Here is a 576,716-nt window from a genome sequence, read left to right as displayed (position 1 = left end):
GTTGTCAAGTTTGCAGGTATATCAGCACGAGACATTCTTACATAGAAGAGTCTGTTAAAGTCTCTAACTCAGCGAAGCATTATTGGTCCCGTCTGTTTGGATAAATATAGTAAGTTGATGTTTGTCCATTTATTGACACATTTTCTTAAGTGCTTATCCAGTTCAGGATCACAGTGGAGCTGCAGCTGGATATGTTCATTAAATAAACCTTACAAAAGTTAACAATAAACCTGCATCCATGTACGTTGTTGTCCACAGGATAAGAAAATCAAACTGGAACACTGTGGAACATGTTAATAAATGTTTGTGTGTTTATGCCTGTGTCTTTCACAGGAGGCGCTGGAAGGTTTCCCTAATAGTTCCTGGTGAATCAAAGCAGAACCATAAAGGTTGCTGGATTGCATGATGGCCTTACCCCTGAGCAGTCATCCTGTTAAAGGAGGAACCAGTTAGAAGCTGTTTTCAAAGTAGCTGAGCAGATTTCATCTCAAGTAAGCGATTAACTGTTTGTTCATCTGTTCTGCCACTTAAAGAGCATTTAAGGACGTCTTTCGAGTGTCCAGCTGAATTAATTCTACTGGCTCTCATGGTCATTTGTTATTATAGACATATTTTTCATGTTCATCCAGCTATTTAGTAAATTCTATCTATTTAGTAATATCCGTCAGCTATAAAATGTAATATAGATATAAAAAATATCTAAATATCTCCTGCACTTTATATTTTAATGATGTAAGTCTGTTATCGTGTTACATTAGCATTCCTCACATATCAATGAGATGCTGTACAGTACAATCCTACTGACGCAGCAGAGGGATAACGACGGCTATTCAACATCGTTACACGACACATTCAAGCTGCATGACGCAGACAAAGTGACTAAATCATCTTTTTTATGGTTTATTGTCTTCAAACCAGCAGACAAAGCCGATTGCAGAAGATTTCGGAGAAGAACTTCAGGCCGTGTACTGAAAAGGTATTTTTTTCTTGTTATCAAAAGACATTTGGAGTGGCAGCTTCTGCAACTGGTTGCACTAAAGTAAAGCTTACAGTCTAAGAAACCACAGTGTTGATATTCAGCACAAAGAGAAAAGCTCACTTGTTTGAATTTATTTACAATCATAGTTTTATAAATTCTGAATGTAAACATCTTTTACAGCTTTGATATTGTTTGACACTAGATATCAGGTTTAATTTAAAGGTTTCTGTGTCCCAATGAGCCATTTACACTGACCAGTGTTTCACTTTAACTGTAACACATTCATTATTTAGTTCCAACATTTCTAAGAGAAATAACTGAATGTAAAAAATGGCAGCCCTCAGGCCAGGTTTAATTGATAGAGATATATGCATGCATTGTGAAATTTATGTATCACATATAATTGTTATTCACCTAATCATGGCATACCCACCCCTTCCTCCCTAGTTAGGGGGATCACGCATTTCAAACCCTGGCTCCTATACTGTGGAACGGTTTACCCCCCCCACTACGCACCATCGACACGGTGGCTTCTTTCAAAAAACAGCTTAAAACTCATCTGTTTAGACAGGCATTTGGGAAATGTTAATGCGTAACATGTTGTTTTATTTTATATTTATATTGTACTATTGCTTGTTTGATATGCTTTTATACTTTCTTTATGTTGCTATATTGTTTGTTTGACATGTTTTCTTGTGAAGCACTTTGTAACAGCGTTTTGTCTTAAAAAGTGCTATATAAATAAATTTTACTTACTTACTTACTTAACTGCAACCCAAAATAACTAGTGGGGCTATTTACACACTCACAACCAGTGTGGGGTAAAAAGAGCCACCAAAAAGCTGTCAGCCACAGATGTGCTAGAAGAGTTAGAAACTCTACTTATGGAGAAACTTTCTAAGTCTAACAGGGGACAGGTACTCCTGCCCAAATAACATGATATAACCCCACATACAGCCCAGCCATAAAATGAACCAAGTCATTTAATTAAAGACAGCATGGGACCAAATGCATGTAACCAGCCTGCACCAACCTGGCATTTCTTCCTCCTGAATTAAATGAATGAATGGATGAAAGTTAAATGACTACAAACCTAAAGCCACTAGTTCCCACACTGGAGCTCCCTGACACTGTGTGTTAACCGTATTTAGCTTGTATCAACAGTTGTAACAGGCTAAGCCACTTGAGACACTGCATTGAATTTGTTCCTGTCTTAATGATTTCAGCTGACTGGTTTCAACTCAGATGTTCTGCTTTTTCCTTTCAGTAGATCAAATCAGCTCGTGCTGCTTCTGCTTCCAATTTAATGGCAAGAAGAAGACGAAGAATGCTTCAGCGAAGTGCCGTTCATGGTCTCAGTGAACAGTCATGGTCACACACTGCATGTGGTTTTAAAAGCAACATGTCTGTTCAGTACAACGATCGAGATGTGTAATATTAGTGCAGCTACGGTTTGTTCTTGAACATCAGTTCTGTTTTCTACTTTGATCACTTAGACCAAAAAAGTGTTGTTTTCAGATTCTTTCTTTTAAATCTATAAAGCACCTGCTCATTTTTTATTACAATTAGTTTCACATAAATGTTAGTTTTTCCTTTATGATCTTTTAATGCTTACACTACACTGTACACATTAGAGACATTTCTGTTACCTGTTTCTGTTGACTCAGAGTTGTGAAATGTTCTTTTATTTAATGCACAATATGAAGTTCATAATTTTCTTACAAATAAAACTCTAATGACAAACATGAACAGCTGTGCTTATCTCTGAGACATGAGTTTTTGAATGTGTTTAGACAGTGTGCATTTGTATGCTGAAACTATAATGGTGAACCTGAGGTGATGGTCAACAGAAGACAAATATATATCAATATAAAACAATATTGAAGTAATGTCTTTACCCCCTGCAGAGTGTGGACGCTGTGCACTCAATCACCTTATTCACTGTAGAAAAGGTGACTGACTGTCTCCATGGTTACATCGTATATTATTAGCTATGTAAACAGCTTCCATAGATACCGCCATAGCTCTCTGCAGCTGTAACACTTTCACACTTTGCAAATCATTTCACGATTTTGATAGTTATGAAGACAGAATATGTTTTTAAGGTCATGCTAGGCGGTTGCTATGGTGGTTGCTGTGGACTTGGCTGGACCGCGTCCGATTCCTGTTATTAGCTGTCCGCCATAGGAAGGCTGCGTTCCATTTACAAGTAGTGACAGTGCCGCAACTCAAACTCAAACCCCGCTTTGTTCTTTAATTATAGGCCTTTTATAGCCGTTCATGACACGCACACACACACATAAAGCACTTTGCCTCACCATGAGAATGGAACTTTACCTAAGCTAACCTTTAAAATATCTGATATAGGATAGAAAAAGGAAGCAACCAGAGATTTAATGATGAAGACTCTAAAACCCACTGTCTTGACAAAATAAAGCGTTTTTGTACAACTTCATATAAATAGCTGTAACTTTTGATAGAAGATTCAGATATACGTATTCATGACTTTATCTTATAGAACTCAATATCCCCGTGCTGGCCAAACAGGTTTTGCAGCCGTTTGAGCTAAGATTTTAAAATTATTCACATAATGAAAACCTATACTTTGTTTCAGGCGAGTTTCCCATTCAAATGCATGTAACAGTGAGAAACACACTGTCTTGGCGAAATAAAGCGTTTTTGAACAACTTCATATAAATCGCTGTAACTTTTGATAGAAGACTCAGACAAACATGTTTATGGCTTTATCTTATGGAACTCAATATCCCCGTGCTGGGCAAACAGGTTTTGCAGCCGTTTGAGCTAAGATTTTAAAATTATTCACATAATGAAAACCTATACTTTGTTTCAGGCGAGTTTCCCATTCAAATGCATGTAACAATGAGAAACGCATTGTCTTGGCGAAATAAAGCTTTTTTTGTACAACTTCATATAAATCGCTGTAACTTTTGATAGAAGACTCAGACAAACATGTTTATGGCTTTATCTTATAGAACTCAATATCCCCGTGCTGGGCAAATAGAACAGGTTTTACAGCCGTTTGAGCTAAGATTTTAAAATGATTCACATAATGAAAACCTATACTTTGTTTCGGTCGAGTTCCCCATTCAAATGCATGTAACAGTGAGAAACGCATTGTCTTGGCGAAATAAAGCGTTTTTGAACAACTTCATATAAATCGCTGTAACTTTTGATAGAAGACTCGGATACACATGTTTATGGCTTTATCTTATAGAACTCAAGGTCCCTGTGCTGGGAAAAAAGGATTTGCAGCTGTTTGAGCTAAGATTTTCAAGTTATACACATAATGAAAACCTATACTTTGTTTCGGTCGAGTTCCCCATTCAAATGCATGTAACAGTGAGAAACGCATTGTCTTGGCGAAATAAAGCGTTTTTGTACAACTTCATATAAATAGCTGTAACTTTTGATAGAAGACTCGTATACACATGTTTATGGCTTTATCTTATAGAACTCAATATCCCCGTGCTGGGCAAACAGGTTTTGCAGCTGTTTGAGCTAAGATTTCCAAGTTATACACATAATGAAAACCTATACTTTGTCTCGGGTGAGTTTCCCATTCAAATGCATGTAACAGTGAGAAACACACTGTCTTGGCGAAATAAAGCGTTTTCGTACAATTTCATATAAATCGCTGTAACTTTTGATAGAAGACTCAGACAAACATGTTTATGGCTTTATCTTATAGAACTCAATATCCCCGTGCTGGGAAAACAGAACAGTTTTTGCAGCCGTTTGAGCTAAGATTTGAAAATTATTCACATAATGAAAACCTATACTTTGTTTCAGGCGAGTTCCCCATTCAAATGCATGTAACAGTGAGAAACGCATTGTCTTGGCGAAATAAAGCATTTTTGTACAACTTCATATAAATCGCTGTAACTTTTGATAGAAGACTCAGACAAACATGTTTATGGCTTTATCTTATGGAACTCAATATCCCCGTGCTGGGCAAACAGGTTTTGCAGCCCTTTGAGCTAAGATTTGAAAATTATTCACATAATGAAAACCTATACTTTGTTTCAGGCGAGTTCCCCATTCAAATGCATGTAACAGTGAGAAACGCATTGTCTTGGCGAAATAAAGCATTTTTGTACAACTTCATATAAATCGCTGTAACTTTTGATAGAAGACTCAGACAAACATGTTTATGGCTTTATCTTATGGAACTCAATATCCCCGTGCTGGGCAAACAGGTTTTGCAGCCCTTTGAGCTAAGATTTTAAAATTATTCACATAATGAAAACCTATACTTTGTCTCGGGCGAGTTTCCCATTCAAATGCATGTAACAGTGAGAAACGCATTGTCTTGGCGAAATAAAGCGTTTTTGAACAACTTCATATAAATCGCTGTAACTTTTGATAGAAGACTCGGATACACATGTTTATGGCTTTATCTTATAGAACTCAAGGTCCCTGTGCTGGGAAAAAAGGATTTGCAGCTGTTTGAGCTAAGATTTTCAAGTTATACACATAATGAAAACCTATACTTTGTTTCGGTCGAGTTCCCCATTCAAATGCATGTAACAGTGAGAAACGCATTGTCTTGGCGAAATAAAGCGTTTTTGTACAACTTCATATAAATAGCTGTAACTTTTGATAGAAGACTCGTATACACATGTTTATGGCTTTATCTTATATAACTCAATATCCCCGTGCTGGGCAAACAGGTTTTGCAGCTGTTTGAGCTAAGATTTCCAAGTTATACACATAATGAAAACCTATACTTTGTCTCGGGTGAGTTTCCCATTCAAATGCATGTAACAGTGAGAAACACACTGTCTTGGCGAAATAAAGCGTTTTCGTACAATTTCATATAAATCGCTGTAACTTTTGATAGAAGACTCAGACAAACATGTTTATGGCTTTATCTTATAGAACTCAATATCCCCGTGCTGGGAAAACAGAACAGTTTTTGCAGCCGTTTGAGCTAAGATTTGAAAATTATTCACATAATGAAAACCTATACTTTGTTTCAGGCGAGTTCCCCATTCAAATGCATGTAACAGTGAGAAACGCATTGTCTTGGCGAAATAAAGCATTTTTGTACAACTTCATATAAATCGCTGTAACTTTTGATAGAAGACTCAGACAAACATGTTTATGGCTTTATCTTATGGAACTCAATATCCCCGTGCTGGGCAAACAGGTTTTGCAGCCCTTTGAGCTAAGATTTTAAAATTATTCACATAATGAAAACCTATACTTTGTCTCGGGCGAGTTTCCCATTCAAATGCATGTAACAGTGAGAAACGCATTGTCTTGGCGAAATAAAGCGTTTTTGAACAACTTCATATAAATCGCTGTAACTTTTGATAGAAGACTCGGATACACATGTTTATGGCTTTATCTTATAGAACTCAAGGTCCCTGTGCTGGGAAAAAAGGATTTGCAGCTGTTTGAGCTAAGATTTTCAAGTTATACACATAATGAAAACCTATACTTTGTTTCGGTCGAGTTCCCCATTCAAATGCATGTAACAGTGAGAAACGCATTGTCTTGGCGAAAGAAAGCGTTTTTGTACAACTTCATATAAATAGCTGTAACTTTTGATAGAAGACTCGTATACACATGTTTATGGCTTTATCTTATAGAACTCAATATCCCCGTGCTGGGCAAACAGGTTTTGCAGCTGTTTGAGCTAAGATTTCCAAGTTATACACATAATGAAAACCTATACTTTGTCTCGGGTGAGTTTCCCATTCAAATGCATGTAACAGTGAGAAACACACTGTCTTGGCGAAATAAAGCGTTTTCGTACAATTTCATATAAATCGCTGTAACTTTTGATAGAAGACTCAGACAAACATGTTTATGGCTTTATCTTATAGAACTCAATATCCCCGTGCTGGGAAAACAGAACAGTTTTTGCAGCCGTTTGAGCTAAGATTTGAAAATTATTCACATAATGAAAACCTATACTTTGTTTCAGGCGAGTTCCCCATTCAAATGCATGTAACAGTGAGAAACGCATTGTCTTGGCGAAATAAAGCATTTTTGTACAACTTCATATAAATCGCTGTAACTTTTGATAGAAGACTCAGACAAACATGTTTATGGCTTTATCTTATGGAACTCAATATCCCCGTGCTGGGCAAACAGGTTTTGCAGCCCTTTGAGCTAAGATTTTAAAATTATTCACATAATGAAAACCTATACTTTGTCTCGGGCGAGTTTCCCATTCAAATGCATGTAACAGTGAGAAACATTGTCTTGGCGAAATAAAGCGTTTTTGAACAACTTCATATAAATCGCTGTAACTTTTGATAGAAGACTCAGACAAACATGTTTATGGCTTTATCTTATATAACTCAATATCCCCGTGCTGGGCAAACAGGTTTTACAGCCGATTGAGCTAAGATTTGAAAATTATTCACATAATGAAAACCTATACTTTGTTTCGGTCGAGTTCCCCATTCAAATGCATGTAACAGTGAGAAACACACTGTCTTGGCGAAATAAAGCATTTTTGTACAACTTCATATAAATCGCTGTAACTTTTGATAGAAGACTCAGACAAACATGTTTATGGCTTTATCTTATAGAACTCAATATCCCCGTGCTGGGCAAACAGGTTTTGCAGCCGTTAGAGCTAAGATTTTAAAATTATTCACATAATGAAAACCTATACTTTGTCTCGGGCGAGTTTCCCATTCAAATGCATGTAACAGTGAGAAACGCATTGTCTTGGCGAAATAAAGCGTTTTTGAACAACTTCATATAAATCGCTGTAACTTTTGATAGAAGACTCAGACAAACATGTTTATGGCTTTATCTTATATAAGTCAATATCCCCGTGCTGGGCAAACAGGTTTTGCAGCCGATTGAGCTAAGATTTGAAAATTATTCACATAATGAAAACCTATACTTTGTTTCAGGCGAGTTTCCCATTCAAATGCATGTAACAGTGAGAAACGCATTGTCTTGGCGAAATAAAGCGTTTTCGTACAACTTCATATAAATCGCTGTAACTTTTGATAGAAGACTCAGACAAACATGTTTATGGCTTTATCTTATAGAACTCAATATCCCCGTGCTGGGCAAACAGAACAGGTTTTGCAGCCGTTTGAGCTAAGATTTTAAAATTATTCACATAATGAAAACCTATACTTTGTTTCGGTCGAGTTCCCCATTCAAATGCATGTAACAGTGAGAAACACACTGTCTTGGCGAAATAAAGCGTTTTCGTACAACTTCATATAAATCGCTGTAACTTTTGATAGAAGACTCAGACAAACATGTTTATGGCTTTATCTTATAGAACTCAATATCCCCGTGCTGGGCAAACAGAACAGGTTTTGCAGCTGTTTGAGCTAAGATTTTAAAATTATTCACATAATGAAAACCTATACTTTGTTTCAGGCGAGTTCCCCATTCAAATGCATGTAACAGTGAGAAACGCATTGTCTTGGCGAAATAAAGCATTTTTGTACAACTTCATATAAATCGCTGTAACTTTTGATAGAAGACTCAGACAAACATGTTTATGGCTTTATCTTATGGAACTCAATATCCCCGTGCTGGGCAAACAGGTTTTGCAGCCGTTTGAGCTAAGATTTGAAAATTATTCACATAATGAAAACCTATACTTTGTCTCGGGCGAGTTTCCCATTCAAATGCATGTAACAGTGAGAAACGCATTGTCTTGGCGAAATAAAGCGTTTTTGAACAACTTCATATAAATCGCTGTAACTTTTGATAGAAGACTCAGACAAACATGTTTATGGCTTTATCTTATATAAGTCAATATCCCCGTGCTGGGCAAACAGGTTTTGCAGCCGATTGAGCTAAGATTTGAAAATTATTCACATAATGAAAACCTATACTTTGTTTCAGGCGAGTTTCCCATTCAAATGCATGTAACAGTGAGAAACGCATTGTCTTGGCGAAATAAAGCGTTTTCGTACAACTTCATATAAATCGCTGTAACTTTTGATAGAAGACTCAGACAAACATGTTTATGGCTTTATCTTATAGAACTCAATATCCCCGTGCTGGGCAAACAGAACAGGTTTTGCAGCCGTTTGAGCTAAGATTTTAAAATTATTCACATAATGAAAACCTATACTTTGTTTCGGTCGAGTTCCCCATTCAAATGCATGTAACAGTGAGAAACACACTGTCTTGGCGAAATAAAGCGTTTTCGTACAACTTCATATAAATCGCTGTAACTTTTGATAGAAGACTCAGACAAACATGTTTATGGCTTTATCTTATAGAACTCAATATCCCCGTGCTGGGCAAACAGAACAGGTTTTGCAGCCGTTTGAGCTAAGATTTTAAAATTATTCACATAATGAAAACCTATACTTTGTTTCGGTCGAGTTCCCCATTCAAATGCATGTAACAGTGAGAAACACACTGTCTTGGCGAAATAAAGCGTTTTCGTACAACTTCATATAAATCGCTGTAACTTTTGATAGAAGACTCAGACAAACATGTTTATGGCTTTATCTTATGGAACTCAATATCCCCGTGCTGGGCAAACAGGTTTTGCAGCCGATTGAGCTAAGATTTGAAAATTATTCACATAATGAAAATCTATACTTTGTCTCGGGCGAGTTTCCCATTCAAATGCATGTAACAGTGAGAAACGCATTGTCTTGGCGAAATAAAGCGTTTTTGAACAACTTCATATAAATCGCTGTAACTTTTGATAGAAGACTCAGACAAACATGTTTATGGCTTTATCTTATATAAGTCAATATCCCCGTGCTGGGCAAACAGGTTTTGCAGCCGATTGAGCTAAGATTTTAAAATTATTCACATAATGAAAACCTATACTTTGTTTCGGTCGAGTTCCCCATTCAAATGCATGTAACAGTGAGAAACACACTGTCTTGGCGAAATAAAGCGTTTTCGTACAACTTCATATAAATCGCTGTAACTTTTGATAGAAGACTCAGACAAACATGTTTATGGCTTTATCTTATAGAACTCAATATCCCCGTGCTGGGCAAACAGAACAGGTTTTGCAGCTGTTTGAGCTAAGATTTTAAAATTATTCACATAATGAAAACCTATACTTTGTTTCAGGCGAGTTCCCCATTCAAATGCATGTAACAGTGAGAAACGCATTGTCTTGGCGAAATAAAGCATTTTTGTACAACTTCATATAAATCGCTGTAACTTTTGATAGAAGACTCAGACAAACATGTTTATGGCTTTATCTTATGGAACTCAATATCCCCGTGCTGGGAAAACAGAACAGTTTTTGCAGCCGTTTGAGCTAAGATTTGAAAATTATTCACATAATGAAAACCTATACTTTGTTTCAGGCGAGTTCCCCATTCAAATGCATGTAACAGTGAGAAACGCATTGTCTTGGCGAAATAAAGCATTTTTGTACAACTTCATATAAATCGCTGTAACTTTTGATAGAAGACTCAGACAAACATGTTTATGGCTTTATCTTATGGAACTCAATATCCCCGTGCTGGGCAAACAGGTTTTGCAGCCCTTTGAGCTAAGATTTGAAAATTATTCACATAATGAAAACCTATACTTTGTTTCGGTCGAGTTCCCCATTCAAATGCATGTAACAGTGAGAAACACACTGTCTTGGCGAAATAAAGCGTTTTCGTACAACTTCATATAAATCGCTGTAACTTTTGATAGAAGACTCAGACAAACATGTTTATGGCTTTATCTTATGGAACTCAATATCCCCGTGCTGGGCAAACAGGTTTTGCAGCCGATTGAGCTAAGATTTGAAAATTATTCACATAATGAAAATCTATACTTTGTCTCGGGCGAGTTTCCCATTCAAATGCATGTAACAGTGAGAAACGCATTGTCTTGGCGAAATAAAGCGTTTTTGAACAACTTCATATAAATCGCTGTAACTTTTGATAGAAGACTCAGACAAACATGTTTATGGCTTTATCTTATATAAGTCAATATCCCCGTGCTGGGCAAACAGGTTTTGCAGCCGATTGAGCTAAGATTTTAAAATTATTCACATAATGAAAACCTATACTTTGTTTCGGTCGAGTTCCCCATTCAAATGCATGTAACAGTGAGAAACACACTGTCTTGGCGAAATAAAGCGTTTTCGTACAACTTCATATAAATCGCTGTAACTTTTGATAGAAGACTCAGACAAACATGTTTATGGCTTTATCTTATAGAACTCAATATCCCCGTGCTGGGCAAACAGAACAGGTTTTGCAGCTGTTTGAGCTAAGATTTTAAAATTATTCACATAATGAAAACCTATACTTTGTTTCAGGCGAGTTCCCCATTCAAATGCATGTAACAGTGAGAAACGCATTGTCTTGGCGAAATAAAGCATTTTTGTACAACTTCATATAAATCGCTGTAACTTTTGATAGAAGACTCAGACAAACATGTTTATGGCTTTATCTTATGGAACTCAATATCCCCGTGCTGGGAAAACAGAACAGTTTTTGCAGCCGTTTGAGCTAAGATTTGAAAATTATTCACATAATGAAAACCTATACTTTGTTTCAGGCGAGTTCCCCATTCAAATGCATGTAACAGTGAGAAACGCATTGTCTTGGCGAAATAAAGCATTTTTGTACAACTTCATATAAATCGCTGTAACTTTTGATAGAAGACTCAGACAAACATGTTTATGGCTTTATCTTATGGAACTCAATATCCCCGTGCTGGGCAAACAGGTTTTGCAGCCCTTTGAGCTAAGATTTGAAAATTATTCACATAATGAAAACCTATACTTTGTTTCAGGCGAGTTCCCCATTCAAATGCATGTAACAGTGAGAAACGCATTGTCTTGGCGAAATAAAGCATTTTTGTACAACTTCATATAAATCGCTGTAACTTTTGATAGAAGACTCAGACAAACATGTTTATGGCTTTATCTTATGGAACTCAATATCCCCGTGCTGGGCAAACAGGTTTTGCAGCCCTTTGAGCTAAGATTTTAAAATTATTCACATAATGAAAACCTATACTTTGTCTCGGGCGAGTTTCCCATTCAAATGCATGTAACAGTGAGAAACGCATTGTCTTGGCGAAATAAAGCGTTTTTGAACAACTTCATATAAATCGCTGTAACTTTTGATAGAAGACTCGGATACACATGTTTATGGCTTTATCTTATAGAACTCAAGGTCCCTGTGCTGGGAAAAAAGGATTTGCAGCTGTTTGAGCTAAGATTTCCAAGTTATACACATAATGAAAACCTATACTTTGTCTCGGGTGAGTTTCCCATTCAAATGCATGTAACAGTGAGAAACACACTGTCTTGGCGAAATAAAGCGTTTTCGTACAATTTCATATAAATCGCTGTAACTTTTGATAGAAGACTCAGACAAACATGTTTATGGCTTTATCTTATAGAACTCAATATCCCCGTGCTGGGAAAACAGAACAGTTTTTGCAGCCGTTTGAGCTAAGATTTGAAAATTATTCACATAATGAAAACCTATACTTTGTTTCAGGCGAGTTCCCCATTCAAATGCATGTAACAGTGAGAAACGCATTGTCTTGGCGAAATAAAGCATTTTTGTACAACTTCATATAAATCGCTGTAACTTTTGATAGAAGACTCAGACAAACATGTTTATGGCTTTATCTTATGGAACTCAATATCCCCGTGCTGGGCAAACAGGTTTTGCAGCCCTTTGAGCTAAGATTTTAAAATTATTCACATAATGAAAACCTATACTTTGTCTCGGGCGAGTTTCCCATTCAAATGCATGTAACAGTGAGAAACATTGTCTTGGCGAAATAAAGCGTTTTTGAACAACTTCATATAAATCGCTGTAACTTTTGATAGAAGACTCAGACAAACATGTTTATGGCTTTATCTTATATAACTCAATATCCCCGTGCTGGGCAAACAGGTTTTACAGCCGATTGAGCTAAGATTTGAAAATTATTCACATAATGAAAACCTATACTTTGTTTCGGTCGAGTTCCCCATTCAAATGCATGTAACAGTGAGAAACACACTGTCTTGGCGAAATAAAGCATTTTTGTACAACTTCATATAAATCGCTGTAACTTTTGATAGAAGACTCAGACAAACATGTTTATGGCTTTATCTTATAGAACTCAATATCCCCGTGCTGGGCAAACAGGTTTTGCAGCCGTTTGAGCTAAGATTTTAAAATTATTCACATAATGAAAACCTATACTTTGTCTCGGGCGAGTTTCCCATTCAAATGCATGTAACAGTGAGAAACGCATTGTCTTGGCGAAATAAAGCGTTTTTGAACAACTTCATATAAATCGCTGTAACTTTTGATAGAAGACTCAGACAAACATGTTTATGGCTTTATCTTATATAACTCAATATCCCCGTGCTGGGCAAACAGGTTTTGCAGCCGATTGAGCTAAGATTTGAAAATTATTCACATAATGAAAATCTATACTTTGTCTCGGGCGAGTTTCCCATTCAAATGCATGTAACAGTGAGAAACGCATTGTCTTGGCGAAATAAAGCGTTTTTGAACAACTTCATATAAATCGCTGTAACTTTTGATAGAAGACTCAGACAAACATGTTTATGGCTTTATCTTATATAAGTCAATATCCCCGTGCTGGGCAAACAGGTTTTGCAGCCGATTGAGCTAAGATTTGAAAATTATTCACATAATGAAAACCTATACTTTGTTTCAGGCGAGTTTCCCATTCAAATGCATGTAACAGTGAGAAACGCATTGTCTTGGCGAAATAAAGCGTTTTCGTACAACTTCATATAAATCGCTGTAACTTTTGATAGAAGACTCAGACAAACATGTTTATGGCTTTATCTTATAGAACTCAATATCCCCGTGCTGGGCAAACAGAACAGGTTTTGCAGCCGTTTGAGCTAAGATTTTAAAATTATTCACATAATGAAAACCTATACTTTGTTTCGGTCGAGTTCCCCATTCAAATGCATGTAACAGTGAGAAACACACTGTCTTGGCGAAATAAAGCGTTTTCGTACAACTTCATATAAATCGCTGTAACTTTTGATAGAAGACTCAGACAAACATGTTTATGGCTTTATCTTATAGAACTCAATATCCCCGTGCTGGGCAAACAGAACAGGTTTTGCAGCTGTTTGAGCTAAGATTTTAAAATTATTCACATAATGAAAACCTATACTTTGTTTCAGGCGAGTTCCCCATTCAAATGCATGTAACAGTGAGAAACGCATTGTCTTGGCGAAATAAAGCATTTTTGTACAACTTCATATAAATCGCTGTAACTTTTGATAGAAGACTCAGACAAACATGTTTATGGCTTTATCTTATGGAACTCAATATCCCCGTGCTGGGCAAACAGGTTTTGCAGCCGTTTGAGCTAAGATTTGAAAATTATTCACATAATGAAAACCTATACTTTGTCTCGGGCGAGTTTCCCATTCAAATGCATGTAACAGTGAGAAACGCATTGTCTTGGCGAAATAAAGCGTTTTTGAACAACTTCATATAAATCGCTGTAACTTTTGATAGAAGACTCAGACAAACATGTTTATGGCTTTATCTTATATAAGTCAATATCCCCGTGCTGGGCAAACAGGTTTTGCAGCCGATTGAGCTAAGATTTGAAAATTATTCACATAATGAAAACCTATACTTTGTTTCAGGCGAGTTTCCCATTCAAATGCATGTAACAGTGAGAAACGCATTGTCTTGGCGAAATAAAGCGTTTTCGTACAACTTCATATAAATCGCTGTAACTTTTGATAGAAGACTCAGACAAACATGTTTATGGCTTTATCTTATAGAACTCAATATCCCCGTGCTGGGCAAACAGAACAGGTTTTGCAGCTGTTTGAGCTAAGATTTTAAAATTATTCACATAATGAAAACCTATACTTTGTTTCAGGCGAGTTCCCCATTCAAATGCATGTAACAGTGAGAAACGCATTGTCTTGGCGAAATAAAGCATTTTTGTACAACTTCATATAAATCGCTGTAACTTTTGATAGAAGACTCAGACAAACATGTTTATGGCTTTATCTTATGGAACTCAATATCCCCGTGCTGGGCAAACAGGTTTTGCAGCCGTTTGAGCTAAGATTTGAAAATTATTCACATAATGAAAACCTATACTTTGTCTCGGGCGAGTTTCCCATTCAAATGCATGTAACAGTGAGAAACGCATTGTCTTGGCGAAATAAAGCGTTTTTGAACAACTTCATATAAATCGCTGTAACTTTTGATAGAAGACTCAGACAAACATGTTTATGGCTTTATCTTATATAAGTCAATATCCCCGTGCTGGGCAAACAGGTTTTGCAGCCGATTGAGCTAAGATTTGAAAATTATTCACATAATGAAAACCTATACTTTGTTTCAGGCGAGTTTCCCATTCAAATGCATGTAACAGTGAGAAACGCATTGTCTTGGCGAAATAAAGCGTTTTCGTACAACTTCATATAAATCGCTGTAACTTTTGATAGAAGACTCAGACAAACATGTTTATGGCTTTATCTTATAGAACTCAATATCCCCGTGCTGGGCAAACAGAACAGGTTTTGCAGCCGTTTGAGCTAAGATTTTAAAATTATTCACATAATGAAAACCTATACTTTGTTTCAGGCGAGTTTCCCATTCAAATGCATGTAACAGTGAGAAACGCATTGTCTTGGCGAAATAAAGCGTTTTCGTACAACTTCATATAAATCGCTGTAACTTTTGATAGAAGACTCAGACAAACATGTTTATGGCTTTATCTTATAGAACTCAATATCCCCGTGCTGGGCAAACAGAACAGGTTTTGCAGCCGTTTGAGCTAAGATTTTAAAATTATTCACATAATGAAAACCTATACTTTGTCTCGGGCGAGTTTCCCATTCAAATGCATGTAACAGTGAGAAACGCATTGTCTTGGCGAAATAAAGCGTTTTTGAACAACTTCATATAAATCGCTGTAACTTTTGATAGAAGACTCAGACAAACATGTTTATGGCTTTATCTTATATAACTCAATATCCCCGTGCTGGGCAAACAGGTTTTGCAGCCGATTGAGCTAAGATTTGAAAATTATTCACATAATGAAAATCTATACTTTGTCTCGGGCGAGTTTCCCATTCAAATGCATGTAACAGTGAGAAACGCATTGTCTTGGCGAAATAAAGCGTTTTTGAACAACTTCATATAAATCGCTGTAACTTTTGATAGAAGACTCAGACAAACATGTTTATGGCTTTATCTTATATAAGTCAATATCCCCGTGCTGGGCAAACAGGTTTTGCAGCCGATTGAGCTAAGATTTGAAAATTATTCACATAATGAAAACCTATACTTTGTTTCAGGCGAGTTTCCCATTCAAATGCATGTAACAGTGAGAAACGCATTGTCTTGGCGAAATAAAGCGTTTTCGTACAACTTCATATAAATCGCTGTAACTTTTGATAGAAGACTCAGACAAACATGTTTATGGCTTTATCTTATAGAACTCAATATCCCCGTGCTGGGCAAACAGAACAGGTTTTGCAGCCGTTTGAGCTAAGATTTTAAAATTATTCACATAATGAAAACCTATACTTTGTTTCGGTCGAGTTCCCCATTCAAATGCATGTAACAGTGAGAAACACACTGTCTTGGCGAAATAAAGCGTTTTCGTACAACTTCATATAAATCGCTGTAACTTTTGATAGAAGACTCAGACAAACATGTTTATGGCTTTATCTTATAGAACTCAATATCCCCGTGCTGGGCAAACAGAACAGGTTTTGCAGCCGTTTGAGCTAAGATTTTAAAATTATTCACATAATGAAAACCTATACTTTGTTTCGGTCGAGTTCCCCATTCAAATGCATGTAACAGTGAGAAACACACTGTCTTGGCGAAATAAAGCGTTTTCGTACAACTTCATATAAATCGCTGTAACTTTTGATAGAAGACTCAGACAAACATGTTTATGGCTTTATCTTATGGAACTCAATATCCCCGTGCTGGGCAAACAGGTTTTGCAGCCGATTGAGCTAAGATTTGAAAATTATTCACATAATGAAAATCTATACTTTGTCTCGGGCGAGTTTCCCATTCAAATGCATGTAACAGTGAGAAATGCATTGTCTTGGCGAAATAAAGCGTTTTTGAACAACTTCATATAAATCGCTGTAACTTTTGATAGAAGACTCAGACAAACATGTTTATGGCTTTATCTTATATAAGTCAATATCCCCGTGCTGGGCAAACAGGTTTTGCAGCCGATTGAGCTAAGATTTTAAAATTATTCACATAATGAAAACCTATACTTTGTTTCGGTCGAGTTCCCCATTCAAATGCATGTAACAGTGAGAAACACACTGTCTTGGCGAAATAAAGCGTTTTCGTACAACTTCATATAAATCGCTGTAACTTTTGATAGAAGACTCAGACAAACATGTTTATGGCTTTATCTTATAGAACTCAATATCCCCGTGCTGGGCAAACAGAACAGGTTTTGCAGCTGTTTGAGCTAAGATTTTAAAATTATTCACATAATGAAAACCTATACTTTGTTTCAGGCGAGTTCCCCATTCAAATGCATGTAACAGTGAGAAACGCATTGTCTTGGCGAAATAAAGCATTTTTGTACAACTTCATATAAATCGCTGTAACTTTTGATAGAAGACTCAGACAAACATGTTTATGGCTTTATCTTATGGAACTCAATATCCCCGTGCTGGGCAAACAGGTTTTGCAGCCGTTTGAGCTAAGATTTGAAAATTATTCACATAATGAAAACCTATACTTTGTCTCGGGCGAGTTTCCCATTCAAATGCATGTAACAGTGAGAAACGCATTGTCTTGGCGAAATAAAGCGTTTTTGAACAACTTCATATAAATCGCTGTAACTTTTGATAGAAGACTCAGACAAACATGTTTATGGCTTTATCTTATAGAACTCAATATCCCCGTGCTGGGCAAACAGAACAGGTTTTGCAGCCGTTTGAGCTAAGATTTTAAAATTATTCACATAATGAAAACCTATAGTTTGTTTCAGGCGAGTTTCCCATTCAAATGCATGTAACAGTGAGAAACGCATTGTCTTGGCGAAATAAAGCGTTTTCGTACAACTTCATATAAATCGCTGTAACTTTTGATAGAAGACTCAGACAAACATGTTTATGGCTTTATCTTATAGAACTCAATATCCCCGTGCTGGGCAAACAGAACAGGTTTTGCAGCCGTTTGAGCTAAGATTTTAAAATTATTCACATAATGAAAACCTATACTTTGTTTCGGTCGAGTTCCCCATTCAAATGCATGTAACAGTGAGAAACACACTGTCTTGGCGAAATAAAGCGTTTTCGTACAACTTCATATAAATCGCTGTAACTTTTGATAGAAGACTCAGACAAACATGTTTATGGCTTTATCTTATAGAACTCAATATCCCCGTGCTGGGCAAACAGAACAGGTTTTGCAGCTGTTTGAGCTAAGATTTTAAAATTATTCACATAATGAAAACCTATACTTTGTTTCAGGCGAGTTCCCCATTCAAATGCATGTAACAGTGAGAAACGCATTGTCTTGGCGAAATAAAGCATTTTTGTACAACTTCATATAAATCGCTGTAACTTTTGATAGAAGACTCAGACAAACATGTTTATGGCTATATCTTATGGAACTCAATATCCCCGTGCTGGGCAAACAGGTTTTGCAGCCGTTTGAGCTAAGATTTGAAAATTATTCACATAATGAAAACCTATACTTTGTCTCGGGCGAGTTTCCCATTCAAATGCATGTAACAGTGAGAAACGCATTGTCTTGGCGAAATAAAGCGTTTTTGAACAACTTCATATAAATCGCTGTAACTTTTGATAGAAGACTCAGACAAACATGTTTATGGCTTTATCTTATATAACTCAATATCCCCGTGCTGGGCAAACAGGTTTTGCAGCCGATTGAGCTAAGATTTGAAAATTATTCACATAATGAAAATCTATACTTTGTCTCGGGCGAGTTTCCCATTCAAATGCATGTAACAGTGAGAAACGCATTGTCTTGGCGAAATAAAGCGTTTTTGAACAACTTCATATAAATCGCTGTAACTTTTGATAGAAGACTCAGACAAACATGTTTATGGCTTTATCTTATATAAGTCAATATCCCCGTGCTGGGCAAACAGGTTTTGCAGCCGATTGAGCTAAGATTTGAAAATTATTCACATAATGAAAACCTATACTTTGTTTCAGGCGAGTTTCCCATTCAAATGCATGTAACAGTGAGAAACGCATTGTCTTGGCGAAATAAAGCGTTTTCGTACAACTTCATATAAATCGCTGTAACTTTTGATAGAAGACTCAGACAAACATGTTTATGGCTTTATCTTATAGAACTCAATATCCCCGTGCTGGGCAAACAGAACAGGATTTGCAGCTGTTTGAGCTAAGATTTCCAAGTTATACACATAATGAAAACCTATACTTTGTCTCGGGTGAGTTTCCCATTCAAATGCATGTAACAGTGAGAAACACACTGTCTTGGCGAAATAAAGCGTTTTCGTACAACTTCATATAAATCGCTGTAACTTTTGATAGAAGACTCAGACAAACATGTTTATGGCTTTATCTTATAGAACTCAATATCCCCGTGCTGGGCAAACAGAACAGTTTTTGCAGCCGTTTGAGCTAAGATTTTAAAATTATTCACATAATGAAAACCTATACTTTGTTTCAGGCGAGTTCCCCATTCAAATGCATGTAACAGTGAGAAACGCATTGTCTTGGCGAAATAAAGCATTTTTGTACAACTTCATATAAATCGCTGTAACTTTTGATAGAAGACTCAGACAAACATGTTTATGGCTTTATCTTATGGAACTCAATATCCCCGTGCTGGGCAAACAGGTTTTGCAGCCCTTTGAGCTAAGATTTTAAAATTATTCACATAATGAAAACCTATACTTTGTTTCAGGCGAGTTCCCCATTCAAATGCATGTAACAGTGAGAAACGCATTGTCTTGGCGAAATAAAGCATTTTTGTACAACTTCATATAAATCGCTGTAACTTTTGATAGAAGACTCAGACAAACATGTTTATGGCTTTATCTTATGGAACTCAATATCCCCGTGCTGGGCAAACAGGTTTTGCAGCCCTTTGAGCTAAGATTTTAAAATTATTCACATAATGAAAACCTATACTTTGTTTCAGGCGAGTTCCCCATTCAAATGCATGTAACAGTGAGAAACGCATTGTCTTGGCGAAATAAAGCATTTTTGTACAACTTCATATAAATCGCTGTAACTTTTGATAGAAGACTCAGACAAACATGTTTATGGCTTTATCTTATGGAACTCAATATCCCCGTGCTGGGCAAACAGGTTTTGCAGCCCTTTGAGCTAAGATTTTAAAATTATTCACATAATGAAAACCTATACTTTGTTTCAGGCGAGTTTCCCATTCAAATGCATGTAACAGTGAGAAATGCATTGTCTTGGCGAAATAAAGCGTTTTTGAACAACTTCATATAAATCGCTGTAACTTTTGATAGAAGACTCAGACAAACATGTTTATGGCTTTATCTTATATAACTCAATATCCCCGTGCTGGGCAAACAGGTTTTGCAGCCGTTTGAGCTAAGATTTTAAAATTATTCACATAATGAAAACCTATATTTTGTCTCTGGCGAGTTTCCCATTCAAATGCATGTAACAGTGAGAAACACACTGTCTTGGCAAAATAAAGCGTTTTTCAACCACTTCATATAAATCGCTGTAACTTTTGATAGAAGACTCAGACAAACATGTTTATGGCTTTATCTTATATAACTCAATATCCCCGTGCTGGGCAAACAGGTTTTGCAGCCGATTGAGCTAAGATTTGAAAATTATTCACATAATGAAAACCTATACTTTGTCTCGGGTGAGTTTCCCATTCAAATGCATGTAACAGTGAGAAACGCATTGTCTTGGCGAAATAAAGCGTTTTTGAACAACTTCATATAAATCGCTGTAACTTTTGATAGAAGACTCAGACAAACATGTTTATGGCTTTATCTTATATAACTCAATATCCCCGTGCTGGGCAAACAGGTTTTGCAGCCGATTGAGCTAAGATTTGAAAATTATTCACATAATGAAAACCTATACTTTGTCTCGGGTGAGTTTCCCATTCAAATGCATGTAACAGTGAGAAACGCATTGTCTTGGCGAAATAAAGCGTTTTTGAACAACTTCATATAAATCGCTGTAACTTTTGATAGAAGACTCAGACAAACATGTTTATGGCTTTATCTTATAGAACTCAATATCCCAGTGCTGGGCAAACAGATTTTGCAGCCGTTTGAGCTAAGATTTTAAAATTATTCACATAATGAAAACCTATACTTTGTTTCAGGCGAGTTTCCCATTCAAATGCATGTAACAATGAAAAACGCATTGTCTTGGCGAAATAAAGCTTTTTTCAACCACTTCATATAAATCGCTGTAACTTTTGATAGAAGACTCAGACAAACATGTTTATGGCTTTATCTTATAGAACTCAATATCCCCGTGCTGGGCAAACAGAACAGGATTTGCAGCTGTTTGAGCTAAGATTTCCAAGTTATACACATAATGAAAACCTATACTTTGTCTCGGGTGAGTTTCCCATTCAAATGCATGTAACAGTGAGAAACACACTGTCTTGGCGAAATAAAGCGTTTTCGTACAACTTCATATAAATCGCTGTAACTTTTGATAGAAGACTCAGACAAACATGTTTATGGCTTTATCTTATAGAACTCAATATCCCCGTGCTGGGCAAACAGAACAGGTTTTGCAGCTGTTTGAGCTAAGATTTTAAAATTATTCACATAATGAAAACCTATACTTTGTTTCAGGCGAGTTCCCCATTCAAATGCATGTAACAGTGAGAAACGCATTGTCTTGGCGAAATAAAGCATTTTTGTACAACTTCATATAAATCGCTGTAACTTTTGATAGAAGACTCAGACAAACATGTTTATGGCTTTATCTTATGGAACTCAATATCCCCGTGCTGGGCAAACAGGTTTTGCAGCCGTTTGAGCTAAGATTTGAAAATTATTCACATAATGAAAACCTATACTTTGTCTCGGGCGAGTTTCCCATTCAAATGCATGTAACAGTGAGAAACGCATTGTCTTGGCGAAATAAAGCGTTTTTGAACAACTTCATATAAATCGCTGTAACTTTTGATAGAAGACTCAGACAAACACGTTTATGGCTTTATCTTATATAACTCAATATCCCCGTGCTGGGCAAACAGGTTTTGCAGCCGATTGAGCTAAGATTTGAAAATTATTCACATAATGAAAATCTATACTTTGTCTCGGGCGAGTTTCCCATTCAAATGCATGTAACAGTGAGAAACGCATTGTCTTGGCGAAATAAAGCGTTTTTGAACAACTTCATATAAATCGCTGTAACTTTTGATAGAAGACTCAGACAAACATGTTTATGGCTTTATCTTATATAAGTCAATATCCCCGTGCTGGGCAAACAGGTTTTGCAGCCGATTGAGCTAAGATTTTAAAATTATTCACATAATGAAAACCTATACTTTGTTTCAGGCGAGTTTCCCATTCAAATGCATGTAACAGTGAGAAACGCATTGTCTTGGCGAAATAAAGCGTTTTCGTACAACTTCATATAAATCGCTGTAACTTTTGATAGAAGACTCAGACAAACATGTTTATGGCTTTATCTTATATAACTCAATATCCCCGTGCTGGGCAAACAGAACAGTTTTTGCAGCCGTTTGAGCTAAGATTTTAAAATTATTCACATAATGAAAACCTATACTTTGTTTCAGGCGAGTTCCCCATTCAAATGCATGTAACAGTGAGAAACGCATTGTCTTGGCGAAATAAAGCATTTTTGTACAACTTCATATAAATCGCTGTAACTTTTGATAGAAGACTCAGACAAACATGTTTATGGCTTTATCTTATGGAACTCAATATCCCCGTGCTGGGCAAACAGGTTTTGCAGCCCTTTGAGCTAAGATTTTAAAATTATTCACATAATGAAAACCTATACTTTGTCTCGGGCGAGTTTCCCATTCAAATGCATGTAACAGTGAGAAACGCATTGTCTTGGCGAAATAAAGCGTTTTTGAACAACTTCATATAAATCGCTGTAACTTTTGATAGAAGACTCAGACAAACATGTTTATGGCTTTATCTTATATAACTCAATATCCCCGTGCTGGGCAAACAGGTTTTACAGCCGATTGAGCTAAGATTTGAAAATTATTCACATAATGAAAACCTATACTTTGTTTCAGGCGAGTTTCCCATTCAAATGCATGTAACAGTGAGAAACGCATTGTCTTGGCGAAATAAAGCGTTTTTGAACAACTTCATATAAATCGCTGTAACTTTTGATAGAAGACTCAGACAAACATGTTTATGGCTTTATCTTATATAACTCAATATCCCCGTGCTGGGCAAACAGGTTTTGCAGCCGATTGAGCTAAGATTTGAAAATTATTCACATAATGAAAATCTATACTTTGTCTCGGGCGAGTTTCCCATTCAAATGCATGTAACAGTGAGAAACGCATTGTCTTGGCGAAATAAAGCGTTTTTGAACAACTTCATATAAATCGCTGTAACTTTTGATAGAAGACTCAGACAAACATGTTTATGGCTTTATCTTATATAAGTCAATATCCCCGTGCTGGGCAAACAGGTTTTGCAGCCGATTGAGCTAAGATTTGAAAATTATTCACATAATGAAAACCTATACTTTGTTTCAGGCGAGTTTCCCATTCAAATGCATGTAACAGTGAGAAACGCATTGTCTTGGCGAAATAAAGCGTTTTCGTACAACTTCATATAAATCGCTGTAACTTTTGATAGAAGACTCAGACAAACATGTTTATGGCTTTATCTTATAGAACTCAATATCCCCGTGCTGGGCAAACAGAACAGGTTTTGCAGCCGTTTGAGCTAAGATTTTAAAATTATTCACATAATGAAAACCTATACTTTGTTTCGGTCGAGTTCCCCATTCAAATGCATGTAACAGTGAGAAACACACTGTCTTGGCAAAATAAAGCGTTTTCGTACAACTTCATATAAATCGCTGTAACTTTTGATAGAAGACTCAGACAAACATGTTTATGGCTTTATCTTATATAACTCAATATCCCCGTGCTGGGCAAACAGGTTTTGCAGCCGATTGAGCTAAGATTTGAAAATTATTCACATAATGAAAATCTATACTTTGTCTCGGGCGAGTTTCCCATTCAAATGCATGTAACAGTGAGAAACACACTGTCTTGGCAAAATAAAGCGTTTTTCAACCACTTCATATAAATCGCTGTAACTTTTGATAGAAGACTCAGACAAACATGTTTATGGCTTTATCTTATAGAACTCAATATCCCCGTGCTGGGCAAACAGAACAGGTTTTGCAGCCGTTTGAGCTAAGATTTTAAAATTATTCACATAATGAAAATCTATACTTTGTCTCGGGCGAGTTTCCCATTCAAATGCATGTAACAGTGAGAAACGCATTGTCTTGGCGAAATAAAGCGTTTTTGAACAACTTCATATAAATCGCTGTAACTTTTGATAGAAGACTCAGACAAACATGTTTATGGCTTTATCTTATAGAACTCAATATCCCCGTGCTGGGCAAACAGGTTTTGCAGCCGTTTGAGCTAAGATTTTAAAATTATTCACATAATGAAAACCTATACTTTGTCTCGGGTGAGTTTCCCATTCAAATGCATGTAACAGTGAGAAACACACTGTCTTGGCGAAATAAAGCTTTTTTCAACCACTTCATATAAATCGCTGTAACTTTTGATAGAAGACTCAGACAAACATCTTTATGGCTTTATCTTATATAACTCAATATCCCCGTGCTGGGCAAACAGGTTTTGCAGCCGTTTGAGCTAAGATTTTAAAATTATTCACATAATGAAAACCTATATTTTGTTTCGGGCGAGTTTCCCATTCAAATGCATGTAACAGTGAGAAACGCATTGTCTTGGCGAAATAAAGCGTTTTTGAACAACTTCATATAAATCGCTGTAACTTTTGATAGAAGACTCAGACAAACATGTTTATGGCTTTATCTTATATAACTCAATATCCCCGTGCTGGGCAAACAGGTTTTGCAGCCGTTTGAGCTAAGATTTTAAAATTATTCACATAATGAAAACCTATACTTTGTTTCAGGCGAGTTTCCCATTCAAATGCATGTAACAGTGAGAAACGCATTGTCTTGGCGAAATAAAGCGTTTTTGAACAACTTCATATAAATCGCTGTAACCTTTGATAGAAGACTCAGACAAACATGTTTATGGCTTTATCTTATGGAACTCAATATCCCCGTGCTGGGTAAACAGGTTTTGCAGCTGTTTGAGCTAAGATTTTAAAATTATTCACATAATGAAAACCTATACTTTGTTTCAGGCGAGTTTCCCATTCAAATGCATGTAACAGTGAGAAACGCATTGTCTTGGCGAAATAAAGCGTTTTTAAACAACTTCATATAAATCGCTGTAACCTTTGATAGAAGACTCAGACAAACATGTTTATGGCTTTATCTTATGGAACTCAATATCCCCGTGCTGGGTAAACAGGTTTTGCAGCCGTTTGAGCTAAGATTTGAAAATTATTCACATAATGAAAACCTATACTTTGTCTCGGGTGAGTTTCCCATTCAAATGCATGTAACAGTGAGAAACACACTGTCTTGGCGAAATAAAGCGTTTTTGAACAACTTCATATAAATCGCTGTAACTTTTGATAGAAGACTCAGACAAACATGTTTATGGCTTTATCTTATATAACTCAATATCCCCGTGCTGGGCAAACAGGTTTTGCAGCCGATTGAGCTAAGATTTGAAAATTATTCACATAATGAAAATCTATACTTTGTCTCGGGCGAGTTTCCCATTCAAATGCATGTAACAGTGAGAAACGCATTGTCTTGGCGAAATAAAGCGTTTTTGAACAACTTCATATAAATCGCTGTAACTTTTGATAGAAGACTCAGACAAACATGTTTATGGCTTTATCTTATATAAGTCAATATCCCCGTGCTGGGCAAACAGGTTTTGCAGCCGATTGAGCTAAGATTTTAAAATTATTCACATAATGAAAACCTATACTTTGTTTCAGGCGAGTTTCCCATTCAAATGCATGTAACAGTGAGAAACGCATTGTCTTGGCGAAATAAAGCGTTTTCGTACAACTTCATATAAATCGCTGTAACTTTTGATAGAAGACTCAGACAAACATGTTTATGGCTTTATCTTATAGAACTCAATATCCCCGTGCTGGGCAAACAGAACAGGATTTGCAGCTGTTTGAGCTAAGATTTCCAAGTTATACACATAATGAAAACCTATACTTTGTCTCGGGTGAGTTTCCCATTCAAATGCATGTAACAGTGAGAAACACACTGTCTTGGCGAAATAAAGCGTTTTCGTACAACTTCATATAAATCGCTGTAACTTTTGATAGAAGACTCAGACAAACATGTTTATGGCTTTATCTTATAGAACTCAATATCCCCGTGCTGGGCAAACAGAACAGTTTTTGCAGCCGTTTGAGCTAAGATTTTAAAATTATTCACATAATGAAAACCTATACTTTGTTTCAGGCGAGTTCCCCATTCAAATGCATGTAACAGTGAGAAACGCATTGTCTTGGCGAAATAAAGCATTTTTGTACAACTTCATATAAATCGCTGTAACTTTTGATAGAAGACTCAGACAAACATGTTTATGGCTTTATCTTATGGAACTCAATATCCCCGTGCTGGGCAAACAGGTTTTGCAGCCCTTTGAGCTAAGATTTTAAAATTATTCACATAATGAAAACCTATACTTTGTTTCAGGCGAGTTCCCCATTCAAATGCATGTAACAGTGAGAAACGCATTGTCTTGGCGAAATAAAGCATTTTTGTACAACTTCATATAAATCGCTGTAACTTTTGATAGAAGACTCAGACAAACATGTTTATGGCTTTATCTTATGGAACTCAATATCCCCGTGCTGGGCAAACAGGTTTTGCAGCCCTTTGAGCTAAGATTTTAAAATTATTCACATAATGAAAACCTATACTTTGTTTCAGGCGAGTTTCCCATTCAAATGCATGTAACAGTGAGAAACGCATTGTCTTGGCGAAATAAAGCGTTTTCGTACAACTTCATATAAATCGCTGTAACTTTTGATAGAAGACTCAGACAAACATGTTTATGGCTTTATCTTATATAACTCAATATCCCCGTGCTGGGCAAACAGGTTTTGCAGCCGATTGAGCTAAGATTTTAAAATTATTCACATAATGAAAACCTATACTTTGTCTCGGGTGAGTTTCCCATTCAAATGCATGTAACAGTGAGAAACACACTGTCTTGGCGAAATAAAGCTTTTTTCAACCACTTCATATAAATCGCTGTAACCTTTGATAGAAGACTCAGACAAACATGTTTATGGCTTTATCTTATGGAACTCAATATCCCCGTGCTGGGCAAACAGGTTTTGCAGCCGTTTGAGCTAAGATTTTAAAATTATTCACATAATGAAAACCTATACTTTGTTTCAGGCGAGTTTCCCATTCAAATGCATGTAACAGTGAGAAACGCATTGTCTTGGCGAAATAAAGCGTTTTTGAACAACTTCATATAAATCGCTGTAACTTTTGATAGAAGACTCAGACAAACATGTTTATGGCTTTATCTTATAGAACTCAATATCCCCGTGCTGGGCAAACAGAACAGGTTTTGCAGCCGTTTGAGCTAAGATTTGAAAATTATTCACATAATGAAAACCTATACTTTGTCTCGGGCGAGTTTCCCATTCAAATGCATGTAACAGTGAGAAACGCATTGTCTTGGCAAAATAAAGCGTTTTTGAACAACTTCATATAAATCGCTGTAACTTTTGATAGAAGACTCAGACAAACATGTTTATGGCTTTATCTTATATAACTCAATATCCCCGTGCTGGGCAAACAGGTTTTGCAGCCGTTTGAGCTAAGATTTTAAAATTATTCACATAATGAAAACCTATATTTTGTCTCGGGCGAGTTTCCCATTCAAATGCATGTAACAGTGAGAAACACACTGTCTTGGCAAAATAAAGCGTTTTTCAACCACTTCATATAAATCGCTGTAACCTTTGATAGAAGACTCAGACAAACATGTTTATGGCTTTATCTTATGGAACTCAATATCCCCGTGCTGGGCAAACAGGTTTTGCAGCCGTTTGAGCTAAGATTTTAAAATTATTCACATAATGAAAACCTATACTTTGTTTCAGGCGAGTTTCCCATTCAAATGCATGTAACAGTGAGAAACGCATTGTCTTGGCGAAATAAAGCGTTTTTGAACAACTTCATATAAATCGCTGTAACTTTTGATAGAAGACTCAGACAAACATGTTTATGGCTTTATCTTATAGAACTCAATATCCCCGTGCTGGGCAAACAGAACAGGTTTTGCAGCCGTTTGAGCTAAGATTTGAAAATTATTCACATAATGAAAACCTATACTTTGTCTCGGGCGAGTTTCCCATTCAAATGCATGTAACAGTGAGAAACGCATTGTCTTGGCAAAATAAAGCGTTTTTGAACAACTTCATATAAATCGCTGTAACTTTTGATAGAAGACTCAGACAAACATGTTTATGGCTTTATCTTATATAACTCAATATCCCCGTGCTGGGCAAACAGGTTTTGCAGCCGTTTGAGCTAAGATTTTAAAATTATTCACATAATGAAAACCTATATTTTGTCTCTGGCGAGTTTCCCATTCAAATGCATGTAACAGTGAGAAACACACTGTCTTGGCAAAATAAAGCGTTTTTCAACCACTTCATATAAATCGCTGTAACTTTTGATAGAAGACTCAGACAAACATGTTTATGGCTTTATCTTATATAACTCAATATCCCCGTGCTGGGCAAACAGGTTTTGCAGCCGATTGAGCTAAGATTTGAAAATTATTCACATAATGAAAACCTATACTTTGTCTCGGGTGAGTTTCCCATTCAAATGCATGTAACAGTGAGAAACGCATTGTCTTGGCGAAATAAAGCGTTTTTGAACAACTTCATATAAATCGCTGTAACTTTTGATAGAAGACTCAGACAAACATGTTTATGGCTTTATCTTATATAACTCAATATCCCCGTGCTGGGCAAACAGGTTTTGCAGCCGATTGAGCTAAGATTTGAAAATTATTCACATAATGAAAACCTATACTTTGTCTCGGGTGAGTTTCCCATTCAAATGCATGTAACAGTGAGAAACGCATTGTCTTGGCGAAATAAAGCGTTTTTGAACAACTTCATATAAATCGCTGTAACTTTTGATAGAAGACTCAGACAAACATGTTTATGGCTTTATCTTATAGAACTCAATATCCCCGTGCTGGGCAAACAGGTTTTGCAGCCGTTTGAGCTAAGATTTTAAAATTATTCACATAATGAAAACCTATACTTTGTCTCGGGTGAGTTTCCCATTCAAATGCATGTAACAGTGAGAAACACACTGTCTTGGCGAAATAAAGCTTTTTTCAACCACTTCATATAAATCGCTGTAACTTTTGATAGAAGACTCAGACAAACATGTTTATGGCTTTATCTTATATAACTCAATATCCCCGTGCTGGGCAAACAGGTTTTGCAGCCGTTTGAGCTAAGATTTTAAAATTATTCACATAATGAAAACCTATATTTTGTTTCGGGCGAGTTTCCCATTCAAATGCATGTAACAGTGAGAAACGCATTGTCTTGGCGAAATAAAGCGTTTTTGAACAACTTCATATAAATCGCTGTAACTTTTGATAGAAGACTCAGACAAACATGTTTATGGCTTTATCTTATATAACTCAATATCCCCGTGCTGGGCAAACAGGTTTTGCAGCCGTTTGAGCTAAGATTTTAAAATTATTCACATAATGAAAACCTATACTTTGTTTCAGGCGAGTTTCCCATTCAAATGCATGTAACAGTGAGAAACGCATTGTCTTGGCGAAATAAAGCGTTTTTGAACAACTTCATATAAATCGCTGTAACCTTTGATAGAAGACTCAGACAAACATGTTTATGGCTTTATCTTATGGAACTCAATATCCCCGTGCTGGGTAAACAGGTTTTGCAGCCGTTTGAGCTAAGATTTTAAAATTATTCACATAATGAAAACCTATACTTTGTTTCAGGCGAGTTTCCCATTCAAATGCATGTAACAGTGAGAAACGCATTGTCTTGGCGAAATAAAGCGTTTTTAAACAACTTCATATAAATCGCTGTAACCTTTGATAGAAGACTCAGACAAACATGTTTATGGCTTTATCTTATGGAACTCAATATCCCCGTGCTGGGTAAACAGGTTTTGCAGCCGTTTGAGCTAAGATTTGAAAATTATTCACATAATGAAAACCTATACTTTGTCTCGGGTGAGTTTCCCATTCAAATGCATGTAACAGTGAGAAACACACTGTCTTGGCGAAATAAAGCTTTTTTCAACCACTTCATATAAATCGCTGTAACTTTTGATAGAAGACTCAGACAAACATGTTTATGGCTTTATCTTATATAACTCAATATCCCCGTGCTGGGCAAACAGGTTTTGCAGCCGTTTGAGCTAAGATTTTAAAATTATTCACATAATGAAAACCTATATTTTGTTTCGGGCGAGTTTCCCATTCAAATGCATGTAACAGTGAGAAACGCATTGTCTTGGCGAAATAAAGCGTTTTTGAACAACTTCATATAAATCGCTGTAACTTTTGATAGAAGACTCAGACAAACATGTTTATGGCTTTATCTTATATAACTCAATATCCCCGTGCTGGGCAAACAGAACAGGTTTTGCAGCCGTTTGAGCTAAGATTTGAAAATTATTCACATAATGAAAACCTATACTTTGTCTCGGGCGAGTTTCCCATTCAAATGCATGTAACAGTGAGAAACGCATTGTCTTGGCGAAATAAAGCGTTTTTGAACAACTTCATATAAATCGCTGTAACTTTTGATAGAAGACTCAGACAAACATGTTTATGGCTTTATCTTATATAAGTCAATATCCCCGTGCTGGGCAAACAGGTTTTGCAGCCGTTTGAGCTAAGATTTTAAAATTATTCACATAATGAAAACCTATATTTTGTTTCGGGCGAGTTTCCCATTCAAATGCATGTAACAGTGAGAAACGCATTGTCTTGGCGAAATAAAGCGTTTTTGAACAACTTCATATAAATCGCTGTAACTTTTGATAGAAGACTCAGACAAACATGTTTATGGCTTTATCTTATATAACTCAATATCCCCGTGCTGGGCAAACAGGTTTTGCAGCCGTTTGAGCTAAGATTTTAAAATTATTCACATAATGAAAACCTATACTTTGTTTCAGGCGAGTTTCCCATTCAAATGCATGTAACAGTGAGAAACGCATTGTCTTGGCGAAATAAAGCGTTTTTGAACAACTTCATATAAATCGCTGTAACCTTTGATAGAAGACTCAGACAAACATGTTTATGGCTTTATCTTATGGAACTCAATATCCCCGTGCTGGGTAAACAGGTTTTGCAGCCGTTTGAGCTAAGATTTTAAAATTATTCACATAATGAAAACCTATACTTTGTTTCAGGCGAGTTTCCCATTCAAATGCATGTAACAGTGAGAAACACACTGTCTTGGCGAAATAAAGCTTTTTTCAACCACTTCATATAAATCGCTGTAACTTTTGATAGAAGACTCAGACAAACATGTTTATGGCTTTATCTTATATAACTCAATATCCCCGTGCTGGGCAAACAGGTTTTGCAGCCGTTTGAGCTAAGATTTTAAAATTATTCACATAATGAAAACCTATATTTTGTTTCAGGCGAGTTTGCCATTCAAATGCATGTAACAGTGAGAAACGCATTGTCTTGGCGAAATAAAGCGTTTTTGAACAACTTCATATAAATCGCTGTAACTTTTGATAGAAGACTCAGACAAACATGTTTATGGCTTTATCTTATATAACTCAATATCCCCGTGCTGGGCAAACAGGTTTTGCAGCCGTTTGAGCTAAGATTTTAAAATTATTCACATAATGAAAACCTATATTTTGTTTCGGGCGAGTTTCCCATTCAAATGCATGTAACAGTGAGAAACGCATTGTCTTGGCGAAATAAAGCGTTTTTGAACAACTTCATATAAATCGCTGTAACTTTTGATAGAAGACTCAGACAAACATGTTTATGGCTTTATCTTATATAACTCAATATCCCCGTGCTGGGCAAACAGGTTTTGCAGCCGTTTGAGCTAAGATTTTAAAATTATTCACATAATGAAAACCTATACTTTGTTTCAGGCGAGTTTCCCATTCAAATGCATGTAACAGTGAGAAACACACTGTCTTGGCGAAATAAAGCGTTTTTGAACAACTTCATATAAATCGCTGTAACTTTTGATAGAAGACTCAGACAAACATGTTTATGGCTTTATCTTATAGAACTCAATATCCCCGTGCTGGGCAAACAGGTTTTGCAGCCGATTGAGCTAAGATTTTAAAATTATTCACATAATGAAAACCTATACTTTGTCTCGGGCGAGTTTCCCATTCAAATGCATGTAACAGTGAGAAACGCATTGTCTTGGCGAAATAAAGCGTTTTTGAACAACTTCATATAAATCGCTGTAACTTTTGATAGAAGACTCAGACAAACATGTTTATGGCTTTATCTTATATAACTCAATATCCCCGTGCTGGGCAAACAGGTTTTGCAGCCGATTGAGCTAAGATTTTAAAATTATTCACATAATGAAAACCTATACTTTGTGTCGGGTGAGTTTCCCATTCAAATGCATGTAACAGTGAGAAACGCATTGTCTTGGCGAAATAAAGCGTTTTTGAACAACTTCATATAAATCGCTGTAACTTTTGATAGAAGACTCAGACAAACATGTTTATGGCTTTATCTTATATAACTCAATATCCCCGTGCTGGGCAAACAGGTTTGCCCAGCAAACCCGTGCTGGGCAAACAGGTTTTGCAGCCGTTTGAGCTAAGATTTTAAAATTATTCACATAATGAAAACCTATACTTTGTTTCAGGCGAGTTTCCCATTCAAATGCATGTAACAGTGAGAAACACACTGTCTTGGCGAAATAAAGCGTTTTTGAACAACTTCATATAAATCGCTGTAACTTTTGATAGAAGACTCAGACAAACATGTTTATGGCTTTATCTTATATAACTCAATATCCCCGTGCTGGGCAAACAGGTTTTTACAGCCGTTTGAGCTAAGATTTTAAAATTATTCATATAATGAAAACCTATACTTTGTCTCGGGCGAGTTTCCCATTCAAATGCATGTAACAGTGAGAAACGCATTGTCTTGGCGAAATAAAGCGTTTTTGAACAACTTCATATAAATCGCTGTAACTTTTGATAGAAGACTCAGACAAACATGTTTATGGCTTTATCTTATAGAACTCAATATCCCCGTGCTGGGCAAACAGGTTTTGCAGCCGATTGAGCTAAGATTTTAAAATTATTCACATAATGAAAACCTATACTTTGTCTCGGGCGAGTTTCCCATTCAAATGCATGTAACAGTGAGAAACACACTGTCTTGGCGAAATAAAGCGTTTTTGAACAACTTCATATAAATCGCTGTAACTTTTGATAGAAGACTCAGACAAACATGTTTATGGCTTTATCTTATAGAACTCAATATCCCCGTGCTGGGCAAACAGGTTTTGCAGCCGTTTGAGCTAAGATTTTAAAATTAGTCACATAATGAAAACCTATACTTTGTCTCGGGCGAGTTTCCCATTCAAATGCATGTAACAGTGAGAAACACACTGTCTTGGCGAAAGAAAGCATTTTCGTACAAGTTCATATAAATCGCTGTAACTTTTGATAGAAGACTCAGAAACACATGTTCATGGCTTTATCTTATAGAACTCAATATCCCCGTGCTGGGCAAACAGCTAAGATTTTAAAATGATTCACATAATAAAAACCTATACATTGTCTCGGGCGAGTTTCCCATTCAAATGCATGTAACAGTGAGAAACACACTGTCTTGGCGAAAGAAAGCATTTTCGTACAACTTCATATAAATCGCTGTAACTTTTGATAGAAGACTCAGAAACACATGTTCATGGCTTTATCTTATAGAACTCAATATCCCCGTGCTGGGCAAACAGGTTGCAGCCGTTTGAGCTAAGATTTTAAAATGATTCACATAATGAAAACCTATACTTTGTCTCAGGCGAGTTTCCCATTCAAATGCATGTAACAGTGAGAAACGCATTGTCTTGGCGAAATAAAGCGTTTTTGAACAACTTCATATAAATCGCTGTAACTTTTGATAGAGGTCTCAGACAAACATGTTTATGGCTTTATCTTATAGAACTCAATATCCCCGTGCTGGGCAAACAGGTTGCAGCCGTTTGAGCTAAGATTTGAAAATTATTCACATAATGAAAACCTATACTTTGTCTCGGGTGAGTTTCCCATTCAAATGCATGTAACAGTGAGAAACGCATTGTCTTGGCGAAATAAAGCGTTTTTGAACAACTTCATATAAATCGCTGTAACTTTTGATAGAAGACTCAGACAAACATGTTTATGGCTTTATCTTATATAAGTCAATATCCCCGTGCTGGGCAAACAGGTTTTGCAGCCGTTTGAGCTAAGATTTTAAAATTATTCACATAATGAAAACCTATACTTTGTCTCGGGTGAGTTTCCCATTCAAATGCATGTAACAGTGAGAAACGCATTGTCTTGGCGAAATAAAGCGTTTTTGAACAACTTCATATAAATCGCTGTAACTTTTGATAGAAGACTCAGACAAACATGTTTATGGCTTTATCTTATATAACTCAATATCCCCGTGCTGGGCAAACAGGTTTGCCCAGCAAACCCGTGCTGGGCAAACAGGTTTTGCAGCCGTTTGAGCTAAGATTTTAAAATTATTCACATAATGAAAACCTATACTTTGTTTCAGGCGAGTTTCCCATTCAAATGCATGTAACAGTGAGAAACACACTGTCTTGGCGAAATAAAGCGTTTTTGAACAACTTCATATAAATCGCTGTAACTTTTGATAGAAGACTCAGACAAACATGTTTATGGCTTTATCTTATATAACTCAATATCCCCGTGCTGGGCAAACAGGTTTTTACAGCCGTTTGAGCTAAGATTTTAAAATTATTCATATAATGAAAACCTATACTTTGTCTCGGGCGAGTTTCCCATTCAAATGCATGTAACAGTGAGAAACGCATTGTCTTGGCGAAATAAAGCGTTTTTGAACAACTTCATATAAATCGCTGTAACTTTTGATAGAAGACTCAGACAAACATGTTTATGGCTTTATCTTATATAACTCAATATCCCCGTGCTGGGCAAACAGGTTTTACAGCCGATTGAGCTAAGATTTGAAAATTATTCACATAATGAAAACCTATACTTTGTCTCGGGCGAGTTTCCCATTCAAATGCATGTAACAGTGAGAAACGCATTGTCTTGGCGAAAGAAAGCGTTTTTGAACAACTTCATATAAATCGCTGTAACTTTTGATAGAGGTCTCAGACAAACATGTTTATGGCTTTATCTTATAGAACTCAATATCCCCGTGCTTGGTAAACAGGTTTTGCAGCCGTTTGAGCTAAGATTTTAAAATTAGTCACATAATGAAAACCTATACTTTGTCTCGGGCGAGTTTCCCATTCAAATGCATGTAACAGTGAGAAACACACTGTCTTGGCGAAAGAAAGCATTTTCGTACAAGTTCATATAAATCGCTGTAACTTTTGATAGAAGACTCAGAAACACATGTTCATGGCTTTATCTTATAGAACTCAATATCCCCGTGCTGGGCAAACAGGTTGCAGCCGTTTGAGCTAAGATTTTAAAATGATTCACATAATGAAAACCTATACTTTGTCTCAGGCGAGTTTCCCATTCAAATGCATGTAACAGTGAGAAACGCATTGTCTTGGCGAAATAAAGCGTTTTTGAACAACTTCATATAAATCGCTGTAACTTTTGATAGAGGTCTCAGACAAACATGTTTATGGCTTTATCTTATAGAACTCAATATCCCCGTGCTGGGCAAACAGGTTGCAGCCGTTTGAGCTAAGATTTGAAAATTATTCACATAATGAAAACCTATACTTTGTCTCGGGTGAGTTTCCCATTCAAATGCATGTAACAGTGAGAAACGCATTGTCTTGGCGAAATAAAGCGTTTTTGAACAACTTCATATAAATCGCTGTAACTTTTGATAGAAGACTCAGACAAACATGTTTATGGCTTTATCTTATATAACTCAATATCCCCGTGCTGGGCAAACAGGTTTTTACAGCCGTTTGAGCTAAGATTTTAAAATTATTCATATAATGAAAACCTATACTTTGTCTCGGGCGAGTTTCCCATTCAAATGCATGTAACAGTGAGAAACGCATTGTCTTGGCGAAATAAAGCGTTTTTGAACAACTTCATATAAATCGCTGTAACTTTTGATAGAAGACTCAGACAAACATGTTTATGGCTTTATCTTATATAACTCAATATCCCCGTGCTGGGCAAACAGGTTTTACAGCCGATTGAGCTAAGATTTGAAAATTATTCACATAATGAAAACCTATACTTTGTCTCGGGCGAGTTTCCCATTCAAATGCATGTAACAGTGAGAAACGCATTGTCTTGGCGAAAGAAAGCGTTTTTGAACAACTTCATATAAATCGCTGTAACTTTTGATAGAGGTCTCAGACAAACATGTTTATGGCTTTATCTTATAGAACTCAATATCCCCGTGCTTGGCAAACAGGTTTTGCAGCCGTTTGAGCTAAGATTTTAAAATTAGTCACATAATGAAAACCTATACTTTGTCTCGGGCGAGTTTCCCATTCAAATGCATGTAACAGTGAGAAACACACTGTCTTGGCGAAAGAAAGCATTTTCGTACAAGTTCATATAAATCGCTGTAACTTTTGATAGAAGACTCAGAAACACATGTTCATGGCTTTATCTTATAGAACTCAATATCCCCGTGCTGGGCAAACAGGTTGCAGCCGTTTGAGCTAAGATTTTAAAATGATTCACATAATGAAAACCTATACTTTGTCTCAGGCGAGTTTCCCATTCAAATGCATGTAACAGTGAGAAACGCATTGTCTTGGCGAAATAAAGCGTTTTTGAACAACTTCATATAAATCGCTGTAACTTTTGATAGAGGTCTCAGACAAACATGTTTATGGCTTTATCTTATAGAACTCAATATCCCCGTGCTGGGCAAACAGGTTGCAGCCGTTTGAGCTAAGATTTGAAAATTATTCACATAATGAAAACCTATACTTTGTCTCGGGTGAGTTTCCCATTCAAATGCATGTAACAGTGAGAAACGCATTGTCTTGGCGAAATAAAGCGTTTTTGAACAACTTCATATAAATCGCTGTAACTTTTGATAGAAGACTCAGACAAACATGTTTATGGCTTTATCTTATATAAGTCAATATCCCCGTGCTGGGCAAACAGGTTTTGCAGCCGTTTGAGCTAAGATTTTAAAATTATTCACATAATGAAAACCTATACTTTGTCTCGGGTGAGTTTCCCATTCAAATGCATGTAACAGTGAGAAACACACTGTCTTGGCGAAATAAAGCTTTTTTCAACCACTTCATATAAATCGCTGTAACTTTTGATAGAAGACTCATTCAAATATGTTTATGGCTTTATCTTATATAACTCAATATCCCCGTGCTGGGCAAAAAGGTTTTGCAGCCGTTTGAGCTAAGATTTTAAAATTATTCACATAATGAAAACCTATATTTTGTCTCGGGCGAGTTTCCCATTCAAATGCATGTAACAGTGAGAAACACACTGTCTTGGCAAAATAAAGCGTTTTCCAACCACTTCATATAAATCGCTGTAACTTTTGATAGAAGACTCAGACAAACATGTTTATGGCTTTATCTTATATAACTCAATATCCCCGTGCTGGGCAAACAGGTTTTGCAGCCGATTGAGCTAAGATTTGAAAATTATTCACATAATGAAAACCTATACTTTGTCTCGGGTGAGTTTCCCATTCAAATGCATGTAACAGTGAGAAACACACTGTCTTGGCGAAATAAAGCGTTTTTGAACAACTTCATATAAATCGCTGTAACTTTTGATAGAAGACTCAGACAAACATGTTTATGGCTTTATCTTATATAACTCAATATCCCCGTGCTGGGCAAACAGGTTTTGCAGCCGTTTGAGCTAAGATTTTAAAATTATTCACATAATGAAAACCTATACTTTGTTTCAGGCGAGTTTCCCATTCAAATGCATCTAACAGTGGGAAACGCATTGTCTTGGCGAAATAAAGCGTTTTTGAACAACTTCATATAAATCGCTGTAACCTTTGATAGAAGACTCAGACAAACATGTTTATGGCTTTATCTTATGGAACTCAATATCCCCGTGCTGGGCAAACAGGTTTTGCAGCCGATTGAGCTAAGATTTGAAAATTATTCACATAATGAAAACCTATACTTTGTCTCGGGTGAGTTTCCCATTCAAATGCATGTAACAGTGAGAAACGCATTGTCTTGGCGAAATAAAGCGTTTTTGAACAACTTCATATAAATCGCTGTAACTTTTGATAGAAGACTCAGACAAACATGTTTATGGCTTTATCTTATATAACTCAATATCCCCGTGCTGGGCAAACAGGTTTTGCAGCCGATTGAGCTAAGATTTGAAAATTATTCACATAATGAAAACCTATACTTTGTCTCGGGTGAGTTTCCCATTCAAATGCATGTAACAGTGAGAAACACACTGTCTTGGCGAAATAAAGCGTTTTTGAACAACTTCATATAAATCGCTGTAACTTTTGATAGAAGACTCAGACAAACATGTTTATGGCTTTATCTTATATAACTCAATATCCCCGTGCTGGGCAAACAGGTTTTGCAGCCGTTTGAGCTAAGATTTTAAAATTATTCACATAATGAAAACCTATATTTTGTTTCGGGCGAGTTTCCCATTCAAATGCATGTAACAGTGAGAAACGCATTGTCTTGGCGAAATAAAGCGTTTTTGAACAACTTCATATAAATCGCTGTAACTTTTGATAGAAGACTCAGACAAACATGTTTATGGCTTTATCTTATATAACTCAATATCCCCGTGCTGGGCAAACAGGTTTTACAGCCGATTGAGCTAAGATTTTAAAATTATTCACATAATGAAAACCTATACTTTGTCTCGGGCGAGTTTCCCATTCAAATGCGTGTAACAGTGAGAAACGCATTGTCTTGGCGAAATAAAGCGTTTTTGAACAACTTCATATAAATCGCTGTAACTTTTGATAGAAGACTCAGAAACACATGTTTATGGCTTTATCTTATAGAACTCAATATCCCCGTGCTGGGCAAACAGGTTTTGCAGCCGTTTGAGCTAAGATTTTAAAATTATTCACATAATGAAAACCTATACTTTGTTTCAGGCGAGTTTCCCATTCAAATGCATGTAACAGTGAGAAACGCATTGTCTTGGCGAAATAAAGCGTTTTCGTACAACTTCATATAAATCGCTGTAACTTTTGATAGAAGACTCAGACAAACATGTTTATGGCTTTATCTTATAGAACTCAATATCCCCGTGCTGGGCAAATAGGTTTTACAGCCGATTGAGCTAAGATTTTAAAATTATTCACATAATGAAAACCTATACTTTGTCTCGGGCGAGTTTCCCATTCAAATGCATGTAACAGTGAGAAACGCATTGTCTTGGCGAAATAAAGCGTTTTTGAACAACTTCATATAAATCGCTGTAACTTTTGATAGAAGACTCAGACAAACATGTTTATGGCTTTATCTTATATAACTCAATATCCCCGTGCTGGGCAAACAGGTTTTGCAGCCGATTGAGCTAAGATTTTAAAATTATTCACATAATGAAAACCTATACTTTGTCTCGGGCGAGTTTCCCATTCAAATGCATGTAACAGTGAGAAACGCATTGTCTTGGCGAAATAAAGCGTTTTTGAACAACTTCATATAAATCGCTGTAACTTTTGATAGAAGACTCAGACAAACATGTTTATGGCTTTATCTTATATAACTCAATATCCCAGTGCTGGGCAAACAGGTTTTACAGCCGATTGAGCTAAGATTTTAAAATTATTCACATAATGAAAACCTATACTTTGTCTCGGGCGAGTTTCCCATTCAAATGCATGTAACAGTGAGAAACGCATTGTCTTGGCGAAATAAAGCGTTTTTGAACAACTTCATATAAATCGCTGTAACTTTTGATAGAAGACTCAGACAAACATGTTTATGGCTTTATCTTATATAACTCAATATCCCCGTGCTGGGCAAACAGGTTTTTACAGCTGATTGAGCTAAGATTTTAAAATTATTCACATAATGAAAACCTATACTTTGTTTCAGGCGAGTTTCCCATTCAAATGCATGTAACAGTGAGAAACACACTGTCTTGGCGAAATAAAGCGTTTTTGAACAACTTCATATAAATCGCTGTAACTTTTGATAGAAGACTCAGACAAACATGTTTATGGCTTTATCTTATATAACTCAATATCCCCGTGCTGGGCAAACAGGTTTTTACAGCCGTTTGAGCTAAGATTTGAAAATTATTCACATAATGAAAACCTATACTTTGTCTCGGGCGAGTTTCCCATTCAAATGCATCTAACAGTGAGAAACGCATTGTCTTGGCGAAATAAAGCGTTTTTGAACAACTTCATATAAATCGCTGTAACTTTTGATAGAAGACTCAGACAAACATGTTTATGGCTTTATCTTATATAACTCAATATCCCTGTGCTGGGAAAACAGGTTTTACAGCCGATTGAGCTAAGATTTGAAAATTATTCACATAATGAAAACCTATACTTTGTCTCGGGCGAGTTTCCCATTCAAATGCATGTAACAGTGAGAAACGCATTGTCTTGGCGAAATAAAGCGTTTTTGAACAACTTCATATAAATCGCTGTAACTTTTGATAGAAGACTCAGACAAACATGTTTATGGCTTTATCTTATATAACTCAATATCCCCGTGCTGGGCAAACAGGTTTTGCAGCCGATTGAGCTAAGATTTTAAAATTATTCACATAATGAAAACCTATACTTTGTTTCAGGCGAGTTTCCCATTCAAATGCATGTAACAGTGAGAAACACACTGTCTTGGCGAAATAAAGCGTTTTTGAACAACTTCATATAAATCGCTGTAACTTTTGATAGAAGACTCAGACAAACATGTTTATGGCTTTATCTTATAGAACTCAATATCCCCGTGCTGGGCAAACAGGTTTTGCAGCCGATTGAGCTAAGATTTTAAAATTATTCACATAATGAAAACCTATACTTTGTCTCGGGCGAGTTTCCCATTCAAATGCATGTAACAGTGAGAAACGCATTGTCTTGGCGAAATAAAGCGTTTTTGAACAACTTCATATAAATCGCTGTAACTTTTGATAGAAGACTCAGACAAACATGTTTATGGCTTTATCTTATAGAACTCAATATCCCCGTGCTGGGCAAACAGGTTTTGCAGCCGATTGAGCTAAGATTTTAAAATTATTCACATAATGAAAACCTATACTTTGTCTCGGGTGAGTTTCCCATTCAAATGCATGTAACAGTGAGAAACGCATTGTCTTGGCGAAATAAAGCGTTTTTGAACAACTTCATATAAATCGCTGTAACTTTTGATAGAAGACTCAGACAAACATGTTTATGGCTTTATCTTATATAACTCAATATCCCAGTGCTGGGCAAACAGGTTTTACAGCCGATTGAGCTAAGATTTTAAAATCATTCACATAATGAACACCTATACTTTGTCTCGGGCGAGTTTCCCATTCAAATGCATGTAACAGTGAGAAACGCATTGTCTTGGCGAAATAAAGCGTTTTTGAACAACTTCATATAAATCGCTGTAACTTTTGATAGAAGACTCAGACAAACATGTTTATGGCTTTATCTTATATAACTCAATATCCCCGTGCTGGGCAAACAGGTTTTTACAGCTGATTGAGCTAAGATTTTAAAATTATTCACATAATGAAAACCTATACTTTGTTTCAGGCGAGTTTCCCATTCAAATGCATGTAACAGTGAGAAACACACTGTCTTGGCGAAATAAAGCGTTTTTGAACAACTTCATATAAATCGCTGTAACTTTTGATAGAAGACTCAGACAAACATGTTTATGGCTTTATCTTATAGAACTCAATATCCCCGTGCTGGGCAAACAGGTTTTTACAGCCGTTTGAGCTAAGATTTTAAAATTATTCACATAATGAAAACCTATACTTTGTCTCGGGCGAGTTTCCCATTCAAATGCATGTAACAGTGAGAAACGCATTGTCTTGGCGAAATAAAGCGTTTTTGAACAACTTCATATAAATCGCTGTAACTTTTGATAGAAGACTCAGACAAACATGTTTATGGCTTTATCTTATATAACTCAATATCCCCGTGCTGGGCAAACAGGTTTTACAGCCGATTGAGCTAAGATTTGAAAATTATTCACATAATGAAAACCTATACTTTGTCTCGGGCGAGTTTCCCATTCAAATGCATGTAACAGTGAGAAACGCATTGTCTTGGCGAAATAAAGCGTTTTTGAACAACTTCATATAAATCGCTGTAACTTTTGATAGAAGACTCAGACAAACATGTTTATGGCTTTATCTTATATAACTCAATATCCCCGTGCTGGGCAAACATGTTTTACAGCCGTTTGAGCTAAGATTTTAAAATGATTCACATAATGAAAACCTATACTTTGTTTCAGGCGAGTTTCCCATTCAAATGCATGTAACAGTGAGAAACACACTGTCTTGGCGAAATAAAGCGTTTTTGAACAACTTCATATAAATCGCTGTAACTTTTGATAGAAGACTCAGACAAACATGTTTATGGCTTTATCTTATATAACTCAATATCCCCGTGCTGGGCAAACAGGTTTTTACAGCCGTTTGAGCTAAGATTTGAAAATTATTCACATAATGAAAACCTATACTTTGTCTCGGGCGAGTTTCCCATTCAAATGCATGTAACAGTGAGAAACGCATTGTCTTGGCGAAATAAAGCGTTTTTGAACAACTTCATATAAATCGCTGTAACTTTTGATAGAAGACTCAGACAAACATGTTTATGGCTTTATCTTATATAACTCAATATCCCAGTGCTGGGCAAACAGGTTTTACAGCCGATTGAGCTAAGATTTTAAAATCATTCACATAATGAACACCTATACTTTGTCTCGGGCGAGTTTCCCATTCAAATGCATGTAACAGTGAGAAACGCATTGTCTTGGCGAAATAAAGCGTTTTTGAACAACTTCATATAAATCGCTGTAACTTTTGATAGAAGACTCAGACAAACATGTTTATGGCTTTATCTTATATAACTCAATATCCCCGTGCTGGGCAAACAGGTTTTTACAGCTGATTGAGCTAAGATTTTAAAATTATTCACATAATGAAAACCTATACTTTGTTTCAGGCGAGTTTCCCATTCAAATGCATGTAACAGTGAGAAACACACTGTCTTGGCGAAATAAAGCGTTTTTGAACAACTTCATATAAATCGCTGTAACTTTTGATAGAAGACTCAGACAAACATGTTTATGGCTTTATCTTATAGAACTCAATATCCCCGTGCTGGGCAAACAGGTTTTTACAGCCGTTTGAGCTAAGATTTTAAAATTATTCACATAATGAAAACCTATACTTTGTCTCGGGCGAGTTTCCCATTCAAATGCATGTAACAGTGAGAAACGCATTGTCTTGGCGAAATAAAGCGTTTTTGAACAACTTCATATAAATCGCTGTAACTTTTGATAGAAGACTCAGACAAACATGTTTATGGCTTTATCTTATATAACTCAATATCCCCGTGCTGGGCAAACAGGTTTTACAGCCGATTGAGCTAAGATTTGAAAATTATTCACATAATGAAAACCTATACTTTGTCTCGGGCGAGTTTCCCATTCAAATGCATGTAACAGTGAGAAACGCATTGTCTTGGCGAAATAAAGCGTTTTTGAACAACTTCATATAAATCGCTGTAACTTTTGATAGAAGACTCAGACAAACATGTTTATGGCTTTATCTTATATAACTCAATATCCCCGTGCTGGGCAAACATGTTTTACAGCCGTTTGAGCTAAGATTTTAAAATGATTCACATAATGAAAACCTATACTTTGTTTCAGGCGAGTTTCCCATTCAAATGCATGTAACAGTGAGAAACACACTGTCTTGGCGAAATAAAGCGTTTTTGAACAACTTCATATAAATCGCTGTAACTTTTGATAGAAGACTCAGACAAACATGTTTATGGCTTTATCTTATATAACTCAATATCCCCGTGCTGGGCAAACAGGTTTTTACAGCCGTTTGAGCTAAGATTTGAAAATTATTCACATAATGAAAACCTATACTTTGTCTCGGGCGAGTTTCCCATTCAAATGCATGTAACAGTGAGAAACGCATTGTCTTGGCGAAATAAAGCGTTTTTGAACAACTTCATATAAATCGCTGTAACTTTTGATAGAAGACTCAGACAAACATGTTTATGGCTTTATCTTATATAACTCAATATCCCTGTGCTGGGAAAACAGGTTTTACAGCCGATTGAGCTAAGATTTGAAAATTATTCACATAATGAAAACCTATACTTTGTCTCGGGCGAGTTTCCCATTCAAATGCATGTAACAGTGAGAAACGCATTGTCTTGGCGAAATAAAGCGTTTTTGAACAACTTCATATAAATCGCTGTAACTTTTGATAGAAGACTCAGACAAACATGTTTATGGCTTTATCTTATATAACTCAATATCCCCGTGCTGGGCAAACAGGTTTTGCAGCCGATTGAGCTAAGATTTGAAAATTATTCACATAATGAAAACCTATACTTTGTTTCAGGCGAGTTTCCCATTCAAATGCATGTAACAGTGAGAAACACACTGTCTTGGCGAAATAAAGCGTTTTTGAACAACTTCATATAAATCGCTGTAACTTTTGATAGAAGACTCAGACAAACATGTTTATGGCTTTATCTTATAGAACTCAATATCCCCGTGCTGGGCAAACAGGTTTTGCAGCCGATTGAGCTAAGATTTTAAAATTATTCACATAATGAAAACCTATACTTTGTCTCGGGCGAGTTTCCCATTCAAATGCATGTAACAGTGAGAAACGCATTGTCTTGGCGAAATAAAGCGTTTTTGAACAACTTCATATAAATCGCTGTAACTTTTGATAGAAGACTCAGACAAACATGTTTATGGCTTTATCTTATAGAACTCAATATCCCCGTGCTGGGCAAACAGGTTTTGCAGCCGATTGAGCTAAGATTTTAAAATTATTCACATAATGAAAACCTATACTTTGTCTCGGGTGAGTTTCCCATTCAAATGCATGTAACAGTGAGAAACGCATTGTCTTGGCGAAATAAAGCGTTTTTGAACAACTTCATATAAATCGCTGTAACTTTTGATAGAAGACTCAGACAAACATGTTTATGGCTTTATCTTATATAACTCAATATCCCAGTGCTGGGCAAACAGGTTTTACAGCCGATTGAGCTAAGATTTTAAAATCATTCACATAATGAACACCTATACTTTGTCTCGGGCGAGTTTCCCATTCAAATGCATGTAACAGTGAGAAACGCATTGTCTTGGCGAAATAAAGCGTTTTTGAACAACTTCATATAAATCGCTGTAACTTTTGATAGAAGACTCAGACAAACATGTTTATGGCTTTATCTTATATAACTCAATATCCCCGTGCTGGGCAAACAGGTTTTTACAGCTGATTGAGCTAAGATTTTAAAATTATTCACATAATGAAAACCTATACTTTGTTTCAGGCGAGTTTCCCATTCAAATGCATGTAACAGTGAGAAACACACTGTCTTGGCGAAATAAAGCGTTTTTGAACAACTTCATATAAATCGCTGTAACTTTTGATAGAAGACTCAGACAAACATGTTTATGGCTTTATCTTATAGAACTCAATATCCCCGTGCTGGGCAAACAGGTTTTTACAGCCGTTTGAGCTAAGATTTTAAAATTATTCACATAATGAAAACCTATACTTTGTCTCGGGCGAGTTTCCCATTCAAATGCGTGTAACAGTGAGAAACGCATTGTCTTGGCGAAATAAAGCGTTTTTGAACAACTTCATATAAATCGCTGTAACTTTTGATAGAAGACTCAGACAAACATGTTTATGGCTTTATCTTATATAACTCAATATCCCAGTGCTGGGCAAACAGGTTTTACAGCCGATTGAGCTAAGATTTTAAAATCATTCACATAATGAACACCTATACTTTGTCTCGGGCGAGTTTCCCATTCAAATGCATGTAACAGTGAGAAACGCATTGTCTTGGCGAAATAAAGCGTTTTTGAACAACTTCATATAAATCGCTGTAACTTTTGATAGAAGACTCAGACAAACATGTTTATGGCTTTATCTTATATAACTCAATATCCCCGTGCTGGGCAAACAGGTTTTTACAGCTGATTGAGCTAAGATTTTAAAATTATTCACATAATGAAAACCTATACTTTGTTTCAGGCGAGTTTCCCATTCAAATGCATGTAACAGTGAGAAACACACTGTCTTGGCGAAATAAAGCGTTTTTGAACAACTTCATATAAATCGCTGTAACTTTTGATAGAAGACTCAGACAAACATGTTTATGGCTTTATCTTATATAACTCAATATCCCCGTGCTGGGCAAACAGGTTTTTACAGCCGTTTGAGCTAAGATTTTAAAATTATTCACATAATGAAAACCTATACTTTGTCTCGGGCGAGTTTCCCATTCAAATGCATGTAACAGTGAGAAACGCATTGTCTTGGCGAAATAAAGCGTTTTTGAACAACTTCATATAAATCGCTGTAACTTTTGATAGAAGACTCAGACAAACATGTTTATGGCTTTATCTTATATAACTCAATATCCCCGTGCTGGGCAAACAGGTTTTTACAGCCGATTGAGCTAAGATTTTAAAATTATTCACATAATGAAAACCTATACTTTGTCTCGGGCGAGTTTCCCATTCAAATGCATGTAACAGTGAGAAACGCATTGTCTTGGCGAAATAAAGCGTTTTTGAACAACTTCATATAAATCGCTGTAACTTTTGATAGAAGACTCAGACAAACATGTTTATGGCTTTATCTTATAGAACTCAATATCCCCGTGCTGGGCAAACAGGTTTTGCAGCCGATTGAGCTAAGATTTTAAAATTATTCACATAATGAAAACCTATACTTTGTCTCGGGCGAGTTTCCCATTCAAATGCATGTAACAGTGAGAAACACACTGTCTTGGCGAAATAAAGCGTTTTTGAACAACTTCATATAAATAGCTGTAACTTTTGATAGAAGACTCAGACAAACATGTTTATGGCTTTATCTTATAGAACTCAATATCCCCGTGCTGGGCAAACATGTTTTACAGCCGTTTGAGCTAAGATTTTAAAATGATTCACATAATGAAAACCTATACTTTGTTTCAGGCGAGTTTCCCATTCAAATGCATGTAACAGTGAGAAACACACTGTCTTGGCGAAATAAAGCGTTTTTGAACAACTTCATATAAATCGCTGTAACTTTTGATAGAAGACTCAGACAAACATGTTTATGGCTTTATCTTATAGAACTCAATATCCCCATGCTGGGCAAACAGGTTTTGCAGCCATTTGAGCTAAGATTTTAAAATTAGTCACATAATGAAAACCTATATTTTGTCTCGGGCGAGTTTCCCATTCAAATGCATGTAACAGTGAGAAACGCATTGTCTTGGCGAAATAAAGCGTTTTTGAACAACTTCATATAAATCGCTGTAACTTTTGATAGAAGACTCAGACAAACATGTTTATGGCTTTATCTTATATAACTCAATATCCCAGTGCTGGGCAAACAGGTTTTGCAGCCGATTGAGCTAAGATTTTAAAATTATTCACATAATGAAAACCTATACTTTGTCTCGGGTGAGTTTCCCATTCAAATGCATGTAACAGTGAGAAACGCATTGTCTTGGCGAAATAAAGCGTTTTTGAACAACTTCATATAAATCGCTGTAACTTTTGATAGAAGACTCAGACAAACATGTTTATGGCTTTATCTTATATAACTCAATATCCCAGTGCTGGGCAAACAGGTTTTACAGCCGATTGAGCTAAGATTTTAAAATCATTCACATAATGAACACCTATACTTTGTTTCAGGCGAGTTTCCCATTCAAATGCATGTAACAGTGAGAAACGCATTGTCTTGGCGAAATAAAGCGTTTTTGAACAACTTCATATAAATCGCTGTAACTTTTGATAGAAGACTCAGACAAACATGTTTATGGCTTTATCTTATATAACTCAATATCCCCGTGCTGGGCAAACAGGTTTTTACAGCTGATTGAGCTAAGATTTTAAAATTATTCACATAATGAAAACCTATACTTTGTTTCAGGCGAGTTTCCCATTCAAATGCATGTAACAGTGAGAAACACACTGTCTTGGCGAAATAAAGCGTTTTTGAACAACTTCATATAAATCGCTGTAACTTTTGATAGAAGACTCAGACAAACATGTTTATGGCTTTATCTTATATAACTCAATATCCCCGTGCTGGGCAAACAGGTTTTTACAGCCGTTTGAGCTAAGATTTTAAAATTATTCACATAATGAAAACCTATACTTTGTCTCGGGCGAGTTTCCCATTCAAATGCATGTAACAGTGAGAAACGCATTGTCTTGGCGAAATAAAGCGTTTTTGAACAACTTCATATAAATCGCTGTAACTTTTGATAGAAGACTCAGACAAACATGTTTATGGCTTTATCTTATATAACTCAATATCCCCGTGCTGGGCAAACAGGTTTTTACAGCCGATTGAGCTAAGATTTGAAAATTATTCACATAATGAAAACCTATACTTTGTCTCGGGCGAGTTTCCCATTCAAATGCATGTAACAGTGAGAAACGCATTGTCTTGGCGAAATAAAGCGTTTTTGAACAACTTCATATAAATCGCTGTAACTTTTGATAGAAGACTCAGACAAACATGTTTATGGCTTTATCTTATAGAACTCAATATCCCCGTGCTGGGCAAACAGGTTTTGCAGCCGATTGAGCTAAGATTTTAAAATTATTCACATAATGAAAACCTATACTTTGTCTCGGGCGAGTTTCCCATTCAAATGCATGTAACAGTGAGAAACACACTGTCTTGGCGAAATAAAGCGTTTTTGAACAACTTCATATAAATAGCTGTAACTTTTGATAGAAGACTCAGACAAACATGTTTATGGCTTTATCTTATAGAACTCAATATCCCCGTGCTGGGCAAACATGTTTTACAGCCGTTTGAGCTAAGATTTTAAAATGATTCACATAATGAAAACCTATACTTTGTTTCAGGCGAGTTTCCCATTCAAATGCATGTAACAGTGAGAAACACACTGTCTTGGCGAAATAAAGCGTTTTTGAACAACTTCATATAAATCGCTGTAACTTTTGATAGAAGACTCAGACAAACATGTTTATGGCTTTATCTTATAGAACTCAATATCCCCGTGCTGGGCAAACAGGTTTTGCAGCCATTTGAGCTAAGATTTTAAAATTAGTCACATAATGAAAACCTATACTTTGTCTCGGACGAGTTTCCCATTCAAATGCATGTAACAGTGAGAAACACACTGTCTTGGCGAAAGAAAGCATTTTCGTACAAGTTCATATAAATCGCTGTAACTTTTGATAGAAGACTCAGACAAACATGTTTATGGCTTTATCTTATAGAACTCAATATCCCCGTGCTGGGCAAACAGGTTTTGCAGCCGATTGAGCTAAGATTTTAAAATTATTCACATAATGAAAACCTATACTTTGTCTCGGGCGAGTTTCCCATTCAAATGCATGTAACAGTGAGAAACGCATTGTCTTGGCGAAATAAAGCGTTTTTGAACAACTTCATATAAATCGCTGTAACTTTTGATAGAAGACTCAGACAAACATGTTTATGGCTTTATCTTATATAACTCAATATCCCCGTGCTGGGCAAACAGGTTTTTACAGCTGATTGAGCTAAGATTTTAAAATTATTCACATAATGAAAACCTATACTTTGTTTCAGGCGAGTTTCCCATTCAAATGCATGTAACAGTGAGAAACACACTGTCTTGGCGAAATAAAGCGTTTTTGAACAACTTCATATAAATCGCTGTAACTTTTGATAGAAGACTCAGACAAACATGTTTATGGCTTTATCTTATATAACTCAATATCCCCGTGCTGGGCAAACAGGTTTTTACAGCCGTTTGAGCTAAGATTTTAAAATTATTCACATAATGAAAACCTATACTTTGTCTCGGGCGAGTTTCCCATTCAAATGCATGTAACAGTGAGAAACGCATTGTCTTGGCGAAATAAAGCGTTTTTGAACAACTTCATATAAATCGCTGTAACTTTTGATAGAAGACTCAGACAAACATGTTTATGGCTTTATCTTATATAACTCAATATCCCCGTGCTGGGCAAACAGGTTTTTACAGCCGATTGAGCTAAGATTTGAAAATTATTCACATAATGAAAACCTATACTTTGTCTCGGGCGAGTTTCCCATTCAAATGCATGTAACAGTGAGAAACGCATTGTCTTGGCGAAATAAAGCGTTTTTGAACAACTTCATATAAATCGCTGTAACTTTTGATAGAAGACTCAGACAAACATGTTTATGGCTTTATCTTATAGAACTCAATATCCCCGTGCTGGGCAAACAGGTTTTGCAGCCGATTGAGCTAAGATTTTAAAATTATTCACATAATGAAAACCTATACTTTGTCTCGGGCGAGTTTCCCATTCAAATGCATGTAACAGTGAGAAACACACTGTCTTGGCGAAATAAAGCGTTTTTGAACAACTTCATATAAATAGCTGTAACTTTTGATAGAAGACTCAGACAAACATGTTTATGGCTTTATCTTATAGAACTCAATATCCCCGTGCTGGGCAAACATGTTTTACAGCCGTTTGAGCTAAGATTTTAAAATGATTCACATAATGAAAACCTATACTTTGTTTCAGGCGAGTTTCCCATTCAAATGCATGTAACAGTGAGAAACACACTGTCTTGGCGAAATAAAGCGTTTTTGAACAACTTCATATAAATCGCTGTAACTTTTGATAGAAGACTCAGACAAACATGTTTATGGCTTTATCTTATAGAACTCAATATCCCCGTGCTGGGCAAACAGGTTTTGCAGCCATTTGAGCTAAGATTTTAAAATTAGTCACATAATGAAAACCTATACTTTGTCTCGGACGAGTTTCCCATTCAAATGCATGTAACAGTGAGAAACACACTGTCTTGGCGAAAGAAAGCATTTTCGTACAAGTTCATATAAATCGCTGTAACTTTTGATAGAAGACTCAGACAAACATGTTTATGGCTTTATCTTATAGAACTCAATATCCCCGTGCTGGGCAAACAGGTTTTGCAGCCGATTGAGCTAAGATTTTAAAATTATTCACATAATGAAAACCTATACTTTGTCTCGGGCGAGTTTCCCATTCAAATGCATGTAACAGTGAGAAACGCATTGTCTTGGCGAAATAAAGCGTTTTTGAACAACTTCATATAAATCGCTGTAACTTTTGATAGAAGACTCAGACAAACATGTTTATGGCTTTATCTTATATAACTCAATATCCCCGTGCTGGGCAAACAGGTTTTTACAGCTGATTGAGCTAAGATTTTAAAATTATTCACATAATGAAAACCTATACTTTGTTTCAGGCGAGTTTCCCATTCAAATGCATGTAACAGTGAGAAACACACTGTCTTGGCGAAATAAAGCGTTTTTGAACAACTTCATATAAATCGCTGTAACTTTTGATAGAAGACTCAGACAAACATGTTTATGGCTTTATCTTATATAACTCAATATCCCCGTGCTGGGCAAACAGGTTTTGCAGCCATTTGAGCTAAGATTTTAAAATTAGTCACATAATGAAAACCTATACTTTGTCTCGGACGAGTTTCCCATTCAAATGCATGTAACAGTGAGAAACACACTGTCTTGGCGAAAGAAAGCATTTTCGTACAAGTTCATATAAATCGCTGTAACTTTTGATAGAAGACTCAGACAAACATGTTTATGGCTTTATCTTATAGAACTCAATATCCCCGTGCTGGGCAAACAGGTTTTACAGCCGATTGAGCTAAGATTTTAAAATTATTCACATAATGAAAACCTATACTTTGTCTCGGGCGAGTTTCCCATTCAAATGCATGTAACAGTGAGAAACGCATTGTCTTGGCGAAATAAAGCGTTTTTAAACAACTTCATATAAATCGCTGTAACTTTTGATAGAAGACTCAGACAAACATGTTTATGGCTTTATCTTATAGAACTCAATATCCCCGTGCTGGGCAAACAGGTTTTACAGCCGATTGAGCTAAGATTTGAAAATTATTCACATAATGAAAACCTATACTTTGTCTCGGGCGAGTTTCCCATTCAAATGCATGTAACAGTGAGAAACGCATTGTCTTGGCGAAATAAAGCGTTTTTGAACAACTTCATATAAATCGCTGTAACTTTTGATAGAAGACTCAGACAAACATGTTTATGGCTTTATCTTATAGAACTCAATATCCCCGTGCTGGGCAAACAGGTTTTGCAGCCGATTGAGCTAAGATTTTAAAATTATTCACATAATGAAAACCTATACTTTGTCTCGGGCGAGTTTCCCATTCAAATGCATGTAACAGTGAGAAACGCATAGTCTTGGCGAAATAAAGCGTTTTTGAACAACTTCATATAAATCGTTGTAACTTTTGATAGAAGACTCAGACAAACATGTTTATGGCTTTATCTTATATAACTCAATATCCCCGTGCTGGGCAAACAGGTTTTTACAGCCGATTGAGCTAAGATTTTAAAATTATTCACATAATGAAAACCTATACTTTGTTTCAGACGAGTTTCCCATTCAAATGCATGTAACAGTGAGAAACACACTGTCTTGGCAAAATAAAGCGTTTTTGAACAACTTCATATAAATCGCTGTAACTTTTGATAGAAGACTCAGACAAACATGTTTATGGCTTTATCTTATATAACTCAATATCCCCGTGCTGGGCAAACAGGTTTTGCAGCCGATTGAGCTAAGATTTTAAAATTATTCACATAATGAAAACCTATACTTTGTCTCGGGCGAGTTTCCCATTCAAATGCATGTAACAGTGAGAAACGCATTGTCTTGGCGAAATAAAGCGTTTTTGAACAACTTCATATAAATCGCTGTAACTTTTGATAGAAGACTCAGACAAACATGTTTATGGCTTTATCTTATATAACTCAATATCCCCGTGCTGGGCAAACAGGTTTTTACAGCCGATTGAGCTAAGATTTTAAAATTATTCACATAATGAAAACCTATACTTTGTTTCAGACGAGTTTCCCATTCAAATGCATGTAACAGTGAGAAACACACTGTCTTGGCAAAATAAAGCGTTTTTGAACAACTTCATATAAATCGCTGTAGCTTTTGATAGAAGACTCAGACAAACATGTTTATGGCTTTATCTTATAGAACTCAATATCCCCGTGCTGGGCAAACAGGTTTTGCAGCCGATTGAGCTAAGATTTGAAAATTATTCACATAATGAAAACCTATACTTTGTCTCGGGTGAGTTTCCCATTCAAATGCATGTAACAGTGAGAAACGCATTGTCTTGGCGAAATAAAGCGTTTTTGAACAACTTCATATAAATCGCTGTAACTTTTGATAGAAGACTCAGACAAACATGTTTATGGCTTTATCTTATATAACTCAATATCCCAGTGCTGGGCAAACAGGTTTTACAGCCGATTGAGCTAAGATTTTAAAATCATTCACATAATGAACACCTATACTTTGTCTCGGGCGAGTTTCCCATTCAAATGCATGTAACAGTGAGAAACGCATTGTCTTGGCGAAATAAAGCGTTTTTGAACAACTTCATATAAATCGCTGTAACTTTTGATAGAAGACTCAGACAAACATGTTTATGGCTTTATCTTATATAACTCAATATCCCCGTGCTGGGCAAACAGGTTTTTACAGCTGATTGAGCTAAGATTTTAAAATTATTCACATAATGAAAACCTATACTTTGTTTCAGGCGAGTTTCCCATTCAAATGCATGTAACAGTGAGAAACACACTGTCTTGGCGAAATAAAGCGTTTTTGAACAACTTCATATAAATCGCTGTAACTTTTGATAGAAGACTCAGACAAACATGTTTATGGCTTTATCTTATATAACTCAATATCCCCGTGCTGGGCAAACAGGTTTTTACAGCCGTTTGAGCTAAGATTTTAAAATTATTCACATAATGAAAACCTATACTTTGTCTCGGGCGAGTTTCCCATTCAAATGCATGTAACAGTGAGAAACGCATTGTCTTGGCGAAATAAAGCGTTTTTGAACAACTTCATATAAATCGCTGTAACTTTTGATAGAAGACTCAGACAAACATGTTTATGGCTTTATCTTATATAACTCAATATCCCCGTGCTGGGCAAACAGGTTTTTACAGCCGATTGAGCTAAGATTTGAAAATTATTCACATAATGAAAACCTATACTTTGTCTCGGGCGAGTTTCCCATTCAAATGCATGTAACAGTGAGAAACGCATTGTCTTGGCGAAATAAAGCGTTTTTGAACAACTTCATATAAATCGCTGTAACTTTTGATAGAAGACTCAGACAAACATGTTTATGGCTTTATCTTATAGAACTCAATATCCCCGTGCTGGGCAAACAGGTTTTGCAGCCGATTGAGCTAAGATTTTAAAATTATTCACATAATGAAAACCTATACTTTGTCTCGGGCGAGTTTCCCATTCAAATGCATGTAACAGTGAGAAACACACTGTCTTGGCGAAATAAAGCGTTTTTGAACAACTTCATATAAATAGCTGTAACTTTTGATAGAAGACTCAGACAAACATGTTTATGGCTTTATCTTATAGAACTCAATATCCCCGTGCTGGGCAAACATGTTTTACAGCCGTTTGAGCTAAGATTTTAAAATGATTCACATAATGAAAACCTATACTTTGTTTCAGGCGAGTTTCCCATTCAAATGCATGTAACAGTGAGAAACACACTGTCTTGGCGAAATAAAGCGTTTTTGAACAACTTCATATAAATCGCTGTAACTTTTGATAGAAGACTCAGACAAACATGTTTATGGCTTTATCTTATAGAACTCAATATCCCCGTGCTGGGCAAACAGGTTTTGCAGCCGATTGAGCTAAGATTTTAAAATGATTCACATAATGAAAACCTATACTTTGTCTCAGGCGAGTTTCCCATTCAAATGCATGTAACAGTGAGAAAGGCATTGTCTTGGCGAAATAAAGCGTTTTTGAACAACTTCATATAAATCGCTGTAACTTTTGATAGAAGACTCAGACAAACATGTTTATGGCTTTATCTTATAGAACTCAATATCCCCGTGCTGGGCAAACAGGTTTTGCAGCCGATTGAGCTAAGATTTTAAAAGTATTCACATAATGAAAACCTATACTTTGTCTCGGACGAGTTTCCCATTCAAATGCATGTAACAGTGAGAAACGCATTGTCTTGGCGAAATAAAGCGTTTTTGAACAACTTCATATAAATCGCTGTAACTTTTGATAGAAGACTCAGACAAACATGTTTATGGCTTTATCTTATATAACTCAATATCCCCGTGCTGGGCAAACAGGTTTTTACAGCTGATTGAGCTAAGATTTTAAAATTATTCACATAATGAAAACCTATACTTTGTTTCAGGCGAGTTTCCCATTCAAATGCATGTAACAGTGAGAAACACACTGTCTTGGCGAAATAAAGCGTTTTTGAACAACTTCATATAAATCGCTGTAACTTTTGATAGAAGACTCAGACAAACATGTTTATGGCTTTATCTTATATAACTCAATATCCCCGTGCTGGGCAAACAGGTTTTGCAGCCGTTTGAGCTAAGATTTTAAAATTATTCACATAATGAAAACCTATACTTTGTCTCGGGCGAGTTTCCCATTCAAATGCATGTAACAGTGAGAAACGCATTGTCTTGGCGAAATAAAGCGTTTTTGAACAACTTCATATAAATCGCTGTAACTTTTGATAGAAGACTCAGACAAACATGTTTATGGGTTTATCTTATATAACTCAATATCCCTGTGCTGGGCAAACAGGTTTTACAGCCGATTGAGCTAAGATTTGAAAATTATTCACATAATGAAAACCTATACTTTGTCTCGGGCGAGTTTCCCATTCAAATGCATGTAACAGTGAGAAACGCATAGTCTTGGCGAAATAAAGCGTTTTTGAACAACTTCATATAAATCGTTGTAACTTTTGATAGAAGACTCAGACAAACATGTTTATGGCTTTATCTTATAGAACTCAATATCCCCGTGCTGGGCAAACATGTTTTACAGCCGTTTGAGCTAAGATTTTAAAATGATTCACATAATGAAAACCTATACTTTGTTTCAGGCGAGTTTCCCATTCAAATGCATGTAACAGTGAGAAACACACTGTCTTGGCGAAATAAAGCGTTTTTGAACAACTTCATATAAATCGCTGTAACTTTTGATAGAAGACTCAGACAAACATGTTTATGGCTTTATCTTATAGAACTCAATATCCCCGTGCTGGGCAAACATGTTTTACAGCCGTTTGAGCTAAGATTTTAAAATGATTCACATAATGAAAACCTATACTTTGTTTCAGGCGAGTTTCCCATTCAAATGCATGTAACAGTGAGAAACACACTGTCTTGGCGAAAGAAAGCATTTTCGTACAGGTTCATATAAATCGCTGTAACTTTTGATAGAAGACTCAGAAACACATGTTCATGGCTTTATCTTATAGAACTCAATATCCCCGTGCTGGGCAAACAGGTTTTGCAGCCGTTTGAGCTAAGATTTTAAAATGATTCACATAATGAAAACCTATACTTTGTCTCGGGCGAGTTTCCCATTCAAATGCATGTAACAGTGAGAAACGCATTGTCTTGGCGAAATAAAGCGTTTTTGAACAACTTCATATAAATCGCTGTAACTTTTGATAGAAGACTCAGACAAACATGTTTATGGCTTTATCTTATATAACTCAATATCCCCGTGCTGGGCAAACAGGTTTTGCAGCCGATTGAGCTAAGATTTTAAAATTATTCACATAATGAAAACCTATACTTTGTCTCGGGCGAGTTTCCCATTCAAATGCATGTAACAGTGAGAAACGCATTGTCTTGGCGAAATAAAGCGTTTTTGAACAACTTCATATAAATCGCTGTAACTTTTGATAGAAGACTCAGACAAACATGTTTATGGCTTTATCTTATATAACTCAATATCCCCGTGCTGGGCAAACAGGTTTTTACAGCTGATTGAGCTAAGATTTTAAAATTATTCACATAATGAAAACCTATACTTTGTTTCAGGCGAGTTTCCCATTCAAATGCATGTAACAGTGAGAAACACACTGTCTTGGCGAAATAAAGCGTTTTTGAACAACTTCATATAAATCGCTGTAACTTTTGATAGAAGACTCAGACAAACATGTTTATGGCTTTATCTTATATAACTCAATATCCCCGTGCTGGGCAAACAGGTTTTTACAGCCGTTTGAGCTAAGATTTTAAAATTATTCACATAATGAAAACCTATACTTTGTCTCGGGCGAGTTTCCCATTCAAATGCATGTAACAGTGAGAAACGCATTGTCTTGGCGAAATAAAGCGTTTTTGAACAACTTCATATAAATCGCTGTAACTTTTGATAGAAGACTCAGACAAACATGTTTATGGCTTTATCTTATATAACTCAATATCCCCGTGCTGGGCAAACAGGTTTTACAGCCGATTGAGCTAAGATTTGAAAATTATTCACATAATGAAAACCTATACTTTGTCTCGGGCGAGTTTCCCATTCAAATGCATGTAACAGTGAGAAACGCATTGTCTTGGCGAAATAAAGCGTTTTTGAACAACTTCATATAAATCGCTGTAACTTTTGATAGAAGACTCAGACAAACATGTTTATGGCTTTATCTTATATAACTCAATATCCCCGTGCTGGGCAAACATGTTTTACAGCCGTTTGAGCTAAGATTTTAAAATGATTCACATAATGAAAACCTATACTTTGTTTCAGGCGAGTTTCCCATTCAAATGCATGTAACAGTGAGAAACACACTGTCTTGGCGAAATAAAGCGTTTTTGAACAACTTCATATAAATCGCTGTAACTTTTGATAGAAGACTCAGACAAACATGTTTATGGCTTTATCTTATATAACTCAATATCCCCGTGCTGGGCAAACAGGTTTTGCAGCCATTTGAGCTAAGATTTTAAAATTAGTCACATAATGAAAACCTATACTTTGTCTCGGACGAGTTTCCCATTCAAATGCATGTAACAGTGAGAAACACACTGTCTTGGCGAAAGAAAGCATTTTCGTACAAGTTCATATAAATCGCTGTAACTTTTGATAGAAGACTCAGAAACACATGTTCATGGCTTTATCTTATAGAACTCAATATCCCCGTGCTGGGCAAACAGGTTTTACAGCCGATTGAGCTAAGATTTTAAAATTATTCACATAATGAAAACCTATACTTTGTCTCGGGCGAGTTTCCCATTCAAATGCATGTAACAGTGAGAAACGCATTGTCTTGGCGAAATAAAGCGTTTTTAAACAACTTCATATAAATCGCTGTAACTTTTGATAGAAGACTCAGACAAACATGTTTATGGCTTTATCTTATAGAACTCAATATCCCCGTGCTGGGCAAACAGGTTTTACAGCCGATTGAGCTAAGATTTGAAAATTATTCACATAATGAAAACCTATACTTTGTCTCGGGCGAGTTTCCCATTCAAATGCATGTAACAGTGAGAAACGCATTGTCTTGGCGAAATAAAGCGTTTTTGAACAACTTCATATAAATCGCTGTAACTTTTGATAGAAGACTCAGACAAACATGTTTATGGCTTTATCTTATAGAACTCAATATCCCCGTGCTGGGCAAACAGGTTTTGCAGCCGATTGAGCTAAGATTTTAAAATTATTCACATAATGAAAACCTATACTTTGTCTCGGGCGAGTTTCCCATTCAAATGCATGTAACAGTGAGAAACGCATTGTCTTGGCGAAATAAAGCGTTTTTGAACAACTTCATATAAATCGTTGTAACTTTTGATAGAAGACTCAGACAAACATGTTTATGGCTTTATCTTATATAACTCAATATCCCCGTGCTGGGCAAACAGGTTTTTACAGCCGATTGAGCTAAGATTTTAAAATTATTCACATAATGAAAACCTATACTTTGTTTCAGACGAGTTTCCCATTCAAATGCATGTAACAGTGAGAAACACACTGTCTTGGCAAAATAAAGCGTTTTTGAACAACTTCATATAAATCGCTGTAACTTTTGATAGAAGACTCAGACAAACATGTTTATGGCTTTATCTTATAGAACTCAATATCCCCGTGCTGGGCAAATAGGTTTTACAGCCGATTGAGCTAAGATTTTAAAATTATTCACATAATGAAAACCTATACTTTGTTTCAGGCGAGTTTCCCATTCAAATGCATGTAACAGTGAGAAACACACTGTCTTGGCGAAATAAAGCTTTTTTCAACCAATTGTAGGTTTAGGCCCCTCTCCCTTGTAACTGGGAATGTCCTCGTGAAGGTAAGCCAAACCGCGGGACATGGTCTCTGCTATGTGACACAACTCTGTCCAGGTCACTCTGTCCAGGTCACTTCTATCGCTGTAACTTTTGATAGAAGACTCAGACAAACATGTTTATGGCTTTATCTTATATAACTCAATATCCCAGTGCTGGGCAAACAGGTTTTTACAGCCGATTGAGCTAAGATTTTAAAATTATTCACATAATGAAAACCTATACTTTGTTTCAGACGAGTTTCCCATTCAAATGCATGTAACAGTGAGAAACACACTGTCTTGGCAAAATAAAGCGTTTTTGAACAACTTCATATAAATCGCTGTAACTTTTGATAGAAGACTCAGACAAACATGTTTATGGCTTTATCTTATAGAACTCAATATCCCCGTGCTGGGCAAATAGGTTTTACAGCCGATTGAGCTAAGATTTGAAAATTATTCACATAATGAAAACCTATACTTTGTCTCGGGCGAGTTTCCCATTCAAATGCATGTAACAGTGAGAAACGCATTGTCTTGGCGAAATAAAGCGTTTTTGAACAACTTCATATAAATCGCTGTAACTTTTGATAGAAGACTCAGACAAACATGTTTATGGCTTTATCTTATAGAACTCAATATCCCCGTGCTGGGCAAACAGGTTTTGCAGCCGATTGAGCTAAGATTTGAAAATTATTCACATAATGAAAACCTATACTTTGTCTCGGGCGAGTTTCCCATTCAAATGCATGTAACAGTGAGAAACGCATAGTCTTGGCGAAATAAAGCGTTTTTGAACAACTTCATATAAATCGTTGTAACTTTTGATAGAAGACTCAGACAAACATGTTTATGGCTTTATCTTATATAACTCAATATCCCCGTGCTGGGCAAACAGGTTTTTACAGCCGATTGAGCTAAGATTTTAAAATTATTCACATAATGAAAACCTATACTTTGTTTCAGACGAGTTTCCCATTCAAATGCATGTAACAGTGAGAAACACACTGTCTTGGCAAAATAAAGCGTTTTTGAACAACTTCATATAAATCGCTGTAACTTTTGATAGAAGACTCAGACAAACATGTTTATGGCTTTATCTTATAGAACTCAATATCCCCGTGCTGGGCAAATAGGTTTTACAGCCGATTGAGCTAAGATTTTAAAATTATTCACATAATGAAAACCTATACTTTGTTTCAGGCGAGTTTCCCATTCAAATGCATGTAACAGTGAGAAACACACTGTCTTGGCGAAATAAAGCTTTTTTCAACCAATTGTAGGTTTAGGCCCCTCTCCCTTGTAACTGGGAATGTCCTCGTGAAGGTAAGCCAAACCGCGGGACATGGTCTCTGCTATGTGACACAACTCTGTCCAGGTCACTCTGTCCAGGTCACTTCTATCGCTGTAACTTTTGATAGAAGACTCAGACAAACATGTTTATGGCTTTATCTTATATAACTCAATATCCCAGTGCTGGGCAAACAGGTTTTGCAGCCGATTGAGCTAAGATTTTAAAATTATTCACATAATGAAAACCTATACTTTGTCTCGGGCGAGTTTCCCATTCAAATGCATGTAACAGTGAGAAACGCATTGTCTTGGCGAAATAAAGCGTTTTTGAACAACTTCATATAAATCGCTGTAGCTTTTGATAGAAGACTCAGACAAACATGTTTATGGCTTTATCTTATATAACTCAATATCCCCGTGCTGGGCAAACAGGTTTTACAGCCGATTGAGCTAAGATTTGAAAATTATTCACATAATGAAAACCTATACTTTGTTTCAGGCGAGTTTCCCATTCAAATGCATGTAACAGTGAGAAACACACTGTCTTGGCGAAATAAAGCGTTTTTGAACAACTTCATATAAATCGCTGTAACTTTTGATAGAAGACTCAGACAAACATGTTTATGGCTTTATCTTATAGAACTCAATATCCCCGTGCTGGGCAAACATGTTTTACAGCCATTTGAGCTAAGATTTTAAAATTAGTCACATAATGAAAACCTATACTTTGTTTCAGGCGAGTTTCCCATTCAAATGCATGTAACAGTGAGAAAGACACTGTCTTGGCGAAATAAAGCGTTTTTGAACAACTTCATATAAATCGCTGTAACTTTTGATAGAAGACTCAGACAAACATGTTTATGGCTTTATCTTATATAACTCAATATCCCCGTGCTGGGCAAACATGTTTTGCAGCCGTTTGAGCTAAGATTTTAAAATGATTCACATAATGAAAACCTATACTTTGTCTCGGGCGAGTTTCCCATTCAAATGCATGTAACAGTGAGAAACGCATTGTCTTGGCGAAATAAAGCGTTTTTGAACAACTTCATATAAATCGCTGTAACTTTTGATAGAAGACTCAGACAAACATGTTTATGGCTTTATCTTATATAACTCAATATCCCCGTGCTGGGCAAACAGGTTTTGCAGCCGATTGAGCTAAGATTTTAAAATTATTCACATAATGAAAACCTATACTTTGTCTCGGGTGAGTTTCCCATTCAAATGCATGTAACAGTGAGAAACACACTGTCTTGGCGAAATAAAGCTTTTTTCAACCACTTCATATAAATCGCTGTAACTTTTGATAGAAGACTCAGACAAACATGTTTATGGCTTTATCTTATATAACTCAATATCCCCGTGCTGGGCAAATAGGTTTTACAGCCGATTGAGCTAAGATTTTAAAATTATTCACATAATGAAAACCTATACTTTGTTTCAGGCGAGTTTCCCATTCAAATGCATGTAACAGTGAGAAAAAAGCTTTATGTCTTGGCGAAATAAAGCTTTTTTCAACCACTTCATATAAATCGCTGTAGCTTTTGATAGAAGACTCAGACAAACATGTTTATGGCTTTATCTTATATAACTCAATATCCCCGTGCTGGGCAAACAGGTTTTACAGCCGATTGAGCTAAGATTTGAAAATTATTCACATAATGAAAACCTATACTTTGTTTCAGGCGAGTTTCCCATTCAAATGCATGTAACAGTGAGAAACACACTGTCTTGGCGAAATAAAGCGTTTTTGAACAACTTCATATAAATCGCTGTAACTTTTGATAGAAGACTCAGACAAACATGTTTATGGCTTTATCTTATAGAACTCAATATCCCCGTGCTGGGCAAACATGTTTTGCAGCCATTTGAGCTAAGATTTTAAAATTAGTCACATAATGAAAACCTATACTTTGTCTCGGACGAGTTTCCCATTCAAATGCATGTAACAGTGAGAAACACACTGTCTTGGCGAAAGAAAGCATTTTTGTACAAGTTCATATAAATCGCTGTAACTTTTGATAGAAGACTCAGAAACACATGTTCATGGCTTTATCTTATAGAACTCAATATCCCCGTGCTGGGCAAACAGGCTTTGCAGCCGTTTGAGCTAAGATTTTAAAATGATTCACATAATGAAAACCTATACTTTGTCTCGGGCGAGTTTCCCATTCAAATGCATGTAACAGTGAGAAACACACTGTCTTGGCAAAAGAAAGCGTTTTCGTACAACTTCATATAAATCGCTGTAACTTTTGATAGAGGTCTCAGACAAACATGTTTATGGCTTTATCTTATAGAACTCAATATCCCCGTGCTTGGCAAACAGGTTTTGCAGCCGTTTGAGCTAAGATTTTAAAATGATTCACATAATGAAAACCTATACTTTGTCTCAGGCGAGTTTCCCATTCAAATGCATGTAACAGTGAGAAAGGCATTGTCTTGGCGAAATAAAGCGTTTTTGAACAACTTCATATAAATCGCTGTAACTTTTGATAGAAGACTCAGACAAACATGTTTATGGCTTTATCTTATAGAACTCAATATCCCCGTGCTGGGCAAACAGGTTTTGCAGCCGATTGAGCTAAGATTTTAAAATGATTCACATAATGAAAACCTATACTTTGTCTCAGGCGAGTTTCCCATTCAAATGCATGTAACAGTGAGAAAGGCATTGTCTTGGCGAAATAAAGCGTTTTTGAACAACTTCATATAAATCGCTGTAACTTTTGATAGAAGACTCAGACAAACATGTTTATGGCTTTATCTTATAGAACTCAATATCCCCGTGCTGGGCAAACAGGTTTTGCAGCCGATTGAGCTAAGATTTTAAAAGTATTCACATAATGAAAACCTATACTTTGTCTCAGGCGAGTTTCCCATTCAAAAGCATGTAACAGTGAGAATCGCATTGTCTTGGCAAAAGAAAGCGTTTTTGAACAACTTCATATAAATCGCTGTAACTTTTGATAGAAGACTCAGACAAACATGTTTATGGCTTTATCTTATAGAACTCAATATCCCCATGCTGGTCAAACAGGTTTTGCAGCCGTTTGAGCTAAGATTTTAAAATGATTCACATAATGAAAACCTATACTTAACCTATACTGTCAGTGCGCCCCAGGGCAGCTGTGGCTACAATGTAGCTTGCCATCGCCAGTGTGTGAATGTGTGTGTGAATGGGTGAATGACTGAATGTAGTGTGAAGCGCTTTGGGGTCCTTAGGGACTAGAAAAGCGCTATACAAATGCAGGCCATTTACCATTTACCATTTACTTTGTCTCGGGCGAGTTTCCCATTCAAATGCATGTAACAGTGAGAAACGCATTGTCTTGGCGAAAGAAAGCGTTTTTGAACAACTTCATATGAATCGCTGTAACTTTTGATAGAGGTCTCAGACAAACATGTTTATGGCTTTATCTTATAGAACTCAATATCCCCGTGCTTGGCAAATAGGTTTTGCAGCCGTTTGAGCTAAGATTTTAAAATGATTCACATAATGAAAACCTATACTTAACCTATACTGTCAGTGCGCCCCAGGGCAGCTGTGGCTACAATGTAGCTTGCCATCGCCAGTGTGTGAATGTGTGTGTGAATGGGTGAATGACTGAATGTAGTGTGAAGTGCTTTGGGGTCCTTAGGGACTAGAAAAGCGCTATACAAATGCAGGCCATTTACCATTTACCATTTACTTTGTCTCGGGCGAGTTTCCCATTCAAATGCATGTAACAGTGAGAAACGCATTGTCTTGGCAAAAGAAAGCGTTTTCGTACAACTTCATATAAATCGCTGTAACTTTTGATAGAGGTCTCAGACAAACATGTTTATGGCTTTATCTTATAGAACTCAATATCCCCGTGCTTGGCAAACAGGTTTTGCAGCCGTTTGAGCTAAGATTTTAAAATGATTCACATAATGAAAACCTATACTTTATCTCAGGCGAGTTTCCCATTCAAATGCATGTAACAGTGAGAAACACACTGTCTTGGCAAAAGAAAGCGTTTTCGTACAACTTCATATAAATCGCTGTAACTTTTGATAGAAGACTCAGACACACATGTTTATGGCTTTATCTTATAGAACTCAATATCCCCGTGCTGGGTAAACAGAACAGGTTTTGCAGCCGTTTGAGCTAAGATTTTAAAATTATTCACATAATGAAAACCTATACTTTATCTCAGGCGAGTTTCCCATTCAAATGCATGTAACAGTGAGAAACGCATAGTCTTGGCGAAATAAAGCGTTTTTGAACAACTTCATATAAATCGTTGTAACTTTTGATAGAAGACTCAGACAAACATGTTTATGGCTTTATCTTATAGAACTCAATATCCCCGTGCTGGGCAAACATGTTTTACAGCCGTTTGAGCTAAGATTTTAAAATGATTCACATAATGAAAACCTATACTTTGTTTCAGGCGAGTTTCCCATTCAAATGCATGTAACAGTGAGAAACACACTGTCTTGGCGAAATAAAGCGTTTTTGAACAACTTCATATAAATCGCTGTAACTTTTGATAGAAGACTCAGACAAACATGTTTATGGCTTTATCTTATATAACTCAATATCCCCGTGCTGGGCAAACAGGTTTTGCAGCCATTTGAGCTAAGATTTTAAAATTAGTCACATAATGAAAACCTATACTTTGTCTCGGACGAGTTTCCCATTCAAATGCATGTAACAGTGAGAAACACACTGTCTTGGCGAAAGAAAGCATTTTTGTACAAGTTCATATAAATCGCTGTAACTTTTGATAGAAGACTCAGAAACACATGTTCATGGCTTTATCTTATAGAACTCAATATCCCCGTGCTGGGCAAACAGGTTTTGCAGCCGTTTGAGCTAAGATTTTAAAATTATTCACATAATGAAAACCTATACTTAACCTATACTGTCAGTGCGCCCCAGGGCAGCTGTGGCTACAATGTAGCTTGCCATCGCCAGTGTGTGAATGTGTGTGTGAATGGGTGAATGACTGAATGTAGTGTGAAGTGCTTTGGGGTCCTTAGGGACTAGAAAAGCGCTATACAAATGCAGGCCATTTACCATTTACCATTTACTTTGTCTCGGGCGAGTTTCCCATTCAAATGCATGTAACAGTGAGAAACGCATTGTCTTGGCGAAAGAAAGCGTTTTTGAACAACTTCATATAAATCGCTGTAACTTTTGATAGAGGTCTCAGACAAACATGTTTATGGCTTTATCTTATAGAACTCAATATCCCCGTGCTTGGCAAACAGGTTTTGCAGCCGTTTGAGCTAAGATTTTAAAATTATTCACATAATGAAAACCTATACTTTGTCTCAGGCGAGTTTCCCATTCAAATGCATGTAACAGTGAGAAACGCATTGTCTTGGCGAAATAAAGCGTTTTTGAACAACTTCATATAAATCGCTGTAACTTTTGATAGAAGACTCAGACAAACATGTTTATGGCTTTATCTTATAGAACTCAATATCCCCGTGCTGGGCAAACAGGTTTTGCAGCCGATTGAGCTAAGATTTTAAAATTATTCACATAATGAAAACCTATACTTTGTCTCGGGCGAGTTTCCCATTCAAAAGCATGTAACAGTGAGAAACGCATTGTCTTGGCGAAAGAAAGCGTTTTTGAACAACTTCATATAAATCGCTGTAACTTTTGATAGAGGTCTCAGACAAACATGTTTATGGCTTTATCTTATAGAACTCAATATCCCCGTGCTGGGCAAACAGGTTTTGCAGCCGATTGAGCTAAGATTTTAAAATTATTCACATAATGAAAACCTATACTTTGTCTCAGGCGAGTTTCTCATTCAAATGCATGTAACAGTGAGAAACGCATTGTCTTGGCAAAAGAAAGCGTTTTTGAACAACTTCATATAAATCGCTGTAACTTTTGATAGAAGACTCAGACAAACATGTTTATGGCTTTATCTTATAGAACTCAATATCGCCGTGCTGGGCAAACAGGTTTTGCAGCCGATTGAGCTAAGATTTGAAAATTATTCACATAATGAAAACCTATACTTTGTCTCGGGCGAGTTCCCCATTCAAATGCATGTAACAGTGAGAAACGCATTGTCTTGGCGAAAGAAAGCATTTTAGTACAAGTTCATATAAATCGCTGTAACTTTTGATAGAGGTCTCAGACAAACATGTTTATGGCTTTATCTTGTAGAACTCAATATCCCCGTGCTGGGCAAACAGGTTTTGCAGCCGTTTGAGCTAACATTTGAAAATTATTCACATAATGAAAACCTATACTTTGTCTCGGGCGAGTTTCCCATTCAAATGCATGTAACAGTGAGAAACGCATTGTCTTGGCGAAATAAAGCGTTTTTGAACAACTTCATATAAATCGCTGTAACTTTTGATAGAGGTCTCAGACAAACATGTTTATGGCTTTATCTTATAGAACTCAATATCCCCGTGCTGGGCAAACAGGTTGCAGCCGTTTGAGCTAAGATTTTAAAATTATTCACATAATGAAAACCTATACTTAACCTATACTGTCAGTGCGCCCCAGGGCAGCTGTGGCTACAATGTAGCTTGCCATCGCCAGTGTGTGAATGTGTGTGTGAATGGGTGAATGACTGAATGTAGTGTGAAGTGCTTTGGGGTCCTTAGGGACTAGAAAAGCGCTATACAAATGCAGGCCATTTACCATTTACCATTTACTTTGTCTCGGGCGAGTTTCCCATTCAAATGCATGTAACAGTGAGAAACGCATTGTCTTGGCGAAAGAAAGCGTTTTTGAACAACTTCATATAAATCGCTGTAACTTTTGATAGAAGACTCAGACAAACATGTTTATGGCTTTATCTTATATAACTCAATATCCCCGTGCTGGGCAAACAGGTTTTGCAGCCGATTGAGCTAAGATTTTAAAATTATTCACATAATGAAAACCTATACTTTGTCTCGGGCGAGTTCCCCATTCAAATGCATGTAACAGTGAGAAACGCATTGTCTTGGCGAAAGAAAGCATTTTCGTACAAGTTCATATAAATCGCTGTAACTTTTGATAGAGGTCTCAGACAAACATGTTTATGGCTTTATCTTATAGAACTCAATATCCCCGTGCTGGGCAAACAGGTTTTGCAGCCGTTTGAGCTAAGATTTGAAAATTATTCACATAATGAAAACCTATACTTTGTCTCGGGTGAGTTTCCCATTCAAATGCATGTAACAGTGAGAAACGCATTGTCTTGGCGAAAGAAAGCGTTTTTGAACAACTTCATATTGTAATGAAGTTACGCTGTAACTTTTGATAGAAGACTCAGACAAACATGTTTATGGCTTTATCTTATAGAACTCAATATCGCCGTGCTGGTCAAACAGGTTTTGCAGCCGTTTGAGCTAAGATTTTAAAATTATTCACATAATGAAAACCTATACTTAACCTATACTGTCAGTGCGCCCCAGGGCAGCTGTGGCTACAATGTAGCTTGCCATCGCCAGTGTGTGAATGTGTGTGTGAATGGGTGAATGACTGAATGTAGTGTGAAGTGCTTTGGGGTCCTTAGGGACTAGAAAAGCGCTATACAAATGCAGGCCATTTACCATTTACCATTTACTTTGTCTCGGGCGAGTTTCCCATTCAAATGCATGTAACAGTGAGAAACGCATTGTCTTGGCGAAAGAAAGCGTTTTTGAACAACTTCATATAAATCGCTGTAACTTTTGATAGAAGACTCAGACAAACATGTTTATGGCTTTATCTTATATAACTCAATATCCCCGTGCTGGGCAAACAGGTTTTGCAGCCGATTGAGCTAAGATTTTAAAATTATTCACATAATGAAAACCTATACTTTGTCTCGGGCGAGTTCCCCATTCAAATGCATGTAACAGTGAGAAACGCATTGTCTTGGCGAAAGAAAGCATTTTCGTACAAGTTCATATAAATCGCTGTAACTTTTGATAGAGGTCTCAGACAAACATGTTTATGGCTTTATCTTATAGAACTCAATATCCCCGTGCTGGGCAAACAGGTTTTGCAGCCGTTTGAGCTAAGATTTGAAAATTATTCACATAATGAAAACCTATACTTTGTCTCGGGTGAGTTTCCCATTCAAATGCATGTAACAGTGAGAAACGCATTGTCTTGGCGAAAGAAAGCGTTTTTGAACAACTTCATATTGTAATGAAGTTACGCTGTAACTTTTGATAGAAGATTCAGACAAACATGTTTATGGCTTTATCTTATAGAACTCAATATCGCCGTGCTGGTCAAACAGGTTTTGCAGCCGTTTGAGCTAAGATTTTAAAATTATTCACATAATGAAAACCTATACTTAACCTATACTGTCAGTGCGCCCCAGGGCAGCTGTGGCTACAATGTAGCTTGCCATCGCCAGTGTGTGAATGTGTGTGTGAATGGGTGAATGACTGAATGTAGTGTGAAGTGCTTTGGGGTCCTTAGGGACTAGAAAAGCGCTATACAAATGCAGGCCATTTACCATTTACCATTTACTTTGTCTCGGGCGAGTTTCCCATTCAAATGCATGTAACAGTGAGAAACGCATTGTCTTGGCGAAATAAAGCGTTTTTGAACAACTTCATATAAATCGCTGTAACTTTTGATAGAGGTCTCAGACAAACATGTTTATGGCTTTATCTTATAGAACTCAATATCCCCGTGCTTGGCAAACAGGTTTTGCAGCCGTTTGAGCTAAGATTTTAAAATGATTCACATAATGAAAACCTATACTTTGTCTCGGGCGAGTTTCCCATTCAAATGCATGTAACAGTGAGAAACACACTGTCTTGGCGAAAGAAAGCGTTTTCGTACAACTTCATATAAATCGCTGTAACTTTTGATAGAAGACTCAGACACACATGTTTATGGCTTTATCTTATAGAACTCAATATCCCCGTGCTGGGCAAACAGGTTTTGCAGCCGTTTGAGGTAAGATTTTAAAAGTATTCACATAATGAAAACCTATACTTTATCTCAGGCGAGTTTCCCATTCAAATGCATGTAACAGTGAGAAACGCATTGTCTTGGCGAAAGAAAGAGTTTTTGAACAACTACTGTCAGTGCGCCCCAGGGCAGCTGTGGCTACAATGTAGCTTGCCATCGCCAGTGTGTGAATGTGTGTGTGAATGGGTGAATGACTGAATGTAGTGTGAAGTGCTTTGGGGTCCTTAGGGACTAGAAAAGCGCTATACAAATGCAGGCCATTTACCATTTACCATTTACTTTGTCTCGGGCGAGTTTCCCATTCAAATGCATGTAACAGTGAGAAACGCATTGTCTTGGCGAAAGAAAGCGTTTTTGAACAACTTCATATAAATCGCTGTAACTTTTGATAGAGGTCTCAGACAAACATGTTTATGGCTTTATCTTATAGAACTCAATATCCCCGTGCTTGGCAAACAGGTTTTGCAGCCGTTTGAGCTAAGATTTTAAAATTATTCACATAATGAAAACCTATACTTAACCTATACTGTCAGTGCGCCCCAAGACAGCTGTGGCTACAGTGTAGCTTGCCATCGCCAGTGTGTGACTGTGTGTATGAATGGGTGAATGACTGAATGTAGTGTGAAGCGCTTTGGGGTCCTTAGGGACTAGAAAAGCGCTATACAAATGCAGGCCATTTACCATTTACCATTTACTTTGTCTCGGGCGAGTTTCCCATTCAAATGCATGTAACAGTGAGAAACGCATTGTCTTGGCGAAAGAAAGCGTTTTTGAACAACTTCATATAAATCGCTGTAACTTTTGATAGAGGTCTCAGACAAACATGTTTATGGCTTTATCTTATAGAACTCAATATCCGCGTGCTGGGCAAACAGGTTGCAGCCGTTTGAGCTAAGATTTTAAAATGATTCACATAATAAAAACCTATACATTGTCTCGGGCGAGTTTCCCATTCAAATGCATGTAACAGTGAGAAACACACTGTCTTGGCGAAAGAAAGCATTTTCGTACAACTTCATATAAATCGCTGTAACTTTTGATAGAAGACTCAGAAACACATGTTCATGGCTTTATCTTATAGAACTCAATATCCCCGTGCTGGGCAAACAGGTTTTGCAGCCGTTTGAGCTAAGATTTTAAAATTATTCACATAATGAAAACCTATACTTTGTTTCAGGCGAGTTTCCCATTCAAATGCATGTAACAGTGAGAAACGCATTGTCTTGGCGAAATAAAGCGTTTTTGAACAACTTCATATAAATCGCTGTAACTTTTGATAGAGGTCTCAGACAAACATGTTTATGGCTTTATCTTATAGAACTCAATATCCCCGTGCTGGGCAAACAGGTTGCAGCCGTTTGAGCTAAGATTTTAAAATTATTCACATAATGAAAACCTATACTTAACCTATACTGTCAGTGCGCCCCAGGGCAGCTGTGGCTACAATGTAGCTTGCCATCGCCAGTGTGTGAATGTGTGTGTGAATGGGTGAATGACTGAATGTAGTGTGAAGTGCTTTGGGGTCCTTAGGGACTAGAAAAGCGCTATACAAATGCAGGCCATTTACCATTTACCATTTACTTTGTCTCGGGCGAGTTTCCCATTCAAATGCATGTAACAGTGAGAAACGCATTGTCTTGGCGAAAGAAAGCGTTTTTGAACAACTTCATATAAATCGCTGTAACTTTTGATAGAGGTCTCAGACAAACATGTTTATGGCTTTATCTTATAGAACTCAATATCCCCGTGCTTGGCAAACAGGTTTTGCAGCCGTTTGAGCTAAGATTTTAAAATGATTCACATAATGAAAACCTATACTTTGTCTCAGGCGAGTTTCCCATTCAAATGCATGTAACAGTGAGAAACACACTGTCTTGGCGAAAGAAAGCGTTTTCGTACAACTTCATATAAATCGCTGTAACTTTTGATAGAAGACTCAGACACACATGTTTATGGCTTTATCTTATAGAACTCAATATCCCCGTGCTGGGCAAACAGGTTTTGCAGCCGTTTGAGGTAAGATTTTAAAAGTATTCACATAATGAAAACCTATACTTTATCTCAGGCGAGTTTCCCATTCAAATGCATGTAACAGTGAGAAACGCATTGTCTTGGCGAAAGAAAGCGTTTTTGAACAACTACTGTCAGTGCGCCCCAGGGCAGCTGTGGCTACAATGTAGCTTGCCATCGCCAGTGTGTGAATGTGTGTGTGAATGGGTGAATGACTGAATGTAGTGTGAAGTGCTTTGGGGTCCTTAGGGACTAGAAAAGCGCTATACAAATGCAGGCCATTTACCATTTACCATTTACTTTGTCTCGGGCGAGTTTCCCATTCAAATGCATGTAACAGTGAGAAACGCATTGTCTTGGCGAAAGAAAGCGTTTTTGAACAACTTCATATAAATCGCTGTAACTTTTGATAGAGGTCTCAGACAAACATGTTTATGGCTTTATCTTATAGAACTCAATATCCCCGTGCTTGGCAAACAGGTTTTGCAGCCGTTTGAGCTAAGATTTTAAAATTATTCACATAATGAAAACCTATACTTAACCTATACTGTCAGTGCGCCCCAAGACAGCTGTGGCTACAGTGTAGCTTGCCATCGCCAGTGTGTGACTGTGTGTATGAATGGGTGAATGACTGAATGTAGTGTGAAGCGCTTTGGGGTCCTTAGGGACTAGAAAAGCGCTATACAAATGCAGGCCATTTACCATTTACCATTTACTTTGTCTCGGGCGAGTTTCCCATTCAAATGCATGTAACAGTGAGAAACGCATTGTCTTGGCGAAAGAAAGCGTTTTTGAACAACTTCATATAAATCGCTGTAACTTTTGATAGAGGTCTCAGACAAACATGTTTATGGCTTTATCTTATAGAACTCAATATCCGCGTGCTGGGCAAACAGGTTGCAGCCGTTTGAGCTAAGATTTTAAAATGATTCACATAATGAAAACCTATACTTTGTCTCAGGCGAGTTTCCCATTCAAATGCATGTAACAGTGAGAAACGCATTGTCTTGGCGAAAGAAAGCGTTTTTGAACAACTTCATATAAATCGCTGTAACTTTTGATAGAAGACTCAGACAAACATGTTTATGGCTTTATCTTATAGAACTCAATATCCCCGTGCTGGGCAAACAGGTTTTGCAGCCGTTTGAGCTAAGATTTTAAAATTAGTCACATAATGAAAACCTATACTTTGTCTCGGGCGAGTTTCCCATTCAAATGCATGTAACAGTGAGAAACACACTGTCTTGGCGAAAGAAAGCATTTTCGTACAAGTTCATATAAATCGCTGTAACTTTTGATAGAAGACTCAGAAACACATGTTCATGGCTTTATCTTATAGAACTCAATATCCCCGTGCTGGGCAAACAGCTAAGATTTTAAAATGATTCACATAATAAAAACCTATACATTGTCTCGGGCGAGTTTCCCATTCAAATGCATGTAACAGTGAGAAACACACTGTCTTGGCGAAATAAAGCATTTTCGTACAACTTCATATAAATCGCTGTAACTTTTGATAGAAGACTCAGAAACACATGTTCATGGCTTTATCTTATAGAACTCAATATCCCCGTGCTGGGCAAACAGGTTGCAGCCGTTTGAGCTAAGATTTTAAAATGATTCACATAATGAAAACCTATACTTTGTCTCAGGCGAGTTTCCCATTCAAATGCATGTAACAGTGAGAAACGCATTGTCTTGGCGAAATAAAGCGTTTTTGAACAACTTCATATAAATCGCTGTAACTTTTGATAGAGGTCTCAGACAAACATGTTTATGGCTTTATCTTATAGAACTCAATATCCCCGTGCTGGGCAAACAGGTTGCAGCCGTTTGAGCTAAGATTTTAAAATGATTCACATAATGAAAACCTATACTTTGTCTCAGGCGAGTTTCCCATTCAAATGCATGTAACTTTCGCATTGTCTTGGCGAAAGAAAGCGTTTTTGAACAACTTCATATAAATCGCTGTAACTTTTGATAGAAGACTCAGACAAACATGTTTATGGCTTTATCTTATAGAACTCAATATCCCCGTGCTGGGCAAACAGGTTTTGCAGCCGATTGAGCTAAGATTTGAAAATTATTCACATAATGAAAACTTATACTTTGTCTCAGGCGAGTTTCCCATTCAAATGCATGTAACAGTGAGAAACGCATTGTCTTGGCGAAATAAAGCGTTTTTGAACAACTTCATATAAATCGCTGTAACTTTTGATAGAAGACTCAGACAAACATGTTTATGGCTTTATCTTATAGAACTCAATATCGCCGTGCTGGGCAAACAGGTTTTGCAGCCGTTTGAGCTAAGATTTTAAAATTATTCACATAATGAAAACCTATACTTAACCTATACTGTCAGTGCGCCCCAGGGCAGCTGTGGCTACAATGTATCTTGCCATCGCCAGTGTGTGAATGTGTGTGTGAATGGGTGAATGACTGAATGTAGTGTGAAGCGCTTTGGGGTCCTTAGGGACTAGAAAAGCGCTATACAAATGCAGGCCATTTACCATTTACCATTTACTTTGTCTCGGGCGAGTTTCCCATTCAAATGCATGTAACAGTGAGAAACGCATTGTCTTGGCGAAAGAAAGCGTTTTTGAACAACTTCATATAAATCGCTCTAAATTTTGATAGAGGTCTCAGACAAACATGTTTATGGCTTTATCTTATAGAACTCAATATCCCCGTGCTGGGCAAACAGGTTTTGCAGCCGTTTGAGCTAAGATTTTAAAATTAGTCACATAATGAAAACCTATACTTTGTCTCGGGCGAGTTTCCCATTCAAATGCATATAACAGTGAGAAACACACTGTCTTGGCGAAAGAAAGCATTTTCGTACAAGTTCATATAAATCGCTGTAACTTTTGATAGAAGACTCAGACAAACATGTTTATGGCTTTATCTTATAGAACTCAATATCCCCGTGCTGGGCAAACAGGTTTTGCAGCCGTTTGAGCTAAGATTTTAAAATTATTCACATAATGAAAACCTATACTTAACCTATACTGTCAGTGCGCCCCAGGGCAGCTGTGGCTACAATGTAGCTTGCCATCGCCAGTGTGTGACTGTGTGTATGAATGGGTGAATGACTGAATGTAGTGTGAAGCGCTTTGGGGTCCTTAGGGACTAGAAAAGCGCTATACAAATGCAGGCCATTTACCATTTACCATTTACTTTGTCTCGGGCGAGTTTCCCATTCAAAAGCATGTAACAGTGAGAAACGCATTGTCTTGGCGAAAGAAAGCGTTTTTGAACAACTTCATATAAATCGCTGTAACTTTTGATAGAAGACTCAGACAAACTTTATCTTATAGAACTCAATATCCCCGTGCTGGGCAAACAGGTTTTGCAGCCGATTGAGCTAAGATTTTAAAATTATTCACATAATGAAAACCTATACTTTGTTTCAGGCGAGTTTCCCATTCAAATGCATGTAACAGTGAGAAACGCATTGTCTTGGCGAAAGAAAGCGTTTTTGAACAACTTCATATAAATCGCTGTAACTTTTGATAGAAGACTCAGACGAACATGTTTATGGCTTTATCTTATAGAACACAATATCCCCGTGCTGGGCAGCTGTTTGAGCTAAGATTTTAAAATTATTCACATAATGAAAACCTATACTTTGTCTCGGGCGAGTTTCCCATTCAAATGCATGTAACAGTGAGAAACACACTGTCTTGGCGAAAGAAAGCATTTTCGTACAACTTCATATAAATCGCTGTAACTTTTGATAGAAGACTCAGACAAACATGTTTATGGCTTTATCTTATAGAACTCAATATCCCCGTGCTGGGCAAACAGGTTTTGCAGCCGATTGAGCTAAGATTTTAAAATTATTCACATAATGAAAACTTATACTTTGTCTCAGGCGAGTTTCCCATTCAAATGCATGTAACAGTGAGAAACGCATTGTCTTGGCTAAATAAAGCGTTTTTGAACAACTTCATATAAATCGCTGTAACTTTTGATAGAAGACTCAGACAAACATGTTTATGGCTTTATCTTATAGAACTCAATATCCCCGTGCTGGGCAGCTGTTTGAGCTAAGCTTTTAAAATTATTCACATAATGAAAACCTATACTTTGTCTCAGGCGAGTTTCCCATTCAAATGCATGTAACAGTGAGAAACACACTGTCTTGGCGAAAGAAAGCGTTTTCGTACAACTTCATATAAATCGCTGTAACTTTTGATAGAAGACTCAGACAAACATGTTTATGGCTTTATCTTATAGAACTCAATATCCCCGTGCTGGGCAAACAGGTTTTGCAGCCGATTGAGCTAAGATTTTAAAATTATTCACATAATGAAAACTTATACTTTGTCTCAGGCGAGTTTCCCATTCAAATGCATGTAACAGTGAGAAACGCATTGTCTTGGCGAAATAAAGCGTTTTTGAACAACTTCATATAAATCGCTGTAACTTTTGATAGAAGACTCAGACAAACATGTTTATGGCTTTATCTTATAGAACTCAATATCCCCGTGCTGGGCAAACAGGTTTTGCAGCCGATTGAGCTAAGATTTTAAAATGATTCACATAATGAAAACCTATACTTTGTCTCGGGCGAGTTTCCCATTCAAATGCATGTAACAGTGAGAAACGCATTGTCTTGGAACAGTGAATACGTACCATGAACCATGAATACGTATATATGAATCATTCACATTTCACCAGGACCTGTGGTCATGGCTGATGCAATCCAAATTATACCAGTACCAGTGCTCCCTGTGATGCCATCTTCACCACACCAGGGCCTGCTTTTCTGGCTGAGGCCATCCACATTGCACCAGTGCCACTGCTCATTGTGAGGCCATATTCAACACACAAGGGCGTGTGCTGCTGGCTGATACCATCCTCACTTCACGAGGGCCTGCGTTGCTGGCTCATGCCATCCACATTACAACAGGTCCAGTGCTCCCTGTGAAGCCATACTTACAACACCAGGGCCTGCGTTGCTGGCTGAGGCCATCCTCGTTTCACCAGGGCCTGCATTGCTGTCTGATGTGATCCACAATACACAAGGGCCTGTGCCACTGGCTAAGGCCATTCACATTACACCAGGGTATTGGTGGTGCTGACCAATACCATCCACATTTCACCAGGGCCAGTGGTGTTGGCTAAGGCCTTCCACATTTCACCAGAGCCAGTGTAACTGGCTGAGGGAAACTACATTTCACCAGGTTCTGTGTTGGTGGCTCCTACCATCCACAATACACAAGGGCTTGTGCTACTGGCTGATTCCATCCACATTACACCGGGGTCAGTGCTCCCTGTGAGGCAATCTTCATAACAAAAGTCAGAAACACCTCAGGTGTTTCTGATCTGAGGCCAACTTTACCAGACCAGGGCATGTGTTGCTGGCTGAGGCCAACTACATTTCACAAAGACGTATGTTCATGGCTGAGGCCATCTACATTTCACCAGGGACTGTGTTGTTAGCTGAGGCCAACTACATTTAAACAGGGCCTGTGTTGCTGGCTGATGAATCCACAATACACCATTCTCTCTATTAGTCGCTGATGCCATCCACATTTCACCATGGCCAGAGCTCCCTGTGAGGCCATCTTCACAACACCACGGCCTGTGCTGTTGGCTGAGGCCATCTTCACCAGACCAGGGTCTTTGCTGCTGGCTGATGCCATCCAAATTACACCAGGGCCAGTGTTTCCTGTGAGTCCATCTTCACCAGACCAGGGCCTGTGGTGCTGGCCAATACCATCCACATTACACCAGGGACAGTGCTTCCTGTGTGGCTATCTTAACCACACTAGGGCCAGTGGTGTTGGCTAAGGCCATCCACATTACACCAGGGTCTTTGGTACTGGCCATTACCATCCACATTTCACCAGGGCCAGTGTTGTTAGATGAGGCCATCCACATTACACCCGGTCCTGTGCTGCTGTCAGAGGCAATCCACATTACACCATGGCCTGTTCTTCCTGTGAGGCCATCTTCAACACCCCAGGGCCTGCGCTGCTGCCTGAGGCCATCTACATTTGACCAGAGCCTGCATTGCTGATGATGCCATCCACATTACACCAGGGCCTGTGTTGCTGGCTGTTGCCATCCACAAAACTCACGGGAGTGTGTTGCTGGCTGTTGCCATCCACAAAACTCACGGGAGTGTGTTGCTGGCTGTTGCCATCCACAATACACAAGGGCCTCTGCTGCTGGCTGATGCCATCCACATTACATCAGGGCCTGTGGTCCTGGCCAATACCATCCACATTTCACGAGGGCCTGTGGTACTTGCCGATACCATCCACATTTCACCAGGGCCAATGTTGTTGGCTAAGGCCATCCACATTACACCAGGGTCTGTGGTACTGGACATTACCATCCACATTTCTCCAGGGCCAGTGTTGTTAGATGAGGCCATCCACATTACAACAGGGCCTGTGCTACTGGCTGAGGCTAACCAAATTTCACCAGGGAGTATCTTGCCGGCTGAGGCCATTTACATTTCACCAGGGCCTGTGTTCAAGGCTGAGGCCAACTACATTTCACCAGGTCCTGTGTTGGTGGCTGATGCCATCCACAATACACCAGGGCCAGTGGTGTTCGCTGAGGACATGCACAATACACCAGGGCCTTTGGTGCTGGCCAGTACCATCCACATTACACCAGGGACAGTGCTTCCTGTGAGGCCATGTTAACCACACTCGGGCCTGTGCTGTTAGCTAAGGCACTCCACATTTCACCAGGGCCTGTGGTGCTTGCCGATACCATCCATATTTCACCAGGGACACTGGTGTTGGCTAAGGCCTTCCACATTACACCAGTGAATGTGCTGTTGGCCGATACCATCCACATTTCACCAGGGCCATTGGTGTCGGCTAAGGCCATCCACATTTCGCCAGGGCGTATGTTCCCGACTAAGGCCATCTACATTTAACCGGGGCCTGTGTTCGTTGGCTGAGGCCAACTACATTTCACCAGGTCCTGTGTTGGTGGCTGATGCCATCCACAATACACAAAGGCCTGTGCTACTGGCTGATTCCATCCACATTACACCAGGGTCAGTGCTCCGTGTGAGGCCATCTTCACCACACCAGGGCCTTTATTGCTGCTGTCTGAGGCCATCCACATTGCACCAGGGCTAATGCTCACTGTGAGGCCATCTTCACGACAGCAGGGCCTGTGCTGCTGTCTGAGGCCATATAAATTTGACCAGAGCCTGCGTTGCTGGCTGAGGCCATCTACATTACACCAGGGCCTTTGGTGCTGGCCAATACCATCCACATTTCACCAGGGCGTGTGTTGCTGTATGAGGCCATCTACATTTCACCAGGGCATGTGTTGCTGGCTGATGCCATCCACATTACATCAGGGCCTGTGGTGCTTGCCGATACCATCCACATTTCACCAGGGCCAATGTTGTTGGCTAAGGCCATCCACATTACACCAGGGTCTGTGGTACTGGATATTACCATCCACATGTCACCAGGGCCAGTGTTGTTAGATGAGGCCATCCACATTACAACAGGGCCTGTGCTACTGGCTGAGGCTATCCACATTACACCAGGGCCTGTGGTGCTGGCCAATACCATCCACATTACACCAGGGACAGTGCTTCCTGTGTGGCCATCTTAACCACACTAGGGCCAGTGGTGTTGGCTAAGGCCATCCACATTACACCAGGGTCTTTGGTACTGGCCATTACCATCCACATTTCACCAGGGCCAGTGTTGTTAGATGAGGCCATCCACATTACACCCGGTCCTGTGCTGCTGTCAGAGGCAATCCACATTACACCATGGCCTGTTCTTCCTGTGAGGCCATCTTCAACACCCCAGGGCCTGCGCTGCTGCCTGAGGCCATCTACATTTGACCAGAGCCTGCATTGCTGATGATGCCATCCACATTACACCAGGGCCTGTGTTGCTGGCTGTTGCCATCCACAAAACTCACGGGAGTGTGTTGCTGGCTGTTGCCATCCACAAAACTCACGGGAGTGTGTTGCTGGCTGTTGCCATCCACAATACACAAGGGCCTCTGCTGCTGGCTGATGCCATCCACATTACATCAGGGCCTGTGGTCCTGGCCAATACCATCCACATTTCACGAGGGCCTGTGGTACTTGCCGATACCATCCACATTTCACCAGGGCCAATGTTGTTGGCTAAGGCCATCCACATTACACCAGGGTCTGTGGTACTGGACATTACCATCCACATTTCTCCAGGGCCAGTGTTGTTAGATGAGGCCATCCACATTACAACAGGGCCTGTGCTACTGGCTGAGGCTAACTACATTTCACCAGGGAGTATCTTGCCGGCTGAGGCCAACTACATTTCACCAGGTCCTGTGTTGGTGGCTGATGCCATCCACAATACACCAGGGCCAGTGGTGTTCGCTGAGGACATGCACAATACACCAGGGCCTTTGGTGCTGGCCAGTACCATCCACATTTCACCAGAGCTTGTGGTACTGGCTGAGGCAAACTACATTTCACCAGGTTCTGTGTTGGTGGCTGGACCAGGACCAGGACATGTCCTTCAACGCACATATTAAACAAATATGTAAGACTGCTTTCTTCCATTTGCGCAACATCTCTAAAATTAGAAATATCCTGTCTCAGAGTGACGCTGAAAAACTAGTTCATGCATTTATTACTTCCAGGCTGGACTACTGTAATTCATTATTATCAGGATGTCCAAAAAACTCACTGAAAAGCCTTCAGCTAATCCAAAATGCTGCAGCAAGAGTCCTGACAGGGACTAGAAAGAGAGAGCATATTTCTCCTGTTTTGGCTTCCCTTCATTGGCTTCCTGTTAAATCCAGAATTGAATTCAAAATCCTGCTCCTCACATACAAGGTCTTAAATAATCAGGCCCCATCTTATCTTAATGACCTTGTAGTACCATATCACCCTATTAGAGCGCTCCGCTCTCGCTCTGCAGGCCTACTTGTTGTTCCTAGAGTATTTAAAAGTAGAATGGGAGGGAGAGCCTTCAGTTTTCAGGCCCCTCTTCTGTGGAACCAGCTTCCAGTTTGGATTCGGGAGACAGACACTATCTCTACTTTTAAGATTAGGCTTAAAACTTTCCTTTTTTCTAAAGCATATAGTTAGGGCTGGACCAGGTGACCCTGAATCCTCCCTTTGTTATGCTGCAATAGATGTAGGCTGCCGGGGGATTCCCATGATGCATTGAGTTTTTCCTTTCCAGTCACCTTTCTCACTCACTATGTATTAATAGACCTCTCTGCATTGAATCATATCTGTTATTAACCTCTGTCTCTCTTCCACAGCATGTCTTTATCCTGTCTTCCTTCTCTCACCCCAACCGGTCGCAGCAGATGGCCGCCCCTCCCTGAGCCTGGTTCTGCCGGAGGTTTCTTCCTGTTAAAAGGGAGTTTTTCCTTCCCACTGTCGCCAAAGTGCTTGCTCATAGGGGGTCATATGATTGTTGGGTTTTTCTCTGTATCTATGAAGCGCCTTGAGGCGACTTTTGTTGTGATTTGGCGCTATATAAATAAAATTGAATTGAATTGAATTGAATTGATACCATCCACAATACACAAAGACCTGTGCTACTGGCTGATGCCATCCACAATACACAAGAGCTTGTGCTACTGGCTGATTCCATCCACATTACACCGGGGTCAGTGCTCTATGTGAGGCCATCTTCACCACAAAAGTAACTGTGTTTCTGCCTGAGGCCAACTTTACCAGACCAGGGCCTGTATTGCTGGCTGAGGCCATCCATATTACAACAGGGCTAGTGAGGCCAACATCACAACAGCAGGGCCTGCGCTGCTGCCTGAGGCCATCTACATTTGACCAGAGCCTGCATTGCTGATGATGCCATCCACATTACACCAGGGCCTGTGTTGCTGGCTTAGCCCATCCTCAATACACAAGGCAGTGTGTTGCTGGCTGTTGCCATCCACAAAACTCACGGGAGTGTGTTGCTGGCTGTTGCCATCCACAATACACAAGGGCCTCTGCTGCTGGCTGATGCCATCCACATTACATCAGGGCCTGTGGTCCTGGCCAATACCATCCACATTTCACGAGGGCCTGTGGTACTTGCCGATACCATCCACATTTCACCAGGGCCAATGTTGTTGGCTAAGACCATCCACATTACACCCGGGTCTGTGGTACTGGACATTACCGTCCACATTTCTCCAGGGCCAGTGTTGTTAGATGAGGCCATCCACATTACAACAGGGCCTGTGCTACTGGCTGAGGCTAACCAAATTTCACCAGGGAGTATCTTGCCGGCTGAGGCCATTTTACCAGGGCCAGTGTTACTGGCTGAGGCAAACTACATTTCACCAGGTCCTGTGTTGGTGGCTGATGCCATCCACAATACACAAAGACCTGTGCTACTTGCTGATGCCATCCCCATTATACACCAGGGCCAGTGGTGTTCGCTGAGGACATGCACAATACACCAGGGCCTTTGGTGCTGGCCAGTACCATCCACATTACACCAGGGACCGTGCTTACTGTGAGGCCATGTTAACCACACTTGGGCCTGTGCTGTTAGCTAAGGCACTCCACATTTCACCAGGGCCTTTGGTGCTGGCCAATACCATCCACATCTCACCAGGGCCTGTGTTGCTGGTTGATGCAATCCAAATTTAACCAGGGCCTGTGCTACTGGCTGAGGCCATCTACATTTCACCAGGGCGTGTGTTGCTGGCTGAGGCTTTCCACATTACAGCAGGGCCTTTGGTGCTTTCCGATACCATCCACATTTCACAAGGGCCAGTGGTGTTGGCTAAGGCCTTCCACATTACACCAGGGTCTTTGGTGCTGGCCATTACCATCCACATTTCACCAAAGCCAGTGTTACTGGCTGAGGCAAACTACATTTCACCAGGTTCTGTGTTGGTGGCTCCTACCATCCACAATACACAAAGACCTGTGCTACTGGCTGATGCCATCCACAATACACAAGGGCTTGTGCTACTGGCTGATTCCATCCACATTACACTGGGGTCAGTGCTCCCTGTGAGGCAATCTTCATAACAAAAGTCAGAAACACCTCAGGTGTTTCTGATCTGAGGCCAACTTTACCAGACCAGGGCATGTATTGCTGGCTGAGGCCATCCACATTACAACAGGCCTAGTGCACCCTGTTAGGCCAACATCACGACAGCAGGGCCTCCGCTGCTGACTGAGGCCATCTACATTTGACCAGAGCCTGCATTGATGGCTGATGCCATCCACATTACACTAGGGCCTGTGTTGCTGGCTGAGGCCATTTACATTTCACCAGGGCCTGTGTTGCTGGCTGAGGCCAACTACATTTCACAAAGACGTATGTTCATGGCTGAGGCCATCTACATTTCACCAGGGACTGTGTTGTTAGCTAAGGCCAACTACATTTTAACAGGGCCTGTGTTGCTGGCTGATGAATCCACAATACACCATTGCCTCTATTAGTCGCTGATGCCATCCACATTTCACCATGGCCAGAGCTCCCTGTGAGGCCATCTTCACAACACCACGGCCTGTGCTGTTGGCTGAGGCCATCTTCACCAGACCAGGGTCTTTGCTGCTGGCTGATGCCATCCAAATTACACCAGGAAAAGTGATTCCTGTGAGTCCATCTTCACCAGACCAGGGCCTGTGGTGCTGGCCAATACCATCCACATTACACCAGGGACAGTGTTTCCTGTGTGGCCATCTTAACCACACTAGGGCCAGTGGTGTTGGCTAAGGCCATCCACATTACACCAGGGTCTTTGGTACTGGCCATTACCATCCACATTTCACCAGGGCCAGTGTTGTTAGATGAGGCCATCCACATTACACCCGGTCCTGTGCTGCTGTCAGAGGCAATCCACATTACACCATGGCCTGTTCTTCCCGTGAGGCCATCTTCAACACACCAGGGCCTGTGCTGCTGGCTCAGGCCATCTACATTACACCAGGGCCTTTGGTGCTGGCCAATACCATCCACATTTCACCAGGGCCTGTGTTGCTGGTTGATGCAATCCAAATTTAACCAGGGCCTGTGCTACTGGCTGAGGCCAGCTAAATTTCACCAGGGCGTGTGTTGCTGGCTGAGGCCATCTACATTTCACCAGGGCATGTGTTGCTGGCTGAGGCTTTCCACATTACAGCAGGGCCTATGGTGCTTTCCGATACCATCCACATTTCACCAGGGCCAGTGGTGTTGGCTAAGGCCATCCACATTACACCAGGGTTTGTGGTGCTGGCCATTACCATCCACATTTCACCAGAGCCAGTGTTACTGGCTGAGGCAAACTACATTTCACCAGGTTCTGTGTTGGTGGCTCATACCATCCACAATACACAAAGACCTGTGCTACTGGCTGATGCCACCCACAATACACAAGGGCTTGTGCTACTGGCTGATTCCATCCACATTACACCGGGGTCAGTGCTCCTTGTGAGGCCATCTTCACCACTAAAGTAACTGTGTTTCTGCCTGACGCCAACTTTACCAGACCAGGGCCTGTATTGCTGGCTGAGGCCATCCACATTACAACAGGGCTAGTGCTCCCTGTGAGGCCAACATCACGACAGCAGGGCCTGCGCTGCTGTCTGAGGCCATCTACATATGACCAGAGCCTGCATTGCTGGCTGATGCCATCCACATTACACCAGGGCCAGTGATTCCTGTGAGTCCATCTTCACCAGACCAGGGCCTGTGGTGCTGGCCAATACCATCCACATTACACCAGGGACAGTGCTTCCTGTGTGGCCATCTTCACCACACCAAAACTTTGCTTCTGCCTTAGGCATTATTTACCAGACCAGGGCCTGTGCTATTGGCTGATTCCATCCACATTACACCAGGGACAGTGCTCCCTGTGAGGCCATCTTCACCACACCAGGGCCTTTATTGCTGCTGTCTGAGGCCATCCACATTGCACCAGGGCTAATGCTCACTGTGAGGCCATCTTCACGACAGCAGGGCCTGTGCTGCTGTCTGAGGCCATCTAAATTTGACCAGAGCCTGCGTTGCTGGCTCAGGCCATCTACATTACACCAGGGCCTTTGGTGCTGGCCAATACCATCCACATTTCACCAGGGCCTGTGTTGCTGGTTGATGCAATCCAAATTTAACCAGGGCCTGTGCTACTGGCTGAGGCCAGCTAAATTTCACCAGGGCGTGTGTTGCTGGATGAGGCCATCTACAATTCACCAGGGCATGTGTTGCTGGCTGAGGCTTTCCACATTACAGCAGGGCCTTTGGTGCTTTCCGATACCATCCACATTTCACCAGAGCCAGTGTTCCTGGCTGAGGCAAACTACATTTCACCAGGTTCTGTGTTGGTGGCTCATACCATCCACAATACACAAAGACCTGTGCTACTGGCTGATGCCATCCACAATACACAAGGGCCTGTGCTACTGGCTGATTACATCCACATTACACCGGGGTCAGTGCTCCCTGTGAGGCCATCTTCACCACTAAAGTAACTGTGTTTCTGCCTGAGGCCAACTTTACCAGACCAGGGCCTGTATTGCTGGCTGAGGCCATCCACATTACAACAGGGCTAGTGCTCCCTGTGAGGCCAACATCACGACAGCAGGGCCTGCGCTGCTGTCTGAGGCCATCTACTTTTGACCAGAGCCTGCATTGCTGGCTGATGCCATCCACATTACACCAGAGCCTGTGTTGCTGGCTGATGTGATCCACAACACACATTGGCCTGTGCTACTGGCTGATGGCATCCCCATTACACGAGGGCCAGTGGTGTTGGCTGATGCCATCCAATTTGCAGCAGGGCCAGTGATTCCCGTGAGTCCATCTTCACCAGACCAGGCCCTGTGGTGCTGGCCAATACCATCCACATTTCACCAGGGCCAGTGTTGTTAGATGAGGCCATCCACATTTCAATAAGGCCTCTGCTACTGGCTGAGGCCAACTACATTTAACCAGGGCGTATGTTGCCGGCTGAGGACATCTACATTTCACCAGGGCCTTTGGTGCTTGCCTATACCATCCACATTTCACCAGGGCCTGTGTTGCTGGCTTAGCCCATCCACAATACACAAGGGAGTGTGTTGCTGGCTGTTGCCATCCACAAAACACACGGGAGTGTGTTGCTGGCTGTTGCCATCCACAATACACAAGGGCCGCTGCTACTGGCTGATGCCATCCACATTGCACCAGGGCCAGTGGTGTTGGATGAGGACATTCACACTACACCAGGGCCTGTGTTGCTGGCTGAGGCCATTCACATTTCACCAGGGCCTGTGTTGCTGGCTGAGGCCAACTACATTTCACAAAGGCGTATGTTCATGGCTGAGGCCATCTACATTTCACCTGGGCCTGTGTTGTTAGCTGAGGCCAACTACATTTAAACAGGGCCTGTGTTGCTGGCTGATGAATCCACAATTCACCAGGGCCTCTGCTAGTCACTGATGCCATCCACATTTCACCATGGCCAGAGCTCCCTGTGAGGCCATCTTCACAACACCAGGGCCTGTGCTGTTGGCTGAGGCCATCTTCACCAGACCAGGGTCTTTGCTGCTGGCTGATGCCATCCAAATTACACCAGGAAAAGTGATTCCTGTGAGTCCATCTTCACCAGACCAGGGCCTGTGCTGCTGGCTGATACCATCCACATTACACAAGGGCCTTTGCTACTCGTCATCCACATTACCCACGGGCATGTGTTGCTGGCTGAAACCATCTACATTAGAGCAGTGCCTGTGGTGTTGGCCAATACCATTAACATTTCACCAGGGCCAGTGTTGATTGCTGAGGCCATCCACATTACACAGGGGACAGTGGTGCTGGATATTACCATCCACATTTCACCAGGGCCAGTGTTGTTAGATGAGGTCATCCACATTACAACAGGAACTGTATTGCTGGCCATCCACATTGCACCAGGGCTAGTGCTCCCTGTGAGGCCAACATCACGACAGCAGGGCCTGCGCTGCTGTCTGAGGTCATCTACATTTCACCAGAGCCTGTGTTGCTGGCTGATGCGATCCACATTACACCAGAGCCTGTGCTACTGGTTGATGCCATCCACATTAAACCAGGGCCTGTGGTGCTGGCTGAAATCATCCACATTTCACCAGGGCCTGTGTTGCTGGCTGATGTGATCCACAATACACAATGGCCTGTGATACTGGCTGATGGCATCCCCATTACACGAGGACCATTGGTGTTGGCTGATTCCATCCAATTTGCAGCAGGGCCAGAGATTCCCGTGAGTCCATCTTCACCAGACCAGGGCCTGTGGTGCTGGCTAATACCATCCACATTTCACCAGGGCCAGTGTTGTTAGATGAGGCCATCCACATTTCAATAAAGCCTCTGCTACTGGCTGAGGCCAACTACATTTAACCAGGGCGTATGTTGCCGGCTGAGGACATCTACATTTCACCAGGGCCTGTGTTGCTGGCTTAACCCATCCACAATACACAAGGGAGTGTGTTGCTGGCTGTTGACATCCACAAAACACACGGAGTGTGTTGCTGGCTGTTGCCATCCACAATACACAAGGGCCTCTGCTACTGGCTCATGCCATCCACATTGCACCGGGGCCAGTGGTGTTGGATGACGACATTCACATTACACCAGGGCCTGTGTTGTGGCTGAGGCCATTCACATTGCACCAGGGCCTGTACTCCCTGTGAGGCCATCGTCAGCACACCAGGGACTGTGCTGCTGTCTGAGGCCATCTATATTTCACCAGGGCCTGTGCTACTGGCTGAGGCTAGCAACATTTCATCAGGGAGTATGTTGCCGGCTTAGGCCATCTACATTTCACCAGGGCCTGTGTTCATGGCTGAGGCCAACTACATTTAAACAGAGCTTGTGTTGGTGGCTGAGATATCCACAATACACAAGGGCCTGTGTTGCTGGCTGATGCCATCCAATTTGCAGCAGGGCCAGTGATTCCTGTGAGTCCATCTTCACCAGACCAGGGCCTGTGGTGCTGGCCAATACCATCCACATTACACCAGGGACAGTGCTTCCTGTGTGGCCATCTTAACCACACTAGGGCCAGTGGTGTGGGCTAAGGCCATCCACATTACACCAGGGTCTGTGGTACTGGCCATTACCATCCACATTTCACCAGGGCCAGTGTTGTTAGATGAGGCCATCCACATTACACCAAGTCCTGTGCTGCTGGCAGAGGCAATCCACATTTCACCATGGCCTGTTCTTCCTGTGAGGCCATCTTCAACACACCAGGGCCTGTGCTGCTGGCTGATGCCATCCACATTACATCAGGGCCTGTGGTGCTGGCCAATACCATCATCATTTCACGAGGGCCTGTGGTGCTTGCCGATACCATCCACATTTCACCAGGGCAAATGTTGTTGGCTAAGGCCATCGACATTACACCAGGGTCTGTGGTACTGGACATTACCATCCACATTTCACCAGGGCCAGTGTTGTTAGATGAGGCCATCCACATTACAACAGGACCTGCGTTCAAGGCTGAGGCCAACTACATTTCACCAGGTCCTGTGTTGGTGGCTGATGCCATCCACAATACACAAAGACTTGTGCTACTTGCTGATGCCATCCCCATTACACCAGGGCCAGTGGTGTTGGCTGAGGACATGCACAATACACCAGGGCCTTTGGTGCTGGCCAGTACCATCCACATTTCACCAGGGCCTGTGTTGCTGGCTGAGGCCATCTACATTTCACCAGGGCCTGTGTTGCTGGCTGTTGCCATCCACAAAATACACGGGAGTGTGTTGCTGGCTGTTGCCATCCACAATACACAAGGGCCGCTGCTACTGGCTGATGCCATCCACATTGCACCGGGGCTAGTGGTGATGGATGAGGACATTCACATTACACCAGGGCCTGTGTTTCTGGCTGAGGCCATTCACATTTCACCAGGGCCTGTTTTGCTGGCTGAGGCCAACTACATTTCACAAAGGCGTATGTTCATGGCTGAGGCCATCTACATTTCACCAGGGCCTGTGTTGTTAGCTGAGGCCAACTACATTTAAACAGGGCCTGTGTTGCTGGCTGATGAATCCACAATTCACCAGGGCCTCTGCTAGTCGCTGATGCCATCCACATTTCACCATGGCCAGAGCTCCCTGTGAGGCCATCTTCACAACACCAGGGCCTGTGCTGTTGGCTGAGGCCATCTTCACCAGACCAGGGTCTTTGCTGCTGGCTGATGCCATCCAAATTACACCAGGAAAAGTGATTCCTGTGAGTCCATCTTCACCAGACCAGGGCCTGTGCTGCTGGCTGATACCATCCACATTACACAAGGGCCTTTGCTACTCGTCATCCACATTACCCACGGGAATGTGTTCCTGGCCGAAACCATCTACATTACAGCAGTGCCTGTGGTGTTGGCCAATACCATTAACATTTCACCAGGGCCAGTGTTGATTGCCGAGGCCATCCACATTACACAGGGGACAGTGGTGCTGTCCATTACATCCACATTTCACCAGGGCCAGTGTTGTTAGATGAGGTCATCCACATTACAACAGGAACTGTATTGCTGGCTTAGGCCATCCACATTGCACCAGGGCTAGTGCTCAGTGTGAGGCCTGCTGTCTGCGCTGCTGTCTGAGGTCATCTACATTTCACCAGAGCCTGTGTTGCTGGCTGATGCGATCCACATTACACCAGAGCCTTTGCTACTAGTTGATGCCATCCACATTAAACCAGGGCCTGTGGTGCTGGCTGAAATCATCCACATTTCACCAGGGCCTGTGTTGCTGGCTGATGTGATCCACAATACACAATGGCCTGTGATACTGGCTGATGGCATCCCCATTACACGAGGGCCATTGGTGTTGGCTGATTCCATCCAATTTGCAGCAGGGCCAGAGATTCCCATGAGTCCATCTTCACCAGACCAGGGCCTGTGGTGCTGGCCAATACCGTCCACATTTCACCAGGGCCAGTGTTGTTAGATGAGGCCATCCACATTTCAATAAAGCCTCTGCTACTGGCTGAGGCCAACTACATTTAACCAGGGCGTATGTTGGCGGCTGAGGACATCTACATTTCACCAGGGCCTTTGGTGCTGGCCTATACCATCCACATTTCACCAGGGCCTGAGTTGCTGGCTTAGCCCATCCACAATACACAAGGGAGTGTGTTGCTGGCTGTTGACATCCACAAAACACACGGAGTGTGTTGCTGGCTGTTGCCATCCACAATACACAAGGGCCTCTGCTACTGGCTGATGCCATCCACATTGCACCGGGGCCAGTGGTGTTGGATGACGACATTCACATTACACCAGGGCCTGTGTTGTGGCTGAGGCCATTCACATTGCACCAGTGCCTGTACTCCCTGTGAGGCCATCTTCAGCACACCAGGGACTGTGCTGCTGTCTGAGGCCATCTATATTTCACCAGGGCTTGTGCTACTGGCTGAGGCTAACGACATTTCACCAGGGAGTATGTTGCCGGCTTAGGCCATCTACATTTCACCAGGGCCTGTTTTCATGGCTGAGGCCAACTACATTTAAACAGAGCTTGTGTTGGTGGCTGAGATATCCACAATACACAAGGGCCTGTGTTGCTGGCTGATGCCATCCAATTTGCAGCAGGGCCAGTGATTCCTGTGAGTCCATCTTCACCAGACCAGGGCCTGTGGTGCTGGCCAATACCATCCACATTACACCAGGGACAGTGCTTCCTGTGTGGCCATCTTAACCACACTAGGGCCAGTGGTGTTGGCTAAGGCCATCCACATTACACCAGGGTCTGTGGTACTGGCCATTACCATCCACATTTCACCAGGGCCAGTGTTGTTAGATGAGGCCATCCACATTACACCCGGTCCTTTGCTGCTGGCTGATGCCATCCACATTACATCAGGGCCTGTGGTGTTGGCCAATACCATCATCATTTCACGAGGGCCTGTGGTGCTTGCCGATACCATCCACATTTCACCAGGGCAAATGTTGTTGGCTAAGGCCATCGACATTACACCAGGGTCTGTGGTACTGGACATTACCATCCACATTTCACCAGGGCCAGTGTTGTTAGATGAGGCCATCCACAATACAACAGGCCCTGTGCTAATGGCTGAGGCTAACCAAATTTCACCAGGGAGTATGTTGACGGCTGAGGCCATTTACATTTCACCAGGGCCTGTGTTCAAGGCTGAGGCCAACTACATTTCACCAGGTCCTTTGTTGGTGGCTGATGCCATCCACAATACACAAAGGCCTGTGCTACTGGCTGATTCCATCAACATTACACCAGGGTCAGTGCTCCGTTTGAGGCCATCTTCACCACATCAAAACTTTGATTCTGCCTTGGTCATTATTTACCAGACCAGGGCCTGTGCTATTGGCTGATGCCATCCTCATTATACCAGGTCATGTGCTCCCTGTGAGGCCATCATCACCACACCAGGGCCTTTATTGCTGGCTTAGGCCATCCACATTGCACCAGGGCTAATGCTCACTGTGAGGCCATCTTCACGACAGCAGGGCCTGTGCTGCTGTCTGAGGCCATCTAAATTTGACCAGAGCCTGCGTTGCTGGCTGAGGCCATCTACATTTCACCAGGGCCTGTGTTGCTGGCTGAGGCCATTTAAATTTCACCAGGGCATGTGTTGCTGGCTGATGCCATCTACATTACACCAGGGCCTTTGGTGCTGGCCAATACCATCCACATTTCACCAGGGCCTGTGTTGCTGGTTGATGCAATCCAAATTTTACCAGGGCCTGTGCTACTGACTGAGGCCAGCTAAATTTCACCAGGGCGTGTGTTGCTGGCTTAGGCCATCTAGATTTCACCAGGGCGTGTCTTGCTGGTTGAGGCTTTCCACATTACAGCAAGGAATTTGGTGCTTTCAGATACCATCCACATTTCACCAGGGCCAGTGGTGTTGGCTAAGGCCATCCACATTACACCAGGGTCTGTGTTGCTGGCCATTACCATCCACTTTTCACCAGAGCCAGTGTTACTGGCTGAGGGAAACCACATTACACAAGGTTCTGTGTGGTGGCTCATACCATCCACAATACACAAAGACCTGTGCTACTGGCTGATGCCATCCACAATACACAAGGGCTTGTGCTACTGGCTGATTCCATCCACATTACACCGGGGTCAGTGCTCCCTGAGAGGCCATCTTCACCACAAAACTAACTGTGTTTCTGCCTGAGGCCAACTTTACCAGACCAGGGCCTGTATTGCTGGCTGAGGCCATCCACATAACATCAGGGCTAGTGCTCCCTGTGAGGCCAACATCACGACAGCAGGGCCTGCGCTGCTGTCTGAGGCCATTCACATTTGACGAGAGCCTGCATTGCTGGCTGATGCCATCCACATTACACCAAGGCCTGTGTCACTGGCTGAGGCCATCCACATTACAACAGGGCCTGTGCTACTGGCTGATGCCATACCTATTACACCAGGGCCAGTGGTGTTGGCTGAGGACATGCACAATACACCAGGGCCTTTGGTTCTGGCCAGTACCATCCACATTACACCAGGGACAGTGCTTCCTGTGAGGCCATGTTAACCACACTTGGGCCTGTGCTGTTGGCTAAGGCACTCCACATTTCACCAGGGCCTGTGGTGCTTGCCGATACCATCCATATTTCACCAGGGACACTGGTGTTGGCTAAGGCCTTCCACATTACACCAGGGAATGTGCTGTTGGCTGAGGCCATCCAGATTACACCAGGGCCTGTGCTGCTTGCCGATACCATCCACATTTCACCAGGGCCATTGGTGTCGGCTAAGGCCATCCACATTTCGCCAGGGCGTATGTTCCCGACTAAGGCCATCTACATTTAACCGGGGCCTGTGTTCATGGCAGAGGCCAACTACATTTCACCAGGTCCTGTGTTGGTGGCTGATGCCATCCACAACATACAAAGGACTGTGCTACTGGCTGATTCCATCCACATTACACCAGGGCCAGTGCTACTGGCTAAGGCCATTCACATTAAACCAGGGTGTGTGGTGCTGACCAATACGATCCATATTTCACCAGGGCCACTGTTGTTGGGTGAGGCCTAACACATAACACCAGGGACAGTGCTTTTGGCTGAGGCCATCATCACCACACCAGGGCGTGTGGTGCTGGATGAGGCCATCCACATTACACCAGGGCCTGTGGTGCTGGCCAATACCATCCACATTTCACTAGGGCCACTGTTGTTGGCTGAGGCCATACACTTTACACCAGCGATTGTGCTACTGGCTAATGCCATCCACATTACACCAGGGCCTGTGGTTTTGGCTGAGGACATTCACATTACACCTGGGCCTGTGGTGCGGAACGATATCATCCACATTTCACCAGATCAAGTGCTGTTGGCTATGGCCATTCACATTACACCAGGGTGTGTGGTGCTGACCAATACCATCCACATTTCACCACGGTTTGTGTTGCTGTCTGATGCGATCCACAATACACAAAGGCCTGTGCTACTGGCTGAAGACATTAACATTACGCCAGGGCCTGTGGTGCTAGCCAATACCATCCACATTTCACCAGGACCACTGTTGTTGGCTGAGGCCATACACTTTACATCACAGACAGTGCTTCCTGTGAGGCCATCTTCAACACAAAAGGGCCTGTACTGTTGGCTGAGGCCATCCACATTACTCCAGGGACTGTGGTGCTGGCCAATACCATCCACATTTCACCAGGGACACTGTTGTTGGCTTCTACCATCCACATAACACCAGGGACGGTGCTTCCTTTGAGGCCATCTTCACCCGACCAAGGCCTCTGCTGCTTGTTGATGCCATCCACATTACACCAGGGCCTGTGCTACTGGCTGATGCCATCCACAATACACAAGGGCCTGTGCTACTGGCTGATGCCATCCACATTACACTAGGGCCAGTGGTGTTGGCTGAGGACATTCACATTACACCTGGGCCTTTGGTGCTGAACGATATCATGCACATTTCACCAGATCAAGTGGTTTTGGCGATGGCCATTCACATTACACCAGGGTGTGTGGTGCTGACCAATACCATCCACATTTCACCACGGTTTGTGTTGCTGTCTGATGCGATCCACAAAGGCCTGTGCTACTGGCTGAAGACATTCACATTACACCAGGGCCTGTGGTGCTGGCCAACACCATCCACATTTCACCAGGGCCACTGTTGTTGGCTGAGGCCATACACTTTACACCAGGGACAGTGTTTCCTTTGAGGCCATCTTCAACCCAACAGGGCCTGTACTGTTGGCTGAGGCCATCCACATTACTCCAGGGACTTTGGTGCTGGCAAATACCATCCACATTTCACCAAGACAAAGGTTTTTGGCTTCTACCATCCACATTACACCAGGGCCTGTGCTACTGGCTGATGCCATCCACAATACACAAGGGCCTGTGCTACTGGCTGATGCCATCCACATCCCACCAGGGCCAGTGGTTTTGGCTGAGGACATTCACTTTACACCTGGGCCTGTGGTGCTGAACGATATCATCCACATTTCACCAGATCAAGTGGTGTTGGCTATGGCCATTCACATTACACCAGGGTGTGTGCTACTCGTTGATACCATCCACATTTCACCAGGGTTTGTGTTGCTGGCTGATGCCATCGACCTTTCACCTGGGCCAGTGTTGTTGGCTGTGGCCATCCTCATTACACCAGGGCCAGTGCTCCCTGTGAGGCCATATTCACCACACCAGGGCCTGTGCTGCTGGCTGATACCATCCACATTTTACCAGGGCCTGTGCCTTTGCTGATGCCATCCATATTACACCAGAACCAGTGGTGTTGGTTGAGGACATTCACATTACACCTGGGCATGTGGTGCTGAACCATTTCATTCACATTTCACCAGATCAAGTGGTGTTGGCTATGGCCATTCACATTACACCAGGGTGTGTGGTGTTGTCCAATACAATCCATATTTCACCAGGGACAGTGTTGTTAGATGAGGCCATCCACATTACAACAGGGCTTGTGCTACTGGCTGAGGACATTTACATTTCACCAGGGCTTGTGGTCATGGCTGAGGCCAACTACATTTCACCTGGGCCAGTGTTGGTAGATGAGGCCATCCACATTATACCACGGCATGTGCTCCCTGTGAGGCTATCGTCACCACACCAGGGCCTGTACTGATGGATGAGGACATCCACATTACAACAGGGACAGTGCTTCCTGTGAGAACATCTTCACCACACCTGGGCCTGTACTGTTGGATGAGGACATCCACATTACACCAGGGACAGTGCTTCCTTTGAGGCCATCTTCACCACACCAGGGCCTGTACTGTTGGATGAGGCCATCCATATTACACCTGGGCCTGTGGTGCTGACCAATATCATGCACATTTCACCAGGGCCAGTGCTGTTTGCTAAGGCTATTCACATTACACCAGGGTGTGCGGTGCTGACCAATACCATCCACATTTCACCACGGTTTGTGTTGCTGTCTGATGCGATCCAGAATACACAAAGGCCTGTGCTACTGGCTGAAGACATTCACATTACACCAGGGCCTGTGGTGCTGGCCAATACCATCCACATTTCACCAGGACCACTGTTATTGGCTGATGCCATACACTTTACATCACGGACAGTGCTTCCTGTGAGGCCATCTTCAACACAACAAGGCCTGTACTGTTGGCTGAGGCCATCCACATTACTCCACTGACTTTGGTGCTGGCCAATATCCATCCACATTTCACCAGGGCAAATGTTGTTGGCTTCTACCATCCACATAACACCAGGGACGGTGCTTCCTGTGAGGCCATCTTCACCCGACCAGGGCCTCTGCTGCTTGTTGATGCCATCCACATTACACCAGGGCCTCTGCTACTGGCTGATGCCATCCACAATACACAAGGGCCAATGATGCTGGCTGATGCCACCCCAATTACACCAGGGCCAGTGGTGTTGGCTGAGGATATTTACATTACGCCAGGGTGTGCGGTGCTGACCAATACCATCCACATTTCACCAGGACCACTGTTATTGGCTGATGCCATACACTTTACATCACGGACAGTGCTTCCTGTGAGGCCATCTTCAACACAACAAGGCCTGTACTGTTGGCTGAGGCCATCCACATTACTCCACTGACTTTGGTGCTGGCCAATATCCATCCACATTTCACCAGGGCAAATGTTGTTGGCTTCTACCATCCACATAACACCAGGGACGGTGCTTCCTGTGAGGCCATCTTCACCCGACCAGGGCCTCTGCTGCTTGTTGATGCCATCCACATTACACCAGGGCCTCTGCTACTGGCTGATGCCATCCACAATACACAAGGGCCAATGATGCTGGCTGATGCCACCCCAATTACACCAGGGCCAGTGGTGTTGGCTGAGGATATTTACATTACGCCAGGGTGTGCGGTGCTGACCAATACCATCCACATTTCACCAGGACCACTGTTATTGGCTGATGCCATACACTTTACATCACGGACAGTGCTTCCTGTGAGGCCATCTTCAACACAACAAGGCCTGTACTGTTGGCTGAGGCCATCCACATTACTCCACTGACTTTGGTGCTGGCCAATATCCATCCACATTTCACCAGGGCAAATGTTGTTGGCTTCTACCATCCACATAACACCAGGGACGGTGCTTCCTGTGAGGCCATCTTCACCCGACCAGGGCCTCTGCTGCTTGTTGATGCCATCCACATTACACCAGGGCCTCTGCTACTGGCTGATGCCATCCACAATACACAAGGGCCTGTGCTACTGGCTGATGCCACCCCAATTACACCAGGGCCAGTGGTGTTGGCTGAGGATATTTACATTACGCCAGGGTTTGCGGTGCTGACCAATACCATCCACATTTCACCACGGTTTGTGTTGCTGTCTGATGCGATCCACAAAGGCCTGTGCTACTGGCTGAAGACATTCACATTACACCAGGGCCTGTGGTGCTGGCCAACACCATCCACATTTCACCAGGGCCACTGTTGTTGGCTGAGGCCATACACTTTACACCAGGGACAGTGTTTCCTTTGAGGCCATCTTCAACCCAACAGGGCCTGTACTGTTGGCTGAGGCCATCCACATTACTCCAGGGACTTTGGTGCTGGCAAATACCATCCACATTTCACCAAGACAAAGGTTTTTGGCTTCTACCATCCACATTACACCAGGGCCTGTGCTACTGGCTGATGCCATCCACAATACACAAGGGCCTGTGCTACTGGCTGATGCCATCCACATCCCACCAGGGCCAGTGGTTTTGGCTGAGGACATTCACTTTACACCTGGGCCTGTGGTGCTGAACGATATCATCCACATTTCACCAGATCAAGTGGTGTTGGCTATGGCCATTCACATTACACCAGGGTGTGTGCTACTCGTTGATACCATCCACATTTCACCAGGGTTTGTGTTGCTGGCTGATGCCATCGACCTTTCACCTGGGCCAGTGTTGTTGGCTGTGGCCATCCTCATTACACCAGGGCCAGTGCTCCCTGTGAGGCCATATTCACCACACCAGGGCCTGTGCTGCTGGCTGATACCATCCACATTTTACCAGGGCCTGTGCCTTTGCTGATGCCATCCATATTACACCAGAACCAGTGGTGTTGGTTGAGGACATTCACATTACACCTGGGCATGTGGTGCTGAACCATTTCATTCACATTTCACCAGATCAAGTGGTGTTGGCTATGGCCATTCACATTACACCAGGGTGTGTGGTGTTGTCCAATACAATCCATATTTCACCAGGGACAGTGTTGTTAGATGAGGCCATCCACATTACAACAGGGCTTGTGCTACTGGCTGAGGACATTTACATTTCACCAGGGCTTGTGGTCATGGCTGAGGCCAACTACATTTCACCTGGGCCAGTGTTGGTAGATGAGGCCATCCACATTATACCACGGCATGTGCTCCCTGTGAGGCTATCGTCACCACACCAGGGCCTGTATTGCTGGCTTAGGCCATCCACATTGCACCAGGGCTAGTGCTCCCTAGGCCAACTTCACGACAGCAGGGCCTGCGCTGCTGTCTGAGGTCATCTACATTTCACCAGAGCCTGTGTTGCTGGCTGATGTGATCCACATTACACAAGGGCCTGTGCTACTCGTTGATGCCATCCACATTAAACCAGGGCCTGTGGTGCAGTCCGAAACCATCCACATTTCACCAGGGCTTGTGTTGCTGACTGATGTGATCCACAATACACAAGGGCCTGTGCTACTGGCTGATGCCATCCCAATTACACCAGGGCCAGTGGTGTTGGCTGAGGACATTCACATTACGCCAGGGCCTGTGGTGTTGGCCAATACCATCCACATTTAAAGAGGGCCAGTGTTGTTGGCTGAGGAAATACACATTACACCAGGGACAGTGCTGCTAGCCTTCCACATTACCCAAGGGCCTGTGTTGCTGGCTGATGCCATTCACAATACTCAAGGGCATGTGCTACTGGCTGATACCATCTACATTACAGAAGGGCCTGTGGTGCTGGCCAATACCATCCACATTTCACCAAGGCCAGTGTTTTTTGCTGAGGCCATCCACATTACACCAGGGACAGTGTTGTCGGCTTCTACCATCCACATTCTACCAGGGCCTTTGCTTCCTGTGAGGCCATCTTTACCCCACCAGGGCCTTTGATGCTCGTTGATGCCATCCACATTAGGGCCTGTGATGCTGGCAGATATCATGCACATTACACAAGGGCCAGTGGTGTAAGCTAAGGCCATCCACATTACACCAGGGTGTGTGGTGCTTACCAATACCATCCATATTTCACAAGGGCCAGTGTTATTAGATTATCTCATCCACATTACACCAGGTCCTGTGCTGCTGTCTGAGGCCATCCACATTTCACCGGGGCCATGGGGTTGGATGAGGACATTAACATTACACCAGGGACTGTGTTGCTGGCTGAGGCCATTCACATTGCAGTAGGTCCTGTGCTGCTGGCTGAGGCCACCTATATTTCACGAGGGCCTGTGTTTTGATGGCTGATGCCATCCACAATACACCAGGGCCAGTGCTCCCTGTGAGGCCATCTTCACTAGACCAGGGTTTGTGCTGCTTGCTGATGCCATCGAAAATACACCAGGGCCAGTGATTCCTGTGAGGCCATCGTCACCAGACCAGGGCCTGTGCTGCTAGCCATCCAAATTACCCAAGGGCCTGTGTTGCTGGCCGAAAACAACCACATTTCACCAGGGCCTTTGGTGTTGCTGGATGAGGCCATCCACATTACACAAGGGCCTGTGCTACTCGTTGATACCATCCACATTTTGTCATGGTCCTGGGTCAAGCGACCCAGTGTTTGAGTCACTATGGTGAGATTTTCCGCGGGACACGCCTGGCCTTTGGGGGCCCCCGGAGTTGCCAGGAGCTCCCAACACTCGCCTCCTCAGCCTCTGCGACGCCGCAGGAGGTTCCACTTTCCACGTTAACGGGGCCCACGGCCAAGAAGAAACGGCGTTCGCATCGCCACAGCATCGCCCGACGCTCGGAGGTGAGTGAACCAGTTCTGTCACCCCAAGTTCCTCTGAGCAGACGGCATGTGAAGTAACTACAGACTTAGCCGGTGATATGGCTAGCAATGAGCTATTCACCAAGCCACAGGCTAGAGACAGTCCTTCTCAGTCGATCACGACTGCTTCACTCAATCCTGCAGGGACCACAAAATCTACACATAGACTGAAAGAGACTTCCACTGATTCTCATGTTAATAGTGTGAGTAATGGGGGTGAAGGAGTTTCCTTTTGTGTCTTTTACCATGTCTGAGATTCCATCCAAGTCTGAGCTATCTGTTTCTGAGCCTGACCTCAAGAACTGTGTTTTCTCACCTCCAGGGCCCTCTGAAGCCACAGTAAGCAAGGATATTGCAGAGTTGGCGAATCATGAATTAAAGTGTGATATGACTAGTGATCCTGTTTTCCCTGCTACTCTTGTGTTTAATAATGAACTGAAAACGGTGAATGCCGATCATGAACTCACGCTAATCTGTCAAGATGAAAACATAAATGCGGATCATGGTAACCTGGACTGTGTAACATCACAACATGAATTCTGTCTTCCTGAAGGTCATACACAGGGTGATTTTGAACTGTTTTGCTCCAGCACCATTACCTCCACTCAGGAGTTTGAGGCTGAGATCAGGGTTAATGTGACACCGTTTTCTCCTGTCTCTGTGAACTCATCACTAGATAAGATTTTGGCCCCGACCAATGGTGTTACCTCCCACTCTCAGCCTGAAGTGTCACCTGCTTCAGTTAATGGTTCAAGTACCGTTTTACCCGTATCTGTCTCTCCACTCAATGTAGCTATCACTCTGAAGCCACAGATCACTACGGGTGCGGGTTCCAACACACACATTCATCCAACACATCACAGTCATGCTACCACGGTGCCATTGGTTAGGTCCATACCTGTGTATTCACTGTTTTTCCAGGAGTCAGCTCCTGATGATCTGAGCCTTGTTTTTGTGGATCGAGTGGCAATTCTTGTTTTCCGTAGGGTTGTACCAGCTCCTCTGAGCCGCACACTACCATCGATTAAATCCAACCAGCTTATGTTGACCTCTCCTGGGGTTACAGAGACAGGGCCATTAACCTTTGAGCCACTTTGGACTGATGCAGACTCTGGGTACCCTATGATTGCTGGCTCAGAACTGGTGGTCACTACCACTGTTCACTTCATGGTATTTTGTGCTAAGATATTAAGCCCTATAGACTGTTTTTCACCTGCTCTCTCTCTCTCTGGGATTGTGCCTCAGCAGCCTGTGTTTCCTCAGCTCCTAGTCCGGCCAGGGGCCTTCATGCCTGTTTGTCCTACGTCTGCTGTTGGACTCCCGGGTGTGCCTATCCGGCACCCTGCGGCGACACCACCACTTCATGCCACGTCAGCTGGGGGTTCAGGTGAACTGCACCAGCCTCATGTCTCGTCAGCTGGAGGGCCCGAGGAGCCCGTCCAGCCTCATGTCTCGTCAGCTGGAGGGCCCGAGGAGCCCGTCCAGCCTCATGTCTCCGCTGGAGGGTCCGAGGGGCCCGTTCAGCCTCCTGTCTCCGCTGGAGGGTCCGAGGGGCCCGTTCAGCCTCCTGTCTCCGCTGGAGGGTCCGAGGGGCCCGTTCAGTCACCAGCTGCTCCACCAGCATCCTCATCCACGTTTGCAGCAGCCGTGTCTCCGCCCATGCCGTCGCCTGGTCCGGCTTCTGCTTCAGCACCTGCTTCGCCTGGTCCAGCTTCTACTTCAGCTCCTGCTTCGTCTGGTCCGGCTTCGGCCTTGGCTTCTGCTTCGCCCTCGCCTGGTCCGGCTTCGGCCTCTGTTTCTGTGTCGGCCTCGCCTGGTCCCGCGGCTGTGTTGCCGCCGCCCAAGCCACGTTTTACCCCTCGGAATCGCCGTCCGCTTTCCGGGCCGTCAGCTGGACTTCGTTGCCATCGGGGTCGGCCGCCTGAACTGATGAACTGTGACCTGCTGTGCTCTCGACCTCCGGGTCGGCCCCCTGAACCTTTGACCTCTGATCTGCTGTGCTCTCGACCTCCGGGTCGGCCCCCTGAGCTCATGGATTTTGGACTGCTGGACCGTTGGCCTCCTGGTCGGCCCCCTGAACTGCTCCGTCGTCGCCTTCGCCGCCGCCGCTGCCTTCCGTGCGGCCGGCCCCCTGAACTGTTCCGTCGTCTCCGCATTCCACGCGGCCGGCCCCCTGAACTGCTCCGTCTCCGTCTCCTTCGCCGCCGCCGCTGCCTTCAAGGCGGCCGGCCACCGGGTCGCCATCGCCTGTGTCACTGCCGTTGCCTTCCGCACGGCTGGCCCCCTGAACTGTTTCCACGTCTCCACCATTGCCGTCCGCATGGTCGACCCCGCCGCCCACCCTGGGTCGTTTTCTGTTTGGTTTTGTTTTCCTGTGTTTGGGCTGTCTGGAGCCAGCCCTTACGGGGGGGGGGGGGGGGGGGGGGGGGGTACTGTCATGGTCATGGTCCTTTTTGTACTTCTGTTGTGCCTTAGCTTAGTGCACCTAGTTAATTTCTAGATTGCTGTTTAGTCTTGTTCCTTAGTTGTTTATGTCATCTTCCCCTGTACTAAGTCTCCCTGGTTCATGTGTCACGTCTGCGTGGTTATGTTTAGTTCATGTCATGTCTAATCTCCATGTTTCCTGTTTTACTTTGAAAGTCTGTATTCAATGTCAGTGTATTCAGTTTCACCTCTCCTGTCCTGTCGTGATGGTTCATGTGTGTCAGCTGTGCTCCCATGTGTGACCACTTCCCCAGATCATCCCTCATGTGTATTTAGTCTCTGTGTTTCATGTAGTCTGCGTCGCGTCGTCTGTGTTCCCACCCCCTGTGTTCCGTATCTCCAGCCATAGCTTTTCCATAGTTTATGTCCAGTTTAGGTTTCTGTTGAGTTATACTCTTATGCTGCCCTCACTCTGGTTTGTTCCTTTTCATCAGCCATATTAAAAGGCTCGCTTTTGTTTAATCCACTCCTGTATCTTTGCTTTTGTTCGCACCTGGGTCCACCACACACATTTCTGCACGGTCTGCCTCCGCAGATCATGACACATTTCTCAAGGGCTTGTGTTGCTGGCTGATGCGATCCACAGTACACAAGGGCCTGTGCTACTGGCTGAGGACATTAACATTACAACATGGCCTGTAGTGCTGGCCCTTGTGTACTGTGGATCGCATCAGCCAGCAAGCATACCATCCACGTTTCACCAGGGCCAGTGTTGTTGGCTGAGGCCATACACTTTACATCAGGGACAGTGCTTCCTGTGAGGCCATCTTCACCACACCAGGGCCTGTACTTTTGGCTGAGGCCATCCACATTACACCAGGGCCTTTGGTGCTGGCCAATACCATCCACATTTCACCAGGGCCAGTGTTGTTGGATGAGGCCATCCGCATTACACCAGGGCCAGTGATTCCTGTGAGGCAATCGTCACCAGACCAGGGCCTGTGCTGCTAGCCATCCAAATTTCCCAAGGGCCTGTGTTGCTGGCCGAAAACAAAGACATTTCACCAGGGCCTGTGGTGTTGCTGGATGAGGCCATCCACATTACACCAGGGCCTGTGCTACTCGTTGATACCATCCACATTTCTCCAGGGCTTGTGTTGCTGGCTGATGCGATCCACAGTACACAAGGGCCTGTGCTACTGGCTGAGGACATTCACATTACATCAGGGACAGTGCTTCCTGTGAGGCCATCTTAACCACACCAAGGCCTGTACTTTTGGCTGAGGCCATCCACATTACACCAGGGTCTTTGGTGCTGGCCAATACCATCCACATTTCACCAGGCCCTGTGGTGCTGTCCGAAACCATCCACATTTCACCAGGGCTTGTGTTGCTAGCTGATGACAACCACAACACAGAAGGGCCTGTGATACTGGCTAATGCCATCCACATTACACCAGGGCCAGTGGTGTTGGCTGAGGACATTCACATTACGCCAGGGCCTGTGGTGTTGGCCAATACCATCCACATTTAAAGAGGTCCAGTGTTGTTGGCTGAGGAGATACACATTACACCAGTCCCCTGTCCCAGTGCTGCTAGCCTTCCACATTACCCAAGGGCCTGTGTTGCTGGCTGATGCCATTCACAATACTCAAGGGCATGTGCTACTGGCTGATGCCATCTACATTACAGAAGGGCCTGTGGTGCTGGCCAATACCATCGACATTTCACAAAGGCCAGTGTTGTTTGCTGAGGCCATCCACATTACACCAGGGAGAGTGCTTCCTGTGAGGCCATCTTCACCACACGAGGGCCTGTGCTGCTGGCTGAAGCCATTCAAATTACACCGGGGCCTCTGGTGCTGGACAATACCATCCACATTTCACCAGGGCCACTGTTGCTGGCTTAGTCCATCCACCTTACACCAGAGACTGTGATGTCGGCTTCTACCATCCACATTACACCAAGGCCTGTGCTTCCTGTTAGGCCATCTTTACCCCACCAGGGCCTTTCATGCTCGTTGATGCCATCCACATTAGGGCCTGTAATGCTGGCCGATATCATGGAAATTACACCAGGGCCAGTGCTGTAAGCTAAGGCCATCCACATTACACCAGGGTGTGTGGTGCTTACCAATACCATCCATATTTCACAAGGGCCAGTGTTGTTAGATTATGCCATCCACATTACACCAGGTCCTGTGCTGCTGGCTGAGGCCATCCACATTGCAACGGGGCCATGGGGTTGGATGAGGACATTAACATTACACCAGGGACTGTGTTGCTGGCTGAGGCCATTCACATTGCAGTAGGGCCTGTGCTGCTGGCTGAGGCCACCTATATTTCACGAGGGCCTGTGTTGATGGCTGATGCCATCCACAATACACAATGTGATTTCTGTGAGGCCATCTTCACTAGACCAGGGTCTGTGCTGCTTGGTGATGCCATCGAAAATACACCAGGGCCAGTGATTCCCGTGAGGCCATCTTCACCAGACCTGGGCCTGTGGTGCTGACCGATATCATGCACATTTCACCAGGATGTGTGGTGCTGACCAATACCATCCATATTTCACCAGCGACAGAGTTGTTAGTTGAGGACATTCACATTACACCAGGGCCTGTGGTGCTGGCCGATACCATCCACATTACACCAGGGCCAATGGTGTTGGCTGAGGACATTAACATTAGACCAGGGCCTGTGTTGATGGCTGATGCCATCCACAATACACCAGGGTCAGTGATTTCTGTGAGGCCATCTTCACTAGACAAGGGTCTGTGCTGCTTGCTGATGACATCGAAAATACACCAGGGCCAGTGATTCCTTTGAGGCCATCTTCACCAGACCAGGGCCTGTGCTGCTAGACTGTACTGTTGGATGATTCCATCCACATTACACCAGGGCCTGTGCTACTCGATGATACCATCCACATTTCAGCAGGGCCACTGTTGTTGGCTGAGGCCATATACTTTACATCAGGGACAGTGCTTCCTGTCAGGCCATCATCAGCACACCAGGGCCTGTGGTGCTGGATGATGCCAACAACAACAACAACAACAACAATCTTTATTGAAGGGAATCATTGCCATGGTAACAACAAATGGTAGTTAAAAAAATGTAGCATTAACAAAGATGAGGAGATACATTTACTGAATACCAAATAAAGACATCTTCAATGCTAAAGATATCACAGGTGTAATGTAATGTTGCTATGGTTTAAATTTTATTTTCTATCATTCATAGACTATGATGTGTTTGGAGCCACATGGACATCTCACACTGATTTCAGGACCTGCAAAGAAAACAACATGGCCACCATGTTGGATTTTTGGAGTCACAAATCTGGGCTAACGTTAGCAAGCTGCATTCAGAGAAACTATGGATTTTGGGACTTGTGAGCCATACTTTTCGCTGGCAGCTTTATCTACATTTAAATTAAATCAATGTCTCTCCCAGAGCTCCAGTTCGGTGGCGTCTTATATGGCTCGATCACCTTACACTGGTACCAAGATCAAAGCTTTCAAAGTACGGACATCTACATGCGTTTTTGATCTGGATGGGTAAATATGGTTGTCATCAGAGAGGTGAAGAACAAGAAATTGTTGTTTGCTGAAATGAATGATCACGTGTAAATCTTATATTTTGTTGACTTGGAATTTTACAGTGAATCAGTCCTACAGTTTAAATGAGCCTCCATTGACAGACTAGGTTACTGTGGAAATGCAGGGATTGGCGTGATTTGACCTGTAAGGCAGGGTCAGGAGGGGTGTGTTCACATGTTGGTGCCATATTCTACGCCCTTCTGGCCGCTGTAAAGAAACATGAAAAGGCAGCAGCTATCCGGCATTTTGGCTAAACTCAAAGACGTTCATAAGATGGCTGGAGAGCAAAGGACTGCACTACTGTTTTGACTTTCATGTGTGCATGTCCCAGTAGCTCTGATGTCACGTGAAGACTCTTTTAAAGCAAAGAAACAGATGAATAAAATACTAGCATTTTACTCAGCAAAACTGAAGTGGATGGTTTGTGGATGGTTTGTAGCAGTTAGCAGGCCAGACTATTTGTCATAAAAAAAAAATACTCCAAAAGGCACCATGAACACAAACACAGTTGAGAGGTTCAGTTCAGCCACAGTGTATTAGTGGAAGCCAAAGAGTTCATCAAAGAGGACATGCACCCAAACTTTAAGCCTCAGCAAAACTGAAGCAGTTTAGTTCTGAGAAAGAGTTCAGTTATCATAGACAGAAACTATCCATGTTTAAAGTTGGACATTTTAACATGGGACACCCATGATTCCCAGCCTCAAGTGGCCACTATTGGAACTGCATCTTTCAGCACCTCAGTGCTGCTTTTCTTTTCCAGCCCCAGATGATGTAGCTTTGTGTACCTATCTACACCCTAATTACAAACATTGGTAAAAAAAAAAAAAAAGAAAAGGAAAAAAAAAGTTTTTTCTTAAGTTTCTAACTTTGGCTTGATTCATGGCTTCCTCTTCATTGGTCCATACATGATGTAAGTATGTATTCTAGTTGTCAACTAGAAAGTGCATTTTCTGAAGAAACTGCAGTGTGAATGCTTGAATCTGAATGTATGCATTGAAATGAATTAATTGCTGAATTTTAAGTTAAAAAGTTTTAATGAGATAAAAAGAAAAAGAATTTAATCTGAAAACAAAAGTGCTGAAGTGCTAAAAGCTGACGTTTACACAGAAGAAGAAGTTGGAAAAAAGCTGAAAATGTTTTAATTGTAAATTAGAAAAACCTTAGAAATGAGAAAAGAAAATTTAGAGTCAGAAAACCTCTGAATGAATATTAAAAGTTCATATTCTTTGAGTCACTGAATGACTAAAATGTGATCCCTCCACTTGGATCCACACAGTTTAAAAATTTTAAATGTCTGAGCTTTGAAAGACAAGGTGTTGGAAAGAGAACAACCATGGCAACGTTTTGAGGGTAAAATCATACCTGTAGAGCAAACACTGAGGACACAGCAGCAGTTGAAAGAGAAGTGTTTAAGATGAATCTTGGCAGAGTGAGAGACAGAGCTAGTTAAGCAGGCAGGTGTGAGCCTGGTTGCTATAGTGACTGCACCCAATGGCTCCATACACATGCACACAGACATGCGCCTCACTTCTGCTGCTTAAAATGAACAGAAAAGTCATGTGAGTGAAGTTGGCCCCCCCCCACCTTCTTCAAATCCAACAAAAGTGGTATCAAACGTTTGTGCTACGTTTGTGCTGGTTTGTGCTGCAAAAATTTTCATTTGTGCTACTATCATTTTAAAGATTCTAATCAAAATTTCTAGAGGTCATCAGAGGTCAACCAGCCCCCCCACATTACCCAAATCCTTTTTTTTTTTTTTTTTTTGAAGTGACATCAGAAACAGCAGCATGTGCCATCACGTGATGGCGGAGCTTCAGTTCATCCTTTGTCATCCTTTTTTTTTTTTTTTAAATAGGACAGGGGGAAAGAATGAAAGAAAGAGGGGGAGAGGAAGAAAGAAAACCAAAGGGGAGAAGAGACGGTGAGAAGGGGGGGAAGAGAGAAAAAAAAAAAAAAAAAAAACCTCCTGGGTCACCTGTATGGAGAGAAAGAAAAACAAAAAAAACAGGGGAGACAGCAAACAACAAAGAGCAACATAATAATAAAAATTTAAAAAAAGCACCATCACAATAAACTAGCTAGTCATAGATATCAATAGTTACTAAATAATAAACGATATTGTGCAGCACGCAAGATAGACAGCGCACAGTGTGCTTTGAGGCAGCAGCCAAGAAAGCTGTAGTCCGCATCTGTGAATACCCATGTGTACACCTGTGTGCATACCTGTGTGGATCAGCATGCTTGCATTCCAAAGGTTTCTCCATGTAATGATCTGCTAGAGAGTGTGGGGAGCCACAGCCCTGTCCTCTATGGTATCAAGCAGGTATGGAGGAGATCAAAACTCCAGACATCCAGAGGCACCCAGAACACAAGAGACCAAGGAAGACCCACAGAGGGGCAGCCGCGCCACTGTCCCAGTAAGAGCTAAGGAGAGTCCCAGATGAGAGCTCATTCAGCAGCCGCGGAGCAGAAGCCAGGGGGAGTTGCAGTGACGCGCCCGTGAGCTCCGCCGGCAGCCAGCTGTGCCTGAGTGACCGAGCCCCAGGCCGAGAGGCCGGGGGCACCCCACCTCCAAAGTGGCCGGAGCGAGCCCCAATAAGCGGCCGCCAAGGAGTGAGCCGGTGTGTACCCGGACACCCACCCCCAGATACAAAGAACCACCAACGCACCGATACCTGAGGGAGTCCGCCACCGGCAGGGGAAGTGGTGGTGGGTGGAGATAGGCCTCCAAACCTTGGAGGGCCCGAGATGTCCCCAGAGAGGTGGCGTCTGATACCCAACCTGACATATAGACACAGACATACAGGCACACACAGACACAAACATCCATTCCCACCCTCATGCTCTCATATGTACTTCACACTCAACCGACGTGGAGACAGACATAAAGGGACGCTGTATACACGATCACACTCCCCAAGCGTACTCTACTAACCGGGTCTAGGTACCCTTGCCCCTGGAGGGGGGAACTGCACCCAGACCCAGGTGGTGTTACCCTTTTCCCTGCGGTGGGGAGAGGCAGACCGCCCCGACTCCGCAGCAGCAGGGAGGCCCCAGACCGCAGTCGGATGGCCCACTCCTCCTAGCCCCCCCGCTCCAGTAGGCCGCAGAGAATGGGGGTGAGAGAAGACTCCAAACCTCCCTCCACCCGCTCATTGTAGTGTTGATGCATGTGTGTTCTAAGGTGCAATTAAAACCCAGGAGGGCATAGAGCTACCTGCCAGAGAGCAGCAGGTAAGCACATAGTCCCTCCTGCTAGCCCTCAATGTCTACATGTATTTAAAATTGAGAGGTGGGCAACGACGCCAGGGGTGAGGCGTACACCCTGATGGTAACTTGGACTCCGTGTATCGTGCCCACCCCCAAGATCCTATATGTATGTGTAATGAGGGTGTGAGTAATGTGAATGTCTAAGTTGTGGGATAAAATTGAGGCAGAGGCAGCCAGAAGGGGACAGAGGGGGGGGTAGCCTCCTCTGCATCCTGGTGACATACCCCTACTCCAAGGCCCTGCATGTGTGGGTGGTTGTGGTGGAGCAGGAGGAGGGAGGCAGCTGGAGATGGGGAGGGAAGGAAGGGAGGGGCAGGTGACCCCTCCCTGGGGCCAGCTCCCCCGCTGACCCCAGTAGGCACTCCCACACTCCTTGACCCGCCAGGGAAAGGGGGGCCCAGGCCCATCCAGACCGGGGCCCAGCGCAGCAGCGCCCCCCGGCCCCACAGAGCCCGGGACAGTCCACCCAACCCCACCACAGAGAAAACTGCACCCACCCCACCATCCACTCGTCTTCCAGACTACATGAGACAATAGACGCCCAGGCTGAGATCTTCCTCCAGGGAAGATCACATTACCCAAATCCAACAAAAGTGGTATCAAACGTTTGTGCTACGTTTGTGCTGCTAAAATTGTCGTTTGTGCCGCTTTCATTTTAAAGATATTAATGAAAATGTAAAGGTCAAAAGGTCAACCAGCCCCCCCACATTAATGGACTCGAACAAAATTGATGTCAAATGTTTGTGCTACGTTTGTGCTGGTTTGTGCTGCTAAAATTGTCGTTTGTGCCGCTTTCATTTTAAAGATATTGATAAAAATTTGTAGAGGTCATCAGAGGTCAACCAGCCCCCCCACAGTAATGGAATCAAACAAAACTGGTGTCAAACGTTTGTGCTACGTTTGTGCTGGTTTGTGCTGCTAAAATTGTCCTTTGTGACGCTTTCATTTTAAAGATATTACCAAAAGTTTCTAAAGCTCAACCAGCCACTTTCTTTACCGTAAAGAAATTGAGAGATATTAACCAGCATTGGATATTTTTTTCTTATGATCACACTCTTAAACCTAGTAATCAAACTGCAATAACTTATTTAAAAACTAGGTTAAATATAGCATTTAAAATAATTAATGCATTCGGTTAGAGAAAAAAACTTTATTTGCTGGTAACAAAATACAAAACTACGAGAACAATGTAGTATATATGTTTCCTGTTAGAAAAGGTAAATACATTGAACTGTCTGAGCCTCACAAGTCTAATACAATAACTGAAAAATAACAGCTATTTCCATCATCTAACTCACAAACTAGAAAAGGACTTTCTTTCATGAGATCTTGCCATCATTCCTTTGTGTAGAGCACAGTGTGCGGACATACGCTGGTGTTTTCAGATGCTATGGTTATATCCTTTCTTAGGTCATCATACATCTCCCAGATGTACGGGGTCCTGTTACAGAATGTCATATAATGCCCGAGTGTTTCTGGTGTTGGGCCCTCCTGAAATGTAATGACTGCTTTCAGTGTGAATTTCTCTCCTTGAAGTAGCAGAGTGGATGGGAATTCAGTAAGCAAAAACCTTTTTGGACTGTGAAAACTGTGCTCCAGAGTTTCTGTAGAGCATTTTCCAAGGTCTGTGTCAATCCATACAAGCTCTCTCAGGGTGAAACTGTGACAAACAGTCCCTGTGCAAAGTTGCTTTCCTGATGAATCTGTTTTAAATGCTGTTGGAGATGCATCAGGACTTTCGATTGGTCTTAGGCATGGCGATGCTGGAAGGTTGAGCCCTTGTTCAACAGCAGACTGAAGGTGAGCTATGCCAGAAGCTGAGAGGACTGACAGATCAATGGAAACAAAAGGTATTTGCCTTGTGTTTGGTGTGTAAAGTTTGCAGTACTGGGAGGAACACTGTCTTGTGAAGTGAACACTTGGATTTTCCGTCATTGTTTTTTGAATTACTGTGGACACATGGCACTGTGCATCAACACGATGAACACCAGTCTTCAACTGAACAGGGCAGAATATTGAGCTCAGCACCTCTGCCCTCAATGAATAGGCATGTTGAGTGACACCCTTTGAAGCAAGGGATTTCACAAGCTGGAATACTTTGTTCTCCTCTGAACTATTCAACATGTTTTGAGCAGTACGACTGTCACAGTAAGCGCAGCACAGACTTTGACAGAAGGCATCAAAGGCACAGGTGTTCATGACACAGTATTGTCCTTTGCCAAGTTTTACTGCACTGTAAAGCCCAACAGTCTACCTGACATATAAAGTTTGTGGATATAACAATTGAAATTCCTCAAAGTTGAAACAACTTAAAACTTTTGTTCTGTTAACGATTCAAACAGTTATAATTGTACATGGCTTAGAAGTTAAGAGTAAATACTGCTTTCTTAATTATGATTTTTGAGTAAAAGGACAGAAGAAAAAAAAATTCAGACTGCAATTAATTTCAGGTGGAGACAGTAAACACAGGTGGGTTGAAAGTAGGGGTGGGTTCTTATAATCGATTCATCGATTAAAATCGATTCTGGCTTGGATAACGTAAAATCGATTCATTAAAATCCTGAATCGATTTTTTAATATAAATTTATTTTGCCCAAAATGCCAGAATCTCAGGTGAAATCTCACAAAATTTCAAGAACCACCAAACAGTTAAGACAGTAAATGAGAGCAGGAACACGGATTCTGCACAAAGACTTAAACACACAGCGGGACCCGCGGATCAGAATCAGTTAGATGTCGCTTTTCTCACAGTCGGGGCTGAAAGCCGACAGCTCGCTGACTCTGATCTGTCGGCGGGTCCGCGCTTTGTGTGCACGCCCTTTATGTGCCGATTCTAAAGCTGTTAGTTTGATCTCTCTCCAAACAATATTGACCGAACCAGCAGCAAAAGAAGATCCAAACGCTTCACATAAACATCGTCATGAATTCACTCAGACTTTTACTGTTTTGCTTCCACTGCGATGCACAGCTCTCTCTCTGTACTTCAAGAACAGTTTCCCTTTCTTCATTATTCGCTTGCTTGTTATGCACAAGTCTACTGTTGTTTACAGGCTGTCGGCCGCTGTTTTTTCCCTTTTACATTCTTCCGAAAAGAAAACCTCATTTCTGCTGTTCAATACTGAACAAATTTAAACTTTTTAAAATTATTCAAAATGCAAAACGCTGTGTCTGTAATAAAACCGCTGTAACTTCAGAGGTGATGTTCATATGTTGATTAATGGTTTTCTTTCGTTTTTGATGTACTGCAGAATATTTTTATAAAATCCCAGGCCAGGAAAATCACCTTCATGTTTTTCTGTGTTTTATCCTCAGCTACTTTGACACAAAGGCCTCTGCTGTGATGCTCACACCTGTGATAAAGTCTTGCGTGTGTCAGCTTCCTTTTTATTGATACAAAAATATGTAAACGTACTGATCTGAATTATAATATTTCTGACTGTCAAAATTTCCCAGATTTAAATCGAATCGAATTAAATCGAATCGTGGATCGAATCGATTCGGGGCCTTGTGAATCGGAATTGAATCGATTCTAGAAATCAGTGACGATACCCAGCCCTAGTTGAAAGATCTATTGAAGAGTCCTTTCTTCATGGCCATTAAAACATTTTTAGGTTAAAAGACCCGTGTCATGAATCGCTGTGCGGCAGGCAGGAGTTGGACCCAATTCAATTCAATTTTATTTATATAGCGCCAAATCACAACATAAGTCGCCTCAAGGCGCTTCATAGATAGAGAAAAACCCAACAATCATATGACCCCCTATGAGCAAGCATTTTGGCAACAGTGGGAAGGGAAAACTCCCTTTTAACAGGAAGAAACCTCCGGCAGAACCAGGCTCAGGGAGGGGTAGCCATCTGCTGCGACCGGTTGGGGTGAGAGAAGGAAGACAGGATAAAAGACATGCTGTGGAAGAGAGACAGAGGTTAATAACAGATATAATTCAATGCAGAGAGGTGTGTTAATACATAGTGAGTGAGAAAGGTGACTGGAAAGGAAAAACTCAATGCATCATGGGAATCCTCCGGCAGCCTATGTCTATTGCAGCATAACTAAGGGAGGATTCAGGGTCACCTGGTCCAGCCCTAACTATATGCTTTAGCAAAAAGGAAAGTTTTAAGCCTAATCTTGAAAGTAGAGATAGTGTCTGTCCCCTGAATCCAAACTAGAAGCTGGTTCCACAGAAGAGGGGCCTGAAAACTGAAGGCTCTCCCTCCCATTCTACTTTTAAATACTCTAGGAACAACAAGTAGGCCTGCAGAGCGAGAGCGAAGTGCTCTAATGGGGTGATATGGTACTACAAGGTCATTAAGATAAGATGGGGCCTGATTATTTAAGACCTTGTATGTGAGGAGCAGGATTTTGAATTCAATTCTGGATTTAACAGGAAGCCAATAAAGGGAAGCCAAAACAGGAGAAATATGCTCTCTCTTTCTAGTCCCTGTCAGTACTCTTGCTGCAGCATTTTGGATTAGCTGAAGGCTTTTCAGTGAGTTTTTTGGACATCCTGATAATAATGAATTGCAGTAGTCCAGCCTGGAAGTAATAAATGCGTGAACTAGTTTTTCAGCGTCACTCTGAGACAGGATATTTCTAATTTTAGAGATGTTGCGCAAATGGAAGAACGCAGTCTTACATATTTGTTTAATATGTGCATTGAAGGACATGTCCTGGTCAAAAATGACTCCAAGGTTCCTCACAGCGTTACTGGAGGCCAAGGTAATGCCATCCAGAGTAAGAATCTGGTTAGATACCATATTTCTAGGCTTTTCAGGGCCGAGTACAATAACCTCAGTTTTATCTGAATTAAGAAGCAGAAAGTTAGCGGCCATCCAGGTCTTTATGTCTTTAAGACATTCCTGCAGTTTAACTAATTGGTGTGTGTTATCTGGCTTCATGGACAGATAGAGCTGGGTGTCATCTGCATGGCAGTGAAATTGTATGCTATGTCTTTTAATGATGCTGCCTAGGGGATGCATGTATAGTGTAAACAGAATTGGTCCTAGCACTGAACCTGTGGAACTCCATAATTAACCTCAGTGTGTGAAGAGGACTCTCCATTTACATGTACAAATTGGAATCTATTAGATAGATATGATACAAACCACTGCAGTGCAGTACCTGTAATACCTACAGCATGTTCTAATCGCTCTAATAGGATATTATGGTCGACAGTATCGAATGCTGCACTAAGGTCTAGCAGGACAAGCACAGAGATGAGTTCACTGTCAGAGGCCATAAGAAGATCATTTGTAACCTTCACTAAAGCTGTTTCTGTGCCGTGATGAGCTCTGAAACCTGACTGAAACTCTTCAAATAAACCATTCCTCTGCAGATGATCTGTTAGCTGTTTGACAACTACTCTTTCAAGGATTTTTGATATGAAAGGAAGGTTGGAGATTGGCCTATAATTAGTTTCATCAGTTGTTCAGTTCTTATAAAATGTTGTATAATTGTACCAAATCACTGAGGATACATCCAATGGGTAAATCACAACCAACAATTTTACTGTGATATTTGCTCGTGTTTAGAGAATCTCCATTATCTTTGTTACTGAGTTTCCATTTTTGTAGGGCCAAATTTGTATTAAAAATTAATATTTTCATATGATGTGAAAGGACTCAATCATTTCTAATTTTTAGAAGAAACCATTCATTAAGTCCCTTAAGGTGAAGATTTCATATATTGATAATGATAAAATTAACACAAATTAAAGGTTTCACTGATAAACACACAATTTTTCCTTGCTTTAAACCCCATGTTCTATATAGATTATAGCTCTGATCTGGAGAACACTATTTTAAAATACTGTGTAGGGTTTTTTTAAATGATTAAGAAACAGACTCTCTGTCACAAGAGACAGAAAGGTTGTATCTTAAAAGAAAAGTCTCCAAAATTTGGTAGAGTCTGATGTCATGCAGTTTCATAAACATATATTCTCCCCAAAGAATGACACCTGAAAACTTTGCGTTAAATGAACTTTTCTTTTCCCTTTTTAGGAGGCGCCTGATATCAACGTGAAACGCACTGCAGTACTTCGTGCCCTTCCTGTATGTCTATGTCTGTGTCAATTTTGGGCTCCTGAGAGGGGTTATCATCCACTTCCTGCTCCACAAAGGCTTTGTGTGGATACTGACGCTTCACTGTACCATCCTGTCTGGCAACCTCTGCTTCTTTTCGTATTTGTTTTGCAGAACAGATCCGCATGTTCCCTTCAATAAAACCAAGATGACGTGCAATGAATTTATCTATCCTTATTGGGAGATTTTCATGCTTGAACAGACCATGTTTAATGTTCTTGAACTCTGCTTCAACATTAGCTGAAGTTGCAGTGAGTTTTTCGCTCTGAAATAGGGGAACCATTTCTCCAGTCCAGAGTGGTAGGTATCCTCCCAATCTAATTAGGTGTGGGACGAGCTCAGGTAGATAGTGCATATTGTCTCGATAACCATGATCTTCAGCATGGCACCTGCTCCCCTCACAAATATCTGCCACCCACTGCCTTAAGTCGGTGTTTATTTCTGTGCATGGATCCAATCTAATGTCTTCTTCTTCCTTGTCATCAGAAACAGATATAGTCTCATCTGCAATTTTTCTTTTCAGATTTGATTTGGACACTTCTGACATAATGGGGTTTCCAAAACTGTCACAGCCTTCTGTCTCACTTAATGCCACAATAGCAATGCTGCGTATTAGGACCTTTGCTTCTTCCAAGGATTGGGACTTGACAAGTTGTGCCATTGATCGCACGTAGAAATCCCTCACCCGATGAGGCTTTTTTCTCAAACAGTCCCACTGGCAAATCATTTTGAATAAGTGTGTCACATCCACTCTAATGAAACATTCAATTCAATTCAATTGTATTTATATAGCGCCAAATCACAACATAAGTCGCCTCAAGGCGCTTCATAGATACAGAGAAAAACCCAACAATCATATGACCCCCTATGAGCAAGCACTTTGGCAACAGTGGGAAGGAAAAACTCCCTTTTAACAGGAAGAAACCTCCGGCAGAACCAGGCTCAGGGAGGGGCGGCCATCTGCTGCGACCGGTTGGGGTGAGAGAAGGAAGACAGGATAAAAGACATGCTGTGGAAGAGAGCCAGAGGTTAATAACAGATATAATTCAATGCAGAGAGGTGTGTTAATACATAGTGAGTGAGAAAGGTGACTGGAAAGGAAAAACTCAATGCATCATGGGAATCCTCCGGCAGCCTATGTCTATTGCAGCATAACTAAGGGAGGATTCAGGGTCACCTGGTCCAGCCCTAACTATATGCTTTAGCAAAAAGGAAAGTTTTAAGCCTAATCTTGAAAGTAGAGATAGTGTCTGTCCCCTGAATCCAAACTGGAAGCTGGTTCCACAGAAGAGGGGCCTGAAAACTGAAGGCTTTTATTCGATTCCATTACTGTGGGGAGGCTGGTTGACCTTTTGACCTTTTGAAATTTGTATGGATTTCTTTAAAATGATAGCGGCACAAACGTAAATTTTTGCAGCACAAACGTAGCACAAATGTTTGATATCAATTTTGTTCGATTCCATTAATGTGGGGGGGCTGGTTGACCTTTTGACCTTTTGAAATTTGTATGGATTTCTTTAAAATGATAGCGGCACAAACGTAAATTTTTGCAGCACAAACGTAGCACAAATGTTTGATATCAATTTTGTTCGATTCCATTACTGTGGGGAGGCTGGTTGACCTTTTGAAATTTGTATGGATTTCTTTAAAATGATAGCGGCACAAACGTAAATTTTTGCAGCACAAACGTAGCACAAATGTTTGATATCAATTTTGTTCGATTCCATTAATGTGGGGGGGCTGGTTGACCTTTTGACCTTTACATTTTCATTAAGATCTTTAAAACAGAGGCAGCACAAACGACAATTTTTGCAGCACAAACCAGCACAAACTTAGCACAGTTGATTGACACCAGTTTTGTTTGATTCCATTAATGTGGGGGGGCTGGTTGACCTCTGATGACCTCTAGAAATTTGTATGGATTTCTTTAAAATGATAGCGGCACAAACGTAAATTTTTGCAGCACAAACGTAGCACAAATGTTCGACATCAATTTTGTTCGATCCCATTAATGTGGGGGGGGGCTGGTTGACCTTTTGACCTTTACATTTTCATTAATATCTTTAAAACAGAGGCAGCACAAACAACAATTTTAGCAGCACAAACCAGCACAAACGCTTGACATCAATTTTGTTCGATCCCATTTAATGTTGGGGGGGGGGGGGGGGGGGTGGTTGACCTTTTGACCTTTACATTTTCATTAATATCTTTAAAACAGAGGCAGCACAAACCAGCACAAACGTAGCACAGTTGATTGACACCAGTTTTGTTTGATTCCATTAATGTGGGGAGGCTGGTTGACCTCTGATGACCTCTACAAATTTTCTTGAATATCTTTAAAACAGAGGCAGCACAAACGACAATTTTAGCAGCACAAACCAGCACAAACGTAGCACAGTTGATTGACACCAGTTTTGTTTGATTCCATTAATGTGGGGGGGCTGGTTGACCTTTTGACCTTTACATTTTCATTAATATCTTTAAAACAGAGGCAGCACAAACCAGCACAAACGTAGCACAGTTGCTTGACACCAGTTTTGTTTGATTCCATTAATGTGGGGGGGCTGGTTGACCTTTACATTTTCATTAATATCTTTAAAACAGAGGCAGCACAAACCAGCACAAACGTAGCACAGTTGATTGACACCAGTTTTGTTTGATTCCATTAATGTGGGGGGGCTGGTTGACCTTTTGACCTTTACATTTTCATTAATATCTTTAAAACAGAGGCAGCACAAACCAGCACAAACGTAGCACAGTTGATTGACACCAGTTTTGTTTGATTCCATTAATGTGGGGGGGCTGGTTGACCTCTGATGACCTCTACAAATTTTCTTGAATATCTTTAAAATGATAGCGGCACAAACGTAAATTTTTGCAGCACAAACCAGCACAAACGTAGCACAAATGTTTGACATCAATTTTGTTCGATTCCATTAATGTGGGGGGGCTGGTTGACCTTTTGACCTTTACATTTTCATTAATATCTTTAAAACAGAGGCAGCACAAACGACAATTTTAGCAGCACAAACCAGCACAAACATAGCACAGTTGATTGACACCAGTTTTGTTTGATTCCATTAATGTGGGGGGGCTGGTTGACCTTTTGACCTTTACATTTTCATTAATATCTTTAAAACAGAGGCAGCACAAACGACAATTTTAGCAGCACAAACCAGCACAAACGTAGCACAGTTGATTGACACCAGTTTTGTTTGATTCCATTAATGTGGGGGGGCTGGTTGACCTTTTGACCATTACATTTTCATTAATATCTTTAAAACAGAGGCAGCACAAATGATAATTTTAGCAGCACAAACGTTTGATACCACTTTTGTTGGATTTGAAGAAGGTGGTGGGGCCAACTTCACTCATATGCTTAATGGCTCAAAACACCTTATGCAATTATAAACTGATACGCACCTACTGGCATGCCCCTTTTAATTTCTTCATAAATGTTATTTAATGTTATTATTACGGCAGCACGGTGGTTAGCACTGTTGCCGCACAGCAAGAAGGTCCTGAGTTCAATTCCACCATCATGCCAGGGTCTTTCTGTGTGGAGTTTGCAGGTTCTCTCGCCATGTTTGCGTGGGCTCTCTCCGGGCTCTCTCCAAAGACATGTAGCTTGTGGTGATAGGTTAATTGGTTAATCTGAATTGCCCATAGGTGTGAATGTGAGTGCGAATGGTTGTCTGTCCCTGTGTGTTGGCCCTGTGACAGACTGGCAACCTGTCCAAGATGTACCCTGCCTCTTGCCCTATGACAGCTGGGATAGGTTCCAGCACCCCCTGCGACCCTTAAAAGGATAAGCAAATGGATGGATGGATGGAATTTTATTAATATCTTTAAAATAATAGCACCACAAACAAAATTTTTTGCAGCACAAACCTGTGACATCAACTTTTGTTTGATTTGGGTGATGTGGGGGGGCTGGTTGACCTTTTGACGTTTGCATTTTCATTAATATCTTTAAAACAGAGGCAGCACAAACGACAATTTTAGCAGCACAAACCAGCACAAACACAGCACAGTTGATTGACACCAGTTTTGTTTGATTCCATTAATGTGGGGGGGCTGGTTGACCTCTGATGACCTCTACAAATTTTCTTGAATATCTTTAAAATGATAGCAGCACAAACGACAATTTTTGCAGAACAAACCAGCACAAATGTTTGACATCAATTTTGTTCAATTCCATTAATGTGTGTGTGTGTGTGTGTGTGTGTGTGTGTGTGTGTGTGTGTGTGTGTGTGTGTGTGTGTGTGTTTGTTTTGGGGGGGGGGGGCTGGTTGACCTTTACATTTTCATTAATATCTTTAAAACAGAAGCTGCACAAACCAGCACAAACGTAGCACAGTTGATTGACACCCATTGTTTGATTTGATTAATGTGGGGGGGCTGGTTGACCTCTGATGACCTCTAGAAATTTTGATTAATATCTTTAAAATGATAGCAGCACAAACCAGCACAAACGTTTGATACCACTTTTGTTGGATTTGAAGAAGGTGGGGGGGCCAACTTCACTCACATATGTCATGTCTACAGAATTCTCATTTTTCATGCCTGTGGAGTTTATTATATGGACGTGGTGACAGTGTAAAGACAGCCTGCTCTTCTGATTTAACTTTTCAAGCATTCACACTAATTAGTGTTTAAACCTCCCATGGTTCTATATCTGGGGATGTGGCTTTGGTTTGCACTGATGAAAGCTTATAGTTGAAATGTGTTTGACGGTAAATGGTCAATAAAGAAGACAGCATTTTGTTTTGTTTTTACACAATGATTTTGTCATGTGCTGTGTGCAGGCAGGAACTGTGGACCCAATGTGCAGACACTTGGAGGTAAAAGTGTGAACTCAAAACAGCTTTAACGCTAAACACAAATATAACAAAAGCAAGAATACCAAAAGAAACTTACACAGGCAGCCAAACAGAACACACAGCATAGGATGAGGGAGATCGCAACAAAGACCAAAGAAAACTCAGGGCTTACATACCCAGAGAGAGCCATCAGGGAATGGGAGACAACAGAGAAACACAGCTGGGACAAATAAGGGTAGCGAGACAAGGGAAGCAAACCAGATACATTAACATGAGACATGGACTTTCAAAGTAAAACAGGAAACATAACACAGACAACGCGGACTTGACGAGGGGATACAGCAGACAGGGGGAGACAAAACAACTATGTAACACAGAGACAGAAACCAGAAGACAGAACTCTAAGAAACCAAAAGACTAGAAATGATAAATAATGGCAAAATCAAAGTTCAATAATAATGTAAAACTCAAAATTTTGGGTCAACGAACCCAGGCACCCTAACAGATTTATTTTTACAGTTAATTTTTTTCTATTTAATTATTTAGTTACAGTCCACCATACCTCTGATCCCCTGTCAATCCATCCACCCCCTTTTTAATGGTGTATCTGATTCAGGGTCATGAAGGGCTGGAGCAGCTGTCACAGACTGAGCAAGGTACACCCTGTACAGGTCACCAGTCTATGGCAGTGTCCCACTGTGTGTATTTTAAAAAGTACCGCATCTTAAAAACCACGGCTGCAGATAGATGGCCTTGGCAACTCTTCACTACATTATGAGGGGGATTTTATTATAGCAAATGACAAAAAAAATGGACCACTCATGATCTATTCAAAATACAATCTAGAGATGTTTTAGTCCCTTAAAGAGAGCTAATTATCTTTGTTTCCAGCTCCATACTTTAATTTGTGCACTACAGCAAATTTGTGTGATTCATTGCTGAAAATATGCTTATTTATCCTATACTGAGTCTTGGTGCAGTCCTTCAATTTATCTTCCATTTGAAATATGCCAGTTTAGCTGTCCTCTCTTTGAGCCAACCTTTGTCTCATTGGCTGCTCCTCAGAAGTTTTGAATAGCAGGTGGGTGGTACTTCTGTGCTTGGAGCAGGGATTACTTGTACATATACTGACCTCATTATTTGAAACTTGGCCCATGTTCGATATGAGCATTCACCATTTATATATACACAATATCTGTTGGTGTGTGTGTGTGTGTTAGAAAATATGGAAAAGGAATATTAAGTATTGGTCGAGGAGTTTGATTTCCAAACCAAATGCAAATCTTACTTTCATTCAGCAGTCCACCTTTTCTCAAAGCTCAGTTAAAGACACTTTTGACACTGTCATCTGGGTTGTAGCTTTGTTCCTGAAGATGTGCATGTCTTCAGGAATGAAAAGAAAGAAAGAAAGAAAGAAAGAAAGAAAGAAAGAAAGAAAGAAAGAAAGAAAGAAAGAAAGAAAGAAAGAAGTCCAGGAGATCTGAGTAGTTATTATGTCTGATGAAAAGAACAATCGAAAACAACCAAGGCACTTTGTCTTCAGGTATTTGTATTAGGATCAGCACAGATTTCACTCTCTGGCTTTATTTATAGCATAATAAGACATTTTACTTTTAAAAATCAAGGACACCAACAAGGCAGATAGGGCACATGCACTGGGGCCACAAATGTCCCAGGTTTAGTCCGTAATTCAATTAAATTCAATTTTATTTATATAGCGCCAAATCACAACAAAAGTCGCCTCAAGGGGCTTCATAGATACAGAGAAAAACCCAACAATCATATGACCCCCTATGAGCAAGCACTTTGGTGACAGTGGGAAGGAAAAACTCCCTTTTAACAGGAAGAAACCTCCAGCAGAATCAGGCTCAAGGAGGGGCGGGGCCATTTGCTGCGACCGGTTGGGGTGAGAGAAGGAAGACAGGATAAAAGACATGCTGTGGAAGAGAGCCAGAGGTTAATAACAGATATGATTCAATGCAGAGAGGTCTATTAACACAGCGGTCCCTAAGCGCCACGGACCGGTTCATGCCCGACAATATTTTTACGGACCTGCCTAGTACCGGTACCGTAAAAAAAGAAGATTTATTCATAACACACGTGAAAAGACCCAGGAAAACCGAGTTAACGATAAAAACGATAACAAAATAACGATAAAAAAACGATAAAAATCCTGAAAACCATACATTTCACACCTGAGCCTCAACTCTCAACTCTCGTGGCCCGGTACCAAACGACTCACGGACCGGTACCGAGGCCCGGGGGTTGGGGACCGCTGTATTAATACATAGTGAGTGAGAAAGGTGACTGGAAAGGAAAAACTCAATGCATCATGGGAATCCCCGGCAGCCTACGTCTATCGCAGCATAACTACGGGAGGATTCAGGATCAGTGCTCTAAGTGCTCTAATGGGGTGATATGGTACTACAAGGTCATTAAGATAAGATGGGGCCTGATTATTCAAGACCTTGTATGTGAGGAGCAGGATTTTGAATTCAATTCTGGGTTTGAAGGGAAGCCAAAACAGGAGAAATATGCTCTCTCTTTCTAGTCCCTGTCAGGACTCTTGCTGCAGCATTTTGGATTAGCTGAAGGCTTTTCAGCGAGTTTTTTGGACATCCTGATAATAATGAATTGCAGTAGTCCAGCCTGGAAGTAATAAAAACATGAACTAGTTTTTCAGCGTCACTCTGAGACAGGATATTTCTAACTTTAGAGATGTTACGCAAATGGAAGAACGCAGTCTTACATATTTGTTTAATACGTGCGTTGAAGGACATATCCTGGTCAAAAGTGACTCCAAGGTTCCTCACAGCGTTACTGGAGGCCAAGGTAATGCCATCCAGAGTAAGAATCTGGTTAGATACCATATTTCTAGGCTTTTCAGGGCCGAGTACAATAACCTCAGTTTTATCTGAATTAAGAAGCAGAGAGTTAGCGGCCATCCAGGTCTTTATGTCTTTAAGACATTCCTGCAGTTTAACTAATTGGTGTGTGTTATCTGGCTTCATGGACAGATAGAGCTGGGTGTCATCTGCATGGCAGTGAAATTGTATGCTATGTCTTTTAATGATGCTGCCTAGGGGATGCATGTATAGTGTAAACAGAATTGGTCCTAGCACTGAACCTGTGGAACTCCATAATTAACCTCAGTGTGTGAAGAGGACTCTCCATTTACATGTACAAATTGGAATCTATTAGATAGATATGATACAAACCACTGCAGTGCAGTACCTGTAATACCTACAGCATGTTCTAATCGCTCTAATAGGATATTATGGTCGACAGTATCGAATGCTGCACTAAGGTCTAGCAGGACAAGCACAGAGATGAGTCCACTGTCAGAGGCCATAAGAAGATCATTTGTAACCTTCACTAAAGCTGTTTCTGTGCTATGATGAGCTCTGAAACCTGACTGAAACTCTTCAAATAAGCCATTCCTCTGCAGATGATCTGTTAGCTGTTTGACAGCTACTCTTTCAAGGATGTTTGATATGAAAGGAACGTTGGAGATTGGCCTATAATTAGTGTCAGGGGTAGACATTTGTTCAAACACAAGTAAGAGAAATGAGACAACTGCAGACCGACTCAGAGTGTATAAGAGCGTGCGCACGGGTGTGAATGTCTCTGAGAAGACACACACACCGAGTGCAGGCTTGCTTCCTTTATTTATAGGGCAAAGCAGGTTACATAGTACTTCCTTTTTTAACAGAAGTTGAAGAGAGGTTAGACATTAAATCAGCTTATCTGATCTTTCACACACTGGGATAAGAATACAGAAGTATATCATGCTTTATCTGACATCACAGACACTGAAGTAAAGAATGCATCATTATATCATGCTTGTCAAACATCTCAGACACTGAGGTAAGGAATGCATCATGTTTTCCTTTAACAATAGACTTGGTTATGTGAAAATATATGAACACACAAAATATAAGGCATACTTGGTTAGAATATAAGGCACACTTGATTATATTGTATTATAGAGATTCGGTTATAATGTATAATGTAGAAAATCTCTAACATTTCCCTCCTGATGTTAATATATTTCACAGGTTTATATCAATGCATAGTCACTTGTTAAATCACATTTTCAACTTGCATGTCATTCAGTGAAGTATTTAAACAACAGCTCCTAATAAGAATAGAAATTCTCCACTCTTTCCTCTATGTTTAGCATATCATACTGGCGAAAGGGATCCTCAACATTTCTCTGGATCAAGACATAATTTCCTAAAGTATGGTTAAACATATTCATCACCATGCGTTTCAGACAAGGGATAATGCAAGCAGCAAAAATGCAAAATAGTAACATCATACTGCAGAGGGCCAACAGGCCTTTAATCAGCAAAGATTTCCAGGAGCCGTTCAGCAACCAGTCCCACCAGCCTTGCTCATCGGTTACGTAGTCCTGTTGCTGAGCGTCTCTTAGTTGTTTCAGAACATTCAAAGCATTTGTCATGTTTAATGAGTGTATGTTGTCAGGTTTGTAAGTGCAACATGTCTTGTTAAACAATATGCAGAGACCTCCTTTCTCTGCAAGAATAATGTCTAAAGCTACTCGGTGTTGCATGACAGTGATGCGGATTGCATCAATTTCTTCATTCTGTGATTTGTCAATGTGTGATCTGAAATGAAGATAGGTGCACAGCATCCTGACCAATTGGGTGGCAGCATAAAGTATGCACACTGTCCGCACAGCCATGCCATACTTTGTACCCAATAAGTACCATTTACCTGTCGATGTAGTTTGACTGTCCCGTATGGTACTGTTCCATAGGTTGTGTTGCAGTTGCTGGTCTGGCCCAGGGGGTGGCGTCCTTGCTCTGCTGCTTGGTAGAAGCACAGAGGATGCTGCTTCTCTGTAGGGGTCATAAAAACAGGGAAAGGGACAGAAGCATTTCTGTTTTTTACTGTCATATCTACCCAGAATTTGTCGTCACAGGTTCCATTCTTCAGGCCTTTTGTTTTTGCCCCTGGGAGTGAAGCTCCAAGTCTGATTGCATAATGTTGTCTTCCAATGCTGGCGAAACTGGCTGCACATTCACTTTGCCAGTGACTGCTCATCATGCGACCATATATGGTGGGGTAGACTGAAGTGCTAGGCATGTGTGAACAGACATAACAGTCTTTGTCTTCTATTGTGTTGTACAGGTATCGGTACCAGGCATTATTCATCCATGGGTGAAGGTGATCTTGGGTCATTTCGGTCAGATGGGAATTGTCATGGGTCCACCTCTTGAGACGGGGAATAGTTGGTGCTGTTCTGGGGGCTCTTCCAGGTATCAGCCAGAAGAGCATCATCACTAAGATGACGGCCATCAGATAGATCAGGCGACACATGAGCCGTTTCCGTTGAAGGTGACAAGCACTTAAGCACAACAGCTTTGGGGCTGGTGCTAGTGACTCTTCTTCTCCTGTATTCATCGGGCTGATTTCGTGTATTTCAGGCGTCCCTGGTGTTGTCATTGGTTCTTCTCTTTGGTGGGATGGGTCACTCTTTATTATGTGTTTGTTCTTCAGGGCGACCAGGCACACCCGGGCTCCAAGTGAGTAGACCACTGGCGAGAAGGTAAAAGGCGGGGTATACCCAATCGGCCCTTTCCTTCACCAGGGATCACTTGAGAGTCGGGGGAACCGGCGTCTTATTGTGGTGCAAACACTCTCTTCACGTGACTTTGATGGATCCACGAAGGTCTTTCAGCGATTTTGCAAGCTGTTGGTGTAGTAAGCAGCACCTGATGGGGACCCTCCCACCGTGGAGAACTCCAATTTTTTCGCTGGAGGACTTTAATCAGAATCCAATCACCGGGGTTCAACCTGCAAGAGACTGGAGATGGATCACACGGCAGCTGATTGTTCAAAATCACTTCTTTATTCTCAAACAGTTTTGTCATCCATTCTGCCATTGTTGTTTCGGCAATAGATTTATTAATTGGCTCACTAGTTATGGGGAGAGGGAATGGTCTACCATGTATGATTTCAAATGGTGTTAGACCACCTGCTCCCTGAGTTATTCTCATCCATAGCTTAACTAAGCTTAGACATTCAGGCCATGGTTTTTTAGTTTCCTCCATACATTTCCTCAATCTCTGTTTAATTGTGCCGTTAGTTCTCTCGACTAATCCTGCACTTTGTGAATGATAAGAACAGTGATGTTTTATGCTGAAACCTAAAGCTTCAGAAACTTTACTTATTACTTCATTTACAAAATGTGTACCATTATCTGATCTTATCAGAGACGGAATGCCATATGTTGGAATGAAATGGTTGCACAAACATTTTGCTACTGAGATTGCATCTGCTTTTTTCACTGGGTATATTTCTGGCCACTTGGAAAATACATCTATTATCACAAGTGCATACTTGGAGGATTGAGATTCATTTAGTTCTATAAAATCCATGTGGATTGTGTGAAATGGGTGTGGCGGTGTAGGGAAACGACCTCGCTTTGGTCGTAAATTTCCCTGAGCATTGTGTTTTTGGCAAATCATGCATGTTCTAATAAACTCTTTTGCTGAACTTTCAAAATTTTTTGTAATGTATTGTTTATTAAGTATATTAATCATCCCTCCTGATGACACATGAGTTTTTCTATGGGTCACTAATGCGGCAGTTTTATGCAAAGATTTTGGAAGTATTGGTTTGCCATTGCACATCATGAGATTGTCTTTTAATTCTGCTCCATCTTTCAACCAAGATTTTTGTTCACTCAGTGATGCTGTCTTTTGTGCATCTGCTAGTATTTCTAATGGTATTAAATCTATGGTTTCTGTTGTTAAAACATCAATGTGTTTTTCTGCAGCTGCTTTGGCTGCTTTGTCAGCAAAGTTATTTCCTCTTGTTATTTCTGTGTCATCCTTTTGATGAGCTGCACATTTGCATAGTGCTAATTCTTTTGGCAACGTTATCACTTCTAATAGCTTTTTTAGAAGGCTTGCATGTTGAACTGGGTTGCCTGTGGAAGTTGTCATTCCTCTGTTATGCCATATTTTTGTGAAATGGTGAACTGCTGAATAAACATATTGGCTGTCTGTGTGTATATTGACACTTTGACCTTCGTACAGTGTACATGCTCTAATGACCGCGGTTAGTTCTGCGCTTTGAGCAGAGTTTGAGGAACTGAGAGCTTTTGCCTCTACCACTGTATCAACAGTTGTGACCGCGTAACCCACACAATTTCTACCGTAAATGTCTTTTGACGCTGAGCCGTCTACAAAAACATTACTGAAACTGCTCTGGGGGGAACTATGTATATCAGTGCGAGGTTTTGTGTCTTCCTCTAATTTTTTAATGCAACAATGTTGTTCTCCATCCAGAGGGGTCGGCAAAAGTGTGCTTGGGTTCAGCTGGCCACACTTCTCTATTGTGATGTGTGATTGCGAAAGTAAAATCCCCACATAAGAAAGTTGTCTGGCGTGTGTGAGGAAAGAGAGATTTGCTTGGAGCAAAATAGAGGTCACAGCATGTGGGACTTTGATGATCAACTTATGTCCCAAAACAATGTCTGCACATTTTTTAACTGCCTCTGCTGCTGCTGCGCATGCCTGTACACAGGTAGGTAATCCAGCAGCTACAGAGTCAAGTTTGCATGAATAGAAAGCTAATGGGCGTTGTTTTTCTCCAAAAGCTTGAGTTAAGACTGCTTTCATGTACCCTCCTGCACCATCAACATGGAGAATAAAAGGTTTTTCATAGTCTGGTAATGCTAAGACGGTACATGTCTGCAATGCTATCTTTAAATCAATGAAAGCTTTTTCTGCTTCTGGGGTCCACTGTATTTTGTCTTTTAATGCTAGGTCTTTACCATAAATGAGGTTCTGTAGTGGCTGGGCCAGCAGTGCATACTCTGGAATCCAGCATCTACAGAAATTGCACAGACCTAAATAACTCATCATTTGTTGTTTGGTAATTGGCTTAGGAGCATTTTGTACAGCTACTTTTCTGCTGTCTAACAGCTGCCTGCCTTTTCCTGTCAGTTTGTGGCCAAGGTATGTCACTTCCTGGCTCCACAACTGCAATTTATGCTGTGAGACTTTATGGCCTTGCTCTGCGCAAAACTGTCAGTGTGTTTGCTTTGCACTCATCCTGTGTATGGCCTGTAATCAATATATCATCTACATACAGCAGGAATTGCCCTGGAGCAGGGAGGGAGCAAGATGACATTGATTTTCTCAAAGCCTCTGCATAAAGAGTAGGGCTATTTTGGAATCCTTGAGGCAACCTTGTATAAGTATACTTTTGATTGTCAAAGGTGAATCCGAATAGCTTCTGTGAGTCAGGGTGTAGAGGCACAGAGAAGAAAGCATTGGACAAGTCTATTACAGAGAACCACTGTTCCTTTGGTGTTACTTGATTTAAAATTGTGTGTGGGTTAGCAACCACTGGAGGTATTTGCTCTGTTACCTCGTTTATTGCTCTTAGGTCATGAACTAGACGATATTTTCCTGTGTTAGCCTTTTTTACTGGAAAAATTGGTGTATTACTCGTGGCTTCATTAGTTTTCACGAGAATACCTGCTTTTTGCATGTCTGCTATGACTGGTCCAATTCCTTCTCTCGCCTCTGCACTCAAGGGATATTGCGGTTTCACAGGCCTATATGTGGTTGTAGTTTTCACCACTACTGGATCTGCTCCTTTTATTAGGCCTACATCTGTGGGTCCTTGAGACCATAATGTTTGTGGTAGCTTTTCTAGTTCAGGGTATGTTTCAAATGTTAACACTTGTCATTCATCTTGTTCTGTTGTGGTTAAGTGTGTAGCCGGCGTGGTGGTTAATGGCCAGCATAAAGTATATCTCATGCAGTTTGTCCTGCGGCCTTTTTGCCAGCCATCACACTCTGTTTTGTCATATCTGTCCATTTCTACAGATCTCAGCACTGTACCCAACTCAGACCAAGGCGTTTGGTCGTTGCGTGCAACAGATACATGAGGGTTCAACATTTTGTTTATGCGTTGCACTGCATCTGTCTGTAACACTGAGCATACTGCATTGCCACTCTGTGTTACATACAGGTGTTGTAGGACTAATTTTTGTGGTCCCAATCTGTGTACTTGCTGATCATAAATTTTGTCTGGGCCTGGGACATGTTTATACCACAGGGTGTTGTGGTATTTTGCTTGGTCCTGCCTGTGTGAGTGTTCAGGTAAGTACATATTAGCCTTGGCCTCCAGAGGTTCAAGTTTTGGTAAATCTAAGGTCCAGTAATAATTTGGCTCACCTAAACCTTCACAAACAAAAATGTCTTCAGTTTGTCTCTGACTGTCAGAGAGTAGGAGTCTGGCTTGCATGCCACTTTCTTCAGGGATAACTCCTATTTTTAATTTTGTTAAAGCATCTCTTCCCAACAGATTCAGCGGACAAGATGGGTCATAAATGCACTGATTTTTGCAGCTACGGCCACTTTCTCTATGTGACATAAAGAGGGGAACGGTTAAATGCTGTTTTGTCACATGTCCTGAGGCTGATTTCACAATTAGAGTGTCTTTTGAAAAAGTTACGTTTGGGACCTCTACTGTTAGTACACTTTTACACGCTCCTGTGTCGCAAAGGAATTTTACTGGGGCGCCATTCACGTGTACTATAACTGTTGGCTTTGCTTCTGATCCTAGCAGTAGTTGTTCGATATTGTAAACTTCCCCTTCATCTGTTTCACTTCCTTCCTCTCGTGCTAGTCATTCATCACGTCGTCTGCGCCTGTCATCATCACTTTCCTGTTCTTGGCTTACACTTCTACAGTCTCGAGCAAAATGCCCGTTTTTACCACAGTTATAACATTTCATATCTCTTTTGTCTCTTCTTTGTCCTACTTTTTGCTTTCCCTTACGTGGCTTATAGCCTGTAGTGTGTTTTTGTTGTCCTGAGAAAGCTATAAAGCCTGTCTCTGGGTCAATCATGAAAACTCCTTCTGTTTTTTCTTTCTGTTTATATACTTTAACTGCATGCTCGGCATATTGCAGGGCGTCAGGCAAAGTGCCTGTGTTTTGTGTCACCCAATGTTTGTCTATTTTTTCTTTTCTTTTTTTTTTTTTTTTTTATGTAACACCTTCAACCTGTTCCGTTGCAGCCACTCCTAGAGCGACCGGAACTTGTCCCGTTACAGCTGCTTCCCAGAGCAACCGGAACTTTTAATAGCGATTTCTAGAATTTCGCTCTTGCCTGTTGTCTCCAAGTCCCTTCTGGACTGAGATCTGTCGGCGCTAACCAGGTTTACACACTATTTTAAAGGAAAATCTCAATATCAACGTATTTTAGCGCTTGATGGAGTGCAGTGTTTCATATTCACCTTACTGTGGCGCTGCGTTTTGAATCCGGCGCTCATCGGGTCCTGGAGCCGTGAAGGCCTGTATAAACGCTGACCGGAGATCGAATTCACGCTCCCGGTTTTTCTTGTTTACTGTGCACAGATTTTTCCCAGCGCAGGCGTCACGACGTCAGGATCCGATGAAGACCGTTCTGTGGAAAACTAGACGTTAAAAATAACAGTCAGTTCTCCGGCTACGAAGGACCAATTAAATGTCAGGGGTAGACATTTGTTCAAACACAAGTAAGAGAAATGAGACAACTGCAGACCGACTCAGAGTGTATAAGAGCGTGCGCACGGGTGTGAATGTCTCTGAGAAGACACACACACCGAGTGCAGGCTTGCTTCCTTTATTTATAGGGCAAAGCAGGTTACATAGTACTTCCTTTTTTAACAGAAGTTGAAGAGAGGTTAGACATTAAATCAGCTTATCTGATCTTTCACACACTGGGATAAGAATACAGAAGTATATCATGCTTTATCTGACATCACAGACACTGAAGTAAAGAATGCATCATTATATCATGCTTGTCAAACATCTCAGACAATGAGGTAAGGAATGCATCATGTTTTCCTTTAACAATAGACTTGGTTATGTGAAAATATATGAACACACAAAATATAAGGCATACTTGGTTAGAATATAAGGCACACTTGATTATATTGTATTATGGAGATTCGGTTATAATGTATAATGTAGAAAATCTCTAACAATTAGCTAAGACTGCTGGGTCTAGAGATGCTTTTTGAGTAAAGGTTTAACTACAGCCAGCTTGAAGGCCTGTGGTACATAGCCGATCATTAGAGATAGGTTGATCATATTTAAGATCAAAGAATGAATTAATGGCAGGACTTCTTTGAGCAGTTTTGTAGGAATGGGGTCTAAAAGACACGTTGATGGTTTGGAGGAAGTAATTATTAAAGTTAACTCAGAAAGAACAATTGGAGAAAAAGAGTCTAATATAACATCAATGGTACTAAGAGTAGCTGTAGATAATATTACATCTGTGGGATGATTATTGGTAATTTTTTCTCTAATGATAAAATTTTTATTTGTGAAGAAGTTCATGAAGTCATTACTAGTTAACGTTAAAGGGATGGTTGGCTCAAAAGAGCTCTGACTTTTTGTCAGCCTGGCTACAGTGCTGAAGAGAAACCGGGGGTTATACTTATTTTCTTCAATCAGTGACGAATAGTAAGATGTTCTGGCTTTGCGGAGGACTTTCTTATAAAGCAACACACTATTTCTCGAGGCTAAATGATGATCCTCTAAATTTGTGACACGCCATTTCCTCTCCAGCTTACGAGTCATCTGCTTTAGGCTATGTGTTTGAGAATTATACCACGGAGTCAGGTACTTCTGATTTGAGACCTTAGTTTTCACAGGAGCTACAGTATCCAGAGTTAAATGGCAAATGGCCTGTATTTATATAGTGCTTTACTAGTCCCTAAGGACCCCAAAGCGCTTTACATATCCAGTCATCCACCCATTCACGCACACATTCACACACTGGTGATGGCAGCTACATTGTAGCCACAGCCACCCTGGGGCACACTGACAGAGGCGAGGCTGCCGGACACTGGCGCCACCGGGCCCTCTGACCACCACCAGTAGGCAACGGGTGAAGTGTCTTGCCCAAGGACACGACGACCAAGACTGCCCAAGCCGGGGCTCGAACCGGCAACCTTCCGATTACAAGGCGAACTCCCAACTCTTGAGCCACAGTTGTATGTAGTGAGGAGGTGAAATTATTAACAAGATAATCGACCTCTGTTGGAGTAGTATTCAGATAGCTGCTCTGGGCCCTGTGCTTCGTACGTCGCTTACTACATCCAAGATCAAATGAAACATCCAAGACCAAACCATCGCGCTAACCGTGAGCGCGCTAATCCGGTTCCCCGAACACACCTGCTGTTGACGATTAGTACAGCTGGATGAAGTAATGTGCGATCACTGGGTGCCGTAAAAGGGGATACGCATCGATAGCAGAAACAGTGATCGGCAACCCTCTGATTGGTCGGCGAAAATGTCGAAGGAGTGCGCTCGGCTCGGTATTTTTCGGCAGCAGAGCAAGAACTCCTGAGTGAGGGATTTCAGGAGTTTCAGAGTTAAATCAGAACGCAAGGGAACACTGCAAAGGCTGCAAAAGCAAGGAGAGAGGGCTGGCAGAAAGTTGCTGACAAATTAAACTCGTAAGTAATTTAATAATAATAATAATAATATATTGGATTTATATAGCGCTTTTCAAGGCACCCAAAGTGCTTTACAATGCCACTATTCAGTCACTCTCACATTCACACACTGGTGGAGGCAGCTACGGTTGTAGCCACAGCTGCCCTGGGGCAGACTGACAGAAGCGAGGCTGCCATATCGCGCCATCGGCCCCTCTGGCCAACACCAGTAGGCGGTAGGGTAGATTTATTATATTACACTATATTATCCAATATTATATTACATTATATTATATTGTTATATTATATCCTCTTTCACATTAGAGCCACAACAGGACCCACTAGAACATGGGAACAAGTAAAAGTGAAATATAAGAATATTCTATAGAATGGTAATATCTATCACTTATATTGCTTTTCGTCTCTTGGAAAGAGACCCTGAAATAATCTGTTTGTTTGTTCATAACAGCAACCAAGAAAAGGGCAGAGCAAAAAAAGACAGGTGGTGGTCCTGCACCCCCTCGTCAACAAGTTGGTTAAGTAAATAATACCCTCACGGGGAAATCGATATCTCTCAATGAGCACACTGTCGCGCTGAGCTAAAGGATCCTGTCTATCCCGCAATATACGCTGAATTCTGAGGACTCTCCTTATCAATCTTGCACCTTCCGCAATGGGTGGCTCGCGTAAACGGACAGGACATGGCTGCGACAGGCTTCCCAAATCCACCTTGGCTTTTATAGCCGTGGTCTCTCATCTTGATTACACGAAGTAATTTACAATTACTACTCTGAAATATGAATTACATCTGTAATAATCACATACATGTAATAGAATGTTAATAGTACATTTCCCTTTTTTAGGAAATGACCTGTATGTATCTGTGTGACATCAATAAAAGGATCAGGTGCTGCATTATCTTTAGTTACATTGATGTTATTTATTTATGGTGAAACAGTGGTGGAATATCGCTGTTGCTTTCGTATAAATGAAGCGGACATACCTGCGTGGCTGCGATCTAATCCTGTTTACATAAAGTGAACCTGCTCCCGAGCAGGTTTACGCTTACGGCTCTGTTGCTATGACAGCAAGTCCCGGATGAGCTTCGGGGAACCGAACGATCCAGGATCACGCGAAATCGTCAACAATCTAATCCAGCTAACTTACTTAGTGAGGTACGAAGAACAGGCCCCAGCTCTATGTTGGTACAGGGCATTGAAGATGATAACAGTGGTTGGATTATATTCTTAAACTTAGTTACAGCACTTTCAGAAAGACATCTACTTTGATAAAGTCTACTTTCCACTGTTGTGTAATCAATTATTTTAAATGTAAATGTTATCAGGAAATGATCAGACAGGAGAGGGTTTTCAGGAAACACTGTTAAATGTTCAGTTTCTATGCCATATGTTAAAACAAGATCTAGAGTGTGATTATTAAAGTGGTGGGTGCGTTCTTTTCCTTTTTATGAAAAGCCAATTGAGTCTAATAACAGATTAAATGTCATGTTGAGGCTGTCATTTTTAGCATCTACATGGATGTTAAAATCACCCACAATAATTATTTTATCTGAGCTGAGCACTAAATCAGATAAAAAGTCTGAGAAATCAGACAGAAACTCTGTGTAAGGAGATGGGGGGGGGGGGGGGGGGGGTAGCAGGAGGAGAGAAGCTGCAGAGATGCGTGTGAGACTGCAACTCTGCTTCCTGGTCCCAACTCTGGATAGTCATATTTTGGGGGGTTTAATAAATCTGTCCATATTTCTAGAAATGAGAGCTGCTCCATCCAAAGTGGGATGGATGCCGTCTCTCCTAACAAGATCAGGTTTCCTCCAGAAGGTTTGCTAATTATCTATGAATTCCACATCGTTTCTGGGACACCACTCAGACAGCCAGCAATTTAAGGAGAACATGCGGCTAAACATGTCACTCCTGGTCTGATTGGGGAGGGGACCAGAGAAAACTACAGAATCTGACATTGTTTTGGCAAAATTGCACACCGATTCAATATTGCTTTTAGTGACCTCCGATTGGCGTAACCGGGTGTCATTACTGCCGACGTGAATTATGATTTTACTGAATTTACGTTTATCCTTAGCCAGCAGTTTTGCATTTCCTTCAATGTCGCCTGCTCTGGCCCCTGGAAGACAATTGACTATGGTTGCCGGTGTCTCTAGCTTCACATGTCTGAGAACAGAATCACCAATTACCAGAGTTTGACCCCCGGCGGGCGTGTCGCCGAGTGGGGAAAAACAGTTAGACACATGAACGGGTTGGTGGTGTACCTGGGGCTACTGTTTAGGACTATGCTTCCTCCTCACCGTCACCCAGCCACGCTCTTTCCCCAGCTGCTTGGGGTCTGCCGGGGAACAGCTAGCGGGGCCTACGCTATCTTCGGCTGCACCAGTTACAGGGGCCTGGCTAGCTACGGGTGAATGAAGGGTGCGAAGCCGAGTCTCCCTTCCAATGTGGATCACATCAGCCAGAAACAGGCTCTTGTGAAATGTAGATGACCTCAGACAGCAGCGCAGGCCCTGCTGTCGTGAAGTTGGCCTCAGAGGGAGCACTAGCCCTGGTGCAATGTCGATGGCCTAAGCCAGCAATACAGGCCCTGGTATGTTGACGATAGCCTCACAAGGAGCACATGCCGTGGTATAATGTGGATGGCCTCAGCCAGTAGCAAAGGCCCTGTTGTAATGTGGATGGCCTCATCTACCAACACTGGCCCAGGTGAAATGTGGATGGTAATGGCCAGCACCACAGACCTTGGTGTAATGTGGATGGCCTGAGCCAACAGCACAGTCCCTGGTGTGGTGAAGATGGCCTCACAGGAAGCACTGTCCCTGGTGTAATGTGGATGGCCTCAGCAAACAACACTGGCCCTGGTGAAATGTTGGTGGTATTGGCCAGCACCACAGGCCCTGGTTTAATGTAGATGGCATCAGCCAGCAGCACAGGCCCTTGAGTAATGTGAATGTCCTCAGCCGACACCACTGGCACTTGTGTAATATGGATGGTATCAGCCAGCACCAAAGGCCCTGGTGTGGTGATGATAGCCTCACAGGAAGCACTGTCCCTGGTGTAATTTGGATGGCCTCATCCAACAACACTGGCCCTGGTGAAATGTGGATGGTATTAGCCAGCACCACAGGCCCTGGTGTCGTGAAGTTGGCCTCAGAGGGAGCACTAGCCCTGGTGCAATGTGGATGGTCTAAGCCAGCAATACAGGCCCTGGTGTGGTGACGATGACCTTAGTCAACACCACTGGCCCTGGTGAAATGTGGATGGTAATGGCCAGCACCACAGACCTTGGTGTAATGTGGATGACCTTAGTCAACACCACTGGCCCTGGTGAAATGTGGATGATATCGGCAAGCACCAATGGCCCTGATGTAATGTGGATGGCCTGAGCCAACAACACTGGACCTGTTGAAATGTCGGTAGTATTGGCCAGCACCACAGGCCCTGGTTTAATGTAGATGGCATCATCCAGCAGCACAGGCCCTTGAGTATTTTGAAAGGCATCAGCCAGCAATACCACTGGCCCATGTGAAATGTGGATTGTTTCGGCCAGCAATACTGGCCCTTGTGTAATGTGGAAGGCTAGCAGCACTGGCCCTTGTGTAATGTGGATGGTATCAGCCAGCACCACAGGCCCTGGTGTGGTGATGATAGCCTCACAGGAAGCACTGTCCCTGGTGTAATTTGGATGGCCTCATCCAACAACACTGGCCCTGGTGTAATGTGGATGGTATTGGCCAGTACCACAGGCCCTGGTGTAATGTGAATGTCTTCAGCCAGTAGCACAGGCCCTTGTGTAATGTGGATGGCCCCATCCAGCAACACCACAGGCCCTGGTGAAATGTGGTTGTTTTCGGCCAGCACCACAGGCCCTTGGGTAATTTGGATGGCTAGCAGCAAAGGCCCTGGTCTGATGAAGATGGCCTCACAGAAATCACCAGCCCTGGTGTATTGTGGATGGCATCAGCCATCAACACAGGCCCTCGTGAAATATAGGTGGCCTCAGCCAGCAGCACAGGCCCTACTGCAATGTGAATGGCCTCAGCCAGCAACACAGTCCCTGGTGTAATGTTAATGTCCTCATCCAACGTCATGGCTCCGGTGCAATGTGGATGGCCTCAGCCAGCAGCACAGGACCTGGTGTATGTGGATGGCATCAGCCAGTAGCCCAGGCCCTTGAGTATTGTGAAAGGCATCAGCAAGCAACACCACTGGCCCTTGTGAAATGTGGATGGTTTCAGACAGCAACACAGGCCCTTGGGTAATGTGGAAGGCTAGCAGCACTGGCCCTTGTGTAATGTGGATGGTATCGGCCAGCAACACGGGCCCTGGTGTGGTGATGATGGCCTCACAGGAAGCACTGTCCCAGTTGTAATTTGGATGGCCTCATCCAACAGCACTGGCCCTGGTGAAATGTGGATGGTATTAGCCATCACCACAGGCCCTGGTGAAATGTGGATGGTATTGGCCAACACCAAAGGCCCAGGTGTAATGTGAATGTCCTCAGCCAGTAGCACAGGCCCTTGTGTATTGTGGATCGCATCAGCCAGCAACACAAGCCCTGGTGAAATGTGGATGGTATCAACAAGTAGCAAGGGCCCTGGTGTAATGTGGATGAGCTCATCCAGCACCACAGGCCCTGGTGTGTTGAGGATGGCCTCACATGAAGCACTGTCCTTGGTGTAATGGACCACCAAGGACAGTGAAATGTGGATGGTATCAACAAGTAGCAAGGGCCCTGGTGTAATGTGGATGACATCATCCAGCACCACAGACCCTGGTGTGTTGAGGATGGCCTCACAGGAAGCACTATCCTTGGTGTAATGTAATTGGCCTCAGCCAACAACAGTGGCCCTGGTGAAATGTGGATGGTATTGGCCAGCACCACAGGCCCTGGTGTAATGTGAATATCCTCAGCCAGTAGTAAAGGCCCTTGTGTTTCGTGGAACGCATCAGCCAGCAACACAATCCCTGGTGAAATGTGGATGGCCTCATCCAGCACCACAGGCCCTGGTTTGGTGATGATTGCCACACAGGAAGAACTGTAGCTGGTGTAATGTGGATGTTCTCATCCAACAGTACAGGCCCTGGTGTGGTTAAGATGTCCTCAGAGGAAGCACAGGCAGTGGTGTAATGTGGATGGCCTCAGACAGCAGCCAGGCCCTGGTGAAATGTAGATGGCCTCGGCCGGCAACATGCGTTCTGGTGAAAGGTAGTCTGCCTCAGCCAGTAGCACAGACTTGTGTGGTGAAGATGGCCTCACAGGAAGCACTGTCCCTTGTGTAATGTGCATGGCCTCAGCCAAGAACAGTGGCCCTGGTGAAATGTGGATGGTATTGGCCAGCACCACAGGCCCTGGTGTAATGTGAATGTCCTCAGCCTGAAGCACAGGCCCTTGTGTATTGTGGATTGCTCAGCCAGCAACACAAGCCCTGGTGAGATGTGGTTGGTATCAACGAGTAGCACAGGCCCTGGTGTAATGTGGATGGCCTCAGCCAGCACCACAGGCCCTGGTTTGGTAATGATGGCATCACAGGAAGCACTGGCATTGGTGTAATGTGGATGGCCTGAGCCAACAAAACTGGCCCTGGTGAAATCTGGATGGCATCAACGAGTAGCACAGGCCCTCGTGTAATGTTGATGGCCTCAGCCAACACCACTGGCCCTGGTGTAATGTGGATGGCATCAGCCAGTATCACAGGCCCTTCTGTGTTGTGGATTTCATCAGCCAGCAACACAAGCCCTGGTGAAATGTGGATGGTTTAGGACAGCACCAAAGGCCCTGGTGTAATGTGGATGGCCTCAGCCAAAAGTACAGGCCCTGGTGTGGTGAAGATGGCCTCAATGGAAGCACTGTCCGTGATGTAAAGTGTTCGGCCTCAGCCAACAACAGTGGCCCTGGTGAAATGTGGATGGTATTGGCCAGCACAACAGGCCATGTTGTAATGTGAATGTCCTCAGCCAACACCACAGGCCCTGGTGAAATGTGGTTGTTTTCGGCCAGCAACACAAGTTCTTGGGTAATTTGGATGGCTAGCAGCACAGGCCCTGGTCTGGTGAAGATTTCCTCACAGGAATCACTGGCCCTGGTGTATTTTCGATGGCATCAGCAAACAGCACAGACCCTGGTCTAGTGAAGATGGCCTCACAGAAATTACTGGCCCTGGTGTATTGTGGATGGCATCAGTCGTCAACACAGGCCCTCGTGAAATATAGGTGGCCTCAGCCAGCAGCACAGGCCCTACTGCAATGTGAATGGCCTCAGCCAGCAACACAGTCCCTGGTGAAATGTGGATGGTTTCGGACAGCACCAAAGGGCCTGGTGAAATGTGGATGGTATTGGCCAGCACCAAAGGCCCTGGTGTAATGTGGATGGCCTCAGCCAAAAGTACAGGCCCTGGTGTGGTGAAGATGGCCTCACAAGAAGCACTGTCCCTGATGTAAAGTGTATGGCCTCAGCCAACAACAGTGGCCCTGTTGTATTGTGAATGGCCTCATCCAACAACACTGGCCCAGGTGAAATGTGGATGGTATTGGCCAGCGCCACAGTCCCTGGTGTAATGTGAATGTCCTCAGCCATAACCACAGGCCCTGATGAAATGTAGTTGTCCTCAACCATGACCATAGGCCCTGGTGTGGTGAAGATGGCCTCACAGGAAGCACCGTCCCTGGTGTAATGTGTATTTCCTAATCCAACAAAATTGGCCGTCTTTAAATGTGGATGGTATTGGCCAACACCACAGGCCCTGGCGTAATGTGAATGGCCTCATCCAACACCACTGGCCCTGGTGTAATGGGGATGGCATCAGCCAGGAGCACAGGCTCTTGTGTATAGTGGATCGCATCAGCCAGCAACACAAGCCCTGGTAAAATGTGGATGGTTTCGGCCTGCACCACAGGCCCTGGTTTAATGTGGATGGCCTCAACGAGTAGCACAGGCCCTTGTGTAATGTGGATGTCATCAGCCAGCAACACAAGCCCTGGTGAAATGTGGATGGTTTCGGACAGCACCAAAGGGCCTGGTGAAATGTGGAGGGTATTGGCCAGCACTAAATGCCCTGGTGTAATGTGGATGGCCTCAGCCAAAAGTACAGGCCCTGGTGTGGTGAAGATGGCCTCACAAGAAGCACTGTCCCTGATGTAAAGTGTATGGCCTCAGCCAACAACAGTGGCACTGGTGTATTGTGATTGGCCTCATCCAACAACACTGGCCCTGGTGAAATGTGGATGGTATTGGCCAGCACCACAGTCCCTGGTGTAATGTGAATGTCCTCAGCCATGACCACAGGCCCTGATGAAATGTAGTTGGCCTCAGACATGACCACAGGCCCTGGTGAAATGTAAATGTCCTCAGCCAGTAGCACAGGCCCTGTTGTAATGTGGATGTCCTCATCTAACAACTCTGTCGCTGGTGAAATATGGATGGTATTGGTCAGCACCACACAACCAGGTGAAATGTGCATGATATCGGTCAGCACCACAGGCCCAGGTGTAATGTGAATGGCATCAACGAGCAGCAGAGGCCCTGGTGTGGTGAAGATGGCCTCACAGGAGGCACTGTCCCTTGTGTAATGTGTATGGCCTCAGCCAACAACAGTGGCCCTGGTGAAATGTGGATTATATTGGCCAGCACAACAGGCCCTGGTGGAATGTGAATATCCTCAGCCAGTAGTAAAGGCCCTTGTGTTTTGTGGAACGCATCAGCCAGCAACACAATCCCTGGTGAAATGTGGATGACCTCATCCAGCACCACAGGCCATGATTTGGTGATGATTGCCACCTAGGAAGACCTCTACCTGGTGTAATGTCGATGGCCTCATCCAACAGTACAGGCCCTGGTTTAATGTAGATGGCATCAGCCAGTAGCACAGGCTCTTGAGTATTGTGAAGGGCATCAGCCAGCAACACCACTGGCCCTTGTGAAATGTGGATGGTTTCGGCCAGCAACACAGGTACTTGGGTAATGTGGAAGGCTAGCAGCAATGGCCCTTGTGTAATGTGGATGGTAACAGGCAGCACCACAGGTGTGGTGATGATGGCCTCACAGGAAGCACTGTCCCTGGTGTAATTTGGATGGCCTCATCCAACAACACTAGCCCTGGTGAAATGTGGATGGTATTAGCCAGCACCACAGGCCCTGGTGTAATGTGAATGTCCTCAGCCAACACCACTGGCCTTGGTGAAATATGGATGGTATTGGTCAGCACCACACAACCAGGTGAAATGTGCATGATATCGGTCAGCACCACAGGCCCAGGTGTAATGTGAATGGCATCAACGAACAGGAGAGGCCCTGGTGTGGTGAAGATGGCCTCACAGGAGGCACTGTCCCTTGTGTAATGTGTATGGCCTCAGCCAACAACAGTGGCCGTGGTGAAATGTGGATGATATTGGCCAGCACAGCAGGCCCTGGTGGAATGTGAATATCCTCAGCCAGTAGTAAAGGCCCTTGTGTTTTGTGGAACGCATCAGCCAGCAACACAATCCCTGGTGAAATGTGGATGACCTCATCCAGCACCACAGGCCATGATTTGGTGATGATTGCCACCTAGGAAGACCTCTAAATGGTGTAATGTGGATGGCCTCATCCAACAGTACAGACCCTGGTTTAATGTAGATGGCATCAGCCAGTAGCACAGGCCCTTGAGTATTGTGAAGGGCATCTGCCAGCAACACCACTGGCCCTTGTGAAATGTGGATGGTTTCGGCCAGCAACACAGGTACTTGGGTAATGTGGAAGGCTAGCAGCAATGGCCCTTGTGTAATGTGGATGGTATCAGGCAGCACCACAGGTGTGGTGATGATGGCCTCACAGGAAGCACTGTCCCTGGTGTAATTTAGAAGGCCTCATCCAACAAAACTAGCCCTGGTGAAATGTGGATGGTATTAGCCAGCACCACAGGCCCTGGTGTAATGTGAATGTCCTCAGCCAACACCACTGGCCTTGGTGTAATGTGGATGATATTGGCCAGCACCACATGCCCTGGTGTAATGTGAATGGCCTCATCCAACAACACTGGCCCTTGTGAAATGTGGATGGTATTGGCCAGCACCACAGGCCCTGGTGTAATGTGATTGTCCTCAGCCAGAAGGACAGGCCCTTGTGTACTGTGGATCGCATCAGCCAGCAACACAAGCCCTGGTGAAATGTGGATGGTATCAACGAGTAGCACAGGCCCTGGTGTAATGTGGATGGCCTCATCCAGCAACACCACAGGCCCTGGTGAAATGTGGTTGTTTTCGGCCAGTAACACAGGCCCTTGGGTAATTTGGATGGCTAGCAGCACAGGCCCTGGTCTGGTGAAGATGGCCTCACAGGAATCACTGGCCCTGGTGTATTTTCGATGGCATCAGCAAGCAGCACAGACCCTGGTCTAGTGAAGATGGCCTCACAGAAATCACTGGCCCTGGTGTATTGTGGATGGCATCGGCCATCAACACAGACCCTCGTGAAATATAGGTGGCCTCAGCCAGCAGCACAGGCCCTGGTGTAATGTTAATGTCCTCATCCAACCCCATGGCCCCTGTGCAATGTGGATGGCCTCAGCCAGCAGCACAGGACCTTGTGTAATGTGGATGGCATAATCTAACAACACTGGCCCTTGTGAAATATGGATGGTATTGGTAAGCACCACACACCCTGGTGTAATGTGGATGGCCTTAACTTACACCACTGGCCCTGGTGTAATGTGCATGATATTGGCCAGCATCACAGGCCCTGCTGTAATGTAGATGGCATCAGCCAGTAGCACAGGCCCTTGAGTATTGTGAATGGCATCAGCCAGCAACACAGGCCCTTGGGTAATGTGTAAGGCTAGCAGCAATGGCCCTGGTGAAATGTGGATGGTATCAGCCAGCAACACAGGCCCTTGGGTAATGTGTAAGGCTAGCAGCAATGGCCCTTGTGTAATGTGGATGGCATCAGCAAGCAGCACAGACCCTGGTCTACTGAAGATGGCCTCACAGAAATCACTGGCCATGGTGTATTGTGGATGGCATCGGCCATCAACACAGGCCCTCGTGAAATATAGGTGGCCTCAGCCAGCAGCACAGGCCCTACTGCAATGTGGATGGCCTCACCCAGCAGCACAGGACCTTGTGTAATGTGGATGGCATAATCTAACAACACTGGCCCTTGTGAAATATGGATGGTATTGGTAAGCACCACACACCCTGGTGTAATGTGGATGGCCTTAACTTACACCACTGGCCCTGGTGTAATGTGCATGATATTGGCCAGCATCACAGGCCCTAATGTGGATGGCATTAACGAGCACCAAAGGCCCTGGTGGGGTAAAGATGGCCTCACAGGAATCACAGTCTCTGGTGTAATGTGGATGGCCTCAGCAAACAACACTGGCCTTGGTGTAATGTCGATGGTATTGGCCAGCACCACAGGCCCTGCTGTAATGTAGATGGCATCAGCCAGTAGCACAGGCCCTTGAGTGTTGTGAATGGCATCAGCCAGCAACACAGGCCCTTGGGTAATGTGTAAGGCTAGCAGCAATGGCCCTGGTGAAATGTGGATGGTATCAGCCAGCACCACAGGCCCTGGTGTGGTGATGATGGCCTCACAGGAAGCACTGTCCCTGGTGTAATTTGGATGGCCTCATCCAACAACACTGGCCCTGGTGTAATGTGGATGGTATTGGCTAGCAGCACAGGCCCTGGTGTAACGTGAATGGCCTCATCCAACAACACTGGCCCTGGTGAAATGTGGATGGTATTGGCCAGCACCACAGGCCCTGGTGTAATGTAATTGTCCTCAGCCAGAAGCACAGGCCCTTGTGTACTGTGGATCGCATCAGCCAGCAACACAAGCCCTGGTGAAATGTGGATGGTATCAACGAGTAGCACAGGCCCTGGTGTAATGTGGATGGCCTCATCCAGCAACACCACAGGCCCTGGTGAAATGTGGTTGTTTTCGGCCAGTAACACAGGCCCTTGGGTAATTTGGATGGCTAGCAGCACAGGCCCTGGTCTGGTGAAGATGGCCTCACAGGAATCACTGGCCCTGGTGTATTTTCGATGGCATCAGCAAGCAGCACAGACCCTGGTCTAGTGAAGATGGCCTCACAGAAATCACTGGCCCTGGTGTATTGTGGATGGCATCGGCCATCAACACAGGCCCTCGTGAAATATAGGTGGCCTCAGCCAGCAGCACAGGCCCTGGTGTAATGTTAATGTCCTCATCCAACCCCATGGCCCCTGTGCAATGTGGATGGCCTCAGCCAGCAGCACAGGACCTTGTGTAATGTGGATGGCATAATCTAACAACACTGGCCCTTGTGAAATATGGATGGTATTGGTAAGCACCACACACCCTGGTGTAATGTGGATGGCCTTAACTTACACCACTGGCCCTGGTGTAATGTGCATGATATTGGCCAGCATCACAGGCCCTGCTGTAATGTAGATGGCATCAGCCAGTAGCACAGGCCCTTGAGTATTGTGAATGGCATCAGCCAGCAACACAGGCCCTTGGGTAATGTGTAAGGCTAGCAGCAATGGCCCTTGTGTAATGTGGATGGCATCAGCAAGCAGCACAGACCCTGGTCTACTGAAGATGGCCTCACAGAAATCACTGGCCATGGTGTATTGTGGATGGCATCGGCCATCAACACAGGCCCTCGTGAAATATAGGTGGCCTCAGCCAGCATCACAGGCCCTACTGCAATGTGGATGGCCTCACCCAGCAGCACAGGACCTTGTGTAATGTGGATGGCATAATCTAACAACACTGGCCCTTGTGAAATATGGATGGTATTGGTAAGCACCACACACCCTGGTGTAATGTGGATGGCCTTAACTTACACCACTGGCCCTGGTGTAATGTGCATGATATTGGCCAGCATCACAGGCCCTAATGTGGATGGCATTAACGAGCATCAAAGGCCCTGGTGGGGTAAAGATGGCCTCACAGGAATCACAGTCTCTGGTGTAATGTGGATGGCCTCAGCAAACAACACTGGCCTTGGTGTAATGTCGATGGTATTGGCCAGCACCACAGGCCCTGCTGTAATGTAGATGGCATCAGCCAGTAGCACAGGCCCTTGAGTATTGTGAATGGCATCAGCCAGCAACACAGGCCCTTGGGTAATGTGTAAGGCTAGCAGCAATGGCCCTGGTGAAATGTGGATGGTATCAGCCAGCACCACAGGCCCTGGTGTGGTGATGATGGCCTCACAGGAAGCACTGTCCCTGGTGTAATTTGGATGGCCTCATCCAACAACACTGGCCCTGGTGTAATGTGGATGGTATTGGCTAGCAGCACAGGCCCTGGTGTAACGTGAATGGCCTCATCCAACAACACTGGCCCTGGTGAAATGTGGATGGTATTGGCCAGCACCACAGGCCCTGGTGTAATGTGATTGTCCTCAGCCAGAAGCACAGGCCCTTGTGTACTGTGGATCGCATCAGCCAGCAACACAAGCCCTGGTGAAATGTGGATGGTATCAACGAGTAGCACAGGCCCTGGTGTAATGTGGATGGCCTCATCCAGCAACACCACAGGCCCTGGTGAAATGTGGTTGTTTTCGGCCAGTAACACAGGCCCTTGGGTAATTTGGATGGCTAGCAGCACAGGCCCTGGTCTGGTGAAGATGGCCTCACAGGAATCACTGGCCCTGGTGTATTTTCGATGGCATCAGCAAGCAGCACAGACCCTGGTCTAGTGAAGATGGCCTCACAGAAATCACTGGCCCTGGTGTATTGTGGATGGCATCGGCCATCAACACAGGCCCTCGTGAAATATAGGTGGCCTCAGCCAGCAGCACAGGCCCTACTGCAATGTGAATGGCCTCAGCCAGCAACACAGTCCCTGGTGTAATGTTAATGTCCTCATCCAACCCCATGGTCCCTGTGCAATGTGGATGGCCTCAGCCAGCAGCACAGGACCTTGGGTAATGTGGATGTCCTCATCCAACCCCATGGTCCCTGTGCAATGTGGATGGCCTCAGCCAGCAGCACTGGCCCTTGTGAAATATGGATGGTATTGGTAAGCACCACACACCCTGGTGTAATGTGGATGGCCTTAACTTACACCACTGGCCCTGGTTTAATGTGCATGATATTGGCCAGCATCACAGGCCCTAATGTGGATGGCATTAACGAGCATCAAAGGCCCTGGTGGGGTAAGGATGGCCTCACAGGAATCACAGTCTCTGGTGTAATGTGGATGGCCTCAGCAAACAACACTGGCCTTGGTGTAATGTCGATGGTATTGGCCCAGCACCACAGGCCCTGCTGTAATGTAGATGGCATCAGCCAGTAGCACAGGCCCTTGAGTATTGTGAATGGCATCAGCCAGCAACACAGGCCCTTGGGTAATGTGTAAGGCTAGCAGCAATGGCCCTGGTGAAATGTGGATGGTATCAGCCAGGACCACAGGCCCTGGTGTAATGCGGATGGCCTCATCCAACAACACTGGCCCTGGTGAAATGTGGATGATATTGGCCAGAACCACAGGCCGTTGTGTAATGTGGATGGCCTCAGCCAACACCACTGGCCCTGGTGTAATGTGTATGGCATCAGCCAGTATCACAGGCCCTTCTGTGTTTTGGATGTCATCAGCCAGCAACACAAGCCCTGGTGAAATGTGGATGGTATTGACCAGCACGACATGCCCTGGTGTAATGAGGAGGGCCTCAGCCAAAAGTACAGGCCCTGGTGTGGTGAAGATGTCCTCACAAGAAGCACTGTCCCTGATGTAAAGTGTATGGCCTCAGCCAACAACAGTGGCCCTGTTGTATTGTGAATGGCCTCATCCAACAACACTGGCCCAGGTGAAATGTGGATGGTATTGGCCAGCACCACAGTCCCTGGTGTAATGTGAATGTCCTCAGCCATGACCACAGGCCCTGATGAGATGTAGTTGTCCTCAACCATGACCATAGGCCCTGGTGTGGTGAAGATGGCCTCACAGGAAGCACCGTCCCTGGTGTAATGTGTATTTCCTAAGCCAACAAAATTGGCCGTCTTTAAATGTGGATGGTATTGGCCAACACCACAGGCCCTGGCGTAATGTGAATGTCCTCATCCAACACCACTGGCCCTGGTGTAATGGGGATGGCATCAGCCAGGAGCGCAGGCTCTTGTGTATTGTGGATCGCATAAGCCAGCAACACAAGCCCTGGTGAAATGTGGATGGTTTCGGCCTGCACCACAGGCCCTGGTTTAATGTGGATGGCCTCAACGAGTAGCACAGGCCCTTGTGTAATGTGGATCACATCAGCCAGCAACACAGGCTCTGGTGAAATGTAGATGACCTCAAACAGCAGCACAGGCCGTGCTGTCGTGAAGTTGGCCTCAGAGGGAGGAATAGCCCAGGTGCAATGTGGATGGCCTAAGCCAGCAATACAGGCCCTGGTGTGGTGACGATAGCCTCACAGGGAGCACATGCCGTGGTATAATATGGATGGCCTCAGCCAGTAGCACAGGCCCTGTTGTAATGGGGATGGTATTGGCCAGCACCACAGGCTCTGCTTTGGTGATGATGGCCAGACAGGAAGCACTGTCCCTGATCTAATGCGGATGGCCTCATCCAACAACACTGGCCCTGGTGAAATATGGATGGTATTGGCCAGCACCACAGGCCGTTGTGTAATGTGGATGGCCTCAGCCAACACCACTGGCCCTGGTGTACTGTGTATGTTATCAGCCAGTATCACAGGCCCTTCTGTGTTGTGGATGTCATCAGCCAGCAACACAAGCCCTGGTGAAATGTGGATGGTTTCGGACAGCACCAAAGGGCCTGGTGAAATGTGGATGGTATTGGCCAGCACGAAATGCCCTGGTGTAATGTGGATGGCCTCAGCCAAAAGTACAGGCCCTGGTGTGGTGAAGATGGCCTCACAAGAAGCACTGTCCCTGATGTAAAGTGTATGGCCTCAGCCAACAACAGTGGCACTGGTGTATTGTGATTGGCCTCATCCAACAACACTGGCCCTGGTGAAATGTGGATGGTATTGGCCAGCACCACAGGCCCTGGTGTAATGTGAATGTTACATTACACCAGGGCCAGCACCATTGGCCCTGGTGTAATGTGGATGGTATTGGCCATCACCACAGGCCCTGGTGTAATGTGAATGTCCTCAGCCATGACCACAGGCCCTGATGAAATGTAGTTGGCCTCAGACATGACCACAGGCCCTGGTGTAATGTGAATGTCCTCAGCCAGCACCATTGGCCCTGGTGAAATGTGAATGTCCTCAGCCAGAAGCACAGGCCCTTGTGTATTGTGGATCGCATCATCCAGCAACACAAGCCCTGGTGAAATGTGGTTGGTATCAACGAGTAGCACAGGCCCTGGTGTAATGTGGATGGCCTCAGCCAGCACAACAGTGATGATGGCCTAACAGGAAGCACAGTCCCTGTTGTAATGTACATGTCCCCAGCCAACACCACTGGCCCTGGTGAAATGTGGATGGTATTGGCCAGCACCACAGGCCCTGGTGAAATGTAAATGTCCTCAGCCAGTAGCACAGGCCCTGGTGTAATGTGGATGGCCTCATCTAACAACACTGTCCCTGGTGAAATATGGATGGTATTTGTCAGCACCACACACCTTTGTGTAATGTGAATGGCCTTAGCCAACACCACTGACCCTGGTGAAATGTGCATGATATCTGTCAGCACCCCAGGCCCAGGTGTAATGTGGATGGCATCAACGAGCATCAAAGGCCCTGGTGGGGTGAAGATGGCCTCACAGGAAGCACTGTCCCTGGTGTAATGTGAATGGTAGAAGCCGGCATCAAAGACCGTGATGCAATGTGGATGGCCTCAGAGAACAACAGTGGCCCTGGTGAAATGTGGTTGATATTGGGCAGCACCACTGGCCCTGGTGTAATGTGAGTGTCCTAAGCCAGTAGCACTGGCCCTTGCGTATTGTGGATGTCATCAGCCAGCAATACAAGCCCTGGTGAAATGTGGATGGCATGAGCCAGCAACTCAGGCCCTGGTGAAATCAGGATGGTATCAGCCAGCAACGCAGGCCTTTGTATATTGTGGATGGGATCAGCCACCAACACAGGCCCTGGTGAAATGTAGATGTCCTCAGCCAGTAGCACAGGCCAGGTGTAATGTGGATGGCATTAATGAGCAGCAGAGGCCCTGGTGGGGTGAAGATGGCCTCACAGGAAGCACTGACCCTGGTGTAATGTGGATGGTAGAAGTCGGCGTCACAGGCCGTGATGTAATGTGCATGGCCTCAGCCAAAAGCACAGGCCCTGGTGTGGTGAAGATGGCCTCAAAGGAAGCACTGTCCCTGGTGTAATGTGAATGTCCTCAGCCAACACCACTGGCCCTGTTGTAATGTGGATGGCATCAGCCATGACCGAAGGCGCTGGTGAAATGTAGTTGGCCTCAGCCATGACCAGAGGCCCTGGTGAAATGTAAATGTCCTCAGCCAGTAGCACAGGCCCTGTTGTAATGTGGATGGCCTCATCTAACAACACTGTCCCTGGTGAAATATGGATGGTATTGGTCAGCACCACAAACCCTGGTGTAATGTGAATGGCCTTAGGCAACAACACTTGCACTGGTGAAATGTGGATGGTATTGGCCAGCAGCACAGGCCCTGGTGTGGTGTTTCGACAGAAGAAGTCAGCTTGCGGCTCTCCGGATGCAAAGGTAATTGGTGGTATGCTGAGCTGAGGTCAATCTGGCTGTAGTGAGTGGCAGCTGCCAAGTCAGAAAACAGATCCTCCATATGAGGAAGAGGATGGCAGTCAGCAATAATGCTCTTATTGGGTTCACGAAGGTCAACACACAGTCTCAACTCCTTTTTTCGCTTTCTGGCCACGACCAAAGGACTCACCCACTCAGCTGCATCGATCCTTTCAATTATGCCAGCTTTGAGTAAGCGAGAGAGTTCTGCTGACACCTCTGTACGTACACTTAATGGCAGGCGTCTCAGCTTTTGGCGTACAGGCCGCACATTGTTGTTTACCTGTACTTTATGGATGAACCCTTTAACACATCCAAGTTGAGCTGGTGGAATAGGATCAACATTGTACACAGCAGACTTCTGGTTAGACGAATCCGGATCATCTGCAGTTTCATCCTGAATGCGGTCCACTTTGCCTCCGACGATGCAGACGTTCAGTGCTCTAATGAGGTCGAGGCCTAATAGCGGGGAACCAGCTTTGACAATGTAGAAGGAAGCAGGAACTTTTTCATTCTGTGCATGCAGTGCAACTGATGCAGGCAGACAACCCATCACAGCCAACTCATCTTTAGCATAAGTAACTAGTTTGACTTTAGGTCGCACCAGTGAACAGTCTGCAAAATATTGTCTGTAGATAGTTTCTGGCAGAATAGACACAGAAGCTCCAGTGTCTACTATCAGCTCTACTGTCTTAGAGCCACCTTGTACAGTTTCAATGTCGACAGTGCAGGTAAGCTTATCTTGAATAGCTGCCATCATTTTAGCATCTTGCACGCACAGTACTGCCAATTCTGGAACCACTACTTCTCTCACTTCACTGACTGACGACTTACATACCTTGGCAAAATGTCCCTTTTTCCCGCAGTTATTGCATTTTGAAGAAGCAGCCGGGCAGTTTTTATCATTAGCTAAGTGCTTGTGAGAACCACACCTGAAGCACTTCCGCTGCTGCTGCTTTGAACCTCCCCGTTTGCGTTGGTCTGGAGTGCAGCCTTTAGCGGGGCGAGGTCCTCTCCTCTGGTGAGAGTGGGAATTTGCCGCGTCGACCGTCTGAACAGGCGCGGTCGGACACGAGCCGGGTGTGGAGAGTAGAGTAGCGTTTTTGACTGCTGCTTCTACCTGGCTCGCAATAGTTAGAGCCTTATCCAGTGTGAGTTCATCCTCCAGTAACAGTTTGTCTTTCACAACGCTGACATGAGCATTGGAGATCAACTGATCTCTTATCATTTCACTTTCCATTTGTCCAAAGTTACAAGATGAAGCTAATGCTCTCAGAGCCACCACATACTGAGAAACAGTCTCATCCGCTCGTTGAATACGCTGTCTGAATGTATGACGGCACGCCACGACATTCACTTTCGGCACAAAGTGCTTCTCCAGTGCGCTCATGGCGTCAGCATATGTATCACCTTGCTCCGGTAACGTGTAGAATAACCGCTGTCCCTCCGGGCCCAAGCAGTGTAGCAAAACAGCGCGTTTCCTAGCATCCGGCCATGCGTCTCCCGTGGCATTGATTACTAGCATGTAATTGTCGAATATTTTCCGCCATGTAGTAAATGGAATCGGCAGCTCGCCCACATGTGGAAGAAAAGATGGTGGACTCGGAACTGATGCACTCATCCTCGTCGCCAATTTGTGGTGTTTTGACAGAAGAACGGAGACGGCTTGGTTTGTAATGGAACGTATATATTCAGCAGTAGTTCGCCATTTTACATCTCACCATACACTTCACTTCTTCTCTCCTTCCATCATTCTTAGTCACAGAGCCCCCTACTGGTAACTGAGTATATGTTCATATTCAGTCCCCCTTGTAAGCAACCCTTCACCATCTTAGCAGTGTATGTAAACACAACATCTCTCCTCATTCTCACAGAATTCTACTACCTCAGTATTACTTACTTAGCATGGCAACATTACTATTTGCACAGAACATTATCAGTAGTAAACTTTGCAACCAGACAGCATTTTCAATACCTATTTCACTTATAACATTACTGGGTGTTTGAACTATACCCGTGATCTTAACATACAATCTTGTTATGGTGCCTAAATCGTCCTTTATAATGAATACTTGTACCGTTAAGGTTACTGTAGTAACTTAACAACCTTAAGTCACAAAACTCACAAATAAATCACAGTAAATCAATCCTCTATTATACTTGGACCTCAGAACTAGCAGTATGGAACTTAACATTAGCACCCAACAGTTTTTTTCACTTTTTTTTCTTTTCATTTTTTTTTTTTTTTAACTCATTTCATAACATAATCCTTGGTCCAAGCTGGTAACTGTCTCGGTCTGTTAGGAACAGAAGGTCTTTTAGGAGTTTCTCTTGTGTTATTTTCAACCTCGTCACCAGCCTGCAACGGCTCAGCATTCTCTGCGCGGCAGAGTGAGAGACGGGCTGCATTCCATCTCTTTCCATCACTCAAGATGAAGGTGCTCAGTCCAGTCTGTTGCTGCACTGACAGTGGATCAGTGAACTGTCTCTCTCCCTTCCCCACTCGGAAAGGTTTACGTATCCGCACCCTGTCACCGACCACAAGCTGGGGAGGTTTTGCCCCCCTCTTTGCATCAGTGTAGCGTTTACTCTTACGTTGCTGGTGAGAGACTCTGGCCCTGCATTGGTCATACTGTCCTGTGTCTTTGGGAAACGGCAGGACATTTAGCTTTGTTCTCATGGGTCTCCCTCTGAGAAGCTGGAACGGAGCTGCTCCAGTCGTTGCATGAGCTGTAGCACGGTAATTCTGTAGCATCTCTGTCACGGCAGGCTTCCACAGCTTCTGGGACACCTGTGCAGCCTGAACACAGTCCTTCAGCACTCTGTTGAATCTTTCAACACACCCGTTCGCTTGAGGGTGATACACACTTGTTCTGATGTGCTTGATGCCCCTTTCCGTCAGGAAATCAGCAAAGGCAGATGAAGTGAATTGTGGTCCATTATCTGTGGTAAGCTCACAAGGGTTTCCCTCCCGTGCAAAAACTGAAGACAAGAACCTAATCACAGTGTCTGTAGTAGCTGGTGAAGTAAAGGCTACTTCTGGCCATTTGCTGAAGTAATCGACCAGTGTGATGGCAAACCTGCAGTCCTGCGACCCGCGGTCAAAAGGTCCAACAATGTCAACGGTCACATGCTGAAAGGGACCATCTGGAAACTGAACCGGCTGTAAGGGAGTAGGAGCAGTTTTGGCCGTTTTGTCACACAATTGACAGACTGAGCACGATGACAGAATCGCATGGACTTGAGTATCCATGCATGGCCACCAGTAAAGCTCTCTGAGCCGCTGCTTTGTGCGAACTATGCCCTGGTGACCTTCGTGTGCGAGACATATCACCTTTTCCCGCAGGGACCTTGGGACCACCAGACGTGTCCCCCGGAAAACCAACGGTGATTCCACAGCAAGTTCATGTCGCACCAGGAAATACGGCTGTATCTCAGGTGGGAGAGACCTTTTCACCTTAGGCCAGCCTGAGCGGATAACCTGTTGCAGCAGAGAAAGGTCAGGGCAGTCCTCACATTCAGCTTTAAAATCCGTCAACGGTGTCGCTGTCAAGAGAGGAGAAACTTCAGCTATCTCCAAGAGAAGGTCTTTTTCAGCATCAATGTCAGTGCTGGAGTACATCAGGGGAACCCGTGAGAGGCAGTCTGCGATGACATTCTGAACACCAGGACGGTACTGCACATCATACTGAAAACACATCAGCCTTGCAGACCATCGTGCGATTCTCATGCCCGCTCTGTTCATACCTTTGGTGCTGAGAAGGGTAGTAAGAGCTTGGTGGTCAGTACGAAGCGTGAATCTGCGGCCCCATACATATGTACGCCACCTTTCCACCACCCAGACACAGGCTAACGCCTCCTTTTCTGTGGTGGAGTACTTTCTTTCAGCAGGAGACAGTGTTCGGGAGGCGAACGCCACAACCCGCTCCACTTGATCTGGGTGTAACTGTGTCAACACAGCGCCTAGCCCATAGTCTGATGCGTCTGTGGTGATAAAAGCAGATAAGTCAGGGTCATAGACGGCAAGTGCGGGACTTTCCAGAAGGAGTTTTTTCAGGTTACTGAAGCTCTCATGTGCTGCCTCGTTCCACTGGAGTTCAACTTTCATGTCTGTTTTCAGCAACTGTCGCAGTGGTTCCACCAGTGTAGCATAATCTGGAATAAATTTACTGAACCAGGATGACAAACCCAGGAACGAGCGCAATGCAGCCATATCCTTTGGAGCAGGAGCCTCGGCAATAGCAGTAAGGTGATGTTGGCTTGGACGTAGGCCTTCCTTTGAGATTACATGGCCCAGGAATGTGATGTGTGACTGGCAGAAGGAACTTTTCCCAACATTAATCTGCAGGCCGACATCTCTGAGACGTTGGAGAACAGCTTGCAGGCGTGTATCATGTACCTCCTTTGATGTTCCGTAGACGATGATGTCATCCAAGTAGTTGTGAACACCAGGCAGATCTTTCAGGACCGTTTGCATCATTTTCTGGAACGCCGAAGGTGCTGATGCTAGGCCAAATGGGACACGTGTGAACTGGAACAGTCCCTCATGAGTGATGAAAGCAGTCAGCTTGCGGCTCTCCGGATGCAAAGGTAATTGGTGGTATGCTGAGCTGAGGTCAATCTGGCTGTAGTGAGTGGCAGCTGCCAAGTCAGAAAACAGATCCTCCATATGAGGAAGAGGATGGCAGTCAGCAATAATGCTCTTATTGGGTTCACGAAGGTCAACACACAGTCTCAACTCCTTTTTTCGCTTTCTGGCCACGACCAAAGGACTCACCCACTCAGCTGCATCGATCCTTTCAATTATGCCAGCTTTGAGTAAGCGAGAGAGTTCTGCTGACACCTCTGTACGTACACTTAATGGCAGGCGTCTCAGCTTTTGGCGTACAGGCCGCACATTGTTGTTTACCTGTACTTTATGGATGAACCCTTTAACACATCCAAGTTGAGCTGGTGGAATAGGATCAACATTGTACACAGCAGACTTCTGGTTAGACGAATCCGGATCATCTGCAGTTTCATCCTGAATGCGGTCCACTTTGCCTCCGACGATGCAGACGTTCAGTGCTCTAATGAGGTCGAGGCCTAATAGCGGGGAACCAGCTTTGACAATGTAGAAGGAAGCAGGAACTTTTTCATTCTGTGCATGCAGTGCAACTGATGCAGGCAGACAACCCATCACAGCCAACTCATCTTTAGCATAAGTAACTAGTTTGACTTTAGGTCGCACCAGTGAACAGTCTGCAAAATATTGTCTGTAGATAGTTTCTGGCAGAATAGACACAGAAGCTCCAGTGTCTACTATCAGCTCTACTGTCTTAGAGCCACCTTGTACAGTTTCAATGTCGACAGTGCAGGTAAGCTTATCTTGAATAGCTGCCATCATTTTAGCATCTTGCACGCACAGTACTGCCAATTCTGGAACCACTACTTCTCTCACTTCACTGACTGACGACTTACATACCTTGGCAAAATGTCCCTTTTTCCCGCAGTTATTGCATTTTGAAGAAGCAGCCGGGCAGTTTTTATCATTAGCTAAGTGCTTGTGAGAACCACACCTGAAGCACTTCCGCTGCTGCTGCTTTGAACCTCCCCGTTTGCGTTGGTCTGGAGTGCAGCCTTTAGCGGGGCGAGGTCCTCTCCTCTGGTGAGAGTGGGAATTTGCCGCGTCGACCGTCTGAACAGGCGCGGTCGGACACGAGCCAGGTGTGGAGAGTAGAGTAGCGTTTTTGACTGCTGCTTCTACCTGGCTCGCAATAGTTAGAGCCTTATCCAGTGTGAGTTCATCCTCCAGTAACAGTTTGTCTTTCACAACGCTGACATGAGCATTGGAGATCAACTGATCTCTTATCATTTCACTTTCCATTTGTCCAAAGTTACAAGATGAAGCTAATGCTCTCAGAGCCACCACATACTGAGAAACAGTCTCATCCGCTCGTTGAATACGCTGTCTGAATGTATGACGGCACGCCACGACATTCACTTTCGGCACAAAGTGCTTCTCCAGTGCGCTCATGGCGTCAGCATATGTATCACCTTGCTCCGGTAACGTGTAGAATAACTGCTGTCCCTCCGGGCCCAAGCAGTGTAGCAAAACAGCGCGTTTCCTAGCATCCGGCCATGCGTCTCCCGTGGCATTGATTACTAGCATGTAATTGTCGAATATTTTCCGCCATGTAGTAAATGGAATCGGCGGCTCGCCCACATGTGGAAGAAAAGATGGTGGACTCGGAACTGATGCACTCATCCTCGTCGCCAATTTGTGGTGTTTCGACAGAAGAACGGAGACGGCTTGGTTTGTAATGGAACGTATATATTCAGCAGTAGTTCGCCATTTTACATCTCACCATACACTTCACTTCTTCTCTCCTTCCATCATTCTTAGTCACAGAGCCCCCTACTGGTAACTGAGTATATGTTCATATTCAGTCCCCCTTGTAAGCAACCCTTCACCATCTTAGCAGTGTATGTAAACACAACACCTGGTGTAATGTGAATGTCCTCAGCCAGTATCACAGGCCCTTGTGTTTTGTGGATGTCATGAGCCAGCAACACAATTCCTGGTGAAATGTGGATGGTTTCAGAAAGCACCACAGGGCCTGGTGAAATGTGGATGCCATCAACAAGTAGCACAGGCCCTGATGTAAAGTGGATGGCATGGGCCAGCAACGTAGTTCTGGTGAAATGTGGATAGCCTCAGCCAGCAACGCAGGCCCTGGTGAAATGAGGATGTATCACCCAGCAGCACAGGCCCTGGTGTAGTCAATATGGCCTCACAGGGAGCACTGTCCCTGGTGTAATGTGGATGGCCTAAGCCAACAACACTTTTCCTGGTGAAATGTGGATGGTATTGGCCAGCACGAAATGCCCTGGCGTAATGTGCATGTCCCCAGCCAACACCACTGGCCCTGGTGTAATGTGGATTGCATCAGCCAGTATCACAGGCCCTGGTGAAATGTGGATGGTTTCAGACAGCACCACCGGCCTTGGTGCATCAGCCAGTAGCACAGGCCTTTGTGTATTGTGGACGGGATCCTGACAGAAACACACGCCCTGGTGAAATGTTGGCGGCCTCAGCCATGAACACAGTCCCTGGTGAAATGTAGATGACCTCACCTGGCAACATACACCCTGATTAAAGGTAGTTGGTCTCAGCCAGTGGCACAGGCCCTGGTGTGGTGATGATGGCCTCACAGGAAGCACTGGCAGTGGTGTAATGTGGATCACCTCAGCCAACAACACTGGCCCTGGTGAAATGTGGATGGTATCGGCAAGCATCACAGGCCCTGGTGTATTATGGATGTCATCAGCAAGCAACACAGGCCCTGGTGTAATGTGGATGGCATCAGCCAGTGTCACAGGCCCTGGTGTAATGTGAATGGCCTCAGCCAGCACCACAGGCCCCGGTGTGGTGATGATGGCCTCACAGGAAGCACTGTCAGTGGTGTAATGTGGATTCCGTCAGCCAACAACACTGGCCCTTGTGTATTGTGGATGTCATCAGCCAGCAACAGAAGCCTTGGTGAAATGTGGATGGTTTCGGACAGCACCACCAGCCCTGGTGTAGTGTGGATGGCATCAGCCAGTAGCAGGGGCCTTTGTGTATTGTGGACGGGATCAGCCAGCAACACACGCCCTGGTGAAATGTTGGTGGCCTCAGCCATGAACACAGGCCCTGGTGAAATGTAGATGGCCTCAGCTGGCAACATACACCCTGGTGAAACGTAGTTGGCCTCAGCCAGTAGCACCGGCCCTGTTGTAATGTGAAGAGCCTCATCTAATAACACTGGCCCTGGTGAAATATGGATGGTATTGGTCAGCACCACACAACCTTGTGTAATGTGGATGGCATCTACGAGCAGCAAAAGCCCTGGTGTGGTGAAGATGGACTCCCAGGAAGCAATGGCCCTGGTTTAATGTGGATGGTATAATCCAGCATCACAGGCTCTGGTGTAATGTGGATGGTATGTGCCAGCATCACAGGCCCTCGTGCAATGTGGATGGCCTCAGCCAGCACCACAGGCTCTGGTGTGGTGATGATGGCCTCACAGGAAGCACTGGCCGTGATGTAATGTGGATGGTAGAAGCCGGGATCACAGGCCCTGGTGTAATGTGTATGGCCTCAGCCAACAACAGTGACCTTGGTGAAATGTGGATGGTATTGGCAAGCACCAAAGGCCCTGGTGTAATGTCAATGTTCTCAGCCAGTAGCACAGGCCCTTGTGTATTGTGGATCGCATCAGCCAGCAACACAAGCCCTGGTGAAATGTGGATGGTATCAACGAGTAGCACAGGCCCTGGTGAAATGTAGTTGGCCTCACAGGGAGCACCGGCCGTGGTGAAATGTGGATGGCATCAGCAACTAGCAGAGGCCCTTGTTCATTGTGGATAGCAACAGCCAGCAACACACTCCCTTGTGTATTGTGGATGGCCACAGCTAGCAACACAGGCCCTGGTGAAATGTAGATGGCCTCAGCCAGCAACATACGCCCTGGTAAAATTTAGCTGGCCTCAGCCAGTAGCACAGGCCCTGGTATAATGTGGATGGTATCAGCCGGCAAAGCAGGCTCTGGTGAAATGTAGATGTCCTCAGAAGGCATGACAAGCACTGGTGAATTGTAGTTGCCCTCAGCCAGTAGCACAGGCCCTGTTATAATGTGGATGGCCTCATCTAACAATACAATCATTCAATTCAATTCAATTCAATTTTATTTATATAGCGCCAAATCACAACAAAAGTCGCCTCAAGGCGCTTCATAGATACAGAGAAAAACCCAACAATCATATGACCCCCTATGAGCAAGCACTTTGGCGACAGTGGGAAGGAAAAACTCCCTTTTAACAGGAAGAAACCTCCGGCAGAACCAGGCTCAGGGAGGGGCGGCCATCTGCTGCGACCGGTTGGGGTGAGAGAAGGAAGACAGGATAAAGACATGCTGTGGAAGAGAGACAGAGGTTAATAACAGATATGATTCAATGCAGAGAGGTCTATTAATACATAGTGAGTGAGAAAGGTGACTGGAAAGGAAAAACTCAATGCATCATGGGAATCCCCCGGCAGCCTACATCTATTGCAGCATAACAAAGGGAGGATTCAGGGTCACCTGGTCCAGCCCTAACTATATGCTTTAGAAAAAAGGAAAGTTTTAAGCCTAATCTTAAAAGTAGAGATAGTGTCTGTCTCCCGAATCCAAACTGGAAGCTGGTTCCACAGAAGAGGGGCCTGAAAACTGAAGGCTCTCCCTCCCATTCTACTTTTAAATACTCTAGGAACAACAAGTAGGCCTGCAGAGCGAGAGCGGAGCGCTCTAATAGGGTGATATGGTACTACAAGGTCATTAAGATAAGATGGGGCCTGATTATTTAAGACCTTGTATGTGAGGAGCAGGATTTTGAATTCAATTCTGGATTTAACAGGAAGCCAATGAAGGGAAGCCAAAACAGGAGAAATATGCTCTCTCTTTCTAGTCCCTGTCAGGACTCTTGCTGCAGCATTTTGGATTAGCTGAAGGCTTTTCAGTGAGTTTTTTGGACATCCTGATAATAATGAATTACAGTAGTCCAGCCTGGAAGTAATAAATGCATGAACTAGTTTTTCATGTGCATGATATCGGCGCATGTAACAGTGAGAAACGCACTGTCTGTAGTGCTGATCTGATAGCACTACAGACTGATCTGTAGTCTTTATAAACAGTGATTAAGGGTTTCTTGGGGACTGGGATAATTGAATATCTTACACTGCGTTAAAAGGAAGTTTTCTCTTTTTGAGCACATCTTTGAATGGCATGAACAAGACAGCTGATGGCATCTATATTGTTTATCCAGCAGATCAAATATAACAACACATGGTTTAGATTTCATCTTTTTTATTTCAAGGAGCTTTGTTTCATACAAAATGTATAATGTAGAAACAACAACAGAATTCAAAGTCTGGTCAACAAACATAAATTCACGCAAACAAACATTTCACTGAATCCCAAGACCCAAAGAAAGGAATGTTCCTCGTCTTCTGCAAGGAGTGGAACTACCAGTAATGTTCAATACTGTTTTTTCCAATAGAAATTTGTCTTTTCAACAAACCCCACAGTTTATATCAAATATTAAAAAGTAACAACAAAAGGACACATGATATCTAAAAGTAAGTAAGTATATTACATGCACATACACTGTTAGAACATGCATACGTCTGTATTTTTTTCAAGAAGAAAACCCACATTTACACCGTCAGTGTTATTCAGGAATAAAGCTGTTGGACTGCTTCTAATGTGTGGAGGCTGACTGGTCCAGACTTGGTCAAAGGTATATTTTTCTTTAATGTAATACAGACACAATACAGGTATTTTGAGATGTTTTTTTCTTTTTGGCATTATATGTTGAAACTGTTAAAATAATGATTGTATCTGCAAAAGCATATGTCTTACACTAAAAGAATGACTTTGACAGTGTTTATTTACGAAAACCTGTTATGGTGACCTAACAGGACACACCTCATCCCTCTTGGAACTATGGGATCTACATTTGACACAGTTAAAGTGTAAAGGTAAATGTTATGCATGCAAATATTCATACAAAGTTGCTACAATTTTAAATATTCTTGTTTAGTCTTTGTGCCTTTATGCATTTTAAATCTTTTTTGTTTGTGTTTCACTTTTTTTCATAGCATTTTTTATAAAATATTTGGTCACAATCATGCTGAAGCCTAAATCTGAAGAGACCAGCGTGTAATGCTACAGGATGGATGGAGAAACCAGTTTTTCTTGTTGCATAGCCCTACTCAACTGTCTTTAGCTTGTGTCAGGCCCCTGTAGTGTGTGTTGCTGTGGTTAAACAAACCCCCTGGCTGTTCCCTCCTAACAGCTGAAGGGACAAAGTCTCTCTTCCTCTACTAGTCAGTCAGGTGCTTCAGAGTTTAACATCTTGTCCTTCATGTAAAAGCACATCAATAGGCATTTCATCAGAGACAATCCACCAAGTTGCATAAAACAGAGATTGCTTGTGTGTAAGTCAGCCTGCATATGAAATTCAGAGCAAAGTGCAGTGCAGTGTACCATCTGTGGTGACTGGCTGGGGATGTTACTGAACCTGTCCCTGAGCCCGGGTCTGCTGGAGCTTTCTTCCTATTAAATGAATTGGTTAAATGCAGAGGACAAAATATCTCACGCATGGGGTTTGGAAATAAACTATGTTTAACCTCGTAGGGCCTGGTGTCCACATATGTGGACATTACATTTTGGGTTGTCTAGACCACAAAACTAAATTTTGCTCCACAAGGGCCTGAACTCTTACAAGGATATTATACTGCCACTGTTCTGTCAAAATTTAAAACAAATGTCCTCATATGTGGATATCCAGCTCTGCGAGAGAGAAAAAAGTCAGGCAAAAAGATAATTCTTTGTTTTGCATCAGGTCCCAATCACCCCAAATAGCAAAGTTAAATTAAAAATGCATGCCATGAAAGAGTTTGGGTCTTAGGAGGTTAATTGCACACTAATATGTTACTATCAATGTGGAAGTATTGTTAGTTTGATACAGATTCTACTTGAATATTTCAAAATAAGTGTTCTTTTGAATCTGGCATTTTTGGGTTATGATAGTATTATTCAGTGGTCAGGTGGATCTGTTGCCTGGTTACAATCCTCTCACTGTGTTTTGTACAAGCCAACTAGTCAACAATCTGCAAGCTCTGGGTACAACCCTGAAATGAAATACAAGATTTATATGTGTAAGCAGCATACTTTCAAAGATTATGAATGATTTGGAAGTCACCAGACTTTTGCATATGCATCAATATAGCAACACTAGCCTTTTTAAGATTGTGATTAAAAGCAAGGCCATAGGAAGTAGAGGTACTGGGGATGCTGCAACAAAGGCTACGTTCACACTGCAGGTGAAAGAGCATCAAATGCGACTTTTTTGACCCTATGCGACCCATATCCGATCATGGTATGACAGTTTAAACAGCACAAATCCGATATTTTCAAATCCGACCTAGTCCACTTTCATATGTGGTACTGAATCCGATACATATCTGATGTTTTAGAAAGCGACTGCTGTTTGAATGGGCATGTCACATTAAATCCATCTTTTACGTCACTGACAAAAGACAGATGCCGGACAGTGCAAAACGAGACAAACGAGAAAGCATGGCGGTGAGAAACGAGAAAGCGATAACTTATCATTAAGCAATAACTTAATGATAAGTTATTGCTTATCATTAAGCAATAACTTCACATTTGCTGCAAAAGGGTACTTGACTATGTTGTATGCTGTGCAAATTTGACTTTTGGGCTAGACAAAAATATTGAGCAGTGTTGGTCAAGTTACTTGAAAAAAGTAATCCGTATCTAATTACTGATTACTTCCCCAAAAAAGTAATCCCGTTACTTTACTGATTACTTATTTTCAAAAGTAATTAATTACTTAGTTACTTAGTTACTTTTTAAAAACACAATTTACAACCTGAAGAGGTGATAAAGCGATAGATCTTTCAGCCCAATTCTACTTTTTCTACATAATCCATCATACAAAATGTAATCAAATGGAAAAGTCTCTTTTTTTTAACTTGTTTTATCAATTTTAATCTTAACTTTATGCATCAAGCAAAGATTTAATTATACGCAACATTCTCTGACTTGAATAAATTAGTTTAACATTTAAACCTATTTTCTACACATTCCAGCACATAAAATAAAGTATTTTTTGTGTTTACACTCACTCTTTCAAATAGATGCAAGTAAAACACAGCAGAAAATAAATAAAGTCAAAGACTCAGCGGTCCTGTTGCTCTATTTTCACCTGTAAAGCAGGACTGCGGTAGGCGGAGGTTTACCCTGGTGCAGGTGTGCCGCGGTCAGTGGAAGAATCCGCGAGTTTCTCTGTGAGTTTCCCATTACGTCGTAGCGCACTCGGTGCTTGCTTGGAAGTTTTTCGCTGTAAAAAGAAGTTTTCTTCCCACGCACGATGGACGCTAATGTTTTTGTCACTTTTTATGGAATCAAACTCAAAGTAAGGTCAGTACTTCCACGCTTTAAACGCTGCACGCTCATACTCTCTCCCACAATCGATATGTGATCCATTGTTGATCTGCACACAGCTGTTGTCACTAACGGCGCACTTGCTTACGTCACTGTCATGAGACATTCTCGCAAAAAATCACGGTTTTAGTAACGCAGCATTACTACGGGAAAGTAACGGTAATCTAATCACCGTTTTTGCAATAGTAATCCCTTACTTTACTCGTTACTTGAAAAAAGTAATCAGATTACAGTAACGCGCCCAACTCTGGTCTTAAGTGATGTCTTAGGAGGAGTCATAGTTGCAAAAATGGCATATGTTTTAATGGTTTCAAAATGAAACGTGAAAAATGAAAAAATGAAAAGTTAAACTGCCTGATATTTGCAGTTTAAGAGGTTTAATTATTGTTGCATCTATGTTAAAATATTGAGTGAAAGCCAGTATATTTTTCTTGGCTATGCAGAGCAGGTCAGCTAAGTTTTATTGTTTATCCTTGTCTGTTGTATGCAGAAGAAAGGGGTATTTGCAAAATTTAAATACTTTGTGAAGTTGAAATGTGACAAGACAAATATATATACATTTTATATCTAACAATGTAGACAACCACCCCCCTAAAAAACAAAAAGCAAAGGCAAAAACAAAACACACACACTTACTTCAGAGCTCCAAACATCAATGCCCTTTTACAAATGACACTATATCCTTGATATAATGTTTCCTTAAACCATCCATGTGGGATTTTCTTTTGAAAATTAGATTTTTCCTATAAATTACCTAAAGGTAATTTGCCTTGAAAAGCAAACAATTTAATTGTTTGACTGTGGAAATGCTGATCATTTTAGTGCAACTTTTGCACTTAACTAGAAAGCAAACAAGCTCGTGCAGAATGTTTGTCAGGCCAAAATGGTATACACTGTAATCATACACTGTTGAGTATTAATGTGGCGGAGGTCTGATCCTCCGCCACATTAATAGGCTGTGGCGGAGGCTGCAGGGAAGGTGTGGTGCAGTGAGCTCAACCAGGGAGGTTGGAGGCACAGGTGAAGGTTATTCATCTAATGAGGTCTTTCCTTCTTTATAGTGATGTCAGACACCAGAAGGAGAGAGGTGTGTGTGAGGTCAGGTGAAAAGCTGGGACGCTGGTGCCAAAGCTGAGTGCTTCTGTGTGTAGCATAAATAAAAATTATAAACAACTGTCAGAACACTGTGTGGGGTCAGAATTATTCACAATTAATTATTAATTAAATTGTTTTGGTGATCATATGAAAAGTCACACTGTTTACCAGCCAGTGTTAATTCTGACTCACCACAATGTCCATATAGCATTTGTGGGGCTTAGTATGAAAAACATTGGATACATTATTAAGGGTTAAAAGTGGTGTTTATCCTTCTGACCAGAAAAGATATATACTGATATCTTTCTCCATATTCAATCCAACAGTTGATGCTCAAGTGCTCAAGGCACAGACATGAAATTCGGTGAAAAGAAACAAAGAAAAAGTAATTCACTCTGCCTCTTTTATTTTCTTTACTCTGTGAAGATAGGGGCTGGTATAAGACCTTTTTTCTAATCCATCCATCCATCCATTCACTTTCGCTTATCCTTTTCAGGGTCGCGGGGGGCGCTGGAGCCTATCCCAGCTGTCATAGGGCGAGAGGCGGGGTACACCCTGGACAGGTCGCCAGTCTGTCGCAGGGCCAACACACAGGGACAGACAACCATTCGCACTCACATTCATTCATGATGGTGGAATTGAACTCAGGACCTTCTTGCTGTGCGGCAACAGTGCTAACCACCATGCCACCGTACTGCCCTTTTTTCTAATGATTATTCTAAAGAAATTGGATCACTGCTGTAAAACTGCATTATACAGTAGTTACTGGGCATGATGTTACAATATAATTTTTTTGATACATGTGAAAAGGTGAAAAAAATGACCCAGAAATGTCAAGTATCTCAACAACAACTGATACGCGCACACTCAGACACACACAGACATACAGTCACAGACATAGCTTGTGTCCATTTAAATGGACAAAAAATGGATTAAAAAAAAAAAGTAGCAATCCTTGCTACTTTGGGTAGTAAACAGCCACAACCAACTACACCCATCCACTGCAGCTGACCCAACTCACACTCTACCACCTGAATAAGATACTTGCACTGTGACTCTCACTGTGACATCGTTACCAAAAATATACAAAGAGGTTATATCAGGTAGTTAACCAGTTCTAACATTTTAGCATGCAAATTAAGTTTCTGACTTTAATTTAAATTGAATGATATATTTATCGTTTTCATAATTAAATCCCAGCATAGCGTTTCCACAATGCTGATCCTTAAGTTCCCACCCACATGACTACATGGTATCAAAAACAACCACATAGAAAAAAAAACAGAACTTAATTTTTCACTCCTGTCTTTTAAGTGTAGATATTGACTCTGCTTGCAGATAAGGCTTTCTATACAACACATTTTCCTGCAGAGCTAGATATATATAATGAATCCAACATCTATTTTCATGTGGCTGCATCAGAAAACAGTGACATTGCATCTTTTTCTATCTAAAAGGAGAGGCACTTAGTCTTAAAACATCGCAAAGAAGTCTGTAAGAAACATTAGACCTGAAACAATGGCAAACTGTAAGCAGTTCACATAAAACACTCCTTTGTTTTTCCTCATATTGTATAAAATGTGCACAATGGAGAAAGAACATCAAGGAAAGGAAAGGAAAATTTGAGGTAAAAAAAATCCCAACAACAATCAAACAAACAAACAAAACTATTTCCACTACCACGCGCTATCTCATTCCTAAATTCTGCAGCGGTATGAATTCCATCTTTTCCACTGAGGGAATGTTGAAAAGGATTAGGCATCATCATGGAATGGTAAAGTCCAAAGCTAAAGACAGCACAGCTATCTGTACAGTGTCATGTCTGAGGTTTTCAAATACCATTTCATTAAACTACTGACTTGATTTTTGTCCTGATCCTGTGACTTACAGTGTTGACACCACCATCTGACTCTGAAATGCAACAACTGACAGCAAGTAATGGTCATAGCCTCCTGAGAACCTCTTTCAGTTTAACTTATTTTTGTGTGATTCCCTGCCTCTTTGGAGCTAAATTGGAGTGGCCAGGATGTCCTCTCTTGAGAACTTTTTTTTTTTTGTGTCCCGTTTGGATCTATAGCCATCAGAATTGTTGTCTTGAGGCCAAGAAAGATGCCAAGAGGATTTATTTTAAGTGGATCATCATATTGGTCCATTTGATTGACCTTTATTATAATTATGAATTTATTTTATTTTCAGTTGCAAACGGGACAGACATGACTGTGGGATAGGACAGGGGGAAAGAATGAAAGAAAGAGGGGGAGAGAAAGAAAGAAAACCAAAGGGGAGAAAAAAAAAGAACAATACAAAATTTGTAATTTATTTTATCAACTTTCCTTCTGACGATGCTGTCTGTGTTGAGCGCTCAGTGAATCTGCATTTGACTACTCCGCCTAGGCTCGAGAGTGCAGCCTAGGCGGAGTAGTCGAACGCAGATTCACTGAGCACTCAACACAGACAGGATGGTCAGAAGGAAGAGCGCAGGGCAAGCTAGCGAGACAGAAGTGGACCTCCCCACCCTCATTCAGATCTGGCGTTTGGAATTATTTTGGTTTTCATGTGACGTATGACCCTGAAGGTAAGCGAGTCATGGACTAAAGTAAAACAGTATGTTGGGATGTGCCATGCAATGCTCAATTACATGGGTGGGAGCTAGTGTGTTAGCGCAGTTAGCTCGTTAACGTGTTGGCCGTCTAGCCCCTCTGTATAGGGTAGCTCGTTAACGGAGATTTGCCGTGTTGTGGCGCTAAGGTTATTTCAACGAGATTAACCTGAAAGCACTAGTGGGAACACAACGAATATGACTGCACATTTACACCGACATCATCCTAGTGCAAAGACAAAAACAACAAGCATGCATGCTACAAACTTTAGCCGAGTCATTTAGACAGCTGTTAGCACAGGATTCTCCTTATGGAGACCTGATATGTTTAATATGCTGCTGAGAATATAGCCCAGAAGAAGCGGATAGTATAGCTTTTATTTTGGAAAGAGACATTTCTCTGTAATAAACTCTCTTTTCCAAAGATGAGTGATTCCTCAATCAGATACAGGGCTCGCAATATCGCTAGCCCGACGTCCCGGGGCTATCTCTCCCCTGCCTGTCGGGCTATTGTAGGAAGGAAAAATATATGTCAATGCTTTTGCATTCTTTCAGAAATGTAGCTGGGTAATTATGTCATTGGGTGAGCCACTGTCAATATGTGACATATTGAAATCGTGTTTGAATTTGCGCTTGTTTTTTTGCTTTCACTTTGCAATCGCGCGAACTGTGTATAGAGAGCGACAGCACTGATCTGTGAGTGATGATAATTTGTGCACCAATTCCTCTGACATCGTCTTATTAATTGTTAGCTTACTATGCAAACATGACAAGTGAAATCTCCCGCAGCTTAAACATGTGAGAGGTTGATCGCGCAGAGAATCACTGAGCTTATGTGAGTGCGGCAGGATATATATTTCACTACGATGACCTGGATGATTGAGAACCTTCACAGACAGATATATATTTTAGTTCTGCTGAGCCAAATAAGACAGGTCAGGGTGAAGAAGTGACAGCCAAAGAAAAGCTTACCACAAAACGGAGAAGTTATGACAAATCAGACTATAAGGCAAAAAGAAAGTGCAGCTTTATGGTTTCATGGACAAAAGAATTTCTGTGGCTGCAATATGACGAGCTAAAAAAACAACACGCACAAGGGTTAGGGTTAAATTTAAAAACTGTACTTTTGTGTTAAAATATATATTTATAATTTTAATAAATGACAAATTAAAAAGGCATGAACATTTTTTTTTTGTATCGAAAAAATATCGAACCGTGACACCAAAGTATCGAACCGAACCGTGAATTTTGTGTATCGTTGCACCCCTAATATATATATATATACTTTCCATATAATATATATATATTGTATGGAAAGTTGCTTCAGGATCAGTATGGTGGTGTCAGTAGCAAATCAAAAACAGACACTGTAAGACATTTGATACTGACAAAAAGTCTGCCTTTCTGCTACAAGCGCTTTGATAAAGAGGATACTTTTCTATTCACATTCAAATATTACCCCCTTAAAGCATTCTCCTCAGATGTTCTCCATAACTTAAGATCTCCAAGTTAGGATTACAATAAAGCATTAAAACACATACAGTGATGCTGTAAACTAAAGCCTTCAAAGAAGATGATAAAACTCATCACAATTCCTCAAAAATGCATTAAAAAGGTTTGTTTAAAGCCATGCTAGCACCATTCATCCTTTACTGCCTCCTGGTAACACCTGGGTGGCCTGATGCCAGAGCCTGGGCTGGTGCTACCCCCAAAGCTGATGTGGTACCCATTGGGCATACCAATGTTCTGTTGTTGAGCAGGAGACAAGGCTCCCATCATGTGAGGCAGTGCGTTCCAAGAGGAGTGTCCAGCACAGGGGCTGGGAGACAGCGCCGCCATATCCTGGAAGACTTGCAGCTGGTCCCGGAGGCTGCCATAGAGGCTACCCAGAGCCTTGCCCTGGCCCAGGAAGGGCTCTGAGCTGATACGAGTGACGGGGCAGGGGAAGTGGTGAGAGCCGCTGTAACGGAGGCCATTGTGCTCTGAGAGGCCACGGCTTAGCCGGCTGGGACTCAGAGAGGTCTGGCTGGACACAAAATGCACAGGAGAGGAATTGGCAGTCTTGTAAGCCACCCCGGGTCGCGGGGTGTGGGGGATCTTGGGGAGCTGCCGACGTCCACGGCTTGACGTGCTAGTATTGGAGCTCAGTGCCACTGGGCTGCCTTTAACCCAACCACTGCCCTAGATGAAAATTGGACAAGCAATTTGAAATGATGAGGAAAAAGAAAATATGCCAGAGAAGAAAGGAAAATGGGAAGAATATGTATAAGTACAGAGCCACCCAAGGGAAGAAAAGAAAAGAAAGACACCAAAATACATGTACATGGTAAGATAACAGCAAACATAAGAGGGACAGAGAAGACAAAAATAAAGACGCACAAATGGATAGATAATCACAGAGGGACATGATGAAAAAGACAAAGTGGGAAGAAAAGCGAAAGGTCATGAGAGGCTATACTGAAAGCAGACAGAGAAGAAAGCACTAAAAACATGCAGAGCAATCACAACAGTCTGCATTTAATTTCTGCTTGTCTATATCACACATTTGCTGATGCTCTGTAATATATATGGTAATGTGACAAAAAGCAGTCTTTTATTCTGCTTTTATTCAAATATATCAAGTCAATTCAACTTGACTTAAGTAATACAAAGTTTACAGTGGAACACATATTCACTGCAAGAGTAAGTGTCTACAGGCATCTGTAAAGTATGGTCATGGTTTGGGGTTGCATTTTAGCTAATGGTGTTGGAGATCTTGTTAAAACTGATGGAATTATGAGAGCAGAAAAGCAGAGCCAGATTTTGATGCAATTTGCAACAAAATCTTAAAATCTTCTGAATGGCAAGAGCGTCATCTTTTAGCATGAAAATGGTCCCAGATATACTGCCAATGCAGTAAAAGCAAAGCAGGACTCCATGCCTCCACAGAGCCTGGACTTCAACAATACTGAAGTGAAGTTTGATCATCTTGGAAATAACTGAAAAAAAAAAAACAGGTCAAGAAAGCTGGAGAACTATTCCTGAAGAATACTTAAGAAATGAAAAGAATCAGGTTTTGTAGGGAACATTTAGACATTAGTACAAAATACTGAGTTCTAAGCTTGTTTTAACTGTACAAACACTATTTTGCCATATATACTGTATTTCCATCTTTGTATGTTTCAATAAATTACTACTCTTATTTAAAATTTTCTTGCAAAATATAAAGAAATGAAGGGTGGCTCAAGACTTTTACTATATATTGTATTTATATTAAATGCTGATATTGATAAGTTAATATTTTTCACCGGCACTAATTGACTTGTAACACCCAGCTGAAATGGAAAAGGTTCCCAGTTATCTAAAATACATGCACAGGTTAAGTGTATATGATGTAAAAACTGTCAGATAACACTATGTGGATAAATAGTGTTATGCTTTGCTATTCTTTAAAGTTTCCAGTTTGCATTGTTTTTTTTTTCTCGCTTTTCTTAATCTCACTTATCTGTTACCTCATTGATTCTCACTGTGTTCTGCACTCTTTCATTCATCCTTCTTACCAGTGGAAGTTGTGGTAAGAGACTTTTTCAATGTAAACCTTTATTTTTCAGATTAAGTCAACTAATTTATTTTCAAATTGCTCTAAATTCCACCATTTCATGTCCTACTCAATCAGATCAGCTTGTGCCTCTCTTGCTTTTAAGGGAGCAATACAGACGTACTAGACAGCACGTCTTTCATATCAGGCTCTTTTAATCACATTTTTACTTCACTTGAAACAATCTATAAATGTACCTTCACATATTTTAGCTAAAAAAAAAACTCTGCAGTTTACTTATTTTAGTTTCTTCCTGTAAGTCCATTACCTGCATGAGGCACACTAGGGGTTGGGTTCAATGTCTGTCACACAGCAGTCAAGGTTGGGGGCCCTGCTTGTCCAATCCCTGGCTATCAAGGCTGGATATTGGAACACAAAATGTCACCTTTCTGGTGGGGAAGGAGCCTGAACTAGTGCTAGAGGTTGAGAGATACTTAAATATATTTGGGGTCACCTCAACGCACTGCTCAGGTTCTGGAACCAGTCTCCTGGAGAGGGACTAGGCTCGATTCCAGTCTGAAGTTTCCCTTGATGAGTGACAGCAGGCTGAGGTGGGTATTATCATTTCCACTTGGCTAGCTACTGGTACATAGGGTTTTAACGGTGGATTACAGAGCTGTTTCCTTGTGCCATTGACTCAGGAACAGGTCTAGACTGTCGTTTGCACTTATGCAACTGTTCAGAGTATCCAGACTTCTTGGATTCACTAGGTGGGGTGCTCAATGGTGCTCTATCTGGTGAATGTCATCCTACTGGGAGACTGCAACACTCATGTGGCAAATGACAACAAGACCAGGAATGGCACTATGATCGAAAGAATGAGATCACGGGTACAAACAGCTTTCTCTGAAAGGTAGCTGGCCTCTCCCTTAGAAATAGAGTGAGGAGTTCAGCCATCTGAGAGAGGCCCAGACTAGAGCTGCTACTCTTCCACATCAAAATGACCCAGTTGAGGTGGTTTGGGCATCTGTCAAGAATGCCTCCTGGGCACCTTCTCTGTGAGTTTCTTCGGGCATGTTCCACTGGAGGCAGAACCAGGATATGCTTGAGAGATTCCATCTCTTAGCTGGCCTAAAAACATCTTGGTGTTCCCCAGAATAAGCTGGAGAAGGTGCCTGGGGAGAGGAATACCTGGGCATCTGTGCTTAGACTCCTGTCCCCACAACCCAGTCCCGGATAAGTGGAAGAAAATAGATGGATGGACAGACAGGCAGATGGACCCAGGATGATAGCACACTTTTCCTCCTGAGTTATCAAATTAGATTATTTAACATTAACACCAAGCTGGATAAGGCATGTTGTATAAATGCTGTATGGCTGTCTTCTGAAAGTTGATCCTACAGTCAAATATTCCTGTGGTAACATTGACTGTACTTGTGAGTATATGTTACGAGAAGCTGGACTGTGTAATACTCTAGAGTGTGACATATGTCCATGGCTAAAAGAAGTGAGTTGCCCAAGCCATACTTATCATTGAAGACAGGGGCCAAATCATAGGTATAAAACAATCCAAACCGTATAGTTGCATTTATAAATTCTTTCAAAAGAAAGTAAAAATGGGGATAAAAGAGCCTGATTTGAATAAAAATAGAAAAATATATTATCCTACGTGTTGGCCCCCCTAAAGCAACAAATACCTGAATCGTCATTATGGAAAGCCCAAGTCTATTTGAATGATGAGTAGGAGGAGAAATGGTGGAAAATGGGGGGATTTGCAAAAAAAGAAGACGCCTTAAGCTAAACTAACAAGAATGACATTAAAAAATGAAAGCTCAAAGATGACCTTAGTCAAAAAGAACATGCTTGCCCACCTGCTTGTTGCTGGTTTCCAGCCCTTCACTTGGAGAGCCAGCACAGCTGGCGGTGGAAGATTTCGAGTGGCACTGTCCCCGGCTGCAATAGCGGTCACAGGAGTAGTAGCGCTGTTTGTCTGCAGAGGAATGATGGTATTTCCTTTCATGGGAGCGTCCACGGTCGTGGGCTCGCTCTCTGGAGGCTGTTGTTTCCGATGCTGGCTCACCCACTGCAGCTGTGAAGGAAGAAAATATTGCTGGGTGTTTCTGACAAGTCCTAAGATTTTCTTACTCCCCAGTGTTTAATACAGTGTTTCAGTAGGGGTAAAGATTCTAACAGTCATGACAGAAACAGCATAGGTCATTTCTAATCTAATTAACGATTAAGCATTTAATAGGTTAGAATTAGTTTGGAATGGAAAGGCCTTAATCAGAGAGATGACTCTGACAGAGCTCCAGAGTTGCTCTGTTGAGTGAAAACAGTCTTCCAGAAGGACAACCATTTCTGCACCATTCTACCAAGAGGCAGATAGTTGCTGGATAGCGTAGTGGGCTACTGGAACAAGGAGGCATAAGTGGGCAGAGATGGGTAGTAACGCGTTACTTGTAACTGTAATCCATTACTTTTTCAAGTAACGAGTAAAGTAAGGGATTACTATTGCAAAAACGGTAATTAGATTACCGTTACTTTCCCGTAGGAACGCTGCGTTACTAAAACTGTGATTTTTTTGCGAGAATGTCTCATGACAGTGATGTAAGCGAGTGCGACGTTCGTGACAACAGCTGTGTGCAGATCAACAGTGGATCATATATCGAGTGCGGGAGAGAGTATGAGCGTGCAGCATTTAAAGCGTGGAAGTACTGACCTTATTTTGAGTTTGATTCCATAAAAAGTGACAAAAACATTAGTGTCCGCTGTGCGTGGGAAGAAAACTTCTTTTTAGAGCGAAAAAAAACCCTAAACTTCCAAGCAAACACAGAGTGCGCTACGACGTAATGGAAAATTCACAGAGAAACTCGTGGATTCTTCCACTGACTGCTGCGGCACACTGCACCAGGGTAAACCTGTTTTAAAAAAGGGACCTTTCCATTTGATTACATTTTGTATGATGGATTATGCAGAAAAAGTAGAATTGGGCTGAAAAATCTATCGCTTTATAACCTATTCAGGTTGTAAATCGTGTTTTTAAAAAGTAACTAAGTAACTAAGTAATTAATTACTTTTGAAAATAAGTAATCAGTAAAGTAATGGGATTACTTTTAATTCGTTACTGTAAGTGGGCAAGAAATAAAGAAATAAAAAACAGGTGCTGTTGCAATGCTACTACATAAGTAACCCCAGCAGTTTGAACAGGATGAGGGGCTTATGGAATCTTTGATATCCAGCATCCAGCATTGACGGCGAAACAACTGGTGTTCCAACATTCAGAAGAAGGACCTACTCTCATGGCTAGAGATTGCAACAGCAAGGGGGAGGCAGGACGACAGGTATCATCACCCCCACCCGAGATTGGGTACCAAGTGCACCGGAAAAAGGATCTTTGAGTGCATGAGGATCACAGTGAAGCTTGAAACCTGGATGTTTCCACAACACAACCTCAGAAATGTGCATTTCTTAACTGTACGTGCAATATCTGCATTATAATCAGACTCCTGTGCATGTAGAAGTATATATAGAAGAGAAGTGTAGTCGGATGGTAACGAAGAGAGGGAAGGTAGTCAGGAGATTGAACTACCAGAAGGCAACTTTGCAACGTGTTCTAGTAATAGAAGGGGCTACCATTTTTTGTTTTTGTTTTTTTCAATTATTCAGAAAAGGTATATGATAATATTGATAAAAGGTATATGATAATATATAACAGGACTAATGGGACAGTAGTACAGAGGTTTCAGAAGTTGCTTTAGAACTCTTCTGTTCTTTAAGATTCCAGTGTCCTTTTTTAGTATTTCTACTGCTATACAGCAAATACAGCAGAATAACTGCTAATTAATTCACCAAATTTCTTTTTCCAAATTGTAAATAAATATGGTTTAAAACAGTGCTTTATGATGCTAACATGATTTACTTGGCCAACCAAGTAAAAGTGGATACTTACATAAGTATCCACTTTAATCTAAGTATCTGGATTTAATTGTGCAAATTTAATTGTTTTAACCCTTAGCTTCTAACAGAGCAACCTTGGAAGCAATAACAGGAGTGATCTGCTACAGTCAGAGAAGTACTACTGCTCAGTGGAGGGCTCATGGTTAGGAAAGAAGGGAAGCTGAGCTCCTGAAAAGTCGCAGAATTCAGGACTTCAACAAAACTCGGACAAAGTGGTAACTAACCGTTTGATGGATGTTGCTCTTGTTTTGTCCTTTTTTTTGACTTTACTAATTTTCTGTGCTTGTTCTTTTGAAACTCCTCACACTTATATGTTTAGATTTTATGCTTTATTTATAGTGTGTTGGTTTTTATTGAGGGGTTATTGAGATCAAAATCCTCCTGATCTCCTCAGCAGTGTGTCCCCCTCCATGCCAGAGAGCTAGCAATTATTTCCCCCCACTGTACATTAAAATCAAGAAGCATTTTTTGTCAAATGTTTCGTTAAAATCAGAGGTTTTTATAGGTGACTTAAGTTAAGTCCCTAATATTCTTTCCAATAATGTGTTTTATTGTTTTCCCCTTGTATTTAACTATATTAAACTGACAGTACATGTTATATTTGAAGTAGTATGTAAGAAGCAGGTAAGATGCTAGAGCAGGGGTCCCCAATCCCAGTCCATGAGGGCCGCTGTCCCTACAAGTTTTAGATCTCACCCTGGGTCAACACATCTGAATCACATGATTAGTTCATTACCAGGCCTCTGGAGAACTTCAAGACATGTTGAGGAGGTCATTTAGCCATTTAAATCAGCTGTGATGGATCAAGCACACATCTAAAACCTGCAGGGACACCGGCCCTCGTGGACTGGGATTGGGGACCCCTGTGCTAGAGAGCTGCCCTTCTTGTCAAAAGGTGTCAGAATCTGAAACCTTTGATTCAGAATATGAATGAGTATCTTTTTACATTTGAACAGGTAAATATCTGTCAAGAAGAGATATTTCAGTGACTATGTTGCAATGCAATCTACTGTAAGACAGATGACAAGAGTCTGAACTACTTTGGTGAGCCTTTAGTCAGTGCAAACCAACTGCCACTAAGCAGCAAAAAACTTATGGCAAAGTGGAAACGCTAACCTGATGGTGGCATCGAAGAAAATCGGAGGATTTCTTGATTGTTTATTTATTCATTTATCTATCGTTTTCCCGAACTGCAAATTGCTTTGTTAACTAGTAAAAGTTGCATTTCCTGCAAAAATACTGGGTGAATGCCATGTAGTGGAAATCATGTGCCAAAAACAGCTGAAGAAGCGGAACTATCTGCTTTATTTCAAAGGGTACACTGAAGAGGAGCGAGAAAGAAAAAAAAAGCAGAAGGAGCGAGAGCAGGAAAGAAATGCGGCAACAACCACAAGTAGGATTCAAACCTGTGCTGCCCACTCTCAGGGCACCTGCTCATCTCAGTGAGGCAAAGACAGATTTCCTATCCTGAAACAAACGTAATTCATGGGAAAACGGTAAACGGTATGAAAAAAAATTATTTTACCGTGACCGTCAGGAGTGTCTGAAGATATTGGCACAAGGCTCATGTCTCTGGAGTCCCCGGTTTAGAAGATATGACGAGTTGAAAAGTTAAAAAGCTTAATATTTAAAAATGCATAAAAGTTATGAGCACCAAAAGATAGAGCTGCAGGGCTCTAGACTAACTTTTTCCATGGTTACACTGGTGCGCCTAACTTTTTTGTTAGATGCAGATAGTCATTCATATTCTGAATCAAAGGTTTCACAAAAGTTTAGGTGCACACAAATTTTTCAACAACATCGCTTAACACTGTAGTTTTACATGTGCACTTTAAAAAAAATAAAATAATACAGGCAATATCGATATAGGCAATATCGATGTTTAAATTATTAACTAACAGTCTTGTCAACACAAAGTTCTTTATTTGGAGCACCATTCTACAAGAAAGATAAGTTACTGAAAGTCCTTGTTCTTAAAGTGCTTTGGCAGTCTTTGGCAGTAGTAGACATTGTAGACAATGTTAAACTTAATCATCATCTCGGCCTCTGATGATCTGTTTGCTGCTGCCTGCCGCTGAAAGGGAGTGGGGAGAGGGGACACTTGTTTTGCAATTTGGCATCATTTTAAAAAAGTTTACATTTCTTCGCTATTAAACAGCAGAAATTTGGCTTTCTTGTTGGAGGTCATTTTTGGAGAAAAACAAAACAGCAGCCGACAGCACTGTACATGACTTGTGCTTAATAATCGAATGAATAATGCAGAAAACAGAGATTTGAGAAAGAAAACTGTTCTAGAAGTACACTGAGAGAGAAAAAGCACTGTGCAGCAAGTGTGATTTTATTGTGGCGGAAGCAAAACAGCAAAAGTAAGAGGGAATTCATGATGATGTTTATCAAATGTGAAGACAAGTTTTGATCTTCTTTTGCTGCTGCAGTCAATTTTGGTTGGAGAGTGACAAAACCTGCAGCATCATAATCTAGCGCAAAAAAAGACGTAAACACAAAGCATGGACCCGACGCATCAGAATCAGTAAGCTGTCAGCTTTCAGCATCAACGTGTCCATGTACATGTCGTCAGGTGATAAAGCTGACATTTCACTGATGTGTCGGGGCCGCATTCTGTGTTTACGTCTTTGAGTGGAATCCGTTTAGCTGTTCTCATTTACTGTTAGCTTGTTGGTGGTTGTTGAAATAGTTTTGTGAGGTTTAAACTGAGATTCTGGCCTTTCTGGTAAAATACATTTATATTTAAAAGTTGATTCAGGATTCAATGAATCGATATCACTTTATTCAAGCTGCTCACCTCTCTCTATCCGCCTGCACTTTCAAAAGTACACACTGACTATCTCTGATTGGTTTAAACCATGTTATGGGCATAATGTGTGTCTGCTGTTGACCACGCAGAGACTTCCAGAGTTGCGGAGACCTTTTTTTGTACTAAACAGCTGGTTGCACCAGTGCGACCTAGGATTTTTTTTAGTCACACCATTGAGAAATTAAGTCGCATAAGCGACCAAATTGGTCACACTCTAGAGCCCTGTAGCTGGCATTAGCAGAAATAGCAGAACAGTTTAAAATTTGAATGGTGAAAATAGCACAAAAACTGTGGGAGTAGTTAAGTGTCAAAGATTAAAGAAACAGGAACTCAGTAGGTTGAGTGAACCTATTGACCTTCACCAAAGTGATGCTCACCCAATGAGCTTACTTAGGTGATGTTAACAGAAAACATTGTGATTCCACTGACATGCAGATTAGACTATGAAAGTCTGGATATCTGGAATACGTGTCATTTTCTGCTTCTAAGTTTTATTTTTGACCCAAATGTCTGTCTCCTTTAACTTGCATGTTAAAGAAACAAGACTGCCTTATTTCATCTGTGCAATACTATCAAAATAAGGAACACATTTTAGTAATGCCGAAAAACTAGGATGTGAGGGAGGCTATATGTCTTCCTTTTAAGCTTCACTTTATTGGCTCTCTATTTTAAGTCGTTATCATTTATCGTAAATAAATCCTAATAAATCTCCCCAAATCCTTTTGCTCTCAGACTGCAGGTATACCTGTAGTTCACAGAGCATTCCAAAGTAGAATGGGAAGCAGAGTCTTCATCTTGGACACTAAGATTGCTGGGGATCACAATCCACTGTGCACTGCTCCTCCAGATCCTTTGTTTCACCGCTTTTTTATTCTCTTACTGCTCTAGAGGTTTTTTCTGGTTAAAAGGGACTTCTTCAACCCCATCGTCACCCAAGTCCTTGTTCTTAGTGAGTAGCTGGGGCTCTTGCTAATATTGCAGATCACGCGTCCTATAATATAAAGCCCCTTAAAGGAAACTATTGTTGTGAGTTGGCACCATATAAATGAATTGCAACTGAACTAAAAACAATCACATAAAATTATAGGATAGCATGATGGGACAGTCCAATACTAAGTGGGACTAGATGATACTGAAGTGGGACTAGATGATACTGAATGTCTTTGTACACTGTGATTTTGATAGTGCTTGTGAATAAATTCTGACTGACTTTACCAGCAGAACCGGGAGGTTGACCTGCCAAAGGTGCATCTAAAAACCTCTGTCTGTTCTCTCTGTCTCGGTCTCTACGGTGGTGGCAGCGACGGTGATGGTGGTGGGTTCTCTCCTGGCTTGGTTTTTCCAGGGTGTAGTCTCTTAAATTGACCTCTTGGGGCCGCTGTGGGGTCACAGTTGAGGCTGAGCGCTTCATAGGGCTGGCATCAGGGACAGACTGAAGGAGAAAGACGGATAGAGAAAGCCAGTCAGCAATACATTTTAGAGTTGTTTTTCCCCACAGCTTCATGTAACAACTGCATCTAATTATTTAATCCACACAGTAATTGCCCACTGCTTAATCTGATGAAGAAAATACATTACAGCACAAATGTAATCATTTGTGTTGTGTTTTAGAATAATTGACTGTTGTCCCACATGACACAACAAAGGGAGTGAAAACATTTTACATTTAGCTAAAGAATGCATCAGTATTAGGAGCACAGGGCCAATCTGCCCATACAAGTCTGTCTTAGTAAATAGTAAGTAAGTATCAAGATAAGATAAGACTTTATTGATCCCACGACGAGGAAATTAAAGGCAAAGGACCAGGTGTTTCACTCATACCAGTAGGAGCTAATTCATTCAGCTGATTAACCTATTTTAAGATAGAATTAGTTTCAGGTTTTATAACATTCTGTAGACTTTTCACATATATGGAACACCCAACTGGAATGATCTGTAACAGAAAATTTATAAAAAAAAAAAGTCAAAATTAATAGTGAAGGGTGAATAAGACTTTTTAAGAGACATCTTCTAGTTCCAGAAAAAAAACCCTCTGTATTTAGCAATAGCTAAAAAAACAAACAAACTGATTTTCAGAGGTCAGAAATAACAAAGTACACTAATGTGTAAAGTACAGATATCTAAAATTTCTACTTAAGTATTTATTTTTTTGACTACTTTTTTGCTTTTACTCCCTACATTTTTAAACAAATATCTTTACTTTCTACTCCTTACATTTTAAAACCAGGCTCATTAATTTTGTTTTAACACATTTGAAGGGTATTATCATTTTGTCACTGCAAGTCTTCAAACATCAAACTAATTTGAACCTAAACAGTAACAAATGAATTGCAGTCCTGTTCATTTATTAATTAACAGGGGATGTTGCATTAAAAGAGATGACATGTGCCAAAGTCAGAGGTGTCAGTGTTTTGTTTGTTTTTTTTTGTTTGTTTGTTTTTTTGCTTCAGGTAATTTCAAAGGCAACGTTTCTATCAGCTCAACAAATATCAGCAAACACAGAAACTCTTTGTGTGCAGTTTGTCTCACAATGTGTAGCTAGCTTTAGCTAACACTGTTTTTTAAATGAAGAGATGGAACTAGGTTTCCAAAAATAAAGCGAGCCTTTATTGTGGCTGATGGCATGACAAAAACACTAGAGAACACTAAGGAGAAACTAAGGAGACTGAGAACACTGTGTAAACTAAAAAGACTGACACTCTGTGGAAGAACTATGAAAAAACTATGAACACAGAGTAACTAGGCAGGCTATGAAACAGTGACACAATAACGGAAACTATGAAAAGATGAGGTGAGGATAACAGACAATCTGACACTGACTGAGCAGAAACACACGGATTAAGTACACATAAGGAATGATCAGGTGGGGAGGAGGCAACCCCCCCTCTGTCCCCTTCTGGCTGCCTCTGCCTCAATTTTATCCCACAACTTAGACATTCACATTACTCACACTCTCATTACACATGCATATAGGATCTTGGGGGTGGACACGCTACACGGAATCCAAATTACCATCAGGGTGTACACCTCACCCCTGGCGTCGTTGCCCACCTCTCAATTTTAAATACACGTAGACATTGAGGGCTAGCAGGAGGGGCTATGCGCTTACCTGCTGCTCTCTGACAGGTAGCTCCATGCCCTCCTGGGTTTTAAATGCACCTTAGAACACACATGCATCAACACTACAATAAGCGGGTGGAGGGAGGTTTGGAGTCTTCTCTCACCCCGTTCTCTGCGGCCTGCTGGAGCGGGGGGCTAGGAGGAGGAGTTGGCCCTCCGACTGGGGTCTGAAATGTAGGGCCTCCCTGCTGTGGAGTCGGGTCGGTCTGCTTCTCCCCACCGCAGGGAAAAGGGTAACACCGCCTGGGTCTGGGTGCAGTTCCCCCCTCCAGGGGCAATGTACCTAGACCCGGTTCGTAGAGTACGCTTTATGTCTGTCTCCACGTTGGTTGAGTGTGGAGTAAGTGCATATGAGAGCATGAGGGTGGGAATGGATGTTTGTATCTGTGTGTGCCTGTATGTCTGTGTCTATACGTCAGGTTGGGTATCAGACGTCACCTCTCTGGGGACATATCAGGCCCTCCAAGGTTTGGAGGCCTATCTCCCCCCACCACTTCCCCTGCCGGTGGCGGACTCCCTCAGACATCGGTGCGTTGGTGGTTCTTTGTGTCCGGGGATGGGCGCCCAGGTACACATCGGGCCACTTCGGAGGTGGGGTGCCCGCGGCCTCTCGGCCTGGGGCTTGGTCACTCAGGCACAGCTGGCTGCTGGCGGAGCTCACGGGCGCATCACTGCAACCCCCCTGGCTTCTGCTCCGCGGCTGCTGAGTGACCCCTCATCTGGGACTCTCCTCAGCTCTTTCTGGGACAGTGGGACGGCTGCCCCTCTGTTGGTCTTCCTTGGTCTCTTGTGTTCTGGGGGCCTCTGGATGTCTGGAGTTTTGATCTCCTCCATACCTGCTTCATGCCCTGGAGGACGGGGCAGTGGCTCCCCACACCCTCTAGCACATAGGTGTCAAACTCTGGCCCACGGGCCAAATTTGGCCCGCAGCCTAATTACATTTGGCCCGCGAAGCCATACCAAATTACTATTAGAGCTGGCCTACTGGTATTATACAGCTAATATATATATTGTTTAGTATTAAGCTTTGCTTGTTCCATATTCAGTTTTCCAGCAAAACTTATTTGAGTCCATAAGAAAAGATTCATTCTTATATCTGGAGGAAGTTTTTTTTTCAATAAATATTAATGTTAGCCCACGACTTTGTTCCAGTTTTGAATTTTGGCCCACTGTGTATTTGAGTTTGACACCCCTGCTCTAGCAGATCATTACATGAAGGAACCTTTTAAAAACAAGCGCGTCCATGTTCACGGGTGTACACACGGGAGCTCACACTCACAAACTACACCCTTTTTGGCTCCTACCTCAAAGCACACTGTGCGCTGTCGATCTTACGTGCTGCACAATAATGTTTAATATTTAGTATTTACTGTCATGTTCCCATATATCATTGTGATGTTGTTTATTCTATTACTCTCGTTTTCTTCTGCTTGTTTTCTTTTTTCTTTCTCAACAGGTGATCCAGGTGATCGATATATGTATTTATTTTTTTTTGCTTATTCTGTTGGTTTTTGTTTTTTTGCCCTTCTCCCCCGTCCCTCTTCTCAGCTGTTTTTCTTTCCCTCTTTCTTTCCCCCCTTCTTTCCCCCCTCGTCGTTACAAAAGCACAACTACTGTCCACACCCCAACCACACCTCACCTCACAGTAAATTATCATTTCCATTTTAAGCATTTCCAAATAATCATTTTCCATACTGGCAGTATAAATATACACAGTATACTGCCATCACTACAATATACATGTTTTACACACTCCTTTTGTTGTAAAACATGTATATTGTAGTGATGGCCGCGCGCACAGACGCAGCGGCCCGGAGCTCCTACACTTTTGCACTTTTTTTTTTTTTTTTTTTTTTTCAAAAGTCAAAGTCAACTTTATTTGTCGATTCTGCCACATGTACAGGACATACAGAGAATAGAAATTGCGTTACTCTCAATCCCTAGATAAATAGCAAATGAACATTTAAATATATTTAAATATAAAAGTGATTAAAAATGCAAGTAAAATAATTAAAAAGTAAAAATTTAAATAAATACAATTTTACATATAACAAGAAAGCTATACAATATACAATATAATGAGTAAGTGACATTGAGTGTAAACCAGGCAGAGTAGTGCAAATAGGCAAATAGTGCAAATGGAGATTTAGTAATGTACGGTAAGAGAAAGTGTAACAACAAAGTCTTATGAGGTAATGGCAGTCCAATGCTCCACAAAGTGACTGGTAACTGGTGCAGGCCAGTGAGTGAGTCAGAGAGTGTGTGTGTTTGTGTGTGTGTGACAGAGTTCAGTGAGACCGTGGAGGAGAGAGGGGAGAGGGGGCAGAATCGGGAGGGAGTTAAGCTTCCTGACAGCCTGATGGATGAAGCTGTCCTTCAGCCTGCTGGTCCTGGCCTGGAGACTCCGCAGTCTCCTCCCCAACGGCAGCAGCTTGAAGAAGCTTTGCATTGGGTGCGTGGGATCAGCCGCTATGCAAAGGGCTTTTTTAGTGAGACGGGTGCTGTAAATGTCCTGGAGGGAGGGGAGAGAGACACCAATGATCCTCTCTGCAGCTCTCACTATGCGTTGGAGGGTTCTATGACAGGACGCATTGCAGGCTCCAAACCACACAGTGATGCAGCTCGACAGGATGCTCTCGATGGTGCCTCTGTAGAAAGTGTGCATGATGGGGGCTGGTGCTCCTGCTCTTCTTAGTTTGCGGAGAAAGAAGAGACGCTGCTGTGATTTCTTGGCCAGTGCTGTGGTGTTGTACGTCCAGGAGAGATCCTCTGTGATGTGCACACCCAAGAACTTGGTGCTGCTCACTCTCTCCACAGACGCTCCGTCAATGGTCAGAGGAGCATGTTGGGTGTGCATTCTCCTGAAGTCCACAACAATCTCCTTCGTCTTCTCCACATTCAGAGAGAGATTGTTGTCAGCACACCATGTGGCCAGGCGTCTCACCTCACTTCTGTAGTCAGTCTCATCCCTGTTGCTAATGAGACCCACCACCGTTGTGTCGTCCGCAAACTTGATGAAGAGGTTGGAGCTGTATGATGGAGTGCAGTCATGGGTCAGCAGAGTGAAGAGGAGGGGGCTCAGCACACATCCCTGCGGGGCCCCTGTGTTTAAAATGATGGTGCTGGATGTATTACTGCCAACCCGTACTGCTTGAGGTCTTCCGGTGAGGAAATCCAACAGCCAGTTGCACAGTGAGGTGTTGAGCCCCAGCTGGACCAGTTTTTGAATGAGCTGTTGGGGGATTATAGTGTTGAATGCTGAACTGAAATCTATGGTACTGTGGTGCTGTGTATCATTTCACACAGTCTGGGGTTACTTCAATATAATAGAGATGATCTACTACAACTAAGCCGTGGAGATCTTCAATTAACATCCGAGTATCTCATCCCCCCGGAGATCGTCAAGCAACCCCCGGGGCTACCCGCAACAGCAAGCCGCAGGAGGAGACGCTGCGAGCGGAGGCAGAAGAGAGGCAGGCGGGGAGGCCTGTGGGCACGGCTAAAGGCTAGTCCGTTTAAACCACCACTCCCGACCATATTCCTCTCCAATGCCCGTTCAATCCGTTACAAACTGGATGAAATACGACTGCAGATCGCCACTCGACGGACTTTCAACAACTGTTCGTGCATGATTTTTACTGAAACCTGGCTGGACAGCGCCATTCCCGATGTGGCTATTGATCTAGCAGGCCGCACCGCCTATCGAGCCGACAGGTCAGCGGACTCGGGTAAGAAGACCGGCGGGGGGCTGTGCATCTATATTAACAACTTCTGGTGCACGAACGTCACGGTAACGGAAAGACTGTGCAGTACAGAGGTAGAACTGTTGGTGTTAAAGTGCCGTCCATTCTATCTCCCTCGGGAATTTTCTGCCGTTTACATCTGCGCTGTTTACATTCCACCAGATGCTAATGCTAAGCTAGCGTTAGCACAACTGAGCAGCAGCATCAATAACAGCCTGGTAGCACACCCGGACAGTGTCTTTATTGCGGCTGGGGATTTTAACCACGCGGACCTGAAATCTGTACTTCACAATTTCCACCGAAATGTGAAGTGTGCTACCAGAGGAGATAGAACTTTGGACCAGGTGTACACCAACATGGCGAACGCATACAGAGCCCAGGCCTATCCCCACCTGGGTCTGTCAGACCATCTCTCCCTTCTGCTACACCCAATATACACACAAAAGATCAAGAGCACTGGGATTACAACCAAAACCGTGAGAACATGGCCGCAGGATGCTATTCCGATGCTTCAGGACTGTTTCCACTGCACAGACTGGGAGGTATTCAAGGTGCAGGACACTGACAATCGTGTCGCATTGGACAGTTACACCTCCACTGTCTTGGACTACATCCGTTTCTGTGTGGACAATGTAACAACTTGGAAACGACTCCGTGTGTTCCCTAATAATCCACCCTGGATGACACACAGAGTTCAACAACTTATTCGAACGAGGAACAACGCTTTCAACTCCGGGGACCAGGAGGCATACAGTGCTGCCAGGGCTAACCTGAGAAGAGGCATCAAGACTGCCAAGCAGCAGCACAGGAGGCGTATCGAGGCCAGGTTTGAGAACATCACAAACCCAAAGCAGGTCTGGGAAGGCATCAGGGCTATCACGGACTACAAAAGGAGAACACCATCACCCTCAGCCGATAGTCCTACTCTGGCTGAGGACCTAAACCTCTTTTATGCCCGCTTTGATAGGGAGAACACCGACCCTGTCCTGTCCCCTCTCCCCTCAACCGACCCTGCTCCGGTCCTGAGCACTCATGAGCTGAGGCGTGTGTTCCGGAGCATTAACACCAGGAAGGCGGCCGGGCCGGATGGAGTGCTGGGCCGGGTGCTAAAAGACTGTGCTGCGGACCTGGCGGACGTCTTCACCTCTATATATAACACCTCGCTGTCCTGTTCACTGGTACCATCCTGTTTCAAACCAGCAACCATCGTTCCCATCCCAAAACAGTCAAATGTCACATGTCTGAACGATTTCAGACCTGTGGCACTCACCCCCATTCCCGCCAAATGCCTGGAGAGACTGGTCATTAAACACATCAGAGCTGCTTTTCCACCATCTCTGGACCCGCACCAGTTTGCATACAGGGAGAACCGGTCAACTGAGGATGCGATCGCCATAGTGCTGCACACATTATTGAAGCACTTGGAACACAGGAACACCTATGCACGGCTCCTCTTTGTAGACTACAGCTCGGCTTTTAATACCATCCGGCCATATAAACTCCGTCCCAAACTCCACCAACTGGGACTCAACTCCTCTCTGTGCAACTGGATTGTGGACTTCCTCACTAACCGCAGACAGAGTGTCAGAGTGGGTAAGAACACCTCTTCCACCCTTGTGGTCAACACCGGCGCCCCTCAGGGGTGTGTTCTGAGCCCTCTGCTATACACTCTCTTCACCCATGACTGTATTTCCTCCTGCGCGTCCAATCTCATTGTTAAGTTTGCCAATGACACCACAGTGCTCGGACTTATATCCAACAACGATGAGACAAACTACAGGACAGAGGTGCAACAACTAGAGTCATGGTGCCACGACAATAACTTGGTCTTAAACACCAAAAAGACCAAGGAGATCATTGTAGATTTCCGGAGGAAGGGTCATAACAACCATCTGCCTCTCTTCATTGGCAGTGAGGCGGTGGAGAGGGTGAGCAGTTTTAAATTCTTGGGGGTAACTGTGACCGAGGACCTGTCCTGGGGCAACCATATCACCTTAGTTGCACGGAAGGCCCAACAGCGCCTCTACTACCTGAGGAGACTACGGAGCGCACACATTCCCAGACCTCTGATGTTGAACTTCTATAACTGTGCCATCAGCAGCGTCCTGACGCATGGATTTCTAGTGTGGTTCCCCAGCTGCACCAAGGCCGACCAGCAAGCACTCCAGCGGGTGGTGAAAGAAGCTGGCAGAATTATTGGAACAATTCTGCCAGAGATTAGTAATATCTTCCCCACTCGCTGTCTGAGGAGGGTGCACAGTATCCTGCGGGACCAACATCACCCTGCGCGCCACCTTTTCCACCTGCTGCCCTCAGGGAGAAGGTACAGGTCTATACAGGCCAGAACGGCCAACAGCCTGTATCCACAGGCTGTGAGGCTCCTGAATTCTGCCCCCCTCCCCTCTCTGCCCCCCTCTCACGGACAATAACCATATCCAACTTCTTAATAGCACTGAACTGGTTTGCATTGGTGCATTAAATCTTTATTCTCCTCCCCCCCCCCCCCCCCTCTTTCTTAAATAGACAACCATCATATCTCACAGTACAATAATATTGAACGGGTTGCATTGTTGCATTTTGTCATGTTTCTCAGGTCTTTGTCTGAATGTCCTATGAACATTACCTGTCTTGTTCTCATGTTGTTGCTAAGGATTGTCTCATTGCACTGAAGTCACACTGGGTTAAATATTTACACTTGGGTTTTAAGGGGTATTTGTTTTTTTTTTTTTTACGGGTTGTACGGAAGCCCCAAACGCAATTTCATTGTTCTTCGACAATGACAATAAATAAATACTTGACTACTTGACTTGACTGATCAGGGAAAGCGGAATCACATGGGGAAAGCAGCTGATAACAATTAACATAATGACAGGACAGGGGACGTGAAGCTAAATACAATAAACACAAGGATCCTTCAAAATAAAACGGGAAACATAACGAGACCCAGACATGACTCGAACTAGACAAACAAAGAAAACTTGGACATGAAACATTACAGACAAACACACGAAGACTTAACACAGGGATGAGACAAATGGGGAGCTTGATAAATCATGAATTAAAACTGTAACCCAGGCATGGCAGAATGTAACTAGATAAACTGAAATGAAACTAGACTGAAAAGGAATAACAAATACATCAAGAAACTCAGAATACTGTATATGCAGTTTCATTCTACCCACTGCTCGTGACTGCACCGTGTATCGTGCAGGTAGATCACAGGTAGATCGTGGGGTGGATGAGGTTCGTCCTGAGTTCCTGAAAGCTCTGGATGTTGTAGGGCTGTCTTGGTTGACACACCTTTACAATGTTGTGTGTAGGGGTGGGTTTTGACTATCGATTCTAGCTTGGATAATGTGATATCGATTCATTAAAATCCTGAATTGATTTTTTCATATATAAATTTATTTTGCCTGAAACACCAGAATCTAAGGTTAAACCTAGCAAAATTTCAACAACCACCAAACAGCTAAAACAATAAATGAGAGCAGGTAAACAGATTCTGCACAAAGATGTAAACACAAAGCATGGACCCGCTGACGGATCAGAATCAGTGTGATGTTGCACGGACACGGTCGGGGCTGAAAGCCGACAGCTCACCGATTCTGATGCATTGGCGCTTTGTGTTTAGGTCCATTTTGGAGTGCCCAAAAGCACAAGGTGTGCAATACTCAGAGACATGGCCAAGTTAAGAAAGGCTGAAAGACGACCACCACTGAACAAGACACACAAGCTGAAACGTCAAGACTGGGCCAAGAAATATCTCAAGACTGATTTTTCTAAGGTTTTATGGACTGATGAAATGAGAGTGAGTCTTGATGGGCCAGATGGATGGGCCCGTGGCTGGATTGGTAAAGGGCAGAGAGCTCCAGTCCGACTCAGACGCCAGCAAGGTGGAGGTGGAGTACTGGTTTGGGCTGGTATCATCAAAGATGAGCTTGTGGGGCCTTTTCGGCTTGAGGATGGAGTCAAGCTCAACTCCCAGTCCTACTGCCAGTTTCTGGAAGACACCTTCTTCAAGCAGTGGTACAGGAAGAAGTCTGCATCCTTCAAGAAAAACATGATTTTCATGCAGGACAATGCTCCATCACACGCGTCCAAGTACTCCACAGCGTGGCTGGCAAGAAAGGGTATAAAAGAAGAAAAACTAATGACATGGCCACTGTTTTGGAGGAAGGAAGGTTCAGGGTTTCAGTAGTCATCATCATGGGCTCATCGGATTAGAATGAGAATAAGCAGTCGTCATTTGCAGGTTTTGTCGTTTTATTGTATAACAGGTAAAGGAAAGAAAGACACACATGGACTGCTGTCTCTAAAAAGGACATAAAGTATGATTTAAGTAACTCAAAATGATACATGAACTCAGGAGACTCAAAGAGAAACTCACCTCAGCTGCCGCCCCATGTGGGAGTGAAGAAAGAGTGAGGGGTAGGTGAGTGCAGTCCTTATATAACGAGTGACAGGTGAGTGCAATTAAGGCCAAGCACCACACCCAATCAAAGGTGAGGAAAAGAAACAAGGTGCATCTGGTGAAGTGAATGTGCTGAAAGGTGAGCCTTTTCAACAGCCGCCCCCATATTTCTACTGAGAAATATGTTCAAAGGATTAAAGATGCTCTTTTTCACAAAGCGGGGGCAGAGGAATCAGACATGCTACAGGTCTACTATAGGTTCAGGGGGTCAACCTAGAGGTCGACAATGCAGGCCAGACAGTTCAGGGGGCCGACCATGTAGCCAGCGGTGGCGGCAAAGCAGGTCCAAATGCCAACCACGTGGGATGCAGCAGCAGGCCCAGACCTGCAGACCATTGGGCAGTTTTGCAGGTGCTGGGGGCAATGTACGGGGCTTGGCAGAGGCAGGACCAGGTGGTGCAGGAGCAGGCAGCGCCCTGACCACTGGCGGAATGGCAGCCACAGGCGGTGGAACTGGTGATAGTGGCACTGCCGGTGATGACATAGGTACTGCTGCTGGTAGAGTATGAAGAGGCTGAATGAATTCAGAGCCATCAGCGGACACAAGGATGTGCTGGAGCGGTTCTCCTGAACCTGAACTGGAAGATGTGAATAAACCTTGGGCATGCGTGGAACTGCTCTGGGGTTGGAAGTCTGTGATTGGACCTTGGAGTGTCCATCCTAAGCGGGTTTTGACTGCTGCAGGAGATCCAAATGGTCCATGTCTAACTGGTGCAATAGGCGTAATAAGGTGGGTATGATCAGAGCCTATGAGCAGTAGTGGAGCTGCTTTGTTAGTAAAGGTTAATGGGATACCTTGAAGATGCTTGTATCTCCGTTGAAGAGAGGATACGGGGTAGGTGTGGTCTGAAAGTGCTAAGTGACTTGTAGCGAAGGCATTATTAATTGTGTAAGTTTTCTCTGGATGTGCGATGGGAGAAATCTGGAAACTTACACAAGAACCTTGAATGGTTTCAACTTCTTGATGGACAGTTCTGAGTGATAATTTTTCAGCTTTCCCAGTTAGGTGGAGATGCTTAGCTGCAGATGTCAGAAGCATGGTACGTTGGGAGCCATCGTCAAGTATTGCATATGTTTCCAGGGTTCTTTTGCCATTACGCAGGAGCACTTTCACAACCTTTAAAAGGACACTAGGGCGATCGCTAGGTCTATCAAAGTACAGTGTCCTCACTACAGGATTAGTTTCAGTTCTAGGTCTCTGATTCACCTCACATAGGATCTGTAGATGTCTTTCCATGCAGGTGGCACATGCTTTCCTCAGATCACACTTCGCAGCCTGATGAGTTCTAGCACAACGCCAACACCGTTTGTTTGTCTTTATCCAGTTTATTTTCTCATCCTTTGTCTTCTGAATAAACTCGGGACACTTACTAATGTGGTGTTCAGGTGAGCGGCAATATGCACATCTTGCCTTAGTCATTATGATGGGTTGTGCTGCCTGTACAGGATCGGATGCATTTGTCCCATGTAATATTGTTGTGAGTGGAGAGGTGTACTTATGGGCAGGTCGTGGCTGGTTAGAGGATGAAACAGGACTGTCCTTTCTTGGTTGACACTTGCATTCCATTTGCAACCAGGATGAGAACAAAGGTAAGTCATACATCATATCTCCTTGTTCCCTGTAAATGTGCCGTTTGAAGCGACTGGAATGCTCTGCGGGCAACTTTTCAAGTAGGCGATCGACATGGGAGCCACAATTTAGTTCTGTCCGTCCTTGATCACCCATAGTGCTAAGCAAACCAACTAAAGCTTGTACACGAAGAGCAAAATTATCAAGACTCTGACCATCACCTGCTCTGATAGGAGGCAGTTCCAGTATATTCTTTAGCTCTTTCAATGCCAGCTGTCTTGGTTGCCCATAACGCTCATCAAGAGCTTTGGTGGCTTGAGTGTATGGGTCAGGAGCATAGGAAAAGGAAATAGCTAACCGTTTAGCTTGGTCTACTTTCAGATGATCGAGAAGGACATGATATTTGAAATGCTCTGTCTCATGAGGGTCAAGCAGGTTAGTAAGGGCCATTCGTAACAGCCTATACTGGATTTCATCTTCTCTGGTAAGGTCTGGGAAAGAAGGACCCTCAAGCTTATACACATGTGTTCTAGTGCTAACAGGGTGACTAGAACTAGCAGTAATGGGTACTGAAGGGTTTTGTGCATGCAAACCATCAGATGTAGCTGGTTGCTGCTTTACAGGAGGGTGCTGCCTTGGTTCCGGAATGCAGACAAGAGGTTGAGCGGGGTCTTCATCTAGATGAACAGCAGGTTGAACACATGAAATCTGGTGGGGACCTTGCAGTGGTGTGGCCAGGAAATTAAAAGGAGTCTCATCTGGTGTAGAAAAAACTGGTCTAGGCAAACCACTTGAAGGAACTGCAGCATCTAATATTGTTGAATTAGGGAAAGGAGGGCTAGCAGCCAGAACTGCACCAGAGTGACGGCTAACCTGGGGGGGCTGAGAGGGTGACTGACATGTTGCTGGATCAATCACTGGGAACTGCTCATGTTGCTGATGTGTTTGGGGAATGGCTTGTAAACCGCAAACAGAGGATTTGCTTTCATCAGAGACAGTGTGAATTGAAGATCTGGAGGAACTGCGAGAATGGGGAGGAGATAACTGAATCATGAATTGCCTAATCTCCCTCATTGTCATCAGGAGTTCCCTCATGACCTCATCTTGGTTGGTGGGTAAAGGAGCAGGGGATGTCTCTGGTTGTCTTTCTGACTCTCCGACAGGATCTTGCAGCCCATGTGTGTATGTGTCACTATACTGGCATTCTGTTTGACTCTCTGTCTCACATGTAGCTCTTCTAGCTCCAGGATACTGAACATCATACTGCTGCAGGTAGGCAGGAGGTCGACTATCACGACTGGATCTTCTCAAACCTTCAGTCAATGGCTGCTTTGAATCCATGACGCTAATACCACTCCGGCTCGGAGGACCATGTTTTGGAGGAAGGAAGGTTCAGGGTTTCAGTAGTCATCATCATGGGCTCATCGGATTAGAATGAGAATAAGCAGCCGTCATTTGCAGGTTTTGTAGTTTTATTGTATAACAGGTAAAGGAAAGAAAGACACACATGGACTGCTCTCTCTAAAAAGGACATAAAGTATGATTTAAGTAACTCAAAATGATACATGAACTCAGGAGACTCAAAGAGAAACTCACCTCAGCTGCCGCCCCATGTGGGAGTGAGTGAGGGGTAGGTGAGTGCAGTCCTTATATAACGAGTGACAGGTGAGTGCAATTAAGGCCAAGCACCACACCCAATCAAAGGTGAGGAAAAGAAACAAGGTGCATCTGGTGAAGTGAATGTGCTGAAAGGTGAGCCTTTACAACACCCACCTTGTTCACCTGATCTGGACCCCATTGAGAACCTGTGGTCCATCATCAAATGTGAGATTTACGAGGAGGGAAAACAGTACACCTCTCTGAACAGTGTCTGGGAGGCTGTGGTTGCTGCTGCACGCAATGTCGATGGTGAACAGATCAAAACACTGACAGAATCCATGGATGGCAGGCTTTTGAGTGTCCTTGCAAAGAAAGGTGGCTATATTGGTCGCTGATTTGTTTTTGTTTTGTTTTTGAATGTCAGAAATGTATATTTGTGAATGTGGAGATGTTATATTGGTTTCACTGGTAAAAATAAATAATTGAAATGGGTATATATTTGTTTTTTGTTAAGTTGCCTAATAATTATGCACAGTAATAGTCACCTGCACACACAGATATCTCCCTAAAATAGCTAAAACTAAAAACAAACTAAAAACTACTTCCAAAAACATTCAGCTTTGATGTTAATGAGTTTTTTGGGTTCATTGAGAACATGGTTGTTGTTCAATAATAAAATTATTCCTCAAAAATACAACTTGCCTAATAATTCTGCACTCCCTGTATATCTAACTGATACCTCTTGACCTCATGCACTTACTCAGGCTCTTTCCCCACCAGAGAGGTGACATCCCATGTCCCAAAAGGTAGTCTCAGTACGGAGGAATCGGTCCACCATTTAACACATAATACATCCAACCCCTACAGAAACCCCCGAGAACATGGGTCACACAAACCCCTCCACCACGATAAGATAGCGATTCATGGAGGGGCTAACAATAGGGATTTCTTTTCTTTGTAATAGTTTTATTATTTGAAACTAAACATATCTCCTTCCAAGTTTGACCAGGAAAACTGAAGCATGTTTTCAGACAATTTCTGTATACTTAACCATAAGTATGTTTCATGGGATAATTGTGTTTTTCTACCCTAACCTATGCAAAGTAAAATAAACTGAGTAGTTTCAATCAGAACTACCTAATGAGTGAAACACATTTTGGCTAAGACTCTGCTGAGACAAATTTAAAGCAGTACTTAATATATATCAGGTTAATGTATCGTGTTTCACATGATAATTCCAATGACCTAATTCCACAGGACTTACACTGACCTACACGTGTGTCAGTGTAACTCTTGATGGTAACATCAGAGTTTCTGGATTTGTTCCTATAGCACTGATTTTAAGAGTCCATCAAGCCTGAGCCTATAAATTAACCATACTGTCAATAGCAGTAAAGAAGAATACTGTTTGGCAGAATGTACATACAGCTAGATGAATCCCTGGAGAGTGGCGTGAATGGCTCCGCTGTAATGCAAGGGAGAAACAGAAAGAAAAGAAAGGAGAGATGAATATTAGGAATATTGAGAAAGATAGAAATGATATACAGATGAGGACAAAATATTTATCCAGGTATGTTCACCAATTTCTCGATTGGGGAACATCTATAAATTATTATAGCTAATTACGTATATTATTCTAGTTGACAAATTTTTATTTCTTTGTGTGAGCCCCACCTAAGTGTGCAAAGGGATCACTGAGTTACATTAGATTGGAAGGCAGGTGGGGCAGGGGAGAATCAACTCATCACTACCCTCCACATGCCATAAGATATGACTTCCCACCACCATCCCAAATAACCCCCAAAACCTATAGGAAGCCCTAATTTCCTTTGCATAAATACAGTCATCATGAATCTTATGTTTGAATCGGCTAGGCTTTTGCTATACATTATAAAAAATTGTAAGAAGCAATACAGGTAAAGTTCAATCCCACCAGGTTAGATACCCAGGAGCAACAGCAGGGCCAACAACCACCCACTCAACCTCCCCCCCTGCAATCCCACCCAACAGATCCAGTTTCCCTTGCTGGTCCACTGTAGCCCAGCAGGGGAAATGTGTAGGCTCAGAGCCTCCAACAAGGGATCCACTAAAGAGGCAAAAAAACAGGGAATGGGGAATGAAAATTGGTGCAAAGGGCAACAATATGTCTACTAACAGATCTAATCACAAGGGCAAGGTGAAAGCAAGCAACTAGAGAGAGGCCGGGTGCTGTACATACAAACCACACTGAGGCTAGCTCATGTTAGGAATAAAATCACAGTCAACCTATCCATTATTTCCTCAACCGCAAAACAAAAATGGCTACGACCCCTACAGTACGGAGGCCCCTTGGTCACTTATAAAAGAAAGCTTGCACTCACTGGTCCTTATCATTTAATATTCAAATAATTAAAACTAAATGCACAAAACTCAAAAGCTAGGACATGTTCTCTGATGTCTTTCTTTTTACTAAAGATCACTAAGCATCACTGTTTATTACACACCTATTTAAAACAAACTTTAAAAAAAAGTGACGTTCAGCAGAATTCAGTAATATTTTTTTGTGTTTCTATCCAGCATTGCGTCTGCTCCCTTCAGTATATCCTGCATTCTGTGATTGTCACAGATATATCAAAGAACATGCCACCCACTGTTCCTTCTGTTGTTGTCTGTCAAGTCGGGCTGGCAAGGGAATACCCTGAAAATTAAAGCAGATCTGCACATACTTTTCCAACCAAGATCAAGTGATACTACTGAGAATCAGAGGTACAAGAGTAATCCTACATGTGCAGCAGGCACTTTCTAAAAGGCCATTAATCCTCCATTTCAAATTTTTTATTCTTCACAGTAATGCAATTACCATATTCCTCTTTCTGTAAATTTGGGATCCAAAGCTATTTGGAAGAGCTATCAAAGTTTCAGTTGGCAGCAGAAGAAAAACAATACCGTACAAACAGCAGGCAGTGAGCCAGGGTCTAATCAGATTACGTTAGACTTCACCTCTCCTGTGAGAAGAATCAACAGCAGCTCTTCCCACCCTGTGGGTGAACAGGGCACTTTGAATGCATGAATCGATTAAGATCACGCAGGAAATGAGATGCTTCTAATATTTCTTAGGCTCTTGTGAAAGACTCATTTAGAGATTTTCAGCTTTGAATGGATCAATAATGAAACCTTGTGGGCCTCCACAAGCTGCAACATGCACATTGGCCACACCACAGGAACAACTTGGATTGGCATGCTTAACTGGATGTAACCTGTTAGGATTAGGTTAAGTGAACAGCAGTTGGTTGCTGACTGGCCCTTGCATTCAAAGAGTGGGGTTTTGCCCAAAATGATCCTTGGTGGTCAGAGACATTATCTGATCATAATGATGACAGAATGTCGTCTACAATTTCATAAAGACCAGAAAAAATATAGCAGTAAAACACAACTCTGTTGCAAATAAGACAGATTAATATGGTAGAAAATTGTTAATCTTGGGATTTTAATTCACTCGCTGGCTGAGCATCAGACACAGCGAGGTCCAGCTGGTGCGTAAACCGGCGAAGCGCTGGCAATACGCCAGGGAAACACAGCCTGCAGCTGCAGCAGTAGCAGTGTTAACACACATAGCAGCCGAGCCGCACAGTGCCAAGCGACAGGGTATGTTTGAATGTTGAAGCCGTGTCCCTGCTGTGTTTCCTCACTGTAGCCGAGCTACTCGCTAGCCGGCAGCTGCACAGCATGGTCCGACCAGCGCATAAGCCTGTTTTTTTTTCGCGGCGACATGCCAGGGAAGGGGGACCAACCAAGGGGAAGCAAGGGCCAGCTAGGGGGAACCAAGCTAAGGGATACCAGGGGAAAACCGGGGCTACCAGGGGACCAAGAAGGGAGAAATACATCGTCCACGGAGGATGCCGAAGCACGCTCCAATAGACGCACACACACAGTAGTCTCAAGGTAAGCACATAATTCAATTCAACATATAAGACTTCAAGAATGCACAAGCATCTACTTAAAATCTATTTATTTAATCTATCATCTATGATATCATTATGTACAATTCTAATGTATTTTGTTCATCTCCTTTAAATAAACAGGCAGCCTTAAAGTATGAAATATTCATATAAAAAAACAAAAACACATAAATGTGTCTACTGTCTCAGTGGCTGATAGTGGTCCACAAGTCTCAGTGTGAGCTTGAAGCCATTTATAATGTTTAAGTAGTTTAATTTGTAGGTGCTGACGATAAACACATTTTGAATGAAAGCCGGGTAACTTTGGTAGCACAGAAACAAGTGACTATTCTTTGTGACCGTTTGGATCAGTCCCTCATATTACCATTATTTCACCCAAAGGCACCAAGTTAATACTTAAAAAAGCTGCAGCAATACACACAAATATAAACAGTACTTGGTGACAACTTTGCTTTTAGTTTACACAAACTAAAAGAAAAGTTTGCTTTTAGTTTGCGGTCGACAAATGCGCCGTCGATTTCCCCAAATTTGAAGTGTGGTCTGGTGTAGACTTCGTGGTCCCATATATCCCACAATTCATAGCGCAGCGGTGGGTGTGGTGGATTTTGCCGAAAAATACGGCAGACGGCTGGTGATGTGCGATACCACTGATTTCCTTTCCGATCCAATACCAAGTAAAATTCAGAGTGGTATCGGCGATACTGATCTGATATCTTTCATTGTATCTCAAATTATAGCTTCATCATGATTACAAGACGTCAGGTTACTTGTTCTTATCACTTAATAATAATAATAATGCAGAATTGTCATATAGAAATAAAAAAAACTGAAGTTGTGTGCCATTTGAGCATGTTGCCTGACTGCAGCACTAAAGGACTCCGCGAGAGATGTCTGTCTCGCATGCCAAAGGGCTGCCACAAATTTATAAAGCCCTATTTCGCACATGACTATTAAAAGTGGAATAGGAAGTAGTTCCTTCCAATGTAGACAATCCGAATAATATAGTTTCTTTCTACTCTGTTCCTGTTAAAGATAAACTACAAATTTACCCTAAATTACTAAAATATCGATATTTTAATATGAGAATCGATTCTAGAACATAAATGACTGGTATCGCAGCAATCGATATTTCAGTATCGATCCGCACATCACTACAGACGGCTGAAGTGGGGCAGCCGAAGACTAAACTTTCAACAGTACTGAATATGATGTCACTTATTTATGTGCAAATGTTTAATAATGAAGAACATTAAAACATTACTGTTGGCCACATGTCGGCAAAGTTATGTGGCATTAGTGATGTTAGTACTTTCAGCGTCAGCTTGATTTTAAAGCCTTTACTTTAAAATATATGCCGTTCAGTAGTTGACCTTAATCTTACAGAGAATGTGATAATTTTAATGGATAATTAAAGTCAGTGATATATTTAAAAAAAAACAACAAGTTGAAAATTAGTGAATGCTGCTCGGTTTGCAGTCCTGAATATCACAGCACAAGCAGGATTCACTATACTGTTAATGTTAGCTATGTTATACTGCTGCCTCTGAACCACACCAGCCACATGACACGTCAGCTGGAGGGCCCGAGGAGCCCGTCCAGCCACACGCCACATCAGCTGGAGGGCCCGAGGAGCCCGCCCAGCCACCATCGGCTTCTGCCTCTGCTACGCCCGGGATCGCCGGCCACTTTCCGGGCCGTCGGCTGGACATTGCCGTCAGGGGCGGCCTCCTGACCTGCACCACCACTGCCTCCCGCGTGGGCGGCCTCCTGATGGGCGATGGCGTGGCCTGTTGTGTTGCCAACCTAGCGGGTCGGCCCCCTGAACTGATAAACTGTGACCTGTGGTGCCCTCGACCTCCGGGTCGGCCCCCTGACCTCATGAACTGTGGGCTGTTGTGTTGCCGCCCTCCTGGCCGACCCGCTGAACTATGTTTGGTCTACTGTCAGGTGCTCCAGTGTTTTCTGTCAGCTGTTTTTGGTTTCCTGTTCTGTACGCACCTGGGTCCATTACACACACCACCGCACGGCCTGTCTCTGCAGACCGTGACACAGTGCTCGTTTGACTTTGGGACCTGAAGAGGACGGAGTTTTGGACCCGAATTGCTCCGTGAGGCTCCTGACTACGGCAGTCGTAATGCTCCGGCAATCCATCAAGCGGTGCGCCTTCAGAGCTTACCAAAGTTGTACTAAAACATTTTTGAAAGATTTCTGCACGTACCACATAAAATCGGTGCAAGGTCAGTAAGCACAACCAGAATTCACACATAAGGCGCAGTGTCGATTTTTGAGAAAATTAAAGGATTTTAAGTGTGCCTTATAGTGTGTAAAATATCTTATACAGAAGAAAGGAATACAGTATATCGCGATATATATAGTTACAGCACATGCTTCAAATTATACCGTGATATGGCTTTTAGGCCATATCGCCCAGCCCTACACTAAATCCTCGTTCTCTTGTGCTGTTTTGTAGAAGTGTATACATCTGAGATTGTTACCTGTCTCTCTGTCCTGCACTCTCTCTTTTTCTTTCTCTCTGATTGTGTAATAAAAGTATGAACATATGAACATGTATTTATAAGTTACATTTGTGTTTGAATCCTGCAGCTTATCACACATTTGATTTCCATGTGTGACAACTACAAGTGTCCAGAGTGAGGACAGACTGAGGGACCCACCCCTGATGATCCACCAGGACAAACTGGTGTGTGTGTGTGTGTGTGTGAGGAAGAGGAGGAGGAAGAGCCAGTAGCAGCTGACAGATGGAGAGGATAGACATACTGTTCCCTAGGGCTGCTCAATTAATCGAATTTTAATCACGATTACGATCTGGGCTTTCAACGATCATTAAAAATGACTGAGCCAATTATTAGCCCCTCCCTCATGCTTTACTCTCGCACTGCTCCGTGTGGCAAATCCAGCGCACCTCTCTGCATTTCGAACACGCGTCACAACAATTAAGAGCAGCGGTCCCCAAACCCCGGGCCTCCGTGAGTCGTTTGGTACCGGGCCGCGAGAGTTGAGGCTCAGGTGTGAAATGTATGGTTTTCAGGGTTTTTATCAGTTTTCAGCGTTATTTTGTTATCGTTTTGATTGTTAACTCGGTTTTCCTGGGTCTTTTCATGTGTGTTATGAATAAATGGTCTGTTTTTCAGTACCGGTACTAGTTTTATTTTGTTGCATTTATCCGCGACACCTTAAAGGCCGGTCCGTGAAAATATTGTCCGTGGCGCAAAAAAGGTTGGAGACCGCTGATTAAGAGGACCCGAGGGAAGCTCGGAAAGCTAAGCAGAAGTTATTTGGAGAGGAGAGTGACTGCCGTTGGTTGAAAAGAGAGATAAAAAAAAAAAAACTTCAGTGGTGTTGCACACTATTTTATATTATTTTTTTAAAGTCATTATTCAATACATTGTTATTGTTAACCCTTTAAAGCCGGTCAGAGCAGCACGCTCCGTTTTGTGTAACTATTTTTAAATCCCTGTAGAACCTGAACCGTGTAAGCTAGTGCAATATTTTTTTTGCATATGAAACCAGAGGAGTTGTACTTACATCTTATGCCATCAGCTTGTCCTAGGTCACGGTTTCCTTCCACATAAAGCTTTGCAAAAATTGCATAAAAAGCGCTTGCAGGAACAAAAACATAATATTCCAGAAACACGCTTTGCCTATCCGATCAGCTGTTTGTAACACTTCCCACAGTGAAACAGACGTCAGCGCGAACTATCGCATGTCCGCCATTTCCTGCCCGAAACCGGAAGTGGCGTCATTCTCGCGGAAAATGTAGTTTTTTACTTGTAGGCCTTAAAAGCCTATACTGGTGTTTTTATAAGTCATGTTTGACTTTTCTGAATAGTTTCTGGGATGCTTAGAACTCGAATTGCACTGCTGGAAATAGTTTATTTTGATGCACATGCTGTTTTTTTTGCAAATTTGCATCATAGGATTGTTTTTTTGTTTTTCCTGCAGTATATAAAAATTGGTGTATCTCAAAAATAAAACTATGAAGACACTCAAAATAAATTTCCTGTTGTTGTAAACTATTTTTTGCAACTTTTTTGCATTTAAAGTTTTGAGGGATAAACCTCTTAAATTTCTCCAAGTAGAAATATATATTTAAAAAAAACAAAAACGATTTTCAATTTTTTTGTAGTTTATTGCACGTTTTTGCAATTATTGTAGTCACTATGGACTTAATGCATACTTAATGCGTTTTGCTCATCCTACTGCAAAACAATATTCTTTTTTTCTCATGTGCATCGTACATTTTCGCGAATAGATTATTTTCTGATAGATAAAAAAAGTTTATTCCTGAGATTGTTTCTACTCAGTATCTACTGATAACGGTATCAGATCATGCCACAGTAGTATTAGATCTTCAGTTTACAATGAAGCCAAAGAGATTTAAATATTGGAAGCTAAATCCTCTCTTGGTGGCGAAGACCAACTTTTGTAAATATATTTCTGAGTCGATTACTTTTTTTTGTGAAACTAATAAAAATAATGAAACTTCCCCATCTATCCTATGGGTTATTCTAAAAGCCTATATTAGAGGTAAAATTATCTATTTTACGTCTTATTCTAATAAACTACGTAGATCCCAGCAGAAAGATTTGGAGAAGGCCATAAAAGAGATAGAATTGTCTATCTCTCTTACAAATACACCTGATCTTTATAAAGAAAGAATAAGACTTCAAACTTCAGAAGCTGCACAAGTTCTCCTCCGCTCTCGAGGGTTAGTATATGAACATGGTGATAAAGCTGGCTGTCTCCTGGTACAGCAACTGAAGACTAAAACAGCATCAAATCAAATTATACAGATAACCGATGATTCAGGCTTAATAACCTCAGATCCAGATAAAATTAATGACACTTTCAGATCTTTCTTTACTCAACTTTATACCTCAGAATCTTTCATAGATGAAAGCCAATTATATAGTTTATTTGAAAAATTGGATCTACCTAAATTGAAATTAATTTAAAATTAGACGCCCCTATTACAATTTTAGAAATTAAAGAATCAATACAATCAATGAATAGCGGTAAATCACCAGGTCCAGATGGCTACCTGGTTGAGTTTTATAAAGTTTTTTCAGATCAGCTAGCTCCACTTCTACTGCAAATGTTTAATTATTCGTTTGAGCAAAGAAACTCTGCCACCTACACTCATGCAAGCCACTATTTCTCTCATTTTTAAAAAAGGCAGAGACCCACTGAGCTGCACATCCTATCGGCCAATATCACTCCTCCCGGTAGACGTTAAAATTCTTGCAAAAATCCTAGCCCGGCGACTAGAATCGATTATGCCCTCAATTATCTCAGAGGACCAGACGAGATTCATAAAAGGAAGACAACCCAGCAACACGCTCAGACAGAAACTGGTTCACCCGAAAGACAAAACGCCAAAACACAAACTTAACAATGTGGTGTATGCTGTACAGTGCAGCGAGGAATGCCCAGACCTCTACATTGGAGAGACCAAACAGCCACTTCACAAGCGCATGGCACAACACAGAAGAGCCACCTCCACAGGACAAGACTCAGCAGTCCATCTGCATCTTAAGGATAAAGGACACTCTTTCGAGGATGCCAATGTTCACATTTTGGACAGAGAGGACAGATGGTTTGAAGGAGGAGTGAAAGAAGCCATCTATGTCCACTGTGAGCGACCATCTTTGAACAGAGGCGGGGGTTTACGACACCAACTCTCTGCCATCTATAATCCAGTTTTGAGATCCCTTCCCAGACGCCTTAAGGCCCACTCACATCCTGGGCCATCTGACCTCAGGAATTCGCATGATAAGGTGGGGCCAGGTTTCACAATAAGCTCACTCGAAACTCTGGCTGATTGGGACCCGCACCCAGTTTCACACCTTGGCTCAGGCGATTAGAGGATCAGCAGGGGGTCCTTTTGTCCGTCTGTGGGGGGATACTCCCACTAGGTTTAAATCTGGGACTCCCCACCATTTGACCTTAGAACTGAAGAAGCTTCTCGGATGAGAGGTGAAACGTCATCAAGTAACTTAAAGAAGTCCAGACGCTTTTCTTTGCAAGCTCCTTTGAATACGTAAATGATGTTTTTGCAAATTTTAACGAACTAGTTACTCACTTTAATTTCAATAAATCTGAATTTTTTTTGTGGTACTGCCAGTTGCAAAACTTTGCAAAGAAATGTTCAACTTTATTCCCACAAATCCCAGCTTCCAGTGGAATAGATTTGGTTCTCAGAGCCAAAACTTTGGTAAAGGGTCATATTTCTTACCTTTATTTATAAAGTAGCTTCTCCGCCTAGTGAATCTCTTTTATACAGGACCAAGATGAAATGGGAGTCAGAACTCCATATGAGTTTTTCTGAGTTGTTCTGGGAGTGAGCGGTAAGGGCCATTAATTCGTCTTGTAGTTTTGCCAGACTTTCATTAATACAATTTAAAGTTTTCCACAGATTACACTACAGTATCCAGATAAATTTGATAATAAATGTGACAGATGCTCACAGATACCTTGCAATCTTACTCATATGTTCTGGGCGTGCCCTAGGTTGTCTGAATTTTGGCATCAATTCTTCAAAATAACTTTGGATATATTGGGTATAAAATTGACTCCAACTCCACATATCGCTATATTTGGCAAACCACCAATTAACCTTCATACTACAGCTATTCAAAATAACCTTATTGCCTTTGCTTCTCTCATAGCTAGAAAAATAATTTTGTTGTTGTGGAAACCATCTCAGCCACCATTAATGAAAGTCTGGCTACAGGATATCTTAGGACTCTTAAAATTGGAGAAGAGAAAATTCTCCATCAGAGGCTCATTGGATAGACTTTTTACTCACTGGAAACCATTACTTAAATATTTAGAAAAGTTACCAGCACGAGAAATCTCTCTGTAGTCCACCATATGACAATATTGTACAAATTTTCTGCTATTCCCGGCAGTGGCTGTTCTACCTTATAAGAATACTCTATTTAAAGATATTCCAGCATTATTAATTAGTTTCGACCGAGGAGCAAGTAACCATTAATATTAATATTAATATTGTTACTGTTGTTGGTTAAGATTTATATCAATATTGATTAATGTTAAGACCTTGTTTTTTGAGGCTAGCAGATGTTAATGTTAATATTAAACTATAAGGATACGCACTATTATCTTATTGTTGATTTTTTTTTTTTTTTTTTTTTTTTTTTGGTATGGGTTTTGTATTTTTTGTATGAGTCAATTCATTTTCTCTGTAACATATTCATTTTTACATTATTGGGAGCGAGTGGGGGGTATTCAGGTACTCATCTCATCTATGGGTTTTTTTGTATGCTATAAAAAAGAAAAAGGAAAAGATTATTACTTCTATATGTACCTATGTGTTTTATGACAGTTTGGCATTGAAAAATAAAAGAATGGAAAAAAAAAGGTTAGAGCAGAAAAGTTCAATACAAGTTTCAGCCCTTAAAATTGAATAAAGGAAGTTAAATATGGAACGCCAGGACTGCCATAATGAATTAATTAAATACACCATTAAATAATTAAATGTGTCAATAATTAATTAAAATTGGAATTAATTAATTAAATAAATAGTTATGACACATGTAATTAATTAATTATTGACACATTTAATTAATTATTTAATGATATATTTATTTATTTCATTTTGGCAGTCCTGGCGCCTGGCTCTCATCATGAAATAATTTTATCTGTCAGCCTCACCCATCAAACTCAGGGGGCGGGGTTAACGCTGCCCATGCAGCTTCTCTAACATTTGATTGGTTGCCGTGCAAAGTAAGTCAAAACAGGTCGATCCTAGATAATCGATTGCTTGTGTAGACTTGGGGCAGCCAGGTATCCCAGAATGCAGATCAAATCACAGGCAGCAATGATGGTGGTGTAGTTTTAAAATACCCTGTTTTTCTGTCACCAGCTACACTTTTAACAGTGTTTTAGCCACGAATGTCGCGTCGTATGTCTGGTCAGGTTGTCAACATAGAACATGTTTGCAAAAGTGCTCAGATGTTTTCAGAGATTTCACTAGCTCTGCTAACAATTAGCATGCAGAGTGCACCGAGGGGGTTACGTTAACCGGTTTGTTTACATATTCCACTCTCCGTGTTCCACATGTTGCATTCGCAGATTCTCATTTTCACCAACGATCGTCTCTTTCCGCCTGGTCTTGTGTCTCTGTGCTTCTGTAACATAAAGAACGAGCTGACATTTTTCTCACGAAACCAGCGATCAGCTCAACAGACCCTCCGTTTACCTGCATGCATCCTCCTCCTCATCTGTCAGCTGTTTAACACCTGCTGCTAATTCAAGAAACACGCCTACGTTACCTGGTGATAGTCACAGTTTAACTGGGCAGCCGGTGCTCGATATAAAGCAATGTCAGCGCATTTTTCTGCACAAGATAAGTAAATATAGTGTTTTTCCCGAGCGCAGAGCTGCTGGAGCTTGTTTCCTTACAGAGCACTTTATAGGCGAACCAGCTTAATCAGCGGCTGATGTCCAATCACCGGCACACAGCTTTGAAACCTCAGCTGAGTTTTAGCTCTCAGTGGTTAAACGCTGGACTTCATTCACTCAGGTTCTGTCTGTCGGGTCACGTTTACTTCGCTGTTTTATTTACAACTGAGCAAATCGGTTTGGCTGAGGTTAAAGTTACGTTTCATAACTGCATAGTTTCACAGACGTTTAATGGTTCACTGGCACATGTTTTAGACTGAACTATCATCTAAATATCATCTGTTTTTTAATAGTTATTCAACTGTATTCTAAGCACCAGCTGTCTGTTAGAATGTGATTTTTTTTCTCTCTCTGTTGGCAGAGGTATAAAAATGCGCAGGAAAATCTGACGTGCATGGCAAACTTCACCGACGATATTTAGGGAGGAATAAACACACATCAAACATAAATGAACCATTTGCCTGTCTCCATAATTGAGAGCATTTTCTCTTCTTATGTCAACACACTCTCTCTCTCTCTCTCTTTTTTTTTTTTTTTTTGGCTTTTTCGGTCATGTTATGTTTACCTGTCAAAGGCTTGTTACAAACTATGAAACACATCGTGCAGACTTCTGGATGTTAGAAGAAAACTAATACTGCTCATGAAGGAGACTAAAGGCAGGAAGGTGTCCTTTAAAACTAAACATGTTAATAGGACCTCCCTATTTATATCATAGTTTATGATATAGCACGTGTATTTCAGTAATAGCCTGCTGATTTCAGTGTAGTGAACAGTCGCACAGCTCACGTAGGCGTTATCTGTGATACTCCTTAACTATAATTTATCCAAGTTAACTTCAGTTAACCATTCAGACAGTTCTTTTGCAATGAAAAACATAAACACCCATGCTGCCGGGAGGTTTCCTCAGTGCCAGCTGTTAAAATTATAGCTGCTTATGCAGTAACCATGGTAACCACGGACTCTGAACGCTGGATCGACGGAGGTCAGACAACAATTTTACATGTATGATCTTAAAACAGGACACAGCCACTATACGTGCTGGCCTCATATCAAATGTGAAGGCAGACTGAGTCTATGTTTGACGTTTGTTTATATCTAATCTTCCTCTCAAACATTTAAACAGCAGCGAGTCTGCAGCTGAGGGAATACAAACTCAAATTGTCGGAACAGGTTTGCTCGTTTCTTGGATTCATTTGGTGATTTATTAAATCTATAACTGTTATTCTAATCTGCTGCTGAGTCTCTTACACTTTTCTTTATGCTGTATATTTTCATGTCTCTGGAATAGTTGGCAGTTAGATAGTCAGCTGGGAAACTTTGTGTTAACTCATGGAGCTGAGGATATCGTGGATATGCTGACCTCGCTCCGTGGTGTACAGGGCCGTTTACCCTCATGATTAATATTCACTATAAAAATATTAGCCGAACATCATGAAGTCTGTATGTGTTTCATAGTGTCGAACAACCTTTGTACAGTTAAAGCCAGCTGTACTGTCTTTCCCTCTTCACACTGCACAGAAGAGGAACCGGCAGCAAGGTTCAACACTTTTCTTCCATCAAGACTCTGAAGACCATTACTCTTTGTCCACAGGTTTAATGATGTAGAAAGTGTGAAACTGAAACAAACATAACACAATTACAATTACAGTATATTCTTTAAATCTTACATATACACTGTACCTACAAGTCTACAATAATCTAAATCAACGTAGCGTAGCACTTTAGCTGCAAGAATAAGCATTAGCCGTGCTCTAAACATGTGGTTTCAACAACGTATCAAAGTTACACATTAAACTTCCCTCATGTCACAAAATACAACCACAGAACTACAGATAAGCATCAAATAAACAATATACATACAGACGATGCTCCAAAAGACGAAGGATTGAAGGCAGATGCATGTGGATTCATGGCAGTCTCCTTGGCCATGTGCAAACTTCACTAAACCTTACTACTTCCTGCTTCCTGTGATGTCACCAGGTATCAGAACTCTTAAAGGGACAGCTGCCCTAACACTATCGGCACACTCCCCACCTGGCATGTTAGAATGCCACAACTAACACACAATACAGAACGGTTATACATGGTTATATATGTATATAGATATAGAGTAACAGTTCAGTCTTTGTCTGGATGTAACAGAAGAATGAGCTCCGACACAGGTCTCAAAAATACTTTTGTCCCATCTTGCCTGGATACCTTCACCTCCGCTGTGCGGACCTTATTGTCCTGGCTAGGGAAGACTTGGGTGATTACTCCAAGAGGCCATTCATTTCTCTTGAGCTGCTGATCTCTGAGAAGTACAATGCTCCCAGGCTCCAGATTGGGGTGACTGTCCTGCCACTTTCTTCTTGGCTGCAGTGAAGAAAGATACTGTCGTCTCCATTTGCTCCAGAAAGTCTGGGCCAGATGCTGCACCTGACGCCATTGTTGTTTACACATATCTTTGACATTGGAGTCTTCAGGTGGAGCTGATGGAGTGCCCATCTTCTGAGTTAAGAGAGTGGCTGGGGTTAGTAGAACTGGGTCACTTGGATCAGTAGATACTGGTATGAGAGGCCTGGCATTGATAATTGCCACCACTTCTGCCATCAGCGTAGTAAGGACCTCATGCGTCAAGTTTGATGTCTCAAGATGCAGGAACATTGAATCGAGGATTCTTTTGGCTATTCCTATCATCCTCTCCCATGCGCCACCCATGTGAGACGCATGTGGAGGATTAAAGACCCATGCACAACCTTTTCCAGCTAGGTACTTCTCAACAGACGTGGAATCAATATTGGATGGAATCTTTAGTTCAGTTGATGCACCCACGAAGTTTGTGCCTCTGTCCGAACGTATTTGTTTCACAGGACCTCGAATAGCTAGAAACCTCCTGAGGGCATTGATGAAGCATGAGGTGTCCAGAGATTCTATGACCTCTATGTGGACTGCTCTAACGGCCATACAAGTGAATATAACTGCCCATCTCTTACTATGGGCGAGACCACCTCTTGTACGCCGTGCAACAACACTCCATGGGCCAAACACGTCCAGTCCAACGTAGGTAAATGGAGGTTCCATAGAGAGGCGATCTGATGGCAGGTCAGCCATCTTTTGTTGTTCAGGGAGGCCGCGAAGCTTTCGACATGTGACACAATGGTGGATGACAGTGCTCACCAATCGCTTCATACCTATTATCCAGTAGCCTGCTGCACGGATGGCACCCTCTGTGAAGTGGCGTCCCTGGTGCAGGGTTTGTTCATGGAAATGTCTGACCAGCAATGTTGCAATATGGTACTTACAAGGAATGATCTTAGGGTTCTTTTCTTCATGAGGAACCTCTCCATGTCTTATCCGACCACCAACTCTGAGGACGTTGTGTGCGTCAATGAAGGGATCCAGGGTCCTAAGAGGACTCCCCTGAGGGATCACCTTATTCTTTTTGAGACAGGCCAACTCTTCAGCATATGCCTCTTCCTGCACAGTTTGAATAATGACGTGCTCTGATAAACTGAGTTGATCAGGTGTACCTGCTTTCTGACAGAAATGCCACCCCTTGCATTGCATGGTCCCTTTGACCTTACGTGTGTGAAAGCTGTTCACAATGTGAAGGAGATTAGCAATGGCACGTTTCAAAGCTTGCCAGGAAGAAAATTTGGAGAAACGGTGGGACCCAAGTAGTGTGCGAGAAGCCTGTGTTTGCAAAGTAGAGATTTGCGGGCGGATCTCAGCGTCCATGTTTGCATCCACAAGCTCAAAGGATTCTGGTTCTAGAGAATCTTGCATAGGCTCAGTCAGAAAAGGAGGTCCAGTGAGCCAAGAGGTATCTGAGAGAAAGGCAGCCGGTACAGACCTTGTCGCACAGTCTGCTGGATTTTCCCCTGTAGACACGTACTTCCACTGCTTAGGATGAGAGGACCTTCTGATGCGGACAATACGATTGCTGACATACACATAAAAGCGTCTTGTCTCGTTATTTATGTATCCGAGCACTACTTTGCTATCAGTGTAGAAGGTGATAGCATCGATGCGCATGTCAAGCTCTGATGATATGAAATCTGCTAACTCCACGGCAAGTACAGCTGCACAAAGCTCAAGTCTGGGGATTGTGTGTTCAGGTCTGGGTGCCAGCTTCGCCTTACCCATAACAAAGCCAGTATGAGTATTCCCTGCTTCGTCCACCACCCTGAGATAGGCAACTGCTGCAATAGCCATTGTTGACGCATCAGAAAAGACAAACAGTTCTCTCGTCTTTGTTGTTGAAAGAAAGGCTTTGGTATAGGCTCTTGGGATCATCACGCCACTTAGGTCTTTTAGTGAATCCCGCCAAGACTTCCATTGTTCCTGCATCCCTTCAGGGAGCTGAGAATCCCAGTCACATCTTTGTTGTGTGAGCTCTCTTAGAATGTGCTTCCCTTGAATGGTCACGGGAGCCACAAATCCCAAGGGGTCATACACGCTATTTACCACTGATAGGATGCCTCGGCGTGTGAAAGGCTTCTCTTCTTTGTTGACTTTAAAAACAAACATGTCGCACTCCAAGTTCCAATTTAGTCCCAAGCTGCGCTGTACAGGTAGAATATCTGAGCTCAGATCCAAATCCTTCAAGTCATTTGCGCGATCTTCAGGTGGGAAAGCCTCCATGACCTCTTTGCTGTTAGAGGCGATTTTGTGGAGCCTCAGGTTGGACTTTGCCAGAACATCCTGAGTTTTCTTCAACAGACAGACAGCACTTTTTACACTTGAAAAAGATTTAAGTGCATCATCGACATAAAAGTCATGGCAAACAAACTGTTTCACCTCGGGGTCATGATGTGGTCCTCCATCCATCGTGGACTGCCTGAGGCAGTAAATGGCAACCGCTGGACTAGGACTATTACCGAACACATGTACTGTCATGCGGTACTCAATGACATCCTGTGTAGGACTGTTGTCTCTGAACCAGAAGAACCGTAGGAAGTTACGATCTTCTTCTCTCACAAGAAAGGAATGAAACATCTGCTTGATGTCTGCAGTTACTGCAATGGCATCCTTGCGAAACCTCATCAGAACTCCCAGAAGTAGGTTGTTGAGGTCAGGTCCTTTCAAGAGAACATCATTCAGAGACACTCCCTCATGCTGTGCACTTGAGTCAAAAACAACACGGATGTTGCCAGGCTTCTTTGGGTGGTACACTCCAAAAATGGGTAAATACCATCGTTCCTGGTTTGGAGTGAGAGGAGGAGCAACTTCAGCATGACCATTTTCGAATATTTTCCCCATGAATGAGAAGAAATGTTGGGACATCTCAGGTTTCCTTGCTAAGTTGCGTTTGAGGGAGCTGAAGCGGTTAAGAGCTTGCTGTCTGTTATCAGGGAGGTGTTGTCTTGGCTGCCTAAATGGCAAAGGAGCTACCCAGCTGTTACTGGCATCCTTCTTGAGCTCTCGTTTCATTATTGCCATAAAGGCAAGATCTTCAAACGATGGTGCTGGTTTATTATCCTCTCGAGTAAGCTGGAACACTGTGCAGCCTAGCCCACCATCTTCTACATCATAGGCACACTTTGAATGTTCGGGACCATATCTCTCTTTAACCTGGAGAACACTCGGACATGGTTCAAAAATAGTAGGACGAGACTGTTCAAGAGCATTGGTGAAGTACGTGTTCACACTGCGTGGCTTAAGAACACGTCCCAAACAGACATTGCCCACAATCACCCATCCCAACTCAAGTTTCTGAGCATAGGGGACATCAGGGGGGCCATTGATGTATTTGTGAACCTTATGAAGTCTAATGACGTCACGTCCAAGTAAGAGCATAATGGGAACATCAGGTTCAAACTCTGGAATAAGGTGAGCAACTGGTTTTAGATGATCATGGAGGAGAGCAGCACTTGGTGATGGAATCTCTGCTCTGTTGTCTGGTATCTCACTACACTCCAACAGGCCTGGTAGTAGCTGAACTGTTTTACAATCCATTGACTCTATACAGAAGCCTGAAGCTATCCTCCCCATGTTCTCAGTCACACCAGAGCATGTCTTCAGTGTGTAAGATGCAGTAGGGCATTGCAAGTCAAACTTCTCAAAGAAATCTGAGTGAGCCAAAGATCTATTACTCTGCTCATCTATAATAACATAGGCCTTTATGGCCTTTTCACGTTCTCCTTTAGGATAGACTCTGGCCAGGCAGATCTTGGAGCAGTTCTTAACAGTGCGGTCCTCTCCACAGATCTCGGTACACTGAGCAGTAACTTCTGAAGTTTGTGTGGGTTCTGGCTCCCCGCCATGCTCCAAAGGCATGCTTATGTTCTTTATCCACAGTGCCTGACCTGGGTGTAGGGCAGATGAGTGTCTATCACTGTTGCATTCAGTGCACTTAATGATACTTTGGCATTCCCTCGCGGTGTGCGTTGAGGAGTTGCAGCACTTAAAACAGATGCCATTCTCCCTGAGAAAGTTCATTCTTTCTTCGAAGTGTTTCTCTCGAAAGGCACGACACTTTTGTAATGTGTGAGGTTTCTTATGTATAGGACATCTCCTATCTGGATCCTCCACGTTCTTTTTGTTTCTGTTGTCTGAGCGAGCAGCAGGTGACACTTCTGTTTTGTTGACTAAAATCTCCCTTTGTCTACTGTTTTTCCAAGGAGGTTTTTCCATTTTAACCATCTCGGTTTGAGAAACAAAGTTGAAACTTGGATCATTCCTCATCTGTGCTTGCTGGTAGATGAAAGAAACGAACACTGAGAATGGGGGGAATGTTACACAATGTGATTGTTTGTAACTGGATCCATGAGAAAGCCATTTTTCTTGTATACCATATGGTAATTTTTGGGCTATTGCATTTACACCTCTGGGAGTATCAAGATACAAAAGACCAGGCAGATCTCCCTTGGCCTTGGCGGCATCTAGTTCCATCAGTAAATCACTGAGGTCCCGGAGCTTGGAGTAGTCTTTATTGCCAATTTTGGGGAAACTATCCAGTTTTTGGAACAAAGCTTTCTCAATAGCTTCAGATGAACCGTAAGAAGCATCTAGTCGGTTCCAGATCATGCTCAGCCCTTTAGCGGGTTGATTTATGTGGATGGACCTAATACGCTTTGCATGCTCAGCTGATTCACTTCCCAGCCATTTGACAAGATCCATTTCTTCATCACTTGTTAGATTCAAGTCTCTCACCGCATTCTGGAATGAACGTCGCCAGGCCCTGTAGTTTTCAGGTCTATCTTTAAATTGTAGTAGACCACTTGTAACGAGCTCACGTCGTGCTAGAAATCTGACAAAGTCTGTCACATGTGGATCAGTGGAGTAACTAGGCCGCTGAGATGGGTGATGGGGAAGAGCTTCCATGGCGCTGTTGGTCTTCCAGGGTGGCTGATGTGCAGTTACACTGCATGAAGGCCTTAGAAAATCTTCATAATCATTTTCTTTGAGTACTCCGTAGTAGTGGTGCTCTGTCTGTTGAGCTGAGTTGCGATTCACATCTGATTTGACAAAGGGATTAAGGCTATTTTGTTTACATGGAGGAGGCAGTGGAGTATCAAAGACAGTAATAGCAGCGTTGGGGGGACCATCACTCAGCGAATTGAGACGGGGCATGCACACCGTATTATGCAAAGGTTCCTCAGGAAGCGGCTGCTGTGTCTCATCCTGCAAGGGTAAATCCTCCTGTGATGCCATCTGGATGTCTCTTGATACTTCAGCTTGTTTCTCCACATACTCTTTTGTACGCTCAACAGAGTCGACTGATGTTGCAATGAGAGGAAGTTTACAACTGTGTTTTCCTTCACTAACGCCAACCGCTGCTTCTAAAGCTTCTGCCTTTGCTACAGCTGCAGCAGTTTCCTTTTCTGTGGTCAGCATTTCTATAGAAGCTTCCAGACGAGCCTTTTCCATTTTTAACTTCATTTCTTGCTCTGCAAACGCTAAACGTGCCTTTGCTGCTTCAGCATTAGCCCTAGCTCTTGCAGCTGCAGTGCTGGTAGCCGATCCATGAGAACGTGTGGTTGACATAGAAGCATAAGACCGTGTCTTCACTGACGATGGCTTTGAATCCATAATGTAGGCGAGTAGAGGCTATGTAGCGTGGTAGCAGTAGCTGTTGTCACATGCACTGTGTTACCTTGTCTGTAACTCAACGTCTTTTCACTGTACTGTCTTTCCCTCTTCACACTGCACAGAAGAGGAACCGGCAGCAAGGTTCAACACTTTTCTTCCATCAAGACTCTGAAGACCATTACTCTTTGTCCACAGGTTTAATGATGTAGAAAGTGTGAAACTGAAACAAACATAACACAATTACAATTACAGTATATTCTTTAAATCTTACATATACACTGTACAAGTCTACAATAATCTAAATCAACGTAGCGTAGCACTTTAGCTGCAAGAATAAGCATTAGCCGTGCTCTAAACATGTGGTTTCAACAACGTATCAAAGTTACACATTAAACTTCCCTCATGTCACAAAATACAACCACAGAACTACAGATAAGCATCAAATAAACAATATACATACAGACGATGCTCCAAAAGACGAAGGATTGAAGGCAGATGCATGTGGATTCATGGCAGTCTCCTTGGCCATGTGCAAACTTCACTAAACCTTACTACTTACTACTAAGGGGCAGGGTAAAGTGGTAAAGTGGTAAAGTGGTCGCCCCATGATCGGAAGGTCGGCGGTTCGAATCCACTTAACGGCTACCCTGAGGTACCCCTGAGCAAGGTACCGTCCCTACCGCTCCCCGGGCGCCTGCTTAGTGGGCTGCCCACTGCTTCACTGAGTGAATGGGTCAAATGCAGAGAAAAACAAGTAATTTCCCCATGGGGATCAATAAAGTATCTATTATTATTATTATTATTATTATTATTACTTCCTGCTTCCTGTGATGTCACCAGGTATCAGAACTCTTAAAGGGACAGCTGCCCTAACACTATCGGCACACCAGCAGTTACTACATGACAGAAACACCAACGTTATCTCTTTTATGCGTTTATACACAGGTCACGCTGATTACTGAACAAAAACCCAAAGATCAGATGTTAAACAGATTTATTTGCTCTCTCTCCTCCTTAAACATTTTTTAATGTTAGTTATTCAGAATTGGCGACTGAAACACGTAGGACACATAAGAACATCAGGAAATAAAACAACAATAAATATAACCTCAGTAAAAGAAGTCAGTGGGGGTTACTACAGCTGTGTACCGGGGCCTGCGCTTTGTCGGTGGGATTGCTTGCGAGGCGAGCGGGTCTATCCCACGCTTTGCCGTGAGACTGGGCAGACATCTCCGAAATCATCGAAGCACTTTTGCAAAGAGGCTGTATCTTGACAAACCGACCAGACACATGAAGATTAAACCACTACATTCTCGGCTAAAAAAATATTAAAACGGTATTTGGTGACACACAAACAGGGTTTTTCAAAGCTCAGTTCTGTTAGCTTCCACGTGCCAGTTGTTGTGTGCTAGAAACAATGGCTACCAGGCCAAAGCAATGGTTTTGACTCGATCAGCGTTAACCCCGCCCCCTGAGTTTGATGGGTGAGGCTGACAGATAAAATTATTTCATGATGAGAGCCAGGCGCCAGGACTGCCAAAATGAAATAAATAAATATATCATTAAATAATTAATTAAATGTGTCAATAATTAATTAAAATGTGAAATACATAAATAATTAATTAAATGTGTCAATAATTAATTAATTAAATGTGTCAATAATTAATTAAAATGTGAAATACATAAATAATTAATTAAATGTGTCAATAATTAATTAATTACATGTGTCATAACTATTTATTTAATTAATTAATTACATGTGTCATAACTATTTATTTAATTAATTAATTCCAATTTTAATTAATTATTGACACATTTAATTAATTATTTAATGGTGTATTAATTAATTCATTGTGGCAGTCCTGGCGTTCCATAGTTAAAGTGTTCTGACGCAGTATTGTAAAAACCAAGCTGGTTTCATAAAGCTAGAATTTACTCCAAAAAATAAAAAAAATAATAGCGCTGCCGTATTGCATCACACTCAGTGCATTTCAATCATTTCTTCAGCGAGTTTGATAGCTAGCAAAGTAATAATCATAATTTTTTTTTTTTTAAATAGCATGTGTAACGTACACGTGCTGGAAAATTATTTACCTGGGCCCTGCTATCATGCGACTGGAGACCGCAAACTCCGCCATTGTCGTTTTCCATCAAACACTCATTAAAACAGCAACTGCAGGTATGTTAGCGCACTCATCCCCGTCTGTTAGAGGGAGGGGTGGGGTAAGATATTGAAACAGACATAGGTGCGAGGCGGAGAAATTTTGAGATTTTGTCCCAGGCACCTCAACCCCATGTACATCTTGTCTCAGGTGTCCTCAATAAATCACATTATGGGGTGGGTTTCACCCTTAAGCCTGGCTATGGTCATGCAGCAAACATTTATTCACAGCTGGGCTCAGGTGATGACTCATATAATTAATAGTTTGTCAACAACCCTGAGGTTCACATCCAAATGAGACAAGCCCCAGAGGGGGGACTCTCCACCATTTGTCATTAGAACAAAGTCTCTTGGATAAGATGTAAAACATTTTCTCAAACCTGGAGAAGTCTAACTGCCGTCTTTCAAGCTCTCAATACTACCATGACCTGGATGACTGAGAAAATAGACAGATATAATGTGAAAGTAATGTAACAAATACTCTAATCTATTACTTAACCCGGAAAGTCACGTTCTGCATTAATTTTAAGAAAAATAACAGTAATGTTATTTCTGAGCGAAACTGAGCTCTGATTAAGACAGGATATCAACCAAAATTCCAGAAAAAACACATCACGTAAAAGTTATAAATTGATTTGCATGTCACTGAGTGAAAGGAGTATTGAATCCACTACAACCCAGCCAGAATTTTGGCCCCCATTGATGGGCTGTGTACCCGTGTGGCCTATAGATGGAAAAAAAAATCAATTAATTACAGATATGCCACACCTTGTCCATTAAACATATTTTTTAGACTCACGTATTCTTAATGCAGCCATTCACACCCATCGAATAATTTGACTGTACTAACATGCGGCATTTATTTTATTTTTGCTTTGAACCAAGATCGATTTTTCAAATTTTTTGGAAATTAGACAAATCTGAAATCCAAACAAACAAATCTGATCAATCAGATCACTGCATTTGCGAACATGTGCACTCTTAACTCAAACACTGAATCCACAATGAAATTGAAATAGTAAAATAATACTATTTTGTTTTTTTTGCAGTGACCCACCATGGCAACAACCTGTTGCCATTGCCTTTGTGGTCAATACCTAGATACTAAGAGGAAGAATCTATTTGTGTCTACACATTAGGACACCGATTTGCGTTGGTATAGGTTTATATTAACAACACCTATAGCTTTATATTGTTAAATAGTAATTATAAGAGACTGGTGAAATGCTAATGTAATGTACTGCATTACTTTAAAGAAAGGTTTTCTGTGTAATAAAATACTTGAGTAACAACCGCAACACTGATCACAAAAAAGAGAGGAAATACCTCTAACCAAATGAAAATCAGTGGAAGCATCAATAAGAGAATCGATAAGAAATGAAATCAATAAGTAAATTAAGTAAGTAAGTAAGTTTGGTGAAGATGAGCTGTTACCTGCAGCTCAGTATTGAGTCTAGGCATCGAAGCAGCTCGGCCCTGGTTTTCCAGACCGGAGCCAGTGAATGGAATTCTACTGCTCACACTGGTCTCCATCTTCTTCATCTCTACCGACTCCTGAGCATACAAATACAAACAAAACCCTGCCTCATCAGCATGCAATGATGACATTTGGAGGTGCATTAAGCAATTTGGACTCAATTTGAGAAGACTACTGGAACTCTCTGGACCCGCTGTGTCTCTATAACACCACAATTAGCTAATGGTCTCTTAGCAACAGAGTCCACTAATCACTGACATCAACAATTGATGTTACTAGCAGAACACAGACTCTACCCGCTACTACTCTGTAGCTTAATTATACCCACTGTGTCATTAACAACAATCAACAACAAACAACGATTGTTGTCTGAGGTTGCACACTGCTCCTTTAATTCAGTATTGAGATAACAGACACCATGACTCAATGGTTTAAAGATAGGCTAGACTTGTACTATTTGTAATATAATTCTAACCACTATGCTGTTCTCACTGAGAGTAAAGCAAAAGTGAATTATTTGTGAATGAAAACAATCATCTATACACGGATTACAAGATTATAAGTTAAAGTAAGAAGAGCAGAACCTAGTGAATAGGACATGAGCACATCTGTAGTATTAATAAAAATAGTCAAATAGTAAGGATACTATGTGAAGTCTTGCTTTGACATGAATTACCATATTTAATCAAATTGATGTAATCATTTTATAGCAAACATTATTCTATATGGCCATGCTTTTTCTACTGTTTATCTGGGTTTGGGTCTGAGCAGAGAAGCCCAGACTTCCCTTACCACGGCCACCTCATCTTGGGGGGATACTGAGTTGTGCCCAAGCTAGCTGAGAGACATAACTCGAGCAAGTCCTGTCCAGGAGACTGCCTAGGGCTTTCCTAAAATTACTCAACTAGTCAGTTGAGTTCCAGTCAGATGTCTGAACCACGTCAAATTGGTTCCTTTCAATGTGGAGAAAAAGTGGCTCTACTCCTGATCAAGCTCCTCAGCCTGTCTTTAAGAGGACAGCCAGCATCCAAAAGAAGCTTATTTCTGCCACTTGTGCCACAATGTTTGGAATATATTGTAAACACTGAAATATTTTCACAGCTCATGTTGAACATGCATCCGTATGTTTTACCTGATTGATGGCAGTGTCTGAAGTGTCCTCAGATGGGCCCCGGGACATCGTTCTCTTATTCTTAGCCCATGGCACTTCTTTGGGTTTATCAATCACCCAGGAAGATGATGGCTTGATGGTGTGATCTTGACTTGGCCTGTGTGTAATAATCACAGTTCAGTTTAACTTTTACAAGGTCAGCGGTTCCTGTTGTCATTGAAGTCTCAAGTATTCAAAACTAGCTGTAAAACTATTGTAGGATATCTGACACATTGATCAATTAGCATTATTTCTTGGTAATTAAACAGCTATATTATACAACAGCTATAACTCCACTATAATTTCCCATTGTCTTTCAGGCCTTTTAGTCAACTGGGTCATTTTATATTCTTTAAGTGGTAAAAGCAATCAGATTTTTAGAAGATTTTCCGAAGATGAGATCACAGATCTCACATCCAAAAACTTCCTTTACATCTAACTTTAAGATTTAATTTTTTTGCAAGAACCAGGTCTCAAATAAGAAAGTTGGTCTGCAATGCACCATTTGTACTTTGAAGAACTGACACACACTCACAGGTAAACCGGATTTACTTACTTCTAATAATATATCAATGTGATTTTGGTGATCTGAAAACCTATAATGCTTTTTCTTATTACACTAGGGGATGCTCATAACAAACGTGGCAGAAGTTTAAAAAGCTGAGGAATACACATAAGGTTACATCAAAATTTGTATGGTGGGTTAACAGCTCCGGCTTCACAATGGGTTACAGAGCTGAGTATGATGCTGTAGTATGATGCTAAACGAATGCTAAAACACAACAAACAGCCCTTTGCTCATCAGTAAAATGTCTTCTTGCATTTGTCAGTAGACTAAGACAGTACATTAGTTTATTTAGATAAGTAGCTATAGCTATTAGACAATAGCTACTTAAAATAAGTAGCTATTGTCAATGCAGCCATTAATTTTACTGGCAAATACCTCCTAGAGGCAAAGAAGGTACTGGAGTAAAAAGAATGTGCATATAAAAGTATTACATTTATTTCAGTTTTGATTTTCTCTCCACTATGACCTTTACACAATTTTATAGAAGACTGGCATAGCAGAATAAACTCTGCAGGGCCACTGCAACATAAATGCATGCAGTTATGAAAGAAGTAATCAGATCTTTTATCTAAGTTTAAGACCCAACCCATCAAAAATAGCCAGAAAATTCTAATTTTTTGGAACTGAGATGTTTAATAACCTTTATAACAAAACCTACATTTTTTGCTATATCTTGTTGTTTACTATATAATTTGATGATATAGTTATGATATATTTTTGTATCGCATTTGTGACACTGGGCATTTTTGGCAATGTTATGTTAACAACAATGTTAATTTCACACAAATTTTTTTTTTTTTCCCATTACATTATAGCATTGAAATTATGGCAAGTATTGATCATGTTGATTAGATAGAAGTCTCAGAAACTCATGTATCAAATATGAAACAAAGGGCATTATAGGGTTAAGCAGCACAACTCCATCTATCATTCATCCATCTATCTGTTTATTCAATACAGGATCACAACACACCACAAGCAGAATATAAAAAAGAATCTGTTATGCGTTTTTCCTGAAGTATTGAACTTACAGAGTGCCTCCATTGTTGAGGGAGTTGGAGCTAGGTCTGGTCTGTGGCTGAGACTTGGCATGGGATTTAGACTGGTACCTAAGCATGCTGGGAGGCTCCACACTGTTTAACATCTTAGGGAGGTCTTTCTCCTGTATGTGAGTCAGAGGCAGCAATGGCTTAAATAGAGCCCCGACCTTGCACTGTGGAGGAGAGATGGATGGCAACATGCTGAAGAAATCCAGAGGCAGCAGGCAGAATATTGCTGGACCCAGGTCTGACAACAGGCGCTCAGGGCTAGTTGGATGTGGAGACTTAGGCCAGAATATTCTTTGCTTGTAGTCATGCTTGTTTGCAATATATCTATGTGCATGTGGGAGTGTGGAAACATGCACGAGTAGAGTAGGCGTGCAAAGTTGCTGATAAACATCTGTCAGCAGCCAAATTCCACCAATTCATGTCTGACTGAAACTGACAAGTGTGTCATTAAGTATTTAACATCCACTAGGTTACTGGTGACCCCTCAAAAGTTAGGGTTAAGGTTACCATTTCCCCTACTTAGAACATGTCTGTCCCTTTTCTATAGAATTTCTGCCCACTTGGCACACTCAGAAGGTTCAGAAGGTTTTTATGGATAAATTAATGCCAAAATGTATGAGAATTTACTCGACCCTGGCCGCAGATAGGTTGATGTTAGCCTTGTAACTGTTAAAAGATTAATACAACAACAGCAAGTAACAACTCTCCTGGTACTTCTATATAAATTGGGAAAACAGATGATAGCTTTTGCAAATTACCAGTGAATTACTAGTGAACACAAAGTATCTTCTGTGCATGTGTGTTTACATGCAGCATACATTCAAAGTGTGTAAGTTTGCAAGCATGTATGTGCACCCATGCATCTAGATTTGAACTCCATCCATTGTGTGTGTACTTCCTTGCATGTCTGCATATGTAATGAGGGTGTTGTACCTGGGAGCCCAAAGCGCTCTGTTGCTGCTGCAGTCTCCTAGCTCGATTCTGCTTATAGTAGTCAAAGATCATCAAGGCTGCATAAACCTTCCCTACTGTGAGCTCATTGGCTGAGGAGGTGAGAAGAAATTATTTAAGAAATGACAAGACATAAAAAGAAGTAGTAACTGACTCATTTCTTCTTATTTCAATGCATCTCTGTGCACTGCATGTCTCCCTAATGGTTTAAAGAAAAGGGAATTCTTATGGTGAACAAGTTTGTTAATTTATAGTAAGTAACTAAAAAAAAGAAAAGCAGAACAATCACCTCTGAGTCAAAATGCCTTTTTGTAGTTGCAGTATCTGGTGATCACATCTTGGCAAAGGTGGCAACAAAATCAACTGTAAAGTTAAGTCTTGGATGGCCACATGCACACAGTAACTCACACTATAGGGTGGTTTAGGGATACTTTTTGGGTGAAAAAGCTGCTGTGCATCTACTTTTTATGGCAGTATATTTAAGGACCAGCTGTGGACCAGCTGAAGTCTGTCCTCCATCCCTTGGAAAGCCATCCTCTCTTCCCTTGAGGAGTCAGTAGTTCACAGCTGGTTATAAGCCTTTGTCACTCTCATAGCCCACCACTTCCTATGGATTCATTGACTTAACTGCTAATTGCCTACCTGCCCACTCTCCACTGAAAACCTGCCACTCACCACAGATCTCCACCTGCTAATTGGTACCTACTCCTAAGCCTTGTTTGCCCGTTGCCTTTTTTAATTAAACCTATACTTGATTGTAGTCACTGTCTGCACCTTGGGTCAGAAATTTTTAAAGTCATGATGACCAGTGTTGGTCAAATTGCTTGAAAAAAAATTACTAATTACTGATTACTTCACCAACAAATAAATGTTGTTAATTCACTAATTACTTATTTTCAAAAGTAATTAGTTACTTTATTACTTAGTTACTTTTTAAAAACACGACACACAACCTGAATACTTAACAATGTAATAGACCTTTCAGCCCAATTCTATTTTTTCTGCATGATCCATCATATAAAATTGCTAGTCAGAGTATTAATACTATAGTGTACTAAAGAGTATTATGAATATAATATGAATATAGTATTATGAAAGGACACCAGAGTCTGGGAATGGTACTATAATGTTCAATTAAAAGTCAATTAATTATTAATTATTAATTAATTTTCTCTTTAGCATCAACTCTAAGTGCCACAATTTAAAAAAAAGAAAAAGACTACTTTTTTATGTATGTCATCTATAGATGAATAGAAAATTACAATTCTGATAATTTGCTTACGTTTATGTGGCGTGACCAACAGGTCCATGGTCTTTTGGGAAAGGTTGGGCCACACTGTGGACAATTCCTTTTTTAACTCTGCATCACATAATCGCTGGGCTACCATTCCTACAAGTACAAAATCAAGAGAGATTAAAAGAGACTCAACCTCTTGTCATAATAGTGATAACCTTAACCATAACGTAATAATTCTAACTGACACACATCAAAAACTATTTATTTTTCCCCCCACAACTGTCCTTTTTGCTTTGCTCCAAAGATAAGGTTAGGATTAGGGTTAACATTGAAGATTACTTAGACCATTTTGGGTCTACACAGTGTTATCAGTGTATAATTATGTGCCTCTAACCTGACGCCAACTTGATCTCCAGTGCTGTGCGAATCAGTGCCATCAGAGTGGAGGTAAAGTGAACTGTGTTGTCATCAGCAATAGGCATATTCATTTTGACGAGGCGCTGAGGGTTAGACAAAGAGACATTAGGTCACTGATCATAACAAACTGTTTAATAAAAACATAAATTTCACCCAGAGAAATCAGTCTGTGTGCTGAAGTGATCCTATCCCCTCAAATGATTCAGGTTCTTTGCTAAATTTGGTTTATTATGTGCAAGTTTCTCTAGATTGATGAAATGCTCCAGAGATATATTTCAGCACACAAAAAGCCTTCTCTACAAGAATATACAGGAGACAAACTAGACATTGACATACACTGCTACTAGCTACAGTATGCACTATGTTGCAAGTCAAAGGGCACTGGTGCAAGACTGACATTGACCGAAAAAAAGGCGAGAGAAGGCATGTAACACATAACCATGAAGGTGCTTCAACAGTCGCAGGAGCTCGACTCTGTGGTTGCCATCGCAGCAATCATCAGTTTGGAGTTGAGAAGCTGAGTATGCTCTACATGTACAGTGGATACTAGCATCAAAGAGTTAATTCCACCAAGCTTGATCAGACTTAGCAGGAAGACTTGGTTCATACAGCATTAATGGAACCACTATTTGCATAAAGGATGCTATGGGATTGTTGCTGTAAGAGTTGAGCTCCCCTGAACACAAAAAGCATTCACCTACATGTGCTATCAGTGGCAGTGCAGAGAATAAGAAGACCAGAGTCAGAATGAAACGGGGATGGAGAACTGAGGGCCAAACATATACACACACTCAGGCCTTTTTACACATGGCCACACACTCACTTTAGCAAATGTACACACACAATCATAGGCTGCACAATCAGCTGGAAAGAAAAAATCCTTAACTCAAACCACTAACAATAACAGAAGTAATTGACCTATTAAAGATTTACCTGTAGCAACATATGTTTTGTCTTTTATGCAATGAAATAAATATTTTTTGCAGAAAAATAACCATTTGAAAATGGTATTTGTTCAGCAGAGCCGCTCCAATGCTTTTCAGCACATTAGGTCATGTTCAACCCTTCTTGCATTTAGCAGTTAATAGAGCTGTAATTTTTATGGCTAATTATAACATGAGGTTTTTTTTACATTTATTTTTAGGCATAACAAACTTTTTGAGGTATAAGTACAATCCAGGGAGTGTTAAAATTGTTTCACTATCTCCGCGTCCCCTTTTTATTGCAGAGCTGTCTCAAAGGCAAAGCTTACAAGCTAAAAAAAAGCATAAACCTAAATCTAAAGGCAGAGCATTTTCAAGTTTTGAAGAATCTTGAAAAAAAAAAGCATTCCAGTGTATCATTAAAGAAACGGTATATTAATGCGCAAAAGGTCCATCCATCCAGAAAAGTGGCAAACAGTTAAAAACTAGAAAAAGTTGCATTTCCTGCGAAAATGCTGTGTGAATGCCTTGTAGTGGAATCTGAAAACAGCAGAATAAGGAGAACTATCTGTTGAAAACTGTGTAGAAGCTGAACTGTTTGCTGAAAACTGGTTTATTTAAAAAGGGTACACTGAACAGTGTCACTAAAGCAGAGTGCATGCAAGCAGAGCAGAAGTGTGCTAACAGCCACAAGTAGGATTCAAACCTGCACCAACAGATCTCACAGCAGCTGTTCATCTCACTGAACCATAGCAGTTCTTGTGTCAACGAGAGATATGATGAGAGAAAAAATGTGCAGGGGGCTGAAGAAGCTGAATTGTTGTGAAAAGAGGTGAAGAAGCAGAACTGTATGCTAGAAAAAGGTGAAAAGGCTGAAATTCTTCTGAAAGAGCAGAAGAGGCTGAAATTTTTTCAGCTACTCATTGAGCCAAACTGGTTCTCACGTAACTAAAAAAGGTGAAAAAGCTGAAAATTCTGACAAAAAAAAAAAAAAAGCAGAAGAGGCTGAGATTTGTGCTGATAAGAGGTGAAAACGCTGAACCTTCTGCTGAAAAGAGGCAGAACAACCTGGTTCTGCTAAATTTTAGTCCACCAATCAGAGGTACTACTTCTGTCTGCTTCATCAGGCTGTGTACTTGTATGTATTTCTGCCATGGAGCATTAACAAGAATCTGAGGTCCATATTAGAAATGCTGCCAAAATCATAAAACGTAGCAGAATTGTAATAAATTAGCAATATAAATTGCAGGACTGTGATAGTGTATTAATTTGTAGTTAAAAAAAAAAAACCTGTGGAACAAGGTGGAATTGAACCCAAGACATTTGGGCTGCAGACCCGTGTCATAACCAATTGTGCCACCTGGAACAGGGGCGGGGGGGCTCAGAAAACAGAGTGATGAGGAGTCAGAATTAGATTGCGGTGAGAGGCGAAAAATGCCGTTTTTTGGTGTTACAAAATGTTGTGCAACTCAAAAAGTCGGTGGGATAGAAGCATAATTTTTGTACTGGGTGAATCAGCAGACTTTGGTGAACTTTCACTGTGACGGAGGTACATAGGTCTTTGTACCTCCATCGCGGAGATATGACCACACGGCTTCATTTCCAGAGTTTGAAAACTGAGAGGACAGATTTCCGCCCCTCAAACAAACGTAATTCATCGCTCAACGATAAGATAATTGTAAAAACTGTTTAGAACACTCAAAGTGTCTGAAGATATATTGGCACAAGCCTCATGTCTTAACTTTGCTTTGTTAAGGAGATATGACGATTCAAAAATGCCTCCAGTTAGAATTTCAGCTCTAAGTTTCACAACCTCCCCATAGACTTTGAATGGGAAGTTTTCAGACCTTGTGTCACTTCGAGGCAAATTGTGAAAAAAACGTAACTCGCACGATAATGATAGTGACACTGTCTTAAAGCCAACAAAAATACCTACGTTTTGATGTATAATTCGTGTGGGTTCAGCAAAAGTTGAGTAAGCAACAGGAGTTTGTTCGTACATGAAGAAGGGTTTCAGAGCTTAGAGTGCACGCACTCTAACTCTCAGTCCATATCAACGATAGCAACCCATGCAAATCCTCATAATTCATACAAAAGTTAAAAATTAATTCAAGGGAAATGGTAGAACTTATGGAAAAGCTGAATTAGACAGCAGTAGCAGAAGAACAGGAGAATGGTTTAAAGGTGGAATGGTGGTTCTAGGTGAAAGTATGTGGAAGTACTTAAGGTTCAAAAACATGCCACTTAGAGCGTTTTATGGGATGTGTGCCATTCACTTCAATGGGAGCTGGAAAGAGCAGAATTGATAGAAACTGTAAAAATTTGAATGGTGATAATGGCATAAAAACTGAGGGACTAGTTAAGCGGCAAAAAATGTAGGGAAGCAAATAGAAAAAGAAAAAGGAAGAATAAAGAGAAACAGGATCTCAATAGTGTGAATGCCGGTGAGGCATTCACACAACAAGGTAAGTGGTGAGAGATGTTAATTTCATTTTTTGTTTACATGGTTATGCATTTGCACGCTCTTATAATTGGAGCGAGAAGTAACTAACAAAGCTTCACTGAATTCAACTGTGCTGGCTACCTGACTCAGTATTCTGACAAATACAAACTGTAACCTTTTAGAGTTATTGTAGAGCATAAAAGATTCCAGACTCTTTAAAGTGCCTACAACCTTTGCCTAGTACTGTACAACCATTATGAATGTAATGTAACATTTGTAAATGGCACACTACATTTTGTCCATTTTTGCATATCTACCTGAGGTGAGTTTTAACTGGAATAAAATAGGAAAACAGAAAATAAAAAAAGAAAGTAGTGATTTCTAAATTGACTTTGACTTGTATTTCATTGCAGACAATATGAACACAAAATATTTTATGTTTTGGTTGGTCAGTTTAATTTCATTTGTAAATATACATCCTTACCTGTCACTCAGACCTGCAACACATTCCAAAAAAGGTTGGGACAGGAGCAATTTAGGGCTAGTAATCAGGTAAATTGGCTAAATAATGATGTGATTTGAAACAGGTGATATCAACGGGTGATTGTAATTATGATTTGGTACAAAAGCAGCATCCAAGAAAGGTCCTTTAGGAGTAAAGGTGGGGCGAGGATCGCCAATTTACTAACAAATACAGGAAAAAATTATTGAAATGTGTAAAAAAAAAAAAAATCTCAGAATTTTTTTATGGTCATTTTGCTCCAACATGAGTCCCACTCTGTTATGTGCCTTTTCTGTTATTAGTTTACTCAGACTGTCTTTGGTAATAATTGTGACATTTGTAACCCATATTTGAGTATGGCTTAACTAGAATATACCAGAATAAGAAAAGAATCATTAATCTAAGCAGCACACTTCATTTGTAATGAATAAACCATAGGTGCAGCAGTTAAGGAGTTAACTGTTCTGGTTTAGACACGTGTTACTCTAGGCCAATGAGCTGCTGAAACGTGGTACAGGCTCCGCCTGCCGCCCCTGCCTAGGAGGACACAGATTTTTCTCTTCTCTCTCTCGCTCGCGAACCTTCCACGAGCAAGCTAGTGAGGAAACGAGACACGGCGATTTACTGAGACGAGGTGTGAAAAAGAGTAATATAGACGGAGAGCTAGCACTCGCCGTTTATGAAAGATTGTTTTACTGTATGTATATTGCTAAGACGAGTCGTGCGCCATCTCGCGCTGCTCCGTCTTTCTAATTCTGAGATCGGTGAGCAAAGTGTTTTACTTGTTCATTATTTATCTGTGTTTCATGAATGCCTTGCAAGTAAAATGTTCCAGTGTTTAATGATAATTGTTTAGAAATGTTCTGTAGGAAACTTTGTTCAATTTACTGAAACCCAGTAGTTGAAGCGAATGTGTGAATTGTGATTTTATGAGGAACTTAATATGTCCCATGACACTGTCGTTGACAGGTCAGGGTTTTTTTTGTTTGGTTTTGTTTTTTTTTTTTGTTTCTTTGGTTTGTATCTTCCTGGTGCATTCCAACGGATCCTGAAATTGATGGCGAGCCAACCCCGTTGAAGGACCAAATGACTTTGTTCTGTCCTGCACATCAGAGTGTGGTAGGCCAGATGCAACAAAACAGAAACACACCACGCCATTTTGTACTCGTAGTCCCCCTTCTTCACACACATCCCTCTGGACTCACGGGCGGGTGGTTTTAAGGACTCGTTTTACGGACTCTGTACATTCCATGAATGTGAACAAAAGTGAGTGTGAGCTGTCGGAAATAACCCTCCAGCTGATTAACTGTTGCTATTTGTAAACGAAGTCTGTGAAAATGCAAATAAGTGTTAACATTTACATGCTGATGATTGAAATTGTGGTTCATTGTTGGATGTGAACTGTACTTCCAGAAAGGGTGCACCCAGGTAAGATTTCTTTCTCATCGAGTGATTACTGTGATTTTGCCAAAAGGTATTATTAAGAGAGTACTGGTACCGAAAGGGGATAATTTCATTTGTAAATGTTTTGTATGTTTGTCATAATGTCCTGTTGTTTCTAATTGAGAAGAAAAATACAATTCCGGTTATTTTTCAAAACTCGCGGTTGTCTGAGTCTCATTCAGTTCGCCTCTCCTGTACGTAGCCGAACCTACTGGTCCAAATCATTGAGCTCTTTGGTGCCAAATCCTTTTTTGATCTGGGAGTATTCGAAACACGCACATCAGTGTTACACATTGGTGAAGATGAAAATGTTTGAGTAATTGAGTAATCAATACAGAAATCCTGCTGGAAATTCCTGTTCAATGTCTTTAAACCTTATAAACAAGTTGACCACAGTGTAAAGATTTCCTCAAATGTAACTTAGTCACTGTATATGACTACATTGTTTGCATTTGCCCCTGTGTTAACATGCAAATTTCATTATTTAGATTGGCTATCCGGATAAAGATAATGTGATCAGCTAGAAATAGTGTAGAGGTTAAATCAAGGTTTAGCACCTCTAATATTCTAACACAAAAAGAAAGAAAGAAACATACACAGACACATGCACACAACAGATATTTCCACACAGTGAACAGACTGAGATGATATGACAGAAAAATGAGAGAAAAAAAAGTAGTAGCAGTACAGACAGAACCACAGAGTCAAAAGCACATATACAAAACATTTCTTCCACAGAAAAGCAGCAGAAGCTAGACATACCCACACACACACACACACACACACACACACCTGGACATACATAATTGCACACACATACGCACACGCACGCACGCATGCACGCAAAACTCACTGCTCCACAAAATAAAAACCAAACTAGGGTATACCACTGAAAGGAAATAGTGATGCAACGGAGCAATTTCCCTCCATATACATTATATATCTTAATCAAGCATTCTTTATTAAGGGCTATGTTCTTATAATTAGGGATGGGTATTAACCCAAAGCAGCAGATACTATTAGCAAAACCGTAAGACAGAAAAGATGAGTGACTTACACTCAAAATATCAGAGCACTAGCAAAACAAAGAAATGTGGGAATAGTGCAGAGCAAAGACATTGGCTTGAGTTCACGCCAATGGAAAAAAGATTGTTGAGAAGGGGGAAGAAAGTGGCGGAAGAGGAGGGTCTACCTTGTAGGCGACTCTTGGCGGACATTTCTTTCCCAAACCTAAGGGTGGGGACATGTGGAGCAGCATCTGATACATATCGAGGTACTTGATACGGCCACTTCACAGGGTAGGAAATCAAAACATAAATAGAATGCAAACAGAGATGGATGGGAAGTTAGAGAAGGGGAAAATAAATAAAAAGAAATCAACAAAACAGCAGAATAATGGAAAGGAAAAACAGAAATCTGTTGTTAATAGATTTCCTTGAGTGAGATGGAAGGTATATGCCATCCTCGGCCACTGTGTCAGGGCGCAGGGATGGATGCATCGCCATGGAGCTCAGGATTCCTGAGAGGAAACATGGAATGGTAAAGAGTGAGTCAGGGGAGGAGGGGAGAAAAATGGGACAATGTTCAGACCCACACAGGATGCTGATGAAAGGGAAGAGAGATGAGAGCAGTATAATGGGGATGTCTGCCACAGCATGCTTGCAGACATCTCACTGGTACTACAACCAGGGTGTACGGAGACAAAGGTTTCAATGCCAGCCTGAAATCTGCTGTGGTTGCTCATAGCCTAACTTTCACGAGGCAGACATGTACAAAAAAGATCACATTGTTCTTGCTGATTTTGATTTGCCATAACTGAATTGAATTTAAGACTTTTGAAGGCTCAGTTTGTAGAGTAAATTGCAGTCTGCAGTTAAAACATTACAGACAGAAGAAAGTCTTATGGCAGGCAGCATGTTGGGACAGTGCCGCGGCTTTGAAAACTTTGTTTCCACTCCAGGATCATCAAAGCCAGACAGTTTGAAGGGGCAAGTGCTAGTGTAAAGGCGATTTCATTGGTGCACAGCCATTCAGTTAAAATTCTCTTGGCATAGAGGTACACAAAGCACCCTAGTGATGGAAATGTCTGGTATTTGCAAACCTTGTATGCTACCCTATTAGGGCAGTTCTTCCCTAAGCCAAGGGGGGGTGAGATAATGCGTAACAAATTGTACATATCCTTATAGGAAATCCGTCCGCTGCGGAAAAGAACAAGCACATAAATAAACAACCGTTCAGGACAGCTTCCAAAATAAAACAAAACAAAACAAAACAATAAACAAAAAAACAAAATCCCAATAATTATCAGAGGGCTGACTGCAAACAACAAGGTACAGGAATGAGGCCTTGTTCAGTCACCGTAGTCACAAACAGGGGAGAGAGGAGTAAGGCTAGAGAGGTTTTTCCTTCACTTTACTGTGCATTCTGTTCTCTGGGGCCAGATGAAGGCTTGAACATACCACGCAGCTGGGTCGTACTCAGCCCAAACCCGGATAAACTCATCGAGGTGATGAGGCCCCAGGATGGACGAGTCTCTGGTCAGATACTCAAAGTTATCCATTATGACTGCCACAAACAGGTTCAGCATCTAGAAGACAGACATAAGGTAGTTAGACCTGTTGTTTTGAAATATAAAAAATAACAGACATGTATTTTTATGTTTTATGATATTCTAATAAAAGCTAACACTAAATTCTAGGATTTCACAGATGAAATGTTATCTAACTAGACAAGATACTGATGTAAACATGTTGAAATAGTTCTTCACAGTATTATCGATGTTAAGCAAACAAAAACACTTAATTGTAATTGCAAACATGTGCAAACATGCCCACAGTTCCCTTTAGAATATATCTATCTACATTTAAAAACTGCTTCAAAAAAAGCTTAATACCGTTGTTTCGACTGTTTTTAATTCAATAACTTTAATGCCACCTCTATGCATTCTGTGGATTCTGATTTATTCTTGTTTCCATTTTTTAAGAACCTTTTGTTATATTTTGATTATGACTTTTCACTTTCATTGTTTTTATGCTGTCTTAATGTTTTATTACAAATGGAACAGCAGTTTATAATGAAGTTTATAATGCCAAAAACACAGAGGACATACATCTTAACCTCCTAAGACCTGAACTCTTCCACAGCATGTATTTTTAATTTCTCTTTGATATTTGGGTTGATTAGGACCCAATTAATGTAAAAACAAAGAATTACCAGATTTATTTTTTTTTACCAGTTTTTTTTCTAAGAAAAATGAGAGCCACATATGAGGATATTCGTTTAAAATTTCAGTATAACAGTAGCAGTATAATGTTCTCGTAAGTAGATATCAGGCCCTTGTAGAGCAAAATTGAGTATATGTTGGTCTAAATAACCCTAAATGTGATGTCCACATATGAGGACGCCAGGTCCTAGGAGGGTCAATATTATATTTTAGCAATATAACTGTTGCTACTTTAAAAAAGATATGCTGTATTTTGTATTTTTAAGTGGCTTGAAAACACATTTTTAAGTATCATGTATTGATTACACATACTGGATCTGGCATGTATGTAAAAAATTAAACAGCTGGAATACTGGATGTGTATCTTCTCAGGGAGCAAAAATCCTGTACTAACAAAAACTCATTAACAAGTGTTGATTTATTCATTCATTAAAAATTTGAGGAAATGACCAGTAATGATCATTACTCTGTCCCAAATATATGTGTGATGACTAACTAGCACATGTGTATTTCTGACTAGGTGGCTTAAAGATGGGCAGCTGCGAGGTTTTACAGTAAGTTTTATATTTACTCTGTGTTGTGATCAGCAATTTAGACGTAAATATTATAAAAAAGCAGAAGTAAGAGTCAGTTAAACTCTTTGGCCAATAGTTAAACAATCAAATGTGTCAGCTGCAATGGCGACATTTAGGCTTCAGTACTGACCAGGAAAGAGCAGAGAAAAATGAAAGAGACAAAGTAGAAATAGGCAAAATCGCTGCCACACTCTTTTCCGTGGGTCCCTGATCGCTCATCACATGTACGGTGACTCAAGCATGATAACATGATCTCATGCCAAGCCTCTCCAGTTGCACTCCTGATCCATTATAGAGAGAGAAGAGGAAAGAGAGAAACAGAAATGGTTAGAATAAAGTCATTGACAACACTGTGCATCACCCCAATTCAGCTTCAACAAACTTAAAATTATTGTGAAGCACTTTGATGTATACTAATCTTTTACATGTGCTATTGAAAAACAAATTTTAACTTGACTTGACTTAAAATAACATGGTTGATTTTTGACTATTTTCGGTGAAGGAAGATCAGTCTGATGCTAATATGTCTTGCAGAAAAAAGAACAGTGTGTTTCTTATTAAAGCGCGATATATCGAGATATATATATATATATATATATATATATATATATACACACACACACACACACACACACACACACACACACACACAAACACACAGTGGCTTGCAAAAGTATTCGGCCCCCTTGAACTTTCCCACATTTTGTCACATTACAGCCACAAACATGAATCAATTTTATTGGAATTCCACGTGAAAGACCAATACAAAGTGGTGTACACGTGAGAAGTGGAACGAAAATCATACATGATTCCAAACATTTTTTACAAATAAATAACTGCAAAGTGGGGTGTGCGTAATTATTCAGCCCCCTTTGGTCTGAGTGTAGTCAGTTGCCCATAGACATTGCCTGATGAGTGCTAATGACTAAATAGAGTCTACCTATGTGTAATCTAATGTCAGTACAAATATAGCTGCTCTGTGACGGCCTCAGAAGTTGTCTAAGAGAAAATTGGGAGCAACAACACCATGAAGTCCAAAGAACACACCAGACAGGTCAGGTATAAAGTTATTGAGAAATTTAAAGCAGGCTTTGGCTACAAAATCATTTCCCAAGCCTTGAACATCTCACGGAGCACTGTTCAACCGATCATTCGGAAGCGGAAGGAGTATGGCATGGCACAACTGTAAACCTACCAAGATAAGGCCGTCCACCTAAACTCACAGGACGAGCAAGGAGAGCGCTGATCAAAAATGCAGCTAAGAGGCCCATGGTGTACGAGAGGAACTGACCTGAGAGATAGAGGTCGTGTCCAAATTCATGGGCTGCATCCTCCTGAGGACGCATTTGTAGACCGATTACGTCACAGCGACGCGACAAAGTAGGGCTGCTCAATTAATTGAATTTTAATCACGATTACGATCTGGGCTTTCAACGATCATTAAAAATGACTGAGCCGATTATTAGCCCCTCCCTCATGCTTTACTCTCGCACTGCTCCGTGTGGCAAATCCAGCGCACCTCTCTGCATTTCGAACACGCGTCACAACAATTAAGAGCAGGGGTCCCCAAACCCCGGGCCTTGGACCGGTACCGGTCCGTGAGTCGTTTGGTACTGGGCCGCGAGAGTTGAGGCTCAGGTGTGAAATGTATGGTTTTCAGGGTCAAAGGAGCTTGCAAAGAAAAGCGTCTGGACTTCTTTAAGTTGCTTGAAGACGTTTCACCTCTCATCCGAGAAGCTTCTTCAGTTCTAAGGTCAAATGGTGGAGAGTCCCAGATATAAACCTAGTGGGAGTGACCCCCCACAGAGGGACAAAAGGACCCCCTGATGATCCTCTAATCGCCTGAGCCAAGGTGTGAAATTGGGTGTGGGACCCAATCAGCCAGAGTTTCGGGTGTGTTTATAAATGCCCTGGGTGGTTTTCACACAGCTGAAAAAACATCAAACAGAAAACTGATTAAACAGAAGTGTGAGACGGTCGAGAATTTACGCCAGTGCCCTGTTATATTTTAGATAGCAAGGAGCAGACGGCCGAGTTCATTAAACTCCATCGAGACAGCATCAGAAGGCAAGACCGTCCAATTTCACAGTCGTTTACTTCCGGTCTACCCAACCTACTGAGGACCTGGCCTACGTAGACCGCAAAGGCGGGGTCCTCAGGAGGATGCAGCCCATGAATTTGGACACGACTAGAATCATGGTGAAGTTTGAAACCTGGATCCTCCGTAGCCGGTTACCAAGACTACGTGAGGTACCCTACGTGAAGTAACCTAGATCTACTAGATGTTGTGAATACAGCCTACCTCAACCTTACCTACCTCAAGTGCTTACCTACCTCAACTACCAAGGCTAACCAACTGATCTACACCACGGCAACAGTGATCAGTTAGATGCTTGGCTACAAGCTGAACAGCTACAAGAAGCAGTGCAGACCATGGAGAAGGAGACTAGAGACCAAGATCAAGATAGCATGGAGGGAGGTTAGCCAACTATCAGAGGTGCAGAAATGTGCAATGAAGGTGCCTAAGAAGTACAGCAAGCTGTCCATACCTGAGGCCTTGGAAACTGCCAAGAAACGACTCACAGCCTTGGCCAGCCGCTTGAAGATGTACACCAAATAGATTGAAGGCAGGAGAATAAACCAGCTTTTCTCCACAGAACCAGCCAGGGTGTACTCTCAGTGGCAAGGGAATAATATAAGAACAGCACCACCAAGGCTGGAAACCGAGCAATACTGGAAGGACATATGGGAGAAGGACGCCATCCATAACAGCAATACTCAGCGGATAGTGGATCAAAGAGCAGACCACAGAGACCTCCCTGAACAGGGTTCAGTAACCAGCACAGTGGCAGATATCCAAGAAAGGATCTCCAGTATGAAGAGTTGGACAGCACCAGGCCCTGGGATGGTTCATGCCTACTGGCTGAAGAAGCTGACTGCACTTCACGAGCATCTGGCAGTACAAATGAACCAGCTGCTAGTTGATGAGAGACATCCAGAATGGCTAAATGAAGGCCAGACAGTCCTGATCCCCAAGGACCCCCAGAAGGGAAAAGTCCTATAACAGTAAAGAGTCATAAAGTCTGCGGAGAGGATCATAGGAACAAAACTTCCTTCCATGGACTCTCTGTACACACAACGCTGCTGAAAAAGAGCAGAGAGAATTACCAGGGACCCACACCATCTAGTTCACCCTCTGCTCAGACACAAAAAGTGTATATACATCCTTAGACACAACAGAGCTGAGAGCATCATCACACACAGAACAAGGTTTTTCAACAGCTTTTTCCCCGCAACTGTCAGACTGATGGCAAAACACAAACACTGAATATTCAACATAACACTCAACATACAACAGTCAGACTGATGGCATAACATAAAAAAACACTGAACACTTAAAATAACACAGCACTACCTCACCTCATTTCAATATACAATGGGATAAATCACTGATTAATGTGCAATATACTCACTGAAACAGATCTGTGAAACAGATTTGTGAAAATGTGCAATATTATATGTTCAGTGCTAAGAAGTGTATTACCACCCTCTCTGTACAGTGTGTTTTGTATATAGTAAATACAATGATTGCTCCATTCTTTTCTTTATTTCTATTCTCTTTTTTAGTTGCTTTGTTTTTACTTTGTAAAGAATAATTTGACCTGGAGAGCTATGCACAAGAATTCCAATGTGTATGGACTGTTGGTCCTGTGTGCAAATGGCAAATAAAAATCTTGAATCTTGAATAACAGTACCACATGGAAGCTCCTGTCAGACATCATAGACTGCAAGACTAGACTGACCAACCTGTGCACCTGGATTGACTACAAGAAGGCCTATGATTCAATATCCCACACCTGGATCCTGGAATGCCTAGAACTGTACAAGATCAACAGGACCTGAAGAGCCTTCATCAGGGACTCATGGGGGTGTGGCAAAAAACAATAGAGGCCAACTTCAAGCTGATAGCACAAGTCGCCATCAAGTCCCGTATCTACCCCACTGCTGTTATGCATAGGCCTGAATCCCCTCAAGGAGATCATTAACGAGGCTGGCTACGAATACCGACTACGGAATGAAGCTTGATACAGAATGAAGCTTGTAGCTTAGGAGATTACTTTTATGTCCAGCAGGAAGTCACGTACGCAGAAACACACACACACAGTGCTTAAACTGTTACACTCGCACACTCACTCACGGGTACACGTAGGGCTGCCACAAACGATTATTTTGATAGTCGACTAGTCACCGATTATTTTTGCGATTAGTCGACTAATCAGATCATCATCCACTGGACATAAAACGTACAGCTTATTGCACCAGCAGCATCTGCTCTTATATAACTATCATTAGCTTACAGCTTTAAGTGTTTAAGGTATGTGCTAACTAAAAATAAAGACAAGATGATAGTTTGTTAAATTTTAATGAAGTTTGCAGATTGTTTTGGTGAAGTTTAATAAACTCCTTGCTATCTAAAATATAACAGGACACCGGAGTAAATTCTCGAGCATCTCATACTTCTGATAATCAGCTGTCTGCTTGACGTTTATTCAGCTGTGTAAAAACTTTAATCTCAGCCAAACCGATTTACTCAGGAACAAATAAAATATTGAAAAAAGCCAAACAATAACATTTTAAGTTATCTAAGTGACTCATATATCATGTTTAACCTGAGTAGCGAAAGACGGCGGTGGGTTTGAAGCCGGGAGTGCGGTGTTCTCACGGCGCTAGTGAGCCTAGCCCCCGGCTAGCTATCGAGCTAGTGGGTAACAGATGTCTCCGAAAACGTCGGAGCGCTTTTGAAAATATGTGGTGTCTTGATAAACTGAGCAGATATTTGAGGTTTACACAGCTACATTCTCGTCTGAAAATATGTTCTTCTTCGGGGTTTAACGGCAGCTGGCATCCTTGTACATGCAGTGCTGCCATCTTCTGTTTCAGTCCGTTATTACATTCTTAAATCCTGCTACTTATTCCTGCGTCTTTTGGGATCTTACAAAGCTTCAAACGACGTGTCGACTATTAAATCAGTCGTCGGCGATTTTGATAGTCGACGTAATCGTGACTAGTCGACTAATCGTGGCAGCCCTAGTACACGCACACACAGGCACTCACATGCTCGTGCATACACACAGACACAGAGTTTGCAGCACACCATGGGAGTTTTATGATGGGGTCACTTCTACAAAACTGTGTTTCACAGACAAAGCAGTGAAGATCTGCAGAGGGACACCGGCCTTGTACATCTCCCCTTCTAGAAGATGCATGCTTAAATGAAGATGAATAAAGATGAATAAGGGTTTTGTGAAATGACTACTGAGTTCCGCTGCCATCTCTGGATGCCCGAGGAATAAAAAGCACTGGGGTGAAACTGATTTCGCAACAGTTTTAGTGCTGTGAAACCTGGGGATTCGCTCGAGGCCCAGAGAGGATGAATTGGCAGAGCTGAGATCGTGAAACGAGGCAAACAGAGAGCTAGCTCACATGATTAAAAGGTAAGCACAACCCATTTATTTACGAACCGTGCATATTGTTTAAAGCCTAAATTATCTGTTCGCTAAGTTGAACGTATCGCAGTGTAAATTCACTCAGTAGAATAAAGAGGCGGCTAGGGTCCGTCCCAGCACGACTAAAGCAAGAGACTTTTGCTAAGAACTTCAGGTTGATGTTTAGCGCGTCGTAAGAAAATCTCAGTGCGTTAAAGCAGGAGACGTTTGTTACGGATTAGTAGAATCAGTGTTTCATCCACGGCGGTGTGTGATCCGTCTTAGTCATTAGAAAAAAAGTGGCGGTGTTGTGACCCGTCCCCGTGCGTTATAGCAGGAAACGTGTGTTACTATTAGTTAGAAAGCGGGGTTTAAGGCCTCGATGCCGGCTGAGGGACACGTGTGTTCCGGGCTTGGTTGCTCCCCCTATTCTCGGACACGGGGGTAGGACCTGTGAGGGCAGGAGATCCAGGGTGGTTACCTAGGCACCGGGGATGCCTTAAATAACTAAAGCTAGGTGTTGGATCCTAGTCGCGGTTGATAACCTGCATGAGAGTGGGGGCAAGTTGCTTCGTTAGTGAGAGTACAACTGCTTGGCTCAGCCCACTGATGGGCTGTAGACTGTGTAGACTGTGTAGTGTGTGTAATAGCGCAGTTAGAGTCTGTGTCTTGTCCGAAGTACGGGAGTCAATTAAAGTAACAAAAATAATTTGTGGTGTGTAGAAATCGTGGCAGGAGATCGTGTCACGAATTGTTGCAAACTGTGAATTCAATCCGGTTGTTCAGTGATGACGCGACGAATCCTACTTCCGGGTCTAAAGTAGTCTGCGTTTAATATGGCTTTTGTGTTGTTAACATGTTTAATGTTATGTATTTTCTTCTATTTGATCTCAAAAAGCTCCTAAAACAGTCAGTGATCCCTGTTGACCTCCCTCGGCTTTTATTACCGCTAATCATTTATTTAAGCTCAGTTTTTAAAACCTTAGGATGTAACTACAGCCCAGCCCATGCAGCAGTATATGAATGACTAACCTCGTATTGTGGATGGATTATCTCAGTTGTTCTCCTGGCTGAAGTTTGGTCCTTTTACAGCATCCTGCCATGCGATTACATTTGTTTCTGACCACCGAGAAAACTCACGTTAACTTTTATCGAGTGGAAAAAAAAGTTAGCTTGTTTATATTATGCTAACATAGCTATGTCGCTAGCGGTCACGTAGCACATCATTATATACCAGCTAGCCCAACTTCAGTAACCCTACAAACGTCACTGCTGTTTAGTTTTCTGTCTTCATTTATGCTGGAAGTGATAAGAAAGCTGTACGTTTTAATTTGTTTCCAAAACCCCGCAGTCAGGCCATGCTATATTGTATTTAGATAGAAGCTAGCGAGCTAACTCCCTGCTAACTTCTAACTCCGTTAAATGTCATAAATTCCGTTTTCATGGATGCCTGGATGTTAAACTCAATTGTTACACCTGGTAGAGCAGAACGCTGATCATTTTATTAAAGATGAAAGACTTTAGACGGTTTTTCAACTCTCAGTAATGCCACAGTGATCGTTTGATATATGGACCTGCAGCGGAGTTTAGACCCAGACACGGCTAGTGACATCAGACTGAACAACCGGATAGGGGAGTTGAATTTGGTTTTATTTTTTTCTGGGGAAGAGAAACCGCGTTATCAAGTCCGTGGCGCAGTTTGAATAATTTGTGAGGCAAATGTGGCGCGATCCGAAGTTTGTGAGCCTAATTGTCCTAGTTTTGTGAAGTGTGAGTGGACGGCATCTGCTCTGCGTGCTGATCAGGGCGTTGTCCTGAATCAGCAGAGGAACGCAAAAAGTTTGAATGGGACTGCGAGAAGCATGAGGTGTGTGTGAGCCAGCCTCGAGGGGCGGGTTCACAGGTGGAACAAAGGAGGAGTAAAAGGTGTGTGTGTGTGTGTGAGAGAGAGAGAGAGAGAAAGGTGGGGGCGAGTGACCAGCCTGTGAGTGTGTGTGTGAATTCCTTGATGACAAAAAGGGAGGAAAAGTACATTAGTTGATTTTCTGTGAAATAATAATAGTCAAGAAATCAAAGTGATCAAATAGGAGAAAATGAACTAAAATAAATAAATAAAACTAGGCAGCACGGTGGCAAGGTGGTTAGTAGGGGTGCAACGATACACAAAATTCACGGTTCGGTTCGGTTCGATACTTTGGTGTAGAGATGGACCGATCCGATATTATGTATCGGTATCGGTCCGATACTGACCTAAATTACTGGATCGGATATCGGAGAAAAATAAAAAATGTAATCCGATCCATTAAATATCACGAAAGCACCTCACAAAACTTGCAACACGCCGTAACTCACCTCAGAACGTTAGCACGTCGGAGCAGTATGCATCACGTGATAGAGCGGCTGTGGCATGCGGGACCTGTCGGTGGTCTGGATAGCATGTGGAGCTTCGCTAGCTACCCGGCATTTCATCTCCGACAAAGTTATCCCCGAGAGAAGTAAAGCAAGTGTGTAAGTCCATCTCTGAATGTTTGTAAAGCATTCCTGCGTTAAGCTTAACAAGCGATATATGGAGCGACTGCCTCTTCTTGCTGCTACTTCAATCATGAAACTGATCAATGATCAGCTGATCGGCTTTTCTGTCGCGAGTCCGTGTCTCTTGTTTGCTTTTGGCCCACTTTGCACCAGAAAGAGGAAACCAGCGGCTGAACAACAGCAGCACGTTTAAGCTTGATCAGCTGTTGTTAGAATTTATTTAATATTACTTTCTACTCGAGGATCTTTTTCTACGTAGCTGACGCTGGTAGCTGTGCAGGGGCGGATCTAGCAAAGTTTAGCCAGGGGGGCCGATAGGGCATTAACAGGGAAAAGGGGACACAAAGACATACTTTTCTTTCTTATTCTCATTTAAAATGTCTTGTTTTTAATAATTAATTATCTGACACCCAAAGTTTTAATTTGATGTAAAATGAATAGAAGTCAATTACTGTATATAGTAACTATTAAGTCTAATATACCCTAGTAAGCTATAGTACTTCCCTTTGGGAAGGTACCATCTGTGCAGTCTGCAATTTTGTTGAAGAAAGCTGTTGAATCTATTTAATATTTCTTGAAAAATAATTGATTTCTGTGCATTTTTTTTTCACACTGCATCAAATTAAGGTTGATTACGTCGATTAAGCATCATGAGGTGGCGCGTGAGGGGTGGTTCCCTATTTTTTATTTATTTATTTTTGTTGTTGCTGGGAGTTGGAACCCTATTAGTTAGGTTGCTTAATATTTATGCTAAGTACTCTTTAAAATACCAGAATAGGGAGGATGGTGTAGGTTTAAGTTTATTAGATTGATCAGTATTGCTGAACTATGAAATATTCTCTTTTGCATACAGGTATAACAGAATAGCTTTAGTGTAGTTGTTGTTTTAAACTTGAGTATGAACTTATACAAAATGCAGCAAGATATTTAAAAAACAGTTTTGTTGATTAAAAAACACTATATCGGATTCATATCGGTATCGGCAGATATCCAAATTTATGATATCGGTATCGGACATAAAAAAGTGGTATCGTGCCATCTCTACTTTGGTGTCACGGTTCGATATTTTTTCGATACAAAAAAATGTTCATGCCTTTTTAATTTGTCATTTATTAAAATTATAAATATATATTTTAACTCAAAAGTACAGTTTTTAAATTTAACCCTAACCCTTGTGCGCGTTTTTTATTTTGACAGCGAATGCGCACCTGCGGACCACTTATGTGCACCCCTGGTTATTTAGCTCGTCATATTGCAGCCACAGAAATTCTTTTGTCCATGAAACCATAAAGCTGCACTTTCTTTTTGCCTTATAGTCTCATTTGTCATAACTTCTCCGTTTTGTGGTAAGCTTTTCTTTGGCTGTCACTTCTTCACCCCGACCTGTCTTATTTGGCTCAGCAGAACTAAAATATATATACTGCTACTTTTACACACGGACTCACATAAGCTCAGCGATTCTCTGCGCGATCAACCTCTCACATGTTTAAGCTTGCTGCGGGAGATTTCACTTGTCATGTTTGCATAGTAAGCTAACAATTAATAAGACGATGTCAGAGGAATTGGTGCACAAATTATCATCACTCACAGATCAGTGCTGTCATTGCAAAGTGAAAGCAAAAAAACAAGCGCAAATTCAAACGCGATTTCAATATGTCACATATTAACAGTGGCTCACCGATGCCAATGACATAATTACCCAGCTACATTTCTGAAAGAATGCAAAAGCATTGACATATATTTTTCCTACAATAGCCCGACGGGCAGGGCAGAGAGATTTTTGTAGCCCGACTGGAAAGATCGCTAGCTCCGGGACGTCGGGCTAGCGATTTTGCAAGCCCTGTATCTGATTGAGGAATCACTCATCTTTGGAAAAGAGAGTTTATTACAGAGAAATGTCTCTTTCCAAAATAAAAGCTATACTATCCGCTTCTTCTGGGCTATATTCTCAGCAGCATAAGGAGAATCACGTGCTAACAGCTGTCTAAATGACTCTGCTAAAGTTAGTAGCATGCTTGTTGTTTTTGACTTTGCACTAGGATGATGTCGGCGTAAATGTGCAGTCATATTCGTTGTGTTCCCACTAGTGCTTTCAGGTTAATCTCGTTGAAATGACCTTAACGCCACAACACGGCAAATCTCCGTTAACGAGCTACCGCCGATCGCCCCGTGCATGGGGCTAGACGGCCAACACGTTAACGAGCTAACTGCGCTAACACACTAGTTAATTAAGCATTGCATGGCACATCCAACATACTGTTTTACTTTAGTCCATGACTCGCTTACCTTCAGGGTCATACGTCACATGAAAACCAAAATAATTCCAAACGCCAGATCTGAATGAGGGTGGGGGAGGTCCATCTTGCAAGGAGAGCTTAACTTCTGTCTCGCTAGCTTGCCCTGCGCTCTTCCTCCTGACTATGCTGTCTGTGTTGAGCGCTCAGTGGATCTGCGCTCGACAGTGCAGCCTAGGCGGAGTAGTCGAACGCAGATTCACTGAGCGCTCAACACAGACAGCATCGTCAGAAGGAAAGTTGATAAAATAAATTACAAATGTTGTATTGTTCGATACATATGCGTACCGAACCGAAAGCACTGTATCGAACGGTTCAATATCGATACGAATATCGTTGCACCCCTAATATATATATATTGAGCAGCTGGATAGCGTAGTGATCGCAAGTTCGATTCCTGCCTGGGGGCGTCCTAAGTCCTAAGGGTCCTAAGGCTAGACCCCCTATGCTAAGCAAGCCTACCGCAGACATGAGCAAGACAGATAAATATGAAGGCATGCCGGCTTGGACGTCGCCCGGATCAACAAGGTCCGCGTCAGGTGTTGAGGAACCAGGGCACCCTGGCTACTGGAACAAGAAGGCATCGGTGGGCAAGAGACGAAAACAGGGCGTTGTTGGAATGCTACTACGCAAGTAACCCCGGCGGAAGGGGCTACATGAATAGGATGAGGGACCTATGGATTCTTCGATACCCAACATCCACAATGACGGCGAAACAACTAGTAGCTCAGTGTTCCAACATTCGAAAGAAGGGACTGCTCTCACAGCTAGAGATTGACGAGGTACAACACAAATGCTACGGCAAGGAGGAGTCAGGACGCCAGGTCAGGGGGGCGATATCATCACCCCCACCCGAGATTGGGTACATAACCCCAAGTGCGATAGGAGAAGGATCGTTGAGTGCGAGAGGAACTGACCTGAAAAATAGGATCATGGCCAAGCTTGAAACCTGGATCCCCCGTAGCCGGTTACCAAGATTACGTGAAGTACCCTCAGAAGGTCTGCTAGATTATGTTAATGCAGCACTACGGGCAATACCTACAACCACGATTACCGACACTAACAAGCTGATCTACAATACGGCAGCAGTGATCAGTGAGATGCTTGGCTACAAGTTGAACAGCGACAAGGGGCAGTACCCTCCATGGAGAAGGAGGCTAGAGGGCAAGATCAAAGTAGCACGGAGGGAGGTTAGCCAACTAACGGAGTTGCAGAAAGGTGCGACAAATAAGGTGCCTAAGAAATACAGCAAGCTGTCCATACCTGAGGCCTTGGAAACTGCCAAGCAAAGACTCACAGCCTTGGCCAGCCACTTGAGGAGGTACACCAGAGAGATAGAAGGCAGGAGAATAAACCAGCTGTTCTCCACAGAACCAGCAAAGGTGTACTCTCAGTGGCAAGGGAACAATAAGAGAACAGCACCACCAAGGCTGGAGACGGAGCAATACTGGAAGAGCATATGGGAGAAGGATGCAACCCATAACGGCAATGCTCAGTGGCTAGAGGATCTGAGGGCAGACCACAGCGACCTCCCTGAACAGGGTTCAGTAACCATCAAGTAACCAAGAAAGGGTCTCCAGTATGAAGAGTTGGACAGCACCAGGGCCCGACATGGTTCACGCCTACTGGCTGAAGAAGCTGACTGCACTCCACGAGCGTCTGGCAGCACAAATGAACCAGCTGCTAGTTAACGAGAGACACCCGGAATGGCTAACTGAAGGCCGGACGGTCCTGATCCCCAAGGACCCCAAGAAGGGACCGGTCCCCTCCAACTACCGACCAATAACCTGCCTCAGTACTACATGGAAGCTCCTGTCAGGCATCATATTGTCACTTCCGGCGCCCCCCGTGTGCGGCAGCCTGTTACAGCAGCTCTGCTCATTCTGAGTTTCTTTCTTTCTTATCTTTTCTTCTCGTAATTTTTTATAACGAACGTATCAGTAATTAGACTCTGCAACCATAACAAATTTCCCACGTGTGGGACTAATAAAGGTTATCTTATATCGGCTAAGATGAACAGGCACATGGGTCAATACATGAGCGGGACACAGAAAGGAATTGGCAAGAATACCAGAGGTGCAAAACACCAGCTACTGGCAGACAGAACAATCAGCCGAGACTGCAAGACCAGACTGACCAACCTGTGCACTGCCTGGATTGATTACAAGAAGGCCTATGACTCAATGCCCCACAGCTGGATACTGGAATGCCTAGAATTGTACAAGATCAATGGGACCCTAAGAGCCTTCATCAGGAACTCAATGGGGATGTGGTGTACAACACTAGAGGCCAACTCCAAGCCCATAGCACAAGTCACCATCAAGTGCGGGATCTACCAAGGAGATGCTCTGTCCCCACTGCTGTTCTGCATAGGCCTGAACCCCCTCAGTGAGATCATTAACAAGACTGGCTACGGATACCGACTACGGAACGGAGCAGTTGTCAGCCACCTCCTGTACATGGATGACATCAAGCTGTATGCCAAGAGTGAACGAGACATCGATTCACTGATCCACATCATCCCGGGAACAACATCGGAGATCTCTGTCCAGAAGAGCGCAGTCCTGGGAACAGCTAAGATACTGCGCAGGACCCTCAAGCTCCCAGGCCTCTGGTAGAGGACCCGAGCTTGAGGGATAAACCGCCCGCAGGGGCGTGCTGGGTGTTTATTTATACTATATATATATATATATATATATATATATATATATATATATATATATATATATATGTGTGTGTGTGTGTGTGTGTGTGTGTATATATATATATATATATACACTATACTATACTATACTTTATTACTCTTATGGGCTACAGTTGGTTGCAAATGTGAAGTTTGATTTAACAGATTTGTCTTCCAGGATACAGGCTCCAGGTGGAGCTGGGAGTTAAATAATTCTTCAACTCTCTATCCTGTTTCTGCTGGTGTGCCTCAGGGTTCAGTATTAGGGCCTCTTTTATTCATTATTTACAGTGGGGCAAAAAAGTATTTAGTCAGCCACCGATTGTGCAAGTTCCCCCACCTAAAATGATGACAGAGGTCAGTAATTTGCACCAGAGGTACACTTCAACTGTGAGAGACAGAATGTGAAAATAAAAATCCATGAATTCACATGGTAGGATTTGTAAAGAATTTATTCGTAAATTAGGGTGGAAAATAAGTATTTGGTCACCTCAAACAAGGAAAATCTCTGGCTCTCTCAGACCTGTAACGTCTTCTGTAAGAAGCTTTTCTGTCCCCCACTCGTTACCTGTATGAATGGCACCTGTTTGAACTCATCATCTGTACAAAAGACACCTGTCCACAGCCTCAAACAGTCAGACTCCAAACTCCGCCATGGCCAAGACCAAAGAGCTTTCGAAGGACACCAGGAAAAGTATTGTAGACCTGCACCAGACTGGGAAGAATGAATCTACAATAGGCAAGCAGCTTGGTGTGAAAAAATCAACTGTGGGAGCAATCATCAGAAAATGGAAGACATACAAGACCACTGATAATCTCCCTCGATCTGGGGCTCCACGCAAGATCTCATCCCGTGGGGTCAAAATGATCATGAGAACGGTGAGCAAAGATCCCAGAACCACACGGGGGGACCTGGTGAATGACCTGCAGAGAGCTGGGACCAAAGTAACAAAGGTCACCATCAGTAACACACTACAACGGCAGGGAATCAAATCCCGCAGTGCCAGACGTGTTCCGCTGCTGAAGCCAGTGCATGTCCAGGCCCATCTGAAGTTTGCCAGAGAGCACATGGATGATACAGCAGAGGATTGGGAGAATGTCATGTGGTCAGATGAAACCAAAGTAGAACTTTTTGGTATAAACTCAACTCGTCGTGTTTGGAGGAAGAAGAATACTGAGTTGCATCCCAAGAACACCATACCTACTGTGAAGCATGGGGGTGGAAACATCATGCTATGGGGCTGTTTTTCTGCCAAGGGGACAGGACGACTGATCCGTGTTAAGGACAGAATGAATGGGGCCATGTATCGTGAGATTTTGAGCCAAAACCTCCTTCCATCAGTGAGAACTTTGAAGATGAAACGAGGCTGGGTCTTCCAACATGACAATGATCCAAAACACACCGCCCGGGCAACAAAGGAGTGGCTCCGTAAGAAGCATTTGAAAGTCCTGGAGTGGCCTAGCCAGTCTCCAGACCTCAACCCCATAGAAAATCTGTGGCGGGAGTTGAAAGTCCGTGTTGCTCGGCGACAGCCCCAAAACATCACTGCTCTCGAGAAGATCTGCATGGAGGAATGGGCCAAAATACCAGCTACTGTGTGTGCAAACCTGGTAAAGACCTATAGTAAACGTTTGACCTCTGTTATTGCCAACAAAGGTTATGTTACAAAGTATTGAGTTGTATTTTTGTTATTGACCAAATACTTATTTTCCACCCTGATTTACGAATAAATTCTTTACAAATCCTACCATGTGGATTCATGGATTTTTTTTTTTCACATTCTGTCTCTCACAGTTGAAGTGTACCTCTGGTGCAAATTACTGACCTCTGTCATCATTTTAGGTGGGGGAACTTGCACAATCGGTGGCTGACTAAATACTTTTTTGCCCCACTGTATGTTTTGGAGTTTGTACGTGTTTTGTCTCTAGGGGCCACCGCATATATTTATATATAAACATATATAAATGAAACCACTTTTTTTTACGTTAGTAATTCCTTTTGTGCATAATTTTATATTATTGTTAATAATAAATTAATTAAAGCAACAAAACAACCTGAAGAGCCGGTTCGGAGCCGAAAGAGCTAGCTCTTTTTAGTGAGCCGAACCGAAAGAGCCGGTTCTCTAAAAAGAGCCGGAAATCTCATCACTAGCTGGTACACCATCTATCTCATAGGTGTCAAACTCTGGCGGGCCAGAGTTTGACACATTTGGCCCGCGAAGCCATACCAAATTACTATCAGAGCTGGCCTACTGGTATTATACAGCTAATATATATATTGTTTAGTATTAAGCTTTGCTTGTTCCATATTCAATTTTTCAGCAAAACGTGTTTGAGTCCATAAGAAAAGATTCATTCTTATATCTGGAGGAATAAATATATTTCAATAAATATTAACGTTAGTCCGCGACTTTGTTCCAGTTTTGAATTTTGGCCCACTGTGTATTTGAGTTTGACACCCCTGATCTATCTTAACCAAATCCCACAGTTTTTCCATTAACATTGAAAATTATCTTACCCTTCCCTCCCCTCAAGTTAAGAGTTTCGGTGTCATACTTGATAATACTCTTTCATTCCAGTCTCACATTAATTACATAACCCGGTCTGCTTACTTCCATTTACGTAATATTAACCGACTCCATCCCTTCCTTACTCCCCATGCTGCACATCTGTTTAAGCTGGCTTATTCGCTTTAATGCTGATTTTATCTGTTGTCAAGCTCTGTTTTGTCATTTTAACTTATTTTATGTATTTTATGACTACTGTTCCTTTTATTAATTTTGTTTTTTGTAAGGTGACCTTGGGTTTCTGAAAGGCACCCTCAAATAAAATGCATTATTATTATTATTATTATTATTTGGTCCTTCTGAGCCGGAACCCAACACATCGCATCCAACGAGGAGAGGGAGATGATGCCGCCCCACTCTGCTAGCAGCCAGCGTCTGGAACGCCCGACGAAAGCCCTGGTGCTTAAATTTGTCGCCAGGCCAGACAGTTTGTGTCTGAACTCCCCTCGGGTTGGATGGCGATTGACGGGATCCAGAGACTTTTCTGATGAACGAAATCAACACAAACAGTGAGTAGAAAAGGCCTTATGCGTCACCGAGACTGCGCGTGCAGACGCGAGTCCGGGGGAGCGCTAGTTGCGCGGTTTCCCGTGAACCTAAAACAATAGAGAGCGGCTACGTGACCGTGCGGTTTCTCGCAGGTACGGGAGTGCGCCAGCCATGCGGGACGGTCGCAGGCTACTAAAGAAAAGAAACGGTTCCGTAGCTGCGCAGTTTCACGCGAGCATGGGAGTGTGTTGGACTGTGCGTTCAGGACGCAGGTCCATGAGAGCTGTGCGTGCAGATGCAAGCGATAGGCCTATTTTGTGTGTGTGCTTGTGCAGACCAGACGTGGTCTGTTTGAGTGTGGCTGATTGTTGTCTTGTAATGGAGAATAAACTGAGTAAGTCTGCCTTGAAAGGGGATGAAATACACTGCAAAGTATTTATTGGGCAGCACGTAGTGTGTAGATCGTTGAAGAATTAAGTGAAATTGTGCGCAAAGCAGAAGTGAATGTGAATGTGTCTGACGTCATGGTGTGTGTGAAAAGGTACCCAGCTGGGGCAGACATGATGCTGCAGGTCACCTGCCCCATGGACACAAAAGAAAAAAATTGTTGTGTGGATGAAATATGAATGATAACATGAAGAGTGTTTGGTGTTTCTCATCCTGAAACAACTGTAATCCCACTTTCTGTTTTGAAGAAAGGAGGGTTCACAAAAAAAAAAAAAACACAGAGAGAGAGAGAGATATGTGTGTTGTTTAAGCAGTGATGAGAATAATGAAAACGTGATGAGAGAGGTACATAAAACACACACAAACAGAAAATGCATTAACCATACTAACCCTACATGCATATACACATACAATGAAACTCATGAAGACCAGGCATCATCTTAAGCATGAGATTCTGTTTGTCATCTTGTCCAAGTCACTAGTAAGATGAAAGTGGTACATAGACTAGTGGACTGAATATTGTTAGTAGGACAGATGGTTGCATCATATAGGGAGAAAACAGAATGCTGATGAGGGGTTTTGCATGAATGAGCTGTGTGAGCTGATTGTTGAGTTTCTGGTGTGTGAAGAAGTTTTAACATGGCACACATTTGGTTACATGAGAAGAAACTTATTATGTGATGAGACAACAGGGTTATGCTGTATGTTGCGTGTGGCTGAATGGATAAATGTTTGAGTTTAAACTGGCTGATGATTTGTCTTTTGTTACTAAGTTGAGTCTGCCAATTAGGTTTGGTATGATTTCCTCCCTGAGATGAAGAACACATGTCATGATTTAACAAGGCCTTTCCTTCCTTTCCTTTCCTTTCTTTTATTCTTTTTATTTTGTTACTTTCACAGTGCACTGAAAGTTTTGTTTGATAATTTTTCTGTCATCTAAGCAGATCTGAACGTTTGAATAGGAAGAACTACACAACATGTTGTTGCGAACGGTTGCAAAGAGAGTTTCTCCAAAATTAAAATGGGCTCAGGAGAAAGTCGCTTATCTGGGACAATTAAGGAAACAAGTCCCTGTCCAAAAGGATTCAGCAAGGCAATCCGATCTAAAATTCTTCTTTTTCTTTTTGAAATGTCGTCGGTTTTGCTGAGGGTAGAAACGAAATGCGATGATAATTTCCTCTATCAGTAAAAGAAAGAATAACTGAGTGAATGAATGAGTGGGAAAAAAAAAGGAAACTGACTGGACTGGTGAAAGCTGACAAGACTTGACTGACTTGACCACTACTTAAGGTTAACCTCCACCTAGACAGGACAAAGGGTGGATGAATCTATGTGTGTTTCTTTTTACAGGAGCAGAAAGATGACGGCAACATCCTAGGTTGCATGAGCTTTGGGCCGTGCCGATTTAACCTTTAAATGCCACTTTCTGTGTCTGTGAATTTACCAGTGGTGTGTTATTCATGGGCTTGTGTTGCTCACAAAAGTCACTGTGAGAAAGTGTGTATACACCTGTGCAGCGCTAACATTTACATTTCTTTTCTACAGCAGAGGGTTAATCATGTGATTTGATCATGTGATTTACAGTATTGACACACAACTTGATGTTTTTCTACAACAGGATTACTGAGTTTTTGTGTGAAGAAAACTGTGGTTACAGGCTATATGTTGGTGATGAAATTACACTGTGTTGTTGGAGAAAATGTGAATGTTACAGGGGAAAAGTGAAAACAGTGTGATACTGTGTTTGACACCAGTGTTACTTCTTTTTACAGCGGAGTATTAACTTTATGACCTTTTACAGCACCTCTGGAATCTGGATGATTGACGCCTGACCACCAGGATGATCCGTGTATTTGGCTAATGTTTGTGTTTCCTTTAAGACTGCTTGTAAAGGATTCAGCACAGACGGACAAGTGACAATTGAACAGATGTGCAGTAGTTACAGAATAGTCACCACTATTGGGGCTCATGGTGAGTGACATAATTAAGGAAAGTCACTGATTACAATGTGGAATGACGATGAGATGTTTAATGATTTGGAGCAAATTATGGAAAAAAGTAGGGGTTTAATGAGGTTAGAATAAACCTGCAATGATCCTTGTCTCTGTGATGCTGAATACTTTATTACACTTATGAGTTGCAGTTGGTTGCAAATGTGAGTGGTTTTAACTTAAAGACTTTATCTTCTAGGATACAGGCTCCGGGTGGAGCTGGGAGTTAAACAAGCTAAACATGTAACTGCTGACTAATGTTTTTACACAGGGTTACAGGTTGGAGTATGGCTCCTCCAAGTGGGAAACCATGGAGATTGTTTTAGAGAGAATGTGCAACATTCTTGTGCATGTCTCATTGGGGAGTTGACACATGGCGAGAGCCGTGTGGCACAAGAGGAGTGTCATTTTTTAATTTGCAGGTGTCGTGAGGTAGCATGAGAAGAAGCGAGTAAGGAAGATCGTCCACAAGATGGAAGCTGAGGCCAGGAGAGAGGCTTCAGGGGGATCAGAGATCACCTTCAGCACAGCAGACATCGCGCAGAGACCTGTGCTATTAGGCTTCCAGGAGATTGTCATGCGGAGAGTTTTCACAGCAAAATCTTAAATAAAATGAAAGAGATTCGACGTTGATGTTGAGGAAGACAACTACGGTGTACGACGTGCTCTGCCTTAAATCGTCCGCAGCGTTGGAACATGAGGACCTGGAGGATGAAGGGAGCGTGCCAAGCTCCAAAAGTGACAGTGCAGAGGAAGTCCAACGATGGAATTGTGGTTCTGTGTAAAGCACAGATGCTAGGGGACTGGGAAATGGCTGACACCACTTTTCCCAAGGGTGGGAAAAGATTACCTAAAGTGTGTCATTTTGCCATGCAGATTTGATGCACTGCAGAGAAGCTTTATGCGAGGGAGAGATGTAAACAGACGAGACTTTTGTCTACATTTGCATCATGTCAACTTCCCTAAGCTGTTTGAAGTTTTGAGCCATGGATGGACATGACTCAAAAAGGGGGGAGAAGATCATAAACAACTTGATCCAATTTCCTTTTAAAAATCTTTTTCTGCGGTGACAACAGGTCAGGATAAGAGTTGTAAATGCAGATAATTCACCAGTTGACTCTAACCCCCACAGGATGCCTACAGTGAGAAGATTTGGGGTGGTTGATAGGAGTCATAAAGAAGGGTTTTGACCAGGCTACAGCTTTGAAGTTAGCTGAAAGTCACATGGACAAACAATAAAATCAACTGATGTGTTTGAATGCCTATGTCTGTATACGTTTGGATTGTAGTGACATTTGATTTTTGAGAATGTTGATTCTTTTTGTTTGACTGTTGACACTCATTTGTTTACTTGCAGGATGTAGGTTACTGTGTATGAGATCAATTAGAAGCAGGTTAACTGCTTACATGAAATTAACTGTGAACTTTTGCTGCAATAGGAGGTGAATGAGACGTGAGGACCTGTGTATGAATGAAATCTACACTGACACTGCCAAAAACAAGGGTGCATAAGTTGAAATTTAAGTATACAAGACAAAAAGGGGGGAATGTTAAGTCAAATTGTTGAATGTGTCATTGTGGTTCCTAAATTTGTAAAGTCTTAGTTCAAGCAGTAGGATCAAAGCCATTCCTTTGTCTCTGACCACCTCTCCAGCCACTCTGTGCTGGGTGAGGTTTTATTGCAGATACATCCTATCTGAAATATCTGATTCTTGTGTGGTAAGCTTCCTGCCCTTTTGTGGCTTCACTGTGTTCTTCATGGTGAACCAATACAGAAATGGAACCATATATTGGGTGTGGGGGAGATTACCATTTTATGACTAAGAATGTTGTTAGAAACAGTTGGAAGTGTCAGGTCAAGGAATGTTATTTTACTGCCACTGTGTTATTATTCACATGTACGGTCATTATTTCATCATTACTTCATCATTACTTCATTAGTCTGCATCACTTATCATCAGTTTATCATCAATATTATCATGTATCATTTATCATTTAGTAAATCTGCTAACAGTGTTTGCTGAGTGATCTTGTATTCCTTGTATTCCAGAGCACGCAGAATAAAACACATTCTAGATATAATACTCTATCATGCATAGCACCAGCATAGCTGTAGGTCCAGGCAGCCCAAGTCAGATAAGGACACCGAACTTTCGTTGGCCTGGACCTACACTCTCACAAAACTGCACACTCGTGTACACAATTGTTTATGCTGCCAAATACCGATGATTGGAAACATCTGGTTTCAAGCCTGGGAAAGTGTTGTTGTTCTGAGAAGAGGAGGTCCAGGAATTGTCTTGACGTCATAATGGCTATAAAGCTTTCTGTAACGAGCAGAGAGGCGAAGACCGTAGTGCTTCCCACACTGTGTAAACTGTGTGTGTTTAATAAATCACTTTTTAGACACCTCCGAGGACTCTGTCTGCACTTGTTTTTCCTTCCAAATCAAAAGAACCTTACAGAGCCTATCTTCACCACATATAGGTGTTTTAATAAAATAATTTGTGTTGACCCACTATGGACTTTCAGTCGTATGTCTCTTCCTCAAAATTCGAACCGCGACAGTTTTGGTGCCGAAACCGGTTTGAGGAGGGACTAATGGGGTTTGGCTGAGGTGTAGTGGTGTCAAACAGACGGACAGCCAGGAGGTCGACTGAGTGATGGGCCCCGAAATAGGAGGTAAGCACCGCCTGTTGATTGATGTCCAAAGGTGCTGAATTGGAAATTAAGGTAAATTAAATGTTCACTCAGTAGAGCTTCTGATCTGTGTCCGTGGTCACGTTGGGGTAATTAGTGATAAAAGTTTGGGGAATACAGTATTTGACTGATAAAATTTATTGCTGTTAATTCTGGGGTGAATTTTAAGTTAATAGGTTATGTGTTTAAGTGAATATGTTATGTGCTTAAATTGATGTGTTATATTTGTTGACTGTGACGTCAGTCAGGCAAGTTTTAGTTTAGGGTATTTGGTCAGATTGACCAGCAGAACGCGGTTCGGGCATCAAGTAATAACTGGAGGGCTGAGAGCCCACAGTGATGCTTTTAAAACATGTAAACAAACTGATTTAGAACCGGAGCGCGGCTCTGAGGAGTGCAGTTTTGTTCAGCGTTTGGCACCGACCAATAGCCGCGGACGTGTGGTTATTTTTTAGCCCGGAGTGGCCTTCCGCGGGGTTTCGAACTCCCGTTAACAGGCTAGGCAATCTACAAGTGATTACCTTTTATACTGCATTGTTTGGGTGGAGGGTGAGACCCGACCGCGACTACTCAACGTAGGGGACTGGTGAGCTTTAAGTATAGCTGAAAGCGTGTGGCGCTGGAGATGGAGCTCCCTGTCAGCTGCGGGAAGCGGTTATAAATTAAGTAGGGCCTAGAAATCTGACCGCTCTCGGCGACGGCGTTCCCGAAGCGGGTGTATTGACCAGCAAGGCGCGGCCTGGGCTTAGAGCTTTTAAATTAGTCAAAAACTTAGGAGTACCGGTACAGAGATTCTGTTGAAGTGATAAGGAACCGTTGAATAACTTGTCTTGGCATCTGGTGTCTTTTGTCATGTGATACAGGCCTGAGTATATAAATAAAGTGTGAATCGGCTGTGTAAAGCGCTTACATTCATTATAACTGCATGTGCTGTGAAAATGATTTAATACAGAAGCTGAGTGTGTGACGATTGAATAACAAGTGTGTTTGGTTGTATATTTTTAAAAAGGATGAGAAACTGCAGTCTGTGGCGCAGTTTGAGAAGTTGTGAAGTGCATGAGAGCCGCGGTCACGCGCTCTGTGTTCCTGAGAGAAAGAAAAGGTGGGGGCTGTGAGTGTGTGTGTGTGACAGGAAGTTGCATGCCCATAGAAGGACAGATGAGTTAAACTCTAGGCAGATGAAGCGAATGGAGGTTTTAAGAAAAGAAATGAAAAGGATATTAATCGTATGTTTTAGTGTGTCAATACAGGTTACAGATAAATAAAGGTGGACTTCTCTCAACCTGGGATTTTGAGTACGGCGCCAAAACCAGTAGAGTAGCATAATTGGGAGAAAACAGGCCAGATTTTGGCTTAAAATTTTACAGCTGGACCTCCCACTTGTCCCCATCCTGAGAAGAAGCTCAAAGGACAGTTAATCTCCTGATGAAGACCAACAGAACATCGTGGATTTGAGAAGAATTAATAGCAGGCAAAAGACAGTGCAACTGAACCGTTAACACTGAAACCAAACTGACGGGACCAGCAGCATGGAAGGAACTACGAGATGGAAACATGCACTGTGAATTACAGGCTAGGCAGTTGAACGGTGGGAAAGCACTGGACACTGATTGTCAGATTTGCCATGCTTGGAGTAATCTTGAAAGAGACGACTGAAAGGATCAACAGAAAAGAAGAAACCACGTGATGAAACATGGACGGCGAAAGTGCAGGCTGTTCTTACCCTCCTCGACTAAATCGGTTTCAGTTATGTACTGAAATATAAGAATGGACATTAGAGGCTTCTTTCAAAGAAAAAACTCAGGCTGGGACTTAATCCAAAAGGAAAATACTGAAGAGAAACAGAGAAGAAACGGACTGTGTTGGCTGGAGAATTCAAGACAACAAAAGGACACTGAGAGAAGAGGACAGGGACCAATGAGAGGTGAAGCCGGACGAGTTCGACTGTGAGAATACAGGGTATAATTGGATTGAAACGAAAGCCTGAACTCATGATGGTGTTTAGAGATCTCCACCAGAAAACTAAAGAGGTAAACAAAAAGAAGGTAAAATGAAGAGAGAAAATAACTGACAATTACGTGAATGAATGGAAAACACACATACACAAAGTGTTACATGTGAAATTATTTCTGGAAAGAATCAGAAGTGAGATAGTTTTGAATTAAGAAATCAGTGAAACGATGCATGAATTAAACCTGATTATAACATACAGAGGCAATGAAGAAAGCAGCTTACACTCACTGAACATTAACAAAATATATAGAAAAAGCATTGAAGACCTGCTTACACTTATACACATGACATAAGCTGGTATTTCTGACCAGAGAGAGGGAAACGGGTAGTTTAAGTACTCATGATAATAAAATGTCTCAGTTGTGTTTCTTCAGGTGCAAAGCAGACCTGGATCAATTCTCCACGTGCAGCGGTCGGAAGAAAGTTATAGGTCAACATGACTGGATACAGTGGGGCAAAAAAGTATTTAGTCAGCCACCGATTGTGCAAGTTCCCCCACTTAAAATGATGACAGAGGTCAGTAATTTGCACCAGAGGTACACTTCAACTGTGAGAGACAGAATGTGAAAATAAAAATCCATGAATTCACATGGCAGGATTTGTAAAGAATTTATTCGTAAATCAGGGTGGAAAATAAGTATTTGGTCACCTCAAACAAGGAAAATCTCTGGCTCTCACAGACCTGTAACGTCTTCTGTACGAAGCTTTTCTGTCCCCCACTCGTTACCTGTATGAATGGCACCTGTTTGAACTCATCATCTGTATAAAAGACACCTGTCCACAGCCTCAAACAGTCAGACTCCAAACTCCACCATGGCCAAGACCAAAGAGCTTTCGAAGGACACCAGGAAAAGTATTGTAGACCTGCACCAGACTGGGAAGAGTGAATCTACAATAGGCAAGCAGCTTGGTGTGAAAAAAATCAACTGTGGGAGCAATCATCAGAAGATCTCATCCCGTGGGGTCAAAATGATCATGAGAACGGTGAGCAAAGATCCCAGAACCACACGGGGGGACCTGGTGAATGACCTGCAGAGAGCTGGGACCAAAGTAACAAAGGTCACCATCAGTAACACACTACAACGGCAGGGAATCAAATCCCGCAGTGCCAGACGTGTTCCGCTGCTGAAGCCAGTGCATGTCCAGGCCCGTCTGAAGTTTGCCAGAGAGCACATGGATGATACAGCAGAGGATTGGGAGAATGTCATGTGGTCAGATGAAACCAAAGTAGAACTTTTTGGTATAAACTCAACTCGTCGTGTTTGGAGGAAGAAGAATACTGAGTTGCATCCCAAGAACACCATACCTACTGTGAAGCATGGGGGTGGAAACATCATGCTATGGGGCTGTTTTTCTGCCAAGGGGACAGGACGACTGATCCGTGTTAAGGACAGAATGAATGGGGCCATGTATCGTGAGATTTTGAGCCAAAACCTCCTTCCATCAGTGAGAACTTTGAAGATGAAACGAGGCTGGGTCTTCCAACATGACAATGATCCAAAACACACCGCCCGGGCAACAAAGGAGTGGCTCCGTAAGAAGCATTTGAAAGTCCTGGAGTGGCCTAGCCAGTCTCCAGACCTCAACCCCATAGAAAATCTGTGGCGGGAGTTGAAAGTCCGTGTTGCTCGGCGACAGCCCCAAAACATCACTGCTCTCGAGAAGATCTGCATGGAGGAATGGGCCAAAATACCAGCTACTGTGTGTGCAAACCTGGTAAAGACCTATAGTAAACGTTTGACCTCTGTTATTGCCAACAAAGGTTATGTTACAAAGTATTGAGTTGTATTTTTGTTATTGACCAAATACTTATTTTCCACCCTGATTTATGAATAAATTCTTTACAAATCCTACCATGTGGATTCATGGATTTTTTTTTTTCACATTCTGTCTCTCACAGTTGAAGTGTACCTCTGGTGCAAATTACTGACCTCTGTCATCATTTTAAGTGGGGGAACTTGCACAATCAGTGGCTGACTAAATACTTTTTTGCCCCACTGTATGTTAAGGCAAGTTTCTGGTTGAATTGTTCACAGCGCCATGTCTCCATAAACCTGACAAGTGGGCCCTAACTTCTGGCTGAGGACCAGGAATGCTGTTAATAAGGTGGGAACTTAAAATTTGGGTTAGCAAATTTGGGAAAGAAAACTGACGGCTTAAGTGGAAAAATGTGCAGGAGTCTGAAACACTGCAAAAGCAACATATGCAAATTCACATACAGAAGCAGAAAATGCATTAACCTTACAAGGACAAGCTCATAATGATTAATGCATAGACATTGATTAAACCTGGCTAAGAACACAAACATACGCAATGAAGAACAGCTTGCTGTTTGTATGAGTGATAGAATGGTGTGAATGTTTAATAAAATACATTTGGGTTTGAAGTTGAGGAATAACTCAAAGAAGCTATATGACAAAGGGAGTGAGTTATGAACAAAGAAAAGTGATTAAAGTAGTTTTAAGCATAGCAGACAGAAGAGGAGTGCAGATTTGGATAGGAAATTTATAGTTTAGTGATTATATGTTGTCGTAAGGGGGTTATGTCTTATGTTGAACCTAGGTATGTTAAAGTGCACAAAGGGGGTGATTGTTGTGTGCAAATTGTGTGGTTTTAACAAGACTTTCGGTGTATTGAGGAGGTGAAATTATGTGAGTTGACCTGGGAGTGTCAGGACTGCGGTGCCAATATTTGTGTGTTTAAGGTTGTTGAGGTTGTGGTGATGGGTTGATTCTGTCAGTGAGGTTCGGGTTGTTGTTGTTTTTGTTTTTAATAGAGGGAGTTTTAGGAAACATGGACATGTCTGAGAGGGGCCCATTATTTTTGTAACAGTGCACTTAGAGAAAACCTGTCAGGTGATTTTGTTTTGTGTTTTCATGAGCTAATAATCAGCTCTCTTTTTTCTCATTTTTGTTCTAAGCAGGCCTGCAACAGTGAATAACAGCGCTGACAAATTCTCGGGAAGAGCAAATATAAGGTGGGCTTTCCAGATTACAACTGGCTGAGGAGAAAGCTACCTGTGGGGATCTGATCAGGTCGTAAGTCCCTGTCTAAAAGGATTGTAGCGATTCAATCCAGTCCAAAACATAAGGAACTATTTTCCTATGGAAAATAAAAAATGAATGAGCTCATTTTGCTGAGGGCGGAAATCTAAATGCGGCGATGGTTTCCACTATCAGCAAAGAAAGAATGGATGAATGAATGAATGAATGGATGAAAGACTGGAAATAAAACAAACGGACTGACTGGTAAAAGCTGACAAGACTTGACCACGACTCAAGGTTAACCTCCACCTAGATAGGACAAAAGGGTGGATGAATTTATGTGTGTTTCTTTTTACAGGAGCAGAAAGATGACAGCGACATCTGAGGTTGCATGACGATTTAACTTTTAATGCTACTTTCTGTGTTTGTGAATCTACTAGGGTGGTTGTTCAGGGGTTTGTGTTGGGTTGCTCACAGAGATAACTGTGAGAAAGTGTGTACACACCTGCGCAGCGTTAACATTTGCATTTTCTTCTCTACAGCATGACAGTGCTTGATGTGCTTTGAATATGTGGTTTATAACTGGACAAGTGGTTAATGTTTTCTAATAATGTTTTCCTACTACAGGATTTCTGGGCTTATGTGTGAGGAAACTGTGTTTATAGGTTATGAGTGGGTGATGCTATTAAACTGTGGGGAGACACATCCGGTCTTGAAAACAGTGTGATTCTTTTTACAGGAAATGTTTTTACAGGACCTCTGGAATGTGGATGGCTGACGCCTAACCCGAGATGGTCAAATGTGGTTTGCTAATGTTTGTTTTGCTTTGGTTGAGAGTGCATGCGGAGGATTCAGTAGAAAACAGACAAGTGACATGAGAAAACAAATAAGAGATGCAGTTTCTATGGAACAGTTTAATATGGCGCTTATAGGGATAAAACAAGTGGAGTGACATTGCTTAAGGGAAGTCACTGATTAAATTCGGGATAAAATAAATTGCGGCAATAATAGTGATGTAATGATTTGGGAAATCCTGAACATGATACTTGTCTGTTGTGCTGAATACTTTATCACTTTCATGATCTATAGTTGGTTGTAAATAAGATGTTTGATTTAACAGATTTGTTTTCCAGGATACAGGTTCCAGGTGGAGCTGGGAGTTAAATGAGCTTAACATGTAACTGCTGACTGATGTTTTTACACAAGCTTACAGGTTGGCAGGAGATTGTTTTAGAGAGAATGTGTAACGTTCTTGTATAGGTCTCAGTGGGGAGACCCAGAGGAGGTGAGTATCATAAAGTGTAAAGGTCACTCCTCGGGGACTGGCATGGTGGCCAGAGGAAATCAGGAAGCCGATCGAGCTGCGAAAGAGGCAGCAGGCTATAAAGCACTACGGCAGATGGTACAAATAAGTGTGGAGGAAGAAGTAGGAGTCAACATGTTGGAGGAGGCCAGGAAGGCCCAAGAGGAGGCGGCCCCGGAAGAGAAGGGGGTCTGGAAGAGTCGAGGAGCATGGGAAGAAGGAGATCTCTGGCGAGGACCTGACGGACGACCGGTGTTGACTGCCAACCTAGCGGAACAGAAGATTGCAGAAGCAAATGGGCTTGGCCATGTGGGTGTGGCCCAGATGGAGAGACATCTGTGCCATTGGTGGCATCCCTTTTTGAGGGATATGATTAAGGAAAAAGCTAGGACGTGCCTGATCTGTGGGAGGCACGATCCAAAGCCAGTGATTAAACCAGAGGCAGGTAAGTTCCCCATTCCAGAAAGACCAGGGGAAGAGATTGTCATTGATTTCACTGACATGATCGACGTGGGACCGGGAGGAGTCCGGTATTTGCTGGTAAGTGTGGATGCTCTGACGGGGTGGCCCGAAGCGTGGCCAACAAAGAGGGAGGATGCAAAAAGTGTGATTAAGTATTTAATCAATCATTACATCCCCCGGCATGGTTTTCCCAAAAGAATTAGGTCAGACAATGGAACTCATTTTAAAAATAAAGATTTGGCAGAAGTAGAACAGAAGCTGGGGTTGCAGCACCGATTTGGGACGTTGTATCATCCTCAGTCCCAGGGGAAGGTGGAAAGAATGAATCTAAACCTGAAAAACAAAATAGCTAAAATTTCTGCTCAGACGGGGCTAAATTGGGTTGCAGCCCTGCCAATTGCATTGATGATAATAAGATGCTGTGTTAATCAATCCACAGGTTTCACACCATATGAGCTGTTGACAGGACGACAGTTTCCAGGTCCTTGGACAACAGTCCTGGCGGAAGAGAGTATAAAAAGTAACAGAAAGCATGCGGAATGTTGGAAAGAATTAAAAGCTCTTGTGTCTAGTTTCACACAACAGGTTGGAGTGGGGGTGAATGCGGTGGACAGGTCCGTCCCCGACGCCAAGGCTGTGTGGCTGAAGGTCATTAAGCGAAAGTGGAGAGATCCGAGGTGGACGGGGCCATTCGAGGTGACGGCTCGTACCACCAGCGCGGTTCGGTTGAAGGGAAAGGGTGAGTCCTGGTTCCATTGGTCTCAATGTGCAGTGGCGGATGAGAGCTTACTCGAAATAAGCTCCACCCAAAGTAACACGGGGGGGAACATAGAGGCAGAATAATCCTCTCCCCCTGTGCAGCGGTTCTCCCCAGCAGTCTACCTGGGGAGACGAAGAAAGAAGAGGAGCGTCACGCGCCAAGCATCAATTCATTCCAGGCTCCTGATAGGCTAGGGCTCTAGTCTAAAATAATTAAGAGATTAAAGGAATCGTAATAGTTTTGTACGTTAATCGCATACTTTTATACTCATAACCTTATACTCTTATCACGAAGTTTAAAGTAAAGGTAAAAAGAGCCTGGGAACAGTGATCATGAAACTGTGGGAAAATTGGAAAATAACGGGGGTGTTGGGGTTGATAAGTGTTATAACGTGTTTATTTGTTTTGGCCTCGCAAGCGAGCCCAAGAGGAGGAGTTGTCAGGTCAAGGAATGTTATTTTACTGTCACTGTGTTATTATTCACATGTACGGTCATTATTTCATCATTACTTCATTAGTCTGCATCACTTATCATCAGTTTATCATCAATATTATCATGTATCATTTATCATTTAGTAAATCTGCTAACGGTGTTTGCTGAGTGATCTTGTATTCCTTGTATTCCAGAGCACGCAGAATAAAACACATTCTAGATATAATACTCTATCATGCATAGCACCAGCATAGCTGTAGGTCCAGGCAGCCCAAGTCAGATAAGGACACCGAACTTTCGTTGGCCTGGACCTACACTCTCACAAAACTGCACACTCGTGTACACAATTGTTTATGCTGCCAAATACCGATGATTGGAAACATCTGGTTTCAAGCCTGGGAAAGTGTTGTTGTTCTGAGAAGAGGTCCAGGAATTGTCTTGACGTCATAATGGCTATAAAGCTTTCTGTAACGAGCAGAGAGGCGAAGACCGTAGTGCTTCCCACACTGTGTAAACTGTGTGTGTTTAATAAATCACTTTTTAGACACCTCCGAAGACTCTGTCTGCACTTGTTTTTCCTTCCAAATCAAAAGAACCTTACAGAGCCTATCTTCACCACATATAGGTGTTTTAATAAAATAATTTGTGTTGACCCACTATGGACTTTCAGTCGTATGTCTCTTCCTCAAAATTTGAACCGTGACAGAAGTCACGCACACAGAGAGACACATTCTCACACATTCACTCAAACACACACACACACACACACACACACACACTCTCACATGCATACACACACACACATACACACATTCTCACATACACATACACACGTTCTTGCACATGCATATAGATGTTTACACATACACACACATAGTGCCTTGTCTTAGAACCATTGGGGGGGTTTACGGTGGGAGGTGCTTTTGCTGTGGTGTGTATTGTTTGAACTGTTTTCCCAATAAAAGGCAGCAAGCGGAGGCCGGATTTGGGGTCATTTTGTGGTAGGATACGAAGTGCGTTCCTGAGATACTGACGAGGCCTCCCTTGCAAGTAAATTGATTGTCTTGTGTTCTTCATGATGAATAAGTCTCTAAACTAGCGGGGCTTGTGGAAACACAGACCCAACAATAACAAAGAGAGGGAAGGTAGTCAGAAGTAAGGGGGATCGAACTAGGCAACAATGCAGACATAAAGGACCACTACAAATACCTGGGGATCCCACAGGAAAATGGAAACCATGACGAGGCTGCTGGCAAAGCTGCAACCATCAAGTACTTGCAGAGGGTCAGGCAAGTCCTGATGAGTCAGCTGAACGGTAAGAACAAGATCTGGGGTATCAACACTTACGCCCTGCCCATGATTAACCCTGCTGGGACAATAAGCTGGGGAAAGGAGGACATAGAAGGCCACTGACATCAAGACAAGGAAGCTCCTGATCATTCATGGAGGGTTTCAGTCCAAGTCCAGCACCCTGAAGCTGTATGCTAAATGGAAGGAAGGAGGCCGGGAACTGGTGAGTGTTAGCACCACGGTCCAGGATGAGACAACAAATATCAGGAAGATGGCCCCAACAAACCACGTGCTCACGTCTACCATACCAGGCAAGACCCCAGGTGAAGGCTGTGTAAAGATGCCCCTGAGACAATCCTGCACATAACAGCAGGATGCAAGATGGAACGCCATAACCAAGTGCCCGGATGGTTGGACTTTAACAAGGTTCCAAGTAGAGCTTCAACATGCATAAGAAGAAATAGGAGTGAGACAAAACTTTTTTGTGAGCTTGCAATTTATTATGTGCAGTGCAGCGAGGAGCGCTTGGACCTCTACGTTGGAGCAACCAAATAGCCACTCCATAAATGGATGGCGTCAACATATAAGAGCCCCCTCGACACAACAAGACTCAGCTGTACATCTGGAGCTAAAGGATAAAGGACACTACCAATGTTCATACTTTGGACCCAGAGGACAGATGGTTTGAAAACAAGTAAAATAGGCCATCTATGTCCACTGTGAATGACAATCATTGAACAGCCATCTTCAGGCACTATCACATTGACAAACTGCCTGGTGAGATGACAGCAAACCCGATCAGCATTTACAACTGAGTGATAAAACTCTTTGCTTAATGTGCTCATGGACCAATGTATATATTTAAGTTATGTATACCTGAACAGTAGCATGAGAGCCTGAAGGAATGTGCGGAAGTTGTTGTGGTGATTTATAGCTGTATCCTCATTCAGCTCAATGTTGCCAAACACCTAGAGCAGAAACATGGATTCAGGCCACAATATTGTAATGGTAAATTACTGCATGAATATCACATTCTCTGACCGAGTAGCATCACACACCTGCATTCCAATGATGGCGTAGATAAAGAACAGCATGGCAATCAGTAGACAAACATAAGGCAGGGCCTAAAGGCAACAACAGGAAACAAAACGTATTTCATTTTAAATACCCACTCTGAGTTCTTCTAGGCAGTGTAGAAGTGTGTGCAGGAAATTGCTGTATGTGGCTTTGGAAGTGTACAGAAAATGTGAATATCAGGGCTAGTCAAGAATGTGTAAGCATTGTACTGTTTATGAGCACCTTAAAAGACTGAACAAAGGTCCACAGCAAAATGCGGATGGTGTATCCCTGCCTCAGCAGCTTTATGAGTCGAGCAGCTCTAAAGAGCCTCAGAAAGCTCAGGTTGAGCAGCCTGTCCTGTTAGACACAGATAAGATAGGGAGCACTTACCCACCAAATATCATTGCTCAATGTTAAACACACTTATGGAAGTCAGCTGGTTACAAACAATCACATGTGGCAAAAGCATACAAGGTCAATACATTCAATTTCGCTAAATGCTGTTCATCACAGTGCTTTAAGAATTATCACTAAAAGGGGGCACAAAGGTTTTCCAGATGGCTCCATTTACTCATAACCTTAGACAACAGTGCACAGACTGGTTGACAAAGGAGCAAAGGAAGCCTCCTAGTAAACACACCTATGGTACCAATTTTGAAATCTTATGTGACCTTGTTCTCAAGTTATTACATTCACAAGATTTTCAGAAAACTTTCTCTGATCTTGAGGTTAAGGTCACCGGGAGTGAATGGTAAATTGACTGGTTCTTATTTAGCGCTTTTCTACTCTGAGCACTCAAAGTACTTTATACAACTTGTACATTCACCCAAGCACTTTTTTCTAAGCTGGTTCTTATTGCTTACTATCTAACATTCACAGGCATTCATACTCCAATGGATGCATTGGAGAGCAACATGGGGTTAGTATCTTGACCAACGACATTTGGCATGCAGACTGGGATTGAACCGCAAATTTTCCAGTTTGTAGGTGACCTCCTCTACCACCGGAGCTACAGCCACCCAGAGTCAAACTTGTCCAAGGTATTTAGTAGATCCACCGATGTTATCAATTCAAAAATCCGAGGTAACGTCCTTTTTATTTATCACATTCACGACATTTTCACTGAGATTCAAACCTGTCTAAGATTTTTAGATACCTAAATGACATCAATTTGAAGCAGAAAATATTTTTTCTCATGGGATCAGTTTCTTGATCATTAATACGCAATTATCATGACCATCAACGACTAGGGATGGACCGATCCGATATTACGTATCGGTCCGATACTGACCTAAATTCCTGAATTGGATATCGGAGAGAAATAAAAAAATGTAATCACATCCATTAAATATCACAAAAGCACCTCACAAAATGAGAGACATGGCATAACTCAGCTCATAACCTTAGGGAGCAGTATGCGCCTCTTCTCTCTCCCTCCCTCTCCTGTTGCTACTTCAATCATGAAACTGATCAATGATCAGCTGATCAGTTTTTCTTTCGCGACTCCCGTCTCTCTTGTTTGTTTTTGGCCCACTTTGCACCAGAAAGAGGAAACCAGGGGCTGAACAACAGCAGCACGTTTAAGCTTGATAAGCTGTTGTTAGAATTGTTAGAATTTATTTAATATTACTTTCTACAACAGGATCCTTTTCTATGTAGCTAATGTAAGTCTAATATATACCCTAGTAAGCTATAGTACTTTTTCCTTTGGTAGGGTACCATCTGTGCAGTCTGCAATTCTGTTGAAGAAAGATGTTGAATCTATTAAATTATTGTATAAAAATAATTGATTTCTGTGTTTTTTGGTTTTGTTTTTGTTTTTTTTACATGTGCATTAAAGTTAATTTAATTGCGCCAATTAAGCAAGTATGGGGTGATTCCCCATACTTGCCAACCTTGAGAACTCAGAATTAGGGAGACATTCAATGGATGTGTGTGTGTGTGTGTGGATATATATACACATATTGCAAAAACTTGAATTTTACAGTGTTTATTTATTTAAAACTATTTATTTAAAGTATGTTACATGTTCTTAGCCTGGATACCATGGCTATCAAGTACTGATGTCCCCTAATATGTTTTTGTGAAGTCTAAAGACAATCCAAAAAATATTGTGGGTAAAATAAAGTTTACTGACTTAAGATGCAGTTTAAATCTTGCTAGAAGTTCATTAGACTGCTAGCAAGATGTAAACTGCAGGTTTATAGGGTTTCTTTTCCCTACATCACCAACATGAAAATGTTTTTATCATAGGACAGTTTTATTTACAGAAACCCACTCACCGTAGTCTAGTGATGTTTTTGGACCATGGGATGCCAACACCATTGACGACAATCAACAACAAATGTGTAGAATGACAGAAAGAGTTGGGAAAGAGAGGCAAGAGAACACAAACAGTCATATTGTACAGCATAAACTGATAACAATCAGCAAATAATCGTATGCAGATACATATACACACATGTGTACAGAGATATACTTATAGTATAGTATAATAAAGATATACTTATAGTAGACTGAAAAGTCTGGAATAAATAAAGAAACTACCCACAAAATATGCAAAAACACTGTAAAATATAACTCAGCCAAATATCACACATTGAAGGTTACTCTCTAATGTGGATTCAGAAAAACACCTGTCCTGTAATTATTGCATCGTATCAAAACATTACTACCTCAAATCCTTTCCTTTTCCCCAGCTATATAGCCTCTGTCACGACTCTGCCATGTGACTGACCACTGGCTAGTTAGCTTGCTTGCTAAGCCCCAGTTAATTTTCTAAACTGCAGTGTTTTTATGTATCCCATGAAATATTTAAGTGAGAGTGAGGTGGGTGGGAAAAAGTGCTCTTACATTGATTTCCGTCACCAGGATGTCAGTAATGCTTCCCAACACTGTCACAAAGTCAAACACGTTCCAAGCATCCTTTAGGTAGTTCTGAAGAAAAAAAGCAAAAAAACAAAAAATAAAATCAGGAGCTGTGCTTTACCTTTAAGAGTATTTAGAGTTGCTTTATAATGACTACCCACCAATGGCCCAAAAGCAATGATCTTGAGAATACATTCCAGAGAGAAGAGAGTGGTGAACACTATGTTGAGGTTCTTTAGCATTACTTCATAGAACTCTGGAGCTCCATAGAACTACAAGAGAAGGGCAAATGAGACGTTAAGGCACATTTTAAGGTGACGAATAACGATTAGCTTAGTGTGTCAGGCTAATGCATTCCTTCTATGTCCATTATATGGAGACTATACCCCATAGTGCTTAAAATATGAAAATCTTGATACAGATGGAAGGAAAGTGGACAATACATGTAGAAAGGCTAATTTATAACATATCCTGTTCTCAAAAACTGACATAACTATAACTCTGGACTCAAGAAATACGTGCTTAAAGGTTTTAAAACATGTGACATCACCGGGTTGGTTAGTTGCTAGTAATAGACTGACACTGTTTGTGTTAGCTAACTACTAACAAAAACAATAACTCAGGGTAAATAAAGGACACTAAAACTAAAAATCAGTTTAAGTGGATCACTTTTGTGCTGCCCTTTGCTGCAACCATGAATTTTAAGTTAAAACTAAGGATACACTATTCACTTTTCTCTGACTGTTAAGCATTCAGTGGCTCTCTGTTGTCTGGCTAGTTGCAGTGAAACAGAAATTCCGCCTACCACACATATTAACCAATTTTTCCTGCAGATATGCTGATGTATTTCCTGATTTTGCTTCAGTAAAAAAAAAACACAGTTATGTTTGTGATGTGATGTGAATGTATTAATCACTAGTGTAAACTGTTTGGATCTGCTTGGGAAAAGAAAGATTGTTTTATTCCATAAAATACCACTTATCGCATCACCTGATTGTGCTGCTTTGAACACCCTGCTAGATGAGGAAAATAAGAGTTTTTGACTCTAGCTTGTTGGCCCGGTAAACCACCTGTCACCTGAATCAAACGGGCTGTCTTCCACATTGTCCTTATTCAAAACGTTTTTTACAAACCTGAACCTTAAGGCTAACAGGTGGATTTTCCCATGTCAGTGTAGCTAGTCAGACAATGAAGAACTGGGTCTGATGCTAGTTAGCTAACAGAAACTAATTCAGTTAGCTAACTGATTCTACTAATCGCATCTTGGCGAAATCACGTTCTGTACAAGATGCCACTAAATTAAACATGTTCTAAAAACTTTGCGCACATATTTCTTAAAACATCTACAAAAACAGTGCTACATCTATGTTAGTTTTTAAGAGCAGGTCTCAATGGTATAAATTAGAAAAAATTTGAAATTCACACGTAGAAATGAAAGATTCAAGGTGGGGGTAGGGTTTCATCAGGGATTACCTCCGGGCCCCTTTGTGTTTGACTATTATGGGACTATTATCCCTCCAAAACCCCATCCCCTTGGGACTGTGGCTACGTCCACAGTCGCAAGGAACAAGAAACACAGGAACAAGGAACACAGTCCCACAGGAAAACCACCGAGTTTTTTAAATGGACTAACAATGAGGAGGAGTTGTTGCTGCGAGTAACACAAAAGTACAAAGTTGCAAAAGCGAGTGAGAATTAAAGAATTTTAAGAAAAGCTATCTGGAGCATGTACAGACTGATATCAATCTTTAATAGGGCTGTCAAAATTGAGAGCAAACAAAACAACTGCTGTATAATGCCCTCCGCTTTCTCTGTTTAATTGGACACATGACTGCATCATATGACTGACATGCGTCATCGTTTTATAAAGTCTGCGTCCACACTGCGACACGAAAGCAACGTTTTCAAATGTATGCATTTTATAGAGCACTTTCCATGAGTGAAAACGTTGTCTCAGTGTGGACGGGAGGCCAAAACGGAGAGAAAACTATGCGTTTTCAAACAAAAACGCATTAGTGTGGAAGTAGCCTGTGTCACCTCCCAGACCACCAAAACAAAGCACAAATTAGCAAAAAAAGTTTTAAACAAAAATTAAAAGACAGAATAGAATGTACAACTGCAGCAAAGAGTAAAACACTAGATTGTTAAACATTCTCTTCTGTACAGAAACAGTACTGTACAGTCCAGAAAAAGCATTAGTCAAGGTTACAATCTTCTTATGGCCTCAGACAGTGGACAGTGGTCTGTGTTATTTAACAGTCCTATTTTTTGTAAATGGAGAGTCCTCTTCACACACTAAGGTTAATTATGGTGTTCAACAGGGTTCAGTGCTAGGATCAGTTCTTTTTACCTTAAGCTGGGCATACACTGTGCGATTTTTTCAATCGCGTTATTCAGCTCCTGCTCAAACTGTATGATTGACTCTCAGGGGTTAGAAGTTCATAGAGAACAATGCAGGGTCTCACACTATACGGCCCGAGTGCTCACACTTGCGTGTGTCTAACACGAAAGTTATAACACAAAATCTGTCTCTCGCTCTCCCTTTCACTCACACATAGACACATCCACCACCACCATCAATGTTGCTAAATTGCTAATGTTACGATTCGGTGTTGTCAGTGTTTTGTTTTAGGCGTAATGTGTTTCCTGCTTTACTTTGAAAGTCTGTCTTATCTTAGTGTGTTCAGTTTACATTTTCCCTGTCTCGTCAGTTCTAATTTGCCCCAGCTGTGTTTCCCTCCTGTGGTCCATTCCCTGATTGCTCCTTCTATGTATTTAAACCCTGTGTTTCAGTGTGTCATGGTCGCGATCTCCCCCGTGTTGTAAATAGTTTGGTGTTTTGATGTAAATAAATAGTCTGTTGTAAATAGCTGTGAATGGGTTTGTTAATATTTTCGTTTGAGACACCTTCGTTTTGGGATTTTGGTGGAGAGCCTTCGTGGTTTTATTTTCCTTATCTTTGTTTTTCTACGTTGCACCCCGGTTGCCTAGGCCGGGGTGTAACATATGGGGGCTCGTCCGGGATCGCTGGAGGGTCCGAGGTCCGCTTCAGTGCTCGTCTGTCTTCGCTGGAGGATCCGAGGGACCGCTCCAGCCTTCATCCGCCTTTGCTGGAGGATCCGAGGGACCGCTCCAGCCTTCTGCAGCTGGTGGACTGCGTGTCCGTGTGTGCAGCTGGTGAGCTGCTCGTCTGTCTTCGCTGGAGGATCCGAGGGACCGCTCCAGCCTTCATCCGCCTTCGCTGGAGGATCCGAGGGACCGCTCCAGCCTTCTGCAGCTGGTGGGCTGCGTGTCCGTGTGTGCAGCTGGTGGGCTGCGTGTCCGTGTGTGCAGCTGGTGGGCTGCTCATCCGCCTTCGCTGGAGCGTCCGAGGGACCGCTCCAGCCTTCATCCGCCTCTGCTGGAGGGTCCGGGGGACCGCACCAGCCTTCGTCGTCTGCTGGAGGGTCCGTGGGACCGCTCCAGCCTCCATCAGCTTCGTCTGCCTTCATCCGCCTTCGCTGGGGGGAGGGTCCGTGGGACCGCCCCAGCCTTTGTCGTCGCTGGAGGGTCCGTGGGACCGCTCCAGCCTTCATCCGCCTTCGCTGGAGGGTCCGAGGGACCGCTCCAGCCTTCGTCGTCTGCTGGAGGGTCAGTGGGACCGCTCCAGCCTTCATCATCTTCGTCTGCCTTCGCTTCAGCTGTCCGTCTTCGCTGGAGGTTCCGAGGGACCGCTCCAGCCTTCATCCGCCTTCGCTGGAGGGTCCGAGGGACCGCTCCAGCCTTCGTCGTCTGCTGGAGGGTCAGTGGGACCGCTCCAGCCTCCATCAGCTTCGTCTGCCTTCATCCGCCTTCGCTGGGGGGAGGGTCCGTGGGACCGCCCCAGCCTTTGTCGTCGCTGGAGGGTTCGTGGGACCGCTCCAGCCTTCATCCGCCTTCGCTGGAGGGTCCGAGGCACCGCTTCAGTCTTCGTTTGTCTTCGCTGGAGGGTCCGAGGCACCGCTCCAGCCTTCGTCGTCTGCTGGAGGGTCAGTGGGACCGCTCCAGCCTTCATCAGCCTTCGTCCGTCTTCGCTGGAGGGTCCGTTGGAGGGACCGCTTCAGCCTTCGTCCGCCTTCGCTGGAGGGTCCGAGGCACCGCTCCGGCCTTCGTCTGCCTTTGCTGGAGGGTCCGAGGCACCGCTTCAGTCTTCGTTTGTCTTCGCTGGAGGGTCCGAGGCACCGCTCCAGCCTTCGTCTGCCTTCGCTGGAGGGTCCGTGGGACCGCTCCGGACTTCATCCGTCTTCGCTGGAGGGTCCGTGGGACCGCTCCAGCCTCCACCAGCCTTCATCCGGTTTTGATCAAACATTTCACTTGGGGTTACATGTTTGATTTTTGGGTAGGGGGAACTGTTACGATTCGGTGTTGTCAGTGTTTTGTTTTAGGCGTGACTGTAATGTGTTTCCTGCTTTACTTTGAAAGTCTGTCTTATCTTAGTGTGTTCAGTTTACATTTTCCCTGTCTCGTCAGTTCTAATTTGCCCCAGCTGTGTTTCCCTCCTGTGGTCCATTCCCTGATTGCTCCTTCTATGTATTTAAACCCTGTGTTTCAGTGTGTCATGGTCGCGATCTCCCCCGTGTTGTAAATAGTTTGGTGTTTTGATGTAAATAAATAGTCTGTTGTGAATAGCTGTGAATGGGTTTGTTAATATTTTCGTTTGAGACACCTTCGTTTTGGGATTTTGGTGGAGAGCTTTAGTTTGTTTCTCGTGTGTTTTTTTTTTTCTTTTTATTTTCATACGTTGCACGCCGGTTGCCTAGGCCGGGGTGTAACACTAATGAAAACTAGAAAATCCATTTTCTGAAGAAACTGCAGTGTGATTGCTGATAGCTGAATGTTTTGAGCTGAAATGAAATAAATGCTGAATTTAAGTAAAAAAATGTTTAATGAGATGAAAAATACAGAATTATTCACCTGAAAACAAAAGTGCAGAACTGCTAAAGGCTGATGTTAACACAGAAGAAGTTTGAAAGCAGTTTTGAGTCACAAAGCATCTGAATGAATATTAAAAGTTCATATTCTTTTAATCACCAAATCACTGAAATGTGGGAGAACTCACTACAGAAAGATCAATGCTGTAAGTTTTAATGATCCAGTCAGAAAGGATGATTCTTAAAGTCATCAACTGACTCCAAATGCCCAGGTTTGAACCCCCTATCTGCTAAAAACAAATCCACCAATCAAACAGAAGCCTGAATTTCATGGGCCAATCAGAATGCTTGATCCAGTTGTCCAGGACTAACTACTGATATACAACTACTCTGTGGCAAAACCCTGTCAAATCTGCCTCGGTGCACCTGTTGAACAATTGCTTCTAAATCCAAGACCCTAACTCCCATCAAAATCATTTTCAAAAGGTGAATATCCCGAGGACCTGTTCTACACAACTAATAGTTATGTCTATAACTTCTGTTCCCTGAAGGAGAGGAACAAGGTACAACACATAAGTATGGGATATCACGCCCTTGAGTGTCCTGGCTGAAGAAATCTTTATTCACACCTTTAAGGCAGATGACGCGCACGGCCCCACCTGCACATATAGCCGCTGTCATCACAGTCATCCCTCAGTTCAATAGCCGCTCTTCACTGAGCCAAACTGCTCAGTGGGGCCACCTTGTGTTGTACCTCGTTCCTCTCCTTCAGGGAACAGAAATTATAGACATAACTATTCGTCCCTTTCAGTCGATTCACTCGGTACAACACATAAGTATGGGACATATATACACGCCCCACAGAGCAGCCACCGAACCGGAATCAGACCAAGACATCCTTAGTGAGCGGTAGACCCAGCAGAAAGAACAGTATGAGCCACCGAAGGGGCTGTAACGTCCAACCGATAAAACCGCACAAAAGTGTGCAGTGATGCCCAACTAGCTGCCGCACAAATATCAGCTACAGGCACCTCTTTAAAAAGAGCCCATGAGGTTGTCATCCAGAAGTGGAATGAGCTCTCACCCCCTGGGGCAAAGCAAGACCTCTGGTGCCATATGCCAGTGAGATAGCTTCTATAATCCAGTGGGACAGCCTCTGTTTAGACAGACCTCTACCTCTATTTGGATTAGCGAAGCAGACAAACAGCTGGCCACATAAACGCACATTCTGAGTGCGCTCAATGTAGGTGCGTAGCACACGCACTGGACAAAGAGAATGCATCCTCTTCTGCTTCTCAGATGCAAAAGGAGGGGAGCAAAAGCTCAGCAACTCAAACTAAGAGCTATAAGATGCAGGCATGATCTTGGGAAAATAGGTAGCATTTGAACGCAATACGACCTTGTGGCCATCAGGAGAGAACTGTGTGCAGGAGGGATGCACAGACAGCGCATGAAGGTCACCCACTCGCCTTGCCGAAGCCAAAGCGAGAAGTAATGCAGTCTTATATGAAAGAAATTTAATATCCACAGACTCAATGGGTTCAAACAAAGGGCCTCCAGCACCAAAGATAAGTCCCAAGCAGGGACAGAGGGGCTTGAGCACCCGCCCCTTTCCTGATGGGTGCCCAAAGTGCCCTTTTGTTGAGGCAACTTTTTAAAAAAAAATATATATATTTTTTTTTTTATGTGTGTGTGCGTGCGTGCGGAGTCCTGTCTGTGCCCCTCAACAATAATATTTAACTATTAATCACAGTTTTGCTAAATAAAAGGATCTGGCTTGCATCAGTCACATGATCACATTTAACCAATGATCGCCCTTGACGGCAGAACGCGCTGGTTACGAGCCGGGAACGAGCTCACAAAGAGCACGTGCATTTTTAGCGGTCCGGAGCTGTAGGAGAAACACAAGTTAACTCAGAGACACAGACTGATGCGACAAAACCAGTAAGTAGGTGTACAGCGTAAACTGTAGTGTATAGCACCCAGGAGTATTAGCTTATTACGTACACGTTGGTAAGCTGTCTTGTGGCAACTGACGAACTGAAACAAACGAGCATGCTGTGTGTGCAACAGCGCGACAAACATTACCTGTCCTTTTATTAACTGCACAAGTAGTGCTGGTCATAGCTGCTGGCTAACTGGGTAAGGCTGTCATGGGTCTGTAGCTCTGTCCACCGTTTTAGGGAACATATTTAGTTTTAAAGTATTTAGAAACATATTTAGTTTTAAAGTAATTTTCCGGGCTTTTCCTGCCATTCTGGAGGGATTATATTTCACTAAAAAACGATCTAATATGCATGTCCACATAATAATTATTATAATTATAATATATTAAAAAACACAAGCTGTATTTTAAAGAACATACATTAAGAAGCAGATTATATTAGATTTCTATTTTAAATAAGACAAAATTTGGAATTTACAGCAGTAAAATTATTGTATCTCTACAGTTTAAAAATGTAATAAGCTTTCTCCCTGCACAGAGTGGATAGTGAAACAAATGGAATCATCATAAATACATTATTTCATATTTATTACTTCCCCCTCCTCATTGCTTTATTATTTTAGCTCTAGTAATAAATAATAATGTAAGGATTCTGGATCAGCACCATGATGCCCATAGTATATACAGTATTCTGAAGAAGGTCTAAAATGTCACTGTGTGTGCGTGCATGTGTGTGTTTTATTTAGATGGATTTTTAAAAAAAATATTACTCATGATATAACATTGTCCAGACATGCCTGGTAAGGACATGAGGAGGAAACAGCAGGAGCTGTGTGAGGCTACTAAAGGCAGTGCTATAACATTTTTCTGTCATAATTATATTATAGATTAAGTGCAAGAGTTGTTAGGTGTGGATAATTAGATTATAGTTTATTGCAATAGCAAGTTGTGCCTTGTTCTCACATAGCAAGTGGAGAGTGATATATGAAATGATGGAAGGAAGAAGAGAAGCAAAGAGTGATTCACAGGCAGAGCCTAAATTATTTCTCACAGTTTTTTGTCGCCTTATGGTTCCAAGCGCTGTCACCAATCTTTGCATTTTGTTATTATCTCATGACACTTGTTTAATCAGCTACCATCTCTCCTATGGACTTTTTAATGTCTACAGTCTCAGATCAACACAGCCCTGCCCTTCCCATATTAGATTCTTGATGAATGTGTGTTGTTGTTATTCAGCCTGGTTTAATGTGCCCCTTTTTAACTTTGAGCACCCGCCCCTTTAAACCTCTCTGCACGGCCCTGGCCTGGTTGCTATAGTGACTGAATGGTTTTTCTAAATTGAAGTAGTAGGAGTACAAAAAACGTACAGAAGATGGAATAGTAATAGTAAAGATTTGAATAACAATACACTAAATATTGATGAGGCAGCTGTGATTGAGCAGCAATGTCCATCCAACTATTTTCACAGTTGTTGTGGTCGTGATAATTTTGTAAGGCCACATCGAAAAGGCTCAGATGATGAGAAAGTTCTACAAGTTGTGCTTTCATCGCTTGTGTCCAGATTACACACTGCACTGCAGTGCTGCTCTGTCTTTTCACTTTCATTTCTGTGTTTGCATGTGCACAGTGTGGGAGGCTGTGGTGACACCCTCACGACGGCCGACAGGATTTCGAACAGGTTTGATTTTCTTGCGACCAAACAATTGATGATCGGGAGCTGGTTGTGAGGTGTTAATAGTTTCTCGTTACTAGAGCTGGGCGATATAAGATTTTTTCATATCACGATATGTTTTTTTCATTTCAGGCGATAACGATATCTATCACGATATAAGCCAAATAACTATATTTGTAAGATTTAAATGTGCCGTTGCTCACAAGTAAAATGTGAAATAATCAGTAGCTTGTTTTTATTTAAATATTTATTTCCCATAATAAGTTCAACAGGGTAGATGTACTTAAGGAACATGAGACTTTTTCAGATAAATAAAGGCAAATAATGCAAACTACACAAAAGGCAGCCGCTAAAGCGTTTAAGTTTCAAAATAGAACAAACGAAACAGACTACTAAATTGTCAATTCCACTTAGAAATAAAATATTAATTCTAAAAATAAATCTTAGTTTGTTTTACAGAAGAACAGACAAAACTGACTAACTTTTGTCAATATCAAATAAACTGAGAACTAAAAGGAAATTCTCAATCTCTCCTTGTTGTATAGCTTAGCTTTTCAAACAGTTTTAACAGTTACTTTAGTCTGACAATAGCCGAATGACGAATTAGCGCTTCCAGTCAGAGACTGAGGCTACGTCCACACGTACACGGGTATTTTTGAAAACGGAGATTTTCCGTTTTTCGTTTTAAAAAATAATCCCGTCCACACATAAAGGCAGAAATGAAGGAAAACGCTGCTATGAACATGCCAAAGCAGCAGGTGGAGCTAGATTCCTAACCGTGCAGAAATGTTGGCCAATCAGAAGTCTAGAAGCCTCGGTGGGAAAAAGTAAACAAAGCTGGGGCATAGAAGCAGAACCGAGTCGTATGTGTGGAGGGACAGTAACTGTGTGTATATGTAAGCATTTAAACACTGCAGAGAGTAGAATTAACAGCATCAGAATTGTAGAAATTCATTTCACCGAAACAATAACGTGGCGCACAGTGTGACGTCAAAAAATGCGCACACCTTTGACGCTGCGTTTTCTCCGTTTTTCTAGTCCACACGTAAATCCAAAAACAGACTTTTCAAAAATATCCACCCTGGCCGGAGTTTTTAAAAATCTTCGTTTTCAGTGACCAAAAACACCGTTTACGTGTGGACGAAAGGTGCAAACACATAGAAAAATCTGCGTTTTCAAAAATACCCGGGTACGTGTGGACGTAGCACATGCACCAGTTTATTGTATTTCCAGACTTGCTTTCGGCACAATTTACAGTGCACGCTACTCTGTTTTTTGTCAGACTTGAAATAGCCGAAATACCTTCACACTACGGAACTTCTATGGCTCTTCCGTTCGACAATCACTTCTCATTGGAACCATCATCTGTTTTCTCTTCGGTAACCTTCGGTCACGCTCGGTTGATTTTTCTAGTCGGCACACTCATTTCCTCCATTACCCGGGCGGTACGGTGGCTGGCTGCTTCCCAAACAAATACACATGTTGGCTGTACGTAACAAGTCACGTGACGTGACGCTGCGGCTGTGATTGGTTCGGCTCTGCACTACTTAATTTGGATTGGCTGTTCTTTTTGGCTGTTCTTTTTTTTTGTTGTTTTTTTTTTAAGAGGACAAGAGCGGCGAGGTCTATCACAATAGTTTAATTTTTCTATCGAGAAAAAGTTATATCGCGATACATATCGTTATCGTTCTATCACCCAGCTCTACTCGTTACCCCATGTATACTACACGATAAATGCACGACACATGATGAAGGCGAAACTTGGGCCGATCACCACCAGAGGCAGAGCCAGACATTTGAAACACCCGGGGCTTAGCCCTAAAGGGTAGCATGCATGTGGGGGGGTTTTTTGTTTGTTTTTTGTTTTTTTTTTGTGGGGGGGGGGGGGGGGGGGTGCTTTTAATTAAGCAGCAAGGCAGAACTAAATCAGGGCTGTATCAAGACACGAGGACTAAACCCCAATTCAACCAGACCCAGAACTGATCCGGAATTTAAACAGGACTACAACAGTTCAAAATCAGGACTGCTTAGGACTTAACCAAGACAGAACCAGAATCAAAACTAGATTATAGTAGCACTGAAAATCATCATAGACCTGCACTACACTTATTTTTTTATTTCTACCAAAGTACAGATTCAGAAAAGTTTATATAATTATTTAGCCTTGTTGTGCAAACAAGCCTGCATAACTTAATAAATATATAACTTGAAAAATAACAAACCTAAAAAGAAACACTAGGTACAAGATACATGAGTACCTATGATACGGTGATACTTTTGGTAAACAACCATTTGACTAACGTGTGTCTCACCTGCTCTTGTTCCATCTCTGTTCTGTCCTCATTCTCCTCTCTATCCCTCTCTGTTCCTCTCTCTCCCTCTTTGTGCTGACAATCATCAAATATACAGTTGAAACCATAAAGTGTATGTAAATATCTGGTTTAAACTGTGAATATACTGCTGTGTATTGAAATACCTCTTGTTTTGCATAGAAATATACTGAATAACATACAAAGCATAATATATAAAATACTACCAGAGTTTTTTCTTTGAAAGAAGCCCCTTATGTCCATTCTTGTATATCAGTACATTACTGAAATCGATTTATTTAGCCGTGGACTGTAACAACTGAAAATATGAAATAAACACACATGTAAGCTAAGACTCTCTAAAGAAACAGCATTGTTGTTGTTCGGCTTTTCATTTCGCCATTTGTTGATTCACTTGAAGAGCGAGTAATGTAATATGGGTCAGTGATCAGTTTGATATCAATCTTTTGTGATACACCGTCATATTTACATTATTTGTACAGTACAAATGATTTGCTTTGGTACCTGGTCAAACTTCAGTTCTCCTCTCTGTCTGCCTGGCTCCGTTTCTCCAACAGCTCACTGGCAGGCAGCAGCTGCCCCGCCCCGCTTAGTGCCTGAGCTCGGATCATACCAATATTAGGGGGGATTTACGCACAGTTGTAAATTCCCACAGGGTGCACTATGTGCTTCGAATATTGTGTGTAGTTTTTTGTTTTATACAGTTGTCAGCCAGGCATCTAACTATGAAAAAATTACACTCCAAAAGACCCCGGACTTTTGAAAAAACAACCCGGGCTTAAGCCCAGTAAGCCACCCCCCCCCCCCCCCCCGCTCCGCCACTGATCACCACAACTGAAAAATCGGCTCAAAATTGGCCAAAAATCGCACAGTGTATGCCCAGCATTATACACACTTCCTTTATGCAGTATCATTAGAAGGCATAGCATACATTTTCACTGCTATGCAGATGATACTCAACTTTATCTATCAATGAAGTCAGATTACACACACTAATTAGTTCAACTACAGCAATTTGTGCAATTGTAACACTGATGAAGCACCAATGAGTTAATACACACAAGGTATTAGGCTCAATATTGGGCTATTATTAATTAACTTGATCAGAAGCCTTAGGAACGGCTTCTGGAGCCTATGGTCAATAATGAGTAAATATATACAACACAATACGCTTGTGCAGGTACCATGCATGTACGTTTTACACCTTTTTCTGCTGATAAAGACTTGTTCACTACTGCAGGAAAGTAACCAAATAACAAAAAGTTTCCTGTTTTTTTTTTTTTAAAACAATTGTATTACTATTGGCTATATAAATTTGTTTTGGTTGTTTGTTTTTTTAATACAATGGGTCCACAGAAAAGGGCCATCTTCTGTGATTTCATAGAACTTTGTTAAATACAACTTCCGCCTGTAATTTTACACATTTATTCATTACAATTCAAGTTCAAACAGTTGTGCTGACATTTCTTTCATTCACTACAGCAGCATTTTTATATCATGTGGGCAGACTGTGATGTACTGTTGGAACCACACTCATTTTTCTATTAACTGGGATTAAATGTAGATAAACAGCTTTACACTAACAGAAATGGGAGTTTCACCAGTCTGACCAACTCGTGATCAGTGTTGTGGTAAGACTAATTATTTCCTTTGTTCTGCGATTTACAAGACATGGGAGAATAATTCAATTTTAAAAAATTAATTGTGATTGCCTAGAGTCAAAATTAGCTTTCCACCAGTGACAACTTAAGAGGGTCATCTAAGAAGGTGCAGCAACTAGTTGGCTAACTTAATTTACTTTTTGACTAACAATTGCCTACGCTTTTTTATTTGTTGTTTGTTATTTTTGTTTATTTAGTAAAAAGAGAAGAATTTTATAAAAGACATGACCTAAGTGAATCAGCGAGATTAAAGTTAGCAGCTGGAGGATTTTATTACTTTTGGCCAGAGCATCCAACTGTCCCTGCTAATGATTGCTACCAGTAACTTCATATATAACACTAAAGACATAAAAGTCTATAAACACATGTTCATGAATTCATGATTCATGAACACGTGACCTAAAGCTAAACCACCTGTATGTGTATTTTATTATTCATATGCTTTCTTACCTTCATCATGAGTACCACGGTGTTGAGAGCAATCATGATCATGATGGAGTACTCAAACGGAGCTGATACCACAAACTTCCACATCCTGTACTGGAAGGACTGTGTGTTCTCAGGCATGTAACGTGTTAGTGGTTTGGCGTTTATGGCAAAGTCAATACATGCCCTCTGCAACAAAATAAAAATACATATCTGCTTTACTGTTTTTATCATTTGAATGGAACTTCAGTACTCTGTTTTGTATGGATAAAAGCCTGACTTTGCTAGAAATAATTAAATATTTTATTTAGGCACAAACACCACATTTTTTTCATTTTGTAACTTTGGGTAACAGTTTATTTAGGTCCCAGATGCTAAAACTGGATCATTGTTAAGTAAAATTAACCAAGAACAGGTATATATTACAAATAATGTATTACAAAAATATGCATATTTAGTCACAGAAGCCAGATAAGGAGAAAATACTGAACCAACAAATACATAGTGGTCAGTGGCCATACCCTTAATAATGTTTACCAAATGTTACCAAGACAATTTGACCAATCAACGCATGGACCTCTTAAGATTTTGAAAGTGTCTTATGGCTCTTAGCAGCAGATTATATTTAAGACCTTGGTCATTCCATCTGAAATCATCAAAATTTTAGAACATTTCTGTTAAACCATTTCCAATTTGCCTTAAAAATGTCTCAGCTTAGTTATTAGCTTTACAAAATCAAATATAGGACAGCACAGTGGTCTTCATGGGCTCCATTTTCCTCTTACAGTCCAAAGACAGGCAGTTAGTGGAGTTAGGTTAACTGGGGATAAATTGCCCATGTGAGTGAAAATGGTTGTCTGTTTCTCTATCTACGTCCACACTAGCCCATATAGATTTGAAAACAGCGTTTTTGTCTGAAAACGCTCCGCACCCACACTAGCGTTGTCAGTTGTTTTCACAGAGTTGCGCTTCCACATTGAAAATGCTTACGTTCCAGTACTGCGCATGCGACCTGCCTCATTTCTGTCTGCCGTTTATTTACTTTCTGGCTCTTTGAAACGTCCCGGCAAAATGTTGAGGAAAACCACAGAGTTTTTAAAATGGATTAACAATGAGGTGAAGTTGTTGCTGCGAGTAACACAAAAGTACAAAGTTGCAAAAGCAAGTGAAAATTAAAGAATTTGAAGAAAAGCTATCTGGAGCATGTACAGACTGATATTAATCTTTAAGAGGGCTGTCAAAATTGAGAGCAAACAAAACAACTGCTGTATAATGCCCTCAGTTGTCTTTGTTTAATTGGTCACATAGCTGCATCATATGACTGACATGCGTCACTGTTTAGAAAGTCTCCATTTTCGCTGTCCACACTGTGACGCGAAAGCACCGTTTTCAAATGTATGCGTTTTCGAGAGCGTTTTGAAAATGCTGTGTTTTCCATGAGCGAAAACACTGTCTAAGTGTGGATGGAAGGTCAAAACAGAGAGAAAACCATGCGTTTTCAAACGAAAATCCTAACTTTTGTGCGGCTGTCTTCACCACTTAAAGACATGTTCCCACTAGGGATGGGTACTGGTGTCACCGGTTCTGACATAAACGGTAGCAACCAGACCGAAAAGCAGCGCACATTTTGGTGCTTTTTTTTCTTGAGCTGTGATACACTTCTAGCCAATCATTTTACGTTTCCGAGGATAGTAGGCGGGCCCAGGTACGTTCTTTTAGAGCAGAGCTACAGATTAAAAATGCCCAAGGCGAAGCTGTCAAAAGTCTGGCTGTACTTCACAGCAAAATATGCAAACTCAGCAGCCTGCAATAAGTGCTTTAAGCTGATACTGTGATACTGTCAAAGGAGGTAACACCTCAAATCTGATGAAACACCTGGCAATGCATAGCGTTTTTTTTAAAAGCCGAGAAATGCGCCGTATTTGATAGCTTGCTGCGAGACCTCACACCGTGCACATCTACTGCGGGTGGGTTGCCTGTTATCGGAGCCGAAGTTAGCAACATCCCCCAAAAACCCGAAGAGGAGAGTCCTGGCCCCTAGCCCTGCCAGTGTAGCAGAAATGATGACGGATGATGATGGCAGCAGCAGCCGTTCTTCTCTGTGTGAGTAGCTTAATGTTGTTCGTGTGTAATTTACGTTGAGTAGGCTAACCACGTTATTAAATTAATGCATGTAAGGTGAGCTAGCAAACGATACTCCCTTCACCCTGGACAAAAAGGCTAAAATGACCAAAGAATAAGAGAAAAACAGCTAAACATGAGAGGTTTTTGGACAAAGTTTGTGTTTTTTCCATTGTTTAAGCGCTGCTTCCAGTCAAGAGTGATGCCATATATGCCCCATAGCTGCAGAAAAGGCTAACATTGTTATATTTTTACAAAAAAACAGCTGAACATGAGAGGTTTTTGGACCAATGTTGTGTTCTCCATTCTTTAAGCACCGGTTCGAGCACTGTTTAAGCACCGGCACCTTATTTAAATATGAAATATTTTTAAAAATATTTCATATTTAAATAAGGTTAGTAGCCAGAAGTTTATTATTTAGGTCAGTCAACCAACACAAGCCAAATTTATACATATATTAATCATTCTAGATATAACACAGAAAGTTATTTTTTCAATATAGCTATGTTGTTCATTTACAAGTCCATCCTTCTGTGCCTGTCTCCTGTTTCCTGTTTTACTTTGATAGTCTTATGTCCTATGTTAGTGTATTAAGTTTTGCTTCCTCCCCATCTTGTTACATTGGATCTTTCCCAGCTGTATTCCTCCTGTGTTTCTACTTTTCTCGTTACTCCCTTGTGTATTTAGCCCTGTGTTTTTCTCTGCCTGTGTTTTTCTCTGTCCGTTGTCGCGTTGGTATCGTCATTTAACTGTGTGTCTCTCCTGTGGTCTTTCCTGAGTGGTCCTAGGTAACTCCCCGCCCCAGTTTCTTGTTTTTCTAGCTCCCTAGTTTTAGTTTCCTGTTTAGGTTATGTTTTGTGTTTTCTTTGCATGGATGTTCACAGCAAATAAAGCTGCCTCTTTGAGTTATCCCTGTGTGTGTTGAAACCTGCATTTGGGTCCACATTCTGCCTGCCACAGCACAATGCATGACAATGGCATGATCAGGAGTGAGATAAGATGCTGTCCCTAACTCCTAAACAGAATCCCTAACGCCCTGATCTCGTGACCCAACTTTAACCCTAATTCCACAACTGGCAAGAGGGGATCAGTATGCTGATTGTATTTGTAATACATCTTTGTATATTTTAACCTTAATCTGAATTATCAGACTCCTCCGTGGCAGTAGGTGTGAAAATGGTAGGTGGATAGAGTAGGTTTTAAAAATGAAAAATATGCATATATTTAAGAACATTGTTTTCTCACTTATAACAGATGTACCATCTGTAAACTCCAAAATGTTGTTCTCTGCGGGTTAGACTATCTACTGATATTTTTTACTTTTTTAGTATAGTAGTGAGATTTGTTTTCCGGTTAGGCTGGGGATACATTTTCCTGAAAAAAACAAAACAAAAACAATACAAAAAAACCACGCATGGGGGTCCCCCAGTCTTTTTTTTTTAAATTTATATGCTCCACTGCTTATTGACTGGTACACACGAGCAAGACCGTATAACCCCCATATTCCCATCCCTAACTATCTGTCACATTGGGCACTCTGTCCTATGCCTTGTTATTTGATTATGTTTGACACACAGCACTTTGGTCACCAGCTGTTGTTTTTAAATATGTTATAGAAATAAACTTGACACATTTTTTAAATTTATTTTTAAATGATATTAGATAACATCCAGAAGTTATCATTAGTTCTCCTTCACAACGTGTAGTTTTATTATTTATGTGTTATCACACATGGGGATTTTACGGGATTGCTTGATTTTTTTTTTATATTTTAAATGTTCAGACAGTTTTTGATGCCTCTATCACAAATACTGATTCATTTTGATGGAAATAAAGATCAGTGAAAATTTCAACCTTTTTAATAGTTTTTGAGATGATCATGTTCTAACATTGTCTTTTGTTTAAAAAACAGCAACAACAACAAAAAAAAGCATGAAAGTGGGTGGAAGCCTTTTTTTTTTAAAAAAAATGCATAAAAAATTGAGGCTAAAATGATCAATACATACCCAAACTTTGGTTAGTTTGGTTTTTGTGCTGATTTCAGATGGCAAGACCCAAGTCTTCAAAACAAAAAAATCACTTAAATAACAAAAATATCTTCTGAATTATAGCATTACCACTCAGAGAAACTTGGTATTACATGCGGTGTTCCCCAAGGGTCAGTGTTGGGACCAAAACTTTTCAATGTATACATAAATGATATTTTTGATGTTTCTCAAGTACTTAAACTCATACTGTTCGCAGATGACACCAACATATTTTTCAGTAGCGATGATTACACTGATCTTGTAATGACCGTAAACAGGGAGCTAAAATTAATTTAAAAAATGGATGGATATAAATAAATTATCATTAAATATAAATAAAGCTAAAGCAATGATTTCGGTAATTTAAAATATAATATTGAATTACCAATTATCATTGAAGGTGTACCCATTGATAATGTGAGTGAAAACAAATTTATGGGAGTCATAATTGATAACAAAATTTCATGGAAACCACACGTCAGAGACATAAAACCCAAAATTTCCAGAAGCCTCGCAGTTTTGAACAAAGTGAAACCATACCTTGATAAAGATGCACTTCGTACTCTGTACTGTACCCTGGTTCTTCCATATCTTACATATTGTGTGGAAGTGTGGGGAAACACATATAAAAATACAACTAATCCATTAGTCACAGTACAGAAACGAGCACTGCGTATTATTCACAAGGCTGGTTATCTAGATCATACTCACAAACTCTTTCTTCAGGCAAAGTTACTTAAATTCCAGGATCTGGTTAATTACAATACATCTATAATCTTATACAAAGCCTTTAATAAACTTCTACCTACAAATTTACAAATTATATTTGAAATTCGAGAAAGGGTTTATAATGTGAGAGGCTTCAGGGAATTCAAACTACCCAGAAATTGAACAACCCGTAAAGGTTTTTGTGTGTCTCTATGTGGTGTGAATATCTGGAACAGTCTGAGTTTACTACTGAAACAATGCAAAAATATTCATAGATTTAAATTCCTCTACAAACAGTTGGTCTGGTCACAGTATACTCAATGATGGTTTTAGTGTGCTCTGTAATGTCTGTTCTCTTACCATTGCTGGTATGATTCCAAAAAAAAAAAAAGTGTGTGTATGTATGTACATATATGTACATGTGTGTGTAGATTTAATAAATGTATGTATGTATATTTGTCACTATGTAATTATTATTGCCTGTTACCTGTGGTAACGCAATTTATAATTATTATATATTCTGTATTTAGTTATGATGGTTCTGATTGTTGTTTGCGAGCTGCCGTTGAGATGCTTGCATGTGCCCGGGGCTGTTGATGGTTTGTTTGGTTGTAACGATGGGCGTAGCTGTGGGAAGCTTATTGTTTTTTGTTGATGAGTGAGTATAGGGGTGGGATTTAATAAGTTTTCTTCGTCCCACTCCTTTTCAGGTAATTTTTGTTTTTTGTTTTGTGCACTTTATGTTCAATATATGTATTTTGTTGTGCCTGAAATGAACAAATAAATGAATGAATGAACATATTGTAATACTAAATACTTCTGAGCTCTTTACCTCATTTTTTTCTAGGCTGCACTCAGACAAGGCCTTGTCTCCTTGTTCCTGGAAGGTGATGATGATTAGAGCAACAAAGATGTTGACAAAGAAGAAGGGGAAAACGACAAAGTAGACCACGTAGAAGATTGACATTTCTATCCGATAGCCTGGACTGGGACCCTGGTCTTCAAAGGTGGCATCCACGGAGTGCTTCAGAACACTGCAGCAAGGAAGGTACAGGAACATATCCATGCAATCACTTTAAGCTAAGCATTATAAACTATATAACTCAGGCTAGGAAACGTTGCTGTGTGTGTTTCCCAAGAGAACAAAGTGAAACAATTCTTTAGTTAAAGCAAAGTAAAATTAGCTATTAGCTAGAGCAGACTGCAGGATAGTGGGGATTGTTGTGTGTCTTCCCCCTCTCCTCACTTTCACTATCCAATAAAGGCAAATTGCAAAAAACTAAAAAACAAACAAAAAGAAAACAAAAGGTTACGAGAAATAAGCTGTATATACAGTGGGTAAAACAAATACTGAACACGTCACCAGTCTTCTGTATATATATTTCTAAAGTTGCTGTTGACATGAGATGTTGACATGAATTACTACCAGAAGTTGGTAACAACCCATCCAGTTCACACATGCAAAGAAATCAGGCACTGATATCCCTAAATTAAGTTACCGTAATTGTCGGGCTATAAGCCGCTACTTTTTGCACAAGTTGTACGCATTGGCTTCAAATCCTTAAGGTTCTTTTTCTTTTCCATAGATGAGATTGGATTCAGGTTAGGTAATTGACTGCAGGATTCTATCAGTTTTATTTTCTTTCTCTGAAACCAGTTGAGAGTTTCTTTGAGTGTGTGTTTGGGATCATTGCCTTCCTGAAACATCCACCCTCATTTCATCCCCGTCATCCTGTTAGATGGCAGCAGATTTTTTTTATTAACAATGTCTTGATACACTGATACATTTTTCCATTGATCCTTCCTTCAATTAAAATAAGTGGTGCCAGTGCATTATGATGAAAAACAGGCCTCACACCATGATGTTCCTTCTTCTAAACTTCACTCTTGGGGTTGTATGTTTGAGGTGATAAGCTTTCCCTTTTAACCTCAAAATATGGTGTGTATTATGGCATCAAAAGAGTTCAATTTTGTTCTTATCTGACCAGAATATATGCTCCCAGTTTTTCACAGGCTTTTCTAAATGTTGCTCAACTAAGTTTAATTGTGTTTCAACATGCGTTTTCTTTAGCAATGTAGTGATGCTTGGTGAGCATGCATACAGGCCTTGGCAGTTGAGGGCATTTTTTTTCTTTTAAAACAATTATACTTGCTGATTTCAGGTCATTCTTTAGCTCTCCACTAGTGGTCCATGGTTCTTGGACAACTTTTCTGATATTTTTTTTTCACTCCTCTTTTTGAAATCTTGCAGGGAACACCTGGTTGTGGCCAGTGTTGGGGAGTAACGGAATTAATGTACTGCCGTTACGTATTTAAAATACAAAATATGAGTAACTGTATTCCATTAGTTACCGTTTAAAAAGGTGGTACTTAGAATACAGTTACTGAAATAAAGTGATTACACGGCGGTATTTTTCTGTTTCATATGTTCGGCTATGCCCTCTCTATTTTTGGTTTCCACACCCCAAACAAAACACGCATTAAGAGGCCTGTGTCTCAATCTCGCAGCCCATGTCACCTCTACTTGCGGCCCACATAATGATGTGAAGAAATATTTTTAAAAATTATTCACAAAAATGATTTAATATGAAGGCAATAGGCAGAGTGTTACAGGCACAGCCATAAAGAATGTAGCTTCATGGACAGTGTAGTCCCTTCTGCAGGGAGAATGGACTGCCGTACCCGTTATGTGTCTGTGAGCGAGGGAGGGAGCTGTCACCGAGCAGAAACGGGAGCTGGAAGCATGCAAATATAATAATAACCACTGCAGCCAAAAAGAGTGCCTGACGAGCCCAGTTATAAGTAAGCTATTAAGACTCGGCTGTACACTTTTTTCGTGTTTTCCTCCGAAAAAAATAAGTTCCATTGGAGCAGCCTTTCAACGCCTCTCTCTGTCTCTCGCTAGCAAAGTTGACCGAGACATAAAGTAAAGCTAGTTTTCGGCTATGAGACCGACGCGGAACCCGACATATTAGCCAGAGGTCCCTTTACTACGGTTCGGAGCCGCGGACCTGTTTTATATACGCGTGCAGAGGTAGAAAGAGTACTAAAATATTTTACTCAAGTAAAAGTACCATTACTTTGCTGAAATTTTACTCAAGTACAAGTAAAATTACCTGTCTAAAAATGTACTCAAGTAAAAGTAAAAAGTAGCTCATTTAAAATGTACTCAGAGTAAAAGTTACATAGTTACTTTTCTGTCAGCAGGAGGACAGCCGCTTCTGAGTAGTGCAAAAAAAGACAGTGGGATATAAATCTCAAAGTAGTTCTTTTTTTAGTGAAAAGAAAAACTTTACAAATTAAAGTGCCGTGGCAGTTAAACTGCAAGTCTATACATGAAAATGGATAATGGTCACCAAACCAATCAACCAAACTGTCAGGTATCACAGTGTTTTCAATACAAAACCATATCATTCTTTCACATGAGAATGTGTTCTAAACTGTCAAATAAGAGAACAAGTACTGAACTGAACGGCAGCTGCTTTAAAAATGTTTTTTTAATTTTTTAAACTTGGCACCTGCCCTACTGTACCTCTAGATTAAAGTTCCTTTGTATCCATCCTAGAGTGTTACTCTCTGAACTTCCTGTTAATTTTGAGGAGCAGTTGATTTTCAAAGTTAGTAGAGTTCATCCTTGCTCACTTTGCAGTGAACAGTAGTCCAGCACAGCTAAAGAGATGCTCGAAGGCAGCTGAGGCAGGCAGGCCAGTGTTAAGTTTGAGAGAAAGTTTTTTGACGTCCCTAATAAGACATCAATGCATTACATAGCTACCGCTGGTAAAATATACCAATATACCTCGTGTTTTTTTTATTGGACAGTAACAGGCTAGTTAACGGGAGGTTGCAAGTGCTAATTTACAAGTAACAGAAGTCAGCTGTCTTTGACTAATCTAAGGTAAGTGAGCACTCTGTTATTCTTTTGCCTGCAGTGTGAACATATGTGGGTTAAGTAAGAAAGTAGCCGCTTCTGTCTTTAATTTAACTATTTTTTAAAATAAATAATTATTATTAACAAACAGGAAAAACGTAGGTAAACACATTTTCTTTTGGCAATTTACCAACCCAGTAAAAAAAATGTAAGTTGCGTGGACAACAACGTGCCCGATTACAGCAAGTTGCTGTACCAACCAACGTTATCTGTGTTCTTCACAGATGTCTTAACTTAATGTGATTAATTTGAACACAGCCTTTTTGCTACCATAATGGTACGAGTTGTATTTAACTTACCTCTACATGCTTGCGCAGGTTTGATGTGGAATTTTTAAAAGCTGCTAACTCGGTCTCTCTGGGCAAACACAGCTTACACTGCATAATAAAGCTGTTGCCTTTCTTGCACTTGAAGCCGAAATGGTCCCTTAAATACGGCCAGGGGTTCACATCCGTTTCTTCGAGTTCAGGGTCAGAAGAATTCGACGGGGCTTCTTTTTTCACTAGATCCGTGACACCGACGTCAGACTCCATCTTTAATGTGACCTTAGTGCCAAGTTGTTCTACTACCCATCATTCCCTGCAGTATTTCCGAAGCGCAATGTTTTTTTGCTTTGTTTTTTTAATTTACTCAGTAACGGGTGTGATTGAAAACGTAGCGAACTACAATACTTTAAAAAAAATACGCTTAAGTAAAAGTAAAATTACAGCCTTGAAAAATGACTTTAAAAAGTACAAATACACAAAAAAACTACTCAATTACAGTAACGCAAGTAAATGTAATTCGCTACTTTCCACCTCTGATTGTTACTGACATCTTTTGAGAATTTCATGTCAATAGCACATTTCGAAATATATATAATATAAAATTAGTGGCATGTTCAATACTTATTTTACCCACTGTAATGGACTTTGAGAAGAAGTCCTGGCCAAGTGTTATATATCGTTTTACAGAAAATTACTCACAGAACTATCTATGAAATAAAAAGCACTGGAGTTCTTTAAATTTGTTGAAGACATTTCATCTCTCATCTGTGAAACTTCTGAAACTTTCATTTCCACCATTCATTAAAAAAGGGTAGAGAGTTCCAGGTATTTAAACACTAGTGAGAGTTATCCCTTAAAGAGGGTTGTTGACCCACTATTGATCAGACGGCTCATCACATGAGCCAAGGTGTGAAAAAGGGTGTGGGTCATTATTAGCAGAGATTTCAGGTAAACCATTGTGAGACGTTGCCTCACCCTATCATGTGACCTATTGAGATCACCTGATAGAAGATGTGAGTGGGCATTAAGGCACCTGGGAAGGGTTCTCAAAACTGGCAGACAGTTGGTGTTGAAAGACTGTGATGTAACAGTGTTATAACACTGGGAAATGTATAAAAAAATTATTTCTAGGAAAATATTTACAAAAGTTAATCCTGGTTTGTAAAGTCTTATTGACTTGCTATATTATTTTAGCATATTACTTATGTAAGCATTCCCCTTAAGTGTCAGGTCACTAATTATTGGTCCATCTGTGCTCACGCTAATCAACTCTTCACTGGCGTCTGGTATAGTTCTGGTTTATTTTAAAAGTGCTGCTATTCTCCCACTTAAAAAAAACAAAACCTCAGCTAGACCCATCTCTTTGGAGCAGCTACAGACCTATCTCTAAATTACCCTTAATTGCTAAGCTTCTAGAAAAGGTTGTGGCTAAGCAACTTATACCAACTCTGGACAAACATAGCATTTGCGATAAGTTTCAATCCGGCTTTCGCAGAGCTCACTCCACAGAAACAGCCCTTCTTAGGGTCTCAAGTGACATTTTGATGAATAATGATGCAGGAAAATGCTCGGTCCCACTTATGTTGGACCTCACATCGGCTTTTGACACTGTTGACCACCACATCCTCCTCGAAAGGCTTAAATATTGGGTTGGTGTATCGGATACTGCCTTGGAGTGGTTCTCCTCATATCTACATAACCGATCTTTTTCTGTGGTGGTCTCTGATTTTAGGTTATCCTCTGCCTCCCTTACTTATGGTGTCCCTCAGGGTTCGGTTTTGGGGCCTTTATTGTTCTTAATATATCTTCTCCCGCTCCAGCATATAATGGGCTCTTTTGAGGACATTTCTTATCACTGTTATGCTGATGATATTCAGTTGTACATCTCTTTTAAGCCCCAGGATTTATCTAACCTTCAGCTTTTAAATCACTGCTTAGATTCCATCAAACGTTGGATGGCTGTAAATTTCCTCCAACTCAACGAGGGGAAAACTAATATGTGCTCTGGACAGATTTGTATCCCAGATAATGAAAGCCCTTGGTCCTCTTTCTGTGTACCGTATTTTCACGACCATAAGGCGCACTTAAAAGTCTTAGATTTTCTTCAAAAAGTGCGGCGCGCCCTATAGCGCGGTGCGCCCTATGTGTTGTAAGGAGGACGTAGTAGAGAACACCATGAGAACGTTAAAGGGTGAAGTGTGGGCGTTGATCGTATATACCGGGACAATCGCACATACCTGTATAAAAGAACAGGTATGTGCATTATGCAGGACATCGTTGTTTTAACAACCCTGAAAATGGCAAAGAGACACGCTTACGAAGCACAGTTTAAACTGAAGGCCATCAGCTACGCGGAGGAACATGGAAATCGAGCAGCGGCGAGAGAATTTAAGATTAACGAATTGATGGTTCGCAAATGGAGGAAGCTGGAAAACAAGCTCCGGCAGGTCAAGAAAACGCAGCTGAGTTTCCGCGGACATAAGGCGAGGTGGCCCGAGTTGGAGGAAAGACTCGAGCGGTGGATCATCGAGCAAAGAGCGAGCGGGAGAAGCGTTTCGACGGTCACCATTCAGCTAAAAGCAGTTTCACTAGCTGAAGAGATGAACATTGAACATTTCCAAGGAGGTCCGTCTTGGTGCTTTCGTTTTATGAAACGGTGCCATTTTTCCATCCGGACCAGGACTACGGTAGCGCAGCAACTTCCAGCGGATTATAAGGAAAAGCTGGCCATCTTCCGCTCCTACTGCAGCAAACACATCGGCGACAAAAACATCCAACCCAGCCACATCACAAACATGGACGAGGTCCCGCTCACTTTTGACATCCCGGTGAGTCACACTGTGGAGAAGAAGGGGACCAGCACGGTAGCGATATGCACAACGGGGTATGAAAAGTCTTCTTTTACTGTTGTGCTTGGCTGCCATGCTAATGGACAGAAACTGCCGCCTATGGTGATTTTTAAGCGAAAGACTTTGCCTAAAGAGAAGTTTCCAGCAGAAATCATCATTAAGGCAAATGAAAAGGGGTGGATGGATGAGGAAATGATGAAAGACTGGCTGAGGGAGGTGTATGAAAGGAGACCAGGTGGTTTTTTCCACGCAGTTTCACTAAGAGTGGAAGGCAGCGCCGGGCGAGTTACGCCACAATTTGCCAATGGATTGTAGATGCTTGGGCTAACATGTCTGCTGGCACTGTTGTTCGAGCTTTCGCAAAAGCCGGCATCGTTTCCGAGGAGCCGCACGGCACAGAAAGTGACTCTGACAGTGAAGACAGTGAACCTGGCATGTTTGATGGAGATTTAGCGCAGCTGTTCAATTCAGACACAGAGGATGAGGACTTCGATGGGTTTGATTGATGATAAAAATGTGAGTACCAAACTTTGTTTTGCTCCTGCTTTATTTTTAAATACGCACACTTGTATGCTTGTGTGTTGTTGATGATGACTATTATTGGTAATAAAAATGTGAGTACCAAACTCAGTTTTGCTCCTGCTTTATTTTTAAATATGCACACTTGTATGCTTGTGTGTTGTTGATGATGACGATTACCGGCAATAGAAATGTGAGTAAGGTACCGAATTCAGGTTTGCTCCCGCTTTATTTTTAAATACGCATACGGTACTTGTATGCGCCCTATGGTCCAGTGCGCCTTATGTGTGTGTTAAATACAGTAAGGGCACACATAACTGAGACTGCGCCTTTTAGCACAGTGCGCCTTATGGTCGTGAAAATACGGTATGTTAAATCCTCTATCAGGAATTTAGGTGTCACTTTTGACTCGACTCTCACATTGGATGGGCATGTGAAATCTCTGGTTTGGTCTTGTTTTTATCATTTAAGAAATGTGTTAAGCCCTATTTTATCTCACTCGAAACTGGAGATAGCTATACATGCATTTATTTCCTCACTATAGAGATTGAAAATGTGACGTCATTTCCGGGGTAAAACCGCAAAGGATTGTAGGTACGAGTGGCAAGCGGTACTAGCGCATGCAGGCTTTCACATGAAAACAGTCACACAGCAATAAAAAGAAACACAAAGAATGGCAAGAAGCTGTTGTATTATTAACTGCAATAGCCAGTCGCAAGACAGCCACGGGAAGCTGACGGGTAAAGAGATTTTTTATCAGATTACGTCATGAAAGAGAAACTGTTCAAGCCATGTTTCCAATGTAACAAAGAGCAGACAGATGGCCTGGATTGCAGCTATTCGAAGACCAAATATAACATTCCAGAACACTCCAGCTCACATTTAAGTCTGCTCCAAGCATTTCCACAGAGTCTTCTGTTGTAGTTATTACGTAATTTATCATAACATAATTGTTGATGTAGGTTACAATTAAGCCTTATATTGATTTGAATTGAATTGGTTTCGCTATGCTGCTTTGTTCACTGTGGCTTTGCCTGCTAATATTTGTAGTGTTTTGTAGGAAAACCAGCCTAAATGCTGGAATGCGATCCAGACTGGGAACCCTCTATCAACCTGGGTCATACTAAGTTTAAAGCTGCTACCACAGCGAGATTTGATTGGTTAAGAGAGAGAGAGCGATATCAAAACAGCCACAAAAAGTCCCGTATATACAGTATGTGTCCAAGGGTTGTATTGAAGCAATCAAGTGATGAATAACTGTTTTCCAGTATGTTATTTTGCAATGTTTTTTGGTGTTTTTTGCATTATTGATTTGCTAATAAAGCATAATGGAATACAATTTTGCCTCTTTCTTGTAAGATTCTATAATAGAATGAAACAATATCGCCAGTTATAAATAAAGACAATAAATTGAATGAATTACGAAACACTTATTTTATTTCTATTAGATCTGAAAATGTTGTGTAATACTACAACCTAAAAAGACAAATAGATTGCGTTGGCCTGTACATGAGATAAAGGAAAGAAAATTAACAACAGCTGTGAAATGGAATAGTCCAAATCACCAAAGTAAACTGGACCTGGGCTTGTTGCAGGGATCTGAAGTTGCTAAACATTTTGTGAGTGTATGCATTCACACTTAGGACCATCTAATAATGAATATGTGCGTGATAAAAGTTGGGCAGCACGCTAACGTCCTTACTCCACTCTGTATGCACGTATGGGTTTAACCCTTTCACTCCTTTGATTTTTCCTCGTACTTTTTTTTTTTGCATTTTCGTCAAGTCTGTCTTTGTACGGACCTGCCGTGTTCTCCGTCATTTTGTACATAACTGTTTTTGGGGCAAATAAAATGCAAGTAGGGATTAAAACCGCAGAATTAATGATTACTGGTGCTGGAAATGCTAGCGCTTGATGCAGTGTTTTGATTTTGCTGCCACTCGTACTCACAATGCAATGCGCGAAAGTCACGTGGTCTGTCAATCTCTATTGTAACTCTTTGTTTATGTGTCTAAGCAAAGGTTTTCTGGATCGTCTGCAGGTTGTGCAAAACACTGCAGCTAGGCTGTTGACAAAACCTCCAAGTATTCACATGTGACACCATTGCTATTTCAGCTACACTGGCTTCCTGTTGACTTTAGAGTACATTTTAAGATCCTAGTCTTGACATTTAGAGCCTTAGACTGGCACCACCCTACATCGCCGATCTGCTACAGCCCTATGTCCCTAGCAGGTCCCTGAGGTCATCTGATCAGGGCTTACTTGCTATAAAACAGACTAAGATGAGAACAAAGGGTGACAGAGCTTTTGCCACTGTGGCCCCGAGACTGTGGAACTCTCCTTCATACATTAAGAACCATGGACTCGGTAGTTGTTTTTAAAAAACAACTCAAAACTCACCTTTTTAAAACTGTTTTTGGTTAAATTTCTGCCTGTTTTATATTGTCTGGTTTACCCTTTGATTATTTGTTATCTTAAGTGCAGCACTTTGTGATTCTGTCTAGAAAGGTGCTATACAAATAAGATATATTTTTTATTTATTTATTATTTAAACGTCAGATATTTTAAATTTAGCTGTTTTTTGTTTGGTTCATCTCATTTTGAGTTAGGCACCATTTTGCAGCTTCTTATATTCTCTATATTATTTTACAAGTAGCTTGAAACAAAAGAGGAAGCCCATTCATGGTATGCATAAACTATTTTATTTACAAGAGGTGAAAACAGGTCAGTATATCAGTGGTGACATATAATTTGATGAGTAGCAGGAGTAGGAGGAGGGAACTGATCAATAATTTCTACTCTGGCTTTTACCAGTCGTATCTGCCCCTGTCCAACCATCTCACTCAAGTCACTGTGGCCTAAGCACACTCACATTTTGGCAAGGTTCACTATAAGTTCACTTCTACACCACAGTTTTTTTTACAGGACAGGATGGTCCTCTTACAATACACAACACAGGGGTCGGTGCATTGGTGGTTCTTGGTGTCCGGGGCTGGGCGCTCAGGTATGTACCAGCTCACTCCCGGTGGCTACTTGGCGGGGCCTGGCGCCTGTTGCTCGGTCAGGCCTCTTCCGTGGCGCGGGGGGCCCTCGGGCCTCCGGCCTCTGGGCCTGCGGCTCGGTCCACTCTGGCAGGCCGGTGCAGGCCCCTCTAGCTTCTGCTCGGTGGCTACTGGGTGACCCCTCGTCTGGGGATCCTCAGCCCTTCCCATGAGGGTGGCACGGATGCCCCTCCAGTGGTCCTCCTTGAGCTCTCGCACTCTGGGGCCTCTGGATGTCTGGGGCCTGGATCTCCTCCGTGCCTGCTTCATGCCCTGGGGGATGGGGCTATGGCTCCCTACACCCTCTTGTGGACCATTACATGGGGAAACCATTTGAATACAAGCGCGCTGATCCACACTGGTGTGCACATGGATGCTCACTGTTCGTAGACTTAAATCACACCTTTCTTGGCTGCTACTTCAAAGCACATTGTGCGCTGTCTGTCCTGCGTACTGCACAACAATATTCAATATTTAGTATTTACTGCTGTTTACACTTAGCTAGATTAATGCAATGGTGTTGTGTTTAGTATGTTGCTTTGTTTTGTTTTTTTTGCTTGTTTTCTATTCTTTTTCTCTCAACAGGTGATCCAGGAGATTTTTATTTTTATTTTTTTCCCCTTTCTCACTGTCCCTCTCCCCTTCTGTTTTTCTTTTCCTTCCTCTTTCTTTCTCCCTTTCCTATCCCTCACTCATGTCTGTCCCGTCTGTAACAATTGAAAATAAAATAAAATAAATAATAAAAACAAAGGTCGATCAAATGGACCAATACGGCAATGCCCTGATCATCCATTTGGCAAAATAAATCCATTGGGTATCCTTGTTGGTCTTCAGACAACAATTCTGACGGCTAAAGAACCAAATGGGACAGGCAAAAAACAAAAAAACAAAAACAAATAACCACCTCCCACCGTAAAGGTGCGAGGTGCTTGTGTTGCATTGGTTACCCCCCTTGGTTACAAAAGACAAGGCACTATGTGTGTGTGTGTGTGTGCACGTGTGTGTGTGTGTCATGGGGGTGCGTTTGTGTGACCTCCTGCTCACAACTGTTTTTAACAACATCCTTGGTCATAAAGAGGGTAATCTCCCCCACACCGAATATATGGCTCAATTCCTGTATTGGTTCACCATGCACAACACAAGTCTGTGACCTGCCACAGAGAAGGCTCTGTCGCCACAAGAATGAAGTAGTCCGTGGAATTGACAACATGAGTTTTGAACTGGACCTCATGGTTTTCTCTAGAGCAAAAATAATTAGGAGCTCAGACAGGTAAGAAGGGGCTTGGCTGGTAAGTGCCTTAAAAACAAAAAAGTAAGAGTTTAAATTGGATCCTGTAAGGAACAGTGACCCAGTGTAAAGAGGCTGGGGTTATATGCTCCTTCCATTTAGTGCCAGTTAGTTCTGAAATTTCAAGTTATTTTCTCGAAATTTTGAGATAAGTAACACGGAATTTTGAGTTAGTGCTGCCAATCGGTAATCTACGTGGTAATCTACGTGAATGATGTCATTTCCTTGTTACCCGGAAGCTGAAGCCCTCAGCTACAAATGACATGGCTAAGCTACCAGTATTACAGTAGCTTAGCTACTGTAATACTAATGCACAAATTGCTGAGTATTTTCAGTGTGGCTTCAGAAATGCTGAAATCCTTGTGTTATTAGCCGAATCACATGGCATTACTATCGGCAAACATACTCTCGAAAGCACCAATTTGTTGCGATCCGGTTTTGAGTGGGCATTCCTCTGTGCCATATCCTTCCAGGTAACAACAAAATGACATCGTTCATGTAGATTGCTAATTGGCAGAGCTAACTCGAATTTTTTAACTACTTTTCTCAAAAATTTGAATTACGGCCCTGGTCATAATGTCTCTTGGTGGCTGTTTCTTGTTCTGTCTGTGTCTTTAAGTCCCTGCAGGTCCCTGATTGGATAAGCTGACGGCTGCTGATTGGTCCCCTGATCATGGTTGCTTTAAAAATCCCTCACCAGCAGTTGTTCGGGGCAGCAACTGACAGCAGCATAGACCTGACCCTGGCCTCCAAACTTTGTGATATTTGTGACTCTCGTGACTTACTGAGCTTTGTACATAGTATGTACAATAGTTTTCACTTGTAAATAGCACATTGTAAATAGCACTGAAACAGAAGGGGTGAGCTGCCTTATTATTTTCCTTGTACTATTTTCTCCTGTTTATTTCAGTTAGGGAGTTAGGTGTAGCGTTTGTCTTTTGTTTGGTTTTTGTTTCACATAGGGTTTTAGATAGCACCTCCTCACCTGACTTAGCTTGTTTTGTTTGTTATTTTGGCCTTTGTTCACCCCGGAGCTTCATTTTCAGTGTAGAAAAATAAAGCACCGTTCACTAAGAAATTGTGTTTTCTGTGTATGGTTTTGGGGCCCAGGGCGGGTTCACTTCCTTTTTTAACTCTTATGTTACGTTCCTGTACCCCTAGACTGGGACGTAACAATGTGTCTGTGAAGGTTCTCAGTCATCCAGGTCATCGTAGTCAAAGGAGCTTGCAAAGAAAAGCGTCTGGACTTCTTTAAGTTGCTTGAAGACGTTTCACCTCTCATCCGAGAAGCTTCTTCAGTTCTAAGGTCAAATGGTGAAGAGTCCCAGATATAAACCTAGTGGGAGTATCCCCCCCACAGAGGGACAAAAGGACCCCCTGGGACGTAACAATGAAATCCTTGTGTTATTAGCCGAATCCCATGGCATTACTATCGGCAAACATACTCTAGAAAGTGCCAATTTGTTGCAATCCGGTTTTGAGTAGGCATTCCTCTGTGCCATATCCTTCCAGGTAACAACAAAATGTCGTTCATGTAGATTGCTAATTGGCAGAGCCAACTCAAATTTTTTAATTACTTTTCTCAAAATTTTGAGTTAATAAGTCGAAATTTCGAGTAAATAACTCAAAATTTCAAGTTATGGATACTTTTTTTGTGTGGTGGAAAAGAGCTTCCATAATCTTTACCTTACAATATAAACCTTGAAGGGTTTGTTAGTGTCATTTGGTCCTGTATAAATAAAATTGAACTTTATGATGCTATGATCTTTTCTGATTAATGTATTGGGTTTTCTGCTTGTTGGCTTGAACATCATACCAGAGCCTTCTGAATATTTGGATGAACTTCTGTCTTGGTAAGTTTTTATTTTCAGTTTTATTTGCATTTTTAAATAGTTAGTTTTCTCATTGGAATCATGTAAGGCTACATTTATGAACAAGGAACTACATTCCTGGACAAGCCCTGTTTTTCATTGAATACATTTTAATAATCAGACTAGCTGTACTTACGTTGGCCAGCCCTCCCCGGTCGAGACAGTGAAGAGGGTCAAAAAAGCCCACAGCACATTGTCATAATGGAACTCATACTTTTTCCACTCTCTGGGCATGGCGGCCACCTCGTCTTTGTCATAATCTAGGAATTGTCCTCTGTAAGAAATAAAGCAAGTGGAGACAGGCACACAATAAGTAGCATTTGAAAGTTTAGTTACTTAAGCTCTGAAATATGAAGTGAGGCTGTGGGGATTTTTTTTAGACCAACTTGCAGTCTTTCTCCAGGCCTTTGGACTCATCAGTGCAATAAAAGAATTTCCCCTTGAAGAGCTGAACTGCGATGACGGCAAAGATAAACATGAAGAGGATGTAAACAATGAGGATGTTCAGCACATTCTTCAGAGAGTTAACCACACAGTCAAACACCGCCTGAGGACACAAACAGATTTTAAATTTTAAATGAAGAAGATTACACAAAATTTGTAAATACGATTTAATGCTGGTCGTTTTGTTACTATGCTGCTTTCTTAACTAGAGCTATCTACAAAATGACTACTAATTAACTGCTACAGTGCTCAGCATAAATGAGTACACCCCACTACGTTTGTCAGAAAACCTTTAGTTTCCTTTCTATGAGATACTACTACAAAATATTCCCACAAATGTGGGCCATTGATTGCAAACAAGATTTGTTTATTTGTGCACACAAAAAAGTGATTTTCCTAACAAATTCATTCAAGCCCATGTCGCAAAAATGAGTACACCCCAATTAGGAGAAAAGCCACGCTTAAGACTTCAAAATTCGAATTAACAGGCATTCAAGCACAGGTGAGTCTAATGATTCATTTAAGAGATGTCCAGCAGACAGGTGACTATAAAAGGACATTAATTAACAAAGAAAAGCCCTTCCTGGCAGGAATTGGACCCAAACGCAAACTCACTGGAGACAGGACTGAACTCAAAATGGCAGCTTGTATTGCTGAACACAAAAACTCTACAAAATCTAAACTGAGAAGACTCTATCAAAACACACAGGGAGCTACAAGTAGAAACACACAGTCATGAGGGACAACTCGACACTGACTCAGAGAAACACAGGGTTTAAATACACTGGGAAGTAACGAGGGGAATGAGACACAGAAGGAGGGCACAGTTGGGAGAAATCAGGACTGACGAGACAAGCAAAGCAGGATGCATTCACATAAGACACGGACCATCAAAGTAAAACAGGAAGTATCACACAGAGACGCGAACTTGACACAGTGGAGACAGCAACTAAGAAACACATAGACATAAACCATAAGGCAGAGGTCTAAGAAGACCAACCATGAGAACATAATGCAGAGTGACAGAAAACAAGAAAACTCAAACATGCAAAGACACACAATTACACAGAACAGAGGGGACACAGAGAGACATGAAGGGCAAGGGATCAAAACTAGAAGCCATAGAATAAATCACACACAAGTACAATAATACAAAAATCACAAAGAACTAAAAACGCTGGGTCAGGAGACCCAGGACCGTGACACTTCCCATTTCATGCTGTCAGCAATGGCTCCACATGGAAGAGAAATGTCACAAAATCTGAGAAAGGAAATAATTTCTTTACACAAAAAAGGTGAGGGCTACAATAAGATCAGAAAAGCTTTACATATCAGTCAAAGCACTGTAGCAAAAGTGATCCAAAAATTTAAAAAAGATGGAATTGCAACCATTGTACAGAGACGTCCAGGCTCTCCACGTAAGTTAACATCTTGACAGGAGCGTCTTCTGATGCGCACACTTCAGAGGAATGGCATGCATGGGTATCGTCCATGAAGAAAGCCTCTCCTAAAGTCCATGCACAAAAAAGCACGCCTAGAATTTGCTATGGCCCATGCTGAAAAAGATGAAGACTACTAGGACTCTATAATCTGGAGTGATGAGACAAAGATCACTGTTTTTGGAACTAATGGTTTCAAAACTGTATGGCGTGGTAAAGGTGAGGATTTCAAAAAGAAATGCATGGTGCCTATAGTGAAACATGGTGGTGGCAGTAGTGATGGGATTTCCGGCTCTTTTTAGAGAACCGGCTCTTTCGGTTCGGCTCACTAAAAAGAGCTAGCTCTTTCGGCTCCGAACCGGCTCTTCAGGTTGTTTTGTTGCTTTAATTAATTAATTATTAACAATAATATAAAATTATGCACAAAAGGAATTACTAATGTAAAATAAAAAAGTGGTTTTATTTATATATTTTTATATATAAATATATGCGGTGGCCCCTAGAGATGAAACATGTACAAACTCCAAAACACATTTCTAGCATGAACTGAACTTCCAAAACAGAGCTACCTAGATCACTTAAATTACACAATTGAAAGCATGTGTGTATTGTTTGTGTATTTATACACAAGCACTCATATATATTCAAATAATTTAAAAAAATGTTCATTTACCTGTTATTACCACACACCAAATCCGGTCGTTGGTACTTCCTGGCTTGTGTAGCCACTAGGTAACAAAAGCTCAACATTGCACCTAGCATCCTGGAGCACTTCTGTTGTCTTTTGTATGTGCTTTAGAGTTCATACCTGTTTTGAAGTTTGTACATGCTTTGCCTGTAGGGGCCACCGTAAATATACTTTTATTTATTCACTCCACAGAAAATGTAATAAATAAATCATATAATACAAAAATCAACTATTCACATTTCAACTTTTAACAATTTAAATTTTCAGCTTTTTCCTTTTACAAATTTAAAGTGAAACAACACAAAACACTGCAAACCACAACACAATTAAATATAAATTAAAATATGAAAACAAAAAGAACATGCATATTCTCTGTCATATGGACCTGCATGAATAAACTTTCTGAATCCTTTATCATCTGCAACTGAAAATAGTTGTGGATGATTACTATACCTTTCTAATGTGACGTTGTTGTCCCTGGCTCTTTCTCTTTCTCTCCCTCCCGGTCTGTTCCTGTGCTACTGAGTGTAACTACTGCCCCTCCCCCCTCATCCCAGCGTAAAGCACAAGGCTCGCATGCGGAGTGAAGCGGAAAAAAGAGAAAGAAAAAAACCCCCACAGTTCACGATAAGGAGCCGGCTCGCGTTGTTCACATCAAAGATCCGGCTCGTTCACATCAAAGATCCGGCTCTAAGAGCCATTTCGTTCGTGACCGACAGGTGGCAGTGTCCTTATGTGGGGCTGCATGAGTGCTACTGGTGTTGGGGAGCTGCATTTCATTGATGGTATCATGAACTTAATGTTGTGTACTGCTTTATAATGAAGGAGAAGATGCTGCCATCACTGCGTGCACTTGGTTGTTGTGCACTTTTCCAACACGACAATGATCCAAAACACACATCTAAAGCTACTGTTGCATTTCTGAAGAAGAACAGGGTGAAGGTGATAGACTGGTCAAGTATGTCTCCTAATCTGAACCCAATCGAACACCTGTGGGGTATTCTGAAGCAACAAGTTGAGCATCACTCTCCGTTCAGCATCCAGGCTCTAAAAGAGGTTATTCTCGAAGAATGGAAAAAGATAGATGTTGCAATATGTTGCCAACTTGTTCTTACCATGCCTAGAAGACTTGTGCTGTCCCTGAAAATCACAGTGGCAATACAAAATACCAGATGTAGTAGTTTTTGTTGCAGGGTGTATTCATTTTTGCTTCAACCAATTTGAGTAAAACTGAAGATTTTGTGATCTAAGTTATATTATTAACCTTATTTTCATGTTATGGAGTGTTGACTAAAACTCAGCTTTGTGAAAATTTGGGAAAGTGTTTTTTTGTTCATTGAGCTACTGATTAAATTTGTACTTTTTAAAGGGGGTGTACTCAAGTCCTAGAATTGAACCTCAAATTCAAATTTTATTTGTCACGTACACAGTCATACACAGTACGATATGCAGTGAAATGCTTAGACAACTGCTCGTGACCTAAAGAAAAAAAAAAAGAAAAGGCTATGAATAAGATAGGAAATAAATATGAAAAATTAAAAAGGGTAAATTTAACTAGGAAGGAATAAAATAAAATATAAAAAATTAAGGTTAAAAATGAAATAACGGTACAACACAAATTAGAATGAAGGGTAAATTTAACTGGGAAAAAATAAGATAAAATATATAAATTAAAGTTGAAAATAAAATAACTGTACAACAAAATACACAATACACAGTATAGAACTATATAAGAATGTATGAAGAAATATAAATATATATATACAATAACAGCAGCTGTACAAGTATTAACTGGAAATGAAGAATATAGTGACCAGTGTTGTGCAATCCACATTATTTAGTGTCTTGTGCAGTGCAAATATGCTTAAAGTGATTTAAGTGATGAAGTGAAACCTTGAGTTTTGGCAGGCGCTTGATGGTCTTCAGAGGCCTGAGAACTCGAAGAACCCTCAATGACTTGATAGTGCTGATGTCCTTGCCTTTGGTTCCCCTATGAACAGCAAATATGTTTAGACCACACAAAAATGTATCCACAAACAATATGCAGTTAATGTAATCTTTGTCAATATTACTAACAAAAGCCATATCTGAAATTAGACCGTATGTTGTAACAGGGTTTGATTGTGGTAGGATGTGAATGAGGTGTGTTTAGATCAGCTGGGTGACAGAGAGATGCAACAATAGCCTTTCTGGATATGAAGAAAACATTGAAATATTTTTATGAAAGTTTATTAAGCTCGATGCATGATGGTCAAGAAGTACAGATCAGCGTAGACCATAAACTATGTGGCGGTGTTGTACTGGGTGGGCATCTGTGATAACAGGGTGAATGCTCATACATTAGACTCAGAGTTGTCTGCAAATCAGAGTGCCTGAAGGGGATTGTGGAGCAGGAGGAGATGAAACTTAACAACCAGGGAAATCTGGCAACTAGCCCCCTGCATATTACCCTCAAACTTATTATGATTATACAGTTTTTAAAAAACTTTAAACTCCATAATTTAATAATCAATATTAACCCTTTAATATATAAAAAAAGAAACTGAACAGTTTTGATTCTTATATACTGAGACATGGGCTTATACATGAAGGTATGACTTCTAACAGACCACTGGATAATTTTTTTTTCACTGCAAGAGTCAGAGAACATTCAGTGCTTGATGACAAGATGAATATCAGTGCCATGCTTGTAAATGCAGTGCTGCAGTCAGGACACATTCCAAGAAAGTTGGTGAGCGTCTAATCGAAGAAACAAAGAGCCACTGTCCTGGCAAAGTAACATGACATATCTTAAAAGCTTCAACCACACTGGAAGTCACGTGGTCACCAGAGACCATAAAAAGTGAATGCCATTTGACAACTTTAAGTGACTACAGGCAAAATGACTGCTGAATACTAGCTACTTCAATGTCATTTATATAGCACTAAATCATAACAGCTCTTTATATTTTAAGGTAAAGACCCCTACAAAAATAGAGAGAATACTCAAACAATCAGACAACCCACTATGACCAAGCACTTGGAAAGCAAAATCTCCCTATTAACTGGAAGAAACCTCCAGCAGAACTAGGCTCAGGGAAGGTCAGCCAAGAGAGACAGGACAAAAAGTGTATGCAAAATTTGATGCAAAGTGTGAAAACACACAGAGTAAAAACAGGTGAAAAAGATGCAGCCAGTACATCATCATCATAAGCTTAATCTTAAAGATAGAGAGATCGTCTGTCTCCCAAATCAAAACTGGGGACTAGCTCTAGTGGGGCGATCGTGGCTCAAGAGTTAGGTGTTCGTCTTGAAATCGGAAGGTTGTCGGTTCGAGCCCGGCTCCGGCAGTCTCGGTTGTTGTGTCCTTGGGCAAGACACTTCACCTGTTGCCTACTGGTGGTGGGGTGGCTGTAGCTCAGGTGGTAGAGCAGGTCATCTACTGATCGGAAGGTTGGTGGTTCGATTAGTCTGCATGCCAAATATCCTTGGGCAAGATACTAACCCCAAATTGCTCTCCGATGCATCCATCGGAGTATGAATGTGTGTGAATGTTAGCTATTAGAAAAATGTGCTTGTGAATGGGTGAATGCACACGTTGTGTAAAGCGCTTTGAGTGCTCAGATGAGTAGAAAAGCGTTATATAAGAACCAGTCCATTTACCAGAGGGTGGCGCCAGTGTCCAGAGCGCCCCAGGGCGGCTGTGGCTACACTGTAACTTGCCATCACCAGTGTATGAAAGGGTGGATGATTGTGTATAGTGTAAAGCGCTTTGGGGTCCTTAGGACCAAGTAAAGCGCTATACAAATACAGACCATTTACCATTTACTCTAAAGAAGAGGGGCCTGAAAGCTGAAGACTGCCTACTATTCTATTTTTAAACACCTTAGAAACCACAATTAAAATCAAAATTTCATGATATGGTACTATGACGTCTTAAAGATGAGATGGGGCCTTGAGGCAAATGTTGTTGTGATTTAGAACTATATAAATAAAACTGATATGAAATTGAATTGAATTTTTCAAGACGTTGCATATGACAAGAAGAATTTTAAATTTATTCAAATCACTTTTATTGTCACATCACATGTGCTCGTACACTGGTACAGCACATGCGAGTATAATTCTTGTGTGCAAGCTTCACAAGCAACAGAGGTGTGCAAAACACAATAGCATAAGAACAAAGCAAAATATAAGAATAGGAATCTGAGAATTATAAGAATAAATATATGTACAAATATAAGAATGTATGCGCATTACTGAATAAGTATGTCAAATATGTATATATACATATTTATATATATATACATATTTATTTATATATATATATATATATATATATATATATATATATATATATATATATATATTTATATACATATACATATACATATATACATATACATATATATATACACACATATACATATATACATATACATATATACACATATACATATACACACATATATATATACATATATACACATATATATATATACACATATACACATATATATATATACACATATACATATATACACATATACACATATACATATATATATATATATATATATATATACATATATATATGAATACCCCCATGAATACCAGAGGCGCAAAACACCAGCTACTGGTAGACAGAACAGTCAGCCGAGACTGCAAGACCAGACTGACCAACCTGTGCACTGCCTGGATTGATTACAAGAAGGCCTATGACTCAATGCCCCACAGCTGGATACTGGAATGCCTAGAATTGTACAAGATCAACAGGACCCTAAGAGCCTTCATCAGGAACTCAATGGGGATGTGGCGTACAACACTAGAGGCCAACTCCAAGCCCATAGCACAAGTCACCATCAAGTGCGGGATCTACCAAGGAGATGCTCTGTCCCCACTGCTGTTCTGCATAGGCCTGAACCCCCTCAGTGAGATCATTAACAAGACTGGCTACGGATACCGACTACGGAACGGAGCAGTTGTCAGCCACCTCCTGTACATGGATGACATCAAGCTGTATGCCAAGAGTGAACGAGACATCGATTCACTGATCCACACTACCAGGCTATACAGCAATGACATTGGAATGTCGTTCGGACTGGAGAAGTGTAGTCGGATGGTAACAAAGAGAGGGAAGGTAGTCAGAACTGAGGGGATTGAACTACCAGAAGGCAACATTGCAGACATAGAGGACAGTTACAAGTACCTGGGGATCCCGCAGGCAAATGGGAACCATGAAGAGGCCGCTAGAAAGGCTGCAACCACCAAGTACCTGCAGAGGGTCAGGCAAGTCCTGAGGAGTCAGCTGAATGGTAAGAACAAGATCCGGGCCATCAACACGTACGCCCTGCCCGTGATCAGGTACCCTGCTGGGGTAATAGGCTGGCCAAAGGAGGAGATAGAAGCCACTGACGTAAAGACAAGAAAGCTCCTTACCATGCATGGAGGGTTTCACCCCAAGTCCAGCACCCTGAGGCTGTACGCTAAGCGGAAGGAAGGGGGCCGGGGACTGGTGAGTGTCAGCACCACAGTCCAGGATGAGACAAGGAACATCCAAGAATACATTGGGAAGATGGCCCCAACTGACCGAGTGCTCAGTGAATACCTCAGGCAGCAGAAACCCAAGAAAGAGGAGGGAGACGAGGAACCATCATGGAAGGACAGGCCCCTGCACGGTATGTACCACCGGCAGATAGAGGAGGTGGCTGATATCCAGAAATCCTACCAGTGGCTGGACAAAGCTGGACTGAAAGACAGCACAGATCCATAGAGGCTGGCGTCTATCACACCAGGCAAGACCCCAGGTGCAGGCTGTGTAAAGATGCCCCAGAGACAATCCAGCACATAACAGCAGGGTGCAAGATGCTAGCAGGCAAGGCATACATGGAACGCCATAACCAAGTGGCCGGCATAGTGTACAGGAACATCTGTGCTGAGTATAACCTGGAAGTCCCGAGGTCAAAATGGGAGATGCCCCCAAGGGTGGTGGAGAATGACCGAGCTAAGATCCTGTGGGACTTCCAGATACAGACGGACAAAATGGTCGTGGCTAACCAACCGGACATAGTGGTGGTAGACAAACAGAAGAAGACGGCCGTAGTGATCGATGTAGCGGTTCCGAATGACAGCAATATCAGGAAGAAGGAACACGAGAAGCTGGAGAAATACCAAGGGCTCAGAGAAGAGCTCGAGAGGATGTGGAGGGTGAAGGTAACGGTGGTCCCCGTGGTAATCGGAGCACTAGGTGCGGTGACTCCCAAGCTAGGCGAGTGGCTCCAGCAGATCCCGGGAATAACATCGGAGATCTCTGTCCAGAAGAGCGCAGTCCTGGGAACAGCTAAGATACTGCGCAGGACCCTCAAGCTCCCAGGCCTCTGGTAGAGGACCCGAGCTTGAAGGATAAACCGCCTGCAGGGGCGTGCTGGGTGTTTTTTTATATACACTCAACAAAAATATAAACGCAACACTTTTGTTACTGCTCCCATTCCCCATGGGATGGACTTAGAGACCTAAAATTCATTCCAGATACACAATATAACCATCCCTCCCAAACAGTGGTCACAAATCAGTCCAAATGTGTGGTAGTGGGCACATCTGCTATATTGAGATAATCCATCCCACCTCACAGGTGTGCCACATCAGGATGCTGATCTGACATCATGAGTAGTGCACAGGTGTACCTCAGACTGCCCACAACAAAAGGCCACCCTGGAATGTGCAGTTTTGTCTCACAGCAAAATGCCACAGATGCCACAAGCAATGAGGGAGCGTGCAATTGGCATGCTGACAGCAGGAATGTCAACCAGATCTGTCGCCCGTGCATTGAATGTTCATTTCTCAACCATAAGCCGTCTCCACAGGCGTTTCAGAGAATATGGCAGCACATCCAACCGGCCTCACAACCGCAGACCTCGTGTAACCACACCAGCCCAGGACCTCCACATCCAGCAGGTTCACCTCCAAGATCGTCTGAGACCAGCCACCCAGACAGCTGCTGGAACAATTGGTTTGCACAACCAAACAATTTCTGCACAAACTGTCAGAAACCGTCTCAGGGACGCTCAACTGCATGCCCGTCGTCCTCATCGGGGTCTTGACCTGACTCCAGCTCGTCGCCGTAACAGACTTGTGTGGGCAAATGCTCACATTCGATGGCGTCTGGCACGTTGGAGAGGTGTGCGCTTCACGGATGAATCATGGTTCACATTGTTCAGGGCAGATGGCAACTGAGAATGTCCCAGTTCTTGCATGCCCAGCATACTCACCGGACATGTCACCCATTGAACATGTTCGGGATGTGCTTGACCGGCGTATACGACAGCGTGTACCAGTTCCCACGAATATCCAACAACCTCGCACAGCCATTGAAGTGGAGTGGACCAACATTCCACAGGCCACAATTGACAATCTGATAGACTCCATGCGACGATGTGTTGCACTGCATGAGGCAAATGGTGGTCACACCAGATACTGACCGGTTCTGGGTCCCCAGACCCCCAATAGAACAAAAAACTGTAAACTTCCAGGGTGGCCTTTTGTTGTGGGCAGTCTGAGGTACACCTGTGCACTACTCATGGTGTCAGATCAGCATCCTGATGTGGCACACCTGTGAGGTGGGATGGATTATCTCAATATAGCAGATGTGCCCACTACCACACATTTGGACTGATTTGTGACCACTGTTTGGGAGGGATGGTTATATTGTGTATCTGGAATGAATTTTAGGTCTCTAAGTCCATCCCATGGGGAATGGGAGCAAAAACAAAAGTGTTGCGTTTATATTTTTGTTCAGTGTATATATATATATATATATATATATATATATATATATATATATGTGTGTGTGTGTGTGTGTGTGTGTGTGTGTGTGTGTGCATGTGTGTGTGTATAAATATATAAAATTACGTAAAATAAACTACTCAGAGGTTTAACAGAGAGCCAATGAAGAGCAGCTAATATGGAATAAATATACTCTCTCTTTCTAGTACCTGTCAGTACTTCTGTTGTAGGATTTTGGATTAAGTGGATTAACTTTCAGGATGATTTTCGAACAACCTGATTGTAAATTAGAATAGTCCATCCTAAAAGTAATAAATGCATAAACTAGTTTTTCAGTATCATTCTGAGACAGGGTGTTCCTAATTTTAGAACTATTGAACAAATGCAAGAAAGCAGCCCAGCACATTTGTTTAATTTGTTCACTGAAAGACCAATGTCAAAATGACTTCAAGATTCCTCAAAGTGTTACTGGCCAAGACAGAGTAAGCACCTGGTTAGATACCATGTTTCTAAGATTTTTAGGGCTGAGTACAGTACCCCCTGTTTTATCTGAATTTAGAAGCAGGAAATTATAAGTCATCCAGGTTTTTTTTTGTCTTTAAGAGCTTCCTGCAGTAATTGGTGTGTTATCTAGCTTCATGTATAGATAAAGATAAATTCAGTCCACTGTCAGAAGAAGACCATAAGAAATTATACCTACATCATACTCCAATCGCTGTAATAAAATATTATGTTCAACAGTATCAAATGCTCTACTAAGCTCTAGTAGGATAAGTACAGAGGGAAGCCCACTATACACTCCTCAAATCAGAGCCAGACATTTGAAACACCCGGGGCTTAGCCCTAAAGGGTAGTATGCATGTGGGATTTTTTTTTTTTTTTTTTTTTTTAGGGGGGGGGGGGGGGGGGGGGTGCTTTTAATTAAGCAGCAAGGCAGAACATAATCAGGGCTGTATCAAGACACAAGGACTAAACCCCAATTCAACCAGACCCAGAACTGATCCGGAATTAAAACAGGACTGCAACAGTTCAAAATCAGGACTGCTTAGGACTTAACCAAGACAGAACCAGAATCAAAACTAGATGATAGTAGCACTAAAAATCATCATAGACCTGCACTACACTTATTTTTTTTATTTCTACCAAAGTACAGATTCAGAAAAGTTCATATAATTATTTAGCCTTGTTGTGCAAACAAGCCTGCATAACTTAATAAATATATAACTTGAAAAATAACAAACCTAAAAAGAAACACTAGGTACGGGATAAAAGAGTACCTATGATACGGTGATTCTTTTGTAAACAACCATTTGACTAACGTGTGTCTCACCTGCTCTTGTTCCATCTCTGTTCTGTCCTCATTCTCCTCTCTATCCCTCTCTGTTCCTCTCTCTCCCTCTTTGTGCTGACAATCATCAAATATACAGTTGAAACCAGATATTTACGTACTCTTCAGATGAAAACACAAACACTTTTTTAATTGTAACATCAAATCAGACTAAATGTTTATTTTTTTTAGATTAATAAATATAAAAAACATATTTGTTAACTTTAAGAGTAAAGAGAGAAACTATCTGCATTTCTTAATTGCAAATGGCACCAAATTGTATTCAAAATTGAGCCACACTTATGGAGCTCCACAATTCGTTTCCTGGTGTTTTGGTTGACATTTCTTGATTTTCCCATTTCAAAGAAACAGGCTCTGTGTTTTGCCTTATATGCATCCACAGGTGTGCCGCCAATTTACTCACATGGACTCTACTAACCTCTCAGAAGCTTCTTCAGCTCAGAATGGAATCGTCTGGAGTTTTCTTATTAATTAACAATAAACTTAGTTTACATGTACTCCTAAATTTGATGAAAGTGATAAAAAAATAGAAAGCTCTGTCTCTCTTTATTCTGACATTTAACTAATTCAAAAGATATTTCAATATTTATTTATCCAAAACAAAACAAGTTTACTCTAAATTGATGTTGTACAGTAAAAAAATGTTCTTCTGTTTTTTCTTTTCTCATTGAAAGAAGCCCCTTACGTCCATTCTTGTGTATCAGTACATTACTGAAACCGATTTATTTAGCCGTGGAGGGTAACAACTGAAAATATGAAATAGACACACATGTAAGCTAAGACTCTCTAAAGAAACAGCATTGTTGTTGTTCGGCTTTTCATTTCGCTATTTGTTAATTCAATTGAAGAGCAAGTAATGTAATATGGGTCAAGTGATCAGTTTGATATCAATCTTTCATGATACACCGTCATATTTACATTATTTGTACAGTACGAATGATTTGCTTTGGTACCTGGTCGAACTTCACTTCTCCTCTGTCTGTCTGGCTCTGTTTCTCCAACAGCGCACTCGCAGGCTGCAGCTGCCCCGCCCCGCTTAGTGCCTGAGCTCGGATCATACCAATATTAGGGGGGATTTACGCACAGTTGTAAATTCCCACAGTGTGCACTATGTGCTTCGAATATTGTGTGTAGTTTTTTGTTTTATACAGTTGTCAGCCAGGCATCTAACTATGAAAAAATTACACTCCAAAAGACCCCGGGCTTCTGAAAAAACAACCTGGGCTTAAGCCAACCCCCCCCGCTCCGCCACTGCTGCACTGCACAGCATGCACTATGGCACACCTGTGAGGTTTAATTCCATCATCTACCTTCTTCCACTCGGATATATTTTTCGTAAATATAATATTCAGTTCCACTGCTACGCCGATGACACCCAGCTCTATCTCTCTACCAAACCTGACTCTACTCTTCCTCCACCCTCCCTTATCCTCTGTCTAGCTGAACTCAATTCTTGGTTCTCCTCCAACTTTCTTAAACTCAACAGCAATAAATCGGAACTTCTTCTGGTTGGCACCAAACGACTGCTATCCAGAATTAACAATTTCTCTCTCACCATCAATAACTCACTGGTCCCTATCTCTCCTTCTGTGAAAAGCTTGGGTGTCATTCTCGATAGCACATTATCCTTTAACTCGCATATCAATAATATTACACGTGCAGCATATTTCCAACTCCGTAACATTAATCGCCTCCGCCCCTTCCTCACACCTTACGCCACTGCCATTCTCATCCATAATCTTGTTATCTCTAGAATTGACTACTGCAACTCATTATTATTTGGCCTCACACAAAAATCTATCAACAAGCTCCAACGTGTCCAGAACTCTGCTGCCCGTATTATTACTAGGACTTCTTCTACCCACCACATCTCCCCAATCCTGAAGCAACTTCACTGGCTCCCGGTCAAATTTCGCATCCATTTTAAAATAATTCTGTATACGTTCAAGGCTATTCACTCTCTCTCTCCACCGTACCTCTCTGACTTATTACAGATGAAGCTCCCATCCCGCTGCCTCAGATCTTCATCTTCTCTTTCTCTCTCTGTTCCCTCTGCTCGTCTGATCACAATGGGAGGGAGGGCCTTTAGTTGCTCTGCCCCTCGACTTTGGAATTCCCTACCCCCGGACCTCAGAAATATTAGCTCATTCTCTCTTTTTAAGTCCACCCTTAAAACTCATTTGTTTAAAATTGCCTATTCTTAAATTTCTGTATGTTTTAACTTTTATCTTCTATTCTTATCATTGTGTATATTTCCAGTTTTTATCTGTTGTACAGTGTCCTTGGGTGCTTTGAAAGGCGCTATTTAAATAAAATGTATTATTATTATTATTATTATTATTATTATTATTATGTTGTTTAGTTTGTGTTTGGGAGTTGTGTCCTTGGGATGAACCAGTTTTTGTAGTGGCTGGGTTTGACATGCACTGGGATGTCGTGCTTGGAGAAGATTCTCCCTGAGTTTCTCTGATAAACCTGCGACATAAAGGATGACAATGTTGATGTCTGACCATTGTTACTGTGCATCGTTATTGATCTGATGATAGCCCAGTTGGGATAACCGCATTTTTTAAGAGCTTTCTTTACATATGTGTGTTCCTTTTCTTTCCTTTCTGGCTTTGAGTAATCAAGATTCTGCAACACCATCAGAAAACATTTCCTCTATGTTTGTGTTCCAGAGTGTGGTGGGAGTCAAAGGTACTGGTCTGCATGCACGGGCTTACGATAAACTAAAATAAAATAAATAGACTTATTAAAAGAGCCAACAGTGTACACAACATTGTGTTAATGTCTGCCAGGCATGCATTAACCCAAGTCAGCTGACCAATGTGAAGCACATTAAAGCAGTCAATTAACCACAGCACATCAGCTGATCACACTGTTTAAAACTGCTACTACCCAGCTCATTAATTAACTGATTTTCTTCTACATATCTCATTGTCAAATCTCAAACTGGGCATTTGAGCTGCTGTAACCTGCATACAGTTGCTGTTACAGAATTCCCAGTACCCCCTACAATTGCTACACTTGTGTAACTCACTGAATATCATCAGTCATGTTTTGTCACTTATCCCCACTCTGTGCTTATTTCTGCTCTCTACCACCTGCTTTCCCATATACATATATATGAGCATGTAGGAGTTAGCTCGTGCTAACTCATGTTAGCAGTTACTGTATTAGCAGTGGAGCTGGCAAAGAATCAACTAAGGGATAACTGCATCTATGCAAGCATTCAACTTGAGGTGACACTAAGGCAAAACACATGTGTAGCATTCTTTCATTTCATGGAGATATGTCACGGTCATTTAGCAAAATACTCATCTGATGCTGAAAAAACAGTCTATGCGTTTATCAGCTTTGGGCTGACAGGGACTAGTACTGACAGGGACTAGAAAGAGAAAGAGTATTTCTCCCATACTGGCTTCTTCATTGGCTCCCTGTTAAATCCAGCAACTGAATTTAAAATCCTGCTCTTCACATACAAAGTCTTAAATAATCAGGTCTTATAAGTGACCTTCTAGTGCCATATCACCTCATTAGAGAACTTCGCTGTCAGACTGTGGGCTTATTTGTGTTTTCCCATGATGCATTGAATGTCACCCTTTTCACTTATACTATGTGTTTATACAATTCTCTGTTCTCAATTTAATTATTAGTTATTATTAATCTCTGGCTCTGTACCACAGCGTGTCTTTGTCCTGTTTTCCTCCCCTCACCCCCAATTGGTCATGGCAGATGGCTGTCCCTCCCTAAGCCTGGCCTTGCCGGAGGTTTCTTCATGTTAAAAGGGAGGTTTTCCTTTCTACTGTTGCCAAAGCACTTGCTCATACCGGGTCATATGATTGTTGGGATTTTCTCTATGTTCTTTTTATCATTGTAGGGTCTTTGCCTTACAATATAAAGTGCCTTTAGGCAATTGTAGTTGTGATTTCATGCTATGTAAATAAAATTTAATTGAAATTTTCATACTGTTTCTATTCCTTCTCTGCGCAGAAGTCCATTTTGAATTAGCTTCTTTGAATCCGCTACTGACAGTTTTATCCAAATGAAATTCAAATGTGAGAACATTATCAATTCATTTACAACTAAACCATTCACAGGTTTTCTATTTTGTTCCCAGGTTGAAATGGGGAAAAAAAATCAACACGTGAGCCTTAAACTATGTTTTCTATATTCATGATTTTTTTTTAAATAAAATTACGTTATCCCTACAACTGCATACACACTGGAAGTGATTCACAGTGACGTGGCAACCAGGAAAGTAAAGGAAAATCTACAACTTCAAGTGACTATGGATGAAATAACTGCTGGCAATGCGAAGTGTGTGGGACCCAAGATAAATGTTTCTCAACTTCCAGGTGAGTCAACCAGTAAGAGTGAAAAATAAATGTTTGACATATGACCAGGTAGTAATATCTTCCACAGGATAACTAAGCACCTGGAGCCTGGAATGTATGCAAACAACAAGCCATCAGCTTCAAAGCAATGTGCGATAAACAAATTATTTCCAATCTATAGGCACCTTAGTTGGGTTATTTGGGACTTAATTGATGTTATGGGATTGAAATACAAGAAAATACAACAATGAAAAATGTCTGTACAGCTAATTGAAATGTAGTTAAGGGTTTTGGTAAGTACAGGCAGGTTTTAGTTGATGGCACTCAGACACATTACTGTTATGTTTAAAAAGACATTTGTTTCACTGAAGCATGAGTTTAATAATTTATACATGAAGCTGATCTAAGCATAAAAAGAATGGTGGTTAAAAGGGTGTATTAGGATGAGGTATAAGGTAAAATGGGGTGGAGTAGGATGCAAGTGGATTGGGGTTGCATGGGGGGTTCCCCACCTGGTCACACCTTGTTGCAATCTACTTGGGGGAGAACAGTGGTAAAACAGGGTACAAAACATTTATGGATGCTTCACATACATAAACAAAATAAGGCATATGTTTGCATCAACTGACAACAGCATAGTTTCAGAAAGAAAGAAAGAAAAAAAAATGTAACAATAGATTTTTTTGTTTGGTAGCAGTTGATAAACTATTTCATTGACAGCACATAGTGAAAACAAGAGTGAAATCGTAGGTATGATTGCGTTCTAAGTGCTATTTCTAGAGGTAGCCTTTCACTGAAGTAATACACAAATAGTAACTGTCGTATTAAAACAGGCAGCTGCTATGTCCTTGTCTGTAATATACACACAACAACTACTGAGTCTCAACCAAAATATCAAATGAAGAGATCAAATAAGAAAAACAATGGCCTTTTAGGAAATTGTCTATATAATAATAACGGCATTTAGAATAAAACTAATTAAAGAAATGTTACATGAGTCCTAAAAACTGGGTTATCACTTGCATCTGAATCCAACATTACAAACCAGTATTGCAGTTTGCTTCATCATGTTTAATGATGCAGTCTGAGTAGTTCAAGAAGGTCAAGTCACAGATTCAAAGATTTGGCCTTGGATTCAGGTTTGTTGTCCATGCGACAAGCACTTGATCAAATGAATGGTAGGCAGTTCAAGATTCATGCATGATGAGAGAATGACAGCTGACAGTCAAACAAGGCTTGGTATAAGATAGCGACAATACGGCAAAGACTGAGCAAAAACCATCCGCAAATTACTTGTTTTGATTTGACTAAACCTGCTGCAGAAACAAAAGGAACTCAATTCATAAAGACAATTTAGAATCACATCTACAGAGATATCAAGTATTTGATATTCTGTAAATGGATCAAACATGAAATAAAATGCAAGAAAAAAAAGAAAATATGACCATAAAATAAGAAAACTGGAATTAAAATTCATCCTGCTTGTCTTAAAACGGTGGCTTTCTGCATTAACAGCATTTGATCAAATGGAGAGCTTTTTACTTGTTGGTAATTATCTAATTAAACTAATTAAATTAACACACATTAGCTCCTTTATGTTGATAAAATAGACTCAATTTGACTTTAAAGTATTTCAAGCATAAAATTATGCAGTGTGTTTTTCTTTAAATCATTCAAAAGGCTTGTAAACAAACGTGATACAATATTTCTTTTAAAGCTGTCGTAGTGATCTGCAAAATTGGAAACAATATTGCTCTTGTATTGCAGTGTAGAGCTATAGGTAACTAGGTATAGGTAAGTCTCATGTGTGAGAAACTAGTCAGATTAGGTTATACGTGATTTTATTTGTATGCTGAGCTTACTTTATAATTACTGAATCCTTTCACATTACATAATAAAGAGCTTTTGAATTTGGACTGGCTGATATTCATCTAAAAAACCTACATTTAGCATTTTTTGTTGATATCAGCTGGTATTATCTCAGTTCTCTTTCTCCACAAATCCAGTAAATATATCTAATATAGTATAAACTTAGTAGTAGCATCCACATCTACGCAGTACATGAGCCAGTTATAAAAGTAAAAAATAGTAAAAATTAATTAAAAAACAGATTTTCAATTATCTTTCAGTTTATGAGCTATCGAAAGTAATTAAATTCACTGTGATAGAAGGTAAAGCTTATATGTCCTCTCCATCTTGGTTGTCTATTACCTATTCTGGGAGAGGTCTCTTCTCTTCTCAAGTTTGTGTAAGTTTTTTCTTATCTGTCCTCCTATCCCGTCTATTTCACTGTTTCTATTATTTTTACTTCATATTTAAAAAAAAAAAACACCCCCCCCCCAGAAAAGAATAGAATAAGTAGCTGTTTCCACAGCTAGTTTCATAAAGTTTAATTTATTTTCTACTGAAGCCAGTGATGCTCATTAGTCACTGAAAACATTAAACATTAATTTAACTAGTATTACTTTCTGAGCACAGGTCTGGAACAAATCATCCACAATGATGATGATTTAGACAGATGTCTGTCAAGGAACATAATGTACACTGTTGTGCAAAAGTCTTGAACCACACCTCACTTCTTTATGTTTTGCTTCCATGGATCCAGATTTTCTTGTAATGTTTTTAAAATGGTCTTCAGCAATAGTTTTCCAGATTTTCTGAAGGTCTTTTTTTAAGTTTTTTGTTTTCTTGGAAAGTTAGCTGCATTTTCTCCAATTTTCAGAAAAAAAACACCAACAATGACACAGTTAGGCAAAAATAAATATTATATTATCTAAATATTATTATATATTTTCACCAACAGGGTGATTCCCAAAGAGCATTGGCAACAACCTGGACACAGGACCTGAGAGATACAGCTGGCCATTCAGTTCATCCATTTACAGTTCACCAAATACTCCTAAGGAAGGAAATGCTAAATTACACAAGAACTAGACTGAATGTCCTATGGAATGATGAATTCACATGTCTATAGCCAACTGTAAAACATGTTGGAGGCTCTGTTGTGAGTTGAGTCTGCATTTCAGCCAGAGTTTTCATTATGATAATGATCCAAACCACACTGCCAGCGCAGTAAAAGTATACCTGACAGAAAAACACTAAATGGATTATCAGCTACAGCTTAGCCTTGATCTGAACATTATTTAAGCAACATGGGATCATCTGAACAGAGAATGGAACAAAAGGCAGTCAAAATCCAAAGAGGAGGGTTTTTTTTAAAATGTCCTTTAGGAAGCCTGTAGAACTATTCCTGAAAACTACAGAGAAATTAAAAGAAAGCTTGCCTAAGATGGTTAAGTGCCTCTTGACAATAAATAAAGATGTTAATACAAAAATATTGGCTTTTTGTACAAACATCATTTTTGCCTTATACACCGTATTTATATATTTATAAGTATACTGATAAGTGGGATGCAAAAGTTTGTTAATAGTCATTACTTGCCGGTATAAATCTTTGGTTGTTACAATAAAAAATGTCAGTTAAATATATCATATAGGAGACACACACAGTGTTATTTGAGAAGTAAAATGAAGTTTATTGGATTTACAGAAAGTGTGCAATAATTGTTTAAACAAAATCAGGCAGGTGCATAAATTTGGGCACCACAAAAAAAATAAAATAAAATAAAATCAATATTTAGTAGATCTGCCTTTTGCAGAAATTACAGCCTTTAAACGCTTCCTGTAGGTTCCAATGAGAGTCTGGATTGTGGTTGAAGGTGTTTTGGACCATTCCTCTTTACAAAACATCTCTAGTTCATTCAGGTTTGATGGCTTCTGAGCATGGACAGCTCTCTTTAACTCACACCACAGATTTTCAAAAATATTCAGGTCTGGGGACTGAGATGGCCATTCCAGAACGTTGTACTTGTTCCTCTGCATGAATGCCTTAGTGGATTTTGAGCAGTGTTTCAGGTTGTTGTCTTATTGAAAGATCCAGCCCCGGCACAGCTTCAGCTTTGTCACCGATTTCTGGACATTGATCTCCAGAATCTGCTGATACTGAGTGGAATCCATGTGTCCCTCAACTTTGACAAGATTCCCAGTCCCTGCACTGGCCACACCACCATATTTTACTGTAGGTAGCAGGTGGTTTTTATTTTGGAATGCTGTGTTCTTTTTCCTCCATGCATAACGCCCCTTGTTATGCCCAAATAACTCAATTTTAGTTTCATCAGTCCACAGCACCTTATGCCAGAATGAAGCTGGTTTAGCATACCTCAAGCGGCTCTGTTTGTGCTGTGGGTGGAGAAAAGGCTTCCTCTGCACCACTCTCGCATACAGCAACTCCTTGTGTAAAGTGCGCCGAATGGTTGAACAATGCACGGTGACCCCATCTCCTGCAAGATGATGTTGTAGGCCTTTGGTGCTGATCTGTGGGTTAACTCTGACTGTTCTCACCATTCGTCGCTTCTGTCTATCTGAGATTTTTCTTGGTCTGCCACTTCGAGCCTTAACTTGAACTGAGCCTTTGGTCTTCCATTTTCTCAATATGTTCCTAACTGTGGAAACAGACAGCTTAAAGCTCTGAGAAAGCTTTCTGTATCCTTCCCCTAAACCAGACCTTCCCAAAGTGTGGCGCCCGCCCCCTAGGGGGCGCGCAGAGCCATGGCAGGGGGAGGGCGCGGGATGACAAGGGGGGGAAAAAAACAAAACGCTTGGACACTGCGAGCACGGGGCGCCTACAGAAACGCAAAGCAGGAGATGAAGCATAGCTGAATATGTTTCCAAACCAACTTCATTCTAAGCCAAAGACTAGAAAATATGGTGAAGCATATCTTCCCTTTGGTTTCACCTGCACAAGTGCCGAGGTAGGTCTCCCCTGCAGAATTGGTTTTCCCTTCGTCGGGAGCAGCGCTGGGCTGTTTAAATCACGGTCAAACAGTATCTCACATTCTTGATTTTTAGTTCACAAACACTTCTTGTATTGACTAACTACTCCTGACATTTTGGAGATATACATACTATACTATACTTTATACAGTAAAGTTACAGTGGGATACAAATAATATCAGGCAGATCCTGCCACGATTTGTTCCCTCGGTTCAAATCACGGACAAACAGTATCCCACAGCTGTTTATGTTTTTAAACCTATTTTGCACAGAGAGGCATCTTTTGAAAAATGCATTGATAGCAATGTTGAATATTATTACACAGGAGAAAAAAAAACAACTACACATAAAATAATCACACCGTGACGCCTCTGCCTTTGTAAATGGAGGGACAGTAACTGCGTGTGTATGTAAGCGTGTAAAACCTGCAGACAGTAAGATTAACAGTATTTTGTCTCTATCTGCCATTCTGCAATTCATCTTCAATCTCCGTTTTCGGTGATTCCCAACGTCGTTTACGTGTGGACGAAACAGCTGCGTTTTCAAAAATACTCGTGTAGGTGCGGATGTAGCGTAAAAGAGTTAGTAGTTTATTTTCTTACTACCTGCAATTTATCGCAGATTACTTGTATTTGCTTAATTGTTTACTAAATGTTTGAGGTGTGAAAGAAACCGCAATGGAGCAAAATATGGGTGTGTGTGGTTGGAGGATGTGTGCGTGTGTGTGCGTGTACTCTTCAGAGACCATTAAAAGAGGAGGGAAACTTACAATTGACCCCCTTAAATACTCTTTCTCATTATTGGATTCACCTGTGTATGTAGGTCAGGGGTCACTGAGCTTACCAAGCCAATTTGAGTTCCAATAAATAGTTCTAAAGGTTTTGGAATCAATAAAATGACAACAGTGCCCAAATTTATGCACCTGCCTGATTTTGTTTAAACAATTATCGCACACTTTCTGTAAATCTAATAAACTTTATCTCACTCCTCAAATATCACTGTGTGTCTCCTATATGATATATTTAACTGACATTTTTTATTGTAACAACCAACGATTTATACAGGGAAATAATGACTATTAACAAGGTTGCCCAAACCTTTGCATCCCACTGTGTACTTATATACTGTATTTCAATGTATATGTCCACATGATTTAATATAAGACATTGCACCAATTTTTATCTACGTTTAAAATATGAAGAAATAAGGCAGGCTCAAGACCTTTGCAAAGTACTGCCTATCATTTCGGTGTAGATGGAAATCATGTGACACTACAGTCACAGGAATGTCATTTAACACCTCTATTTACGAGCACGCATACAGTCACATGGTACTAGCATGCACACTCTAATCCGCATGCTACGAGCTCAATATTCTCTGACGACTACTCGTGCCCACTGGCACCAGTTTTCTTGTAATGTTAACAAGTCTCTGCTGAACAATTAATATGAAATTAATGTGATCATTCCAGTCTAACCAAAGCTGTGGCAAAACACAGTGCTGATAAAAACACCTCTCAAAGGCTCAGGGAAGATACGAGATATGAGCACTATCGTGCCATGTCCCCAAATAGCACAAATGGCTATAGAGCAAGGACCTGATGCCAAGCAACACGATACACTGCTGGAACCAGGTTCTCAATCTGCATGACGCATGAATAGCTGGTGGACCAGATGCGTGTGTCCCAAACAAAACATTACACACTGCCAAAAAGATACATTCTCACAAGCAATTTCACTACATATACTGCTTACTGCTTAAACAAAAACAAACAAACAAAAGAAAATAAAACAAAACAGATAAGGGTGGTAATTTGTCATTCTGACATTGCTGATTGTTTCCTTCAACAATCACTATTTTACAATCTTTTTAATATAACTGTGTTCTGTGTAAAATGGATTTGCCCTAGCTTCTGGCATGATTCAAAACAAGTGGGCAATTTTAACAGAAAAATATTTTTGTTAGCAGTTAATTTAATCTTACTCACAAAAGGATGCTGAAAAATGTATTGGCTTAAATTTCTATACAGTTTGAAAATTGTGTTTGTCCGGTTTCCCTCATAGAATTGTGGCCAAATACATTTCCATATAGTAAACAGGGTAGATATTTGTTGGTGTATTAAAAAAGACAAATTTAGATTATTTGACTTTAATTTTAACTTTAATTTCTTTATACTTTGTGACCTAGATGTCAAGAAGTAAGACCGAGTATGTGAGGAAATTACTTGTTTTTGCAGTGTAAGCCATGTATGTTTTCTTTCTCACATACATACACACTGATAATGACACAAACAGGCAAGATGAGAGAGGTAGAGGAGGCATTACCCCATGAAGCTCCTTCAAAACGATAACAGGACAGAAACAGGGAGAGGATTATGTAAATTAGCACATTGTACAATATCATAACACACACACACACACACACACACACTCTCATACACACCTCTCACACATACATAAAGAGGTCATCTGCTTTTGTAAGGTTAGTGTATGTGTATAGTGTTTGTGGTCAAGGCAAACGTTTTGGCACAGGAACAAATTTTGTGTTTCATACATTTTGCCATTTGTTTCAATGATATAGTGAAAAATAATCGCAATCATTTCATAAGCTTCAAAGAGTTCCTTGGCAAAAAACAAACAAACAATCAAATTCATGCAAAGAGACAGTACTTATAGTTATGACACCTCTTCTTTATAATTTCTCCAGTTTGCTGTGGCATGCTCAATATCAGCTTCTGGACCAAAACCTGAATAAAGGTGACTCAATCCTGCCTTATCAGTGCTCAGAGTTGATCAGTTTGTGAGCTTTTCGATTGTCCAGCCACTTCCAGTGAATAAGAAACAATTTGCTGAAATTATGTGAATCTGTACTTAGTGATAACTAAGTGGCTGAGAGAGCATCAAACTAACATTTTGGATCCATACCTAAGAGAATCTTTAAAAAAACAGGTAAACAAGCAAAACATGAAATGTAAATGATTGTTCTTCACTTAGAAACATGTAAAAATAATTAAATGAAAACTGAACCAGTACAGTATATAAAACACAGTTTTTGCCACTATCAAAACTTGACTGTAGCTATGACTGTATATTTGGCTAACCAAAGGTACGCACTATCATTTAAATTATATGTCATCTCTCAGTGTAGTGTGGTATTTGATGTATATTGCACATAACACACCAGATTCAGGATTAACAATATCTGTAAATGTCTCATTTTATCACAGAAAGACAGAAGCTGTGGAACTTACGAAAAAGCAAATGCCACCAGTGCCCCACTGACCACTATGAAGTCCAGGATGTTCCACAGGTCTCTGAAGTAGGATCCAGGATGAAGCAATAGCCCCAGGTCTACCATCTAAACCAAGAACAGGTAATTTATGTTCTTTTGCTTATTTTGTTTAACTTAAAATTACCTATTAAAATCAACTGTTATAAGGACTTTCTTCTGTTTATACTTTTGCTGATAATGAGTATCCACTATTACAATGGTAATAGTGTATGACAAAAAATAAAAAAATAACAAAAAAATGTTAGAGACAGCAGTGTAATCACTCTCGCTGGCAGAAGAGTAAGACAAAAGTCATGAACTGCAGATTTAAATGAATATTGAAATGCGATTAAATATGGTGTTAAATTCCTCACTGACAGAACACTGTCAGATTTAAATACTGTGGATTATACATATAAGAACCATAACACAGCAGATATACTGAGTGAACTGCACTGGTCACAGTGAGGTACATTCCTGCCTCAGTATCGTATTATAGTATTACTTATTTGGTTTCTGCAAGTAAAAACTGAAATGACTCACCAGTTTGCTTCTGATAAAATATAATGAAAACACATACTAAATACAGTGAACAATAGTGAATTTCAAATGGTATTAGTGTTTACCTTGATCACCATTTCAAAAGTGAAAACACCAGTAAAGGCATAGTCCAGATATTTGAGCACCTGTAAAAAGACTCGATTATTACTGACAAAGACAACAAAGTAGAAAAGAAACTGTAGATACTATTCTGAAATAGTTCTACTTGCGTAATAATCCAGTATATAATAATCTATCATAGATGTATGGCCCCATTTTTAGGCGCCACACACAGACAAAAAATATATATAAATGTATATAAAAAACCTGACTCAGGCAGAAGAAAAGATAAGAAAATATACTTCTCTCAGTTCTGTATGAGTACAGTGGGTATTGTATGTAGTTTTATTACTGTGTACTCTGTGTCTCACATTGTTGCGGGGTGCATTAGTCCAGACAGGGTCCTCTGCTGCCAGAGCAATACTGCTCATCGCAATGACAACCAGGATGGACATCTCAAAATAACGCAGAGTCACAATATAGTGACACAACCGCCTCACCCTGAGGAAAAAGAGGCCAAGAAAAAAGAAGTAAGTACTTGCTGTTGCTTCACTGTTCTTGTCCCTTCCCACACTCCAGCAGTGTTAAAATGCTATATACAACTGGTGCCTGTCAGCACTCATCTGTACCATGAGATTGGCTTTTAGTAAGACATGCAATATGTTCTTTTTTACAGATATGAAATAAAATACCACCCAAGAGCTACACTGGCTAACATTCACAGGATGTTGTGATGGCTCAGTGTGGTAGCACCTTATAACCATATGGAGGGAGGAAGCAGAGCTCAGAACTCACGGATTGGTCTGTCCAAAGATGAACATTGAACTGTAAGGCAGGATGGGTTTAGGCCCACTTGGGCCTAGATCCTCCAGGGTCTTCTCATTTATGGGCACTGTTTCACAATCAATACTGTTCACTGCAAAGAAAGATCATCAGACCGTGATAATGCTCATTAGTGGCACTGAATATCATCATCATCAAGATCACTATTTCTGTCATATAATGTGTTTCTCAGAGCAGCATTGAAAAATGAATACAATGTCTTTCAGCACCAACACGAGCGAGGGAATTATCTTCCACGGCACTGAAGGAACCCTGAAAATGCTGGCTAACGACAAATGTAAATTCTGCAAAAATATATAATTCATGTTGGCAAGAATGTCAATTGCAGGCAAGTAAAATTAACATTGAATCAGTGTGCAACTTTGCTACAACAATGCCGGACTCTAGAGCAGGGCGATATTACCAAAAATATTTATCACGATATACATTTGAAAATTTGCGATAACAATATAATTAACGATATAAGTGACGATATAACTGACACTAGGCAAAATACTTTACAACTCCACAACTTTATGCGTGCAAAAAAAAAAAAAATCAATTAAAAAAGCAGCTGTTTTTTATGTGCATTAAAGTTATATAAAAATTTAACAGTGCAAATGCAAAATCCTTGCTGACAGTTTAACCAAAAGGCATTTCCAGTGGAAATTGGCCGACATATCCTCAGCATAACCATATATATATTTAAAAAGAGGTTATACACACACAATACGGTAATATTATGTTGAAGCACAGTGCGTATCACTCCGTTCGTAGCTTAGCAAAGTCGTATTAAAACATTTTCCAGCACCGTGTACCACAAATAATCGTTTCGAATTCAGTAAACACAACCAGAATTCATACATAAGGCACATGGGATTATAAGGGGCACTGTCGATTTTCGGAAAACTCAAAGGATTGATTTTAAGTGTGCCATATTTTCCAAAAAACATGGTAATAACGACGGCCCGCTAGCATGCGCTACCAAAAATAGTGCTTTGTTGTGTATCTGACGGACGAAAGCTAAAACAGTGCGACACCACTGAAGTTGCAACATAGAACCAATTCTGTTTCATCCGTTTCATTCACCGATCCGCTTTCGCCCTTCTCATTCTCTGTTGCCGGCACGCTTTTTCTGCCATTTGCGTATGAAAACAAAGGCACTGCGCATGCGGGTTTTACCCATATTCTATCACGATATTTCATTTTCTTATTGTTGCCCGACATTATGACATTGTTGCCCGGTATTACCGTGAACGGTATGGCCCAGCCCTACCGGACTCTGCAGTTTTTTCTGGTCCCCACCCAAACTGGACCATGTGTGAGATATTTGGCATGTTCTCCCAAAATTGCTGACTGTCTAAAACCAATTTGAGCTTTATTGATGACTGGAAAAGTTTCTCTGGAAAAACTGGTCTTAGGAACGATTACATCCATTTCACTTTGGATGTAGCAGCCTGCCCTCCCCCCCAAAAAAACAACAACAACAAAACAAAAAAACAAAAAATAACAAATATCACATAACAAAAAAAAAAAAAGACTGTACAGAGTTGGGACCCGGAAGCAGAGTTGCAGAGTTACACACACCTCTCTGCAGCTTCTCTCCTCTTGTTACCACATTTAACAAACCATGTTATCAACTCCATCCCCATAGACACTATCTGCTCACAGGCCACCAAAAACAAACCAAACATCAGCAAAAAATAAATGATTTAAACATTTAAAAAAAAATCACAAAAAAGTAACAATATACTATTCAAAACTGCAATGAAAAAAAAACTGTTGTGGATTAACATCAGATATCTCTCTTCTAAGTCCATGTTAGTAAATTAATTAATAATTCATCAACATATTGATTTACTCTGCTTTACATAAACTGGGTTACAGCAGGATGATTATGTTAGTTTAAATGAATTAACATGCCTGACTAATACTAACTGATAGCACAGGCTGGGGTGAGGGAGTGACAGCAATCTCCACTACTCCACCTTAACCATACATCAGAGTTTTAATTAATTTTTAAAGCCTGACACTTAGCCTCGTGCATCCTGACTGGAAAACTCGAAAATCTGTTTTTAGTTGTTGTCTATCTATTGTCCGCCTGGTCCACACTCAGAGTTCATATCTGATTCTATCTGATTTCTATCTGTCTTTCTCCAGCTGATCTTCAGTAATTGCTTCCTACAACTCAAAGATGTCATGCCATTGCGACATATATCTTAATTTTAAATATGATCAACCTATATCTATTAATGGGCTACGTACCAAAGGCCTTTAAGCTGGGAGTAACTCAACCATTACTTAAAAGGCCATCACTTTATCCAGCTAGGGGCCAATTTCCAACCTTCCTTTTAATCTCAAAAAATCTTTAAGTAGTTGTAAAACGGATAACTGATCATCTTTAGAGAAATTGTTTATTTGAAGAGTTTCACTCAGGTTTCAGAATTCATCACAGTACAAAAAAGCATTAGTAGGGGTTATAAATGATCTTCTCATGGCCTCTGGCAGTGGCACGTCTCTGTGCTTGTCCCACTGCTCAGTGCAGAATTCGATACTGTTGACCACAATATTTTGTTACAGAAATTAGAGCATACCATAGAAATTAAAGGCTGCGGTGGTGTCAGTCACATGTAACAGGCTCAGAATTTTTCATTTAAATATATAGTCCTCTTCAAGCATTAAGTTTATTTCTGGAGTTACTCAGGGTTCCATGCCAGGACCAATATGGTTTACATTATGCATGCTTCCCTTAGGGAGTATCATTAGAAAGCATATACACACACTGCTGCTGTGCAATTTTATCTTTCTGTCTTAGGTGCACCAGCGCAAAAATTAGGTGCACCTAAATTTTTCAACCACATCACTTAACAACGCAACTTTAGATGTTCATTTTTTTTAAAAATTGCTGTCCTTACTGACAATATTAATTTGTAAATGATTAACTAACAGTCTTGTCAACACAACGTTCTTTATTTGGAGCACATTTCTACAAGGAAGATAAATTACCGTATTTTTTGGACCATAAGACACACCGGATTATGAACTTTAGTCAACTCATTCTTCTTGCTTCCTCCACTTCTATACCATTGATTCATGAATGTTGAATTCTCTCGCAGCTGCTTTATTCTCATGTTCTACTTAGTGACTGATAAGAGTTTGAAATCCGCTTTGTAAGCATGTCTCTTAACAGGTGCCATTTTTGGGGTGCACAATAAACAGAATATAGTAATATTATGTTGAAGCACAGTACGTATTAATCTGCGACGCTCCTGACTACAGTAGCCGTAATGCTCCAACAACGTAGGATTTTTTTTTGTCGAACCATTGAGAAATTAGGTTGTATTTCCGACCAAATTGGTCGCATTCTAGAGCCCTGTATAGCGTCAAATCAATCATAGAGCACTCCACTCTTGGCCTGCTGCCTTATATGTGGTTTTTAGGTTATTTAAAGATAGAATGGAAGGCAAAGCCTTCAGTTTTTAGGCCCCTCTTCTCTGGAACCAGCTCCTAGTTTGGCTTCGGGTGACAGAAACTCTTTCTACTTTGATGATTAGGCTTAAAACTTTACTTTTTGAAAAAGCTTGTAGTTATTAGATTACCCTAAACCCTCCCTTAGTTATACAGGGAGTGCAGAATTATTAGGCAAATGAGTATTTTGTCCACATCATCCTCTTCATGCATGTTGTCTTACTCCAAGGTGTATAGGCTCGAAAGCCTACTACCAATAAAGCATATTAGGTGATGTGCATCTCTGTAATGAGAAGGGGTGTGGTCTAATGACATCAGCACCCTATATCAGGTGTGCATAATTATTAGGCAACGTCCTTCCCTTTGGCAAAATGGGTCAAAAGAAGGACTTGACAGGCTCAGAAAAGTCAAAAATAGTGAGATATCTTGCAGAGGGATGCAGCAGTCTCAAAATTGCAAAGTTTCTGAAGCGTGATCATCGAACAATCAAGCGTTTCATTCAAAATAGTCAACAGGTTCGCAAGAAGCGTGTGGAAAAACCAAGGCGCAAAATAACTGCCCATGAACTGAGAAAAGTCAAGCGTGCAGCTGCCAAGATGCCACTTGCCACCAGTTTGGCCATATTTCAGAGCTGCAACATCACTGGAGTGCCCAAAAGCACAAGGTGTGCAATACTCAGAGACATGGCCAAGTTAAGAAAGGCTGAAAGACGACCACCACTGAACAAGACACACAAGCTGAAACGTCAAGACTGGGCCAAGAAATATCTCAAGACTGATTTTTCTAAGGTTTTATGGACTGATGAAATGAGAGTGAGTCTTGATGGGCCAGATGGATGGGCCCGTGGCTGGATTGGTAAAGGGCAGAGAGCTCCAGTCCGACTCAGACGCCAGCAAGGTGGAGGTGGAGTACTGGTTTGGGCTGGTATCATCAAAGATGAGCTTGTGGGGCCTTTTCGGCTTGAGGATGGAGTCAAGCTCAACTCCCAGTTCTACTGCCAGTTTCTGGAAGACACCTTCTTCAAGCAGTGGTACAGGAAGAAGTCTGCATCCTTCAAGAAAAACATGATTTTCATGCAGGACAATGCTCCATCACACGCGTCCAAGTACTCCACAGCGTGGCTGGCAAGAAAGGGTATAAAAGAAGAAAAACTAATGACATGGCCTCCTTGTTCACCTGATCTGAACCCCATTGAGAACCTGTGGTCCATCATCAAATGTGAGATTTACAAGGAGGGAAAATAGTACACCTCTCTGAACAGTGTCTGGGAGGCTGTGGTTGCTGCTGCACGCAATGTTGATGGTGAACAGATCAAAACACTGACAGAATCCATGGATGGCAGGCTTTTGAGTGTCCTTACAAAGAAAGGTGGCTATATTGGTCGCTGATTTGTTTTTGTTTTGTTTTTGAATGTCAGAAATGTATATACACACATATATATATATATATATACATATATATATATATATACATACACATATATATATATATACATACACATATATATATATATACATACACATATATATATATATATATATATATATATATATATATATATATATATATATATATATATATATATATACACATATATATATATATGTCGGTGGGCAAGAGACGAAAACAGGGCGTTGTTGGAATGCTACTATGCAAGTAACCCCGGCGGAAGGGGCTACATGAATAGGATGAGGGACCTATGGATTCTTCGATACCCAACATCCACAATGACGGCGAAACAACTAGTAGCTCAGTGTTCCAACATTCGAAAGAAGGGACTGCTCTCACAGCTAGAGATTGACGAGGTACAACACAAATGCTACGGCAAGGAGGAGTCAGGACGCCAGGTCAGGGGGGAGATATCATCACCCCCACCCGAGATTGGGTACATAGCCCCAAGTGCGATAGGAGAAGGATCGTTGAGTGCGAGAGGAACTGACCTGAAAAATAGGATCATGGCCAAGCTTGAAACCTGGATCCCGCGTAGCCGGTTACCAAGATTACGTGAAGTTCCCTCAGAAGGTCTGCTAGATGATGTTAATGCAGCACTACGGGCAATACCTACAACCACGATTACCGACACTAACAAGCTGATCTACAATACGGCAACAGTGATCAGTGAGATGCTTGGCTACAAGTTGAACAGCGACAAGGGGCAGTACCCTCCATGGAGAAGGAGGCTAGAGGGCAAGATCAAAGTAGCACGGAGGGAGGTTAGCCAACTAACGGAGTTGCAGAAAGGTGCGACAAATAAGGTGCCTAAGAAATACAGCAAGCTGTCCATACCTGAGGCCTTGGAAACTGCCAAGCAAAGACTCACAGCCTTGGCCAGCCGCTTGAGGAGGTACACCAGAGAGATAGAAGGCAGGAGAATAAACCAGCTGTTCTCCACAGAACCAGCAAAGGTGTACTCTCAGTGGCAAGGGAACAATAAGAGAACAGCACCACCAAGGCTGGAGACGGAGCAATACTGGAAGAGCATATGGGAGAAGGATGCAACCCATAACGGCAATGCTCAGTGGCTAGAGGATCTGAGGGCTGACCACAGCGACCTCCCTGAACAGGGTCCAGTAACCATCACAGTGGCAGATATCCAAGAAAGGGTCTCCAGTATGAAGAGTTGGACAGCACCAGGGCCCGACATGGTTCACGCCTACTGGCTGAAGAAGCTGACTGCACTCCACGAGCGTCTGGCAGCACAAATGAACCAGCTGCTAGTTAACGAAAGACACCCGGAATGGCTAACTGAAGGCCGGACGGTCCTGATCCCCAAGGACCCCAAGAAGGGACCGGTCCCCTCCAACTACCGACCAATAACCTGCCTCAGTACTACATGGAAGCTCCTGTCAGGCATCATATCGGCTAAGATGAACAGGCACATGGGTCAATACATGAGCGGGACACAGAAAGGAATTGGCAAGAATACCAGAGGTGCAAAACACCAGCTACTGGTAGACAGAACAATCAGCCGAGACTGCAAGACCAGACTGACCAACCTGTGCACTGCCTGGATTGATTACAAGAAGGCCTATGACTCAATGCCCCACAGCTGGATACTGGAATGCCTAGAATTGTACAAGATCAATGGGACCCTAAGAGCCTTCATCTGGAACTCAATGGGGATGTGGCGTACAACACTAGAGGCCAACTCCAAGCCCATAGCACAAGTCACCATCAAGTGCGGGAGCTACCAAGGAGATGCTCTGTCCCCACTGTTGTTCTGCATAGGCCTGAACCCCCTCAGTGAGATCATTAACAAGACTGGCTACGGATACCGACTACGGAACGGAGCAGTTGTCAGCCACCTCCTGTACATGGATGACATCAAGCTGTATGCCAAGAGTGAACGAGACATCGATTCACTGATCCACACTACCAGGCTATACAGCAATGACATTGGAATGTCGTTCGGACTGGAGAAGTGTAGTCGGATGGTAACAAAGAGAGGGAAGGTAGTCAGAACTGAGGGGATTGAACTACCAGAAGGCAACATTGCAGACATAGAGGACAGTTACAAGTACTTGGGGATCCCGCAGGCGAATGGGAACCATGAAGAGGCCGCTAGAAAGGCTGCAACCACCAAGTACCTGCAGAGGGTCAGGCAAGTCCTGAGGAGTCAGCTGAATGGTAAGAACAAGATCCGGGCCATCAACACATACGCCCTGCCCGTGATCAGGTACCCTGCTGGGGTAATAAGCTGGCCAAAGGAGGAGATAGAAGCCACTGACATAAAGACAAGAAAGCTCCTGACCATGCATGGAGGGTTTCACCCCAAGTCCAGCACCCTGAGGCTGTACGCTAAGCGGAAGGAAGGGGGCCGGGGACTGGTGAGTGTCAGCACCACAGTCCAGGATGAGACAAGGAACATCCAAGAATACATTGGGAAGATGGCCCCAACTGACCAAGTGCTCAGTGAATACCTCAGGCAGCAGAAACCCAAGAAAGAGGAGGGAGACGAGGAACCATCATGGAAGGACAGGCCCCTGCACGGTATGTACCACCGGCAGATAGAGGAGGTGGCTGATATCCAGAAATCCTACCAGTGGCTGGACAAAGCTGGACTGAAAGACAGCACAGAGGCACTAATCATGGCAGCACAAGAACAAGCTCTGAGTACAAGATCCATAGAGGCTGGGGTCTATCACACCAGGCAAGACCCCAGGTGCAGGCTGTGTAAAGATGCCCCAGAGACTATCCAGCACATAACAGCAGGGTGCAAGATGCTAGCAGGCAAGGCATACATGGAACGCCATAACCAAGTGGCCGGCATAGTGTACAGGAACATCTGTGCCGAGTATAACCTAGAAGTCCCAAGGTCAAAATGGGAGATGCCCCCAAGGGTGGTGGAGAATGACCGAGCTAAGATCCTGTGGGACTTCCAGATACAGACGGACAAAATGGTGGTGGCTAACCAACCGGACATAGTGGTGGTAGACAAACAGAAGAAGACGGCCGTAGTGATCGATGTAGCGGTTCCGAATGACAGCAATATCAGGAAGAAGGAACACGAGAAGCTGGAGAAATACCAAGGGCTCAGAGAAGAGCTCGAGAGGATGTGGAGGGTGAAGGTAACGGTGGTCCCCGTGGTAATCGGAGCACTAGGTGCGGTGACTCCCAAGCTAGGCGAGTGGCTCCAGCAGATCCCGGGAAAAACATCGGAGATCTCTGTCCAGAAGAGCGCAGTCCTGGGAACAGCTAAGATACTGCGCAGGACCCTCAAGCTCCCAGGCCTCTGGTAGAGGACCCGAGCTTGAAGGATAAACCGCCCGCAGGGGCGTGCTGGGTGTTTTATACATATATATATATATATATATATATATATATATACATACGTATGTCTACGTTTTGAGGTTTAAGAAGGTTTTTACCACAGACCTAGCTCAGCGGAGGGACAGCAGCAATCTCACATGGCTGAAGATCGCTACTGCCCTTGATCCCAGGTTTAAAGACCTTAAATGCCTTTCCAAAGATGAAAGAAGAGAGGTGTGGGCATCAGTACATGACCTTCTGATGTCAGAGACGGATGCACACCAACCATCTGCTCAGACAACAGAGGAACTCTCACCAAAGAAGAGCAAGATGTCCATCTGCTTGCTGGGTTCTCCTAATTCAGATACAGAGGAAGAGGATGATGCTATAGACTGCTGTCTGAATCTGTACAAAGCAGAGCCCAAAATTGACATAGGAGAGTGTCCACTACAGTGGTGGTTAAAGAGAGAAGGAGCACATGCCAGGCTGGCACCTATTGCACGCAAGTACCTGTCAACCCCTGCAACTACAGTGCCTTGTGAGAGATTATTCTCACTCTCAGGTCACATCATTCAAAAGAAGCGTGCTTCTTTGTCATCAGACAATGTAAACAGAATAGTCTGCCTCAGTAACTGGCTGAGTGCAAAGAAGGACTAAGCCAGATCGCTCCTTTGAAGTGAAAAATGTTCAACATTCTGGGTTTTCAGCCGTGTCTTTTTGTGTTTTAAATACTGAGTTTTGTGGACCCTTTATTGTTATAATATTCACTTTAACCTGTAGGCCTGGGTTCGGTCACTGTTGATGGCCTTAAAGGTTTTTTGTAAGTTTTCACTGTGTTAAAGATTGATGAAAACTATTAAAATTCTCTTTGAATTTCAGCATACATTCTTTGTGTTTATTCAGCATTTACTTAATTGTGTTGCATAAATGTCTGTTACAATCTTAAAATATAAAGAATAAAAAAATGTAATTGGAGCCTGGCTATTAATCAAGTAATTGTGATTAATCGCAATTAATGACAGAAAATTGTGAGATTAGTTAGTTAATTTTTTTAAATCTATTGACAGCACTAAAAAATACATCACCTGGATCACCTGTTGAGAAAGAAAAGAGAAAACAAGCAAAAAAAGAGAGCAATATAATAAACAACATCATCGCGATGATCTATGTGAATATAACAGTAAATACTAAATATTGAATATTATTGCAGCACATAGGATTGACAGCGCACAGTGTGCTTTGAGGTAGAGGCCAAAAAGGGTGTAGTTTGTGTCTGTGAGCACCCGTGTGTACACCTGTGAGCATGAGCGCGCTTGTATTTAAAAGGTTCCTTCATGTAATGATCTGCTAGAGGGTGTGGGGGGCCATAGCCCCATCCTCCAGGGCATGAAGCAGGTATGGAGGAGATCCAGGCTCCAGACATCCAGAGGCCCTCAGAGCACAAGAGACCGAGGAAGATCAATGTAGGGGCAACCATGCCACTCTCCTGGAAAGAGCTGAGGAGAGCCCCAGATGAGGAGTCACTCAGCAGCCACGGAGCAGAAGCCAGGGGGGGTTGCAGTGACGGGCTCGTGAGCTCCGCCGGCAGCCAGCTGTGCCAGCGTGGCCGAACCCCAGGCCTAGAGGCTGAGGGTACCCCACCCCCGAAGGGGCCTGAGCGAGCCCCAGGCTCCAGGCCCCAACAAGCAGCCACCAGGAGTGAGCCGGTGCGTGCCTGGACGTCCATCCCCGGACACAAAGAACCACCAATGCGTCTGTCACTGGCAGGGGGAGTGGTGGGGGAAGATAGGCCTCTATACCTTGGAGGGCTTGAGATGTCCCTGAGCTTCTGTATGTTATTGTAGGATCTATCCCCCTACAATATAAAACTCCTTGAGGTAACACTTGTTGTGATTTGGCTCTATATAAATAAAAGCAAACTGAATTTAAAGTTGAGTTTCTTTTTCTCGTGTATGATACCAAGTGTACTGCGTATCACACTATTTTAGAGTTCTTCACTAAAACAAAAAGAAATCAGCTAAATACCCACGTTAATTTATTTGTTCACATTTCAGATTTCTTTTCATTTCATTTTCTGGCTTATTTCTTGTCTCTTTAACACTCAAAATCAGTGACAAGAGTTAAGAAAGAATATGTAGCTAATATCCTTCAACTGTGAAAACTAAACCATTTCATTGTGGGCTCCTCCTGTGCAACAAAACTACTTCCAAGAGAGCTTCAAGCCATAAAGAGCCAGAGCTAATATTAATTTCAAAGACACAACCCCTGGAAGAGCTACATCTGACAGGGACTTTTGTTTAGTTTCCTGGGGATGTTGTGGTATTTTTAAAATCAGATTTAAAAGCCCACAAAGAACCATACAAAATTAGCATTGGTAACAACTGAACTAAACTTAATCATATACAGTGGCTTGCAAAAGTATTCGGCCCCCTTGAACTTTTCCACATTTTGTCACATTACAGCCACAAACATGAATCAATTTTATTGGAATTCCACGTGAAAGACCAATACAAAGCTGTGTACACATGAGAAGTGGAACGAAAATCATACATGATTCCAAACATTTTTTACAAGTAAATAACTGAAAAGTGAGGTGTTTGTAATTATTCAGCCCCCTTTGGTCTGAGTGCAGTCAGTTGCCCATAGACAGCTGCTCTGTGACAGCCTCAGAGGTTGTCTAAGAGAATATTGGGAGCAACAACACCATGAAGTCCAAAGAACACACCAGACAGGTCAGGGATAAAATTATTGAGAAATTGAAAGCAGGCTTAGGCTACAAAAAGATTTCCTAAGCCTTGAACATCCCATGGAGCACTTTTCAAGCGATCATTCAGAAATGGAAGGAGTATGGCACAACTGTAAGCCTACCAAGACAAGGCCGTCCACCTAAACTCACAGGACGAACAAGGAGAGCACTGATCAAAAATGCAGCTAAGAGGCCCATGGTGACTCTGGACGAGCTGCAGAGATCTACAGCTCAGATGGGGGAATCTGTCCATAGGACAACTATTAGTCATGCACTGCACAAAGTTGGCCTTTATGGAAGAGGGGCAAGAAGAAAGCCGTTGTTAACAGAAAACCATAAGAAGTCCTGTTTGCAGTTTGCCACAAGCCATGTGGGGGACACAGCAAACATGTGGAAGAAGATGCTCTGGTCAGATGAGACCAAAATGGAACGTTTTGGCCACAATGCAAAACGTTATGTGTGGTGGAAAACTAACATTGCACATCACTCTGAACACACCATCCCCACTGTCAAATATGGTGGTGGCAGCATCATGCTCTGGGGGTGCGTCTCTTCAGCAGGGACAGGGAAGCTGGTCAGAGTTGATGGGAAGATGGATGGAGCCAAATACAGGGCAATCTTGGAAGAAAACCTCTTGGAGTCTGCAACAGACTTGAGACTGGGGCGGAGGTGTCCGGTGCCATGATGGCACCGGTTCTGACATAAACGGTAGTAACCAGACCGAAAAGCAGCGCACATTTCGGTGCTTTATTTCGGTGCTTTTTTTCCCTGAGCTGTGATACACTTTAGATTCTAGCCAATCATTTTACGTTTCCGAGGATAGTAGGCGGGGCCAGGTACGTACGTTCTGTTAGAGCAGAGCTACAGATTAAAAATGTCCAAGGCGAAGCGGTCAAAAGTCTGGCTGTACTTCATAGCAAAATATGCAAACTCAGCAGCCTGCAACAAGTGCTTTAAGCTGATACTGTGATACTGTCAAAGGAGGTAACACCTCAAATCCGATGAAACACCTGGCAACGCATAGCGTTTTTTTTAAAAGCCCAGAAATGCGCCGTATTTGATAGCTTGCTGCGAGACCTCGCACCGAGCGCATCTACTGCGGGCGGGTTGCCTGTTATGCAACATCCCCCAAAAACACGAAGAGAAGAGTCCTGGCCCCTAGCCCTGCCAGTGTAGCAGAAATGATGACGGATGATGGTGGCAGCAGCCGTTCTTCTCTGCGTGAGTAGCTAATTTACGTTGAGTAGGCTAACCACGTTATTACATTAATGCATGTAAGGTGAACTAGCAAACATCATCATAGCTACATGCGGCTGTCTTCTTGTTTGATGGCAGATACTCCCTTCACCCTGGCTAAAAAGGCTAAAATGACCAAAGAAAAAGTGGAAAACAGTTAAACATGAGAGGTTTAGGACAAAGTTTGTGTTTTTTCCATTGTTTAAGCACTGCTTCCAGCCAAGAGTGATACCATATATGCCCCATAGCTGCAGAAAAGGCTAACATTGTTATATTTTTACAAAAAACAGCTGAACATGAGAGGTTTTTGGACCAATTTTGTGTTCTCCATTCTTTAAGCACCGGTTTGAGCACCGTTTGAGCACCGGCACCGTTTCAAAAGTACCGATTTGGCACCGGTATCGGATAAAACCTAAACGATACCCATCCCTAGCTGTAATTGCAGCAAAAGGTGGTTCCACAAAGTAAAGACTCAGGGGGCTGAATAATTACGCACACCTCACTTTTCAGTTATTTATTTGTAAAAAATGTTTGGAATCATGTATGATTTTCGTTCCACTTCTCACGTGTACACCACTTTGTATTGGTCTTTCACGTGGAATTCCAATAAAACTGATTCATGTTTGTGGCTGTAATGTGACAAAATATAGAAAAGTTTAAGGGGGCCGAATAGTTTTGCAAGCCACTGTATATGTTAATAGGTTAGGTACTGACTTTGTATTAGGGTGGTCTCTCCAGGTGGGGAGGTGATAGTCACAGGAGGAATCTGGATGGAGGTTTGCCTAGTTCGTCTGACATTCCTCTGGTTATCTGAGTCTTCTATATGGTCAGGAGGCCAGCTAGTGCCCCCAGAGCCTTGCTGGGGGGTGATAGCCAAGGACTCACCCTCTGAATCGCCAAACCTGTGCCAAAAGAAGAGATATAATCTTAGTTCCTCTACTGTGTACTGTGTAATGTTGTGACTTCTGCAGGAATTGTTCCTTGTTCTGGTTGAGACTCAAGGAAACTCTGGTTCACACATTATGCCTATAACTAGGCATAATGTGTCCATGTAATTCACCTTTATTACTGAGAAAAGGGGGTGTCTGCCTTTTTATTATTTTTTCCCACAATAGAATAGAACACCTCTTTATTGAATTATTTTAAATTATGTGTGCTCCATGCCAACTGTGCCAATAAAATATAAATAGTAAGACAGCAGGAATTAATAATAAACAGGAGAAATATATAAAATTAAAGGGAATATATACAAACTAGTAGAATATATTTCAAACAAGAGAGACGTACATTGGAAAACAAAGTGCTTGGAAGTAGTGCAAAGAACTTGGTCTAACTAGAGTCTGTGTGTGGGTGGCTCGAGTGATGAGGGTTACTCAAACCATGGCTCATATTGGTGAGGTGAGTTGTCAGGGGCAGAGTGAGATGAGTGGTCAGGGGCAGAGTGTGAGCTGATAGTGTTTGTTATCAGGCCGAATTGCCCAGGGAAGAAGCAGGTTGTGAGTCTGGAGGTGTGGGACCTGTGCCGACCAGAGGGCAGTGGGTTAAACAAATGGTCCTGTTTTTTTTTTTTTTTTGATACAAGAAGATCCGGTGATGGCCTCCAGGGGTAGCAGAGGGTAGCCAATTTTTGGAGCAGAGTTAATTACCCTCATTTTCATTGTAGATATGAAATATTATAAATTTATCGTTGAACACTTATAGGTAACCTCCTTGGGCTCAAATTCCAAGCTCCAGCCTTTTTATAGTGTCACTGTGTAGTTGAAATCAAATAGTGAACAGAACAACAGTATTACCATATGTAACCATAGTTTTTACCTCTGACTATGGGTCTTCTCTCTGTCATTAGATTCTGTGGAGTGTCCCCTGGATCCGTGAATGCGATGCCTTCTTCTCTCTCCACTGGCACCACTGCCTCCTCTGGAATTCCTATCTCCATTCCTGTTAGACAAATGTCCATCTTTGTGGCGAGATCTTCGCTCTCCCCTCCCTCCACTACTCACTGTCCCGTTGCCACCTCGGGACTGCCGGTGTGAATGATGATGGTGGTGATCTCTCTCGCCTACGTTCCCCCAACCTCCACTGTCATCCACTGAACACTGATGGCGGTGCTTCCTGCCTCCCTCCCGGCTGTGGGACCTCTCACTCTTCCCCCGTTTGTCCCGGCTGCTGTCATGGTTTTTGGAGCGGCTGTGATGGATGTGATGTCTCCCATTATCATTAGTTTCCTGTTTTCGTTCTCTGTCTCGGTGGTAGTGCTGATGGCGGGGCTGGTGAGGCACAGGGGGAGGTGGGTCCGAGGCAGTGTCAGCCTCCTCTGACAAGCAAGTCTTCTTGTGGTGGTGCTGGCTGCTGCCACTGTGGGGCTCAACAACCAACGGCCGGTCAAGGTGAGTCTTCATGTCTGGCCGCATGTGTAGGGCTGACGCTATGTGCAGTCGCTCTTCTGAAGTTAGCTCACTGTACAGCGCCTCACAGCTTGCGTGGTTCTGTTTTCTCAGTTGGCTGGCCCTTTGTTCCCACACCGACATCGTCTTCACTGACCTCTGCTGCTCCTTACTAGAGAATGGAAAAAGAAGACAAATTATAACCACTGTAACATTAATTTTACAACCTAAAATAGTGTATATATTCTGAATCATCAACATCAACTTTTAAACCAATGCAATAGTCACAATAATCTGTAAGTTCAGCAAATGACAAAACCAATTCCAATGGACAGGTAGAGTATCCATTGTGACAAATTCAGTATGTATGCATTTTATAATTCATAGCACATAAAATTAGCTGTATACGCTATTCAGTGTTGGGAAGGTTACTTTTAAAATGTATTACACTACAGATTACAGAATACATGCACCAAAATGTATTTTATAACGTATTCCGTTACATTACTCAATGAGAGTAAAGTATTCTGAATACTTTGGATTGCTTAATATATTGTCATGCTTTTTTACAACTACATGAATGTACTATTGCTGTGTGATTTTTTTTACTATTACTGAAGGTTACTTGCCATACCAATACTAACTAGATTTTTAAATGTTAATATAAAACTATTCTGCGCGTATATAAAACAGGTCCGCGGTTCTGAACCGTAGTAAAGGGACCTCTGGCTAATACGTCAGGTTCATGTCGGGCTCGTAGCCGAAAACTAGCTTTACTTTGTTGTCTGGGTCAACTTTGCTAGCGAGAGATAGAGAGAGGCGCTGAAAAGCTGGAACTTATTGTTTTGGAAGAAAATACGAACACAGTGTACAGTTGAGTCTTAATTGCTTACTTAAAACTGGGCTTGTCAGGCACTCTTTTTTGGCTGCAGCAGTTTTTATTATATTTACATGCTTCCATCTCCCGTTTCTGTTCGGTGACAACTTGTACTTTCGACTCTCCTTTTTCTCCCTCCCTCGCTCACAGACACATAACGGGTATGACAGTCCATTCTCCCTGCAGCACGGACTACACTGCCCATGACGCTACACATTCTTTAGGGCTATGCCTCAAACACTCTGCCTATCGCCTTCGTATTGAATAATTTTTTGAATAATAATTTTTACAAATATTTCTTCACGTCATTTATGCGGGCCACAAGTAGAGGTGACATGATTGAGACACACAGTCTCTTAATGAGTGTTTTGCTTGGGTCCAAAAATAGAGAGGCCTAAAATATGAAACAGGAAAAAAAACGCCCTGTAATCTATTTATTTCAACAAAGTAACTGTCGTGGGTTTAGGAGTAAATCTTTGGATGAAAGGAAAGCTTATCTTAAAGAGAACAATATTTGCTTTAAGTGCTGCGCTTCATTCACTCATCCAGCGAAAGACTGCCACAAAAATGTTCAGTGCAGAGAGTGCAAGAGTGAGAACCACCTTACTGCGCTACACCCAGGGCCTGCCCCCTGGATATCAGAGACTCCTGTAACCACAAGAGAGCAAGGCGGGGAGCAAGGAGAAGAAGCACCTCAAGCTGTCACAGCAAAATGCACAGACATTTGTGGGACTACCGTCAGAGCAAAGTCGTGCTCCAAAATCTGTCTTGTCAGAGTTTATCCAGCTGGCCAGAGGGAGAAAGCTGTTAAGGCGTACATTGTTCTCGACGAGCAGAGCAATAAGTCCTTGGCAAGAACAGAGGTTTTTGAGCTCTTTGGAGTTACAGAGGGCACGGCAGCATACACCTTGAAGACCTGCTCAGGAGTTATTGAAACAACAGGGCGCTGAGCCAACAATTTCATCATGGAGTCATTAGATGGTAAGACTACTCCCCACCTTAATCGAATGTGACAGGCTCCCTGATGATAAGTCTGAAATCCCCACACCTGAGATCGTCAGACATTATCCACATTTCAAGCGGGTTGTGGATAAAATCCCGGCTATAGATCCATCAGCAAGCATCCTGATCTTGCTCGGTCGAGATGTACCACAGGCACACAAGAGTGATACAATGGACCCCACGATGCCCCCTACGCCCAGCATCTCGACTTGGAATAGGTGATTGTGGGAGAGGTTTGTCTCGGAAAAGCCCACAAACAAGAGTTTGTAAACGTCTATCGGTGCAACGTGCTGAGTAACGGTCGTACATCTCTGTTCGACCCTTGCACTAACAGTCTACTTATCAAAGAGAAGCTTGACACTCCAGAGCAGCATCGTCAGTTTCCAGGAGCTAACGCATCCGAAATCCTATTTGATGGGAAAGACAGCCTTGGTAAAGGGGTCTTCCAGCAAACGCCACACGACAACAAGCCTGCTATGTCTGTGGAAGACAAAGTCTTTCTGGAAATAATGGACAACGAGGTCTTCATGGACGACTCGAATAGTTGGGTGGCACCACTACCCTTCAGGTAACCAAGGCGCAAACTCCCTAACAACCGAGCCCAAGCAGTCAAGAGTCTTTTGACATTACGGCACATGCTGGAGAAGAAGCCAGACATGAAAGAAGATCTTTGAGGCAGGTCATGCTGAACCAGTACCACCACCCACTGGTGAACAAGAGTGCTGGTATTTGCCAATCTTCGGAGTTTATCATCCGTGCAACCCAGGTCAAGTACGGGCAGTGCTCGACTCCAGCACTAAGCATGATGGTGTCTCACTGAATGACATCCTGCTGAGTGGCCCTGACTTGAATAATTCACTTTTAGGAGTCCTCATCCGCTTCCGCAAGGAACCTGTAGCAGTGGCAGCAGACATAGAACAGATGTTCTATTGCTTCAAAGTCTGCCATGATCACAGAGACTTCTTACATTTCCTCTGGTTCGAGGACAATGACCCCACCAAGCGCATCACGGAGTATAGGATGACCGTGCACGTATTCGGCAACAGCCCCTCTCCCGCTGTTGGCATATACAGCTTGAGAAGAGCAGCTCTGCAAGGACAGGAAGACCACAGTGCAGAGGCAAAACAGTTTGTTCTAAATAACTTCTACGTGGACAGTGGTCTTGCTTCCTTCCCCACCAATGACAACGCCATCCGAGACCTGAAGGAAACCAAGGAGATGTTGGCTGATTCCAACATACGGCTATATAAGATAGCCTCCAACCACGACGTAGTAGTGGAGGCGTTTCCACCTGAGGAACGTGCTAAAGAGCTGAAAGACCTAGAGCTAGGTGTGGATCCGTTGCCTATGCAGAGAAGCTTAGGTCTCAACTGGCACCTTCAAACCGACAGCTTTATCTTTCTTGTCTCCCAGGAGGAGAAGCCGTTTACCCGTAGAGGTATTTCTTCCACAGTTAACAACATATTCGACCCGTTGGGGTTTGCAGCTCCTATTATAGTCCAGGGCAAGGCTATAGTCAGAGAGCTATGCACTGAGCATTGCGATTGGGACACCCCAATACCTGCTGAAAAAGTGGCACAGTGGATGTCTTGGAGAGACTCACTGAAGGCACTCGAGCAAGAGGAAGTCTGGGAAAACAAAAAATGTCCAACTTACCTACTGATTGGTTGACCCAATCTCCTCCTTTCACCCAAGTTGGTTTGAGAAAAAATGATAGGGATGACTTGCCGCATTTTGGATAGTATGTTGCTCAAGATGCATTCCCCTAGTCTTTCACACAAAGTGCTCACCACGCTGATGGCAGAGGTCGCAGCTATCATGAATGCCCGGCCAATAGTCCCCGTGTCTTCCAATCCAGACATCCCAACCATACTCACCCCTGCTATGCTTTTAACACAAAAGGTGGACTCTGTGTCTGCTCCTTTGGAAGACATTGACCTCAAGGATCTCTACCAAAGTCAGTGGAAGCAAGTTCAAAGCCTTGTGGATTCCTTCTGGAAAAGATGGCGTCAAGAGTACCTGATGACACTCCAGCCGAGAAGGAAATGGCAAGCAGAACAAGCCAGCCTGCAAGTTGGAGATGTTGTGCTCCTAAAGGAAAAAGAGGTTAAACGAAATCAATGGCCCACAGGACTTGCGGTAAATACCTTTCCGGGTCAAGACAGCAGGGTCTGGAAAGTGGAGGGTAGAGTTGTTCAAGGAAGCACCCCCAGGGTGTATTCGAGACCCACCACTGAAGTTGTGTTGTTACTAAGAGGGACATAGTGGTATAGTACTCTATACCAGGCAGGGAGTGTGCTGCCCCTTTAAGGCAGGCATGATAATTTGGGTGTGTGTTTTTTGTACCAGCCGACTTGCCAGGGAAAAACAGTCCTTTAGCCAAACTGTTGTCTGTTCCACTGTTCGTTTGCTTTTTCTTGCTGAGCCTGAGAGAGCACATGCCTGTAAGTAGTTGCTATCTATTTTGTAAGCTTTCCAGCGTTAGTTTTGTGTAGCAGTTTAGAGTTTTGTGTGAGAAACTTTCTTTTGTGAGGAAAAACGGCCGTGATGCTAACACGCTAGCCCGTCTATGGGATTTCCTGTGTAATGTTAGCATTAAGCTAATAGCTAAATGCGTGGGCCTAATAAACAGTGAAGTCTAGATATGCTCGTGTTTATGTGTTATATACATTGTAATTCATGGCTTGATGTTTGATGTTGTAAAGAAAATGCAATTACAGCAGAAATGTAATATTTTATTTTTGTTTCCGTACCAGTTTTACAGTGCTTCTACAGTAAACATCTAAAACCTATCCGCTGACTCCTGGATGTTTATTGTGGACCTGTTAGCTATCTGCCAAGCTTCTGCCATGCTAGAAACCAGCTTCACACCCTAGTGAGGGCAGAATAGTAACTATATTCTGAATATCACCATTTAAAACAGTAACTGTAACGGCATACAGTTACTCATATTTTGTATTTTAAATACGTAATGCCGGTACATGTATTCCGTTACTCCCCAACACTGACTCTAGTTTACATCATGGCAGACAGAGTACCTACATGCAAAATAATTTACTGTATGACGAAGGTGCAATGGAGCTTTCAACAACAAGCTAAATTTATCACAGTATACTGTGGAGACAGCTCATTCATGAATATGCCTCAACTGGCCAAGCATGGCTACATTACCATGCTTTGACATCCTATGATTTTTTTGTCAATTTGTGTTTAATACGCGGCTTTGAAATGGCTGGAAGCATACACTGTTCAAAGTGTATGACCTACACTGAACCATTTAGATTATAATAATGGGAAATTATATATTTCAGTGTCATTAATGTCAGGAAGCCAATCTGATCACAACACAGTTAAGGACAAACTTTATCCCAGGTTTTTAAAATGCCATCATCCTGCAAGTGTATTCCTTGTGCTCAACACATTGCACTACACTCATGTTAAGAGGTGGATGGAAAACATGGAACTGGACTTGTTGGATGAACAGAAAGCCTGCAACATAGTATGTATGATGAGAATGCAGGGCAGCTGTTTTACTTAAGCATTCTTGCTTTCAGAATGTCAATGATGACACTATGATCATGTATGCATGTAACTGGCACTGTCATCCACCTTGTTCACAGACAACTGGGTTTTTACCTCAGGTAGTGATGGACTGGGGTGCAGACATAACTCCTACAAACACATAAAGGGAGCAACATTGAAATACACAGAGGGAGAGAAGGAATTTCAAATGGACAGAAAAGGCAAAAGCACAGAGAAGGCAAATTAGCTTTAGGGAAACTCATAGGAGGAGGAACATGTAGATCAAAGACACTAAATTGCACAAGGAGAATGTTTTCCTGAAAGTGAGCAAGCGAACAAGTGAGCAATTTAGGTGTTCAGAGAGTGATATGATTGCATTAGCAATAAATTTAATAACACTCTATATTAACAGTTACACACTATATAGAACCACTTTATAGAATTATATTTGTTCGCAGATGTTTGCAGCTATCAGCAAATAGTTATCAGCTATTTTGAAACAAAAAAAAAAAACCACTTTTTATCCATAACAATACTATACAATACAATTTTATTTATATAGCACATTTAAAAACCCGAAGGCACACCAAAGTGCTTCACAGTAATATGTAGAGTCAACATAAGTCAATAAAAGGGTACAAATTGGGCACTAGCACAGACAGGATAGAGGCACTAACAGACCAGGAGAGTTAGATAAATACAAAATCTGCTAAGAAGACAAAAACAGCAGTAAAATTAATAAAAAATAATAAATTTAATAAAAGATTTAAAAGTTTAAAATTTAAAGGATTTAAAAGGGTATTAACTGGTCAGGAAAGCAAAGTCAAATAAATATGCTTTTAATCTTGATTTAAAGGATTGGATAGAGTCCAAGGCTCGAATAGAAGCAGGGAGGCTATTCCAAAGGTTGGGTGCAGCTGAAGCAAAGGCACGATCGCCTCTGGTCTTCAGTCTGAACTTAGGTTGGGCCAGGAGTAATTGACCTGATGATCTTAATGCACGACAAGGAGTGTACAAATTGAGGAGGTCAGTGAGATAGCTGGGCGCAATGTTATTCAGGATTTTAAAAGCGAGTAGCAAGATTTTAAACTCAATGCAATATTTGATTGGTAACCAGTGTAGATCAACAAGAGCCAGAGTAATAGGGTCAAATTTTCTAGTTCCAGTAAGAAGGCGAGCCGCAGCATTCTGAACAAGTTGCAGCCATCGAAGAGAGAAGGCTTGGAGACCACAGTAGAATTACAATAATCTCACCCAGAGGTCACAAAAGCGTGGATAAGTTTTTCCAGGTCCCTGTGTGGTATATAATGCTTAGCTTTAGAAATCTGGCGCAGTTGAAAAAAAAACAGATTTAACTCCAGATGATACTTGCTTATCGAGCTTAAAGGAGCTATCCAAATAGACACCCAGGTTACGCATAGAATCAGAGAGAGAGAGAGTTAGCTAGGGGCCCCAGCAGGGCAACAAGCTGGTCTCGAGGCATATGGTGGTCGAACACCATAACTTCAGTTTTTCTCTCATTTAAAATGAGAGAATTTTCTGACAGCCAATCTTTAACCTCTCTCAGGCAATTGTACAGGAGTTCAGTGATGCTGATAAATCATCAGCCAGTTGACAATAGATTTGAATGTCATCAGCGTAAAAGTGATAAGAAATATTGTATTTTTCACATATGGAGCCCAACGGTAGCATATACAAAGAGAATAATAAAGGGCCCAATACAGACCCCCTGGGGCACACCACAGCAGAGAGGGACAACAGAGGAAGAGTATCCTCCCATCACAACAGAGAAGGATCTATCTGTGAGGTAAGAATTAAACCAGTTAAGGGCAGAACACTTGATGCCTACAACATGCTCTAGCCTCCTCAAGAGTATATTATGATCAACCATCCCATATGGAAAAGATATATATAAATCTTATAACGTTTTTATCTGTCTTGTATGAAACTTGTATGAAAAGAATACAAGAGTGAAAACATATATAAGATCCCTTGAAAAATTATACAATGAAACTTGTATGTTTTGTATACTTACTAAAAAAATATATGAAAGTAATGAGAAAGTGGCCACTTTCATGAGTAAATCATGTAAGCCTTATATGATTTATATATGATTTACTCATGAAAGTGGCCACTTTCATGAGTAAATCATATATGTTTTTACTATTTCTTTTCCATATGGGATGCCAAAGGCTGAAGACAGATCCAATGAAACTTAAACGGCAAGGTGACCAGAGTCAGCAAATACAAGAAGATCATTATAGACTCTTAGCAGTGCCGTTTCAGTGCTATGGTGTGGCTTAAAGCCAGACTGGTATTTGTCAGTGATATTATTTGCAACTAAGTAAGCCTGTATTTGGAGAAAGAAGGCTTTCTCTAAAATTTTTTGATAAAAACGGAAGCTTCGAGATCGGCCTATAATTGTCAGGGTCTTTCTGATCGAAATTACTTTTTTTAAGAATGGGGTGCACTGCCGCATGTTTAAAGGCACTCGGGACACAGCCCACAAACAATGATAAATTCATTAAGAATAAGATGCAAGGCCCAATTTCCTCAAAACCTTCCTTGATAATTCGGGATGGAAGGATATCGTGCACAGAATTTGAGTTTCTCAGTTGTTCAATTATTCCCTTAAGAGTGAGGAGTGATAACAGCTCAAAGTGAGAAAAGGTGGACATGCATCCTAAAGCACAAGAGAGTGAGAGTGTGAAGCCTTCAGTAATAAAACTTTTCCACTAAAATGATTAAGAAATTGCTCACAGAGAGCCTGAGGTTACGTCCACACGTACCTGGGTATTTTTGAAAACGCAGATTTTTCTATGCGTTTGCACCTTTCGTCCACACGTAAACAGCGTTTTTGGTCACTGAAAACTGAGATTTTTAAAAACTCCGTCCAGAGTGGATATTTTTGAAAACTCCATTTTTGCATTTACGTGTGGACGAGAAAAACGGAGAAAACGCAGCGTCAAAGGTGTGCGCATTTTTTGACGTAACACTGTGCGCCACGTTATTGTTTCGGTGAAATAAATTTCTACAATACTGTTACTTGTACTCTCTGCAGTGTTTAAATGCTTACATATACACACACAGTTACTGTCCCTCCACACATACGACTCGGTTCTGCTTCTATGTCCAGCTTTGTTTACTTTTTCCCACCGAGGCTTCTAGACTTCTGATTGACCAACATTTCTGCACGGTTAGGAATATATCGCCACCTGTTGCTTTGGTATGTTCCTAGCAGCATTTTCCTTCATTTCTGCCTTTCCGTGTGGACGGGATTATTTTTTAAAACGAAAATGGAAAATCTCCGTTTTCAAAAATACCCGTGTACGTGTGGACGTAGCCTGAGCGTTCTTGTCCATTTGCTGTTATGTAACTCCATAACAGCAAATGCTATTTATGGTCTCCTCACAAGAATGATAAGAGAAATAAACTAAGCCAATATGGCATGTCTGTTAGTACAGAGACACACATGTTAATATGATCTCTGGTCTCCCACTCAGAGACACAGGTCTCCAAGTGTCCAGCATTCAGACGGCTACCTGAGGACACTCATGTGAGAGAAAATCTGCTCACACAGATATGTAGAGTCAAATACTGTCAAGGCCTCTGCAATGTTCTGAAGACAGTTAAACTTCAGGTAGTGATGTCCAGCAGGTGAAAATGCAAGCTCCATGAACACGCACAGCTGTGGATTCCAGCTGCTTCAATGTTGCATTAACTGGCGTTAACTCAGCCAGTTAATGCGAGACAAATCTAGCTGCTCATTAAAGATTTCTGGTTTGATCAGAAAATAAAACATTGGTCCATACACCTGAAAGTCCCAAAAATGCATTGTGTCTTGAGTCTACGGATGTATCCGTGTATTTCCATGGTGCTGATGCTGCGCTGAGCGGACAGCTCCTGAAGCTTTTGAAGTATCGGAATGTGGAAAGCTAACAACGCCCCTCTTACCAGTAGGCTAAGTTATTTTTAGCCAATTACAAGTTGAATCTGGTACTTGGGGTTGTTAGTTAAGATACCGTCATTAAGAAGAGGCACAACTAATGTGTCTATGCGAGCTGATTTGCGATGTGCACCGCTGGCGCGGCCATTTATTTTTTGATGCACCTTCTCAGATTAATTCACTGCGTGTCGTGCCCAGGGCTGAACTGGGACAAAAAAAACAGCCCGGGCATTTTGACTACAGACCGGCCCACCAGGTATTAAAGCCATAAAGCCTTTGAGTGAAAACAAACGCGATTGTGACAGTGATGTACAGTCTTGTTGGTATATGTATGATTTCTATACATTTTACACCAGCTAAAAACTTTGGTTGTAAGATTCAGATAATTATTTAATAACAGCCAGACATTTTAAATGAAAATAAGAAAGTATTTCTTTGTGCCCCCCTTTCCCTGTTAATGCCCCACCTGGCCCCCTGGCAAAACTTTGCTAGACCCGCCCCTGCACAGTTACCAGCTGTCAGCTATTTAGAAAATGACATTGGTGTTTTTTGTCTCTCAGAAACAGTTCATAACTTCCCTTCAACTCATTCATGTCACCTAAAAGGTAAACCTGTTTCTCCATCACCTGTTCAGCTCTGATGATTCAGTAAGGACATCTCCTGGTTTCATCTTCTTGTTTCCCTCTCACCAGATAACCAAACCGATATCATGACCAGCTGTGGCTCCAGCAAACCTCAGCTGATACTAGAAATGAATATTAAATAAATTCTAACAACAGCTGATCAAGCTTAAACGTGCTGCTGTTATTTAGTGCGACATCCGGCGGTTTTCTCTTTTCGGCGCAAAGTGGGCGATAAACAAACAAGAGAGAAAAGCCGATCAGCTGATCATTGATCAGTTTCATGATTGACTAGCAACGGGGGGGGGGGGGGGAGAATGAGAGAAGAAGAGGCAGCTGTGCAGCAAAGACAAAGAATAACTCCACCTTTGTGTCTTTTTTCATTCTAGCTGAAGTCCGGGACAAACTGCGTCCCCTCTCAGCTCAACACGAAACGCGTAATAATTTCTCTGAATGCGGGACGATTCAGTCTTTTTACGGGACGGTTGGCAGCTCTACTAACTAACCTTATGAATTAAATAAAGTTCAACATCAGTAACATCATAGCACCCACCCAGCTGTATAGAAACTCCGTCATGCTAGCTAGTACGCAGTACGAGTTATTGCAACTGACTGTAAAAAGTCAGCACAATGAAAATAAACTTCACCTAAACTTGGTTTATATCTGACCCAGACAGACTGCAGGTCATAACTTCTTACCTGAAGTTCAGTTCACCTGACGCTCGGACCGGCGGCCACCTCGGGTCTCTCCTCGTCCTGCCTCCGATCTCCCTCATCCACGTGCTGGCTTGTACTAAAACAACATCTGCCTTTAGTTTTTTAAGCTGGTTAAATATCTTTAACGTCTTCTCTCTTTAACGTCTTCTCAATAACTGTAACAGTTAGTTTCTCATTCATTTTTCATTTGTTCCTTGGTAACTAATCATAAATCGTTTACCTAATTGTAAAGTGTAACTGTAAAGAAACCTAACTTGTTTCACTCTTATAAGCAGGGAGGCGCCCGCTCACTGGGCAGACATCGGCCAACATTTTCCTTGTTTACTGCCACTTGCCAATAAGGAAATGATATCCATTGATGTTAGTGGCCATTGAGAAAAACAAAACAAACAAAAAAGGGTATAGATATCAATTATTGGCCAAACTGTTATTTTCAACAAGAATGTGTCAGTAAGTCAATATTGGCTAAGCAGAGCAACACTGGCATACTATATGTTATCCACTATGCAACAAATATGAAAACAATGCAGAAAAGATGCTTAAGATAATTTAGAAGATAAAACAGCAGCTCTGATTCATGCTTCTATTCTCAAAACAGTTTAATGTAATTGCAGCAGAGTGCAAATCACAGCTGAGCAAACTGTGTGGAATAACAGAATATCTGTTTAGTCAGAACTAATTATTGACTACTGATAAAAATCACTATCAGCCACAAGTATCTGCTTTCAATTTCTGCCATAATGGCCATGGTTTCATAGTCTGGGAATGGGTAATGAACACACTTGTGTCTTTCAGCTGTTCAGACTTACAGTATCTTCATTCTAAGTTCTGTCTAAGTTAATATAAGGCCAGGATAACAGGTCCTCTTGATTGCTGACAAAACGTTGATAGTAGAGGTACAAAAAGTACAAAAATGCACTCAAAGACAGAAAGTAAAAAGTAGCAGTTTGAAGGACAATACCAGCTGTTCTTTTGCAAAGTTAACTTATACAGCATGATCAATCATGGAGACACAAACTTTTTTTGGCTTTGCCTCCACAACTAAACAGAAAAAAATAATACTATATTCAATGGTTAAAGGAGGTGGGGAACCCTAAGATCAGTCCATGAACACCACAGCCACTGGGCACCAGTCCATCCAAGTACTTTACTATAAATTCACCACAGCAGGGCAACCTAACCTGTTTACCTACACTAAACTGCGGGGGATTTTCATGCAACTTTTGAATGACAAAGTTAGTATACTAACTTTAATAGTGCGCATGCGCCAACCAGCGTGCAGCCTGTTACAGTCGCTCCTGCTTTTCTCTTAGTTTAGCTCTTTTTTCTTACGTATTCTTTTTTTTTCTGACTTGTATTTTCATCCGTTTTCTATCTCTTACTCAATCATGTGGATTGAGAGAGTTTTTGTTCTTCTGGTGGCCGTGGAACTGTTACTTTTATCAAGGAACGGAACCGCGGCACATCTCCTACACTCACGGACTGTTTACTCCAGAGATCAGCTGATCGCCCTGATGCCGGCCGGCTCGCTGGCCAGGCCCGCAGAAGTACCAGCTGAAATTTGGAGGAAAACACATCGGGGATGCAGAGGTCAAGGACAGAAAAGAAGAAAAAAGGTGACGGTGAGACAGCGGAGGCTCGAAGCGAGGAGGAGGTATAAACCATGTCTGCCGTCTATCGTGATGGGAAATGTGCGATCGTTGGCAATTAAAATCGACGAGCTCTCAGCACTGGTACGGAGTCAGAGGGAATACCGAGAGTGTAGCCTGATGTGTTTCACCGAATCATGGCTGCACCAGGACATTCCCGACGAGAATGCTTCCGTGGAAGGCTTCCACACTGTTCGGGTGGACAGGGACAGCATCGCTAGCGGTAAGCGGAAAGGAGGTGGGCTTGCTGTTTTAGTTAACAACCGGTGGTGTAACCCTGCCAACATAACAATCAAGGAAAGGATTTGTTGCCCGGACACTGAACTGTGTGCTGTTGGACTCAGGCCGTATTATTTACCCAGGGAATTCTCTCACGTCATCTTGGTGGCTGTTTATGTTCCTCGCTCTGCTAACCCCACAGCTGCATGTGACACTATCCACTCTGCAATAGCTCGGTTACAGACTCAGCACCCGAATGCCTTTATTGTGATCTCGGGTGACTTCAACCATGTATCACTGGACAATACACTACCAACATTCAAACAATATGTGGACTGTCCCACCAGGGGAGAGGAAATTTTAGACTTACTGTATGCTAACGTCAAGGATGCATACAGCTCCTCCTCCCTCCCCCCACTTGGTAGGTCAGATCATAACCTGATTCACCTCACCCCCCGCTATGTGCCAATTGTGAGGAGGGAACCTGTGACCACCAGGACTGTTAGGAGGTGGTCAGAGGAGGCAATAGCGGAACTACAGGGCTGTTTCGAGGTGACCGACTGGGAAACACTCTGTGAGCCTCACGCCGAGGACATCAATGGGCTTACTTAGTGTATCACAGACTACATAACTTTCTGCACCGACTCCATTGTTCCAGCTCAGACTGTTCATTGTTACCCAAATAACAAGCCGTGGGTGACTAAGGACATCAAAGCCCTCCTCAACAACAAGAAGAGGGCTTTCAGAGGGGGCAACAAAGAGGAGGTGAGGAAGATCCAGGTGTTACTAAAGGACAAGATCAGAGAGGCTAAGGACAATTACAGGAGGAAGCTGGAGTGGAAACTCCAGCAGAACAGCATGAGAGAGGTGTGGAGGGGCATGAAGACCATCACTGGATTCAGGCCAACCAACAGCAGGGGAGCTGAGGGAGGTGAGAATAGAGCCAACGAGTTGAATCTGTTTTTCAATAGATTTGACACCACAGTGTCTGCTCCCACCCCCACAACCTCACCTGTAGTCAGCCTGGAATCCAGAGCCACACCACTGTGCCAGCCTCTCTCTTCACATGGCGCTGTTGCCTCCTGTGAGATTCCTGACACCCCTCCCCCACCCATCACCTTCACTCAATACCAGGTTGAGATGCAAATGAGGAGACTTCACTCAGGCAAGTCTGCTGGACCAGACGGAGTGAGTCCCCTTGTCCTCAAGACCTGTGCCCCTCAGCTGTGTGGAGTCTTTCATAAACTGTTTATGCTGAGTCTGAGTCTGCAGAGGGTCCCAGTGATGTGGAAGACATCATGCCTCGTCCCTGTACCAAAGACGCCACGTCCCAGTGGCCCCCAGGATTACAGGCCCGTGGCACTGACCTCTCACATCATGAAGACCCTGGAAAGGCTCATCCTGGACCAGCTGCGACCCATAGTAAGACCACATCTGGATCCCCTTCAGTTTGCTTATCAGCCTCGTCTCGGAACTGAGGACGCCATCATCTACCTGCTCAATCGTGTCTACACCCATCTGGACCAGCCGGCGAGCACTGTGAGAGTCATGTTTTTTGACTTTTCCAGTGCTTTCAACACCATCAGGCCGACCCTCCTGGGTGATAAGTTAGCAGCGATGCAGGTGGATGCTTCTCTGGTGTCCTGGATTGTTGATTACCTGACAGGAAGACCACAATATGTACGTCTCCCACAGTGTGTGTCTGACAAGGTGATCAGCAACACAGGGGCACCACAGGGGACTGTCCTCTCCCCCTTCCTCTTCACCCTCTACACCACAGACTTCAGCCACTGCACAGAGACCTGCCATCTTCAGAAGTTTTCTGATGACTCTGCGGTGGTTGGATGCATCAGCAGGGATGATGAGACAGAGTACCGGGCTGTGGTCGACTCCTTTGTCACGTGGTGTGAGCAGAATCATCTGCAGCTCAACGTGGCAAAGACCAAGGAACTGATCGTGGACTTCAGGAAGACCAGGAAACACTTGACCTCTGTTTCAATCCAGGGGGTCAGTGTTGACATTGTGGAGGACTATAAATACCTTGGAGTACACATTGACAATAAACTGGACTGGGCTAAAAACACCACAGCACTTTACAGGAAGGGCCAGAGTCGTCTCTATTTTTTGAGGCGACTGAGGTCCTTCAACATATGCCGGAAAATGCTGAGGATTTTCTATGAGTCTGTTGTGGCCAGTGCGATCCTCTATGCTGTTGCATGCTGGGGGAGCAGGCTGAGGGTCGCAGATGCCAACAGACTCAATAAACTAATCCGTAAGGCCAGCAATGTTGTGGGGATGGAGCTGGACTCCCTCAAGGTGGTGTCGGAGAGGCGGATGCTGTCCAAGATAAAGACAATGTTGGATAACACCTCCTACCCACTCCATGACATGCTGGTCAGTCACAGGAGCATGTTCAGTGAGAGACTGAGATGACCGAAAAGCACCACTGAATGACACAGGAAATCTTTCCTGCCTGTGGCCATCTCCCTGTACAACGCATCCACTTAACACACTGTTTGCTGCTATAACTACACATGTTTCTTTTTCAGCTATTTATTTATGAGTGACTTATGTATGTATGTATGTATATATATGTATATATTGTACTATTCTTAGTTAGTGTATTGTCTGTCTTGTCTTAATGTTGGTTTATAATGGAGCACTGTAACAAAAAATAATTTCCCCCAGGGATCAATAAAGTATTCTGATTCTGATTCTTAAGTTTGTTTTGCAGAACATTTCAATACGAAAAAATAAAAAAAGGTAACAACCTTCACATCATATATAGATCAAATATCTGATTTAACAAGTAAGGACATTACATGTGCTTTAAATTTCCACTTCACTGAATAGCACTGAGCAGTCCTTAATTTTAAATATGACCTACTGTCCTGACCTTCCTCTCCTGCCCTGTCGTTCTTACAACTTTCTCCATCTTTGAGTGGCAATATCTTGCACCCTCCCTGGGAAATACAGCAGCTGTATCTTCAGCAAGTATCTTCAAAATGTTTTAATTTAAATTACCCACCACCTAAAAATGTTATTCCCTTTGTACTCTCTACCTAAATGCCGAAGAAATGCAACCACAACTTATGAAGATCTGCATGAAAAACAGTTGAAAAGTGATTTTTTGTTGTTGTTGTTTTTATGTGTTTTTGTATGTCTAATATGTTTGCTTATATTGGTGAACGGGCTGTAGTCGACTGGATTTATGAAGGGGTTACATATAAAATAAAGAAACTATTTGCTTTGCAAGCATCATAATGACTCTGACTCATTGTGGATTATTGTGCCTGCATTAAAACCAATCCAATCCAGAAAACAAATGTGTGAAGCCTGTACTAACACTGCATTATTTTGGTCACTCTTCTCCTTTATCCACTATGATCAGTTTTGAATTTCTAATTTGCACTGCTCTTGGTAGAATGCTGGTCATTACTGAAATAAACTTGTTACAACTTTGTTTAAAAGTCTGAACTTTGCGTACCCATCATCAGTGTACCTGACATGGGTAACTTGCACATCTGTAGAGGTACTATTAATAACATATTCAGGTGCTGGAGTAACACAAGCAACCATCTATACTAGAGATGGCACGATACCACTTTTTTATGTCCGATACCGATATCATAAATTTGGATATCTGCCGATACCGATATGAATCCGATATAGTGTTTTTTAATCAACAAAACTGTTTTTTAAATATCTTGCTGCATTTTGTATAAGTTCATACTCAAGTTTAAAACAACAACTACACTAAAGCTATCCTGTTATACCTGTATGCAAAAAAAAAAATTTCATAGTTCAGCAATACTGATCAATCTAATAAACTTAAACCTACACCATCCTCCCTATTCTGGTATTTTAAAGAGTACTTAGCATAAATATTAAGCAACCTAACTAATAGGGTTCCAACTCCCAGCAACAACAAAAATAAATAAATAAAAAATAGGGAACCACCCCTCACGCTCCACCTCATGATGCTTAATCGACGTAATCAACCTTAATTTGATGGAGTGTGAAAAAAAATGCACAGAAATCAATTCTTTTTCAAGAAATATTAAATAGATTCAACATCTTTCTTCAACAAAATTGCAGACTGCACAGATGGTACCTTCCCAAAGGAAAAAGTACTATAGCTTACTAGGGTATATATATTAGACTTAATAGTTACTATATGCAGTAATGGACTTCTATACATTTTACATCAGATTAAAACTTTGGGTGTAAGATTCAGATAAATATTAAATAATTAAAAGCGAGACATTTTAAATGAGAATAAGAAAGAAAAGTATGTCTTTGTGTCCCCTTTTCCCTGTTAATGCCCTATCGGCCCCCCTGGCTAAACTTTGCTAGATGCGCCCCTGCACAGTTACCAGCGTCAGCTACGTAGAAAAAGATCCTGGAGTAGAAAGTAATATTAAATACATTCTAACAACAGCTGATCAAGCTTAAACGTGCTGCTGTTGTTCAGCCGCTGGTTTCCTCTTTCTGGTGCAAAGTGGGCCAAAAGCAAACAAGAGACACAGACTCGCGACAGAAAAGCCGATCAGCTGATCATTAAGCAGTTTCATGATTGAAGTAGCAGCCGGAGAGCGAGAGGCAGTCGCTCGTTAAGCTTAATGCAGGAATGCTTTACAAACATTCAGAGATGGACTTACACACTTGCTTTACTTCTCTCGGGGATAACTTTGTCGGAGATGAAATGCCGGGTTGCTAGCGAAGCTCCAAATGCTATCCAGACCACCGACAGGTCCCGCATGCCACAGCCGCTCTATCACGTGATGCATACTGCTCCGACGTGCTAACGTTCTGAGGTGAGTTACGGCGTGTTGCAAGTTTTGTGAGGTGCTTTCGTGATATTTAATGGATCGGATTACATTTTTTATTTTTCTCCGATATCCGATCCAGTAATTTAGGTCAGTATCGGACCGATACCGATACGTAATATCGGATCGCTCCATCTCTAATCTATACAATGTCTTTTTGTGAAGAACTCCCTTCATTTAGCAAGACAAAACACAAATAATTTTGTATTACAATAATTCAGGTGCTTAAATATCTCGACTGCAATCACCCACTTAAATCTTGCAGAATTATATTCATAACAAAAACAACAAAAAACCACTACATTATAATTTGATATTTTAAGTTGTGATTAAAAGCTATCATTGTTCATAAGTGTCAGTTATTATCTTTCTACTATTTAAATTCAATAACTAAATATCAGGTTTAAATTATTTCTAAACCACTGTACCTTTACATTTTACACTATGCCCCAACATACACTGAACAATAAAATAGCCAGCTTGGAAAATGAGTCAAACCTGCAGTTATACATCCACATACATGGTTTAAGCAGGAAATCTAAACTGTACAGAAGAGGTAGGGCAGACACTGAAAAGAAATCAGCAAAAGGTGATGATAACAAAGAGTTAAGAGCTGACAGTCACTCACGACACTTGTCGATTACAAGTAAAATCAGTAAAAAATACACACGTAATTTTACTGACACATACAACTCTGTCACAAGGTATGAGTGATAAGAGCCCCCATGTCATTTTAGGCACAAAGGCAGAATGACAAAAAGGTTTACCTGATAAGAGTACAGTGTTTAACGTCAACAGGAGAGGGATGTGGGGACGTTAATGACAGAACTTCAAAGTTGTAAAAATAACTCACAGTGAGCTAATGCTGCAGATGGACGAGCTGCTAGAGTGCACGCTACTTCAACTGCATGTTAGAAAACTGCACATGCACAAAAAAAAAAAAGGGGAACGTGGGGAAAACATATAGCATGAAGTCAGAGAAACAGCCAGACAACATTCAATTATTATCTGTCTACTCTGTCTATTAGTATCCTATCAAATGAGAATGAAATGAGGACTGGGCTGGTTTCAGTCATTATGCAAATGTACTGTTTATAAGATTAGGGAAACCTGCAGTCAGCTGAGACTGAAGAAATCACTTCGATGAGTGACGAAATGTTTCTCCCACTGAAAACGCTACGTCCACATGAACAGAATCAACTTTTGGAGACAACCTTGAGATTCAAATTCTCAAGCCAGAGGTCCACTGACACTAACAGAGTCTAACCCTTAGAGGAGGTTTGGCAAAATTATACTTTATTCAGATGGGTGGTTTTCTTGATCATCTTGACATTTCCTAACTACATATAGGATAATGTGCAAACAAGGGGAATCAATTAGGTTTTAATTAAGGTTCTACAATCCCTTATCCTGGTTGTTATTTACATGACAGTTTAAGAAACTGGTGCAATTGTTGGTTATTTAATATATGTTATGTTAATATATCTAATTAAAGAACATTCTGACTGTGACTGCCATGGTGCCTCCATCCTGCTTGGCTGTCTACTCCAGGTTTTGTTCTTTGTCTGTTTTTCTCTTAGTATTTAATGTTTCTCCTTCTTGTTTCTCTGTGCTTGTTTTTTATGTTTATATTTGTTGGCGAGATTCATCACATCTTGCTGAGGCTAAGGCTCTGTTTTTATTGGACCTGCCAATCATCTCTGACAGAACAATACAACCACAAAAATGGACTGAGCTGACTCTTGTGAGCTGTGCTTTCACTTCAAAGGAAGTGGACTGGCATGAGCAAATGCTCCGCCACATTATTGGCGAACCATGATCGCTGAAGAAATCGCAGAGGTAAAAGGTAGTAAAAAGGTATGGTTAATCCACCATTTTCAGCCTCTATCCCCTCACCTCCTCAGATCAGAGAACTGACTGTCTCTCCACTCCCGAGGTGTTCAAGGGTGAGTTTAGCAAATGTGCTGGATTTCTTACACATAGAGTTTGCTAGTATTCAAACAAAAAAGGGCATATGAGTCAGATTGTTCCAAGATTGCTTTTTTTGTGGAGATATTTTAAGACCAGGTGCTAAAATGGGCACAGGCTGTGCTAAAAGCAAGCCCCATTCTTTCTTTTGAAGATTTCATTCCTAAATTTCGGAATGTTTTTGAGTCTAACCCTGATGTTGGCTGCTCATCAAGTAAATTTGCAATGTGTAAAAATTGATGACCATGTCCGCAAACACAGGTGAAAATTTAACTTTCCCAGAATGCTCCTGGCTCTTATTCTCCCCCGCACTAACAATGTCCCAATAATGTCCCTGTGTAAAGTATTTTAAGTCATGGCCCTGGATGGAAAAGGACCTCCCTGATATCACACAAGACTCAGACTGTCTCACTCACTCTCTCTGGCAACCACACTGAAGATGTGAGCTTCTATGTGTTTGAAGCCCTTCTTACTCCTCTGGTCCTTGGTCATCCCTGGTTACGTAATCATAATGATTACGTAACCAGGGATGACCAAGGATTCAAGGTTACTTTATTTATACCTGTAAGTAAATTTGCTTGGTGGAGTATGCCCATGATGTCATGACATGCCATAGAAGGTGAGCTTGTCGTATGGCATAATCTATGCAGTTGGCACTGCCACTGGAAGGCTACCTATGCTATCCTGCTAAGGACCATGGAGCAAAATAAACGTCTTACCAATCGCAATAGAATCCCAGTGCCGGTCTACTGTCCTGTACTACGTGGGACTGGAAGAAGGGCAACTTTCATATTCTACACAGTGAGTCTTCCTTGGCTTGCACATCAAGGTTTTGTTTTTTGTCTAGCTCTCCCTTGTGTTTCCCCTCTCTCCTCTTTTTACGGGTTCCCAACTCTGGCCAGGCACACCTGCTCTAATCACCCACATGTTTATCAAGAATCCACTACTTAAGGTAGTGGATGAGGATAACTCTTTGTTTGGTAATTGGGCTAATCGGTTAGCTGAAACCCTGGCTCCTGCTACTCTGTTTTTGCTCGGATTTTGACTGTCTGTTTCCTGTGCACAGGCCCCTGGATTTCCTTCCCTGGTGTGGTGCGCTTAATCCTCAGTTGAAAGGGAGTGTGAACTGTAAATTTTGGATGTGTTGATTCGCTTTGTTCCTGGACTATTTCCCTTTTCTTGTCTTACTGAACTGTGATCTCCCGAGCGCTGTGCTAAAGTCTACCATCCTATTAGCCTTGACAATGGTCAATCCACACTATCCATCCATCCATCCATTCGCTTCCGCTTATCCTTTTCAGGGTCGCGGGGGGCGCTGGAGCCTATCCCAGCTGTCATGGGGCGAAAGGCAGGGTACACCCTGGACAGGTCGCCAGTCTGTCGCAGGGCTAACACATAGGGACAGACAACCATTCGCACTCTCATTCACTCGCACATTCACACCTAGTGGCAATTTGGATTATCCAATTAACCTATCCCCACAAGCTGCATGTCTTTGGACAGTGGGAGGAAGCCGGAGTACCCGGAGAGAACCCACGCAAACACGGGGAGAACATGCAAACTCCACACAGAAAGACCCCGGCCTGATGGTGGAATTGAACTCAGGACCTTCTTGCTGTGCGGCAACAGTGCTAACCACCGTGCCACCGTGCTGCCCGTGCAATCCACACTAATACTTTCTAAAACGATGTCTCAAAGAAAAATATTTTCGGATTAAAAGTTTTAGATATAAAACATCCACGTACATATATTTCAGATGACCATTCCTCAAGTGGGTAAATCTCCACAAGATGTAAGCGCTAGCATAGATAACAAAGATATTGAGAAAGTCTCATTTGAATTAACAAACAGTAGTCAAGGATGTTTTGTGTTCCAGATAATGACCATGTAATGAACTGTTTACATATAAATATGAATAAACAATTAACACATTCTGAACCATATGCATGATTTGATTTGTTGGATCAAGCAAAGTTTAAAGTTTAAATTTTTCTGCCACACTGGATTTGACGTTTTTGTTTTGACAAACATTAACTTTTTTTTAGTCACAAATGTATTTCCCAGTATTTATCAGTAGGCAGGGATGATTGTCTCATCAAGCCTCACAAAATGATGTTTTCTGAACATGTGTCACAGCCAATCAAAGTGATTTTGCAACAGCTGAACACTAGGGAATGCTAGTATCCAACCTGCACAGATCTAATAGCTTTGGAAATACTATTCTGATATTTGTTAAGATGGTGTTTGTTATATCACAGAAGAGTTGAGCATTGGCTTTGGTCTGCAATCTCAGAGAACCATTCTAGCTGAGTTGTTTTGTGCTAAGCTGTTACATATTTCTGCTTTTTTTCTATATTTGTAATGATATTTTGTGGACAAAGATTTAATATGAACATCAAAAATGCAAAAATGTATTCTGTGTGTTGAATATTGACACAGGATGGAAGGATTTAGACTGCATACTTGTAAAGTGGTCCTTAATGTAGCTAAAGGAAAACCACCCACAATTCTTGGGAGTCACTACGATGCAGTTTATCAAGTCGGGACAAACATTAAAGGAAGTAGACTTACGCTGTGATGGAAATGTTAGCAGCTGACATGGGGCTGACTTCCTTTACCTCCTTGGCCTTCTGGAGGGCAAGTTTCTTATTAATAGCCTCCTCTTGCTCCTCTTCATCCTATAGGTATAGAAAAAAACATACATGGACACATATTTTAACTTGTGTTTATTTCAGGACTATAATAAATATCAGAATCAGAAACTTTATTGTCATTGTCATGAGAACAACGAAATTAAGAATGGTCCCCGATCATTGCATCATCCCTAGCAATATCAAAATATAAATAAAACAATAAAATTCAATAAATAAAATAGATAGAATACTTAAAATACTAATAAGATATAACAGTAAAACATTCACATACATTCCCACACACATGCTTCAGACCGTGCATAGATTAACACAAGAGTGGCGTGATGGACATTTTTTTGTAGTATTCAGATGTGTTATTGCAGTTGGATAACAGCTGTGTTTGAGTCTATTAGTCCTTGCTCTGATTGCCCTGTACCGTCTGCCTGAGGGCAACAGTTCGAACAGGGAGTGGCCAGGATGTGAGGTGTCTTTTATGATGTTTTGGGCCTTTTTAAAACAGTGGGCGTTGTGTAGAACTTCCAGTGTGGGGAGAGGGCAGCCAGTGATCTTTTGGGCGGTGTTAATGATCCCTTGGAGTGCTTTCCTCTGAGCCCCTGTGCAGCTAGTGTACCAGATGCATATGCAGTAAGTTAGAACACTCTCAATGGTGGCTCTGTAGAAGGACACCAGCAGTCTCTGCGTGATGTTATTCCTCCTGAGAATTCTCAGGAAGTACAGTCTCTGTTGGGCCTTTTTCAGCAGCTCGGAGGTGTTGTCACTCAATACACTGAGAAGTCCTTTATAATATATTTATTTTACTGTGACCATTGTTGATAGAAGGTCCACTATTAAAGAACAAGGCAAATTTAAGTCTAGCAGGAGCATTCAGAATATGGATATATTATAAGGGTAAAATCACTGAAGATTACGAGGTTCTTTTTTCTTTTGCCAAAACCTGGGCTTGCCATCTTAGGGCATTTTGACATCAATAGCATCTTTAGTCTGTTCCAAATCACTTTTCCTCACCTTTTACATGTAATCTGGTTTTCTTTCACACAGACAAAAATCGAACACATGGCACAAAGAGATAAAAGGACAAGTTTGATCTAAACGGACTAAACACCAACAGTGTGAAAACACCCTTAATTAAACCTCTGAGGTCTAAGCCACCTATTGATGACACCAGCCTTCACCCTAATTCTAACTCTAACCCCCAACAATAAGAATATATCATTTTTTGTCATATTAAATAGTGAAGTTCTGGCAATCAGGGACAAATAGATAATTCAAACTGAAACCTTTCCCTTTTAATTATTAAAAAAATCTATCTTGCCTTTCTTCTAAATATAGCATAGGTTTAGACCTTAGTTAAAATCAGAATTGTGTTTGTTTGTTTGTTTTACATCAAAAGCTTTAGGAATGATGATAAAAACAGAATAATTTTATAATATAGAATAATAAAGAATTTTTTTTCATTTTTGTGACAAAAAAATTAATATTTCATAAAAAAAATCTTTATTTCATGAGCAAATATCACAAGCTATACCACAAAACAAAACTAAAAGTAAATATTGCAACCCAAATAGAACTAAATTCTAAATTTCTACTCAATTACTACTCAAGTTAGCTAAATATATGCATGTGTTTCATTTTCAAGACCTGCTTTAAATGGCTACCATTTTGACAAGCGCAGCCCCGGAAGATTCTGAAAACTCTGGTTAAAATTTAAAAGCAAGATATGCATATATTTAACAAAATTATTTTCTCAGTTATAACTAGAAAACTATAACATTAACTATTTCACATTATGTATGAAAAAATGAAAGTGGGTCAACCGACCTTTGTTTAAATACATATGTTGAAAAGTATTTGATATATGAAGCTAAGTTTTCAGAAGTATCATTAGTATATTATATATCTAACAGGATAACTTAGAATCATAACATTATAGTGAATATGGTTTAACAGAAAATGATAACTGTGAAGATTATCAAAAAATGATCATTTGAAATGAAAATAAAAAATATGCACATTAACTAAATTAATTAATTAGAGTACCATCCAGAAACGGCCAAATTTGGTTCTACTCTGATTACACTATCTAGCAATATTTCTTATTCTTTTGTTTTTGTGATACACTTTTCCCTCAGAAAAGGCTTGAAAATGCCTAGAACTTCATAAAAAATATTTTATGAACTATCCATCCATCCATCCATTTTCATCCGCTTTGTCCGGGGCCGGGTCGCGGGGGCAGCAGCCTAAGCAAAGAGGCCTAGACCTCCCTCTCCCCAGCCACCTCCTCCAGCTTATCCGGGGGAATACCAAGGCGTTCCCAGGCCAGCCGAGAGATATAATCTCTCCAGCGTGTCCTGGGTCTGCCCCGGGGCCTCCTCCCGGTGGGACATGCCTGGAACACCTCACCCAGGAGGCGCCCAGGGGGCATCCTTGTCAGATGCCCGAACCACCTCAGCTGGCTCCTTTCGATGTGGAGCAGCAGCTGCTCTACTCTGAGCCCCTCCCGGATGGCCGAACTTCTCACCCTATCTCTAAGGGAGAGGCCAGCCACCCTTCGGAGGAAGCTCATTTCTGCCGCTTGTATCCGCGATCTCGTTCTTTCGGTCACTACCCACAGCTCGTGGCCATAGGTGAGGGTAGGGACGTAGATCGACCGGTAAATTGAGAGCTTCGCTTTTACACTCAGCTCCCTCTTCACCACGACGGACCAGTGCAGCGTCCGCATTACTGCAGCTGCAGCCCCAATCCGTCTGTCGATCTCCGGCTCCCTTCTCCCATCACTCGCGAACAAGACCCCGACATACTTGAACTCCTCCACTTGGGGCAGGAACTCATCCCCGACCCGGAGTGGGCACTCCACCCTTTTCCGGCTGAGAACCATGGCCTCAGATTTGGAGGTGCTGATCCTCATTCCCGCTGCTTCACACTCGGCTGCGAACCGCTCCAGTGCGAGCTGGAGGCCCTCACCCGATGAAGCCAACAGAACCACATCATCTGCAAAAATCAGAGATGAGATTCTGAGGCCACCAAAGCGAAAGCCCTCCGCCACTTGGCTGCGCCTAGAAATCCTGTCCATAAAAATTATGAACAGAACCGGAGACAAAGGGCAGCCCTGGCGGAGCCCATCACCCACCGGGAACGAGTCCGACTTATTGCCGGCAATGCGAACCAAGCTCTTGCAACGGTTGTATAGGGATCGAATGGCCCGTAGCAATGGGCCAGACACCCCATATTCCCGCAACACCCCCCACAGGACACCCCGAAGGACACGGTCGAATGCCTTCTCCAAGTCCACAAAACACATGTAGACTGGTTGGGCAAACTCCCATGCACCCTCAAGTATCCTGGAGAGGATAAAGAGCTGGTCCAGTGTTCCGCGACCAGGACGAAAACCGCATTGTTCCTCCTGTATCCGAGGTTCGACTAACGGACGAACTCTCCTTTCCAGCACCCTGGCATAGACTTTCCCAGGGAGGCTGAGGAGTGTGATCCCCCTGTAGTTGGAACACACCCTCCGGTCCCCTTTCTTGAAGATGGGGACCACCACCCCGGTCTGCCAGTCCACAGGTACTGCCCCTGATCTCCACGCAACATTGCAGAGGCGTGTCAACCAGGACAGCCCTACAACGTCCAGAGCCTTCAGGAACTCGGGGCGGACCTCATCAACACCAGGGGCTCTGCCACCAAGGAGTTGTTTAACTGCCTCAGTGACCTCGCCCCCGGAAATTGGCGGGTCATTCCCCTCATCCCCAGACTCTGCTTCCTCCTCGGAAGACGTGTCAGTGGGATTAAGGAGGTCCTCGAAGTATTCCTTCCACCGCCTGACAATTTTCTCAGTCGACATCAGCAGCGCTCCGCCAGCACTATACAAAGTGCAGGTAGAGCACCGCTTTCCCCTCCTGAGACGTCTGACGGTTTGCCAGAATCTCTTCGAGGCAGCCCGAAAGTCTTTTTCCATGGCCTCTCCGAACTCCTCCCACACCCGAGTTTTTGCTTCAGCCACTGCCCGAGCCGCATTCCGCTTGGCCTGTCGATACCTGTCGGCTGCCTCCGGAGTCCCACAGGCTAACCAAGCCCGATAGGACTCCTTCTTCAGCCTGGTGGCTCCCTTCACCTCTGGTGGTCACCATTTGGTTCGGGGATTACCACCACGGCAGGCACCAACCACCTTGTGGCCGCAGCTCAATGCAGCAGCTTCGGCAATGGAGACGCTGAACATGGTCCATTCGGACTCAATGTCCCCAGTCTCCCTCGGAATGCTGTTGAAGCTCTGCCGGAGGTGTGCGTTGAAGATCTCGCGGACTGGGGCCTCTGCTAGACATTCCCAGCACACCCTCACTACGCGTTTAGGTGCACCAGGTCTGTCCAGCGTCTTCCCCCGCCACCTGATCCAACTCACCACCAGGTGGTGATCAGTTGACAGCTCAGCCCCTCTCTTTACCCGAGTGTCCAGAACATATGGTCGCAGGTCTGCTGATACGATTACAAAATCGATCATCGACCTACGGCCTAGAGCATCCTGGTGCCACGTGCACTTATGGACACTCTTATGTTCGAACAGGGTGTTCGTTATGGCCAAACTGTGATTAGCACAGAAGTCCAATAACAGAGCACCGCTCAGGTTCAGATCAGGGAGGCTGTTCCTCCCAATCACGCCCCTCCAGGTCTCGCTGTCGTTACCCACGTGAGCATTGAAGTCTCCCAGCAGGACAACAGAGTCTCCAGGTGGAGCACCCTCCAGCACCCCCCCCCCCCCCCCGGGACTCTAAGAAGGCTGGGTACTCTGAACTGCCACTCGGTGCATAAGCGCAGATGACAGTCAGGACCCGTTCCCCGACCCTAAGGCGCAGGGAACAAACCCTCTCGTCCACCGGGAAAAACCCCAACGTACCGGCAGCAAGCCGAGGGGATATTAGGATACCCACCCCAGTCCGCCGCCTCTCACCAGGGGCAACTCCAGACTGAGACAGAGTCCAGCCCCTCTCCAGGAGACTGGTTCCAGAGCCCAAGCCATGCGTAGAGGTGAGCCCGACTATATCTAGCCGGTACCTCTCAACCTCACGCACTAACTCAGACTCCTTCCCCACCAGAGAGGTGACATTCCATGTCCCAATTGCCAGTCTTGGCAGCCGGGGGTCAGTCCGCCAGGGCCTCCGCTCCTGACCGCCACCCGGCACACAATGCACCCGACCCCTATGGCGCCTCGTGCGGGTGGTGGGCCTGCGGGACGATGGGCCCATGTCTCCTCTTCGGGCTCTGGCCCGGCCACCAGACGCTCGCCCTCGGGCACCCTCCCCGGGCCTGGCTCCAGGGCGGGGCCCCGGTAACCCTATCCCGGGCAGGGTAAACTGTTCCCTCGATGTCCTTTTCATAAGGGTCTTATGAATCGCTCTTTGTCTGGTCCCTCACCCAGGGCCAATTTGCCATGGGAGACCCTACCAGGGGGCAAAAGCCCCCAGACAACATAGCCCCTGTTATTATGTTCATAATAATGAACATACTTCATTATTATGAACTAATAATGGCATAACACAAAAATTGGCTTTTGTATTACACCAGGTGTTATAGCATTAGCAGGGGACTTTTTCTGAGAAATCCAAGATAGTCAGCGTTATAAGCATTTGGCCAGTTGACATGGAATGTCCCTGAGGGCTAAGTAAAGAAGATTGCAAGAGTTCTTCTACACCTTCCAGTTATCTAAAGAACTCGATCCTTAATCTAAGGATGTCCATCAACCTACTCATCCAAGATTATGACATCATAATGATTACATCATAATCTTGTCAGTGCTGTGTCTTAACCCTCTGTCATCACACCATGGCCCTTTATTTAGAGAAAACAGGCATAAAAATAGATCAAAAATCTGACTACCTTTAGTTAAAGTTAAGACTGAGGATGATTCAGAGGATTAAGAAAAAATGAAGTAAAGGCCATGGAAGATTTTACTAAGGGTGAAAAATTAAATGAAATATATAACAATATATCGTACCTTAGTGAGCTCCTGGGCATTTGCAAGATTATCAACAGCAATGGCCAAGAACACATTGAGGAGGGTGTCTGGTTATTTATGTTCTCAGGAAAACACCAAAGGATTGATAAACACAGAATCAGTATTTACAGGTCCAGCTAATCTTCAAATCAATAATAAAAACTTTGGCAGGGCTATAAAGCTGCCTGGTGTCAACAAAGAGAATCTATCTTGATATATGAGGCAGGATACAATTTCCAAAGAGAGTAAGTACGATGAAATAAATGGAAGAGAACATTCCCCCATGCACACCCCCCTGGGATTCAATCCCATGGTACATGACTGCGTTCCAGTCCTCTCCAGTTAGGATCTGCAGGGGAGACAGAGACTGCTTTAGGGGTCCAGTTCAGTGGTAGTATGAAAAAATATAACATGACTTAATTGATCTTTACCTGGAAGACGGTGAGAATGGCTGCTGGGAATGTGTCAAAATTGGTTGTCGGTGTTTCGTCTTCAAAATTAAACCTGCAGGGAGATGAATAGTCTCTGACTGTGATTAGTCTACAAAGCCTCAGCACTATACCTCTCACTCATCCTCCACCTCCTGCTGTATTGAGCAACTTATTGTCCTCTCAATTACACTCCTGTAAATTATTCCAAATATATATGTTTATCATTAAATTTGAGTCATCTGAGGCTGTGGGACCTCGTGGTTGATCACTGACTATTTTTCCTTCTCAAATTTAAGAGGCTTGTAGTGGTGTCTGTCAACTGGGACTTAATTACTTCAAACCCATTGTAGGCAAAAGATAATCATGCAGGGTTCTTGGCTAGCATTGCGTTAGCATGCTGTTTGTTCAGAGGCTTGCAAAGAGCCAAAGTTCTGTTAGCAGTATAACGTGTTTTGTTTTTTTTAATTAATCATTGTTTCCACTTTGCTGTCAGTTATCCTTTTGTGCAACCAAAATATATGTAATATTCACATCTCCATTTCTCAATCCTTGTATCTCTATATTGCTTCACCATTGTCCTCCACCTGCACACCAACCTAAATCAGTTGATTGTAGTGGTAGCGGTATGAAAAGGGGGGTGGAACAAGACGCTTGGACACTGATAGCACGTCGCGCTCACAGAAACGCAAAGCAGGAGATGAAGCATAGCTGAATATGTTTCCAAACCAACTTCATTCTGAGCCAAAGACTAGAAAATATGCCTCTGCCTTTCTAATATTGATGGGTCGGTCGCGAACGAAATGGCTCTTAGAGCCGGATCTTTGAAGTGAACGATGTGAACCGGCTCCTTATTGGGAGCCGTGGATTTTTTTGTTTGCTTGTTTTTTTCTTTCTCCTGCCCTCTCTTTCACTTTTTTTTGCTTCACACTGCAAGTCACCCTTGTGTTTGCGCTGAGCAGAGACGGCAAACAGAGCCTTGCGTTTGCGCCCCTCCCCCCTCTGCACAGCACTGAGCTGAGGGGGCTGGGCGGTAGTTACACTCGCAACAGCAGTAGCACACAACAAGAGCAGGAGGGAGAGGGAAAGAAAGAGAGCCGGGAGCAACAAGAGACAACACCGTCACATTGGAAAAGTACAGTAAAGAAAATGAGTGACACAAAGAAAAGAAGCAAAGTCTGGAACCAGACGTCAATCTTATTGACAAAAAAAAGGCAGAGTGTCTACAAGAAAAGGATATCATATAGAGCCAGCTCCACAAACAACATGCACAGGCACCTAAGAACTGTCCACCCATCAGTGCAATGGGAAGATAAAACGCAGTCAGTTGAGTGTGATATTAATATTTCTAAATGCCAACCTTTCCCTTAATTAAAGATCTGGGCGTTCTTTTTTTCCCCATATTTTAATTTATATTTTATTGTTTTGTGGTTTGCAGTGTTTTGTGTTGTTTCACTTTGAATTTGTTTAAAAGGAAAAAGCTGAAAATTTAAGTAGTTAAAAGTTGAAATGTATGAAATGTAAATAGCTGGTTTCTGTATTTTATAATTTATTTATTACATTTTATGTGGCGTGAATAAATAAAAGTATATTTACAGAGACAAAACACGTACAAACTCCAAAACACAACGGAAATGCTCCAGGATGCTAGGGGCCGTGTTGAGATTTTGTTACCTAGTGGCTACACAAGCCAGGAAGTACCAACAATCGGATTGAGTGTGTGGTAGTAACAGGTAAATGAAGTTTTTTTTAAATAATTTGAATATATATATATATATATATATATATATATGAGTGTTTGTGTATTAATACAAAAACAATAGACGTATGAATTCGATTGTGTAATTTAAGTGATCTAGGTAGCTCTGTTTTGGAAGTTTAGTTAACGCTAGAAATGTGTTTTGGAGTTTGTACGTGCTTTGGAATTTCTAAGTGCTTTGAAGTTTGTACGTGTTTCGTCTCTAGGGACCCCCATAAATATTTATATATAAGCATACATAAAGAAAACCACGTTTTTTTACATTACTAATTCCTTTTGTGCATAATTTTATATTGTTGTTGATAATTAATTAATTAAAGCAACAAAACAACCTGAAGAGGCGGTTGGGAGCCAAAAGAGCTGGCTCTTTTTAGTGAGCCGAGCCGAAAGAGCCGGTTCTCTAAAAAGAGCTGGAAATCCCATCACTACTTTCTAAATGGAGGGACAGTAACTGCGTGTGTATATGTAAGCATGTAAAACCTGAAGACAGTAAGATTAACAGTAACAGTATTTTGTCTCTATCTCCCATTCTGCAATTCATCTCATGTAAACGTGGCGCACAGCGTGACGTGAAAAAAGGCACATACCTTTGACGTTGCGTGATGAACTCTGTATTCCTCACCCACACGTAAACGGAAAAAAATGAGTTTTAAAAAATCTCAGTTTTTGGTGATAGGAAACGCCGTTTACGTGTGGACGAAACAGCTGCGTTTTCAAAAATATCCGTGTTGGTGTGGAAGTAGCCTAAAAGAGTTAGTAGTTTATTTTATTACTACCTGTCATTTGTTGCAGATTACTTGTATTTGTTGAATTGTTTACTAAATGTTTGAGGTGTGAAAGAAACCGCAATGGAGCAAAATATGGGTGTGTGTGTGGTTGGAGGATGTGTTTGTGCATGTGTGCATGTACGTGCAACAAGGGGGGGGTCGCGAACATTATTCTTGTAAAACAACCCCCTTTGTTTTACAGGAAAAATGTTCGCAAACTTTTTTTGCTAGGCCCCCCTGCCTAGCAAAAAAAGTTTGGGAACCACTGGTCTAATTACTGGATTTAGTACAGTAATGTGCTCCATCATTGCCTTACCGAAATGCTGCTCCAGCTAATTTTTCCTGCTTAGTAAATCCTGCCAAGAGTCTTGTCATTAGCTGCATCACAATAAATAAATAATAAATCAGCAGAAAAAATCTACTCACTGGCCACCAAAGAGCTGCATACCCAGCAGAGCAAAGACCACGATGAAGAGGAAGAGCAGAAACAGCAGGCTAATAATGGACTTCATGGAGTTGAGTAGGGATACCACAAGGTTCCTTAATGAGTTCCAGTACCTACACAAAGACACACCAGTATGAATCCATTGTGTAATCCGGTTTTACAGAACACAGACAAACATTTCCATTTACTCACTTGGTGACTTTGAAGATCCGGAGCAGCCTCAGTGCTCGCAGGACACTGATTCCAAATGAAGCCCCAGGCTTCATGGCTGCCCAGACCACCTCAAAAATACTGCCAATGATCACCTGTGAACACAGTTTGATAAATCAAAACCGTCTGAATTTCTTTCTTCAATAATTTGCTACATTTCTTTTCTATAGAACTAGTTCTGAATCATGCTAGTTTCCCTATAAATGTTCTCAAAATGCACAACAAATTGACGAAACAGTCAACTGAAGTGGGCAACTCACCCCGAAGTCAAAACAGTTGAAAGAGGAGTGAAAGTAGTTCTGGGGCCCAAGACCATACATTTTCATGGACATCTCCACCAGGAACAGGCCCAAAAATACAAACTCCGCAAGGTCTGTCCAGAAGAAATAGATATAGCTGATTCTATAGCAGCTATGCCAACAGTGAATAAGACACAGAAAGAGACTATTTGTGTATTACAAAACGCTGTTTGAGTCATGTGTGTTTACACGTGTTGCTGCAGCACAGAACTACAGGAATTAGAGTACTAGTAAAAAAAAAAAAAAAAAAAAAGCAGATACAGGCAACGGCAATTTTGTATGCAAGAAAGATGATCTCACCAGGATCATAATAAAGCTGGTACTATAATTCTAATGGAATGCTTCAAGTGAATGGAAGGATGATGAGCAACATGATCTTTAAAGCCTCAAACCTCCACCAGCATCCAAATATGGCACCAACAATCTTAGTTGCAGCTATTTTTGGACATTAACATTATAAGTCAACTACACAAATGTAAGAAAAAAGTCAAAATATAGTTGTACATTTGAAAATTTAATAAATATTTCTTCATTTTTTTATGCACTTCATTTGGAGTGCTTAATGTTAGGGTGAATTAAATTATTTTCATCCCTTTTCCTTTTACATAAAACAAGATGACATAGCCTAAAACATAATGTAACAGAATGGCACATTTTGAGAAGAAACAGCAGAGTGACCTAGTGTTGTTAGTTATGCAGCAATCTTGAAATTTGCTCATGCTTTTTGCCCTCTATACAGGGAGTGCAGAATTATTAGGCAAGTTGTATTTTTGAGGAATAATTTTATTACTGAACAACAACCATGTTCTCAATGAACCCAAAAAACTCAATATCAAAGCTGAATGTTTTTGGAAGTAGTTTTTAGTTTGTTTTTAGTTTTAGCTATTTTAGGGGGATATCAGTGTGTGCAGGTGACTATTACTGTGCATAATTATTAGGCAACTTAACAAAAAACAAATATATACCCATTTCAATTATTTATTTTTACCAGTGAAACCAATATAACATCTCCACATTCACAAATATACATTTCTGACATTCAAAAACAAAACAAAAACAAATCAGCGACCAATATAGCCACCTTTCTTTGCAAGGACACTCAAAAGCCTGCCATCCATGGATTCTGTCAGTGTTTTGATCTGTTCACCATCAACATTGCGTGCAGCAGCAACCACAGCCTCCCAGACACTGTTCAGAGAGGTGTACTGTTTTCCCTCCTTGTAAATCTCACATTTGATGATGGACCACAGGTTCTCAATGGGGTCCAGATCAGGTGAACAAGGTGGCCATGTCATTAGTTTTTCTTCTTTTATACCCTTTCTTGCCAGCCACGCTGTGGAGTACTTGGACGCGTGTGATGGAGCATTGTCCTGCATGAAAATCATGTTTTTCTTGAAGGATGCAGACTTCTTCCTGTACCACTGCTTGAAGAAGGTGTCTTCCAGAAACTGGCAGTAGAACTGGGAGTTGAGCTTGACTCCATCCTCAAGCCGAAAAGGCCCCACAAGCTCATCTTTGATGATACCAGCCCAAACCAGTACTCCACCTCCACCTTGCTGGCGTCTGAGTCGGACTGGAGCTCTCTGCCCTTTACCAATCCAGCCACGGGCCCATCCATCTGGCCCATCAAGACTCACTCTCATTTCATCAGTCCATAAAACCTTAGAAAAATCAGTCTTGAGATATTTCTTGGCCCAGTCTTGACGTTTCAGCTTGTGTGTCTTGTTCAGTGGTGGTCGTCTTTCAGCCTTTCTTACCTTGGCCATGTCTCTGAGTATTGCACACCTTGTGCTTTTGGGCACTCCAGTGATGTTGCAGCTCTGAAATATGGCCAAACTGGTGGCAAGTGGCATCTTGGCAGCTGCACGCTTGAGCACGCTTGACTTTTCTCAGTTCATGGGCAGTTATTTTGCGCCTTGGTTTTTCCACACGCTTCTTGCGACCCTGTTGACTATTTTGAATGAAACGCTTGATTGTTCGATGATCATGCTTCAGAAGCTTTGCAATTTTGAGACTGCTGTATCCCTCTGCAAGATATCTCACTATTTTTGACTTTTCTGAGCCTGTCAAGTCCTTCTTTTGACCCATTTTGCCAAAGGAAAGGACGTTGCCTAATAATTATGCACACCTGATATAGGGTGTTGATGTCATTAGACCGTACCCCTTCTCATTGCAGAGATGCACATCACCTAATATGCTTAATTGGTAGTAGGCTTTCGAGCCTATACACCTCGGAGTAAGACAACATGCATGAAGAGGATGATGTGGACAAAATACTAATTTGCCTAATAATTCTGCACTCCCTGTACACTTTAATACTCTGATTCCACAGAACAGGGGCCTGAAAACTGAAGACTCTGCCTCTACTTCTCCCTTTAAATATCCTAGGAACTACAAGTAAGCCCGCACACTGAGAGCAAAGTGCTCAGTTGAGGTGATACTGTACTATAAGGTCTTTAAGACCTGCTGGCGCCTGATTATACAGTACCTTCTATGTGAGGAGAAGAATTTTAAATTGTATTCTGGATTTAACAGAGAACCAATGAAGAGAAGCCAATAGAGGAGAAATATGCTCTCTCTTTCTAGTCCCTGTCAGCACTCTTGTTACTGAAGGCTTCGCAGGGAGTTTTTAGGACATCCTGGTAGTAACAAATCACAGTAGTCCGCTCTAGAAGTAAGAAATTCATGAACTGGGTTTTCAGCATCACTCTGAGACAGGATGTTTCTAATTTTAGAAATATTGAAGAAGAAAGCAGTCCTACATAATTGTTTATTACAGTATGTACATTGAAGGACATATCTTGGTCAAAAAACTACTCCAGGATTCTAGAGGCCAAGGCAAAGCCACCCAGAGTAGGGAATCTGGTTAGATACCATATTTCTTCACTTAATTCCCTGGACTCCCATTATTCTTACTAAATGTCCAATTAGTGCAAAATCAAGTTAAAACAAATCCTTTTTATGCTATCAAAGACATACTGGTTCTTGTCAATCATGATCATTAATGGCAATTTAATAGATGTTTACTGTGTCAAGTTAAAAGACATTGTTCAACCTTTAGCACCACTTATTACAGACTTGTGAGTGTGTGCACATATTGAGCCTATATGTATATGTTTCATATTCTGTGGATTTTAAAAAAAATTAAACCAAATTCCAGCTTGTGCACCCAATTCTTGCTTTTTAAAGTCATTAAATGTGTATGTTGTACAACAATTCCATCCAGGCGAAAGAACTAAGAGTTAAAAGAAATCACTGAAGGCTCAAAATTACCATGACATTCATTCCCATAACGAATGAATGTAAACATCTGACCACAACTGTAATATTGATTTGTTATAACATTACTGGTAAGACGGAACCAACAGGTGTAAGCTATCTACTTTAGGTGGTAAAGAGTGGCATGAGTATTTATGTTTTCATTTTGAATGGCACACTTGCAGTTACTTTCATGTAAATACTGCTTCAACTGTTGATAATGGTCCTCTTCGTGGTTTAACTGGCTAAAAAGCGCTCCATCTCAACAATGAGTAGAGAATCACTTGAAATCCATTTTGACAACTATCATGTTTCAAGCTGTATCATGGCCAAAATAAAATAATAAAGCCATCCATGCACTGATATGAGAATTTTTTATATCAAGTAATGGCTAAAATACATTTAATATTAAGCAACTAGTAACTATAGTTAAAATTGATTTTGAAAACGTACAGGTCCATGAAAACATACAGGATTACAAGAAAATTATTTAAAATGTATAGAACTGTTGAATACTTACATAGTGCATAGGTAAGCCACTCAGGCTGGTCATAGTGTACTATAGCTACACACAGTGTATTTAGGCCAACCAGACATAACACTGTCCAGTAGAAGCTCTGGGATTTAACCAGACGCCGGATGGTGAAGCGAATCCTCTTCTCTTTCCTCCTGAAGTAAGATGAACTCTCATTCTTGCTCTTCACACTTGCCCGAGCATATGGCGACCCTGGGGGGGCAGTTGGAGCAAAAGATACAAAATTGCAATAAAGTTACCAAGTCTAAAAATGAGGTGCTCCTTCCAAATCAAGATATGTTTGATTATAATCAGCTAGAGCCATGGATCTTAAAGTAGATTAAGACTGATCATTCTTACTGACAGATTACAGAATTGGCTTAGTATTCCTGGCACTTCTCATTATATTTATCCTCATCTTTACTTTATTTGGCCCAGACAGCTAAGGAGGTCTGCTTTTACACTTAGCCCAAGGTTAACAACATCAAATCAGCTGTTAGGAAGCATTGTATTATTTTTGACCAGTGTTTGTTTTGAATAGCACCTCTCAAAGATCATCCAGTCTTATTTCTTTAATTTAAGAAACATCCCAAAAATCAAACTGAAACCCAATAATATGTAACTTTTAGTACGCACTAGTGGTGGGTTTAAAAAATCGATTTCCCAATTCAAATTGATTTTAGTTTGAGCAATGTGATATCGATTGATTAAATCCTAAATTGATTTTTAAACACAAATGTATTTTGGCAGAAACACCAGAATCTCAGGTTAAAGCTTACAAAACTAATTCTAGTTTTTACCCTCAAACAACTAAAACAGCAAATGAGAGCAGGTAAACGGATTCTACAAAAAGACGCAAACACAAAGAGCATATCCCAGTTTACCGGGCATGCCGTCAAGTGCTGAACGCCATCTCACAGTACATCTCACAGATTCTGGAGTGGAGCTGCAGGTTTTGTCCCTCTCCAACCAAATTTAACTGAACAAGTAGCAAAAGAAGATCAAAACTACGCTTTACATTTGATAAACATTGTCATGAATTCCCTCTTACTTTTGCTTTTACATCCCCCACCGCTCTCACTCTCAGTGTACTCAGAGGCCAATTTACCATCAAAAAATTGTATTTTCTGCATTATTCACTTACTTATTGTGCTTCCAGGCTTATTACACACCAATTTACTGTTGTGCACAGTGCTTGTTTGTTCAAAAATGACCTCCAACGAGAAAGCATGATTCATGCTGTTCAATACCAAAGAAATTTAAATTTTTACAAATTATGCCAAATTGCAAAGCGCTTAGCTTTGTCTCTAATAAAACCTCTGTAACTTTCAGCAGCATCAGGTAATGTTCATATATTGATTCATGGTTTTCTTCTGTTTTTTTTTTTTTTTTTAATTCTTTCTTGTTCCTATTTAGCCTCTACTATATTAAACTTTCAGTAACTTAAATTAAGCCCAAATGTCAAGTGGGACTGGACAAAAAAGGAAAGGAGAAAAATGGTTCCATTAGAATTTCATTACTGGCACAGGAAGACTAGTGGGATAATCATTTCCTGTTCTATTTTAAACCCGACCTGTCATGATCCTGGGCCATGTTGGCCCAGCATTCTTAGTTTTCATGTATTTTTGTATTTTGTTCTTTATTTAGGCCATGGCTCCTGTGTTGCTCTGTTAAGTTGTTCCTTATTTGATTTCCCCTTGTGACTTTTATGTGCATGTCTCCCTCAGTTCAGTGTCGCGACTGTCTCCTCCCCGAACATGTGTGCCTTTTTGTGTTCCCTCGGTCCTCAGTTAGCATTCCCAGTTTAGTTCTGTTTCTTTGTGAAGCCTGCAATAAAGCAGTGATTTTGAGTTCAGCTTTTTGTCTCCGTGAGTTTTGCGTTTGGGTGCTCATCTGCCTCCACACAGCCAGTTTATGACACGACCTCTGACTCATACTGTATCACCTAAGTGACTACATTATCCAGTTTTATGTTTGTCTCTACTTAGCTGTTATTGACACTGTATACTGTACAACAAGCCTTATCAAATTTATTTTAAAACTTTGCAATATTTCTTTTAAATTTAAGCCAAACTCAAGATGGAACTATAACTCAAAAGTTAAAATCTGTGTTTTTCAAGAAAATATGTTGACCTCAAATCAAAATGAAGAATAAGGTAAAGTTAAAGTATTTTGTGGCGATTATGCATTTAGTCATTTAAAAATGTTGTTGCTAAAACCGCCAGTATTCTTCATTATTCTAAAGCCATTTTTCATTAACATGCTACTTTTATGAAAAGCCCAATAGCCTGCCAGGCCTAAATTGACTCCTATTTGGTCTGATTTAGGAGTTTTTGATATAAATTATTGTCAATTAATTAAAAAAATTAAGGGTAATGTTTCAAATCATGTATATATCAGGATAGAGTTTGGTGCTCTCCTACTTTAGTGTATAGTCTTCTGAATTTGACTGTCATGGGCCTGTCTGGGGGCCCATGTGTTTTAGGTTTACCCTGGGCTGGCGATCCTTGCGGGTCACCCTGCCCAATGGTCTAGTTAAGCATATTCTGTTGTCGTGTGTAGTATTTTGTTGTTCTATCTCCTTTTTTCCATCTCCCTGTAATGTGCATAAAAGTTGATGCTCACGCCCCCGGAAATATTGGGCGCCGGGTGATCCTTTGACCCAGAAGTGTTCTCGTGCTGGAGGCAGCCACACCTGCTGCTCGTCAGCCGCCGCCAGCTGCTGCTGATTACCGGCATCAGGAGCGTCTTATTTAACAGTGTGGCTGAGGTCCAGTTGACACTCGATCCTTCAGTTTACCTCGTCAGTACAGCCATGGACTTGCTTTTGAAAAACCTTGCTTTGAAGACGGATTGCCTAGCTGACTTATTGTGTTTATCTTTACTAGGAAACAGGAGCAGAGTCACAGATTGGATATGAGTTTGGATATATGCCATTCCAATGTTCACGGACGCGAGCACTGTGTGGGGATTTTGAAGATCACCACCTTGGGGTGTATATACAAGTCCAGTTCCAGGACTTGTATATGTTTTCCCTATTGTTTTTCACTGTAGATACAGTAAATTCACTGTTTTCTCTCTGAAGAGACCTGTGTTTGGGTCCGCTTCTTAACACCTTTATGTATGTTTTCCGCCCCGGACCAAACACAGTCTTTAAGCAGTCAAAGTGCATAATCTACATGTGCAAATTAAGCTAAAACAGCAGCACCAGATACTGCAGTGACTTGAGTTAAAGCATTTAAGACCTGTAATAGATTTAAGACCCGATTTAAGACCCGGGCAGCACGGTTAGCCCTGTTGCCTCACAGCAAGAAGGTCCTGAGTTCAATTCCACCATCAGGCCGGGGTCTTTCTGTGTGGAGTTTGCATGTTCTCCCCATGTTTGCGTTATCCCCGGGTACTCCGGCTTCCTCCCACAGTCCAAAGACATGCACTTTGTGGGAATAGGTTAATTGAAAAATCTAAATTGCCCATAGGTGCGAATGGTTGTCTGTCCCTGTGTATCCCTGTGACTGGCGACCTGTCCAGGGTGTACCCCACCTCTCGCCCTATGACAGCTGGGATAGACTCCAGACCCTGCAACCCTAAAAACGGATAAGCGGAAGTGAATGGATGGATGGATGGATGGAGATTTAAGAGCCTTTAAAGACACAGAAAGCCCTGATAAACAGTATAATCTTTTTCATCCTCTACTTATGATTTTCTTATTTCACTTTCTGTTTTTCTGCAATCAGCTTAACAGAATTAAAATAACACCATCTACCGAATGATGTTTGTCAATAGCAAATCTTAACTCCTTTTCAAGTATCCATTACATAGTATTGATTTAAGACAGTAAGCAAGCTTGACTGATGCTTGATTTTGCAGGTCTTGACAATGATTTTCAGTACTGATTGGGTTTATAGATAAAACTATCAGCAACAATATTAAAATTAATTTTGGGTTGATACCCTTTTTATTACCAAAGCATCTCTGACTTATTAAGGAAAGGGTCTATTGTTATCTCCTTTAGTGTCTGATATATTAATCTTGTGGGTTCAGTGGGTCTCGAAATTAGGCTTGTTGTGGTGCATCCCTGAGATCATCTGGGAAGTGTGGAGGCCAACTAAGTAAGGCACTGACTCTTTTTTGTTCCCTCAGAACATTCCTATGCAGTTTGTGCTGTGTGATGGGGAGTATTGTCCTGCTGCTGGAAGGCACTGCTGCCTACAGCAAAAGGGTTTCCTGAACATGACAGCAAAACTGTCTGAAACGATTACAGACTGTTCAGTTCAATTCGATTCTATTTTATTCACAAAGCTGTAGTGTCATTTCAAAACAACAGCTGTGTGAATTAACTTTATATTGAAAGATAAAGAGATAAATATGAAGGTATCATATTTGTAAACTTAAATTGATTTTTGCTATTCTTTGATTTGGCTTTTGATAGTATAAGAAAAGTATCAGTCTCTATGGGAATGAGATATTGGAGGAGTGGGGAGGAGCAAAACTTCAGAGATGCATGTAAAATGTAAACTCAAACTTTGGACAGTCACATTTTGGGGTGTTTGATAAATTCGTCTAGAATTCTAGAAGTGAGAGCTGCTCCATGTAAAGTGTGATGGACACAATTTCTCCCAAAAAAGTCCAGTGTTTCCAAGGATATTTCCCAATTATCTATGAAGCCCACTTCATTTTTGGACACCAGCCAGAGAGCAAGCAGTTTAAGGACACCATGTGGCTAAACATGTCCCTGCTGGTACAATTATGGAGGGGACCAAGTCCTACAAAGTCCAACATTTCAAAGCAACAGCCATATAAAGACCCAAGGTCTTCCAGCACGATATTGCAGTTTAACAAATAATCCAAATTAATCACATAACCTGTCAGTGGTTTTAATGTTACAATTAACAGATGTAAATGTTTGCAGTGGGGACAATTGATATGCTGTGTGTTTAACATACAGAACCATCACAAATCTAAGGCACTGTCCTCACCAACAGATGAGATGTCAGTAAAGTGGTCCTCCCCTTCCTCTGCATTGATGAGATCATTCTTACTCTTCCTGGTCCGTTTTAGCACTGCAAATACATCAAGGAAACACAAAAATAAAAAAGGAATATGAACTAAGTCAGAAAGCAGCTCATATACTTTAATATTATATTATTAATAATATATTAATAGTCTTCTGGTTTTGTTTTGTTTTGGGGGGTTTCCTCACTCTGCCACATGCCACGCAATATTCAGTTTTTCAGCTATTGTGCCTTGACAGAACTCAATAATCCAAAGGAGGAAATCAAAGTTGATTCTGTTTGTCTGGAGACGGCATTTTCAATGGGAAAAGTGTTTCATCCAGCACAAGCCATAATAATATTAAATGCAAAAGGGTTTGCACAAAAAATAATTTCTATATAGTCCTTATATATAGTCCTGTAATGGGCCTACTTCCTCCCTATCCAGTATATTGCACTGATCACTAAACAAATGGCAACTTGCCTGTAGGTGTAAATAGGCACCATAAGTGTTGCTCTTCTGTGCTGTGCCATCTGCTTAGCCAATTTTTTTTTTTTTTTGTTTCTCCATGGTATAATTCACACCAATTCTCTTGGCAGTTGTGTATACCAGTGGAGCTAATCCTTGGGGTGGACCAATTTTGGCATAGAGGGTTGAAAGCCCAAAGAATACTCTATTTTGAAAAAAATGTGTCTGACCTGCTCCAATACTCCTCACAAATAAAAACTTACCAATAGTGTTTACTTTAGGAGCAATGGTCCTTCTGTCCTAGATTGCCTGGATCATTCTTTATGCATGTTCCCGACTTTGACAAATGCCCAGCTGGGATAACCACATTTAGTTATGAATGATGTTTATCAATAGCAAATCTTAACTCTTTTTCTGATGCTTGACTTTTCAGGCATTGACAATGATTTTCAGTACTGATTGGATTTATATATAAAACTATCAGCAACAATATTAAAATTTACAATTTTTGAAAGTCTGAAAAAGATTAGGTTCAAGGACTGGACTGAGTGAAAGAAGCCAATGTCCAAAGAAAAAAAGTATAAAGGAGCTTTAGCAAGGAGAACTATTCCTCTAGACCACAAGAGCGTCTTTTGAAGCAGTATATAAAGAACTGAGGTGTGGCTCAAGACTTTTTCACAGTACTATAACTGAACTAATGAATATGGAGAAAATAGAGAACTACAGAGCCATTAGTTCATTTACAGTACTTTTACTGTTAAGTTAGCCAGGTGAAATTGGGAAGCTGATGGTGGATCCATGTTTCTCTCTGTCTGTCCCTTGCATGTGAAATAAAACTTAGTTCCAAGAGCAGACATATTTGGTTGGTGTTGAGGGTGTTCCTGTTGTGAAGCGCACCCTTCACAATCCTGTAATGTCTTAGAGACTATGTGCACTGCATCAGCAACTGGAAGGCAAAGTGAAAAGAGACATAACATCCTAAGAGGCAATTGTTTCATATGCCTCCATAATGGTGTCTCCCACATTCTCCATTCCTGTGTTCAGGAATGTGGTGTTTTGGAGCCCTCTGGGTTGAGGACCAAATCCAGAACCTTGGAGAATTTTGGGGTGACAGAACTGACAGTATACCTTTAACAGTTCTTAAACAGTTATGCCTTTTTAAGTATCTTAGGAAAACCATACAGACTAGGTGTAGTTTCCCCTGTGTTATAGGGTCTGGTGAATAGCATTGTCTTTTTCTGCTTCAGACTGTCTATATGACAATAAACATTATCTAGATCTTAGGAGAACAAAACAACCTCTGGGTAAGTGGATGGCTTAACACAGAAGATGTACGTCACCAGACCAGGAATCTACCATGTATCTGCACCTTCAGGCAGGCTGCCATATTTCCAATTGCAAGGGTGTCCATACCCAGGACAGAGAGGAACACTGGTTTGACCATGAGTGATTTACCGTATTATTCGGACCATAAGGCACACCAGATTATAAGGCACGGGTCTGTTTTCATACATAAAGTGCACTGGATTATAAGGCGCATTAAGCGAAACAAAACAGTCAGATAGGTCAAACTTTACTGAACTCATTCTTCTTTCTTCCTCCTCTTCCGTACCATTGATTCATTAATATTGACTTCTCTGGCAGCTGCTCCATTCCTGTGTTGTTGCAGTATATTAATGACTAACCACGTATTGTGGATGGATTACCTCAGTTGTTCTCCTGATTCCTGACTGAAGTTTGGGCCGTTTATAGCATCCTGCCATGCCATTGCATTTGTTCCTAACCATCAGGAACCCTCAACTTTTATTGAGTGGAAAAAAGTTTGAATTCCTCCAGCTTCACTGTGTTTATATTATACTAACATAAACACAGTGAATGCTAAGCTGTGTTGTCTGTGAAGGTTCTCAGTCATCCAGGTCATTGTAGTCTAAGGAGCTTAGAAAGAAAAGTGTCTGGACTTCTTTAAGTTGCTTGAAGATGTTTCACCTCTCATCCGAGAAGAACTGAAGAAGCCTCTCGGATGAGAGGTGAAATGTCTTCATTGAGAAAATTAAAGGATTTTAAGTGTGCCTTATAGTGTGGAAGATATGGTAAGTGAAAAGGAAAACAACCATAACTAAACCAAGGAGGCAGCCTTACCATACATATAAAACTTAAGAGGAAAAAAAACAGAGGCCTCCAGTTTGGTTTATGCAATATTTATCATAAAAGACATAAGAATTTAGGTTGTACAAATATTTTCCATTCTGCTGACATAACACCCAAATTTGCTCTACTGCTGTTGGCGTTCTGTAAAATAACACAGTTCAAGTTTGCTATTGAGAATTTCTTAAAAAGGAAGAGTAAAAAACAGGACGGTATTCAAATGACAGAAAAGTGAGTCACAGCTGCATGAAGGGCACTCATATTACAATGCTAACTTCAGTGAGCCTCCTTCTCTCTCCTGCATTTTGATCTCATTGGCCTTCCACCTTTATAACCATAATAAAGGTTAATTGTAATCCTGGGTGAGTTGCAGATGAGAGCTAGTCTGGTCTATGAGCACACATGTAAACATACACAGGCACATGTATGCACAGCCACATAGCCACACACAAAGCTATAATAAACGTAAATAGTTTTTTTTTTAAACCTAAAAAATATGGGACCTGTAAGTCTTATAATGTGCATCCAAAGATTTTTAGATTTCAGCTCACTTTTTATATTTAACTTCTTAATGATGGTTGCATGTTGTTCTAAATGTAAATGTTTTCAATGTTGAAAACTGATTCTGAAGATACCAATCCTCACCAGAGTTGTTGTGTTTTCGTTTGTACCATGCTCCATCCAAAGATTTCTCTTCTGCGTTCTTGTCTTCCTCAGCCAGCATCACTTCTTCTGCAACACAAATTATGATAAACAATTATGTCATAATAGTGCTAACATCAAGTAAAGCAAAGCTGTTATTGAAATCCAACGGTAAAAATCAGTATATAACTATATATATAAATATATATATAAATAATATATATATAAATAACTAAATTTACACCTGCAGTGTAAAGATATGATTGTGTTTCTGACCCGCTTTGCAGATCCACTCCAGGTACCCAGTTAACTCTCTCTCTATTTGCTGTTGTCGGCGAAGCTTCAAGAATTCTTGCCTCTTCTCCACACGCTCTCTCTCCTTCGCAAATTCCCTGAAAAAAACACAAATACACACACATGCACACACACACACACAAAGAAAAGTTATTAAAACTGACAAGTCAACATAGACCCTGGAGCATTCAGCTGTTGATGGGTACACAGACGGCGGTCTTCCAGCAGGTAAGGCAAAGTCCCTGTCTAACCCTCACACTAAACTGAAAAATGGTCTTATACTGAGACAACCAAATACTATCTGTCACAACGGTAAAACACACTGTTCTTTCTTTTACTAATTGAAATGAGATTATCTCAAGTCACAGTCTGATGATGTTTGACTTGGCCAGTTTTAGAAAATATTTGCAATTTAAAACCAGTGACTTCATCTTCTCCTCATGGGCCAAGACAGAAAAAAGATAAGCTAAAAATAACATGCACATTGGACATACTCGTGCTTTCAGATAGAATGGGTTCCATTAAATACCCTGCACTGTGAACAATATATTTGTTTGTATTTGTGATAGTATAGCTGATGATAGTAGCATACCACAATGATGGGGTTTTAAAAAACCCACTTTAAATTTTACACGGAACTGAAGTTTCCAGCCAGTCCTTAAATACTGAAATACTGCTGGTGACTGATGATAGCAAGAAATTATTGCCAAATTCTTTGACCACAAGCAGCTGGAAAACCTCTTACACAGTAAATGTTAGTTTTCTGTTGTCCTGTTTCAAGATAAAAGATTTATTTGCAACAATGGCAGTGGATTATTTGAGTTTGTTGGACTAAGGTCTTATTGGATTCTAGGGAGACTGGAGGTCAAGTAAATACCTTTGTGGTGTTCCTGAAGCACCTGAGTAGTTTTTGAGGTATGGCATTTTGTTCTTTCTTGCAGACTCCTGCTGTGAGGAGTACCAGTGGGGAGTGGGTACATTTGGTTTGCAGCAATGTTTTTAGTGGGTGCTAAAGGTCAAACTAATGACAAGAAACAGGGTACAGGGCTCTGGGCCACTGTGCTACCTGTCAAGTAGGGTGGCTGTCAATTCATTATTTGTACAGTCAGCATACTCACATTAAAAGAAAAGAGAAGCATATGAAGGAGAAAGAAGGAAAAGGAGAGAATTCTTAATGTCATGGAAAAAAGCAAAAAGACACTGATGATAGCATGACTCGAAACTGTTTCACTCACATCTGGAACTAAAAACTGCTGTCTGTGAACTGTAAAATGCATTTATGACAGTGTGTAAATCTAAGTAGCTCTAGAGCAAGTGGATTTTATTTATCTTAACAAAATAACTGATAAGAAAACATCAATAAAGATTATCATCACTGGTAGACCTACACCTTCTCATCGAGACACACAGGAGGCAGCAAAGAGGTAACGTAGGGAAATTTTCAATCAAAAGTGTTCAGGCAGGCATCCAATCTTTATGTAGTGTGCATGTCCTCTCTAGCCCATAGCATCCCCAACCACAAGGTGCACTAGAGAGGTTGCATAAAACTGCCTTGACTCTGAGAGAGACTGGGATGAAGGTCTGCCTTTCCTGGTGTGTGCTGATTGCAAGGCGAAGCAGGAATATCACGATTTTAGTGTGTAGTATTTAGTGTTTGCACATAATGTGCGAAGGCCCCTCAAAGTGTTGAAAGAGCAATTATTGGCTGTCAACGCACCTCCTCAGACTAACGTCCTTAATTTCGTCAGAGTTCAGAGAACTGTTGCACCATGTCTGTTTTTTTAATTCACTCTACAGTTTAGTGTTTTCTTTTCTTTCCTGGAAGAGTGGAGTTGTAGTAGGTAGGTAGTTGTAATTAGCTGTTTGTAAAATTGTAAAATAAATGTATTTAACACACAGTTGTTCTTTGGAGACTCAGCTTATGTATGTGTAACCCAGTGTTAAAAACGGGATTAAAAGCATAAATATTGATATACTTTTGATTAAAATACTCATTTCACAATGGGAATAAATATTGATAAAAAGCAATTAAATATAATAAATACTGATACAAAGCATGTAAACAAAACATAAGTTTAATTAATATGTGGATAAATGGTGTGGAGGCAGGACTTTTAGAGCGTTCTTGTCAGACACCCTTGGCTCCTACGAATCTAGAATCTGTCTGATCTGGCCCATATTTCCCTTCTGTTCTGGTATTGTTGTTAAAGGTAACTATACTGCCTATACTACATACAAAGAAGGCAAGAAGTAGTGCTAACAGGCCTTACATGCCCACTACCAGTATTTCACCACCAGTGCTACATATGGCTTGTGCTGTTGCCCTCATGTCCCCTCCCCTTAAGCCCTTGCAGATATGGGTCCAAAAAGCTTAAATGTGAAGAAAAGTGCTCCCATCCACCACTGCTTTGTTTTCCACAGTGGCAGAACAACTAAATTAAATCCAAGCTGAAACTAAATCTGCCTGCATAAAAACAAACTGCTAGCTGACTTTGTCACTATCTTTAAATTTGTCCTGTAAGCTTTGCGCCAGACTGACAGCAGCCAAACGCCTTTCTTTCCCTTATATACTTGCCACATGCAGTGGTGCATCTAAAAGGTCACTCACGGTGTATTCCACTAAATGTATTTTTAAAAGTAAAAGTTAAACATCTTGTTTTTCAGATATATAATTAATGTTAATTATGTAAGTCTACTAGTAAATGATGATATAGATTTAAACTGCCTAGTTATACACTGACCAAGATGTGTGATGTAAGTCTGTAAAGGTTCTCATTCATCCAGGTCATTGTAGTCTAAGGAGCTTGGAAAGAAAAGCATCTGGACTTCTTTAGGTTGCTTGAACTTAAAGAAGTCCAGACGCTTTTCTTTCTAAGCTCCTTAGACAATGTGTGATGTAAGAAACTTTTAATCACCTATTTACCACATTAATATGAAAATTTTAATCATAGGCAGTGGAACTCGTGTTATGTCCTTTTGAATATAACAGGCAAATTGAATAAGTGCAGGTTTAACCAACAATTTCAAATTGGTAAAGTAGTCTAACTATAGTTAGACTTCAATTCAATTCAATTTTATTTATACAGCGCCAAATCACAACAAGAGTTACCTCAATGCACTTTATATTGTAAGGTAGACCATACAATAATACACACAGAAAAAATCCCATATGCTCATATGATCCCCTATGAGCAATCACTTTGGTGACAGTGGGGAGGAGAAATTCCCTTTTAACAGGAAGAAAACTCCAGCAAAACCATACTCGGGGAGGTGCAGGGCCATCTGCCATGACTGGTTGGAGAGAGAGAAGGAATACGGATACAAAACATGCTGTGGAAGACAGCCAGAGATTAATAACCAAGTGTGATTCAATGCAGATAGGTCTATTAAGTGAGAAAGGTGACTGAAGAAGAAATACTCAATGCATCATTGCGGTCTTGTCGAGTACTGACAGGGACTAGAAAGAGAGTGTATTTCTCCTATATTGGCTTCCCTTCATTGGTTCCCTGTTAAATCCAGAATTTAATTCAAAATCATGCTCCTCACATACAAGAGAAAACCGCAGAGTCCAAAATTGCTTTGGCAAATATTAATTCAATATTAATTTTAGTGACCTCCAATTGTAAACGGGTGTCATAACTGCCAATGTGATTAATTTTATTGAATTTACATTTAGCCTTAGCCAGCAGTTTCCCTCAATGTCGCCTGCTCTGGCCCCTGGAAGACAACTGACTATGGTTACTGGTGTCTCTTGCTTCTCATGTCTCAGAACAGAATCACTAATTACCAGAGTTTGATCCTCGGCGGCTGTGTTGCCGAGTGGGGGAAAGCAGTTAGACACATGAACAGCTTTGTCGTGGACCAGGGGCTTCTGTTTAAGACTATACTTCGTCCTTACCATCACCCAACCACCCTTTTCTCTGGCTGCATGGCACAGTCTGCCAGGGGACAGCTAGTGGGCCTATGTTACCTTCTGCTGTAACTATAAATTAGGCAGTGAATACACAGAGAGTGTGCTTGGAAGCATGTGGAGATTACACTACAAAATAAAACGTTATTAATAAGTTTTGTATTAAATTGCTACGCAGATTAAGCTACACAAAAACACCACTGTGTGTTTATACAATTCTCTGCATTTAATTATTAGTTATTATTAATCTCTGGCTGAGTTCCACAGCATGTCTTTGTCATGTCTTCATAGACTCATCCCCAACTTGTTGCAGCAGATGGCTGCCCCTTCCTGAGCCTGGTTCTGCTGGAGGTTTCTTCCTGCTAAAGAGACTTTTTCCTCATAGTGCTCTACTAATGATTGTTGGGGTTTTCTCTTTATTATTGTAGACACTTTCATTATAAAGCGCACTGAGGTGAGGCAACTGTTGTTGTGTGCTATATAAATAACATTTAATTGAAGAATTTTATTCAATTAAGTTCTCTTGCTACATTAATTTAAATTAATTAATTTTTATTTTAATTAAAATAATAGTAACTTTTAAACTGTTCTCATTTATATTGTTATATACTTAACATCGTTTTTTAAGTCACCAAATGCCACTGGTATGCAAATATAAGGTACATATTCAAGGATAAGTCTTTAACAGCAAGTGTAAAAAAAACTTTACCAACATTCTTGACATTTTTAAGTTTAGTCAAAGAATGCTGCAATTGTTCATTTAGTTTTTTGTCTTTGAATATTGTATATTAATCAACAATCACAACTTAAAATTTATTGTTATATTTTGATGGAATAGTATAAATATTTCAAAATAAATTATTTTCTACATACTAGTTTTTCTTCACTGTTTTTGAGCAATCCTCTGACTTTCAGGTAGGACAGAATGAGACTCATAAGTGCCTACCAATGATGCCAAATGACAATATAACAATTAAGTGCATCAGCATGAGGAAAAATGTCATGATTTATGATGTAGTTTTAATCAAATCATGTAAACATAAAATAATTCAAATTCTTGGATGACAAAAATGGGAATGTCTGTCCTGCAGATGGCCAAAACTGCTTTTAAATTAAAACACATTTATATGTTACATGTTGCAAAAAAACATATTATTGTGAATCATGTATTACCAGGTATGCTTTTAATAGGCATTATAAGGCACTTGTTATTACAGGATTTACACATATAAACATGTTTGATTCAACCAAATTAAGCAACCAATGCCAGATATATGTCATCTATCTTTGTTACATTCACTAGGCTAACTGCTGGCATGCTGGCTATTATTATATGTAACAACATATTTAGCAATTACATTACTGATGACCAGAGATGGGCAGTAACGCGTTACTGTAATCCGATTACTTTTTTCAAGTAACAAGTAAAGTAGGGGATTACTATTGCAAAAACGGTAATTAGATTACCATTACTTTCCTATAGGAATGCTGCGTTACTGCGTTACTAAAACCGTGGGCCTTTCTCAATATGCGTACTTATGCATACTTGCGTTCTCGTGTACTCGTGATACGGCATCAGTCGGAGACCAAGTACTGTTGAAATTCGAAGTACGCATCAAGTCGAGAACGCGAAAAAGTCCCGGATGTGTTCTCGCTCCGCCCGTTTTATCGAGCATGCATCGGTGTTGACTTGTGGGGATTTGGTACAGCTTAATATCCCAGAATGCATTTTGTCCAAAACTCAAACGCGGCAATGGCGGACGAGCGGGGCTAAAAACTTTTAAATATTACTCCTTCTGGGTCACAAAATTATTAGTTATTTTCAAGCGAGAATGTAGCTGTGTAAACTTCAAATATCTGCTCGATTTATCGAGATATCATATATTTCGAAACGCGCTCCGACGTTTTCGCAGACGTCTGTGACCCGCCAGCTCCACAGCAGACAGCGAGGTGGAGGATTATTACAGCTGGACTCCCGGCACATCGTTTTCAACCCCCCCGCGGTCTTTCGCCACTCAGGTTAAACAAACCCCAAACCCCAGTAGCTGTCTATTGTATTGAGTGTCCACTAAAACAAAAATAAAAGCGTTCTAACATCTCACCTGCTTGTTTTTATTAAGGTATGTACATGTATGTACATGTACACTATTTTTATTAATAGAGATTTCACTACTGAGGTTAAACATGATATATAAGTCACTTAGATCACTTCTAAATGTTAATGTTTGGTTTATTTCAGTGTTTTATTTGTTCCTGAGTAAACCGGTTTGGCTGTGATTAAAGTTAAGCTTCATTACATATTACTCACAGTTAAATTAAGAGGGGACCGCAGTAAAAACTCCGGACCTGTGACCAATGTTCCCTCTAAGCTGCGCACGTGCGCAATTCCGCATTGCTGGCACGGTCTCTGCGCACAGAAAATCTGCATTGCGCACAAAAAAAAAATCTAACCTGAATTGAAATTAAAATTAAAACTTTAACAATTCTGTTTTGTAATGTTAGTCAGTAAGTGACTGGCTGCTCCCGTATGGGATTAGAACGATGCCACCTTATCCCATAGTTTAGCCGATGCGTATATACGCAGCGAATCAACGGCATTGACAGGCTATGACAGCGTCCTTACGTGTCGACACCGGTGTTTTAGCTAGCAAAGCGGCGTGGCTGATGTGGACTGAAGCCACGTTAATGACAACGTGTACAACCATTGGAGATGTGAGCAGGATAGACAGAACAACTGACGGAAAAAGTGTGGACTTTATACCAGTTTTTAAATTGTGTTTATAGGCCACGTAAAACCAGAGTTATGATAAAAATATCTGCAATGTTTGGTTTCCTTCCTGAATACTGTCGTTGTTTATATTTACTGCGGGAAGAAACGGTAAAAACGGCGTTTTATAAGAAAAAAGGCTTCAAAGCCTGTGAGCAAAAACAAACTCCACCCCCCTCTCCCTTTCCTATTGGTCCAAAAAAGTACCATGTCGACCAATCAAAAAATGATATGGCAATGTGGCATCTAGTTGTTAAGAAACGGGGGGAAGTTTTAGGAGTGAGGTGGTGTTTTGAGATGTGAGAGATTTGAGACGTTTAGCGCAAATATTGTGTAGTTAGTGTGTAGTGTAGTCAATAGTTTTTTTTGTGTGTGTCAGAACAATGAGGCGACTGCTGAATGTTACAGGTGTTACAGCAGTGATACATCTCCTGTTGTCAGGCCTGCAGGTATCAGGCTGTTGTTCTCCTTTATCTCATAGTGGACAGAAATTATTTTTGGAGTGGCACAAATAATTTGTGTGGCATCAAATTTGATGCAGAACAGCTGATTGTTCTCTAAATAGTTTGAAATGTTTATTTAAAAACGCCTTGCCTGCGTTAAAAAAAAATAGCTGTAAAAAACTTTGTTGTTTGCCAAACTGAGTTACTTTTTTGAAGAAGTAACTATATAATTAACTGCCCAGCATTGGTCATTATATACTATATTTTGCAGACAGATTCACAGACTCTCTCCCAGACCACAGACTCATAATACAAGTCAGAGCTTTATAAAAAAGAAAAAAAAAGAAAAAAAAAGTAGTAAGTTGTGTTTTCGAAATTGGAGTTCAAGTTATTTTTTACTTCCAATGGTGTTAACATACTACACAGGACTAGATTTTTTTTTTTTTTAATTTTCATTGTAAGTGGGCCAAAGCAGTTAATTAAAAGTATTCTAACATAAATGTAAATGCTGTAATTTGATTATTTTAATAAACCATGTAACTTGGATGGATTCGATGCTGGCATGACCACAGTGCACACGTCTGCTCTCGCTCACAGTGGTCCAAGGGACCGCTCAGGGAGTTTGTGTGTTTCGCTCAGACACGTGAAAAATTAGAGGGAACATTGCCTGTGACATCATCAAGTACATGAGTCCATACTCGCGTTCTAGGCAAGTCCGTACTCCCGTGCGTTCTCGCCGAGAACGCGAGTACGTACTCGCGTACTTGAGAATTGAGAAAGGGCCTGTGATTTTTTTGCGAGAATGTCTCATGACAGTGACGTAAGCAAGTGCGACGTTCGTAATAACAGCTGTGTGCAGATCAACAATGTGATAATATATGCAGCGTTTAAAGTGTAGAAGTACTGACCTTATTTTGAGTTTGATTCCATAAAAAGTGACAAAAAAACATTAGTGTCCATTGTGCGTGGGAAGAAAACTTCTTTTTACAGCGAAAATATACCCCTAAACTTCCAAGCAAGCACCGAGTGCGCTAAGACATAATGGGAAATTCACAGAGAAACTCACGGATTCTTCCACTGACCACTGCGGCACACCTGCACCAGGGTAAACCTCCGCCTACCCTACTCCTGCTTTACTGGTGAAAATCACCGTAGTAAATAAGCACAAAAACAATTGAAACTATTCCATACCGTCACTGTCATTATATTATGCTGCTATTCATACTGTCATTATATTAATGCTGCTATCCTGTATATATTGTACATACTATTGTTTGAGTACTTACGATTGTTTTTTTGTACTTTTTATATTTTACATTTATATTTATTATTGAAACTTGCACCAAGGGAGTGGCACTCCAATTTCGTTGTACTCTGTACAATGACAATAAAGGCTATTCTATTCTATTCTATTCTAGAGCAACAGGACCGCTAGTCTTTGACTTTATTTATTTTCTGCTGTGTTTTACTTGCATCTATTTGAAAGAGTGAGTGTAAACACACACAAAAAAAAACATTTTATGTGCTGGAATGTGCAGAAAATAGGTTTAAATATTAAACAAATTTCTTCCAGTCAGAGAATGTTGCATATAATCACATTTTTGCTTGATGCATAAAGTTAAAAGATTAAACGAATAAAGCAAGTTTTAAAAAGGGACTTTTCCATTTGATTACATTTTGTATGATCGAGTATGCAGAAAAAGTAGAACTGGGCTGAAAGATCTATCGCTTTATCACCTATTCAGGTTGTAAATCGTGTTTTTAAAAAGTAACTATGTAACTAAGTAATTAATTATTTTTGAAAATAAGTAATCAGTAAAGTAACGGGATTACTTTTTTTGGAGAAGTAATCAGTAATTAGTTACTGATTACTTTTTTCAAGTAACTTGACCAACACTGCTGATGACTAAAATTAGTATTGTATGACATTATACATAAGTGAGTACCTTGAAAGTGCATCACTCAAGAGTTGTCTGCCACACTTGACGTGATACCAGGGGATACAGGAAAATGTCTATTTCACAACTGATTGGAAGTGATTTCTGGACGTTCCTGGCTGTTGTTGGGTAAAATCAGTTGAAAGTGCCATAACAATAAACTTGGGAGTGATTGCTTTAGAATCAGAATCAGAATGGGTTTTATTGCCAAATGTTGAGCAGGTTTACAACATTAGGAAATTGCTGCGGTGCTTCAGTGCAAACATGCTGTCATAAATTGCGCTTAAATAGACATGAAAAAATAAAAGTAAGAATAAGAATTAAAAGTGCTACGTAGAAAGATATATGCATGAGATATACATGAGATATATACATGAGAATAAGAATTAAAAGTGCTACGTAGAAAGATATATACATGAGTGCAGGTGGTGATCAGTGCCAAAACATGGAATGATGCAGTGAACACAGCGTAGGGTCATGAGTTAGTGGCGGGGACAGTCGTACGTTTATTGTTCATGTGTCCAACAGCAGAGGGGAAGAAACTGTTCTTATGGCGAGAGGTTCTGGTGCAAATGGACCGGAGCCTCCTGCCTGAGGGGAGCAGGTCAAACAGACTGTATCCAGGGTGAGAAGGGTCAGCTGAGATCCGAGCTGCACGCCGCAGTGTCCTGGAGGTGTACAGGTCCTGCAGAGATGGGAGTCTACAGCCAATCACCTTCTCAGCAGAGCGCACAACACGCTGCAGTCTCTGTTTGTCCCTGATAGTGGCTCCAGCGTACCACACGGTGATGGAGGAGGTGAGGATGGACTCGATGATTGCGGTGTAGAATTGCATCATCGTCCGTGTTGGCAGGTTGAATTTCTTCAGCTGCCTCAGGAAGTACATCCTCTGCTGGGCTTTCTTGATGACGGAGGTGATGGTGGACTCCCACTTCAGGTCCTGAGTGATGGTGGTACCCAGGAAGCGGAATGAGTCCACAGAGGTGATGGGGGTGTCAGTCAGGATGATGGGGGGGGAGTGGGGCTGTGTGCTTCCTGAAGTCCACAGTAATCTCCACTGTCTTCTGGGCATTCAGCACCAGGTTGTTGTGGCTGCACCAGGACACCAGACGTTCAACCTCCCTCCTGTAGGCAGACTCATCCCCGTCCGAGATGAGCCCAATAACGGTGGTGTCATCTGCAAACTTGATTAGCTTGACAGACTGGTGGGTGGAGGTGCAGCAGTTGGTGTACAGGGAGAAGAGCAGAGGAGAAAGAACGCTGTGTTCTTTCTCCCGGAGGGGAGCCGGTGCTGATGGTCCGAGAGTCCGAGACATTCTTTCCCAGCCTCACATGCTGCTTCCTGTCCGTCAGGAAGTCAGTGATCCACCGGCAGATGGGATCAGGCACATTCATCTGGGATGAGCATGAGCAGATTGCCACAGTCACCTGTAATTTTCAGAAATTATTTCCCCAGCAAGTACTATCAATCTCCAGCAACCACTCACAAGTTAGTGGTCAAATGTCAATGGACTAACTTTAACTAATGTTATCCAGAAGAAAGACAGCTTACATGCTAAAGCAGATATATTACTTAATTAAGTTATCACAACCTGGAGACAACATAAAACAACTATTTCTTGTTTTGTCCTCATGTGGAGTTTTGGGATCTATGTTGTGGTCTTGTTTATTGATATTAATGATTAGTGAGGAATCGCTGACTGCTGACACTAAATGGAGAGGAGGGACACTGAGGTATGGTATTCAGGAGAAAACTATGCTTTGGACTTCTGAGGAAAGTCTGACCCAAGTACTTCGTATAGAAATATGCCCATAGGCTATGAAAGAAAACCAAGAGTCAGGGAATGTCATTTATTATATTACAGTCTATCAAGTAAATGTAATAAATCTAAACAGATGTTATTCTTAATATAGCAACATTTCTTTGTATCGTCTTTTTTGATTTTTTGTTACAATACTTATTTGTCTCTTCTGCCCCTCAGTTTCTTCATCTCTGTAAAAACAAGCTAAGTGGAAAATGAGATATGCAGGAGAAGAAACAGAGAAGGGGAGGTCAAAAAAGAGAAGGTGGAGGTAGACAGAGAGACTTATAAAGACACAGAGAGAAAGACAGACTACTGAAATAACAGAGTGAGTCCACCCCAATTCAGCGTTGATTGGTGTCTCCCACACAGTGGAGGGGGAAGCTCTATTCTGCATTGCAGTGGCTGTCTGCATACCTTCCTGAGGTTATGTGTGTGTGTTTGTATATGTGTGTGCAGGTATGTCTAAATCTAATTTTTGTGGTTTTATATGTGTCTCTATATATCTGTCTCTCTGTGCATTACACAGAGTCTATATTAAACTTCTAAACTCATGCAGAACAAATATTTTCTTCTCTGGTAAAAAGAGGACATATAAAATAAAAATTTGCATATGCATAAAAACAGACCAGACTGTCCATGAAATGCTGCTACAGTATGTATGCAGATATACATTTTGTAGGTATACTTCAGGTAATTCAGTTCAATTCATTTTTATTTATAGAGTCACCTCAAGGTGCTTTACCTTGTAAGATAAAAGCCAACAATAACACAGAGGCAACCCCAAAAATTAGACAACACCCTTTAAGCAAGCACTTGGTGACAGTGGAAAAGAAAAACTGTCTGTAGCAGAAGTAGGCTATATATGGTAGAAATATGTTCTCTCTTTCTACAGTACCCTCGCTGCATCTGAGACATGATGTTTCAAATTTTTTGAGATATTTCACAAATGCAAGAAACCATTTCACTTTTCACAGTGTTAGTAGAGGCCAAAGTATTGCCATCCAGAGTAAGTAAGCATATAGCAATGAGCTTGCCTTTCCATGATGGCTCCTCCTCTTTCTTGGGTTTCTGCTGCCTGAGGTATTCACTGAGCGGTTGGTTGGGGCCATCTTACTGATGTATTTATGGATGTTCGTTGCCTCATCCTGGACTGTGGTACTGACGATCACTAGTCCCTGGCCTCCTGCCTTACGCTTAGCATACAGCCTCAGGGTGTTGGACTTGGGTTGAAACCCTCCATGCATGGTCAGGAACTTCCTGGTCTCTACGTCAGTGGCTTCTGTCTCCTCCTTTGTCCAGCTTATTATCCCAGCACAGTTCCTGATCATGGCAGGGCGTAGGTGTTTATAGCCCAGATCTTGTTCTTACTAGGGATGGACCCATCCAATATTACATATCGGTGTCATGTTTCGGCTGTGTGGCAGGCAGGAGAGTACCCAAACGCAAACTCACGGAGACAAAACGTAACCTCAAAACACAGCTTTAATGCTGGCATAAAGCGAAACACAAAAACAGTACTAAACTAAACTGGGAAAGCTAAACATAAAGTATACCAGGAACCACGGGGAGAATCACACACAGCTATGAGGGAGACTACGACACTGACAAAGAGAAACACAGAGCCTAAATACACAGAGGGATAACGAGGGAATGAGACACAGAAGGAGGGCACAGCTGGGAGAAATCAGGACTGACGAGACTTGTTTGTTTTTGGCCCACTTTGCACCAGAGAGAAGAAGGCAGCAGCTGAACAACAGCAGCACGTTTAAAATTAATAAGCTTTTGTTAGAATTTATTTAATATTACTTTGTACACCAGGATCCTTTTCTACGTAGCTGATGGCTGGTAACTGTGCAGGGGCGGGTCTAGCAAAGTTTTGCTAGGGGGGCCGATAGGGCATTAACAGGGAAAAGGGGGATACAAAGAAATATTTTTCTTTCTTATTCTCATTTAAAATGTCTAGCTTTTAATTAATAAATATCCGAATCTTACACCCAAAGTTTTAATCTGATGAAAAAATGTATGGTCCATACTGTATATAGTAACTATTAAGTCTAATATATACCCTAGTAAGCTATAGAACTTTTTCCTTTGGGAAGGTATCATCTGTGCAGTCTGCAATTCATTTGAAGAAATATGTTGAATCTATTTAATTATTGTAGAAATAAAATTAATTTCCATGCATTTTTTTTACACGTGCATTAAAGTTTAAAATTACGTCAATTAAGCATCACAAGGCGGAGGGTGGTTCCCTATTTTTTTTGCTGGGAGTGGGCAACCCTATTAGTTAGGCTGTTTAATATTTCTACTTAGTACTCTTTAAAATACCAGAATAGGGAGGATGGTGTAGGTTTATTAAATTGATCAGTATTGCTGAACTATGAAATAGTTTGGGTGCAGTGTATTTTTTGCATACAGGTATAAGAGAATAGCTTTAGTGTTTTGTTTTTTAAAACTTGAGTATGAACTTATACAAAATGCAGCAAGATATTAAAAAACAGTTTTATTGATTAAAAAATACGGGAGTCATATCGGTTTCGGCAGATATTCAAATTTATGATATCGGTATTGGACAAAAAAAAGTGGTATCGTGCCATCTCTAGTTCTTACCATTCAGCTGACTCCTCAGGACTTGCCTGACCCTCTGGTGCGTCCGCCTTCCCTGCATGGCATCCGCAATCAGGCCTCGCCGACTTAAATATTGTACTGGGTCCTGTGTTTGGGGTTGTTGGTTGTGTGTTATGTTGAGCTGGCAGCGGGAGAGCTGCAGCTCTGGGTGTGGATGTACAGCAACAGTCAAAGTATTAATAAAGTATGCTGCAAAGCATGAACGTGCACCGGGGTCTGCTGTGGGTTTGTTACAGTAACATTGGACTCTTTTTGTTTTTTTGTTTTCCCTGTCTCTTGCAGAACCATGCAGTACCATTTTCTCTTTGTTTGTTTGTTGGAGTCTGTTTTTTAAATTGAGTTCTCCTGGCTTTTCTTTGCTACGATTTCCAGGTAGGAAGTTTTGGTCTTTTCCAGTTCTTGTTTTAAGTTTTGCACTTTCAAATATTTTTTTTTCATAAAGGGCTTCACTGGTGCAGAGTTTGGTTTTGAATGGAAAGTGTTAGGGTGATTGTGATAAACGTTGTCATTGTTGTACTTAAAGTTGTGGACCTTGTTTTAAACTGCATGGTCAAAGACATTCTTTTGTTTCCATGTGTCCCTGCCTGTTGGATGGTGGGGGAGGTTATGTTGTTTAACTGCAAGCACATTCTATGTAAGGTTCTGGTTTCCATATTTAGTAAGGGATGTTTACTTCCTGCCCTTTATAGGCTCACCTATGCTTGTATATGATGGATCGTTAAAGGAGTTGAGCCATATACAGGGGTAAGGGGAGATGACCCGTTTGTGATCAGTAGGAAGTCACACACACACACACACACACGCACACGCACACACTTTGGGGTTGGCTGGGATCAGATGAGGCGCTTTCGGCACCGAGACCCTGATCCGACAGGCTCCCCTTGCAAGTTGAATTGCATCAATCTCTGATTGTCTTGCTTTGTTCACGGGAATAAGTCTCTGAGTCAGCGAGTCACAGTTCTTCCATTAAAAAAAAACAAAACAACACAACAAAACAAAATATTTGTTTTACAGTATAATCACTATAATACTTTCAGAAATATAAATGATTGTTTACTGGCCCCAAATGTATTCTGCAGCAGGACAGTAACCCCAAACATACAGCCAAAGTCATTAAGAACTATCTTCAGTGTAAAGAAGAACAAGAAGTACTGGAAGTGATGGTATGGCCCCAACAGAGACCTAAGCTCAACATCATCGACTGGGTCTGGGATTATATGAAGAGAAAGAAGGATGTGAAGAAACCTACATCCACAAGAGATCTGTGGTTAGTTCTCCAAGATGTCTGGAACAACATACCAGCTGAGTTCCTTCAAAAACTGTGTAGAAGTGTACCTAGAAGAATTGATGCTGTTTTGAAGGTAAAGGGTGGTCACACAAAATATTAATTTGATTTACATTTTGCTTTTGTTCATTCACTGCAGTTTTTGATTGACAAAAACAAATGATTACCACTTTCATTTTTTGAAAGCATTCTTTGCTTACAGCATTTTTTCACACCTTCCTAAAATACATACATACATACCTACATTGCCCCCTGTGAACCACCTGTCCACCTGCTGGAGCAGTTTTATGGCCAAAACCAACTTTCACAGACAGGTAAGAGAGTGCAGATATTAACATTATTCGCATCACAGCAGATTCCTTTGTCACACAAGTCACCATTAAAACAGCACTCCCTGGCCCGATGATTACATGATGAGGACATTGTTGAAAAGATGATTCCAAGGAATTTGGTAGTGTGAAGATATTCTGGTTATTTAAAATTTGGAAAAAGAACCAACTATCCCGTTGGAGCTAATTTGCCTTTTTTTTTTAATTTGGAAAAGAGATAAATGGTAAATGGCCTGTATTTATATAGCGCTTTACTAGTCCCTAAGGACCCCAAAGCGCTTTACATATCCAGTCATCCACCCATTCACACACACATTCACACACTGGTGATGGCAAGCTACATTGTAGCCACAGCCACCCTGGGGCGCACCGACAGAGGCGAGGCTGCCGGACACTGGCGCCACCGGGCCCTCTGACCACCACCAGTAGGCAACGGGTGAAGTGTCTTGCCCAAGGACACAACGACCGAGACTGTCCAAGCCGGGGCTCGAACCGGCAACCTTCCGATTACAAGGCGAACTCCCAACTCTTGAGCCACAATCGCCCCAGATACTGTCAGCTTGGTTATACCACAAGTATAAGTTAGACAAAATGGAGATATGAAAGAGATTCTAAAAGAGATATGAAAGAGTTTCTAAAATAGATAGTTGTAGCTTCAACTTTGACTGCAGTCATAGCTCATCCCAGCTTGCCCATACTGAATGAATTGATCTGACTTCCACTGGGGGTCTCCTGCATTCTCTGAGGCTCAGATTGTGCCCTTCAGATCTTTGCTCCTCCCCTTTGTGAGTGTGGACGCTTCATCTCTTTGCTCTTGAATGCTTTGCTTCTTATATTGATTTTTATTGATTTTTATGCTGATTTTTTCCCTTTTTTCCGTGTGAGCTTACCTGCGATAACTTCTGGACACTTGTAGATCATTAGGACTAGAGTGTTCTTAACAGAAACAGCAACATTTTATGGTTACCTTGTCCTCAGCGCTCCGTGTGTCTGTGGCCTAGACACAGCTGAAGCCTGATTACAGCGTCTGGGCACCGAGCAGCCTCAATAGCCTGGAAAGGTGCTAACCGCTAGGCTAACTAGCAACAAGATGCCTTCCCTCTCCACAGATGACTACCACAGCCTCCTGCAGAAGATTGCAGTACTGGAGACAAAAATTCATCGCTTAGAAGTAAACGTGGAGGTAAATGGACTGTGTGGAAATGAAACAACCTTGCCTTTGATTCAAAACAATGGCGATGAGCAAGCTAGTACACAGCTAAGGAGCACAGATAACATGACCAAGAAAGTAGACTCTGTGCATTATTATAAATCCTCAAGTGATAATCCCCCCTTAGACTGTCTTGGTGCAAAACCAAGACATAAATCATGTCTCCTGGAAGGGGGAGGACGTATCACAGGCAGGGCACAGCGAGCTGAAATCTCTGAAACCGACTGGCCTTCACTTCCTACGAGACAGAGAAGCTCTTCTACCCCTGTATACGGGAGGAAACAGGACTGGACAACCGTGAATAGGAAGGTTAACAACAAACCTCCAAAACAACTGAATGTGAAACTGCAGAACAGATTTGCTCCACTATCAAAGCACCCTGGATCTATATCGGACAACCATCCATCTAAAAGCAGCGAAATAAGGTCTGAAAATCTGTTGAAAAGTGAAAGGCCACAGGGAAAGCTAAAGGCTAGGCCTGAAACTCTGATTGTGGGTGACTCTGCCGTAAAGGATGTACAAAGGATGTGCGGTAAGAACACTAAAGTCCTCTGCTTTCCTAACGATATGGTCAACAACCTGAAGGAGAGAATTCTTCAAATTGCAGATGAATATCCAACTGTGACAAACATTGTCCTGCATACAGGGTCAAACGATGTGTCCAAACAACAGTCGGAGGTTCTGAAACGGGACTTTCAGAACCTCCGATAAATACTGTAAACTCTCTGAATGCAGCTGTATTCATCAGTGGACCTGTACCGCCGGTCAGAGGAGGAGACGAGAGATTCAGCAGGTTGTTTACACTGAATAAATGGCTTATATCAGCATGTGCTGACCACTCAGTGCACTTTATCGACAACTTTAATATTTTTTGGGAACGCAGGCATCTGTTCAAAGCAAATGGATTTAATTTTAACAAGTCAGGGGTGAAACTGTTCACCTCCAACTTGTTTTATTCCATACGTCATCCATCCGTGCTTGGTGCCAAGGCTGAGATAAACGAGGAGTTATCTCATAAAGAGGAACAAACAGTACTCCAAGAACAGACAAAGCCCAGCAGAAACCTTGAGGAGGAGCTCCATTTGCCCCCACCCGGGAAGAGCCTCAGAAAGGAGAGACATCCATGGCATCTGAGAAAGAGCCTCAGAAAGGAGAGACATCTAAGGCAAGAAGAGGGGTCCCTATTTGCCTCCAACTCTCTCAACAACAACACCAACGACCAGGACAAGGGACCACGACCTTCCCCAGTCCCCCAAACCCCTGACAGGCCATCACCCTCCTCCCCCTCCCTTTCTCCCTCCTCCCCACACCTGAAATTCACTGAGGAGATGATGGAGCGGGTCAATGCTGGGCTCAGATCTACCCCCCGTCCCAATCCCTTTTTGTCCCCCATAAACTCCCCACCAGAGCGGCCAAAGGTTTGCCATCGAGCCCCACCCTCAACAGAGCAATCGAAGTCACATTGCCCAGCCTCGCCCCCCTTAGTTCCTCTTCATGCCCTGTCTCCGCAGTCTGATGCGTGATGTGTGAAGGGTCCGGGCTGTGAGGATTATGGCAGTGATGACTTTTCCCAGGAGAAGCTGGGACCCTGTTTACTAGAAGGTTTTAAAATTTCTGTACTTTTAGGTGACAGGAGACATGTGGCCTGGTCAAAACACAGAGAGCTGCACTCTAAAAGATCTTTAAATATAGTAAACATACCTTGTGTGCCACAGACTGCTCCCAAACACGAGGGGACAAGTAATACCTCTAAAACACTTAAGTTGGCTTTATTAAACATTAGATCTCTAGCTGGGAAAACATTTTTAATTAATGATTTAATCACTGAGCACAGCCTTGATTTTATGTTTTTAACTGAAACTTGGTTGGACCAAAGTAACAGTGGAGCTGTTCTCATCGAGACGACCCCTCCTAACTACAGTTTTATCAGTGAGGTCAGGGCGAGCAGGAGAGGAGGAGGGGTCGCTGTCTTATTTAATGAATCATTTCAATGTAAGCAGCTATCTCCTGGAAGTTTTCAGTCTTTTGAATATGTGGCTTTACAGCTGAAGGCCCCATCCAAAGTTGTGTTTCTTAATGTTTACAGGCCTCCCAAATACTGCACAGACTTTTTTAATGACCTCAGTGAACTGCTGTCTGTGATCTGTGTTGATTTTGACTGTGTAATTATTACTGGGGATTTTAACATTCATGTGGACAACCCTCAGGACAAAGGGACTAAAGACCTGAGTAACACTCTGGGCAACTTTGGGCTGACTCAGCATGTAACAGAGGCCACACATAATAGAGGACACACTCTTGACCTACTGATCTCCAAAGGCCTGAGCATTTCAAAGGTTACTGTGTCTGATGTGGGCGTGTCTGATCATTACTGTGTTTTCTTTGAAAGTAAAATCTCAGCCCACACAAATATATCAACAACAGTGATCACAAAACGGTGTATAACTGAACACAGTAGTGCAATTTTTAACCAGGTCTTCCCATTAACACCTGACCTGTCCAGAGGGTCAGTCAATGAGCTCGTCAATAGCTTCAATGCTAACATGTTAAATGTAATGGACACTATTGCTCCCATTAAGGTGAAGGTTATCTCTGGAAGGAAAAAGTCTCCATGGAGAAACTCCACACTGGTGAAAAATGAAAAAAGAGAGTGTAGGAAAGCTGAGCGCAGATGGAGAAAAACAAACCTCCAGGTTCATTATGACATTTATAAAGAGAAACTTCACAATTATAATTTACAACTGAGGAATGCAAGGAGGTCCTACTTCTCTGACATCATCACTAAAAACAGCCATAATGCTCGGGTCTTATTTTCTACAGTTGACAGGCTAACAAACCCTCCTGTGTCAGTGGCAGCTGAACTTCATTCGACCATGGCCTGCAATGACTTTGCCAAATTCTTCACTGAAAAAATCCAAAAAATTAGACAAGCAATTGGTACATCAACAGCAGATCCAGGATATGTACTGTGTCCACCAAAAAACTGTTTAAACACCATGAAACAGTTTCACCCTATTAACAGCAAAGACCTGGAGGACATCTTAGGTCAACTGAACTCCTCCTGCTGCTGTTTAGATGTCCTGCCAACAAGTTTTTTCAAAAAGGTCTCAAAGACTTTAGAGTCAGACCTGTTACAGATCGTCAACTTTTCTTTATTATCAGGTGTGTTTCCAGAATCACTAAAAACTGCTGTAATCAAACCTATACTGAAAAAGGACAATCTTGACAAGACACAAATGAACAACTACAGGCCGATCTCAAATCTCCCGTTTTTAAGTAAGATCATTGAAAAAGCAGTTTCTCAACAGCTCAGTTACTTCTTAAAACAGAATAATTGCTACGATGCCTTCCAGTCAGGTTTTAGACAGAACCACAGCACTGAAACCGCTCTGACCAAAGTGTTCAATGACATATGTCTGAATACAGACAGTGGAAAAATGTCAGTCTTAGTTTTACTGGATCTCAGTGCAGCATTTGATACAGTTGACCACAACATATTACTCAAACGACTGGAGAACTGGACAGGTCTTTCAGGAACTGTACTAAACTGGTTCAAAACATACGTAGAAAACAGGAAATACTTTGTATCAATAGGTAACTTCACATCTGAGCAGACAAGTATCACATGTGGAGTTCCCCAAGGTTCCATCTTGGGACCCCTTCTGTTTAACATCTACATGCTCCCACTGGCACAGATTATAAACAACAACAAAATAAACTATCACAGCTATGCAGATGACACACAAATATATATCACAATGTCACCAGGAGACCGAGGCCCTGTACAGGCTCTTGGTAAATGCATTGAGGAAATCAATGACTGGTTGTGCCACAATTTTCTCCAGCTAAACAAAAACAAAACTGAGGTAATAGTCTTTGGCGCCAAAGAAAAACGATTACAGGTCACCAGAGAACTTCAATCTATACATCTAAAAACCACAAACCAGGCGAGAAATTTGGGTGTAGTGATGGATGCAGACCTAAACTTAGAGAAACACATTAAGACAATAACAAAGTCAGCTTACTATCACCTCAAGAATATTTCAAGGATAAAAGATCTGATGTCTCAACAGGACCTGGAAAAACTAGTCCATGCATTCATCTTTAGTAGGCTTGATTACTGTAACAGCATCTTTACAGGTCTACCTAAAAAATCAGTCAGACAACTACAGCTCATTCAGAACTCTGCTGCTCGAGTCCTCACGAAGACCAAAAAAGTGGACCACATCAGTCCAGCTCTGAGGTCCTTACACTGGCTGCCTGTCCGTCAGAGGATAGACTTTAAAGTTCTGATGCTGGCCTATAAAGCTCTGAATGGTTTAGGACCAAAATACATCAATGACCTCCTGACCCAGTATGAACCATCCAGATCCCTCAGGTCATCTGGATCCGGTCTTTTATCAGTTCCCAGAGTCAGAACCAGACACGGAGAAGCTGCATTCAGCTTTTATGCTCCTTATATCTGGAACAAACTCCCAGAAAGCCTCAGATCAGCTGAAACACTCAGTTTATTTAAATCCAGGTTGAAGACTCACCTGTTCTCAGCTGCATTTGAATAAAGCACCAAATCCACACTTTAAGCTTAAATTTCAAAACTTACATTAACTACTGATTTTATCTACTGTTCTGATTTTATCTGTTTTGATTTTATATACTGTTGTTTGTTTGTTTGTTTGTTTGTTTGTTAATTAGTTAGTTAGTTTATTTGCTTGTTTTAATCAATTTTAAATCATGCTTTTTATTTGTTCTTGTTTCTAATGTCTCTGTAAAGCACTTTGAATCACCTTGTTGTTGAATTGTGCTATACAAATAAACTTGCCTTGCCTTGCCTTGCCTTTAAACAATGACAACCCCGCACGGCGATGTCAGACTGCATTCGTCACCTTCCATGTTACAAGTAACTATAAAGCTATGTGACAGTTTCTATGGCAGGAAACAGACAACATAATCATAGAGAGGAGCTATGTGTCCCTGAATGCTTTTGTCAAGCCTTTATGTCCGCTTATACAGTACCGATGTACAGGATAAGTATGTTAGGAAAATATAAAAGGATATTAACAAGAGACAATGAAATTAAATGAAAAAAAGTCTAAAAACACTCTTCTCACCTTAAAACAATGTGCACCTAACAAAGTGATTGTAATCTCCATCAAAGTTCTTACCATTTTAAAGTGTATGCCACGTCAAGAAACACTTGTATTACTTAGCTTACATCACAAAATTGTTTTTAGTGATATAATGTACAAATATGCTACTAATACTACTATACTAATACAACTACAGCTGCTGTAAATAAACAGGATAGGAATTGGCAAGCAAATTTTGCCAGTGATCACAGTACCTGGACGGGGTTCTGTTCATTTTCCTTTGTTTTTATTTCTTTGTAAACTCCAGGTAGCTGGCCATTGGCTGGAGATTGAATGTGTCGGGGCCCAAGGCTGACTGAGCCACCGCTTACATCCTGGTTCCAACTGGACAGGCTGAAATGTATTGACTTTTGTATAGTATTTTTCTCTCTCTTATTTTCTTTACTAAATGTACCTGTATATTGGGCGACCGTGGCTCAGGGGGTTGGGAAGCGTATCTGTAACCCGAAAGTCGCCGGTTCGATCCCCGGGCTCTCTGTCCTGGTCGTTGTGTCCTTGGGCAAGACACTTTACCCTACTTGCCTACTGGTGTTGGCCAGAGGGGCCGATGGCGCGATATGGCAGCCTCGCTTCTGTCAGTCTGCCCCAGGGCAGCTGTGGCTACAACCGTAGCTGCCTCCACCAGTGTGTGAATGTGAGAGTGAATGAATAGTGGCATTGTAAAGCGCTTTGGGTGCCTTGAAAAGTGCTATATAAATCCAATCCATTATTATTATTTACTTGTTTGAAATAAATTAACAAACAAACAAGCAAACAAACTGGACCATGCTTGTTGTTGTTGTGTAATAAAGTAGAAGAGCTAGTTAATTATTTTAATTATTATCTTCCTTTAAAAGAACAGACCTGGTATTTATACAGGTGGAAGTCTTTTTCTTTTAATAACTTTTCTTCTGTTTAGACCAGAAATGCAGGCAAGAGGCTATATTTAGGATTTGTTTGTTTTGTTTTTTTTGTCTGTGTCCCCCTGAAGTTTTCAACCTTGAGAGATAATTAAACTTGCTTGTTTGTGACTAGAAACCACACTGTAGGAGTGGAAATGAAAGGAAATGAGCCACTGAAACATGTTTCTTTGATCAGGTTAAAAAACAAAAATGGTGTAAATGGCTTTAAGCTGCTTCAGTCACATTGTGGATATACCTAAACCTGCCTACTTTCAGAACTTACAAAACAGCAAGAATAAAAACACAAAACTAGAAAAAAGACATTAAAAAAATATCTCCATTGTGAAATAAACAAATGAATGACTCTGGCATGCTGACTTGCTGTCCAACTTAGGTAAAAAAAAAGAAGTCAACACATTATAGCATTCAAATATACAGGGAGTGCAGAATTATTAGGCAAATGAGTATTTTGTCCACATCATCCTCTTCATGCATGTTGTCTTACTCCAAGCTGTATAGGCTCGAAAGCCTACTACCAATTAAGCATATTAGGTGATGTGCATCTCTGCAATGAGAAGGGGTGTGGTCTAATGACATCAACACCCTATATCAGGTGTGCATAATTATTAGGCAACGTCCTTTCCTTTGGCAAAATGGGTCAAAAGAAGGACTTGACAGGCTCAGAAAAGTCAAAAATAGTGAGATATCTTGCAGAGTCAAAATTGCAAAGCTTCTGAAGCGTGATCATCGAACAATCAAGCGTTTCATTCAAAATAGTCAACAGGGTCGCAAGAAGCGTGTGGAAAAACCAAGGCGCAAAATAACTGCCCATGAACTGGGAAAAGTCAAGCGTGCAGCTGCCAAGATGCCACTTGCCACCAGTTTGGCCATATTTCAGAGCTGCAACATCACTGGAGTGCCCAAAAGCACAAGGTGTGCAATACTCAGAGACATGGCCAAGGTAAGAAAGGCTGAAAGACGACCACCACTGAACAAGACACACAAGCTGAAATGTCAAGACTGGGCCAAGAAATATCTCAAGACTGGTTTTTCTAAGGTTTTATGGACTGATGAAATGAGAGTGAGTCTTGATGGGCCAGATGGATGGGCCCGTGGCTGGATTGGTAAAGGGCAGAGAGCTCCAGTCCGACTCAGACGCCAGCAAGGTGGAGGTGGAGTACTGGTTTGGGCTGGTATCATCAAAGATGAGCTTGTGGGGCCTTTTCGGCTTGAGGATGGAGTCAAGCTCAACTCCCAGTCCTACTGCCAGTTTCTGGAAGACACCTTCTTCAAGCAATGGTACAGGAAGAAGTCTGCATCCTTCAAGAAAAACATGATTTTCACGCAGGACAATGCTCCATCACACGCGTCCAAGTACTCCACAGCGTGGCTGGCAAGAAAGGGTATAAAAGAAGAAAAACTAATGACATGGCCTCCTTGTTGACCTGATCTGAACCCCATTGAGAACCTTTGCTCCATCATCAAATGTGAGATTTACAAGGAGGGAAAACAGTACACCTCTCTGAACAGTGTCTGGGAGGCTGTGGTTGCTGCTGCACGCAATGTTTATGGTGAACAGATCAAAACACTGACAGAATCCATGGATGGCAGGCTTTTGAGTGTCCTTGCAAAGAAAAGTGGCTATATTGGTCGCTGATTTGTTTTTGTTTTGTTTTTGAATGTCAGAAACGTATATTTGTGAATGTGGAGATGTTATATTGGTTTCACTGGTAAAAATAAATAATTGAAATGGGTATTTATTTGTTTTTTGTTAAGTTGCTTAATAATTATGCACAGTAATAGTCACCTGCACACACAGATATCCCCCTAAAATAGTTAAAACTAAAAAACAAACTTAAAAACTACTTCCAAAAACATTCAGCTTTGATATTAATGAGTTTTTTGGGTTCATTGAGAACATGGTTGTTGTTCAATAATAAAATTATTCCTCAAAAATACAACTTGCCTAATAATTCTGCACTCCCTGTATACACGAATTAATGTTGAGTAAGAAAATATTCTGCCAATTACTTTGCAACAACAACAAATTACTAGGGTCTTTGAGGGACAGTCTGACTTGTTTTCAAAAAGAAACTGTGAGGTAGATTTGATAATAGGAGGGGAAAGTTTACATTAAGAGTAAGGACAGAGTCAATCCACAATGCTATGTCTTAAAAAAAATCACCTTAACTGCTGGAAGCTGGAAAATTAACATGAATGCCACTCTGTGAGTCCATCCTTAATTTGCAAGATATGTGAAGACAGTGCAAGGGGTACTGTGAGACCTGCATTCAAATGTGACACACAAGATTTCTGCACTGGCTTTTTAATACAATCAACAAATTTACTGATGAATTTTTAAATTATCTGAAAGCATAGTTCTATTCTAGTTCAGCTAGGCATCTTTAGTGTTAATGCTCATATTCAATTATGTTTTAAAGCTGTGTTACTGAAAAGAGCTTCAGAAATGAAGTTAAAAATGACATAAAGTGTAAGAGTAACAGTGCAATGTGCTCAGCATCACATATGGGAGAAGAAAAGTTGTAATCAGGAGTAACAGTCTGACAGCCTGTGTGCTCCCTGATTAAAACAATATTATTTGCTCTGTACACCATATTTGCACACATTTTGAAATCACATGCAATGCTTTTGAAGACCGTTTGAGGACTTCAACACAACTTTTTATATATATAAAACAAATCTGAATAACAGAACAGATTTTAACTATAGATGACTTAAAATTGTGATTAATTATACTTTACAAAACTAGTGATTTATGACTCCCCCCGTTAATAAAAAAAACCCAAAAAAACCCAAAACGTAAAAGCGTAAATCCTAGTATCTGTTTGTGACTGCTGTTTAGTGCTGAGAAGGCTTAGCTGTATTTGTAAATTACAATGATGTAAGAAAAATTTGCGAAAAGAATTATCAGCAAAGCTGTAAGCTGCCAAACAAAAGCACCAAGCTAAAAGAAAACAACACAAATAGAGAAACTGATATTAGAGTCACACTAGGAAAAACAGTAGTTGGACGCCACAGCACAACCAAAATTAGATCCTTCAGCTGTTCAAAATCCCACTAGGCTGGCCGACATGATAAATGATGGGCAGGGCTGTGAGTACTCAGACTGTGTTTTTTTGGAACACAATATGGACAAGATCTTGGAGAAGTTCATGGCTCTGCAATATGGATAACATCTTGAAGAAGAACAACGGGAATTGAGAAACCTGGTGACCAGTGATGGACATTAGACTACTGTAAAATTGGAAGCAGTTTGTTCGCACTAACCAAATCAACTACCATCATTTCTTACTTGGCTCTCGGTGAAGGCGGTCGCACTTTTCTCCTCTCCTCCTTCCCCTTATCTTCCCCTGCTTAGCCTCTTGTGTCCTGTCTTGTCTCGCGTGCACTACTTTTCCCTTGAACAGTCTCTCACTGTCGTTCTCTAAAACCTAACAGAGAATTATGGATTTGATCAACTGGTCTCTGAACGCTATTGACACCCTCTTCTCAACGAGAAGTCTGGGCTCGGGAGAGCCCGAGTGCCCTGGAGGGACTTTCCCTGCCGGATACACGATGGATGGGTGGCAAACCTGGAGGATCTTGTGCCTGGCGGGACTGTCTATCGAGGACGCTGAGGATATTTACCTATTCGGAACCATGATAACAGGGTTCTTGCTGATCGGAGCTGGCTTGGCCCTGACTTATCGGAGAAATAAGAGAGCGGAACCAGCTGTTCAAACCCCCCCTAAGCTGACCGCTGGAATTGAAGCGATGGGACGAGGCGCGGCCTCCCACACCGAACGCAGCATGGTTAACACCTTGGAGACGCTTACAGCTGCCGTGAAGACTCAAACTAACACCATTGAGCGTATGATGGGATACATCAGAGAGGGGCCTGCTCACAATAACACCCTTGAGCGAAAGTTGGATAACATCGCAGAACGGGTCACTGCAGCTGTGGGGTCTCAGAACCAAAAGAATGACAACACCACGGAACAGAAGCTTGATACCATCATGGGGAGGCTCGCAGCGCTCCAACGGGAAATCGAGGCCCCAGTGTCAGAGTGCTAAATTCGCTGCTCGCATAAAGGAGAAATCAACAATATTCTACATTTGGACACCACGGTGCCAGCTGCTAGGCCCAAGGCTGGAGCCCACCAAAACAACTCCCTGATAACGACTGTGTGATGACTATTCTTCCCATCCCATGAAGGACACCTGGATCGGCTGGAGGACTGTTTACTTAGCCTGATACAGCGAAGGACACTGTCTCAGCTGAACTATGGACACGCACACACATACACTTACACTGATAAGCACGCACTCATCCCCCTCCCTTCCAAACGCCTTCGATGCTTGTTCCTGCGGGGGAAGGCAGCGGGTCTGCGTGCCGCGCTGAAATGATAGCATGGTGCAGGACGACTGCTGTGTTCCTTCGAATCACCCCCCACCCCCCTATCCATCCCCTGTGGCTTGTCATGTGCTCTGATGTTGTGATGTGGACATTAATGTGCTCTCTGTGCAGAGGAGTTTTTTTGTTTCCTGTTCTCATGCTGTCCTCCCATAGGTTGCCCAGCGTGTGAAGAGGTCTCTTTTTTTCCTCTTGTACTTTTCCCAATGTTGTGTAATTTTTTCAGTGTTATTCTCTCAACGCTGCCGGTCTCCGACTGTATTCCCATGTGATGTCTTGTTGTTGTGTGTGTAAGTCGGGGGGGGTCCTATTCCTCTGTGGGGCAACCTGCATATGGCCAATAAAGCATTCATTCATTCATTCATTCATTCATTCATCTTCATCTCATGTGCCCCCCCCCCTGGCGCCAGCTGGATGCTCAAGGCAAAAGCTGACAGGAATAACAAATTCTCCTTTTTTTCTCTTCGTCTTTCCTCATGTTGTGCATTTTCCATTGTTATACCCAACCTGTCTTCCACATATGATGTTTGTGTAATGTATGTATGGTCGGAAGGGTAAGATGGCTCTGGCAAAGGTCGGCAGCCTTAACCCAATTTCCTTTGGGGTCAACCTTCAGGATCAATAAAGTTTTATTGAATTGAATTGAAAATGAATTGAATTGGTAATGCCACTGTGGTTATGTCTTTGTTATAGTCTACAGCCTTGAAAAATTCTCAACTGAAATGTAGAATTTGTATGTTTAAACACACAGGTAGACACAAATGCTTTGTGAGAACATGCCCTTTCTCAACATGGTATGACTCAAAGAATATTTAACTACTTGCAGCAATGAACCAGTACAGGTTTCTGTTTCCCCATTTTATCTTATCTTTGGCAAGCCAACAAGGTGCAGCGACTTGGTAAGATAAAGCTGGGTTCAAATATAAGGAATAGTTTTAGGAATTTTTATCTCAGACCATCCTCATAGTTTGTACTCACCCTGACAGCACACCTAGCACCAGGTTGAGCATGAAGAAAGAGCCGATGATGATGAGAGGGATGAAGTACAGCCAGTTCCACATGTTCCCTGAGGCATCATTGGCCTGAACACATAAACACATAGAAACAAAGACTAGAACTGTAAATACCACTCTGTGATTGTACTTATGGGATAAGACTGATTTATGCATGTTTTTATGTCTGCTCTGTGTGTATTTTTCTTCATTTCAAGCAATCTTCTAAAAATACTAACACCAACCTATATGTTTGTTCATCTGTTAGTATTGACAGGTTTCTATGGGCTCAAATTGTGGTCATAAATATTTTATACTTGTAAATCAAATGCGTAGTTGTGAACTGAGTTTTGTAACCCTGTAAACCAAAATGTGTGAAAGTTTTCCGTTTGCTTTGTATCTATAACCAGACCTCAATGAAAAGAATTTGTAACTCGTGTTCCCAGTGAAGTAGGAACACTACCAGTCAAAAGTTTTAGAACATCCCAATTTTTCCAAGTCCCTTGAATAGGTTGACAAAGGTAAGTGGTGAACTGCCAGAGGTCAAAAAAAAAGAAAGAAAAGGTAAGCTCACCCAAAACTGAAAAATAATGTACATTTCAAATTATACAAAAATGCTTTTTTTTCCCAACACAACACAAATTGGGTTAACAATTTAAAACTGTTCTGCAGCAATGGAGGTTGATCAAGCTGTGAATGCTGGCTCTAATAATTCCTACAGGTGTTCCAACTTTTCTGGATTACTTACAACCTGTCTGCATAAAAGTGTTGCATCAGTTGAACAGTATTGTAGGGCTGCACAATTAATCATTAGAAAATCGCAATCTCAATTCATACTTATGTGTGATCACATTTCTAAATGACAACAATAACAAAAAAAAAAAAAAAGTGACGATTGTACGGCATTTTGATCCGGGACATAATCTGCAAGAAAACAAGCGCTCACTCTTCCTGCTCAACAAATGACAAGGGCGGAGCCTTATACCACGTGATTCAGAAGCCAGCTGGCAGGAAAAAACAACGGAGAGCACGTGAGAGAAACTGCCTGAGGGGAGAAAACACAGTGAGCGCAGAGGAAAAGCTCACTGATGGCAGTGAGAATGAAAACCCAACTGTAAAATTAATTCCAAGAAAAGGTTCTCATTCCCCTGTGTGGAAGTTTTTTGGTTTTATAGAAGACAATGAGAGTCAAAATTATATCATTTGCAAGCTGTGTTTTGCCATAGTAGCAGCACCACAAGCTAACACTACGAATTTGTATAACCACCTTAAATGTCACCATAAAGTGCAATATGACAAAGCTGTAAAGGCCAAGAAAGTGACAGGAGAAAATCCGTCCCAGTCAACCACCCAAACATCAATAATGGGAACCTTATACAGCGCTTCCCCATACCCGTTGAACTCCCGCAGGCACAAAGAAATTACGGAAGCTATCACTTATCACCTGGCTAAAGATATGGCTCCCATCAACACTGTGCAAAACGAGGGATTTAGGAAAATGCTACACAGTGCCGTCCTGCAACTATTTTTCAAATGTTGCACTACCTGGTCTATACACGCAGTGTCGAGCAACGGTGGAGATGGAATTACAAGCAGTACAACATTTTGAACGATCTCTACCGCCATCGGAGCCATTTTCTGGTGAGTTCCACAAGTGTGCTGGTTTCCTAACACAGATCACGTTGCCTTTTAGGCAGCTGCGGCAGAATTATGAAAGTGATGGAGCAAAAATTGCCTTTTTTGTTCAGTTACTCCGCGGTCAAGCCTTAAACTGGGCTCAAGCAGTGCTACAAACCGACCAGGAGATTGCTTATGCTGAATTTCTCTCAAAGTTTATAAGTGTGTTTGAAAGGGGCACCGGAGCAGAAGCAGCGGGTCACTGTTTGCTGAACTTAAAACAAGGAAGACGGTGTATGGCGGACTTCTCTGAGGAGTTTTGGACACTGGCTGAGGAGACTGGATGGGGGCAGCCCACGTTGATAAGTACTTTATTAAACTGTCATGGTCCTGGGTCATTTTGACCCAGTGTTCTTAGTTTTCCTGTAGTTTTGTATTTTGTTCCTTATGTCCATTGGATTGTTTGGTTTGGTATTTGGATTCCCCCTGTGTCCATGCTTTTATTGTGGTGTTTGTTCTGGTACCGTGTTCCCGTCCTTTGTGTTCTGTGTTCTCGTCATCCCCTCGTATTCATCCTTGTTCTCTGCCTCTCTCTCTCTGTGCTCATCTCTGTGTACTGTGTTGTGTTTAAGGTCCACATCTTGGTGTCAGTATTTTCAGTTTCGTGTCCTCCCTGCTCGGTCATGAGTAATTGTCTTCAGCTGTGTTCCCCGTGTGTTCCTACTTCCCTCGTTACCTTCTTGTATTTATGTCAGAGTGTCCCTTTGTTCTGTGTTGCGTCGTCCCTCTAGGTTGTGTGCATTTCCCGTGTCTTCCCAGCGCCTCAGCTTTAGTTGCTCCCAGTATAGTTTTTGTATGACTTCTTATCAGAGGTGTGGACTCGAGTCACATGACTTGGACTCGAGTCAGACTCGAGTCATTAATTTTATGACTTTAGACTTGACTTGAAAAAATGTTCTAAGACTTGTGACTTGACTTGGACTTTTACACCAATGACCTGGGACTTGAATTGGACTTGAACCGGTTTACTTGAAAAGACTTGATATTTCACCCCAAATATAAAATTTAACATGCATATTATATAGAGATTGAAAATGTGACGTCATTCAGGGGTAAAACCGCAAAGGATTCTGGGAACTCGTGGCAAGAGGTACTAGCGCACGCAGGCTTTCAATTGAAATCAGTCACACAGCGATAAAAAAGAAACACACAAATGGCAAGAAGCTGTTGAATTATTAACTGCAATAGCCGGTCGCATGACAGCCACGGAAAGCCGACGGGTAAAGAGATCGGTTGTTATCGGATTATGTCGTTGAAGAGAAATTGTTCGAGCCATGTTTCCGAAGTAACAAAGAGGCGACGGATGGCCTGGATTGCAGCCATTCAAAGACCAAATATAACGTCCCAGAACACTCCAGCTCACAGGTTAGTCTGCTCCAAGCATTCCCACAAAGGCAAGTCTTCTGTTGTAGTTAATGCGCCATTTTCATAACATAATTGGTGATATAGGTTACAAGCAAGTCTGGCGCTGAACAGAAATTGTCGCGCTATGCTCCTGTGTTTATTGTGCATAAATAGTGAATTATCCTGACACAATATTGCGTTTCGCTTCTGTTATTATGGTACATTGACAAAAACATATACTTTTATTCACAGGATAAAACAGGTTTTTTGTATCACTAATTGCCCAGTACGATTACAGCATACAGTATTATTGTCACTGCTACATTTCTGTAACGCGTACCAGAAATTATTTCCACTGCTAATTAATTACCGTTGAGCGTAAAGGTCCTATTAATAAACGGTTAACGAATGTGTATTTATGATGACGATTTGTGAGACTGGTAAACTTACCTTTGTTCATACGATGGTCTTTCGTTCTACACGGTGCATTTCAAGGTCCTGTACCCATCCGTCGGTAAACTGTACCTGGGCTTGTTGCAGTGACCTGAAGTTACTAAACTTCATGAGTGTGTGCACTCACTCCAAGAACCGTATAATTATAAATATGCATATAAATATGCTACAATGAGATAGCTGACTTCATCTAACTAGCAAATGTTGTCCAGGCTACGTTGGTGATGCAGTTTTTTTTAATATGTATGATATTTTTGTCATGCGATTTTAAAGCCGGTCCTACAACCGCATCCAAGAATAACATGCAGCTTGTCTCAGAACTGTCGGTGAAAATTATTCTTGGAGCTAGGTTTAATTGAGCTGCATTTTAAAGAGGTGCAATTTCACAATTTGTGTATATTTTCTAAGTTCACTATTTTGTCATGTGTTGAGAAAAACACAGATTTAAAAATTACATGGTCTAATATTTACATTTAGCATATAACTGCAACATTCTTTTTTCGTTTTTTTTTTTTTTTTAAGACTTGAAAGGACTTGAAATTCAAAATTTCAGACTTGTGACTTTACTCGGACTTTTGCACCAGTGACTTGAGACTCGACTCTGACTTGCCTGACATTACTTGAGACTTGAGGATAAAGACTTGAGACTTACTTGAGACTTGCAAAACAATGACTTGGTCCCACCTCTGCTTCTTATGTTCCTGTTAATAAAGACCTGCCTTTGAGTTCATCCCCGTGTGTCTAGAGCCGTGCATTTGGGTCCTCTCTTGCCTTCACACAGCCGCCGCATGACATAAACAATGTTTGTGATGAACTCAAGGGTGAAATACTAATGAGAGAATTGCCCAAAACCCTGTCGGAGGTGATAACCTTATGTGTGAACGTAGATGAACATATGAGGGCGCATCGCTGCACCGGCAACTACAGTTCCCGGAGGCCCGTGGGGCGAGCGGAGACAGCTTCTAGCGGAAGCGGAGGTAGAGATCGGGATGTGGATCGCGGCGATGAGCATGAGCAACCAATGCAGATCGGACGCTCCCAATTCTCCCCGGAGGAACGAGCCCGCCGACGGAGGGCCGGTGAGTGCTTTTACTGCGGCCGCAAGGGCCATATCGCCATTGTCTGTCCAGCACGGCCAAAAGACCACGTCCGCCGGTAGAAAGGAGGGTACGGGTGGGCGAGGTCTCCTTTTCACATTCTCCTCCACGTTTCATGCTAGCTGCTAAAGTGACTGTCCACTCTGCCTCCCACTCCCTTCAGTAGCTGATTTGACTGGAGCAGAGTTTCATGGATGCTTCCCTGGCTCTTGAACTCAAAGTTAACACACAAGCATTGCCCCACGCCTTGCAGGTTACCACTTTAAATGGTCAGCGTCTTCCCAATATAACTCTTATTACAGAACCCGTGTCCCTAACTCTATCTGGTAATCACAGTGAAATGTTACAGTTTTATGTTTTTCAAGCTCCTCTCACACCCTTAGTGCTGGGATTTTCATGGTTGCGCCAGCATAACCCCGTACTCGACTGGAAAGAGGAGAGGGTTCTGGGGTGGGGTGAGGAATGTCACATGACCTGTTTAAAAGGTTAAGGTTAAGGTTAAGGTTCTTTATTTGTCACATGCATAGTTATACAAGTATAACACACAGTGAAATGTAGCCTGACACGCTCCTCGACAAAAAATGGGGGGGGGGTGTAGAGGAAAAACATTAAAGCTGCTACTCCTGTAAAAACATCATGTAACCCACCACCACACTAGTCCCCTGACCTTTCAGCCATTCCGTCGGAGTATCATGATCTCAACCAAGTGTTTTGTAAGGACCGAGCCCGCTTTCTTCCTCCTCACCGCCCGTACGTTTGCAGTATTGATTTGCTCCCAGGTGCACCCCTTCCCACTAGTCGCTTGTACAGCCTCTCTCAACCTGAACGTGAATGCATGGAGAAGTACATCAATGAATCCTTGGCTAATGGATTGATTTGCCCCTCTTCATCCCCTGTGGCTGCTGGGTTCTTCTTTGTGACTAAGAAAGATAAAAGCCTCTGGCCATGTATTGATTTCCGGGGCCTCAATAACATCACCATTAAGAATAAGTACCCTCTGCCATTCTTGTCATCCGCTTTTAAACTCCTGCAGGGGGCGACCATCTTCACTAAACTCGATTTGCGAAATGCTTACCACTCAGTCAGGATAAGAGAGGGAGACGAGTGGAAAACAGCCTTCAACACGCACCTGGGCCATTTTGAATACTTGGTCATGCCGTTTGGACTAACTAATGCTCCCACTGTTTTTAAAGGTCTAGTAAATAATGTGCTCCATGATTTCATCAATCGTTTTGTGTTTGTGTACCTTGATGACATTCTCATCTTCTCCCGCTCTCTCTCTGATCATGTACACCATGTCAGACAAGTCCTGCAACGCTTCCTGGAGAATTGCCTGTTTGTTAAAGGAGAAAAGTGCGAGTTTCATGTGAGTACTGTGTCATTCTTAGGCTACATCATTGACCGGGGCGATTTAAGAGCCGATCCAGCTAAAGTACAAGCAGTCTTGGACTGGCCCACTCCACCTAATCGTAAGCAGCTTCAACGGTTCCTGGGTTTCGCCAACTTTTATCGGAGGTTCATTCGTGACTACAGTAAGATTGCTTTGCCGCTAACTTCCCCTAAGGTACCTTACTGCTGGGATGATCGAGCCCAGGAGGCCTTCACGCAGCTAAAGAAATGCTTTGCTTCGGGTCCCATCCTCAGGCAGCCGGATCTCAAGCGGCAGTTTATTGTAGAGGTGGACGCCTCGGATATAGGAGTTGGAGCCATTCTCTCCCAACAACAAGAGGGTAAGCTCCACCCTTGCGCTTACTTTTCCCGTCGTCTCCCTCCCGCAGAGCAGAACTATGACATCGGGGACCGGGAACTGCTAGCAATCACACTCGCCCTGGAGGAGTGGCGCCACTGGCTAGAAGGCGCAGCGGAACCCTTTGTAGTATGGACAGATCACAAGAACCTCGAATACATCCGGTCGGCTAAACGGCTAAACGCCCGACAAGCCAGGTGGGCTCTGTTCTTTACAAGATTCTGCTTTACAATCACCTACAGGTCCGGTTCACGGAACGTGAAACCCGATGCTCTTTCCCGCCAATTCACCGCCTAAGAGGATCAGGCCCGTGACTCTCCTATTCTCCCTCCCACATGTGTAATCGGAGTCCTGTCATGGGAGATCGAGTCCCGGGATCCCAGCAGAAATAGTCTCGGACCGGGGTCCACAGTCTCTCGTCAGGTTTTCATCCGCAGACCAACGGTCAAGCAGAATGGGCCAACCAAGAACTCAAGGCAGCTCTCCGCTGCTTGACGTCCACTAATCAAATCACCAGGAGTGACCAACTGACGTGGGTGGAGTATGCCCACAACAGCCTTACCTCATCCGCCACTGGCGTCTCTCCATTCGAGGCCTCCCTGGGGTCTCAACCCTCCCTGTTCCCAGCAATCGAAGGTGAGCACTTTGTGCTCTCTGTTCAGCAGCACCTGCAGCGATGTCGGCGTGAAAGGCGGCCCACTAGAGCTGCCCTTCTTTGCACTGCAGACAGAAACAAACAGCTGGCGGATCGCCACTGGACCCCCGCCCCGGCATACTCCTCTGGACAGAAGGTTTGGCTCTCGACTCGGTATGTACCTCTCAGGACTGAATCACAAAAACGTTCCCCCACCTTTATTGGACCATTCAAAGTAGACTCCATTGTTTATCCCGTTTCTGTGCACCTCAAGCTCCCCAGGACCATGCATATCCATAATGTGTTTCATGTCTCACAAGTTAAGCCCCATTGTTCCAGTCCTCTGCGTGTAGATCCTGAGAGTAACCCATGACATCTTTCCTACAGAGAAATTGCAAAGAATGTCAAGGTGTCAGTGAGTACAGTTTCCTTCACCATCAAAAGGCACTCAGAAACAAACTCTGGCAGGAACAGGTCAGGGATACCCAAAGCCACAACTGAATCAGAGGACAAGTTTCTGAGAGTCAACAACTTGCGTGACAGGTGGCTCACAGGACAACGGCTTCAAGCACAGCTCGATAGTGGTCATAGTAAGTAAGTCTTAGTTTCAACTTTCAGGTTTGACAGGATGAGATGCAGCAAGAAAGCCATTGCTAAGCATAAGACAAACAGACTTCCCTGAGCCATGAAACACTGCCACTGGACTACTGAAGACTGGAAGAAGGCATTGTGGACTGATGAATCAAAATTTGAAGTCTTCAGTTCATCACTTTGTATGTCTTTGAGTAGGTGCCACAGTGTGTGGCGTCAACTGTCAGACATGGAGGAGGAAGTGTGATGGTCTGGGGTCGGTGACTTGTACAGAGTGAGAGGGACCCTGAACTGAAACAGCTACCACAGCGCCATGCAGTACTTGTGCAAAATGAATACCAAAAAAAAAAAGAATTAAAAAAAGTAGTGTAGCAGCATATACTGGGAGAAAAAATAAAACAAAGTTACATTAATATTAATCCTAAAGGTCATCTATAGAGTGAGGAGTTGTACAGTGTTATTGCCACAGGTAGGAAGGATTTCCTGTGGTGGTCAGTTCTGCATTTTGGGGAGATGAGTCTTTTGCTGCGTGTGCTCTGATAATCGAGGCGTACATGGGGTGAGAAGAGTTGTTCATGATACTGAGGAGCTTTTTTAGCATTGTCCTCTCAGACAATCCACCAGGATTTCCAGTCTGACACCCAGGACAGAACCAGCCTTTTTAACCAGCTTGTTCAGCCTGTTGGCATCAGCTGTCTTCACCCCACTGCCTCAGCACACAGCCGCAAAGAACACAGCACTCTCAACCACAGAGTGATTGAACATGGTCATTTTCCTACAGACATTAAAGGACCTGAGGCGCTTCAGTAGGAAAAGCCGACTCAGCCGATTCAGTGTTCTTGGACCAGTCCAGTTTACAGTCAATGTGTATCCCCAGGTACCGGTAGTCTTCCACGACCTCAGCCCCTTTGATGGGGAACAGGGGTAGGAGGAGGAGCAGGCTTCCTAAAGTCCATGATCAGTTCCTTTGTTTTTATGATGTTATGTTGTAGATAGTTTGTAGATAGCTCACACCACTCAACAAACCTGTCCGCCACATTCCTGTATTCCTCCTCCTGTACGTCCCTGATACAGCCCAGAGTCATCCGAGAATTTCTGCAGATGACATGACTGAGACTTGTACCTGAAGTCAGATGTGTAGAGGGTGAAAAGGAAGGGTGACAGGACCTTCCCCTCTGGCACCCCCATGCTGCTCAGGATGTTATCCGACCAGCAGCTCTTCACCCTATTTAACAGACTTGTTAAATAGTCTGTGATCCAAGCTACCAGTGGGGCATCCACCTGCATTTCTGTGAGCGAATTCCCCAGCAGTGATGGTCTGATTGTGTTAAAAGCACTAGAGAAGTCAAAGAACATGACCAGTGCTCCCAACAATGTCCAGATGAGAATAAGCATGGTCCAGCAGGTAGATGATGGCATCTTCCACACCGATACGGGGTCGATAAGCAAAATGCAGGGGTCCAGCCAAGGCTGCACCAGCGGACGCAGGATGAGTCTCTCCAGCATCTTCATAACATGTGAAGTCTGAGCCACTGGCCTGCAGTCACTGAGGGTCGACAGATTGATCTTTTTGGGGACAGGGACCAGGCAGGATGTCTTCCAGAGTGATGGAAACCTCTGCAGGTTCAGACTCATGTTGAAGATCCGATGTAGAACTCCACGCACAGCACCTTGGGACTGACACCATCAGGGCCTGCAGCTTTACTGGACTGGAGTCTGCCCAGTTCTCTTTTGATGTCATCTGCTGAAAGGGACAGAGTGAGACAGGCTGAGGGGGGAGGAGAGGGGGGAGGAAAATATGGGAAGAGCTAGGAGTGGAGACAGGAGACGCAGGGCAATCAAACCTATTGAAGTGCAGACTTAGGTTGTTGTTGAATGTGCATTCAACGTCCCCCTCCATTCCCACACCTGTCTTTTGTCTCTGGCCAGTAATGGCCCGCATTCCATTCCACACCTCCCTGGTGTTGTTTTCTTGGAGTTTGCTTTCCAGCTTCCTTCTGTAGGACTCCTTTCCCTCAGCACTCTTGGCTTTCAGCTCCTTCTGCACCAGGTTCAACTGTTCTTTGTCCCCGTTTCTAACAGCTCTCTTTTTCTTGTTTAGTGTAGCTTTGATGTCTTTGGTTACCCAGGGATTATTGTTGGAGAAGCAGCAAATGGTTTTTTTGGGAACCACCTTGTCTACACAGAAATTAATATAATCTGTAACACAGCCTGTGAGATTAGCTATATTGTCCCCATGAAAGTCATAAAGAAAATCCCAGTCTGTTGACTCAAAGCATCCCTAAAAAGTCTAACAGTTTTTATGGCTGGAGGTTGTCTCTAAATGGCAGGTTTGTAAAGGGGCTGGAGGTAGACAAGGTTGTGATAAGGCCTGCCTAGAGGAGGGAGAGGGATGGAGGTGAATGCCTCAGTAGCATTGGTATAGTGTTTGATTTTGCAGTCCACATAATACTTGAATGTAGGTAAAAAAGTGGAGAGGTTAGTGTGGTTGAAATTGCCCATTACAGCCACAAACATGGAGGGGCTTCGATTCAGAAGGTCTGCTGTCGCAGAGCTGATGATGTCATAAGCCTGCAGCGTGTTAGCAGCCATGTCTCTGTGAAAAACACAACACTGCATTCTCAGAAAAGTTTCTTCGTCCTCGTTAGCGTCACGAGCTTGTCCATTTTATTTAGCAATCGGTCTGACGTTACCAGTCACTACTGACGGGAGAGCAGGACGAAATCTTTTTCTCTTCAGTTGTCGTTCCTTCTCGGCTCTGCAGCCGTGGTAAATCCTTTTGATCACCGCGGGGACGCCAGCGGGGACGCCAGTGGGGACGCCAGTGTGGCTAAACTGCCGAAGTCCCAGTAGCTGATCTCGACTGTAAACAAAGGGGCAGTGTGGCGTCGCGGTCATCTCAGAGGACTTGTAGTTTTGAATTACTTGTCAAATGGATAGAATTACTTGCCTGTGCAAGTATACTGAAGAAAACACCCTACTCAGTAGAAAATACGAAAATGACAAATAAATGACAAATACATAAAACCAGAAGTAAGGACACTGGCCCTTGAGGACTGGAGCTTGACACCCGTGGTGTATAGGATCACAGTCTTAGGCCTTTTCCACATTTAAAAACTAAATTGTTGTTTTTTTTAAATGCGCATGTCCAGAATCACTCCCTTTCCCTGTTAGAAACTACATTAGTAATTAAACCGTTTTAGTATTTTTTTTTCTTAACAAGTGACTTTTTGTCCTGACTCTTTCTTCAATGAACTACAATTATGAGGTGTAGAAGTTTATAACGAAGAAGAAAGGCTAAACTTTTTCTTTGAAGGAGAATCTATTGGCTAGCACTGCTTGCATCTTCTGTATACCAAGCTATTCAAATGTGAGGATATTTGGGAAAAATTGAGTCAAGCAAGAGATTAAAGATCCCAAGGACACCAGCAAACCTATAACACAATTGCTAGAAAAGAAAATAATCAAGGTGTTGCAATTCATTCCCTTAACCAGATTGAAATGCTGTTACATTGTTTTGTATCACCAAATACTCGCAACATTCAAAGAACTGAAGAAAGATTCTATAGAACAAGAGGTCATAATTTTCCACAACTGATAATATAATCTAGAAAACAATTACTTCAGTTGCTGTTGGGTAAACTTTTTCACATTTCATTTTGTTATTTTTTTCAATTTGTTTTTTAATGTGAGCTCACATTTTGGGGGGATAGCTGTGATGGGGTGTGGCTTAGTTGCAGAGGAGTGGTGGAGCAGTGGATTCAAGGTGTGGTGTCAGTGGGAGGCTGCTGTCAGAGGAGGTGAACATCATCTAATCATGCCTTCCCTATTTCAGTAGGCACCGGGGCTGGAGAGAAGAGGTCTAAGCAGCTGGCGGCATACTGTGAGTACTGTGAGTTCCCTCCAAAAAATACAAAAAAGACCCTTTTCTGATGGGGACTGTTTAGTGGCTAAACTGCAACAAACTCTAAGATGTATACTTAATTACTTACATGCAAGTTGTTCAGAGAGAACCAAAGACCTACATGTGGCCCGTCAGCCATACAGTTGGTCCACTTTAATACAGAAAGCAGACAATCACAGTGACTACAGCCATACACCAATCTTGCCACGGTTCTGGGTCAGTTTCGACCCTGCGTTTTGTGTTCTTATGGGGCGACCGTGGCTCAGGGGGTTGGGAATCGCATCTGTAACCGGAAGGTCGCCGGTTCGATCCCTGGGCTCTCTGTCCTGGTCGTTGTGTCCTTGGGCAAGACACTTTACCCTACTTGCCTACTGGTGTTGGCCAGAGGGGCCGATGGCGCGATATGGCAGCCTCGCTTCTGTCAGTCTGCCCCAGGGCAGCTGTGGCTACAACTGTAGCTTGCCTCCACCAGTGTATGAATGTGAGAGTGAATGAATAGTGGTATTGTAAAGCGCTTTGGGTGCCTTGAAAAGCGCTATATAAATCCAATCCATTATTATGTTTTGGTTTATTTTTGAATGATTGTTTTGTTCTCTGAGGCTACGATGATTGTTATTGTTAGAGTTCCATGTTTCTGTTTATTTGTGTTTCAGGATTTGTGTCTCATGTTTAGCATTTAGGTTCCATGTGTTATATTCAGTCTGTCTCTCAGTGTCAAGTCGGCGTCTTTGTGTAGTGAGGTCTTGTTTCCTGTTTTATTGTGAAGGTCTGCGTCTCTTGTGAATGTGTTTAGTTTTACCTCTTGTCTCATCCTGTTAATTACTCCACCACCTGTGTGTAATCTCCCTGTGTTTCTCTGTGTGTATTTAAGTCGCGTCCTCTGTTATTGTAGTTGCTGGTCCGTCTGTGTATCCACCGTGCTCCTTCTGTGTGTTATCCCTGCTGTCATCCGTCGTCATTCTCCGCTGTGTATCCTCCTTCATGTTCATGTCCTGGTTTGTGTTCACTAGTTTAGTTGTTTTCAGTTTAGATAGCCTTCTGTTCCTTTTGCCGTTTGCCTATTTTTATTTTGTGTTTAATAAACCACCCTCACACCTTTACAAGTGCCTGCATTTGGATCCTCCTTTTCTTTCTTCCACACGGCTCACTCAACTCGCCGTGACAAATCTAATCTTTTTCAGTTTAAAGTTGATAGATACATTATCCATCAATAAAGGTATTTGTATTATATTAGTAGCAGTAACTTATTCAATATCCAACCTGCAATGAATAATGACACACACACACACACACACACACACACACACACACACACACACACACACACACACACACACGTGGAACTACTTCCACTTATTCCATTTTATTTTTACAGATAACGTGGAACCTCAGCTACTTCTATGTAAATAATTCCAAACATTTCATCTTGAAAACTAATGAAATCAAGGAGCTGCCGAGGGACATTCTGTGGGAGTCTATGAAGGTTTACATTAGGAGCAAATTATCAGTTATGTAGCATATAAGAATAAAGTACACTCTGAGGATGTTAAAACGCTGGTGAGGAACATGGGAGATGTCCATAGGTGACATGAGGTTCACCCACACCAGATCTGTTCAACGAAAAATTATTACTACAAATGGAACGAAATATTCTTATGATGGAGAAGGTGAAAAAAATATATACTAAAATCCAGACAGATTTATTGTGAACATGGAGATAAAGCAGGTAGGCTTCTTGTTCTTCGGTTTTAAAAAAAAAGTCAGCCGGGCAAATGATTACAGGAAGTGAAATGGATCCTGGCTTAATATCATACAACTATCACGACATTAATGATTGGTTTAAACAATATTATTCTAACCTATACCAATCAGAAGTAGAGGGTAATGCATCAGAAACAGACCTATTTCTCAACTCTCTGGATATTCAAAAATCTCTCTAGAGGCTCAGTCATCCTTAAAGCAGCCACTGTCACTTGAGGAAATAAGTAATCCTATTAAGCTATCTCGAACAGGCAGTGCACCAGGCACATAATGATTTCCCATCGAGTTTTACAGGGAATACCCTTAAAGCTCGCACCTGTTTTGAAATCAGTTTACACTGTAAAAACAATTGTAATATAAAAGTATTTTACTGTGTATTTTACAGTTCTGTACTGTTCTTCTGGAATATCATTAAATTTACATAAATAGACTGTGAACATAATTTTCTTGTTTTTAAAATGTATTTGTCTGTACATATGCATATTTAGTTTGTTAAAATACATTCACAAATGTATCATAATTTCATTATTCCATTATTTGAAAGATTGAACTGTTAAATTCAAATGTAATGCTATGGAGAAAAATATATAAAATGATTCTTATAAACTTTTTTTTACATCAAATAATTATTATTATTCTTGTTATTTAGGGTGATTGTGGCTCAAGAGTTGGCAGTTTGCCTTGTAATCAGAAGGTTGCCAGTTCAAGCCCCGGCTCGGACACTCGCGGTCGTTGTCTCCTTGGGCAAGACACTTCACCTACCACCTACTGGTGATGGTCAGAGGGGAATTATAAAGTGGAATTGTAAAGCGCTTTGAGGGTCTCAAAAAGCGCTATATGAATGCAATCCATTATTATTTAAACCAACTGTTAACTGTATATTTCTGTACATTTAAGTATTATTATTCATATTGCCGCATTCATTGACCTTGTTTATAGGTAAGTTCATTGTTTAATCACATTAAAATGTTCCTAATTTAATGTTTAAAAGCACTTGAAAAGGGGCAAAATCGCATGTAAAATTAGGGCAACAAACTGTATTGTAATTATTGGAAATAACCGTATTTTCATGAAAAAGTTATTTTCTGTTATTTTCTGGTATTATTTTAGCGCCCCACTTCCCAGAAATTACTGGTTTTTTTAGGATTTTTTTTTTTTACGGTGTATAATGAATCCCTGGAAAACGGAAAGTAGTCAAAAACACTTATTCAGGCCATAATCTCAGTCATACTTAAAAAAGATAAGGACCCTGTTCAGTGTAGTTCAGTTCCTCCCCTCACTCAGCAACACAGTCTGAAGTTGTTCTAAGTGTTGATGCTGAAAAGGCATTCACAAAATAGAATGGACTTACGTATTTATACTTCTAAAACATTTTAGATTGGGGCCAAAATTTAATAGCTGGATTACAGTTTTATACTCAGTACCTATGGCTGCATCAGTACAATGCAAGGCTGTTGCCGTGCTCCTTATCTGTTTGTAATCAAGCCATTGGCAATCGCTATTAGATCAGACAGTAGGATTAAGACTACTGTCCAGGGTCAAGGTAAACCACAAAATTCTGCTTTATACAGATGATCTACTTCTGCTAATATTAGATCCAATTAGTGGCATGTCCTACTTCTTTATCTGTTTCAAAATAAATAATTTAGCAAGGTAAATCAACTATAGAAATTTGCCCTTTAAAATTGAAAAAGGATAAATTTACCTCCCAGGGATTAGAAATAACTGGTTCAATCATCTCTATGCATCCATACAATTACAAGTCTATTGTAGGAGTAAGGCTGGGCCATATCATACAGTTCACGGTAATACCGGTATAATGTTAGGCAATGATAAGAAAATGAAATATCGCAATAGAATATGTAAAAGACTAGGTAAAAGACTTTGTTTTCATACGCACATGGCGGAAAAAGCATGGCGGCGACAGAGAATGAGAAGGGGGAAAGCAGATTGTTGAATGAAACAGATGAACCAGAATTGGTTTGTAAAAATGGTGCAACTTCAGTGGTATGGAACTGGTTTGGCTTTCATCCGTCAGATACACATCAAAGCACATTTTTTGGTAGAGCATGCAAGCTGGCCGTTGTTATTAGCGCTATTACAGAACCGATTTTATCTGGTACACGGCACTCAAAAATCTGTCAAAAAATGTTTTCGTACGACCCTGCTAAGCTACAAAGCCGCACCGCTTGATGGATTGTCAAAGCATTACGTCTACCGTAGTTGGGAGCTTCGCGGAGTAATACGTATTGTGCTTCAACATAATATTACAGCTTTGTGTGTGTATAACCTCTTTTAAGTATTGTTGATATTATACATGGTTATGCTCAGGATATGTCAGCCCATTTCCACTGGAGATGCCTTTTGGTTAAACTGTCAGCAAGGAATTTGCATTTTCACTGTTACATTTTTATATAGCTTTAAGGCACATAAAAAACAGCTGCTTCTTTAAGTGAAAATACATTGATGAAGTTTTTTTGCACTAATAAAGTTGTGGAGTTGTAAAGTATATTGTCTCGCGTCAATTATATAGTCAGTTATATCATTATCGCAAATTATCAAATATATATCGTGATAAATATTTTTGGGCATATTGTCCTGCCCTACTTAGGAGGAACCAAAAATGACCTAGATAGGTGGTCAAAATTGCTATTGTCCTTAGCAGGATGGATAAACACAGTAAAAATGACTATAATGCCCAGGTTTCTGTATTTATTTAAAATGATTCCTATTTTTCTTCCAGTTAGATTGCAATATTTCTTTTATTTACATGGAATAAAAAACCTGCACGAATAAAGAAGTCATGTTTGGAGAGGATTAGGTTTGCCTAATTGTGTATTCTATTGTTGGGCAGTTTATATTTTTAAGTTAACATAATGGATTACCAGGTTTGCAGATAAAGAGGGACCTGTCTGGGTAAATATGGAACCAAAAACAACAGTTCACCTATTTCAATTTTGACTGCCCCTTTTCAGCTAAATATTGGTGTGCCTGGTGGTCCAAAATTTTATAAAGATTTGGCGCCAATTTGGAAAGTACTTTAATTTGGATATTTAATTTCTCTCCAGTAACATCTAATCATCTTTTTGTGCCATCCCAGACATTTCTGGATTGGAATAAAAAAGGACTGATTTATTTTAGCGATCTCTTTAATAAAGATGGTTTTGTCATTTAAATTCCTTTGTGAAAAACATGATCTACCAAAGTCACATTACTTTAGATATATTCATGTTTTACTTCTAAATAAACTGGTGACTCTCAAAGTGGAGCCAATCAGAACCCAATGAGAATCGACAAGAAAATTGATACGGAATCAGTCAGTACATGATATCGATAATGGAATCGGAATCACTAAATTCTTATCAATTTCTATACCTATATATCATACTGCATGTGATGCTTTTTTAGTGTTTGCCAAACAAAACATAGCTCACTGTGTTTTATCGTGTAAGAATTATGTGAAATATAATTATAGCCCCAGATTGCATGGGAACATTTTTTCTCAAGTAACACTTATTGTGGGCTTTTTTTTTAGTGCTGTGTAGTAATCAGTGAATGCCTATTCTGACGCTGATATAATACCCTGTATTGTATACACATGTACATATGTTTTTTAACACAATAAAATTATGATACTGCTGCCCTGAGGTAAACCAACAAAATATATGGCCAAAGATCTTTTTTTATGTCCCCACAACTGGACTCACATTGTAGAGGATATCCACCCATCCCTCCATTGTAATACACTGGAAAACGGTGAGAACAGCGAAGAGGATGTTGTCAAAATTGGTAATGCCAAAATTGGGTCCAATCCAATACTCCCTACAGACAGTGCCGTTGGCACAGGTCCTTGCTGGAGCTTCATAGCCACAGGGGAAATCTGCAGTCTGCTCACCTGTAACCACAAAGACACACATTGACAGACTAAGGTATTTTTTTAGAAATTGTCACAGTGCGCTGTGTGGCATGCAGGATGTGGACCCAAATGCAGACTCCAAGACGTGGAAAGTAACTCCAAAACTGCTTTATTGCTGACACAAGGAAAAGAATATACTGGGACATGAATAACTCTAAACGAAGAGGCACACAGGGGACCACACAGCTGGGTATGAGGGAGATTGTGAGGCTGGGGAGAAGAAAACAAAAGGTTTAAATATAGGGGGTGGGTTTCAATAATCAATTTATTGATTAAAATCGATTTTAGCTTTAATAAAGCAATATTGATTCATTAAAATCCTGAATCAATTTTTAAATATAAATGTGTTTTACCAGAAACGCCAGAATCTCAGGCTAAACCTCACAAAACAATTTCAACAACCACCAAACAGCTAAAACAGCAAACGAGAGCAGGTAAACGGATTCCGCAAAAAGACATAAACACAAAGCACGGACAAACACATCAGAATCAGTGAGATGTTGGCTTTCTCACCCGGCAGCACGTACACAGACATGCGGTCGGGGTTGAAAGCCGACAGCTCACAGATTCTGATGGACAATGTGATTATTTGGATTTTATTCTTTAAATTTATGTAAGAGAAAGTCTGACTGATGATATAAAAGAATATCACACACATCACAGGGAACATATTTTACAATTAATTGTTCGTTCTCCTGTTGGAGCTTGCTTCACTGCATAATTTCTATTACAATCATATTTTTGTTTATATGGGGGGAATTCAAAATGTGTCACTCAACCCCTTATCTTCATTAAAAAACACATAGGAATGGTTAAGGTTCTATAACATTTGCTCACTTGTGTTAATCCGGAAACAGGTGCGATGAAATTTCCCCATGTAGAAGTCAAGGCCGATGATGGCAAACATGAGGATGGCAAAGAAGAGCAGCAGGCCAATCTGCAACAGTGGTACCATAGCTTTCATGATGGACTTTAAAACCACCTGAAGACCTGAGGCAAAGCAAGAGAAGTAAGATTAGCCATAGCCATGATTGATTGCATATGTAATGTAACATACAAGCATACCATAATGCTATCAAAATATATTTGCAGTAATTCTGTGTATGTTCTCAGTCATTCAGTCATGATAATCTAAGGAGCATGGAAAGAAAAGTGACTGGACTTCTTTAAGTTTCTTGAAGACGTTTCACCTCTCACCCGATAAGCTTCTTCAGTTCTAAGACCAAATGATGAAGAGTCGCAGGTATTCAAGCCCTAGTGGAAGTTGTCCCTTAAGAGGGTCGTGGACCCACTGTTGATCACGTGATTGCTATTGAAAAGTCTTTGAGAAACATAAAGAACTCCAGTCATTTTTCTTTCCAAGCTCCTTAGATATTTACAATATCCTTTGAATTTTTCTTTTACAACCAAGTCTCCTTGTCATTTTGCCTCTGTCCAAAAGATGCAGAGGAACTGTAGTGCTAAGGAAAAATATTTACTTGTTAATCTAAGGAAGACGTTTCACCTGTCATCCGAGAAGATTCATAAGTTCTAGGGTCAAATGGTGGAGAGTCCCAGATTTAAAACCTATGGGAGTATTCCCCCAAGAGGGAAAGTGGACCCCCTCCTATTTTTACACCAGATGTTTTTCTTGAGTGTGGCTCTTGGCACTAAAAGTGCACTCTTATAAACTGTATGGATGTACTTCAATATACTGTATAGAAATGCTCATATACACTGTAGCACAGTACTCCTATACACTGTATAGTACACTGGCTTAAGGTATACACCACTAAAATTAAAAAGCTGTGAAATTTTGCAATTTATCTTCAGAACAGATGTTTTTGCAGTATAGTAGTTGTTTGTTTGTTAACCTATTATAATGCTGTAACATGCTAACCACATCATGACCATTAGCACAGACAGCACATGTATTAAAATGTGAAGTGGACTTACTTGGAATCCCGGAGACAAGTTTGAGTGGTCGCAGCACTCTCACCGCCCTCAATGTTCTCAGATCAAAGTCAGCCCCCACAGTGGCCAGGATCCTACACACAATAACAGCATGGATTCAACAATAACATTAAGCTGTATAGTTTATAGCCTTGTTTTGGTATGGTACCATCACAAAAAAAGCTGGTATAATTTAGCAGTGGGATGTTCTTTAAACTCACTGACCAAAACCCATGTTGTCTAGTTATTTAACTGGAAATTTATGAAAAGTGCATATGTTCCCTTCTTCCAATTCACAATTATGGCTTGTATTGTGCTTCTGGGGCACACAAAGCTTTAGAAAAGGTGTCATACCCTTGTACTGATTTATGTCGCAATACAGTGTGATCACAGACATCTACAGACTTCTTTTAACCTGACATGAAGTGTGAACTGTGGGATCTTGAAGTACGATGAATTAAACTGTGTCCAGTTACTTCAGTGAATTGCTACCTTATCGTGGTGGAGGGGTTTGCGTGTCCCAGGGATCCCAGGGGCTATGTTGTCTGGGGGCTTTTGCCCCCTGGTAGGGTCTCCCATAGCAAATTGGTCCTGGGTGAGGGACCAGACAAAGAGCAATTCAGAAGACCCTTATGAGAAAAACATGGAAGGAACAGTTTACCCTGCCTGGGGAGGGTGCCCGAGGGCAAGCGTCTGGTGGCTGGGCCTTAGTCCATGGGGCACAGCCCGAAAAGGGGACATGGGCCCATCCTCCCGCAGGAGCGGAGGCCCTGGCGGACTGATCCCTGGCTACCAAGACTGGTAATTGGGACATGGAATGTCCCAATTGCCAGGACTCCGTCTCTGTCTGACTCTGGACTCTGTCTCAGTCTGGAGTTGCCCCTGGTGAGAGGCGGCGGGCTGGGGTGGGTATTCTAATATTCCCTCGGCTTGCTGCCGGTACGTTGGGGTTCTTCCCGGTGGATGAGAGGGTTTATCCCTGCGCCTTAGGGTCGGGGAACGAGTCCTGACTGTCATCTGCACTTATGCGCCAAGTGGCAGTTCAGAGTACCCAGCCTTCTTAGAGTCCTTAAGTGGGGTGCTGGAAGGTCCTCCACCTGGAGACTCTGTTGTCCTACTGGGAGACTTCAATGCTCACGTGGGTAACGACAGCAAGACTTGGAGGGGCGTGACTGGGAGGAACGGCCTCCCTGATCTGAACCTGAGCAGTGTTTTGTTATTGGACTTCTGTGCAAATCACAGTTTGGCCATAACGAACACCTTGTTCGAACATAAGAGTGTCCATAAGTGCACGTGGCACCAGGACGCTCTAGGTCGCAGGTCGATGATCGATTTTGTAATTGTATCACCAGACCTGCGACCAGAAGTTCTGGACACTCAGACAAAGAGAAGGGCTGAGCTGTCAACTGATCACCACCTGGTGGTGAATTGGATCAGGTGGCGGGGTAGGACACCTGACAGACCCGGTGCACCTAAACGCGTAGTGAGGGTGTGCAGGGAATGCCAATTTCCGGGGGGCGAGGTCACTGAGGCAGTTAAACAACTCCTTGGTGGCAGAGCCCCTGGTGTGGATGAGGTCCGCCCCGGGTTCCTGAAGGCTCTGGACGTTGTAGGGCTGTCCTGGTTGACACGCCTCTACAATGTTGCGTGGAGATCAGTGGAAGTATCCCTGGACTGGCAGACCGGGGTGGTGGTCCCCAGCTTTAAGAAGGGGGACCGGAGGGTGTGTTCCAACTACAGGGGGATCACACTCCTCAGCCTCCCTGGGAAAGTCTATGCCAGGGTGCTGGAAAGGAGAGTTCGTCCGCTAGTAGAACCTCAGATACAGGAGGAACAATCCGGTTTTCGTCCTGGTCGTGGAACACTGGACCAGCTCTTTATCCTCTCGAGGATACTTGAGGGTGCATGGGAGTTTGCCCAACCAGTCTACATGTGTTTTGTGGACTTGGAGAAGGCATTCGATCATGTCCCTCGGGGTGTCCTGTGGGAGGTGCTGCGGGAGTATGGGGTGTCTGGCCCATTGCTACGGGCCATTCGATCCCTGTACAACCATTGCAAGAGCTTGATTCGCATTGCCGGCAATAAGTCGGACTCATTCCCGGTGGGTGATGGGCTCCGCCAGGGCTGCCTTTTGTCACCGATTCTGTTCATAATTTTTATGGACAGGATTTCTAGGCGCAGCCAAGTGGCGGAGGGCTTTCACTTCGGTGGCCTCAGAATCTCATCTCTGCTTTTTGCGGATGATGTGGTTCTGTTGGCTTCATCGGGTGATGGCCTCCAGCTCGCACTGGAACGGTTCGCAGCTGAGTGTGAAGCAGCGGGAATGAGGATCAGCACCTCCAAATCTGAGGCCATGGTTCTCAGCCGGAAAAGGGTGGAGTGCCCACTACGGGTCGGGGATGAGTTCCTGCCCCAAGTGGAGGAGTTCAAGTATGTCGGGGTTTTGTTCGCGAGTGATGGGAGAAGGGAGCCGGAGATCGACAGACGGATTGGTGCTGCGGCTGCAGTATGCGGTGAAGAGGGAGCTGAGTGTAAAAGCAAAGCTCTCAATTTACCGGTTGATCTATGTCCCTACCCTCACCTATGGCCGCGAGCTGTGGGTAGTGACCGAAAGAACGATATCACGGATACAAGCGGCGGAAATGAGCTTTCTTCGAAGGGTGGCTGGCCTCTCCCTTAGAGATAGGGTGAGAAGTTCAGCTATCCGGGAGGGGTTCAGAGTAGAGCCGCTGCTCCTCCACAAATCGAAAGGAGCCAGCTGAGGTGGTTCGGGGATCTGACAAGGATGCCTCCTGGGTGAGGTGTTCCTGGCATGTCTCACCGGGAGGAGGCCCCAGGGCAGACCCAGGACACGCTGGAGAGATTATATCTCTTGGCTGGCCTGGGAACGCCTTGGTGTTCCCCCCGGATAAGCTGGAGGAGGTGGCTGGGGAGAGGGAGGTCTGGGCTTCTCTGCTTAGGCTGCTGCCCCTGTGACCCGACCCTGGATAAAGCGGAAGAAGATGGATGGATGGATGGATGGATAGACATGCAGTGTGAACTGTGGGATCTTGAAATACACAAGTGTATCCCTTTTTAAACTGTGTCCGGTTACTTCAGTTTGCCAGCTGGACTCAAATCAACTTCAAGACATTACAGAGTGTGCATGAATCTGAAACCTTGACATGTAGAATAGCAATGGTGGATTTTTGGTATGCAGAGTGGAGTACAGCAGGGAGGAGGGGCAGCCCAAACAACAAACACCACTTCTAAAAGTAAACTTCAATTGGTCACAGCAGAACATCTTATAAGCTTAGTGTGACTTGTGGCTGAGCTGCTACAGAACTCTCATTCAATCAATCAATCAAAAATTGTTTAGAGTCACTGATCCTATGAAGAGACATTTTTATTCTAATAGAACTGCTCACATCAAGACTCACAATGCCTCCATCCATAGGACACGAGGGCTCTGAATGAAGATGAAAAATGTGTAAGACAGCAGTCTCCTCTATTAATACTTAAGTGTCAGGTAAACATGTTAATAAGACTTTTCTTATGACATAATGTCTTAATCAACAAAAACACTTTTGTACGCTGATCAAAGATGGTAGCCACTGGCTCATGTGCAATTTAAAAAAAAACCTGTCTATGAAAATAATCAAGTCCATAACAATATTTGCAACAGACTAGCAGAATTGTTTACTAAAGCATTCATCCATCATGGGCTTATTATTATTAGGGTTGTGGAGGGGATTGGAACCTATCCCAGGTATTAGAGCAGAGCAATATGGCCAAAAATATTTATCACAATATATATTTGAAAAGTTGCGATAACAATATAACTGACGATATAATTGAATTATAATATATTATAATAGGTTAACAAACATAAAATATAACTCCATAACTTTACTAGCGCAAAAAAACCCATCAATTTATTTTTACTTAAACAAGCAGCTGTTTTTATGTGCATTAAAGCTATATAAAAATATAACAATGCAAATGCAAATTCCTTGCTGAAAGTTTAACCAAAAGGCATTTCCAATGGAAATGGGCTGACATATCCTGAGCATAACTATGTATAATATCCACTAACATTAAACTGCAGCGTGCCTAATAATAAGTCAAATAGGTATTTTTTGGACCATAAGGTGCACGGGATTATAAGGCACATTAACAGAAACAAAGCAGTCAGATAAGTCAAACTTTATTCAACTCATTCTTCTTGCTTCCCCCACTTCTGTACCATTGATTCATGCTGTATTCTATCACAGCTGCTCTATTCTCATGTTGCAGTATACAGGGAGTGCAGAATTATTAGGCAAGTTGTATTTTTGAGGAATAATTTTATTATTGAACAACAACCATGTTCTCAATGAACCCAAAAAACTCATTAATATCAAAGCTGAATGTTTCTGGAAGTAGTTTTTAGTTTGTTTTTAGTTTTAGCTATTTTAGGGGGATATCTGTGTGTGCAGGTGACTATTACTGTGCATAATTATTAAGCAACTTAACAAAAAACAAATATATACCCATTTCAATTATTTATTTTTACCAGTGACACCAATATAACATCTCCACATTCACAAATATACATTTCTGACATTCAAAAACAAAACAAAAACAAATCAGCGACCAATATAGCCACCTTTCTTTGCAAGGACACTCAAAAGCCTGCCATCCATGGATTCTGTCAGTGTTTTGATCTGTTCACCATAAACATTGCGTGCAGCAGCAACCACAGCCTCCCAGACACTGTTCAGAGAGGTGTACTGTTTTCCCTCCTTGTAAATCTCACATTTGATGATGGAGCAAAGGTTCTCAATGGGGTTCAGATCAGGTAAACAAGGTGGCCATGTCATTAGTTTTTCTTCTGTTATACCCTTTCTTGCCAGCCACGCTGTGGAGTACTTGGACACGTGTGATGGAGCATTGTCCTGCGTGAAAATCATGTTTTTCTTGAAGGATGCAGACTTCTTCCTGTAACACTGCTTGAAGAAGGTGTCTTCCAGAAACTGGCAGTAGGACTGGGAGTTGAGCTTGACTCCATTCTCAAGCCGAAAAGGCCCCACAAGCTCATCTTTGATGATACCAGCCCAAACCAGTACTCCACCTCCACATTGCTGGCATCTGAGTCGGGCTGGAGCTCTCTGCCCTTTACCAATCCAGCCACGGTCTTGACGTTTCAGCTTGTGTGTCTTGTTCAGTGGTGGTCGTCTTTCAGCCTTTCTTACCTTGGCCATGTCTCTGAGTATTGCACACCTTGTGCTTTTGGGCACTCCAGTGATGTTGCAGCTCTGAAATATGGCCAAACTGGTGGCAAGTGGCATCTTGGCAGCTGCACGCTTGACTTTTATCAGTTCATGGGCGGTTATTTTGAGCCTTGGTTTTTCCACACGCTTCTTGCGACCCTGTTGACTATTTTGAATGAAACGCTTGATTGTTCGATGATCACGCTTCAGAAGCTTTGCAATTTTGAGACTGCTGCATCCCTTTGCAAGATATCCCACTATTTTTGACTTTTCTGAGCCTGTCAAGTCCTTCTTTTGACCCATTTTGCCAAAGGAAAGGACGTTGCCTAATAATTATGCACACCTGATATAGGGTGTTGATGTCATTAGACCACACCCCTTCTCATTACAGAGATGCACATCACCTATTATGCTTAATTGGTAGTAGGCTTTCGAGCCTATACAGCTTGGAGTAAGACAACATGCATGAAGAGGATGATGTGGACAAAATACTCATTTGCCTAATAATTCTGCACTCCCTGTAATTCCTACAGGTGTTCCAACTTTTCTAGATTACTGGATTACTTACACACCCTTGTGAGCATCAGTTGAACAGTATTGTACAAGTTTACAAGCATTGTACAGAGTAGTGTGTTGCTACAAAAATGGCAAGGAAAGGGCAATTAACAATGCAAGTAAGTAACATTTATTTATATAGCACATTTCACAGATAAAAATCACAAAGTGCTTCACACTAAAATCAGAAGTACAACTAAAATAATATAAAACAGTGAAAAAATTCATTAAAAGCTTGTTTGTATAAAAATGTCTTCAGCTGCTTTTTAAAGGAGTCAGTAGAGTCAAGACAGCGTAAAGACAACAGCAGGGAGTTCCACAGCCTTGGTGCCAGTGCCTGATAAGCCTGATCCCCACGTGTTTTAAACCTAGTACATGGGACCACCAGTAACCTCTGACCTGGCGACCTAAGCGATGAAGCATGAGGTTCTCAACAGGGGCCCGTTCTTCGTACGTCGCTTACTACATCCAAGATCAAATGACACATCCAAGACCAAATCATCGCGCTAACCGTGAGCTCGCTAATCCGGTTCTCCGAACACACCTGCTGTTGATGATTAGTACAGCTGGATGAAGTAATGTGAGATCACTGGGTGTCGTAAAAGGGGCTACGCATCGATAGTAGAAACATTGATCGGCAACCCTCTGATTGGTCGGCGAAAATGTCGAAGGAGAGCGCTCGGTATTTTTCGGCAGCAGAGCAAGAACTCTTGAGTGAGGGATTTCAGGAGTTTCAGAGTTTAATTAAAACGCAAGGGAACACTGCAAAGGCTGCAAAAGCAAGGAGAGAGGGCTGGCAGAAAGTTGCTGACAAATTAAACTCGTAAGTGATTTAATAATAACAATAATAATGGAGTGGATTAATATAGCGCTTTTCAAGGCACCCAAAGCGCTTTACAATGCCACTATTCAGTCACTCTCACATTCACACACTGGTGGAGGCAGCTACAGGTGTAGCCACAGCTGCCCTGGGGCAGACTGACAGAAGCCAGGCTGCCATATCGCGCCATCAGCCCCTCTGGCCAACACCAGTAGGCGGTAGGGTAGATTTATTATATTACACTATATTATCCAATATTATATTACATTATATTATATTATGTTATATTATATCCCATGCCGCACAGCAAGAAGGTCCTGAGTTCAATTCCAACAACAGGCCGGGGTCTTTCTGTGTGGAGTTTGCATGTTCTCCCCGTGTTTGCGTGGGTTCCCTCCGGGTACTCCGGCTTCCTCCCACCGTCCAAAGACATGCAGCTTGTGGGGATAGGTTAATCGGAAAATCCAAATTACCATTAGGTGTGAATGTGCGAGTGAATGTGAGTGTGAATGGTTGTTTGTCCCTGTGTGTTGGCCTATGACAGCTGGGATAGGCTCCAGCGCCCCCCGCGACCCTGAAAAAGGATAAGCGGAAGCGAATGGATGGATGAATGGATATTATATCCCCTTACACATTAGAGCCACAACAGGACCCACTAGAACATGGGAACAAGTAAAAGTGAAATATAAGAATAGTCTACAGAATGGTAATATTTATCACTTATATTGCTTTTCGTCTCTTGAAAAGAGACCCTGAAATAATCTGTTTGTTTGTTCATAACAGCAACCAAGAAAAGGGCAGAGCAAAAAAAAAGACAGGTGGTGGTCCTGCACCCCCTCGTCAACAAGTTGGTTAAGTGAATAATACCCTCACGGGAATATTGATATCTCTCTATGAGCACACTGTCGCGCTGAGCTAAAGGATCCTGTCTATCCCGCAATATACGCTGGATTCTGAGGACTCTCCTTATCAATCTTGCACCTTCCGCAATGGGTTGGTCGCGTATACGGACAGGACATGGCTGCGACAGGCTTCCCAAATCCACCTTCGCTTTTATAGCCGTGGTCTCTCATCTTGATTACACAAAGTAATTTGCAATTACTACTCTGAAATATGAATTACATCTGTAATAATCACATACATGTAATAGAATGTTAATAGTACATTTCCCTTTTTTAGGAAATGACCTGTATGTATCTGTGTGAAATCAATAAATGGATCAGGTACTGCATTATCTTTATTTACATTGATGTTATTTATTTATGGTGAAACAGTGGTGGAATATCGCTGTTGCTTTCGTATAAATGAAGCGGACATACCTGAGTAGCCGCGATCTAATCCTGTTTACATAAAGTAAACCTGCTCCCGAGCAGGTTTACGCTTACGGCTCTGTTGCTATGGCAGCAAGTCCCGGATGAGCTTCGGGGAACCGAACGATCCAAGATCACGCGAAATCGTCAACAATCTAATCCAGCTAACTTACTTAGCGAGGTACAAAGAACGGGCCCCAGGTCAAAGATATACTGGGGAGCTTCACCGTGCAGAGCTTTAAAAGTTACAACTAAAATTTTAAAGTGAACCCTAAAATTTACTGGCAGTCAATGAAGGGAAGCCAAAACTGGAGTAATGTGTGACCTCTTGTTTGTGCCAGTTAAAAGTCTTGCCGCGGCATTCTGTACAGTTCGAAGGCTATCCAGAGCAGATTTGTTGAGACAAGTAAAAAGACCATTGCAATAATCCAAACGAGAAGAGATAAAAGCATGAATACTCATCTCAAATTCTGGCTTTGACACCAGTAGTCTGAGTTTAGAAATGTTTCTTAGATGATAAAAACAGTTCCAGACAAGTTGTTTAGAGTGTTTCTCAAGAGAAATTGAACTGTCAAATATAACACCTAGGTTTCTGAGACTCAACTGAAATGAAGGGTCTAAAAAGCTGAAAGCATGTGTTCAGGTGCAGTAGTCAAGGTTTCTGTTTTATCTGCATTTAACTGGAGGAAATGGTCCTTTAACCATTGTTTGATTTCTGACAGACAATTATTTAAACAGGAAAATTTATAAAACTCAGAAGTTTTGAAAGAACAGTATAACTGAATGTCATCAGCATAGAGATGATAAGAAATATTATTGTAACGTCTGATAATTTGGCCTAGAGGGAGTATATACAACAAAAAGAGAATCGGTATCCTTGAGGTATCCCAGAAGGCAGAACTGATGTTTCAGACAACACATGATTCATACAGATTATAAAGATCTCTCAGATAGATACGACATAAACCACTTTAAAACAACAACAGTAATCCCAACAAGTCCTTCAGCCTGTTTATCATGATACTGTGATCGACAGTATCAAAAGTAGAGGTGGGATCCAACATAACCAGAACAGTGTACTCTCCAGAGTCTGCTGCCATCAGAATGTCACTAGACACTTTAAGTAAAGCAGTTTCAGTGGAATGTAATTTGCGGAAACCAGACTGGAAAATGTCCAGAACATTGTTCTTCTCCAAAAAGTTGTTAAGTTGTTCTGCAACAGTTTTTTCCACGATCTTTGGCACCAATGGTAATTTTGATATTGGCCTGTAGCTGCTTGGAAGAGATGGGTCCAAATTTGGTTTCTTTAATATTGGTTCAACAATAGCTTGTTTAAAATAGCTGGAAATTGAGCCAGTATAAAGAGAAGTATTAATTATTTCCAGAATATAGGGGCCAATAGAGTCAAACACACTAATGAAAAATGATGGAGAAAGCATATCAAGGTGGCTTGAAGTCTGACCAGGCACAGCACTGATGTCCTGTAAGGTAACAGGAGTAAAAGAGGACCAGGTATCAGAGGTAAGCAAGGTGTCAATGTGATACTGAGAGGATGATGGAGAAATATTTAAACTGACGGCAGCGACCGTATTAACAAAGTAATTAAAAAAGTCATTACAATCAGATTTTGTATAGACTGGTACATGAGGAATATCAGGAGAGACAATGTTCTTAATTGTATCAAACAATACTCTGGGATTGTTCTTTTTTGAAGCTATTAAATCAGCAAAATATTCAGTTCTGACATTTTTTTATCATGTCGTTAAGTGAGAAAATTGATTCCTTGAGATGTACCCTATGTACCTCAAGCTTGGAAGCCTTCCATTAACGTTCTAATTTGCGACAATATCTCCTAAAATTTTGAATATTTTCATTTCTCCAGGGAAAGAAATTTGAGGAATGGACAACATTTTGTTTCAGAGGTGCCATTGTATCTTAAATAGATTGACATTGATTGTTAAAAGACAAAATAAGTGAATCCACGTCATCTTGAGCCAGCGAGGGTCAAACATGGCAGAGAACCTTCTAGCAGCATCCTGGTTCATAATCCACCTGTGGATCATCAGTTTAGGAGGTGAAGGATCCACGTAAAATGACAAATTAAAGAATATGCAACTATGGCCACTCATATGGACATCCTCCACACATGCATCATGTATATTTAAACACAGGGAGAAAACAAGATCCAGTGTGTGGCCCTTTGTATGTGTGGGGCCAGAAACATGCTGCTTAAAGTTAAAAGACTGAGTGATAGCGATGAGCTCAGCAGCAGTGTTACAGGATGCATCATCAATATGAAGGTTGAAGTCTCCCAATATTACAACCTTCTCCAGTTTAATGATCGATGTCAGAAGGTCATTAAATCAGTTAGAAAGACCCCGGCAGGTCCAGGCGGTCGATAGATTAAAATACAATAACATGTTTTCAGAGAACCGACCTTCATCATCTGTGACTCAAATGAAGAAAAGGCGTCCGAGGTAAAATGGTAAATGGTAAATGGCCTGCATTTGTATAGCGCTTTTCTAGTCCATAGGACCCCAAAGCGCTTCACACTACATTCAGTCATTCACCCATTCACACACACATTCATACACTGGCGATAGCAAGCTACATTGTAGCCACAGCTGCCCTGGGGCGCACTGACAGAGGCGAGGCTGCCGGACACAGGCGCCACCGGACCCTCTGACCACCACCAGAGGTCATCAGTCTGCATGTGACTCTGTCCTGATAAACAGCAGCAAGTCCAAGTTAAGCAGGGCAAACCGAACTGATGACTGTTTATTTGCGAAATCTACAGCTGACCACAGCGGCACTTGAATTAAACACCTGTGCACACATGTGGATCTGGCAACTCCAGAGCTGGGAAAAACCTTGATTGATGAGCAGACATAGCTGTCATCAGCAAAACGGAGAATGGATGATGGCCACAGAGCGAGCAAACTGCTTTCGAGCCATGGGGCTCAGGTCCCAGACGACGGCGTAACATCCCCAGCAAACAACAGGAGAGGAACTGGTCGCAGGCACCGAGAGTGTAGTATTGTTCTATGTTCTGTAGTATTCATTCCACCTCATTTCATTTCTGTATTTTATGTATATAAGTTTAGATTAGTTATTTATAGTTAGTTTACACAGCTTTGTGTATGTATGTGTATGTATGTGTAATGTGTATATATAGACACATATATGTGTGTGTGTGTGTGTGTGTGTGTGTGTGTGTGTGTGTGTGTGTGTGTGTGTGTGTGTGTGTGTGTGTGTGTGATTTACATTGCTGTGCTTGAGAGCCACCACCATCTACCGGAACCAAATTCCTTGTATGTGTCTGCACATATACTTGGCCAATAAACACGATTCTGATTCTGATTCTGAGTCACCCCACAGCCAAGTAGCTAGCCTCCGGTACCTTCTCCGTTTCACCTGGACGCCGGCACTCGTTCCCCTTTTTCGTCTCTTGAGGGTGGAAATCCCGCGGGTTGTGCACAGTAGCACGCACTCAGGTGAGGAACACACCAGAGAAGGAGGAAAAGTTTTTCCCAAAGCCACAACTGAATCAGAGGACAAGTTTCTGAGAGTTAACAGCTTGCTTGATAGGTGGCTCACAGGACAACAGCTTCAAGCACAGCTTGAAAGCGGGTGTAGTAAGTGAGTTTCAGTTTCAACTGGGAAGGGAATACTTCGAGCTGCAGGTTTGACAGGGCGAGATGCAGCAAGAAAGCCACTGCTAAGATGTCAAAATAAGACACAGAGGTTTGCCTGGGCCATGAAACATTGCTACTGGCCTACTGAAGACTGGAAGAAGGTATTTTGGACTGGTGAATCAAAATTTGAAATCTTCTCTGGGTTATCATGCAGGATCTTTGTTCTCCATCAAGTAGGTGAAAGGATGATTCCCCAGTGTGTGGTATCAACTGTCAAACATGGAGGAGGAAGTGTGATGGTCTGGGGCTGTTTTGCTGGATCCAGGGTCGGTGACTTGCACAGAGTGAGAGGCACCCTGAACCAAAACAGCTACCACAGCATTCTGCAGCAGCGTGCAATACCTTCTGGCATGTGCCTGGTTGGTCAGGGGTTTAACCTACAGAAAGATAGTGACCCAAAACTAACATGGAGTGGCCAGCACAGTCTTCAGACTTATACCTCATCGAGCTGGTTTGAGTTGAACTAGACAGAAGACTGAAAGCAAAGCAACCACACATTTGTGCCACACATTTATGGGAACTTCTGCAACAGTTCTAAAGAATATTTGATTTCTATTGTAGAAAGCTGTATTTAGTTGTTGTATCTGCCGGAAGTGGCTACTTTAATGAGTCAACAATTTAGAATACGACTTCCGGTTGATGGCATGTCGGAATAGTCTCTCTCCGCAGGGCTCCTACTTTTATCAGAACTACTTAATAATTTTCTCACTACCCACTACAAAGTGAGTGATTCTCAACAGCCGTGACCAACGGATTACGGCTTTGGAAACTACGGCCACAGCTACAAATGCGGAGCTCCAGGACGTGGTGGCTAAGTTGAAACGTTGAAAGCAGAAGCCGCCGCAACATTCGCCTCTTGGGGTCGCTGAAAATATTGAGTGGCTCAGACCAACGGTGTTCTATTCTCAGATGCTTGTGGACATATTTGGAGTGGACATTTTGAAAACGGCCCCGGAGTTGGATCGAGCCCACCGAGCGCTGGTAGCAAGACCAGGCCCCAACGCAAAGTCCCGAGCGGTTGTTGTTTGTTTCCATAGCTCCCAGACCCGTGAGCTCGTTGTGTGCAAAGCTCGGGAAATATGGGGTAAATTGAAATATAAGGACACCCCCATCCATATTGTCGAGGACTACTGCCCTGAGGTGCTGGAACAACAGTCCGCTTACCGCGGAGTCATGAAGAAGTTGTACGACCTTGGGCTCCAGCCTCAGCTTCACTACCCGGCCAAACTGTTCATTATGACTGACGAAGGGAAAAGGAAGTGACTGGCGTTGCCAGGCGACGCCCGGAGCTACATCGCCTCACACTGAACCCTGAGTTCTAACATTCTGGAGACCTAATCTGAAAACATGGTCATAGTTGGATCCTGCCACTTCTGTAGAAGGGCTCATGACATTTTAGTTTGATATCTAGAAGACAGCATGGTATGAGTAAATCTAACATCATTGTTTTTCACTGTTTTTCTCTCGATTTCCTTTACAATACCCCTGTTTATACTATTGTTCTAATGCCACTGTTGGCATGCTCACTAGTTTGCTACGTACACATATATGTATATACTGTTTTAATTTATACAAACACATATTCTTTTATTATTATTAAATGATAATGGTAAATTGTTTTATTTGTATTTGTATAGCGCTTTACTAGTCCCTAAGGACCCCAAAGCGCTTTACACAACCAGTCATCCACCCATTCACACACACATTCACACACTGGTGATGGCAAGCTACATTGTAGCCACAGCCACCCTGGGGCGCACTGACAGAGGTGAGGCTGCCGGACACTGGCGCCACCACCAGTGGGCAGTGGACCAAGACTGTCCAAGCTGGGGCTCGAACCGGCAACCTTCCGATACAAGGCGAATTCCCAACTCTTGAGCCACGATCGCCCCTATTACCTCTCCTACAGTTTGATTCCTGCCATGTATAAATGGAGGACAACAATATCTCTGCCTGCCCTTTTTTGTGTTTTTCTTCTGTGCGTTTTTGTATAGTAAGATACATCCTAGTTGCTCAATTTTTCTAGCAGAATATTGACAAGGTATATTTTCATAGTGAGACCTTAGCCGCCACAGCAATTTGATAGAGTTGTGATGGTGAAGTCTTCGCAGGGGAATGTTTATACCCTGCTGTGAAATGGACACTTGCAAGTTTTGTTTTCAGGGGTTTCCAGGACCAATTTATGTCGTTCGTGTATGTATGTATGTATGTTTTATTTTTGTTCTGGGGTTTTATTTTGTTTTTTCCCTTTCCTGTTCACAGTCTATTACCTCAAGTACAGACACCAGTCTTCCCCTGGCCACTGTCAACTTGCCAAATCAAAAACCTGCCTGAATACAGTAAGGTATGTTGAACACAATCAATGGTCTTAGAATTGTCTCCTGGAATGTGAGAGGTGTGGAGAATGCAACCAAAATTAACAAAGTTATGGCGCATTTACAGCAGCTTAAAGGAGATGTGTTTTTTTTTCAAGAGACACATCTCTGCAACAAAGAAGTGAAGTGAGGCGACTCAAGAGAAACTGGATTGGCAATATATATAATTCCAAATTTAACGCCAAGGCTAGAGGGACAGCCATACTTATTCGTAATAATATTCTGTTTGAGCAACATAAAGTTATTGCTGATCCAGATGGCCGTTTCACATTTGTGTCAGGAAACTTGCAGGGCTCACTTGTGATACTGGCTAGCATGTACGGGCCGAATTGGGACGATGATTCTTTTATAGCTAAACTTTTCTCTTCACTTCCAAATTTGGAAAACTATCATCTTATTATGTGAAGAGGTGACTTTAACTTGGTTCAGGACACTCTGCTGGATAGATCGTCAACTAAGGCCTGTTCCTTGAATAAATCTGCTAAAACCCTAGAATTTTTCAAAACTCAGCTGGGGATTGTGGATCCATGGCGACATGCAAATCTTACTACTAATGCATTTTCCTTTTTTTTTAAATTTTTTATGGGAAACATCGAAAGCCTACACGAGAGGCCAGCTTATAGGCTTTGTGTCAAATTTAAAGAAGAAAGAGTTATCTTACACGGCCAGTTTATTGAATAAGATCAAAGATCTAGATGGCAGATATGCATCAAACCCAAATCCTAACCTCTATACAGAATGTGTGAAAGTTCAAGCCAGTCTCAATTTAACCACCAACGCAACAGCTATGGTTCAATTAATTAAGACAAAGCAACACTTTTTTGAATCCGGTGACAAGGCAGGGAAACTTCTGGCCTATCAAGCCCATGCTGAAGCAACCTCCAAACTAATTCCGAAGGTCTGGTCTGCTGCTGGCGACATAATATCGGACCCAGAGGGAATTAATGAAGTATTTGTTCATTTCTTTTTTTTTTTTTTTTTACAACTTTATTTATAGTTTTCCAACAAAACAGTCCAGAATTTCTTACAAAAGTTGCGAACCCTACCCCCCACCCCCATCCAGGTGGCATCCCCACAACCAGGAAGCACAATACACACAACACAAAAAAAAAAAAAAAAAAAAAAGGGGAGAAACACTCAAACCAATCTGTGACAGTCATTATAGCACCAACAGCCGGACCCCGGCACATGAGAGAAGAAACAAAGAAGAAAAAGGGAATAAAGAAATCCCAACAGTCAAAGTACGGGCATTAAGGAGACTATGGACAGCAGTCCGAGAAGAGAGCAAGAGCATAAATTACCAACAAGTAAAGAACAATAAATCAGGCAAAAGACAGACTCTTGACATGAGTTATGAACCGTGACCAGGTTTTGTCATATTTACTCTCCAAGCCGCGCACGGTATACCTAATTTTTTCCAGAGCTAATCCCAACATCACCTCTCTAATCCAATGGACGTAGGAAGGAGGGTTCGACGCCTTCCAGCTCAGCAGTATCAGACGGCGGGCATGCAACGAGGCAAAGGCTATTGCGTTTTTGTGGAGGGGAGAGAGTCTCAGCTCTTCCCGAGGTACACCGAAGATAGCTATCAAAGAGTCAGGCCGCAGTGTTTCACCCGATATAGCTGACAGTGATTGAAAAATCGATGTCCAGAAACCATACAGGGAGGGACATGACCAAAACATGTGCCCCAAAGAAACAGGAGAGTAATCACATCTAGGACAATTCGGTGCAACATCAGGGTACAGTTTAGACAGTCTGTCATTAGAATAGTGGAGCCTGTGGACGACCTTAAATTGAATCAGGCCATGTCTAATACAGAGAGAAGACGTATGTATACGCTGTATGGCTTTCTTCCAGATGTCTTCTGACATGAGTTCTCCAACCTCCCCTTCCCACGCCGCCTTAGGTTTGTCCCATGTATGAGGGCAGCTTTCAAGAATCAATGCATAAATCTTCGATATTGCTCTTTTAGTGGGCTGACTCACATTAAGAACTAGATACAGTAGGTCCTTAGAGGGCAGAGACGGGTACCCTGGGAGAAATTTAGAGGCAAAACTCCGAGCCTGAAGGTATCTGAAGTAGTGAGACTTTGGTAAGTTATGGTCTTCACACAAATATTTAAATGAGACAAAGCCATCCTCAGTGAAGAGATCTTGAAAGAAAACCAGACCGTTTCTGTGCCAGACTGCAAATGAATGATCTATTTGAGATGGTGTAAAAAGATGGTTGAACATTATCGGAGAAAAGCTACAAGTATTTGTCAAGTTAAAATGTTTCCTGAATTGACCCCAGATCTTAATTGAATTTTGAACCACCAAATTGGAGTTCAGCCCAGATGCTTTGACATTCAGTGGGAGAGGGGCAGTTAAGAACGAAATCGGAGAGATTGGAAGTGTAGCTCTCAGTTCCATATCTGCCCAGACTGGACCCTCCCCATCCGCAAACATGGTTATCCAATATGTCAGCTTGACAATGTTAGCAGCCCAATAATAGAATAAGAAATTAGGTAAGCCCAAACCACCATCAGCTTTAGCTCTCTCCAGGCTCGCTCTCCTTATGCGTGCAGGTTTTTTGTTCCATATGAACAAAGAGACAAAGCGATCCAGCTGGGCAAAATAGGATTTGGGGAGAAAGATGGGGATCATTTGGAATAGATAAAGAAACCTGGGCATTACAGTCATCTTCACCACATTTATCCGTCCTGCCAGCGAAAGTGGAAGTTTTGACCACCTACCCAGATCAGATTTAGTACTGTCCAGAATAGACCTGTAGTTATACTGGAAAATAGTCTTAATCGAGCCAGCTATTTCCAGTCCCAAATATGTGAATTTGTCATTTTCAATTTTAAAAGGCAAATCGTCATAAGTGGTCTGTTTTGCCAGATTGTTCAATGGAAACAGTAAAGATTTCGATAAATTAACCTTATACCCCGATATGTTGCTGAACTCCCGCAGCCAGCGGAAAAGGTGGGGCATACTCCCAATTGGGTCTGATATCTGCAAAAGGAGATCATCAGCATAAAGCAGAGTTTTATGAGTTACCTCACCCCTGGATATACCTTTAATCCTCTCATCAGATCTGATAGCAATTGCCAGCGGTTCGATCGCAATGTCAAACAGGAAGGGTGACAGGCAACAGCCCTGCCTCGTCCCCCTGTAGAGCGAAAAATATTCCGAAATCAGACCATTTGTCCTAACTGCAGCCATAGGCGTTGAATATAGGACTTTAATCCATCTACAAAAAGTAGGTCCCATGCCGAATTTCTCCAGAACTGTGAAAAGGTAGGACCATTCGATTCTATCAAACGCCTTTTCAGCGTCAAGGCTCAGAATAACTTCCGGTTGTATTGTCGAATGGGGGGAGAATACCACATTAAACAGTCGTCTCACATTAAAAAATGACTGCCGTCCGGGAATGAAGCCCGTTTGGTCCTCATTAATAATGGTGGAAATAATAGGGTCCAACCGTAGTGCAAGAGTTTTGGTTAAAATCTTATAGTCACAGCACAAAAGACTTATTGGCCTGTATGAGCTACACTGTACAGGATCTTTATCTTTCTTCAGTAAGACTGAGATCGTGGCCTGGGTAAGCGTCTGCGGCAGATTGCCAGTAGCAAAAGATTCAGCATAAACTGATTCTAAAATAGGTGTGAGCTTCGAAGAGAATTCCTTGTAAAACTCCATGGGGAAACCGTCCGGACCTGGCGACCTTCCAGTCTGAGATAATTTAATAGCGTTCGTTATCTCTTCAATCGACAACGGCTGTTCCAAAGGCGACTGAGCGTCCGGAGAGAGCTTGGGAAGATCCAGCGAGTCAAGAAACGAGTAGATCTCGGATGAATTACTGCCCACCTCTGATTGATATAGGGTAGAGTAAAATTATTTGAACTGGTCATTAATGACTCGGGGGTCGTGAGATATCGAATCAGCACCTATTTCAATTCCCGAAATCACGCGCTCAGCTGACCGCTGTTTGAGCTGAAGTGCAAGGAGCCTCCCCGCTTTATCTCCATGCTCATAATATACCTGCCTGGATTTAAAAATATTTCTTTCGGCTCTCCATGTCATAAGCGTGTCAAATTCAGTTTGCAACAGTAATTTCTCCTTAAAAAGATCTGGCGTAGGTGAAAGAGCGTAACGCCTATCCATATCCGCAATCTTGTCAGCCAGTTCTTTAAGTTGTTTAGAGCGCTCCTTGTCTCTGTGTGCCACATAAGAAATAACTTGGCCCCTAATATAGGCTTTCATAGACTCCCACAAGACTCCCCTCGACACATCCTGGGTGTCATTAATTTCTAGAAAGAAGTCAATCTGATTGCTGAGAAACGTTTTAAAGCGTTCACATAAAAGTAATAGGGGGTCTAGCCGCCACGTTCGTTGGGGCGCTACATAACCTGGAAAAACCAGACCCATCTGCACAGGGCTATGATCTGACAACACTATACTGTGGTATTTGGTGCTGGAAATTAAGGGAAGTAGCTGGTTATCGACAATGAAGTAATCAATCCTGGAGTAACTATGATGTACAGGGGAAAAAAAGGAAAATTGCTTCGTAGATGGGTTTGTTGCACGCCAAGGGTCTGATAAGCCGTAAGAACGAAGTAGGGAATTAATAGCCACTGCTGCTGACGAGAGGGTGTTGCTCGACCTTACGCTTGATAGGTCCAGCTGGGGAGAAAGGACACAATTAAAGTCTCCACCTAGAATTAGTTTATAGGAGACAAGGTCTGGGAGAGTCGAAAAAAAATTAAGAAAGAACTGTGCGTTGTCCCAGTTAGGTCCATAAATATTAGCCAGTATTAGTGGTGTGTTAAACAGCTTGCCCACTACAACAACATATCTGCCATTAGGATCTGATATCACTTCAGAGTGTTCAAATGGAACCCCCTTCCTAATTAAGATTGCTGTTCCCCTGGCTTTGTAGTTAAAATGTGAATGATATATTTGGCCAATCCACTTACAACCTAATCTTTTTTGGGAGTTAGTATTTAAGTGTGTCTCCTGTAGAAACATCACGTCAGGTTTGAGCGATTTCAAATGACTAAATACCTTGCTTCTTTTAACCAAATTATTCAGCCCTTTGACGTTCCAGCTAATGAATGAGACCGATTTCTGTTGATTATTCACATTATCCAGAGTCATAGTGCCACAATCGATAATAGACTGATCCTGCACGTCGGTTATATCTCAGTGTTTCAGTGCCTGTTTGAGCCACAACATAAACCACAGATAAACCCAAAGCAAAACTAACAAAAACAAACAGATAAACATAGATAAACCTCTCACCATCCTGGACCCCTGGGCTGGTCTTCCACAAACCTGAGACTGCCCTGAAAACACTCCTCTCTCTCCTAGGCATATAACACGTTTACACTAGCTTAAACTCTTACATGAACTCAGCAAAGACAGAACAAAGTATAATAGGACCCTTGACTCAGCATCATTATTGCCGCATGCATGTCGGCACCCATCCACTTACAGGCCGGTACGGCTCTGAACACTCACGGTTGGAAAATAATCCCACAAGAAGGGGGTAAAACCCAATAAAAATAATGACACTGGTGATAAGAAAAAGGGGATTAATTAATCAGAATACATCAAAAAGCAAAATAAAAGCACTGTTGGGGTTATGGTGTCGGGCTGGAACTAAGACCAATGAGGATACCGAAGATATTCTGAAATAAAATATTCCCCAGGCCACATGACATCCACAGAAATCCCCAACATCTTATAGCTATACCTTGTCCAATCATAAAGGGCATCCAACCGTAGCGTGGCGACGTTCACCAGTCAATGCACAGCCTGTGCAGACTACCTCAATGGTAGCACGCAGCGTGTGATACTTGTTGTGGTCCGTGAATTAACTGTCACTCTCCCTCCGTCTCCCGTGGGCGCAGATTGGTCTCGACGTAGTGCCTTGCCTTGATCGGGTCTTCGAAAGACATCTGTTCGCCAGCCGGGGTCGTGATTTTCAATGTAGCTGGATACAGGAGACCATATTTCACTCCCGTACACCGGCGAAGCAATCTTCTCACCTCGGTAAAGGCCGATCTCTTCTTTCTAACGGTGGCCGAGTAATCTGGGTAGATGTAGAAACGCTTCCCATTACGGGTAATGGGACCTGCCCCCATGGCCTTTCGAAGAACATCCACTTTCTCCTGAAAATAGTGGAACTTGACGATTATCGGTCTCGGGGCATCTCCATCCTTTGGCCTCGGCTGCAGGCTCCTATGCGCCCGATCGAGCGTCGGCGTATAGTCGAGGGCGAGCGCTTCCTTCAACAATTCAGCCACGGCTTTCTCCGGTCGAATATTTCCGAATCCCTCTTCCACTCCAATTAGTCTGCAGTTATCACGACGTTGCCGGGACTCCAAATCATCGGCCTTGTCTGCCAACCGGACGACTTGGGCAGATAGCGCATCAACTTTAGCTTCCAGTGCTACAACACGGTTAGCCTGGCCATTAGCTTCCTCCTCAAGATCATCAGTGCGGGTCGAGAGCGTGGCGTTTTCTTTCTGCATGTCTTCGATAGCCTTCGCAAACTCTGCGCGCACACTCAGGACCTCTGACCTTAAATCACCCGCCAAGTCGTCTATTTTCTTGTGTAGTTCACCTGCAGCTGCCATCACAGACGAGTCGATCTTGGCTAGCACATTCTGCTCCGTTTGCTTTATGGCAGCCATGATTGTGTCGAGATCCGGCCCGGCCCCCACCCCCGCGGCCGGATCCGCACCAGGCAAGTCCGAGGCATCAGGCCCCGGCTTCTGCTTGAGCGATTTAGGCATGTTGAACAGCTTTAGACTACAAAATACAACTGATTCGAAAGATTAGGCACTTGTGAGACGGGTTCGCGCCGGGATGTACTAGAAGGGGAGCGGGAAAATTACGCAAATGGTCAATCTAAGCAGAGCTCGCAAAAACACGTCTTCACATGTCGCTGCTCTCTCCCCTCCCAGTATTTGTTCATTTCTATTCCAATCTGTACACTTCAAGCTCTCCCCCTCTATCAGAAGAAACCCTCCAAAATATACATTTTCCAAGAATAGATAGAGATCTGACAAAGGGATTAGGGGGACCAATTACTGTAGTAGAGGTACAAGAAGCCATTAAATCCTTAAACACAGGTAAATCGCCAAGCCCTGATGGTTACTCTGCAGAATACTATAAAGTCAATTCTGACCTTATGGTACCATTGCTGAAAGATATGTATAATGAAGCCTTTTCAAAATGTCAATTACCCAAGCCTTTGTCCGAAGCAACTATTTGTTTAATCTTGAAAAAAAGACAAGGATCCCCTATTGTGCAGCAGTTACAGACCAATTTCTCTTTTAAATATTGATTTTAGAATACTTTCTAAAATTCTCGCACTTAGGCTACAACGTGTTCTGCCACAAATTATCTCCTCTGATCAGACGGGGTTCATGGCCGGCAGGCACTCATATGACAATTCAAGACGCCTCTTGAATATTATCCATACATCGTGCAATTCAATTCCAGAGGTTGTGGTATCTCTTGACGCGGAGAAAGCCTTCGACCACGTCGAGTGGAGCTTCCTCTTTGAAGTGATGGATAAGTTTGGCTTGGGGGTTGACTTTATTCTCAGGGTTAAGCTACTACATTCTTCCCCATCTACCTGTATTCGTACTAACAACAACTTGTCTTCGCCTTTTCCACTTGAGAGGGGCACTAGGCAAGGGTGCCCTCTCTCACCCCTCTTATTCGCCATTGCTATCGAGCCTCTTGCAATATGGCTGCGTTCAGAGGATAGATTTAAAGGCTTTACAAGGTTTGGTGTGACTCACAAACTCTCCCTTTATGCAGACAACTTGCTCATGCACATTTCTGACCCTTTAAACTCATTCCCGGTGCTTTTTAACATACTGGACCAATATGGTACATTGTCAGGATATAAGCTCAATTATCAAAAAAGCAGTTGCAACCCCTCAACTCCCTCGCCAGAGCTCTTCCCCACTCAGTAGTGCCCTTTAAGTGGATAGAAACCGGATTTAGATATCTGAATATTTGGGGATATTCCTCTTCTATACGTAAAATGATGAGGGAGAATTTTCTATCCCTATACTAGACAACGTTGGGAAAGATTGTGACCGTTGGACTTCACTACCATTGTCAGTTGCAGGGAGAGTTAACCTGATAAAGATGAGTGTCCTCCCCAAATTCTTGTATCTTTTTCAACATGTCCCAATTCTTCTTGCTAAAGCATTCTTCGACAAGTTAGAAAAGATTCTGTCACATTTCATATGGGGAGGGAAACAAGCTAGAGTTTGCAAGCCTATTCTTCAGTCCTCTAAAACTGACGGTGGTCTTGGTCTGCCCAATTTTAGACACTACTATTGGGCAGCTAACATGCAAACTCTTACATTGGGTTCACAACGACCCCCCTGTACCAGCCTGGGTACAAATGGAAACTGCATCTAGCTGTTACTCATTATCATCAATACTCAGCTCACCACTCCCTTTCTCTCCAACCCTTGTTGGGGAGAATCCAATAGCTAAGGAAACGGTAACTATTTGGCAACAGTTTAGAAAATACTTTGGGCTACTTGGACCGTCTTTGCTAACACCTATACTAAAAAATTGCAATTTTGTACCTTCAAACATTGATGCAGCCTTTAGAAGTTGGAAAGATAAAGGACTTAGGATTGTTAAGGACTTGTACAGTCAGGACACTTTTCTATCTTTTGCTGACCTATCGTCTAAATACGACCTGCCTAATTCCAATTTTTTTGTTATCTTCAGGCTAGAGATTTTGTAAAAACAAAGTTCCCTCACTTTCCCAATCGGCCTCCAGAAACAAATCTGGATATCATCCTGCAGACGAACCCTCATCAAAACAGACTGATATCAGCCTTGTATAAAATACTAGATACTTTGGTTCCCAAATCCATTTCTTATACTAAGCTGAGATGGGAGGAAGAGCTACAGACAACCCTGCCAGAACAGCAGTGGGATTCTGCTTTGAAATTGATTCACTCATCCTCAGTATGTGCCCGTCATGCTTTGATTCAGTGCAAGGTGGTCTTTAAAGTACATTATACAAACACAAAATTATCTAAAATCTATCCAACCATTAGTGATGCCTGTAACAGATCTGGACCAACACCTGCCAACCATGTCCACATGTTTGGTCTTGTTCGAAACTGAGTGCATTTTGGAGGGATATATTCGACACACTTAGCCAAGCATATGGCCAGACTGTCCCTCCTAACCCACTCTCCGCAATTTTTGGCATTTCTCCCTACTTGAACTTATCTGGCCCCCTCAAACAGGCCCTAGCCTTTACCACTTTACTAGCTCGGAGGCTTATTCTGTTGAAGTGGAAGCTTCCCCATCCCCCAAATCATGATCATTGGGTGAGAGATGTACTCTTTAACTTAAAGTTGGAAAAACTTAGATTCTCTCTAAAAGGTTCTATTAGGAAATTTAACAAAATCTGGAAATCATTTCTCTTACTGGTGGACACCATCACTTTACTTCCTGAGTCTGAAGTGAACTGAGTGAGGCTACATTATAAAGTTTGGATTTTTTTATTTTTATTTTTTTACTGCCAGCGGTGAAATCCGCCCCCTGACCCAGGGGATGTTTCCCTTTTTCCTCTGCATAGGAGACAAGCATCCCAGACCCCGACCAGACGGCCAATTCCTCCTCCCAGTCCCATCCCTCAGATGACAAAGAGAAAATGGGGGTGTGAAGACCCCCATACTCCTTCTGCCTGCTCATATGTGGTGTTGCTGTGTGCTGTTCTAAGCGCATTTAAAATATGGGAAGGGCATAGTACGATCTGCCAGAAAGCAGCTGGTGTCAGCACGGCACCCTTGAGAACCCTCGATGTGTACATGTATTTAAAATTGAGAGGTGGGCACCGGCACCAGAGGTAAGGTTTAATGTACAGACCATCCTCTGGACGTCGTTTAGCATGACCACCCCCAAGGCCCTATATGTATGTGTAATGAGAGTCTAAGTAATGTGGATGTCCAGGTTATTGAATAAAATTGAGGCACAGGTGGCCAGGAGGGGACAGAGGAGGAATGCCTTCCCTGCACCTCAGCGACGCACCTGTACAAAGACGCCTGTAGATCAATGTATTTCTCTATAGTACATTCGTAGTGGCCTGATGAAGCTAATATACTTGGCGGTACAGATGAAAAAAGGAGAGGGGCACAGGGAGGTAATAAAGGATGCCTTGAGATGAAGAGACAGTGAGACAGAGAAGACAGGGAGGGAGAGATGCTTGGAGAGGGGTAACCACAGCAGAGATGACTGGAGGTGTCACCATAGAAACAAAGAAGGCTCCACTGATCTCATTAGAGACAAGCAGCCAGGAAAGTAGTACTGGCTCAGAAACAGAATGGACTGTGTCTATACATACACGCACAGTGCAGCATCAGAATACATTTTTCTTGTGCTATGATAAGTAATGTGTTAGTTGTTGATACTTCAATAATCAAACTGTATACTTAACAGAGTGACGAGATTGAAGAAGACACTTGGATGAGTGATGAAATGTTTTTCGCACTGAAAACACTACGTTCATAAGAACATCTCAACTTTCTGGGTGTATACTTCACAGTTTAACAATTGATCAATACATTTTATAACATAACAGATGGAAATCAGACTAAATTTAGACAAAAAGACTAAAATAGGAGAGTGAGAGATAACCTTTATAAACTTATATTTGCTGATTGTTGTCATCTCTTAAAGGAGTGTGATATCCTACTAAAATGATATATGAACATTATTAAAAATAAACCCACTGATTTATACAGAAGACGTAGCTCTGTCATAGTATCGTATAAATGCATTATAACTGGGGGTTTTTTTATCTGAAAAAATACATTTCCTCAAACTTACTGTCACTAAAAGCACAAATTTTGGGACTGTTTTTTTTGCCAGTTTTTGTTTAACTTCCTAAGACCCTAACTCTTCCAAGCCAAGCATTTTAAATTTCTCTTTGATATTGCGCTGATTGGGACCCGATGAATGTCAAAACAAAGAATTACCAGATTTTTCCCCTCATTTTTGTTTTGAAGAAAAATAAGAGCCACATATGAGGATATTTGTTTACAATTTTGATAGAACAGTAGCAGTATAATGTCCTCGTAAGTGGATATCAGGCCCTTGTAGAGCAAAATTAAGTATTTTGGTCTAAATAACCCAAAATGTGATGTCCACATATGTGGACGCAGGTCCTAGGAGGTTAAGATTCAGTTATTCTGAGTATAGCTTGTCTAATTTGTCGATAATCTGTTGTAGTAGCAATAAATGTACAGGTAAATAAAGTTTGGTTTGATTTTGTGGGTCATTCATCTAAGTAACCATAACTTGACTTTGCCCTCAACAGTGATTTCCAAGTAAAGTGTCTTTGCATTAAGTGGACAAGTTGGGTTACAAAAGTGTATTTGGTGTCACAGACATCCAAAATTTGGATATAAACAACAACAATAAAAAATTTTAAAGGTAGAGAGTACCACATTGTTTGTATTTGAGGCTGCATTTCAGGCTATTAAGTTGTGATAAGTGTTTGTGTGTTATGTGTTTTGGATTATTTATTAACAAGAGCAGATATCTCGAGTCTCAAAAATAGATCACAGTATTTCAAGAAAATTAAACAAAGGATAGTAAACAAAAAATTCTGAGGCTATTGAAAAAAAAACTGAAGAACTTATTGGTGTTCGCAGCTTTTATGAGTGTATGTAAATGAATGACATGGTCCATCCTTATTTTCTAATGAGCTTCTGATATTTGAAATTCTGAATATACTGAAACAAGGTGCCAGAAACAGCAGCATTATAGTTCAATAGTAGTGATCTAGCATTATATCCAATGACACGGCACGTCTCAGCAAGTCAAATGCAAGCACACAAGTAGCCTTGTTAGTGCTTTGCCTGGAAATGTTATATAATAATTGCTTAACACTTTACTTTAACAATAACTTAAGTCACAAAACTATGTTATTCATCAGGACCCTGCAGAATATTGCCACATAATCTTCTTTTTTCAGCTGCCCCCACTGGGCTCATCTACCTCCATATCATCTCTATTCTCTCCCCAACCAGTCGCGGCAGATGGCTGCCCCTCTCTGATCCTGGTTCTGTCGGAGGTTTCTTCTTGTTAAAAGGGAGTTTTTCGTCTCCACTGTTGCCAAAGTGCTTGCTCATATGATTGTTGGGTTTTTCTCTTTATGTGTATTATTGTAGGGTCTACCTTACAACATAAAGTGCCTTGAGGCAACTGTTGTTGTGATTTGGTGCTGTATAAATAAAATTGAATTGAACCAATTCAGTTCAATTCAATTTTATTTATACAGCACCAAATCACAACAACAGTTCAATTCAATTCAAATTGAATTGAATATCAGCCTATCCCTAGTATCCTCTTCTGGCACGCACACCCTCTTCATATCCTCCTTTACTACATCAATGAATTTTCTCTGTGGTCTTCCTCTTTTCCTCCTGTTTAATATTCAACATAATATTGTCTCCAAACTGCTCAACCTTAACTGCCACTGTGATAACTAATTTCTGACTTGACTAATTTCTAATCTCACTCATTCTCCACTCCTCGAAAATTGCATTGAAAATTTGTTCAGTCTACTGCCCTTTCTCTTACCATTTCCATACCTTCATAGGTATGTCATTGGAACAACTGCATTTCCACTCGTCATCCTCTGTATAGCTACCCTCAATTCCTCTTTAGTAATTCTCTGTATTTCCTCATTCTATTTATCATCTCCTCAAAGTACTCATCCTATCTTCTCAATATATCCTCATCAATCATCAATACATTTCCATCTCTACACTTGATCCCCTTAACCCCCATGCTGCACAATATGAGTCTGTTCCAGAGAAAAGAGACATCATGTTTAGTGGCAGTACCAACGATAGCATCCCCTTCTGGCCTTAATGAGTTCAGACCAGTTGCCTTAGTGTCATATGTCATGAAGTTGCTGGAGAGACTAGATCTTGCTTAGATTGTAGGTTAAAAAATGTACTTGATCCTCTTCAAATTGCTTGCCAGCTTCTTATGGCGGAGAATGATGCTGTTATCTACTTGTTGCAGCATGCTCACTCTCACCTGGATGGTACTGGTGGCATTGTGAAAATCATGTTTTTTGAGTTTTTCAGTGCCTTTAATACCATCCAACCACTTCTGCTGAGTGACAAGCTGCTGAGGATGGGAGGCACCACTTCTACTCTCCTGGATTTAAGACAAATTTAGAAGATCATCATTTAGCTTGGAAAAAGTGTTTGTTGGTTTATTTAAAAAAGCCCTCCATTCAGCTAGAACATCTTATTATTCATTTATTGTTTGAAGGAAATAAAAACAAACCTAAGTTTCTATTCAGCACTGTAGCCAGGCTGACAAAAAGTCAGAGCACTGTTGAGCCATTCCTTTAAAGTTTACTAGTAATCACTTAATGAAATTCTTCACAAATAAAATTTTAATGATTAAAGAAAACAGTACTCATAATCATCTCACAGGTGTAACACTAGCTACAGCTACTTTCATTGCCATTGATATTCACTTAGTCTTTTTCTCCAATTGATCTTTCTGACTAAATTTCAGTAATTACTTCCTCCAAACTATGAACGTGTCTTTTAGACCGCCATTCTTACAAGACTGCTCAAAGAAGTCCTGCCATTAATTAATGCTTCAACCTTAAATATGATCAACCTATCTCTAATAACCGGCTATGTACCACAGGCCTTCAAGCTGGCAGTAGTTAAATCGTTACTTAAAAAGCCATCTCTAGACCCAGTGGCCATAACTAATTATAGGCCAATCTCTAACATTCCTCTTATTATAAAAAAAAAAAAAATCTTGAGTAGTTATAAAACAGCCAACAGATCATCAGCAGAGGAATGGCTTATTTGAAGAGTTTCAGTCAGGTTTCAGAGCTCATCACAGCACAGAAACAGCTTTATTGAAGGTTACAAATGATCTTTTTATGGCCTCTGACAGTGGACTCATTTCTGTGTTTGTCCTGCTAGACCTCAGTGCAGCGTTTAATAGTGTCAACCATAATATTCTATTTCAACGATCAGAGCATGCTGTAGGTATTACAGGTACCACACTCCAGTGGTTTGAATCGTATCTATCTTATAGACTCCAATTTGTTGATGTAAATGGAGAGTCCTTTTCACACACTAAGGTTAATTGTGGAGCTCCACAGGGTTCTGTACTAGAACCAATATACAGGGTGGGCCATTTATATGGATACACCGTAATAACACGAGAATGGTTGGTGATATTAAAGTCCTGTTTGTGGCACATTAGTATACAGTGGGGCAAAAAAGTATTTAGTCAGCCACCGATTGTGCAAGTTCCCCCACCTAAAATGATGACAGAGGTCAGTAATTTGCACCAGAGGTACACTTCAACTGTGAGAGACAGAATGTGAAAAAAAAATCCATGAATCCACATGGTAGGATTTGTAAAGAATTTATTCGTAAATCAGGGTGAAAAATAAGTATTTGGTCAATAACAAAAATACAACTCAATACTTTGTAACATAACCTTTGTTGGCAATAACAGAGGTCAAACGTTTACTATAGGTCTTTACCAGGTTTGCACACACAGTAGCTGGTATTTTGGCCCATTCCTCCATGCAGATCTTCTCGAGAGCAGTGATGTTTTGGGGCTGTCGCCGAGCAACATGGACTTTCAACTCCCGCCACAGATTTTCTATGGGGTTGAGGTCTGGAGACTGGCTAGGCCACTCCAGGACTTTCAAATGCTTCTTACGGAGCCACTCCTTTGTTGCCCGGGCGGTGTGTTTTGGATCATTGTCATGTTGGAAGACCCAGCCTCGTTTCATCTTCAAAGTTCTCACTGATGGAAGGAGGTTTTGGCTCAAAATCTCACGATACATGGCCCCATTCATTCTGTCCTTAACACGGATCAGTCGTCCTGTCCCCTTGGCAGAAAAACAGCCCCATAGCATGATGTTTCCACCCCCATGCTTCACAGTAGGTATGGTGTTCTTGGGATGCAACTCAGTATTCTTCTTCCTCCAAACACGACGAGTTGAGTTTATACCAAAAAGTTCTACTTTGGTTTCATCTGACCACATGACATTCTTCAGACAGGCCTGGACATGCACTGGCTTCAGCAGCGGAACACTTCTGGCACTGCGGGATTTGATTCCCTGCCGTTGTAGTGTGTTACTGATGGTGACCTTTGTTACTTTGGTCCCAGCTCTCTGCAGGTCATTCACCAGGTCCCCCCGTGTGGTTCTGGGATCTTTGCTCACTGTTCTCATGATCATTTTGACCCCACGGGATGAGATCTTGCGTGGAGCCCCAGATCGAGGGAGATTATCAGTGTCTTCCATTTTCTGATGATTGCTCCCACAGTTGATTTTTTCACACCAAGCTGCTTGCCTATTGTAGATTCACTCTTCCCAGTCTGGTGCAGGTCTACAATACTTTTCCTGGTGTCCTTCAAAAGCTCTTTGGTCTTGGCCATGGCGGAGTTTGGAGTCTGACTGTTTGAGGCTGTGGACAGGTGTCTTTTATACAGATGATCAGTTCAAACAGGTGCCATTCATACAGGTCACGAGTGGGGGACAGAAAAGCTTCTTACAGAAGACGTTGCAGGTCTGTGAGAGCCAGAGATTTTCCTTGTTTGAGGTGACCAAATACTTATTTTCTACCCTAATTTACGAATAAATTCTTTACAAATCCTACCATGTGAATTCATGGATTTTTTTTTCACATTCTGTCTCTCACAGTTGAAGTGTACCTCTGGTGCAAATTATTGACCTCTGTCATCATTTTAAGTGGGGGAACTTGCACAATCGGTGGCTGACTAAATACTTTTTTGCCCCACTGTATGTGAGGGGCAATGTTCCCTCTAATTTTTCATGTGTGTGAGCAAACTCGCAAACTCCCTGAGCGGACCCTTGGACCACTGTGAGCGACATTAGATGTGTACAATGTGGTCACGACAGCATTGCATCCATCAAAGTTACATGGTTTATAAAAGGAGCCAAATTACAGCATTTACATTTCTGTTAGAATACCTTTAATTAAGAGATTTAGCCCACTTACAGTGAAAATTACAAAAATCTTTTTTTAATTACCTGTGTACTATGTCAACGCTATTAGAAGTATGAATATTTAACTTTAGCTATGGCAAAACATGAACTGCCAACCAAATCAAGCCTATTATAAACTCCAATTTTGAAATTTAATGTTTTTATTATAAATCTCTGACTTGTGTTATGATGAGTATGAGCCACTCTGTGAAGCTCCTGGTCCTCCTGTCCTACTGCGGTCTGGGAGACAGTCCTACTGTCCTGTAACTCTTTGTCTGCAAAATACAGTATATAATGACACAATTATTTGCATTTCTAATACTCATAAACTAGTGACAGTATTTAATGATCAATATCCATAAATGAAAACTCAATAAATGACACTAGATGAGTAGTATACTTATTAAGAGCTTAAATTTCACCTTATTTTTCCTGTCTGTCCTTCTCACATCTCCAGTGGCTGTACACGTCGTCCAGGTTGATGGCCTCGTCTGCTTGCAGCTTTGACTTTATGCACATGAGCTGGTCGAAATGGTCCACCTCAAGACGATTTCTGGATGCTGTTTTGATACGATTCATTAAACTAAAGCCTCTTTCATAATCTGCACTGGATGCTTGAAATGTAGCACAAATATCCACAAGCTGTGAGATGTGTTTTAGCTCTTCACATTTTAGCGTTGCAGCCACCATATCTGAGAATGTGCTGATTAACCCATGTTTAAGTTTGTGCCTCATTATGTACTTGAAATCAGAATATTCACTGTTTATGACCTCCACTGAATGTGGAGGGTGGAGAATGGCCTCATACTTCTTTGTCAGCGTGGCAATGTCTCCTGCTCCATACTCAAAGCTGATACAATACAATAAAATATAATCTTTATTTATAGAGCACATTTTAAAAACAGCGGTATACCAAAGTGCTTAACATAAAAGACAGAAAAGTAACATGAGTATTATAAGGCCTCAGCAAAGTATCAAATATACTCAAAGGTCATTGCCACTAATACACAGGGGTAGCATAAAATGCATATCAAGTATAACATTGTAAAAGCCATAAAAGATATGTATAAAGAAAAACAGAGTAAGTCTAAGAGTCAGGTACAAGCATTAACAAGCAGGAAAATCGAGATTAAACAAATTGGTTTTTAACCGTGATTTAAAAGATTGGATAGAATCGGACGCCCGGATCGCAATCGGAAGGTTATTCCACAACTCTGGTGCAGCCAAGGCAAACGCACGGTCACCTCTAGACTTCAGCTGAGATCTAGGCTGCACCAAGAGTAACTGAGTAGATGATCTTAGTGCTCTGGCGGGAACATACGATTTAAGGAGTTCGCTAAGGTAGCTCGGTGTTGTGTTGTTGGTAATTTTAAAAGTAAGCAGCAGTATTTTAAATTGGATGTGGTATTTAATGGGTAGCCAATGCAGGTCAGCTAGAAGAGGGGTAATAGAGGCAAACCTCCCAGTTCTGGTCAGAATGTGTGCCGCAGCATTTTGGACTGTCTGCAGTCTATGAAGAAGGGCAGAATGAAGACCGAAATACAGTGAATTGCAGTAATCCAGCCTAGAGGTCACAAAGGCGTGGATGAGCTTTTCCAGGTCCTTATGCGGAACATAATGCCTAGCCTTAGAAATGAGACGCAGTTGGTAGAAACCAGATCTAAGTACAGCAGACACTTGTTTATCGAATTTGAAGGAGCTGTCAAGCAACACACCCAAATTGCTAACAGTGTCAGAAAGGTAGATGGTAAGGGAACCAAAGGCATCACGAACTTGGCCACGAGGAACGTTGCTGCCAAATACCACGATTTCAGTTTTCTTATCATTTAGGATAAGGGAGTTTGCTAAGAGCCATTCTTTGACTTCGCACATGCACTCTTGAAAGCAGTGCAAGGACAAAGCAAGATCATCATTTAGTTCAAAGTAGATCTGTACATCATCAGCATAGCAGTGAAAAGCGGTGCGGTATTTCTCAAATATTGCACTTAGAGGGAGTATATACAGTGAGAGAAGAATAGGGCCCAACACAGATCCTTGAGGCATGCCACGGCAGACAGGTGCAGCGGAGGAAGAGCAGGTGCCCAGGTTGACCGAGAAGGACCTATTGGAGAGGTATGTTTTAAACCAATCAAGGGAAACACCTTTAATGCCTACAGTATGCTCAAGTCTCGCTACTAAGATGTTGTGATCTACCGTATCGAAGGCCGAGGATAAATCCAATAAAACTAGGACCGCAGAGCGTCCAGTATCAGCAATTAGAAGAAGATAGTTGAGGACTCTAAGCAACGCTGTTTCGGTGCTATGATGTGGTTTGAAGGCAGACTGGAATTTATCATTAATGTCGTTCTCATCCAGGTACGCCTGGAGTTGTAGAAGAACTATCTTCTCGAGGATTTTAGACAGGAACAGGAGCTTAGAGTTCGGCCTGTAATTCACATAATCATTATAATCAAGGTTCCTTTTTTTAAGAACAGGCTGAACTATAGCATGTTTAAAAGCTGACGGGACGCAGCCAGAGAGTAAGGAAGAATTCAATAGCGATAAAATACTAGGTCTAATTACATCGAAGCAGTCCTTAACTATGCGAGATGAGAGGATGATGTCTGAGTTCAATGCCTCAATGTCAAATGGAGACCACTCCTTTAATTCATCTTCTGGAAAACGAGCATCCAAGTGATCACAAAGCTTACGAATAACACGAGTAATCTCACCGGTATTCCTGCCATCAGCAGATGAGGGCCTCATCGCCTCTTTGACACGTTCACTCCACTTAACATCCTTTTCCTCTGTCAAGTATTGGGAACGCAACTTCTCAATCTTTGCTCTTGCCAAGCAGTGCCCTTCCATCACAGTCAGGTTGCATCTTTGAAAAGAAAGACACAGGTGTGCCAGCTCACCCAAAACATCTCCCAGAGCGGTGAGAGTAACCTTGAAGTTTGAATCGGTTATCCTTTTGTAACAGTAATTTGCCACTGGATCTCTGTTATCACTGGATTCTCTCTTGCAGTATTCTTCCAGCACAGTGTAGTTCCTCAGAACAGCATTCACAGCTTGGTGACGCGACAGCCATCATACTTCACTCAGAGGCCTGATCAAGAACCTTTGCTAGGTCTTCCAGTTTTCCCCTCTTTACAGCGAATCTAGAGAAAGTGGAGTAAACAGTTCTAAGAAGAGTTTCCACATCTCGCATCAAAGGTACATCTTTCCACGCATCATCAATGCCCAAGTCCTCTCTATGGGCTACACAGTGTTGTTCAGTTAAGTGTGGTATTTTCTGCTTTAATAAAGCTGCAACTCCGTTGTGCTTTCCTAGCATTACTGAGGCACAATGGAGGTCAGCATCACCATTCTCTGCATGTCTAGTTCATGCTTGGTGTAAAACTGAGTTATTGCCTGCACAATATCCTGAGCCGTGCATGCTGTCAGCTGGATGATGCCACCAAACACAGTTTTATGGTTGACGTTATTTTCCTCCCTGTATTTAATATACAGGACTAGCATTTTGTGCACTGTTATGTCTATGCTCTCATCTATGATCAGGGTGTGCCAAGGTGCATTTTTAACTTCACACATTGTCTCATTCTGCACTACTTCATTAATTGAATTCACAAACTCAAAGGTATAATTTTTGTTTCACCAGCTTTCTGGTATACTCAGATACTTTGCCATGTGATCATGAATTTGTTGAACCGACAGCATAGAAGAATTAATTTTGATGGCTAGTAGAATATTGTCGATGAGAACTTTAACTTCTTCGGGGTTGGATTTCTTTATGAGTGACAGCTCGTTCTTCTTCTCTTGGTCTTTGGCACTCTCTCCCAACAACGTACCGATCCCCATTCCCATCGTACATCTTCTCACAATTCCAACTGCTCGTCTTCCTTCATGTTCATGTCCTGGTTTGTATTCACTAGCTTAGTTGTTCTCAGTTTAGATAGCCTTCTGTTCCGTTTGCCGTTTGTTTATTTTTATTTTGTGTTCAATAAACCACCTCACCTTCACGAGTGCCTGCGACTGGATCCTCCTTTAATATTTCCACACGGCTCACTCTACTCGCCGTGACAGTACGGACCAGCCAGATATGGATCCAGCGGCATTCACCCCACCCACGGAGCTTCGAAAGCTCATCACGGACTCAGCGTCAAAATTAATCAACCTGTGGCTCGAGCATGAGGGAGAAGCGTTTCTCTACGTTCTGGAAGTCAGGCTACAACAGCTTATTTCCGATTATCCCTGGCTGTTGGACTCACTGCACCCGCTCGTACAAAACTTCATTCTCCATGAACTACATCTCCACCCCCCCCCCCCCCCCCCCCGTTGCTACTGCTCGCCCACTCGCTTCAACGGAGGACGTGCCGTCCGTACTGCCGGATGAGGAGTTACCCGGCCCGTTGGAGCTGTCTCCACGGAGGATGCGATGTTCGCGCCGTCAGGTTCCGCAGCCGTCCCGCTGCCGTCAGGGCCTGTTTTGTGATTTGGTGCTGTATAAATAAATTTGAATTGAATTGACCATCTGTCAGAGAGGCCTCAGTTTATACAGCTTGGGGGGACCCTATCTGATGTGGTGGTTAGTAATACTGGGCCACCGCAGGGGACAGTCCTATCTCCATTGCTGTTTATCTTGCACACCTAAGATTTTCCATAAAACATATGGAATATGCTACCTGCAAAAGTTCTCTGATGACACTGCAGTGGTCGGGTGTATTAAGGGTCTCCGGAGTCGAAGCAAAGCGAGCTGGTGAGGAACTTTCCAGAAGAAATAATCCTCTTCTGAATGTCAGCAAGACAAAATAGATGGTGGTTGACTTCCAGAGGAAAAAAAACTGACCAGGCCCATCAAAATCATGGGTGAAGAAGTGGAAACAGTGGAGAGCTACAGGTACTTGAGCGTTCATCTGACTAACAGACTGAACTGGAGAACTGAGCAGACAGTACTCTCTAAAGCAGCTCAGATTCTTTAATGTGTGCAGCAAGATGTTGGAGAGCGACATCTATTTTGCTGTTGTAAAAGTATACATTCTTGTGCTACCTCACCAGGCACTCTTACCAAAGCACTTATATTTCACCCGTGTTGGTTATTTGTTACTATGGGTGTGTGTGTGGACTTAGTGTCAGGATAACTGACACTAAGTCAGTTATCCTGCTTTAATACAAATATTGCAGATACTACAAAAATGTGGTCTCTCTCTCGCTCTCTCTCAATAACCAATAAATAAAACAGTCCTTTTCTCCTTCTCAGTGTCCAGTCTCACATAAAATTCACTATAATATTTTCCTTTGCTTTTGGCACCTCTCTCTTTGGCATACACACATCCTACCTAAATGGTTAATCATTGCCTCTGCATTTTCCTGCTTCCTGTTCTTGATGTCCAAAGTCATCCTACAGACCTACCATGCAATGCTGCCTAACTACATTCTCACCTGAACCACATTGACGTCTTTTTCTTTTGGATTGCACCTTCTGTGTGAGCCTGCCTCTTACTCTTTTATGTCACCCTATGTCCCTCCCTGTTCTTAAAGTACGTGTTTACCACAGCCATTTCCATTGTTATGAGACAAGGAGTAGAGAGAAACTGAAGTCCTCCAGGCCGTCCCTTCATCACATATAAGAGGGTATAAAAGGTCATAACATCCAACCTTATGTGTTAAAAAGAGTGCTAAAATAGAGCTATTCCCTATTTGCGACTAGTAAATCATCTTTACTCTTAAAGATAATTTAAAATATAAGTCTATATGTCTATGTGACTGTTCTAATACTGAATTTTGAGCCAGCTTCAGCTTTAGCAGATTATTGTATGACTTCAGGACAATGTTATTATCGTTAACGAAAACTAACGAAATAACGAAAACTAGAAGTGAAAAAACATTTTCGTTAACGGAAATAAAAATAAAAACAAAAAAAGGAAAACTGTAATGAGTGTTCACAAAACTAACTAAAATTAACTGAATTTATAGCAAAACTGTGTTTAGTTTTCGTAGATGTGTGTGTGTCATACAATAGTCAAGGGTGAAAATGAAGTTTAGTTTCCAGATTTTTGTCTTGCTGTGTCTCATTATGCCAGCAGGTGGCAGTACGTTAGTCGAGTCGTCTGTGTCGCTGCTCCGTCCACGCGCAGAATCATGTCAGGAAAAGTCAAGAGAAAGCGCCAGAGTCCAATTTGGGATTACTTTGAATATGACTGTGTTTTGGATAAAGCAAGTGTCTTGTAGTGGAAAGAGACAAATTATGAGGGACATTTCTAAAGGGGAAAAAAATCCCACAAACCTTAAAGTGCTCTTGAAAAGCTCACACAAGAAGGCTAACCTAGCTTACCTTGAGAAGGTAAGGGAGCACACTCAACCCTCATCCCCAGAAAACAGAAGCTAACCCCAGGCAAGGCAGCGTGATGCATCCCGAGACAACAGGACTGGGATATCTACATAACTGTGTGAGTCAGTTGCCTTCAAAAAGTTTATCAATTCACTTGAACCAAAATTACGAACACCCGGTGCTGCAAGAGTTAATAGTCTCATTGGGGCCAAGATATACATTTTATAGTTGCCTGGTATCAATGGTTGTTCATCTGCACTAATTTATTTATTTATTTAAAGAACCCATAGGTGGGAATGTGAGTTGTCTGTCTCTGCGTGTTAGCCCTGCGACAGACAGGCGACCTGTCCAGGGTGCAGGGTGTGGTAGCTGGAATAGCAACATACCCAAGGATAAGCAGAAGAGCATGACTGATATGATGAAACTGGGATTTTGTTACACTTAATTATTGCAAACGCAACTAAAACTAAAACTGAAACTAATCAAAACTAAACTGAAACTAAGGATTTTTAAAAAAATAAAAACTAAACTAAACTAGCAAACAATTGGTAAAAACTAATTAAAACTGATATAAAATTGAAAATCTGAAGTCAAAACTAAATAAAAATAAAAACTAATGAAAATTGCAAAACTATTAAAACCCTGCTTCAGGAATGCGAGAAGATAAGACCCCTGTCGCCAAACCTTATCAAAATTTTAAAGAGAAACATAAAACAAAGTATTCCTCTTTTTCTGAATTTAAAAAGGAGTATGTTAAAATGAATATTCATAAAAATATGTTAAAGACAAATCTTACAAAAGCAGAATTACATAAACTGATAGAAACATGAAGTGAATTATATTCATGTGTGATTGAATGTTCAAATGTGATGGAATTTCTATGTTAAGAATAACAAGAAAATGTAACAGAGTGATTTTAAAGTTTCAACTTTAAATCAGGTAAGTCAGAGGGAGAGAGACAGAGAGAGAGAGAGAGAGAAGATGTGGCTGGACATTGGGTGATTAGACGTAAATAAAGTGATTGGGTGTCCCTATGGGTGAAGCCAGATGTCATTTCAGAAGATGTAACGTCCAGTATGAGTGGGGGGGAGAAAGGGTGAACAGGTATAAAAGTTAAGTGAAGAAGAGATGCAGGTTCTTCCCTTTTGTCTTCTGCGAGATGAGCAGTTCTGAAGATTGGACCTAAGGTGTTCACAGTTGAAAGTTCCAGCAGTGACACCAGAGGGATCAACCACTGACCAAACTGTGAACCTGCAAATTGGTTTGTATATTTTTGGCTTTTTTTCTGCTCAATTTGTTGCCATGTTAGATGATTAATTCAAAAGCATTTTGGTTTACAACATACTTCCACTGAATGCCCAGGGGAGATGGTTTTCCTGTTAGGTGATTATCGTCAACCCAGGACACAAAGATAAGTGCATCTTCAGATCCAGTTTTCCTTTGTCTCCTTTATTCTCTCCTTTTGTTAAATAGTAAAGGAAAAAAATCAGAATATTAATCTTTCATAGTGGAAATAGCTCTTACAGGTTATTCCAGCCCAATTAATTTAACAGTCCCTTGAGGCTTACTGTCCAGGTCACTAAAATTAAACAAGTTAATTAACAAGCGCACTGACTGATAGGGGAGCTACCATTAACAGGTGGGACTGGGACAGCAAAGGTATTCAGGTTATCTATCTAATCGGTGTAAGCAGGGAAGACACCGGGAATATTTCAAGGTAGTGGGTGCATCCCCTCACCCACACCAGCTCCATCTGAACACTGCATTGCTTGCTGGGTAATACTCACAGGATCAGAGATAAGGCCAGATAGCCGAACCAGACTTCCTGCACTGGGGCCGTGGATCCTGTAGATCAGTGGTTCCCAAACTTTTTTCGCTGGGCCCCCCTTTGTTTTACAGAAAAATGTTCGCCCCCCCTCGCACGCGCGCACACACACGCACACACTAACACATTCTCCAACCACACACACCCATATTTTGCTCAATTGCGGTTTATTTCACACCTCAAACATTTAGTAAACAATTAAGCAAATACAAGTAATCTGTAGGTAGTAAGAAAATAAACTACTAACTCTTTTACGCTGCGTCCGCACGTACACGGGTGATTTTGAAAACGCAGCTGTTTCGTCCACACGTAAACGGCGTTTCGAATCACCGAAAACGGAGATCATTTTTTGCGTTTACGCGTGGACGAGGAATACAGAGTTCGTCACGCAACGTCAAAGGTATGTGCCTTTTTTCACGGCAGCTATGCGCCACGTTATTGCTTACATGAGAGGAATTGCAGAATGGCAGATAGTCAGATTAACAGTATATTGTCTCTATCTTCAGGTTTTATACTCTTACATATAAACATACAGTTACTGTCCCTCTATTTAGAAAGGCAGAGGCGTCACGGTGTAATTATTTTACATGTAGTTGTTTTTTCCCTGTGTAATAATATTGCTATCAATAAATTTTTCAAAAAAAATGTCTCTCTGTGCAAAATGGGTTTAAAAACATAAACAACTGTGTACTGTTTGTCTGTGATTTAGACAGGGGGAACAAATCGTGGCAGGATCAGCCTGATATTATTTGTATCCCACTGTAACTTTACTGTATACAGAGCTAACATCTCCAAAATGTCAGGTGTAGTTAGTCATTACAACAAGTGTTTGTGAACTAAAAATCAAGAATGTGGGATACTGCTTGTCCGTGATTTGGAGAGCCCAGCATGTGCTCCCGACGAAGGAAAGACCAATTCTGCAGGGGAGACCTACCTTGGCGCTTGTGCAGGTGAAACCAAAGGGAAGATATGCTTCACCATATTTTCTAGTCTTTGGCTTAGAATGAAGTTGGTTTGGAAACATATTCAGCTATGCTTCATCTCCTGCTTTGCGTTTGTGTAGGCGCCCCGTGCTAGCAGTGTCCAAGCGTTGTTTTTGTTTTTTGTTTTTCCCTTTTCATGCCGCGCCCCCCCTGCAATGGCTCTGCGCCCCCCCCTAGGGGGCGGGCCCCACACTTTGCGAAGGTCTGCTGTAGATCAACACCATCCTTTTAACAAAATTCACTACTAGCTGTCCTTCCGATTCTTCTCCTTAACACCATACCCATACCTGCCCAACACCTCATCATCATCTCTCTTCCCTTCACTTGAAGCCTCTTCAATTACTAGAATTGCCAGAATTTGTTCATTCTTCTAAGAGCAATTTTTTTTATTGATGTTTTGTTTCCTGTTTTGTTTCCGTTACAATATTATACATAAAAGTATAATATTGTAACGGAAACAAAACATTAATCAAAAAATTGTTGAAACACAAATTACAACATTGTATAAAAATTGCAATCATCAACTCAAATACTTGGTTCTAATTGAACAGAAATTTCTATGAACTTGTAAGAACTGTGTAGAACATGAATCAGTCTGTGTCAGATCCTGAATTTGAAATTTCCACTGAAGTCACGGGTAAGAGGCAAGTGGAACCAAGAACTGGCAAAGACTGCTAAATTTTGCCAGTGGTAGTTCACTCTTTGCAACATAGTGGCGCTAACGGCTGCAGACAGGAAGATACTGCCAGCAACGGAAACGTGCTCGTCATCTCCGAGCATGAAGTAAGGAGAGCCTTCAAAAGAGTGAACACCAGGAAAGCAGCAGGACCAGACGGCATCCCAGGTCGTATCCTAAGAGACTGCGCATACCAGCTAGCTCCTGTGTTCACTGAGATATTCAACATCTCTTTATCTCAGTCGGTGATCCCCACATGCTTCAAAGAGTCCATCATTGTTCCTGTCCCGAAGAAACCCCACCCTGCTTCTCTCAATGACTATCAGGGCGATAGTCATTGAGAGAAGCAGGGTGGGGTTTCTTCAGTAGTGATGAAGTGCTTTGAACGCCTGGTCAGAGACTTCATCATTTCTTCACTACCAGACACACTGGACCCACTACAGTTCGCTTACCGTCCAAATCGTTCCACAGACAATGCCATCTCTCATCTCCTCCACACATCACTCACTCACTTGGACACTAGAAGGGGGGATTATGTTAAAATGCTCTTCATAGACTACAGCTCTGCATTTAATACCATAATTCCCTCCACACTCACCACCAAGCTGGAGCATCTGGGACTCAGTTCATCTATGAACTTTTACTCGTGCACCATAGAGAGCATCCTGACGGGAAACATCTTAACCTGGTTCGGGAACAGCACCATGCAGGACAGACGAGCTCTACAGAGGGTTGTGCGATCAGCTGAGCGCACCATCCGCTCCGAGCTCCCTGACCTGCACTCAATCTACAGCAGGCGGTGCTGGACCAAGGCCAGGAAGATCGTGAAGGACCTCAGCCATCCCAACAACAGACTGTTCTCTCTGTTGAGGTCAGGAAAGCGATTCCGCTCCCTGAAGACCAACACAGAGAGACTGAGGAGGAGCTTCTTCCCGCAGGCGATACGGTCATTGTTTTCACTTCATCACTTAAATCACTTTAAGCATATTTGCACTGCAGAAGACATAATGTGGATTGCACAACACTGGACATTATATTCTTCATTTCCAGTTAATACTTGTACAGCTGCTGTTAATGTGTATATATTTATTTATATTTCTTCATACATTCTTATATAGTTCTATATTGTGTATTTTGTTGTACAGTTATTTTATTTTCAACTTTAATTTATATATTTTATCTTATTCTTTCCCAGTTAAATTTACCCTTCATTCTAATTTGTGTTGTACAGTTATTTCCTTTTTAACCTTAATTTATATTTTATTCCTTCCTAGTAAAATTTACCCTTTTTAATTTTTCATATTTATTTCCTATCTTATTCATAGCCTTTTCCTTTTTTGTTTTCTTTAGGTCACGAGCAGTTGTCCAAGCATTTCACTGCATATCGTACTGTGTATGACTGTGTACGTGACAAATAAAATTTGAATTTGAATAGTACGCTGTTCTAAACAGAATTTTCAGGTTTATTTTTAGTATGTTACTTGCAATTGGTGTTTGCTCCGGGAAAGATATTGCAGACTGAGCAATAATGCATTTCTTGCATTTCTCATGGGTTCTAATGGAGGCCTTTCTTAAAATTACTGGTCCCAGTAACAAAGGCGCTTGTCGACTCAGAAATCGAGGGAAAACCAACAACACACCCGGCAGAACATTATGTTATTTACTAGAGATGGACCGATCCGATATTACGTATCGGTATCGGTCCGATACTGACCTAAATTACTGGATCGGATATCGGAGAAAAATAAAAAATGTAATCTGATCTATTAAATATCACAAAAGCACCTCACAAAACTTGCAACACGCAGTATGCATCACGTGATAGAGCGGCTGTGGCATGCAGGACCTGTCGGTGGTCTGGATAGCATTTGGAGCTTCGCTAGCAACCCGGCATTTCATCTCCGACAAAGTTATCCCGAGAGAAGTAAAGCAAGTGTGTAAGTCCATCTCTGAATGTTTGTAAAGCATTCCTGCATTAAGCTTAACAAGCGACTGCCTCAGAGAGTGATATTATACCCCTTTCGTCAAACTGACAGGTTACTTCCGGAGCTCCGGAAGTAATTAAATTATTCATGAGCTCCGGAAGTCCGGAAGTAATTAAATTATTCATGAGCTCCGGAAGTAGGAAGTAATTAAGTAATAAAAATATGATATTCATAAAAATATGATATTCATAAAAAAATATAATTGATTATTTAGAAAGTTTCTTATATATCAAAATAGCATTCTTTTATTTCTTTAAGCAATTAAATTTTTATTTTTATTTTTTTTATGCTCAAAAAACGCCATCTGGTGGCGGGTCAGTGTGTGTGCACGCGCCCGCGCGCGCCCGAGGCTGTGTGTCTGGGCGCGCGGGGGCGCGCCCGTGTCTCCGGACCGTGCTCTCTCGGGCTCCGTGCTCATGTGTTTAAAAATGTATTAAACCATATTAAAATTGTTTAGTTAAACTTGTGCTTTTGTAACGTTCAGTATGGCCACAAACACATGCTGCATGCCTTGGGGGAAAACTTTATTTCGATTTATATGCATTTGTAGATTTAGAATAAAACTCATACTCAGAAAAAACTCGCGATCCCCTAACCCTCCTTAGATACATAAGCAGGGAAAACTCCTTAAAAAACCCTCCGCGATTTCTCCAAAACCCTACAATAACTTGTTAGCTACCCCCTCTATTCCCAAAACCTTATATTCGATAACAGGGAAAATCCTGAAAAAATCCTTAGTCTTTTTTCTCAAATTCAGCGCCCCGCGGCTCCCTTCATGCTCAGCCAAACAAAGCCAAAACTCCTTTTAAAAATTTCTCCGCGATTTCTCCAAAACCCCTAGAATAACTTGTTAGCTACCCCTCTATTCCCAAAAACCTTATATTCGATAACAGGGAAAATCCTTATTCTTTTTTCCTTCAAAAACTTCCCTCTTACTAGCAAGCTCTAAAATTCAACCCACACTCTAAGTTCTACCTCGCTCTTAATCTCCGATCCACAACTTCTTGCAGAGCACAATTTTTTCCTGCTTGTTCGCTCCCCGCTCTGCTCCCTAATGCGCTGCTTACCTCGTTTGAAAATCCCCCCCTTAGACCAACTCCGCCTCACTGCGCCCCGCTGCCAATCACATAACCCTTGCACCGCTCCCTTCGCACCCCGGTTAGCCAATCCACTCCAGGCTCGATTTACCTTCTCAGCCATAGGTTAATTCACTTACTGGCATTCAGGATAAATAATCGAACATTTCAGCTTAAATTTAACTGTTTTTTTTCTCTCTCAGAAAAAACAAGCAAGTTTTCTCTTTTTTCTCAAAGAAGCATGGCCGTGAGACCTACCAACCTAACGGTGCTTTCTCAAACTCCTGTAAACTGTTACAGAGCTTCCGCCACGGCGTCTGAACTCAGAAGACTACATCTCTGCAGAGTGCAGCCAACAGCAGCGGCCAACCGTTTGGAGCAAAGATTCAGCCTCAACAATGGCAGGTTTTGGGGTTATGCCTTCAGCCTACCACAGAGTGAAATCTTTTTCTATCAGCTCAAAGCCGGTGAAAGTTTTGGTCCGCTAACACCGCGAATCGCTTTTACTAGCTCTGACTGGGCGGTTATTACACTCATTACCACCCCTGAAATAGAGAAAAGCGTGCGGGAAACCAGCTCTCAGCAACCGCGAACCAGAGACCAGCAAACACAGACGCATCGGGTTTTCAAAGAGGAATACTCGTTCCCTCCATTCACCCAAGAACACAAACGACTCCGGAATGAAAACACGGTGACCAAAACCGTCACATACACCCAGTGGGAGACCAAGAGCACTCCATTTTGCAGATGGGTATGTAGAGTTAGTCGACAAACATGCGAGCAAGCTTGCACAGATGATTTTGTGATCGACCTTACAAACTCCCAGTCCGGGGTTTTCAGCACATTGCTTCGGATTCCGACTCAGCACTGGCTCAACATGATGGCCGAGAACAATGCGACAATATTAAACCTGTTCAAAATGAGTAAAAGTACAACTGAGCTGGTGATGGTTGGAAATAACCCGCCACGGTCAACATACCCCCACCCCCACTTCCGGTCCCCCCTTACCCCGCCTTCTCCTAACCCTAACCCTTAAAAACCGCAATTGCTGTCTCATCCACTACTTAAAACAACCATGACTAACCACAGCTTTGGACCCCTCAGCTCTCTATCTCCATCATCCCTCCGACCATCAGCTGCTTCTACACCACCACCCAGCCCGCCAATGGATCTCGCTACACCGCCACCCACTCCGCCAATCGACCTGGCTACACCGCCACCCACTCCGCCAATCGATCTGGCTACTCCGCCATCCAGTCCGTTGATCGAGAGCCCGCATCAGGCCTCAGCGTCTCCGGCCGCTATGCCTCCACCCCCGCCCTCATCACCGCAAGGATGGAACTCGCCCAGCCATCCACAACTAGCGGCTGTCGGGTGGCAATCACCGGAGCAGAGCCCCTCAAGCACCGCAATCTCCGGTGCATCGCTGTGGGCCTTGGGCGACCCTGTGTGCCGGGCTCTTTTCCGAGAGTCTGAAGACAACGAGCCTTCGCCCGCGGACAACGATGAGGCCGCGACTCTACTCCCTACTGCTGTTTTTGAACTTATAAAATTGACTGTAAAGTACCTCGTTAACTCCTTGCTCCAGAAACACAGACAAGATGTCTGTCAAGGATGTGAGGTGTCACATCCCTCACAAAGACGACATTCATGTCTTTTCCCACTGGAAAAATATTACTTTTTCAAGTACTATGATGAACTCAGCAGAAGATTATGGAATGGACATTTCACCAACACATTATTACAAATTTTGCGGTTAGAGGGTTTTTCACCACCAGCGGCTCAAGTCAGAGGTGTGGCCCAAGCATATCTCTTTGAACTCCGAGAGGCCAGTGATATAGAGACCGCACTGTTAGAAATTGAGTCAAGCGTTACAGAAGTTACCTGGACCACAATTGATAAAGTACTATATGACAAATACTCTCTTTGGCTCCCCTAGTAATCGTTTTTTCTTCTCTCCCTCTTTTACCATTTATTTTTCTTAACATGTTTTTTATTTTTCTTATTTTTACTTTTAAATGTTTTTCTCTGTTAGTTTTTAGAACTTTTCTTGTTCATGTTTATTGTTTTGTTCATTACATCAGATTAAATAGTTTGTTGAAAACCATTACCTGAAATAAAACTTTTTTGGAAAAGCATTGCAACAATCAATCTTGTTATTTGTTTCGCACCCATTCAAATCTATTGCTTCCATGACATCAGATTAAATAGTTTGTGGAAAACCGTTACATCAAATAAAACTTTTTTGGAAAAGCGTTGCAGTAAATCAAACTAATTATTTTTTTTCACTAGAAAAGAAACAAACTATAATGTTATTAATTATATCAAATAAAAAATATATTTGCAAACTCGTTACATGACATAAAACTAGCCGCTCATAATGAAATAAAACCATAGTTAAACATAACTTGAAAGATCACACATGGCAGAGCAGAATCTATTGAAACGTGCATATTATGACCCAGCTCACCCTGGTAGCTTTTGCGGTGTGGAAAAATTGATTAAAAGCATACAGGATGAAAGTGGTACAAAGATTAACGCGCAAACAGCACAGAAATTCCTCTCTGGACAAGACGCTTACACCTTACACCGAGCTGCACGCCTGCGCTTTCCGAGAAACCGTGTGTTTGTCCCCAGACCTCTTAATCAATACCAAGCAGACCTTTGTGATATGAGAGCGTTAGCCGAGCATAATGATGGCTATCAATATTTACTTACAGTTATAGATGTTTTCTCTAAAAAAGCTTATGCAAGAATCTTGAAAAACAAAACAGGCGTTCAAGTCACTAAAGCATTTGAATCTGTCTTGAAACATGGCCAAATCCCACAAAAACTCCAAACAGATAGCGGTAAGGAATTTTTTAATTCCAGTTTTCAATCTTTAATGAAAAAGTATGGTATAAATCATTTTGCTACAGGGAGCGATCTAAAAGCATCAGTTTGTGAAAGGTTTAATAGAACTCTTAAAAGTAAAATGTATAGATATTTCACTGCTGCAAATACACGTAGATATATCGATGTGTTACAAGATTTATTAGACAGCTATAACAGTAGTTACCATCGTTCCATAAAAATGACCCCGAATCAAGTAAATTCAGACAACACAGCCTTAGTATTTCAAAACCTGTATGGCACCTCTTCTCGCTGTAGAAAAAACCCCATGAAATTTAAAAAAGGTGATCACGTTAGGCTCTCTAAAGTCAGAGGTGTGTTTGATAAGCGGTATGAGCAAACATTCACAAGCGAAGTGTTTACTATTGACCAATGCATACCTAGAGATCCTCCCGTTTATAAAATCAAAGATTATGACGGGGAAGAAATTATCGATAGTTTTTATGAGCATGAGCTGCAGAAAATCACTCTTGTCAAGGATAAGCTCTATCACATAGAGAAAATTCTCTCAAAACGTAAACAGAGGGGACAGGTTTATTTCCTGGTCAAATGGAGGAGCTGGCCTGAGAAATTTAATAGCTGGGTTAAAGCCAGTGAGCTTAAAACCATCGCATAACAAACTTCGGACCACACACGCACCTTGGTAACCTTGGTAACGGGTTAGCAATGACTGTCAGGTCGCAGGGTTTTTATGTCACGCTTCCATCAAATGCAAGTTTGAATGTATTTAAAACTAACACCAGCAGCTGTTTCCGTGTGGATCTCGCCCAGCATCTCAATCTCGATGGGTCATGGGAGGTTGCTCTCACTGAAATTTCATATCCCTATACATGGCTTAATCTCCCTAATGATAAGGCTTATTTTGAATGTAGGAGAAAGGGTGATGCTGAGCCTGATAACGTAGTTAAAACCAAAATACGCGCCGGGTTTTATGAGCATGCTGAAACTTTGAGAGCTGAGATTGAGGCCTGCCTGAGGCGTATCGGCTCTGATATTTATCTAAAATATCATCCCATTGTTAAAAAGTTTGAATTCACAGCTGGGGGAATATATCAACTAAGGTTTTTTCCGCCTCTCGCATATATGCTTGGTGTACCAGCAGGTGTATGGCAACGATTTGAGCGCAAATTTGCACCATATCCTTCAGATATAAAGGCTGGCTGTTATCATCTATTCTGTTATTCTGATATAGCAGCCTTACAGCTCGTGGGTGATAGCTACTCCCCGCTACTGCGTACTGTGAAAATAGAGGGCAATTACGGAGATATCGTGACCCTATCTTTTAACAAACCAGACTATATTCCAGTTGCACGAAGACAAATTGAAAATATCCATATTGAAATCAAAACCGATCAGAACGAGCCTGTAAACTTTACCTACGGTAAAACGATAGTAAAGCTACATTTCCGGCCTGTCAAGGATCTTGCATAACTCATAACAACAACAACAACAACAAAAAAAAAAGGATAATAATAGATTTATAGGGTATTATCAAACGCAGGCTGGTAACGGTCTGCCCGGATTTTCAGGTGCGCCTGTAATTTACGGGCGCGGAATAGCGTCTATTTTCTCTAAATTGTTTAGATTTGTAACCCCGTTCATAAAGAGGGGTGTGAGCATCGCAAAGCCTCACCTCAAATCTGCTGTCAAAGGTTTTGCTTCTGATATTGTCACCTCATCACTCTCAAATTTAACTCGGTCGAACACACCAGAACAGCAAGAGGGTTCGGGGCTGACCCTAATTTCGCGCAGACCCTTGAAGCGGCCCCCTGGTCAGAGGTTGAGAGAGTTTAAAAAGCGCAGGAAAACGGTGAAAAAGAGACAGAGTGGGGAAACCGTTAGACGGAGAGGACGCAAGACTGATATATTCTAAACACAACATCAACTAAGAAGCAATCAGCAATGTCTTTACTTCACGAGAGATCAAACGAATGCACCTTGAGTGAGTTAGATATTTTTACAGCCCCACTCATTCAGATGTCTATCGAGGACAAATGTTATTCAGAAATTCTACCAGTAACAGCGCTCACAGATCGGGGACCTCTGGAATTTTATGTCCCCGGAAATGGCTTGCATTACTTAGATCTGAATGATACACTGCTCAGTTTAAGAATGAAAATAACAAACCATGATGGTAGCGATATTGCAGCAGACGCTAATGTTGGAATTATAAATTACCCTTTAAACACCATCTTCAGTCAGTGTGACGTCACATTGGGCGACAGACTGATTTCACAAGCGAGTTCGACACATGCATATAGAGCCATAATTGAAACATATTTAAATTACTCAGAAGAAACTCTGAAAACTCAATTTAGTGCAGGTCTGTTTTACAAAGATACTGCTGGCTCACACGACTCCCATGTTATCAATAACGGGCCGAATAGGGGCTTAGTCCGGAGGGCAGTTTACAGTGAACGCTCGCGAGAGTTCCACGTGATCGGTCCGCTACATTCAGACATATTTTTCTGCGAAAAACTCTTATTAAATGCATTTGATGGAAGCGTGACATAAAAACCCTGCGACCTGACAGTCATTGCTAACCCGTTACCAAGGTTACCAAGGTGCGTGTGTGGTCCGAAGTTTGTTATGCGATGGTTTTAAGCTCACTGGCTTTAACCCAGCTATTAAATTTCTCAGGCCAGCTCCTCCATTTGACCAGGAAATAAACCTGTCCCCTCTGTTTACGTTTTGAGAGAATTTTCTCTATGTGATAGAGCTTATCCTTGACAAGAGTGATTTTCTGCAGCTCATGCTCATAAAAACTATCGATAATTTCTTCCCCGTCATAATCTTTGATTTTATAAACGGGAGGATCTCTAGGTATGCATTGGTCAATAGTAAACACTTCGCTTGTGAATGTTTGCTCATACCGCTTATCAAACACACCTCTGACTTTAGAGAGCCTAACGTGATCACCTTTTTTAAATTTCATGGGGTTTTTTCTACAGCGAGAAGAGGTGCCATACAGGTTTTGAAATACTAAGGCTGTGTTGTCTGAATTTACTTGATTCGGGGTCATTTTTATGGAACGATGGTAACTACTGTTATAGCTGTCTAATAAATCTTGTAACACATCGATATATCTACGTGTATTTGCAGCAGTGAAATATCTATACATTTTACTTTTAAGAGTTCTATTAAACCTTTCACAAACTGATGCTTTTAGATCGCTCCCTGTAGCAAAATGATTTATACCATACTTTTTCATTAAAGATTGAAAACTGGAATTAAAAAATTCCTTACCGCTATCTGTTTGGAGTTTTTGTGGGATTTGGCCATGTTTCAAGACAGATTCAAATGCTTTAGTGACTTGAACGCCTGTTTTGTTTTTCAAGATTCTTGCATAAGCTTTTTTAGAGAAAACATCTATAACTGTAAGTAAATATTGATAGCCATCATTATGCTCGGCTAACGCTCTCATATCACAAAGGTCTGCTTGGTATTGATTAAGAGGTCTGGGGACAAACACACGGTTTCTCGGAAAGCGCAGGCGTGCAGCTCGGTGTAAGGTGTAAGCGTCTTGTCCAGAGAGGAATTTCTGTGCTGTTTGCGCGTTAATCTTTGTACCACTTTCATCCTGTATGCTTTTAATCAATTTTTCCACACCGCAAAAGCTACCAGGGTGAGCTGGGTCATAATATGCACGTTTCAATAGATTCTGCTCTGCCATGTGTGATCTTTCAAGTTATGTTTAACTATGGTTTTATTTCATTATGAGCGGCTAGTTTTATGTCATGTAACGAGTTTGCAAATATATTTTTTATTTGATATAATTAATAACATTATAGTTTGTTTCTTTTCTAGTGAAAAAAAATAATTAGTTTGATTTACTGCAACGCTTTTCCAAAAAAGTTTTATTTGATGTAACGGTTTTCCACAAACTATTTAATCTGATGTCATGGAAGCAATAGATTTGAATGGGTGCGAAACAAATAACAAGATTGATTGTTGCAATGCTTTTCCAAAAAAGTTTTATTTCAGGTAATGGTTTTCAACAAACTATTTAATCTGATGTAATGAACAAAACAATAAACATGAACAAGAAAAGTTCTAAAAACTAACAGAGAAAAACATTTAAAAGTAAAAATAAGAAAAATAAAAAACATGTTAAGAAAAATAAATGGTAAAAGAGGGAGAGAAGAAAAAACGATTACTAGGGGAGCCAAAGAGAGTATTTGTCATATAGTACTTTATCAATTGTGGTCCAGGTAACTTCTGTAACGCTTGACTCAATTTCTAACAGTGCGGTCTCTATATCACTGGCCTCTCGGAGTTCAAAGAGATATGCTTGGGCCACACCTCTGACTTGAGCCGCTGGTGGTGAAAAACCCTCTAACCGCAAAATTTGTAATAATGTGTTGGTGAAATGTCCATTCCATAATCTTCTGCTGAGTTCATCATAGTACTTGAAAAAGTAATATTTTTCCAGTGGGAAAAGACATGAATGTCGTCTTTGTGAGGGATGTGACACCTCACATCCTTGACAGACATCTTGTCTGTGTTTCTGGAGCAAGGAGTTAACGAGGTACTTTACAGTCAATTTTATAAGTTCAAAAACAGCAGTAGGGAGTAGAGTCGCGGCCTCATCGTTGTCCGCGGGCGAAGGCTCGTTGTCTTCAGACTCTCGGAAAAGAGCCCGGCACACAGGGTCGCCCAAGGCCCACAGCGATGCACCGGAGATTGCGGTGCTTGAGGGGCTCTGCTCCGGTGATTGCCACCCGACAGCCGCTAGTTGTGGATGGCTGGGCGAGTTCCATCCTTGCGGTGATGAGGGCGGGGGTGGAGGCATAGCGGCCGGAGACGCTGAGGCCTGATGCGGGCTCTCGATCAACGGACTGGATGGCGGAGTAGCCAGATCGATTGGCGGAGTGGGTGGCGGTGTAGCCAGGTCGATTGGCGGAGTGGGTGGCGGTGTAGCGAGATCCATTGGCGGGCTGGGTGGTGGTGTAGAAGCAGCTGATGGTCGGAGGGATGATGGAGATAGAGAGCTGAGGGGTCCAAAGCTGTGGTTAGTCATGGTTGTTTTAAGTAGTGGATGAGACAGCAATTGCGGTTTTTAAGGGTTAGGGTTAGGAGAAGGCGGGGTAAGGGGGGACCGGAAGTGGGGGTGGGGGTATGTTGACCGTGGCGGGTTATTTCCAACCATCACCAGCTCAGTTGTACTTTTACTCATTTTGAACAGGTTTAATATTGTCGCATTGTTCTCGGCCATCATGTTGAGCCAGTGCTGAGTCGGAATCCGAAGCAATGTGCTGAAAACCCCGGACTGGGAGTTTGTAAGGTCGATCACAAAATCATCTGTGCAAGCTTGCTCGCATGTTTGTCGACTAACTCTACATACCCATCTGCAAAATGGAGTGCTCTTGGTCTCCCACTGGGTGTATGTGACGGTTTTGGTCACCGTGTTTTCATTCCGGAGTCGTTTGTGTTCTTGGGTGAATGGAGGGAACGAGTATTCCTCTTTGAAAACCCGATGCGTCTGTGTTTGCTGGTCTCTGGTTCGCGGTTGCTGAGAGCTGGTTTCCCGCACGCTTTTCTCTATTTCAGGGGTGGTAATGAGTGTAATAACCGCCCAGTCAGAGCTAGTAAAAGCGATTCGCGGTGTTAGCGGACCAAAACTTTCACCGGCTTTGAGCTGATAGAAAAAGATTTCACTCTGTGGTAGGCTGAAGGCATAACCCCAAAACCTGCCATTGTTGAGGCTGAATCTTTGCTCCAAACGGTTGGCCGCTGCTGTTGGCTGCACTCTGCAGAGATGTAGTCTTCTGAGTTCAGACGCCGTGGCGGAAGCTCTGTAACAGTTTACAGGAGTTTGAGAAAGCACCGTTAGGTTGGTAGGTCTCACGGCCATGCTTCTTTGAGAAAAAAGAGAAAACTTGCTTGTTTTTTCTGAGAGAGAAAAAAAACAGTTAAATTTAAGCTGAAATGTTCGATTATTTATCCTGAATGCCAGTAAGTGAATTAACCTATGGCTGAGAAGGTAAATCGAGCCTGGAGTGGATTGGCTAACCGGGGTGCGAAGGGAGCGGTGCAAGGGTTATGTGATTGGCAGCGGGGCGCAGTGAGGCGGAGTTGGTCTAAGGGGGGGATTTTCAAACGAGGTAAGCAGCGCATTAGGGAGCAGAGCGGGGAGCGAACAAGCAGGAAAAAATTGTGCTCTGCAAGAAGTTGTGGATCGGAGATTAAGAGCGAGGTAGAACTTAGAGTGTGGGTTGAATTTTAGAGCTTGCTAGTAAGAGGGAAGTTTTTGAAGGAAAAAAGAATAAGGATTTTCCCTGTTATCGAATATAAGGTTTTTGGGAATAGAGGGGTAGCTAACAAGTTATTCTAGGGGTTTTGGAGAAATCGCGGAGAAATTTTTAAAAGGAGTTTTGGCTTTGTTTGGCTGAGCATGAAGGGAGCCGCGGGGCGCTGAATTTGAGAAAAAAGACTAAGGATTTTTTCAGGATTTTCCCTGTTATCGAATATAAGGTTTTGGGAATAGAGGGGGTAGCTAACAAGTTATTGTAGGGTTTTGGAGAAATCGCGGAGGGTTTTTTAAGGAGTTTTCCCTGCTTATGTATCTAAGGAGGGTTAGGGGATCGCGAGTTTTTTCTGAGTATGAGTTTTATTCTAAATCTACAAATGCATATAAATCGAAATAAAGTTTTCCCCCAAGGCATGCAGCATGTGTTTGTGGCCATACTGAACGTTACAAAAGCACAAGTTTAACTAAACAATTTTAATATGGTTTAATACATTTTTAAACACATGAGCACGGAGCCCGAGAGAGCACGGTCCGGAGACACGGGCGCGCCCCTGCGCGCCCAGACACACAGCCTCAGGCGCGCGCGGGCGCGCGCACACACACTGACCCGCCACCAGATGGCGTTTTTTGAGCATAAAAAAAATAAAAATAAAAATTTAATTGCTTAAAGAAATAAAAGAATGCTATTTTGATATATAAGAAACTTTCTAAATAATCAATTATATTTTTTTATGAATATCATATTTTTATGAATATCATATTTTTATTACTTAATTACTTCCTACTTCCGGAGCTCATGAATAATTTAATTACTTCCGGACTTCCGGAGCTCATGAATAATTTAATTACTTCCGGAGCTCCGGAAGTAACCTGTCAGTTTGACGAAAGGGGTATAATATCACTCTCTTGCCTCTTCTTGCTGCTACTTCAATCATGAAACTGCTTAATGATCAGCTGATCGGCTTTTCTGTCGCGAGTCCGTCTCTCTTGTTTGCTTTTGGTCCACTTTGCACCAGAAAGAGGAAACCAGCGGCTGAACAACAGCAGCACGTTTAAGCTCGATAAGCTGTTGTTAGAATGTATTTAATATTACTTTCTACTCGAGGATCTTTTTCTACGTAGCTGACGCTGGTAACTGTGCAGGGGCAAAGTTTAGCCAGGGGGGCCGATAGGGCATTAACAGGGAAAAGGGGGCACAAAGACATACTTTTCTTTCTTAATCTCATTTAAAATGTCTAGCTTTTAATAAATAATTATCTGACACCCAAAGTTTTAATTTGATGTAAAATGAATAGAAGTCAATTACTGTATATAGTAACTATTAAGTCTAATATACCCTAGTAAGCTATAGTACTTTTTCCTTTGGGAAGGTACCATCTGTGCAGTCTGCAATTTTGTTGAAGAAAGATGTTGAATCTATTTAATATTTCTTGAAAAATAATTGATTTCTGTGCATTTTTTTTCACACTGCTTCAAATTAAGGTTGATTACGTCGATTAAGCATCATGAGGTGGAGCGTGAGGGGTGGTTCCCTATTTTTTATTTATTTATTTTTGTTGTTGCTGGGAGTTGGAACTCTATTAGTTAGGTTGCTTAATATTTATGCTAAGTACTCTTTAAAATACCAGAATAGGGAGGATGGTGTAGGTTTAAGTTTATTAGATTGATCAGTATTGCTGAACTATGAAATTATTGTTTTTTGCATACAGGTATAACAGAATAGCTTTAGTGTAGTTGTTGTCTTAAACTTGAGTATGAACTTGTACAAAATGCAGCAAGATATTTAAAAAACAGTTTTGTTGATTAAAAAAAACACTATATCGGATTCATATCGGTATCGGCAGATATCCAAATTTATGATATCGGTATCGGACATAAAAAAGTGGTATCGTGCTATCTCTATTATTTACACGGGTGCACATAAGTGGTCCGCATGTGCGCATTTGCTGTCAAAATAAAAGACGCGCACCAGATAAGAAGTTGCAACGCACGTTTGCGTCCTTTTCCATATAAAAGGCACTGTTTTTGTCCGCTAGAGTGGCATTGTCACGACACATTCTGCAACACCTCTCTGTGTGTTCATCATTTGTTTGAAGCCAGCTCACCTCCTGCAACTACTTTTCCGAGAATACGCGCTTCTTTTGCGTTTCGGACTCCTTCTGACATTTCTTTGGAGGTGGAGGAACACCAAAGTAATTGCTTAAAGGAGCTTGCTTCTTCGACATCTTTAAAAGTTCTAAACAAATGTCTGTCCTCCTCCAGAAAATCTCATGTACGCAAACACGCGTTGCAACTTCTTATCTTTTTTATTTTGACAGCGAATGCGCACCTGCGGACCACTTATGTACACCCCTGGTTATTATTTAGCTCGTCATGTTGCAGCCACAGAAATTCTTTTGTCCATGAAACCATAAAGCTGCACTTTCTTTTTGCCTCATATCCTGCTGCTTTTACACACGCACTCACATAACGCTCAGCGATTCTCTGCGCGATCAACCTCTCACATGTTTAAGCTTGCTGCGGGAGATTTCACTTGTCATGTTTGCATAGTAAGCTAACGACTGATAAGACGATGTCAGAGGAATTTGTGCGCAAATTATCGTCATTCACCAATCAGTACTGTCACTCTCCATACACAGTTCGCGCGATTGCAAAGTGAAAGCAAAAAAACAAGCGCAAATTCAAACGCGATTTCAATATGTCACATATTGACAGTGGCTCACCGATGCCAATGACATAATTACCCAGCTACATTTCCGAAAGAATGCAAAAGCATTGACATATATTTTTCCTTCCTGCACGATGGGCAGGGCAGAGATAGATTTTGGTAGCCCGACTGGAAATATCGCTAGCCCCGGGACGTCGGGCTAGCGATTTTGCGAGCCCTGATGTGCCAAGTAAACACTCAGGCCACTAGCATGACACAGTACTAGCTGGCTCTGCAGTCTTGCTATACATATTTTGAAATGATAATTGTCTTATTTTTAGAACTATATTTTTAAATTATAAAGGCTTCTCAATATCTACATGTCATTATTTAGCTTTATTAAGTTCAGCCGACATGACAGGAAAGGCAAACAGCTTTCAAAACAGTCTAAAGGAGGACTCCGAATGGAGGATGGGGCTTGAGACACTGCGCAGGGCATCGATCGCACACTCAGACACATCAGTCCAAAAAAGAAAACACATCAGCAGATGCCTATCGGCTGCTGTCTCATTTTCAAATTTGTTCCTTTTCCGCTAACAGGCTGTAACTGCCTGAGGCTGGTTCTGTTGAGCTTAATGAGGCAGCGTGGAGAGGAAATGCCTCACATGTGCAATGACAAGGTCCAACATTTAACCATCATCACTATACTTCAAGGAGACAGATGCATAAGTTTCAAACACAGAAAATGACGACCTTTTGGCTTTATCACAATTGTGAAAAAGTTTAAACTGATTAATCATTGATTCAAATAATAATGATACAGTGGTTAAAAAAACCAAAAAAAACTTGGAGCCCGAGGGTTCGTATTGGACACCAACCAAACAATTATGTCTTTATTTAATAAACAAGTTCAGAATTACAATTACACAAGGTGTACCACCTCCTGCTTCAGACACAGCAGAGATTTAAATGCAGTAGACCATGAACTCAAATTAAATAAAAATACATGCTTTGACAAATTTCAAGCCATTTGAAGCCATTTAAAACCTTAAATAAGCTTAAATAAATCATCTACCCACAGAACTACCCACAAAACTCAAAACACTGGGTCAACGACCCAAGAACGACAACAACCTCACACCTCTAACCACAAAACAGTGTCACTGCAGTACAGAAAATTAAAAACCTCCCATGTGTAGAAAATAAATGAGAAACTGTAACACAGAAGCTCCTATAAGAAATGCAAGCACAGAATCCCGTGTGCTATTTCTTTTTGAGAGCAAAGTGGAGCAAGAGTGAAGAAATGTTGTTCAGCCAGGCTCAGGATATACCATACTGAGGTGGAATCCTCTAATGTCTGAAAAACTGCCCTGAAACTGAATCAGGTAAAGTGAATAACATTGATCTTCTCATTAAAATGCAATGCTGTGCTAGGAAATCATGAGGTTGCTATTTTGAAAGGTACCATGAGCTGAAAATGTTATCTTAGTAGTATCTGATGCAACACTTCATTAGATAATAGTGGATACAGCACAGTCAGTTTGTTGACAGGACAACAGCATTTTTGCTGAAAACAAATGTCTACCATGTGTTAGAGGGAGTGATCCCAGTAAGGCCATTCCAGTCACCCACAGCTTTATATAATTAAATTTATTAATATCATACGTGAAAGTTCAAAGGGCTAATATGTATGAAAACACATTTTAAAAAATATTGAATATGGTACATTTTACTGATAAGAGAAACATATGCACGTATGCTGTGTGTGGCATGTATTTTAGGGATGAGCAAAAATCACTGCAAAAATCCAACAGCAGCTGCTTTGATCCAGCCAGCTATAAAGAGGACTGCTGAGGAGAATCTATTCCTTCTGTGTTCAGCTCAATACACTATTGATTTTGGTAGGAGCATGCAGGAGGCAAATACATGTTCTTATTAGCAATTCCCTACATCAGACTGGAACATTGTAGAGTTATCTAATTACCAGCTAATGAAAGACGATTCAGGCCCCTGTTTTGAGAGCAAGCATCTGTGATGTGTGATGGGATCATTTGATAGCAAGTTCAAGATGGCCCTCGAACTGCTTCACATAGGCTATGAATTATTATTAAGCTAAAAGAGATCAATTCTGGGATATGAATAAGTGAACAGTACTCACCAATTTTGAACTGGGGAATAAAGGAAGGACCTAAGTCTTTCTAAGAAGGGCCTAATTGTGATGATGGATGTGACAGAATAAGTCTGATCCGTAGCAACTCCATGACATCAGCTCAATAATAATGAAAGACTAAGGGGTCGTTAGGAATACCTAGACCAGGGGTCAGCAACCTTTAACACCCAAAGAGCCACTTGGACCCGGTTTCCACGCAAAAGAAAACACTGGGAGCCGCAAATACTTTTTGACATCTAAAATGAAGATAACACTGCATATATTGTTTTTTTTTTACCTTTATGCTTTGTGTGAACAACTAAAGTAAGTAAGTAAAGTTTATTTATTAAGCGCCTTTCACAGACAGGCAGTCACAAAGCGCTGTACACAAATATTAAAATAAACAATACAATCAATAGACATTATACACAATGTAAAAGGTCAAATGTAAAAAATGTTAAGAATATCAAATACGTGGATCAACAAAAGGCTTGTTTGAACAGGAATGTTTTTAACTGCTTTTTAAAAGAATCCACAGAGCAACTAAAGCGTGCTGCTTATGAAATCCATGAAGTGCTACAGAGAAAATTTAATTTTATTTATGTAATTAACACATTTTGAACTCTTAAAGAAATATAAAAAAAGGAAAGACACCCAGCTTAACTAAAATCATCCATGTAGCAAACAAAAACTGTTGTGAGCCGCCACCCTTATATTGCCTGTGGGCTTTTGGAGCGTTGACCTAACTTTTAAAAAGTAATTGGAAAAAAAGCACTATGCTGCTAAAAAATGAAAAATAGATATTTGCAAAATTCTGCCTCAATATGTATTTCATGTGGTTAATGTATGTGGCGGGGCGTGGTCTGCAGTGCCCCTGCATGGGAGTCGGACGCACTTGAGTGGCACCCGCACTTGAGTGGCACCCGCAATCACGCCTCGCCGCCTTAAAGTCTGTGATCTCTCTCCTGAGAGTTTTACAACCGATATTATAAAAATTCTATTTTTTCCCCTCTGTCAGTGCAATATTGCCAAAATTACATAAATCCGTAGTTAATGTATTTGTTACTTCAACGATATAATATTATAATTCCTTATTATCCAAGTGTTCTATGTAATCTTTCATGTTACATGGAAGAGAGGATGTGGCATTTGCAACCTGTGAAAGCACAACAGAGTGAACCATGAAGGGTCATGTTATACTCAAGTTACAAACAACCTGCTAAGATGACTGCTCAGATGAGCTGAATGCTGATAATCAATGAGTCACTGCTAATACATGATTGCTATGGGTTTTCACACAGCACATCCTGCAGGAAATGGACATCATCACTGAGAAATGATTGGCCAGCATGTGTGTACAAGCATGCTTAAGTGCACTACCTGCATGTGTGTGTTCAGCTGCATGCACTCTGCACAAGTGATCCGATATCTACCCAGAAAACATGGCTCAACCCATCAGTGTAGCACGGCCCTGATAAAATGACCAGACCACAGCTGTAATGGCCTCTATCCACCACCCAACCCTTCAATTATGGCTGACATGCCAGCCTGTTCAGCCCCAATTGAATCAGGCCTGCTTGAGCTGCATCCACACCCAGCCTCGCTCGCGCGCGCTCTCTCTCTCTCTCTCTGCATATGTTAGAATGTTTCTATTATTCATAAGTATATAACAGAAATTGTTTATTGCGTAATGCACATGCTAAGCCTATTTTTAATCCCACAGTATTCCATCACTTGCCTATAGCTTGAAAAAAGGCCATCATCAGAAGATAACTAGATTTATATGTAAGCCAGTGTAACCCATCCTCCATCCTTATCAAGAAAATATTTTTGACTGGATTGGGCTCCCAGTATAGCTCTTTCTATGTTAGGAAGGCTCAAAAAGGATGAACAAGTGCAAAATTCTCTGCATGTACTTTGAAGGCCTGTAACTTGACAATTTTTATAGTATAAAGTTTTTTATAGCTTCATTAGATACACTAAAGCTATGGAACAAGAAAATTGACAGTTTGAGATGCTCACGTGGGATCGTTAGAACTGACTGATTATATAAGGAATCCTTATATTTGCTAGTTTTAACATATTTATATTTAGTATTTATGCAGAACACAAACGGTTTTGGTTCTACAATAAAGATGCAACATGCAAACAAGCAGATCTCAGACACATATTAGCAAACCAGACATTTATTATATTTCCTTGTTTCCAGCTAACAGGAACAAAAGTCTCACTGACTCTTAGTGATATCCAGCAAGAGGTTAAGGTGTTGATGAGAGGTTTGGGAATTGGCAGAGGCTGTTTGTTGCAACGAGGCTCCTCACAGCCCAAGACGCTGCAAATAAATCTCTGTATCATTACGTAAAAGAGGCTGGCCTGTCCCCCAGTGGGGCTAGCACGTGTTCAGGGACTTTCAGCAGCATAACAGCAGTCTCCTGATCCCTGCCCTTCCAGCATCAACCCCCCACAATACAGCCTCTCCCTTTTCACCGTTACCACACTTCAACAGCAATTAAAAGTGATGCAAAAGCATTGCATCACTTTTAAAGGGGATACAAAATTTTTACCTGAAGTTCCAGACTGACCTTCATAAGGTACAAATAAACATCAAGGGTTCTAAACTGTATAGCAGTATAGAAGTTTGGACTTCCTTCCACCACCTGCCGCTGGATCAGAGACTTCCTCTCAGACCGTGTACAGAGAGTTAGAGTGGGGCCTCATCTTTCCTCAGCCGCAACACTGGCTCTCCACAAGGCTGTGTACTGAGTCCCCTACTGTAGTTCCCACCCAGACAACACAGTCATCAAGTTTGCAGATGATACTACTGTGGTGGGGCTCATCTCAGGGGGAGATGAGACTGCATACAGAGCTAAAGTTCAGAGGCTGTCAGATTGGTGTGCAGTTAACAACCTGGACCTCAATACCACCAAAACAAAAGAACTGGTAGTTGACTTCAGAAGGAGGAAGTCCGAGCTGCAGCCTGTCAGCATCAATGGGGAGTGCGTGGAAAGGGTCTCCAGCTTCAAGTTTCTGGGTGTGCACATAGACACAGACCTCCAATGGAGCTCTAACACCTCTGCGGTCTTAAAGAAGGCCCAACAGCGTCTCCACTTTCTGAGAATCCTCAGAAAAATGGACCTGAAGAAGGAGCTGCTGACCGTCTTCTACCGCTGCTCCACTGAAAGTGTGCTGACATATTGCATCGGTGTGTGGTTCTCCAGCTGCACCACAGCACACAGAAAGGCACTCCAGAGGGTCATCAACATGGCCCAAAAAATCATTGGACATCCTCTTCCCTCCCTGAAGGATCTGTACAGCACTCGCTGTCTCAAGAGGGCACGCAGCATCCTACGGGACTGCACACACCCAGGACACCGGGTGTATAAGCTGCTGCCGTCTGGCAGGAGGTTCAGGCTGCTGAGGTCCCGAACAAATAGACTCAAGGACAGCTTTTACAACAGGGCAATAGCCCTGATCAATGTAAATAGCTGACCTGACTGGATACCTCCCTGGACTTTTTTAGGGGGGAGGTAACAATGTTTAAAACAATAACAATAATATTTATATTTATAACAAGTTGCAATAATAATTAATGTGCAATAATAACAGTGTGCAATACACATACACTTATTCTTCTTTTTTATACTAAGTTAATATACTGTGTTGTGTTGTTTGTTGCGTTTGGATGTGTCATATCGTGTCGTGTTGTGTTATATGTAGTGCCGACGCAGGACAGTTTTTCCAATTTCATTGTACTACTGTACTATGTATGACTGTGCAATGACAATAAAGAGCTATCTTATCTTAAGTCACAAGAATAAATACAACGTTAACAAAGTAAACTAAACTCTTACAGTTTGACTCTATGAAAAAGTCAACTTTACTTGTGTTTCTGCTTACATTTTTTGGGGAAATATCTACAGTGTAGATATATCCTTTGTTAACTTGGCCAAATTTTTCAACACAAACATGACAGAAACTGATGCATGTTTGAGACAGACTTTCAAAAAGATTTGTACCATCTATTCTAAATTTCTTAAAACCACAACTAAGTGCTTTCATCAGAGTGGTCAGAAGGAACTAGCCATGGCCTTAAACTCAACACAATCCCCTGAAAAAAACAAAACTTGCTATTACTCGAAAATCCGTTTGTTTTTCATGATTTTAAAGATGAAAAACAGAAAGAAAGAAGCTTTTACTGGATTTGTATTATAGTCCTTTCTGTGCTGTGTTCTCTGATTTCCTTCTGTTTTGCACATCTACTGCAGACAATTCCCCTTACTGAGACACTGATTATTCAGACAGGAAGAAAACACCCAACCATCTGGAATGGCTCAGCTCTACTGATCATTAGAAATGCAACACACACACATACACAACAAAGCTCTCTCCCGCCTCTCATTAATCGCTGTTGCCCATCGGCTCTGTCAGTTAGCAGCTACATAAGCCATTAGGCCTGTGCTACTCACCCTGTTAGGACCACCACAAAGTCCATTACATTCCAGCCATTACGCAGGTAGGAGCCTTTGTGGAACGCAAAGCCCAGGGCAATGATCTTGATGCCAGCCTCAAAGCAAAATATTCCAATAAAGTAGGGTTCTGTGTCATCCTGTAAGAGGAAAGAAGAGCAAAGGATTTCTGAAACTGCAGACATAAATTTATAAAGATTGAGACAGATAATGTGAAATAATACACAATGAAAAAGAAGGGTCTAGATCATTAAGTGTCCGTGATCCTCTACAAAGCAAGCTCTACAGATGCTTTAACCCACCAAAAGAACTATAACTACGAAAAATCGAAACCTTTTTTTCCCTGTGAATCTGTGAGTTCTGGAAACGATTTAGAAAACTAGAGGTGTCCCCCAGTAAAAGGAATAACACATGGTGTAACTAGTGCTGGTAGACTGATTCAGTATAATTAATTCGGCTTCATCACTCCATTAACTTAATAGAGTTTAAAGTGAGAAGAGGTTTTAAAAAAGTACTCAAACTTAGGTCAAGGCATCTATTCAATCTATTCAAAAAACAAACTCCAAAAGGTATCATAAAGGTAATCATTAATCAATAATTGGTTACGGTTAAGCGATCTGTTATCAACTTCACACCTCAGAATACTCCGACATATAATATAACCCTAATCCAATTTTGCCCATTACAATGCAATTACACATGCAGATGTCCTCCTGCTCGTTTTCGAGCAGTATTTTAACTTCCTCTTAAAAATGAAACTTTTTGTACAGAGAGACTGAGAGTAACATAGTAACATTACAGGCACGCTACATTCATGCTACAGCCTGTTCATCCATCAGCATAAAGGGTGCACTGACTTGGATGGCAACATCAAATAGTAGTATGATCACCATAAAAGTGATCTATAGCTGCTTTTATCAAATGCCTTGAAACCTCATTGAAGGCACCATTATGGTTAATTACATGTTGATAAAAGTGCAACTAATATCTTTGTTACCTCAAACAGGCGAATTCTACTACTTCCCTTGCAGTGAAATAGAATAACAGACCTTTTTTTTTTTTCAAATAACCAAATCAACAATTAATAGAGTATAAGATTATAAAAATCATACAAAAGACTACACAGTAGTGGAAATAATTATTTGATCTTGTGCTGAATTTGTAAGTTTGCTCACTTGGAAAAAAATGAACAGTCTCTAATTCTTATAGTAGATTTGTTTTTTAGTTTTATGATCATTTAATTTTATTAGAGAGCGACAGAATATCACACCACCAGTAGTTACCTTCTCCCTAAGCTCCTCGCTGATGGTCTTGTAGCCTGTTTTTGCCTTCCACAGGTCTAAAATATTGTCCCTGATGTCCTTTGACAGACCAAATGTATTTAATTGACTAACTGATTGCAATCTGTGTGAGCACACATGACCACACGGCGAATCTGTGGGAGCCAGAATTAAGGCTGGATTGTAGGAGATCAAATACTAATTTTTTCTTTAGTGTTTTTTTTTATTTATTTATTTATTTTATTTCGAGCTGATATTTTGTCTCTTCATTCAAATGAAACTACCATAAAATTAGAGACTGTTCATTTCTTTGTAAGTGTGCAAACTTACCAATTCAGCAGGGGATCAAATAATTATTCCCCCTTCTGTATTGATACCTAGGGCTGTGCGATATGACCAAAATCTCATATCCCAATATAACAATTCTATCGTCCCGATAACGATATAAATCACAAAAATGTAACATTTTCTGTAAATTCTATGAATCTTTGCTGGAAGTGGAAGTGTTTCCAGCTGGGCGTCCTGTAGCTGGAGTCGAGTGTTTTAACCGATGCATGAAACTATACATTTTTAGACATTTAGACACCGTTTTCTTTGTGAGTATTTATTACACGGCGTGCTGCAGGGAAAAGCCTGTTCTAACGTTTGAGTCTAAGGTTTATTTTTTAGCACCTGGCGGCTCTTCTTTACTTCTCATCCGTAAATAATCTGCTCTTTCACGTGATTCAGTTTATTTTGAAAAGTCTCAACAGGATCTTGAGCTTTATTGTGAAAGGTTTGTGGAACATAAACAAGCGGACACGCGATGCTATTACCGTCGTTGTTGCTAACGACAACACATAAAAACAGGCGCTTGTCCGTCCGTAGTGTGGTTATATAAAATATAAGAGAAAGAGAGAACTTTAAGAAATGAATATAGCCACTGCAGTGACCATCAAAACGATGAAAAAATATTGCTTATTTTGCGACACTACGAAACAAACGATAGCGTAAAATGAAACGATAGACATTTTTATATCGTCATCCGATATATATCGTTATATCGAACAGCCCTATTGATACCTACTTTCAACCGCTTCCTTATCACAGCAGGGAGCTTTCAGTTTGGCTTTTTAATTTTTATTCGTTTTTTTGACACTACACAATCCCAAAGCAATAATCTTAAATTGTAGCCCTTGTCACAACTCCATAACTTTGCTTGGCAAACACAGACATTTTATGAAATCTATGGTATGTGGTATTTAATTTCTAAAGCAGCCCTGCCATTGTAACTCCCACTATTTCCCTCTTTAATAGAAAGACTTGACAAGAGAGTTCGGTGGGAGGAAGATGGAGCAGGGGTAGCCTGTGGTAATGACACAATGGGGATCAAAGGCAGCTCTGCATGGATCTACACAACCTGCAGCGCTCAGGAGGAAGGACACATGCTGAGGGGAAAACTGGTATCTTCACATCTTTTCAGTTTAGATACTTGATACTACTTGAAATGGTCAAACCCATGAGCACAGTTAGGTAAAAGAGGAAAGAATGAAATCAGAAACTTTTTGGAAGCAGAGTTTGCAGAATAGAAACTATTTACTTACAGAGAGACATGCATGCATGCATTCCAGACAAAAGAAAAACATCTGTTAAAAATAACAATGCTAATCCTCACAGTGTTTGCATTTACAAACTGCTGTTTCTATTGTGTAACACAATAAAAGAATCAACCAGCTTTTTTACTTACCAAACGCTCTGACATTGGGGTTTTGTCTGAGGCCGGTAGGTGTTGTTCCAAGGCCAGCACAATGCAGTTTGCTATAATAGTAGCCAAGATCATGTACTCAAATGGAGTGACAGTGTTAAGGAAGTCTTGTGAAAACTAGCAAACATTAAATCAAGACATAGAAACCTGACAAAAGTTGACACAAAGCCATTCCCCCCTTTACATTGGTAGGTAACAGCATTATGCATGAATAGAAAGTTTTGGCACTGGCACCAGACATCTCTTTCTGTTGAAATGATTGTGCTAGGTTATGTATCAGATTGGCTGGAGAGGAATACTGGAGAATATTCAAAGAAACAGAGTGCATGCACTTGAAGCTACAATTAAATTTCATAGCAGTTATTTTTTGTGGCTACCTCATCCATCAGTGATAAAGCTTTTAGCCTGCTTGTCATCATCTTTCTGTCATACCAAGAGAAATCAATGGAAGGTTAGACAACAGAGCAGGTAAAACAGCTACTAAGTGTCAACTTGGAAATGATGTATTAAGGAAGAAGAAATAGTTCATGAACTAATGTCCCTATCCATCAGGGTTTTATAGTAAGAATGAAGAGAACTGGGTAGATGATGAGTGAGTTTGTGGCAGAAATATATTCAAGGACTGACTCAGTACAGCAATCAGTGTGTTTTGTTTGTTTATTATTTCCTAACACAACACTTTTTTTAAGTTCCAAGTTCAGTTCCTAGCTCTGTTTCAATCATCTGGGCGGAGCAATGCTGACACACCGGCATTTTTGCTATCACTTCATAGGTCAACCAAAGCTATCCTTTTATGTTAACTGGTAATATTGCCACAGCAGATCATCTGCCTCCATCTCTTCCAACAACTAGCATTCTCCTGTGTTACACCATGTCTTCCTTCAATATATGCATAAAGCTTCTCTGTGGTCTCTCTCTTTCCCTGCTGCCTAGCAGCTTCATATTCAACATCCAATATATCTACTTCCATTGAAAATCTTAACTTGCTTAAGTCTCCCAACTCCAGCTCAGCTTACTGTGTTTTTGGCAGCACTACCATCTTGTAAATGTTCCCTTTCCCTCTTGCTGCTGCTATCACAATATTGGAAATGGGAAGCTAACGCTGCTTTAGGGAGAAGAGGAAGCACAGAAACTCCTTTATGCAGGAAGCACTCCATAATAAAATGACACAAATAATGTAAGTATAATCAGAAGAATAAAGGGCAAAATTGCGTCCCTGTATCTAGACTGGGTTCAGTCATTTGGTATTATGGGCTCAAATTTTGATATCTGTTTTTTTCATGTTTACATTTGTACTGTAAACAAAGTCAATGAAACGGTAATGGAAATTTTTATTCCATTATATATAACAGTTCTAATACAACAGAGTTCTATAATGAACTCATAAAATAAATGTAACTGTAGTCAGATACTGGGAAAATTTGTTTTAAAAACTACAGAGTAAAAATGTGATGTTGATAAAAAGCTTGCAGTGTATGTGGATTACATTTGAAATATAACCTTTGTTACATTGTTTGTTATAAATGCCATTTTTGTCATATTTTTAGAGCATTCTTTTGAACTGTGTGGGTTTTTTTTAATAGTTTGAATATGCACTACCTCCCATCTGCCAAACACCTAGCACTGCAATTCCTGTACCAAACTAACTGAAATAAGTTGTACTCCTTTCATTTAAATTTAATTGCATTACTTATTACAATTTAACAATGTAACCTTTTACATTACAAAACTAATCTTTCCAGCTTTGTTCTTACACGAGTTGAGGAAAACCTTTTCATGATCTGCAGACCTCAACTTGGTCACTTATAACAAACACTTCCAGTCAAATTTGTACACTAAAAATCAAGGATGACAACTCCTGATTATAATTGTGTGTATAGATGGTTACTTTCTCCATCTACACCCACAGAAAAATACAGTACAGTAAACTAAATATTTTCACGACGTGCCCCTTCAATATAGTCGTACTATTTTACTAGCACCTTACTAGAGAGCTATATCTATCTTCTAATACACTCCCTGATTTTTGCAAAAGCAAGACAACCCAAAGTGATCACCATTCTAAGTCTCCAGTGTGGTGGGAGCTTGGTGATGCATATCTGGTGATATGCAGCAGTTCTTCAGTGTTTAATTTAACGTCTGCTTTTTAAAAGAAATTAAATGCAGATTTGTACCGCTCATTTGGGTATCTCGCTCCCTACATTGCACTGCCATCGTGTTGTTAGTGTACCCCTCACGGACGATACAGCTCGGCCAGTAGGAGAGGATCCTCAGGAGAGGGAGGAGACCGATGGATTCCAGCCACCAGGCCTCCAACTGCTTCGAACCACAGTAAATCCTCCTGCAGCGCACCAGGATAAATGGCTCACTAATGCACTGCGACATTAAAAATGATAAAAGAAAACTTTTATCATGCCAGAGGTTAACCAACCAGTGACTTACGCAATGGATACTATTCCACAACTAAATGTGAGTTAATTGCATGAACACTCATGCACATATACAGGTGTCTTTCCAGGGACTTTTCCTCAGAAAAAATCTAAATGCACACCAGTAAGAAATGATTTTGGTCAGCATACAAAGCTCAGCAGGTGGCATTCACTCACTGTGCACAACATCTACCAAACAGACATGAGCTGCTTTATAACCTGAAACCTGCTGCATTTCAGCGCTTGTTTGTTTTGTGTCACACCCATGCAGCGTGCCACCGCCTCACTGCTGAGGAAAGCCTGCAGATTGCTGAAGTTCAGTTCCCTGGACAGCACCATCTGCAGAGCACAGCATTCACCAGAAGACAAGAAAAGGATCTACCGAGAAGCCCATATAGTCATATCATCACACATAAACTTCAACTCTTACCTAGATGTGCTATATTATAAAAAATAAAAAAAAACCTCATGACTACAGCATTTAGCAGCATGGGACTTGTGACCAACACTGGAAACAACCAGAGAGCCAGCTGTGCAAGTTTTACATTTTAGCTGAACGTATTGTTGCTTTCTTAACATATATTTATACTAATTGATAAACAGTATTCTAGATGCCGGCTTCTTCTGCCTCTAAATAAGGCCCCTTAAAATTTCCTGGGAGTTCGGCGTCAGGCATGCGGGTTTTATGCAGGACAGAGCGGCTTATCTGGGGGTTTACTGGGTTGTAAGGATATGGCCATTCGGTGATCTTTTTGGCATATTTCCGTATTACATTATCCTCGCTGAAGATGAACAAAGAGCGGTTGACGGTGAGGCAGTTCTGTTTGACTGGAATTGGGTTGTAAATGGCCATGGTCCTGGCTCTCTGGGCCATCGTCTGCTTGTACATCCTCTGGCCACCCGGAGGCCCCGGCTGCCGGCTGCCCCCCCTGGCAGGGGCCGCGGGGCAGCCGCCTCCATAGCGGCCGGACAGTTCGTCTTCAAATCGAGCCATTGCGGAATAGCGCAGACCTTGCTGGAGAAACCAAAACTGACACCAGAAAAAAAATAGAGAAGAAGCATCACCACACACACTGACGTCCCGTCCCCGTGCAGGTCCTTTGGGTGCGTGTGTCGGCCACGACCAGCAGAGTCAAACATTCACACACACACACAAAAAAACGAGCTGAGGGAGGCTCTTTTTCATCAGCCTCAGTCGGTTATTGCCTCACCTCCATGTTTTTACTCTCCGCGGCGTGGAATTGTTGCTTAAAGTTTAGACGCTCACATTCCATGATGCATCATTTTCATGGCGGACTGCCCACGTCCTCGCAGGTAGCTTTTAAACTGGCGTCAACGCTACAAGTTCATGCTAGAGGATGCGGAGACAACGGAACACCGTGTCTAAAAGACAGCCACCTCAAGACAAGATAATACAGCAGAGGGAAAAATCGCGAAATGTCACAGTGAGTAAACCTGTTTTCCACCAAATAATGTCTGTAAACAGCCGCATTTCTTTTCTTAATCACTGCTGACCGCTGTGACTTAAAAGCAGTCTTCGTTAAAGCACTTTGCCCCACGGAAGAAAAAACTGATGTAATTTCATCTGATCGTTCGTCGAGGAGAAATCACAGTGCAGCTGCTTGTTTCCATGAATTTGCGGTTAATGGGAATGTAGCTACCACTTTCTCTACTGTTCCTCAGACCCCCACGTGACCAACAAGACGCCAGCCAGTGGCTCCACCTGGGCGAGCCCTGTTACCATAGCAACAGGGAGGAGAACGAGCCACGGGTCAAGTTACACGGAATGAAAATGACTTCCGGCAAAATCAGAGCTTGTTTGTGGGCAGATCTGATTTCGGTTTTTGAAAATATTGCAACTAACCCAGCGAAAACTGATGTAACTGCGATATAAACAAAATTATGTCGGTTCGATTCCCTTCGAAAATCAAACAGTAAATAGGACGAAACGATTTCCGGTCAATATTTCCAAAGTAAACTCAAAGTTTCATTAAAAAAAAAAAAGATAAATGGCGTGTATTTGTATAGCGCTTTACTTAGTCCCTAAGGACCCCAAAGCCCTTTACACATTCAGTCATCCACCCATTGACACACACGTTCATACACTGATAATACAGTTATTCCAAATGTTGTCAGTGCATCTTCTGTTTACTGTAAAAATTTCCCCAGAAACGCCTAAGACTAAAACATCTCCCATATAGTGAGGGGTGTTATAGTATCTGACAAAAGTGAGATACTATAAACACCTCTCACATTTTTGTAAATATTTTATTCTATCTTTTCATGGGACAACACTAAAGATATGACACTTTGATACAATGAAAAGTAGTCAGTGTACAGCTTGTATAACACTGCATATTTGATGTCACCTCAAAATAACTCACCAATGTTCCCTCTAAGTTGCTCGCGTGCGCAATTGCGCACTGCTGGCACGGTCTGTGTTGCGCACAAACTAATCAAAGTGATGTCATGACAAAAATGAATGACAAACAAAACATTTTTTCTCCTTCATTTCTGTCAGGCAATGCTGTATGAAACTTTTCTCGCTGTTAGTATCATGGTTGCTAGGCAACCTGAACAGCGCTATGAAGGCTAGACCATCCCATTTCACAAGCCTCTCACTTCGTGCTTCTCGTACTTATAGTACACAGGTATGTAGTACGCGTAGTGCGCGTACTTCAAGCGTGCAGACCCTGAATTGGGACACAGCCAATGATGCGATTGACATTCGTATATACGCGGCTAGGACAGTGTCCTTATGTGCAGACACCGGTGTTTTAGCTAGCAAAGTGGGGTGGCTGATGTGGGGTGAAGCCACGTTAATGACAACGTGTACAACCATTGGAGATGTGAGCAGGACAGACGGAACAGTTGACGGAAAAAGTGTGGACTTTATACCAGTTTTTAAATTGTGTTTATAGGCCACGTAAAACCAGAGTTATGATAAAAAATATATGCAATGTTTGGTTTTCTTCCTGGATACTATCGTTGTTTATATTTACTGCGGAAGAAACGTTAAAAACGGTGTTTTATAAGGAAAACACTCTGGTTGTGTCCAAATTCATGGGCTGCATCCTCCTGAGGACCCGGCCTTCGCGGTCTACGTGGGCCGGGTCCTCAGAAGGTCGGGTAGGCCGGAAGTAAACGGCCGTGAAATTGGACGGTCTAGCCTTCTGATTAGCGTCACCGCTGTCTCAGTGGAGTTTAATAAACTCGGTCGTCTGCTCCTTGCTATCTAAAATATAACAGGACACTGGCGTAAATTCTCGACTGTCTCATACTTCTGTTTAATCAGTTTTCTGTTTGACGTTTAGTCAGCTGTGTAAAAACCAAGGAGGAGGGGGATTAATAAAGTTTTATTTTATCTAATCTTATCTAATAACTTTAATCTCAGCCAAACCGATTTACTCACGAACAAACAAAACACTGAAAAAAGCCCAACAATAACATTTTTAGGTTGTCTAAGTGACTTATATATTACGTTTAACCCGAGCAGCGAAAGTGCCGGGAGTTGTGCCGTTCTCGGCCGCATCAGTAACCCTCGAGCTCCCGGCTAGCTATCGAGCTGGTGGGTAGCAGACGCCTTCGAAAACGTCGACGCACTTTTGCAAATATGCGATATCTTGATAAACCGAGCAGATATTTGATGTTTACACAACTACTTCCTCGCCTGAAAATATGTTAAAAGTTTATTTTGTGACCCAGAAAGATTAGTATGAGTAATTTTAAAACTTAGTAGCGGCCGCCATTGTTGGAAACTGGAATTTGGCTGGGCCGTGCTATGAATTCTGGGATATGGTAGGCCACGAAGGACACACCCGACCCATCCTTAAAATTCGGGGAAAAGGAGGACGCATTTGTCGGCTACATTCGGAGGAGTCTACGAATTTGGACAGCCTTCGGCGCGTCGCTGTGACGTAATCGGTCTACAAATGCGGCCTCAGGAGGATGCAGCCCATGAATTTGGACACGACCTCTGCGCCTGTGAGCAAAAACAAACTCCTCCCCCAGCCTTTCCTATTGGTGGAAAAATGTACCATGTGGACCAATCAAAAAAAACGATATGGCAACATGGCATTTATTGTTTAGTCAAGGGGGGAAGTTTTAGGAGTGACGGCAGTGTTTTGAGATGTGAGAGATTTGTGACGTTTAGCGCAAATCTTGTGTAGTTAGTGTGTAATGTAGACAATGGTTTTGTTGTGTGTGTCAGAACAATGAGGCGACTACTGAGTGCTACAGGTGTTACAGGAGTGATACATCTTCTGCAGGCCTGGAGGAGGCCTGCAGGTATCAGGCTGTTGTTCTCCTTTATCTCATCGTGGACAGAAATTATGTTTTGGAGTGTCACAAATAACTTGTGTGGCACCAGATTTCATGCAGAACACGGGATTGTTCCGTAAATAGTTTGAAATGTTTATTTAAAAAACCCGCCTTGGCTGCATTTTTAGGTAAACAGCTGCAAAAAACTGTTGCTTGCAAAACTGAGTTACTTTTTTGAAGAAGTAACTATATAATTAATTGCCCAACATTGGTCATTATTTACTGTATTTTGCAGACAGAGAGTTACAGGATTCTCTCCCAGACCACAGACTCATACTCATAATACAAGTCAGAGCTTTATAACCAAAATTTTTTTTTTAAAATTTGTGTTTTCAAAATTGGAGTTCAAGTTATTTTTACTTCCAATAGTGTTAACATACTACGCAGGTCATGAACAAGATTTGTTTTAATTTTCATTGTAAGTGGGCTAAAGCATTTAATTAAAAGTAGTCTAACATAAATGTAAATGCTATCAGTTGATTATTTTAATAAACCATGTACCTTGGATAAATTCAATGGCGGCGTGACCACAGTGCACACATCTGCTGTTACTCACAGTGGTCCAAGTGTCCGCTCAGGAAGTTTGTGTGTTCGCTCAGACACATGAAAAATTAGAGGGAACATTACTCAACACACAGCCATTATTGCCTAAAAGTAAGTGAGTACACCCCTAAGTGAAAATGTCCAAAATGTGCTCAATTAGCCATTTTCCCTCCCTGGTGTCATGTGACTCGTTAGTGTTACAAGGTCTCAGGTGCAAATGGGGAACCGGTGTGTGTTGAATTTGGTGTTATTGCTCTCACACTTTCATACTGTTCACTGGAAGTTTAACATGGCACATCATGGCAAAGAATATACCCAGTACGCTGAAACTGAGCTGCAGCACGGTGGCCAAGGCCATACAGCGGTTTAACAGGACATGTTCCACTCAGAACAAACCTTGCCATGGTCGAAAAAAGTTGATTGCACACGCTCAGCGTCATATCCAAAGGTTGTCTTTTGAAAATAGATGCATGAGTGCTGCCAGCATTGCTGCAGAGGTTGAAGGCATGGAGGATCAGCCTGTCAGTGCTCAGACTATACCCCGCACACAGCATCACATGGCTGTCATCCCAGAAGGAAGCCTCTCCTAAAGATAATGCACAAAAAAGCTCGCAAACAATTTGCTGAAGACAAGTAGACTAAGGACAACCAGGTGAGGAGTACAAAGACAAGTGTGCCTTGCCTACAGTCAAGCATGGTGGTGGGATGTCATTGTTTGGGGCTGCATGAGTGCTGCTGGCACTAGGGAGCTAGGGCAGGGCAATTTGGGCAAAAATATTTATCAAGATATATAGTTTAAAATTTGCGATAACAATATAACTGACAATATAATTGACGCGAGACAAAATACTTTACAACTCTGCAACTTTATTAGTGCAAAAAAAAAAAAATCAATGTATTTTTACTTAAACAAGCAGCTGTTTTTTTTATGTGCATTAAAGCTACATAAAAAATTAACAGTGAAAATGCAAATTCCTTGCTGGCAGTTTAACCAAAAGGCATTTCCAGTGGAAATGGGCTGACATATCCTGAGCATAACCATGTATAATATCCACAAAACTTAAAAAGAGATTATACACACACAATACCATAATATTATGTTGAAGCACAGTACGTATCACTTTGCGAGGTTCCCGACTACGATAGCCGTAATGCTCCAACAATCCATTAAGCGGTGCAGCTTCGTAGCTTAGCAAAGTCGTACAAAAACATTTTTTACAGATTTTTGAGCACCGTGTACCAGATAAAATCGGTTAGAGGTCAGTAAGCACAACCAGAATTTATACATACGAATTATAAGGGGCACTGTCGATTTTTTTCAGAAAATCAAAGGATTTTAAGAGCAACTTATTTTCCGAAAAACACGGTAATAACAACAGCCCGCTTGAATGCTCTACCAAAAATTGTACTTTGGTGTGTATCTGACGGACGAAAGCCAAACCAGTTCCCTTTCAGTCGATTCACTCGGTACAACACATAAGTATGGGATATCACGCCCTCGCGTGTCCTGGCTGAAGAAACCTTTATTCACGCCTTTAAGGCAGATGACGTGTGATGACACGCGCACGGCCCCGCCTGCACATATAGCCGCTGTCATCACAGTCATCCTTCAGTTCTTACCAGTGTTGGGTAAGTTACTTTAAAATAGTAACTTAGTTACATTACTAGTTACTTCTCTCAAAAGTAACTCAGTTACGTCAAGTTACTCGTTACTTTCAAAGTAACTAGTTACTAGGGAAAGTAACTTTGGTTTTACTCAGAATTCTCTTGTTAATGTGTTGCTTCCATAACTTTGCCAGTCTTCTAGCTTGCTTACTTGGCACAAGTGCACTGGGACACCTACCAATAGAAAGGAAAAGATAATGTGCATATTTCCACGAGAGAAATCCCACGCCTGGACCGTCATTGACTGCTGCCATGATTCTAGCCTACGTCACAGCGTCATGTGTGCCTTTTACATCCAACCTCTCCCTGTTAATGCCCTACATGGACCCCTGGCAACACTTTGCTAGATCCGCCCCTGCACAGTTACCAGCTGTCAGCTACTCAGAAAAGGATCCTGGTGTTATTTGTCTCTCAGAAACAGCTCATAACTTCAACTCATTCCTGTCACCTAAAAGGTAAACCTGTTTCTCCGTCACAGCTCTGATGATTCAGTAAGGACATCTCCTGGTTTCATCTTCATGTTTCCCTCTCACCAGATAACCAAACCATATCATGACCAGCAGCTTTTTTGCAGCTGTGGCTCCAGCAAACATCAGCTGATACTAGAAATTAATATTAAATAAATTCTAACAACAGCTGATCAAGCTTAAAAGTGCTGCTGTTGTTTAGCGCGACATCCACTGGTTTCCTCTAACTCCAGCTTTGTGCCTTTTTCATTGTAGCTGAATTACGGGACAAACTGTTCCTTTTCACCTCAATAAGAAACGCGTAATATTTTCTCTGAATACCAGACGGGACGGTTGGCAACTCTAATAACTTATGAACAAAATAAAGTTCAACATCATTAACTTCATAGCACCCACCCAGCTGTATAGAAACTCCGTCATGCTAGCTAGCACGCAGTACGGAAAAAGTCAGCATAACGAAAATAAACTCCACCTAAACTTGGTTTATATCTGACCCAGAGAGACTGCAGGTCATAACTTCTTACCTGAAGTTCAGTTCACACTTGGACCGGCGGCCGCATCGGGTCTCTTTTCCTTCTGCGTCCCCTTTCCTTCATCCACCTGCTGGCCTCCACCACTTGCTAATGTTACTGAATCTGTGGAAGCTCCGCGATAGCCACCACACGAAGTAACGAGTAACGACCCTATCTAAATCCCAGTAACGACTAACGCGCTCCTGATTTTGGCATAATAACTAGTTACCGTGCTTGTTACCACAATAATAACGTAGTTACTGTAACGCGTTACTTAATAACGCGTTAGTCCCAACACTGGTTCTTACGCTCTTCACCTCGCTGAGAACACCTCTGCTGAGTTGGGCTAGCTAGCTGCTGCTAGTTAGCTCCGTTGTTTGCCGACTTGAACTTAGCTTAACTGCCCCTGTTGGTGTTAGCCTCCACAGGCTAACACCAGGTTGGTGTGTAGGCTGCCTGCGGAGAGCTAATGTCAAGTTTTTCCTGTGCAGCGTTTCGCTTTGCGTTTTGGAATGAAATCTTCTGTTCGCCCCTGTCCTCAGGGATGCGGTTCCTCTTTGGACGACAGCGACCAGCACGATGCCTGCCCTGTCTGCCTGGGGATCGTCCACGCTAGGAGAGCGTTGACGGAGCCCGAAGCCTGTGCTCCGGTGCTCGACCCTGGAAAGACGGGTGACGTTTGTGGAAAAAGTGCTGGGACGCTCGGCTGTCGCACGGCATGACCCTCTCCTTTCCGAGTCTGGAGCCCCGTCTTCGTCCGAGTCCGAAGATGAGGATTTTCCGATCTATGTCCCCGCAATTAGCTGGGCTGACGACATGGAATATGTTGACGGGTTAGCCGATGACGAGCCGGAACCATGCAGGAGCGCTGACGGGCTTCAGCCTGGGTTGAAGCCCGCCAGCGCTCCCCAGGAAGACGACGACGTGCTGGACATCGGCCTGGACATCCATGGTTTGTCGGAGGATGAGCAGGAGAGCTCATTGTCGGCCCAATGTGCCGCCGCTGCTGCAACAGTCGGCCACAATGACAGCTCTCTTTTCTCCCTGTTTTGCCGTGCTGCTGAGAAGCTGCAGGTGGACTGGCCCTCTCCTCCACCAGCTCAGAAGCCGTTGCAGTTCACGGATTTTTTCCTCCCACCGGAGCCCGCAACGGCCAAAAACTGCCTTCCCATGTTCCCAGACTTTCTCTGCGAGCTAACAGCATCATGGGACAAACCTCTGTCTATCCGCGTCACTGTGCCTGGCTATGGACAGTACATGGAATTGGACGGCGCCGAGGGGGCTGGCTTAGCTAACCCACCCCTTATGGAGCCGTCTCTGGCTGCTTATCTGGCCCCGTCCCATAACCATGGTGTTGGCGGCCCCGCAACTCTTCCGTCCAAGCACTGCAGATTCTCTGCTTCGCAGCTGGAGAAGATTTATCAGGCTCAGGCCGGCACTGCTCGCACCATGAGCTCCATCACCATGCTCCAGACGTACCAGGCAATATGCCTGGCGGAGTTCGGATCGCTGGTTCCTGATGACAGCCTGCTGGCACCTCTTCTTAACGAGGTCAGAGTTGCCACAGATCACATCCTCCGTGCGTCTCGCTGTGCAGCGCTCTCCCTGGGCAGAGGCATGGCTTCGACAGTAGTGGCGCAGAGACACCTGTGGCTGACCCTCTCTGACGTCCCGGATAGGGACAGAGCTGTATATCTGGACGCACCAGTGTCTGCGGCTGGGTTATTCGGACATTCACTTGAAGCCAATCAGGCTAGATTCGATCTGGGGAAGAAGCAGACGGAAGCTCTCCACGACATCATCCCCAAACGTCAGCCCAAGCCCAAGCCCGCAGTTAGCTCTCACAGGCCCGCCGCTCCTCTGCCGACTGGCAAGAGACTGGCGCCCACTGCTCAAGTGGGTGAGCCGCCAGCGAGAGCACATCCTCCGGCCCGAGCTCCACGCCAGTCGGCCTGGAGGAAAGGTCCACCCTCGGGCCCCCGGCGGGACCTGATGCCCAGGAGGAAGAAGCCTTAGCCCTCCTAGCTGTGGTTTCAAGTGGTGGGTCCAGCAGCAGGGAGACGCTGCTTTTACCCCTCTGTTGCCGCCCAAGAGGTGCCGCTTAAGTTCTATTCAGGTTGTCAGCCCCAGAAGGCGCTGCACTTTCCTAACACTGTCTCCCAAGCACAAAACCCCTGCACACAAAATGCCTCAGGTGTGCAGTAGTACTACATCGAGTGTTCCCGCTGTTTTTCATTGTTGTGCCCCAGAAAAGGTGCCTCCAACAAAAGGTATGAATGTACAGTACATGTTTCCATGTTACAATCAATAAAGAGTGTTGTTTATTCTCAAACAATCACAAATGCTCACCCTGCAGGCAGAATGAGCCAGGTCAGGCAGGTGATGCAGTCCCCTGCAGACACACTGGGGGGCGACAACAGTTGTTTAAGGTGCAGTTCATGTGGAAGCCACCGGAGGGTGGTGTAGAGATATAATAAAAAAAGTGATGGCTAAAACCTAAGACTGTGTCATGTCTGCTCCCTGAAGTAATATTGTAACATGGTGTCAGAAGTGAACTGATAAGGCTATACAAGAGTGTTGCACACATGGAAGGGCTTTCTACTTTTTTCACCCGTGTCTGGGGACCCAGAGCAGAGATCCTTTGTTTACAGTAAGGATCAGCTGTTAGCGCTGAGTCCTGCAGCGGTACTGCCGGCGGACAGACCCGATATTCCCAGCGAGCTGAGGAGGAAAAGACGGGGGTGTCGTGCTGGGAAGGAGCGCCGTCGCCCGAGAAGGAGACGTTATCGACCATCTCTTCCTTCTGTAATTATTGGAAACGTAAGATCTTTGCCCAATAAGATGGATGAGCTCATGTCGCTAACCTGGTCACAGAGGGAGTACCGGCAATGTAGCATCATGATGCTAACGGAGTCGTGGCTAACATCGCTAACTCCGGACACAAGCGTGACACTACCGGGATTCCAGCTGCTGCGAGCGGACAGGACCAGAGACAGCGGTAAGAGGAAAGGAGGGGGACTGGCAGTTTTTGTGAACGACAGATGGTGTAACCCTGGGCACATCACTGTAAAAGAGCAACTCTGCAGCAGAGACATTGAGCTGTTAGCCGTTAGCATGCGTCCGTACTACCTGCCCCGGGAGTTCTCGCATGTTATCGCGATAACAGCGTATGTCCCCCCCTCGGCCAACGCGGATGCAGCCTGTGACTCTCTCCACTCTGTGGTCAGCAGACTGCAAACACAATCACCGAGAGCCCTTCTCATAATATCAGGGGACTTCAATCATGCCTCACTGGACTCCACACTGCCCACCTTCACCCAGTATGTGACCTGCCCAACCAGAGTCAATAAAACACTGGACTTACAGATGAGGCATACAGTTCATCACCTCTCCCTCCCCTGGGCAGATCTGATCACAACCTGGTGCACCTTGTCCCTGTGTATGAGCCCTTAGTGCGCAGGGAGCCACCAGCCACCCGCACAGTACAGAGATGGTCAGAGGAGAGCGAGGAGGCTCTTAAGGATTGTTTTGAGTCGACTGTGTGGGAGGTGATTTGTGATGACCACGGTGAGGACATCGACAGCCTTACTACATGCATTACTGACTATATAAACTTCTGTGTGGATAACACTGTACCTACCAGGACTGTACGGTGTTTCTCCAACAACAAACCTTGGATTACCCCAGAAATTAAAACCGTCCTCAAGCAGAAGAGGAGGGCCTTCAAATCCAGAGACAAAGAGGAGTTGAAAAGGGTGCAGAGAGAGCTGAGGGGACTGATAAGGAATGGGAAGGAGAGCTACAGGCAGAAGATGGAGAACCAGCTTCAACAAAATAGAATAGAATAGAATAGAATTCAACTTTATTGTCATTGCACATGCACAGGTACAGGGCAACGAAATGCAGTTTGCATCCACCCAGAAGTGCTTTAGTGATATAGATATATTACAATATATATTAGCAATAATATAGATATGTGAGTATATTACAGAAATGGGTCTATTATGGTATGTTATAATGTACACGGTATGAAGTATGTTGTGAATATTCTATAACTATAAGTATGTACAGGCTGTAGTGAGTACAAGCTATGTACAGGATATGAACAGGATATAAATATGAAAAACTATACAGAATATGAAATAAATAACTTTACAGAATCTGGGATATACAGCTATACAGAAATGGGAACTATGCAAGTTGTAAACAGTTGTAGGATTAAAGATTATCGAATGTACAGAATGATTATTTACACAGAGCTATACAGTAGTGCAGTTAAGATAAGTGAGGGTGTAGATAGTTTCTACAGAGGCTATATAAAGTGCTAGTGGTTGTGAGTGGTGGTTCAGTCCATGTTATTATTGTGTTTGAGGGTACAGTTGTCCATTGTGGGTGTGTGTATGTTCAGTCCATGAGTTTAACGTGGGTCAGATGTCAGGAGGCAGAGTTCAGGAGTCTGACAGCTGTGGGGAAGAAGCTGTTCCGGTACCTGGTGGTCTTAGTCCGGAGGCTCCTGTGGCGCCTCCCAGAGGGCAGGAGGGTGAAGAGTCCATGTGATGGGTGACTGGGGTCTTTGATGATTTTCCCAGCCCTTTTCAGACACCGCTTCCTGTAGATGTCTTTTATGGCAGGAAGTGGTGCTCCGGCGATGCGCTGGGCAGTTTTCACGACCCTCTGCAACGCCTTCCGGTCCAAGGCAGAGCAGTTCCCGTACCAGACTGTTATACAGTTGGTCAGGATGCTCTCGATGGTGCAGCGATAGAAGTTCACCAGGATGTCTGAGGACAGGTGGTTCTTCCTCAGAGTCCTCAAGAAGAAGAGGCGCTGGTGAGCCTTCTTGACCAGCTTGGAGCAGTTGGTCGTCCAGGTGAGATCCTCGGAGATGTGGACTCCCAGGAACTTGAAGCTGCTCACACGCTCCACAGCCGTCCCCTTAATGTGGATGGGTGGATGTGGGTCAGCATTCCTCCTGTAGTCCACGATGAGCTCCTTGGTCTTCTCGGTGTTAAGCAGCAGGTTGTTTCTGTCGCACCACTCAGCCAGACGATCCACCTCCTCCCTGTAGGCGGCCTCATCGTTGTCACTGATGAGGCCAATCACCGTGGTGTCATCTGCAAACTACAACAAAACAACGTTGGTGAAGTCTGGAGAGGCCTCAGAACCATCTCGGGCCACAAACAGCAGAACTCTCTGCCTGGGAGGGATGTGAGATGGGCAAATGAACTGAATCATTTCTTCAACAGATTTGACTCAGCCATGAGGCAGTCTGCAACATCGGCTGCAGACTCACCCACCCCCACTGCTGCTGTTCCACCTCAGACACTTCACACCTCCTCTATTCACCCTGCTCACTCCCCCCCACCCCCAACAACAGCATCCAATACACACTCAACACAAGGCTCCAGCCTGTCTCTCTCAACCACCCAGGTTAGGAGGGAACTGAGGAGGATTAATGGCAAGAAGGCAGCGGGTCCAGATGGCATCAGAATCAGAATCAGAATGGGTTTATTGCCAGATGTTGAGGTTTACAACATTAGGAAATTGCTGCGGTGCTTCAGTGCAGACAATAAGAATTAAAGTGCTATGTAGAAAGAAAGATATGTGCATGAGATATACATGAGATATATACATGAGAATAAGAATTATGAGTGCTACGTAGAAAGATATATACATGAGTGCAGGTGGTGATCAGTGCCAAACATATATACATGAGAATAAGAATTAAGAGTGCTACGTTGAAAGATATATACATGAGTGCAGGTGGTGATCAGTGCCAGACATGAAATGATGCAGTGACACAGCGTAGGGTCATGTGTTAGTGGCGGGGACAGTCATGTGGTTATTGTTCATGTGTCCAACAGCAGAGGGGAAGAAACTGTTCTTGTGGCGAGAGGTTCTGGTGCGAATGGACCGGAGCCTCCTGCCTGAGGGGAGCAGGTCAAACAGACTGTGTCCAGGGTGAGAAGGATCAGCTCGAGGGTCGTCAGGTCCTGCGCGGACCAACTGTGTGGGGTGATGGAGCACCTCTTCAACCTGAGCCTGAGGTTGGGAAGAGTCCCACAGCTCTGGAAAACCTCCTGTGTTGTACCAGTGCCAAAGACTTCACGCCCCAAGGACCTCAACAGCTATAGGCCGGTGGCTCTGACATCCCACCTGATGAAGACCCTGGAGCGGTTGGTCCTGGCTCAGCTTCGGCGCCTAATAAGCTCATCACTGGACCCACTTCAGTTTGCCTACCAGCCTGGCATTGGAGCGGATGATGCCGTCATTCACCTCCTACATCGTTCCCTCGCTCACCTGGAGACCGCTGGAAGCACTGTGAGAATCATGTTCTTTGATTTCTCCAGTGCCTTCAACACCATTCTTCCCTCGGTTCTAAAGGACAAGCTGGTGAACTCTGGAGTGGACCATCACCTCACTACCTGGATCCTGGACTACCTCACCGACCGACCACAGTATGTGAGGACTCAGGGCTGTGTGTCGGACAGGGTCGTCTGCAGTACGGGGGCCCCACAGGGAACGGTTCTGGCTCCGTTCCTCTTCACCATCTACACTGCAGACTTCTCCCACAATTCCACCCAGTGCTTCCTGCAGAAGTTCTCTGATGACTCTGCAATAGTCGGCCTCATCACTGATGGGGACGACAAGGAGTACAGAGGTCTGACCCAAGACTTTGTGGACTGGTGCCAGCTGAACTACCTCCAGATCAACGCCAGTAAAACCAAGGAACTGGTGGTAGACTTCCGCAGGCACAAGCATTCTCCACTGCAACCACTGAACATCCAAGGTATGGACATTGAGGCTGTGGACAGCTACAGGTACCTTGGTGTTCATCTGAACAATAGACTGGACTGGACTCATAACTCAGACGCCCTCTACAGGAAAGGGCAGAGCAGGCTGTACCTGCTGCGGAGACTCAGGTCGTTTGGAGTGGAGGGCCCACTCCTGAAGAAATTCTATGACTCTGTTGTGGCTTCTGCTATCTTTTATGGCGTGGTCTGCTGGGGCGGCAGCATCTCTGCTGGGGACAGGAAGAGACTGAACAGGGTGATCCGAAGGGCCAGCTCTGTTCTAGGATGCCCTCTGGACCCAGTGGAGGTGGTGAGTGACAGGAGAACGGCGGCTAAGCTGTCATCCCTGATGGACAACATCTCCCACCCCATGCAGCAGACTGTGACAGCACTGAGCAGCTCCTTCAGTGGGAGACTGCGGCACCCACGGTATGGGACGGAGAGATTTCGCAGGTCTTTCCTCCCCACTGCTGTCAGACTCCATAATAAAGACTTTAACTGATCAAGCACACACATCCATACATATGCAATAATACTAAGTGCAATAATCCTTTCTGTCATCGTTGTATTTTTACTCAGTTGTATATAGTATTTGTATTCTATTTTTATCTTATTGTATATTTATTTTATTTTATTCTACTGTATATAGTATTTTATTTTATTCTATTCTGTACAGTTGTGTACTGTATTTATTCTTATTGTATTCTAATTTTTGCCTCATAACTTTTGCACTGTCCACTTCCTGCTGTGACAAAACAAATTTCCCACGTGTGGGACTAATAAAGGTTATCTTATCTTATCTTATCTTATCTTATCTTATCTTATCTTAAGCCGCCAGCTGGACTTGATTTGCTGCAAGGGAACCTCTCGGAAAATTGGAGACTGTTTCGGCAACTGTTTCGGCAACTGTTTCGCCAACGGTTTCGCCAACGGTTCGAGCTGTATCTCGCGGCTACAGGAGGTGCTAGCAAGCCACCCAAGGTACAGTCTTCACTATTTCTTCACGTTGCTGGAGAGGAGGCGGTTGAAGTGTACAATACCTTCACGTTTGCGGAAAATGGTGATGAGCATAAGCTGATGAAAATAATGGAGAAATTTGAGGAAGAACATAAGAAGAAGAACATAACCTATGAAAGGTTTTTCACATGTGTGCAAGGGGATATGCCAATTAGCCAGTACACGGAGTCACAGAGCCAAGTCATGTGAATTTGGACAACTGCAAGAATCCCTCATTAGAGATCGCGTAGTGTGTGGAATTACATCGGATGCAATGAGAGAAAGGCTGTTAAGAGGAGATGACATTACTCTCGAAAAAGTAGTTCAGCTTTGCATTGCATCTGAGACCACAAAAGCTCAAATCAAGCATGATGAGGATCACAATGCTCAAGTCTCTGCACATGAAAGTAAAGACGTAGATGCAGTGAAAAAAGACAGACAAAGTAAGATGAAACCGAACGACAAAGACCAAGCAAGCATGTTTAATTGCAAACGATGTGGAACTAAGCATGCATCACGGCAACGCCCTGCTTATGGCAAACAGTGTAAGAACTGCAGGAAAATGAATCACTTTGCCAGAATGTGTAGATTGAGAAAAGTGCACACTGTCGCCGATGAAGCCACGGATCAGCAGGCAAGTCTGTTCATTGGGGCTGTAAATGAAAAAACACAGACACGAACAGATGAATGGACTGTAGAAATAAAAGTTGGCCACAAACCTGTGAAATTCAAACTTGATACTGGTGCGCAAGCCAATGTGGTTCCATACAGTCTACTACGAAGAATCCGGTTGTTCAGTCTGACGTCACTAGCAGTGTCTGGGTCTAAACTCCGCTGCAGGTCCATATATCGAACGATCACTATGGCATTACTGAGAGTTGAAAAACTGTCTAAAGTCTTTCATCTTTAATAAAATGATCAGCGTTCTGCTCTACCAGGTGTAACAATTGAGTTTAACATCCAGGCATCCATGAAAACGGAATTTATGACATTTAACGGAGTTAGAAGTTAGCAGGGAGTTAGCTCGCTAGCTTCTATCTAAATACAATATAGCATGTCCTGACTGCGGGGTTTTGGAAACAAATTAAAACGTACAGCTCTGTTATCACTTCCAGCATAAATGAATACAGAAAACTAAACAGCAGTGACGTTTGTAGGGTTACTGAAGTTGGGCTAGCTGGTATATAATGATGTGCTACGTGACCGCTAGCGACACAGCTATGTTAGTATTTTATTTTAGTATTTATTTATTTATTGTCATTGTCAAGAACAATGAAATTGCGTTTGGGGCTTCCATACAATAATATAAACAAGCTAACCTTTTTTCCACTCGATAAAAGTTACCGTGAGTGTTCTCGGTGGTCAGGAACAAATGTAATCGCATGGCAGGATGCTGTAAAAGGACCAAACTTCAGCCAGGAGAACAACTGAGATAATCCATCCATAATACGAGGTTAGTCATTCATATACTGCTGCATGGGCTGGGCTGTAGCTACATCCTAAGGTTTTAAAAACTGAGCTTAAATAAATGATTAGCGGTAATAAAAGCCGAGGGAGGTCAACAGTGATCACTGACTGTTTTAGGAGCTTTTTGAGATCAAATAGAAGAAAATACATAACATTAAACATGTTAACAACACAAAAGCCATATTAAACGCAGACTACTTTAGACCCGGAAGTAGGATTCGTCGCGTCATCACTGAACAACCGGATAGGAAATAAGCAAATGCTTAGACCCACAAATGTCAGGTTGTCAACATATACCGGAGACAAAATAGCAGTTAAAGGAAAGTGCACTTGGGGAGTGAAATACAAAAAGAAAAGTTTTGTTTTGGAGTTCATTGTCATAAAATCAGAAACCAAGCCAATTCTGGGAATTCAAACGTGAAGAAATGGGACTCATCAAGAGAGTGATGGCACTGAATAAAAGTGATGAAATGGACATCTTCAAAGAATTTGCTGATGTGTCTGAGGGCATAGGTTGCCTTGAGCGAGAACACACCATTCAAATTAATGATAGCGTGGCACCAAAAGTTCATCCACCGAGAAAAATCCCTGTCACTTTGAGAGAAAATCTCAAAGTAGAACTGGACAGAATGGAAAAAATGGAGGTGATTACAAAAATTGAAGAGCCTACCCAGTGGGTGAATCCAATCGTCATTGTGGAAAAGGCTACTGGACGACTGAGAGTCTGCCTTGAGCCACGTGATCTCAATACAGCAGTCATGAGAGAGCACTACCAGTTGCCAACAGTTGAAGAGATAACGAGCCGACTGGCAAAGGCCAAATACTTCACTGTGCTGGACGCAAGCTCAGGATTTTGGCAACTTAAATTGGATGAATCCAGCTCTCGTCTCTGTACATTCAACACACCTTTTGGTCGTTACAGATTCCTTCGCCTGCCTTTTGGAATTAATTCAGCTCCAGAAGTATTCCACAGGACAGTGAGGCAGCTGTTTGAGGGGATTGATGGCGTCGAGACGTACATAGACGACCTTTTGATCTGGGGAGAGACTAAAGTACAGCATGACGACAGACTGAGGCAAGTGCTTGAGAGAGCAAGAGCAAAAAAATTTATGCTGAACAAGGACAAATGCAAGGTAGGCCTGGAGGAAATTAAATACCTTGGCCACATCTTCTCGGCAGATGGTTTGAAACCAGATCAGAGCAAGATAGAGGCAGTAAAGAAAATGCCTACACCAGAGTGCAAAAAAGATGTGGAGCGATTTCTGGGTATGGTAACATACCTAGCAAAGTTCATTCCAAACATGTCACAACACACAGAGCCATTACGCGGCCTTACCAGAGATGATGCTGCATGGCAGTGGGAAGGTGAGCATCAGCACGCGTTCAACAAATTGGAAACAATTCTTACTGAAACTCCTGTGCTCAGATACTATGATGTACAGTTTCCAGTAACACTATCTGTCGATGCTTCTAAAAGTGGACTCGGTACTGTCTTACTACAAGAGGGCAAGCCAGTTGCTTATGCATCACGCTCATTAACAGAGACTGAACAGCGTTATGCACAAATAGAAAAGGAGATGTTGGCAATTGTGTTTGGTGCAGAGCGTTTACATCAGTACGTGTATGGAAGAGAAGTGAACGTGGAGTCAGATCACAAACCACTAGAAGTGATAATGAAAAAGCCAAGTACAGTACAAGCCAGGAAGTGAAACGTACATCGCAGACACATTATCTAGAGCATACAGGGAGTGCAGAATTATTAGGCAAATGAGTATTTTGTCCACATCATCCTCTTCATGCATGTTGTCTTACTCCAAGCTGTATAGGCTCGAAAGCCTACTACCAATTAAGCATGTTAGGTGATGTGCATCTCTGTAATGAGAAGGGGTGTGGTCTAATGACATCAACACCCTATATCAGGTGTGCATAATTATTAGGCAACTTCCTTTCCTTTGGCAAAATGGGTCAAAAGGAGGACTTGACAGGCTCAGAAAAGTCAAAAATAGTGAGATATCTTGCAGAGGGATGCAGCAGTCTCAAAATTGCAAAGCTTCTGAAGCGTGATCATCGAACAATCAAGCGTTTCATTCAAAATAGTCAACAGGGTCACAAGAAGCGTGTGGAAAAACCAAGGTGCAAAATAACTAGGGATGGGTACCGGTGTCCGGTGCCATGATGGCACCGGTTCTGACATAAACGGTAGTAACCAGACCGAAAAGCAGCGCACATTTCTGTGCTTTATTTCGGTGCTTTATTTCGGTGCTTTTTTTTCCTGAGCTGTGATACACTTTAGATTCTAGCCAATCATTTTACGTTTCCGAGGATAGTAGGCGGGGCAAGGTACGTACGTTCTGTTAGAGCAGAGCTACAGATTAAAAATGTCCAAGGCGAAGCGGTCAAAAGTCTGGCTGTACTTCACAGCAAAATATGCAAACTCAGCAGCCTGCAACAAGTGCTTTAAGCTGATACTGTGATACTGTCAAAGGAGGTAACACCTCAAATCCGATGAAACACCTGGCGACGCATAGCGTTTTTTTTAAAAGCCCAGAAATGCGCCGTATTTGATAGCTTGCTGCGAGACCTCACACCGAGCACATCTACTGCGGGTGGGTTGCCTGTTATGCAACATCCCCCAAAAACATGAAGAGGAGAGTCCTGGCCCCTAGCCCTGCCAGTGTAGCAGAAATGATGACGGATGATGGTGGCAGCAGCCGTTCTTCTCTGCGTGAGTAGCTAATTTACATTGAGTAGGCTAACCACGTTATTACATTAATGCATGTAAGGTGAACTAGCAAACATCATCATAGCTACATGCGGCTGTCCTCTTGTTTGATGGCAGATACTCCCTTCACCCTGGCTAAAAAGTCTAAAATGACCAAAGAAAAAGTGGAAAACAGTTAAACATGAGAGGTTTAGGACAAAGTTTGTGTTTTTTCCATTGTTTAAGCACTGCTTCCAGCCAAGAGTGATACCATATATGCCCCATAGCTGCAGAAAAGGCTAACATTGTTATATTTTTACAAAAAACAGCTGAACATGAGAGGTTTTTGGACCAATTTTGTGTTCTCCATTCTTTAAGCACCGGTTTGAGCACCGTTTGAGCACCGGCACCGTTTCAAAAGTACCGATTTGGCACCAGTATCGGATAAAACCTAAACGATACCCATCCCTAAAAATAACTGACCATGAACTGAGAAAAGTCAAGCGTGCAGCTGCCAAGATGCCACTTGCCACCAGTTTGGCCATATTTCAGAGCTGCAACATCACTGGAGTGCCCAAAAGCACAAGGTGTGCAATACTCAGAGACATGGCCAAGGTAAGAAAGGCTGAAAGACGACCACCACTGAACAAGACACACAAGCTGAAACGTCAAGACTGGGCCAAGAATTATCTCAAGACTGATTTTTCTAAGGTTTTATGGACTGATGAAATGAGAGTGAGTCTTGATGGGCCAGATGGATGGGCCCATGGCTGGATTGGTAAAGGGCAGAGAGCTCCAGTCCGACTCAGACGCCAGCAAGGTGGAGGTGGAGTACTGGTTTGGGCTGGTATCATCAAAGATGAGCTTGTGGGGCCTTTTCGGCTTGAGGATGGAGTCAAGCTCAACTCCCAGTCCTACTGCCAGTTTCTGGAAGACACCTTCTTCAAGCAGTGGTACAGGAAGAAGTCTGCATCCTTCAAGAAAAACATGATTTTCATGCAGGACAATGTTCCATCACACGCGTCCAAGTACTCCACAGCGTGGCTGGCAAGAAAGGGTATAAAAGAAGAAAAACTAATGACATGGCCACCTTGTTCACCTGATCTGAACCCCATTGAGAACCTGTGGTCCATCATCAAATGTGAGATTTACAAGGAGGGAAAACAGTACACCCCTCTGAACAGGGTCTTGGAGGCTGTGGTTGCTGCTGTACGCAATGTTGATGGTGAACAGATCAAAACACTGACAGAATCCATGGATGGCAGGCTTTTGAGTGTCCTTGCAAAGAAAGGTGGCTATATTGGTCGCTGATTTGTTTTTGTTTTGTTTTTGAATGTCAGAAATGTATATTTGTGAATGTGGAGATGTTATATTGGTGTCACTGGTAAAAATAAATAATTGAAATGGGTATATATTTGTTTTTTGTTAAGTTGCCTAATAATTATGCACAGTAATAGTCACCTGCACACACAGATATCCCCCTAAAATAGCTAAAACTGAAAACAAACTAAAACTACTACTTCCAAAAACATTCAGCTTTGATATTAATGAGTTTTTTGGGTTCATTGAGAACATGGTTGTTGTTCAATAATAACATTATTCCTCGAAAATACAACTTGCCTAATAATTCTGCACTCCCTGTATTTGCCAGTGACCAGCTCATCTGATAATGAGATAGAAGACCAGGTGCACATGGTAATTTCCAACTTAACCTGTGACAAGTGCAAAACTAGAGGAATTCAGACAGGAAACAAGGAATGATATGACACTGACTAAACTTACAGAGGCAGTTCTGGATGGATGGCCAGAAGCAAGAAACCAAGCTGCAACAGAAATCCAAGCATATTGGAATTACAGGGAACAAATTTCAGTAGTGGATGGAGTTCTGTTCAAAGGAGAACAGCTTATTGTTCCTGTAGCACTGAGAGCAGAAATGCTAAAGCACATTCACGAGGGTCACTTGGGTATTGAAAGCTGCAGAGAAGTACTCTTTCGGCCTGGAATGTCACAGAGTATCACAGAGATGTGTGCAGTACTCACCAGAAACGACAGAACAAAGAGCCACTACATCCACATAGTGTTCCAGAAAGACCCTGGCAGAAGATAGGTGTGGACCTATTTATCTTTGACCAGCAGGAATATCTCCTCTTAGTGGATTACTATTCGAAGTTCATTGAGGTTGAGTGGCTGAAGTCGGACACAAGAAGTGCAACAGTTATCACTCATCTTAAGTCACAATTTGCCAGACACGGAATTCCTGAAACAGTGATTTCAGACAACGGACCAGAGTTCAGCTCCCGTGAATTCCAAGACTTTGCAAAAGAGTGGGAGTTTTGTCACAACTCTATGAGCCCCCACCATGCACAGTCAAACTGAATGGCAGAGAGAGGAGTACAAACAGTGAAACTCTTGTTAAAAAAGGCAAAAGCCAAGGGGAATGACCCGTATCCATCATTAATGAATCTGAGGAGTACACCGTTGGAGGACATTGGAGCGTCACCAGCCCAGCTGCTAATGGGTCGACGCATAAGGACAAGACTTCCAACAACATCGCAAAGATTGAAACCCCACATGGTCACTAAGACAGTGCAGCAGTTGTTAGAAACAAGACAACAGAAATAGAGAGAATACTTTAACCAAGGAACCAAAGCACTTGAACAACTGCAGGTTGGTGACACTGTCAGAATGTGGCAACAAGGTGTATGGAATCCATCTCAGGTGACAGGTTTATCTGAACATCCAAGATCTTATGTTGTCAGATGCTTGATGGACAGACATATAGAAGGAACAGAAAGTTTCTAAGGCAGTCAAGGGACAATCAAAACGTGACACAGCAAAATGAGCGTGATAAAACACGGGGACAAAGTGAGATGGACATGCAAAGTAAAAATGTCACTCCCACAGAGTTTCCAAGTTCCCCACCCAAAACTGCGACTGGACGTATTGTTTCCAAGCCCAGAAGGCTTTTTGAGGAATAAAATGAACATTATGTTTCGAGTATATTCTTTGAATAAAAAAAGAAAAAAAGGGGGGTGTCATGATATGAGTGAACAGCTTTTGATTAAGGTGCAGTTCATGTGGAAGCCACCGAAGGGTGGTGTAGAGACATAATAAAAAAGTGATGGCTAAAACCTAAGACGGTGTCATGTCTGCTTCCTGAAGTAATATCGCAACAGCCATGATACTCAGAGATGAATTAAAGGCACTATTGCAGAAAAGACTGTCAGGTTCGTTCGTTTGGAAGGAAAATAAGCACAAGCAGAGTCCTCGGAGGTGTCCAAAAAAGTGATTTATTAAACACACACAATTTACACCTGTGTGGGAAGCCGCCGATCGGTCTTCTCCTCTCTGCTCGTTACAGAAAGCTTTATAGCCTTTATGACGTCAGGACAATTCCTGGACCACCTCTTTTCAGAACAACAACACTTTCCCAGGCTTGAAACCAGATGTTTCCCATCATCTGTATCTGGGAACATAACCAATTGTGTAGACGAGTGTGCAGTTTTGTGAGATTGTAGGTCCAAGCCAACGAAAGTTTGGTGTCCTTATCTGACTCACTACGGACTGCCTGGACCTACAGCCATGCTGGTGCTTTCTAGAATGTGTTTTATTCTGCGTGTTAATACAAGATCATTCAGTACCCACACCGTTAGCAGATTTACTAAATGATAAATGATACATGATAATATTGATAATAAACTGATAAGTGATGCAGACTAATGGAGTAATGATAAACTAATGACCGTGCATGTTAATGATAACACAGTGACAGTAAAATAACATTCCTTGACGTGACAACGCCTCCTCTTGGGCTCGCTTGCGAGGCCAAAACAAACAAACACGTTATAACACTTATCAACCCCAACACCCCCGTTATTTTCCAATTTTCCCACAGTTTCATGATCACTGTTCCCAGGCTCTTTTTACTTTTACTTTAACCTTCGTGATAAGAGTATAAGGTTATGAGTATAAAAGTATGCGATTCACGTACAAAACTATTACGATTCCTTTAACCTCTCAATTACTTTAGACTAGAGCCCTAGCCTATCAGGAGCCTGGAATGAATTGATGCTTGGCACGTGACGCTCCTCTTCTTTCTTCGTCTCCCCAGGTAGACTGCTGGGGAGAACCGCTGCACAGGGGGAGAGGATTATTCTGCCTCTATGTTACCCCCCGTGTTACTTTGGGTGGAGCTTATCTCGAGTAAGCTCTCGTCCGCCACTGCACATTGAGACCAATGGAACCAGGTCTCACCCTTTCCCTTCAGCCAAACCGCACTGGTGGTGCAAGCCGTCACCTCGAATGGCCCCGTCCACCTCGGATCTCTCCACTTTCGCTAATGACCTTCAGCCACACCGCCTTGGCGTCGGGGACGGACCTGTCCACCGCATTCACCCCCACTCCAACCTGTTGTGGGAAACTAGACACAAGAGCTTTTAATTCTTTCCAACATTCCGCATGCTTTCTGTTACTTTTTATACTTCCTTCCGCCGGGACTGTTGTCCAAGGACCTGGAAACTGTCGTCCTGTCAACAGCTCATATGGTGTGAAACCTGTGGATTGATTAACACAACATCTTATTATCATCAATGCAATGGGCAGGGCTGCAACCCAATTTAGCCCCGTCTGAGCAGAAATTTTAGCTGTTTTGTTTTTCGGGTTTAGATTCATTCTTTCCACCTTCCCCTGGGACTGAGGATGATACACCGTCCCAAATCGGTGCTGCAACCCCAGCTTCTGTTCTACTTCTGCCAAATCTTTATTTTTAAAATGAGTTCGAGTGGTCCCCCGCTTCGGAGACAGACAAAGGTTGGTACAGCCGTTATTTTGTTGTTCCAAAAAAAGGGGGAGGGCTTCGTCCCATCCTCAACCTGCGAGTCTTGAACACATATCTACGAACGCTAACATTGAGACAGCTCTTGAATGCAGTCGGCCCGGGAGATTGGTTTGCAGCAATCGATCTAACAGATGCTTATTTTCATGTGGCTATACACCCGAAACACAGGCAGTTTCTGAGGTTTGCATTCGAGGGCGTACCCTACGAATACCTAGTGCTGCCATTCGGGCTGTCGCTCGCTCCTCGCACCTTCATGAAATGTGCCGAGGAAGCGCTAGCGCCCCTCAGAGAGAGAGGCATCCGCATCTTAGCCTACCTAGACGACTGGGCTTTCGTAGCTTGCTCCAGAGAGCAGGCGGAGACACAGCTGTCGCTGGTTCTGTCACACATTCAGACACTGGGGTTCTCTGTGAACTTTCAAAAGAGCTCGCTAATCCCGAGTCAGCAGATTACTTTTCTCGGTTTGGAAATATGCTCGCTTTCCAGCCGCGCACTTTTGTCGGAGCTCAGAGTGGCAGCGTTTCATCGCTGCCTCGCTCAGTTTCAGCTGGGATGCAGACTGTGTTTCCAGACGATATTAAGCTTGTTGGGCATGATGTCATCTATGATCGCCGTAGTGCCACTTGGACTGTTAAAAATGAGAGCGTTTCGATGCTGGACTCTCTCTCACAGTTTGTGTGCATCGCGTCACCTCCGGAGGAGGCTGCCGGTAACCGCATCTTGCATGCTAGCTCTCAGTCCTTGGAGGGAGCCCAGGCTGCTGCATCAGGGCTCTCGGATTGGGAGGGGGTTGTTTCGCAAGGTGGTGTCCACAGATGCTTCCCTAAGAGGGTGGGGAGCGCTGTGGAAGGGTGCATCAGTTAGAGGGATCTGGTCCGCAGCCCAGCGCCAGCTGCACATCAACCTCTTAGAGCTGTTAGCAGTGTTCTTAGCTCTAAAGCATTTCCGTTCAGTCCTGGAGGGCCAGCATGTCTTAGTCAGGACGGACAATTTAACAGTGGCGTCTTACATAAACAGGCAGGGAGAAACACGCTCTCTTCCCCTGTTGAAGCTGTCTCGCTCTCTGCTGTTATGGTGCAGTGTTCATTTTCTGCCTCTAAGAGCCACCCATGTCCCGGGCCACCTGAACCTGGGGCCGGACCTTCTCTCCAGGGGGGTCCTCTGGTGAGAGAATGGAGGTTACACCCTTTAATAGTGGCTCAGATTTGGGATCTATTTGCCAAGGCGCAAATACATCTTTTTGCTTCCAGGGTAAATACTCACTGCCCCCTGTTCTTCTCCATAATCGACCACAATGCACCCTTGGGCTTGGATGCGCTAGCGCACCAATGGCCAGACGTGCTCCTGTATGCATTTCTTCCAGTGGAAATGATATCTCCAGTTCTAGAGAGAGTGCGTCGGCATTCCCTCTCTCTGATTCTAGTGGCCCCTTGGTGGCCCACAAGGTCGTGGTATGCAGAGATAATCAGCCTGCTAGCAGCGAGTCCTTGGCAGCTTCCTCTCCGCAGGGATCTCCTCTCTCAGGTGGGAGGAGAAGTGTTTCATCCACACCCAGATCTGTGGCGCCTTCATGCTTACCTGCTGAGAGGTTAAACTTGATTGCTAAGGGTTTGCCACCTAGTGTGATAGCGACAATTCAGAGTGCTAGGGCCTCATCTACTAGAGCAGGGGTGCCCAATCCCGGTCCTCGAGAGCTACCGTCCTGCAGCTTTTAGATGCATCCCTACTCCAACACAGCTGAATCAAATGAATGGCTTGTTATCAGGCCTTTGCCAAACACGATGGCATGCTGAAGAGGTAATCAAACCATTTGATTCAGCTGTGTTGGAGTAGGGATGCATCTAAAAGCTGCAGGACGGTAGCTCTCGAGGACCGGGATTGGGCACCCCTGTACTAGAGGCTTGTACGCTTACAAATGGACCACCACACTCTGCCATTTCAGTGCTCTATTGTGGCTGTTTTGACATTCCTGCAGGAGCTGCTGGATAAGGGCCTTTCATTTTCGACAATTAAGGTTTATTTAGCAGCTATATCTGCTTGTCATATTGGCTTTGACGGGGTAACACTAGGTGCACATCCCCTCGCCATACGTCTTCTGAAAGGAGTTCGCCGGCTGAGGCCCGTGCTTAAGTCCAATGTCCCTGCTTGGGACTTGTCTTTGGTGCTGGAGGCCCTTTGTAGCCCCCCGTTTGAACCCACTGAGTCTGTGGATATGAAATTTCTTTCATATAAGACTGCATTACTTCTCGCTTTGCCTTTGGCAAAGCAAGTGGGTTACCTTCATGCGCTGTCTGTGCATCCCTCCTGCACACAGTTCTCTCCTGATGGCCAAAAGGTCGTATCTTATAGCTCAATGGAGTTTGAGTGGCTGAGCTTTTGCTCCCCTCCTTTTGCATCTGAGAAGCAGAAGAGGATGCATTCTCTTTGTCCAGTGCATGTGCTACGCACCTACATTGAGCGCACTCAGAATGTGCGTTTAAGTGACCAGCTGTTTGTCTGCTTCGCTAATCCAAATAGAGCTAGAGCTCTGTCCAAACAGAGGCTCTCCCACTGGATTATAGAAGCTATCTCACTGGCATACGGCACCAGAGGTCTCGCTTTGCCCCACGGGGTGAGAGCTCATTCCACCAGGGGGATGGCAACCTCATTTGTGCGGCAGCTAGTTGGGCATCACCGCACACTTTTGTGCGGTTTTATCGGTTGGACGTTACAGCCCCTTCGGTGGCTCATGCTGTCCTTTCTGCTGGGTCTACCACTCACTAAGGATGTGATGGTCCGATTCCGGTTCAGTGGCTGCTCTGTGGGGCGTGTATACTTATATATACTATACGTGTATACCATACTTATGTGTTGTACCGAGTGAGTCGACTGAAAGAGAACGAATAGTTATGTCTATAGCTTCTGTTCTCTGAAGGAGAGGAACGAGTCATAATCCTTTGTCTCACCCCAACCGATCGCAGCAGATGGCCGCCCCTCCCTGAGCCTGGTTCTGCCGGAGGTTTCTTCCTGTTAAAAGGGAGTTTTTCCTTCCCACTGTCGCCAAAGTGCTTGCTCATAGAGGGTCATATTAGAGCTGGGCGATAGAACGATAACAATATGCATTGCGAAATAACTTTTCCTCGATAGAAAAGTTAAACTATTGCGATAGGCCTCGTCTCTCTTGTCCTCTTTAAAAAAAAAAAAAAAAAAAAAGAACAACAGCCAATCCAAATGAAGTAGCGCAGAGCCGAACCAATCACAGCCGCAGCGTCACGTCACGTGACTTGTTACGTGCCGCACATGTGTATTTGTTTGGGAAGCAGCCAGCCGCTGTGCCGCCTGGTAATGGAGGAAATGAGTGTGCCGACTAGAGAAAGATCAACTGAGCGTGACCGAAGGTTACCGAAGAGAAAACAGATGATGGTTCTAATGCCGGAGAGATTGTCGAACGGAAGAGCCACAGAAGTTCCGTAGTGTGAAGGTATTTCGGCTATTTCAAGTCTGACAAAAACAGAGTAGCGCGCACTGTAAATGTGCCGAAAGCAAGTCTGGAAATACAATAAAGCGGTGCATGCTCAATCTCTGACTGGAAGCGCTAATTCGTCATTCGGCTTTTGTCAGATTAAAGTAACTGTTTGAAAAGCTAAGCTATACAACAAGGAGAGATTGAGAATTCCCTTTTAGTTCTCAGTTTATTTGATATTGACAAAAGTTAGTCAATTTTGTCTGATCTTCTGTAAAACTTACTAAGATTTATTTTTAGAATTAATATTTTGTTTCTAAGTGGAATTGACAATTTAGTAGTCTGTTTTGTTTGTTCTATTTTGAAACTTAAACGCTTCAGCGGCTGCCTTTTGTGTAGTTTGCCATATTTGCCTTTATTTATCTGAAAAAGTCTCATGTTCCTTAAGTACATCTACCCTCTTGAACTTATTATGGGAAATAAATATTTAAATAAAAACAAGCTGCTGATTATTTCACATTTTACTTGTGAGCAACGGCACATTAAATCTTACAAATATAGTTATTTGGCTTATATCGTGATAGATATCGTTATCGCCTGAAATGAAAAAAACATCGTGATATGAAAAAATCTTATATTGCCCAGCTCTAGGTCATATGATTGCTGGGTTTTTCTCTGTATCTATGAAGCGCCTTGAGGCGACTTTTGTTGTGATTTGGTGCTATATAAATAAAATTGAATTGAATTGAACTATTCGTTCCACACCACTGAAGTTGCACCATTTTAACAAACCAATTCTGGTTCATCTGTTTCATTCAACGATCCGTTTTCGCCCTTCTCATTCTCCTTCGCCGCCATGCTTTTTCTGCCATGTCGGCATGAAGACAAAGGCACTGCGCATGTGCGTTTTACCCATATTCTATCGCAATATTTCATTTTCTTATCGTTGCCCAACATTATACCGGTATTACCGTGAACGGTATGATATGGCCCAGCCCTATAGGGAGCTACAGTTAATTGAGGCAACCATGAATGCCAACATGTACTGTGTCACACTGAAGCAGAGCATGATCCCCTCACTTCAGACACTGGGCCACAGGACAATATTCCAACATGATAACAGCCCCAAACACCTCGAAAAAGAGCAGTCCCTTGCTAAATAAACTGAGGGTAAAGGTACTGACTGGCCAAGCATAACTCCAGACTTAAACCTTATGGAGCATCTCTGGGGCATCCTCAAATGGAAGGTGGAGGAGCGCAAGGTCTCTAGCATCCACAAACTCCGCGACATCATCATGAAGGAGTGGAAGAGGATTACTTAAATTAAAACATGCTGTTCGTAATCTTTGTAAATCACCGGTTAATTGCATATTAATTTTGTACTTTTCCCCCCTTTTAATCTAAACGAAAGGGATCAGTTTTTATGCAGTGGTTTTACTGGGCTGTAAATTTCTCATCAAACCCCTGCTCTTAAACAAATTGTCACATCCAGCTTCGATACATCCATACAATATTGATTGTAAAAAAGGTTAGCACGTTGTTAAAGGAGGCCATACAAAAGGCATCATACGTTTTGTTAACAGTGATGGCTATAATTTAAAAAAAGAAAAAAGAAAAAAAAGAGATTTGTATGGCTAGATTTACCTTCTTTGCATACAATCTATACTCTCAAACCCATCAATTAGTGATGGGATTTCCGGCTCTTTTTAGAGAACCGGCTTTTTCGGCTCAGATCACTTAAAAGAGCCGGCTCTTCAGGTTGTTTTATTGCTTTAATTAATATATTATTAACAACAATATAAAATTATGCACAAAAGGAATTACTAATGTAAAAAAAAACCCAAAAAAAAACCCCACGTGGTTTTATTTATATATGTTTATATATAAATATATATGGTGGCCCCTAGAGACAAAGCACGTACAAATTCCAAAACACATTTCTAGCGTTAACTGAACTTCCAAAACAGAGCTATCTAGATCACTTAAATTACACAATTGAAAGTATACGTGTATTGTTTGTGTATTTATACACAAGCACTCATATATATTCAAATAATTAAAAAAAAAAAAAAAGTTCATATACCTGTCACTACCACACACCAAATCCAGTCGTTGGTACTTCTTGGCTTGTGTAGCCACTAGGTAACAAAAAGCTCAACACTGCGCCCAGCATCCTGGAGCACTTGTGTCGTGTTTTGGAGTTTGTACGTGCTTCAGAGTTTTTAACGTGTTTTGGAGTTTGTATATACTTCGGGGTTTGTACGTGCTTTGACTCTAGGGGCTACCGTAGGTATACTTTTATTTATTCACTCCACATAAAATGTAATAAATAAATCATATAATACAAAAACCAACGATTTACATTTCAACTTTTAACTATTTAAATTTTCAGCTTTTTCCTTTTAAACAAATTTAAAGTGAAACAACACAAAACACTGCAAACCACAACACAATTAAATATAAATATGAAAAAGAAGATGCACATTCTCTGACATATGGGCCTGCATGAATAAACTTTCTGAATCCTTTATCATCTGCAACTGAAAATAGTTGTGGATGATTACTATACCTTTCTAATGTGACGTTGTTGTTCCTGGCTCTCTTCCTCTCTCTCTTTCCCTCTGGCACTGTTCCTGTGCTACTGTGAGTGTAACTACCGCCCCTCCCCCTCTTCCCAGCGCAAAGCACAAGGCTCGCGTGCAGAGTGAAGCGGAAAAAAAGTGCGAGAGAGGGTGAGAGAAAGACAAAAAAAACCAAAAAACCAAAACCCCGGCTCCCAATAAAGAGCTGGCTCGTGTCGTTCACTTTAAAGAGCCGCCTCTAAGAGCCGTTTCGTTTGCGACCGACACATCACTACTAGGGCTGGGTATCGTCACTGGTTTCTAGAATCGATTCAATTCCGATTCACAAGGTCCCGAATCGATTCGATCCACGATTCGATTTAATTCGATTTGAATCTGGGAAATTTTGACAGAAATATTATAATTCAGATAAGTACATTTACATATTTTTGTATCTATAAAAAGGAAGCTGACACACGCAAGACTTTATCAAAGGTGTGAGCATCACAGCAGATGCCTTTGTGTCAAAGTAGCTGAAGATAAAACACAGAAAAACATGAAGGTGATTTTCCTGGCCTGGGATTTTATAAAAATATTCTGCAGTACATCAAAAACGAAAGAAAACCATTAATCAACATATGATTGTAATCTGAAGTTACAGCGGTTTTATTAGAGACACGGCTAAGCATTTTGCATTTTGCATAATTTTAAAAAGTTTAAATTTGTTCAGTATTGAACAGCAGAAATTAGGTTTTCTTTTCGGAAGTGTATATAAAACGGAAAAAAAAACAAATGTCGGCCGACAGCGCTGTAAACAACGGTAGTCTTGTGCGTAACAAGTAAGCGAATAATGAAGAAAACAGATTTTTAGACGGGAAACTGTTCTTGAAGTACAGAGAGAGAGAGAGAGAGAGAGCTGTGCATCTTGGTCAAAGCAAAACAGTAAAAGTCAGAGTGAATACATGACGATGTTTATGTGAAGCATAGTTTGGATCTTCTTTTGCTGCTGGTTCGGTCAATATTGTTTGGAGAGACATCAAACTAACAGCTTTAGAATCAGCGCATAAAGGGCGTGAACACAAAGCGCGGCAGATCAGAATCACCAAGCTGTCGGCTTTCAGCCCCAACCGTGAGAAAGGCGACATCTAACTGATTCTGATCCGCGGGTCGCGCTGTGTGTTTACGTTTTTGTGCAGAATCCGTGTTTCTGCTCTCATTTACTGTCTTAGCTGTTTGGTGGTGGTTGAAATTTTGTGAGATTTTACCTGAGATTCTGGCATTTCAGGCAAAATAAATTTATATTAAAAAATCGATTCAGGATTTTAATGAATCGATTTTACGTTATCCAAGCCAGAATCGATAAGTCGATTATAAAAGCCCACCCCTAATCACTACCATCAATCCAAGAAGCCTGAGATGAACTGGAATACCAAATGTAACACAGACCTCATCATCCGGCAAAAAGAAGGGAAAAAAGCTGCATCTACTGAAACATTTCTCTATTAACACGAAAAAATACCACAGATGATATAAAATATGTTTAATGACTACAAAGCAAACATGAGGTTAAAAACTTAAAAGTTCACAAAAGAACTCAGACTACCACAAATCAGTTAACTTCATTATTCCACATGTAGAAATATGAAAGGAAGAATCCATGAATGTAAAAATCATCTGTGTCTCTCAGTCTTCATTAGCACTATTTTTTCTGGCAGAAAAGTAACTTCATTATAATAAGTTAGATCTTGTGCTTTGGTGATTAAAACATGTCTCTCTTTCATTTCAGGTAAATATCAGACAACATAACTGCGTGTAGTCATGACATTACTCTTACATGGTATCTGGTTCAGGGGGCAGTGTTTCTTACATTAAAGAGGCCACAGTAACAAAGAGGAATCAGTGAGTTTCTATTTACTAGCAACTGAGTGACGACACTTATTAGATCCACACTGACAGCTGAAGTACTTGCTTTTCACCCTCCAATAGTGATCACCATAATCGAACCTGTTGAGGAAAAGAGAACAACTGTGTTAACTTGTTCATCCTACAGCCTGGACAATTTCTGATTTTTAATACAGATACTGATATTTGGTCATTTAAAAATCAGATATTCCGATATATTGGCCAATTTTGTTTTCTTCGTTCAGAGACATAAAACAGATTTCCCACATTATTACTCAGACAGAAGCTTCATCTTTGCACCCTGCTGCATGAAGAACAGTTCAGTTTCCAAACAAATTCATCTAAAACTTTGAGTACACATTAGTCTCAGCAGTCACATGCAGTGGTTATTTTTGTCCCTGCATCTCATTAAAATATGTTGCTATTACTGAGTCAATGTGAAAGTCTCCCAAGGCTCCCAAGTCTCCCAAAGTCAATGTGAAAGTCTCCCAAGGCTCCCAAGTCTCCCAAAGTCAATGTGAAAGTCTCCCAAGGCTCCCAAGTCTCCCAAAGTCTCCCAGGCACACGTTGTCATTTAATGGTTTTTCTTTATTTTTATAACTATTTACGTTGTAGATTCTCACTGAAGGCATGGGATGGGATGGGATGGCCTGTTGCTGCAGGATGCTGTGGTAGCCATGCTGATTCAGTGTGCATTCAATTTCGAATAACCCAACTGTGCCACAAAGCACCCCCACACCATCACACCACCTCCTCCATGCTTCATGGTGGGAACCATGCATGTAGAGACCATCCATTCATCTTTTCTGTGTCACACAAAGACATGGCAGGTGGAACCATAGATCTCAAATTTGGACTCATCAGACCAAAGCACAGATATCCACTGGTCTAATGTCCATGTGTTTCTTGGCCAAAACAAATCTCTTCTGCTTGTTGCTTTTCCTTAATTGTGGTTTCTTAGCACCTATTTGACCATAAAGGCCTGATTCACACAGTCTCCTCTGAAAGGTTGATGTAGAGATGTGTCTGTTACTGGAACTCTGTATGGGATTTATCAGGGCTCTAATCTGAGGTGCTGTTAACTTGCGATTTCTGAGGCTGGTGACTCGGATGAAATTATCCTCAGCAGCAGAGGTGACTCTTGGTCTTCCTTGTGAGCCAGTTTCATCGCAATGCCTGATGGTTTTGCGACTGCACTTGGGGACACATTTAAAGTTTTAGCAATTTTCTGGACTGGCTGACCTTCAGTTCTTAAAGCAATGATGGACAGTCATTTCTTTTTACATACAGGGAGTGCAGAATTATTAGGCAAGTTGTATTTTTGAGGAATAATGTTATTATTGAACAACAACCATGTTCTCAATGAACCCAAGAAACTCATTAATATCAAAGCTGAATGTTTTTGGAAGTAGTTTTTAGTTTGTTTTTAGTTTTAGCTATTTTAGGGGGATATCTGTGTGTGCAGGTGACTATTACTGTGCATAATTATTAGGCAACTTAACAAAAAACAAATATATACCCATTTCAATTATTTATTTTTACCAGTGACACCAATATAACATCTCCACATTCACAAATATACATTTCTGACATTCAAAAACAAAACAAAAACAAATCAGCGACCAATATAGCCACCTTTCTTTGCAAGGACACTCAAAAGCCTGCCATCCATGGATTCTGTCAGTGTTTTGATCTGTTCACCATCAACATTGCGTACAGCAGCAACCACAGCCTCCCAGACCCTGTTCAGAGGGGTGTACTGTTTTCCCTCCTTGTAAATCTCACATTTGATGATGGAGCAAAGGTTCTCAATGGGGTTCAGATCAGGTGAACAAGGTGGCCATGTCATTAGTTTTTCTTCTTTTATACCCTTTCTTGCCAGCCACGCTGTGGAGTACTTGGACGCGTGTGATGGAACATTGTCCTGCATGAAAATCATGTTTTTCTTGAAGGATGCAGACTTCTTCCTGTATCACTGCTTGAAGAAGGTGTCTTCCAGAAACTGGCAGTAGGACTGGGAGTTGAGCTTGACTCCATCCTCAAGCCGAAAAGGCCCCACAAGCTCATCTTTTATGATACCAGCCCAAACCAGTACTCCACCTCCACCTTGCTGGCGTCTGAGTCGGACTGGAGCTCTCTGCCCTTTACCAATCCAGCCACGGGCCCATCCATCTGGCCCATCAAGACTCACTCTCATTTCATCAGTCCATAAAACCTTAGAAAAACCAATCTTGAGATATTTCTTGGCCCAGTCTTGACGTTTCAGCTTGTGTGTCTTGTTCAGTGGTGGTCGTCTTTCAGCCTTTCTTACCTTGGCCATGTCTCTGAGTATTGCACACCTTGTGCTTTTGGGCACTCCAGTGATGTTGCAGCTCTGAAATATGGCCAAACTGGTGGCAAGTGGCATCTTGGCAGCTGCACGCTTGACTTTTCTCAGTTCATGGGCGGTTATTTTGCGCCTTGGTTTTTCCACACGCTTCTTGCGACCCTGTTGAATGAAACGCTTGATTGTTCGATGATCACGCTTCAGAAGCTTTGCAATTTTGAGACTGCTGCATCCCTCTGCAAGATATCTCACTATTTTTGACTTTTCTGAGCCTGTCAAGGCCTTCTTTTGATCCATTTTGCCAAAGGAAAGGACGTTGCCTAATAATTATGCACACCTGATATAGGGTGTTGATGTCATTAGACCACACCCCTTCTCATTACAGAGATGCACATCACCTAATATGCTTAATTGGTAGTAGGCTTTCGGGCCTATACAGCTTGGAGTAGGACAACATGCATGAAGAGGATGATGTGGACAAAATACTCATTTGCCTAATAATTCTGCACTCCCTGTATGTCTTTGTGTGACGCATAAAAGTTGAAAGAACAAAAAACACATGATCAGCTTCTACAAAAGCAAACAGATGTTGCCATAGTATGAATTCTAACAGTTGTCAAATATGGCTATCAGCTGTGTACTAACCTGACTTCTGCACAACACAACTGATGGTGCCAACCTCATTAAGAAGGCAACAATTAAACCCTGACAAGGCACACCTGTGAAGTAAAAACCATTTCAGGTGACTACATCATGAAGCCCACTGAGAGAAGGCCAAGGGTGTACAGCGCCATCAACAAAGCAAAGCGTGGCTACTTTCAGGAATCTAAAATATAAAACACATTTAGAGTTATTTATCCATTTCTTCTCTTTGCTACATAATTTAATATATCTTGCTTCATCTATTTGATGTCTTCAGCATGCTTCTACAATATAGAAAATAGGAAATACAATGAAAAACCATTAAATGACAAGGTGTGTCCAAACTTTTGATTGGTAGTGTACTACTCTGAGGAGATCCCAAGGCAGACACTTGACACATTTACATACACGCTTATTTAATTACTATTTTATGCTGTTTGGATGGTTACCCAACAGGGAAGTTGCAAAGTGCCCTCTGCTGGATGAACTATGCAACCTCAGCACTCATAACTTGGTTAAAGTGCATTTCTCCCATCTTTTTGCTTTTTAATTGATCAGCCATTTAGCAAATAGCCATTATTGGGCCCACTGATTTTTCGTCACCACTCACCCTATCTGGTCTCCAGCTTTGATGGACCGACTGGAGAAGAAGGCTATCCGGGGGAAGCGTAAGTCCTGGTGCATGGTGAACACCCTCACAGCCAGTAGGTTGGGCTCACACAGGTGGTTGATGAAGCGACCAATGTTGCCAAAGAGTCTTGCATCAATACAATGGGCATCCCCAACCTGCACACATGTTAAAAAAACAAACCAAAAAGAAAAAAAGGAAAGCAAAATTTGTATCCTGCTAATGACTGCCTTTTGATAAGATAGATGTTAGAAAAAGGTGACACCCCCATGATGAAGTTGAAAGAGCAAAAAAACATATGATCAGCTTCTACAAAAGCAAACAGTTAATCTAGATTTTATCAACAGTTTTATCATTAAGTTGAACCTACAGTGAGAACATGTAAACTGCTGCTCACAGCAGCAATTCATTTCCAGAATAGTTGGACTGAATGAAGGTGCTGCAATAGTCCTGTCAAAGTCAAGTTTTCAACCTTATTGAAACGCTGTGGCAGGACACTAAGAGCTGTTCATAAACAAATGCCTGGAAACTGAAGCAATGTTGTGAAAATTAGTGGGCCAAAATTTCTCTAAAATGACCTGAGAAACTAAGTCAGAAAGACCAAAATCGAAAAGGTTTAAAAGCTTTAACCCTAGTCTTAAAAATACAGAGGGTGTCTGTTTCCTGAATCCATACTGGAAGCTGAAGGCTGTGACTCTCATCCTAACTTTAAATACTGTAGAAACCACAAGTAAGCCCGCAGTCTGAGAGCGAGGAGCTCTGTTGGGGTGATACAGTACTACAAAGTCTTCAACACAGTGCCTGATTTTTCAAGACGTTGTACCTTAACCTACAATTTACACTAAGACTTTAGAATTGCAAAAAATGGACTTCCTTTTATCCATGGCTATATATAAATAAACTCTGCTGAGTGCAGCTTTAAAAATGTATTTAAACTTATTGAATCACCTTATTGTCGAGAGTAAACAGGAAGGAATCATTCTCTCTTTTGTCAGCCTCTCCATCTGTGATGATCTCGCCAACATACCTGTGGATCAGAACGGAAGTGAGCTTATAGCACAGCTCATTTTATATATCTTTTATGCTCTTAAACACACTACATTTTATTGCTTCACTTATGAAACAATCCTCACTCGCAAATGAATGTTCCTTGAGGGATATCCTGCATGGCTCTCACTCCCCAGCCCATATTCTGTGTTCTGAACAGCTGTAGCCGGACCCTGAAAAAAAACAACAAGGCAATGTAGACGGCAGAAGTGGCAGCATGCTTTAGAGCAGGGGTGTCAAACTCAATTGCACAGAGGGCCAAAACTCAACACTTTAGGTCGCAGGCCAAACAAGATAAACGTTTATTGAACACACTAAAACAATGTTTTTTTTTAAACATAAATATGAATAAAAACAGACAGGAATATTATTCCAGATTTTATTTTATTTATATATCAGAATCAGAATCAGAATACTTTATTGATCCCTGGGGGAAATTATTTTTTGTTACAGTGCTCCATTTTAAACCAACATTAAGACAAGACAGACAATACGCTAACTAAGAATAGTACAATATATACATATATATACATACATACGTCACTTATAAATAAATATTTGGAAAAGAAACATGTGTAGTTGTAGCAGCAAACAGTGTGTTAAGTGGATATATATATATATATATATATATATATATATATATATATATATATATATATATATATATATATATATATATATATATATATATATATATATGTATATGTGTGTGTGTGTGTGTGTGTGTGTGTGGGTGTATATACACACACACACACACACGAGACAAAACGTCTTTGCAGTTCAGCAAAGTCCGCTGACTCGGTTCAACATTACCCGGCAACGGGGAAAGTGAGGCAGGTTGCACTGGTGCATTTTTGACAGCTTCACTTAAAATGCCTTCACCGCATCATGCATGCCATGTCCATGAACTGACAGATTTCCTTGCTGAGCTCAAAAACTATTGAGAATTTTTATCCCAACTCAGCCAACGGACCTCTGTATGATAAGGAATGTCAGCAAACTCTGAATCTATTTCCCACATAAAAGACTGAAATTGACGGGGATTTAAACTTTTAGCTCCGATAAAATTTACGGTTTGCGTTACAGTGGTCATTACATGCTCCATTTTTAGGACTTTACCACACAGCATTTCCTGCTGTATGATGCCGTGATATGCTGTTAGCTCACCGGTACAGTTCTCCTCCTGCATCTTTACTCGCATCCTGCTGATTAGTCCGCTTTTTTCACCGCACAACACCAGCGCTCCATCTGTTGCAAGTCCAACAAGTTTGTCCCAGGGCAGTTTCATGTTGGTTACACTTTGACATACATTTTCAAAAATGTCTTTTCCTGTCATTGTCCCGTGCATCGACTTAATGTTCAATATTTCCACTCCACACATGAAGATGGCCAGCTGTGCAATGTGCATCATGTCTATACTTTCATCCACAGCAAGAGAGTATGCAATAAAGTTTTTGCTTCTTTCACACAACTTTGTTCTTAAATCAGTGGCCATCTCACCAACCCGATCAGTAGGGATGGGTATCGAAACCCGGTTCTTGTTGAGAACCGGTTCCCACTGTTTCAATTCCTTGGAATCGTTTGCCATTTTTGCAAACGATTCCCTTATCGATTCCAGTCGCCCCGAATGACGTCACCACGTTGCGGAGCATCATTTACCTGGCAGGAAACACGGCGCCAGCGGCTCAAATGCTCAAAAGCTTGGTTATACTTTACGAGAACGGATGACAACAGGGCAACTTGCAATACTTGCAAAGTAGATATTTCATTTAAGGGAGGAAACACTACGAATATGCAAAAGCATTTGCTCACAAAACACGTGATAACCTTAAATGAATGTCGTGTTTTTAATTCCGCTCCGGACTCGTGAATCTCAACCGAGCAGCAGCGGTAACGCTTGCACGTCCTCTCCCGTTAATGCGGCAGGTAAATAATCAACTAACAGTGCATATTATGTTAGCGCGATCTGCCTTATTACAAAACCTGCCATTACTGTGCATTTAGGTGACCATGACGAGAGAGACAGACAGAGTCTGGCTGTCTCATATGCTGGCAGTTCTCACTGCAGTCTACCGGTAGCGTCTCCTTTCAGGCCAGGATAGACGAATGTCACCGAGCAGTGACTGAGTTTGTGGTCAAAGGCTTGCACCCATTTGCCACAGCAGATGCCCCGATTTCACTTTGGTAAGTGAATGTGTTTAATTGTAGGCAGGGACATTACTGGATATTCTTGTGTAATTGCTACAGAATAATTTATGTTACACTTTGTTATTGCTACAGGAGAATATTTATTTTATTATTTTACATTTACATTTTTTTTCCTGGGGACCCTGTGACACCCCATTGAAGAGCCGTAGGCTGGATCTCTTAAGATCTCACTGTTGGGTTTGTAAGGCCATGTTACTCCTAAATTTCTATCTTGTTCAAAGAGAAGATAAAAAACAAAGTTCTAAGCTAATCGACCTTAGTGTTCTTTTTTAAAAATAAGAATCGATAAGAGAATCGATAAAGAATTGAATCGTTAAACAGAATCGAAAATGGAATCGGAATCGTTAAAATTTTATCAATACCCATCCCATCTCTGGGCTGGGGCTCGGGCCGGGCCTCGGGGGCTTGGGTCCTGGTTGGTGTGTTGCCGGGGTTGTGGGCGGGTGGGTGCATGGGGGCCCAGCCCTGGAGCAGGGTGCCGCCGGTGCATCGAGCCACCTGGGGGGCTCTTCAACTGGTGGGGAAGATTGTCACATCTTGCAGGAGCTTTCCTCTCCTCAGGGGCTCTCTCTACAGGAGGGGGAGATACAGGAGAGGTGGAGGAAGATCTCAGCCTGGGTGTTTATTGTCTTATGTAGTCTGGAAGAAGAGTGGATGGTGGGGTGGGTGCAGTTTTCTCTGTGGTGGGGTTGGGTAGACTGTCCTGGGCTCTGTGGGGCCGGGAGGCGCTGCTGCGCTGGGCCCCGGTCTGGATGGGCCTGGGCCCCCTTTCCCTGGTGGGTCGCGGGGTATGGGGGTGCCTACTGGGGTCAGCGGGGGAGCTGGCCCCAGGGAGGGGTCACTTGCCCCTCCCTTCCTTCCCTCCCCATCTCCAGCTGCCTCCCTCTTCCCGCTCCACCACAACCACCCACACATGCAGGACCTTGGAGTAGGGGTATGTTACCAGGGTGCAGAGGAGGCCACCCCCCCTGTCCCCTTCTGGCTGCCTCTGCCTCAATTTTATCCCACAACTTAGACATTCACATTACTCACACTCTCGTTACACATACATATAGGATCTTGGGGGTGGGCACGATACACGGAATCCAAAGTACCATCAGGGTGTACACCCCACCCCTGGCGTCGTTGCCCACCTCTCAATGTTAAATACACGTAGACATTGAGGGCCAGCAGGAGGGACCATGCGCTTACCTGCTGCTCTCTGGCAGGTAGCTCCATGCCCTCCTGGGTTTTAAATGCACCTTAGAACACACATGCATCAACACTACAATGAGCGGGTGGAGGGAGGTTTGGAGTCTTCTCTCACCCCCATTCTCTGTGACCTGCTGGAGCGGGGGGGCTAGGAGGAGGAGTTGGCCGTCCGACTGCGGTCTGGAGTGTGGGGCCTCCCTGCTGCTGCGGAGTCGGGGCGGTCTGCCTCCCCCCACCGCAGGGAAAAGGGTAACACCACCTGGGTCTGGGGGCAGTTCCCCCCCTCCAGGGGCAAGGGTACCTAGACCCGGGGCTTAGAGTACGCTTGGGGAGTGTGATCGTGTGTACAGCGTCTCTTTATGTCTGTCTCCACGTTGGTTGAGTGTGGAGTAAGTGTATATGAGAGCATGAGGGTGGGAATGGATGTTTGTATATGTGTGTGCCTGTATTTCTGTGTCTATATGTCAGGTTGGGTGTCAGGCGCCACCTCTCTGGGGACATCTTAGGCCCTCCAAGGTATGGAGGCCTATCTCCCCCTACCACCACTTCCCCTGCCAGTGGCGGACTCCCTCAGACATCGGTGCGTTGGTGGTTCTTTGTGTCCGGGGGTGGGCGTCCAGGTACACACCGGCTCACTCCTTGGCGGCCGCTTATCGGGGCCTGGAGCCTGGGGCTTGCTCGGGCCACTTTGGAGGTGGGGTGCCCCCGGCCTCTCGGCCTGGGGCTCGGTCACTCAGGCACGGCTGGCTGCCGGCGGAGCTCACGGGCGCGTCACTGCAACTCCCCCTGGTTTCTGCTCCGCGGCTGCTGAGTGAGCCCTCATCTGGGACTCTCCTCAGCTCTTTCTGGGACAGTGGCGCGGCTGCCCCTCTGTTGGTCTTCCTTGGTCTCTTGTGTTCTGGGGGCCTCTGGATGTCTGGAGTTTTGATCTCCTCCATACCTGCTTCATGCCCTGGAGGGCGGGGCTGTGGCCCCCCCACACCCTCTAGCAGATCATTACATGAAGGAACCTTTTAAAAAAACAAAAAACAAACGCGTCCATGCTCACAGGTGTACACACGGGTGATCACACCCACAAACTACACCCTTTTTGGCTCCTACCTCAAAGCACACTGTGTTCTGTTGATCTTATGTGCTGCACAATAATGTTTAATATTTAGTATTTACTGTCATATTCCCATATATCATTGTGATGTTGTTTATTCTATCACTCTTGTTCTCTTCTGCTTGTTTTCTTTTTTCTTTCTCAGCAGGTGACCCAGGTGATTGATATATGCATTTTTTTTCTTTTTTTCTTCTTTTTTTTCTTTTTCTGCTCATTCTGTTGGTTTTTGCCCTTCTCCCCCGTCCCTCTTCTCAGCTGTTTCTCTTTCCCTCTTTCTTTCTCCCCTTCTTTCCCCCAGTCAAGTCTGTCCCATAGTCAGTAAGTGAAAATAAAATAAACAATAAAAGGTGAATCAAATGGACCATTATGGCAAGGCTGGGATGGTCAATTTGGTAAAGTAAATCCGTTGGGCATCTTTCTTTGCCTTTAGACAACAATTCTGATGGCAAAAGAGCCAAACGGGACAGGCAAAAAAAAAAAAAAAAAAAAAATCAATACCCATCCCTACCGATCAGCAATCGTATTTCTGCTCAGGCTCACATTTGCCAAAATCTGCGTTTTGTCTGGACACAAGACGTCGCACGCCTTCATCATGCAGCTCTTCAGAGTGGTACCGGCCTGATTTGGCTGTCTCCTCTGCTACAGTAAAACTTGCTTTCACAACAGCTTCACTTTGTGATTTTGCTCCGGTGAAAAAAGTCTGCTGAAATGTCAGACTCTTCTTTAGCTCTTCTACTTTCTGTAGTTTCTCATCTGCATTTAGGTTTTTCAGCTTATCCTGACGTTTTGTCTCGTAGTGCCGTCTTAAATTAAATTCCTTAATTACAGCCACATTAGCTCCACTAATAACACACACGGGTTTACCAGCAATGTCTGTAAACATATATTCAGTCACCCACTGGCGCTGAAAGGCTCTGCTTTCAGAATCAACTTTTCTCTCCACTATTGTGAGCACCTACCTTCGCAATAACAGAAGTTTGACTTCACTGACGGGAATGTTCCCAGTTAGCCTAGCGTTCCGCAAGGAGGCTGCAGCACTGCATTATGGTATCTGTAGTTTGTATATTATTAGTGGCTCATATGCCGGGCCATGCATAACAATAATAATACATCTATATAAAATGATCTCGCGGCCGGATATAAATGTACGCCGGGGCGGATGTGGCCCGCGGGCCTTGATTTTGACACATGTGCTTTAGAGGAACATTAAGACAGAAAACATCTTAGAAAGTGAGTCCTTTTCCTTCCACATCAAGCTGAGTTCTCCCTCTTCTGGCCAAGGATAACACTGCCTGCCAGGAATGTATCGGGCACGTAGGTTGTCACCTAATGGTTCGCACAGCATACACATCTAGCTGGCATGATTGATGTGATGCAGTTTATTATCACCCGAACTTGCACAAAACCTCAATCAAGGCAGTAACAAGAGGCACTCTCCAAGGAAACACAAACATAAAGCAAGTTTTGAGCTAATGAGCAAGGATTTCTGAAGAGTATGTAAACTGGTACAGGTAAAAGTGACACTTAATTTTTAGTCTTGGGCCTGAAAAACACATTTTACCTAATTGCTGAAAATATCTCTCTCAAAAATGCGTATCCTTCATTGTAACTGCAGAAACAGCTATTCAGAGTATGTTCTCTGTAACAATAGGAGCCCCATTAAATCTTTAAAAAGAAAGTGCAAGTGCTAAATAAAGAAGTAGGAAAAAATTGCTCTAAATGGGGTGCCTGCATGTCATCTACTAATTGGCAGGTTGGTGGTTTGATCCTTTTGCTGTTCCAGTCCTTGGGCAAAATAAGTCACTCTCTGATGTGGGTGCTAGCTAGAAAGCACTTAGGCAGAAAAAGCACAGCAATCTGCTGGAGTACCAGGAGAAAACCCATGTAGGGAGAACCTCTAAGCACCACAAAGAAATGTCACAAGCAGGCTTAAGCTCAGAGCCTCCCTGCTGTAAGGTGACAGTGCTAACTACAGCACCCTGAAGATAAGCGATCAACAGGCAGGCAGACTAACAATTCTAAGAAACTGGTCTACTGGGAACTGGTTTTCTACAAGAACTGGTTCTCTTTCATAGCATTCGTTTCGTGTCTCACTATGGGGAACGCCTCCTGCGTGACCTCATCAGAAGCTCAAATACCATTACGCCAGCCCTTACAGGCTGGCTAGGTGACGCCCATGTCAGGAGGGGCCAGTGCCTCCCTATATAATAGGCTGACATAGCGTCAGATGTCATTCAAAAACCTCTTCTCGCTTCTCACAGAAGCCTGTAGACAACTGTGCTATTGGGTGCTAAAGCTAAACTGTCCACAGATTCGAGTGAACAACTCGGTCGCCGGGCGCTTTGTTCCCAGCCTTTCAGTTGTCCACTAGCATACAAGCAGTAGCAATACTGTTCTGTAGCTAGTGCTGGTGCCAAGTAGCAATACTTTCACCCAGGGAAGTAGCAATACTTTCCGAAAGCGAAGTAGCAACACTTTGCTAATAAAGGTACCCCTAGCTTCACCATCAGGTAGCGATACCCTTCGACGCTAGCGGTTTTACACATTAGGTAGCAATACCTGTAGAAAAGTAGCAACACTTTTCAACCCACGTTAGCGAGGAATAGCAATATTCTCCGCACTCAGTGTCAGTCTCGCTAACGTGCGCAACCCTCTAGCTAACCATGGCTACAACGGCCAACGAAGTTGCAAAACTTTGTCCTTGCGGCAAGAAGATTTCTGCCTGGGATACACACCCCGTGTGTGCGGCATGCCTGGGCTTATCTCACGCTCAGGCTGCCCTGACACCTGCACACGACTGTATCCACTGCGCGGCTTTCCCACGCAAACTACTCCGCCGCAGGCTAGCTCGCCAGGCTAACCTGTCGGGCGGCAACCCTTTGCTGTGTGAGGCTGCTGCGGTGCAAGGAGAAACTGAGATGCCCGATGATTTGGCCGCAACGCCAGGGCCGAGCTGGGCAGAGGCAGACCCTCAGCCCATCGCGACCGCTTTCCCGTCGCTGGAGGCACACGGAGATCGTGTGTTTTTCCGCGATGCTGGAGTCACCTGGGGAGGAGATGCTAACGAGGACGGAGATGAGTCGGCTGACTCGGAGCTCCTGCTGTCTGACGACGGCGAGGAGGAAGATTCCACCTCCTTGGCTAGCATCAGCTGGGCTGCAAAGCCCTCGGCTACCGGCGAGATTTAAAAACCGACACCGCCGTCCTCCCTGGATCTCGACATGCAGGACATGTGCAAGCGCGCAGCCGCTAGGCTCAACATCCCGTGGCCCGCCATACAAACAGAGGTTGTAAAGTCTCGTTTTGACGGTAAGAAATTGCCGAAGGCGAAAAAGACGGGGAAGCATGTGTTGCCTGTTTTCCCTGAGCTACTCGATGAGATAGCGGTGACGTGGAAAGCAAAACCTTGCAGCGAGAAACACCCCATCGTGGGGAGCTCCCTGCTGGATTGGATGGACTGGAGGGGATGGAGTCTATCGGCCTCCGCCGGATGCCACAAGTGGAGCCGTTGGTGGCGAGCCATCTTCACCCGAAGACGTCTCTGTCCTCATCGGCCCCATCTCTCCCCTCCAAAACAGACCGCTTCCAGTCTAGCCTTACAGATAAGTGCTACAAGGCAGCGGCTCTGTCAGTAAGAGCCCACAATGCCTCTTCTATGCTAATGGCTTACCAAGCTGAGCTAGAAGAGGACATGACAGCTAACACAGATACCACAGTGTGGGAAGAAATCTGCGTTATAACTGACCACGTCCTCCGCCTCCACAAGGTAGCCATACAGGCTACTGGGAGAGCCATGGGCCTCATGGTTCTTCAGGAGCGAGCACGCTGGCTCGGGCTCACCAACCTGACGACTAAGGAAAAAGAGGAACTCCTCGACACCCCTGTCGTCCCTCACGGTCTCTTCGGTGCGGCTGTTACATCCATGCAGAAGAGATGTGAGGAGAAAAAGAGAGATGATGAGGCTCTGAAACTCTGCCTGCCGAGGAGGGCCCAGCACGCCACCCCAGCAGCGCCGCGCCAGTCATTCACGCAGGCAGCGTCTCGCCCGGTCCCCGCTTTCAGGATTCCCAAAGTGCCTAAGACGCAAGCAGCCCCCCAGGCTGCCGGGGCCCCTAAGAATCCATGGACTCTGAAGCAGTCTCCCCAGGCCAGACCTCAAGCGGCCCCTCCTCCTCCCCCCGCTGCCGCGATCGTGAGGAGGAAGAAGCGGCCGGCCTGACAGCCTCTCCTCTAGGCGGGAGCGAACCCAGTTTCCCCCCTTCATGGGCCACCCTCCCGCCTCCCAGCTCCATTCCAGAGCAAGTTCAACGGGACATGTTCCACACAGAGTGCTTGACTCGGGCCGGCGTTCCTGTCACCGGACCCGCCAGAGGGAAAGAGAGCCAAAGTTCGCAGTGTTGTTTCACGAGCACTTCTCTCATGCATTCTGTATTAAAAAAGCCCCGACACGCGCATCCAGGCAGTTTGCCGAGGGCGCTGTCGAGTGTTGCAAAACACATGAGAAAATCAAACATGCTGAAAAACGGAGCACTGTCTGCCATAACGCAGCCCGTGGAGACTCGCGTTTCCACGGCTGTGATGATACAGATGAGCCCGTCACCTCGCTCGCCTGTGACAGAGGTGATGGGACGCCGAAATGGCGTATGTTTCGCGCTGCGACCACAAGGGGGCGCCAAAACGCCATATTCGGTGAAGTGGCCAGTGAGCGCTCTGTCTCTCCACATGAAGAGCTGGGCCACCTGCACTCAGTCAGCATGGGTGCTGAGGACATTAAAAAAGGGCTACAGGTTGCAATTCAGTGTCGCTCCACCACAATTCAAAGACATTGTTTACTCTCGTGCTCCGGGCGAGTCTGCCAGTTTTCTCTTGGAGGAAATTTCCACCTTGAGAGACAAAGGAGCTATAAGAATTGTCCCTCCCGAGGAAATGCACAGCAGATTTTATTCAGGGTATTTCCTTGTGCCAAAGAAAGGGGGAAGGGGGATGAGAGCCATTCTGGATCTCCGTGCCCTGAACCGGCATTTGAGGACATACAAGTTCAGGATGTTGACGCACGCCTCGCTGCTACGGTTTGTACGAGCGGGCGACTGGTTCACATCAATCGACCTGAGGGATGCTTATTTCCACATCCCCATATACAGTGGGGCAAAAAAGTATTTAGTCAGCCACCGATTGTGCAAGTTCCCCCACCTAAAATGATGACAGAGGTCAGTAATTTGCACCAGAGGTACACTTCAACTGTGAGAGACAGAATGTGAAAAAAAAAAATCCATGAATCCACATGGTAGGATTTGTAAAGAATTTATTCGTAAATCAGGGTGGAAAATAAGTATTTGGTCAATAACAAAAGTACAACTCAATACTTTGTAACATAACCTTTGTTGGCAATAACAGAGGTCAAACGTTTACTATAGGTCTTTACCAGGTTTGCACACACAGTAGCTGGTATTTTGGCCCATTCCTCCATGCAGATCTTCTCGAGAGCAGTGATGTTTTGGGGCTGTCGCCGAGCAACATGGACTTTCAACTCCCGCCACAGATTTTCTATGGGGTTGAGGTCTGGAGACTGGCTAGGCCACTCCAGGACTTTCAAATGCTTCTTACGGAGCCACTCCTTTGTTGCCCGGGCGGTGTGTTTTGGATCATTGTCATGTTGGAAGACCCAGCCTCGTTTCATCTTCAAAGTTCTCACTGATGGAAGGAGGTTTTGGCTCAAAATCTCACGATACATGGCCCCATTCATTCTGTCCTTAACACGGATCAGTCGTCCTGTCCCCTTGGCAGAAAAACAGCCCCATAGCATGATGTTTTCACCCCCATGCTTCACAGTAGGTATGGTGTTCTTGGGATACAACTCAGTATTCTTCTTCCTCCAAACACAACGAGTTGAGTTTATACCAAAAAGTTCTACTTTGGTTTCATCTGACCACATGACATTCTCCCAATCCTCTGCTGTATCATCCATGTGCTCTCTGGCAAACTTCAGACGGGCCTGGACATGCACTGGCTTCAGCAGCGGAACACGTCTGGCACTGCGGGATTTGATTCCCTGCCGTTGTAGTGTGTTACTGATGGTGACCTTTGTTACTTTGGTCCCAGCTCTCTGCAGGTCATTCACCAGGTCCCCCCGTGTGGTTCTGGGATCTTTGCTCACCGTTCTCATGATCATTTTGACCCCACAGGATGAGATCTTGCGTGGAGCCCCAGATCGAGGGAGATTATCAGTGGTCTTGTATGTCTTCCATTTTCTGATGATTGCTCCCACAGTTGATTTTTTCACACCAAGCTGCTTGCCTATTGTAGATTCACTCTTCCCAGTCTGGTGCAGGTCTACAATACTTTTCCTGGTGTCCTTCGAAAGCTCTTTGGTCTTGGCCATGGCGGAGTTTGGAGTCTGACTGTTTGAGGCTGTGGACAGGTGTCTTTTATACAGATGATGAGTTCAAACAGGTGCCATTCATACAGGTAACGAGTGGGGGACAGAAAAGCTTCTTACAGAAGACGTTACAGGTCTGTGAGAGCCAGAGATTTTCCTTGTTTGAGGTGACCAAATACTTATTTTCCACCCTGATTTACGAATACATTTTTTACAAATCCTACCATGTGGATTCATGGATTTTTTTTTCACATTCTGTCTCTCACAGTTGAAGTGTACCTCTGGTGCAAATTACTGACCTCTGTCATCATTTTAGGTGGGGGAACTTGCACAATCGGTAGCTGACTAAATACTTTTTTGCCCCACTGTATCCCCCACACCGAAAGTATCTGAGATTTGCTTTCCAGGGGATGGCATACGAGTTTGTAGTCCTGCCTTTTGGTCTCTCACTGAGCCCAAGGGTGTTTGTGAAATGCACCGAGGCAGCAGTGGCCCCGCTCAGGAAAAAGGGCATTCGGGTGGCCACGTACATCGACGATTGGCTGGTGACAGCCCCAACCCGCCAGGGAGCGACTTGTCACACAAATGCTCTCATACAGGGGTCCCCCAAGTTACACACGCTGGCACACAGACTGATAGTCTGGAGCAGTGTTCACCTGCTGTCACTGAGAGCAACTCACGTGCCGGGGATCTTGAACTTTGGAGCAGATCTTCTCTCCAGGGGCAACCCGCTGTATGGGGACTGGAAGCTTCACCCGGAGGTGGTGAAGCAGATCTGGCTGCAATTCGGTCTGGCGACCGTGGACGTTTATGCATCCAGGGAGAATGCTCAGTGTCCCCTGTTTTACTCGCTGAACGATCAGAGAGCTCCACTCGGGGTGGATGCTCTAGCTCACGAGCGGCCGAGAACCCTCCTCTATGCTTTTCCCCCAGTGGCCCTCATTTCTCCAACTCTGGCCAGAGTGAGGGAGAGAAGTCACTATATGATCCTGATAGCCCCGCACTGGCCAGGGAAACACTGGCTGGCGGAGATTTTTCAGCAGCTGTGCGGCCCACCTTGGCTGTTACCACTACGCAGAGACCTCCTGTCTCAGGCACGGGGGGAAATATTCCACCCCCACCCAGAGAGGCTGGCTCTGTGGGCTTGGCCCGTGAGTGGTTTAACCTGAACACGGTGGGGCTCCCTCATAGTGTTATCGACACTATTCAGTGTTCTAGAGCATCGTCTACTCGGACGCTATATGAGCATAAGTGCCGTGTGTTTGAAAGCTGGTGCTTAGAATCACAGGCCATCCCTTTTCAGTGCTCTGTGGCTGTGATTCTGTCATTTCTTCAGGCCCTGATTGATAAGGGTAAAGCCTTCTCCACCATCAAGGTGTATTTGGCAGCAATTTCAGCCTGCCATATTGGTTTTGAGGGAAAGACTGTTGGCCAGCATCCCTTAATATGCCGTTTCATGAAGGGTGCACGGCGTAAATTGCCTACGTCTAGGCCATTGGCTCCATCGTGGGACCTTCCCACAGTATTGGCTGCGCTCTCCTGTTGCCCATTCGAACCCCTGGAACAGGTTGAGTTGAAATTTCTGTCCTTGAAGACGGCTCTTTTAATTGCTTTAGCTTCTGCTAAACGTGTGGGAGAGATACACGCTCTCTCAGTGCATCAGTCATGCATTCAGTTCTCCTCGGATAATACGAGGGTCTGTATGCGGCTCAACCCTGCCTTTGTCCCGAAGGTTGTCGGCACATGTTCCCCTATAGAACTGCCGGCCTTTTGCCCACCGCCTTTCTCTGAGGAGAAAGGCGGTGGGCTCTGCGCATTTACATGGACCGAACCCAGAGTGTCAGACAAAGTGACCAGCTGTTCGTGTCCTGGGCTAAACCACATATGGGAAAGCCTGTGTCTAAACAGCGCCTCTCCCATTGGATAGTAGGGGCAATTGCCTTGGCCTATACTAGCAGGGGCCTTCAGCCCCCTGCTGGCTTACGTGCGCATTCCACTAGAGGTCTGGCGACCTCATGGGCTCTCTTTAGGGGAGTTTCTATTCAGGAGGTGTGTGCAGCTGCATGCTGGACCTCACCTCATACATTTGCTAGGTTTTACAGGTTAGATGTGACAGCACCTAACCTAGCACATTCAGTCCTCAGTGCAGGTTCTTCCCGGGTGGGGGCCTCTCCCCTGTGAAGTGCTGTTGGGGACAGTTGTCTTCTTAACAGGCATGTCTGGCAATCCGGGAGTCAGTATTTCTCCCATAGTGAGACACGAAACGAATGCTATGAAAGAGAACTTAAGGTTATGTATATAACCCCGGTTCTCTGAGTAGCATGAGTGAGTGTCTCACCAGACCGCCCTCCTTGCTATGGAAGCGAGGAAGAGGTGGGCTTGTTTTGAATGACATCTGACGCTATGTCAGCCTATTATATAGGGAGGCACTGGCCCCTCCTGACATGGGCGTCACCTAGCCAGCCTGTAAGGGCTGGCGTAATGGTATTTGAGCTTCTGATGAGGTCACGCAGGAGGCGTTCCCCATAGTGAGACACTCACTCATGCTACTCAGAGAACCGGGGTTATATACATAACCTTAAGTTCTCGATTCCCAACGCTATTCAGGACCCATTGACAGAATTTATCATTGAGCATCTTCTTTGCAAAAACTCATCCATGTGATCAAAGCGGATCCTTTAAGCTGATCTTTGTTATGAGGCTCACTTTCTTCACAGCTTTAAAAGTAGATTACCAAACAGCAGCACTTTACCTTAGTCCATTCTGGACCACACGGTTCCTGCAGGTCCTCCAGCAGGAACATGCATGGTTACATTCAAACAGCACCGGGGGCTCCCGCTGGCAGAAGTCCATTGGTAGTCGACCCTCCTGCAGTCACATACACCATGAGATAAATAGTCATTGGGAATAAAAACAGATTCTCTTCAGAGCATCTGTTGGTAATTTTAGTCAACAGAACGTGAAGAAACATTACATTGAAGAGATAAACAAAATATAAGTGGGCCAGGCCGTACTGTAATGTAAAACCAGTTTAGACCCCAGCAGTGAAGGGGGCAAATGTAAGCTTTATTAAACAAGTCGTTGAGAACACATTCTTATTTAAAATGAGGAAATGTGGGTGTCACGTGAAATCATTTCAGTAGGTACACAGGTTCTACTTACACTGTCATACCAACAACGCAAGCTGAGCTGGCCACATATGCAGGTGCTAGATGAGCAGTCATCTGTGCAGGTGCAGTGCTGAGTGACACAATCAGTGAGCCGTTAGAAGCTGGCCATGTACCTATTCTCTTACAATGCTAGTCATTTTCTGCATAATGACTGCAAACTTCTTCAGAGCACTAGTGCCTTCTCTGGACTGCTGCAATAAATGTGTAATTTACACCTTACCTGTCATCACTCACTTACCTGTAAGTGAGTGATATCTTTGTCTATGTTCAGCGGGGAGGTGACACAGCTGTCTGGTATATATTTAAAGTTTTCAGGCAATGGCTCACTGTCCACAGCATTAACACAGGTGATAGGCACTGCCTCATACCCCCGAGAAATGTCCCTAACAGACAGAAAAGGAAAACAAAAACAAAACAAAGAAACAAAAAAATCTACAAGTTTTTAGTTTTCCTTTTTGAGGAATGGCAGATTTTGAGAAAGCAGAAATTCATAAGCCAACAAAAGAACAGGACAAAGTGCAGCACTACCTGCTGAGCACTCTCTCTCCACGGCCTTCCCTTCCTCTCCTGGCATCAGTCAGCTTCTTGTTGGTATTAAGGGCTGTCCACACTTTGGAACCGGAAGCACAGCAGTCCAGAGCTGTTTCTCCATCCCTGTTCCTTTGACTGACATCAGCTCCACGAGACAGAAACAACCTGCGCGTGGAAAATGTTTAAGTTAAGACTTATGGTCATCTAAAAAAAACAGAGTGAAGGTGACAAGCACTGAGATAGACTGGTATGCACTGTCGCTGCTTAATTTGAGCAGTCAAAATCATTTCTAAATCTCATTTACCTAATTACACACACAGCTATAGAGCATTTTTATCTGTGCCTAAGCACTTTCTAACATTCGCCCACACACTTGATGGACATATGCAACTCTGTACCTTGAGCAAGGACACAAGGACACGTGCACTGGAGGAGCCAGGTATCAAACCATCTGATTAATATGAGTTTGCCTCAGAAATTAACGGCTTCATTTGGTTTTATCAGTTGAGCGCTGATTTCCCAGAATGCAAACCCACGTACTATTTGTTCTAGAACTCTTGCATATTAATACACTTTCAGGAGAAGCAGACTGCATTTTATAGATAAGGCTTTCTACAGCTGCAGAGAAAACATTTGAACACTGTGTATAAGGAACAAAATGTTTAAATAATCTGTTTGTGGTTGAAACCAGGAAGCAAACAAATACAAGAAATGCAGTGACTAAATAGCTGAATAGCTGTATTTGTTTGTTTCCAATAATACTCTCTTCTCTCATTACAGACATAAACCCAAAAAAAAAAAAAGTTTCCTCAAAATCAGCATCATCATCTGATGTGAAGAAACTGAGTGACCTCTGTGACCTCTCAGACTTCACACTCACAATATGCACTCCAGGTGGTTCTCTCTGGCAGCGACATGAAGTGGTGTATCACCATGAACATTCACAGCATTTAGGTCGCATCGAGCCTCTAGCAGAGCCTGGGCAATGTCATCGCAGCCTGATAGAGCGGCCCAGTGTAGGCAGACATTCTCTTCCTAAAATGACAGTGACAGGTGTAAGATGTAAGCATCAGACATGACATACCTCTACCCTCGGCAACAGTGCTCTAAAACATCTCGACAAGCACTCGCAAAGACTTTACTGAAGTCGCCATTTGCGCTGACTAATCCCCAGGGGTAGCAGAAAGAAAGGCTTCCAGCAAGACATGCAAGTGAAAAAGAAGCTACTATTTTGAGTATGTGAATTTCTGAACTGTGACCTCAGGAGGAAAATACTTTTTTGGATACAGAATTCCATCAAGGCATGTCACTGTGTCTTAGTTCTAATAATAATAATAATAATAATAATAATAATAATAATTAGGTCTCCAAGTAACGCCCACAACTGATAAAAGTCTGTTAGACGTAGCTGATATCCTTAATTTTATTTTTTTATCTGGAAGACACAACTAGCTAAGCCCACCAAGCTGCTTCAAACCCTCTGTTTGTATACAGTGGGGCAAAAAAGTATTTAGTCAGCCACCGATTGTGCAAGTTCCCCCACCTAAAATGATGACAGAGGTCAGTAATTTGCACCAGAGGTACACTTCAACTGTGAGAGACAGAATGTGAAAAAAAAATCCATGAATCCACATGGTAGGATTTGTAAAGAATTTATTCGTAAATCAGGGTGGAAAATAAGTATTTGGTCAATAACAAAAATACAACTCAATACTTTGTAACATAACCTTTGTTGGCAATAACAGAGGTCAAACGTTTACTATAGGTCTTTACCAGGTTTGCACACACAGTAGCTGGTATTTTGGCCCATTCCTCCATGCAGATCTTCTCGAGAGCAGTGATGTTTTGGGGCTGTCGCCGAGCAACACGGACTTTCAACTCCCGCCACAGATTTTCTATGGGGTTGAGGTCTGGAGACTGGCTAGGCCACTCCAGGACTTTCAAATGCTTCTTACGGAGCCACTCCTTTGTTGCCCGGGCGGTGTGTTTTGGATCATTGTCATGTTGCAAGACCCAGCCTCGTTTCATCTTCAAAGTTCTCACTGATGGAAGGAGGTTTTGGCTCAAAATCTCACGATACATGGCCCCATTCATTCTGTCCTTAACACGGATCAGTCGTCCTGTCCCCTTGGCAGAAAAACAGCCCCATAGCATGATGTTTCCACCCCCATGCTTCACAGTAGGTATGGTGTTCTTGGGATGCAACTCACTATTCTTCTTCCTCCAAACACGACGAGTTGAGTTTATACCAAAAAGTTCTACTTTGGTTTCATCTGACCACATGACATTCTCCCAATCCTCTGCTGTATCATCCATGTGCTCTCTGGCAAACTTCAGACGGGCCTGGACATGCACTGGCTTCAGCAGCGGAACACGTCTGGCACTGCGGGATTTGATTCCCTGCCGTTGTAGTGTGTTACTGATGGTGACCTTTGTTACTTTGGTCCCAGCTCTCTGCAGGTCATTCACCAGGTCCCCCCGTGTGGTTCTGGGATCTTTGCTCACCGTTCTCATGATCATTTTGACCCCACGGGATGAGATCTTGCGTGGAGCCCCAGATCGAGGGAGATTATCAGTGGTCTTGTATGTCTTCCATTTTCTGATGATTGCTCCCACAGTTGATTTTTTCACACCAAGCTGCTTGCCTATTGTAGATTCACTCTTCCCAGTCTGGTGCAGGTCTACAATACTTTTCCTGGTGTCCTTCGAAAGCTCTTTGGTCTTGGCCATGGCGGAGTTTGGAGTCTGACTGTTTGAGGCATTTTAGGTGGGGGAACTTGCACAATTGGTGGCTGACTAAATACTTTTTTGCCCCACTGTGTGTGTGTGTGTGTGTGTGTGTGTGTGTGTGTGTGTGTGTGTGTGTGTATATATATATATATGTGTGTGTATGTATGTACACTCAACAAAAATATAAACGCAACACCTTTGTTACTGCTCCCATTCCCCATGGGATGGACGTAGAGACCTAAAATTCATTCCAGATACACAATATAACCATCCCTCCCAAACAGTGGTCACAAATCAGTCCAAATGTGTGGTAGTGGGCACATCTGCTATATTGAGATAATCCATCCCACCTCACAGGTGTGCCACATCAGGATGCTGATCTGACACCATGAGTAGTGCACAGGTGTACCTCAGACTGCCCACAACAAAAGGCCACCGTGGAATGTGCAGTTTTTTGCGCTATTGGGGGTCTGGGGACCCAGAACCGGTCAGTATCTGGTGTGACCACCATTTGCCTCATGCAGTGCAACACATCGTCGCATGGAGTCTATCAGATTGTCAATTGTGGCCTGTGGAATGTTGGTCCACTCCACTTCAATGGCTGTGCGAGGTTGTTGGATATTCGTGGGAACTGGTACACGCTGTCGTATACGCCGGTCAAGCACATCCCGAACATGCTCAATGGGTGACATGTCCGGTGAGTATGCTGGCCATGCAAGAACTGGGACATTCTCAGCTGCCATCTGCCCTGAACAATGTGAACCATGATTCATCCGTGAAGCGCACACCTCTCCAACGTGCCAGACGCCATCGGATGTGAGCATTTGCCCACACAAGTCTGTTACGGCGACGAGCTGGAGTCAGGTCAAGATGAGGACGACGGGCATGCAGTTGAGCGTCCCTGAGACGGTTTCTGACAGTTTGTGCAGAAATTGTTTGGTTGTGCAAACCAATTGTTCCAGCAGCTGTCTGGGTGGCTGGTCTCAGACGATCTTGGAGGTGAACCTGCTGGATGTGGAGGTCCTGGGCTGGTGTGGTTACACGAGGTCTGCGGTTGTGAGGCCGGTTGGATGTGCTGCCATATTCTCTGAAACGCCTGTGGAGACGGCTTATGGTTGAGAAATGAACATTCAATGCACGAGATCAGCATCCTGATGTGGCACACCTGTGAGGTGGGATGGATTATCTCAATATAGCAGATGTGCCCACTACCACACATTTGGACTGATTTGTGACCACTGTTTGGGAGGGATGGTTATATTGTGTATCTGGAATGAATTTTAGGTCTCTACGTCCATCCCATGGGGAATGGGAGCAGTAACAAAGGTGTTGCGTTTATATTTTTGTTGAGTGTATATATATGTATATATATATATATTAGGGGTGCAACGATACACAAAATTCACGGTTCGGTTCGGTTCGATACTTTGGTGTCACGGTTCGATATTTTTTCGATACAAAAAAATGTTCATGCATTTTTTATTTGTCATTTATTAAAATTATAAATATATGTTTTAACTCAAAAGTACAGTTTTTAAATTTAACCCTAACCCTTGTGCGTGTTTTTTATTTTGACAGCGAATGCGCACCTGCGGACCACTTATGTGCAGCCCTGGTTATTTAGCTCATCATATTGCAGCCACAGAAATTCTTTTGTCCATGAAACCATAAAGCTTCACTTTCTTTTTGCCTTATAGTCTGATTTGTCATAACTTCTCCGTTTTGTGGTAAGCTTTTCTTTGGCTGTCACTTCTTCACCCTGACCTGTCTTATTTGGCTCAGCAGAACTGAAATGCTTTTACACACTCACTCACATAAGCTCAGCGATTCTCTGCGCGATCAACCTCTCACATGTTTAAGCTTGCTGCGGGAGATTTCACTTGTTTGCTTACTATGCAAACATGACGATTAATAAGACGATGTCAGAGGAATTGGTGCACAAATTATCATCACTCACAGATCAGTGCTGTCGCTCTCTATACACAGTTCGCACGATTGCAAAGTGAAAGCAAAAAAACAAGCGCAAATTCAAACGCGACTTCAATATGTCACATATTGACAGTGGCTCACCGATGCCAATGACATAATTACCCAGCTACATTTCCGAAAGAATGCAAAAGTATTGACATATATTTTTCCTACAATAGCCCGACGGGCAGGGAAGAGATAGATTTTGGTAGCCCGACTGAAAAAATCGCTAGCTCCGGGACGTCGGGCTAGCGATATTGCAAGCCCTGTATCTGATTGAGGAATCACTCATCTTTGGAAAAGAGAGTTTATTACAGAGAAATGGCTCTTTCCAAAATAAAAGCTATACTATCCGCTTCTTCTGGGCTATATTCTCAGCAGCATAAGGAGAATCATGTGCTAACAGCTGTCTAAATGACTCAGCTAAAGTTAGTAGCATGCTTGCTTTTTTTTTGTCTGCTTCCACTTGTCTTTGCACTAGGATGATGTCGGCGTAAATGTGCAGTCATATTCGTTGTGTTCCCACTAGTGCTTTCAGGTTAATCTCGTTGAAATGACCTTAACGCCACAACACGGCAAATCTCCGTTAACGAGCTACCGCCGATCGCTCCGTGCATGGGGCTAGACGGCCAACACGTTAACGAGCTAACTGCGCTAACACACTAGTTCACACCAATGTAATTGAGCATTGCATGGCACATTCAACATACTGTTTTACTTTAGTCCATGACTCGCTTACCTTCAGGGTCATACGTCACATGAAAATCAAAATAATTCCAAACGCCAGATCTGAATGACGTTCAATTTGCCTGTTGCAAGGAGAGCTTAACTTCTGTCTCGCTAGCTTGCCCTGCGCTCTTCCTTCTGACTATGCTGTCTGTGTTGAGCGCTCAGTGGATCTGCGCTCGACAGTGCAGCCTAGGCGGAGTAGTCGAACGCAGATTCACTGAGCGCTCAACACAGACAGCATCGTCAGAAGGAAAATTGATAAAATAAATTACAAATGTTGTATTGTTCGATACATATGCGTACCGAACCGAAAGCACTGTATCAAACGGTTCAATATCGATACGAATATCGTTGCACCCCTAATATATATATATCCATACATACGTATATACACATACGCACTTATACACATTTTCAATAACCCCATTAACACCTCAAAGGATACACAACCTACAAATATATACCCATGCCAACATACCCGTGCACTAGCACACACATGAAAATATTAGACAAGAACACGCTATCAAATCTCTGCCTCTTCCCTGTACCCTGTAAAAACCATATCCTTAAACCGCTTTTTAAACTGCGCCATGCTCGGACATTGCTTCATATCTTTACTTAGTCTGTTCCACAGCTTCACTCCACACACAGAGATGCAAAAACTTTTTAATGTTGTACGGATACGAGGATGTTTTAAATTTAATTCCCCCCTCAAATTGTATCCCCGTTCCCTTTTAGAAAACATTTTTAGAATATTGTCAGGAAGCAGGTTATTTATTGCTTTATATATAATTTGTGCAGTGAGAAAATGAACCAGATCTGTGAATTTTTGAATTTTTGATTTTAAGAATAGTGGATTTGTATGATCTCTGTAACCAGTTTTATGGATTATCCTTATGGCCCTTTTTTGTAATATAAAGACTGATGATAGCAAACATTTGTAAGTATTGCCCCAAACCTCTGCACAGTAATTCAAATACGGTGCAATCAGGGAACAATAGAGAATGTGGAGTGATTTGTGGTCCAGAATGTGTTTTACTTTACTCAAGATTGAGACACTTCTTGAAATTTTGTTATGTATATGATTTATATGAGACTTCAAGTTTAATTTATCATCTATAATCACACCAAGAAACTTATGTTCAAGTACTCTTTCAATTTCCACGCCATCTATATGAATCTGCACTTGTGCATTTCTAAGGGAATTCCCAAATAAGATTATCTTAGTTTTACTTAGATTTAGCGATAGTTTGTTCCTGTTAAACCATTTTTTAATTTTGCACATTTCTGAAGTAATTGTATCCAGCAGCTCCTTTAGATTCCCCCCAGAACAAAATATATTTGTGTCATCTGCAAATAATACAAATTTTAATATATCAGATGCCTTAACAAATATCATTTATATGAATAATAATTAATTTTGGACCCAGTACAGAGCCTTGTGGAACACCACAAGCAATGTCCAAGCATGATGAGGAATGGACACCCAGTAGGGCTGCACGATTTTGCATAAAATGAGAATCACGATTTTTTGGCATAGAATTGAGATCACGATTCTCTCACGATTCTCTTTTCCAGTATAAATATTTATTGCACTTATTAACTGCACATCAACTTCGTAACAGTTGAGACTGAACATAAAAACAATAAATAAACATAAAAACAACAAATGTCTCACGTTTTTTGTTGCCGCAAAATGTTGTACTGCTTGAAATTCCGTCTCCACCGTTGCTCGACACTGCGTGTATAGAGCAGGTAGTGCAACAATAGAAAAATAGTTGCGGGACGGCACTGTGTAGCGTTTGTCTAGGGTGTTGATCATTTTCCTAAATCCCTCGTTTTGCACAGTGTTGATGGGAGCCATATCTTTGGTCAGGTGATAAGTGATAGCCTCCGTAATTTCTTTGAGTTCGACATATATAGGGAAGCGCTGTGTAAGGTTCCCGTTATTGATGTTTGGGTGGTTGACCGGAACGGATTTTCTCCTGTCACTTTCTCATCATCCCTGACGTGCTCTCCGTTGTTTTTTCCCTGCTAATTTTAGCATCACACGGCACAGCTTCTGTATCACGTGGTATAAGGCTCCGCCCTTGTCATTTGTTGAGCAGGAAGAGTGAGCACTTGTTTTCATGCAGAGTACGTCCCGGATCAAGATGCGGCACAATCGTCGTCGTCGTCTTTTTCTTTTTTTCTTTTTTTTAAAAAAAGAATCATTGACATTTGGAAATGAGATCGCACATAAGTATGAATCGAGATCGCGATTTTCTAACGATTAATCGTGCAGCCCTAACACCCAGCTTCACAAATTGTTTCCTGTCACTTAAATAGTTTTTCACCCATTGCAGTACAACCCCCCTGATCCCGTACCGCTCCAGTTTATTAATTAATATGTCATGATTGATTGTGTCGAATGCTTTCTTGAGATCCAGAAATACTCCAGCTGCATACTGTTTCTGATCTATAGCATTCGTAATCTCCTCAATTGATTCGATTAATGCCAGAGATGTTGATCTTTTTGATCTGAATCCATATAGAGATTGAAAATGTGACGTCACTCAGGGGTAAAACCGCAAAGAATTCTGGGAACTCGTGGCAAGAGGTACTAGCGCACGTAGGCTTTCAATTGAAATCAGTTATACAGCGATAAAAAGAAACACAAAAAATGGCAAGAAGCTGTTGTATTATTAACTGCAATAGCCGGTCGCATGACAGCCACGGGAAGCCGACGGGTAAAGAGATCGGTTGTTATCGGATTACGTCGTTGAAGAGAAATTGTTCGAGCCATGTTTCCGAAGTAACAAAGAGGTGACGGATGGCCTGGATTGCAGCCATTCAAAGACAAAATATAACGTCCCAGAACACTCCAGCTCACAGGTTAATGCTCCAAGCATTTCCACACAGGTCAGTCTGCTGTTGTAGTTAATGCGTCATTTTTCTTAACATAATTGGTGATATAGGTTACAAGCAAGTCTGGCGCTGAACAGAAATTGTCGCTTTATGCTCCTTTGTTTATTGTGCATAAACAGTGAATTGTCCCGACACAATATTGTGTTTCGCTTCTGTTATTACCATGGTACACTAACAAAAACATTTTATTCACAGGATAAAACAGTTGTTTTGTATCACTAATTGCCCAGTACGATTACAGCATACAATATTATTGTCACTGCTACATTTCTGTGATGCGTACCAGAAATTATTTCCACTACTAATTAATTACCGTTGAGCTCAAAGGTTATATTAATAAACGGTTAACGAATGTGTATTTATGAAGACGATTTGTGAGACTGGTAAACTTATGATACGTACGATGGTCTTTACTTTCTACACGGTGCATTTCAAGGTCCTGTACCCATCCGTCGGTAAACTGTACCTGGGCTTGTTGCAGTGACCTGAAGTTACTAAACTTCACGAGTGTATGCACTCACTCCAAGAACCGTATAATTATAAATATGAGCATGGTGAAAGTTGGGCAGCACGCTGACGTCTTTTGACCCTCTGTGTGCTCGTAAGGGTCTAACACTTTCACTGGTTTGATTTTTTTCCTCGTATCTTTTCTTTGACTTTTCATCAAGTCTGTCTTTGTACGGACCGGCATTGTTCTCCTTCGTTTTGTACATACCTTTTTGGGGGGCAAAGAAAAAGCAAGAGTTTATTGGAACCGAAGAATGAACGTTTTGCGGTGCTGCAAATGCTTGCATTTGATGCGGTACTTGGATTGTTTTGCCACGAGTTCACGGCATGCAATGCGCGAAAGTCACGTGGTCTGTCAATCTCTATTGACTGTCAGAGAGTAATTTATATTTATCTAAGAATTTGTCTAATCGTTTATTAAACAGGTTTTCTAGGATTTTGGAGAATTGTGGTAGTAAAGAAACAGGCCTGTAATTTGTGAAGTGGCGTCTATCCCCAGTTTTATACAGCGGCACAACTTTAGCTATTTTCATTTTGTTTGGAACTTTTCCCGTCTGAAATGATAAGTTGCAAATATATGTTAGAGGTCCTACAATTCCTTCAATGACCTTCTTGACGATTTTCATGTCAATATCATTACAATCAGTAGATGTTTTATATTTACACATGTGTACAATGTCAATTATTTATTTTTCCTCCACTGATGTGAGGAACATTGAGTTAGGGTTCCTATCAATCAGGTTTTCACTACAGTCTACTGATGGCAGTGACTCAGGAATTTGTTCTGCCAGTTTTGGTCCAATATTTACAAAATAATGATTAAAGCTGTTGACCTTATCAGCAGTGTTTTCCATAATATTGCCATTGTCGATAAAGTATTGAGGATAACTTTGTTGTCCAGAATTATTTTTAATGATACCGTTTAAAACATCCCATATTCCCTTCATATTATGTTTATTGTTGTTCAATATTTTACTATAATACTCCTTTCTACATATACGTATAATATTGGTCAACTTATTTTTGTATTTTTTATATTTATTTTCAGCATCTTTTGTTCTTTGTTTTAGGAATTCCCTATAGAGTGTATTTTTCTTTTTACATGCATTTTGTAAACCCTTAGTGATCCATGGTCTATCTGAATATTTGTGCTTTCTGTTGTATTTTATTGTTGGACAGTTTTTATCGTACAATTCCATGAATATTCTTAGAAATATGCCATATGCAATATCAATATCAGTTTCTTTGTACATATTGTCCCAGTCCTGATTTAATAGATCGTTCTTAAGTGCATTCATAGTTTCTTCTGTCCTTACACGTCTGTATCTCAGTTGTTTTTCATGCTGATTTTTCTTATAACTAGTGTCATAAACTGCAAAAACTGGTAGGTGATCACTGATGTCATTAATTAATATTCCGCTCACAATGTTGTTTTCCATATTGTTAGTGAAAATATTGTCAAGTAAGGTGGCACAATGAAGAAAAGAAGAAGAAAGAAGAAAGTGTGTACTTTATTGTACTTTATTGAGCCCCGTGGGGAAATTGCTCTCTGCATTTAACCCATTCACTTAGTGAAGCAGTGGGCAGCCATTGGGCGCCCGGGGAGCAGTGTGTAGGGACGGTACCTTGCTCAGGGGTACCTCAGGGTAGCTGTTAAGGGGAATCGAACCCCCGACCTTCCGATCATGGGGCAACCACTCTACCTACTGAGCTATCCCTGTGGTGTAATTCTGCTAGGCCTGGTTATTTTAGGATGTAAACTCAAACTGTACATAGGGTTTAGGAATTCGTCGGTCATTTTATGCTTTTTCGGATTCAACAGGTCAATATTAAAATCACCACAGATAAACATAACTTTGATTTGTTTTAGAGAATATTTCCTCTATGAAGTCATTAAATACTTGAATACTAGAGCCAGGTGTTCTATATATACAGCTAATTATTACATTTTTCTCAGCTGTTCGATCAGCTGTTCGTAACACTTCCCACATTGAAAAAGACGTCAGCCCGAACTATCGCAGGTCCGCCATTTCCTGCCCGAAACTGGAAGTGACGTCATCTTCGCGGAAAATGTAGTTTTTTACTTGTAGGCTTTAAAAACCTATACTGGTGTTTTTATAAGTCATGTTTGACTTTGAATAGTTTCTGGGATGCTTAGAACTCAAATTGCACTGCTGGAAATAGTTTATTTTGATGCACATGCTGTTTTCTTTGCAAACTGGCATTATAGGATTGTTTTTTTGTTTTTCCTGCAGTATATAAAAATTGGTGTATCTCCAAAATAAAACTATGAAGACACTCAATAAATTTCCTGTTGTTGTAAACTATTTTTTGCAACTTTTTTGTATTTAAAGTTTTGAGGGATAAACCTCTTAAATTTCTCCAAGTAGAAATATATGTAAAAAAAAACCAAAAACGATTTTCAATTTTTTTGTAGTTTATTGCACTTTTTTGCAATTAATGTAGTTACTATGGACTTAATGCATACATATTATTAAAATATGGGCTATAACAGTTGTATTGACGTATAGCAACTTGAAATGCTCCCACAAATGGCACTACAACATGTAAAAAAATAATATAAGCTCTGGCGGACTTGGTTCTATAGTAGGTCTTAAAGGGTTAAATAAATATCGTCAAATAATCGAGATCTCAACTTCAGTGAAAATAATAGTGATTATCATTTTTGCCATAATCGAGCAGCCCTACTTCTCGGCGTTCTGGATGCGGAGAGCCTTAACTTCCTCGACCAGGTCCAGGACGGCTTTCTGCTGCAGTTTGACAGCAGAAATCTCCTCTGTCATAAACTCCAGCGACTTCTTAATATCCTCGGCTGACAGAACTTTTTTCGGGCCCATGCTGAGAGACGCTCTTGTAGCGGGGGTTCACAAATAACTTAGTGCTTCTCTTTAGATGAGCCAGGACAATAAACTAAAACACAAACGCAATCAAGCGGGAACTGTGTGGCTTTTTCTTCTTCTTTGGAGATTATTACTGGTGATATGGTTTGTTGTATTGTGTTCAACAAATATTTTCATACTTTTTCACACTGTTCTGGTTGCCTGCGACACCTTGTTACAAGTGCTAGAACCTGTTTACTGAATCAGGTGCGTGCGTAGAAGGAGGAAGTGCATTTACCTATCTTGCTGGATATCCAGTTACGGAAGCAACACATTAACAAGAGAATTCTGAGTAAAACCAAAGTTACTTTCCCTAGTAACTAGTTACTTTGAAAGTAACGAGTAACTTGAAGTAACTGAGTTACTTTTAATAGAAGTAACTAGTAATGTAACTAAGTTACTAATTTAAAGTAACTTACCCAACACTGGAACAAGAGTAAAACAGTATGCCGAGCACACCAACCTTATCTCTGATATTAACATCGGCTCCTTTGGCCAGCAGCAGGTGGACCAGCTCCTTGTGCTTGTACTCGATGGCCCAGGTGATGGGAGTCCACCCTCCATCATCCTGTGCACACATACGCAGAAAATGTCACACCAAGATTCCCCATAACGCATGACTATTAGGGGCAGTTAGTGAATCGCACCGTGTTTTTACCTGACAATTGATGTATTTGGATGCCTTGGAGAGCAGATGATGAATTACATTGTAATGCCCCAGTTTAGCTGCCAGATGCAGACAAGTGAAGCCCGTGATATCCTGGGATGACAACATGATTCACACTGAACAACACTGCATTGCTGCCAACACTGTCAAAGCCCAGAAGAAAGAGAACTTTACTGATTTCTGGACCTTGTGAGTCAAACAGGACAATAGACAAAAAATGATGAAGCAAAGTGCATCAAGCAGCTCAGAAATGTTCTCTACCTGCTCCTGCTCCACTGTTTATGCCTTACAGCTGGTGAGCGTATTTATTTTTCATATAGTAGTTTCAGAAACTTGCTTAATGGGGGTCTCTCGCATATTTGTTGCTTCAATGCTAATTCTTTTCTTGGCCACAATTACATAACCAATTCTCTGCATAAATAAAATAACAAATCACAACAGAGCAGATTCTGAAAATACTCAGAACACTTTGCATATCCTATTTTCGCTAACCCATAACAAATCAAACTATGTGTGTAGATCAAAACAATACACTTTTTTATTCTAGTGTAGTAATGCTGCCATCATATCATCACACCAGGAAAACCAGTGGATTATTATTCATTACTCAGTAATGACAATTTTCACACTGCAAAGCTATCGAGTAGGTTGACTCAGACACTCTAGTTCTGGTCTCTAATGTGTATGATTGACACATGTGACCTGTTGAGATGTTTGTGGGGATTGAGGCGCCTGGGAAGGGATCTGAAAACTGGATTATCGATGGCAGACAGCAGAAAGATGGTCGCAGTGGATATAAATGAAGCCATTTATGTCCACTGTGAGTGACTATCTTTGAACAGAGGCGGTGGTTTACGACACCAAATGTCTGCCATCTATAATCTAGTTTTGAGATCCCTTCCCAGACACCTTAACACCCACTCACATCCTCAGGAAATCACATGATAGGGTGGGGCTAGGTTTCACAATGAGCTCACCTGAAACCTTGGCTGATTGTGACCTACACCCATTTTCACACCTTTACTCATGTGATTAGGTGGAGGATCATTAGGGGGTCCTTTTATCCCTCTTGGGGGGGCACTCCCACAGGGTTTAAATCTGGGACTCTCCACCATTTGACCCCAGAACTGAAGAAGCTTCTCTGATGAGAGGTGAAACATCTTCAAGCAACTTAAAAAAGTTCAGATGCTTTTCCTTCCAAGCTCCTTAGACCCTCTTAAGGGACAACCCACACTAGGGTCTAAATACCTGGGACTGTCTACCTTTTGGTTTTAAAACTGAAGAAGCTTCTTGGATGAGGTAAAACATCTTCACAAAATTCAAAGAGGTCCAGTTGCTTTCTTCCCAGCTCCTTAGACTACAACGACCTGGATGGCTGAGAACCTACACAGACAAAATTGTAGGCAGATTTTCTGCAAAATTGTACCTGGGTTAGCTGCTGCCTGAACCTCTCAATGCTAGTTGCGACCAGTTTCCCGTGCGAGACAAAACTCACGTTCAATCCTCCCCATCAATAAACTGATCTTCTGAATTGTGTAAAGCTAGAAACTGTACAGCTACCAGGTTGCCCATGTAGTGAAAATAAAATATATTTTTTGCTTTACTGTATTGGTTGTTTTCAGGTCCCTGAATCTCTTAAACTATACGATAATCTTAGATTCTTGTAATCTAATGCCTTTGTCATGTTTTAGGGGTTGTTTTCTTTTGTTCGCCTGGACCCCCCCTTTAACCTGACTTGTTAATAAGCAGTTGAAAAAAATGAATATGATTCTAAAAACAGAACCTCAGGTTCTGAAGGTCCTAAGAAGTGGCAGCAGATGACAGAGAGTGGAATCAGACTGAGTGATGGATGACACAGAATCTGAGTAAAGCATACACCAGGCTGATAGGAGACGCTAACGGTGCCCAAGATGGGGACTGACCCACCCACCTTGTGGCTGACGGACGCTCCGGCTCGAAGAAGATACTTCACCGTGTCCAGGTGGTTGTTTTCACAGGCTGCCATCAGTGGTGTTCTCTGGTCCTCATCAAACATGTCCAGGTTAGCTCCAGCCTGTGTGTGCACCAAGGTTGTTATTGTTAACGAAAACTAATGAAATAACGAAAACTAGAAGTGAAAAAACATTTTTGTTAACGGAAATAAAAATAAAAACAAAAAAAGGAAAACTAACTAAAACTGTAATGAGTGTTCACAAAACTAACTAAAATTAACTGAATTTATAGTAAAAATGTGTCTAGTTTTCATTGATGTGTGCGTGTCATACAATAGTCAAGGGTAAAAATGAAGTTTAGTTTACAGATTTTTTTCTTGCTGTCTCATTATGCCAGCAGGTGGCAGTACGTTAGTTGAGTCGTCTGTGTTGCTGCTCCGTCCACTCGCAGAATCATGTCAGGAAAAGTCAGGAGAAAGCGCCGGAGTCCAATTTGGGATTACTTTGAATATGACTGTGTTTTGGATAAAGCAAGTGTCTTGTAGTGGAAAGAGACAAATTATGAGGGACATTTCTAAAGGGGAAAAAAATCCCACAAACCTTAAAGTGCTCTTGAAAAGCTCACATAAGAAGGCTAACCTAGCTTACCTTGAGAAGGTAAGGGAGCACACTCAACCCTCATCCCCAGAAAACAGAAGCTAACCCCAGGCAAGGCAGCGTGATGCATCCCGAGACAACAGGACTGGGATATCTACATAACCGTGTGAGTCAATTGCCTTCAAAAAGTTTATCAATTCACTTGAACCAAAATTACGAACACCCGGTGCTGCAAGAGTTAATAGTCTCATTGGGGCCAAGATATACATTTTATAGTTGCCTGGTATCAATGGTTGTTCATCTGCCCTAATTTATTTATTTATTTAAAGAACCCATAGGTGGGAATGTGAGTTGTCTGTCTCTGCGTGTTAGCCCTGCGACAGACAGGCGACCTGTCCAGGGTGCAGGGTGTGGTAGCTGGAATAGCAACATACCCAAGGATAAGCAGAAGAGCATGACTGATATGATGAAACTGGGATTTTGTTGCACTTAATTATTGCAAACACAACTAAAACTATAACTGAAACTAATCAAAACTAAACTGAAACTAAGGATTTTCAAAAAAATAAAAACTAAACTAGCAAACAATTGGTAAAAACTAATTAAAACTGATATAAAATTGAAAATCTGAAGTCAAAACTAAATAAAAATAAAAACTAATGAAAATTGCAAAACTATTAAAACCCTGATGTGTTTTTTTTTTGTTTTTTTTTTAAATTTGTAAAGAATAATTTCCACCAGAGACTAAACTGGGAATCCTTGACTCACACATACTGTACTGTACAAAATTTAAGATGATATCTTATTGCTCAATTACTTTATATTTTGATAGGAAAATGGGACCTAGGTGAAGCAATGTGCACAAACATACATAAATAGAGTACATACTGAAAAAATAGAGTTTGTACCGTAGTAGTAAGCTTTAAAGTCAGTATTCAGTATGACTACACCTTCCACCTGTGAGCCAAGACGGGCATGTTAACTCATACAGAGAAACCATGAACAACAAACAGAGCAGACAAAAACAAATGACAATGCTTTCATATGATCATATGGGGAGGAAAAAAGTGGAGCGATGTAGAAGTACTAGTGCATTATCGGAAATCTCCCAAAAGTGAACGCCAAACTAAGGTCACCTCAATCAGTCCCAACTAAAAGCGGAGAGGGAGTCTCACTTCTGAATTTAAACTGGGAGTTGGTCCAGCCTTGAAGTAATAAATGCATGAACCAGTTTTTTCAGTACCACTCTGAGAAAGGATGTTGGAATTTTAATAATACTGGACAGATAAACAAATGCAAATGCAATAACAACAGCTGATCAAGCTTAAACGTGCTGCTGTTGTTCAGCCGCTGGTTTCCTCTTTCTGGTGCAAAATGGGCCAAAAGCAAACTAGAGACATGGACTCGCGACAGAAAAGTCAATCAGCTGATCGTTAAGCAGTTTCATGATTGAAGTAGCAGCAGGAGAGGCAGTCGCTTGTTAAGCTTAACGCAGGAATGCTTTACAAACATTCAGAGATGGACTTACACACTTGCTTTACTTCTCTCAGGATAACTTTGTCGGAGATGAAATGCCGGGTTGCTAGCGAAGCTCCAAATGCTATCCAGACCACCGACAGGTCCCGCATGCCACAGCCGCTCTATCACGTGATGCATACTGCTCCGACGTGCTAACGTTCTGAGGTGAGTTACGGCGTGTTGCAAGTTTTGTGAGGTGCTTTCGTGATATTTAATGGATCGGATTACATTTTTTATTTTTCTCCGATATCCGATCCAGTAATTTAGGTCAGTATCGGACTGATACCGATACGTAATATCGGATCGGTCCATCTCTACTTTTGACATCCCGGTGAGTCACACTGTGGAGAAGAAGGGGACCAGCACGGTAGCGATACGCACAACGGGGTATGAAAAGTCTTCTTTTACTGTTGTGCTTGGCTGCCATGCTAATGGACAGAAACTGCCGCCTATGGTGATTTTTAAGCGAAAGACTTTGCCTAAAGAGAAGTTTCCAGCAGGAATCATCATTAAGGCAAATGAAAAGGGCTGGATGGATGAGGAAATGATGAAAGAGTGGCTGAGGGAGGTGTATGTAAGGAGACCAGGTGGTTTTTTCCACGCATCACCATCGCTCTTAATCTGTGACTCTATGCGTGCCCATCTCACAGCCGATGTGAAAAAACTAGTGAAACAAATTAACTGTGAGCTTGCTGTCATTCCGGGAGGCCTGACAAAGGAACTCCAACTGCTGGACATCGGTGTGAACCGCCCGTTCAAAGTAAGGCTGCGAGCGGCCTGGGAGTGATGGATGACCGATGGAGACCACAGTTTCACCAAGAGTGGAAGGCAGCGCCGGGCGAGTTACGCCACAATTTGCCAATGGATTGTAGATGCTTGGGCTAACATGTCTGCTGGCACTGTTGTTCGAGCTTTCGCAAAAGCTGGCATCATTTCCGAGGAGCCGCACGGCACGGAAAGTGACTCTGACAGTGAAGAAAGTGAACCTGGCATGTTTGATGGAGATTTAGCGCAGCTGTTCAATTCAGACACAGAGGATGAGGACTTCGATGGGTTTGATTGATGATAAAAATGTGAGTACCAAACTTTGTTTTGCTCCTGCTTTATTTTTAAATATGCACACTTGTATGCTTGTGTGTTGTTGATGATGATGATTACTGGTAATAAAAATGTGAGTAAGGTACCGAACTCAGGTTTGCTCCCGCTTTATTTTTAAATACGCATACGGTACTTGTATGCGCCCTATGATCCAGTGCGCCTTATGTGTGTGTTAAATACAGTAATGGCACACATAACTGAGACTGCGCCTTTTAGTACAGTGCGTCTTATGGTCGTGAAAATACGGTAGATGCACCTGAGGTATCACCTTGTCTTGAGTAATCGCATTTACAACTTGGGTGTCCAAAAAGCATGTCTCCAATACGTCTTATCAAACAGTCTGCAGTGAAGCTAATATCGTCTCACCTGGACCAGCATGTGACAGATCTCCTGGTGACCTTCAGCAGCTGCTGCATAAAGGGGGGTGCATTTGTTTTGGCCCTCCATCAAAAAGTTGGGGTCCTTCCCATCAACTGTAACACACAAATTTTGGTCTTACACAGCCGCCAAGAAGTAGATCCAGAGTTGATGTTGCTAAAGCCAATTTTCTTCTGAGAACATATGTGAGCTACCTAGAAGCTGGATGACCTTCTGGAGGTCTCCCTGCTTTGCAGAAATGTACAGCTGCCTTGTGGGGTACTTGACCTTCTTTGGTTTGAGGCTGAAAAGAATACAGCTTATTCATTTATCTCAAAGTGTAAACTTTGATACCCACACTGATGTCACTCTTATATTTCATGGGTAACCTTACTTCTCATCATCCAGTGCCAACAGAATGCTCTCCAGTGACTCTTTGGGAAGTCTTTCTGTAGTGTTCACAGCCTCATCCTTTAACCTGCAGAGAAAAAAAACAAGTAGTAAGCTTGATTTATCGTTTAATAGTTCCTTTCATCCAGGAAGTTAGTCTTTACTTTTCATCTGTGAGGAGAAGAGATGTCATGGCCACAAGCAGCACTATGTTACCTGCTTGGGCTCTCATCTCTGCCTCTCTGCGGCTCACTGCTCTTTTTAGCTCTAAGCCCCTGTATTCGTAACATGTTTGGGCCTGAAGCCGGCATAGCCACCGCAGATGCAGCTGGAAGCAATGACTCAGGATTCAATCTAGGGACAGAGGGTGACAGATCAGCCTTGGGGACTGTGACCTCCTTTGCCCCACAGGCATCCTCTCCACAGTGGGGGCAAAACTTTCGGTCCTTCAGGATGGAGGCGCAGTCACGGTGAAAGCGGTGGGAGATGCTGCCATAGGGCCTGCACTCCATGAAGGTGCCCTATGGGATAAAAGTTAAGAAGAACAGCAGTGAAACATTCAACATGTTTCAGATTGAAACGTTTCTAAATGGCCTGTATTTGTATGGCGCTTTACTAGTCCCCAAGGACCCCAAGGCGCTTTACATACTCAGTCATCCACCCATTCACACACACATTCATACACTGGTGATGGCAAGCTACATGTAGCCACAGCCACCCTGGGGCGCACTGACAGAGGTGAGGCTGCCGAACACTGGCGCCACCGGGCCCTCTGACCACCACCAGTAGGCAACGGGTGAAGTGTCTTGCCCAAGGACACAATGACCAAGACTGTCCAAGCCGGGGCTCGAACTGGCAACCTTCCGATTACAAGGCGAACTCCCAACTCTTGAGCCACGATCACCACATCTTTCACTTGTCAAGCCACATATACACTCAAAGCGATTACTAATATTTTGTGTTAATTTGTGTTGATTTGAAGACAGGAACCTTCCTGGAAGAGAGGTCAGACATCTGTAAATGAGTCTCTTGGAGGAATGCGACATCCCCTTTAAATGTGTAAAGTAAATACACAGAATATCCGGAAAGTTTTCCGAGCGCATCACTGTTCCACATGCTGTCATGTTAGAGTCTTATTCCAAAATGGATTAAAGTCAATTTTTCTACATACAATAATGACAAAATGAAAAACAGTGATACTGTGCAAACGTCCTTTGCACAATATCACCTGCAGGCTGCTGAGTTTGCATCTTTTGCTGTGAAGTACAGCCAGACTTTAGACCTCTTTGCCTTGGGCATTTTTAATCTGTAGCTCTGCTCTAAAAGAATGTACGTGGGCCCGCCTACTATCCTTGTGAAGGTTAAATGATTGGCTAGAATCCAAAGTGTATGACATCTCAGGGGAAAAAAAAAAAGTACCGAAATGTGCGCTGCTTTTCGGTCTGGTTACTACCGTTTATGTCAGAACCGGTGCCATTACCGGTACCCATCCGTACTTGGCACATGTGCAGGTGAAGGCAAAGGGAAGATATGCTTCACCATATTTTCTAGTCTTTGGCTTAGAATGAAGTTGGTTTGGAAACATATTCAGTGATGCTTCATCTCCTGCTATGCGTTTGTGTGGGCGCCCCGTGCTAGCAGTGTCCAAGCATTTTTTTGTTTTTTTTCTCCCCTTTCATACCGCGCCCCCCTGCAATGGCTCTACGCCCCCCCCTGGGGGGCAGGCCCCACACTTTGGGAAGCTCTGGTATATAGTATGTATAGTAAATATACTATATACTAATAGAGTATGTGAAAATGAAAAATGCTTTTAAAAGTGAAATATAGAGGTAAAATCAAAAGTAGTCAAAAACAGCCAAAAATGTCCTGCAGTATATTTGAGCATGTACTGCAGTAAATTAATAATCTCAGGACTTTGTGTGCTTTGTCTGCTCACCGTCCTACAGAAGAGTCCACATCCAGGGCAGCACTGGTGCTTAACCATACCGGCTCGGTGATCCTCGCACAACACCAGCAGATGGACAGTGTTGGAGGGGCGCATCATTTCCTGTTTCATCACTCGCCTGTGACAGCGATTTAGCTGAGCGGAGACACACAGACACAAAAAATGAATACCACACTGATGCAGCATTAATGCAAACAAGGTTATTGTCACGCTGAATGACAGGACAAGTTCAGCCAAGCTTTAGCTCTCACGCTGATGGTCTTGCTTTTAATTTTAGAATACTTTGTTATACAAAAGTGGCTTCAGAACAAGCTCAAATCATCACCTCTCCATCACTGTGCTAGGTTTTTGACAAATGTGGCACTGTGTATTAAGGCTAAACATCTGCACTTTGATCTCAACTCTCCAAAAGACATTGATTCAGAAATTGTGTGTTTTGTTCAGATGCATCTTAGCAAAGCCAAGCTGTGATGTCATGACCTTTTAAGAGAAAATAGCATTTAAAAACCTTTCCTATCAAGCCATTTTTTAATTTTACTGTGATAAACTTTAACATTTAACATGCTGAGGCCTATAGAGTCTGAGATGTAACTTGTGGACTTTCTGTTTTAGCTGTCAGACAGATTTCTCTGACCGCTGCAGTCTTCCATTGTGGTGAATTTACTGGGAGATTCACTCATGGAAAGACATTCTCTCTGTTGAATGATACGAGTTTATATTATTTGGAAATGGCCTTAAAACTCATTGCAGACTGATGGGCAGCAGCAATTGCTTCTTTAAGACCATTACTAATTTTTCTGATAACACAGCTGAATGCTCCAGCCTTACCAAAACCTCTGCTTTTATAGAGGTGCCCACACTTACTAATGGTCATCTAATCAAGTATATTTGATTAGCAGCACTACTTAATCTCTTAATTCCTATCGAAGCAGAAAGGCTGTACTTAGTTTTGCCATACACTAATTGGCTAACCCTAAATTTTAGCTAAATAAAAAGTCATGTATTGTTTATCTGAAGATGTGTTTACAAATAAAATTTATTTCATATAGTTTACTGTGAAGCTTTTTTCTCCAGGGGCAATGAGACCATGAATGTCTTTGTTATTCTAGTTGATCTTTACCGTTCCATCTGCACTCTCCATGGCCATGCAGGTCTGATCCAACGCAGAGAGGCCTCCTCTGCTGTTAGGTGTCTCCATGCGACAGCAGCATAGCGGCAATTCCTCAGCCAAGTCTGTTTCTGCCACTTCAGAATATGCTGCCAGACCTACACACAAAATCCTGTTATTCTAATACAGATCACAGCAAGCCTGTGAACTCTAAAACTGAGCATTGTAGAAAGAAAAGAGGAGCTGTGATGACTTCAGGTTAGAGGTAATCCAGTTATCCTTCAGTAAGTTCATCTTACCTGCTGATACGGATGGTGAGAGAAGCTCCTGCTGAGCTTTCAGGTCCAGGCAGTCCAAAGCCAGCTCTGTGTATTCTACATGGCTCCCTTGTCCTGACTCCATCTCCTCCACGTGCGATTCCCTCCTGACAGCTGTCGTTGCTCCAGCCTGTACAGTTACAGGAGGACTCACTGGTTTCTCAACAACTGCAGTTTGGTTCTTCTCCATTCTGACTTTAGGCTCCTCTTTCTAAAACACAGAAAAATAATAAAAAATTGATAAAGACAGGAATAACATTTTCTGACAATTTACGTCTAGTCATTTGAAAAAAGGCTAGTCCAAACTGGAAGTAGTCTGCAGGAACAAGTCCATGAAGACAACACTTGCCAACCTCAAAGTCCAGTGGGCACGTCTCAAATTAAGCTTCTCAACTTCTAGGTCAAGTGACTACCAGTGAGAGCAAAGTATTGACATTATGACTGACATGTATGATAACAAATTGAAGCGAACGAGTGACCAGTAACTACAAAGCAATTTGCAACAAGCAAACAGAATTCTGTGTAGACATCCTTTCATAGCAAAAGTTCTGAAACAGTTGAACAAGAAAACCACATCGTGACAGTGACAAATGAAAAATGCCAATGTCCCACTCAGAATCAGTCTGACAAATAATGAATTAACAACATTTAACCATACAAAAGAACAATGTCTGTAAGTGTATGCAGAACAACAGGGAAACATACAACGCCATGTGATTCAAAGATCTGCACTTGGTATTAACAACTGCGTAATATCTTAGTAGAGTGCCTCTTTTCAACCAAACCCCCAGTCAACGTTTGTGTCAGTGAGCAAATAAATTAATAGACCTGCCTTCTCTGGCTGTTTAACTGCCTTGGCCTTCTTTTTAGGGACCAGGTTGTACATTCCCATCTTCCGCTTTTTCCTCTTCAGACCTAGGAAAGGGACAAAAAGACCAAAAATATTTGACCATAAACATTTTTATTCTGCGAATGTCAAAACTGTGAAATTTTATACTGTCAACTGTATTCGCTTGTCTGCCTTCACACGCACATGAACTTCAGCGACATCTCATTGTTAAACAGAGATGGGCAGTAACGCGTTACTTTTTTAAAGTAACGAGTAAAGTAAGGGATTACTATCGCAAAAACGGTAATTAGATTACCGTTACTTTCTTGTAGGAACGCTGCGTTACTGCGTTACTAAAACCGTGATTTTTTTGCGAGAATGTCTCATGACAATGACGTAAGCGAGTGCGACGTTCGCGACAACAGCTGTGTGCAGATCAACAATGGATAATATATCATGTAGGGGAGATAGTATGAGCGTGCAGCGTTTAAAGCGTGGAAGTACTGACCTTACTTTGAGTTTGATTCCATAAAAAGTGACAAAAACATTAGTGTCCGTTGTGCGTAGGAAGAAAACTTCTTTTTACAGCGAAAAAAAACCCCTAAACAAGCACCGAGTGCGCAACAACGTAATGGGAAATTCACAGAGAAACTCGCGGATTCTTCCACTGACCGCTGCGGCACACCTGCACCAGGGTAAACCTCCGCCTACCCTACTCCTGCTTTACAGGTGAAAATAGAGCAACAGGACCGCTAGTGTTTGATTTTATTTATTTTCTGCTGCGTTTTACTTGCATCTATTTGAAAGACTGAGTGTAAACACAAAAAATATTTTTATTTTATGTGCTGGAATGTACAGAAAATAGGTTTAAATGTTAAACAAATTTCTTCAAGTCAGAGAATGGTGCATATCATTTCATTTTTAGTTGATGCATAAAGTTAAAAGATTAAAACTGATAAAACAAGTTTAAAAAAAAAAGAGACTTTTCCATTTGATTACATTTTGTATGATGGATTATGCAGAAAAAGTAGAATTGGGCTGAAAGACCTATCGCTTTATCACCTATTCAGGTTATAAATCGTGTTTTTAAAAAGTAACTAAGTAACTAATTACTTTTGAAACCAAGTAATCAGTAAAGTAACGGGATTACTTTTTTGGGGAAGTAATCAGTAATCAGTTACTGTTTACGTTTTTCAACTAACTTGACCAACACTGTTGTTAAATATGATGGTCAATTCAGTCCATTCAAGTTAGAACTACAAAAAACTTTGGAGAAAATATTTGTATACAAGTTGCTGATGTGAAACTCAAAAATATAGTGGATTAAACTCTCACCGTGAGAACGGTTTTGATTAATGGTGTAAAACCATGCAAATTCCAAACATTTTTAACTTAATACCAGATTATAAATAAAACTTAAGCTCTAAAAAATTTTATGTCTTCTGTAAACAGTGACCTACGTTAGCAGGTCAGGAAAAGAATGTTAACTTGTTATTTTCTTTTATATCGCGAGAGTACTCTTGCCCGCGAAGTGTTGTTGTTGCATGTATGTAAAATGGCGTAACGAATAAAGCGCTGGGAATGAGAGTACGACGTCGTGTCTTTTGAGTTAACATTGGTAGCATCGGATGGTTTCCAATTGCAAAGTACCACCAAAGCTTGATGAAGCCAGGCCATATGAATGCTGGAAGAATGAAGTCAATATCTAGAGACAAGTTACGGAGCTGGATAAACACACACTGCAGAAAACATGTCTGTCACACACACTGCAGAAAAACATGTCTGTCACACACACTGCAGAAAACATGTCTGTCACACAAACTGCAAATGAGCCCTCTACACCCACTGATCATGTCTCTGCAAATGTAAAGTTAAGGGCAGGACAGCTGATCACTTTTACCAACAGAGACAACGGTGTTCAACACACAGCCAGAGTGCTAGGCAGAGCGGGAAAAGCAAAAGGGCAATACAAAAACTGGTACAATGTGCAATATCTTGAGCATGATGGTAGTGAAGGTGAAAAGAAAGCTGTAGACATGTCACTTGTTGATGGTCTTTGCACTGAAGCTGAAAACAGAGATGCAGATGTACTCATAACAAAAGATATTTCCTTTGATTCTGCTAATCTTTTAAATCACGGCTTAAAACATATTTGTTTGAACTTGCTTTTTCTACTAGTTAAATTCTCGCCTCGCTTCTGTGAGTTATTCTATTAATGTGTCTGGTTGTTTTGCATTGTCCTGCGCTGTCAATGTTTTCTATCACTGTGTTTGATGGTACAGCTTTACTCTGCTATAGCTGTGTGCTATAAGCTTATTCTTATTAGTGGTCTTTACCTGTGAACATAATCTCACACTTATATGACTCTGACGTTATAGTGCTAATTATTTTATTATTTTATTGTTGCGTTGTCTATGTTCTCTATCACTGTGTATGATGGTACAGTTCTACTTTGCTATAGCTGTGTGCTATAGATTATTCCTATCAGTGGTTTTTACCTGTGAACATAATCCCACACTTATATGACTCCGATGTTTTAGTGTAAATCATTTTATTGTTTTATTGTTTTATGTAAAGCACTTTGGCATGCCCCTGGCTTTTAATGTGCTCTATAAATAAAGATTGTTGTTGTTGTTGTTGTAAGCAGCAGGAGATTGAGAGCTGGCGAAGTAATGGTGTGTTTGATGAAGTGAAAGACCTGGGTCAAAAATCTGTGTCTACCAGATGGGTCTGTACACTCAAAGAAACTGCTAATGGTGTTGTCCCAAAGGCTCGACTTGTGGCACGGGGGTTTGAAGAGGTAAATACTAAAGAACTACAGAAAGACTCTCCAACATGTGTGTCTGAGTCCCTCAGACTGGTGCTAGCTGTGATATGTCAAAACAAGTGGAGAGTAAATTCAATGGACATTAAATCTGCCTTATTGCAGGGAATGGAACTGTCAAGAGACATTTATCTTTGTCCCCCACCTGAAGCTGGCAAGGACAATGTTCTATGGAAACTGAAAAAGTGTGTTTATGGACTTGCATGCTTCACTTTATTGGTATAATAAGGTCAAAGACATTATGTTCAAAACTGGTGGTAAAATATCACAGGTTGATCCTGCAGTGTTCTATTGGCAGAATGAACAATCTGAGATTACAGGAGTGCTTGCATGTCACATTGATGATTTCCTTTGGGCTGGTTCAAGTCACTTTGCAACTCATAACATTCCTGTACTGAAATCTACCTTCCTTGTGGGCCGTGAAGAACATGACAGCTTTTCTTATGTTGGTATGGACATTTGTACAGTTAATGATGTAATAGAGGTGCATCAACAACTTTACATTGACAACCTACAACCGGTTCAGTTACAAGCAGCACGGGCTGTACAGAGGGATGCTTCCTTAAGTGAAACGGAATGTGAGCAACTCAGGTCAAAAAAAAATGTGGCCTGATGAACAAGGCCTGATGTTATGTTTGACACATGTAGCCTTGGATCTAATATCAAAGATGCAACTGTACAGTCTATTCATGAAAGAAAGCTGCAGAGATCGTCAACTCCTTCATTCATGAAGTGACCAGGGCTCGCAAAATTTCAAAATCCCTGGTAGCCCTTCAGGCAGGGACTCTTCAGTTTTTGGTAGCCCAAAATAAATTTAAGTAGCCCGAATAAAAAAAGAGAGCAATTTTTTGACTGATGTTTTGTTTCCTGTTTTGTTTCCTTTACAATATGATACATAAAAGTATAATATTGTAACAGAAACAAAAAATTAATCAAAAAAATTACAACATTGTATAAAAATTGCAATCATCAACTCAAATACTTGGTTCTAATTGAACAGAAATTTCTATGAACTTGTAAGAACTGTGTAGAACATGAATCCGTCTGTGTCAGATCCTGAATTTGAAATTTCCACTGAAGTCACGGGTAAGAAACAAGTGGAACCAAGATCTAGGCCATTTGCTTTTTGAAGTTTGCAAAGACTGCTAAATTTTGCCAGTGGTAGTTCACTCTTTGCAACATAGTACGCTGTTCTAAACAGAATTTTCAGGTTTATTTTTAGTATGTTATTTGCAATTGGTGTTTGTTCTGGGAAAGATATTGCAGACTGAGCAATAATGCATTTCTTGCATTTCTCATGGGTTCTAATGGGGGCCTTTCTTAAAATTACTGGTCCCAGTAACAAAGGCGCTTGTCAACTCAGAAATCGAGGGAAAACCAACAACACACCCGGCAGAACATTATGTTATTTACACGGGTGCACATAAGTGGTCCGCATGTGCGCATTCGCTGTCAAAATAAAAGACGCGCACCAGATAAGAAGTTGCAACGCACGTTTGCGTCCATATAAAAGGCAGTGTTTTTGTCCGCTAGAGTGGGATTTTCACGGCACATTCTGCACCACATCTCTGTGCGTTCATCATTTGTTTGAAGCCAGCTCACCTCCTGCAACCACTTTTCCGAGAATACGTGCTTCTTTTGTGGTTCGGACTCCTTCTGACATTTCCTTTGCGGTGGAGGAACACCAAAGTAATTGCTTAAAGGAGCTTGCTTCTTCGACATCTTTATGAGTTCTAAACAAATGTCTGTCCTCCTCCAGAAAATCTTATGTACGCAAACACGCGTTGCAACTTCTTATCTTGTCCGCATTTTTTTATTTTGACAGCGAATGCGCACCTGCGGACCACTCATCTGCACCCCTGGTTATTATTTAGCTCGTCATAATGCAGCCACAAAAATTCTTTTGTACATGAAACCATAAAGCTGCACTTTATTTTTGCTTTATAGTCTGATTTGTCATAACTTTTCCGTTTTGTGGTAAGCTTTTCTTTGGCTGTCACTTCTTCACCCTGACCTGTCTTATTTAGCTCAGCAGAACTAAAATATATATCCTGCTGCTTTTACACATGCACTCACATAACGCTCAGCGATTCTCTGCGCGATCAACCTCTCACATGTTTAAGCTTGCTGCGGGAGATTTCACTCGTCATGTTTGCATAGTAAGCTAACGATTGATAAGACGATGTCAGAGGAATTGCTGCGCAAATTATCGTGACTCACCAATCAGTACTGTCGCTCTCTATACACAGTTCGTGCGATTGCAAAGTGAAAGCAAAAAACAAGCGCAAATTCAAACGCGATTTCAATATGTCACATATTTACAGTGGCTCATCGATGCCAATGACATAATTACCCAGCTACATTTCCGAAAGAATGCAAAAGCATTGACATATTTTTTTTTCTTCCTATGATAGCCCGACGGGCAGGGCAGAGATAGATTTTGGTAGCCCGACTGGAAAAATCGCTAGCCTCGGGACGTCGGGCTAGCGATTATGCGAGCCCTGAGTGAACAAAGTTATCCGTAAACTTAAGGCAGAGAAAGTGACTCTTAAGTTTCAGCACTTGGGTGAGGATCTGGCATTGGTTGTTTTCAGTGATGCTTCATCATTTGGCAACCTTCCTGATGGCAGTATTCAAAGAGGGGCATTAATTGTCCTTATGGGTAAAGGAGGAAAGTTTTGTCCTCTCTTCTGGCACTTTAAAAAAAATCAGGCGTGTGGTTAGAAGTATACTGGCAGGAGAAACTCTTGCCATGTCAGATGGAATAGACAGTGCTGTCTTCCTGGCAACACTTTTTTCTGAGCTTACAACTGGTAACACTAGTCTGAACGCTCTTCCTTTGATCTGTGTGACTGACAATCATTCCATGTCTGATGCACTCAAGTCTACTAAGCAGGTTACAGAGAAGAGACTGAGGCTAGAAATGAGCAGCATTAAAGAGCTCATACAAGCCAAGAAAATCAGACAGGTTTGTTGGTCAGACTCAAAATCTCAACTTGCTGATTGTCTGACAAAAAAGGGAGTTTCACCTTTAACCCTTCTAAAGGCGCTAGATGAAGGACTCTGGATACTGTAATCGTTTGTTTACAAAGTTGCCTTTGCATTAAAATGCACCATTGTTTATTGTGTGCAATGATAGTATGCTTTAAGTAAAGCAAAGCACTTTTGAAAAGTTTTTTTTTGTTTATATAAATATATACATATATGTATACAAATGTTTACAGGGGTGTGTTTATACTTTTATTTTTTTAAAAGAAAGAGGGAGATTGTTAACTTGTTATTTTCTGTTATATCGCGAGAGTACTGTTGACCGCGAAGTGTTGTTGTTGTATGTATGTAAAATGGCGTAACGAATAAAGCGCTGGGAATGAAAGTTCAACGTCGTGTCTTTTGAGTTAACGAAGAAATTCTATCAATACGGGTATATAGGCTTAAATGATTTGCCTTTTTAAAAATATTTGGAGCATGATTACTGACTGCACAGTATCAATTTACACCTGTTTACTAAATGCCTCACACAGGCAACTGCAAAACAAGAACAGAAAACAATTTTTAGTTAAAATTTAAGAACTACCTATCTTAAAGCCTTTAACATTATTTGTCTTTTCCACTTGTTCCCAGCAAAAAATCTGTTAAGTATGTAAGTAGTTCAGATGAAGTAAAGGTAGGGAACGGACACAGATATAGAGAATTCCTGTATTCTTACTCAGATGCAAACTGCTGTTTGGACACATTTCTAAACATAGCTCCTTTGATATATATGCACAGATTTCTTCTTCACCTACTCCTTTAAACAGTAAACGTGGCATGCACTTTGATGCATACTTGTTACTTATGATGCCATCTGTCTGCAGCAAACTGGAATCAATAAAAGATTTCATAAAAATTTAAGTTTCCAAAGGAATGGATGGACTAACCAGCCTGAGGTTTGACTGAAGTGGAGACGGTCTTCTTTCCTTTGCCTTTGGGGCTGTGATGAAGCTCCATGTTGAACAGCGGTCCAGACTTCACTGAGTCTCTCACAGCCAACTTTGACATCTTCAAGCTGGCACCCTTTGAAGACGATGAGAATGTCATGTTATCAAGTTTATATGTGCATTATATAAACACAGGATATTCTAAATACTGCCTGATAACATTTCAAAGTAAATCTGTTTACCTTGTCAGTAGACGGACTTGCTTGCACTTTTTTTCCTGGCGTCACCTGTGATGAGCCTGAACTGTGAGCCTGTCTTTCTGAGTTCCCAGCAGCAGTAGGTCTTTCTCTGAAGAGTGGAGTGGTCACACATCCAGCAGTGCCCAGAAAAAAGCTGACAGGAGAGCCCAGAGGATTCCCAGTTGCTGTCCGTTTGCTGTGAAAAGCTGCATTGGCTATGGGTGAGCTGTGAAAGGGAGTTATCAATACTTTGGGCCTTTGACTGCTCAGTGACACTTGTCCTTTGACACCCACAGGTGTTCTAGAAGCAGGACTTGAAGGTTGTCTGCTGGGAGAAGGACCCTCATCGGCTGCGCTGTGATCCATTGCTGTGCTGTGCAAAATAATCACATGTAGTATTGTCATCTGGGGTCCGTTCTTCGTACCTCGCTTACTACATCCAAGATCAAATCATCGCGCTAACTTTGAGCTCGCTGACAAATTAAACTAGTAAGTAATTTAATAATAATAATGGATTGGATTTATATAGCGCTTTTCAAGGCACCCAAAGCGCTTTACAATGCCACTATTCATTCACTCTCACATTCACACACTGGTGGAGGCAGCTACGGTTGTAGCCACAGCTGCCCTGGGGCAGACTGACAGAAGCCAGGCTGCCATATCGCGCCATCGGCCCCTCTGGCCAACACCAGTAGGCGGTAGGGTAAATTTATTATATTACACCATATTATATTATATTATATTATATTATAATATATTATATTACATTATATCCTCTTTCACATTAGAGCCACAACAGGACCCACTAGAACATGGGAACAAGTAAAAGTGAAATATAAGAATATTCTACAGAATGGTAATATTTATCACTTATATTGCTTTTAGTCTCTTGAAAAGAGACCCTGAAATAATCTGTTTGTTTGTTTGTTTATAACAGCAACCAAGAAAAGGGCAGAGCAAAAAAAGACAGGTGGTGGTCCTGCACCCCCTCGTCAACAAGTTGGTTAAGTAAATAATACCCTCACAGGAAAATCGATATCTCTCTATAAGCACACTGTCGCGCTGAGCTAAAGGATCCTGTCTATCCCGCAATATACGCTGAATTCTGAAAACTCTCCTTATCAATCTTGCACCTTCCGCAATGGGTGGCTCGCGTATACAGACTTCCCAAATCCACCTTCGCTTTTATAGCCGTGGTCTCTCATCTTGCTTACATGAAGTAATTTACTATTACTACTCTAAAATATGAATTACATCTGAAATAATCAAATACATGAAATAGAATGATTAATAGTACATTTCCCCTTTTTTAGGAAATGACCTGTATGTATCTTTATGAAATCAATAAAAGAATCAAATACTGCATTATCTTTAGTTACTTTGATAATATTTATTTATGGTAAAACAGTGGTAAAATATCGCTGTTGCTTTCGTATAAATGAAGCGGACATACCTGAGTGGCCGCGATCTAATCTTGTTTACACAAAGCAAGCCTGCTCCCGAGCAGGTTTACGCTTACGGATCTGTTGCTATGACAGCAAGTCCCGGATGAGCTTCGGGGAACCGAACGATCCAGGATCACGCGAAATCGTCAACAATCAAATCCAGCTAACTTACTTAGCGAGGTACGAAGAACGGACCCCAGGTTAGACTTTATTCATCAACAGACTACATGAAAGGTTCCTTATGCATGTAGTGACCTTACCAAAAGGCCTTCTGAGCTTGTTGTAAACTCACTACATAAATAAAGCTAAAGAGAATTAAATTGTACTGTTGTTTTTAGCGCTCCTTTTCGAGGTTACACTGCTATGCAGTTTGAGACATCTGATCTTAAGACGAACTAAAAGCAGTGCAAATACCCTTCAACATAGAGGGTAATGGAGATTGCAGCAAAAACACAATTATCACATGTTTGCATGTCAATGAACTTTGACCCGAAGGGGTCTGGCCATTCATTTTTGTCATGTCACGTGACACACCACACAGTATACATATTTCACGTCGCCTATTTGCGTGTTTCGCTTAGGACTGAATTCTAACAACTTTTATATACACAGAAGTTCGAAAGCAGCAGTAAAGAAAGAATACGAATATTTGTTGTCAGTTTGTGCCCCTTTTTTTTGGTTTCCAATAGCAGCTCAGCGGTAACAGAGCTAACCACCGTTTATCCTAAAAGTAAACTTAGCGGGTACTTTCGAAAACTACTGAATGTTATTCAAAGGCACTTTCTATCGTATCGGGGTTGTTTGGAGACTCCCAAAAGACCTTTTCAAACAATCCAATCCATGCAAAATACGTTTTTGAAATGCCATTTCCCATGTTATTCTTGCGGCAGATGGGCTGCCATCTTTATTTTCATTCGGAAGCAAAAGCCTAAGTTAGGAAACGAAATCAAATATTTGTAATCCTTTCGTGGACGAATTCTTTTTAGTCGTGATCGCTACAGGAGTCTTTGAGGAATCTCCAGATACCACAAAACAACTCGGAGTGTCTGAAAAACCACCCTTCACGCTTTTCAAGTATTACATGTTCTTTAGCGCCTTTAGAGAAGTCAACAGTTAGCTCTGTGACCAGAAAGTATGCTAATACATTAGAAACACAAACTGGGTTAAAGATGCAAGAAAGGCCGTGCAAAGCTCGCTTCCGTAGAGAAGCATTGCAAGCCACGAGTGATAACGGGCAACCGGAGGTTGTAGCGCTAAAAGCCAAAACAAAAAGTTACACCAGCAGAGTTTCATCCTACCTACACTCATCCGCATAGCTGTCCAAACTAAGGTGGGACCGATGGAACAGGAAGACTACGGTCCTCACTTCCGCCCCACCCGCATGCTCACGTGACGCATTGGGAGCGCTTGCAACTTGCATCCTTGGTGAAATCTTTTTCAAGTGTTGTAGAGTCTCTGCTTTCATTAGCCGAAGACCTCAACTCATTCAGTAGCACTAACCAGACGTATGTATTTATTTCAGCTAAGACGAGCCAGTCTTTAAACTGGCAATACTGCCACTACCCCTGATAAGTCGGTGTTTTCCTGGATAATTACAAAACAATCCCATACTTTATTTCAAATAAAGATTGTGTGTTTTAGTTAAACACTACCTGAAGTTACTTTTTTGTTAGGAAGGATTTGTTCCTTGTTGAGTGCAATCTTAAATTAAGTTCTTTAAAAAGCAAAAAAAAGAAAAGAAAAGCTTATTATAAGATGTCCAACCGTCCTCCTATTTTGCACTAGTTGACTTGTAAAGGCCTATATGACTTTTTTTTTTTTCACCATTCATTAACCGCAGAGAGAAGGCATCGTTTGAATATGTTAAAATTTTCTTTAAACAAACAGTATCATTAAATTTCTTCCTGACTGGGTCAAGTGTCCTCTTTTTTTGGAAGTCAAACT

The 576,716-nt window shown here is 42.1% G+C and overlaps 3 protein-coding genes and 2 long non-coding RNA genes across 17 annotated transcripts in view; 2 read left to right on the top strand and 3 right to left on the bottom strand.

The window, feature by feature from the left end:
- LOC309719265 overlaps positions 1–2,678 on the top strand; it is an 11,935-nt gene extending 9,257 nt beyond the window's left edge. For 3 of the 10 annotated variants that reach the window (XR_014280186.1, XR_014280187.1, XR_014280188.1), the window contains 3 exons: positions 334–491; positions 919–976; positions 2,247–2,674. This is a non-coding gene — a long non-coding RNA (uncharacterized lncRNA). Of the gene's footprint in view, positions 1–9; positions 110–333; positions 492–918; positions 977–2,246 lie in introns of all 10 variants that reach the window. The other 7 variants (XR_014280182.1, XR_014280183.1, XR_014280184.1 and 4 more) reach the window with 7 other exon arrangements.
- A 163,646-nt stretch (positions 2,679–166,324) lies between these two features.
- LOC309719252 (voltage-dependent N-type calcium channel subunit alpha-1B-like) lies at positions 166,325–494,141 on the bottom strand. The gene is made up of 49 exons (XM_082555244.1): positions 493,633–494,141; positions 493,157–493,451; positions 489,975–490,081; positions 486,969–487,108; positions 425,665–425,756; positions 424,567–424,719; positions 423,521–423,708; positions 406,592–406,695; positions 378,840–378,955; positions 378,567–378,653; positions 375,284–375,376; positions 370,323–370,529; positions 366,506–366,618; positions 366,228–366,340; positions 366,017–366,148; positions 363,068–363,140; positions 362,868–362,985; positions 362,637–362,704; positions 356,571–356,677; positions 340,166–340,201; positions 334,082–334,822; positions 332,981–333,168; positions 320,041–320,161; positions 319,617–319,746; positions 319,272–319,331; positions 318,626–318,732; positions 298,990–299,086; positions 294,912–295,072; positions 294,662–294,799; positions 281,596–281,797; positions 275,932–276,096; positions 263,146–263,256; positions 262,970–263,053; positions 260,357–260,473; positions 260,116–260,181; positions 259,934–260,025; positions 228,758–228,908; positions 227,289–227,416; positions 226,022–226,118; positions 219,496–219,601; positions 219,147–219,254; positions 217,847–217,956; positions 216,896–217,077; positions 215,279–215,414; positions 214,104–214,223; positions 191,533–191,571; positions 176,819–177,035; positions 170,703–170,920; positions 166,325–167,495 (listed from the first exon to the last, which is right to left on the bottom strand). The coding sequence occupies exons 1-49, from the start codon at positions 493,693–493,695 to the stop codon at positions 166,947–166,949; spliced, it is 7,146 nt and encodes a 2,381-aa protein (XP_082411370.1). The 5' UTR covers positions 493,696–494,141; the 3' UTR covers positions 166,325–166,946.
- On the bottom strand, positions 203,451–214,026 carry LOC309719237 (uncharacterized protein). 3 transcript variants are annotated; one of them, XR_014280170.1, is made up of 3 exons: positions 210,969–212,109; positions 204,353–210,728; positions 203,451–204,108 (listed from the first exon to the last, which is right to left on the bottom strand). XR_014280170.1 is itself a non-coding variant. In XM_082555213.1 (2 exons), the coding sequence occupies exon 2, from the start codon at positions 210,506–210,508 to the stop codon at positions 204,611–204,613; it is 5,898 nt and encodes a 1,965-aa protein (XP_082411339.1). In that variant the 5' UTR covers positions 210,509–210,728; positions 212,603–214,026; the 3' UTR covers positions 204,115–204,610. The 3 variants fall into 3 exon arrangements, 2 of the variants coding, with proteins under 2 accessions (XP_082411339.1, XP_082411338.1); XM_082555213.1 differs by lacking the exons at positions 203,451–204,108; positions 210,969–212,109 and adding an exon at positions 212,603–214,026 and having other exon boundaries at positions 204,115–210,728; XM_082555212.1 differs by lacking the exon at positions 203,451–204,108 and having other exon boundaries at positions 204,115–210,728.
- LOC309719255 lies at positions 364,766–439,568 on the top strand. Its single transcript, XR_014280177.1, has 3 exons — positions 364,766–364,797; positions 417,984–418,031; positions 439,535–439,568. It is a non-coding gene; the product is annotated as an uncharacterized lncRNA (long non-coding RNA).
- A 30,107-nt stretch (positions 494,142–524,248) lies between the features above and the next one.
- Positions 524,249–576,191, bottom strand: LOC309719240 (histone-lysine N-methyltransferase EHMT1-like). 2 transcript variants are annotated; one of them, XM_082555218.1, is made up of 23 exons: positions 576,071–576,191; positions 573,331–573,700; positions 573,089–573,224; positions 566,347–566,433; positions 565,501–565,725; positions 565,214–565,359; positions 564,085–564,228; positions 562,365–562,669; positions 562,153–562,236; positions 561,974–562,062; positions 561,768–561,874; positions 558,188–558,310; positions 556,249–556,350; positions 556,054–556,158; positions 544,730–544,884; positions 543,847–544,014; positions 543,557–543,701; positions 543,311–543,388; positions 542,901–543,016; positions 529,355–529,441; positions 529,170–529,248; positions 528,204–528,379; positions 524,249–524,727 (listed from the first exon to the last, which is right to left on the bottom strand). In XM_082555218.1, exons 2-23 carry the CDS (start codon positions 573,691–573,693, stop codon positions 524,631–524,633), a joined length of 3,117 nt encoding a protein of 1,038 aa, XP_082411344.1. In that variant the 5' UTR covers positions 573,694–573,700; positions 576,071–576,191; the 3' UTR covers positions 524,249–524,630. The 2 variants fall into 2 exon arrangements, with proteins under 2 accessions (XP_082411344.1, XP_082411345.1); XM_082555219.1 differs by having other exon boundaries at positions 576,075–576,096.
- Between the last annotated feature and the right edge of the window lie 525 nt (positions 576,192–576,716).

Source organism: Aulonocara stuartgranti, assembly GCF_965226115.1.
Source record: "Aulonocara stuartgranti genome assembly, chromosome: 12".
NCBI lineage: Eukaryota > Metazoa > Chordata > Actinopteri > Cichliformes > Cichlidae > Aulonocara > Aulonocara stuartgranti.
Note: the sequence above shows the minus strand (reverse complement) of the source record. Positions and strands in the feature narration are given on the sequence as shown.

Coding starts and splice junctions, on each gene's coding strand:
- LOC309719240 (XM_082555218.1), bottom strand. CDS start 573,693: ATGGATCACAGCGCAGCCGATGAGGGTCCTTCTCCCAGCAGACAACCT. Junction 561,875..561,973: donor GAAGGTCATCCAGCTTCTAG/GTAGCTCACATA, acceptor TGTGTGTTACAG/TTGATGGGAAGGACCCCAAC. Junction 529,442..542,900: donor GTGGTCCAGAATGGACTAAG/GTAAAGTGCTGC, acceptor GTTTTTTTTCAG/GGTCCGGCTACAGCTGTTCA.
- LOC309719252 (XM_082555244.1), bottom strand. CDS start 493,695: ATGGAATGTGAGCGTCTAAACTTTAAGCAACAATTCCACGCCGCGGAG. Junction 378,654..378,839: donor GGAGTGGATCTGCAAAGCGG/GTCAGAAACACA, acceptor TTTGTGTTGCAG/AAGAAGTGATGCTGGCTGAG. Junction 170,921..176,818: donor TCAACCTCCCGGTTCTGCTG/GTAAAGTCAGTC, acceptor CTTCCTTCACAG/CTGCAGTGGGTGAGCCAGCA.
- LOC309719237 (XM_082555213.1), bottom strand. CDS start 210,508: ATGGATTCAAAGCCATCGTCAGTGAAGACACGGTCTTATGCTTCTATG.